The sequence below is a fragment of the Rana temporaria genome, chromosome 1 (genome assembly GCF_905171775.1).
Source record: "Rana temporaria chromosome 1, aRanTem1.1, whole genome shotgun sequence".
Classification (NCBI taxonomy): Eukaryota; Metazoa; Chordata; class Amphibia; order Anura; family Ranidae; genus Rana; species Rana temporaria.
This window is the reverse complement of record NC_053489.1, coordinates 664,181,257-664,757,972: the sequence shown is the minus strand read 5'-3', so window position 1 is coordinate 664,757,972 and position 576,716 is coordinate 664,181,257. Positions and strand designations below refer to the sequence as shown.

Below are 576,716 nucleotides of genomic sequence, written 5' to 3'. Positions count from 1 at the left end.
GGCATATGTGAGAACTGGTCACGCTGGCGCAACCAATTCTTGGTCCAGAAACGCCTCCGCCCCCTGTTTCTGGCCAAAGTACTGGACAAATGAACATATCCAGCAGCCATCCCATAAACAGCACCAACTCGCGAAAATTGACGCTGCTGCTCCATCATGGCTTCAAACCGGCCGGCTGGTCAGTCAAGAACACACTGAAACAGAAAGCACTCGCAAATCCAGCACTACCTGCGACAAACGCGCGACAAACAGATACGAGCGCACAGGATGCAACTGCTAAAGCAGAAACAACCTGCTTGCCTATAGCCGAATGACAACTACGTTACCGCAAGCACACGCACTGAACCCGTGAATACACGCTGTCAAAGCCTGGAGACCGAGAAGCGCGAATCAGCTCTAACCAAACCTTCACTAACACGAGCAAACACGTAACTAGCAAAAGAGGAACAGAGGGCGGCGCCATTAACTTTGGTCTTCCCCTTTATAGTGACGTCGTACGTAGTTTACGTGCACGCGTTCCGGTACGACGGGAATTTGGTCCGCTGGTGTGTACACGCCAGCGGAACAAAACACAAATCAGCCTTGTACGCCGGAAACTGTCGGGCAGACAGTTTCCAGCGCACAGATCCGGTCGTGAGTACAAGGCCTGAGTGTAAAACGCACTCCTGATCCCTGAATACTGAGTGTAAAACACACTCCTGATCCCTGTTAACACTAGGGGGCACACTCATCTGTGTGCTGTAATCACAGTGCGGTCCGGTCTCAGGTGCATCCAGGCTCACGGGTAGGCAGAAGAGTGTAGAAATTCATCCTGTAGTAATCAGGAAGCCAGCCAGAACCAGCGTGGAACACAGACGATGACGTCACAGGAAGCGAAACCAGAGAGAGCACCAGGGGAAGGACAGTATGAGGCAAACCACTGAGAATCTAGGCTACGTGCTCGGAGCCTTCTGCTCCTTCTAAAGGCCTTTACAGCACACAGATGAGTCGGTTTTTTATACATGTTTGTAAGTGCATTTCCTTTTTAACCCAAAAAATTGTGACCAACATATTGCACTTAGGTGGCACTTCCTGTTTTGTTGCCCCAATTTATGGAAAGGGCGAGGGACTTTCTTTGGGTTTTTGGTTCCATAGACTTTAATGGATGAAAAAACGTGTATTAAAAAACGCGAAATGCACCTGAAATATGCAAACTGCAACCTGCCTAGGTGTGAACCAGGCCTCAATCTTCCGAAGGTCAAGTGGTTAATGAAATCTTGGTGGTCCATCGTCTGAAATGATGAAAGTAAGATCAGAGCGTGGTTCTACCTAAAAGACGTCTTTAGTCCCCCTCTCGGAAAGTCGGGATATAGCCATGTATTCTGTAATTTATAGACAATTGAATGTTTTCTAGCTACCAAAAAAGTCCAATGCCCCGTACACACGAGATCGGATTTTCCATCGGAAAAACCTTGGATGGTTTTACCGACGGAATTGCGCTCAAGCTTGGCTTGCATACACACGGTCACACAAAAGTTCTCTGAACTTTCGACCGTCAAGAACGCGTGAGGTACAACACTACAACGAGCCAATAAAATGAAGTTCAATGCTTCCGAACATGCGTGGAATTGTTTCCAAGCATGCGTCGGAATTTTGAGCGTCCGAATTGCCCTAGACGATCGGATTTTCCGATAGGAATTTTTTTCGTCGGAAAATTTGAGAACCAGCTCTTAGGGCCAGATTCTGAAAGGACTTACGACGGCGCAGCGCCATGTACGCCGTCGTAAGTCCTAATCCGACACGTCGTATCTATGCGCCTGATTCTTAGAATCAGTTACGCATAGATATCCATTCGATCCGACAGGCGTAAGTCTCTTACGCCGTCGGATCTTGACTGCATTTTTTTTTTGACCGCTAGGTGGAGCTTCCTTTGAATTCCGCGTCGAGTAGGCAAATTAGCTAGATACACGAATTCCCGAACGTACGCGCGGCCGACGCAGTAGAGTTACAACGTTTACGTTAGGCTTTTCCCGGCGTATAGTTGCCCCTGCTATATGAGGCATAAGTGCGGTGTACCAATGTTAAGTATGGCCATCGTTCCCGCGTCGAAATTTGAAAAAGTTACGTCGTTTGCGTAAGTCGTCCGTGAATGGGGCTGGACGTCGAAACCAATGACGTCCTTGCGGCGTACTTTGGAGCAATGCACACTGGGAAATTCCACGGACGGCGCATGCGCCGTTCCGCAAAAACGTCAATCACGTCGGGTCACAGTAGTTTTATATAAAACACGCCCCCCTGATCCAAATTTGAATTAGGCGGGCTTACGCCGGCCGATTTACACTACGCCGCCGCAACTTACGGAGCAAGTGCTTTGAGAATACAGCACTTGCCCGTGTAAGTTGCGGAGGCGTAACGTAAATCAGATACGTTACGCCCGCACAATTTTACGCGGAGATACGAGAATCTGGCCCTTAGTCTTTTGTTGGCGGAAATTTCGATAGCAAAAGTCTGATGGAGCCTACACACGGTCGGAATTTCCGATCAAAAGCTTACATCGGACTTTTCTTGTACTGTGTACGCAGCATTAGAGGAACCGATCTAAGTTGAATTTTGTACAGGCAGACGGAATAGGTGGGTAGCCTGCTATGCTAGAGCACAGGGCTGGGGTTCGTGTCTCATCACGCCCGCATACCATTCCCGACATCTAAAGACGCGGCTAATTGAGAGAGACGCACACCGTGAGCCATGCATGAGAAGATTGAATGGGAAGCTGTTTTCAAACAAAAAAAGGCTTTTTAGACATGCCGGAGTTCACAGATAAAACAAAATAATGTGTTACCGGCTAGTCTGCCAACATCCAGATTCAGTGGCGTCACTAGGGTTGGTGTCACCCGGTGCAGTAAAACATGGTGTCACCCCCCCTCTGTCTAGGCTGCCCAGCACCAAGCAGGCAGCGCACGGGCACGGGGCGCACCCCAAACCAGCCCCTGTAAATGATAGTATAGGGCAGTATAGTGGCAGGTTAGGGTAGTCTAGAGTGGTATAGTGGCAGGTTGGTGTAGTGGGGTGGTATAGGACAGGTTGAGGTGGTATAGGGCATGTTGGGGTGATATAGGGTAGTTTGGGGTGGTATGGGGCAAGTTAGGGTTGCATAGGGCAGGTTGGGGTGGTATAGGGCAAGTTAGGGTGGTACAGGGCAGGTTGGGGTGGTATAGTGCAAGTTAGGGTGGCATAGGGCAAGTTGGGATGGCATGGGAAAGGTTGGGGTGGTACAGGGCAAGTTAGGGTGGCATTGGGCAGGTTGGGGTGGTATAGGGCAAGTTATGGTGGCATAGGGCAGAATGGAGTGGTACAGGGCAAGTTAGGGTGGCACAGGGCAAGTTGGGGTGGCATGGGAAAGTTTGGGGTGGTACATGGCAGACTGGGGTGGTACAGGGCAGGCTGTGGTGGCACAGGGCAGGCTGGGTGGTACAGGGCAGGCTGTGGTGGTACAGGGCTGTTTGGGGGGGGGTACAGGGCAGGCTGGGGTGGTATAGGGCTTTTTGGGGTGGTACAGGGCAGACTGGGGTGGTAAAGGGCAGGCACCCCAAACCAGCCCCTGTAAATGATAGTATAGGGCAGTATAGTGGCAGGTTAGGGTAGTCTAGAGTGGTATAGTGGCAGGTTGGTGTAGTGGGGTGGTATAGGACAGGTTAAGGTGGTATAGGGCATGTTGGGGTGATATAGGGTAGTTTGGGGTGGTATAGGGCAAGTTAGGGTTGCATAGGGCAGGTTGGGGTGGTATAGGGCAAGTTAGGGTGGTACAGGGCAGGTTGGGGTGGTATAGTGCAAGTTAGGGTGGCATAGGGCAAGTTGGGATGGCATGGGAAAGGTTGGGGTGGTACAGGGCAAGTTAGGGTGGCATTGGGCAGATTGGGGTGGTATAGGGCAAGTTATGGTGGCATAGGGCAGAATGGAGTGGTACAGGGCAAGTTAGGGTGGCACAGTGCAAGTTGGGGTGGCATGGGAAAGTTTGGGGTGGTACATGGCAGGCTGGGGTGGTACAGGGCAGGCTGTGGTGGCACAGGGCAGGCTGGGTAGTACAGGGCAGGCTGGGGTGGTACAGGGCTGTTTGGGGGGGGGGTACAGGGCAGGCTGGGGTGGTATAGGGCTTTTTGGGGTGGTACAGGGCAGACTGGGGTGGTAAAGGGCAGGCTGGGGTGGTACAGGGCAGGCTGGGTGATACAGGGCAGGCTGGGGTGGTACAGGGCAGGCTGGGGTGGCACAGAGCAGGCTGGGGTGGTACAGGGCAGGCTGGGATTGCACAGGGCAGGCTGGGCATGTCAGCTAAAAAAAACAAAAAAAAAACGGGATGGTGTCACCCCTCTAACGGGTGTCACCCGGTGCGGACCGCACCCCCCTAGCAACGCCTCTGTCCAGATTCATGGTATAGTGTGGATGGAGCTGTCTAATGGAAGTGGGCCCATCATGAGTAGGGATGAGCTGAGTGTTTGGTCGGAACATAAGTGTAGCACCCTCCTAGAATAGGTTGCTAGAGAGGGTCAGGTAAATTTAGTTCTTTGGCTCCTCTGTAATCACTGGAGTGGTGTGTGTGATTATTTTTTGGCGGTTTGGGTCTCACTGCCTGCAGGTATTCCGTCAATATCTCCAACCCATCAGAAACTCCAACCACGTCACTTCCGGTTTATTTAAAACCTTATGCCGCGTACACACGACCATTTTTCAGCATGAAAAAAAAACATAGTTTTTCAGCATGTCCAAAAAACAAAGTTTTCCCAACTTCATCATTAAAAAGACGTTGTCTACACACCATCATTTTAAAAAAATGCTCTAGCAAAGCGCGGTGACGTACAACACGTACGACGGCACTTTAAAGGGGGAAGTTCTATTCGCCTTGGGGCTGCTTTAGCTGAAAGACGATTCACGCTTTTCTGTCTGTTACAGCGTGATGAATGTGCTTACTCCACTATGAACGGTAGTTTTACCAGAACGAGCGCTCCCGTCTCAGAACTTGCTTCTGAGCATGCGCAGGTTTTTTACGTCGTTTTAGCCCACACACGATCATTTTTTACAACTCGAAAAACGACATTGTTTAAAACAACGTTAAAAAATGCAGCATGTTCGAAAAAATTTTTTTTCGTTTTTCAGAACCTGAAAAACAATGTGCAGCCCACACACCATCATTTTAAATTACGTTTTTTTAAAAACAACGTTTTTTTCATGCTGAAAAATGATTGTGTGTATGCGCCATTAGGTTCCGTTCACATTGGACGCCGATGTGGCTCCTAGCAGGGGTCCTGTGCGCCCTGGTTCACCGTTTCACCGATTTCAGCCCGAATTTTGGGCTGAATTCAGACCTAAAATGGACCAAAAGACGCACGAGCCACAACGGATATATGTGAACCGCCTCCATAGAGAGCCATTCATATTCTCCTGCTATTGTCCAGCATGGACAAGAAAGAAACAGATAGGGTGGACAGATAAAAGATTCCTTCCAAAGCCTCTCCATGGAATTCCCATTTATTTTCCACCACACCCAATTCGCCATACCCGCTGACATACCCGCTGCCATACCCTCTGCCATACCCTCTGCCATACCCGCTGACATACCCGCTGCCATACCCTCTGCCATACCCTCTGCCATACCCGCTGCCACCTTACTTTGTCCACTGATGTTGGAAGTTTTGTAAAGGTTACCACCAGGCCTCTTGACCAAGGGAGAGTGGCCGTAGTGTATGAGGTATTGTGAGCGATGGAATGACAAATGGGGACCCTTTGGGTGTGATGAACAATTAAAGGGGAATTCCATGGAGGGGTTTTTGGGGGAGGATCTTGACGCTGAGTTGCTTATTGTCTCCGTTTCTGCAGATAATATGGGAATTTCCAAGATGTGGTTCAAGAGGAAGCTGGTGAACAATATCAAATTGATGAATTATAAGTGCTGCATGCAAAGTAATATACATTAACCACTTAAAGCGGTGGTTCACCCTTATTGACAACTTTCCATCATTAAATTAGGCATAGTAGCGCGAGCTACAGTATGCCTGTATTTATTTTTTTAGCCCGGTACTCACTGTGCAATCCTAGCGAGACGATTCCGACTCCCCGCGGGGAATGGGCGTTACTATCCAGAGGCAGCATGATTGACGGCCGGCTATGGCACGTCACGCTCCCCGAAGATAGCCGGAGTAGGTCTCGGCTCTTCGCGGCGCCTGCGCACAGACTATGCGCAGGCGCCGTGAAGCGCCAAGTCCTATTTCGGCTATTTCCGGAGAAGCGTGACGCGCCATAGCCGGCCGTCAATCATGCTGCCTCTGGATAGGAACGCCCATTCCCCGCGGGGAGTCGGAATCGTCTCGCTAGGATTGCACAGTGAGTACCGGGCTAAAAAAATAAATACAGGCATACTGTAGCTCGCGCTACTATGCCTAATTTAATGATAGAAAAAAAAATGTTTTATTAGGGTGAACCACCGCTTTAAGCCCCGGCCCATTTGGCTGGCCAAAGACCAAGGCACTTTTTGCGTATCGGCACTGTGTTGCTTTAACTGACTATTGCGCGGTCGTGCGACGTGGCTCCCAAACAAAATTGGCGTCCTTGTTTTCCCACAAATAGAGCTTTCTTTTGGTGGTATTTGATCACCTCTGCTGTTTTTTTTTTTTTTGCGCTATAAACAAAAAAAAGGGCGACCATTTTGATATTTTTTTTATATTTTTAACTTTTTGCTATAATAAATATCCCCCAAAAATATATAGAAAATATTATATTATATATTTTTTTTTCCTCAGTTTAGGCCGATACGTATTCTTCTACATATTTTTGTTAAAAAAAAAAAATCGCAATAAGTGTATATTGATTGGTTTGCGCAAAAGTTATAGCGTCTACAAAATAGGGGATAGTTTTATGACATTTTTATTAATCTTTTTTTTATTTTACTAGTAATGGCGGCGATCAGCAATTTTTATTGTGACTGCGACATTATGGTGGACACATCGGATACTTTTGATACCATTTTCGGACCATTGTCGTTTTTAAAGCGATCAGTGCTATAAAAATGCACTGATTATTGTAAAAATGACACTGGCAGTGAAGGGGTTAACCTGTAGGGGGCGCTGGAGGGGTTAAGTGTGACCTAGGGAGTGCTTCTAACTGTTAGATACACTGCACACAACTAAGGTTCAGTATTAATAGGAAACACCAGACTGGTTAGTGGTTAATTAACCCAATGTATTGTTATGAGTTGCAGTAAATAGCAGTATGTACATAAATGGATACGTAAAGAATTAGACCCATTTCACACTGGGGCGACACGACAGGTGGCTCAGCCGCCTGATGTGTCGCGTCCCATTGAATGCTATGGAACCGTTCTAATAGGAGCGACGCAAGTCGCTCCGACTTAGAAAAAGGTTCCTGTACGACTTCGGGGGCGGCTCGGGGCGACCTGCATTGACTTCTACACAGAAGTCGTTTTGCAAATCGCCTCTGAAGTCGTCCTCAGGACGACTTGCAGAGTCGCCCCCAAAGTCGTGCCGCCTAAGTGTGAACCGACTCTTAGGTGAATCGCATTTCATTAGACCGATGTTTCTCAACTCCAGTCCTCAAGGCGCCCCAACAGGTCATGTTTTCAGGCTTTCCATTTTTTTGCACAGGTGATTTGATCAGTTTCACTACCTTGGTAATTACCACAGCCGTTTCATCTAAGGGAAATCCTGAAAACATGACCTGTTGGTGCGCCTTGAGGACTGGAGTTGAGATTTGAGAAACATGATTAGACAATGGGGGTTATTCACTTGAAATTGCACTGAAAGTACACTTGGAAGTGCAGTCGCTGTAAATCTGAGGGGTAAATCTGAAATGAGGGGAAATGAGGGGAAGCTCTGCTGATTTTATTATCCAATCATGTGCAAGCTAAAACGCTGATTTTTATTTCCCTTGCATGTCCCCCTCAGATCTACAGCGACTGCACTTCCAAGTGCACTTTAAGTGCAATTTCAAGTGCACTTTGCACTTGTAGGCCCAGATTCACGTAGGAGATACGACGCCTCAGACTCAGAGATACGACGGCGTATCTGGAGATACGCCGTCGTATCTCCTACGTGAAAGAATCAGATACGCCAGAATTTGTATAAGATACGACCAGCGTAAGTCTCCTACGCTGTTGTATCTTAACTGCATATTTACGCTGGCCGCTAGGGGGCGTGTACGCTGATTTACGCCTAGAAATATGTAAATAAGCTAGATACGCCTATTCACGAACGTACGCCCGGCCGTCGCAGTACAGATACGCCGTTTATGTAAGGCTTTTTCCGGCGTAAAGTTACCCCTGCTCTATGAGGTGTAGATGAGGCGTACCATACCAATGTTAGGTATGGACGTCGGAACAGCGTCAAATTTTTCACATTTTACGTAGTTTGCATAAGTCGTTCGCGAAAAGGTGCTGGGCGTCATTTACGTTCACGTCAAAAGCATTGGCTTTTTGCGGGTTAATTTGGAGCATGCGCACTAGGATACTTTCACGGATGGCGCATGCGCCGTTCGTAAAAAGCGTCATTACGCGGGGGTCACAATAATTTTACATAACACACGCCCACATCTTCCACATTTGAATTAGGCGGGCTTACGCCGGCCTATTTACGCTACGCCGCCGCAACTTTGCTTTGTGAATACTGCACTTGCCTGTCAAAGTTGCAGAGGCGTAACTTAAATAGGATACGTTACGCCCGCACAAAGATGCGCTCTCCTACGTCAATCTGGGCCGTAGTTTGCACTTGTAGTGCAAAGTGGATTTGCCTTGCCTAGTAAATAACCCCCAATGTTTACTAGTATAGCAGCATAGAATGGAGTTCTATGCAGTTAAATTGAAGTAAACCTGGTACCCTACAAAATCAGCAATAAGTAATGGCATTAGACAACAGTAACAGCAATTATAAAGCAATTCTGCAATAACTCCTCTGTAAAAAGTGGGCTATATCCACTTTTGAGTGCACTCTGTATGAATGGCAGCTATGAAAAATGTAAAACTTCCTAAAGAGGTGCCTCTCCCTATGGAAACATAGGAAACAAATTCTTGTGAAGCAGTTATTTGCGTGAGCAGTTCTTAGCCTTATTTCTATAGCTGGCTAGCATTGGGGCCCAGTCTTTACATTGGTGCACATTTGTACAGTCCCAGTAAAATCCGCATGCAGTAAATAATTCTGCTAGTTAGATGGCCAGTCCTTATTTTCTTAGTCTCTGCTAGCAACAACAGGTTAATGGAAGCAGTGTCCTCTCACCTGCCCCAGCAATACAGCAACAGGGGTCTTGCTGTTCAGATGTCATCTCACTTCTAGATCTGCTTGAAGAGACTTGGGTCCTCAGCACATGGCTGTAGGCTTGTAGCAGGTTAATGTGCACACAGGAGCAGCAAAGAGAACATTCCTCTGTATTCAGCCTGAGAAAATACAACTCTCTCCCCTTATACATGTCTTGCATTGAGAATTGTAGTCCAGTGGTCCATAGACTGCCATATTAAAGTTTATTTCCCAAACTTCATCTCCGCTACTTTGCAGCCAGGGTCCAATCTTCTCTCCCAACCAGACAGGTCTTTAGATGGCCCTGGGCTTGTAAAAGAGTTTGTTTACTGGCTCCCTACGAGTCTTTTTCTTCTTTGTCCTACCTGTCAACTTGTCTTGGATCCCCTTGTTGCAGACCTGTTCCCGGGAACTTGGATTCTTCTCTTAGATTGCTGCCAACCTTGACCTTCGATTGTTTATTAGATTATTTTTGCCTGCTATGTGGCCTTGGGATTGTTCTCCAGATTGCACTACCAGCTACTGCCTTCCCAGACCACCACCTGCCTCTGGACTGTGGCATGGATGATGTTCTGTAGAGACTACAGTACTTTCCTGACTAGCCTAGGGTTCCCTTTCCTATAATATTTGCTGATTCCTGGTGTCCTCTGGCCAGAAACTACAGCATTGTGCACTAAGACCTAGGGGCAACAAAGTATCAGTATGCTGGCTTGCCCTAAGGTAGTGGTCCCCAAACTGCGGCCCTTTGCTTGCCTTTATCTGGCCCTTGGGGCACTATTCATCCCAATATTATACTATTCTGCCAACCAGGGCTTTTTTTCAGGGGGAACTTGGTGGAACCCCCAATGTTTACTAGTATAGCAGCATAGAATGGAGTTATATGCAGTTAAAACTCAGTTCCACCACCTCTGGCTCATACCCTTGGGTAGGGGGGGGGGGTCCTGCTCCCCACAATCACTTGTAAACACAGAAGTCTGGTTTCTGTGTTTACAAGTGACAGCTCTGCCCTCTGTGTGTAACCCCCCCCCCCTGAACTCTGCACTCTGTGTCTAATGCAATCTTGGTATATACCGTATTTATCGGCGTATATCGTGCACTATTTTCCCCTTAAAATAAGGGGAAAATCGTGGGTGCGCGATATACGCCGATAGCCGCTTCCCGCGCTCAGTTTGAAATCCTGCGCCAACATATACCGAGTGCAGTACACTCGGGTACATTCAGTTAGGCTCGGCTTTGCTTGTGCTCACGCATAAACGTCACAGAGCGTGAGCGCGAGCAAAGCCGAGCCTTGCCGAATGTACCCGAGTGTACTGCACTAGGTATATGTCGGCGGAGGCGTTTGGACTGAGTGCGGGAAGCGGGGCCTCGACTTGAGGCGTGCGGTGGAGAAGCCAGGAGGACACCATCGAGGCCGCAGACGGACGCCGGACCGGACGATGGACGCTGGGAAGACACCAAAACTGTAAGTAATAAAATCATATAACATTTTTTTTTACGGGGGCAACTTTAGGGGTGCGCGTAATACCGCGGGAGCGCGTAATACCGCGATAAATACGATAATGCCCCTTTAAGACCCTCCTATTGTTCGTGAAATTTGACTGACCACACCCACTCTTTGATGTGATTTGCAGGATGTGTGTGGGGGAGGGGTTTTGGGGGGTCGTGGTTGAGTTCCAGCACCTATTGTTTGAGAAAAAAAGCCCTCCTGCCAACTGACATCAACAATGAGGCACTATTTCTCCCATTGACACCAAAAAATGGGGCGCTATTCCTCCCAATGATACCAAAAGATGGGGCGCTATTCCTCCAACTAATACCAATTGTGGTGATGTTTATTCCCACTCCTGCCAGCCACAGTTTGGCCCCCCTAAAGTCTGGAGGACAATAAACTGGCCCTTTGTTTAGAAAGTTTGAGACCGTACCCTAATGCCGCGTACACGCGATCGGACATTCCGACAACAAAACCGTGGATAAATTTCCGACTGTTGTTGGCTCAAACTTGTCTTACATACACACGGCCACACAAATGTTGTCGGAAATTGCGAACGTCAAGAACACGGTCACGTACAGCACGTACGACGGCGCGATAAAACAGAAGTTCCATACCAAGTGCGCCACTCTTTGGGCTCCTTCTGCTAATCTCGTGTTAGTAGATGTTTAGTGAGCGACGATTCGCGATATTCAACTTCGTGCTTTTCAGTTCGTTACAGCGTGACAAATGTGCTATCTCCATTACGCAGGTGAGTGAGCGCCAGAGCAGGCAGGTCGGCAGATGAGTGTGTGGGCAGGCAGAGCAATTATCTGGTGAGTGGGCGGGCTGGTCGGCGTGAGAGCGGAGGTGCTGGCCAGTGACAATCCGTGATGTGGCAAGTGACAATCGGCAACGTGTGGCAGGTGATATGGCAAGTGACAATCCGTGACATGGTAAGTGACAATCGGCAACGTGGGGCAGGTGATATGGCAAGTGACAATCCGTGACGTGGTAAGTGACAATCGGCAACGTGTGGCAGGTGATGTGGCAAGTGACAATCCGTGACATGGTAAGTGACAATCGGCAACGTGGGGCAGGTGATGTGGCAAGTGACAATCAAATCAGCATCTGGTGGCAGGAAAGTGACAATCCGCAACCTGTGGCAGGAACGTGGCAAGTGACAATCCGCATCTGAAGGCAGGTTGACATGGCAAGTGACACACTCAGGGCTCCCAATGATTCAGCATTATGGTGAGTTGAACCATTTCATTTTATATTACAATGTAATAATAGAAATATTGCGCTTCAATCACCCTGACACCATAACAACCATGGCGCAGTGATGACAGGGCCGCCGTCAGGAATTATGGGGCCCCTTAGGCCTCGTACACACGACCGAACATGTCCGCTGAAACTGGTCCGTCGGACCAGTTTCAGCAGACATGTTCGGTCGTGTGTTGGGCCGACCGGACAATTTTCCGGCCGACCGGACAGGTTTCCAGGGGACAACTGTTTCTTAGCATGCTAAGAAACATGTCCGCTGGAAGCCTGTCCGCCGGACATGTCCGATGGTCAGTACGACTCATCGGACATGTCCGCTGGGCCGAGAACCCGCGCATCGCGGCAAAGTGATTCGACGCATGCGTGGAAGTATTGAACTTCCGGGTTCGTGCACGTCGCCGCCACGTCACTGCGTCGTAACCGCGTCGTCTGTCCGCGGGAAATTTGGTCTGATGGTGTGTACAGCCATCAGACCAAATGATCCCAGCGGACATGTCCGATGAAAACGGTCCGCGGACCGTTTTCATCGGACAGATCCGCTCGTCTGTACGAGGCCTTACACAGCTTCAGGCATGGGCCCCCTGGAGCAGAGAGCTGGGGGGGGGGGGGTGCTGCCGCCTCAAATTGAGAAGCGGGGGGGGGTGCCGTGAATTGAGAAGTGGGGCATGCCGCCACTAATTGAGACGTGGTGGGGCGTGAATTGAGAAGCAGGGGGTGCCACGAATTGGGGGGGGGGGGTTGCCCTGGGGACCTCTGGGTCCCTTACAGAAAAAATAAATAAAAAAATATATATATATAAAAAAAAGGATATAAAAAAGAGGGGGGTAGCCACCCAGGGGCCCTGGGGACCTCTGGGCCCTTTAATAAAAAAAAGAAATACAAAAAATATATATATATATAAAAAGAAAAAAAAGGGGGGGGTTGCCATTAGGGGCCATGGGGATCTCGGGGCCCCTGGGGACCTCTGGGCCCTTTAATAAAAAAAAGAAATAAAAAATATATATATATAAAAAGAGAGAAAAAAAAGGGGGGGTTGCCATTAGGGGCCCTGGGGATCTCGGGCCCCTGGGGACCTCTGGGCCCTTTAATAAAAACACAAAAAATTATAACAAAAAGGGGTTGCCATCTGGGGCCCCTTACAAAAAAGAAGGGGGGGTTGCCATCCAGGCCCCTTACAGGTGTACTGCCTGTACCCCCCTGATGGCCACCCTGGGTGATGATGAAAGAGCCAACATCAGCCACTGCCCCAATAAATTTGCCACAAAAAACACATCTTTCCTGGCAGTGCCCCTCCCGGGACTAGACTCTGGATCCGCCCCTGACCTAGGCTCTCTTCAAATGCCAGAAAAAGGGAACTGCAGGGGTGGAAAAAGGCTCAACTAGATCAGCAGAAAGGGAATTTGATTGGCCGAGGTTTAGGAAACAAACGGGGTCAGGTCTAGAAAAGAAGAAGCGTGCGCCTATCTTTAAATAACCATAAGATGAGAAAAGCGCGGAGTCAAGGATAATCTCTTTCCAGCTTGTTTGCTACACTCTCATCTAAACGAACACGTTGAGTAAGGAGCCATCTGCTTGCTGTGCATTATACTGATATTAATGAAGAAACTTTTACTTAATTAAAGTTGATTATTGGCTAAATAGTCTTCAAATGTTTTTTTCTTCCTTCCTTCGTTTGTAAAGCAAAACAAATAAGGAAAGAAATACGCGGGGGAGCCAGCAAGATGTTTCCACTTAACTTTCTCCAGGAACTTCTGTCTTACTCTCCTCGGTTCACCCAACAACGGAGGAGACAGATTTCTACAAGATGTCATCAAGCTCTTGGAGGGGGTACCGGAAGAATCTGTTGTATGTCACATATACCAGCACACATAAACATCATTCTCAACAGTCATCAAAGCCTCCATGTTACCAGCCGTAGACATGGGTTCAATGCCAGTGGCGGCTGGTGCTCCAAATTTTTGGGGGGGCGCAAACAAGCTGAAAAAAACCCCCATAAATTGCAGCCACTGCGCCATCAAACGCAGCCACTGGGCCCATCAAACGCAGCCACTGTGCCCATCAAACGCAGCCACTGTGCCATCAAACGCAGCCACTGTGCCCATCAAACGCAGCCACTGTGCCTATCAAACGCAGCCACTGTGCCCATCAAACGCAGCCACTGTGCCCATCAAACGCAGCCACTGTGCCCATCCTAACGCAGTCACTGTGCCCATCGAACGCAGCCACTGTGCCCATCAAACGCAGCCACTGTGCCCATCAAACGCAGCCACTGTGCCCATCAAACGCAGCCACTGTGCCCATCAATTGCCACCACTGTGCACATCAAACGCAGCAACAGTACTCATAAATTGCCGTCACTGTTCCATCAAATGCAGATACTGTACCCATCAATTGCTGACACTGTGCCCATCAATTTCTGACACTGTGCCCATCAATTGACGCTACTGTGCCCATCAATTGCTGCCAGTGTGCCCATCAACTGCCGCTACTGTGCCCATCAATTGCTGCCAGTGTGCCCATCAATTGCCGCTACTGTGCGCAACAACTGCTGCCAGTGTGCCCATCAATTGCCGCCACTGTGCCCATGAAATGCAGCCACTGTACCCATAAATTGCCGCCACTGTGCCATCAAACGCAGCCACTGTAACCATAAATTGCTGACACTGCACATCAATTGCTGCCAGTGTGCCCATCAATTGCCGCTACTGTGCGCAACAACTGCTGCCAGTGTGCCCATCAATTGCCGCCACTGTGCCCATGAAATGCAGCCACTGTACCCATAAATTGCCGCCACTGTGCCATCAAACGCAGCCACTGTAACCATAAATTGCTGACACTGCACATCAACTGCTGCCAGTGTGCCCATCAATTGCCGCTACTGTGTCCATCAATTGCTGCCTGTGTACTCACCAATTGCCGCTACTGTGCCCACCAATTGCTGCCAGTGTACCCATCAATTTCCGCTACTGTGCCCATCAAATGCTGCCAGTGTGCATCGCCCGGCACTTAGCTTGTCTCAGTGAGGCAGCGGGTCACAGCGATGTCGGGGTCGGGCACATGAATAGGGGGTGGCAGCGGTGACCATAGATAGATTCATGCAATGCATGAATCTATCTATGGTGAGAGAGAGGTGGCAGGAGAGAGGGGGCCCGTGTGCCCCTTAAGGACACACCACCACTGGTTCACGCCAGAGTGCTGAATCTAAGAAGTGCCCAATCTAGTGCCCAATAGTGCAATGCATGGAGAGTTAGAGTTGTAACGATAGCCCAATGGTACATCTTGGTAGAGATGGTACTCAGAGGGGCAACCAGGAACAATACCAACGTGTAATCAGTTTTGGGTCAGGAGTCTAGGCAGGCAGAAGAAAGATTTAATTGAAATCCAAGCAGGAGGCCAGAAAAGGCATTTCGATCCAAGCCGGGGAATACTGTATTTATAATGAAATCCAGGCAGGTTGCTGAAGATCCTGGGAACCAACAGGAAACGTTTTCTTTTGCAAAGCACTAAGCCAAATTTTAATCAGTTTCCCAGGGCATCAATGACTGACACCTCGACATGCCATGCCTAATTCACCATGCTGTAAAAGCCAGATGGGCAGCAGATCATATTTGGGAACCAAGTAGGGTCCACCAACTGGTTACTGTATTTATCGGCGTATACTGCGCAATTTTTTGGCCTTAAAATCAGGGCAAAATCGTGGGTGCGCGGTATACGCCGATACCCGCGCCGAGTTTGAATACTGCGCCGGCATATACCGAGCGCAGTACACTCGTGTATAGTCGGGCAGGCTCGGCTCCTCGCGTGCTCACGTCCTGGACGTACAGGACGTGAGCGCGAGAGTAGCCGAGCCTGCCCAACTATACACGAGTGTACTGCGCTCTGTATATGCCGGCGCAGTAGTTCAAACTCAGCGCGGGAAAGCGGGGATCGAGCGGGGAGGACGCTGCAGAAGGACGCCGGACCCGACGAAGAGGACACCCGAAGCCGCAGACGGACGCCAGACCCGACGAGGCTGCCGATGGAAGCCGCGCAAGACACCAAAACTGTAAGTACAAAAATCTTTTTTCCACAGGAATGCGGGTCCACTTTAGGGGTGCGCGCTATACGCCGGCGCGCGCAATACCCCGATAAATACGGTACATCAAATTATTGATTGTGTTGGGATGGTAATTGTTGTGTCCTGTAGCAGAGGCATAACTAGAACCTTCAGGACCCCAGTGCAGGAAACCATGAAGGGCCCCCCTGACCCTGTCCCAGGCCCCTTTCAATCAGTCCCGGGGCCCTTGCCACTGGTCCCCGGGCCTTTTTCATTGGTCTCGGGGGCCCTTTCCTATGGTCCTGGGGCCCTTCCCCCAGACTCTCTCTCTCTGGGCCTGTGGCCCTTCCCACTGATCCCAGGGCCCTTTTACATGTTCTGCATATTTTTTGTGATTAAATAACATGTCTATTCATGTAGCGCTACCCCCTCAGGAGCCGCTGGTTGTTTTGGGATCGGCGTATTAAGTTACCTCTTATTGTTGTCTAGGGTGATTGTAGTGAGTAGAGCAGTAAACGAATGTCCAATCAGCGAATGAGATTTTCCGAATGCTTTATTTCTCGGCCCAACACGACCAACATCAACATGAGGTAAAGAGAAAAGGTTGATGAAGCGAGAGAGAACTTTGGAGTATCAGGCCTGGATATGAAAAGAGCAATCCTGCTCTCAGTAGTAGTAGATACAGTTCATCGCCATTCTAGCCAGAGTGGGTGAAGTGCCTCCGGACAGACTCCTGCCACGAGCCTGGCAGCCGGAGCGCCACTTTATGGTTGCTGGGAGGAACAGGCCTCTGCCACAGACCTGGCTCTAGGGACCTCTGCCACAGGCCTAGTACTTGGATGAGCTAAATGGATTGAGCGAATCCTCCCAGGAGATTAGGTTAGGGTCACCGGGTGACAGTTGAAGTGTACCTGTCAATGTCCCAGTCACCAGATCCCCGATGGTTCGTTCAAGCCCCTCGGATAACCTGCCTCCGGGTTTTCCTTGAGCCGACCCCCCACCGCACAGCACATAGCTGGGGATCTCTTCAATAAAGCCGGGGACCCAGCAAGTCAATGGGGCCCCTTTCAGCAGCATGGAGCTCCACGTAGTATGCGACCCCGGCCTGGTAGGCCATATCGCCGGGGTCCGTTGGATGCGCACACCCTAAAGGTGGGTGCCGCACCTGGAACCTGGAACCCGCGAAGAAGCAAAGAAAATGGCGTCTGCCACAGATATACTCTCCCCCAGCATGCCCCGCAAGGGAAAACTCCTCTAATTGGCTGCTGGGGAAAAGTGGCTCGGCCAGAACCCCTCTAGCGCCAACTGTCGCCCAGGGGTGGAATCGACACCCCAGGAGTGCAGACTGACCTACAGGACAGTTCAGGAATGACAACAGCCCAAATTTAACAAATTAGGAATGGGAGCAAGATAACTCTCCCATTCCCCACTAACTTTAGCGTAGCGCCCATACTGAAAGTAAGGGGGCGCTACATTCATATGGAGTTAATCACAACATTTCAAATTATTTGCTATAGAAAAGTCACCCCCTACATAATATATTTTTTCAGCGTAACTGCCTTTGTGAATCGGCGTAACGCTACGCGGGCGCGGAATTCAAATTATAATTGGAGATACGCTGCCGCAAAAGGTATGTGAATCTACCCCACTGTGGCTTTCCCCTCAATGGGTAAAGTAATAATGTCTTTTTAAACTACCTGCCAGGTACTTCTATCTCTAATGCCGCGTACACACGATAATTTTTCAGCATGAAAAAAACGTTGTTTTAAAAAACGTCATTTAAAATGATGGTCTGTGGGCTTCACATCATTTTTCAGGTTCTGAAGAAGGAAAATCACCGCTCAAGGTGGGTCTGCTATAGGGTCATACACAGGTGTAGGATTCCAAGGGTGCTGGCAGTGCACTAGGCAAGCATTGGCGTAAAATGAAGGATGGATGGCCGCACTCCAAACCAAACAGGTTGTCTTTATTTAAACGAACAGCAAAAACATACCAGATCACAACAACAGAAACAGGAGGATAACCGACGTTTCGCACTGACTTAGTGCTTATTCAGGGCCATGAATTTCGAACATGCTGCATTTTTTAACGTCGTTTTAATTGATTTCTTTTTTTTTCTGGTTGTAAAAAATGATCGTGTGTGGGCTAAAACAACGAAAAAAACCTGCGCATGCTCAGAAGCAAGTTATGAGACGGGAGCGCTTGTTCTGGTAAACCTACCGTTCATAATAAAGTAAGCACATTCATCACGCTGTAACAGACAGAAAAGCGTGAATCGTCTTTTACTAACACGGAATCAGCTAAAGCAGTCCAAAGGCGAATGGAACTTCCCCTTTATAGTGCCGTCGTACGTGTTGTACGTCACCGCGCTTTGCTAGAGCATTTTTTAAAAATGATGATGTGTGGGCAACGTCGTTTTCATGATGAAGTTGGAAAAATGTTTTTTCTACATGCTGAAAAACGTTGTTTTTTTTTCATGCCGAAAAATGATTGTGTGTACGCGCCATTAGGGTCTCTATTAGTGAGATCCCTGTGCTCTGATGTGCCCATTATGAGGGGTTTCCACCATCCCTACACTGAGTTCCCGGGTCTGTACACCTGCTGTGCCCATTATGAGATGGTTTCTGCCACCCCTATGCAAATTTCCTGAGTCTGTACACTTTCTGTGCCCATTATAAGGGATTCCCACCATCCCTGTGCCGAGTTCCCCGGTCTGTACACCCGCTGTGCCCATTATGAGGAGTTTCCACCACCCCTGTGCCGAGTTGCCAGGTCTGTATACCTGCTGTGCCCATTACAGACCCAGGAACTCAATGCAGGGATAGTGGAGTCTCTACACCTGCTGTGCCCATTATGAGGGATTCCCACCATCCCTGTGCTGAGTTCCCGGGTCTGTACACCTGCTGTGCCCATTATGAGGGATTCCCACCATCCCTGTGCTGAGTTCCTGGGTCTGTACACCTGCTGTGCCCATTATAAGGGATTCCCACCATCCCTGTGCCGAGTTCCCAGGTCTGTACACCTGCTGTGCCCATGATGAGGAGTTCCCACCATCCCTGTGCTGAGTTCCTGGGTCTGTACACCTGCTGTGCCCATTATGAGGGGTTCCCACCATCCCTGTGCCGAGTTCCCAGGTCTGTACACCTGCTGTGCCCATTATGAGGGGTTCCCACCATCCCTGTGCCGAGTTCCCAGGTCTGTACACCTGCTGTGCCCATTATGAGGGGTTCTCACCATCCCTGTGCTGATTTCCCGGGTCTGTACACCTGCTGTGCCCATTATGAGGGATTCCCACCATCCCTGTGCTGAGTTCCCGGGTCTGTACACCTGCTGTGCCCATTATGAGGGGTTTCCACCATCCCTGTGCTGAGTTCCCAGGTCTGTACACCCGCTGTGCCCATTATGAGGGGTTCCCACCATCCCTGTGCTGAGTTCCCAGGTCTGTACACCCGCTGTGCCCATTATGAGGGGTTCCCACCATCCCTGTGCTGAGTTCCCGGGTCTGTACACCTGATGTGCCCATTATGAGGGGTTCCCACCATCCCTGTGCCGAGTTCCCAGGTCTGTACACCCGCTGTGCCCATTATGAGGGGTTCCCACCATCTCTCTTACTTTGATCTCACTTGATCTCAGAAGTATATGGTGACCGCAGATGATGCCTGAACAAACCTAGCACTATCCTTCTGGAGAGAAAAGTAGAAAGAAAACATTGTTGGGGGAGCGATATCTGATGCTAGGTCCATCTTAATCCGGAGAGCCCCTCTAATCAGCGGTGGGAATGATGCGGCGTGTTCCCTGATAGGTCGCACAAGGCTGCTCTCATATTCAGTTTCATCAGCGTCATGGCTGAAGGTCAGCGCGTCCGAGCGTCACACAGAATCACCAGCCGAGGAAGATTCTTCTCTGTGATGGGAACACAAAATGTGTTTTATAGAGCCGAGGGGTCATCTCATTGCACACACATCTCCCATCACACAATCCCACACTCAGCAATTGCTGCACAATGACTCACAGCTCCAAAAATAGTGTGTGTACAGTATATACTCACAGCTCCCAAAGTCCCTCTGTCCCTCTTTCCTCCTCATTTGTCCCTCATTTTGGTCTGATCTATAGAGTCGTATATGAAATGCACTATTTCATCTCTCAAAAAAGCCAGTATAAAGGAATAGTAGTGGTAAAAACTAGGGTTGTCCCGATACTGATACTAGTATCGGTATCGGGACCGATTCCGAGTATTTGCGGGAGTACTCGTACTCCCGCAAATACCCCCGATACCGAAATAGAATAATTGCTCCCCCCCGCCGCCGCATCCTGCCGCTACGCCGCATCCCCGCTTGGTTAATACGGGCGGGGAACATTACAGCTGCAGTGTTTCCCGCCGCGCCACGTATAGACACTCCCCCTTCCTCGGGTGAACTGTCCAATCCCGAGCAAGGAGGAGTGTCTATATGCAGCGCGGCGCGAAAGACTACAGCTATTCAAATGAAAGCTGTAATGTTCCCCGCGCGTATTAACCAAGCGGGGATGCGGCGCAGCAGCATGTACGGTAAGGGGGGACATGGCTGCATATATGGGGGGGGACATGGCTGGATATGGGGGGGACATGGCTGCATATGGGGGGGACATGGCTGGATATGGGGGGGACATGGCTGCATATGGGGGGGGGGACATGGCTGCATATGGGGGGGACATGGCTGGATATGGGGGGGACATGGCTGGATATGGGGGGGGACATGGCTGCACATGGAGGGGACATGGCTGCATATGGGGGGGACATGGCTGAATATGGGGGGGACATGGCTGAATATGGGGGGGACATGGCTGAATATGGGGGGGACATGGCTGGATATGGGGGGGACATGGCTGGATATGGGGGGGACATGGCTGGATATGGGGGGGGACATGGCTGGATATGGGGGGACATGGCTGGATATGGGGGGGACATGGCTGGATATGGGGGGGGACATGGCTGGATATGGGGGGACATGGCTGGATATGGGGGGACATGGCTGGATATGGGGGGGACTTGGCTGGATATATGGGGGGGACATGGCTGCATTTGTGGGGGGACATGGCTGCATATATGGGGGGAACATGGCTGCATTTGTGGGGGGACATGGCTGCATTTGGGGACACATTTAAAAAAAAGTATCGGTATCCGGTATCGACGAGTACTTGAAAAAAAGTATCGGTACTTGTACTCAGTCCTAAAAAAGTGGTATCGGGACAACCCTAGTAAAAACAAAAGCCGAGGATCTCCGATGCGCAGTCAGCGGCGCATTGCGAGGGGAATTTCTCCTAAACCTTACAAGCCTTATTATAGGCCTTATTATAGGCTTACCTGTAAGTTAAAATGGTAGTACAGAGTTTACTACCACTTTAACCACTTCAATACTGGGAACTTTTGCCCCTTCCTGTCCAGGACAATTTTCAGCTTTCACCGCTGTTGCACTTTGAATGACAATTGCGCGGTCATGCAACACTGTACCCAAACTACATTTCTATCATTTTCTTCCCACAAATAGAGTTTTCTTTTGGTGGTATTTGATCACCACTGCGGTTTTTATTTTTTGCTAAACAAACAAAAAAATTTTTTTTGAAAAAATATATGTTTTTCTTATTTTCGTTTATAATTGTTTCTACGTTTTCTCCTTCACTGATGGGTACAGATGAGGCAGCACTGATGAGGCGGCACTGATGAGGCAGCACTGATAAGGTGGCACTGAAGGACACTGATGAGTAGGCACTGATATGTAGAATTGATGGGCACTGATTTGCGGCACTGATATGCAGCACTGATGGGCACTGCTGGGGGGCACTGCTGGGCACTGATAGGTGGCACTGATACGCACTGACAGGTGGCTGTGATGGGCAGTACTGGTTGGCACTGATGGGCAGCACTGATGATGAGGTACTGATGAGGTTTTTGACAGGTGTTACTGTAGGGCACTGATTGGCAATGTGATGGGCACTGACTGGGACTGTGGTGGGCACTAATTGTCAATGACTGGCACTTTATTGGACACTTTAGTGGGCACTGACTGGCGATCCTGAGGGGGCACTGTCTGGGTACCTTTTTGGCACATCTGATTGGGCTGTGCTGATAATCAATGTGCTGATTATCAGCACAGGCCCCCCCCCCCCTCTGACAGGGAGAACTGCCGATCAGCTCAGATTGGCTCTCCCTGTCAGCGCGAACCAAGGAATGCCGTTTACTGATTGGTCACAGCTGATCACGTGGTAAGAAGCCTCTGACAGAGGCTTCTTATCACGATCGGAGATGTGGCGTGTCAGACTGACACGCCACACTCGTGATCGCCACTGGGGGGCAAGTAAGGGGTTAAATGTGTCCTAGGGATGTGTTCTAACTGTTAGGGGCGTGTCTTACTGTAACACGACACTGATCGCTGCTCCCGATGACAGGGAGCAGACTTGTTTACACTGGCTTCTCCCCGTTCTGCCGCTCCTTGACACATGATCGTGGGACACCGGTGGACATCGAGTCCGTGGGTCCCGGACACTACACACCACACTGACCACCAGGGCTGGGTCATGTGAGGAGGCGGGACTTCAAGAGCAACCATGATAGCAGACAGGCGAGCCCCACGCCGCACATGACCCCCATACGCCCAATCACAGGGTGCCGGACACTAAACATGGCGGCCGGAGATTGGGGGACACGGAAATAAAAATTAGGAGAAGGCAGCCAGTAGTGACACTACTGGCATGAAATTTTGCGCCCCCCTAAATGTCGCGCCCGGGGCCACGGTCCCCCCTGCCCCCCCACGCTACGCCACTGCCTCTATCCCTCTAACGGAATTTGTTTAAGAAAACCCTTAAAGAAAAGAAACTAAGTGTTGTGATAACTCTTCAAGGAGGACCCCTAAGAGAGCGTGGTGAACAGTAAGGTAACGGTAGGCCCAAATCTAATCCAGCAGCTCCTTTGGGGGTAGTGCTACCCGTATATTTACGTTGATTTGCCTGTCCGTGACATTCTGCCGACGTAAAAGTGTGTGACACGGTCCTTAAGTGGTTAAGGACTCCTTGCCCCCTTAGGCCCCGTACACACGGTCGGTTTGGTCCGATGAGAATGAACCGAAGTTCATTTTCATCGGACCAAACCAACCGTGTGTATAGGCTATCGGTCTGTTTTCCTTCGGTCCAAAATTTTAAAACATGCTTCAAAACCGAACTGATGGACCGATGCCCCATCGGACCAAACCGATGGTTAGTACAGAAAAGCATCGGTTCAAAACCCGCGCATGCTCAGAATCAAGTCGACGCATGCTTGGAAGCATTGAACTTCGTTCTTTTCAGCACGTCGTGTGTTTTACATCACAGCGTTCTGACCCGATCGGATTTTGAACTGATGGTGTGTAGGCACATCAGACCATCAGGCCACTTCAGCGGTGAACCGATGAAAACGGTCCGTCGGACCATTCTCATCGGTTTTGTCCGACCGTGTGTACGGGGCCTTACATGCCACATTTTCTACGTAAAGGTAAAGATACTGATGCGCAAACCAACGCTAAAGGGGATGCTAATAAGTAGCTTCCAACATCAAGTGGTGTTTTCACACATAAGCATAAAAATGTGGCGCTCACTCAATACTAATAAATAATCAATAATAGACCAATCTAAAGTGCATAATATAAGGAAGACAAATCTTCAACAGACATACAAATCAACAGTAATGTTCAAGAAAGTTGTTCAATATGTGCAAAAAACAGTTCAATATGTGCAAGAACAGTATTTTCCAAGGATAAAGTGCAATAAGTTAAAAAAAAAGGTGCAATAAGCGCAAAAAAAGTGTTAATTAGTGCAAAAAATAGAATAAAGTGCATGTGCATAAAGATATGGGGTCAGATTTAGGTACATTGGCGTATCTTTGAGCCGGCGTAGCGCATCTCTTATGCGCCACGCCGACGTAACATTGAGAGGCAAGCTGAGTATTCACAAAGCACTTGCCCCCATATTTACGCCAGCGTAACGTAAATGGGCCGGCGTAAGCCCGCCTAATTCAAAGTAGGCAGGTAGTGGGCGTGTTGTATTAAAATGAACCGTGACCCCATGTAAATGAATGGCCGTACGAACGGCGCATGCGCGCACATGCTCAGAATCACGTTGCATATACTCCCTAAGATACGCCGGCTCAATGCGTACGACGTGAACGTAACTTACGCCCAGCCCCATTCACGTACAACTTACGTAAACAACGTAAAATACGACGGCTGTTCCAACGTTTCCGACGTCCATGACTTACACCTGCTTTTTGAGGGGTAAACTTACGCCGGACGTACGCCTTATGTAAACGGCGTAGATTACTGCGTCGGGCGTAAGTACATTTGTGAATCGGCGTATCTTGCTCATTTACATATTCGATGCGTAAATCAATGGAAGCGCCACTTGCGGCCAGCGTAAATATGCGCCCAAGATACGACGGCGTAGGAGACTTACGTTGTATCAAGCCAAAATTCAGGCGTATCTTGTTTCCTGAATCACGCGCATAGATACGACAGCGCATCCTAGAACTTACGTGGCGTATCAGAAGATACGTCGGCGTAAGTCGTACCTGAATCTGGCCCATGGAATCCAGTTCATCCAGGAAATTCCACTACCCGCAGTGCGCTTATGGTTTGTGCCACCCTCTCACCTCATTCAAAGACCCCTACAGGTCAAGTCTAGTGTTGCTCACGAATATTCGTATTGCGAATATTCGGCTCGAATATGGCATATTCGAGTATTCGCGAATATCTCGAATTTCGCAACCAATATTCGCTATTCCGAATATAAAAAAAAAATTGCGAAATTTCGCCAATTGCGAATTTATTGCGAACATTTTGCGATTTTTTTTTTTTTTTTTTTCTGATTGGCTCTGATGCAAAAGAAGGGCGGAGAAAGTATTCGCGAATATTCGGAAATCGAATATTGGTGATATTTTATCGAAATTTCGCTAATGCGAATGCGAAATTGATTGCGAGATTTTGACAACTCTGATTGGCTCTGATGCAAAAAAAGGGTGGAGAAAGTATTCGCGAATATTCGATTTCCGAATATTCGCAAATACTTTCTCCACCCTTCTTTTGCATCAGAGCCAATCAGAAAAAAAAAAAAAATTCGCAAAATGTTCGCAATAAATTCGCAATTGGCGAAATTTCGCAATTTTTTTTTTTATATTCGGAATAGCGAATATTCGGAATATTTTATCAAAAAAAAAATGTTGTGAAATATTTTGACAACTGTGGTAGGAGAACTACCACAGTTGTCAAAATATTTCACAACATTTTTTTTTTTGATAAAATATTCCGAATATTCGATTTCCGAATATTCGAGAATACTTTCTCCGCCCTTCTTTTGCATCTGAGCCAATCAGAAAAAAAAAAAAAAAAAAAAAAAATTCGCAAAATGTTCGCAATAAATTCGCATTAGCGAAATTTCGCAATTTTTTTTTTTTAAATATCACGAATATTCGATTTTAGCGAATATTTCACGAATATTCGGCTATATATTCGTGATATATCGCGAAATCGAATATGGCGTATTCCGCTCAACACTAGTCAAGTCAAGCCTCCAGAGCACTCAATTGGTATCCAGGGGTATCCGAGACCAGGGAACGTAGACTCAGAGATCAGTTTCCAAACTCCTCAGAATGCAGATTACATGCAATGAAAGAAGGGTGTAGTAATCCAAAATAATTTATTTAGAAAGGACAAATAGTAACTCACAGTTAAAACTTCCGCAGTACAGCTTCAAACACAAGGGTACTTCCAGTCCCTGCCGCGACCGGAAGTGAGGACGCCTGGCTCCTCCCTGACGCGTTGCGTCACTATTTACGTGACTTTATGAAAGGATGAGGTGGAAGTTTTCCTTTCTCCCTCCCTCCCTACAATCTTCTGGGACACATCACAGGTCCCCAGAAGATTGCCTGGCCATTCAAGACGCGCAGCACGACTCGCGCATGCGTAATGCACACCCAGCTGTGAAGCCGCAAGCTGTCACAGCCGGGTGCCCCCACACTAGTGATGCCGGCGGCAGCGAGGGGCAGGGGAGAGAACCGATGGTTCGGGCAGCTGCATTGCTGGACCGTGGGACAGGTGAGTGTGTGTTTATTAAAAGTTAGCAGCTACACTTTTTGTAGCTGCTGACTTTTAATAAACACAGAAACAGCTTTAACTCCTCTTTAACACACACAAAAAGTGCATGTGAACACACATATAAAAGTGCACGTGGACACACACAAAAAAGTGCACATGAACATGCACAAAAAAGTGCACGTAGGTATACACAAATGTACACGTGAATACACACAAAAAAAGTATGTGGACATACACAAAAAAGAGTGCACCAGGGTGTCATTGGTCCCCTCCTGAAGAGAAAGGACCCTTTCCTAACCCTAGACTCCTCCCCCAAGGAACTCCTGAAAAGGGGAAGGCACACTCAGGTCCATCTAGCATAAAGGAATGGGAGGAAGGAACTTAAGGGCCACGCATCCTCTTTCTTTTTTTTAACCCATGGTGGTGCACAGAAACAAAACACCTGTAAGTGAACCAAAAAAAATGCATGTGCAAAAGACACACAAAAAATGCATTGAAAGATGTGTTTCTAGTCCACCTCCTGAAGAAGTAGGGTCTTACCCTGACCCCCCTGAGACCAAGGCTCCTGACATGGGCAAGGCTCACACTTGTTCCAGCTAGCCAAAGGGCCTGGCAGACCCCTCACTTCATAGCAAGCCGATGCCAACCACAGCGTACTAGGTGAGGGGCTCTCTGGAAGTGAGATCCCCGGTTCAAGGGAGGAAGGAACCTAATGGGTAGTGATGGGCGGAAAACCCCCGGTTCGGTTCGCACCAGAACTATCGAACAGGGAAAAAGTTTGTTCCCGAACCGCCAACCCTATTAAACTCTATGGGACCCGAACATGAAAAATCTGAAGCCCCCATTTTGAATGCTTATATGCAGGTTATTGGCCATAAAAAGGGCATGGGGGGCGGGTACTGCCCTGGGGAACGTGCATCAATGAAATCATTATTTTTTTTTTTTTTAATGTAGCGCCCCTTTACTTTCAGAAAGGACGCTATGTTAAATTTAGTGGGGAATGAGAGAGTTTTGTTGCTCTCATTTTTGATTTTGGTAAATTTGGCTGTCGCCAAACCCTGGATTGTCCTGTGGGTCCAGAGATACGGTCTCATCTCTGGACGGCGGGTGGCGCCCGAGGGATCCAGGCGGAACCGCTTCATCTCTGGACGGTGGGTGGTGCCGGAGGGATCCAGGCGGAACCGCTTCTTCCCGGCAGCCAATGAGAGGAGTTGGGCCTCGCTGTGCATGCTGGGGAGGGGTATTTCTGTGGCAGAGGCCGTCGTTCTGGGTTCTTCACGGGTTCCTGGTTCCAGGTGCGGCACCCACCTTTAGGGTGTGCGCACATCGCGGGCCCCACCACTATGGCCTACCTGGCCTGGGGTCACGCGCTACGCGGAGTTGCTGACTCTGGGCCCTTCTGGCCTGGAGCAACTGATGCTACTAAGGGGCTCCAGTGACTTACTGGGTCCCCACTTCTACTGAGGAAATCCCAGGCTGTATGCCGTTCGGTGGGGGATCGGCTTGAGGAGAACCCGGAGGCAGGTTATCCAAAAGGGCTTGAACGAACCATCGGGGATCTGGTGACCGGAACATGGTACATTTGCACTGTCAACTGGTGACCCAACGTAATTTACTGGGAGGATTCGCTCTGCTGTTCAAAGTAAATCTTGCACTCGGCCTGTGGCAGAGGCCCCAATACTCAATCAGAGCCAAGTCTGTGGCAGAGACCTGTTCCTCCCAGCAACCTTAAGTGGCACTCCGGCTGCCAGGCCTGTGGCAGAGGTCTGTCCGGAGTCACTTCACCCACTCTGGCGGGAGTGGCGACGTATTGATGCAACTACAGAATAGCAGGATTGCTTTTCTCTATCCAAAGTCTGATACCGCAGAGTTTCTTTGATTCATCAACCTTTTCTGTCTACCTCAAGTAGATGTTGGTCGTGTTGGACCAAGGAAATAAAGCATTCAGAAAACTTCATCTACCGATTGGACATTCAATTACTGCTCTACTCACTACCTTCACCCCTAGACATCACATAGAGGTAACTTAATACGCCGATCCCAAATCAATCAGCGGCTCCTGAGGGGGTAACGCTACATAAATATAGGCCCGGATTCACAAAGACTTACTACGGCGTTTCTCCAGATACGCCGTTGTAAGTCTGAATGGCTGCCGTCGTATCTATGCGCCTGATTTATAGAATCAGTTACGCATAGATTTGGCCAAGATACGAGCGGCGTAAGTCTCCTACGCCGTCGTATCTTGGGGTGCAATCATTACGCTGGCCGCTAGGTGGCGCTTCCTTGATTTCCGCGTTGAATATGTAAATGAGCAAGATACGCCGATTCACGAACGTACGTACGCCCGTCGCAATTAGTTACGCCGTTTACGTAAGACATACGCCGGCGTAAAGTTAAAGCTGGTCTCTAGGTGGCGCAGGCCATGCAAAGTCGTACGCGAATAGGGCTGTGCGGAAGTTACGTTCACGTCACAGGCATTGAGCCGGCGTATCTTTGGACGTAAATACGACGTGATACCGAGCATGCGCGCGCATGCGCCGTTTGTTCGGCCATGCATCTACATGGGGTCAAGCCTCATTTAAATACAACACGCCCCCTACCAGCCTACTTTGAATTACGCGCGCTTACGCCGGCCCATTTACGCTACGCCGCCGTAACTTAGTACGCAAGTGCTTAGTGAATACAGCACTTGCCTCTCTAAGTTGCGGCGGCGTGGTGTAAATACGATACGCCACGCCCGCGCAACGTAAAAAACAGCCCTATGTGAATCCGGGCCATCGTTTTTAAAGGAGCAGTGATTTTAATGATGCTTAAAGTGAAACAATAAAAATGAAAAATTACTTTAAATATAGTGCCTGGGGGTCCCCTTAGTCTGCCCGTAAAGTGTCACATCTGTACCGTGTATAGAACCTGCTTCAGCAAAACTGACATATATAAAATGAATAAAAATTACATTTAAATTGATTTTCCTGGCTGCAAGCTATTTCCGGCAATAAAAAAAAATGAAAAAAAGTCAAAATAAAAAACAGTGTGGAGTCCCCCTGAGATCCTTACTAGACCCTTTTCCCAGCATGCAGTCTAGCAGGCCAGGAAAGGGTGGAGATGAGCGAGCGCCCTCTCTCCTGGACCATACCAGGCCACATACCCTCAACATGGGGGGATGCTGTTGTATGGCCGGGCTCTGCATTAGTCGGACGGTTGTGTTGTATGGCCGGGCTCTGCATTAGTTGGACGGTTGTATTGTATGGCCGGGCTCTGCATTAGTCGGAGGGTTGTGTTGTATGGCTGGGGTCTGCATTAGTCAGACGGATGATTTGTATGGCCCGGCTCTGCATTAGTCGGAGGGTTGTGTTGTATGACCGGGCTTTGCATTAGTCAGGGGGTTGTGTTGTATGGCCGGGCTCTGCATTAGTCGGACAGTTCTGTTGTATGGCTGGGCTCTGCATTAGTCGGATGGTTGTGCCATGATTAGGCGGTAGTTGAGTCGTTGTGTCATATGGTTAGGCTCTGCATTAGTCGGGCGGTTGTGTTGTATGGCCGGGCTCTGCATTAGTCAGACAGTTGTGTTGTATGGCCGGGCTCTGCATTAGTCGGACAGTTGTGTTGTATGGCCGGCTCTGCATTAGTCGGAGGGTTCTGATGTATGGCCAGGCTCTGCAGTAATCGGAGGGTTGTGTTGTATGTCCGGGCTCTGCATTAGTCGGAGGGTTGTGTTGTATGGACGGGCTCTGCATTAGTCGGACGGTTCTGTTGTATGGCTGTGCTCTGCATTAGTCGGACAGTTGTGCCATGATTAGGCAGTAGTTGAGTTGTTGTGTCAAATGGTTAGGCTCTGCATTAGTCGGACGGTTGTGTTGTATGGCCGGGCTCTGCATTAGTCAGACAGTTGTGTTGTATGGCCAGGCTCTGCATTAGTCGGATGGTTGTGTTGTATGGCCGGGCTCTGCATTAGTCAGACAGTTGTGTTGTATGGCCAGGCTCTGCATTAGTCGGATGGTTGTGTTGTATGGCCGGGCTCTGCATTAGTCAGACGGTTGTGTTGTATGGCCGGGCTCTGCATTAGTTGGAGGGTTGTGTTGTATTGGCGGGCTCTGCATTAGTCGGGGGGTTGTGTTGTATGGCCGGGCTCTGCATTAGTCGGGGGGTTTTGTTGTATGGCCGGGCTCTGCATTAGCAGGACGGTTGTGTTGTATGGCCGGGCTCTGCATTAGCAGGACGGTTGTGTTGTATGGACAGGCTCTGTATTAGTCGGGGGGTTGTGTTGTATGGCCGGGCTCTGCATTAGTCGGACGGTTTTGTTGTATGGCCGGGCTCTGCATTAGTCGGATGGTTCTGTTGTATGGCTGGGCTCTTCATTAGTCGGACGGTTGTGCCATGATTAGGCGGTAGTTGAGTCGTTGTGTCATATGGTTAGGCTCTGCATTAGTCAGACGGTTGTGTTGTATGGCCGGGCTCTGCATTAGTCGGGGGGTTGTGTTGTATGGTCGGGATCTGCATTAGTCGGAGGGTTGTGTTGTATGGTTGGGTTCTGCACTAGTCGGGGGGTTGTGTTGTATAGCCGGGCTCTGCATTAGTCGGACGGTTGTGTTGTATGGCCGGGCTCTGCACTAGTCGGGGGGTTCTGTTATATGGCCGGGCTCTGCATTAGTCGGACGGTTGTGTTGTATGGCCGGGCTCTGCATTAGTCGGACGGTTGTGTTGTATGGCCGGGCTCTGCACTAGTCGGGGGGTTCTGTTATATGGCCGGGCTCTGCGTTAGTCGGACGGTTGTGTTGTATTGGCGGGCTCTGCATTAGTCGGACGGTTGTGTTGTATGGCGGGGCTCTGCATTAGTCGGACGGTTGTATTGTATGGCCGGGCTCTGCATTAGTCGGAGGGTTCTGTTGTATGGCCGGGCTCTGCATTAGTCGGAGGGTTCTGTTGTATGGCCGGGCTCTGCATTAGTCGGACGGTTCTGTTGTATGGCCGGGCTCTGCATTAGCAGGATGGTTCTGTTGTATGACCGGGCTCTGCATTAGTCGGAAGGTTGTGTTGTATGGCTGGGCTCTGCATTAGTCGGAGGGTTGTGTTGTATGGCTGGGCTCTGCATTAGTCGGGGGGTTGTGTTGTATGGCCGGGCTCTGCATTAGTCGGACGGTTGTGTTGTATTCCCGGGCTCTGCATTAGTCGGACGATTGTGTTGTATGGCTGGGCTCTGCATTAGCAGAACAGTTGTGTTGTATGGCCGGGCTCTGCATTAGCAGGACGGTTGTGTTGTATGGCTGGGCTCTGCATTAGTCGGAGGGTTCTGTTGTATGGCCGGGCTCTGCATTAGCAGGACGGTTGTGTTGTATGGACTGGCTCTGTATTAGTCGGAAGGTTGTGTTGTATGGCTGGGCTCTGCATTATTTGGGGGGTTCTGTTGTATGGCCGGGCTCTGCATTAGCAGGACGGTTGTGTTGTATGGACTGGCTCTGTATTAGTCGGAAGGTTGTGTTGTATGGCTGGGCTCTGCATTAGTTGGACGGTTCTGTTGTATAGCCGTGCTCTGCATTAGTTGGAGGGTTGTGTTGTATGGCCGGGCTCTGCATTAGCAGGACGGTTCTGTTGTATAGCCGTGCTCTGCATTAGTCGGACAGTTGTGTTGTATGGCCGGGCTCTGCATTAGTAAGACGGTTGTGTTGTATGGCCGGACTCTGCATTAGTCGGGGGGTTTTGTTGTATGGCCGGGCTCTGCATTAGCAGGACGGTTCTGTTGTATGGCCGGGCTCTGCATTAGTCGGACGGTTCTGTTGTATGGCCGGGCTCTGCATTAGCCGGACGGTTTTGTTGTATGGCCGGGCTCTGCATTAGCCGGACAGTTCTGTTGTATGGCCGGGCTCTGCATTAGTAAGACGGTTGTGCCATGATTAGGCGGTAGTTGAGTCGTTGTGTCATATGGCCAGGCTCTGCATTAGTCAGAGAGTTCTGTTGTATGGCCGGGCTCTGCATTAGTCAGAGAGTTCTGTTGTATGGCCGGGCTCTGCATTAGTCAGAGAGTTCTGTTGTATGGCCGGGCTCTGCATTAGTCAGAGTTCTGTTGTATGGCCGGGCTCTGCATTAGACGGAGGGTTGTGTTGTATGGCCGGGCTCTGCATTAGTCGGACGGTTGTGTTGTATGGCCAGGCTCTGCATTAGCAGGACGGTTCTGTTGTATGGCCGGGCTCTGCATTAGTCGGACGGTTGTGTTGTATGGCCAGGCTCTGCATTAGCAGGACGGTTCTGTTGTATGGCCAGGCTCTGCATTAGCAGGACGGTTGTGTTGTATGGCCGGGCTCTGCATTAGCCGGACGGTTGTGCCATGATTAGGCGGTAGTTGAGTGGTTGTGTCATATGGTTAGGCTCTGCAATAGTCGCATGGTTGTGTTATATAGCTGAGCTCCTCCTCTCTCCCCCCTCCTCCTCTCTGAACACAGAAGAAAGTTAGTTTGCAGCAGATCTGCAGGAGCCGCCTGGTCTCACCCTTGTGCTGGGAGTGCAGACAGACAGACAGAGAGGATCCCCTCCCAGGACAGACATCTCTGGGGTTTCCTCACCGACCAGCATTACAAAGCCCCCCCCCTGCACCATGAGTGTCAGCTGAGAGGTAAGCAGCCCTGTGTTGGTTTTTCCTGCATGCCTCTTCTCTATCAGACATCTGCCTGTGCTGCATTGGCCGGGCTGGGCTGCTCTGCAGTGGCTGCAGGATGGGGGGCTCTGCTCTGCAGTGGCTGCAGGATGGGGGGCTCTGCTCTGCAGTATCCTCCATAGCTGTGTGCTGTGCAGAGCTCCTTGTGATCACATCTGCAGGGATGGGGGATGGGGGGTGACTTTGCATTGTCTTGCTGGCTTTGCCTGCTGCTTTTTTAAAATGTTTATTATCCTATAGGAAGGAGCCCCTCCAATCTCGGTGTCTTCTCCTCGATCGGGGGGGCCACGGTTGGGTTGTCGGGGGCCCGACTCCATCCATAAGTGACAGTTCAGTGTTGGGTGGAGTTCGGCAGGCTGAGTCATTCACTGGCTCTTTCCATCGCCCGGGGACTCCAGGATCGCGCTCTCCCAGTTCCCGGCTGTGTTCCGCCCACTTTGGAATTTTTGACAATTTTTTTTTAATTTCTTTTTTGTTTTTTTTATAATTTTCAGGATACAAAATAAAACCCCAGCAGATCAAAGCTGGCCATACACGTTCCCACTGGATTGTACAATCTCTTCTATGGTGGCCATACACGTTCCCACTGGATTGTACAATCTCCTCTATGGTGGCCATACACTCTATGACCGGATTGTACAATCTCCTCTATGGTGGCCATACACTCTATGACCGGATTGTACAATCTCCTCTATGGTGGCCATACACTCTACGACCTGATTGTACAATCTCCTCTATGGTGGCCATACACTCTACGACCTGATTGTACAATCTCCTCTATGGTGGCCATACATGCTACGACCGGATTGTACAATCTCCTGTATGGTGGCCATTAGGGATGAGCTCCGGTGTGTTCGCACACTCCACGTGCAGAGCCCGCCAGGAAGTCGGCACCCGCGCTGCGCTAATCACAGCCAGGCAGACATTTCCCGATCTCTGCAGCCGAGCATCGGGAAATGTCTCCCTGCCTGCGATTAGCGCAGCGCGGGTGCCGACTTCCTGGCGGGCTCTGCACGTGTTCTATGCGAACACGCCGGAGCTCATCCTTAGTGGCCATACACTTTACGACCGGATTGTACAGTCTCCTCTATGGTGGCCATACACTCTACGACCGGATTGTACAATCTCCTCTATGGTGGCCATACACTCTACGACCGGATTGTACAATCTCCTCTATGGTGGCCATACACTCTACGACCGGATTGTACAATCTCCTCTATGGTGGCCATACACTCTGCGACCTGATGGCACAGTCTCCTCTATGGTGGCCATACACTCTGCGACCTGATGGCACAGTCTCCTCTATGGTGGCCATACACTCTGCGACCTGATGGCACAGTCTCCTCTATGGTGGCCATACACTCTACGACCTGATTGTACAATCTCCTCTATGGTGGCCATTAGGGATGGGCTCCGGCGTGTTCGCACACTCCACGTACAGAGGCTGCCAGGAAGTCGGCACGGCGCTGCACTAATCACAGGCATTGAGACATTTTCCTAAAGCACAGCTGCAGAAATCGTGAAATGTCTCACTGCCTGAGATTAGCGCAACGCCGTGCCGACTTCCTGGCGGGCTCTGCACGTGGAGTGGGTGAACACGCTGGAGCTCATCCCTAGTGGCCATACATGCTACAACTGAGGATGAGCTCCGGCGTGTTCGCATAGAACACGTGCAGAGCCCGCCAGGAAGTCAGCACCCGCGCTGCGCTAATCACAGCCAGGCAGACATTTCCCGATCTCTGCAGCCAAGCATCGGACAATGTCTCCCTGGCTGTGATTAGCGCAGCGCGGGTGCTGACTTCCTGGCGGGCTCTGCACGTGTTCTATGCGAACACGCCGGAGCTCATCCTTCGCTACAACCTGATTGTACAATCTCTTCTATGGTGGCCATACACTCTACGACCTGATTGTACAATGTCCTCTATGGTGGCCACCAGGGATGAGCTCCGGCGTGTTCTCAGAGCTCACCAGGAAGTCGGCACTGCGCTGCTCTATTTACAGGTAGGGAGACAGTGTCCCGATGTGCGGCTGCAGAAATCGGGAAATGTCTCACTGCCTGTTATTGGCACAGTTCGGACTTCCTGGTGGGCTCTGCACGTGGGCTTTGCGAACACGCCGGAGCTCATCCTTGGTGGCCATACACTCTACGACCTGGTTGTAGAATCTCCTCTATGGTGGCCATACACTCTATGACCTGATGGCACAGTCTCCTCTATGGTGGCCATACACTCTATGACCTGATTGTACAATCTTCTCTATGGTGGCCATACACTCTACGACCTGATTGTACAGTCTCCTCTATGGTGGCCATACACTCTACGACCTGATTGTACAGTCTCCTCTATGGTGGCCATACACTCTACGACCTGATTGTACAGTCTCCTCTATGGTGGCCATACACTCTACGACCTGATGGCACAGTCTCCTCTATGGTGGCCATACACTCTACGACCTGATGGCACAGTCTCCTCTATGGTGGCCATACACTCTACGACCTGATTGTACAGTCTCCTCTATGGTGGCCATACACTCTACGACCTGATTGTACAGTCTCCTCTATGGTGGCCATACACTCTACGACCTGATGGCACAGTCTCCTCTATGGTGGCCATACACTCTACGACCTGATGGCACAGTCTCCTCTATGGTGGCCATACACTCTACGACCTGATTGTACAGTCTCCTCTATGGTGGTCATACACTCTACGACCTGATTGTACAATCTCCTCTATGGTGGCCATACACTCTACGACCTGGTTGTGCAATCTCCTCTATGGTGGCCATACACTCTACGACCTGATGGCACAGTCTCCTCTATGGTGGCCATACACTCTACGACCTGATTGTACAGTCTCCTCTATGGTGGCCATACACTCAAAGATCTGAGGCCCCCCATTCACACCTAGCAGGTTTTCTTGTGAATGAAGCGGATAGGCTGCCCTTCGCGCAGCAAAGTAGCTCATGTCACTTTTTTCACCATTTTTATCATTATACAGGATTTATATAGCGCCAACAGTTTAACAACATGAGCGCAGACAGTACAGTTACAATACAATGTGGTACAAGAGGAATGGGAGGGCCCTGCTCGTTGGAGCTTGCAATCTAAAAGGAGGGGGTCAGTTGATACAAAAGGTAATGGCTGTGGGGGATGGGCTGATGGAGAAAGTAAAAACATTGGGGGGTTGGTTTACAAAAGACTGCAAAATCTGGTGCAGCACTTCTTAGAAACCAATCAGCTTCCAGGGTTTTCTTGTCAAAGTTTAATTGAACCAGCTGAAGTTAGAAGCTGATTGGATTTTGCACTCTCAAATTTTAGAAAATCAGCCCCATAGAAGCCGGATAGGCCTTTTTAACCATTTCCTGCCAGCCCACCTTCAAATGACGGCTGGGTGGACGTCAGATGATGGCCGCCCAGAACGACCGCTCTCGCGCCCTTCACGGCGGCGCCGTGTTGTTGGGACATGGCACGACCCTGATCTGTGTAAAGAGCCACGGCTCTTTAACCATGTGATCAGCTGTGACCAATCATAGCTGGTCACATGTAAACACGGGGATGCCGGTAATCGATCGATCAGCGGCATCTCCTCACAGGGGACAGCTAAGTATGTAATCGGGGCACTGATCATCAGTGCCCTGTTTACAATGAAGTGTCTACCAGTGCCACAACGATTGCCCACCTCTGCCAGCAATAAGTGCCACTAAAAGTGCCCACAATCAGTGCCCACAAGTGATGCCAGTCAGAGCTGGCAATTAGTGCTGCCCACCAATGCTGCCTATCTGTGCCACCCACCAGTGCTACATATCAGTGCCCATAAGTGTGGCATATTCGTGCCGCCTCATCAGTGCCCATAAGTGCGGCATATTCATGCTGCCTCATCAGTGTGGCATATTTGTGCCGCCTCATCAGTGCTTACCTCTGCCAGCGATAAGTGCAAGCAATCAGTGCCCACAAGTGATGCCAGTCAGAGCTGGCGATTGGTGCTGCCCACCAATGCTACCCATCAGTGCTGCTTATCCTTGCCACCCACCAGTGCTACATATCAGTGCCGCCTCATCAGTGCAGCATATTCGTGCCGCCTCAACAGTGCCCATAAGTGTGGCATATTCGTGCCGCCTCAACAGTGCCCATAAGTGTGTCATATCTGTGCCGCCTCAGTGCCCATAAGTGCCGCCTCATCAGTGCCCATTGTGTGAAGAAAATGATAAAAATGTAACATGGTTACAGTGTAGCATGACCGCTCAATTGTCATATAAAGTGTGACAGCGCTGAAAGCTGAAAAAATGCCCTGGGCAGGAAGGGGGTGCCCAGTAGATAAGTGGTTTAAAGAGAAGGGTTTTCTGGGATAGTCTAAAGATGGATAGACTAGGGGACAGTTGGACAGATTGGGGTAGGGAGTTCCAAAGGATGGGAGAAGCTCTGGAGAAGTCCTGGAGCCTAGACAAGGGAGCTAGAGAGCAGAAGATTGTGAGGACTGAAGAGAGCGTCTTGGTTGGTATTTGGAATGTTTTTTTGTATAGATTTTTGTGTTTTTTAAAAGTGCATTTTTGTCGTTTGGGGTGTCGTTGGCGACTGGGGATTTAAAATACAAACCGCTTTTCATACTGTGTGCAAAGAGACGCGATTATGCATGCCTTCTAACGAACGTTCAGGTGTGATTGTCTGCGCCGGATAGAACAATCCCATTTATTGCCGTTAACAATGAATGAGATCGTGAAATACAACTCGCATTTCGTAATGTGCGCGAAAAATGCGTCGTGCTCACGCTCTATTGAGTGCTCAGGTGTGATTGAGCCTGATAGATAAATCCATCACAGGATCAGATAATATGATACGATCTATGGATTATTGAGAAGACTTGTATGGCGTCATCGATTTATGCCTATGGAGTAAAACCGATCAGTTTTAATCAAAAATGTTCTGATCAGTCCTGATGGAGAACCCAATTGTAGGAAAGCAGATAATTCAATGTGATTGTTCGGTGTATGACACATCAAGCAAACTTCTGATGGTTTTTATTTCTGATCCAGCAGTAAATCGATAATATGATGATGTGTAAGGCCCGGTTCTTACTTGTGCGAGTTCATAACGAATGTGATGCGTCAAAAACACTTTGAATTCGCATGTCATCCCTAGTCATTGTTTTCAATGATGGTTGTTCACGTAACTGCGTTGCAATTCCTCTACGAATGCGATTTAAAAAAAACGGTCTTGTCCCACTTTACTACCTTGCGAATTTAGTCTCCATAGACATCAGTGTAAATCGTTCTGGAATCGCAATGATAGTTCAAACATGTGAGAATTCCACCACGCGATTCTCCACAAGTACACAGGAAGTTAACACTTTTTTTTATTTATTTTTTAACACTATGATTTCATTGGCTAGATTAGAACATTAATCGCAGTTATATCCCACTCCTGAAATTTGTGTTAAAATCGCGGTAATATTCGCACCTCAGAATGGACAAAAAACTGACCAAATTCACAGCGCATCAGTGTGAATCGGGCCTATAATTTCTGTTTGTCCATCGTAAAGTTACCAAAATTATGCAATAGGACAGTGATGGTGAACCTTGGCACCTCAGATGTTTTGGAACTACATTTCCCATGATGCTCAAGCACTCTGCAGTGTAGTGGAGCATCATGGAAAATGTAGTTCCAAAACATCTGAGGTGCCAAGGTTCACCATCACTGTAATAGGAGGACAAACCAAAACAACCAATGCTTTGGGGAGTGTTTACTAAAACTGGAGCGCATAGAATCTGGCGCAGCTGTGCATAGTAACCAATCGGCTTCTAACTTTAGCTTGTTCAATTAAACTTTGACAATAAGCCTGGGTTCACATTGGTGCGTTTTGACATGCAACTTGACATGTCTAATCGCATGTCAAATTGACAGCAATGGCACCGTCCTAATCGGTGCGACGCTGCATTTGCGGTGCCGCATCGATTTCAAAAAGACGTTTCTGTACTACTTTTTGCAATTTCGGGGTGCGTTTTTTTTATTTATTTTTTTTTTTTTTCTGTGCAAGAACCCGCACAGATGTCTGTGAAATCGCGGCCGAAATTAGGATTGACATGCGTGAGTGAAATTGTGCGTGTTCAGCTGAACTCGCACGGCTTCATTCCCACAGCTCAGTGTGAGCCTATTGTGATTTGATGCGATTTGACATGTCTGAATTGGTGCAACGCTGACTTTGCGGCGCCGCGCCGATTCTCAAATCGTTTCCTCCTTCACAGAGGTCTATGGTAAGCTGGGGAAATGACTGGGAATGCCCCTCTCCCGCTGCCTTAGTGATCCCGTGCCTCTTCCTTTAAGGGGGTGTGGCAGGAGGTATGTCCTATGACTACATGCATTTGTTAGTAGGCGTCCCTCATTCCCATCTTGGGAGGTGTGTGTGAGGGGAAGAGAGAGGTTTGGATCAGAGAGCTCACTCCTGTGTTGAGAGGACTAGGCCTCACTTGGCCACACCCTGGTAGTACTCCAGTCAGGCTTCACACGGTATGTAAATGGCCTCCACCTATAGCAAGGGAAATGTTTTTCTTCAGTCAGAGCTGCGCAGTTTGTTTTATAATGGGAGTAAACTGCAATGGTTGATCCATAATAAGGCTTGCCTATAGATACAGTAAATATTTCCTAAACGTGCGCCATTTAGGAGATATTTACTTGTGATGTCACCGGCACATGCGATCTGAAGGAACGGGATGCCCGCGCCATTCCTTCAGAGTCCTGTGCCGTGAACAGCGGCTCCCACGCTCGTGCACGGGAGTGGCGCCATCGCGGCTGGTCCAATTAAAGGACCGGAGCCTGCCAACCTGAAAGGAAAACCAGGTGAAGATAGAAGCTCTGTCAGCGGTGACCGCAAGACGCTGGAGGGCTTTGTTTTTAAGGTAAGTTTCACATAATGTGCTAGTATGCAATGCATACTAGCACATTCGTTTGTTACCTAGCAGGTTTAAAAAAAAAAAAAAAAAAAACATGGCGGTTTATTACCGCTTGAGGCCGGGTTCACACATGATGCGGCTCCCAGCAGGGGGTCTGGTAAGTCCCTGTTCAACCGATTTCAGGTGCGAGTCGGGTCCGAATTTTTACCTGAATTCGCACCAGAATCGGAACCAAAGACGCACAGAACTCTTTCCAAATGCGGAGCGCAGCCGCCCCGGAGGTGTGTGACCGGCTCCGTTGCGAGCCAGGCACACTCTCCTGTCATGCGAAATGGATGTGGAGAAAAGCTGCATCAAATTTGCATAATTGTGAATTTTGCAGTTTATGAAGAATCCGACAGAACGATGGATGGCGTTTTGGTCTTGTGTTTTTCCTTAAATCCGGTGTTTCACTTGTTTTTTTAATTTTTTTTTTTTTTTAATTAAAAGTCAGAAGCTACAAAAAGTGTAGCTGCTCGCTTTTAATAAACACTCTTGTCCCACAGTCCAGCAATCCCTGTGCTCAATTCCCGGGTCTGTACCCCTGATGTGCCCATTATGAGGGGGTCCAGGAACTGGTGAGAATCCCTCATAATGGGCACATCAGGTGTAGAGACCCCACTATCCCTGCATTGAGTTCCTGGGTCTGTACCCCTGCTGTGCCCATTACAAGGGGTTCCAGGAACTGGTGAGAACCCCTCATAATGGGCACAGCAGGTGTAGAGACCCCACTATCCCTGCATTGAGTTCCTGGGTCTGTACCCCTGCTGTGCCCATTACGAGGGGTTCCAGGAACTGGTGAGAACCCCTCATAATGGGCACAGCAGGTGTAGAGACCCCACTATCCCTGCATTGAGTTCCTGGGTCTGTACACCTGTTGTGCCCATTATGAGGGGGTTCCAGAGAATCAGTGCAGGGATGGTGGAAACCCCTCATATTGGGCTCAGCAGGTGTACAGACCTGGAACTCGGCACAAGGCTGGTGGGAACCTCTCATAGTTTGCACAAGAGGTGTACAGACCTGGGAACTATGTGCAGGGATGGTGGGGTCACTACACCTGTTGTGCCATTTGAGGGTTCCCACCATCCATATGCTGAGTTCCGGGTCTGTACACCTTCTGTGCCCATTATGAGGGGTTCCCGCCATCCCTACACTGAATTCCGGGGGTCTGTACACCTGCTTTACCCATTATGTTGGGGTCCCACCATTCCTGCATGAAGTTCCTGGGTATGTACACCTGCTGTGTCCATAATGAGGGTTTGTCACCATCCCTGTGCTGAATTCCCAGAACCCCTCATAACGGGCACAGCAGGTGTTCAGACCTGGGAACTCGGCACAGGGATGGTGGGAACCCCTCATAATGGGCACAGCAGGTGTAGAGACCCCACAATCCCTGCATTGAGTTCCTGGGTCTGTACCCCTGCTGTGCTCATTATGAGGGGTTCCCACCATCCCTGTGCTGAGTTCCCAGGTCTGTGCACCTGCTGTGCAAAACTATGAGGGTTCCCACCATCCCTGTGCAGAGTTCCTGGGTAGGTACACCTGCTGTGACCATTATGAGGGGTTCCAGGAACTCGGTGCAGGGATGGTTGTATCCCTTCATAATGGGCACAGCAGGTGCACAGACCCGGGAACTCGGCACAGGGGTGGTGGGAACCCCTCATAATGGGCACAGCAGGTGTACCGACCCGGGAACTTGGCACAGAGGTGGTGGTAACCCCTCATAATGGGCACAGCAGGTGTACAGACCCGGGAACTTGGCACAGAGGTGGTGGTAACCCCTCAGAATGGGCACAGCAGGTGTACAGACCTGGGAATTCGGCACAGGGATGGTTGGAACCCCTCATAATGGGCACAGCAGGTGTACAGACCTGGGATGGTGGGGGTCTCTACACCTGTTGTGCCATTTGAGGGTTCCCACCATCCCTGTGCCAAGTTCTGGGGTCTGTACACCTGCTGTATCTATTATGAGGGGTTCCCACCATCCCTGCGGAATGTTTTGGAGAAATGCAGTGATGGGAATGAAAACACTCAAAACCCCATCATGACTGATGAGAAAAAAGGCAGAACCTATTGGAGATCCTGGGGGATATGAGAGCTCCCCGGACTCCACCTAGAAGTGAAATGTAACGTTCAGCACAACTAATCCTTTCCTGGCTGCTGGCGGTGTCATACCATCGCTCTCTGCTGCTGGGAACCCCGGCCAGTTTTGTGTTCTATATCTGCCCTGCAGCCAAGGAGGCCCCACCTTGGCTGATATCTTCGCATTCTTTCCCTTCTTACTGGGAGTGTGGAGCTGTGCGGTCATGTGACGCCTGCATGAAACCCTGGCCGATAACGGTGATTGTTTTTATCACCGGAATCCTCTTATTGTGGGAAACTGGTATGACTTTAACATATGACACTTTGGGGGAGCTCCCCAATATCAGAAGCTGACGACCCTCCAATAAGGAAAGCCTTGGTGTTGCTGTTTTGGGGTTAAGAAGAATGGACAATTGGCCAAAAGTTGCTTGTCCTCCTCTTTTTTTTATTTTTTTTTATATTATTATTTATATATAAAAAATGGCCTTATTTACATTGGACCAGAATCAAAAGCCACATCATGGTGTTGCTCCGGTCCTCCTAGAGATACGCATATTTCCTCTGCTCCTCTCTGTAGCCAGATTCTTCCAGGCCTGGATTAGTTCTCGGGCTTCTCAAATTGGGCCAGGTAAGCCCAAGAACCACCGGAAATCGTTGGGGAGGGGGGCGACCCCTCCCACTGTTTTCTAAAAGCGATCAAGCCGCTAATCGGCCACTCGGATCACTTTTATCGGAAAAAAAACACGCCTGGAGGAAATTTAAATACCAGGGTTGTGGCGTCTAGCTGCAACCATAGCTCCCAACTCGAAGGACTGTCCCTGGTTTGTAGGAATGTCCCTCTGTCCCTCATTCCTCCTCATTGTGGTCTGATCTATATAGTTGTATATAAAATTCACTTTTTATCTTTCAAAAAGTGTGTTCCAGTGCTAAGCTTTTCATCTGATTTCTAAATTGCTGCGTTTGTAAATTCCAAAAGCCAATATAAGGGAATGGTGGTAGTAAAAAAAAAAAAAAAAATCACTTGTGGTTTAACCAATCTTGTTTTTTTCTTGTACAATTCTCTGTTAAGGGGGCGTGGCAAGGGGTGTGTCCTATGCCTGCATACTTTTGCTGATAGGTGTCCCTCATTCCCATCTCAAAAAGTTGGGAGGTATTTAACCCTGACATTAAATGTCAAGGTAATGGTGGGCGGCAAGTGGCTAAGCATTGACCACTTTGCCTAGTGGGGTCTACATATAACTGTTGATGTCTTCCAGAACACCGAATGTTCACTGGATATTATAGCAGTCCAGTATGTATCTTTTCTGCATTTTGGTAGTGTTGATAACTAGCCCATTGCCTCCTGCACTTTACAATAAGTCCAACTATAAATTTCATGGCCAATAGGAAAGTAAAAGGAGGTGGTGTGGGGGAGGGGCAGGTGTTGACACCTCGAACATTTTGTATATTGGGGTGGGTGTTCCAGAAGACATCTAAAGCGGTGAGCAAGCCCCATTGGGTATCTGGACTGTAGTCCTGTGGCCTGCTTGGTACCAATATGGTAGTGGCAAGCTTATGGTAAGGGACCAGTTAAAATGGAGACTGGATACCGCTATCTGCTGGACTTTACAATAATACTAATAAAACACAGACCTCAGCGTCTCATTGGGTACTATAGAGCAGTGATGGTGAACCTTGGCACCCCAGATGTTTTGGAACTACATTTTCCATGATGCTCATGTACTTTGCTGTGTAGTTGAGCATCATGGGAAATGTCGTTCCAAAACATTTGGGGTGCCAAGGTTTGCCATCACTGCTATAGAGAGAACTCCTTGGAGAGGCCAGTCGCATTATTCTTGAAACGACTTTTTGGTTTTGATGTTTTTTGATTTTGGTTGCCCATCTTCTACTCTGGAGGTTCCACCAAAAAAAATGGTCTATTTTGGTATTGCATGTCTTGAGTGCTCACCATAATGAAATGTTGGGTTGTATTTATATTTTAATACGCCTCTCTTCCTTTCTTCTATAGGCACCCCTGATTTCCACCGCAGCCTCACATCTCACCCATCCTCATGTTCCTGCGACCGGAGCCTGATCTGGGTTGGTTCCCCACCCATGTCCAGGTCACCATCCTAGAAGCCAAAGGCCTTCGAGCCAAGGGGAAACACGGCACCAGCGATGCCTACACGCTAATCCAGGTAGGCCGGGAGAAGTACAGCACCTCTGTGGTGGAGAAGACCCCAGGCTCCCCAGAATGGAAAGAGGAATGTACTTTCGAGCTGTCCCCCGGAGCCCTGGAGAGGGGGGAGAACTGCGATCTCCAGCTGACGGTCATGCATCGGGCTCTTATTGGCATGGATCAGTTTCTGGGGCAGGTCATCGTACCTCTACAGAGGATCTTTCAAGAGGGACGATCCCAGAGGAACCAGTGAGTACTAGAGCCAACATTGACCAGTGGTCTTGCTATTTTTCCCTCTCTGTAAAGGCCATATAATTTGATATAGAGTAGTATGGGCATCCTGATTGGGTAGTCGGTGCTTTGCCAACTGTAAAACGGCATTCCAAGATTGGTGGACCGTGTGAGCACATATGGACACTGCTATTGATGATCTCACCTTTTTAGGAATGTTGTCTTCAAACAATTTAATATCCTGTAAGCTTGTCACTATCAAACTGCACTGATTTATTATCCCTATGTTTGGTTGTTGCACCATTATTTAACCTTTTAATTTGCTGAGATACACCATTCACTTTTGCTAGGGGTGGCTTGAACCAATCCGATGCAGCTGCTGTTCTAGTATTGTCTGTTAGATTTCCAGAGCTACAGCAGTAGAATTGTCCACCTATGCTGTGTAGTATGGATGGGGGAATCTGTTGGAGAAACAAAAATTTAGAACTGGAAGCCACTAACAGGCAAATTTTGCCCAAGACACCACTGTCTTGTTTTATTTGCAGCTAAATCGGTTCTGCCAAAAATAATCCAATTAATCAATTCATTAGTCCCATCCATGCAATCATCCCATTTATCCATCCAATCTACCATCCTTTTAGCTTATCCATTTTCCAACCACCCTCTCCATCCATGGTGCAGTCAAGCCACCAGTTCCTTCCACGGTCCAGTCAACCCACCCGTTCCTTCCTTGCATCCATTCAACCCACCAGTTCCTTCCTTGCGTCCATTCAACCCACCAGTTCCTTCCTTGCATCCAGTCAACCCACCAGTTCCTTCCTTGCGTCCAGTCAACCCACCAGTTCCTTCCTTGCGTCCAGTCAACCCACCTGTTCCTTCCTTGCGTCCAGTCAACCCACCCGTTCCTTCCTTGCGTCCAGTCAACCCACCCGTTCCTTCCTTGCGTCCAGTCAACCCACCCGTTCCTTCCTTGCGTCCAGTCAACCCACCCGTTCCTTCCTTGCGTCCAGTCAACCCACCCGTTCCTTCCTTGCGTCCAGTCAACCCACCCGTTCCTTCCTTGCGTCCAGTCAACCCACCCGTTCCTTCCTTGCGTCCAGTCAACCCACCCGTTCCTTCCTTGCGTCCAGTCAACCCACCCGTTCCTTCCTTGCGTCCAGTCAACCCACCCGTTCCTTCCTTGCGTCCATTCAACCCACCCGTTCCTTCCTTGCGTCCAGTCAAGCCACCCGTTCCTTCCTTGCGTCCATTCAAGCCACCCGTTCCTTCCTTGCGTCCAGTCAAGCCACCCGTTCCTTCCTTGCGTCCAGTCAAGCCACCCGTTCCTTCCTTGCGTCCAGTCAAGCCACCCGTTCCTTCCTTGCGTCCAGTCAAGCCACCCGTTCCTTCCTTGCGTCCAGTCAAGCCACCCGTTCCTTCCTTGCGTCCAGTCAAGCCACCCGTTCCTTCCTTGCGTCCAGTCAACCCACTAGTTCCATCTGCTTTCAGAAAGAAGTAGACAGGGACAATCCCAGCGCCCCCATGACATGGCTCGCTAGACATCACCTTTAACAAAATGTAATCCTAATACATTTGTCCTAAGTCATACGTAAATTTTATGGTGGAGATTACAACCTAATCAAAAACCGGTAATGATAGAGTCCTAGGATCTAGAGTGGAGGGACTGTTATGAGATGTTTACCCACACTAAGTAGACCAGTAATGACCTACCATACCACCAGAAATTAGGATCCTAAAGAGTAATAAATGCAAGTGTTTTTTTTTTTTTTTTTTTTTTTATTCGTTTTCAATATGGCTTCTAGATTTTGTAATTATTAAACTGAATTCAACAAAGTCGCAAACACTTATGTAATGATATAAAAAAAAAAAGAAAAAAACCTGCAAAATTTATAAATATATTTGTCCTATTTATGTAAGTGGGAACAGTGAAGGGGAGTACCATCATGGGGAAAGGGATGGGATGGTGTGGAGATTGTAGGGCCGTCTTTAATGTGGGGCAGACGGAGCAGGTGCCCCGTCCCCAGCCATTGTTGTGGTGCCCAAAGCAGATGAGCTGCCCACAAATGGTTGTGGCTTGGGCTATGACTCAGGAAATTAGGGCAAAATTTAATGTTGGTGATGCTGGTGATTGGTTGGGTCTTATGTTTGCAGCCCATGCAGTGATTGGCCAGCTTGGTTAAAGTAAACCTTGTCTGGGGAGAGTGACTGTGAGTCCTGGGCACAGCCACACTGCCCCCCCCCCCCCCTCTCCCTCACATGTCTGAAAATCCGCAGACCATCGGCCACTGAAGAACATCTTCGTCAAAGAATTTGTGGGGAAGGGACTGCTGTTTTCTTGACATCCTCTGGATTTTGCCCCGAATGGGCGTTGCCCGTGAACTTGGTATGCATACACATGGCAGGACTTTTTCAGCCATCTTTCACCAAATCACATGGTTTTTCATCTCTATACCACCACCCTGTGGGCAACTTCTGCTATTGTCTGATCTTTAGTATTTGTTCTGAGCATGCGTGTTTGTACTTTTGGACTTTAGTCCGATGGACTTGTGTACACGCGATCGGATTAGCCGACGTAGGACATTTGTTTGACGAAAAGGCGAAAAAGTTTGTCCGCTGGAGCGTACACACGGTCGGATTGTCTGCTAAAACAGGTCCATCGGACATTTGTTGTCAAAGTCCGATTGTGTGTATGGGCCTTAAGGGGGAAGGGGGGTTCTGTGTGATAATGGGAATAATATGGGGGAGGGGGGTCCTGTGTGATGAGGGGAGTAGTATGGTGGAGGTGGTCCTGTGTGATAGGAGTAGTATGGGGGAGGGGGGTCCTGTGTAATGAGGGGAGTAGTATGGGGGAGGGGGGTCCTGTGTGATAATGGGAATAATATGGGGGAGGGGGGTCCTGTGTGATGAGGGGAGTAGTATGGGGGAGGGGGGTCCTGTGTAATGAGGGGAGTAGTATGGGGGAGGGGGGTCCTGTGTGATGATGGGAGTAGTATGGTGGAGGGGGGTCCTGTGTGATTATGGGAGTAGTATGGTGGAGGGGGGTCCTGTGTGATGAGGGGAGTAGTATGGTGGAGGGGGGTCCTGTGTGATGAGGGGAGTAGTATGGTGGAGGTGGTCTTGTGTGATAATGGGAGTAGTATGGTGGAGGGGGGTCCTGTGTGATGATGGGAGTAGTATGGTGGAGGGGGTCCTGTGTGATGAGGGGAATAGTATGGTGGAGGGGGGTCCTGTGTGATGAGGGGAGTAGTATGGGGGAGGGGGGTCCTGTGTGATGAGGGGAGTAGTATGGGGGAGGGGGGTCCTGTGTGATGAGGGGAGTAGTATGCGGGAGGGGGTCCTGTGTGATGAGGGGAGTAGTATGGTGGAGGGGGGTCCTGTGTGATAATGGGAATAATATGGGGGAGGGGGTCCTGTGTGATGAGGGGAGTAGTATGGTGGAGGGGGGTCCTGTGTGATGAGGGGAGTAGTATGGTGGAGGGGGGTCCTGTGTGATGAGGGGAGTAGTATGGTGGAGGTGGTCTTGTGTGATAATGGGAGTAGTATGGTGGAGGGGGGTCCTGTGTGATGAGGGGAGTAGTATGGTGGAGGGGGGTCCTGTGTGATGAGGGGAATAGTATGGTGGAGGGGGGTCCTCTGTGATGAGGGGAGTAGTATGGTGGAGGGGGGTCCTGTGTGATGAGGGGAGTAGTATGGGGGAGGGGGTCCTGTGTGATGAGGGGAGTAGTATGGTGGAGGGGGGTCCTGTGTGATGAGGGGAGTAGTATGGTGGAGGGGGGTCCTGTGTGATAGGAGTAGTATGGGGGAGGGGGGTCCTGTGTAATGAGGGGAGTAGTATGGGGGAGGGGGGTCCTGTGTGATAATGGGAATAATATGGGGGAGGGGGGTCCTGTGTGATGAGGGGAGTAGTATGGTGGAGGGGGGTCCTGTGTAGTGAGGGGAGTAGTATGGGGGAGGGGGGTCCTGTGTGATGAGGGGAGTAGTATGGTGGAGGGGGGTCCTGTGTGATGAGGGGAATAGTATGGTGGAGGGGGGTCCTGTGTGATGAGGGGAGTAGTATGGTGGAGGGGGGTCCTGTGTGATGAGGGGAGTAGTATGGTGGAGGGGGGTCCTGTGTGATGATGGGAGTAGTATGGTGGAGGGGGTCCTGTGTGATGAGGGGAGTAGTATGGTGGAGGGGGGGTCCTGTGTGATAATGGGAATAATATGGGGGAGGGGGGTCCTGTGTGATGAGGGGAGTAGTATGCGGGAGGGGGTCCTGTGTGATGAGGGGAGTAGTATGGTGGAGGGAGTCCTGTGTGATAATGGGAATAATATGGGGGAGGGGGTCCTGTGTGATGAGGGGAGTAGTATGGGGGAGGGGGGTCCTGTGTGATAATGGGAATAATATGGGGGAGGGGGGTCCTGTGTGATGAGGGGAGTAGTATGGTGGAGGGGGGTCCTGTGTAATGAGGGGAGTAGTATGGTGGAGGGGGGTCCTGTGTAATGAGGGGAGTAGTATGGGGGAGGGGGGTCCTGTGTGATGAGGGGAGTAGTATGGTGGAGGGGGGTCCTGTGTGATGAGGGGAATAGTATGGTGGAGGGGGGGTCCTGTGTGATGAGGGGAGTAGTATGGTGGAGGGGGGTCCTGTGTGATGAGGGGAGTAGTATGGTGGAGGGGGGTCCTGTGTGATGATGGGAGTAGTATGGTGGAGGGGGTCCTGTGTGATGAGGGGAGTAGTATGGTGGAGGGGGGTCCTGTGTGATGAGGGGAGTAGTATGGTGGAGGGGGGTCCTGTGTGATAATGGGAATAATATGGGGGAGGGGGGTCCTGTGTGATGAGGGGAGTAGTATGGGGGAGGGGGGTCCTGTATGATGAGGGGAGTAGTATGGTGGAGGGGGGTCCTGTGTGATGAGGGGAGTAGTATGGTGGAGGGGGGTCCTGTGTGATGAGGGGAGTAGTATGGGGGAGGGGGGTCCTGTGTGATGAGGGGAGTAGTATGGGGGAGGGGGGTCCTGTGTGATGAGGGGAGTAGTATGCGGGAGGGGGTCCTGTGTGATGAGGGGAGTAGTATGGTGGAGGGAGTCCTGTGTGATAATGGGAATAATATGGGGGAGGGGGTCCTGTGTGATGAGGGGAGTAGTATGGTGGAGGGGGGTCCTGTGTGATGAGGGGAGTAGTATGGTGGAGGGGGGTCCTGTGTGATGAGGGGAGTAGTATGGTGGAGGGGGGTCCTGTGTGATGAGGGGAATAGTATGGTGGAGGGGGGTCCTGTGTGATGAGGGGAGTAGTATGGTGGAGGGGGTCCTGTGTGATGAGGGGAGTAGTATGGTGGAGGGGGGTCCTGTGTGATGAGGGGAGTAGTATGGTGGAGGGGGTCCTGTGTGATGAGGGGAGTAGTATGGTGGAGGGGGGTCCTGTGTGATGATGGGAGTAGTATGGTGGAGGGGGGTCCTGTGTGATGAGGGGAGTAGTATGGTGGAGGTGGTCTTGTGTGATAATGGGAGTAGTATGGTGGAGGGGGTTTTGTGTGATGAGGGGAGTAGTATGGTGGAGGGGGGTCCTGTGTGATGAGGGGAGTAGTATGGTGGAGGGGGGTCCTGTGTGATGAGGGGAGTAGTATGGTGGAGGTGGTCTTGTGTGATAATGGGAGTAGTATGGTGGAGGGGGGTCCTGTGTGATGAGGGGAGTAGTATGGTGGAGGGGGGTCCTGTGTGATGAGGGGAGTAGTATGGTGGAGGGGGGTCCTGTGTGATGAGGGGAATAGTATGGTGGAGGGGGGTCCTGTGTGATGAGGGGAGTAGTATGGTGGAGGGGGGTCCTGTGTGATGAGGGGAATAGTATGGTGGAGGGGGGTCCTGTGTGATGAGGGGAGTAGTATGGTGGAGGGGGGTCCTGTGTGATGAGGGGAGTAGTATGGTGGAGGGGGGTCCTGTGTGATGATGGGAGTAGTATGGTGGAGGGGGGTCCTGTGTGATGAGGGGAATAGTATGGTGGAGGGGGGTCCTGTGTGATGATGGGAGTAGTATGGTGGAGGGGGGTCCTGTGTGATGAGGGGAGTAGTATGGTGGAGGGGGGTCCTGTGTGATGAGGGGAGTAGTATGGTGGAGGTGGTCTTGTGTGATAATGGGAGTAGTATGGTGGAGGGGGGGTCCTGTGTGATGAGGGGAGTAGTATGGTGGAGGGGGGTCCTGTGTGATGAGGGGAATAGTATGGTGGAGGGAGTCCTGTGTGATAATGGGAATAATATGGGGGAGGGGGTCCTGTGTGATGAGGGGAGTAGTATGGTGGAGGGGGGTCCTGTGTGATGAGGGGAGTAGTATGGTGGAGGGGGGTCCTGTGTGATGAGGGGAGTAGTATGGTGGAGGGAGTCCTGTGTGATAATGGGAATAATATGGGGGAGGGGGTCCTGTGTGATGAGGGGAGTAGTATGGTGGAGGGGGGTCCTGTGTGATGAGGGGAGTAGTATGGTGGAGGGGGTCCTGTGTGATGATGGGAGTAGTATGGTGGAGGGGGTCCTGTGTGATGATGGGAGTAGTATGGTGGAGGGGGGTCCTGTGTGATGATGGGAGTAGTATGGTGGAGGGGGGTCCTGTGTGATGAGGGGAGTAGTATGGTGGAGGGGGTCCCCCTGTGTGATGATTAGGGGAGTAGTATGGTGGAGGGGGGTCCTGTGTGATGAGGGGAGTAGTATGGTGGAGGTGGTCTTGTGTGATAATGGGAGTAGTATGGTGGAGGGGGGTCCTGTGTGATGAGGGGAATAGTATGGTGGAGGGGGTCCTGTGTGATGAGGGGAGTAGTATGGGGGAGGGGGGTCCTGTGTGATGAGGGGAGTAGTATGCAGGAGGGGGTCCTGTGTGATGAGGGGAGTAGTATGGTGGAGGGGGTCCCCCTGTGTGATGATGAGGGGAGTAGTATGCGGGAGGGGGTCCTGTGTGATGAGGGGAGTAGTATGGTGGAGGGGGGTCCTGTGTGATGAGGGGAATAGTATGGTGGAGGGGGGTCCTGTGTGATGAGGGGAGTAGTATGGTGGAGGGGGGGTCCTGTGTGATGAGGGGAATAGTATGGTGGAGGGGGGTCCTGTGTGATGAGGGGAGTAGTATGGTGGAGGTGGTCTTGTGTGATAATGGGAGTAGTATGGTGGAGGGGGGTCCTGTGTGATGAGGGGAGTAGTATGGTGGAGGGGGGTCCTGTGTGATGAGGGGAATAGTATGGTGGAGGGGGTCCTGTGTGATGAGGGGAGTAGTATGGGGGAGGGGGTCCTGTGTGATGAGGGGAGTAGTATGGTGGAGGGGGGTCCTGTGTGATGAGGGGAGTAGTATGGGGGAGGGGGGTCCTGTGTGATGAGGGGAGTAGTATGGTGGAGGGGGGTCCTGTGTGATGAGGGGAGTAGTATGGTGGAGGGGGGTCCTGTGTGATGAGGGGAGTAGTATGGGGGAGGGGGTCCTGTGTGATAATGGGAATAATATGGGGGAGGGGGGTCCTGTGTGATAATGGGAATAATATGGGGGAGGGGGGTCCTGTGTGATGAGGGGAGTAGTATGGTGGAGGTGGTCTTGTGTGATAATGGGAGTAGTATGGTGGAGGGGGGTCCTGTGTGATGAGGGGAGTAGTATGGTGGAGGGGGGTCCTGTGTGATGAGGGGAGTAGTATGGTGGAGGGGGTCCTGTGTGATGAGGGGAGTAGTATGGGGGAGGGGGTCCTGTGTGATGAGGGGAGTAGTATGGTGGAGGGGGGTCCTGTGTGATGAGGGGAGTAGTATGGGGGAGGGGGGTCCTGTGTGATGAGGGGAGTAGTATGGTGGAGGGGGGTCCTGTGTGATGAGGGGAGTAGTATGGTGGAGGGGGGGTCCTGTGTGATGAGGGGAGTAGTATGGGGGAGGGGGTCCTGTGTGATAATGGGAATAATATGGGGGAGGGGGGTCCTGTGTGATAATGGGAATAATATGGGGGAGGGGGGTCCTGTGTGATGAGGGGAGTAGTATGGTGGAGGTGGTCTTGTGTGATAATGGGAGTAGTATGGTGGAGGGGGGTCCTGTGTGATGAGGGGAGTAGTATGGTGGAGGGGGGTCCTGTGTGATGAGGGGAATAGTATGGTGGAGGGGGTCCTGTGTGATGAGGGGAGTAGTATGGGGGAGGGGGTCCTGTGTGATGAGGGGAGTAGTATGGTGGAGGGGGGTCCTGTGTGATGAGGGGAGTAGTATGGTGGAGGGGGGTCCTGTGTGATGAGGGGAGTAGTATGGTGGAGGGGGGTCCTGTGTGATGAGGGGAGTAGTATGGGGGAGGGGGTCCTGTGTGATAATGGGAATAATATGGGGGAGGGGGGTCCTGTGTGATAATGGGAATAATATGGGGGAGGGGGGTCCTGTGTGATGAGGGGAATAATATGCGGGAGGGGGTCCTGTGTGATAATGGGAATAATATGGGGGAGGGGGGTCCTGTGTGATGAGGGGAGTAGTATGGTGGAGGGGGGTCCTGTGTGATGAGGGGAATAGTATGGTGGAGGGGGGTCCTGTGTGATGAGGGGAGTAGTATGGGGGAGGGGGGTCCTGTGTGATAATGGGAGTAGTATGGGGGAGGGGGGTCCTGTGTAATGATGGGGGTAGTATGGGGGAGGGAGGTCCTATCAGATGAGGGGGGTAGTATGGGGGGGGGGGGGAAAGGGGGTCCTGTGTAAAGATAGGGGTAATATGGCGAGGGGGGGGGGGGTTGTAAAGATAGGGGTAGTATTGTGAGGGGGGATGGTCTTGTGTAGTGATGGAGGTAGTATGGTAGTTGGGGGGGGGGGGGGCTGTATAATGATGGGGGGTAGTATGGCGAAGGGGGGTCTTATGTCACGAGAGAGAGAGGGAGGCTTGTGTCATGATGAGGGTCGTATGGCAGAGGTGGGTCCTGTGAATTTTGGGATGCTGGGGTGGAGAGCGAAGCTGCATGGGATGTGGGCAAGAAAATGTTTTGCCCGGGGTCCATTTGATAATAAAGACGGCCCCGGGAGATTGGATATAGACTCGGAGCTTTGGAGCGTAGAAATGATGAGGTCTGGACTCATGGAGCCGGCTATGACCGGGGAGGATTGTGTTGGTGGGATGTTTACTCTTTCTTTTTGGGCTCCCTTTTTTTTTTTTTTTTATTGTTTTAAGTACATTTTCTATCCCTATTGCATTTGAAAAGTGAATTGTAGAGCTGGATTTTTGATCCTCCTTCCAAGCGTCCATACCAGAATTTTGTTATATCGGGTGATTGTTTTGGTTGACAATCTCTGCGTGGCGTCCATCAAACCGCTGTAACTGAATCCTAGTACAGTTGCTCAGCACTGCAATGTGATCCCGTGTGCGTTTTTTTTTTTTTAGCAGCCTATAAAAGCCACGGAGCTTGGATTTTGAGAAGGAGGATTTAGGAGGGAAGAGGCCCTGTTTGGACACGTTGGGGTGAATACATCTGGTTCGTTTGAAGCTCCTGGGAGCTTTCATTGGCAAACTGGAGCTTCATATAACAATACATTACACCTAGATCTCGAAGCACAACTCAACTTCCAGTTTAAATGGACTGGAGCCAATGCTCCTTTACAAATGACAGTTGGCATTGTTCCTTTTTTGAGCCATGGGGCTGTTGGCCCCTAAATAATAATTAAAACCCTGCTGGCACCTCAATTTTATATCGATATAAAATTCAGACAAAACCTATTCCTTTTTTTTTATTTTTTATTTTAAAGTGTATTTTGTAGGTGTACTCGAGAGAGGAGCCGGACTGCAGGAGTTGGGAGTAGGCAGGCCTCCCCCAGAGGCAATCTGCCACCTTTCTCCATGCCCCGGGTGGCAATGGCGGGTGTGTGAGGGGGTCCTCCCACACAGCCCGCCCTACCTGCTCCGCTTTGAAGCCCTACGGGGCAGAGGGACTCCCTATAAGGGAGTGAGAGGGTGTAGCCCGCTCAACCAGCCCCGTTAGTCCTTCGCCTCTCTTTTTAGAGACCGTGTGGTCAAAGTGCGTGCATGTTAACTCAATTGCGAGTGCGTGTAAGTGTGGTGGTTTTTGTGGGAGGGGGTTGGGCGTACTAAGCGCAGGCTTACCTCGCATAGCACACCCACCGGGGGCCGGGCTGAGACCACCAAACTCAATTCACATGAAGCCGAGACCGGGATCCGAACCCCTAGCTGCAGAGGTGAATGGATTGTCAGCGCAGTGCCAATCGCGTTGAGCCACCACAGCTAGACAAAACCTATTCCAATGTCATAATAACAAAAGGTTTGCAAAGTCTTAGTTTGTTAGAAAGTGTCCATTCTAAGTGCCGGTTCACACAGGGGCAACCCAACTTTCAGCGCAACTTTGCAAGGCGACTTCAGCGCGACTTTGGTCAGATCTCCATCTTCATAACGGTTCACACAGGGGCAAACCCAACTTCAGAGCGACTTGGAGCAACTTACAACGCGACTTAAAGTTGCCTCCAGGACAGGCGACTTTGGCTGTGGCCAATCACAGAATAATCCGCTCTGTGGGAGGGAGGGGTTTGCCAGAGTAAACTATTTTCTTTTCCTGTAAAGTTGCTTCAGTAAGTGCCGGTGTTCTGCCGATGAGTGTCGTTCCCCCCCCCCCCCCCCCCCCCGGCGGATTATGCCACCCCCTGTACTGCGCAGGCGCGATGCTTGCCTCCAAACATGCGGCGCCTGCGTGGACCTCGCTGTAAGTGGCCAGTCGGCCTCACGTCCTCGCTTTGCTCACTCGGCCTCCTGGCTTTTTTTTTTTTTTAATTCTCTATTTCCACGGGGATGGTAAAGAATAAGCCTGGATGTCAGAAGTGTGCGCAGGCGCCGTCTAGAGCTACATGTTCGGCAATTTTCGGGGCATAATCTGCCAGGGGACCTTTTTCGGCAAGACATCGGTTCACACTACCGCGACTTGGGATTCGACTTGTGTCACCCCAAGTTTTGCGACATGAGAAATTCATTTCAATGTGAATGAGAGCCGTCTTAATGCACACTACTAAAGTCGCTCCGACTTCAGAAAAGGTTCCTGTACTACTTCAAGGCGACTTCTAGGCAACTTGTACCCATAGATTTCAATGGAAGTTGCCTCCAAAGTCGGATCTCCATCTTAACCACTTAAGGACCACTTCACGCTGATATATGTCGGCAGAATGGCACGGCTGGGCACAATCACGTAAACCCGTACGTGATTCCTTAAACCCAGCCGTGGGGTCGCGAGCGCGCCGGTGGCGCGCTTGTGACCCGGTCCGAAGCTCCGTGACTGCGTCCCGCGATCGGTCACCGCAGCTGAAGAACAGGGAGAGGTGTGTGTGTGTGTAAACACACCTTCCCTGTTCTTCGTTGTGGCAGTGTCATTGATTGTCTGTTCCCTGATATAGGGAACGACGATCAATGACATCACACATCCAGCCCCGCCCCCCTACAGTTAGAAACACATATGAGGTCACACTTAACACCTACAGCGCCCCCTAGTGGTTAACTCCTAAACTGCTATTGTCATTTTCACAGTAATCCGTGCATTTTTATAACGTTTTGCTGTGAAAATGACAATGCTCCCAAAAATGTGTCAAAATTGTCCGATGTGTCCGCCATAATGTCGCAGTCACGAAAAAAATTGCTGATCGCCGCCATTAGTAGTAAAAAAAAAAAAAAAAAAATTATTAAAAAAATGCAATAAAACTATCCCCTATTTTGTAAACGCTATACATTTTGCGCAAACCAATCGATAAACGCTTATTGCGTTTTTTTTTTACCAAAAATATGTAGAATACGTATCGGCCTAAACTGAGGAGAACATTATTATTATTATATATATATATATATATATATATATATATATATATATATATATATATATATATATATATATATATATATATATATATATATATATATATATATATATATTTGGGGGATATTTATTATAGCAAAAAGTAAAAAATATATATATTTTTTTTTTTTTCAAAATGATCGCTCTATTTTTGTTTATAGCGCAAAAAATTAAAACCGCAGAGGTGATCAAATACCAAAAGAAAGCTTTATTTGTGGGAAAACAAGGATGCCAATTTTGTTTGGGAGCCACATCGCACAACCACGCAATTGTCAGTTAAAGCAACACAGTGCCGAATCACAAAAAGGGGCCTGGTCCTTTACCTGCATAATGGTCTGGGTCTTAAGTGGTTAACTGAAGCAACTTTACAGGAAGAGAAAATCGTATACGCAGGCAAACCCCTCCCTCCCACAGAGCTGATTATTCTGTGATTGGCCACAGCCAAAGTCGCCTGTCCTGGAGGCAACTTTAAGTTGCTCCAAGTCGCTCTGAAGTTGGGTTGCCCCCGTGTGAACCGTTATTAAGATGGAGATCCGACTTTGGAGGCAACCTTCATTGAAATCTATGGGTAAAAGTTGCCTAGAAGTCGCCTTGAAGTAGTACAGGAACCTTTTCTGAAGTCGGAGCGACTTTAGTAGTGTGCATTAAGACGGCTCTCATTCACTTCAATTGAATTGATGCACAAGGCCCGGGCAGAAATACTGTATTTTATGAAAACAAACATTTTGGGCCAGATCCACAAAGAACTTACGGCGGCGTATCTATTGATACGCCGCGTAAGTTATACGTTGCGCCGTCGTATCTTTGTTTTGTATCCACAAAACCAGATACAACTAAATGTGGGCTAGATCCGACTGACGTACGTCTTAGTACGCCGTTGGATCTTGGGTGCATATTTACGCTGGCCGCTAGGTGGCGCTTCCGATGATTTCCGCGTCGAGTATGCAAATTAGCTAGATACGCCGATCCTCAAACGTACGTCCGCCCGGCGCATTTTTTTTACGGCGTTTACGTAAGGCTTTTTCCGGCGTAAAGATACCCCTGGCTCTATGAGGCGTACGCAATAAGTATGGACGTCGGGTCAGCATCAAATTTTCCGTCGTTTGCGTAAAACGTTCGCGAATAGGGCTTTGCATAAATTACGTTCACGTCGAAAGCATTGACTATTTGCGACGTGATTTCGAGCATGCACACTGGGATACCCCACGGACGGTGCATGCGCCGTTCGTCCAAAAGTCAATCACGTCGGGTCACGATTCATTAGCATAAAACACGCCGACCTCTTCACAATTTGAATTAGACGCGCTTACGCCAGGCCAATTTACGCTACGCTGCCGTAACTTAGGACGCAAGTGCTTTGTGAATACAGCACTCGCCTCTCTAAGTTGCGGCGGCGTTGCGTAATTGAGATGCGCTACGCCGGCCTATATATGCGCGGATGTACGTGGATCTGGCCCTTTGTGTTTTTTTTTCTTTGCACGTTCAGTGTGCCGCCACCCGACCAAGTTTTCTTTTCTCCTGACTGTCAGCTGTGTGCTGCTCGGGGAGGAAACAGATCAATGGCGGGACAGTCTATTTCGGTCTTGGTTATTTATGATGACGGGGATCAGCCAGTGCTGCATGGAATGCCTGGCTTGCAAAAGTCTTCAGGCAGTCTGTGTTCCTTTTCAGAGTCTGCTGAACCATTTTGTGTCCGGAGTCCATAGTGATCGACCTGCAGTCTGTCGGTGCGGTAGGATCCGGTGATGCCACCAAGGCCTGAGGACAGTGTTCTTTGTCCAAGTCTCCTGAGATCTATGTGATGAGGATATTTGAGGAGGCCGTGGGAGCAGGGACGTGTCATTCTTGCCAGATAATAACTTAATTTTAAAGTGGAGTTCCACCCATAAATATAACATTACATCAGTAGTTTTAAAAAAATGTCATTCGTCCTTTAAGAATTTTTTTTTTTTTTTTTTTTTTTTTAGATGCCTTAAAAGTGTTGTTGCTAGGCAGAATAGTTAATCTTCCCTCTTCCTGCACCTAGGTGCTTAACCTACACCGCACAGACTCCTGGGAATGTAGTGGGTGTAACTTTCCAGGAGTCTGTGCACTCCCCAGTCTCGAAGAATCATGTGACTTGGACAGTACAGGTGCTGAAACCTGATCTGAAACCCATTACACTGCTTGTGCAGCACTGAGCATGTGCGAGATCTGCAAGGCTGAAATCCAGGAAGTCATGCAGTCTGGCTTCATGATGCCCACACTTAAAGCGGGGGTTCACCCTTAGAGGGCACATTTTCCCCTTAGAATCCTGCTCGTTTTTACTAGGGGAATCGGCTATTTGTTTTAAAATATGTGCAGTACTTACCCGTTTACGAGATGCATCCTCTCCGTCGCTTCCGGGTATGGGCTGCGGGACTGGGCGTTCCTTCTTGATTGACAGTCTTCCGAGAGGCTTCCGACGGTCGCATCCATCGCGTCACGATTTTCCGAAAGAAGCCGAACGTCGGTGCGCAGGCGCAGTATAGAGCCGCACCGACGTTCGGCTTCTTTCGGCTACTAGTGACGCGATGGATGCGACCGTCGGAAGCCTCTCGGAAGACTGTCAATCAAGAAGGAACGCCCAGTCCCGAAGACCCATACCCGGAAGCGACGGAGAAGATGCAGCTCGAAAACGGGTAAGTACTGCACATATTTTAATACAAATAGCCGATTCCCCTAGACCGAACGAGCAGGAATCTAAAGGGAGAAAAAAAAAATTTAATAAATGGGTGAACTCCCGCTTTAAGATGGCCCCAGTCCATTTCTATTTTATTAAGTGTCTAAATGCTGTAATAACCTAACAAAACGGACCTTAGTTTACAGACTAACTTTACTAGAATACATTAAGCTTGTGTATTATAGGGGTATTTATATTTAAAAAGTGAAATTGTGGCCGGAACTCCGCTTTAAGTAAACTTTTTTATTTTTTTTTATTTTTTTTATCAATTATATATTTTTTTTACACAAGGCATGTTGCCGACTGCTTACGTACATTTACTTTGGCAGAATGGCATGGGCAGCAGGCAAAGCAACGTACAGGTATATCGCTTTGAATCTGCCGCCTAGCGGGCACCCGGGCTCTGACCGTACCTGCCGACCTGATGTCCGCCGGTGTCCCGCGATCGTGTCACGGAGCTGCAGAACAGGGGGATGCCTGTGTAATCAAAGCATTTCCCTGTTCTGACTTGTGACCGGACAGTGATCTGTCATCGGGAGCAGTGATCACTGTCATGTCACAGGTAGCCTAGCCCCCACACAGTTAGAATCACTCCCTAGGACACACTTGACACCTTCCCCTTCCCTGCCAGTGCCATTTACACAGTAATTTAGTGCATTTTTTTAGAGCACTGATCACTATATAAATGACAATGGTCCCAAAATCGTGTCTGCTGTGTCCACCATGCACAGTTCCTCTTTAAAGGGGTTGTAAAGCTTTGTGTTTTTTCACCTTGCAGTTATACTCTCGGCCGCTATGCACGCGGAGTGTATAACGCGGGAGCACGCCCGCAAGGTAACCCCCTTGGGAGAGAGCTTCCCAGAGGGGGTTAGCTCTTGCGGGGAGGAGCAGAGACGGATACCGGGGGACCCCAGAAGAGAATGTTCGGGGCCACTCTCTGCAAAACGAACTGCACATTGGAGGTAATTATGACATGTTTGTTATTTAAAAAGAAAAAAAAGTATTTTTCTCTACTGCGTTCTCCTGGCTTAGGATATCAATTTGCCCAAAAAAAAAGTCGTGGTGGTGTTGCTCTTTAAATCTGTGCACAGTTGGAACTGTGGGAACTCTGACCACTCGCTTTTTTTTTTTTTTGTTTGGCTTGCTTCTGTATACAAGGGTTATTATGGGTCACTTTAGATTGAGTTCTTAGTACATCAGTAATATTTGGGGTTGGGCTCAGACCGCATTCCAGCAGCTCTATAAATATGTTGGTGCTTTGCAGAGGTGGTGCCTTCCTTGAGCACAGTGAGCTTTTTCCATGCAGTATGTTGTGGGAGTAGAGCGGCCGGGCACGGGACATGTGAAATTCCCCCATAAGACGGCCAGGAACAATCAGCCGCTTGTTTGTTGCTAAGACCTACTTAATGTAATGGGATTTGGGAAAGGCGACCGCTGGCTGTGAAAGGGAGACCATCATCCCGGCTTGTGCAGTACACTGCTATTGCATATTATTCAGGTCTATCCTCTGCAACTGTCCCCAAGGCTCGGTATACAACCTACTAAAAACATCTTTTATGGGCGGTGGTCAGTTGCCTGGCTTGTGTTACATGTTTCCACATGGCTGACTTATTCTACTTTATACGCAAAACTTTTTATTTCAAGTTTTCTAATAACGTGTGGAGGGGTTAGAACCTCTGTGTTTTTTTTGTTTTTTTGGGCGGGGCGGAACCACCAGTGTTGAACCAAACAACCTCAATGGAGATTACGACTCTCCTCCTTCTTACAAATGTAGCGCTACCCCCGCAGGAGCCGCTGGTTTGTTCTTGGGATCGGCATATTGAGTTACCTTGATATGGCCCAGGGGTGCAGTTGTAGAAACAAAACAGTGAGCGAAGGTCCAGACAGTGAATAAAGGTTTTTTTCCAATGCTTTATTTTCCAGGCCAACATGGCCAACATCAACATCAATTGGGAAGGACAAGGTTGATGAATAGAGAGAGAAAACCTATATCAGTATCAGGCCTGGATATTAAAGGAGCAGTCAGTCCTGCTCTATGAAGTACCAATTTGCAACTCGTTGCCACTCCTCTAGAGTGGGTAAAGTGCCCCCGGACAGACCCCTCTAGCAGGCCTGGCAGCCGAGATGTCACTTAGGATTTCTGGGAGGAACAGGCCTCTCTCCCAGACCCGGCTCGGGCCTCTGCCACAGGCCAATTACAATAACTGAGCTAGATGGATAACGGGAGCGAAGGGATAGTACTATTAAAGTGTTAAACTTAATAAATCAAGTAAAAGAAAAGAAGATATCGAGTGTTTTCTTGAACTCAGATGCAGAGAAGGCATTCGATCGAGTGAATTGGGAGTTTATGTTGGGAACAGTAAAACAAATGGGATTAGGAGAGCGGATGGCTCAGTGGATAGCGGGGGTGTATGCGGGACCCAGAGCTTTGGTAAAAGTGAATGGGGTATACTCTGAGCCTCTAGCAATTACAAATGGTACTAGGCAGGGCTGCCCCCTGTCGCCTTTATTATTTGCACTGACATTAGAACCATTATTAAACAAGATTCGACAGAACAGAGATATAGTGGGTATTCAAATGGGAGGGAGGGAATATAAAGTATCGGCCTACGCAGATGACATGCTCTTCTCCCTAACAAAACCACAGATATCCCTTCCAAATTTAATGAAAGAAGTAGAACTCTACGGGAGGATGTCAAACTTTAAAATAAATTATAATAAATCTGAAGCAATGGGGGTCGCTCTGCCAGGGTCGATTAAGAATGGCTTGGAATTTAGTTTTAAGTTTAAGTGGACGACGAGGGCATTGAATTATTTGGGTACTCAAATGCCACCAGATTTAAAGGATACTTTTGAACTAAATTTTAAGCCATTATTGGGTACAATCAGAACAATGTTAGATGGATGGAGTAGAGGGATGCACTCTTGGTTTGGGAGATCTAATATTTTGAAAATGAGTGTAGTGCCAAAGTTTTTATATCTTTTTCAAGCTCTACCAATTCAGATCCCCATGTCGTACTTCAATCAAATTCGGGCCTTATTTACAAAATTTATATGGGGGAGTAAAAGGCCCAGGATTGGTAGGAAATTATTGATCCTACCCAAGAAGGTGGGAGGGATATCAGCACCGGATATGTTAAAGTACTATCACGCAGTCCAGTTGGGCAGGATAGCAGATTGGAGTAGACATGGGGATTATAAATTGTGGATCACTATAGAGCAACAAACGTGCCCTGTACCGTTAGATAGGGCAATATGGTGCTATTCTGCGTTACCCCTTACAGTTAAAACTCACCCAACGATAGGACCAACTTTATGGACTGGAAATAAAATATGTCATAATCCGAACTTCTCAACTAATAATTCCCCCCTCTACCCAATAATAGGAAATCCAGAATTCCAGCCTGGTATGGAATCCCATATACTCAAGAAATTAAAAGAAAAGGGTAGATTTCAAGCCTCCCACTTTCTGGGGGAAAGGGGGTGGATGACAATAGGAGAAATAGCACAAAGGGGAGGGAGCGGCGAGATACCGATATGGCAAGCGCGACAGGTACGACACTTTCTGGAGACTCTGGATGGTGCAGAAAAGTATAAACGGGCACTTACAAAGTTTGAGGAGTACTGTGGAGGAAAGGAACCACTAGCCCATATGATCTCTAAAATGTACACATTATTGACTGCACCACCAGAAGACTTTAGAATGTCGAGCCTAGTAAAATGGGAGAGAGATTTAGGCCAAGTTTTTTCCCCAATACAAAGCCAAAATATTATAAATTTAGCATTAAACTCTTCAAGATGCACGAAAATACAAGAATTAAATTATAAAATATTAACAAGATGGTACTATACGCCAGCGCGTTTAAATACATTTTTTCCTGAAATGTCAGATAGATGTTGGAGAGGCTGTGGGGAGAAAGGGACAATGCTACATACATTTTGGGGATGTCCAATAATACAACAATTCTGGGAAACAGTACGGAGAATTACACAAGTATTTACGGAATATCATATTCCAGTTGACCCATCGTTTCTTCTACTACATCATGCTGAAGTATATCCGGTGAGATATAAGGGATCAATGATGTGTCATTTGATAAATGCGGCGAAAAGCTGCATTGCAACAAAATGGAAAGATCCCGAGGCACCTCCAATATCTATGTGGCTGAAAAAAGTAAGGAAAATAGGGATAATGGAGAAACTCCTCCCAAAAACAATAGATAAGAAAGAGCAAATTAAAATGATATGGGCACCTTGGGAATTATTTTTACAGTCGGAGGAAGGTAAAAAGTTAATAGGAGAATAAGATAAAGGGCAGTAGATGGATGAAAGAAGGAAAATAGGAGAGAGAACATTTTGCGCACGGATGGAGGATAGCGGAGGAGAGGAGGGGTGTTTTGTATTGTCTGGTTAAGAAAAATTTTTCTTCCCCTTTTTTTTTTTTTTTTTTTTTTTCCTCTTCTCCTAATTCTTCTCTCCGGCCTGAGGATAGACGGCTGGAGGAGGGGAATGGGGGAAGAAGGGGGTCTAGAGGTAGGGATGAGGGGGGAGGGAAAGGGGGGATAAAATGAGGAAGGAAGTGCTGCGGGACTAAGGAGGGAATTAGTACTTTAGATAAAGAATAAATGGATACTTAGTGGGAGATGGAATACTCGGGTAGTCTGAAAATTAGTTTAGAAGTAGAAAGTATTTGGTCTATCATAGAGGAATGGATTGAAACTAGTAGTGATACAGATACTATGAATAGTAAATAGAGTTGAAGAGAGAGAATAAATATAATTCTCATATATATGTTGATGTATAGGACTATGCTCAGTCCTCTTCTTATGTTTCCTGTATCACTTTCTTGCTTTTTGTTTTCTTGGAAAAGAAACGAAATAAAAAAAAAAGGAAAATTTAAAAAAAAAAAGGATAACGGGAGCGAATCCTCCCAGTAGATTTCTGCGTTGGTCACCAGATGACAGCAACATACCTGTCAGTATTCTGGTCACCGGATCCCCAATTGGTTTGTTCAGGCTCTGTTGGACGACCTGCCTCCGGGTCCTCCTCAAACCGACTCCCCAATCGTACGGCACCCAGCCTGGGATCCTTTCAGTAGTATCGGGAACCCAGCAAGTCACTGGGGTCCCATTGTATACCTCCGGGTGAGGTTCCAAGTAGTCTGCAATTTTGGCCAGGTGGGCCACGCCGGCGGGGTCCATGGATGCGCGCACCCTAAAGGTGGATGCCGCACCTGGAACGGGGACCCCGCAAAGATTTTCGAACACATGAGACCCGTCACAGATATACCCTTCCCCAGCATGCCTTGCAAGGGAAAAACTCCTCTAATTGGCTGCTGGGGAAAACTTGCTCCGTCAGAAACCCACTAGCGCCAACTGTTGGCCAGGGATGGTATTGCATCCCTGAAGTACAGACTGACCCAGTGGACATTTCTGAAATGACAGAAGTCCTAATTTAACTGGATTTTGAATGGGAGCAAACTAACTCTCCCATTCCCCACTAGCTTTAGCGTAGTGCCCATACTGAAAGTAAGGGGGCGCTACACAAATGTATTTTTGATTTCTAACCACTTTGTCCCAATGACCGTGGTCACCAACATACCCAGCATACCAACTTAGGAGGCAAATCATCCAACCCCACCCCTGGAGTAGTGCCAGCGCCATCTTAATAGCATTCATGGGCCTCTGGGCAAAGTAATGCTCTGGGGCCCCTACAATGGAGGCAGTGCAGGTAAACAGATATCAAAAAGGTAGGAGGGAGGTGAGCGGAGCTTCCCCTTTTGGGTGGAGCTCGGCATTAGCTACATGAACAATCCTTCTGTACAGCAAAGAAACAGTTGGGAAAATACTACATACATAAAGTAACAAAGCTGTTCTGTGCTTATAAGATATCTGCTAGATCAGGGGTCATCAACCCCCGGCCCACTACCGGGCCGTGGCCCTTCTGCAGACGGGCTGCGGGTGCGGGCGGCCGTCAAGAGACATACTGGGCTGCCTGTGTTGTGCCGAGAATGGTTCCCCCGTCTGAATCTTTTCCCAAAGCAGAGGGCTGGAGAGGCGGCGTGGTATTAGTATTAGCATTCGTGGGTACAGTAGGAGGAGCGGCAATGCAGAGGGCTGTAGAGGCGGAGTTCCGATCGGAGCCAAGAGCCATGGGGGGTGAGAGCGCTGGGTGGATGGAAGAAACGAGCGGGTGGGCAAGCAGAGATATCATCTCTCTTAGCCCCCTGCATCACCGCTCTTCTGCCCTCAAAGCCAGTGCTCTGTCTCAGTGTCGGAGGGAGCAGAGAGATGACATCATCTCACACTGCCCGCCCCGCATCGCCGCTCTCCTTCGGCTCTTCCTTGTTCAGGCAGCTAATCAGGAATGGCAGAAAGGTGGAGTCAGAGGTTGACAGCCAAAGGAGTCCTGGACCCTCCCTCTGCCAGGTGAGACCGGCTGCAGCATGAGGAGGGAGATACCCTGCTACATCCAGAGGGGCGATCCCACAGAGATGTGACAGGTGAGCTGTGTGTGGGTGTACAGGTGAGGTGTGCTGGGACTTGTAGTTCACCCCCTTAGCTGTCTGCCTGATATGCCACAAGGGGCACTCCACTCACTCAGCATCTGGTGACAGGCAACATGGCAGGTGGCTTGGCAAGTGACATTCCACATCTGGTGACAGGCAACATGGCAGGTGGCTTGGCAAGTGACATTCCACATTTGGTGACAGGCAACATGGCAGGTGGCAATCCACATCTGGTGACAGGCGACAGTGGCAAGTGACTATCCACATCTGGTGACAGGCGACAGTGGCAAGTGACTATCCACATCTGGTGACAGGCGACAGTGGCAAGTGACTATCCACATCTGGCGACAGTGGCAAGTGACTATCCACATCTGGTGACAGGCGACAGTGGCAAGTGACTATCCACATCTGGTGACAGGCGACAGTGGCAAGTGACTATCCACATCTAGTGGCAGGCGACAGTGGCAAGTGACGATCCACATCTGGTGACAGGTGACAGTGGCAAGTGACACGCTCAGGGCTCCCACTGATTCTATATTATGGTGAACTATTTCATTTATTACTACAATGTAATAATAGAAATAATGCGCTTCAATCACCCTGACACCATATTAAGCACGGTGCCGTGCCGATTGAAGCGCTAACACCAGCCATTGCCCGCAAAAAAAGTAATGCCAGCCCCACCCCCCCCCCGGTCCTTGCCACAATTTACTTCCACACAGCCGGTCCCCGGTGCCAAAAAGGTTGGGGACCACTGTAAGCTAGATTGATGCCTCCCCATCACTATTGCCCCTCTGCACCGCTAGCAGCTTGCCTCCCCTGTGTATCCATCACTCTGTGCCACCATGGGGCCCCCAATTTTAGGGCAGCGTGAGCTCAAGGACCAGCTGCCCAGGTGTGCCCTCTCATTAAGACAGCCCTGAGTAGTGCCACAAATGGCAAACAAAAAAAAAAAACACTGAGTAGAAAAGTCTGTCCCCTGCTAGCATGCTACAGAAAAGGACCTATGATCTTTGTGTGGAAGCAGTGGTCTCTCTGCAGTGACCTGCTAAGTCAAAGCTAGAGCTTTTCAATAGACATGTTCACTGCCGAAAAATACAGAAATTTCGGAATCAACTAATTTGGCAAAATTCGTTAAGTCGGAACTAAACGAATTGCACATGTCTACTTTTCAGTCTGAGGGCATGAACTTTTTGCTGATTTAGAGAGTTCTAACTCTGATCCAACTTGGTGTGTTTTCAGTCCTCTGTAGAGAGACCCCTGCTTCACCACAGCAAGCAAGGGTCCTTTTTTAGATTTTCTTTAGAAAGAAGCCACAGACTTCAGAAAATCAGACTTTTTATTATTTTTGTTTTGATGGACCTGGATAGTATTTTTTGGATTTAAGTTGGGTTTTAGCAGTTTGCGTCTACTTGCTGCTTTGTTTTCAGAGATGGCCTGGGGGAGAAGCAGTGATGTCCATGGCTGCCAGGCAAATATTTGCCTCTTTTATTTTTTTTCTAACCTAAGAAACGTGATGGAATTTGGTTTACTGCCGTAATTAAACTCATTTATCAGAAGTCCGGGGGCTGCCACTGATCATCTGACAATGGTGGTAGGCTGGCTGTCATGTCATGTTGATCATCTAACTCTAACACTTTGAGATCCTGACCCTGAAATCTCTGCAGATCAGGAGTTCTCCATACTTATTCCAGGCCAAGATTCCTGAGGTTACCTCCTAATAGTACCTTAGTTTTGGATATGAAGGCAGCTGACGGCCTTTTGCTGTCAGTTTTTTTGGTGTAGCAGGACAAGTTATTGGGGTCCACAATACCCACTATACCAGTTGTGCCAAGGGAGGGTTCAGCCAATTTTAGGGGTTGATAACCAGAGCTTAGACCCAAAACAAACCAGCCGCTACTTCGGGGGTAGTGCTACATTGGGTTGAACGAAAAAAAAAAACCTTGGCGTGTACCAGGCATTAGGGAGACCCAAGTCCTTCACTCGCCAGTCCACACTCCTGTTTGATCCATGCTATGTGGCCCACAGGGAGCAGCTTCTTGTGTGCAAAAACATTACATCATCCTTATGGATGCTGCAAATTAAATGTAAACCTGGAAAAGTCTAACTTGGATAGGTCCCTTTCCGGGCTCCCAAGCCCCCTTGGGACCAATCGGTAGGCTGTGGAGGTCTAAGACAGGGATCGACAAATCCCGGTCGCCATGGCGACTAGAAATGGGGTCCTGGCGACTTGGCTTGGCTTGAAAGCGACTTGGCTTGTGAGCTGGCACCATCTGGTGGTGAGCCGTTGGTATTACAAGTTAAGAATTACAAGTTAAACAGCAATTCTAATGTAATTTTTCACTATTTTCACTGCCATCTTCTTCCCTCTAATTAGAACCCCCAAACATTATATATATTTTTTTTATCCTAACACCCTAGAGCAGTGATGGCGAACCTTGGCACCCCAGATGTTTTGGAACTACATTTGCCATGATTCTCATGCACTCTGCAGTGTAATTGAGCATCATGGGAAATGTAGTTCCAAAACATCTGGGGTGCCAAGGTTCGCCATCACTGCCCTAGAGAATAAAATGGCGATGGTTGCAATACTTTCTGTCATGCCGTATTTGCGCAGCGGTCTTACAAGCACACTTTTTTGGGAAAAAAATTACACTTTTTTAAATTAAATAAGACAACAGTAAAGTTATCCCCATTTTTTTTTATATTGTGAAAGATAATGTTACGCCGAGTAAATTGATACCTAACATGTCGTCACGCTTCAAAATTACGTCCGCTCGTGGAATGGCGACAAACGTTTACCCTTTAAAATCTCCATAGGCGACGTTTAAAAAATTCTACAGGTTGCATGTTTTGAGTTACAGAGGAGGTCTAGGGCTAGAATTATTGCTCTCGCTCTACCAATCGCGGCGATACCTCACATGTGTGGTTTGAACACCGTTTACATATGCGGGCGCTGCTCACATATGCGTTCGCTTCTGCGCGCAAGCTCGTCGGGACGGGGTGCGTTTTCTGGCTCCTAACTTTTTTAGCTGGCTCCTAGATTCCAAGCAAATTTGTCAACCCCTGGTCTAAGAGCTGGGTCAAAGCTTGAGGTCAAAATTCTGGATATTTACCTTTTGGACACCCCCCCCCCCCCCCCCCCCAACATCTGCTCAGTTTGAATGGTCTGTATTTCTGACTGGAGACTCACTAGAGGGTGTGGGAAATGTGCTTCTCTAGAACTGTAAGACCTCGTTGTATGTTCCCCTCCCCTATCAATTCAGATAAAATTATTTCACCACACTTGGTGAGAATTTTAGATTTGGAAACCGGTGCTCTTGAACAAAATGTTTCCCAATCAAGACAGGAAGGTTTGATATGAAAGAGATCATTAACGGTGGAAATTCCAAGGGTGTGACACTTTTTTTTACAGACCCATCTGAGTGACTGCGAGAGAACTTTAGATCTGACGTTGTTTTTTTTTTAAATGAAGTTATCCATTAAAACGCGGGTTTCAGGGCCTGTCTGAGGAGTCTTTTAATCTCGTCTTGTTTTGCGCTGTATTCCCCAAATGCTGCCTCGGTTTGAGGAGGATTTTCCTGTCTCTTTTATCCTCGTAACCTGCAGGCAGGCAGATGCCTGTCTTCAAAACTTCACACGGTAAAAGGAAATCTGCGCTTTTTGCGAAAAAAAAGAAAAAACTAAAATGCTGCACAAGCCAGTTTCTTGTAATTTAGTATTCTATAAAACCATCCATCCATTTCCGTTTGCAGTGAGCATGACCATGGTGTGGGAGTTGTGTTCTTTTTGTACAAAGAACCTACAGAAATCTCGTTCCCCCCTGCTCCTGTGATTGTCTGCTTTTCCTAAAAGTTGGCACCGAAGCATCCCCAGGACTGTCTTTGGGGTTTACTGCAGTGAGGGCTTTCCTTGGTTATATATGGACCACACATCTACTAGGGTTGTCCCGATACCACTTTTTTAGGACCGAGTACGAGTACCGATACTTTTTTTCCAAGTACTCACGATACCGAATACCGATACTTCTTTTTAAATGCGTCCCCACAGATGCAGCCATGTCCCCCCCCCCCCACAGATGCAGCCATGCCCCCCCCCACAGATGCAGCCATGTCCCCCCCCCACAGATGCAGCCATGTCCCCCCCATATATGCAGCCATGTCCCTCTTACCTACATGCTGCCGCATCCCCGCTGCCGCTGCCACTTGGTTAATATGGGCTGCGAACATTACAGCTTTCATTTGAATAGCTGTAGTCTTTCGCGCCGCGCTGCGTATAGACACTCCCCCTTGCTCGGGATTGGACAGTTCACCCGAGCAAGGGGGAGTGTCTATGCGCGGTGGGAAACACTACAGCTATTCAAATGAAAGATGTGATATTCCCCGCCCGTATTAACCAAGTGGTGGCGGCAGCGGGGATGCGGCGTAGCGTTGGGGGGGGGGGGCAGTATTCTATTTAGGTATCGGGGGCATTTGCGGGAGTACAGGTACTCCCGCAAATACTCGGAATCGATACTAGTATCGGTATCGGGACAACCCTAACATCTACCATAGTCTGGGGATTGTGGAAGCTGTCTCTCATTTCCCGTGTCAAGTGATTTAGGTCAATTGATTGACAACTGGGTGCAAAATGCTGTGACTGTTGGGTGGAATGATCTCCTTCACTATAGGTACATTAAAGTGGTTGTAAACCTCAGACATGAAATATGAACAAAGCACATCCCTATATAGTGGGTACTTGTCCCAATCCAGAGCACTAAGGGCCAGATCCACAACCAGCGGGCGCAACGTAACTTTTGTGATTTAAGTTACACCGCCGCAAATTTCCCAAGTTAGTGCCCGATCCACAAAGCACTTACCTGGAAATTTGTGGCGGTGTATCCTAAATCAGTCCGGCGCAAGGCGGGCCAATTCAAATGGGGCGAGTCCCATTTAAATTAGGCGCGCTCCCGCGCCGGACGTACTGCGCATGCTCCCGACGCTATTTTCCCGACGTGCTTTGCGTTACATTACGTTGCGCCGAGTTTTGAGAATCGCGACGGGTAAAAAAGAGATGCGGCAGGAAAAAAAAAAATGTAAAAAAAAATTTGACAGCGACGAGGGAAAGACGGGTATACTTTTACATGGTGTACTAACTTTACACTTTGTAAAAGCAGCCCTATCTTTGCGACGGCAAACTAACACGGCGACTTCACGAAGGGAAAAACCTTTGTGGATCTCCGTAAGTACTAATTTGCATACCCGACGCTGGTTTACGACGAGAAATGCCCCCAGCGGCGGCCGCGGTACTGCATCCTAAGATCCGACAGTGTAAAACTATTACACCTGTCGGATCTTAGGGCTATATATGCGTAACTGATTCTATGAATCGGCCGCATAGATAGAAACAGGGATACGACGGCGTATCAGCGGATACAACGGCGTATCAGCAGATACGCCGTCGTAACCCTTTTGTGGATCTGGCCCTAAGTGTCATTTCTGTCTGCTGCCCCCTTCCTCTGCTTTCAGAATAAGTCACTTCTGACCGGTGGCACCTCCAGCTGATGGCCAACAGTTCAGGAATGCGCATTCAGATATCCAAGCATTTACTCTTACTCCCACTGACGCTGATTATTTTAGGTGTGTAGCGCCCCCTTGCTTTCAGCATGGGCACTAAGCTAAAGTTAATGGTGAATAGGAGAGTTACCTTGCTCCCATTCGTGAATTGTTTACATTTTGGGACTTCTGTCATTCCAGAAACGTCCACTGGGTCAGTCTGTGGTCCAGGGATGCAATATCATCCCTGGCCAGCAGTTGGCGCCAGAGGGGTTCTGGCAGAGCAAGTCTTCCCCAGCAGCCAATTAGAGAAGTTTCTCCTCGCAAGGCATGCTGGGGAAGGGTATATCTGTGACAGGTGTTATGTGTTCTAAAATCTTCGCGGGGTCCCCGTTCCAGGTGCGGCATCCACCTTCAGGGTGCGCGCATCCATGGACCCCGCCGGCGTGGCCCACCTGGCCAAAGTTGCAGTCTACGAAAATCCTCATCCGGAGGTACAAGGGGACCCCAGTGACTCGCTGGGTTCCCGGTTCTACTGAAAGGATCCCAGGCTGGGTGCCGTGCGATTGGGGAGTCGGTGTGAGGAGGACCCGGAGGCAGGTCGTCCAACAGAGCCTGAACAAACCAATTGAGGATCCGGTGACCAGAATACTGACAGGTATGTTGCTGTCATCTGGTGACCGATGCAGAAATCTACTGGGAGGATTTGCTTAACTTATCTACCTAGCTCAGTTATTGTACTTGGCCCGTGAGACAGGCCTGCATCCTCCCAGGAATCCTAAGTGACACCTTGGCTGCCAGACCTATACAGAGGGGTCTGTCCGGGGGGCACTTTACCCACTCCAAGCAGAGTGGCGACGAGTTACAAATTGGTACTACGCAGAGCGGTACTGACTGCTCTATCTAATATCCAGGCCTGATATTGCAAGGTTCTCTTTTTCTCTCCCTCATCAACCTTGACCTTCCCAATTGATGTTGATGTTGGCCGTGTTTGGCCTGGAAAATAAAGCATTGAGAAAACCTTCATTCACTGTCTGGACCTTCGCTCACTACCTCTGTTCTCACAGCTACACCCCGAGACAACGCCAGGGTAACTTAGTAGGCCGATCTTAAAATCAACCAGCTGGCCCTTCGGGGGTGAGCGCTACAGGTGTATTTTGTTCCCACTAGCATCAAGGATTGGCACCAATTTTAATATCCCACTGACTCCAATTGGGGGTTTAATTTTCATTCTCACACCAATGAGACAGGGCTTATTTTATCCACTAACAATTTAGTTTATTTTGTTTTTTGTTTTTATTTGTCTTTTGGCCCACGGGCACCGATGATGGGGAGTTTGTCTGGTTTCAGCCAATGGATACTCTGATGGGGCTTGTCGGTGCCCATGGGCTAAAAAGACAATAGGGGTTGTCCTTTAGCCGAAGAACACCGATGATAGGGGGGTTTGTCTTTTGGCCCACGGGTACCGATGATGGGGGGGCTTGTCTGGTTTAAGCCCACGGATACTGATGACGGGGCTTGTCAGTGCCCATAGGCTAAAAGACAATAAGGGTTTGTTTTTCAGTCCATGACTGCTGACCATAGGGGGTTGTCTTTTAGCCGAAGTACACAGATGATGATGGGGCTTGTTTTAGGCCATGAATTATGTTTTTTGTTTGCTTTTTACCCCAAGGATGATGGAGTTTGTTTTTAGCCCAAAGACACCGATGATGGGAAGTTTGTCTGTTTTAGCCCATGGACCCAAACGATGGGGGGGGGGGGGGGGGGGGTTTGTTTTAGCCCTTGGGCACCCAACAATGGGGTTTGGGTTACACTGTGTGTTTGTGTGTGTGTCCGTTTACATAATCCCGTTCATATACTTGTATAAAAGTCTTTTGTACAGACAGTGGAGCTTGCTTCTGTATCTGGAAGCTGGCAATTGTCCTCTCACTTTTTGTGTAAATATATTCTGTAGTCGGATCTAGCTCTGCAGTATATTTAGCTCAGATTCCACATACTCCGGAAAGTAGTGTTCAAGCAATGCTAAATATGTCATCACATGGGATGGTCCATTTTATAGCTTCATAAATGTTTTTTTGTCATCCTTTCGAACCTTGTTTTTTGGCGGTGTTTGTAGGATCGTTGTTTGGCTGTTGGATCGAGCCCTCCAGACCTACAGTGATGAAAATAAGTATTTGAACACCCTGCTATTTTGCAAGTTCTCCCACTTGGAAATCATGGAGGGGTCTGAAATTGTTATCGTAGGTGCATGTCCACTGTGAGAGACATAATCAAAAAAAAATAATCCAGAAATCACAATGTATGATTTTTTTAACTATTTATTTGAATGATACAGCTGCAAATAAGTATTTGAACACCTGAGAAAATCATTGTTAATATTTGGTACAGTAGCCTTTGTTTGCAATTACAGAGGTCAAACGTTTCTTGTAGTTTTTCACCAGGTTTGCACACACTGGAGGAGGGATTTTGGCCCACTCCTCCACACAGATCTTCTCTACATCAGTCAGGTTTCTGGGCTGTCGCTGAGAAACACGGAGTTTGAGCTCCCTCCAAAGATTCTCTATTGGGTTTAGGTCTGGAGACTGGCTAGGCCACGCCAGAACCTTGATATGCTTCTTACAGAGCCACTCCTTGGTTATCCTGGCTGTGTGCTTCGGGTCATTGTCATGTTGGAAGACCCAGCCTCGACCCATCTTCAAAGCTCTAACTGAGGGAAGGAGGTTGTTGCCCAAAATCTCGCAATACATGGCCCCGGTCATCCTCTCCTTAATACAGTGCAGTCGCCCTGTCCCATGTGCAGAAAAACACCCCCAAAGCATGATGCTACCACCCCCATGCTTCACAGTAGGGATGGTGTTCTTGGGATGGTACTCATCATTCTTCTTCCTCCAAACATGGTTAGTGGAATTATGACCAAAAAGTTCTATTTTGGTCTCATCTGACCACACGACTTTCTCCCATGACTCCTCTGGATCATCCAAATGGTCATTGGCAAACTTAAGACGGGCCTTGACATGTGCTGGTTTAAGCAGGGGAACCTTCCGTGCCATGCATGATTTCAAACCATGATGTCTTAGTGTATTACCAACAGTAACCTTGGAAACGGTGGTCCCAGCTCTTTTCAGGTCATTGACCAGCTCCTCCCGTGTAGTCCTGGGCTGATTTCTCACCTTTCTTAGGATCATTGAGACCCCACGAGGTGAGATTTTGCATGGAGCCCCAGTCCGAGGGAGATTGACAGTCATGTTTAGCTTCTTCCATTTTCTAATGATTGCTCCAACAGTGGACCTTTTTTCACCAAGCTGCTTGGCAATTTCCCCGTAGCCCTTTCCAGCCTTGTGGAGGTGTACAATTTTGTCTCTAGTGTCTTTGGACAGCTCTTTGGTCTTGGCCATGTTAGTAGTTGGATTCTTACTGATTGTATAAGGTGGACAGGTGTCTTTATGCAGCTAATGACCTCAAACAGGTGCATCTAATTTAGGATAATAAATGGAGTGGAGGTGGACATTTTAAAGGCAGACTAACAGGTCTTTGAGGGACAGAATTCTAGCTGATAGACAGGTGTTCAAATACTTATTTGCAGCTGTATCATACAAATAAATAGTTAAAAAAATCATAAATTGTGATTTCTGGAATTTTTTTTTTTTGATTATGTCTCTCACAGTGGACATGCACCTACGATGACAATTTCAGACCCCTCCATGATTTCCAAGTGGGAGAACTTGCAAAATAGCAGGGTGTTCAAATACTTATTTACCTCACTGTATTTGGGTAGTTTGGTTCAGGATGCCAGCCCTGGAGCCTGGCACCTTTTTAAACATGTGTAGGTAATGGCAGCCTTTATGATTCTGTCTCAGAAGGTTCACTTTAAGTTCAACTCCTCTGAGTTTTCGTTTATATTTTCAGTCTCCCGAGAAATTCCACAGACTGCTGTGAGCTGTGCAGTCTCCTTCATGTTGCCCCCAAACCCCCTCCCGGGTGCCTGCTGTTTAGACTGTCGGCTGCTTGTTGAGACAGGTAAAAGGAAGATTTCCTTTCAGAGGGGTGTGATAGAACATTGCTAAGTATCATCTATAACAATCCCGACCTCTTACAGAAGTCTACATTCTTCTGCTCAGGACCAAATTGGCTCCGAATGCCAGCTACATTCCAACTGCTCTGCTGGAAGACTCTTTCTACTCTGCTCCTTGTTCCTACCCAACTCCCCTCTCCTGAAATACTCTGCTCCTTGTCCCTACCCAACTCCCCTCTCCTGAAATACTCTGCTCCTTCCTCTACCCAACTCCCCTCTCCTGAAATACTCTGCTTCTTCCTCTACCCAACTCCCCTCTCCTGAAATACTCTGCTTCTTCCTCTACCCAACTCCCCTCTCCTGAAATACTCTGCTTCTTCCTCTACCCAACTCCCCTCTCCTAAAATACTCTGCTCCTTGTCCCTACCCAACTCCCCTCTCCTGAAATACTCTGCTTCTTCCTCTACCCAACTCCCCTCTCCTGAAATACTCTGCTCCTTGTCCCTACCCAACTCCCCCTCTCCTGAAATACTCTGCTCCTTGTCCCTACCCAACTCCCCCTCTCCTGAAATACTCTGCTCCTTGTCCCTACCCAACTCCCCTCTCCTAAAATACTCTGCTCCTTGTCCCTACCCAACTCCCCTCTCCTGAAATACTCTGATCCTTGTCCCTACCCAACTCCCCTCTTCTGAAAAACTCTGCTCCTTGTCCCTACCCAACTCCCCTCTCCTGAAATACTCTGCTTCTTCCTCTACCCAACTCCCCTCTCCTAAAATACTCTGCTCCTTGTCCCTACCCAACTCCCCCTCTCCTGAAATACTCTGCTCCTTCCTCTACCCAACTCCCCTCTACTGAAATACTCTGATCCTTCTTCTACCTAACTCCCCTCTCCTGAAATACTCTGCTCCTTCCTCTACCCAACTCCCCTCTCCTGAAATACTCTGCTCCTTCCTCTACCCAACTCCCCTATCCTGAAATACTCTGATCCTTCTTCTACCCAACTCCCCTCTCCTGAAATACTCTGATCCTTCTTCTACCTAACTCCCCTCTCCTGAAATACTCTGCTCCTTCCTCTACCCAACTCCCCTCTCCTGAAATACTCTGCTCCTTCCTCTACCCAACTCCCCTCTCCTGAAATACTCTGATCCTTCTTCTACCCAACTCCCCTCTCCTGAAATACTCTGATCCTTCTTCTACCCAACTCCCCTCTCCTGAAATACTCTGCTCCTTCCTCTACCCAACTCCCCTCTCCTGAAATACTCTGCTCCTTCCTCTACCCAACTCCCCTCTCCTGAAATACTCTGATCCTTCTTCTACCCAACTCCCCTCTCCTGAAATACTCTGATCCTTCTTCCTCTACCCAACTCCCCTCTCCTGAAATACTCTGATTCTTCTTCCTCTACCCAACTCCCCTCTCCTGAAATACTCTGATCCTTCTTCCTCTACCCAACTCCCCTCTCCTGAAATACTCTGATCCTTCTTCTACCCAACTCCCCTCTCCTGAAATACTCTGATCCTTCTTCCTCTACCCAACTCCCCTCTCCTGAAATACTCTGATTCTTCTTCCTCTACCCAACTCCCCTCTCCTGAAATACTCTGATCCTTCTTCCTCTACCCAACTCCCCTCTCCTGAAATACTCTGCTCCTTCCTCTACCCAACTCCCCTCTTCTGAAATACTCTGCTCCTTCCTCTATCTAACCTCCTTTCCTCAAATACTCTGCTCACTTTACCTGTTCTCTGGCTGGAGCGCCTAATGTAAATGGGGCCTAAATGTTTGTTTTAACCTTTTGCTAAACATTATTGTATCGGTATAGCTTTGACTGGAGATGATGGGGGGGGGGGGGGGGTTAGACCAACCCACCCACCAACAGCTTATCTTGTAAGATCTGCTTGCAGCACAGAATGGCCCATCTACACAGCACACCCCTCAGCACATGTGCCCTCTGAACATTGTAGAGGAATTGGGGGCGTGTCTCATAAGTTCTGTGGTTGGGTCCTGATTACTGCGAGCACTAGGTTTAACTCTGGTGTCTATAGGACTACACAATCCTATTTAGATGCCCTGAACAACAAAGGTGATGAAAGTGAGGTTGCTGACTTTATATCTATTTCTGTGACTTCCGTTTGGCATTTAAGGAAAGGGGGGGGGGGCATTAAAAGGAACACCTGCCGTTTATACTGAGCTTACTATAGGGATGGACCTCAGGGTTGTACTTTACAAGTTGTGGTAGTATTCATTGGTAATGAGACAGAGATTGTCGCTCCAGGCAGGTCTTGTTGGGTGCAAATCTTCTCAGGAACTGAGGGTGCTAGCAATGCACATGGCACTTAACAAAAGCTGATCAGGACAGCCGCATTCCGATCCAACGTGTCTACAAGTCACAGCAACGGATTGGAGTGCGGCTGATCATCTTTTACTCATCGGTAATGCACAGAGCTTAAAGGGTCACTAAAGGAAAACATTTTTTTTTGCTGAAATGACTGTTTACAGGGTATAGAGACATAATAGTTAACTGATTCCTTTTAAAAATGATTAAAAATAGATAAAAAACAATCATATAATGTACCTACAGTTTCGTTTCGTTTTTGCTGTTTCCTGGTTCTCTGATGTACAGAGCCAAAAAAACAATAGAGAGCAGTGATGCTTTGTCTAAAACTCCTCAGCACCAATCCAGTTTTGTTTTACAAACAGTAATCACACCTCCTTAATTAGTCACCACAGTGAGAAATCTCCCAGTACTGTAGTTATCAGGAAACAGACAACCAGGAAGTGTCCAGAACAGAGAGGAATTACAGCAACATCAAAGCAAAAACGAACAATGAGGACATGAAACCAGTACTGCAGTAAGGTAAAGGAAGCTATTTAGCTAAAAAAAAAAAATCCTTTAGTGACCCTTTAAGAGGAGGGACAGTGACACCGTTTTACAGAAGGGCAGGGTGTAAAGCCATGGAATCCAATGTAGGGGGGAGGGCTGGCAGTACAGTGTGCAGTCTACTGTGCCTTGGACCTCCATTCCAGTCTGCAACACAGCGGGCTCCATGCTGAGTGCCAGTGGCTCTGACTGGTTTTGGTACTGGAAATGCCTGCTGTCAAGGTCAGCTGTGGTCCAACATGAAGCCCTATAGATGATTTGATCACCTTCTGAGTTTATGCTCCCTAGCATTGTAGAATGTGCCAGTAACGGCAGGCGTTCGACCGCAGTGACCAGACAGAGTGGACTTGGCGTGACCCTGCCTATCGCGTATCTGGAAGAGGGTAGATGAAGGGGCTCCTCTTGCCCAAGAGAAGAGATGAAGGGGCTCCTCTTGCCCGAGAGAAGAGATGAAGGGTCTCCTCTTGCCCGAGAGAAGAGATGAAGGGTCTCCTCTTGCCCGAGAGAAGAGATGAAGGGTCTCCTCTTGCCCGAGAGAAGAGATGAAGGGTCTCCTCTTGCCCGAGAGAAGAGATGAAGGGTCTCCTCTTGCCCGAGAGAAGAGATGAAGGGTCTCCTCTTGCCCGAGAGAAGAGATGAAGGGTCTCCTCTTGCCCGAGAGAAGAGATGAAGGGTCTCCTCTTGCCCGAGAGAAGAGATGAAGGGTCTCCTCTTGCCCGAGAGAAGAGATGAAGGGTCTCCTCTTGCCCGAGAGAAGAGATGAAGGGTCTCCTCTTGCCCGAGAGAAGAGATGAAAGGGGCTCCTCTTGCCCGAGAGAAGAGATGAAGGGTCTCCTCTTGCCCGAGAGAAGAGATGAAAGGGTCTCCTCTTGCCCGAGAGAAGAGATGAAAGGGTCTCCTCTTGCCCGAGAGAAGAGATGAAAGGGTCTCCTCTTGCCCGAGAGAAGAGATGAAGGGTCTCCTCTTGCCCGAGAGAAGAGATGAAGGGTCTCCTCTTGCCCGAGAGAAGAGATGAAGGGGCTCCTCTTGCCCGAGAGAAGAGATGAAGGGACTCCTCTTGCCCTACGCTCCTGAAGGTGGTGACGGAGAATGTAAGGACAAGTGAGTGGCACGAGTGCCAGAATTTCTGGCAGTACCAGATCTGCGTCTCTGCCGGAGATCTGAGGATTACAGATCAGGAACCAAGCACAGGTTGAGGCCCTTGCCATGGGTGGACATGGCCAGGCAGTGGGGTTCCTTTGGTCAAAATGCCCAAGCAGCGTAGTACCAGATTGGGAAGCGAAATTAGGGCCCAAAAAAGTCAAGTCCATAACAGCCAGGCAAACCAATTACAAGCCTCAAGGCAATAAGCAGAGCCCAAACGTCAAGAGATGGGTTGGGAGGCAAGCCAGGTCATACACAGGCAGGATCAGCAGGGAATTGGAAACCCAATGAAGGCCATTTGGTAACGGCAGTGCTCCAGTTTATATAGGCTACTGAGCGCCAATGCTTTTGCACGCGCCTGCTTGCTAATGCCGGCCCAACAGGGTTGTGGACATAAGTCTGGTTTCCTTCTACTGGTGTAAATCCTACCATCTTACACTGTCACTTCCTGCAGCAATGAGTCAATAAAATGGTGATCTATTGCTTGCTGATAGAAATATTTTTTCGGGGAATGACTGGATTTTGCTTTATCGGGATGTTTCAACATCTCTTTCCAGGCAACAGGCTGGCTTTTATTTGGGATTGCTTAATAGATAAAAACTTTCCCTACTCTTTGGAAAAAATGTCATGTTTTTTTCCAAAGCCATTCCTCTGCTGTGTGTGAGGAAATCCCTGCCAGGCCCGGTATCAGACATCCCCCTGGGTGTGCTCACTGATAGGCCAGGTGGGAATTTTCCATGTTGGATCTGCTCGGATTTGTTAACTATTTACAATTGCAGATGCTGGATAACCTCTTCCATGTGCTTAAAGGAACTGTGCTACGAGGCTGTCGCTGCTGTCTTCTCCTTCTAAAGATGCTTGTTGTTTGGCCGTCATGCTGATGTGATGTCTCCAGTTCACTGGTGACTATCCTGCGGCTCTTTGGTACTCGTGCAGTACTTTGCAGATCCCAGTAATAAGAGTGGAAGCGTGGAGTTGCAAAGGAGTTGTATTGGGTAGTGATCCCTGTCGGCCACCTGCAGCCTGTCCCCGGCCTCCTGCATAGGGTTGTCACTTGTCCAGGATTCACCCAGACAGGGTTTTGAATCGTGTCCGGGTTTTAGTCCATCTTCAATCTGAACGCATTATTCTGACTGGGCCGTGGCTCCCCAAGTATCCAAACTAGTCGCAAAACAATTGTTGCCATCCAGGAGCTGTGGGTGGCTGTCTGGGGGCGGGGTCTGCATCACTAAAGGGCGGGGCGATTATGTTAGCAAGAGCAATTTGGCTACACCCACTGTTCACTGAGCAGCGCTATGGCAGCCGGCATTACTACTCTCCTTGGGGCTCCCAAAGGTGTCCTAGGTCTTATAGTCCTTAATAGCCGGATTCAGAAAGCACTTACGCCGACGTATCTTCTGATACAGCGCGTAAGTGCACGGATGCACCGTCGTATCTATGCGCCTAATTCTTAATGGAAAATACGCCTGAATTTTGGCCTCATCCGACCGACGTAAGTCTTCTACGCCGTTGTATCTTGGGCGCATATTTACGCTGGCCGCAAGGGGCGCTTCCATTGATTTACGCGGCGAATATGCAAATGACCGAGATACGCCGATTCACGAACGTACTTGCGCCCATCGCTGTAATCTACGCCGTTTACGTAAGGCGTACGTCCAAGGTATAGTTATTCCACCTAAAGCAGGTGTAAGTCATGTTAGGGTATGGACGACGGAACAGCCGTCGTATTTTATGTTGTTTACGTAAGTGGTACGTGAATGGGGCTGGGCGTAGGTTACGTTCACATCGTTGCCATTGAGCCGGCATATCTTAGGGCGTAAATTTGACGTGATTCTGAGCACGCGTCGTTCGTTCGGCCCTTCATTTACATGGGGTCACGCTTCATTTTAATAGATCACGCCCACTACCTTCCTACTTTGAATTAGGCGTTCTTACGCCGGCCAATTTACGTTACACCGGCGCAAGTTTGGGACCGAGTGCTTTGTGAATACTGTTCTTGTCTCACTGATTTACGTTGGCGTAGCGCATATGAGATGCGCTACACCGGTCTAAAGATGCGCCGCTCTATGTGAATCTGGGCCATAGTGTTTATTATGAAAAAACTTTTGCCCTGTGCTTCTAATGCAGGCCCAACAAAGTTATGGACAGAAGTCTGGTTTCCTTCTGCTGCCGTAAATCCTACCATCTTACACTGCCACTTCTTGCAGCAATGAGTCAATAAAATGGTCATCTGTTCAGGTTTGGCTTGAAGAAAAGGTGGCAATCCTAATCTGCCTCCTGCGGCCGGGGCCCCCCCTGTCTGCCTCCTGCGGCCGGGGCTCCCCCTGTCTGCCTCCTGCGGCCGGGGCCCCCCCTGTCTGCCTCCTGCGGCCGGGGCCCCCCCTGTCTGCCTCCTGCGGCCGGGGCCCCCCCTGTCTGCCTCCTGCGGCCGGGGGCCCCCCAGTCTGCCTCCTGCGGCCGGGGGCCCCCCAGTCTGCCTCCTGCGGCCGGGGGCCCCCCAGTCTGCCTCCTGCGGCCGGGGGCCCCCCAGTCTGCCTCCTGCGGCGGGGGACCCCGCTGTCTGCCTCCTGTGGCTGGGGCCCCCATGTCTGCCTCCCCCCCCCCCCCCCCCAGAAATGCTTTTCCTATGTAATTGGTATAAGTGGGGATCTGTATAGTGGACAAGCCTTACTTCTGGGTTAATCCAGGATAGGAAGCTGCACACCCGACATACTGTGGGTCCTTGCTAACACATGGCTTTTAAGATTTTATTGGCATAACTGGTAAAATTATGTAACGCCTGGTTACTTCCAAGTACCGGTGCTATTTAAATTTAGAGGGGGATCAGAGAGTTAAAGGGGAGGTTCCCCCCCCCCCCAAAAAAAAACTAACAATACATTGAGAAGACCGATTACACTGCGGGTATGCTGTTGTTGTTTTTTTTTTTTTTTTTTCGTACATACCTCGTTATCGCCGTTTCATCCCTCGGCTTCCGGGTATGATTCGTGCGGGTCTGGGTGTTCCTAGTTGATTGACGTTCCTCCGACCGACGCATACTTGACGTCACGACTTTCCGAAAGAAGCCGAACGTCGCTGCGCAGGCGCCGTATAGAGCCGACTCTATACGGCGCTTACACAATGACGTTCAGCTTCTGTTGGAAAGGCGTGACACGCAGTATGCGCCGGTCGGAGGAACGTCCATCAACTAGGTCCAGCAAGAATCATACCCGGAAGCCGAGGGATGAAACGGCGATAGCGAGGTATGTACGAAAAAAGAAAAAAAAAACAGCATACCCGCAGTGTAATCAGTCTTCTCAATGTATTGTTAGAATTTTTTTTAGGTGGAACCTCCCCTTTAATAGGCTCTGATCCAGTTAATCTGTTCAAATTGGGTCTCTGTCTCAGCTTGGCTGTGCTGTGGGCTCATTCTATTGCTTCTGGGGTGCTGTTCCCACCCCGGGACGATGGGTGGCAGCGGTGGAGTTGAGGTTTGGTTGTTTTTCCTCGCTGTGCATGCTGTGGGAGGGTATTTATGAGACAGACGCCATTTTGGTCTGGGTTCTTCTTCGAGTGTGCCACCCACCTTTAGGGTGACTGCTTCATGGCGCCCCGGCGTTATGGCCTAACAGGCCGGGGCGTGCATGCCACGCAGTGTTCCTGGTTCCGGGACCATGTTGGTCCGGAGCATTTGAGCTGTGGCGGGGAGCCCAGTAGTTGACTGGGTTCCCAAATCTTGAAGATCCCAAGCGAGATAGCTGTTCGGTGGTCAGGAGTTGGCAGGAGTCCATCTGAGGAGAGCCAATGAGAGGCTGGCGATCCAATAGGGTCTCGACAAACCACCGGGGATCAAGGTAGCCGGACACTGAGAGGCTGGTCACCTGTCAGTTGGTACCTGAGAACTATCTGAAGGAGATCCAGGTGTAATTCTATCAAGGAGGATCATCTCCGTAATTATATTAGAGAGGGTATGCGGGAGAGGCTTTTTCCTGAGTTCATTCCAGGAGGGTCTGTGGCAGAGGCTTTTTCCTAAAGGTTCGAGTGATACTCCGGCTGCCAGGTCAGTGAGAGAGGCCTGTCTGGGTACACCAAGTCCACTCAGGCAGGAGTGGCGCAAGAAATGTTGCACGTGGAAGCAGGACTGTTTCCATATTCTACGCCTGAATCTGCGGTTCTCCTTCTTCCTTCAACTCCATCCTTTCACCACACGTTTATGGTTTTTACCCGGCTGGGTAATAAAGAGCACAGAAAAGTCACCTGTCGTTGACATTCCATTACTGCTATATGCACCATTCACCCCTAAGACGGCGGAGGAGCCATGAGGTAACATGCCACCCAAAACAAACCAGCAGCTCCTTCAGGGGTAGTGCTACAATTATAAAAAATGTACATGTTTCGGCAAACAGTCGTGGTCCTAGCACTTCTGGGCTATGGAGGGATCCAGAGCCAGCGGGTGACGGCTTTATAAAATTATCATTAATTCATTTTTACTTGTAGGCCATTTAGGTCCTCTTAGAAGCCTGGCTAAAAAAAAAAAAAGTTGGTGTAGCGGTACCCCTGTAGGGGCTGCTGAGTGTTGTGGTCCATCCATCTGTCACCCTGCCCCGTCAGGCACACAGTTCTCATTCATCCTCACGCAGAAAACCAGTCAGAACTTTTTGTTTTTGTATTTTTATTATTGAAGAGATTTGGATTTTAAACTATATATACATAGCTAGATTCACAAAGAGTTAGGCCGGCGTATCAGTAGATACGCCGTCCTAACTCGGAATCTGCGCCGTCCTAAGTTTAAGTGTATTCTCAAACTGAGATGCACTTAAACCTATCTAAGATACGACGGCTATCGCCGTTGTATCTTAGGGTGCAATATTTAGGCTGGCCGCTAGGTGGCGCTTCCATTGAGTTCGGCGTAGAATATGTAAATCACTAGATACGCCTATTTACGAACGTACGTGCGCCCGTCGCAGTAAACATACGCCGTTTCCGTAAGAGATACGCTGCCTAAAGATAAAGCTGCCCCTAGGAGGTGTAGTCAATGTTGAGTGTGGCCGTCGTTCCCGTGTCGAAATTTGAAAATTTTACGTCATTTGCGTAAGTCGTCCGTGAATAGGTCTCGACGTAATTTACGTCCACGTCGAAACCAATACGTCCTTGCGGCGTACTTTGCCGCAATGCACACTGGGATATGTACACGGTCGGCGTATCCGCCGTTCGTAAAAAAAACGTCAATCACGTCAGGTCACTCCCCATTAACATAAAACACGCCCCCTCAGCCTAATTTGAATTGGACGCGCTTACGCCGGCCCCATTTACGCTACGCCTCCGTAACCTGGCAGGCAAGTACTTTGTGAATACAGCACTTGCCTAGCTAACTTACAGCGGCGTAGTGTAAATACGATGCGCTACCGCAAAGATGCGGCATGGTACGTGAATCTAGCTAACAGTCTCTGTATATACACCTCTTCACTTCCAGCACATCACTTGGTTATACGTCCTTACTTCCAACTCCAGCACAATTCTTTATCTGTATTCCCAGGACCAGCTAGCACTGTAATTTAGGCCTGACACTGGCACAGCCAGGCCCAAGCCAAATGCCCTTTGCAGGCAGGGACTGCGGGCCCCTCTTGTGTAGCAAAATGGTGGCAGTCCTAGTGCTAGCTGTCCAAGTGGCTACTGATCCCAGCACCACATATTCAGGCTCTGCCAGCCCTCTTGGCTGCAGCTACCTCTCTCCACTGCCCATGCCACCACAGTCCACTCCACTGGCACTGCAATCTCCCAGTCCTCTCGGACGTGCCTCCCCAGTCCTCCTGACCATGTGTCGCTCATCGGCCCTCCTGGCTGCAACCTGTTCCTCCCTGGAGACTTGCCTAGCAGTGCTCTCCTGCTGTCCTCTCCTAGCTCCCATACCTTCTGTCCAGGACACCTCTGTGTGATGTAGAAGGTCCTGTCCGCACCCAGGCCCAAGGTCACCCCCCAGACTGGGAAGACCGGAGAAAAGACTGGACAGCCGCACTTCCACAAAATTCTTAAAAAGTTGCTTTTAATTGTAAAAAATGGAAACGGCACTACAAGTCACAGCAGACAGTGGGGTGGATAGCTGACACATTTCTGGGGAGTTCCCTCCAAGGCCACGATACCCTAGCACTCTGGGTATTTAAGGAGACCTGCCCCCTGCTAATCCAGGTTGGGGATTGGTCAGGCCTCCTCGGAATACTTCAGACCGCTCCACATCTCCTCTCCTCCCTTTCCAGAAGATTCCAGCATGTTCTGGAAATAAATGGGAGGTCTCAGTGATGCTGCCTGTGAGTCACCCAGCTCTGTCTGAGTCACTCCCAACCCAGATCAAAACAAACCGACTTGGCTGCCAGCCAAGCCTGGAAATTTACATATTCTGTACAAAAATCCTGACACTAGCACGCTAGCAACGGTCAGGGGTGCTACATTAGCAAGCCCCACATCCTGCCTTGTTGCTTTCAAGCAGTGTTTCAGCTAGGCTTCTAAGGGGACCCAAATGGTCGATGGATGCAATAAAATGAACGCATGCACAGTCCTTTTTGATCACCATACAACTACTACACTGTAATGGAGATCACATTCCTCAATACTTTGAGTGATGATAGAAATATATTGCATGTGATTATTGGCGAATACACCGCGTATGTGTGGTGCCATCCCCGGGGAACATGTTCTGGTCATACCTCATTCTTATTATACAAGACACAATGACCTTGCTCCGTGTCTCTGGGGTTCTATTACTGTGTTCTGCCCTGTCAGCAGATTAGCGGAGGAGCGGTTTGTAAATCTTCTCCACGGGGAGGGGGGCCTAAATCCAGCGTACAGTCACTACAACACACATTGTTCTAGTAGATGAGGACATTTTATTTCATCTCATTACTCACATTTCTGTTTAACCACTTCCTTACTGGGCACTTAAACCCCCTTCCTGCCCAGAGGACTTTTTGCGATTCGGGACTGCGTCACTTTAACAGACAATTGCGCGCTCGTGCGACGTGGCTCCCAAACAAAATTGACGTCCTTTTTTTCCCACAAATAGAGCTTTCTTTTGGTGGTATTTGATCACCTCTGCGGTTTTAATTTTTTGCGCTATAAACAAAAATAGAGCGACAATTTTGAAAAAAAAAATATATATTTTTTACTTGTTGATATAATAAATGGCTAAAAAAAAAAAAAAAAAATGTATCCTCAGTCTAGGCCGATACGTATTCTACATATTTTTTTGTAAAAAAAAAAAAAAAAATCGCAATAAGCGACTGGTTTGCGCAAAAGTTATAGCGCCTCCAAAATAAGGGACAGAATTATTATTTTTTTTTTATTTTTTTTACTAGTAATGGCGGCAATCTGCGATTTTATTTTATTTATTTATTTTTATTGCGACTGCCACATTATGGCGGACACATCGGACACTTTTGACACATTTTTGGCACCATTCACATTTATACTGCAATCAGTGCTATAAATATGCACCAATTACTGTATAAATGTGACTGGCAGGGAAGGGGTTAACACTAGGGGGTGAGGAAGGGGTTAAATGTGTACCCTATATAGTGTTCTAACTGTGTGGGGGAAGGGGGGTGACTGGGGTAGGTGACCGATCTATGTCACTATGTACAAGAGACACAGATCGGTCTCCTCTCTCACTGACCGCACCGCTGTCTGTGAGAGCCGGCAATGAGAAATGATCCTATATGTTTACATATGAGATAATCTCTCATTGGCCGCACAGATCGCCTAGCAAACGGCCACTCCGATTGGCCGTTCACGGCGATCTGTGATTGGCTGTGTCCAAGGGACACGGCCAGCACAGAAGTTCCCCGCTGCGCGCTCGGGGAAAGCCCAAAGGGGCGGACGTCAATTGACGTCTAGTTGGATTTTGAGATCCGCGCTGTAGCCGTCATTTGACTATAGCGCGGGTCTCAGGAGGTTAATCGATGTGGCGCTTGTTTGTTGTCGCAGATATTTTCAGTTTTTTAAAATTCAGACTGCGGTTAAATCTTTCTCGCACATTGAGGTTCTCCCCACACTGCATTGGTTAACGCTGAACTCCAGGGAATTTTAGGACTTGTTTACACTTGCAATAGCCCATGCCCATACCTCTGAAAAGTGATTTCCAGTGAATTTCTTTTCAGCGGGCAGTTGACAGGCGGCTGGGAGGTGATGGGTTGCATGGTACCTTACGCCATCAGGTGACGACACAGACTCTCTGTTGCAATCAAACTTGTTTACTTACATAAAACTGCAAAAAAGAATGGTTCAGATTATGGCGCTCATATGTAGGCATGTGCCATCTTTTTTCTCCACTGTATGTGGCTCTCGACCGCAGTGGCATTTCAGTTGGAGGGGAAGTCAAGAGGAACTTTGTTCCTCCTATGCTTTCATGGGTCACTGGGGAAGCTATTCAATTGGATTCCGACAGCCATTTTGGGTCAGGCGGGCCTATTTAGAACTTTCTGGAGCCCCTTTCTAGCCCCGGGGCTCTTTCTGGAGCCCCTTTCTAGCCCCGGGGCTCTTTCTGGAGCCCCTTTCTAGCCCCGGGGCTCTTTCTGGAGCCCCTTTCTAGCCCCGGGGCTCTTTCTGGAGCCCCTTTCTAGCCCCGGGGCTCTTTCTGGAGCCCCTTTCTAGCCCCGGGGCTCTTTCTGGAGCCCTTTTCTAGTCCCGGGGCTCTTTCTGGAGCCCTTTTCTAGTCCCAGGGCTCTTTCTGGAGCCCCTTTCTAGTCCCAGGGCTCTTTCTGGAGCCCTTTTTCTAGTCCCAGGGCTCTTTCTGGAGCCCTTTTTCTAGTCCCAGGGCTCTTTCTGGAGCCCTTTTTCTAGTCCCAGGGCTCTTTCTAGAGCCCTTTTTCTAGTCCCAGGGCTCTTTCTGGAGCCCTTTTTCTAGTCCCAGGGCTCTTTCTGGAGCCCTTTTTCTAGTCCCAGGGCTCTTTCTGGAGCCCTTTTTCTAGTCCCAGGGCTCCTTCTAGATTGGGATGAATTAGAGCGGAGATTGCGAGCCAGGCCTTCTCGTCCAATATCAGTACCTGACCTCACAAATGTGCTTCTGGAAGAATGGTCAAACATTCCCATAGACACTCCTAAACCTTGTGGACGGCCTTCCCAGAAGATTGTAAGCTGGTATAGCTGCAAAGCGTGGGCCAACTCAATATTGAACTCTACGGACTAAGACTGGGATGCCATTAAGCTTCATGTGCGTGTAAAGGCAGGTGTCCCAATACTTTTAGTGATATAGTGTGTGTAATAATACATTTTATTTATTTATTAATACATACATACATACATACATACATACATACATACATACATACATACATACATACATACATACATACATACATACATACACACATATATATATATTCTCGTGTGTGTGCATATTAATGGTGGCTCTGATCTGTGTATACAGACCTCCTGTACATCTCACTTGTCTGACACATCACCCCCTGCTGGTACCCCCATATGTTGGCACTGGCCCTATAGGGTGTGATGGGCACATTATGCTGATGACAGATGTAGATGGTTGGCGTGTGCCAATGACGGAGTCCTTACAATACAGATAATGTATATCCAGCCCTCAGTCTGTGCTGCTTGCACAGGGGGCTTCCAGAAAACAGGAACATTTGTGCCAGTGTTGTGTGCCAGTCCTGCCAATCTGTCTCGGTAGGGGCGGAGATGGGCCACATCACCCAACAAGTCTGCTTCCAGCCTATCCGCCGGTTCTCGGCCTCGCTGGGAATGGCCTTTGTAATTAGTAGGAAATGGCACTTTACATACCAGTGGTGCTGATATAGATCATCTGTGGGCGTGAAAGTGGTCACATTATATAAGAGAAGAATGGGGAGTAAGGACTTGTATTCAGCTCAGTGTATGTGACTGACTGCTCCTTCTTTCTTATTTTTTTACTTTTTTTTTTTTTTTTTTCTTTTTTTCTTATGAAGGTTTAAAAAATGTATTCTCAATCTCATACTTTACTGTGCATTTGCTGTGCTTAAAGGGAACCTGTCTTACCCGCAACATGGTCTTCAAATTGTCAAAAGAGTCTCTTTACAGCAGAATTAAACCCCAAACCAAAAAATTATTAAATCATTAGCTGTGGTGACTGCATTCATTTTTTTTTAGGTGGTTTGGCTTTTACTTTAGTTTTTTTTTTTTGGCACTTTTTTTTTCTGTTGGGGACCTGTAAAACATTGCACTCGCGATCAGCGGACTCTGGGTGTAATGCCACGGTCCTGCAGACTGAGGCCCAGATTCACAAAGACTCACGACGGCGTATCTCCAGATACGACGGCGGGCATTTGGACTTACGACGGCGTATCTATGCGCCTGATTCATAGAATTTGGCCAAGATACGAGCGGCGTAAGTCTCCTACGCCGTCGTATCTTGGGGTGCTTATTTATGCTGGCCGCTAGGTGTCGCTTCTGTCTAATATGTAAATGAGCAAGATACGTCGATTCACGAACGTACGTACGACCGTCGCAATTAGTTACGCCGTTTACGTAAGGCATACGCCGGCGTAAAGATAAAGCTGGTCTCTAGGTGGCGCAGCCCATGCAAGGTATGGACGTCGGAACAGGCGTATGTTTTTACGTAAATTGTCGTACGCGAATAGGGCTGTGCGTAAGTTACGTTCACGTCGTAGGCAGTGTTCGACGTATCTTAGGCATTCTATCCGACGCTTGCGCACTGGGATACGTCCACGGACGGCGCATGCGCCGTTAGTTCAAAACGTCAATCACGTCGGCTCACGGTTCATTAGCATAAAACACGCCCACCTCTTCCCAATTTGAATTGGGCGCACTCCGGCACATTTACGCTACGCCACCGTAACTTAGGACGCAAGTGCTTTGTGAATACAGCACTTGCCTCTCTAAGTTGCGGCGGCATGGCGTAAATACGATACGCTACGCCCGCCCACACTTGCGCCGCTCTACGTGAATCTAGGCCTGATTGTGTATCTGTCTGCCTGCACCTCTGATACAGGCAGGCAATTACTCACACAGGAAGCTCAATGAACTACCTAGACCTAGGTCAGTGATGGTGAACCTTGGCACCTCAGATGTTTTTGAACTGTATTTCCCATGATGCTCATGCACTCTGCAGTGTAGTTGAGCATCATGGGAAATGTAGTTCCAAAACATCTGGGGTGCCAAGGTTCGCCATCACTGGCCTAGAGCGATCGGCGGCGCCCTGGTAGTTCATTGAGCACTGCAAGCCAACAGCCACAAAGGCTGATGCCGTGTACACACGACCATTTTTCATGACGAGAACCCCCGGACCAAAATGCAGCTAAAAGACCAGGCCAGGTTTTGCGATTCGGCACTGCGTCGCTTTAACAGACAATTGCACGGTCGTGCGACGTGGCTCCCAAACAAAATTGACGTCCTTTTTTTCCCACAAATAGAGCTTTCTTTTGGTGGTATTTGATCACCTCTGCGGTTTTTATTTTTTTAAACACAAAGAGCGACAGTTTTGAGAAAAATGCAATATTTTTTACTTTTTTCTATAATAAATATCCCCCAAAAATATATAAAAAAAAACATTTTTTTTCCTCAGTTTAGGCCGATACGTATTCTTCTACATATTTTTGGTAAAAAAAATCTCAATAAGCGTTTTATCGATTGGTTTGCGCTAAATTTATAGTGTTTACAAAATAGGGGATAGTTTTTTTTGCATTTTTATAAAAAAAAAATTATTTTTTTTTACTACTAATGGCGGCGATCAGCGTTTTTATTTTTTTTTTTTTTTTTTCGTGACTGCAACATTATGGCGGACCCTTCGGACAATTTTGACACATTTTTGGGACCATTGTCATTTTCACAGCAAAAAATGCATTTAAATTGCATTGTTTATTGTGAAAATGTCAGTTGCAGTTTGGGAGTTAACCACAGGTGGCGCTGTAGGAGTTAGGGTTCACCTAGTGTGTGTTTACAACTGTAGGGGGGTGTGGCTGTAGGTGTGACGTCATTGATCGAGTCTCCCCTATAAAAGGGATCACACGATCGATGCAGCCGCCACAGTGAAGCACGGGGAAGCCATGTTTACATACGGCTCTCCCCGTTCTTCGGCTCCGGGGAGCGATCGCGATGGAGCGGCTATGAACGAATAGCCGTCCCGAATCGCTCCCCGCAGGAACCCGACCGCCGCATGTACCAGGGGGGGGTCCCGATCGGACGCCCATATGCCTGTGCGTGCCATTCTGTGAACGTACATATACATGCGGCGGTCGGCAAGTGGTTAAAGCGGGGGTTCACCCTAAAAACAATTTTCTAACATTACATTGGGCTCACTCTCGACATTGACAGTATGCTGATTTTTTAATTTTTTTTGCTGTACATACCTCGTATAGCTATTTTCTTACCCAGCTTCCGGGTAGTGAATCCCGCAGGAGTGGGCGTTCCTATGCAGCAGTTAGTGATAGACGTGATGACAAAAACGACCCCCCCCCCCCCCGTCGCATAAGGAGCGTCACGAGTTGCCAAAAGAAGCCGAACGTCAGTGCGCAGGTGCCATATAGCGCCAACTCGACGTTCCGCTTCTTCACTACCCGGAAGCCGTGTAAGAAAATAGCTATATGAGGTATGTACAGCAAAAAAAAAAAATCGGCATACTGTCAATGTCGAGAGTGAGCTCAATGTAATGTGAGAAAATAGTTTTTAGGGTGAACCCCCGCTTTAAAGTGTTGCAATACAGGTACACTTATTTATTTATTTTTTTCAAAGAAAACCCTGAAGTCTGTCCATCTTCTCCACCTACCTTGAGCACGTTCCTGTTGTGCGCGATTCCTCGCACTTCTGAAAGGCATGTGCTACAGTATATGGACATGGGTTTAAGGTTGGCAAAGGCTCAACCAGCTATGAGGACCAATTTAACGTCTTCATTCTAGGTGCGCTTATATAACTTTTTTTTTTTCCCATCGGTGTTCTCTCCCATTAATCTAGAAACTGGGCACCATTGTTTAAGCCAAGGGGTGATGAAGCTCTGCTTCTATTTTGGAAATTCAAGAAATATGCCAAGGTTGCTGCCTTGCCATGAAAGACCTCCATCTGGATGGGGGAAGGGAAGTGCCCAGAGAACAGAAGACCGTTTAATCTTGGTAGGTGTGAAGCTGGCATCGCCCCCTTTCTGTAGACGAGGCCTTGAAGTATGGGGAGACGCCCAGTGATAATTGGCTGTACAGATGCTGTGGCCATTGTTCCAGACTTCAAAGGGAGGAACACTAGAGCTGGGACACCCATCTGACTGCGATATGCATAGAAGTCATTACCTAATACATATGTCCCCTTTGTCTTCCTGGAGGTTACAAGTCAACGGCTTATTCCAAGATATCCCAGCAGTCTGTAGCGGAGGGCCGCCTTTTTATTTGAGGTGTATTGTACTGTATGTGCAATTTTATTTATTGTTATTTATTTTTATTAATAATATTATTTTTTTTTAGTGTTTGTGTGTGTTGTGTTTTTTTCATTAATAATAATAATAATAATAATAATAATAATTATTATTTTTAGTGTTTGTGTGTGTGTGTGGTGTTTTTTTCATTAAATTTTTTTTTTTAAAAAAAATGTTATTATAGTATTTTATAATAAAAATAAATACTATAAATAAAATTTGTAATGGTTAAATCTATCCTGCCCATGGATTTCCTAGAAAGTCCTGATATGGCCATGAAGGGGCTGTTGATTGATTTTTTTTATTTTGATTTTTTTCAAATGCTCCTAACCACATCAGCCCCGGAGGATTTGGCTGCCCAATGACCGTGCCACTTCTTGCGATTCGGCACTGCGTCGCTTTAACTGACAATTGTGCGGTGGCGCGACGTGGCTCCCCCCCCCAAAAAAATTGACCCCCTCACAATAAAGCTTTCTTTTGGTGGTATTTGATCACCTCTGCGGTTTTTATTTTTCGCGATATAAATAAAAATAGAGCGATTTAATTTTGATTATAATAATTTTGTTATATCCCCCCCCCACCCAATTTTTATATATATATATATATATATATATATATATTATAAATAAACACTTAAGCCCCGGACCATATTGCTGGTCAAAGACCAGAGCACTTTTTGCGATTCGGCACTGCGTCACTTTAACTGACAATTGCGCGGTCGTGCGACGTGGCACCCAAACAATATTGGTGTCCTTTTTTTCCCCCCCCCACAAATAGAGCTTTCTTTTGGTGGTATGTCATCACCTCTGCGGTTTTTATTTTTGCACTATAAACAAAAATAGAGCGACAATTTTGAAAAAAATGAATATTTTTTACTTTTTACCATAATAAATATCCCCCAAAAATATATAAAAAAAAATATTTTTCCTCAGTTTAGGCCGATACGTATTCTTCTACATATTTTTGGTAAAAGTGAAAAAGTTACATAGGTAGATTCAGTAAGAGTTAGGCCGGCTTATCAGTAGATAAGCCGTCCTAACTCAGAATCTACGCCGACGTATGTTTAAGCGTATGCTCAAACAGAGATACGCTTAAACATATCTAAGATAGGACGGCTTGCGCCATCCCATCTTAGATTGCAATTTTTCAGATGGCCGCTAGGTGGCGCTTCCATTGCGGCCGGCGTAGATTATGTAAATGAGTTTGTACGCCCATTCACGAACGTACGCCCGGCCGCCGCAGTCGAATTACGTTGTTTCCGTAAGGCCTTAGGCGGCCTAAAGTTATTCCACCTATGAGGTGGAATAACAATGTTAAAGTATGGCCGCCGTTCCTGCCGCGAGGTTCGAATTTTTTACGTTGTTTGCGTAAGTCGTCCGCAAATCAGGATTTACGTTGTTTACGTCCACGTCAAAATCAATAGGCCCGTACGGCGTACTTAGCCGCACTGGGAAATGTAGGCGCCCGGCGCATGCGCAGTAACGAAAAACGTCAAAAACGTGAGGTCAAGCCTCATTACCATACAACACGCCCCCCTCCAACCGATTTAAATTAGGCGCCCTTACGCCCGCCGCGTTTACACTACGCCGCCCTAAGTAAGGAGGTAAGTGCCTTGAGAATCATGTACTTGCCTCTCTTACTTAAGGCGGCGTAGTGTAAACACGCTAGGCTACGCCGTCTTAAAATTGCGCGGCCGTACCTGAATCTACCTAATAGTGTCTACAAAATAGGGGATAATTTTATGGCATTTTTCTTAATATTTTTCTTACTGGTGCGTACTTAATTTTTTTAATCGTGACTGCGACATTATGGCGGACACTTTTGACACTATTTTGTGACCATTGTCATTTATACAGCGATCAGTGCTATAAAAATGCACTGATTACTGTATAAATGTGACTGGGAGGGAAGGGGTTAACCACTAGGAGGCTAGGAAGGGGTTAAGTGTGTCCTAGGGAGTGATTCTAACTGTGTGGGGGCTGGGCTTACTGTGACACGACACTGATCACTGCTCTCGATGTACAGGGAGAAGTAGATCAGTGTCCTGTCACTAGGCAGAACAGGGAGATGCCTTGTTTACACAGACATCCCTATGTTCTGAAGCTCCGTGACATGATTGCGGGACACCGGCGGACCTTGAGTCCGCGGGTCCCGCGGGCAGGGGCACGCTCCCACACGGCGGCAAATTTTAAAGGGATGTACCTGTATGCCCATTTTGCCTGTCCGTGCCATTCTGCCGACGGAAAAGTGCGTGCGGTGGTCGGCAACAGGTTAAAGGTAGGGCCGAAACAACTAATCGATTATGAAAATAATCAATTACGATTTTCCTAATCGATTAATCGGCCAGTAACATAATGGGGTTAAAAAAGCTAAAATCAGCCCTTTATAGTACAAAAAAGCAAATCGCTACTGTAAATATTTCACTGTCCCACAGTAAAAAAATGAACCCCTTACAGTAGCGATTATTTGCACTTTTGTACTTTTTTTTTTTTTCTTTTTTAACCCCATTATGTTACTAAACATCTCAGGCCGGGGTCACACCTCTGGTTTTTTTTTGGTGCTTTTTGAAGAAACACACTCCAGTTCAGTTACATGTTTTCCTATGGGACCATAGGCGTGCGCACAGGGTGTGCCCAGGCACACCCTAATCACCCTGTGCAGAACAGATCCCCCTACTGACCTGGCTCTCCCACCCTCCCCCCACAGCACTGCCAGCTTCCCTCCTCTCCCACCGGTTGTTACTGTGGATGTTTTAGGCTGCGTGGGGGAAGGGGCCAGTAAATATGCCATTTACTGGCCCCTTCCCTTTCTAAATGAACATCGTGAGTGATCGGTAGAGTGTGTTTGAGCTTTGGGATGCACACCCTAATGTCAAAGGCTGCGCACACCTATGTATGGGACACGTTCACAGCCATGATTTTTTTTCAGCTGCTGTGTATTTGGAAAGGGCAGGGACTTTTTAAACCAAAACGGGGCTATTTTTTTATTTATTTATTTTCAATATACTTCAATGGAGAAGATGCAGAAAAGCATGTAATGTGTTTTTGCAGCAATTTGTGTTTTGTAATCTGCCCAACAACAAATTGGCCCAAAATTTTTTTTTTTTTTAAGGCTATTATCCGATTAATCGAAACAATAATCGGCCAACTAATCGATTATCAAAATAATCGTTGGTTGCAGCCCTAGTTAAAGGGGTTGTAAAGGTTTTTTTTTTTTTTTCTAAATAGGTTCCTTTAAGCTAGTGCATTGTTGGTTCACTTACCGTATTTATCGGCGTATACCGCGCACTTTTTTGCCCTGAAAATCAGGGCAAAATCGTGGGTTTCCCTCGCCGAGTTTGAATACTGCGCCGGCATATACCGAGCGCAGTACACTTGTGTATAGTTGGGCAGGATCGGCTCCTCTCGCGCTCACGTCCTGGACGTACAGGACGTGAGCGCGAGAGTAGCCGAGCCTGCCCAACTATACACGAGTGTACTGCGCTCGGTATATGCCGGCGCAGTATTCAAACTCGGCAAGGGAAAGCGGGGATCGAGCGAGAAGGATGCGGGACCCGACAAAGAGGACACCCGAAGCCGCAGACGGACGCCGGACCCGACGAGGCCGCCGATGGACGCCGCGCAAGACACCAAAACTAAGTACAAAAATCTTTTTTCCACAGGAATGCCGGTCCACTTTAGGGGTGCGCGCTATACGCCGGAGCGCGCAATACCCCGATAAATACGGTACATTTTCCTTCGATTTCCCTTTCATTGTCTGAATTTCTCACTTCCTGTTTCTCCTCAGTAAGCTGTTCTGGCTGACTAACCCCCAGCCAGATGATGGGGGCAAGTTTACTGAGGAGAAACAGGAAGGGAGAAATTCAGACAAAGAAAAAACACATTTAGAGGGGAAATTGAAGGAACTAGCTTAAAGGAACCTATTTAGAAAAAAAAAAACCAGAACCTTTACAATCCCTTTAAATTGATCTTGCAGAATTTTAAACTTGTAAATTCTGCCTAAAAGCAGATACCATTCCTGTTTCTGTGCCCTTCTCTGATTTTTAGTTTCACCGTGACCTCACAGCAAGTTCTGTTCCCTCTCATGTAATACTGCAGTGTTTTTTTATTTTTTTTATTTTTTTTCATTCCATGTAATTTTTTTTTTTTGTCCTTGTAATAAGGAACATTGTGTTCTGCATGCTTCATAATATATTTTAAAGCGGAGGTTCCGCAGATTTTATTTAATTTTTTTAAAGCCAGCAGCTACAAATACGGCAGTACTGCCCACCGACTGCAATAGGGGGTAACCTTTATGCCGTAGCATGTAGACAACCTTTTTGCAGCTTAGGGGGAATGGGGAGGGGATTGCAAAGTAAAGCTGAACGATTTTATTTTTACTGCAACTATATCAATGTCGGGTTGTGGCTGTACGCTGTTAATCGCATATCCCAAGGGTTTACACGTGTACATGGACAGATGAATGGCTCTGGACTCAAACGGTCTTCAGCCCTAATGTGAAATTCCCTAAAGATGACCAATGAGGATTATGACCTTCCTCCATGGACGTTGTCCCAGACTGCATGGTTCCTTTGGTTCCCAGCCAACACCACGGCCACACAAGCGCAATGATGCGTTCCAGGGGACAACCAAACTACAGAGTGGGGTGCATTTATGGGATGAGCAAACTAAGAATTGTGTTTTTATGGGATGATCCAACGGAGCAGAAGGTGTATTCCGTGGGACCACCAAACTGAGCAGCAAAGGGTTGCGTTCCAAAGGTACCACCAAACTGAGCAGCAGGGGTTGCGTTCCAAAGGTACCACCAAACTGAGCAGCAGGGGTTGCGTTCCAAAGGTACCACCAAACTGAGCAGTGCTTGCATTAAAAGTTTGCAAGGCAAGGTGTGTGTGTGTGTGTGTGTGTGTGTGTGTGTGTGTGTGTGTGTGTGTGTGTGTGTGTGTGTTCTAAGCAGGGCTGTGGAGTCGGTAGATAAATGTTCCAACTCCGACTCCTCAGTTTTATGTACTTCCGACTCTGACTCCGACTCCTCAGTTTTATGTACTTCCGACTCCCCGACTCCTCTGTATTAATATGCAAATGTATTTTATACATTCCTTGAGGGAAAGAAACGCAACCTACCACAGGACTACTGGCTGGGAAGCCAACAGTCTACTGCAGGGGTCTCAAACTCAAATTACCTGAGGGCCACAAGACAAGTTTCCATATCCCATGGGGGGCCGCATGCAAACTTTCAAACTTCAAAAACAGTACTGGTGTCAGCGAACGTATTATTAACCCTGACCACTACACTGCACACTGACCACTACACTACACACTGACCACTCACCATCAGGGTACAGCACATCAGGGCACAGGGCACAGCACACATGAGTGCACAGCGCACATCAGGGTACAAAGCCCAGCACATCAGGGTACAAAGCCCAGCACATCAGGGTACAAAGCCCAGCACATCAGGGTACAGGGCACATCAGAGCACAGCACATAGGGGTACAGCACAACAGGCCACATCAGGGGGCAGGGCCTATCAGGACAGGGCACATGGCACAGTGCAGGACATGGCACATCAGGGCACAGCACATCAGGACAGGGCACATGGCACATCAGGGTACAGGGCACATGAAACAGCACATCAGGGTACAAAGCCCAGCACATCAGGGTACATGGGGCACATCAGGGTACATGGGGCACATGGCACATCAGGGTACATGGGCCACATCAGGGTACATGGGGCACAATCAGAGCACATCAGGGCACATGGGGCACATACGAGCACACCAGGGCACATGGGGCACATGAGAGCACACCAGGGCACATGGGGCACATGAGAGCACATCAGGGCACAGCACATCAGGACAGGGCACATGGCACATCAGGGTACAGGACATGGCACATCAGGGCACAGCACATCAGGACAGGGCACATGGCACATCAGGGTACAGGGCACATGAAACAGCACATCAGGGTACCCCATGTACCCTGATGTGCTGTTTCATGTACCCTGATGTGCCATGTACCCTGATGTGCTGTTTCATGTACCCTGATGTGCCATGTACCCTGATGTGCTGGGCTTTGTACCCTGATGTGCTGTTTCATGTGCCCTGTACCCTGATGTGCCATGTGCCCTGATGTGCTACTCCCCGGCAGCCCCCCTCTCTTCTCGTCCATCTCAGATGATGTCACAAGCAAATGGGGATGGACGAGAAGAGAGAAGGGGCCGCCGGGTAATGGCAGTGTGACACGAGAGACAAGTGAACTTATGACAGACGCTTCCTGCGCTACTCTTCATGCACCTCGATCTACACTTCCGCGGGACACGCCCTGCCTGCGGGCCATTTAAAACCGGGCCGCAAATGGCCCGCGGGCCGGTACTTTGAGACCCCTGGTCTACTGTATTGCACAGTTTAAGCAAAAGACAAACACAATGAAAACAATGTTTTTTATTCTAAAACATGATTTTCCTAGGAGAATCCCATAGTCATGTTTAAAGTTTAAGCTAACAGTCAGAGTTTACAAGTTTTTATAGCCTTAGCTAAATGACAGCAGTTTTTCCAATGGTTTACAGCTTCAGTCTTGAACTATTGGCCCTCCATTCCCTTCACTTATACAAGTGTCTCACTCTCTAGTCCTGCAAAAAACATATTTATTTAATCCCTTATCAGTGAGAGGCTAGGTTACCCATGGACGCTGCGTTCCCTGTAACACAACACTATGGAAATTATAAGTATTGCAGCTCCTAATTGTGCGTTGCGTGCCATATAGTGAAGCACATGAAAAGCGTGCTTCTTCACGGTCACTTAACGTGTTCGTTTTGCGGTTACGTGAGGCACTGCATGCATTGGTCTTTATTCTTACAGTAGAGAAGTCATTAATTATAACTTTTTGTGAATTGGGACATTTAAACTTGCTTTTTTTTTTTAATTCCAATCTAAATTTAGTAGGAGTCGGAGTCGGTGCATTGTTTGCCGACTCCGACTCCAGGTACCCAAAATTTCCCCCGACTCCTCGACTCCGACTCCGACTCCACAGCCCTGGTTCTAAGCGGGTATGTATATTGTCGTAAACTGTTACAAGACTTTAGCGGTTTGCTTTGGCTTTGTGTACATTGTTCCCACCCTAGATGCAATCTTGTAGCTTTAGGTTCTAAGCTTTCCTGTTGTGGTTGGCCAGGGGAAGTGACCGCATTGTAATGGTGACAGTATTGACACATAACCCCCTCCTGTCACCACTGACCATACTTATGAGGGTGGATTTCTCCTTTACATACCTCTTGGGGGACTTTGGTTTGTGTGTCTGTGTGTGTGTGTGTGTGTGTTTTATGTTAGCTTGGCTTGTAAGGCACATGATGTGTTTTTTTAGCTTAACAACTTAAGCCCCGTACCATTATGCAGCTTAAAGACCAGGCCACTTTTTGCGATTCGGCACTGCGTCGCTTTAACTGACAATTGCGCGATCGTGTGATGTGGCTCCCAAACAAAATTGGCGTCCTTTTTTTCCCACAAATAGAGCTTTCTTTTGGTGGTATTTGATCACCTCTGCGGTTTTTATTTTTTGCGCTATAAACAAAAATAGAGCGACAATTTTGAAAAAAATGCAATACTTTTTGCTATGATAAATATCCCCAAAAATATATATATATATATAAAAAAAAAAAAAAATTCCCTCAGTTTGATTGGTTTGCGCAATATTTTATAGCATCTACCAAATAGGGCAGTGGTCTCCAAACTGCGGCCCAAGGGCCGGATGCGGCCCTTTGCTTGCCTTTATCTGGCCCTTGGAGCACTATCCCTCCCAATGATACGAGACACTATTCTGCCATCTGACACCGACAATGGAGCACCATTTCTCCCACTGACACCACTAATGGGGTACTATTCTTCCCTATGATACCAGCAATTGGGCAATTTTCCTCCCCCTAATATCGGATGTTTACTCAATTTCCACCCCCGCTGGCCAAAGTCCGGCCCTCCAAGAGTCTGAAGGACAATAAACCGACCCTTTGTTTAGAATGTTTGGAGACCCCTGAAATAGGGGATAGTTTTATTGCATTTTTTTTTTTTTTTTTTTATCGTGACTGCGACATTATGGCAGACACTTTTGACACTTTTTTGGGACCATTGTAATTTTTACTGCTATAAAAATGCACTGGTTACTGTAAAAATGACACTGGCAGTGAAGGGGTTAACCAGGAGGGGGCGCTGTAGGGGTTAAGTGTGCCCTAATGTGTGATTCTTACGGGGGAGCGTGGCTTGGTGTGTGACATCACTAATCGTCGTTTCCTATGACAGGGAACAGACGATCAGTGACGTCTGACTAGGAAGCGTGGGGAGAGGTTTGTCTACACTTACCTCTCCCCCGTTCTTCCTCTCTGTGACCCGATCGCGGGACACCGGCGGCGATCGGGCCCGCTGTTTCTACTGGGACGGTCACGGAGAAGAGGACCGGCGGCGTGCTCGCGTCCCACAGCTGGGATCTTAACCACTTCCATACCGGGCACTTACGCACCTTCCTGCCCAAGCCAATTTTCAGCTTTCAGCACTGTCGCACTTTGAATGACAATTGCGCGGTCATGCTACACTGTACCCAAACAATTTTTTTTATCATTTTGTTCCCACAAATAGAGCTTTCTTTTGGTGGTATTTGATCATCTCTGCGGTTTTTATTTTTTGCGCTATAAACAAAAGAAGAGCGACAATTTAAAAAAAAAAACACTTTTTTACTTTTTTATTTAATAAATATCACAATTTAAAAAAAAAAAAACATTTTTTTACTTTTTTATTTAATAAATATCACAATTTAAAAAAAAAAAACATTTTTTTTCCTCAGTTTAGACCGATACGTATTCTTCTACATATTTTTGGTAAAAAAAAATCGCAATAATCGTATATTGATTGGTTTGTGCAAAAGTTATAGCGTCTACAAAATAGGCGATAGATTTATGGCATTTTTATTTTATTAATTTTTTTTACTAGTATTGGCGGCGATTTGCGATTTTTTTTTTTTTTTTTTTTTTTTTTTTTCTGTCACCGTGACATTGCGGCGAACACATCGGACACTTTTGACACGTTTTTGGGACCATTCACATTTATACAGCGATTAATGCTATAAATATGCATTGATTACTGTAAATGTGAATGGCAGGGAAGGGGTTAACCACTAGGGGGCGTTGAAGGGGTTAATATGTTCCCTAAGATGTGTTATAACTGTAGGGGGGAGGGGACTCTCAAGGGGAGGAGACCGATCTGTGTTCCTCTATACTGGGAACACACATTGGTCTCTCCACACCGCTGACAGGAGTGTGGATCTGTGTTTACACCCCATCATTACACACACAGATCCACACTCCTGCGGTGATTACCGACAATCGCGGGCACCCGGCGGCAATCGCGGCCGCCGGGCACCCGCGCCGGGTCACGAGCGTCGCCGCGGGCGTGCGTGCCCTACATCGCCGGGAACGCAGGATGTCATATGATGTCCACCCGGATCGAGGAGGGGTTCCTGCCGCCGTCATTTTACAATGACGCGGTAGGGATGTGGTTAAAGGTGACGTACATTTGTGCCCAGCCGTGCCTTTTTGTCGACGTATATCGTCGTGCGGCGGTCCTCAAGCTGTTAAAGCCGCGATGTCCGCCAGGTACCCGCGATCGGCCGTTACAGAGCCAGGGACGGATCTCTGTGTGTAAACACAGAGATCCACGTCCTGTCAGGGAGAGGTGATCAAATACCACCAAAAGAAAGCTCTATTTGTGGGAAAAAAAGGACATCAATTTTGTTTGGGAGCCACGTCGCACGACCGCGCTATTGTCATTTAAATCGTGACCGTGCTGAAAGCTGAAATTTCACCTGGGCAGGAAGGGGGTATATGTGCCCAGTAAGCATGTGGTTAAATACAAGCAATAAAAGTGGTAGTATTTTGACTTGATATTTGCCTCTGTACAGCACAGACTGGAAGAGAAGTGACAGTTGTGCTGCAGTATGTGCTGACAAGGAACATGCTGATGGGAGGAGAGAGCAGTGACCAAAAAAAAATTAACTCTTAACTTTCCAATCCTAGTTTGGAGAGGGGACAAGACCTGTAAGTGTGACTTGACTGCAGCAGAGAAAAACCTGTATGCCCCGTACACACCATCACTTTATGTGATGAAAAAAAATTACGTTTTTAAAAACGTCACTTTAATTGACCGTGTGTGGGGGAAAACGTCGTTTTATGTCTTCTAAAAAACGACCAAAAAAAATTGAAGCATGCTTCAATTTTATGTGTCGTTTTTCAAAACGTCAACTTTTACTTCACAGAAATTGACCGTGTGTAGCAAAAAACGTAGTTTAAAACGACGTTTTTTCACCCGCGCATGCCCAGAAGCTAGTTATGAAGCGAGCTTCAATGGAAAAGCGTGGTGGAACGTAACCTCACTTTGCTAGAACATTGTGAGAAAAACGATGGTGTGTAGGCAACTTCGTCTTTGAAAATTGAAGTTTCAAAAACGTCATTTTTTACTTCACAGAAAATGTCGTTTTTTTTCATCACATAAAGTGATGGTGTGTACGGGGCAGTAGTGTTGCAGAGCTGTGTACTTCTCAGACCTCGATGGATGGGAATACAAATCTTTTGGCAGGAAAATTGCTATTGTGTGTGTGTGTTCTCTTCTGTGTACTTAGCAGTTTGGAGCTCAACTGTAAATTTTATTTTGCTCGCTTCGTCAGTGAAAGTTGACGGCGTAGTTCTGAATTCTATCAGCAGTCTCTGTCGCCCCTTTTGTAGGGGTTTCCTGTGCTTTGTCACTTAGAGGCATGGTCTGACCACAGGGAGCCTGCTGGGCCCGTGTGATAACCCCGAGCAATAGACGTCTCATGAAGCCACCATTACTGGCGGTCAGACGTCAGCACTATTCTAAGCACTGATAACGTTTTGTGTTTGCATTTCTTAAATTCCTTTATTGTTGTGCCCATCAGCATGTTGCGATACATTAGTGTGCCGGAACGCTACTTTTTTTTTTTTTCTTTGCATATCGGTGTGGTGCGTTGGTGTGAACTGAAGCAACAGGACAAAGTTAATTGCTTAATTTTATAAATTTTATACATTTCTGCTCAACGCAGCCAAACAGGACTGGTGTGACTTGACACCAAGGGCCTACTGGTCTTCTGCAACATACCAAACCACATGTCCTCAACTGGTAGGGTACTTTGTAAAGAGGTGGCAAAGCCCGAATACACTATGGAGCAGGGATGGACTGGCCATTGGGACTACAGGGAGTTTCCCGGTGGGCCGATGGCTCAGTGGACCGCCACCCCCCCTCCGCTCCTCTGTCTCTCCCTTCCCGCAGCGCTCACCTGGGGGGGAACAAAGAAGCAGGGGGAGGACCAGAGGAGCAGGGGGGACGACAGAGGAGCATATGGGAGGGGTCAGACAGCTGACTCAACACCTATGGCCTGGGAGTTTCTCCCTTCTGCCTAATCTTGTCCCATAAGGGGGGGCACCAAACTGATTCTTTGCCCTGGGTGAAATAATGTCTAGCTTCCCCACTGGTACTGCCTATAAGAGTACCAGTACCAACCGTTCTACTCTAATAAACTAGAACGGCTAGTGGCTAGTGAAGGGGGAGAGGGGGTGCGGGTGGCCGGGGGGGTGCAGGAGTTGTCCGGCCGCCATGGGAGAGACCTGTCAAAGAGTGCCAGTCTGGATGAAGTCCAGGGCCAAATTTCTGTCCCAGTCCAGCCCTGCTATGGAGTGGTGAAAGCCCCAGTCCAGGCTTTTATCTGTGTCTCCATTGGGGAGATTCCCTTTCACTTTCGTCTTGTAGACCCAACAGAAAGTGTAAGGTGATCTCTTCGTAATGAGGGAGAGCACTCTTGGACAATTGTCCCAGAAGACATGTCCCCACTGAAAAATGTCCTGTTCTAGTTACAACTCAAGATTTTGGATTTTCATTCCCTTTTCTGTTCCATTGATTGTCACCAGGGCCAATGGAGAAAGGAATCGTGGGACCTGAGGCATTAACCCCTCGCCACCCTATTCAAAACAACGTTTTTACTTTAGATGCACTTTAATAGTTGGGCATCTGGTCTCTTCAGAAGGACACGATATACCTCTGATAGCATTACTTAAATCTGTCTCTTGTTATAATTTTTAGTTACTGCAGAGTTCTGCCTTACAAAGATTGTAACAGTTTTTCCATGTGAGACTACCTTCATTCCAGGCTCCTGCCTCCTTCCCCTCTTTTCACTCCGGTTCCTGCCTTCTATTCTTTTCCCTCTCCCTCCTTTTTTACCCCAGACTCCTACTGCCTGTTCATCTCCCTCTTCTTTCACTCCAGGGTCCTACCTTCGCTCCTGCCCCCCCTCTCCTTTTAACCCTGGTCTCCTGCCCCCCTCTCCCTTTTTTTTTCTTTTGCTTGGGGATCCTGCCCCCTCTTACCCCTCATTCTTTTTGCCTGGGGATCCTTTCCCATCATCCTTTTTGCATGGGGGGGTCCCGCCCACTCTCCCCTTTTTTTTTTTTTTTTTTTTTTTTTTTTTTTCTTTTGCCTCGGGATCCTGCCTCCTCTCCCCCTTCTTTTTTTTTTTTTTTTCTCCCGGGATCCTGCCTCCTCTTCCTCCTTTTTTTACCCCGGGCTCCTACCGCCAGTTCGTCTCCCTCTTCCTTTACTCCAGGGTCCTACCTTCGCTCCTGCCTCCTCTCATCTATCATTCCAGGCTTCTTCCCCCTCCCCCTCTCCTTTTTAACCCTGGTCTCCTAGCCCCTCTCCCTTTTCTCTCGCCTGGGGATCCTGCCCCCTCTTCCCCCTGGTCCTTTTTTGCCCGGGGATCCTGCCCCCTCTTCCCCAGTCCTTCTTTTTTTTTGCCCGGGGATCCTGACCCCTTTTTCCCTCGTCCTTTTTCACCCGGGATCCTGCCCCCTCTCCTCCTCGCTCCTCCCCCTTTTTCTCCCGGGGATCCTGCCTCTTCTCCCTCCTTCTTTCTCCGGGGATCCTGCCTCTTCTCCCTCCTTCTTTCTCCGGGGATCCTGCCTCTTCTCCCTCCTTCTTTCTCTGGGGATCCTGCCTCTTCTCCCTCCTTCTTTCTCCGGGGATCCTGCCTCTTCTCCCTCCTTCTTTCTCCGGGGATCCTGCCTCCTCTCCCTCTTCTCACCCCCAGATCTGTTCAGCGGCGGTTCACACGCCGGTCATTGCTGATAGACCGATGCGGTCTACAGATAATAACTGGCAGATGTTGTTGTGCTGTTTATAACTTGTACAGTCAGCAGTTGTGTTGTGATGTTACGGCTTATGACAGTGACAACTTGTGACCACAAAACGTCATGTAACAAACCGTGTGACACTCCAAGGAAGTTTCACAGAACTGTATGCATTTGTGGATGTGGGATAACCATGTAGAAGAAACGTGTGAGGAATGAGGATTTTAAAGCTGATGACATAATCTGCTTCTATGTTGCTTCCATTGGTTCTTCCTCCTCTCCAAAATGTTTGTGTGTGTTTGTTTCTTTTTTTCTTTTCTTTTCTTTTCTTTTCTTTTCTTTTTCTTTTTTTTTTTTTTTTCTTTTTCCTTTTTCCTTTCTTTTTTTTTTTTTCTGTCTTTTTTTCTTTCTTCCTTTCTTTTTTTCTTTCTCTGTCTTTTTTCTTTCTTCTTTTTTTTTTTTCTTTTTTCTTTCTTTTCTATGGAATGCATGCAGCTGGTAGGAGTGGCCAGCAGGGTGCTGTGCATGGCTATGTGGGCACATATATACTGTATGTATGATTATACACACGTACAGGTCTTTATGAGCCTTTTTAATACACGCAAGCTGGGTAGCGGAGAAGTTGGGTTCCATGGATCTTATGATCTGTGTTTACATGGGAATGTATTTGCTTGTCTTGGCTCTGACTGTGGACTAAGCACGTGTCTGTACCGGATCGCTGGGTCTCTGTAAACATGGGCGTTCCCTGTTCGGGCCTAAAAAGAAATATTAAAATATATTAATGAGCTCCTCATTATGTATAGCCAAAACCTTCTTCCTTCTTGTTTTATTTTTTTTAAAGGAAGAAAAAATAAAATAAAATGCTTTCATATTCAGCTTTTATCATGCTGGGGGATTACACTGAGGAAGCAAACTTGTAAAGCACAGTCACTGGGGCAGATTCTCGTAGATCGGCGTAAAAATGGGCGGACGTAACGTATCTGATTTACGTTACGCCGCCGCTAGTTTTTTACACTTGCGTGTAAAGTTGTGGCGGCGTAACGTAAATCACCTGGCGAAATTAAAATTCAGCGGGTAGGGGGCGTGTATCATTTAAATGAAGCGCGTCCCCGCGCCGAACGAACTGCGCATGCGCCATCCCTAAAAAATCCCAGCGTGCATTGCTCTAAATGACGTCGCAAAGATGTCATTGGTTTTGACGTGGACGTAAATTACGTCCAGCACCATTCACAGACGACTTACGCAAACGACGTAAATTTATAAATTTTCGACGCGGGAATGACGACCATACTTAACATTAACTGACTGCACCTCATAGACCCAGGGGCAACTTTACACCGGGAAAAGCCTAACGTAAACGTCGTAACCTTACTGCGTCGGCCGTGCGTACGTTCGGGAATTCGCGTATCTAGCTAATTTGCATACTCGACAGGGAAATCGACGGAAGCGCCACCTAGCGGGCAAAAAAAAAAATTGCAGTTAAGATCCGACGGCGTAAGAGACTTACGCCTGTCGGATCTAATGGATATCTATGCGTAACTGATTCTAAGAATCAGTCGCATAGATACGACGGCCCAGATTAGGACTTACGACGGGGTACATGGCGCTGCGCCGTCGTAAGCCCTTTGAGAATCTGGGCCACTGTGTTCAACTACTTACTACACAAGGAGCTTAAAGAAATGGCTTCTCCCGTGTGCTCCTGCCTGTGTATGCCATGGAGTGTATTTATAAAACAAAAAAAAAAATTCATAGCAGTTCCCTCATTGAAAATGTATGCACATGCATTCTGTGCGACTAGAGCAAAAAATCAAAGGCAAAACTAATGTTATTCGGCCATTTCCTGTGCTTAGTGAATGTTTGTTTTTGTTCCATTGGTTTTAAATAGGAAATCTTGCATTTGGCCACTGGATGGTGGTAAGTAGAACAGGAAATCCTATTATACTTGGCACCATCTAGTGGACAGCTTTCAGTACCTTTTTGGAAGTTCTTGTGATTCTTGGCACCATCTAGTGGTCAAATGAAGTATCTTCAATTTTTAATCAATTAAAAACATTCATCCAGCACAGGAAATGGCCCGATATCCTTCTTTGTCAAGTTCTTGTCTTGCATTTGCATTGTAGTGTGTTACGCTGTGTGTTTAAATGCAGAATGTATTATTTTCATGTGCTTAGTTAACTCCATGTAGGATTTTTTATTTTTTGCATTGGGCCTGATGCAGTAACGCTGTCCAATACACACGGTGTGAATAAACCCCATCCGTCTGGGTTCCGGATTGTAGAGAGAAATGTCATAGCATAGCAGATCTCTAGCAGCCTTGTATAACACATCTGCAGCTCCTGACTAAGTCTTGTACCATGCCGGCATCCCCTGAGCGTCTCTTCTTGTGCCGGCATCCCCTGAGCGTCTCTTCTTGTGCCGGCATCCCCTGAGCGTCTCTTCTTGTGCCGGCATCCCCTGAGCGTCTCTTCTTGTGCCGGCATCCCCTGAGCGTCTCTTCTTGTGCCGGCATCCCCTGAGCGTCTCTTCTTGTGCCGGCATCCCCTGAGCGTCTCTTCTTGTGCCGGCATCCCCTGAGCGTCTCTTCTTGTGCCGGCATCCCCTGAGCGTCTCTTCTTGTGCCGGCATCCCCTGAGCGTCTCTTCTTGTGCCGGCATCCCCTGAGCGTCTCTTCTTGTGCCGGCATCCCCTGAGCGTCTCTTCTTGTGCCGGCATCCCCTGAGCGTCTCTTCTTGTGCCGGCATCCCCTGAGCGTCTCTTCTTGTGCCGGCATCCCCTGAGCGTCTCTTCTTGTGCCGGCATCCCCTGAGCGTCTCTTCTTGTGCCGGCATCCCCTGACAATCTTTTTGTGCCGGAATTCCCCTGACAATCTTTTTGTGCCGGAATTCCCCTGACAATCTTTTTGTGCCGGAATTCCCCTGACCATCCTTTTGTTGCCGGAATCCCCTGACCATCTCCTGTTGCATGCATGTGCTCTCTGATCGTTTTCTGTATTCACGAAATATAATGGCCCTTTGGTGATGTCAAGGACCGCCCTTGAAGCCCCCTATATTTACCACCACTGCCTTTTTAAACCTAATAATTTTATCCTTGTGAGGGACAAAGGGTGACCTCTTATTTTTTGACCACCTTTTTATATTATTTTTTTTATGATTACACTTTTGTGTGCGTTTGTGTGTTTTTTACATCCTGAGATGGTTTCCTACTATAATAAATATTCAGTTCCTCAGCTATAACTGGTTTCCTCATGTTTGTCAGAAGTCTCGTTATATCCTACAAAGTGTATCCCTGCAATGTTGTAATATATACAGATAAAAAGCTGAACGGGGTGGGGGGGATTTCCCTTGAAGTGGCTTGCCCTTTCTACTGCAAGGGTTAAATGCTCTTTTTGTCAAGGGGACGATGAATTGGATCATCTGCATGCCTTTTTCTTACTCCGACAGCCAACTTCCCCTCTGCTATCCGGGACTTGGCGCAGGGCCGCTGATAAGGCAGTACAGCCATCCCTCCCTCCTGTACTGGGCCCGGGCCCCATCAGTTCAAAAGCGGGTCTCGGGCACCTGTTCAGCAGGAGGTCTGGCTGTACTGTCTTACTGATCCTCTTCTGCCTCCTCCTTACATTGGTGATCAGTGGGAAGAATGCTCCTTACATTGGTGATCAGTGAGAAGAATGTCCCTTACATTGGTGATCAGTGAGAAGAATGTCCCTTACATTGGTGATCAGTGAGAAGAATGTCCATTACATTGGTGATCAGTGGGAAGAATGTCCCTTACATTGGTGATCAGTGGGAAGAATGTCCCTTACATTGGTGATCAGTGAGAAGAATGCCCCTTACATTGGTGATCAGTGGGAAGAATGTCCCTTACATTGGTGATCAGTGGGAAGAATGTCCCTTACATTGGTGATCAGTGGGAAGAATGTCCCTTACATTGGTGATCAGTGGGAAGAATGTCCCTTACATTGGTGATCAGTGGGAAGAATGTCCCTTACATTGGTGATCAGTGGGAAGAATGTCCCTTACATTGGTGATCAGTGGGAAGAATGTCCCTTACATTGGTGATCAGTGGGAAGAATGTCCCTTACATTGGTGATCAGTGGGAAGAATGTCCCTTACATTGGTGATCAGTGGGAAGAATGTCCCTTACATTGGTGATCAGTGGGAAGAATGTCCCTTACATTGGTGATCAGTGGGAAGAATGTCCCTTACATTGGTGATCAGTGGGAAGAATGTCCCTTACATTGGTGATCAGTGGGAAGAATGTCCCTTACATTGGTGATCAGTGGGAAGAATGTCCCTTACATTGGTGATCAGTGGGAAGAATGTCCCTTACATTGGTGATCAGTGGGAAGAATGTCCCTTACATTGGTGATCAGTGGGAAGAATGTCCCTTACATTGGTGATCAATGGGAAGAATGTTCCTTACATTGGTGATCAGTGGGAAGAATGTTCCTTACATTGGTGATCAGTGGGAAGAATGTTCCTTACATTGGTGATCAGTGGGAAGAATGTCCCTTACATTGGTGATCAGTGGGAAGAAGGAGGAGGACACACCCAAGGAGCTCTCTGAGGCCCCGTACACACGACAGAGGAACTCGACGTGCTTGGCACGTCGAGTTCCTCGTCGAGTTTTGGGATGAAGCTGCCGAGGAGCTCGGCGGGCCGGCTTCTCCCATAGAAGAACGAGGACAACGAGAAAATAGAGAACATGTTCTCTATTTTCTCGTCGAGTTCCTCGGCGGCTCCATCGAGCCAAAACTGTACAGACGACAGAGATTCTCGGCAGAATCCGGGTTTTGACCGAGTTTCTCGGCGAATTCTGCCGAGAATCTCTGTCGTGTGTACGAGGCCTGAGAGATCCAACCTTTTTCAAGCCTGGGCCTTGCCTGCTAGCTTGGCCCAGGAATAATGCCTGATCCTGGGGGAGGCCCCGGGACGGATCCCCCTGATGATACAGGGCCTAGTGAGGAGGAGGTGGAGGATCTGTCTGTAGGTCCAGGCCCTGCTGTGGATGCGAATGTCTTCAGTCAGAAGAGCATTGATCGTTTTAGGGCGATTGGAAGAGCTGAAGAAAAACTTAGAATTTTGAAGGCTGAACACAAATCCTTCAAAATCAAGTATTTCCAGGCCTGGAGTAAAAATCGTTTGGCCATGAAGCCTGAGTTGCAGGAATTGGAGGAAAAGGTAAAGGAACAATCTTTATTATTGGAAAAGCTGAAAGATAAAAGTGGAGAAAAGTTTGCTAATGAGAGGAGATTTGCCAGCCAGACAGCAAGTTCCAGGGACCAGCAGGAGCCTCAGATAATGGATGACGCGGGTCCATCTGCTTCTGCACCTCTCCCTCCATGTCAGGGCTTGGAATCGCCGACGGCAACCAGCCAGGGTTTTGAGAGTGAGCATGGCACCCTGAAATGTATCCAGGAGATGGAGTCGCCCCTGAGAGCACACAAGGCTGCTTTTACTGAAGTCCCTGAAGCCAAGCCAGTACAGGTGGAGAAATGTCAGCACCCCTCACTGCCTTCCAACATGTCTGCCCAACCTGCTGTGGTGGACGGTGTCCTGACTAAGGAGCAGAAAGGGAAGGCCTTGTGCAAAGCGCTGCCTGGAGTTTCTGCTGGGACCTGTAGTTCCTCTGTACAAGGTATGCCTGTTACCAGCAATGAGATTGCCTCACCTGAGCCTCCCTGTGGTGGGGGAGGGGATCAGCATATTGCACCATGTGCAGTGGAAGAAGCAATGGAGGTTTCACCTGTTGCAGTGTCAGACCAGTCTGCACTATCCCCTGATGACCACCCTGTCCTGACAGAAGAGAACCGACCAGCTGAAGCTTCTACAAGCACAGCAGTGGGAACTGACACTGCTGGGAAGACTGCAGGAACTGTGAATATACCAGCAAGTACTAAGAATGACAGTAATGATAAAACAATGGATGTGGTGGGTGGTGAAGGGGTTAATACTGCTGGGAAAAATAAAAATGACATTCCTCCCCCTGCTCAGCAGAGGAAAGACTCAGCGATTGTGCAGACCAAATCTGTGCAATCGATATCTGCTGCAAATGTGTCAAAACAAACAAATGTTTTATCTGCTGGGAGTTACGCGTCGGTTTTGGGGAGTCGCACCAAGGAGGGTGGGGGGAATGGTGCAAATGTTGGTGGTCACAATTTGGGGGGTTTTAGTGGGGGGATGGTTGGTGGGTATAAGCGGAGAAACGTGGTCCAGTTGAAGTGGGAAGGGGAGGGGACCCCACCAGTAAGGGGGAGGGTGGCCGAGTTGATCCTGGAAATGGGGTTCAAAGTCGCAGACATTTTTGCATTGATTTGTCCCGTTGGGAGTTGGGAATTTGATTTATCCTTTGTAAAACCTGAGGGTCTGGATTTATTTTGGGAACGTTTTAGGGGGCGCAGGGACCTTCCGCAGTGGAATGGTTGGATGCCAAAGGTGGTTTCCAGGCGGCAGCCTCTAATAAAATCAGTGACGATCCTCGTGCGTAACGAATCCATCCCAGAGGCTGATTTGGTAGTATGGTTACGCCGATATGGTGAAGTTCTCGCTCCACTGCGGAAGGTCCTTGATCAGCATGGGATATGGACAGGGGCCTGGACAGTGTCACTAAAATTGGGGGTGCAGGGAAATGTTGTTCAACATCTGCCCTGTTCAGCCTTTCTGGGGAGGGACAGGCTGACTATTTTTTACCAGGGTCAGCCTAAGGTGTGCAATAAATGTGGTGACAAGGGCCATTTTGCCTCCACCTGCACCCGCAAGAAATGTTCTTTGTGCCAGGAGCTTGGCCATTTGGCTAAAGACTGTACTGACATTCGGTGCAATTTGTGCCAAAAACTTGGTCACCCCTACAGTCAATGCCCGGAGGCATTACATAACCTGCCAGGGTTGGAGGCTGAGCTGCAGAGGCTGGATAAGGAGGATGAGGCCACTGAAACTCTTGTTGTCCCTCCTGTGTCTGTGACATCTGTTTCTGTTCCCCCTAGTGATGTGGTCCCTGAGTCTGTCCCTCCTGTGTCTGTGACATCTGTTTCTGTTCCCCCTAGTGATGTGGTCCCTGAGTCTGTCCCTCCTGTGTCTGTGGCATCTGTTTCTGTTCCCCCTAGAGATGTGGTCCCTAAATCTGTCCCTCCTGTCCCTAATCCATCTATTCGTAGATCCTCCAGACTGGCGGAGGCTGCTGGGGGGGCAGGTTTAGCGGATCTTCCCACTCAGCCTCCAGTCCCTGCCCCTCGGCAGCGCAAGCGTGGTCAGGGGAATGTGGGGGTGCTGGATGGGGCTGATGGAAGGGTGTCCGTACCCCATGTTTCACATTCCATTGATGGGGATTCGGATGAGGAGGGGTGGGAGAAGATTAGGAGGAGGAAAAAGATGAAGAGAAAGACAAGAAAACCGGTCGTCTCTTCCTCAGAGTCGGATCCAGGAGGGGTTCCCCTTGGTAACACCTTTTCTGTGTTGTCAGGTGAAAAGATGTCTTTGTCTTCTTCTTTTTCATCTATGGATGAGTCACGTTGTTTGAAGAGAGCGGTTTCTGGTGATGAGAGTGTGGTGAAGGTCAAGAAACGACTACCCCAATCATCCTGATGGCAGTTCCCCCTCCGATAAAGGTGGCGACCATTAATGTCGCCAGCATTAAATCTGCAAGAGCTCGTGATATGGCCTTATTTTTTCTCAGCGGTTTTGATGCTGAGATGTTATTTTTGCAAGAGACCTGGCTCCATACTTTGGCCGATGTCCACCTGGCAAAAAGGGAGTGGAGATGCGGTCCCTCCTTTTGGTCTCTTGCGGCTGAGCCCTGCAGCGGAGTTGCGGTACTTTTTGAAACCGATATGGTAACGCGCCGGCGGATAATTGAGGTAGAAATAGGTGGATGCATGGTGTTGGACGTTTCTTAGAAGAGCTGCATGCATATTGGGTGCGGGTTTGTTTCTTGACCTTGCAGGTTTGTCTGGTGTAGTGGTGTGAGTTTGTATTAAGATTTACTTTCCTGGTGATTACATGATTTTTGCTTTGCTGTAAAGTCTTTTGTTTGAGAGCAGATTTGCTATATTTATTTTCATTTATGTAAATATGTGTATATTTATGTATATCTTATAGTGATTTTATGCTTTTTGTTTGCAAGACTTTTAATAAACAAAATTGGGAAGAATGTTCCTTACATTGGTGATCAGTGGGAAGAATGTTCCTTACATTGGTGATCAGTGAGAAGAATGCTCCTTACATTGGTGATCAGTGGGAAGAATGTCCCTTACATTGGTGATCAGTGGGAAGAATGTTCCTTACATTGGCGATCAGTGAGAAGAATGCTCCTTACATTGGTGATCAGTGGGAAGAATGTCCCTTACATTGGTGATCAGTGGGAAGAATGCTCCTTACATTGGCGATCAGTGAGAAGAATGTCCCTTACATTGGCGATCAGTGAGAAGAATGTCCCTTACATTGGTGATCAGTGGGAAGAATGTCCCTTACATTGGTGATCAGTGGGAAGAATGTCCCTTACATTGGTGATCAGTGGGAAGAATGTCCCTTACATTGGTGATCAGTGGGAAGAATGTCCCTTACATTGGTGATCAGTGGGAAGAATGTCCCTTACATTGGTGATCAGTGGCAGAGTGCTGTGAGGGTGAATACAGTGGCGGCTGGTGCTGAAATTTTTTGGGGGTGCAAACAAACTGAGAAAACATCAGTTGCAGCCTCCCTGTGCCCCATCATTTGCAGCCTCCCTGTGCCCCCTCAGTTGCAGCCTCCCTGTGCCCCATCAAATGCTGGCAGTGTGCCCCACTGCCCGCCACTTGCCTGTCTCAGGTCAGCTCTGTCCTCAATGCTCCCTCCGAGTCCTCGATGATGTCTTCTCCCGTCTTCTTCTGCTATGATTGGATGCTTGATAGGCATCTAATCACAGCCCCTGTCGCTCCAGCCAATCAGGTGACGGGTAACCAGACCCGGTGCACCTGATTGGCTGAGTGGTGGGTCAGTGTTAGCGAAGCGATTTATTCGATTCTCTAACACAGCACTGTGTAATTATCTATTGGTTAGTGACGGATGCAGGAGGGGGGGGGGGGCGGCGCTCCTGCACCCTCTATGGACGCACCACCACTGAGTGAATATAAGAAGGGGTAGGTTTCAGACACCCTGTTGCTGTGCCCTGCATAAGCAAGGTAAAAGGGTCTTCGTAGTATGGACAGATATTTCTCTTCTAACAGAAGGTCTGTCTGGTTTGACTGTATCCCTCAGTTTAGGAAGATTTTGATGGTTTAAGGCTATCCTCCATATTTTCTAATGAGCGCACCCTGTTCTCTTTACCCTACAGATGGTACAAACTCCACTCGAAGACTGGGAAGAAGGAGAAGGAGCGAGGGGAGATCCAAATCTCCATCCAGTTCACCCGCAATAACCTGACCGCAAGCATGTTCGACCTCTCCATAAAAGACAAGCCAAAGACCCCTTTCGGAAAGCTGAAAGACAAGATGAAAATCAAGAAACGTTTTGACATGGAGTCGTCTTCTGCCATCGTACCAAGCAGCGTCGGCCGCCTAGACAGCGACGAGGAGGAAGAGAAGAAGCCAAAGTCTAAGGCGGCCGCTTTCTTCAAAGGGCATCTACGCAAGAGCTCCCTGACCAAGTCCAATACGTCTCTGGGCTCGGACAGCACCATCTCCTCTTCCAGCGGCGCTGTACCCACCAATACTGGCATCTCTATAGTGTTGACCGATACTGCCAAGAAGCCTGCTGCCAGGAACAACAGTCTCTCCACTGAACCCTCAGGTAAGTGTCTGTGAAGGTTCTCCTTTATCCAGGTCATGGTGTATCTGGTGGTAGTTGGGCACATTTAATGGGACTTGTTCAGTGTTGAAGAGGTTTTGGAGCTTCTTCTTCAAGCCACTTCAGGTAATGAGTGTCAAGAAAATACTCCTGTATTTATATCCACCCAGGCAGCACAGATGACTTAACCCAGCCTATCTCAACCTTCTAAAATGTAGGAAGCCTTGATACAATTTCATATATCTGCTACTCTCAGTCAGGGGAGGGCTGGCAGCCTTAGGTCTGGGGGGCAGGTTTAGTCAATTTGCCCATTGAACTGCCGAATCAGCATGGCCATCCATGGCCCATCTGGTTTTTCAATGCAGCCTTACCAGTGCAGTCAACTCCAGGACCCATCAATGCAGCCTGATAATTGGGCAGGTTACATGGGGGGGATGGGGGTGTCAGCTGTGGGTGTCAGGGTCTCTCACTACAGTGATCTCAGCAGGTCCTTGCATGCCACGGCCTCCTGGGGGGGTAATGCTCTTGGTCCTGGGGTCAAGTTGCAGCCAGCACCCAGCCCTGCGTCCCAACTCCCTGGCACACCCTGTTTCCAAGAATCCAGTCTCCGGGAGTTGTAGTTTCCTCTGCGCTGCTCTGTTTTCCACCCACCGGGAGCTTGAGCGTGGACTACAACTCCCGGAATGCAACAGCTAGTGGTCGGCCGCCGTTGCCAAGGCCCCAGCCCAACTTCCTAGACCAGAATAAAAAAGAAAATGGTAGCGGGCAGCGGGCAGCGGCTGCCGGCCATAAGTCAGGGCGGCCTGGGAGGCAATTGCCACCCTGCCGCCCGGCCCAGCCCTCCCCTGCTCTCAGTACATTGGCGTAAGAGTCAATAGGAAGAGTGCTCCTTACACTTGCGGTCAGTATGAAGAATGCCCCCCACCCCCTTCTACAGATAGTTAACTAAGTAACCAATTACAACAATATTATTTTATTATCTGTGAGGTAGAAATTGCTCATGGCTCAAGGAACCCTTTACAACCTCCGGAGGAATCCCAGGGAACCTAGGGAGAACCCGTCTCGAAACAGGTTGCCTTAGCCAATTGTGGCACGTGTAGAGATACATTTTCCAAGAATGTTCTTGTCCACAACTTTCATATCCCCCATCCTGGTTTAACCACTTAAGACCCGGACCTTTAGGCAGGTAAAGGACCCGGACAGTTTTTGCGATTCCGCACTGCGTAGCTTTAACTGACAATTGCGCGGTCGTGCGACGTGGCTCCCAAACAAAATTGGCGTCCTTTTTTTCCCACAAATAGAGCTTTCTTTTGGTGGTATTTGATCACCTTTGCGGTTTTTATTTTTTGTACTATAAACAAAAAATAGAGCGACAATTTTGAAAAAAATTCTATATTTTTTCCTTTTAGCTATAATAAATATCCCCCAAAAATATATAAAAAAACTTTTTTTTTTCCCTCAGTTTAGGCCGATACTTATTCTTCTACCTATTTTTGGTTAAAAAAAATCGCAACAAGCGTTTATCGGTTGGTTTGCGCAAAATGTATAGTGTTTACAAAATAGGGGATAGTTTTATTGCACTTTTATTAATAATTTTTTTTTTTTTTTACTACTAATGGCGGCGATCAGCGTTTTTTTTTTTTTTTTTTTTTCGTGACCGCAACAATATAGCGGACACATCGGACAATTTTCACACATTTTTGGGACCATTGTAATTTTCACAGCAAAAAATGCTATAAAAATGCATTGTTTATTGTGAAAATGACAATTGCAGTTTGGGAGTTAACCACTAGGGGCGCTGAAGGGGTTAGGTGTGACCTCATATGTGTTTCTAACTGTAGGGCCTGGACGTGCGATGTCATTGATCGTGTTTCCCTATATAAGGGAACACACGATCGATGACGGTGCCACAGTGAAGAACGGGGAAGCTGTGTTTACACACAGCTCTCCCCGTTCTTCAGCTCCGGGGAGTGATCGCGGGACTCCGAACGGCGATCGGGTCACGGAGCTTCGGACCGGGTCGCGGGCGCCAGGGCTGTGGAGTCGGAGGAAATTTTGGGTACCTGGAGTCGGAGTCAGCAAACAATGCACCGACTCCAACTCCGACTCCTACTAAATTTAGATTGTCGGAACATTTAGTCGAAACATTTATCTACCGACTCCACAGTCCTGGCGGGCGCGCGCCCGCGACCCACGGCTGGGCACTTAAAGAGGACGTACATGTACATACATGTGCCATTCTGCCGACATATATGTGCAGGAGGCGGTCCTTAAGTGGTTAAACATCTACACATTCCATGGTGATTGGATATCAATGCCAGGGTACCTTCCCGACATTAATAAAAAAATTATATATATATATATGGAGCAGCCAACCACTGTGTGTGTGTGTGTGTGTGTGTGTATTTGTATTATATATCTCTATCTCTATCTCTATCTCTCTCACTCACTCACTCACACATAAAATTATAATATATATATATATATATATATATATATATATATATATATATATATATATATATATATATATTTGTTTTTATTTTAGTGTGTGTGTGTTGCGGCTTGCAAGTGGTTTACCAAAGTAATGCCTGAAGCCATTGGCCATAACCCCATTGCGTTTTTTTTTTTCCTCATGAAAGAGTTCAGAGCAGCTAATTAGCTACTGGATCAGCAGGAGGGTTGTTCTCCCCAACCACCAATTCCACCCGCAGTCTGGTGGACCCCTCTCTCCATGATAGGCTGAAGCTGACCACTAGCTTAGGGACTCTCCTAAAGAGAGACCCCTCAAGGCAGGGAAGGAGGGAACCCAAGGGCCCCACACAATCTCCCCCTAGACTTTAGGGTAAGCCTGGGAACCCACACCCTATCACTGTGAGTGAAAAAATAAAAAAAATAAAGTGCAGTGAAATACAAAAAAGGGCCAGTGTGCAATACAGTGGGGAAGATTTACTAAAACTGGAGCACTCAGAATCTGGTGCAGCTGTGCATGGGAGCCAATCGGCTTCTAACTTCAGCTTGTTCAATAAAGCTTTGACAATAAAACCTGGAAGCTGTTTGGCTTCTGTGTAGAGCTGCACCAGATTTTGCACCATGCAGTTTTAGTAAATAACCCCCACTGGCTATGCCCCGAGGCCAGGAATATGAGGTTTGTAGCAACACACCCTTACATTATGTTCACAGACCCATTCATACCCAGCAGAGCACAAAAATGTGGCTTTGGCTATGAAAGAGTGACTTCTCTACATTCGATGAGTGAGGGATGGGGGGTGACTTTTTTTTTTTTTTTATTAAATTTTTGGTTGAGTTGCTTGGTTTTTTTATTTAAATTTTTGGTGTGTGTGTGTGTTTTTTTTTTTTTTTTTTTTTCACTATATATATACACACACACACAACACAAAGTGAAGTTATGGGCATGTTGGCTGTAAATGACACTTGGCTTCCCAGATCTTGGTTCTCCCTATGGAGCAGTATGACATTTGTTGTCGTTTTGTCTCTCTTCTGCCCTCTGTCTGCCAGCAGCTTGTACAGCAGTCTTGGATTTCAATCGTGCTCACCTGACACCGTGCTTTACTAGAGCTTGTAAAGAGCATTGGGATCAGTAGATATGTACATATTCTAAAAATTGATGGGGCAGCACTGTGAATAGCAAATTAAATCAGTCCCGTTCTGTCATATTGGTGAGAAATATTTGCGCCCAATTTTCCATTTTTTTTTTTTCTCTTTATTCTTGCTATCCTCCAATAAAGTTTTACTCTAGGTAGCGGCAGTTCTGTTACATCTGCAGAACCTATTCCTTGTGGAACATGTGATCAGAGCATGAAGGAGATATAGACCTCCTCCATACCTGTAGTGATTTGACCTTTTCCATATCACATGAGATAGTTGGGTTACGTGTGTCACGTGACCCAAATATTTCATGTAATATCTCTTTGCAATTGAACTCAATGTCCTGTGTGTGGGTTTTTTTTTTTTTGTGGTTTTTTTTTTTTGCCGTTTCTTTATTTTCTTTATTTTTTTAAGGGACAAATGAAAAGCAAGTGTAAATATTTAATCACTTAAGACCCGGACCAAAATGCAGCTAAAGGACCAGTCCCCTTTTTGCGATTCGGCACTGCGTCGCTTTAACTGACAATTGCGAGGTCGTGCAACGTGGCTCCCAAACAAAACTGGTGTCCTTTTTTTCCCCACAAATCGAGCTTTCTTTTGGTGGTATTTGATCACCTCTGCGGTTTTTATTTTTTGCACTATAAACAAAAATAGTGCGACAATTTTGAAAAAAAAAAATTTTTTTTACTTGTTGCTATAATAAATATCCCCAACAATATATAAAAAAAGAAAATTTTGCCCTCAGTTTAGGCCGATACGTAGTCTTCTACCTATTTTTGGTAAAAAAAATCGCAATAAGTGTTTATCGATTGGTTTGCGCAAAATTTATAGCGTTTACAAAATAGGGGATAGTTTTTATTGCATTTTTTTTTTACTACTAATGGCGGCGATCAGCGATTTTTATTTTTTTATTTTTTCATGACTGCGACATTATGGCGGACACTTCAGACAATTTTGACACATTTTTGGGACCATTGTCCTTTTCACAGCAAAAAATGCATTTAAAATGCATTGTTTACTGTGAAAATGACAATTGCAGTTTGGGAGTTAACCACAAGGGGCGCTGAAGGGGTTAAGTGTGACCTCATGTGTGTTTACAACTGTAGGGGGTGTGGCTGTAGGTGTGACGTCATCGATTGTGATTCCCTATATCAGGGAACATGCGATCGATGACAGCGCCACAGGTTTACACACACCTCTCCCAGTTCTTCAGCTCCGGGGACCGATCGCGGGACTCCAGCGGCGTTCGGTCCCACGGAGCTTCGGACCGGGTCGCGGGTGCGCAACCCGCGGCTGGGCATTATACAATCACGTACAGGTACGTGATTGTGCCCAGCCGTGCCATTCTGCCGACTTATATCGGCGTTAGGCGGTCCTTAAGTGGTTAAGTGACTACACTCCCATTTTTATTATATATTTTTTTTTCATCAGTCACTCTAAAATATCAAGTATAGAATTGCATTGTCATCTTTAAACCCAAATGGGGGGGGGGGGGGGTTGTAGACTTGTGCAGAACGAAAATGTGTTTTGTTGCGATTCGTTATTTAGTTTTAGTTAAATTTGTTTTATTCATTTTTGTTTCATTTATTTTCAAATTCGATAAAAAAAATTCAAAATGGGTCAAATTTAATTCAAATCCAGTTCAGAAACTTAAAATCGAATTTGAAATTTTATTTTATTCTAAATTTTGAATTTTGGAAGACGACTCTATTCTATTTTCTGTTCAAATTTATTCTATTCAGAATTTGAATTTTGAAAGATGGTTATATTCATTCTATTCTGTTCAATTTTTTTTTTTCCTTTTTTATTTTATATTCCATTTTATTTTTGTTCTTTCTTTTCTATTTTTCTATTCTTGAATTCAAATTTTATTCAAACTTTGGGGCAAAATTTTTAGCTTCGTTTTTTTTTTTGGATTCTTTTAAATTCCTCACTATTGTAATTCAGGTACATCCAAATCTCTGAAAAACAAAAAATTTGTCCGAAATCCGATTCTAAACTAACCGCACATGTCTAGGAGGGGGAAGTGGTGGACCAGTATACTTTTGGTGAACTGGTTAACATACCCCTTTTTCCCAATTCACTTGCCTCCCCCACCCCCACCCCATTTTACTATCCCTGCCTGTTAAGATGGTTTCATGCAAAGTTTAATTTTTAGTGAGGTTGCCTTTTAAAGGTAAATATCGTCCTGCTGTACTGGGAAAACTCAAAGTAATCTGCGTACTGTCTGTAATTAAAAAAAAAAAAAAAAAAATATATATATATATATATATATATATATATATATATATATATATATATATATATATATATATATATATATATATATATATATATATATATATATATATATATATATATATGTATATATATATGTGCTCATAAGTTTACATACCCTGGCAGAATTAGATTTCTTGGCCATTTTTCAGAGAATATGAATGAGAACTCAAACTTTTCTTTCACTCATGGTTAGTTTGGCTGAAGCCATTTATTATCAATCAACTGCGGTTACTCTTTTTAAATCATAATGACGACAGAAACTACCCAAATGACCGTGATCAAAAGTTTACATACCCTGGTGATTTTGGCCTGATAACATGCACACAAGTTGACACAAAGGGGTTTGAATGGCTATTAAAGGTAACCATCCTCACCTGTGATCTGTTTGCTTGTAATTAGTGTGTGTGTGTGTGTGTGTGTGTGTGTGTGTGTTTCTGGACTCCTGACAGACCCTTGCATCTTTCATCCAGTGCTGCACTGACGTTTCTGGATTCTGAGTCATGGGGAAGGCAAAAGAATTGTCAAAGGATCTGCGGGAAAAGGTAGTTGAACTGTATAAATCAGGAAAGGGATATACAAAGATATCCAAGGAATTGAGAATGCCAATCAGCAGCGTTCAAAGTCCAATCAAGAAGTGGAAAATGAGGTGTTCTGTTGAAACCAAACCACCGTCAGGTAGACCAACTAAAATTTCAGCCACAATGAAAATTGTTTGGGATGCAAAGAAAAGCCTACAGATAACTTCAGGTGAAATACAGGACTCTCTGAAAACATGTGGTGTGGATGTTTCAAGATGCACAATAACGAGGCACTTGAAGAAAGATGGGCTGCATGGTCGAGTCCCCAGATCAAAGCCATTACTACGCAAATGCCACAAAGTATCCCCCGCTGACAATACACCAAACGGCACAGAGACAAGCCTCAAACCTTCTGCCACAAAGTCATTTGGAGTGATGAGACCAAAATGTAACTTTTTGGCCACAACCATAAACGCTACATTTGGAGAGGAGTCAACAAGGCCTATGATGAAAGGTACACCATTCCTACTGTGAAACACGGAGGTGGATCGCTGATGTTTTGGGGGTTGTGTGAGCAACAAAGGCGCAGGAAATTTTGGTCAAAATTGTTGGGAAGATAAATGCAATATGTTATCAAAAATACTAGAGGAACATTTGCATTCATCAGCCAGGAAGCCGCGCATGGGACGTACTTGGACCTTCCAACATGATAATGATCCAAAACACAAGGCCAAGTCCACCTGTCATTGGCTACAGCAGAATAAAGTGAAGGTTCTGGAGTGGCCATCTCAGTCTCCTGACCTCAATATCATGGAGCCCCTCTGGGGAGATCTCAAGCGTGCCGTTCATGTGAGACAGCCCAAGAATTTACAGGAACTAGAGGATTTTTTCCAAGAGGAATGGACAGCTTTACCATCTGAGAAGATAAAGAGCCTCATCCACAAATACCACAAAAGACTACAAGCTGTCATTGATGGTAAAGGCGGCAATACACGGTGATAGGAACTGGGGTATGTAAACTTTTGATCAGGGTCATTTGGGTAGTTTCTGTTGCCATTGTGATTTAAAGAGTGTAAACACAGTTGATTGATAATTGGCTTCAGTCAAACACCAACCATGAGTGAAAAGTTTTTTTGTGGTGTTATTCATATACTCTTGGCGTCCACGCTATAGCCCAATGACGGCTACAGCACAGACCTGAAATTGCCAGGAGGCCGTCAATAGACGTCCTCCCGTGAGTCTGAGACTCGCTGGATTTACAGATCAGAGTAAGGGGTTGGTCCCACCCCCTTACCACATGATCAGCTGTCACCCAATGACATCTGATCATGTGAAGTAAATGGAGCCAGTGATTGGCTATTTATTCTCCTCACGCTGATAGTGTGAGGAGAAAAAAAAAAGCAGATCACCGGCGGAAATCAGAAGGACTTCGGTCCCAAGCAGGGAGAGCTGCGGACAGCTCGTCTGTGCCCATGGGCCACCTATCAAGTGCCTCATAAACAATGCTGCTCATTAGTGCCACCTTATCTGTGCCCTTCAGTTCCACCTAATCTGTCCCCATCAGTGCCCACCAGTGCAGCCTGTCCATGCCCATCAGTGCCGCCTCATCGGCGCATACCAGTGAAGGAGAAAAATTACCTGTTAGCAAAATTTTATAACAACATTTTCCATCTTTTTTTTTTTTTTTTTTATTTTTTTTTTTGTTTAGCAAAAAATAAAACACCAGCGGTAATTAAATGCCACCAAAAGAAAGCTCTATTTTTGTGAAAAAAAATGATAAAAATGTAATTTGGGTACAGTTGTATGACCGCGTACCGTATTTATCGCGGTATAACGCGCTCCCGCGTATACCCCGCACCCCTAAAGTGACCCCCAATCCTGTGGAAAAAAAGTTATTTTGTACTTACAATTTTGGTGTCTTGCGCGGCGGCCTCGTCGGGTCCGGCGTCCTTCTGCGGCTTCAGGTGTCCTTCTGCGGCTTCGGGTGTCCTTCTGCGGCTTCGGGTGTCCTTCTGTGGCGGGTCCGGTGTCCTCTTCGGCGGGTCCGGCGTCCTTCTGTGGCGTCCTCGCGTCCTCCCCGCTCGTTTCCCGCGCCAAATTTTGAATACTGCGCCAGCATATACCGAGCGCAGTACACTCGGGCAGGCTCGGCAAATGTCGCGCTCACGTCCTGTACGTCCAGGACGTGACCGCGGAAGAAGCCGAGACTGGCCGACTATACCCGAGTGTACTGCGCTCGGTATATGTCAGCGCAGTATTCAAAACTCGGCGCGGGTATCGGCGTATATCGCGCACCCACGATTTTGCCCTGATTTTCAGGGCAAAAAAGTGCGCGATATACGCCGATAAATACAGTAATCGTCATTCAAAGTGCATCAGAGCTGAAAGCTGAAAATTGGTCTGGGGGGGGGGGGGGGGGGGTTTAAATGCCTAGTGAGCAAGTGGATATTCTCTGAAAATTGGCCTAAAAATCATAAATTCTGCCAGGGTATGTAAACTTAGTAGCACAACTGTGTGTGTATATATATTTTTTTGTGCACAAACATGCTAACTTTTTTCAATACACTCTTTTGGGGGGTGTAACCCCCGTCAAGGTCAAGCACTGCTTGGACGATAAAGGGGACAACCCCCCCCCCCCCCCCCCCGGAAGCTTGTCCTGAAAATGTGAATGTTGGTGTAAGTGAAAATAATAAGTGACCCACAGTACTCCATTGCTCTTATTGCACGTGCACTAATACGGCTACAATCACCTCATGCATATTGGTCTGTGAATCCAGTGTCATTGGTGAACCCTGTATTAATTGTAACCTTTTGCACCTCTATCAGTCAGTGTTGCATATTGACTATTGTTGGCCCTTAACGCTGCTGTGGATGTTGATGTGCGGAGGGCTGTGAGTAACTGTACAACCCCCCTCATATTTTTGTATAGGGCCTAGAGAACCGCTTTTCTTCCAAAGGCAGGTTACACTATTCAGGATAATTCCTGACACAGGAAGACCAAACTCCTTTTTTAATTTTTTGTCTGGTGTATTGTGTTCCCATCTTGTAGTTATGGACCATAAAGCTTCTCCTAGACTGACCCACAAGAGGGCTTTCAGCGACGAAGTCAGTCAGGTGAATACGTTCCCTGAACCAAAGGCTGTGCAGAACCTCAAACCAAAGAGCAGCCCCATTTCCAAATCTTCAATGTGCATCAATGGAAGCCACGTCTACACAGAAGTGCCTCCTCCAAGGTCTCCTTCTCTGGAAAAATCATCACAAGCTTCCAAATCTTTTCAGAATATTCTAAAGAAAGCAGAGGAGTCCGTGGTTCCTGAAGTCCTGATGAGGCAGTCCCACGCTGGGGAGAAACCAGAGCGCAAGTCTGCCACCCCTTCAGTGTTTTCTACAGAAGAGGAGAAGATCTCCTTAAAAATTACTCCAAAGCCAAAACTTGACCAGGCCAGAGTGGAGACCAAGCCTGTGCAAGTCACATCACCCATGGTGTTTTCCGAGGACCTCTCCAAGAATAAAGTCTCAGAGGTGAAGCCCAAAGAAGAGAAGGCCAAGGATGGCCTCCAGCTTGAATCTGGAAAGAAAGTGGTCAATAAGGCCATTGAAGACCCCAAACCACATGTGCCTTCGAGTTCCGAGGACAGAAGCAAAGTCGGCAGTTGGTTCGGTTCCAAAGATGCAAAGGATACACCACAAAAACCAAGGTTGGTAGAGTTGTTTTTGAACGTGTTTCACTTCAGCAATTTTTTTTTTCCCTCAGGTCACTGAATGTATTGAAACTTTTTTTTTGGGGGGGGGGGGGGGTTTGCATAAAGAGGAAGGGTTATACCCCAATCAGGTTTTTAATGATGTCTGTTTCCTCTGTGTCTGTCATCCTCTGTATTTGTCCTGGTGATTTGTCATTGGACAGAAAGTGACTCAAAAGTCACTAAAACAGACGAGTGAAAATCATCCAGAGTTTGGAAGGCCATTTGTGTTGCACATTTCCTCTCGCTTCCTGTTGTGTCTCTGGAACAAGAAGTGGAGAAACAAAACCTCGACAGGAGTTTTAAAGGGGTTGCAAAGGTTCATGTTTTTTCACCTTAATGCATTCTATGCATTAAGGTGAAAAAACATCTGATGCTTAGTAATCCAAAGCACTCGCATATCATCAAAGCGAGTTTCCCCATAGAAGTCAATAGAAACGAAAATAATTTGTTCGTTCTGCATTGACTTCTATGGCATGCAATACCGAATGTGGCCAGGGGTCAGGGGGGTGCCAGAGAGCCTCGGAAAGGCTCGGGGACAGCTTGGCTGAACTTGGGAAAGGCTCGGGAACGGAGTATTTCCGATCGGCTCTGGCGCCCCCACAACTCTGGCTAAATGCGGTACTGCACACAGCTGTGGCTTGACTCCTGCTCGTTTTGCGAGACGACAATCGCAAATCGAGTCAGGATTTAAAAAAAAATATATACTTGTAGTGCGAAACGCTCGTTAACCGCGTTACTCGCAATCCCGAGGTTTCCCTTTTATAAGATCATAAGTGCATATCCAATATTGCTTACCAATCTATTAGCAGCCTCTGCATCTATCTATTCGAAGGTGCCTGTTTTTCCTGCTGTGGGCCCTTATGGCATAACCTTAGACTAAAAAAATTACAATTAAACCGCTTCACTACTTTTTTTTAAAAGAACCTGTCGGGTCAGCCCTTCACAACCTTTTCAACACACAGGAACCCTTAAAATAACTTTCTGGTCTCTGGAAACCCCTGCTAAAAATTACTAAATCTACAACTCCTGATACGTTGGTGTGATGGTCAGTGAGAAGAATGCTCCTTACACTTGTCATTGGGAAGAATTTCCCCCTTACAGATGGCTAAAAAGATCAATGGTAACTTATCTGAGAGCCAAAAATTGCCCATTGCTCAAGGAACCCCTAGAAACCTCCTGGAGGAACCATAGAGTGCCATACATGGAACCGAGGTTGAGATACCATGGGTAAGACAGCCACTGGTGACTTATTTTTGAAAGTGTAAGATGCTGGTCTGTCATCTTTATCCTTCACTTCTTGGTAAGGTCCTGCCCTGGAACCAGCGTGTGCTGAGCTTTTCTCAGAAAATCGGAAATGATGGGGGTTGTTTTATTAAAACTGGAGAGTGCAAAATCTGGTGCAGCTGTGCATGGAAACCAATCTACTTACAGAATTTTTTGTCAAAGCTTAACCCCTTGATGCCGAAGGGTCAGTTAATGTAAATGCCTAAGCACAATTTTGCAACTTTGACATGTTCAACTTTACATATCATCACAACTACTTTGTGCATCCAGGTGGATTATACTGTGTTTTTAAGGACAAAATTGGGCTTTCATTTGGTGTTAAATGGTAACGGATATCTATATCTCTCTGTCTGTCTATATCTCTCTCTCTGTCTGTCTATATCTCTCTATCTGTCTATATATCTACAGTGGAACCTTGGATTACGAGCATTATCCGTTCCAGTAGAATGCTTGTAATCCAAAGTACTCACATATCAAAGTGAGTTTCCCCATTGAAGTCAATGGAAATTAAAATAATTTGTTCCGCATTGACTTCAATGGGATGCAATACCGCAATACCGCATGCGGCCAGAGGTGGGAGGGGTGCCGGAGAGCCTCAGAAACTTCTGAAAAGGCCTGAGGACACTTCGGCTGACCTCGGAAAGACTAGGTCGGACGAGATTTACCGAGGTCAGCCGTGCTTTCCTCTGGCCTTTTCGTGCATTTCCGAACGGTGCCGATTGCCTGCGATCAGCTCTGTTCTGGCGCCCCACCTCTGGCCAAAAGCAGTACTGCACACCTCTTTGTCCTGAATCATGCTCGTTTTGCCAGACAACCTCGCAAACCTAGTCACGTTTTTTTTAAAATACAGTGCTCGTATTGCGAAATGCTCGTTAACTTCATTACTCGCAATCCGAGGTCTTCTTTCTTTCTTTCTTTCTTTCTTTCTTTCTTTCTTTCTTTCTTTCTCTCTCTCTCTCTCTCTCTCTCTCTCTCTCTCTCTCTCTCTCTCTCTCGGCTGCATATGTGTGCGGTGGGCAGGAATTGGTTAAGTGAACAAGTTGAAGTTGGAAGGTGATTGGCTACCATGCACAGCTGGATCAGCTTTTCCATGCTCCAGTTTTAGTGGATCAACCCCGATAGGTCTATGCTGTATTAAAGCTCAGTGACTTATACTGTACGGCCGTTGTGGAGTATGCGCCCATTCCTCCATATTATTGGCTTCGGGTGTTTCCAGGGAAGGATACTGTTATACTACAGCATACAAAGAAATTGTAGACAATTGTGCACCTTCAACTTTACAACCGTTTTTGAGAAGGACATTTTCTGCATAGAGTAGCTTGTATAGCGCCCTGACCTCAACCCTACTGGGATGAAGCATTCAAGTAGCCTGTATAGAGCCTTGACCTCAACCCTACTGGGATGAAGCATTCCAGTAGCCTGTATAGAGCCCTGACCTCAACCCTACTGGGATGAAGCATTCCAGTAGCCTGTATAGAGCCCTGACCTCAACCCTACTGGGATGAAGCATTCAAGTAGCCTGTATAGAGCCCTAGCCTCAGCCCTACTCGGATAAAGCATTTGAGTAGCCTGTATAGAGCCCTAGCCTTAGCCCTACTGGAATGAAGAATTTGAGTAGCCTGTATAGAGCTCTGACCATAACCCTACTGGGATGAAGCATTTGAGTAGCCTGTATAGAACCATGACCTCAACCCTACTGGGATGTAGCATTCAAGTAGCCTGTATAGAGCCCTAGCCTCAGCCCTACTGGGATGAACAATTGGAGGAAGCCTGTATAGAACCCTGACCTCAACCCTACTGGGATGTAGCATTCAAGTAGCCTGTATAGAGCCATAGCCTCAGCAGTACTCAGATAAAGCATTTGAGTAAGCCTGTATAGAGCCCTAGCCTCAGCCCTACTGGAATGAAGAATTTTAGTAGCCTGTATAGAGCTCTGACCATAACCCTACTGGGATGAAGCATTCGAGTAGCCTGTATAGAGCCCTGACCTCAACCCTACTGGGATGAAGCATTCGAGTAGCCTGTATAGAGCCCTGACCATAACCCTACTGGGATGAAGCATTCGAGTAGCCCGTATAGAGCCCTGACCATAACCCTACTGGGATGAAGCATTCGAGTAGCCCGTATAGAGCCCTGACCTCAACCCTACTGGGATGAAGCATTCGAGTAGCCCGTATAGAGCCCTGACCTCAACCCTACTGGGATGAAGCATTCGAGTAGCCTGTATAGAGCCCTGACCATAACCCTACTGGGATGAAGAATTTGAGTAGCCAGTATAGAGCCCTGATCTCTACCCCCTAACTTGGATGACATGGAACTATTGTAAGCCAGGTCTTCTCATCTAACATTGGTACCTGACCTCACAAATGCTCTTCTGGCTGAATAGACACCAAGTCCCACATCCACTCAAAAATCTGGTGGAACGCATTCTTAGAAGAATGGAGGCTGTTAATAGATGCAAATGAGGGACCAATTCCATAATAATGACAATGTTTTTGAAATGGGTAGCCACAAATGAGGTTCCAACTCATGGTTTTCGAATGCGATGTCCAAAAACTCCTGTAGGTGTGATGGTCAGGTGTCCACAAACCTTTAGCCCTATGACATGGTAAAGCAAGAATAAGGCAGACAGTCCCAATGTGGAACCTTTGAAAATAGGTCTGCAGTGGCAGCTTCCATACCTCTTAGTTCCCTATGGTTAGCATTGAGTCTGTTATAAAAGGCCAAACAGAAGATTGTTTCCATTCAGTTTCATAATGCAGAAGTCACCTGTTGTTCACATTCAGTTGCTTCTCTGTGGTCATCTGTGGAGTTCGGGACATACACAGGAAATGTGAACATTTCTGTTGTGTATTTAGCCTGCTGACCTCGCACTTCCTCATTCTAACTACCAGCCTATATAAATGTACTAGTGTATATCCTTTACCAAGCCATCTCCCTGTACATGGAAGAAAAGTATATGGCACATTGGGGTTGACTTACTAAAATTGGAGCGTGCAAAATGTTGTGCAGAAACCAATTGGCTTTGCCAAAGCTTAATAGAGCAAGCTGAAGTTAGAAGCTGACTACCGGGCACAGCTGCACCAGACTTTGCACACTCAAGCAAATTACCCCAGTATCTCCCAGGGCTGGACTGGGACAAAAATTTGACCCTGGACTTCATCCAGACTGGCCCACTTCACCCCTCTCCCCGGCCACCCAAGCCCCCTCTCCCCAGCCACCCAAGCCCCCTCTCCCCCTTCACTAGCCATTCTACTCTATTAGAGTAGAACAGCTGGTACTGGTACTCTTATAGGCAGTACCAGTGGGGAAGCTAGACATTATTTCACCCGGGGCAAAGAATCAGTTCGGTGCCCCCCCTTATGGGACAGGATTAGGCAGAAGTGAGAAACTCCCAGGCCATAGCTGTTGAGTCAGCTGTCTGTCCCCTCTCCCCATGCTCCTCTGTCGTCCCCCTTGCTCCTCTGGTCCTCCCCCTGCTTCTCTGTTCCCCCCCCAGGTGAGCGCTGCGGGAAGGGAGAGACAGAGGAGCGGAGGGGGGTGGCGGTCCGCTGTCACTGAAGCCGGCCCACTGAGCCATCGGCCCACCGGGAAACTCCATGTAGTCCCAATGGCCAGTCCATCCCTGGTATCTCCTATGCACCACAACATGTAACTGCCCAGATCACTGAAAAACCTTGCTTGCAGAGTAGATTAATATTGAATGCCACTAGTAGAAAGTGCTGATGTGGGAGCTACCCAGCAGTGCATGAGAGGCTTCAGGTGTAGGATTTTACTGCTATGCTATAAATTACAGTGGCGTCCGGTGCTCAAAAAAAAAAAAAAAATCAATTGCCGCCACAGTGCCCATTAATTGCCGCCACAGTGCCCATTAATTGCCGCCACTGTGCCCATTAATTGCGGCCACTGTGCCCATTAATTGCGGCCACTGTGCCCATTAATTGCGGCCACTGTGCCCATTAATTGCGGCCACTGTGCCCATTAATTGCGGCCACTGTGCCCATTAATTGCGGCCACTGTGCCCATTAATTGCCGCCACTGTGCCCATTAATTGCCGCCACTGTGCCCATTAATTGCCGCCACTGTGCCCATTAATTGCCACCACTGTGCCCATCAATTGCCGCTACTGCCGCAAATGCTGCCAGTGTGCATTCTCTGCCCACCCGACACTTGCCTGTCTCTGTGGGGCAGCGGGTCACGACCGCGATGTCCTCCACGCTCCTCAATGTCTTCTCCCATCCTCTCTTCCCGTCCTCTGCTATGATTGGACGCCTGATAGGCGTCCAAATCAGTTGACAGGTAACAGACCCGAGCAACTGTTTGGCTGAGGGGCAGTTCAGTGTTAGGAAAGCAAATATTCATTCGCTTTCCTAACATAACACTGAGTGAACTGCGAGCGCCCAGCATGGCGCCTGCTGTTCCCCTTTTTGGACGCCTATTAGAGTCTATGGGCCAGATCCACATACATTTGGATCGGCGCAGCGTATCAGAGATACACTACGCCGCCGTACCTTACCTGGCGTATATTCGAATCCTCAGCGAGTTTGCGCCGTAAGTTACGGCGGCGTAGTGTATTTCTGGTGGCGGAATTCAAATCGGCGGGTAAGGGGCTGGTTTAATTTAAATGAAGCGCGTCCCCGCGCCGAATGAACTGCGCATGCGGCGTCCAGAAATTTCACGCCGTGCTTTGCGCGAAATGACGTCGCATTGACGTAATTTTTTGAACTTAGACGTGAGTTACGTCCATCCCTATTCACGGACGACTTGCGCAAAAAAAAAAAAAAAAAAATTCAAATTTCGGCGCAGGAACGACGGCCATACTTCACATGGCAAGTCTATCTATACGCCGCAAAATACCAGCTTTAACTATACGCCGGAAAAAGCCGACTACAGACGACGTTAGAAAATGCGATGGCCGCGCGTACGTTCGTGGATCGTCGTAAATCGCTAATTTGCATAGCCAACGCGGAAAACGACGCAAACTCCACCCAGCGGGCGCCCAAGTATTGCACCTACGATCCGAAGGCGTACGAAGCCGTACGCCTGTCGGATCAAACCCAGAAGCCGTCGTATCTTGGTTTGAGGATTCAAACTAAAGATACGACGCGGGAATTTTGAAAGTACGCCGACGTATCAGTAGATACGCCGGCGTACTTGCTCTGTGGATCTGGCCCTATGGCTTTCTAATCGGGTGCTTCCAAAAAATACCCCGCCGCTGTAATTCAGGTGCCTGACATACGAAAAGGGGCCGGAGACCTGAATAGGGTGTGTCAGCGGCGACCATAGATTCATGCAATGCATGAATCTATCTATGGTGATAGACAAGGGGCGGCGCCCGTGCACCCTTTACGGACGCACCGCCACTGACTGTCCTGCTATCTGATTTGGTCAACAATGCAGGCACAGCTGAACTTATCCAAAGAGGAATATACCACACCTCCCTGCCCCATCCCCCTTTCCAGCTTGCTGACTGCTAAAAGATTTGGCTCCATGTTGATTTTTGTAGATCATAGTGGAAAAGAAGTACAGTGCTGGGTAGGGTTGTCCCGATACCACTTTTTTAGGACCGAGTACAAGTACCGATACTTTTTTTCAAGTAGTCGCCGATACCGAATACCGATACTTTTTTAAAATGTGTCCCCAAATGCAGCCATGTCCCCCCCATATGCAGCCATGTCCCCCACATATGCAGCCATGTCCCTCTAGCCATGTCCCTCACATATGCAGCCATGTCCCTCTAGCCATGTCCCTCACATATGCAGCCATGTCCCTCACATATGCAGCCATGTCCCTCTAGCCATGTCCCTCACGTATGCAGCAATGTCCCTCTAGCCATGTCCCTCACATATGCAGCCATGTCCCTCTAGCCATGTCCCTCACATATGCAGCAATGTCCCTCTAGCCATGTCCCTCACATATGCAGCAATGTCCCTCTAGCCATGTCCCTCACATATGCAGCCATGTCCCTCTAGCCATGTCCCTCACATATGCAGCAATGTCCCTCACATATGCAGCAATGTCCCTCTAGCCATGTCCCTCACATATGCAGCAATGTCCCTCACATATGCAGCAATGTCCCTCTAGCCATGTCCCTCACATATGCAGCCATGTCCCTCTAGCCATGTCCCTCACATATGCAGCCATGTCCCTCACATATGCAGCAATGTCCCTCTAGCCATGTCCCTCACATATGCAGCAATGTCCCTCTAGCCATGTCCCTCGATGCGGCGGCGCGATGCGGCGGCAGCGGCGGGGGGGGGGAAAGGGGGGGGGGGAAGTATTCTATTTAGGTATCGGGGGTATTTGCACGAGTACGAGTACTCCCGCAAATACTCGGTATCGGTCCCGATACCGATACTGGTATCGGTATCTGGACAACCCTAGTGCTGGGCTTTCTTGCTAGAAAGCCCTGCTTGAACTGCAAAGAAACTGCCGCCTCTTATGGGAGAAACACGGAGGCTACTATTGCTTCTGAAAATACTAGTTGCCTGTTTGCATTCCGTTGGGAGTCCCTGACCCAGAACAAGAAATCTGCATGCTTCATGACGGGTCATTTCATTTTCACACTTATATGATAGATATAGAATCCTTTTTAAAAAGGATTATATTCCTCTAAAATCAGCTTGATGGTTTATTCAAGTCTAAGTACGAAATCCTATTTTCTGGATGATTGGCTCTCCTATGTCTCTGAGCAAATGTCACCACGCTGATTTTACACAATCGTTGCATAAATCTTCCATGGGATGTGTGGTACGGTAATTGCTGCATTCCGCTTCCTCTGGTTTTTAGCTGGTGTTCTCTTAGGCTGCTAAACTGTAATGATATATCCAGCTGAAGCGTAATGTTAACCCAGAATCTATTCACTGTTTGCAACAGATTTTATAAAAAAAAAAAATGATCTGGATAAACACATTGGCCCGGATTCAAAGAGATTTGCCCCTTTTTTACGGAGGCACAGGGCAGCGTTTTTGCCCTGCGCCCCCGCAAATTATCTGCGCTGCGCGCGATTCACGGAGCAGTAGCTCCGTAAATTGCGTGTGCGCTCTTTAAAATTGCCCTGCGTAAGGGCGCCTAATGTAAATGATCCCGTAGGGGGGCGGGAATCATTTAAATTAGGCGCGCTCCCGCGCCGAGCGTAGAGCGCATGCTCCGTCGGGAAACTTTCCCGACGTGCATTGCGGCAAATGACGTCGCAAGGACGTCATTTGCTTCCAAGTGAACGTGAATGGCGTCCAGCGCCATTCACGAATCACTTACGCAAACGACGTGAAATTCAAATTTGGCGACGCGGGAACGACGGGTATTCTTTAGCATTGGCTGCCCCTACTATTCGAAGGTTCAGCCTTACGCTAAACACGCCGTACGGAAACGACGTAACTTGCGTACGCAGGGCTCGCGCAACATTGTGAATCGGTGTTAGTATGCAATTTGCATACTATACACTGAGCACAATGGGAGCGCCCCCTAGCAGCCATCGCAAGAATGCAGCCTAAAATATGCTGGCATAAGAGCCTTATGCCACGCAGATTTTAGGCTGCAGTCGGCGTTACGATGTTCCTGAATCAGGAGCATTCGTAACGCCGGAGCAAGTCAGCAATTGCGCTGCGTAACTATGGTTACGCAGGCGCAATTGCTCTCTGAATCCGGGCCATTGTATACAGTGGGGCATGATGCCAAAGGCATTCTGAATGTGTTGCATAAGGCACCAAAAAATGTACTTTTTTTTATGAAATGCAGCTCAACATAACCCATGGGAGTGGTGTTGTGACGTTCCAAAATAAAAAAAAAGGCAAGGCGTGTTGGGGTGAAATAAAAAATAAAAAAATAGTTGAAAGTGGATAGATGGTGCTGGACCTGTAGGGTCACCTTACTGGTATTATCTTATGGTACCGATGTTGGTGTAAATCTGTTTCCTTGGCACCTGGCTTCTACACCCCAGTGGATAGTCAGTCTCTTGGGCTTGTAGAGTAATATAACGGGAATTGAACTTGAAGCACCAAACCACTGCTAAGAGGTCCACATACAGCTTTATTCCATTAAAAGTCAGTGGTACAATCCAAAATAGTATCCAATGTGTTTCGGGGGGTCTACGTGCCCCTTCATCAGGACTATAAAGAACATGTCTCGATATCGGATTGATATGGAAATCTTATGTTCTTACTAGCCCTGATGAAGGGGGCACTTGGACCCCTGAACATGTTGGCTACTTGGATTGACTTTTAGGCCGGATTCACACTAGTGTGGTGCGAATTTCAGCTCTCTTATCTCTGCAGAGAGATAAGAGAACTGTTCAGCAGATCAGCTCTGTTTTTAGATGCAAATTTGGAGACCTGGAAGAGGGGAGGGGGGAAGTGTATTGAGGTGAATGAGACAAATCCTGAAGAGAAATGAACATATCTGCGAATCAGATGCGTACCCATAGAAGATAATGGGCCTGAATTTGCACCTGAGCCGCACCGCAATGGCTAGAAAACACACACGTTTTTTCAGGAATGCGCAGTGCGAATGCATCGCACATATCTTGACCTCATGGGCAGTGGTGTGGCTCTTCAATTTAAATTTTTTGTTACGTTAAAAAAAGGGCAGCGCATACGTTTGTGGCAATGCACAAAAGTGTGAACCAATACGAAAAGTGACAGGCCTAAAGTTTAACTTTTCTTAAAAAAAAAAAAAAAGTTCCCTTCCGCCCTCCTACCTATTCTGTTGAACCTGTATAAACATCTATATACAAATCTATTTTAGTCTGGTCCGGTCATGTGATACCGCAACTCCAGCTTATAGGAGCTTTTTAGTCTGGGCTTCTCCTCTGGGTCACAGGAGTGCAATTCGTTTTGCACTCCTGTGACCCGTTTTCAGCGGAGAGCGGTCTGAAGTCCGCTCTCCGCTGACGTCGCTGCCATCAGTCGGGGGAAGCGCTTCATCACGACTTCCAAGTCGGGATCCGCCAGCTGCCTTGATTTATGGCAGTCTAGGCGAGCCGCTGACACAGCCTCTCACCGCTCCTCCACTGCTCAGCGCTCCAGTGAGTGTGGGGAAGCAGAGAGGAAAGACGCTGACTAACAGTCGGCAGCTTTCTTCTCGGGGATCTGTGAGAAGCGAGCCATCGGCGGCGTTCGGTGGCTCGGTTCTCAGTGCAGAGACGGAGGACAGACGGAGCATCGGTCTGATGCTCTATCCACCGAGGTAAGTATAAATAGCCCAAAAAAGAAAAACCCATACTTCTCTTTTCAAGTGGTTGCAATTTCAATTAGCAAACTCCGAGACTTCGATAGGACTACCGTACAAGAAAAAGCCCCAGCAAGGCGCCACTTCTGCACATGCAGGATTGCTGTCTCCTTGCTTCACTACAACTTCTACTTGTAGTTCTTCAGCCCCTTGAGCTCCTAGTCTCTCACTGGACTCTTTCATTTACTGACTCTGAATCCTGTGAGCTCCTCAAGGCTTTTGCGGTGGTATCTCCCTCAGGCGTTGCCTACGCTTCCCTGCTGGGTCCCTAGCTTGGCACTCCAGATTCCTCTCAAGCTTCACCCCTGCTGACCGGCTCGGTCCCTGGCTTGACTCGCAAGGCTGCTCTGCACGCGTAAACCTCCGCTGGTTGGGTCCCTGACTTGATCATCGCCTGAAGTTTCCAGATTCTTCACGGTGCCTGTTCGGTGGGAATACTTCTCCAGTACTTCAGTTGCTCACTGTGGTCCCTGGTAAAGGTGGATGGTCCCTTAGTGGTGACAGCTTTCCTTCTACCTCTGACCACTGATGAGTTCTGCGGCCGGCAGAACAGTCCCTTTCGGTTGGACTGCAAGCCGCAGTCCCAACCCTGTTCTGCCCTGTCACTTCTGGATAGGCCTTCACACAGCCTGGCAGCCAGATGCCCCCGGATAGGCCCAAACTCCAGCCTGGGGGGTACGACGCGCATCCACCCAGACAGCGGTCTGGGGTGGCACAGAACAGAGATCACCTGACTTTCCCTGAATATATAGGTTCTCCCAGCAGGCCAAGAGATTCAAAACCCCTGCCCATTGGCTGAGATATCCCATACACCCATGACCTGACCTTGGTTTGCTTCTCTCATATTTAGTACCACCAAGTTCCCGGCCACCTAGTGGTAGAGTAAAGTGCAACAAGGCCAAACTTAGGGAGAAATCAATAGCTCTCTATCAACTGCAGTAGCTACTCCTGACAAGGAATTTGGTGCTGAGCTCCCTGGCTAAACCCCAGGGCGCTACACCTGTTTCAGTAAACAGCTGTTACAGGTAAGAGGAGGGAGCTCCAGCAGTGGCTGGGTTATTGGAGCCTACGGGTGATTTTATGGTTCCCAGAATTCCCAGGCATTGAGGGCTCCCTGAACCAGAGCTGTACGATCACGTGACCTGACCAGAGAGGACAAAAAATAAGTACGCAGATCTTTTAGATTTTTTTTTGCCCTGAGCTTAAGCTTAAGGCTTCATGTCCATGGACGTTTTTAAAAACGAGCTGTAAAGCTAGTACAGGCCCCGTGTTTTCATTGAATTCAATGCACGTTTTGCCTCGCTAGTTTACAGCCGCATTTTTCTCTCTCTATTCAAAATCAATGGTTCCCTATGGGAGCCCATTGATTTGAATAGAGGTCGCATCAGAAGTCGGATCAAGATTATTCCGACTTGCGGAACGGCTCGTGTGCGGAGAATCTTGAAGGGGAACCCCGCGAAAATGTAAAAAAAAATTGCGTGAGGTTCCCCACAGGATGATACCAAGCCCTTCGGTCTGGTATGGATCTTAAGGGGAATCCCCCACACCAAAAAAAAACGGCGTGGGGGTTCCCCCAGGATCCATACCAGACCCTTATCCGAGCACACAGCCCGGCAGGTCAGGAAGGGGGGCGAGTGAGCGCCCCCCCCTCCTACACCATACCAGGCCACATGCCCTCAACATGGGGGGTTGGTTCTTTGGGGCAGGGGGGGCACTGCGGGCGGCGGGCTTATCGGAATCTGAGAGCCCCCTTTAATAAGGGAGCCCCCAGATCCCAGACCCCCACCCTATGTGAAGGAGTATGGGGTACTTCGTACCCCTACCCATTCACCTGGTGGTAGAAAAATGTCTAAATAAAACACTACACAGGTTTTTAAAGTAGTTTATTAGGCAGCCCCGGGGGTCTTCTGCCGGGCACCACCGCTGTCTTCTTTCAGCTCTTTTACCAGCGGCAGCCCGGTCTTCTCCCTTCTTCGGGGGGTCTTCTTCCGACTTCGGGGGGTCTTCCGACTTCTCCGCTCTCTTCTCCCGCTCTTCGTTTTTTTTCTCTTCTGCCGGGCACCACCACTGTCTTCTTTCAGCTCTTTCACCAGCGGGGTCCCGGTCTTCTGCGTCACCTTCTTCTTCTCTTCTCCTCTTCGATGTTGACTTGACGCTCCCTGCCGCTGTAATGCCGGGTGTGCGGTGCGCGATGATTTATATAGGCCTCTTATGACGTCACAGTCCCAGCATGCTCTGGGTGGTGTCACCACCTGGAGCATGCTGGGACTGTGACGTCATAAGAGGCCTATATAAATCATTGCGCACCGCACACCCGGCATTACAGCGGCAGGGAGCGTCGAGTCCACATCGAAGGAGAGAAGGAGACGCAGAAGACCGGGCCCCCGCTGGTAAAAGAGCTGAAAGAAGACAGCAGTGGTGCCCGGCAGAAGGGAGAAGAGAGTGGAGAAGTCAGAAGACCCCCCGAAGAAGGGAGAAGACCGGGCTGCTGCTGGTAAAAGAGCTCAAAGAAGATAGCGGTGGTGCCCGGCAGAAGACCCCCGAAGTTGGAAGAAGACCCCCGGAGCTGCCTAATAAACTACTTTAAAAACCTGTTTAGTGTTTTTTTTTTATTGACATTTTTCTACCACCAGGTGAATGGGTAGGGGTACGATGTACCCCATACTCATTTACACAGGGTGGGGGGCTGGGATCTGGGGGCCCCCTTCCTGACCTGCTGGGCTGCATGCTCGGATAAGGGTCTGGTATGGATCCTGGGGGAACCCCCATGCCATTTTGTTTTTTTCCGGTGTGGGGGATTCCCCTTAAGATCCATACCAGATCGAAGGGTTTGGTATCCTCCTGGGGGGAACCTCACGCACATAGTTTTTTTAATTTTCGCGGGGGTTCCCCTTTAAGATTCTCCGCACACGAGCCGCCCCGCAAGTCGGATCATCTTCTGGTGCGACCTCTATTCAAATCAATGGGCTCCCATAGAGAACCATTGATTTTGAATAGAGAAAGAAACGCCGGACGAGGCTTAACACAGTGTTAAGCCTCGTTAAATCACGTTTTCCGGCATCTGACCTCTTTACAGCTCTAACGCTGGAGCTTCAGAACGCACTGGTCCTGTTTTTTTTTTTTTTTTTTTTTTTGCAGCTTAAAAACGGCTCAGCCATTTACATCTCAAAAACGTCATGGTGGGCATGAGGCCATAGACTAACATGGAGAACCGTTTTTAAGCTGCAAAAAAAAGAATCGGAAGCAATAAAACCATAGGCAGTGTGTAAAACGAAGATCATTTTATTCAAAACTAGCTACAGGGTGGATTCTATTACCTCCATTGGTTGCACTTTTCTTACACATCTATTCTAATGTCTACTAATAAGCCTTGTGAAGTGAATCCCCATCCACTTTTGTTTGTGCTTTCAGCACATGCAGCTTCAGCCAGCTCAGAGGGTTGGCTTAAACCACCATCTGACTCGCGATGGAGGGTTCCCCTTGCACTGTGCGCATCATCCTTCAACCTAGAAGACTGAGGACATACTGTAAGTTCAGGGCATTGTAGGAGTTCCACCATTGTGCCCTTCAGGACCATCTATACCACAGAGGAGGTGTAGAGGACCCTGCATATGACCAGCCTGAAGACATCTGAAGGGAGGACATGGAGTTGGGCTTTTAAGTGGTAAACGTGCAGGGTTAAATTGAACACATCCATAAGAGGTTCAGACTCTTAAGCCCCATACACACTATTGGATTTTCTGCAGATATTGTCTTCAGATTTACCAAAACCATATAATATGAGGTCAAACCTTAATAGTTTCGATTTGTATGCAATCAGGCAGGCTCTTGCACTACAATCTGCAGACTATCTAATAGTGTGTATAGGGCCTTAGGGTAGCTGCAGAGTGGAAAGGTGTCGTGGTGCAATTTCACGTTTATAACCAGGTAAAGATGCACATGTTGGAGGTACTCCTAGGGGTTGGTTATGAGTTTTTTTTATTTTTTCAGAAAATGTTTGTTTCCTAATGGCTACCAATGGTATATTTAAAGTCCCAATCTTTTACTCTGCTGAATTCCTATACATATCTAAGGTGATTCCCTGGTTAGCTGAGTATTTCAGCTGACCCAGACACCTCACCCCTGCAAATGTCTCTTAATGTTTAGTTAACTTTCTATGCCATTTATGTACCGCATTTGGTTTCCCGATTTGTGTTAAATATGTTTTAGTTTTGAGAAATGAATTTAAGTTTTGTAATAATAATTTTATGCACATGTCACAATGTCCCATCACCCAAGTAGGTCAATGTCACACGGCCCCCACACCCCTTGGAAGACTTAGAGCGCTAGCAGCGTGTGTGCGTTTTATTATGTAGCCTGTGCTGATGTTTGTCACTAACATGGAGGATCGTTTTGTCTTCCTCCACAGACTGGATGTGTCTCCTCTGGTAGAAACCAGCTCCTTTGCTTCTTCCCCCTTCAGCCCTTGCCTTCCTACCCCAGCTTCCCCTGTAGTAGATGCTTTTGTTTTGCCTAGAACTAACATCGATAGAGCTTCTCTTAGTGGTGTCCAAGGAAGCCTTTCTGCCAGCAACCCATTTCTCAGTTCACTACAAAACAACCCTTTCTTTGTGGATTCCCTCTCTGACCAGTTACTAAATACTTCTTCACCTACTCACTTTTTCTCTAGTTTTCCCTCTGGGTCTATTGCTACCTCAGAAGCTGCTGAAAGGGGCTCTACTCTTGTGGAGGAACACAGTCCACCAGTCTTCTTTCCACCTGCAGAAGATCAGACGTCATCCGTGTACCAAAAGGGAATTGACTCGGAAACTTTTGATATCGATGACTCTTCGGCATCTCCAGAAACCGTATCGGAATGGGAGGAACAATTTGATGTGTTTGCTTCAAGCCGACTGCAAAAATCACCAGAAACCAAAGAACCCTTCATTGGCGACTCTGAAAAGAATCCATCACTTTTTTTTTTTGGTGTCCATGGACCCGAGATTGGGCAAGATTATGGTGAGGAGAGTAGCTTGAATAGGCCAAGTTTGCAAGCACCTTTTTGGTCAGGTCATACAGAAAATGACAGAAAAAAGACAGATGAAAGCCCCTTTCCCTCTCCTATCTTTCCTACATCCTACATTCCCCCCTATGAGTCTGCTTCAAATGGGACATTCACTAGGGACTTAACTGCAGATCAGCTGCAATATCCTAGTGTAAAAGTGCCAACTTCTAAACCCAGTCCAATAAAAATCAAATATGTAGAAACCAGCCAAACCGAAAACAAAGTAGCTTCTGTCTCTCCAATTCTGATTAAAGAACAAAGCCAGGTTAATTCAGAAGACATGTCTCAAAATTTGGTGCATCCAAACAATTCCCCTACTCGTAGAATTTTCTCTTCTACCATAGCTGAAAGTGCGCATGAGCTGAGGGACAGCACTGGCCTAATTATTGAGGAGGTAAAGGCTGCTATCCAACCCAGGCAACAGGCATTGATAGAACATAATTTTGTTAGGGTAGGTGAAGACCTTTCTCCAGAACCCGTTACGAATGCAAAGGCACCAGTAGAAAACAGAGTTAATGAGTTAATTAAAGAACAGGCCATAAGTGCGGATATAGGGTCCTTGGCACCACCCAAGCCCCGACAGCTTACGTTGCCACCTGCCTTTGAACCCATTGAGTCTAATGTAGATAATTGCAAACAAACAAGCTTTCAGGACACCAGTGGAAAACAAACCGAGAGCCCAGAGGAACATGAGCTTGAGCAAAACATGGGGGATAGCAAACACACACACTCTCCAGTGGCCTGTTGTCCTGTAATTGAGATCAGAAGCCCAGTGTTAGGTTCTACAACTGAGCACACCCAATCCACCGCTGAGGGCCTTCTGACTAATTTAAGAGAAGGAAATAATGAACGTCCAAAGCTGGGTGCTGCTAATGGGGAACACCTGTTAGACGTAAATGACACCTCTGCGGCAGAGCAGTTCAGGACTTGCCTTTCGAGCGTCTCACTAGACTCCTCAAGTCTTCAAGAAAACTCAAACAAATTGGAGATAATTAAGCATGGTCCATCTGACTTGCTCTCAACGTTGGGTGACAACAAACAGGATAATGAGGACTTTATCTTCCAAAAGCCAACGTCTTTGCCAAAGAAACAAAAGGGGAACTGGACAGAGGATACAAGTGCATCTAAAAAACACAGCCAATCTGACGTTTTGTTTTGGTCTGCCTTGGAGGAACAATTACTGTCCAGCATGGCAGAGCCAACAACGGACATGCAGAATGTCAATGTTTCCTTGGAATCCAGTATGCTCCCTAACCAGACTGTGGAATACAGAACTGAGCCAAACAATGGTAAAAATAAAAATTTAATAAGCCACCTAATAGAATCTCATAGCCCACCACCAAATGAGAGTTCAAGTACACTTGAGTCTATTGAAAGAATATTGGTAGAAGACAGCCATCCTAGTGTTTTACTAAGCCAGCAGTCCTCTTGGTCAGCAGATATCATTGTAGACTTTAAGAATGAAGACTTTTGGAAAACATACTCTTACCAGTTGGACCAAAATGACCTAAAAAGTTTACCAAATCCTGGAAATCCCTTTACGCCTACTGATAAAGCCCCTTTAAGTCACAAGAACCCATTTAGTGACCACTCTACAGAAAGTCAAAGTTCTGAATCTTCTTCTTCTCTACAAGAAGACATGAGCTTCAAAGATCTTCATGCAAGGGCAATCGAGGGGCTCTCATCTGACGTCATCACTGCTGATGTGAAAGCTCCTAATGTGCATGGCAACCAACCCCTGGCTTTCTCTACTCCTTCCTTATTAGCTGCCCCAAACCCTAAATCCTCAAACTTCCCCTCTCCGATACAGTTTTTGACAGCTTCCGGGGTCACCACCACCACCGCAAACGCCCACATAGCAACTTTGTCGTATCTCCACTCTCCTGCTTCCAGTGGTGTGACGTCGCCAGCACCTGTGGTTCTGCCTCAGGAGACACAGCCAGCTGAAAATCCTTTTATGCCTCTAACGAACAGGTGAGAAATCCAAGAGCTTTAAAAATGAATGCTTTGGTGACGGGTTAATTGGGGAGACTTGATGTGAGTGAGTGGTTTAATGTGGCAGTTTTAGTGTGTTTAACATGTTTACCGTCTGAAAATTAAAGGGTCAGTTCCCCCATTTTTAAAGGTAAAGTGCTGCTTAAAGTGTAAGTTCCATTTAAATCTCGGCCTACACCTCTGCTTAATCACAGCCTACATCACTATATATATAGAAAGTACAGGCCGGCAACTCGACAGCTTCTCCATAGAAAATATTGATTGAAGCATTACAGCTGTAACATCATCCAAAAATCCTGACTCGTTTAGGCCTTCATCAAAGGCTTTGACGGCCTAAGGCCAAAACGCGTCAGCAATTTTTGGATGATGTTACTGCTCTAATGCTTCAATGAATATTTCCTATGGAGAAGCTGTCGAGTTCCCAGCCTGTACTTTCTATGGATGACTTGTGAGCTTAATTGGCCAGAGCGCCGACTACTCTACACACCAACTATGTTCTATAGCGGTAGAGCTTGGTTGAGCTTTCCTCTTATCACTAAATATAACATTTTAAACACCACTGAAAATTGAAGTAAGAGCCTCTGGGTAAGATATGTAAATACAAGCATTGGAGGTACCATCATCCTGAGATCATATGAAATATTTTGGGTCTAAGGTCCCCAGACCAGAGAACCAAGGGGGAAGGAATGGGCCAATTGGGACTATCGCGGTACAGGTACATAAATGAGGATAAGTATTTAAAACAAAAAATACATTTTTATTCAAAACATAAACAGACAAGGTCACACAATTAAAATAATGATAACCTATGACAACACCAAACTGAAGATCCCCCGATGAGAAAAACACGATGGGTTGAGGGTTATGGCAGTCTCAACTAGTTTCGCGGAAAAATCCGCTTCCTCAGGAGAAAATCTAGACAGGTCCCGCCAAGATGGAAGGAGCGGGCGTAACCCTGCAGGGTCCCATGCGGTAGCCGGGGGAGACACAAGGAAGGAATGTCCTGCTAGTCTTAATAACAATATAGGTGATGATATGTAGGGGGGGTCCCGGGAGTAGGAGCCCGATAGTGGCACCTATTGGAGTGCCTGTGAATTCAGCACAACATGTAGAAGTGGTAAGAGTATGTGGTATAGGGGGGGAGGCCATACAAGGACCCATGGCAGCATCAGGGTAGTGATGCCATCATCTGATGCTGTGGACTGGGTGAAGTCGCAGCAGTCCCGGGACCCAGCATTGGTTCTCTGGTCTGGGGACCTTAGACCCAAAATATTTCATACCACTGAAAATTGGTTTCTACAAAAAATATACACTGCTCTCTTTCCCTGCTACTGTCTCCAGCCCATTGTAGGGGGTAATTTTCTTGGGATTTGCAACTCCTAGCTTCCCCAAGAGACTGGGACTTCACCTGTGCCTCCTGGAAGGGTTAACAGTGGGGTTGAGGTAGTCTTCCTTTTTGAAAATAAAAATATATATATATATATATATATATATATATATATATATATATATATATATATATATATATATATATATATATATATATATATATATATATATATATATAATTATATATTTTTTTTTAGCACTTCCCGCCCAGCCTATTTTCAAATGACGATGGTTGGACGGGACTTTCGTCCCGGGAGGCTGTCATATGACATCATGCCTGATCATGCCTCGCGTGAGCCCCACAGGCCATGCTAAGGCGCAATCTGTCACCTGTTGTGTCTACTCGACGCAGCCTATGAGCGATCACTGTACAGGGCTGCTGCTGGTACCATGTGATTGCTCTGACCAATCGCAGCAGATCACATGATGATTGTAAACAATCATGCCATTCTTTGTGTACAATTGATCACATGGTGCAAACCGGGCCTGGGCAGGAAGGGCGTGAAAGTGCCCAGTATTGAAGTGGTTAAAACTGAATTCCAGGTATGGATTTTATTGCATAGTTTTGGTCCAGCTTAGACCAATTTAAAAGAATATATAAACCCAGCATTTCATATTCCTGGTATGTGCCTGCCGAACCATGTACTTGTATGATAAAGTAGCCTGATCTTTGTATTGCTTCCTTTTGTGTGAAATCCCCGGTGTTCCTGTCGGTCCCTCTGCTTTCCTATTAAAAACTGACCACACTTTGTTTGGAACAAACACTAAGCAGGAGAACACATGTGGTCAGTTCTCTAGCTATGCTGGGAACTTGGTGTGGTCCACGCCAATGATTAGACTTGTCCTGACACATTCTAACCCCCTCCCCCCTTCTCCCACACAGCTATTTACTGGGAAGATCAGTGCACTGTTGTTTCTCCTCCCCTAGCTCTTATGCCGCATACACACGGTCGTTTTTTGTGATGAAATAAAACAACGTTTTTCATCATGGAAAAAAAAAAAACGAAGTTTTTCTAACTTCTTCATAAAAAACGGCGTTGCCCACACTATCGTTTTCTGAAAATGCTCTAGCAAAGCGCGGTTACGTACAACACGTACGACGGCACTCTGTTCCATTCAAGCTCCCGTCTCATAACTTGCTTCTGAGCATGCGCGGCTTTAAAACGTTGTTTTAAAACGTCGTTTTAGCCCACACACGATCATTTTTTTATGGCACAAAAAACGACATTTGGAAAAACGACATAAACAAGCGAAGCCGGTTCGAATTTTTTTTCGTCTTTTTAATGTGAAGCCCACACACGATCATTTTAAATGACGTTTTTAAAAACGTTTTAGTTCATCACAAAAAACGACCGTGTGTACGCGACATTAGGCAGCTGAAAATAGGATATATGATCACATAAAAAGAAGGGGGGGGAGAAAAGGTATTTGTTTTTTTTACATCTATGCATAAATGTTTGCCTTTCATTTATATTCTAAACGGGATTGTTTTACATCACTTTTTAAAGGGGTTGTAAACCTTCCAGTTTTTTCACCTTTAAAGTGGACGTAAACCTGAAAAAAAATGTATTTATTTTTTGATGTCACAATGTAGGGTATACGATTTCCTATCACCTGTGCCCAGTCTTGCCACACAGAGTTAATTCAGCTCTGAGCAATCCTCTTTTTTTTTTCCAGTGAAATAAAACGGACTTACAGAGAAAAACCTAAGTCCGTTCTGCCCCCTTGCTGTGAGTGACAGGTTATTTACATATCTCATGCACTAGCCTGGAGACAGACATTGGGCCAGATTCAAGAAGCACTTGCGCCCGCGCAACCATAGGTTGCGCGGCGCAAGTGCTTACTTGCTCCGGTGTAACGAGTGCTCCTGATTCAGGAACCTCGTTACACCGACTGCAGCCTAGGATGTGACAGACATAAGCCTCCTTATGCCTTCACATCCCAGGCTGCATTCTTGCGTTGGCCGCTAGGGGGCGCGGCCATTGTGATCGGCGTATAGTATGCAAATTGCATACTACCACCAATTCACAAAAGTTGCGCGGGCCCTGCGCACGCAAGGTACGGAGTTTCCGTACGGCGACTTTAGCATAAGGCTGCTCCTGCTAATAGCAGGCGCAACCAATGCTAAAGTATAGCTGCGCTTCCCGCTCGCGACGTTCAAATTTTACGTCGTTTACGTAAGTGAACCGTGAATGGCGTTGGACGCCATTCACGTTCACTTAGAAGCAAATGACGTCCTTGCGACGTCATTTGCCGCAATGCACGTCGGGAAAGTTTCCCGACGGAGCATGCGCTGTTCGCTCGGCGCGGGAGCGCGCCTAATTTAAATGATTCCCGGCGGGATCATTTACATTAGGCAGCCTTACGCCCGGCTGTTTAGCATATCGCCCGCGCAATTTACGGAGCAATTGCTCCGTGAATCGCGGGCAAAGCGCAATATTTGTGTGGGCGCAGAGAAAAAATTTTGCTCTTTGCCCACGCAAATATTGCGCGAATCTACCTGAATCTGGGCCATTATTTGGTTACTTTTCTGGATTTTGACTGGATGTTAGGGATCATACCAGAATTTAGTGTAAGGAATACACAAGAGAAAATGCATGTTGACCAGTGGATTGTAGAGGTGGGCGGGGAGTCTACTGGCATCACGACTCCACCCACAGAGCTCCAGACAACAGACCCACCCACACAATCTGCAGTTTTTCAGGTCTCATAACAGACAGAGGGGAGACATTTGACAGGTGAGGATACATGCAGGAGGCATCTATATCCTTATAGATCAGCACTATGGCAATAGTTTAGAAAGGATGAGAGTGGCTTTACATCCATTTTAATGCATTAAGGTGAAAAAACATCCGATAATTGCCGGCCCCCCGGTTTACTTACCTGAGCCCTTGAAAGTCCTGCGTCGAACGTGCTTGATCTCGGCCCGGTCTTGCCATCATTCTTTATTGGATAGATTGATGACAGCACATCCACTGGCTCCCGCTGCTGTCAATCATATCCAATGATGCGGGGGGCGGGGCCAAGTCCGGCATTCGTGTCTATGGACGCAAATGCTGGACTCGGGAGAGCGCCCTCAAGGTAACCCCCTTGGGAAATCGCTTCCCAGAGGAGGGTTATCTGATGCAGGGAGGAGCCGAGACAGCCGCTGAGGGACCTCAGAAGACGAGGTTTGGGGCCACTCTGTGCAAAATGAGCTGCACAGCGAAGTATGACATGTTTGTTGTTTTTTTTTATTTGAACCTTTACAGTCACTTTTAAGTATGCATTTTCCATATCTGTGGGGTCCCTGCAGCGGCTGTAAATCACTCTAGTCTTTGCTGCCTTCTGGGTCCTGTGCCGAGTTGGTTGCATTTGTGCCAGAAAGGTTTTTCTTGTACTCTGTAAATGGCGCCTGGGCTGCACAAGTGACTACCTGTGCTTACTATACAGCAGGGCAACACTGATTTCAGATTTCCAGCTTCCACAGGGATTCTACAGGTATGGCATACTTGATCAAAGCTAGACCTAGGTAGTTATGCAAAAAAAAAAATCTATACCTGGTGTCGAGTTTTAAGCCATTTGTATTTGGGGGGGGGATGAGCGCTGTGAGTAAAGTGGACCTACCATTTTCATGCTGGCCGTTTTTTACCTTTCCTACTCTGAAAACCTTCCTTTATGCCTTTCTGGTTTATTTATACTTTGTTTCACTTTTGTTAGTCATCTGATGTCTTCAGACTTCATGGCTAACCCTGCCAACTGCCATTTTGGTGCCCAAAAAGAGTGCTTCATTGGCCACTAAAGATGCTCTATGGCCGATGAAGACAAACTGGACAGAGTGATTTGGTTTGTGGTTGGTTGGGCTTGGCCATCAAGTCAAAGGCAAGCCCCAAAGTGAAACGAAATCCGTGATAGTCACGGAAGAGTCATTTCAGACTAAAGGTAACAGCGGGCATCTTTTTCTGCTCTTACACAGGATTTTTTATTTGATTTTTTTTTTTTTTAGGGTTTAACCACTTAAGCCCCGGACCATTTTGTTGCTAAATACCCAGGCCAGGTTTTGCGATTCGGCACTGCGTCGCTTTAACAGACAATTGCGCGGTCGTGCGATGTGGCTCCCAAACAAAATTGGCGTCCTTTTTTCCCCACAAATAGAGCTTTCTTTTGTTGGTATTTGATCACCTCTGCGTTTTTTTTTTTTTTTTTTTGCGCTATAAACAAAAATAGAGCGACAATTTTGAAAAAAATTCAATATTTTTTGCTATAATAAATATCCCCCAAAAACATATATAAAAAAATGTTTTTTCCTCAGTTTAGGCCGATACGTATTCTTATACCTATTTTTGGTAAAAAAAATCGCAATAAGTGTTTATCGATTGGTTTGCGCAAAATTTATAGCGTTTACAAAATAGGGGATAGTTTTTTTGCATTTTTATAAAAATAAATTTTTTACTACTAGCGGCGGTCAGCGATTTTTTTTTTTTTCGTGACTGCGACATTATGGCGGACCCTTCGGACAATTTTGACACATTTTTGGGACCATTGTAATTTTCACGGCAAAAAATGCATTTAAATTGCATTGTTTATTGTGAAAATGATAGTTGCCGTTTGGGAGTTAACCACAGGGGGCGCTGTAGGAGTTAGTGTTCACCTAGTGTGTGCTTACAACTGTAGGGGGGTGTGGCTGTAGGACTGACGTCATCGATCGAGTCTCCCTATAAAAGGGATCACTCGATCGATGCAGCCGCACAGTGAAGCACGGGGAAGCCGTGTTTACATACGGCTCTCCCCGTTCTTCAGCTCCGGGGAGCGATCGCGTCGGGGCGGCTATAAACGAATAGCCATGCCTTCGTCCCGGATCGCTCCCCGCGGGAATCCGCACACAGCGGGGGGGGGGGGTCCCGATCGGACCCCCGACCCGCGGCAAGGACGTGTGTGTATATATACGCCCTTCTGCCTGTCCGTGCCATTTTGCGGACGTAAATAGTCGTGCGGCGGGCGTTAAGTGGTTAAAATTTGAGGAAAATTATGTTTAAACAACTTAAAGGTTTCTTGTATATCTCTTGGGGTCTTTACTGATGAGATCTGCTTTACTGGCTCTGATCATCTACTGTGCCTATTATGTCCATACCTTCCCAGCTTTAATTTTATTACATTTTATGGATAATGTTCTAGGGCAGTAGTTCTCAACCTGGGGGTCGGGACCCCCTCAGGGGTCAAATGAGGATTTGCCAGGGGTCACCGAATCCTGGGCTGTTCCTGAAGCCCACACCACCCTCCCTGCGTTTTGCGGCCCCCCAGCAGGGCTGTCCTTGGAGCCTGTGGCCGCCCAGCTGGGCTGTTCCTGTGGCCCACCACCAAGGAGTAAGTAAAGGAATAAAAATAGAGAATACATGGAAGGGAGAGGAAAAGGGGGAGGAAGGGAGAGGAAAAGGGGGAGGAAGGGAGAGGAAAAGGGGGAGGAAGGGAGAGGAAAAGGGGGAGGAAGGGAGAGGAAAAGGAGGAGGAAGGGAGAGGAAAAGGAGGAGGAAGGGAGAGGAAAAGGGGGAGGAAGGGAGAGGAAAAGGGGGAGGAAGGGAGAGGAAAAGGGGGAGGAAGGGAGAGGAAAAGGAGGAGGAAGGGAGAGGAAAAGGAGGAGGAAGGGAGAGGAAAAGGAGGAGGAAGGGAGAGGAAAAGGAGGAGGAAGGGAGAGGAAAAGGAGGAGGAAGGGAGAGGAAAAGGAGGAGGAAGGGAGAGGAAAAGGTAGAGATGGAATAAGAGAAACAACAAGAGAGGGATTGGGAAAAAAACGGATAGAGAAAGATACAAGGGAAAGAAAGGAGAACAAAGAGAGTGTGGTACATCCTAAAATGTACCATAAGGGGTTTTAATACTGTACGAGTGGAAGGGACTCAGGGAGCGCTAAATGTCTGTGGGGGGAGCAAATTACTTGTCTTGCCACGCAAAATAATTTTACTGTTAGGGGTCCCCACAACCTGGGAAATTGTATCAAGGGGTCACGGCGCCAGAAGGTTGAGAACCACTGTTCTAGGGGAAGCTAGAACACCCCAAGGTGAGCAAGAACACCCACGTTTCTCCAGGTAGGCTGAAGCAGAGTTTGGAATTTATGGCAGAGTTTTTTTAACTATTGTGAAATATATAGGCTGCCCAGGGGCATCTTTAATGTTGATTTGGACCCTGGGCAAAAAAAATTGTGGGGCCCCCCCCATGCAATTTTGCTCTCCACCTGCTCTGAGACCTACAGTGGGGATCGTAAGTTTGGGCACCCCAGGTAAAAATTTGTATTAATGTGCATAAGGAAGCCAAGGAAAGATGGAAAAATCTCCAAAAGGCATCAAATTACAGATTAGACATTCTTGTATGTCAAAAAAAGTTAGATTTTATTTCCATTATTTACACTTTCAAAATTACAGAAAACTAAAAAATGGTGTCTGCAATAGTTTGAGCACCCTGTATAGTTAATATCTTGTACTGCCCCCTTTGGCAAGTATCACAGCTTGTAAACGCTTTTTGTAGCCAGCCAAGAGGTTTTCAATTCTTGTTTGAGGTATCTTTCCCATTCTTCCTTACAAAAGTCTTCCAGTTCTTTGAGATTTCTGGGCTGTCTGTCACGCACTGCTCTTTTAAGGTCTATCTATAAATTTTCAATAATGTTGAGGTCAGGAGATTGTGAAGGCCATGGCAAAACCTTCAGTTTACGCCTCTTGATGTAATCCCCCGTGGATTTTGAGGTGTGTTTAGGATCATTATCCATTTGTAGAAGTCATCCTTTCTTTAACTTCAGCTTTTTCACAGATGGCATCAAGTTACCATCCAAAATTTGCTGAGATTTTATTGAATCCATTTTTCCTTCTAATCGTGAAATGTTCCCTGTGCCACTGGCTGCAATACAACCCCAAAGCATGATTGATCCACCCCCATGCTTCACAGTTGGACAGAGGTTCTTTTCATTAAATTCTGTGCCCTTTCTTCTCCAAACGTACCTTTGCTCATTCCAGCCAAAAAGTTATATTTTAACCTCATCGGTCCACAGAACTTGTTTCTAAAATGCATCAGGCTTGTCTATATGTTCATTTGCAAAGTTCAAACGCTGATTTTTGTGGTGAGGACGTAGAAGAGGTTTTCTTCTGATGACTCTTCCATGAAGACCATATTTGTACAAGTATCTCTTTATAGTGGAATAGTGTACCACAACTCCAGTGTCTGCCAGATCTTTCTGGAGGGATCGTGCAGTCAAACGTGGGTTTTGAATTGCTTTTCTCACAATCCTGCGAGCTGTGCTGTCTGATATTTTTCTTGGTCTTCCAGATCTTGCTTTAACTTCCACTGTTCCTGATGACTGCCATTTCTTACATTCCGAACAGAGGATATTGACATGTGAAAACGCTTTGCTATCTTCTTATAGCCTTCTCCAGCTTTGTGAGCGTCAACTATTTTCACTTTCAGTTTTCTAGACAACTGCTTAGAAGAGCCCATGGTGCTGATTGTTGGGGCAAGGTCAGATGAGTCTGGGCATTTAAAACCTTTGAGATTGACATCACCTGGTCTTCCCAGACGGTAATTGAGAACAATCCATGACACTGGCAGGTCTCAGCTTTGCAAAGGGGGCAGTGCATGCTATAAATTCTGCAGGGTGCCCAAACTTTTACTTTCTGTCATTTTGAAAGATAAAAATTATAGAAATATAATAACTTTTTTTGACATATTATAAGAATGTCTAATCTGTAATTTGATGCATTTTGGAGATTTTTCCATCTTTCCTTGGCTTCGTTATGCACATTAATACAAATTTTTACCTGGGGTGCCCAAACTTTCGATCCCCACTGTACAATAAATATTAACTAGACTTAAGATCAGTTTACTGTATCCGATCAGTGCTTGGTTGCCAGAGGTTACAGCATATCATTACCACTTACTGACTGGGTGCTAGAGGTTACAGCACACATTACGGCTCGCTGATTAGTTGCTAGAGGATACAGCACATGATTTCTTCTTGTTTGGCTGCTAGAGATTACTGTACAGTAATACTGCTCACTGATTTGTTGCTAGAGGTTACAGCACATCATCTCTTCACTGCAGAGGGCCATGATATACATATGAATGCCACCTGTATTTACATATGAATGCTGCCAGCCTCAGCGATTTATATATGAATGCTGCTGCTATTTACATATGAATGTTATTTACATGTAAAAACAGGGTCTGCAGGTGAGTCAATAGAACAGAGCTGGGCAGCATTAGTAGCAGCACTTCACACTGAGATATCAGGACACATCAAATGACTAAAACTTCAAGGAACAAGGGAGTTTAAACTGGGATAGTTGGCAAGTATGAGGCAGCTGTTTTGGGCCCCACAACAATGACAAGGCCCAGGGCAGCTTCCCCTTTTGCCCTGCCTTAAAGACGGCCCTGAGGATGCCAATGGCTGAGCTTCCATTAGGCTCCAAGTATATAACCAATATTTCACAAGCCAGTGAATTATCCCTTCTACATTACATTTTTAACGAAGTCCAGAAGTCTGATTATGATTTTCTTCCCTTGATAGCTGCATGGATGGACGTTTGTTGGGAGTCTGGAAGTTTGAGTGACGGTCCATTCACTGGGGGTCCAAATAGTCACATGAATGGACATTTGTTGGGGGGGTTAGGGAGGCTGTTCATTCTTTTGTGGGTTTGGGAGGGTGTCCATTCTTCCGGGGTCTGGAGGTTCTCGGTGGCTGTCCATTCTTTGGAGGTTTGGGCGGCTGTCCATTCTTTTGGGGGGTCTATAGGTTCTCGGTGGCTGTCTATTCTTTGGGGGTCTGGAGGTTCTCGGTGGCTGTCCATTCTTTGGGGGTCTGGAGGTTCTCGGTGGCTGTCCATTCTTTGGGGGTCTGGAGGTTCTCGGTGGCTATCCATTTTTTGGGGGTCTGGAGGCTCTCGGTGGCTGTCTATTCTTTGGGGGTCTGGAGGTTCTCGGTGGCTGTTCATTCTTTGGGGGTCTGGAGGTTCTCGGTGGCTGTCCATTCTTTGGGGGTCTGGAGGTTCTCGGTGGCTGTCCATTCTTTGGGGGTCTGGAGGTTCTCAGTGGCTGTCCATTTTTTGGGGGTCTGGAGGTTCTCGGTGGCTGTCCATTTTTTGGGGGTCTGGACGTTCTCGGTGGCTGTCCATTCTTTGGGGGTCTGGACGTTCTCGGTGGCTGTCCATTCTTTGGGGGTCTGGACGTTCTCGGTGGCTGTCCATTCTTTGGGGGACTGGATCTGACACCCATGGCATCTGGTGTTTGCTTGGCAAGGGTTCAAGCAAACCTGTGCATTCCCCATGGACTCCTATAGGGCTGTCTCCTGGCTTCTCCAGCCCCGGGACACAACCCCATAAGTCAATGGTGCTGTAATGCATAGGTGCCAAAACAATAGAGCATGTTCTAAATTTTTAATGCCCATTTTTCACGTCATGAAAAATGCTCTGGAGCCCACACACAATAGTTTTTAATGACATTCAAAAAAGTAATCGTCGTGTGTACGCGGCATTAGTCACTGGATCTGGACATTGAAACCTGGAGTGGCGCCCAAAGTTTTTCTAAAAAGACTCTCATGAGGTCAGTTGCACCAGTCAATACATTTTGAATGATCTCAGAAGCGCCTCAAACTAATATCTTAAAAACAAAGCCAAAGCCTGTCTACAGAGGCCCCCAAACTGTTAAAACTGTAGTTGCCCCTGTCACTACACAGTAGCTCAGCGGCGCGATCGCTGTACTATCATCGGATGGCTCGTGCAGCAAGGTCCCCTCCAACTCCTCATGGTTTTTTTTTTTCCTTTTAGCCCATTAGGTAGTGGCAATAAGCCTGGACTTCCACTTTAACCGCTTGCCGACCATCCGCCATAATTAGACTGCGGCAGGTTGGCACGGCTGTGCGAATCACCGTAGGTGTGCGTCTGCTGCTTTAAGAGCAAGAACAATAGCAGGCGCGTGCCGAATGCGCATGTCCGCCGGCCACCCGCGATCGCTCCACAGAGAGCCAGAAACAGACAGATCCCCGTTCTGACAGGGAAGTAGAGAGGGATTGTCTGTTCCTAGTGATCAAGAACAGCGATCTCTCTGTACTCCCAGTCATTCCCCTCCCCCCCCCCCCCACAATTGGAAACGTCTCCCTAGGGAACACTTAACCCCTTGATCACCTTGGAGGTGTTATGTTGGAATACTTCCCTGCGGCCCAGTCTCTGAAGGGAGGGGATCATGCTCTGCTTCAGTATGTCACAGTACATGTCGGCATTCATGGTTCCCTCAATGAACTGTAGCTCCCCAGTGTTGACAGCACTCATGCAGCCCCAGACCATGACACTCCCACCACCATGCTTGACTGTAGGCAAGACACACTTGTCCTCCTCACCTGGTTGCCACCACACACGCTTGTCACCATCTGAACCAAATACGTTTATCTTGATCTCATCAGACCACAGGACATGGTTCCAGTAATCCATGTCCTTAGTCTGCTTGTCTTCAGAAAACTGTTTGCGCTCTTTCTTGTGCATCATCTTTTAGAGGAGGCTTCCTTCTGGGACAGCCACGCAGACCAATTTGATGCAGTGTGCGGCGTATGGTCTGAGCACTGACAGGCTGAAGCCCCCCCCTTTCAACCTCTGCAGCAATTCTGGCAGCACTCATACGTCTTATTTCCCAAAGACAACCTCTGGATATGACGCTGAGCACGTGCACTCAACTGCTTTTGGTCAACCATGGTGAGGCCTGTTCTGCGTGAAACTTGTCCTGTTAAATCGCTGTATGGTCTTGGCCACCGTGCTGCAGCTCAGTTTCAGGGTCTTGGCAATCTTCTTATAGCCTAGGCCACTGATGGTGAACCTTGGCACCCCAGATGTTTTGGAACTACATTTCCCATGATGCTCAACCACACTGCAGAGTGCATGAGCATCATGGGAAATGTAGTTCCAAAACATCTGGGGTGCCAAGGTTCACCATCACTGGCCTAGGCCATCTTTACTGTATGAAGAGCAGCATTTTTTTTCAGATCCTCAGAGTTCTTTGCCATGAGGTGTCATGTTGAACTTCCAGTGACCAGTATGAGAGAGTGAGAGTGATAACAATAAATTTAACACACCTGCTCCCCATTCACACCTGAGACTTTGTAATAATAACGAGTCACATGACACTAGGGAGGGAAAATGGTTAATTGGGCCCAATTTGGACATTTTCACTTAGGGGGTGTACTCACTTTTGTTGCCAGCAGTTTAGACATTGTGGACCAGATTCTGGTAGATCCTGCGGCGGCGGCGCGTAAGCTATTTACACTACGCCGCCCCAACTTACAGGAGCAAGTGCCGTATTCCCCAAACACTTGCTCCGTAATTTGCGGCGGCGTAGTGTAATTGGCCCGGCGTATCCCTGCGTAATTCCAAGGGGGCGGCTTGTATTTAAATTAAGCACGCCCCCGTGCCGATCGAACTGCGCATGCGCCGGGCTTAAAATAGCCCAGTGCGCATGCTCCAGTTCTCGACGGAAAACGTCAATGACGCCGACGTGTGCGTCATTGACGTAAAGTCGTATTCAAGAACGACTTAGGAAAACGACGTACCCGACGGGAAAAGACGACGCGGACCCGAGGCCATACTTAACATGGCATACGGCGGACTGGCGTAAGGTTACCCCTCATATAGCAGGGGTAACCTTACGCTTACGCAAACAACGGCTACGCGACGCGAATTTGTTCGGGAATCGGCGTATCAGGCTCATTTGCATAAACAAATGAGACCTGAACGTAAACGCCACCTATCGGTCGGCGTTGTATTGCATTTAGGATCCGACGTCGTATCTTGTTTTGTGAATGCAAAACAATGATACGCCGGCGGGAAATTCGAATTACGCCGGTGTATCAGTAGATACACCGGCGTAACTCTTCTGAGAATCTGGCCCAGAGTCAGGGATGGACTGGGACAGCAATTTGGCCCTGGACTTCATCCAGACTGGCCCACTTTGACAGGTCTCTCCCATGGTGGCTGGACAACTCCTTCACCCCCCCCCCCCCCCCCGGCCACCCAAGCCCCTTCTCCCCCTTCACTAGCCACTAGCCATTCTACTTTATTAGAGTAGAACGGCTGGTACTGGTACTCTTTTTTTTTTATAGGCAATACCAGTGGAGAAGCTAGACATTATTTCACCTGAATCAGTTCGGTGCCCCCCCTTATGGGACAAGATTAGGCAGAAGTGAGAAACTCCCAGGCCATAGCTGTTGAGTCAGCTGTCTGTCCCCTCCCCCCATGCTCCTCTGTCGTCCCCCTGCTCCTCTGGTCCTCCCCCTGCTTCTTTGTTACCCCCAGGTGAGCACTGCGGGGAGGGAGAGACAGAGGAGCGGAGGGGGGCAGCAGTCCGCTGTCACTGAAGCCGGCCCACTGAGCCATCGGCCCACCGGGAAACTCCCTGTGGTCCCAATGGCCAGTCCATCCCTGCCCAGAGTGTTGAGTTATTTTGAGGGAACAGCAAATTTACACTGTTATACAAGCTGTACACTCACTACACAACATTGTAGCAAAGTGTAATTTCTTCAGTGTTGTCACCTGAAAAGATTTCAGGTTTACTGCAACTAAACTAACATGACTCCATCTATAGATACAGAAGAGGAGGGAGCATGACCAACCTAAGTAAAGGAAGTGTGGTGTTCAGTGTTGCTGGTTGATTATAAAGGGGGGGGGGGCTGGAAAATTAAAGAAAACAAATGCAGCAGCCACCTAAAGCAGCCATTCTTAACCAGGGTTCCGTGGAACCCTGAGGTGGCCAGCTTAAGATTTTGGAATGCCAGTTGGTACGTTTTTTTTGTAGTATGATGGTATCTGGTACATTTAATGCAGGTTTTTGGTGGTTCCTTTTGCTCCCAATAAATGTGTTTTATTGAAGCTGCTCTATTACAACCTCCTTTTTTTTATTTTATTTTTTATACTCATTTTTATTTAGTTTTAGTATCGGCACTGGGAGAGGTTTTCATGGTAGCAACGAGGACTGGAGCACCTTGAACTACCTCTACTATAAGCTCCATTATAGGCTTCTGTGTTTCGGATTGGTGCCTAAAAGAGCTTTTTCGAAAAGCTCTAAAACAATGGCACAATTTTTTTTTTTTTTTTTTATGGCTAGTAAAATAAATAAAAGTACATTTTATAATTTAAGTGTGTGATATAGAAATCTGTGTATTTATAATTTAATTAAATTTTTTTTCTTCCCTCCCTATTCAAATAAAAAAAAAAAACTAAAAAGGAATGAAACCGGTAGCGCTATAACCAAATATTACTCATAGTAATCAAAAAGTAATAAACAAAGTACAGTAGCCAAAGCTTCAATTTCACTGCAACCATCGGCATTCGCTCTTTTAGATTCATTTCTTGCTCTCCCTGCTTATATAATGTGGACTATGATCACGGCCATTTGAAAGAATTTGGGGGCCCCAAACAAAATGGACGTGGAGGCCCCCCTCCCCGCACGCACGCAAAGCCCCCCCATGTTTTTTTTACTCCCCCCGAGCCCCCCTTCCCACCATATGTTCTTTTTACACACCCCCCCTACCGGGTCTGTATCGTGCGGCAGGAGATTTAGTTTCCTGTTCCCGGCCGGACTGAAAGGAAGTGAGCACTTAGTGTGCACTTCCTGTCAGTCCGGCAGGAAACGGGAAACTGAATCTCCTGTACCACGCGGTACCCGGCCAGACTCCGGACTGACAGGAGGAAGGAAGAGGAGCTCAGCCATGCTACAGAGAAGGGGAAGTGACGACTCAAGGCAGCAGTGCTGCAGGCTCTCTATAGAGTGCGCAGGCGGCTGCAGCATATAGGAAGCGTGGCAAGGGCCCTGCTTGGGGGCCCCAGGCCAGCTCGAGGCCCAAAGCAATCGCTTGGTTTGCCTGTCTTGTAGCGACGGGCCTGACTATGATACCAGAAGCATAACTAGAATCCAGGCATGGACATGGACCCCCTGCATCCAGCACGCTCTGTGACTGCTGTGTCCTTCTGGCACAGCTGATCACAGATAATGGTAAAGGGCCAATCACAACTAATCGCATTTAAACAGACTTGCTGGTTATTGGCAGTCCTTTCCTTCCACACTGTCTGTGTGAGTACATTTTTTACAATGATAATCAGTGCCCTGATTATCAGTGTCTCTTCCTCGTCCTCAGCAGGACTCTGAGCTGAGAGCGTCTCTCTTACAGCCCAGAGCCTGCACAGATAGAGGAGAGAGCCGCTCTGCTCCTCCTCCCAGCTGCTGGGTGCTCGGATTCAGCTGCTTAGCTTCGCACTTCTCGTGGTGCACACAGGAGGAGAGGAGCTAGAGGAGAAGGAGCAGATCGGCTCTCTCCGCTCCCATCTGTGTGAGGGAGGGGGGAACTGTCAGTGCAGGCTCTAAACTAAGAGAGATGCTCTCAGCAAAGAGCCCTGCGGCCAAATACCCCCGCTGGGGCCCCTGACTATGGTAAAACACAAGGGCCTGGTCGCATGTGCAACCTCTGCGACCCTGGCAGTTCCACCACTGACTTATAGTGGGCCATGGATGAAATCGGTCATTTGCTGTTTTGAGATCTGTGCTTAACCACTTAACGACCGCCTCCTGCATATATACGTCAGCAGAATGGCACGGCTGGGCAGATGTACGTCCTGTACATCTACCCAGCCGTGGGTCACGGGCGGGCGCCCGGGAACCCGATCGCCGCTGGGGTCCCGCAATCGGTCCCCGGAGCTGAAGAACGGGGAGAGCCGCGTGTAAACACGGCTTCCCCGTGCTTCACTGTGGCGGCTGCATCGATCGTGTCATCATGCCCTTTATAGGGAGACACAATTGATGTCACTCCTACAGCCACACCCCCCTACAGTTGTAAACACACACTAGGTGAAACATAACCTGGCTGCTCTTCCTCCTGTACCCTCAGCCAGCGCTAATGGCACTTCCCCCTAGTAGTTCTCTAAAGCAAGCAGGGACTGGTACTTCCGTACCTGCTTGCTGTAGTGGGTGGTGTGGGGTCTTGCAGACCTCGGTCTGTGCCGCCAATGGAGGTGGTTTCCTCTCCTCCTTCCCAGCATTGCCCCCAATACGCCCACTGCTGCCACCCCACCATCTCTTAGTGCAGAGCGGGGATCGTTGACAGACATCAGCCGGATGACAGAGCGGAGATCTCCGGGTGTGACAGATCTTGTATGTGAAACATCCGCCGTAACATAACGTATTGTACGAATATCATTCTAATTGTTCCTGCTCACACTTGTAGGCTCCGTTTCCCAATATTAAAAAAAATGAGCTCTGAACTCCTCTCCTCCCTTAGGACCCCTCTCCTTCCCTCATCCTCTAGGATGCCCCTCAGGCTTTCCCTCAGGTTCCCCTCTTCCTTCCCCATTTGGGTTTCCCTCCCCCCTTCCCCCCTCCCTTTTCCTCCCCCCTCTTCCCTTTTTTTGGCTTCCCCCTTTTTTTTTTGGAGTTCCACCTTTACCTCCCCACTCTTCCCCTTTTCCCTCCCATGCTTCCCCTTTTTTGGGTTCCCCCTTTATCCTCCCCTGTCTTCCCCCTTATTTGGGTTCCCCCTTTTTCCTCCCCTCTCTTCACCCACCCCTCTCCCCCCCCCCCCTATTTCCCTTTTTGGGTTACCCTCTTCCCCCATGCCCAGCCGAAGAAACCTATGCTTGATGTTCGATTGTAAAATGCCTGAAAAACACTTAGGGCCAGTGCACACCAGACGCAAGTTCCGTTTAGTTCCGTGTGCTTTTTTTCTGCACAAAATGCATGCACAGCGTCTTCCATGTATTCCAATGGCTCTAGTTCACACCATGCAGTCAGTTTCTGGTCAGTTTCTGCACCGGAAACTGACTGCATGCTGTGAACTAGAGCCATTGGAATACATGGAAGAAGCTGTGCATGCATTTTTGGCGTAGAAAAAAATGCACACAAAACTGTACGGAACTGGCTCTAAAATTCACATTCTTCCAGGTTGCTCAGGTGTGAATGCAATCTAAGGCCGCGTACACACGGTCAGTCCATCCGATGAGAATGGTCCGACGGACCGTTTTCATCAGTTCACCGCTGAAGTGGCCTGATGGTCTGATGTGTGTACACACCATTGTTTCAAAAACCGATCGGGTCAGAACGCGGTGACGTAAAACACACGACGTGCTGAAAAAAACGAAGTTCAATGCTTCCAAGCATGCGTCGACTTGATTCTGAGCATGCGCGGGTTTTGAACCGATGCTTTTGTGTACTAACCATCGGTTTTGACCGATCGGTCAGCCGTCCATCGGTTCGGTTTTAAAGCAAGTTCTCTTTTTTTTTGGACCGAAGGACAAAAGACCGATGGGGCGTACACACGGTCGGTTTGGACCGAGGAAACTGAACTTCAGTCCGTTTTCATCGGTTTGGACCGATGGTGTGTACGCAGCCTCACAGATCTTGTCCCTCCTCCAGCCTGTGTGATTCAACAATCATAAGAGAAGCAAAGGACTGACAAGCTCATCTCTGTTGCTCTTCTCTCTCCTCCTATCGGCATGTTCTTTGTTGGCACATGAGCATTGCAGCACAACTGATTGGCTCCTTGTGCTGCTTATCTCTCTCTTCTCTCTCTCTCTCTCTCTCTCTCTCTCTCTCTCTCTCTCTCTCTCTCTCTCTCTCTCTCTCTCTCTCCCTCTCTCCCTCTCTCCCTCTCTCTCTCTCTCTCTCTCTCTCTCTCTCTCTCTCTCTCTCTCCCTCTCTCTCTCTCTCCCTCTCTCTCTCCCCCTCTCTCCCCCTCTCTCTCCCCCTCTCTCTCCCCCTCTCTCTCCCCCTCTCTCTCCCCCTCTCTCTCCCCCTCTCTCTCCCCCTCTCTCCTTCCATACGACCAATTGCACTTTGAATGACAATTGCGTGGTCATGCAACACTGTACCCAAACTCAATCTTTGTCCCCCCCCCCCCCCCCCCACAAATAGAGCTTTCTTTTGGTGGTATTTGATCATCTCTGCGGTTTTTATTTTTTGCGCTATAAACAAAAGAGCGACAATTTAAAAAAAAAACACTATTTTTTACTTTTTTTATTTAACCCCTTAACGCCCGCCGCACGACTATATACGCAAAATGGCACGGACAGGCAGATGGGCATATATATATACGTCCCTGCCTTCTAGCGGGTGGGGGGTCCGATCGGACTGTGAAAATGACAATGGTCCCAAAAATGTGTCAAAATTGTCCGAAGTGTCCGCCATAATGTCGCAGTCACGAAAAAAATCGATGATCGCCGCCAATAGTAGTAAAAAAAAAATAATTAATAAAAATGCAATAAAACTATCCCCTATTTTGTAAACGCTATAAATTTTGCGCAAACCAATCGATAAACGCTTCTTGCGATTTTTTTTTTTTTTTTACCAAAAATAGGTAGAAGAATACGTATCGGCCTAAACTGAGGGAAAAAAAATTTTTATATATGTTTTTGGGGGATATTTATTATAGCAAAAAGTAAAAAATATTGCATTTTTTTCAAAATTGTCGCTCTATTTTTGTTTATAGCGCAAAAAATAAAAACCGCAGAGGTGATCAAATACCAACAAAAGAAAGCTCTATTTGTGGGGAAAAAAAGGACGCCAATTTTGTTTGGGAGCCACGTCGCACGACCGCGCAATTGTCTGTTAAAGCAACGCAGTGCCGAATCGCAAAACCTGGCCTTGGCATTTAGCTGCAAAATGGTTCGGGGCTTAAGTGGTTAATAAATATCACAATTTAAAAAAAAAAAAAAAATGTCCTCAGTTTAGGCCGATACGTATTCTTCTACATCTTTTTGGTAAAAAAAATCGCAATAATCGTATATTGATTGGTTTGCGCAAAAGTTATAGGGCCAGATTCTCAAAGGGCTTACGACGACGCAACGCCATTTGCGCCGTCGTAAGTGCTAATCTGGCCCGGCGTATCTATGCGACTGATTCTTAGAATCAGTTGCGCATAGATATCCATTAGATCTGACAGGCGTAAGGCTCTTACATGCATTTTTTTTTCCGCCGCTAGGTGTCGCCGACGTCGTTTTCCCCGTTGTCTATGCAAATTAGGCATTTACGCGAGATTCCCGAACGTACGCGCGGTCGACGCATAGTATTTACGACGTTTCCGTAGCTTTTGCGACGTGTAAAGTTGCCCCTGCTATATGAGGGGCAACCAACGTTAAGTATGGCCGTCGTTCCCGTGTCGAAATTTAAAAAAGTACGTCGTTTGCGTAAGTTGTCCGTGAATGGCACTGGACGCCATTTACGTTAACGTCTAAACCAATGACGTCCATGCGACGTCATTTAGCGCAATGCACGCCGAGAAATTTTAGGGACGGCCCATGCGCAGTACGATCAGCGCGGGAACGTGCCTAATTTAAATGATCCACGCCCCCTACCTGGATCATTTGAATTAGGCAGGCTTGCGCTGGAGAATTTACGCTACGCCGCCGCAACTTTACAGGCAAGTGCTTTGTGAATTAAGCACTTGCCCGTAAAACTTGCGGCCACGTAACGTAAATGAAATGCGTTACGCCGCCGCTGTTTTACGCCAGTCTACGAGAATCTGGCCCATAGCGTCTACAAAATGGGTGATAGATTTATGGCATTTTTATTTTATTAATTTTTTTACTAGTATTGGCGGTGATTAGCGTTTTTTTTTTTTTTTTTTTTTTTTTTTTTTTACTGTGACCGTGACATTGCGGCGAACACATCGGACACTTTTGACACGTTTTTGGGACCATTCACATTTATACAGCGATTAATGCTATAAATATGCATTGATTAGTGTGTAAATGTGACTGGCAGGGAAGGGGTAAACCACTAGGGGGCGTTGAAGGGGTTAATATGTTCCCTAAGGCGTGTTCTAACTGTAGGGGGGAGGGGACTCTCAAGGGGAGGAGACCGATGTGTGTTCCTCTGTACTGGGAACACACATTGGTCTCCTCACCGCTGACAGGAGGTGGATCTGTGTGTTTACACCCCATCATTACACACACAGATCCACACTCCCGCCGTGATTACCAGCAATTGCGGGCAATCGCGGGCACCCGGGTCACGAGCGACGCCGCGCACGCCCTAGATCGCCGGGAACACAGGACGTCATATGACGTCCACCCGGATCGGCGAGGGGTTCCTGCTGCCGTCATTTTACAATGACGCGGTATGGAAGTGGTTAAAAAATAAAAAGTACATAATTATTAGTATTAGTAATCTTTTTTATTTGTTTTTTTTTTTATATCTGCCTGGAGTTCAGCTTTGAAGTAAAAAAAGTAAATATAACATTTGAGTGTATTTTATACAGGATATACAGCCAATGACTGGAGAAAGTGAATAATGATAGCGAATGGGTCAGACTCAATTTTTACTCCTTTTTCAAAAATTTTGCCCTGAAGCATCTGTGTGACTGGTGATAGAAATCAGAGCTTCCCTGGGAGCATGAGTGTGCGTTGTCCAAACGATGGGTGTAACTGTGTCATAGATGGCTTCCTTTCCTTCTTTCCCTCCCTCATTTCCTTTTCCCTCCCTCATTTCCTTTTCCCTCCCTCATTTCCTTTTCCTTCCCTCCCTCATTTCCTTTTCCTTCCCTCCCTCATTTCCTTTTCCTTCCCTCCCTCATTTCCTTTTCCTTCCCTCTCTCATTTCCTTTTCCTTCCCTCTCTCATTTCCTTTTCCTTCCCTCCCTCATTTCCTTTTCCCTCCTTTTCCCTCATTTCCTTTTCCCTCCTTTTCCCTCATTTCCTTTTCCCTCCTTTTCCCTCATTTCCTTTTCCCTCATTTCCTTTTCCCTCATTTCCTTTTCCCTCATTTCCTTTTCCCTCATTTCCTTTTCCCTCATTTCCTTTTCCCTCATTTCCTTTTCCCTCATTTCCTTTTCCCTCATTTCCTTTTCCCTCATTTCCTTTTCCCTCATTTCCTTTTCCTTCCCTCATTTCCTTTTCCTTCCCTCATTTCCTTTTCCTTCCCTCATTTCCTTTTCCCTCCTTTTCCCTCATTTCCTTTTCCCTCCTTTTCCCTCATTTCCTTTTCCCTCATTTCCTTTTCCTTCCCTCATTTCCTTTTCCCTCCTTTTCCCCTCCTTTTCCCCTCCTTTTCCCCTCCTTTTCCCCTCCTTTTCCCCTCCTTTTCCCCTCCTTTTCCCTCATTTCCTTTTCCCTCATTTCCTTTTCCCTCCCTCATTTCCTTCCCTCGTTTCCTTTTCCTTCCCTCATTTCCTTTTCCCTCCTTTTCCCTCATTTCCTTTTCCCTCCTTTTCCCTCATTTCCTTTTCCCTCATTTCCTTTTCCTTCCCTCATTTCCTTTTCCCTCCTTTTCCCCTCCTTTTCCCCTCCTTTTCCCCTCCTTTTCCCCTCCTTTTCCCTCATTTCCTTTTCCCTCATTTCCTTTTCCTTCCCTCATTTCCTTTTCCCTCCTTTTCCCCTCCTTTTCCCTCCTTTTCCCCTCCTTTTCCCCTCCTTTTCCCCTCCTTTTCCCTCATTTCCTTTTCCCTCATTTCCTTTTCCCTCATTTCCTTTTCCCTCATTTCCTTTTCCCTCATTTCCTTTTCCCTCATTTCCTTTTCCCTCCTTTTCCCTCATTTCCTTTTCCCTCATTTCCTTTTCCCTCATTTCCTTTTCCCTCCTTTTCCCTCATTTCCTTTTCCCTCATTTCCTTTTCCCTCCTTTTCCCTCATTTCCTTTTCCCTCCTTTTCCCTCATTTCCTTTTCCTTCCCTTTCCTTCTTTCCTTCCTTCTCTTTTTATTTTTTTATTAATATAATCTTAAAATCTTGATGGATAAGTGTTTGATGTTTTCATTTCTTTCCTCAGTCCACACCCTGTGAAGCCCATCAGTGCTGCACCATTAGAACCGGCCCCTGATAAGAAGGCGCACAAGCCGGTTTTGTCCACAGCACTGACCAGTGGTCTGGAGTTGCTGAAACATGTGACCACAGGACAACATTCATCTAGCAAGAAGCAGGAGTTGGACCGAATCAAGGTGGGTTGTGATAGATGGTTAGGGCATGGTTTTCTCATTCTTAACCAGTGTGTGGTGGGGCCATTGAATGCCATTGGAGTTCCCCTGGGACGCTGAGAGTACCGAGACCCAGTTTGCTCTGAATCAGAGATGGATGAGAGGACCCTGATCCAGAGGGTGGAGGGGGAAATCTATGGTGATAGGGGACTCTGATGTGATGGGAGGACCTCTGATGTATAGAGAAGACTCTGAGGTGATTGGGGCGGGGGGGTGGGGGCTTTTATGTAATGGGAGGCTTCTGATGTGAATTTGATTACATCAAGGTGGTGATCACGAGTCTGAGTCTGAGTGATCAGAGTAAGGGGTCGATCCAAGCCCCTTACCAGGTGATCAGCTGACAGCCAATGACGGCTGATCCCGTGATGTAAACAGAAGCTCGGTAACAGGTATTTTTTTTTTCCTCACTCTGTCTCGACAAAAATCCAGAAATCACAATTTATGATTTTTTAACTATTTATTTGTATGATACAGCTGCAAATAAGTATTTGAACACCTGTCCACCCCATACAATCAGTAAGAATCCAACTACTAACATGGCCAAGACCAAAGAGCTGTCCAAAGACACTAGAGACAAAATTGTACACCTCCACAAGGCTGGAAAGGGCTACGGGGAAATTGCCAAGCAGCTTGGTGAAAAAAGGTCCACTGTTGGAGCAATCATTAGAAAATGGAAGAAGCTAAACATGACTGTCAATCTCCCTCGGACTGGGGCTCCATGCAAAATCTCACCTCGTGGGGTCTCAATGATCCTAAGAAAGGTGAGAAATCAGCCCAGGACTACACGGGAGGAGCTGGTCAATGACCTGAAAAGAGCTGGGACCACCGTTTCCAAGGTTACTGTTGGTAATACACTAAGACGTCATGGTTTGAAATCATGCATGGCACAGAAGGTTCCCCTGCTTAAACCAGCACATGTCAAGGCCCATCTTAAGTTTGCCAATGACCATTTGGATGATCCAGAGGAGTCATGGGAGAAAGTCATGTGGTCAGATGAGACCAAAATAGAACTTTTTGGTCATAATTCCACTAACCGTGTTTGGAGGAAGAAGAATGATGAGTACCATCTCAAGAACACCATCCCTACTGTGAAGCATGGGGGTGGTGGCATCATGCTTTGGGGGTGTTTTTCTGCACATGGGACAGGGCGACTGCACTGTATTAACCTCTTGACCACTGGGCACTTAAACCCCCTTCCTGACCAGACCAATTTTCAGCTTTCGGTGCTCTCACAATTTGAATGACAATTACTCCGTCATACAACATTGTACCCATTTGAAATTTGTGTCCTTTTTTTCACACAAATAGAGCTTTATTTTGGTGGTATTAGATCACCTCTGGGTTTTTTATTTTTTGCGCTATAAAAGAAAAACGACTGAAAATTCTGTAAAAAACAAAAAAAACAAACTTGTTTCTGTCATATTCGCAGGTTATTTCTCACACACAGCATATGCATACCACGAATGACACCCCAAAACACATTCTGCTATTCCTCCCGAGTATGGCGATACCCCATGTGTGCAACTTTTACACGGCGTGGCCACATACAGAGGCCCAACATGCAGGGAGCGCCATCAGGCGTTCTGGAGCACCCAGGCCAATTCTGACATTTCTCTCCTACATGGAAAAATCACAATTTATTTGCTAGAAAATTACATAGAACCCCAAAACATTATATATGCGGAGTATTGGGGTATTGCGGAGTATTGGGGGGTATTGCGGAGTATTGGGGGGTATTGCGGAGTATTGGGGGGTATTGCGGAGTATTGGGGGGTATTGCAGAGTATTGGGGGGTATTGCAGATTATTGGGGGGTATTGCAGAGTATTGGGGGGTATTGCAGAGTATCGCGCAGGGTATCGGGGTATGGCAGAGTATCGGGGTATGGCAGAGTATCGGGGTATGGCAGAGTATCGGGGTATGGCAGAGTATCGGGGAATGGCAGAGTATCGGGGTATGGCAGAGTATTGTATGTATTGGGCAGGGATAGCTGAGCTGGGAGGGATGGCTGGATCTGTGACTGCAGTTGTCACAGATCAAGCCACAGCACTGCTGACACCCCGCGCCCCCCCCCCCCTCTCTCCTCTCCTCTCGCACTGTACCGAGGAGAGGGAGGAACCGGCGTCATCAAATGACGCCGGTTTGTTTACAAGTGATCGCTCCGTCATTTGACGGAGCGATCACGTGGTAAACAGCCGCGATTCGCGGCAATTTACCGTGATCCGTGATGCGCCGGGTCTTCTAGACCCGGCGAGCACGGACACTTCCGCGAGCGCGCCCCAGGGGACGCGCAAACGCGGAAGTGCACGAGGACGTCCCAGGGACGTCCTGTCACAGTAACTCGACCGCGCTGTAGCAGTATTTTTGCTATAGCGCGGTCGGCAAGTGGTTAAGGAGAGGATGACCGGGGCCATGTATTGCGAGATTTTGGGCAACAACCTCCTTCCCTCAGTTAGAGCTTTGAAGATGGGTCGAGGCTGGGTCTTCCAACATGACAATGACCCGAAGCACACAGCCAGGATAACCAAGGAGTGGCTCTGTAAGAAGCATATCAAGGTTCTGGCGTGGCTTAGCCAGTCTCCAGACCTAAACCCAATAGAGAATCTTTGGAGGGAGCTCAAACTCCGTGTTTCTCAGCGACAGCCCAGAAACCTGACTGATCTAGAGAAGATCTGTGTGGAGGAGTGGGCCAAAATCCCTCCTCCAGTGTGTGCAAAGCTGGTGAAAAACTACAAGAAACGTTTGACCTCTGTAATTGCAAACAAAGGCTACTGTACCAAATATTAACAATGATTTTCTCAGGTGTTCAAATACTTATTTGCAGCTGTATCATACAAATAAATAGTTAAAAAAAATCATACATTGTGATTTCTGGATTTTTTTTTTTTTTTGATTATGTCTCTCACAGTGGACATGCACCTACGATAACAATTTCAGACCCCTCCATGATTTCCAAGTGGGAGAACTTGCAAAATAGCAGGGTGTTCAAATACTTATTTTCATCACTGTGTGTGTATGTATATATATATTATACAGGGTTCGACAAATCCAGGTCGCCATGGCGACTAGAAATGGCGTCCTGGCGACTTGGCTTGGAAGGTGGGCAAAAAAAAACCACAAAACATTATTTATTTATTTTTTTGTGAAGTCCCCAGCTCTTCCTTGTGTGAGCTGGTGCCATCTGATGGTGGCCGTTGGTATTACAAGTTAAACATTACAAGTTAAACAGCAATTCTAATGTAATTTTTCACTGTTTTCACTGCCATCTTCTTCCCTCTAATTAGACCCCCCTAACATTATATATATTTTTTATCCTAACACCCTAGAGAATAAAATGGCGACCGTTGCAATACTTTCTGTCACGTTGTATTTGTGCAGCGGTCTTACAAGCGCACTTTTTTGGGGAAAAAATTTCACTTTTTTTAATTAAAAAATAAGACAACAGTAAAGTTATCCCCATTTTTTTTTAATATTATGAAAGATAATGTTACGGAGGAAGCCTGTAGGATGGAGGTCCCCGGTGTCACATAATTGTCCCCAGTGTCACATGGGCTGCATGATAAGATGTGACAAGGTGTGACAAGTTTAATGAACTCTGCTTACACTGCAATATGTGGAAAATTCTCCATGGATCTCCCGCCACCCCCTGAGAGCTGGAGGTTATTTTAGTTGCTAGTCCCAAAGGTACTGTGTGTGTTTTGTGTTTATTTACATAGCGAGTCCTATATACATATTGTAGTAATGGGAATTGCACTGGCGCTATATCTCTTTAAGAGCAGTAGGCCTACATTGTTGTATACATTTTATGGCCAAATGTATATGGACAACTCCAATCAAATTATGGCATTCTCTGGTTTTCAGGGAAGGGCCAAGTTACACATAAGTTTTAGAGAATTGTGCACTTTCAACCTCCTAGTAACAGTTTTCTGTGCTCCATGATGGGGCCCTTGTGCACAAAGTCTGCTCCATATAGACATGTCCTAAAGAAAAGAACACCCAACGGCCGCACACCAGCTCACCAGCTTCCATAACTGAGCCCTATGGGTGGGGTGAACTTCATTGGGGAGCATGACCTGAATGCACCCGGGCTGAAGCCCTTCACTACAACAGACATGGGTAAAGAGTAAGGCAGAGAGATCAGATGGAACCAATTTTTTCTAGAACAAGAAGGCAGGGGGGAGGTAACAAACCCCGGGACTTTAACTGCGTTCAAGATAGAAAAAGTGTGAAAACACAATTGAAAAATCAATAAAATTTACTATTTTATTACAAAGATAAAAAACATGAGGGGATTAAACCATCCATATCAAGAATTGTATGTTCCATTAAGAGGCATATATACAGACACCACCACTCAACATGTTTCGCTTTTTTGAGCTTCTTCAGGAGGTTCTGGTAAGATGTGTAATATGCTATGGGTAACAAAAAAGACAGGAATGAGACCTCATGTTGATTGTTTTCATCGAACAATAGAAAAACAAATCAATACTATACTATTGGCATGTTTCCCTTGTATCCAAAAAAAAGAATGGAGACACCGATAAGTCCCCACATGGGCCTGTATCACAATTTTGACTGCTCCAAATGCATTTTTTTGCCCTGGAGAATATTGCCCCGGGAGAAAATGGTGTAGTAGCATTTTGTCATAGTCACCACCTAACTCCTCAATCTATGCCTTTGGTGTAGTGCGGTGGTCTCCAAATTGCGGCCTGGGGGCCGGATGTGCCCTTTGTTTGCTTTCATCCGGCCCCTGGGGCACTATTTTTTTCACTGACACAAACAAAGAGGCAGAGTTCCCTCCAATGACACCAACAAGGGGGCCCAATGAGAACAATGATGGGGGACCATTCCTCCTAATGACACCGAGATGACCACAGTTCCTCCCAATGACACCAACAATGGGGCACAATTACTCCCAATGACGCCAAAGATAGGGCACAATCCCTCCTAATGACACACACAATGGGACGCTATTCCTCCCAATGACATTAATAATGGGGCCCAATGACATTAATAATGGGGCCCAATGACACCAATGATGGGGCACAATTCCTCTCACTGACACCAAAGACGGGAGATTGTTTACTCCATCTGATGCTGGCACTTTTTCTACTCCCGATGGCCACAATCCGGCCCCCCTTTCTAAAGGACAGTAAACTGGCCCTTTTATATAGAAAGTTTGGAGACCCCTGGTGTAGAGGAACTCAAGTGGCTTGCACAGAGTCCTAACCTCAACCCTACTGAACACCTTTGGGATGATTTAGAATGCTAATTGCAAACCATATCTACTTGTCCCACCTTGGTACCTGAGCTCACAAATGTTGAATGTTCAAATTTCTATAGACACTCCAAAATCTTATGAAAAGCCTTCTTAGAACAGTGAACAGGGTGTTATAGATGCAAAGTTGGGGCAACTCCATAATGATTTTCATGGTTTTGGAAAGGGAAGTTCAGGGAACAAGGGAAGTTCATAAAGCAGTGGTGGCCTGGTGTTCACATACTACATTCTGCTGTCTTCCCATTTGGTTTTGGCATTGGATGGTCCAACAAGCTCATATAGAAGTTATGTCCAGGTGTTCACATACTACGTTCTTCTGTCTTCCCATTTGGTTTTGGCATTGGATGGTTCAACAAGCTCATATAGAAGTGATGGCCAGGTATTCATACTACGTTCTTCTGTCTTCCCATTTGGTTTTGGCATTGGGTGGTCCAACAAGCTCATATAGAAGTGATGGCCAGGTATTCATACTACATTCTGCTGTCTTCCCATTTGGTTTTGGCATTGGATGGGCCAACAAGCTCATATAGAAGTGATGGCCAGGTATTCATACTACGTTCTTCTGTCTTCCCATTTGGTTTTGGCATTGGGTGGTCCAACAAGCTCATATAGAAGTGATGGCCAGGTATTCATACTACGTTCTTCTGTCTTCCCATTTGGTTTTGGCATTGGATGGTCCAACAAGCTCATAGAAGTGATGGCCAGGTATTCATACTACATTCTGCTGTCTTCCCATTTGGTTTCGGCATTGGATGGTCCAACAAGCTCATATAGAAGTGATGGCCAGGTATTCATACTACGTTCTTCTGTCTTCCCATTTGGTTTTGGCATTGGATGGTCCAACAAGCTCATATAGAAGTGATGGCCAGGTATTCATACTACGTTCTTCTGTCTTCCCATTTGGTTTTGGCATTGGATGGGCCAACAAGCTCATATAGAAGTGATGGCCGGGTATTCATACTACGTTCTTCTGTCTTCCCATTTGGTTTTGGCATTGGATGGTCCAACAAGCTCATATAGAAGTAATGGCCAGGTATTCATACTACGTTCTTCTGTCTTCCCATTTGGTTTTGGCATTGGGTGGTCCAACAAGCTCATATAGAAGTGATGGCCAGGTATTCATACTACGTTCTTCTGTCTTCCCATTTGGTTTTGGCATTGGATGGTCCAACAAGCTCATAGAAGTGATGGCCAGGTATTCATACTACATTCTGCTGTCTTCCCATTTGGTTTTGGCATTGGGTGGTCCAACAAGCTCATATAGAAGTGATGGCCAGGTATTCATACTACATTCTGCTGTCTTCCCATTTGGTTTTGGCATTGGATGGTCCAACAAGATCATATAGAAGTGATGGCCAGGTGTTCCCATACAGTACGTTCTGCTGCCTCCTTATTGAATTCAACAAGAAGACAACAGAAGGCTGAGGACATAAAATACAAAGCTGGTTACATTTCTCTTTTTAACATACGGTACACTAGTGAGAAGTATGATTTTGAATCCAATGGCCTTCCTATGTGCTCAGACAAGAGCTTTTTTAATCTTATGCCCCATACACATGGTCGGAATTTGCAACGGGAAAACATCCATCGGAAATTCAGATGGAAAAATTGAGAACCTGCTCCTAATCTATTTCTGTCAGAATTCCCGACAGAAAAAGTCAGATGGGGCATACACACGGTCAGAATTTCCGACCAAAAGCTCCCATCTGACTTTTTCTGTCGGAATTCCGGCTTTATAAATGTGTAGAAGTTGCAGTTACATATGTTTTTTTTTTTTTTATCTTAGGATGTGTCCTCTCCAGACCAGGCAGCCAAATATTACCACCTGACCCATGACGAGCTGATCAGGATGTTACTGCAGCGAGAGGCAGAGCTGGAGTATAAGGATATCCACATGCAGGAGTTGGAAGACTACATAGACAAACTTCTGGTGCGCATTATGGAACAGGCACCTGCACTTCTCCAGGTTCCTCTGGAGACCAAGAAATAAAAGCTAAGGGGGAGACCTGGTGGAAAATGGTGAAAAGGTCTCCAGTTAAATTCTTATACTGTGGATAAGTGACTGTTACGCTCACATTGGTTGAGGACTCCTAGAGAAGACTTGTACAGGTGGCCTTCAACTCTTCTGCCATAACAACAATATGGTGCTGAGCATCCTTGACACATTCAAATGCTATCATAGCTCAGTTTCACTCCTGGATTTATTATATATTGTACTTTAAAGTCTTCAGCCTGGCCTAACTCTGTGCTTGGTGTACAACACACAAGATTGATTCAAGTATTTAAGGACCACTATACCATTACATATACATTACGATAGAGCTGCTAATAACACCCACAGCTATGTATATTAAATTCCTCACGCTATGTATAAAGAGTGATATTTGATGATGATGCCCAAATAACTGCTCTCCCAAACTATGCCACTTCTAAGGAACATCTACCTATGGATGAATGTTATTACGCATATACACGCCAATTTATAAAAATGAATTTTGTTATGTCTAAATGCTGCATACATTTTATCTAGACTTGATGGCATTCAAGTGTCCCCTCAGCTGTACACTTTTGTGTTATCACTGATCTTGTCACTAGGCTACATCTTAAACTTTGGTTCAGCTGCCTTTATAGTATAATGCGTGTATCCATAGTATCCTACATGTTATGTCAGACATTTTATGCCACTGGACCCCTGCCCAAGCATCTTCGGGTAGTTTACTCATTAGTTGATTTGGATCAAAAGCCAGTAACTCGTTCTTCCAAATTAATGACTTTATTAATAACGGGCAAAGCGTAAAAATGCAACAGCTTACTCATGTTGGCAATAAGCCTTAATCATTAAGGCTTTTTGCTGAAACGCATAAGCTGTTGCATTTTTACACTCTGCCCATTTACTAAGTCGTATAGAAGAACGAGTTGCCAGCTCCCCATCAAGTTATGCTTTGGTGCTAGAAAGACACTATGAGTTAGAGCTTTGGTTCTCAAGTACCCCCAACAGGCCATGTTTTGGGAATTTCTCTTAGATAAAATAGCTGTCCAAAATACCAAGCTATTGACTCTGATTTAAAGCACCTGTGCAAGATTAAGGAAATCCTGCAAATATGGCCTGTTGGGGGTACTTGAGAACAGGGTTGAGAACCACTGCGTTAGAGCACTGTCTTGTCTACCTCCTAGGGCAGTGATGGCGAACGTTGGCACCTCAGGTGTTTTGGAACTACATTTCCCATAATCTCATGCACTCTGCAATGTAGTTGAGCATCATGGGAAATGTAGTTCCAAAACATCTGGGGTGCCAAGGTCCATCACTGTCCTAGGAGAATCCATCTGGGTATTTTTCCTTTTTTCACTATAGTTTACTCATTAGGCCTCAATCTGGAATAGGGTGATCAGTTCCTAACATTTGACTGCTTTGGTCAGAGTTCATGTCTCTTAAGTTCTAGTTTCACTCAACTGAACCCTCCATAAATTCAGTTAAACCTTCTTGGTAGAGGCTTTTGGGGAGTTGTTGGATATGCACCATTGAAAAGTGCTGGTCAAAATAATCAGTAGATCCAGAGATTTAAGTCTTAAAGCGGGAGTTTACCCATTTATTAAATTTTTTTTTTTCTTCCCCTAGATTCCTGCTCGTTCGGTCTAGGGGAATCGGCTATTTGTATTAAAATATGAGCAGTACTTACCCGTTTTCGAGCTGCATCTTCTTCCGTCGCTTCCGGGTATGGGTCTTCGGGAGCGGGCGTTCCTTCTTGATTGACAGGCTTCCGAGAGGCTTCCGACGGTCGCATCCATCGCGTCACTCGTAGCCGAAAGAAGCCGAACGTCGGTGCGGCTCTATACTGCGCCTGCCCACCGACGTTCGGCTTCTTTCGGAAAATCGTGACGCGATGGATGCGACCGTCGGAAGCCTCTCGGAAACCTGTCAATCAAGAAGGAACGCCCATTCCCGCAGCCCATACCCGGAAGCGACGGAGAGGATGCATCTCGTAAACGGGTAAGTACGGATCATATTTTAAAACAAATAGCCGATTCCCCTAGAGAAAACGAGCATGAATCTAAGGGGAAAAAGTGCCCTCTAAGGGTGAACCCCCGCTTTAAGTTTTGTACTCCAATCTGAAAAGCCAAGAACTTGACCCTAATCCCTCCCGACTGTAAACCCAATCTGGTAAATTTTTAACATGACAGGTGTTCAAGTGAAGGGAAAAACCTGAAGTCAAGCTTGACTCTTACAGAAGCAATCAAGTTGCGCATACAACTTTCACTGGAAAGTGCTGGGACAAGATTCTTTAGCACCCAAGGCGACAATGCCAAAATATGCCTCCCCAAAAGCTACGGTCTACTCTTGGCATAGGTTACAGGTCCTGCCCTTTTTGCGGCCCCCTTCTTGATAAAGTGCACAGGCCGGACTCTTCTTCCTACTACTCCTTGGCCCGGCCCTGGATCTAATTTGCATTTGTTTTTCACTGCTGTTCGTACATCTTTTTGTTGTACATTCAGGTTGAATTGCGCAGGTTTGCGACAGGCTTACTTTAAATAGAATGTAAAATGTTACATATTTATTATGTTTGATGCAAAAGGATCCATTATCATGCCTACTGCATGCTAACTTCTTGCTCTTTTATGGGACCCTGTGCTATGTATTTCAGTAGCCAGCTCCTTGGTCATGTCATACAAGTTTTAGAAATTCTTATATAGAGGACCATAGAGGCAGCCATTGCAGACCTTTTTAACAATGCTGGTTGTTTATCGACTGGTAAACGGGTCGGCGTGATATGTGAGGGGTCATCGTGATAGTTGGGCAGCAAGCAGCTTCCATGATTCTCCCAGGAAAATTCCTTTCTTGCTGCACTGTACATTCTCAATAGACTCTGTAGACCCATTTACTAAAACTGGAGCCTGCTGTGCATGGTAGCCAATTGGCTTCTAACTTAAGCTTGTTCAATTAAGCTTTGACAATCAAACCTGGAAGTTTCTGGTGCACAGCTGCACCAGATTTTGCACTCTCCAGTTTTAGTAAATACCTCATTGCCTTTTTCTCTGTTGAGGTCACATTTATAGGGGGTTCCTGTAGTACAGTGGGGTGATACATGGCACTCAAATACCTTTTATTGCAGCTGCAGGGTTAGTTTCCATGTTAAAACTGCTGACCACTTTCAGCCCGGTGTGGTAATTCCAAACGCTCATACTCAAGTGTTTGCTGCTGTACCCATTACATTATTTGCCTTGTGGTTGCATTGCCGCGCTCTTGGTACACAACATTGCTTTAGTCGGCCAGGTCTGAGTGATGAGTTTACACAAATTTCAGCTTGCTAAGATTTATTGCAGTTTTCTTTTATGGAGTTCTTTTACTTTCTCCAAAGTTTTAGGTCATCTGCCATAGAATTTTAAGGCTTCAGAATGGCTGGAAGTTTTGCCATCATGGTAGATGACCATCATATTGCTATCTTGGCATAGGTGTGAAATCTAGATTACATTTTACATGTTGACCACTGTGGACAGATTAGGCCTGGGCAATCCCTTTACCATAGTCGAGACTACCTGAAAGGCTAGTTCACTGATATTTATTTCAGTTTTAGTGGGTGGATAAACAAACTCCAGTATATCAATTTCACCACCGGGAGAAGATGACCTCCTTAAATGAGGTTGTTGGCTATTCTAAGTCTGGGATAAGCCTTCTCAATTGCCATTCTTCTGTCCACTGAGAGTGCCTTGGTGGCCATTAGGGGAATTCCCTTTGGAAAGAGTGTGGGCTAAGCCAAAAAGTCATGTTCTAGTGAAACTAAATCCGATAGGCAAGCATATAGAAGACCTATTTGGCCAATGAAGGTTGAGCTGGCATCCTTTAGCAGCACGTTTCCACTTTTTTTTTACCCCAGAAGAACCATTTGAAATACTTTCCAGGCCTCAGACAACCTCTGCTAAAATTAATCTTGGGTCAATTGGAAGAATGCCCCCCCCCCCACTTCTACATCGGTGATCAGTGAGAATAATGCCCCCTACATTGGTGATCAGTGAGAAGAATTCCACCCTTACAGACCGCTAAAAAGATAATTTGTGTCTTGTTGGCTCTTCTAGGTGACGTATCTAGAACTGTGTAGGACCCTTAAAATTTGGAGGTCAACAGCCACAGTCCAAGGAACCCCCTAGCAGTCTCTGGAGGAATCCCTAGGGTTATACTAAACCCTGGTTGAGACTGGCTGCCTTTTATAGTAACTACTCCTAGGAAAGACTTTTTTTTTAGTTTTCATCAGCCAATTAAACCTTTACAGTTTAAAGCGGAGGTTCACCCTCAAACTGAACTTTCTGTCTAACATATCTGCAGCCTTAACATATCCCTGTAGCGTTGTCATTTTTTTTAAAGATCGGTACCCTTACCTGTATTCCGCATGACTTCCGGGTCTTCTTCCCTGTGGGGAGTGGGCGTGTCGCGTCGCTCCTTTTCCCCGACGAGGCGTAATGGGAGCTGTGCACAAGGTCTCCTGGGAGTGACGTTTCAACACTCACAGGAGACTCACAGGTATTCTCGCACTAGCTCGAGTGTCACGTGACGTGGGAAGCGGGTCACATGACTCGCACAGTGCGTCATGTGACGAGGAATCCAGGAAGTGTTTGCTTGTGGGCTTCACACTGCCCACAAGCAAGATGGAATAGCCCTGGACTCATTTTTATAACTTATTCTTCTTCACGAAAACGGAACCGACGGAGCGAAGAGCGGCTAGCAAGTGAGTAGTACCGTGCTAATTAGATTGCAAAGCATTGCATATTTTATAAAAAAAAATGCATAACCCGCGGAACCTCTGCTTTAAGTAATGTCATGGAAACATCCAGCATTCCCCCCAGTTTATTTTATACTACTAAAAACTGCTAAATGCACTGTAATTACAACAGTGACCGGTTGTAATTTTTAGTCTATAGTCTTGGCTTTCGGGAGATTTTAAAGTGTGGGTGGGTGAGTTAGCCTTGATACTATTCTACACTTACCCCGATAAAGGTATTGACAACAACTTGGCTTATTGTCTGAAATGGTGTATACAGGGGGGGTAACGATGTAATCCCATGTGGGCACATGACGGCCAATCAGAATGCAGCTTAGAATAAAGATAACAAAAGCTGTTTTTTTTTTTTGTTCTCTTGAGTTACTACCTATATTTGTATCTGGTTTGTTCAAGTGGGAACTGGTCAAGTTCCAATTGAGTGCCTCCACACTGTTTCCCCACCATGCTTCTGTATCGTATATTGTTTCTCCTCATGGAAAAGTTAGTTGGCCAGTCCACATTTAGCCAGTATTTGCTGGGGAATTCTACTACCTGCTTCATATATTTTTCCAGCTGAAGCCATCATAAAGGGTTCCCTCTCTTCCCGCTGGATTGTTTTACATTTTTGGGGAATGGAGCAAGAGGAGTGGTGGGTACATCTCAAGGTAGGTGGCCACAGAGAAAATAACTTTAAAGGGCTCACACTTTGGAAAGTCCTTAAATATTTAGGCCAACAAGGATTTATCCACTCCTTCAAAAACTGAAGTATCACTTTTTAACAGGACAGTCTACCCATCTGCAGCTTAAACTTCTCATAAGTGTTTCTCCAGCCCTACCAGCTGCCCCTTTCCTGCTGGAGATTCTCTCTCTTCTTGCTTCCTTTTTGTGTAAAGTAATCTAAATGAAAAAGATTGCTGTATATAATTGCTGTATCAGCATTGCACTTCTTGCATTAGCACAATTTTTCTTTCCGAGGTGTATATATTTAGGTTGGACATTATGTACGGCTTAGGCAAAATATGGCTCAGCAATAAACAAGGACTTTGTGGCGCATTCAGGGCTTTTCATTACTGCAGTGTTTTTGGTAAAGCGGTTCAGTTATATGGAATGGCGTTGAACAAACATCGTTGGGTTCATTTGCTAAAACTGGAGCATGCAAAATCTGGTGCAGCTGTGAATGGTAGCCAATCGGCTTCCGACTTCAGCTTGTTCAATCAAGCTTTGATAGAAACCAATCAGCTTCCAGGTTTTTTTTTATGTGGAGCTGAACCAGATTTTGCACTCAAGTTTAGTAAATCAACCCTACTGTGTGTCTGGCTAAGCCAGTGTTTCTCAACTCCAGTCCTCAAGGCGCCCCAACAGGTCATGTTTTCAGGATTTCCCTCAGATGAAACCGCTGTGGTAATTACTAAGGCAGTGAAACTGATCAAATCAACTGTGCAAAATAATGGTAAGCCTGAAAACATGACCTGTTGGGGCGCCTTGAGGACTGGAGTTGAAAAACACTGGGCTAAGCAATGTATTGACCACCACCACCAAAGAAGCTAAATTTGGTTTTACCCTTTCCGAGTGAGTACAGTAGAGAATTCTGAAGCCTGTGTGCTGTTGATCACAGAAGATCCCTGAACAAAGGGTAACTTGATAAGAGGTGACTAAACCTTTTTGTGGTTAGTGCTGCAGTTGTGTACAGTTTGTTCATACATGCTGCTGTGTATTTTGATTTCCCCCCGGAGTATGCTGTCCTGACGGTTAGCAATTCATTACAGGTTTTTAGTGTTTACCACATTTTAGTACTGCAATTGTGCAAATCTTTAGCACTGCAATTGTGCAACTTGAACTAAAACTGTGCCAACTGCATTATTTGCATTGACTTATCACTTTCTCAGACAGTCTGGTTAAAAAAGGGCTCTATATTCTACTAGCAAATCTATGGAAACTTTCATTTGAAAGCATTGCGCTTTAAGCTCAATATCCACAAAAGAAAAAAAATGTTAAATGCAAAAGCCATGGCGTACCTTTTTTATACTGATGTGGTTAAGGCTGCTTGTTATCTTTAAAAATTCAGCCTGTAATGTACCACCTATAGTGCACCAGGTCCTCTGTTTCCAGTAGACCAGTCACCTCTATCTACCCCCTCTGTTTGAGCAGGGGGACTGGTTGTGCAACTGCCCCTTGTAATTTTCACAAGGCAGCGCTAGTGTCTCAGGCCCAGTACACAATGTCTCAGGCCCATTGAACAATGAGGAAATAGAGAACATGTTCTCTATTTGGCCCGACGAGTTCCTCGTCGGCTTCCTCGGCCAAAAGTGTACACACGACCGAGTTTCTCTGCAGAATTCAGCCAGAAACTCGATCGGAGCTGGATTCTGCCGAGAAACTCGGTCGTGTGTACACTTTTGGCCGAGGAAGCCGACGAGGAACTCGTCGGGCCGAAATGAGAACATGTTCTCTATTTCCTCATTGTTCAATGAGGAAAGTCGGCCCGCCGAGATCCTCGGCGGCTTCCACACTGAACTCGACGAGGAACTCGATGTGTTTGGCACGTCGAGTTCCTCGGACGTGTGTACGGGGCCTCATAGTCAGTGCTGCCTAAAGTGGGTGGCCTGTCCCCTGCCCATGAGTTGTGGTGATGCCAAGACCTCTTCCTCGACAGAGATCCCACAAAAGTGTCTGAAAATATTTCAGTGTCCATGAGAGGAGGGGAGGGGGTCTATGAAAGAGAAAAAGGATCCCCAAAGTTTCAGGAAATGTATCACGAGAAAGCTGTAGATTGCCATTGCTGCCTTCCACCCACTTCTGAAAAGTCAAGTTGCCTGGACGTTCTAAAACACTTGTACTTTCGGTGATTTGGGACGAGCAAGTGGGTCAAAAATGAAGTCTGGGCACTGGATCCTTTTTTCATGGGGTGATGATGCCTGAGTATTGGCCATCCTGGAGCATAACCAACCAGGGTACTAGAATTTTAGCAAATAAAGCTCAGCACTACCAGCCTAACTTCTCAGAATTGGTTTTCTTTAGTCTACACGATGACTTGCATGTTGGTAAAAAGTTCCAGGAGGGTGTGTAAATGTCTGAAGGTGGACATCCCCCTCGAAGTGCAGAAGGAATCGTCGACTCGCCATCTAGCTCATTCTATGTACATATGTCAGCAAATATAATCCATACAGCTGTATATTATCTGCTAAAAATTCCACGTAGACCGTGCAGGGAGTGTACTCTTACGAGGGTGCACATTCTATTGCTGGAATGTAATAATAGGCTGTGCAACCACACTATTTTCACAGGTCTGACCGCCGGCTTAATGGTCAGTCTATCCACACAGGTTTCCGTTTTGGGTGGAGCCTTGGAGGGTTCAATCTTTTCTACTTCTAGGAATTCCCTTCTTCTGCCCACTTGCATTCATTTTACACTACAAAGAATGTAGCAGAAGTTTTGAAGGGACCCCCCGAGCAGATATTGCCAATAGAGACCCCAAAGAGGTCAATGGGTGATTCAGCTCCCCAGGGCCCATCCAGGACTGGAAGTTCTGTTTTGGGTGGACAGACTAATTTTAAAGCAATTTTGTATGTTTTTTTTTTGTTTTGTGCGCACGTCGTTGGGTACAATGGTCGCTCATGTGACGGAGGGGGAAATGTTCTCTTATGTACAAGTTATATATATTGCTCTGTTTAAATATATATTTTATAAATGTTGCTTATGTTTTATTAAGAATGTTCATGAAATATATGGTTTTTAAGCACTTTAAAAAAAGAATAAAGTCAGTTACAAGTCAGAACGGGCGTCCATTTTTTTTTATTACTGTGCAAGCAAAATAGAATAACCGATGGCTACAGCCACAAACTAGACCTAGATCTAGACTCATCTAGAAATGAATATCTGAGCAGCAGAAGATGGGTCCTAAACCATGTACATGCCAATAATATGTCATTGATGGTTGACCAGCTGGCCTTCCTGTATACACTGCCGTAGAGCAAACACTGTACGCTACGCCAACGCAGCGCAGAGAGGCAAGCATTGCATTCAGCAAGCCAGTGCTCCCAACGCTGCGCCAGCGTGGCGTAGGTTTCGAAGGCGTACGTAGGTGGAAGTGGACGTGAACCCATGCAAATGATGGGCTGAGCGCCAGACAAGTACGTATCACGAACTGCGCCGTGACGTGGACGCATACACAGCACCCCCTTGCGCCTGCTCACAACCACGCCGGCACAACTGCCTAAGCTACGTCGGATCACCACGTACGCCGTGAACATAATGTACGCCCAGCCAGACACACGTCCAACGCACTATACGCCGGGTTGTGTTCCCTGGTGCAGACCTGTGCATGTATGTTGCCGGGTTGTACCTCATGTATGGGGAATAACTTTATGCCGGACGTACAACTTGCGCGTACCATGCGCCGGGCACACGCACGTTCGTGAATTGGCGCATTTCCCTCATTTGCATGTTTGAATGTATTAGGTGGACTCCTGCGCTGTATGGGATAAAGGTGAAGGGGAGTGGGCCAGAAAAAGGACAGTGGGGTGAGTGGACGTGAATACTGCAGCAAACACTAAGGATGTTGTCCTCTTAAGACAAAAAAGTAAATACTGTGTACAATGTGAGAGTGTCTGCGCTGTAGAAAGACTAGGATGAGGGGGGGGCAAAAATAAAAAAGGGGGTGAGGTGACAGAAAATCCGTGGACGAATGGGCCGTGAGATGGTAAGTGTATTGACACAGTGGGGGTGACCCACAGTGAAAGAGAAATAGGTGTGGTCTAACCTAAAACGTGTATCAAGAACACATAGAAAATCTTCAAAATGTCAATGATATGTGAACGGTTCGAACAAAAAAACTTCCCAAGCGATTAATAGAAACAAATAAATATCTGATTGGTGAAACTTGAAAAAAAGTGAAGTCTTATGGACAATATTGCAGTGCAGTCCAACAAACAGACAGGTAAACAGTGACTGATAGATAAATGAGTGATTGGGTGTAAAAAATGGCAGACTTCAGGTGAATGAAGGTGTGTGCTCGGGTAAGTCCACACAACGTGCACCCTTCACCAAAAGTGAAACAGAAGGCTTACCTCTCTGCTCACATACAAACCCTGAATCAGTCCCTGTGCCAGCAGGCTGTTAAATGGATATCTGCTTGTCTTGCTCGTGGTACATGTATATAAAGACAACGATGTCAGAGTTGTAACTTTGTCTTCTTACAGGCAATAAGGAGACACAGTGCCCAAAATAAGGAGTGGCTGATTGTCCACTTACACAACTTACAGGAGTGTATGAGGAGCGTGTGCCTGTCTCCACGAGCGCCGAGCTCGTATCCCAATCTTCTTCCAGCTGTCAGTTTCTCTTTAGCATCAAAAGAGCCGTCCGCTCGTGGCGAGATATATGAGCAGGGATGGAAGGAGAGAGGGGGGGCACATCGCATAAACCATGCAGCAAATAAATTTATTAAAACAAAAAAATAGGTAAAAGACTCACATGGGGTAGCCACGAACGCCGCGCTCGTCCACCGTCCGTCAGATGCTGCTCCTACTGTGTACTCTGTATTCCCGACGCGTATTCGTCACATCACGTGACTTCATCAGGGGATGGTAAACTAGAGTACTGGATCCTGTTTAAATAACGTCTCACTAATTGGGCATAGCAGCAGCCATTTTGTTGAAGTCCACGCCGTGTATTGGCGAATGCCACGCCGGCACCATTTTGCCTGGGTCTCCTTACTTGTGTTAAACTCCGCTGGGTAAAACGAACGAGACGGAGGGGGAGCAATCAGGGGGGCTGGGCCGGACTAGGCGGCGGCTGGCCTGTGCTTTGAGCAAGTGTCCACAGGGGAAAGAATTTTAAAAAACCATTCGGTTGAAATACAGTAAAAAGAAAAAAACTTATTTTAAAAGAGAAATTGTTATTCTTCGCTTGGAAAAATAATTATATACATAATCCGGACATACTGAGCATAAAAGTCCAATAAGACACCCATAGGGGCGGTCGAGTTTAAGGTACTCATATGGGCGAATAATGAACTATCACACACTATAATGCAGAGTTCTGCCCTATCTCAAAGCCGATGTGCACCGCATTGACTAGCAGCGCGGTAGCAGGCAGGCTATGCAGAGAATATTAGAAATTAAAAAAATTTAAAAAACATAAAACAAATGTAATTTAAAATAAAGGAGTGATATATATTGAGAACCATATATAAGGGATTAGGCAATAAGAGCCTAATGAGGAAATGTTGAAGTGGTAGAAAAAATCAGGGTATCTAGGCCCAGAATGTCTGGCACCAGGTGTGAAAGGGGCTAGTATGTTATGGTGATCAAAATAGAGCAGCACCTGACGCACAGCAGGTGTAGATGGAATAGGTGAAGGCATGGGAGTCTCAAACATATATTGTTCTACACGACATATACAAGATAGTGTAAGGATAATACAAAGGGTCTAAAAATCACTTAGAAAGCAGTTTAGATCGAACTCAATGTTAAGACCTCTAGGAGTGAAAGTGTCCATATTGTAGATGTATTTCGATTCTAGTTGGCTGAGTGCCCTAACCTTATGGCCCCCCCGCCATGGTCTAGAATATGGGACTATCCCCCAGAATTTCAAATGTGTGGGGTCTTTATGATGGACTTTGGCAAAGTGGCGAGATACACTGTGGTTAGCGAACCCCTTTTCTATATTTTTCACATGTTCTTTGATACGTATCCGTAAGAGTCTCTTTGTGCGGCCTACATATTGTAGTCCGCAGCTGCATTCAAGTGCATACACTGCACCTTCTGTGTTGCAGCCAATGAAGTCTCTTATTTCATACTCGGTGCTGTTGCTATTAGACTTGAAGGTAGACACCTTTTTATTCGGACGTTTAGTATGTGTGCAAGCATAGCATCTCTTGCAAGGGAAAAAACCTTTTCCGGTGAAAAATGTGAACTGTTTCTTTGGTGGGTTGATGACGCTCTTCACTAGTTGGTCCCTCAATGTAGGGGCTCTCTTGTATGTGAATCTTGGTTTATCAGGTAATAAGTCTCGCAAATCTTTATCACCTTTAAGAATGTGCCAATGTCTTTGGATAACTTTTTCAATTTTCTTATGTTGTATATTATAGTCCAATACAATAGGTACTAAATCTTGTCTGCTTATTGCGATTTTACTTTCCAAAAGTTTTTCCCTGGGTATTTTAGATACCTCTTCTATCTTTTGCTGGATGTATATATTGTCGTACCCCTTCTGCACAAATCTATCACCCAACTGTTTTGCTTGTTCCTGGAAAACATCCTGCTTTGTACAGTTGCGTCGTAGGCGCATTAGTTGACCTTTCGGTATATTAAAAAGCCAATTCTTGTGATGGCAGCTGGTAAGGGGAAGGTAGCTGTTTCTATCAACATTCTTGAAAAAGGTTTTGGTATCGAAGGTTGCATTGTTCCTGGAGATTTCCAAATCTAGAAAAGCTATATTTTGTTCTTCAATTTGCCAAGTAAGTTTGATGTTTCTGGTATTATTGTTTAAATTCTCCAGGAAATTCCCCAATGATTGATGATCGCCTCTCCACAAGATAAAAATGTCATCAATATATCTTTTATATAGCAAAAGATCTGTAAATTGATGAGTGAATACCACTTCTTCCTCCCATTGAGACATGAACAATCCTGCCACGCTCGGGGCAAATTTTGCCCCCATCGCCACTCCAGTCCGTTGTTGGTAGTACTGGTCATTGTACCATAGGTGACTGTGTTTTAGACAAAAGTCTAAACACTTGATGATGTACTTCCTTTGTACACAGGGAAGATCGGTGTAATTCCGAAGTCCCCATTTCGTGGCGTCACAAGCTAAGTGGTGAGGAATAATAGAATACAATGAGGAGACATGGACCTCTACTAATGGCCACGGCCGATGTCTCCTCATTGTATTCTATTATTCCTCACCACTTAGCTTGTGACGCCACGAAATGGGGACTTCGGAATTACACCGATCTTCCCTGTGTACAAAGGAAGTACATCATCAAGTGTTTAGACTTTTGTCTAAAACACAGTCACCTATGGTACAATGACCAGTACTACCAACAACGGACTGGAGTGGCGATGGGGGCAAAATTTGCCCCGAGCGTGGCAGGATTGTTCATGTCTCAATGGGAGGAAGAAGTGGTATTCACTCATCAATTTACAGATCTTTTGCTATATAAAAGATATATTGATGACATTTTTATCTTGTGGAGAGGCGATCATCAATCATTGGGGAATTTCCTGGAGAATTTAAACAATAATACCAGAAACATCAAACTTACTTGGCAAATTGAAGAACAAAATATAGCTTTTCTAGATTTGGAAATCTCCAGGAACAATGCAACCTTCGATACCAAAACCTTTTTCAAGAATGTTGATAGAAACAGCTACCTTCCCCTTACCAGCTGCCATCACAAGAATTGGCTTTTTAATATACCGAAAGGTCAACTAATGCGCCTACGACGCAACTGTACAAAGCAGGATGTTTTCCAGGAACAAGCAAAACAGTTGGGTGATAGATTTGTGCAGAAGGGGTACGACAATATATACATCCAGCAAAAGATAGAAGAGGTATCTAAAATACCCAGGGAAAAACTTTTGGAAAGTAAAATCGCAATAAGCAGACAAGATTTAGTACCTATTGTATTGGACTATAATATACAACATAAGAAAATTGAAAAAGTTATCCAAAGACATTGGCACATTCTTAAAGGTGATAAAGATTTGCGAGACTTATTACCTGATAAACCAAGATTCACATACAAGAGAGCCCCTACATTGAGGGACCAACTAGTGAAGAGCGTCATCAACCCACCAAAGAAACAGTTCACATTTTTCACCGGAAAAGGTTTTTTCCCTTGCAAGAGATGCTATGCTTGCACACATACTAAACGTCCGAATAAAAAGGTGTCTACCTTCAAGTCTAATAGCAACAGCACCGAGTATGAAATAAGAGACTTCATTGGCTGCAACACAGAAGGTGCAGTGTATGCACTTGAATGCAGCTGCGGACTACAATATGTAGGCCGCACAAAGAGACTCTTACGGATACGTATCAAAGAACATGTGAAAAATATAGAAAAGGGGTTCGCTAACCACAGTGTATCTCGCCACTTTGCCAAAGTCCATCATAAAGACCCCACACATTTGAAATTCTGGGGGATAGTCCCATATTCTAGACCATGGCGGGGGGGCCATAAGGTTAGGGCACTCAGCCAACTAGAATCGAAATACATCTACAATATGGACACCTTTACTCCTAGAGGTCTTAACATTGAGTTCGATCTAAACTGCTTTCTAAGTGATTTTTAGACCCTTTGTATTATCCTTACACTATCTTGTATATGTCGTGTAGAACAATATATGTTTGAGACTCCCATGCCTTCACCTATTCCATCTACACCTGCTGTGCGTCAGGTGCTGCTCTATTTTGATCACCATAACATACTAGCCCCTTTCACACCTGGTGCCAGACATTCTGGGCCTAGATACCCTGATTTTTTCTACCACTTCAACATTTCCTCATTAGGCTCTTATTGCCTAATCCCTTATATATGGTTCTCAATATATATCACTCCTTTATTTTAAATTACATTTGTTTTATGTTTTTTAAATTTTTTTAATTTCTAATATTCTCTGCATAGCCTGCCTGCTACCGCGCTGCTAGTCAATGCGGTGCACATCGGCTTTGAGATAGGGCAGAACTCTGCATTATAGTGTGTGATAGTTCATTATTCGCCCATATGAGTACCTTAAACTCGACCGCCCCTATGGGTGTCTTATTGGACTTTTATGCTCAGTATGTCCGGATTATGTATATAATTATTTTTCCAAGCGAAGAATAACAATTTCTCTTTTAAAATAAGTTTTTTTCTTTTTACTGTATTTCAACCGAATGGTTTTTTAAAATTCTTTCCCCTGTGGACACTTGCTCAAAGCACAGGCCAGCCGCCGCCTAGTCCGGCCCAGCCCCCCTGATTGCTCCCCCTCCGTCTCGTTCGTTTTACCCAGCGGAGTTTAACACAAGTAAGGAGACCCAGGCAAAATGGTGCCGGCGTGGCATTCGCCAATACACGGCGTGGACTTCAACAAAATGGCTGCTGCTATGCCCAATTAGTGAGACGTTATTTAAACAGGATCCAGTACTCTAGTTTACCATCCCCTGATGAAGTCACGTGATGTGACGAATACGCGTCGGGAATACAGAGTACACAGTAGGAGCAGCATCTGACGGACGGTGGACGAGCGCGGCGTTCGTGGCTACGGGACCGCCCTTAGACTGCCCCATGTGAGTCTTTTACCTATTTTTTTAATTTTTTTGTTTTAATAAATTTATTTGCTGCATGGTTTATGCGATGTGCCCCCCCTCTCTCCTTCCATCCCTGCTCATATATCTCGCCACGAGCGGACGGCTCTTTTGATGCTAAAGAGAAACTGACAGCTGGAAGAAGATTGGGATACGAGCTCGGCGCTCGTGGAGACAGGCACACGCTCCTCATACACTCCTGTAAGTTGTGTAAGTGGACAATCAGCCACTCCTTATTTTGGGCACTGTGTCTCCTTATTGCCTGTAAGAAGACAAAGTTACAACTCTGACATCGTTGTCTTTATATACATGTACCACGAGCAAGACAAGCAGATATCCATTTAACAGCCTGCTGGCACAGGGACTGATTCAGGGTTTGTATGTGAGCAGAGAGGTAAGCCTTCTGTTTCACTTTTGGTGAAGGGTGCACGTTGTGTGGACTTACCCGAGCACACACCTTCATTCACCTGAAGTCTGCCATTTTTTACACCCAATCACTCATTTATCTATCAGTCACTGTTTACCTGTCTGTTTGTTGGACTGCACTGCAATATTGTCCATAAGACTTCACTTTTTTTCAAGTTTCACCAATCAGATATTTATTTGTTTCTATTAATCGCTTGGGAAGTTTTTTTGTTCGAACCGTTCACATATCATTGACATTTTGAAGATTTTCTATGTGTTCTTGATACACGTTTTAGGTTAGACCACACCTATTTCTCTTTCACTGTGGGTCACCCCCACTGTGTCAATACACTTACCATCTCACGGCCCATTCGTCCACGGATTTTCTGTCACCTCACCCCCTTTTTTATTTTTGCCCCCCCCTCATCCTAGTCTTTCTACAGCGCAGACACTCTCACATTGTATGCATGTTTGAATGGCTATTCGATGGGAGCGGCACCATGCGCCCAGCCCATATGTGTGCCCACCCTACGCCGGCGTGTGCCAGATACGCCGGCGCACATTTGCACTCACGCCAACGTATAGCACGTTGCGGTGACATAAGTGCTTTGTGAATCTGGGCCTATATTATCAAAAGTATTGGGACACCTGCCTTTACACGCACATGAACTTTAATGGCGTCTTAGTCTGTAGGGTTCAATATTGAGTTGGCCCCCCCTTTGCAGCTATAACAGCTTCAACTCTTCTGGGAAGGCCGTCCACAAGGTTTAGGAGTGTCTATGGGAATGTTTGACCATTCTTCCAGAAGCGCATTTGTGAGGTCAAATGCTTGATGAGAAGGACTGGCTCAGTCTCTGCTCTAAATGTGAAGGCCAGTCAAGTTCCTCCACCCCAAACTCGCTCATCCATGTCTTTACGGACCTTGCTTTGTGCACTGGTCCAAATTATTTGGTGAAGGGGGGATTATGGTGTGGGGTTGTTTTTCAGGGGTTGGGCTTGGCCCCAATGAAGGGGACATTTAAGGCGTCGGCATACCAAGACATTTTGGACAATTTCATGCTCCCAACTTTGTGGGAACAGTTTGGCGATGGTCCCTTCCTGTCCCAACATCACTGTGCACAAAGCAAGGTCTATAAAGACATGGATGAGCGAGTTTGTGGCAATATAGTGCATGTTAAGATGAATGGCTCCAAACACACAACAGGCCTAAAAAAGCATTGCCTTGTTGCTAAAAATCATGTAGCACCCTCCCAGTGTGAAGTAGGCTGCTAGGTACATTTTAAGTTTGGCTCCTCTGTAATCAGTGAAGCAGAGTAAAGTTGGTTAGGATTGTCTTCTAGAGGATTTTGGAACTATAGTGGGAGGAAGAATAGAGTAGGCGGTCAGAATATTTATGGGACTCCATTCAATCCGCGAGGAGTCTGAAGCTTGATGGAGCAGTGTGGTGTTGCAGGGTTCAGTCCTTCAAGGAGACTCTGGGCTGGATTCACCTAGTTCCGCACATTTTTACGGCGGTGCAGCGTATCGTATTTACGTTACGCCGCCGTAAGTCAGAGAGGCAAGTGCTGTATTCATAAAGCACTTGCCTCCTAAGTTACAGCGGCGTAGCATAAATGGGGCCGGCGTAAGCGCGCCTAATTCAAATGAGAATGGGGGGGCGTGTTTTATGTTAATTATTGGTGACCCGACGTGATTGACGGAATTTCCCAGTGTGCATTGCTCCAAAGTACGCCCCAAGGACTTCATTGGTTTCGACGTGAACATAAATTACGTCCAGCCCCATTCACGGACGAGTTACGCAAACGACGTAAAATTTTCAAATTTTGATGCGGGAACGACGGCCATACTTAACGTTGGCTACGCCACCTAGGGGGCAGCTTTATCTTTACGCGGCGTATCTCTTACGGAAACGGCGTATCTTTACTGCGACGGGCAAGCGTACGTTCGTGAATCGGCGTATCTAGTCATTTACATATTCTACGCCAAAATCAACGGAAGCGCCACCTAGCGGCCAGTGGAAAAATTGCACCCTAAGATACGACGGCGCTGGCCGTCGTATCTTAGCTAGGTTTAAGTGTATCTCAGTTTGAGCATACACTTAAACTTACGACGGGCTTAGTTCCGAGTTACGTTGGTGTATCTACTGATACGCCGGCGTAACTCTTTGTGAATCCGGCCCTCCCTGTCTAGGTGCGAGATCCTAGAGGAAGTCTTCAGTAAGACACTGGTCCCAGCTAGGCTTAGCTGGGGGCCCTATTTGCAAATCCAATATCGGGGGTTCAAGTTGAGTCTGTTGAAGCCCAGTGAAGAGAGACTGTTGAGCCCAGTGAAATCGTAAATACTTAATGTGAGTTGATTAACGGATGCTACAGATGGAAAATATGACAAAATAGCTGTATTATGTTTTTCTTCTTTTTTTTTTGTGTTTTATGTGAAAAAAGATAAGAAAAGATAAATAAAGAATTATAAAAAAAAAAGAATCACGTCGAAACAACTGCCTAAGGCCCCATACACACGAGAGGATCCATCCGCTGAAAAATCTCAGCGGATCGGTTTCAGCGGATAGATCCCCTGGTGTGTACGTTCCAGCGGATATTTATCCGCTGATATTTCCGATTTCCAGCAGATAAAAATTTGTAGACAAATCTATCTGCTGGAATCGGCTCCAGCGGATCGATCCGGTGGTCTGTACAGACTCACCGGATCGTTCCGTCCGAACCCATCCCTCGCATGCGTCGTAATGATTCGACGCATGCGTGGATATCCTTATATGACAGCGTCGCGCACGTCGCCACGTCATCATCGCGGCGACGGCGCGACACGTCACCGCAATGGGAATTCGGCGCGGATTTTGATCCGATGGTGTGTACACTCCATCGGATCAAAATCCTCAGAGGATTTATCCGCGGATACGGTCCGGCGGACCGTATCCGCGGATCAATCCTATCGTGTGTACCAGGCCTCAGATACGTTGAATTACTGCCTACGACGTGAACGTAACCTACGCCTAGCCATATTCACGAACTACGTAAAATACGACGGCTGTGTTCCCTGGTCCATACCTTTTGCATGAGTTGCGCCTCCTATATGGGGAATAAATTTACGCCGGACGTAAGTCTTTCGCAAACCGCGTATATTATGCGCCGGGCGCAACTACGTTCGTGAATCTCCGTATTTCACTCATTTGCATATTTGAATCGAAAAATCAATGGGAGCGCCAGTGTAAATATGCGCCCATGATACGCCGGCGTAGGAAAGTTACATCGGTCGGATCAGACGTATCTTGGTTTCTGGTTTGGCGCATAGATACGACGGCGCACATTTGTACTTACGACGGCGTATCTCGAGATACGTCAGCGTAAGTGCTTTGTGAATCCCGGCCTATATCTTTTGCACGAATGGATTTAGTTAAACGCTATATTAAAATTCTCTATAAACCATATAGCAGGAAGTGACAGACTTGTGGTGTGTTCATCTCTTTACTTCAAACCCACAACCCGAAGAATGTAAAAAGTTTGACCTCAATTTCCAGTAAGCGCGCAGAGCCCCCTAATAGCTTATGTAAACTGATGGTTTTATTAAACACTCGGGATAATGTGCGTTATCTCCTCCAGCTGCTGTCCATATCGGATGATGGTTGTAGATATCATAACAGACAATCTACAGCTGCTCCTGTATTTCAGCATCAAATTTCTGCCTGAATTTTATTAACCTGACACTACTTTGCAGTCAAAAATCCAAAGGGATTCCTTTTCTATTTCTTTTTTTTTAACCCATCGAAACTGGAAGAAGCCAGATGGTTCCATCAGCCAAGACTCCTATTGAGTGGCCAGAGATCAGATCGGGACTTGTTTCTGTGGCTTGCTTTATCAGATTGAGTGAGGAATGCAATTTTTATGTTGTATTAACAGCCCAGAGTGGAGTGTATATAAGCCCCGCTGCATACTTTGAGCCACAATTGAAGATGCATCTCGCTGAAAGCTTTTGATTACAACAAATCATTCATTTTCTACGTACTCTGCAGAAAACGCGCTTGGATCTTGCAACACATACAGTGTTTGAAAACGGATGTATACGACACTTTACAACGTGGATGCATCTCCATGTACTGCAAACACTTGGGGCCAGATTCTCAGAGGAGATACGACGGCGTATCTATGCGCCTGATTCTTAGAATCAGTGGCCCGGATTCAGATAGGAGATGCGCCGTCGTATCTCCTGATGCGCCGTCGTATCTCTGAGTGCCGTCCGTCGTATCTATGCGCCTGATTCAGAGAATCAGTTACGCATAGATTTCCCTAAGATCCGACTGGCGTAAGTGTCTTTCACCGTCGGATCTTAGGCTGCATATTTACGCTGGCCGCTAGGTGGCGCTTCCGTATAGTTACGCAATGAATATGCTAATTAGGTAGATACACCGATTCAGAAACGAACGTCCGCCTGGCGCATTTTTTTACGTTGTTTGCGTTAGGCTTTTTCCGGCGTAAAGTTACCCCTGCTATATGAGGGGTATCCTATGTTTAGTATGGACGTCATTCCCGTGTCGAGTTTTGAAAATTTTACGTTGTTTACGTAAGTCGTTCGCGAATAGGGCTGTACGTAAGTTACGTTCATGTCGAAACCAATGAGGCTTTGCGGCGTAATTTCGAGCATGCGCACTGGGATTTTTTCACGAACGGCGCATGCCGTTCTCCCGGGGTCACGATTCATTTTAATAAAACATGCCCACATCATCCCCATTTGAATTAGGTGGGCTAAGGGCGCAAGTCCTTTCTGAATACGGAACTTGCGCCCAAAATTAGGACGGCGTAACGTATCGGAGATACGTTACGCCCGCACAAAGATACACAATTGTATCTGAATCCGGGCCAGTTGCGCATAGATTTCCCTTAAATCCGACAGGCGTAAGTCTCTTACGCCGTCGGATCGTAACTGCATATTTACGCTGGCTGAAAAGGGCGTGTACGCTGATTTCCGCGTCGAAATATGTAAATCAGCTAGATACGCAAATTCACGAACATACGCCCGGCCGACGCAGTACAGTTACGCCGTTTACGTTAGGCTTTGCCCGGCGTATAGTTACCCCTGCTATATGGTGGCGTAAGTGCGGCGTACCAATGTTAAGTATGGCCGTCGTTCCCGCGACGAAATTTGAAAATTTTACGTCGTTTGCGTAACTCGTCCGTAAATGGGGCTGGACGTAATTTACGTTCACGTCAAAACCAATACGTCCTTGCGGCGTATTAGGAGCAATGCACACTGGGAGATTTCCACGTATTCGCCATTCGTGAAAAACGTCAATCACGTCGGGTCACACGTTATTTACATAAAACACGCCCCCCTGTTCCAAATTTGAATTGGGTGGGCTTACGCCGGCCGATTTACGCTACGCCGCCGCAACTTACGGAGCAAGTGCTTTGAGAATACAGCACTAGCCCTTCTAAGTTGCGGAGGTGTTACGTAAATCGGATACGTTACGCCGCCACAAAGATACTCTACTGTACGAGAATCTGGCCCTTGGTTTCTTCCTCCACTAAACTGTCCTATCAATTAGCATGGAAAAGAGACCTAGGCATGGAACTTGATGGCGCGGACTGGCGCACCTGGACTACTCGTACCCACAAGAAAATCACGAATGTTGCTCTGGTTGAGGCGAGCTATAAAGTCAGGTGGGAACAGCCCTTCATATTTGGTGGACATGCTCCAAGGTCAGACGTTTCTGGATTGGTGTCCATTTTTTGATACTGTATATTCCGTTACTATAGTTAATATCCCCAAGGACGCACAGATCGCTTTACAGAATAAGCCACTGGATGATACTCCATAACATATGTAAGCGTTAATTTATTTAATTTTTTTGGCAGCCAAGATGGCTATCGGCACGGCTTGGAAGAGTCCAGTGGTTGACCTAGCCCCTTAGGGCTAGTCTACACTTGCTTCAAAACATGGCTTTGGACAGGCTTTGTTAACCACTTGAGACCCGCGCTATTGACAAAAGACGTCAACAGCGCGGCTCTCAGGTGCCAAGTGGACGTCTTTGGACATCGTTTAAAGTGCATTACCCGCGCGCGCCTCTGGGGGGCGCGCACCGGGTAAACACTGTCCCGGCACATCGCTGAAGGGCCGATGCGTGTACCTGGTGGTCGCGATGTCCGCCGGGTACACGCAATCGGCGGCGACACAGCAGGTGACATCAGGGACGTGGAGCTCTGTGTGTAAACACAGAGCTCCACGTGCTGTCAGAGGAGAGGAGACCGATCTGTGTCCCTTGTACATAGGGACACAGCATCGGTCACCTCCCCCAGTCACCCCCCCTCCCCCCACACAGTTAGAACACACCCAGGGAATACATTTAACCCCTTCCTCACCCCCTAGTGTTAACCCCTTCACTGCCAGTCACATTTATACAGTAATTAGTGCATTTTTATAGCGCTGATCGCTGTATAAATGTGAATGGTCCCAAATTTGTGTCAAAAGTGTCCGATACGTCCGCCGCAATATCGCAGTCCCAATAAAAATCGCAGATCGCCGCCATTACTAGAAAAAAAAAAACATAATTCTGTTCCCCATTTTGTAGGCGCTATAACGTTTGCGCAAACCAGTCGCTTATTTCGATTTTTTTTTTTTACAAAAATACGTCGAAAAATATGTATCGGCCTTAACTGAGAACATTTTTTTTTTTTTTTTTTAAATTGGGATATTTATTATAGCAACAAGTAAAAAATATATATATATTTTTAAATTGTCGCTCTTTTTTTGTTTATAGCGCACAAAATAAAAACCGCAGAGGTGATCAAATACCACCAAAAGAAAGCTCTATTTGTGGGGAAAAAAGGACGTCAATTTTGTTTGGGAGCCACGTCGCACGACCGCGCAATTGTCAGTTAAAGCGACGCAGTGCCGTAAGCTGAAATTTCGCCTGGGCACGAAGGGGGTTTATGTGCCCAGTAAGGAAGTGGTTAAAGCTCTCTGAACGCCAGTCAAAGCTCCTGTCCCTAAATAAAATGGTTAGCTTACAGTCCTTTTTACGCCTTGCTTTTGCTTGGTGCTTCGATGGAGCTATCTAGATATGGGCATCTATCAAGTGTGCCAGATCGCCTCCAGGCAGCAAACAAATATCACCCTGTCGCCAAATTCAGTCTATATTCAATGCATAAAAAATATCACCGTCTTATAACAAATTCACCATGCAGGCTGTGATCTCAGCACTGATAAAGAAAGACCTGAGAATGACCTGTCGCCATACACACACGAATCGCATGGTCACTGCAGCAGAGGACAAGCTGGAGATGCCGGCCTCTTGTATCCCACGCCTGACGTCACCGATCATGCAGGGCCCGAAAAATCGTCACTGCGCATGCGCCAGTGACATGAACCCCAACCAGCCTACAGGACCCAGGAGGCATAGCGAGGGGAAAGGAGAGGGGAGGTGCCCGATATTGTAACGCGGTGGCGGCTGGTCAGTATTCACCCCATAAGACGCACAGGCATTTCCCCTTCTTTTTTTAGGGGGAAAAAAGGTGTTTCTTATGGAGCTAAAAATATGGCAATTTTTTAATCGAAGCAAAAGCAAGGTGCAAACAGGACTGTAAGCTAACCATTTTATTTAGTGACTGGCGTCCAGAGAGCTTCAGCAAAGCCTGTCCGGAGCCTCGTTGAAGCCGAAGCAAGTGTAAATGAGCCCTTAGGCTGCATTCACACCTGAACGCTGCGTATTTTACCGCGACAAATTGCGTCATTTTGTCCCACGATTTGCCGCGACAAAACGCAGCTTTTTTTACCGCGGTTTTCGCTGGAGGGGTGATTTATACATTGTCGGCTATGCCGAACGCCGAAGCAGCCTAAAAAAAAGGGTCAGGGACTTGTTTTGAGCTTCAGGCGTACGGCGTTTCGGCGTTCGGCGTGGAGATGTGAACCATCTCCATAGCCGACAATGTTAAATCACCCCTCCAGCGTATTTCAGGCTGCAATAGCGTCGCGCTACAGGCGACAAAACGCCTAGGTGTGAATGCAGCCTTATAGTCCCTTTTAACCGCTTAACCACCTAAGACCCGGACCATTATGCAGGTCAAAGGGGTTGTAAAGGTAAAAAAAAAAAAAAATCCCTAAAAAGCTTCCTTAGTGCAGTCCTCCTTTACTTACCTCCTCCTTCGATTTTGCTTTTAAATGTCCTTATTTCTTCTGAGAAATCCTCACTTCCTGTTCTTCAGTCTGTAACTCAACACCGTAATGCAAGACTTTCTCCCTGGTGTGGAGAAAGCCTCTTGAGGGGGTGAGCAGGAGTGTCAGGGTGCCCACTAACACACAGCTCCTTTCTCTATCTGCAAAGTATAGAGTGTCCTGATATGCCTGCTCGCCCCCTCAAGAGGCTTTCTCCACACCAGGGACATTATGGCGGACACATCGGACACTTTTGACACATTTTTGGGACCATTGTAATTTTCACAGCGAAAAGTGCTATAAAAATGCGATTCTTGTACTAGTACTAGTAGTTACTGTAGGGGGCATGGCTGTAGGTGTGACATCAGTGATCGTCGTTCCCTATAACAGGGAACAGATGATCAGTGACGCTGCCACAGTGAAGAATGGGGAAGGTTTGTTTACACTCACCTCTCCCCGTTTTTCAGCTCCTGTGACCTGATCGCAGGACACCGGCAGCAAATGGGTCCCGCGGGCACGGTCACGGAGCGCGCTCGCGACCCATGGGTGGGCTCTTACAGGCAACGTACAGGTACGTGCTTGTGCCATTCTGCCGACGTATATCGGCGTTAGGCGGTCCTTAACCACTTAAGCCCCGGACCAATATGCAGCCTAAAGACCCAAGGTGTTTTTACAGTTCGGGACTGCGTCGCTTTAACAGACAATTGCGCGGTCGTGCGACGTGGCTCCCAAACAAAATTGGCGTCCTTTTTTCCCCACAAATAGAGCTTTCTTTTGGTGGTATTTGATCACATCTGCGGTTTTTAGTTTTTGCGCTATAAACAAAAATAGAGCGACAATTTTGAAAAAAAAAGCAATATTTTTTACTTTTTGCTGTAATAAATATCCCCCAAAAACATATATAAAAACATTTTTTTTCCTCAGTTTAGGCCGATACGTATTCTTCTACCTATTTTTAGTAAAAAAAATCGCAATAAGCGTTTATCGATTGGTTTGCGCAAAATTTATAGTGTTTACAAAATAGGGGATAGTTTTATTGCATTTTTATTTTTTATTTTTTTTTTACTACTAATGGCGGCGATCAGCAATTTTTTTCGTGACTGCGACATTATGGCGGACACTTCGGACAATTTTGACACATTTTTGGGACCATTGTCATTTTCACAGCAAAAAATGCATTTAAATTGCATTCTTTATTGTGAAAATGACAGTTGCAGTTTGGGAGTTAACCACAGGTGGCGCTGTAGGAGTTAGGGTGCACCTAGTGTGTGTTTACAACTGTTTGGGGGTGTGGCTGTAGGAATGACGTCATCGATCGTGTCTTCCCTATAAAGGGAATGACGCGATCGATGCGCCGCCATAGTGAAGGACGGGGAAGCCGTGTTTACACACGGCTCTCCTCGTTCTTCAGCTCCGGGGAGCGATCGCGACGGAGCGGCTATAAACAAATAGCCGCGCCGTGGTCCCGGATCGCTCCCCGAGCGGACCCGACCGCCGCATGTAGCGGGGGGGGTCCCGATCGGACCCCCCACCCGCTAATAGGCGAGGACGTACCTATACGCCCATGTGCCTGTACGTGCCATATTGTGGACGTATATGTACATGCGGTGGTCGGGAAGTGGTTAAGTGGTTAAGGACCGCCGCACGACGATATACGTCAACAGAGTGGCAAGGCTGGGCACAAGCACGTACAGGTATATTGACTTTAAGAGCCCAGCCGTGGGTCGGCGCGCTCACAACCCGGTCCTGAGCTCCTTGACCGCGGGACCCGCGGACCCGATCGCCGCCGGTGTCCTGCGATCGGGTCACAGGAGCTGAAGAACGGGGAGAGGTGAGTGTAAACAAACCCTTCAACGTTCTTCCTAGTGGCGGTGTCACTGATCGTCTGTTCCCTGTCATAGGGAAGGACGATCAGTGACGTGTCACGCCAGGCCACGCCCCCCTACAGTAAGAATCACACAATAGGGCACACTTAACCTTTACAGCGCCACCTAGTGGTTAACCCCTTCACTGCCAGTGTCATTTTCACAGTAATCGGTGCATTTGTATAGCACTGATCGCTGTAAAAATTACAATGGTCCCAAAAATGTGTCAAAAGTGTCCAATGTGTCCGCCATTATGTCGCAGTCACGAAAGAAAAAAATCTCTGATCGCCGTAGTAAAAAAAAAAAATATTAATAAAAATGCCATAAAACTATTCCCCTATTTTGTAAACGCTATAACTTTTGGGCAAACCAATCAATAAACGCTTGTTGCCATTTTTTTTTAACAAAAATAAGTAGGCCTAAACTGAGGAGATCAAATACCACCAAAAGAAAGCTCTATTTGTGGGGAAAAAAGGACGCCAATTTTGTTTGGGAGCCACGTCGCACGACCGCGCAATTGTCAGTTAAATCGACGCAGTGCCCGGATTCCAAAAAGTGGCTTGGTTCTTTAGCTACAAGATGGCCTGAGGCTTAAGTGGTTAAGACCCGGACCTTTAGGCAGCTAAAGGACCCGGCCAGGTTTTGCGATTCGGCACTACATCGCTTTAACAGACAATTGTGCGGTCGTGCGACGTGGCTCCCAAACAAAATTGACGTCCTTTTTTTCCCCCACAAATAGAGCTTTCTTTTGGTGGTATTTGATCACCTCTGCGGTTTTTATTTTTTGTGCTATAAACAAAAATAGAGCAACATATTTTGAAAAAAAATCAATATTTTTTACTTTTTGCTATAATAAATACCCCCCAAAAATATATAAAAAAAAAAGTTTTTCCTCAGTTTAGGCCGATACGTATTCTTCTACATATTTTTGGTTAAAAAAATCGCAATAAGCGTTTATCGGTTGGTTTGCGCAAAATTTATAGCGTTTACAAAATAGGGGATATTTTTATTGCATTTTTATAAAAAGCTATTTTTTACTACTAATGACGGCGATCAGCGATTTTTTTGGTGACTGCGACATTATGGCGGACACTTCGGACAATTTTGACACATTTTTGGGACCATTGTCATTTTCACAGCAAAAAAATGCTATAAAAATGCACTGTTTATTGTGAAAATGACAATTGCAGTTTGGGAGTTAACCACAAGGGGGTGCTGATGGGGTTATGTGTGACCTCATATGTGTTTACAACTGTAGGGGGGTGTGGCTGTAGGTGTGACATCATCGATTGTGTCCCCCTATAAAAGGGATCACACGATCGATGACGCCGCCACAGTGAAGCACGGCGAAGCTGTGTTTACACACAGCTCTCCTCGTTCTTCAGCTCCGGGGAGCGATCGCGAGACTCCAGCGGCGATCGGGTCCGCGACCGGGCACTTAAAGAGGACATACCTGTACGTGCTTGTGCCCAGCCGTGCCATTCTGCCGACGTAAATGTGCAGGAGGCGGTCCTTAAGTGGTTAAGGGGGTTCTTGAGGACTGAGGTTGAGAACCACTGAATTAAGGCACGTGCACCTTTTTTTTTTTCCTGATGCACCGCCCCGCAATGCACGGTAGTGTGTTTTACCAGGAGTTGTGATGTGCCGCAATTCATGTGCATTTGATCTGTGTTGTCCAAGAGCAGGGGTCTCCAAACCTTCTAAACAAAGGACCAGTTTACTGTCCTTCAGGTTATTTCCAGTAGGGATAGAAAATGTCCCAGTGTTTCGTCAGATTTTGTAACGGAAGTGACCTTGCGTTGTCGCCGCCGCCGCCATCTTGCTACACCCCGCACTCGTCCACAGAAAGGATACCGTGAGAAGCAGTGGCGGCTGGTGCTCAACATTTTTGGAGGGGCGCAACATAAAAAAAACAAAAAAAAATTGCAGCCTCACTGTGCCCATCAAATGCAGCCACTGTGGCATCAATTGTCACCACTGTGCCATGCCATCAAACGCAGCCACTGTGCCATCAATTGTCACCACTGTGCCATGCCATCAAACGCAGCCACTGTGCCATCAATTGTCACCACTGTGCCATGCCATCAAATGCAGTCACTCTATCATAAATTCGCACCACTGTGCCATGCCATCAAACGCAGCCGCTGTGCCATGCCATCAAACGCAGCCGCTGTGCCATGCCATCAAACGCTGTCACTGTGCCATGCCATCAAACGCAGTCACTGTTCCATGCCATCAAACGCAGTCACTGTGACATGCCATCCAACACAGCCACTGTGCCATCAATTGTCACCACTGTGCCATGCCATCAAACGCAGCCACTGTGCCCCTCAATTGTCGCCACTGTGCCAATTGTCACCACTATGCCCCTCAATTGTCGCCACTGTGCCCTTTAATTGTCGCCACTGTGCCCATTGTCACTACTGTGCCCATTGATGTCACTGTGCCCATTGTCACTACTGTGCCCATTGATGTCACTGTGCCCATTGTCACTACTGTGCCCATTGATGTCACTGTGCCCATTGTCACTAATGTGCCCATTGATGCCACTGTGCCCTTTGTCGCCTCTGTGCCCATTGTCACCGCTGTGCCCTGTAAAATGCACTTACCTTAATCCTTCGACGTCCCTCGATGTCTTCTCCTGCCTTGGTTACGATATGCCGCCGCAACTTACGGAGCAAGTGCTTTGAGAATACGGCACTTGCCCGTCTAAGTTGCGGAGGCGTAACGTAAATCAGATACGTTACGCCTCCGCAAAGATACGCCGCTGGACGAGAATCTACCCCTCAAAGTTTACATATACTCCCTTGTGCTATATGTTCTCATGTCATGAGTATATCTGCATAAGTATAAGCTTTTTTGTAGTATTCTTTATAATATGTACTGAGGTAATATGCTGATTATGTACTGTTTTCATAAAGTTATGTATATCTTTTTTCATATATCTTTTTTATGAATAAATATTTATAGATTTTTTATATTAATTGCTTGTACCACCAAAAGTCCATTCTATTAGCCCAGATTAATTTCCATTTCCTTTATTAGTGCTCATCGGTGAAGCCTATCAGTGCTCATTAGTGCACCCTATCAATGCCCATCAGTGCAGCCTCATCAGTGCAGCCCAATTAGTGCCCATCAGTGCAGTCTATCAAGGCCCATCAGAGCAGCCCATCAGAACAGCCTATCAATGCGCATCAGTGCAGCCTCATCAGTGCCCATCAGTGCAGCCTACCAATGCCCATTAGGGCAGCCCATCAGTGCCCATCAGTGCAGCCTTCATTAGTGAAAGAGAAAACGACTTGTTTGAAAAAATTTCTACCAAACTATGAATTTATTTAGCAAAAAATAAAAAACCCCAGTGGTGATTAAATGACACCAAAAGAAATCGTTATTTGTGATAAAAATGTCATATGAGTACCGTGTAGCATGACCGCGCAATTGTCATTCAAAGTGTGACAGCGTGGCCTGGGCAGGAAGGGGGTAAAAGTGCCCAGTAGGTAAGCTGTTTAATTAAAAGCGCACAAAATACTATTTATAAATCCTATTATCTCCCGTCTTAGAGGAATGACATTTGTGATAACTGTGCGGAAAGATAAAGTAGAGAAGCGTGATGAGTTGGTATTACAAGATGGCGGCATTCTACAGAACACTCAGCGTTCCCTCTCCGCAGGGTTGCCGATAGAGGAGCTGTCCAGGTAATAAATGATCCCATTATACCCGTCTCCCGGTGAAGCATGGCTCTGATTAAAGGGCCAATGTCGGGTCATTATCCCGGCTTCCAGGATGGCGGCAGATTCAGAGAACGATGAGCGCCGCCGAGTACAAATCCAATTTCTATCCTCATTGTGGAGCCGATCACCGAATAATATTCCCTTCTACCGATCGAGAAAAGGGGGTTCGTTCTAAAGCAGATCCGCAATTTCATTTTTACTTCAATTTTTATAAAGTTTTTAAAGACAGACAACGGTAAAGTGCAATGTATGGAAGTCAGCGCCGCCAAGCTACCAAACTGAAATTTACTGACACAACACCAACAATTTACTGATACATCCAAGTTTTTTCCTGGCATCTTCAAAACAGTTTTAAGTGCAAGTTTTAGTATCTAGACTACAAACAAGTATGATTTGCACCGAGCGTTGTGAATAAGGGTTGTCCCGATACCACTTTTTTAGGACCGAGTACAAGTACCGATACTTTTTTTCATGTACTCACCGATACCGAATACCGATACTTTTTTTAATGCCATGTGACTGTTTGACTGATGGGCACTGATAGGTGGCACTGACTGATAGGCACTGATAGGTGGCACCTATGGGCACTGACAGGTTGCTACCGTGTTTCCCCGAAAATAAGCCCGGGTCTTATATTTATTATGCCAACAAAAGACACAGTAGGTCTTATTTTCGGGGTAGGTCTTACCATGTAATGTGCTGTCTTCTCCCCCTCCCCCTCTCCCTCCCTGCCTGACAGGAATCCCTAGTGTGAACGGAGTTAAAATGCTTGTAAAATCCTATAATCCGCTCTATTACAGTAGTATATAATGTACAATGTGTGCGTTTCTGTAATATAATTGTGCCAAATACCTTTGTCATAGCGCCATTCTGCGCTTCTGTGACCCGGCGGAGCTCTCTTCCCCACAATTATATTACAGAAACACAAACATTGTACATTATATACTACTGTAATAGAGTGGATTATAGGATTTTACAAGCATTTTTAAACTAGGGCTTATTTTCGGGGTAGGTCTTATATTGCAGCCCTCCTGGAAAATAATGCTAGGTCTTATTTTCAGGGTAGGTCTTATTTTTGGGGAAACAGGGTAGCACTGATGGGAGGCACTGACAGGTTGCTAGCACTGATGGGAGGCACTGACAGGTGGCACTGATAGACAGCACTGATAGCGCTGACAGGTGGCTGGCATTGATAACCGGCAGTTATAGGCACCGATGGCACTGAGAGGTGGCTGGCGCTGATAGGCGGCAGTTATGGGCACTGATGGCACTGACAGGTGGCTGGCACTGTTAGATGGCACTGATAGGTGGCTGGCACTGATAGGCGGAACTTATGGGCACTGATGACACTGACAGGTGGCTGGCACTGATAGGCGGCAGTTATGGGCACTGACAGGTGGCTGGCACTGATAGGTGGCTGGCACTGATAGGCGGAACTTATGGGCACTGATGACACTGACAGGTGGCTGGCACTGATAGGCGGCAGTTATGAGCACTGATGGCACTGACAGGTGGCTGGCACTGATGGCTGGCACTGATAGGCGGAACTTATGGGCACGGATGGCACTGACAGGTGGCTGGCACTGATAGGCGGCAGTTATAGGCACTGATGGCACTGTTAGATGGAACTGATAGGCGGCACGTATGGGCACTGGCAGGTGGCTGGCACTGATAGGTGGCAGTTATGGGAACTGATGTTACTAACAAGTGGCTGGCACTGATGGCTGGCACTGTTAGATGGCACTGACAGGTGGCTAGCACTGATAGGCGGCACTTATGGGCACTGAAAGGTGGTTGCCACTTATGGGCAGGCACTGAAATGCAGCAATAAATGACATTACAAAATGGTACACCCTGCGCTCGGCATCAGTAAGTATCAGCAGACATCTTGTTACACCCAGCCTGAACTATATGGGCTGGGTGTAACAAGATGTCAGCTGCTGGCATACTGTGGCCAAGTGCAGGGTGTGCCAAGATGGGCGTCGGGATGTCCCAGCTGACAGCGACCAAATGTGACGGTCGCCGTCAGTTGGGACATCCCATCCTGAAGAAAATGCATATATAAGTGCAAGCAGGGACGGACTGACCATTGAGTCACTCGGGCACTGCCCGAGGGCCCCATGCCACTAGGGGGCCCCATCAGGGTTGCCAGGCTCAGTAAAACCAGGGACAGTATGTAAAAATCTGTGGTTTTTTACATCTGTCCCTGATATGTCCGAAACCGACATGCTTTTGATGTGAAAATCCTGAGATTTTAGCTGCCCCGCCTCTGCACTGCCTCCTGGCTTGGTGGCCATCTGTAAGACCGGGGGGCCCCATACTCTTCTATTGCCTGGGGGCCCCATAATCTTCTATTGCCCGGGGGCCCCATAATCTTCTATTGCCCGGGGGCTCCATAATCTTCTATTGCCCGGGGGCCCCATAATCTTCTATTGCCCAGGGGCCCCATAATATTCTATTGCCCAGGGGCCCCATAATATTCTATTGCCCGGGGGCCCCATAATCTTCTATTGCCCAGGGGCCCCATAATCTTCTATTGCCCAGGGGCCCCATAATCTTCTATTGCCCAGGGGCCCCATAATCTTCTATTGCCCGGGGGGCCCCATAATCTTCTATTGCCCGAGGGCCCCATAATCTTCTATTGCCCGGGGGGCCCATAATCTTCTATTGCCCGGGGGCCCCATAATCTTCTATTGCCCGGGGGCTCCATAATCTTCTATTGCCCGGGGGCTCCATAATCTTCTATTGCCCGGGGGCCCCATAATCTTCTATTGCCCGGGGGCCCCATAATCTTCTATTGCCCGGGGGCCCCATAATCTTCTATTGCCCGGGGGCCCCATAATCTTCTATTGCCCGGGGGCCCCATAATCTTCTATTGCCCGGGGGCCCCATAATCTTCTATTGCCCGGGGGCCCCATAATCTTCTATTGCCCGGGGGCCCCATAATCTTCTATTGCCCGGGGGCCCCATAATCTTCTATTGCCCGGGGGCCCCATAATCTTCTATTGTCCGGGGGCCCCATAATCTTCTATTGCCCGGGGGCCCCATAATCTTCTATTGCCCGGGGGCCCCTGAGTGCAGGTGATGGACTTGGAGAGAAAATAAATAAAAACGCCACTGGACAGGAACACTGCAATCACTGAGGTTCTGAGTAATTTTCTAGCAAAAAACATTGTCAGACTAGGCCCGGTATGGAAGGGGTTAAAGTGTATTTTTTTCTGGATAAATGGCTGCGCGGATGTCACGTGACATACAAAAAGGCGGCAGCCACCATTTTATTCTCCAGGGCCTCTGCTTCCATATAATATATGACGTTTGCGGGTTCTAAATAATTTTCTAGCACAAGAATGATGATTAATTATAACATACTATGTGAGAAACCAGAAGACAAGGGGTTAAATCGCTCTGGTTTTATTTTCCATAGTGACAGGGTCGCTTTAAAGACTGGTTGCCCTTGACAACAGCTGCCGCTCAGGTCCCCGGATGTCAGGGGGGAGGGACACCAGGAACAGCGAGCACGTCTGTCCTTCCCTCCCACAATTCTCCGCGTATCCAGTAACGTAAGGGGGCGTCCACCTGCCGGCAGCGAGCCAATCACCCAAAAGAAGAGGCGGGGCGGGGCGTGGCTGGGGTGGCCATTCATTTGTATTGTGGGGGGGCGTGTGCGGGTACACCGCGGCGGCGCAGTCTGAGGCAGTGGGCGTGGTCGGTCACCTAGCAGCGGGCCGTAGTGGAAAGGAGGGAGGAACCTGTCAGACAGCAGCAGAGGAGGGGGCGGGGCCTGTCCGGCTCGGCACAGTAGTAGCGGCTATCAGGATGAGTGCAGGAGGAGCCTCCCCGCCAGGACTACAGCTCCCGGCACCCCCCGCTGCGAGGACGGCCGGGGACATGGCGGACCTGCCCCCGTTCATCCTGGGGAGGCCTCGCTTCGGGCAGGTGAGTGACCTGGGGGGGCGCCGCTCTCACTTCAGGGAGGATTCGGGGGCGCGCCGGTAGTGTGGGGCGCGTGCCTGTGTTGTGCCGGCCGGCTCCGCCCCCGCGCCGTAGTCTTGGCTCCCTCATTGGCTGGGCGAGGTGTCAATCGTGGGCTGGGCGGAACACAGGTGGGCAAAGGACGAGTGGGGATTGGAGGTCTCAGGCTGGTGTGGGCGGGGTTTGCTGAAGGGGGCGTGGAAATTTCATTGACTGCTATAGAGAGGAGATCTGTGTCCTATAGAGGTGTATATACACCATAGAGAGGAGATCTGTATATACACCATAGAGAGGAGGTCTGTTTCCTATAGAGATGTATATACACCCTACAGAGGAGGTCTGTGTCATATAGAGGTGTATATACACCATAGAGAGGAGATCTGTATATACACCATAGAGAGGAGGTCTGTTTCCTATAGAGATGTATATACACCCTACAGAGGAGGTCTGTGTCCTATAGAGGTGTATATACACCATAGAGAGGAGATCTGTGTCCTATAGAGGTGTATATACACCATAGAGAGGAGATCTGTGTCCTATAGAGGTGTATATACACCCTACAGAGGAGGTCTGTGTCCTATAGAGGTGTATATACACCATAGAGAGGAGATCTGTGTCCCATAGAGGTGTATATACACCATAGAGAGGAGATCTGTGTCCTATAGAGGTGTATATACACCCTACAGAGGAGATATGTGCCCAATAGAGGTGTATATACACCCTACAGAGGAGATATGTGTCCTATAGAGGTGTATATACACCATAGAGAGGAGATCTGTGTCCTATAGAGGTGTATATACACCCTACAGAGGAGACCTGTGTCCTATAGAGGTGTATATACACCATAGAGAGGAGATCTGTATATACACCATAGAGAGGAGGTCTGTTTCCTATAGAGATGTATATACACCCTACAGAGGAGGTCTGTGTCCTATAGAGGTGTATATACACCATAGAGAGGAGATCTGTATATACACCATAGAGAGGAGGTCTGTTTCCTATAGAGATGTATATACACCCTACAGAGGAGGTCTGTGTCCTATAGAGGTGTATATACACCATAGAGAGGAGGTCTGTGTCCTATAGAGGTGTATATACACCATAGAGAGGAGATCTGTGTCCCATAGAGGTGTATATACACCATAGAGAGGAGATCTGTGTCCTATAGAGGTGTATATACACCCTACAGAGGAGGTCTGTGTCCTATAGAGGTGTATATACACCACAGAGGAGGTCTGTGTCCTATAGAGGTGTATATACACCATAGAGAGGAGATCTGTGTCCCATAGAGGTGTATATACACCATAGAGAGGAGATCTGTGTCCTATAGAGGTGTATATACACCCTACAGAGGAGGTCTGTGTCCTATAGAGGTGTATATACACCCTACAGAGGAGATATGTGCCCAATAGAGGTGTATATACACCCTACAGAGGAGATATGTGTCCTATAGAGGTGTATATACACCATAGAGAGGAGATCTGTGTCCCATAGAGGTGTATATACACCATAGAGAGGAGATCTGTGTCCTATAGAGGTGTATATACACCCTACAGAGGAGACCTGTGTCCTATAGAGGTATATATACACCATAGAGAGGAGGTCTGTGTCCTATAGAGGTGTATATACACCATAGAGAGGAGACCTGTGTCCCATACAGGTGTATATACACCATAGAGAGGAGGTCTGTGCCCTATAGAGGTGTATACACACCATAGAGAGGAGATCTGTATATAAACCATAGAGAGGAGATCTGTATATACACCATAGAGAGGAGATCTGTGTCCTATAAAGACGTATATACACCATAGAGAGGAGGTCTGTATATACACCATAGAGAGGAGATCTGTGTCCTATAGAGGTGTATATACACCATAGAGAGGAGGTCTGTGTCCTATAGAGGTGTATATACACCATAGAGAGGAGGTCTGTATATACACCATAGAGAGGAGATCTGTATATACACCATAGAGAGGAGATCTGTGTCCTATAGAGGTGTATATACACCATAGAGAGGAGGTCTGTGTCCTATAGAGGTGTATATACACCATAGAGAGGAGGTCTGTGTCCTTTAGAGGTGTATATACACCACAGAGGAGGTCTGTGTCCTATAGAGGTGTATATACACCATAGAGAGGAGATCTGTGTCCTATAGAGGTGTATATACACCATAGAGAGGAGATCTGTGTCCTATAGAGGTGTATATACACCATAGAGAGGAGATCTGTGTCCTATAGAGGTGTATATACACCATAGAGAGGAGGTCTGTGTCCTATAGAGGTGTATATACACCATAGAGAGGAGGTCTGTGTCCTATAGAGGTGTATATACATCATAGAGAGGAGGTCTGTGTCCTATAGAGGTGTATATACACCATAGAGAGGAGGTCTGTGTCCTATAGAGGTGTATATACATCCTACAGAGGAGGTCTGTGTCCCATAGAGGTGTATATACATCCTACAGAGGAGGTCTGTGTCCCATAGAGGTGTATATACACCCTACAGAGGAGGTCTGTGTCCTATAGAGGTGTATATACACCATAGAGAGGAGATCTGTGTCCTATAGAGGTGTATATACACCATAGAGAGGAGATCTGTGTCCTATAGAGGTGTATATACACCATAGAGAGGAGATCTGTGTCCTATAGAGGTGTATATACACCCTACAGAGGAGGTCTGTGTCCTATAGAGGTGTATATACACCATAGAGAGGAGATCTGTGTCCCATAGAGGTGTATATACACCATAGAGAGGAGATCTGTGTCCTATAGAGGTGTATATACACCCTACAGAGGAGATATGTGCCCAATAGAGGTGTATATACACCCTACAGAGGAGATATGTGTCCTATAGAGGTGTATATACACCATAGAGAGGAGATCTGTGTCCTATAGAGGTGTATATACACCCTACAGAGGAGACCTGTGTCCTATAGAGGTGTATATACACCATAGAGAGGAGATCTGTATATACACCATAGAGAGGAGGTCTGTTTCCTATAGAGATGTATATACACCCTACAGAGGAGGTCTGTGTCCTATAGAGGTGTATATACACCATAGAGAGGAGATCTGTATATACACCATAGAGAGGAGGTCTGTTTCCTATAGAGATGTATATACACCCTACAGAGGAGGTCTGTGTCCTATAGAGGTGTATATACACCATAGAGAGGAGGTCTGTGTCCTATAGAGGTGTATATACACCATAGAGAGGAGATCTGTGTCCCATAGAGGTGTATATACACCATAGAGAGGAGATCTGTGTCCTATAGAGGTGTATATACACCCTACAGAGGAGGTCTGTGTCCTATAGAGGTGTATATACACCACAGAGGAGGTCTGTGTCCTATAGAGGTGTATATACACCATAGAGAGGAGATCTGTGTCCTATAGAGGTGTATATACACCATAGAGAGGAGATCTGTGTCCCATAGAGGTGTATATACACCATAGAGAGGAGATCTGTGTCCTATAGAGGTGTATATACACCCTACAGAGGAGGTCTGTGTCCTATAGAGGTGTATATACACCCTACAGAGGAGATATGTGCCCAATAGAGGTGTATATACACCCTACAGAGGAGATATGTGTCCTATAGAGGTGTATATACACCATAGAGAGGAGATCTGTGTCCCATAGAGGTGTATATACACCATAGAGAGGAGATCTGTGTCCTATAGAGGTGTATATACACCCTACAGAGGAGACCTGTGTCCTATAGAGGTATATATACACCATAGAGAGGAGGTCTGTGTCCTATAGAGGTGTATATACACCATAGAGAGGAGACCTGTGTCCCATAGAGGTGTATATACACCATAGAGAGGAGGTCTGTGCCCTATAGAGGTGTATACACACCATAGAGAGGAGATCTGTATATAAACCATAGAGAGGAGATCTGTGTCCTATAAAGACGTATATACACCATAGAGAGGAGGTCTGTATATACACCATAGAGAGGAGATCTGTGTCCTATAGAGGTGTATATACACCATAGAGAGGAGGTCTGTGTCCTATAGAGGTGTATATACACCATAGAGAGGAGGTCTGTATATACACCATAGAGAGGAGATCTGTATATACACCATAGAGAGGAGATCTGTGTCCTATAGAGGTGTATATACACCATAGAGAGGAGGTCTGTGTCCTATAGAGGTGTATATACACCATAGAGAGGAGGTCTGTGTCCTTTAGAGGTGTATATACACCACAGAGGAGGTCTGTGTCCTATAGAGGTGTATATACACCATAGAGAGGAGATCTGTGTCCTATAGAGGTGTATATACACCATAGAGAGGAGATCTGTGTCCTATAGAGGTGTATATACACCATAGAGAGGAGATCTGTGTCCTATAGAGGTGTATATACACCATAGAGAGGAGGTCTGTGTCCTATAGAGGTGTATATACACCATAGAGAGGAGGTCTGTGTCCTATAGAGGTGTATATACATCATAGAGAGGAGGTCTGTGTCCTATAGAGGTGTATATACACCATAGAGAGGAGGTCTGTGTCCTATAGAGGTGTATATACATCCTACAGAGGAGGTCTGTGTCCCATAGAGGTGTATATACATCCTACAGAGGAGGTCTGTGTCCCATAGAGGTGTATATACACCCTACAGAGGAGGTCTGTGTCCTATAGAGGTGTATATACACCCCACAGAGGAGGTCTGTGTCCTATAGAGGTGTATATACACCATAGAGAGGAGATCTGTGTCCTATAGAGGTGTATATACACCATAGAGAGGAGGTCTGTGTCCTATAGAGGTGTATATACACCATAGAGAGGAGGTCTGTGTCCTATAGAGGTGTGTATATACATCCTACAGAGGAGATCTGTGTCCTATAGAGGTGTATATACACCATAGAGAGGAGGTCTGTGTCCTATAGAGGTGTATATACACCATAGAGAGGAGGTCTGTGTCCCATAGAGGTGTATATACACCCTACAGAGGAGGTCTGTGTCATATAGAGGTGTATATACACCCTACAGAGGAGGTCTGTGTCATATAGAGGTGTATATAATCCTACAGAGGAGATCTGTGTCCTATAGAGGTGTGTATATACACCCCACAGAGGAGATCTGTGTCCTATAGAGGTGTATATACATCCTACAGAGGAGGTCTGTGTCCCATAGAGGTGTATATACACCCCACAGAGGAGGTCTGTGTCCCATAGAGGTGTATATAATCCTACAGAGGAGATCTGTGTCCTATAGAGGTGTGTGTATATACACCCCACAGAGGAGATCTGTGTCCTATAGAGGTGTATTCATAGTATATAGCTGGTATGTGTCCTGTGGAGTGGACAGACAGTCAGGAGTAACGGCGGCATGGAGTAGATTCCACCAAGAGATAGTAGAAGGCAGTAAAGAGACCCAGTCCACCACTGGTAGGGTTGATCCTTTGAGTCTCGCTCTTCAAAGTACATGGAATTGTTGGGCCCATGACTGAAGGTGTGGGAGATCTTTCTGGCAATTTCCACCAAGAGATCGTAGAATCCAGTAGGAGGCCCAATCCACCATTCTGGAAATCTCTCTTCTGGGGGGGTTGATCCTCTGAGTCTCGCTCTTCGTAGTACACGGGACTGTTGGCCTCATGACTGAAGGTGTGGGAGATCTTTTCTTTCCACCAAGAGATGGTAGAAGCCAGTAGGAGACCCAATCCACCACTGGTAGGGTTGATCCTTTGAGTCTCACTCTTCGTAGTACACGGGATTGTTGGGCTCATGACTGAAGGTGTGGGAGATCTTTCTGGCAGTTTCCACCAAGAGATGGTAGAAGCCAGTAGGAGACCCAATCCACCATTCTGGAAATCTCACTTCTGGGGGGGAGGGGGTTGATCCTTTGAGTCTCACTCTTCGTAGTACATGGGATTGTTGGGCTCATGACTGAAGGTGTGGGAGATCTTTCTGGCAGTTTCCACCAAGAGATAGTAGGAGACCCAATCCACCATTCTGGAAATCTCTCTTCTGGGGGGGGTTGATCCTTTGAGTCTCACTCTTCGTAGTACACAGGATTGTTGGCCTCATGACTGAAGGTGTGAGAGATCTTTTCTTTCCACCAAGAGATCGTAGAAGCCAGTAGGAGACCCAATCCACCATTCTGGAAATCTCTCTTCTGGGGGGGTTGATCCTTTGAGTCTCGCTCCGCGTAGTACACAGGATTGTTGGCCTCATGACTGAAGGTGTGGGAGATCTCGGCGTTTCCTCTGGCTACCATTCTGTGTCTTCAGACACTTTTGGCCTCCAAGGCCTTCGGATCGTCTTCTGACGGTTTCTCCGCCCCGGTTGTCCTCTGTACAGCGTAGACTTTATAGAAGGCTATAAAATGGCGGTTTGTGGAGCCATAAAGCAGTAAATTGTGTTACTAATTAGCTGTGCTTCAATGCAGCGTCTCTGTGGATAGTGAACAGGTTTAGAGTGAACATGTCCTGACCTATAACACAAACTGGCACCACTATCTTCTTCAGCAGGGGGGGTCAAACTTTATTTAATCGCAGGCCATGTCAGCATTCTGGTTGCCCTCAAAAAGACAGTTCTATCTCTAAGACTAGATGCCCAGAGCACCTCCACCTAGGGTGCCCACGTGTCCTGGATTGCCGGGACTGTCCCCTGCAATTGACATATCTGTCCCGGGCACCTTTATTCCGGGACAATAGAGTGTCCCGGAATGAAATAGAGGACACAGCCATCCCCTACTAACTAGTAACTACATTTCCGGAACTGGTTGCTAGGGCCGGCGTTGGCTGGCGACAATTTACTCTCAGACAGTGAGGCCGGGAGCGAGGCCTGCGCCTACTGCAGCACGGCTGTCCCCACCCACCACGGCACCTCCTCCTTCTCTGGCACCCAGCGGCAAGCAGCAGGGACTGGTGTGATCTTCACTCTCCAGATAGTGACGCCACTCCTTTCCTTCAATGCATGTGGCTCATGCAGAGGTAGTGACTGTGGCACTGCATCTGGTGGCAGGCTATGGGTGGCAAGTGCCACATTAACCTGACAAATAACCCGCCGCCAAATTCCCCATCAACCCAGAGACTACATTTCCCCCCCGCCCCCCCCCCTCATTTTTGGGGGGGGGGGGTGAGAGAGTGGGTGTGTCCCTGAATGGCAGTTTGGAAAAAGTTTCCACCATTATAAGTCAAGTCTGGCACATCACAGGGCACCCCACTTACCTTGGGCTGTGACTGGAAAGAAGCTGGGGGAGCTGGGAAGCAGAAAGTGCATGGTCTGGAGGAGGACCAGAGAAGTGCTGGGGTGAGCTCAATGGTGGCACCAGGGGAGGCAGAGATGAGGGGATGCTGAGGCTGCATAGAGTTGTAGGATCTGGTGGAGGAGTTCTCTCCTCCTCGCAAGTGAGATGCTTGGGTGGAGGGGGGGGGGGATGCATAGACGAGCATCTCTATGGCCGCTTAGAAAAGTGGCTGGGGGTGAAGCTGGGAAGAAGAAAGTACAGAGACTGGAGGAGGACCATAGGAGGGCTGGAGTCAGCTGAAGGGTGGGACCAGGGGAAGCAGAGATGAGGGGATGCCGAGGCTGCATAGAGAGTCGCAGGATCTGGTGGAGGAGTTCTCTTGTCCTCCTCTGTGGTGCCTACTGCTGAGATGGGGGGTGCATAGAAAAGTGGTTGGGGGTGGAGCTGGGAAGCAGTAAGTACAGAGACTGGAGGAGGAACAGAGGAGGGCTGGAGTTAGCTGCCGTAGTCTGCTGAATGCTGAGACCAGGGGAATCAGATATGAGGGGGTGCTGCTTGCTCTGGGGGCACCCAAGCCGTGCCACAGCTCTGTGTATCCATTCAGCTCCGCTTTGGCACCACCCCTCTCTCTCCTGATTGGCTAACTGAGTTTGATAGCAGAACCATTAAACTATTTGCGAAGTTACAGCTGCATTCACGAGTGGGGACGTGTACCGCGCATGCGCCGGATCCCCGTTCATTCCGGCAAGCAGAGCCTCTGCCGGAAAAATTCTGTGTCTATGTCGGGGGGTGCGTCATTTCCTGTTGTAGACGTCAGCCCCGACATCCCGCGATACTTGCTTTGAATTTTCCCCCCAGAGGATCCTGGACTCCCTACGTCACAGGGTGGAGGGTTTTCTCCTGTATTGGAGCAAGCTGTGATTTGCTATGCTTCGTTTCCAACTTTCCGTAGTAACCGAAAAACGAAGAAGAGGCTTGGACATATTGCTATTAGTGCGCATGCGCGGTATTACCGAGAGGAGTATGTACTGCGGGCGGAAATGCATATACATACAGACACGGAAGACCACAGTGGAGATGGGGCCGGCTAATATGCAGAGAAACTTTTACAAGATAAAGAATATTTGCAGTAAGAACGAAATGTTCTATATATTCAAAGTAACCATTTGAATCGTAATTACTATTTATTTAATAATATTGTGAAAATCGTTTTTATGTGGGAGGGTTTACTACCTCTTTAAGTCTGACCACAGATTTTCTATTGGATTGAGGTCTGGGCTTTGACTAGGCTATTCCAACACATTTACATGTTTCCCCTTAAACCACCCAAGTGTTGCTTTAGCAGTGTGTTTGGGGTCATTGTCCTGCTGGAAGATGAACCTCCGTCCGAGCCTCAAATCACACACAGAGTGCTACAGGTTTTGTTCAAGAATATCCCTGTATTTAGCACCATCCATCTTTCCCTCAACTCTGACCAGTTTCCCAGTCCCGACTGCTGAAAAACATCACCACAGCATGATGCTGCCACCGCCATGTTTCACAGTGGGGATGGTTTTCTTTGGGTGATGTGATGTGTTGGGTTTGCGCCAGACAGCGTTTTCTTTGATGGCCAAAAAGTCATATTTTAGTCTCATCAGACCAGAGCACCTTCCTCCATACATTTTGGGAGTCTCCCACATGCCTTTTCACAAACTCAAAACGTGGCATTTTGTTTTTTGGTGAAAGTAATGGCTTTCTTCTGGCCTCTCTGCCATAAAGCCCAACTCTATGGAGCGTACGGCTTATTGTCGTCCTATGTACAGATACTCCAGTCTCTGCTGTGGAACTCTGCAGCTCCTCCAGGGTTACCTTAGGTCTCTGTGCTTCTCTCTAATTAATGCCCTCCTTGCCCGCTCCGTGAGTTTTGGTGTGTGGCCGTCTCTTGGCAGGTTGGCTGTTGTGCCGTGTTCTTTCCATTTGGTGATGATAGATTTGATGGCGCTCCTAGGGATCATCAAAGATTGGATATTTTTTTTATAACCTAACCCCGACTTGTCCTTCTCAACAACATTGTCCCTTCCTTGTTTGGAGAGTTCCTTGGTCTTCATGACAGTGTTTGGTTAGTGGTGCCTCTTGCTTTGGTGTTGCAACCTCTGCGGCCTTTCAGAAAGGTGTGTTTTTTTTTTCTCTCTGAAAAATAGTTTTATGTACTGTATTTATCGGGGTATTGCGCGCTCCGGCATATAGCGCGCACCCCTAAAGTGGACCCGCATTCCTGTAAAAAAAACATTTTAGTACTTACAGTTTTGGTGTCTTGCGCGGCGTCCATCGTCGGGTCCGGCGTCCGTCTGCGGCTTCGGTGATGTCCTCCTTGTCGGGTCCGGCGTCCTTCTGCGGTGTCCTCCCCGCTCGCTTCCCGCGCCAAGTTTGAATCTCTGCGCCGGCATATACCGAGCGCAGTACACTCGTGTATAGTCGGGCAGGCTCGGCTACCTCTCGCGGTCATGTCCTGTGCGTCCAGGACGTGACCGCGAGAGGAGCCTGCCTGACTATACACGAGTGTACTGCACTCGGTATATGCCGGCGCAGTAGTTCAAACTCGGCGCGGGTATCGGTGTATATCGCACACCCACCATTTTGCCCTGAGTTTCAGGGCAAAAAAGTGCGCGGTATACGCCGATAAATACGGTATATATTTTACTTCACCAACTTAGTCTATTGTGTTCTGATCCATCACATATAATTCAGATTAAAAAAACACTGAACTAAAGGCCGTAATGTAACAAAATGGGTAAAAAGCCAAGGGGGGTGAATACTTTTACAAGGCACTGTATTTGGAGAAAAAAATGGTGATGTAGCTCAGGGCAGAGTTGTGAATGGCTTTATATGTTAGCATTTTGAATGTAATACTCTGGGCAATGGTAAGCCAATGGAGGGCTGGGCGGAGGGGATTAGCAGACACTGAGCGGTTGGTAAGGTAGATGAGTCTGGCGGCAACATTCATGGTGGACTGAAGAGGGGAGAGCCTATGGAGAGATAACAAGGGAGTGACTGAGCATCTTGGTGGCCTTTATTAGTTAAATCAGGGGTTGACAAATTTGCTTGGAATCTAGGAGCCAGCTAAAAAAGTTAGGAGCCAGAAAACGCACCCCGTCCCGACGAGCTTGCGCGCAGAAGCGAACACATACGTGAGCAGTGACCTCATATGTAAACGGTGTTCAAACCACACATGTGAGGTATCGCCGCGATTGGTAGAGCGAGAGCAATAATTCTAGCCCTAGTCCTCCTCTGTAACTCAAAACATGCAACCTGTAGATTTTTTAAACGTCGCCTATGAAGATTTTAAAGGGTAAAAGTTTGTCGGCATTCCACGAGCGGATGCAATTTTGAATTATGACATGTTGGGTATGAATTTACTCGGCGTAACATTATCTTTCATAATATAAAAAAAATGGGGATAACTTTACTGTTGTCTTATTTTTTTAATAAAAAAAGTGTAATTTTTTCCCAAAAAAGTGCGCTTGTAAGACCGCTGCGCAAATACGGCTTGACAAAGTATTGCAACGATCGCCGTTTTATTCTCTAGGGTGTTAGGATAAAAAATATATATAATGTTTGGGGGTTCTAATTAGAGGGAAGAAGATGGCAGTGAAAATAGTGAAAAATAGTGAAAAATGACATTAGAATTGCTGTTTAACTTGTAATGCTTAACTTGTAATACCAACAGCCGCCACCAGATGGCGCCAGCTCACACAAGGAAGAGCTGGGGACTTCACAAAGCCGCGGCCTCAATTACTGGACATCACGGGCCCCCCGCGATCGAGCGGCGGGGGAGGTGGGGGCCTAGTCCGCCGCGATCCTGGGGAAAAGACGCTTCGCGGACTAGGCCGAAGCCGCGGCCTCACCTAAAACATCCTGCCCGCAGCGATCCTGGGAAAAGGCCGCGGGCAGGATGTTTTATGCGAGGCCGCGGCTTCGGCATAGTCAGTGCCAGTCCTATGGAACAACATTTTTTATTTCTTTTTTTTGCCCACCTTCCAAGCCAAGTCGCCAGGATGCTATTTCTAGTCGCCATGGCGACCGGGATTTGTCGAGCCCTGAGTTAAAAAGGGTAAAATATTAGAGATGTTACGGAGGTGAAGACTTTTGACAATGATTGGATTTGGGGCTGAAAGGACCAGGATTACACCTAGCACTCTGGTGTGAGGGGAGACCTCATTGTTGTCTTATTGATCTTGATGGAAATATCAGGGGGAAGCCCGAGCACGGGGGGAATATTTCAAACTCTGTTTTGGAAAGATTTATTTTTGAAGAAGTGGTGCGACCTCCATACTGATATGTCGGCATTCCCCAATATATTGGGTTTGGCCCCCACAGAGCCCTGATCTCAACATTATGGAGTCTGTCTGGGATTACATGTAGAGACAGAAGGATCTGAGGCAGACTTCATCCACAGAAGATCGGTACCTAGTTCTCCAAGATGTTTGGAGCAACCTACCTGCCGAGGTCCTTCACAAGCTAGTCTACCTAGAACAGGGGTCTCCAAACATTCTAAACAAAGGGCCGGTTTATTGTCCTTCAGACTCTTGGAGGGCCGGACTTTGGCCTGCAGGGGTGGAAATTTTCTTGGCATCAGTGGGAGTAAACATCTGGTATTAGGGGGAGGAATAGTGCCCCATCGTTGGTTTCATTGGTTTCATAGGGAGGAATAGTGCCCCTTTAGTGGTGTCAGTGGGAGAAATGGTGCTCCACTGTCGGTGTCAGATGGCAGAATAGTGTCTCGTATCAGTGGTAGGGATAGTGCCTCAAGGGCCGGATAAAGGCAAGCTAAAGGCCGCATCCGGCCCTCGGGCCGCAGTTTGGAGACCACTGACCTAGAAGAAGGCAAAGGGTGGTCACACCAAATATTGATTTGTTTTGGGTTTCTCTGCTATTTCATTTATGTTCCATTTTGTTAATTGATAAAAAGAAATTAACACTTCTATTTCTCAAAGCATTCTTCATTTACAGCAAGTTTTCACACCTGCCTAAAACCTTTGCACAGTACTGTATATTATGACACTCAACATAAAAGAAATGCATCCGCATACTGAAGACTATCCTCACCGTTGATGAATGCTAGGGTGCCCACGTGTCCTGGATTGCCTGGGACTGTCCCGCAATTGACATGTCTGTCCCGGGTCCCGGGCACCTTCATTCCGGGACAATACAATGTCCCGCAATGAAATGGAGGACACAGCCACCCTCTACTAACTACATTTCCGGAACAGGTTGCTAGGGCCGGCGCTGCCTGGCATCTTGCAACCAGTGACACTTTACTCTGACAGTGAGGCCGGGAGCGAGGCCTGCGCCTAGTGCAGCACGGCTGTCCCCGCCCACCTCAGCACCTCCTTCTCTGGCACCCAGCGGCAAGCGGCAGGGACTGGTGTGATCTTCACTCTCCAGATAGTGACGCCACTCCTTTCCTTCTACGCACGTGGCTCATGCAGAGGGAGTGACAGCGGCACTGCATCTGGTGGCAAGTGGCACATTCACCTGACAAATAACCCGCCGCCAAATTCCCCATCAACCCTGAGACTACATTTCCCCTCGTCTTTTTTTGGGGGGGGGAAGGTGAGAGAGGGGGTGTGTCCCTGAATAGCAGTTGTGGTCACACTAATGAACGCCTATTCTTGTGATCACTGTTACATGTGATCGGGATGTGTATCCTGCTCCCCAGAACACCATAGATCGGTATGTGTGGCACATGGGTGGTAAGGTCCACCTGCCCTGCTGTTGTACAGATGCGTTAGGCGGTTGGCAAGAGGTTAACCTGAGAGATTGCTACCATAAAATTCTGTAGTACCGTAATTTATACAGCTTGAGAATTTATTGTCCCATGGCAGCAAATTGTCCAAAACACCTGAGGCTTCAGAGCTGGTCCAGTCCATGAGGTTTCCTCCACCATCTTTTCAAGGTTGGGATGAAGTTTTGGTGGCAGTCCACTAAACACTTTGGGGTAAATCCACGAAATTCCCGCGTCGTATCTTTGTTTTGAATCCTCAAAACAAGATACGACGGCATCTCGGCTAGATCCGACAGGCGTACGTCTTCGTACGCCGTCGGATCTAAGATGCAATTTTTCAGCGGCCGCTAGGTTGCGTTCCCGTCGTAATCCGCGTTGAGTATGCAAATGAGCTATTTACGGCGATCCACGAACGTATGTCGGCCCGTCGCTTTTTTTTCCGTCGTTTGCATTCGACTTTTTCCGGCGTATAGTTAAAGCTGCTATACTGAGGCGTACTCAATGTTAAGTATGGCCGTCCTTCCCGCGTACAATTTTGAATTTTTTACGTCGTTTGCGTAAGTCGTTCGCGAATAGGAATTTGCGTAGGATGACGTCACCGTCGTAAGCATTGGCGGGTTCCGGTTTAATTTTGAGCATGCGCAATGGGATACCCCCAGTGACGGTGCATGCGCAGTTCCAAAAAAACGTCGTTTACGTCGGGTCACGACGTATTGACATAAAACACGCCCCCATTAGATCCTTTTGAATTCCACGCCCTTACGCCGCGAGAGATACACTACGCCGCCGTAACTTGCTGCGCAAATTCGTTGAGGATTCAAACAAAAGCAAAGTAAGTTACAGCGGCGTAGCGTATCTTACATACGCTGCGCCCGGCGCAGATGTATGTGGATCTGCCCCTTTCTTTTCTTAGTGCTGTGTGTTTCCCCCAATAATATTGACTTGTAAGCCTCATACACACGATTGAACTTCCCTCGGACTTTTCCGTGGATTTTGGTCCGAAGGGCGTTGGCCGTCAACTTGTTCTGCATACACACGTTCGGATTGTCGGATAAAACGCATCCGTCGGATCGTTGGTGTTGGAAAGTCTGATCGTGTGTATGGGCCTTTAGGGCCAGATTCATAAAAGAGATACGACGGCGTATCTCCTGATACGCCGTCGTATCTCTGAGATACGCTTGTCGTATCTATGCGCCTGATTCATAGAATCAGGTTACGCATAGATAGCCCTAAGATCCGACAGGTGTAAGTGACTTACACCGTCGGATCTTAGGCTGCAATTCTAGGCCGGCCGCTAGGTGGCGATTCCATTGCGGTTGGCGTAGAATATGCAAATGACTAGTTACGCCGATTCACGAACGTACGCTTTGCCCGTCGCTGTAAATTTACGTTGTTTCCGTAGAGATACGTGGCGTAAAACTAAACCTGCCCTCTAGGTGGTCTAGCCAATGTTAAGTATGGCCGTCGTTCCTGCGTCGAAATTTGAAATTTCATGTCGTTTGCGTAAGTCGTCCGTGAATGGCGCTGGACGCCATTTACGTTAACGTCGAAACCAATTACATCTTTGCGACGTCATTTAGCGCAATGCACGTCGGGAAATTTTAGGGACGGAGCATGCGCAGTACGTTTTGGCGCGGGAACGCACCTAATTTAAATGGCCCATTTGAATTAGGTGGGCTTGCGCCGGACGGATTTACGCTACGCCTCCGCAAATTTACAGGCAAATGCTTTGTGAATCAGGCACTTGCGCTGAAAACTTGCGGCGGTGTAACGTAAATGTAATACGTTACGCCGCCGCAGTGTAGGGCGATTCTACCTGAATCTGGCCCTTAGACCCCATTCACACCTAGGCGTTTTTACGCCTGTAGCGCTACGCCTCTGCCGCCAGAGGGCTGGAAATACATGTCCCTCTATGGAGATGGTTCACATCTCCACGCCGAACGCCGGACGCCTGTCGCCTGCGGCGTGAAAAAAGGTCCCGGACCTTTTTTTCAGGCGTCTTCGAGCGTTCGGCTAGGAGATGGCAATCATCTCCATAGAGGGGGTCATCTTGGGACACATCTAGGCGGACAATACCCGCGTTTTGTCGCCGCAAATCGCGGTACAAAACGCCGCTATTTTTACCGCGATTTGCGGCGACAAAACGCCGCGATTTCGTCCGTCTAGATGTGAATGCAGCCTCAGTGTCTACAGGAACGGACTGACAACTTATGGGGCCCCCGGGCAATAGATTATGGAGCCACACAGTACACACACACACACACACACATACACACACACACACACACACACACACACACACAATACACACACTGAAAGGGTACTGGAGAGGCGGGGCAACTATAATCTTGGATTTTTTTTTTTTAAAACACAGATTTTTATACACTGTCCCTGGTTTTACTGAGGCTGGCAACCCTGATGGGGCCCTTCTAATGACATGGGGCCCTTCTAATGACATGGGGCCCTCTAATGGCATTGGGCCCTCTAATGACATGGGGCCCTCGGGCAGTACCCAAATGGTCAGTCTGCCCCTGAGTGTCTACCAGATGAGTCCCAGAAACTCTATTGCACATCCAGATTGTCCTGTCCAAACTTTAAACATGTCTTTCTATTGGGTCCTCATTGGCCAATAGAAAAGCACATGTAGCTTTTTAGGATACGAAGTGTAAAGTCTATCTGGGTTGGGGACTAAACATACTCTGCAATAAAGATGGCGCCTTGTTCCAGCCCCAATCTACGCACGTTGGGTTCACCATTCGATGATCGGTCTCCTTTAATGTAGACCATATCCGGCGTCGCACCAGCAGTGAAGGGGTGTATGAGCAGTTGTCGTGTTTGGATCCCATTAGGTATTCTCCGATCCTAAACATGCTGATCATGTAGCAGTGTTGTATCAGGAGGTAGACCAAATCCCTCCAACAATCGCTCGATTGTATTAAATAAACGCGAACTTTCCTTATGACGGCGAGAAATCTTTCCAAAGTCTGCCGCTCATCCAGGAAAGACTCCTTCTCGTTCTGACCAAGAGCCCAGCGCGGCGCGCTCGCTGCCAACATGCTAATTTGTTAATTGCTGAACTCAGCTGCTACCCAGCCAGCCAGGCAGAATCCCCAGGATGTATTTATAGGCCTGGCGTGTGGGGGCTGGGAAGACAGTCTGCCGTATCGGTGACCATCAAACAACGCTTCAACAGGCATCCCGCCTCGTTCTAAATCCTGATGATCTGTCTGTCTATTGCGTTATCTGTCCATCAAATTCTATATCGTTACTGTGCTGTGTGTGCGACTCGCAATTCCACGTTCTGCTAGAAACACATTGGGCTGGATTCAGGTAGAATTGCGCTATTTTTACGGAGGCGCAGGGCAACGATTTTGCCCTGCGCCCCCGCAAAATTACTGCGCTGCCCTTGATTCACGGAGCAGTAGCTCCGTAAATTGCGTGGGCGCGCCGGAAAAATGCCCGGCGTAAGCGCGCGCAATTTAAATGATCCCGTAGGGGGCGGGAATCATTTAAATTAGGCGCGTTCCCGCGCCGAGCGTAGAGCGCATGCTCCGTCGGGAAACTTTCCCGACATGCATTGCGGCAAATGACGTCGCAAGGACGTCATTTGCTTCAAAGTGAACATCTTTGCGGCGGCGTAGCGTATCGTATTTACACTACGCCGCCGTAAGTTAGCTAGGCAAGTACTGTATTCACAAAGTACTTGCCTGCTAAGTTACGGCGGCGTAGCGTGAATAGGCCGGCGTAAGCGCACCGAATTCAAATGAGGATGTGGGGGGCGTGTTTTATGTAGATTAACTGTGACCCGACGTGATTGGGCTTTTTATTACGAACGGCACATGCGCCGTCCGTGTACATTTCCCAGTGTGCATTGCGGCAAAGTACGCCGCAAGGACGTATTGGTTTCGACGTGGACGTAAATTACGTCCAGCCCTATTCATGGACGACTTACGCAAACGACGTTAAATTTTCAAATTTCGACGCGGGAACGACGGCCATACTTAATATTGGCTACGCCACCTAGGGGGCATGTTTATCTTTAGGCGGCATATCTCTTACGGAAACGGCGTATCTTTACTGCGACGGACGGACGTACGTTCGTGAATCGGCGTATCTATGCATTTACATATTCTACGCCGAACGCAATGGAAGCGCCACCTAGCGGCCAGCCTAAATATTGCACCCTAAGATAGGACGGCGCAAGCCGTCGTATCTTAGATAGGTTTAAGTGTATCTCAGTTTGAGAATACACTTAAACTTAGGACGGCGCAGATTCCGAGTTCGGTCGGCGTATCTACTGAAACGCCGGCGTAACTCTCTGTGAATCCACCTATAAGACTGGGATTCCATTCAAGTTTTATGTTTGTGTAAAGGCAGGCGTCCCAATACTTTTGGTAAGATAGTGTATGTAGAAAGGATGACTACATCTGCTTATATATATATGGGCGTTTTGCTGAGGAAATATGTGTACAAGCTGGCGTATAGCATGATGTCAGATCTGGAAGATGGAGGAGCGGCACACGGGGAGAGAGCGAGGGGGAGACATATTGTGCGCTCTTTTTGACAGACACTGCAGCTGATGCTCAGAGCGTTTGGCAGGACACGGGGGCCACGCTACCAGGAGGTAACACTCGCCTAAAGATCGTCCCTGATAGGCAAGCTGATCCTGCAGATTTTTACCGGCTCGCGGAAAAGTCCAAACCAAGTGCGTTTTCAGCAAGCGCGCATTATAAGGGTTTATATCAAAGCAAATTATTAATGTGACTTTCAGCATTTTATTTTATTTTTATTTTCAACCTTTGCTGGACCATATTTACTTTCTTGTTGTATTCAGATTTGTATTTTCTCAGTTGGTATCTTTTTATTTAAAATTTAAGAGGCCTATTGGACACGTGGGCTTCATTGTTCTGCCCCCCGCCTTTAACGTGGATCTCTTGGCAGATAATAAAGGGATGCCGTCACTTTATCTATTCAGGGCAAAGTAACACTGTCTGCCCATAGTCCCATCTCCGGGAATGTGTACTTACCTAGCCAGACTTCTTCTCCATGGTCCACTACCCCATCCCCAGACGTGTACTTACCTAGCCAGACGTCTTCCCCATGGTCCACTGCCCCATCCACAGACGTGTACTTACCTAGCCAGACTTCTTCACCACTTCCCCATGGTCCACTGCCCCATCCCCAGACACGTGTACTTACCTAGCCAGACTTCTCCATGGTCCACTGCCCCATCCCCAGATGTGTACTTACCTAGCCAGACTTCTTCCCCATGGTCCACTGCCCCATCCCCAGACATGTGTACTTACCTAGCCAGACTTCTTCACCACTTCCCCATGGTTCACTGCCCCATCCCCAGACATGTGTACTTACCTAGCCAGACTTGCTTACTCCTTCCCCATGATCCACTGCCTCATCCCCAGACATGTGTAATTACCCATCAGACTTGCTTACTCCTTCCCCATGATCCACTGCCCTATCACCAGGAATGTGTGATTACCCAGCAAGACTTCCTTACTCCTTCCCTATGGTCCACTGCCTTATCCCCAGCAAGACTTCCTTACCCCTTCCCCATGGTCCACTGCCTCATCCCCAGGAATGTGTGATTACCCAGCAAGGCTTCCTTACTCCTTCCCTATGGTCCACTGCCTCATCCCCAGACATGTGTACTTACCCAACAAGACTTCCTTACTCCTTTTGCGTGGTCCACTGCCTCATCCTCTGGAATGTGTGCTTACCCAGCAAGACTTCCTTACTCCTTCCCCATGGTCCACTGCCTTACCCCCAGGAATGTGTACTTACCCAGCAAGACTTCCTTACTCCTTCCCCGTGGTCCACTGCCTTACCCCCAGGAATATATACTTACCCAGCAAGACTTCTTTACCAATTCCCCATGGTCCACTGCCCCATCCCCAGGAATGTGTACTTACCCAGCAAGACTTCCTTTAACACTTCCCCATGGTCCACTTCCTCATCCCCAGGAATGTGTACTTGCCCAGCAAGACTTCCTTACTCCTTCCCTATGGTCCACTGCCCCATCCCCAGCAAGACTTCCTACTCCTTCCCCATGGTCCACTGCCCCATCCCCAGGAATGTGTGCTTACCCAGCAAGACTTCCTTACTCCTTCCCTATGGTCCACTGCCTTATCCCAACAAGACTTCCTTACTCCTTCCCCATAGTCCACTGCCTCATCCCCAGACATGTGTACTTGCCCAACAAGACTTCCTTACTCCTTCCGCGTGGTCCACTGCCTCATCCTCGGGAATGTGTGCTTACCCAGCAAGACTTCCTTACTCCTTCCCTATGGTCCACTGCCTTATCCCCAGCAAGACTTCCTTACTCCTTCCCCATGGTCCACTGCCTCATCCCCAGACATGTGTCTTTGCCCAACAAGACTTCCTTACTCCTTCCCCATAGTCCACTGCCTCATCCCCAGACATGTGTACTTACCCAACAAGACTTCCTTACTCCTTTTGCGTGGTCCACTGCCTCATCCTCTGGAATGTGTGCTTACCCAGCAAGACTTCCTTACTCCTTCCCCATGGTCCACTGCCTTACCCCCAGGAATGTGTACTTACCCAGCAAGACTTCCTTACTCCTTCCCCGTGGTCCACTGCCTTACCCCCAGGAATATATACTTACCCAGCAAGACTTCTTTACCAATTCCCCATGGTCCACTGCCCCATCCCCAGGAATGTGTACTTACCCAGCAAGACTTCCTTTACCACTTCCCCATGGTCCTCTTCCTCATCCCCAGGAATGTGTACTTGCCCAGCAAGACTTCCTTACTCCTTCCCTATGGTCCACTGCCTTATCACCAGCAAGACTTCCTACTCCTTCCCCATGGTCCACTGCCCCATCCCCAGAAATGTGTGCTTACCCAGCAAGACTTCCTTACTCCTTCCCTATGGTCCACTGCCTTATCCCCAGCAAGACTTCCTACTCCTTCCCCATGGTCCACTGCCCCATCCCCAGGAATGTGTGCTTACCCAGCAAGACTTCCTTACTCCTTCCCTATGGTCCACTGCCTTATCCCCAGCAAGACTTCCTTACTCCTTCCCCATAGTCCACTGCCTCATCCCCAGACATGTGTACTTGCCCAGCAAGACTTCCTTACTCCTTCCCTATGGTCCACTGCCTTATCCCCAGCAAGACTTCCTTACTCCTTCCCCATGGTCCACTGCCTCATCCCCAGGAATGTGTGCTTACCCAGCAAGACTTCCTTACTTCTTCCCTATGGTCCACTGCCTTATCCCCAGCAAGACTTCCTTACTCCTTCCCCCATAGTCCACTGCCTCATCCCCAGACATGTGTCTTTGCCCAACAAGACTTCCTTACTCCTTCCCCATAGTCCACTGCCTCATCCCCAGACATGTGTACTTACCCAACAAGACTTCCTTACTCCTTTTGCGTGGTCCACTGCCTCATCCTCTGGAATGTGTGCTTACCCAGCAAGACTTCCTTACTCCTTCCCCATGGTCCACTGCCTTACCCCCAGGAATGTGTACTTACCCAGCAAGACTTCCTTACTCCTTCCCCGTGGTCCACTGCCTTACCCCCAGGAATATATACTTACCCAGCAAGACTTCTTTACCAATTCCCCATGGTCCACTGCCCCATCCCCAGGAATGTGTACTTACCCAGCAAGACTTCCTTTACCACTTCCCCATGGTCCTCTTCCTCATCCCCAGGAATGTGTACTTGCCCAGCAAGACTTCCTTACTCCTTCCCTATGGTCCACTGCCTTATCACCAGCAAGACTTCCTACTCCTTCCCCATGGTCCACTGCCCCATCCCCAGGAATGTGTGCTTACCCAGCAAGACTTCCTTACTCCTTCCCTATGGTCCACTGCCTTATCCCCAGCAAGACTTCCTACTCCTTCCCCATGGTCCACTGCCCCATCCCCAGGAATGTGTGCTTACCCAGCAAGACTTCCTTACTCCTTCCCTATGGTCCACTGCCTTATCCCCAGCAAGACTTCCTTACTCATTCCCCATAGTCCACTGCCTCATCCCCAGACATGTGTACTTACCCAACAAGACTTCCTTACTCCTTCTGCGTGGTCCACTGCCTCATCCTCTGGAATGTGTGCTTACCCAGCAAGACTTCCTTACTCCTTCCCCATGGTCCACTGCCTTACCCCCAGGAATATGTACTTACCCAGCAAGACTTCTTTACCAATTCCCCGTGGTCCACTGCCCCATCCCCAGGAATGTGTACTTACCCAGCAAGACTTCCTTTACCACTTCCCCATGGTCCACTTCCCCATCCCCAGGAATGTGTACTTGCCCAGCAAGTCCTCATCAGTACACCAGTCCTCATCAGTAGTCTTGCGTCCTGGGTGATCAGGGTCAGCGTCCATCTGGTTTTGGCCAGGTGGACCACTAATGCCCTCAGTCCCAGTCAGGAGTCTTGTGCCCCAGAGGAGGAACAAGTATACATCCGGTGTACTTTTTTGTGGTTTTACTTTTTGTATACTTTCTTTTATTGCAGTCCTAGCTACCTGCTTTGTAAAAAAAACTAGAAAATTCTATGGAAAAAGGCTTTCCAGGGTATCGGACATGGCGCCCAGAGAGCTGGTCCTTAGAATTGATGAACGTAGGAGAAGGCTGAACTGAACGGATCTATACATACGTACGTAAACACTTCTTCATCTATTAGGCAATACCCCAATACTGTGACTCTGAATGTAGCTTAGGGGCCCCCGCTCAGGCTACTGTAGTCTCATAAGGTGGATTCCGCTATGGGGGTGCGGCCTGGGAGTAAGTCCGTCCTGACTCAAAGCATGCTGTAGATCAGGGGGTCTCAAACTGATGGCCCTCCAGCGGTTCCAGAACTATAAGTTCCATCATGACTCTGCCTGTGGAAGTCATGCTTGTAACTGTCAGCCTTGCAATGCCTCATGGGACTTGTAGTTCTGCAACAGCTGGAGGGCCGCCAGTTTGAAACCCCTGCTGTAGAGGTAAAGGAATGTTTCAGCTGCCCTACACCTATCTCGGCTGTGTAATTAGCAGGTAAAAGCAGCCTCGGCTCACTCCATCCAAGCCATGCCACCAACGAGTTTCGCCTTGCTCACAGGGTGTAATCATAGAAGACCATGATTAAGTCCCAGGGCAGGGTGAAACGTGTTGGAGACGTTGCTTGGATGGAATAAGCTGAGGCTGCTTTTTCCTGCTAATTACAGGGCCGGGATAGATGGAACATTCCTTTACCAATACCCAATACTTATTGGCATTGTGCCCGGCCACCTTACTCGCCCACTTGCGAAGGTGCATGTCTCCGATTCCGAGTGATTCATTAATCCCAAAGGGGATTAAGTGGACGTGCCATAATGCTGTGGTTTCCCAGCTTTATGTAATGGCGTTCTGTGCCTTGGGACGTCCGCTTGCAGTCCACAGGGAGCTTGCACCCTACGGTGTCTATGCTGCTTTCGGGAACTATTTAGAGCAGGGGTGGCAAACACAAGGCCCGCGGGCCAAGTTTGGCCGCCAAGCCTTGTCATGTGGCCCGCCAGCCTCGACCGCTTGTGCCAGTGCCGCCCGCTCAGGCCGCACCGCGGGAGGTAAGCGGCGCCCACGGCCTGGACACAGGTCGCGGCTGCCGCTCACCTACCGCTATGCGGCCGCGCCTGTGTCATCTCCGGGTTTTGGCGCGGCTGATTGGCTGAGCTGTGTGTCTCTCTCACACACAGCTCAGCCTCAGAATCCACGCTGACAGTTCAGCTCGGACACTGCTCCTCCTCCTTCCCGCCTCTCTACACTGTGTGGCACGCCCACACCCCCTGTGTCTTCCCCGCTCACACATCCCCGGGAAAATGTGAAGGAAGATGCAGGCAGCCCGCCCCTGACCCTCCATCCTGTGGTGAGTAAGCTTACCCTCTCCCACCTCCCATTGTATATATTAAATTAATTTAAGGGGTGCTCTGTGGACTCTGGTGCAAGAGGGGGGCTTTGGTGGGCAGAGCCCCCCTTGCATCAGAGTTCCCCCTTTACATCCGAGTTCACAGCATTACAAGGGGGTCTGTGCGGACTGTGATGTAATGGGGGTCTGTGCGGACTGTGATGTAATGGGGGTCTGTGCAGACTCTGATGTAATGGGGGTCTGTGCGGACTCTGATGTAATGGGGGTCTGTGCGGGGTCTGTGCAGACTCTGATGTAATGGTGCTCTGTGCGGACTCTGATGTAATGGTGCTCTGTGTGGACTCTGATGTAATGGGGGTCTGTGCGGGGTCTGATGTAATGGGGGTCTGTGCAGGGTCTGATGTAATGGGGGTCTGTGCGGACTCTGATGTAATGGGGGTCTGTGCGTACCCCTTAATTCCTGCACTGTGTACGTAGCGTAATCCTGAACTCTGCATTCTGTATGTAGTGCGACTCGTATACAACTGGCCCTTTGAGGGCAACCACACTGCTGATGCGGCCCTCGATGAATTCGAATTTACCACCCCTGATTTGGAGTGCGTTGTCACCCTAAGACCGATGATAAAGAAACTAGCATTTTGATGTGAAGAAGAAGGAAAATGGAAGCCCACCACTGGAAAAAGTGAGGAGTTAAGCTACTATTCTATGAATTTTTTATTTAGTTACACTTTAAATAAATCTCCTCTCCAGTCTTGCAGAGTTGTACAGACTCCTCTCCTGCACTTGGGAGAATAGGAAGTAAAACTCGGCGGTGGGTTTTTTGGACGCGGATCAAAGTGTTCATTTCAAGCTGCTCGATTAGGAGTGCGAAATATGTTGCATTATCTTTAATCATTTACATTTCATCTGTGTTGATGAAATAATCGTTCAGGAGCGTAAAAATATAAGAATGTAATAGCGCAGCCGTCCCACCTACGCACACACACCAGTGCTGGGTGCAATATGTTGATGACGTGTTAACCCTTTTATATCCAAAGTGATTTGTGGCTGTCTCAGGGACCATTCTATCCAAAGGGCTGTGTATGTAGGATGGGGGGTGGGGAATGTTCCTTGGTTGCCCATTGCCATCAATCTGATAACAGCTGCTGTTTTCTGCTTGTCTTTGACAACGTGAGCCAACCTTCCTTGCTGCCTTTTTCTTATTTATTGTGAATGCCAGTTGTTCCTGTTTTCAAGCACTGCCTTAAGCATCGACATACCTCCTTTTAGACCTCACTCTGTATGGCCAGTATGGTCGCCTGCTGAATACGCATCCTCCACAGACAGCTTAGCTCTTCAGTAAGACAAGTAGGGTGACCACGTGTCCCGGATTGCCTGGGACCGTCTTGCATTGCCCGGGACAGTCTCGCATTTTGCAGGTCTGTCCCGGGCACCTTCATTCCAGGACAATACAGTGTCCCGAAATGAAACTGACACAGCCACCCCCTGGGCCAATTATATGCCCCCAAAAAAGCCGCCACATCACCACTTTACTCACTGACAGTACTTGTCCTGGCCGGGAATGTCTGGAGGAGCACAATCCCGCCCCCTGCTTGTGATTGGAGAAACCATCAATCCCGCCTCTTGTGTCCAATCACTGTGCTGTGATTCGTTACAGCACAAGCTGATTTTTGGGAAGGGAGGGTGTCCCTGAATGGTAGTTTGGAAATGTGGTCACCCTAAAGACAAGGCTTCAACATGCACCATATTGTCCAAAGTTTTGGGACGACTGCCGTGAACTGAACTTTAATGACATCCCAGTTTTCTTTCTTTCTTTCTTTCTTTCTTTCTTTCTTTCTTTCTTTCTTTCTTTCTTTCTTTCTTTCTTTCTTTCTTTCTCTCTATTCTCTCTCTCTATTCTCTCTCTCTCTCTCTCTCTCTCTCTCTCTCTCTCTCTCTCTATTCTTTCTCTCTCTCTCTCTCTCTCTATTCTTTCTCTCTATCTCTCTCTCTCTTCTCTCTCTCTATCTCTCTCTCTCTATTCTCTCTCTCTCTCTCTCTATTCTTTCTCTCTATCTCTCTCTCTCTATTCTCTCTCTCTATCTCTCTCTATTCTTTCTCTCTATCTCTCTCTCTCTATTCTCTCTCTCTCTCTCTCTATCTCTCTCTCTCTATTCTCTCTCTCTCTCTCTCTCTATTCTCTCTCTCTCTCTCTCTCTCTCTATTCTCTCTCTCTCTCTCTCTCTCTCTCTCTCTCTCTCTCTCTCTTCTCTCTTTCTCTCTCTCTCTCTATTCTTTCTCTCTCTCTCTCTATTCTTTCTCTCTCTCTCTCTCTCTCTATTCTTTCTCTCTCTCTCTCTCTCTCTATTCTTTCTCTCTCTCTCTCTCTCTCTATTCTTTCTCTCTCTCTCTCTCTATTCTTTCTCTCTCTCTCTCTCTATTCTTTCTCTCTCTCTCTCTATTCTTTCTCTCTCTCTCTCTATTCTTTCTCTCTCTCTCTCTCTATTCTTTCTCTCTCTCTCTCTATTCTTTCTCTCTCTCTCTCTATTCTTTCTCTCTCTCTCTCTCTATTCTCTCTCTCTATATTCTCTCTCTCTCTCTATTCTCTCTCTCTCTCTATTCTCTCTCTATTCTTTCTCTCTCTATTCTCTCTGTTGTTGACAATCGGTTAAAAGATTGGTTGTGAAAATGTCACTTGAACCATGACTGTATCCTATCAGGTGCCATCACTTTTCGGGTATTCAGGCAGCCAGAGGTGTCATGGTTGTCTCTATACAATGGCCATCCACGCTGTTTAGTGTGGATGGGGTAATCTAAGCATGCATAGCTAGCCTAAGGCCGCGTACACACGGTCGAACATGTCCGCTGAAACTGGTCCGTGGACCAGTTTCCGCGGACATGTCCGACCGTGTGTACGGCCTAGCGGACAGGTTTCCAGCGGACAAAAGTTTCTTGGCAAGCTAAGAAACTTGTCCGATGGTTAGTACACCTAATTGGACATGGTCGCTGGTTATGATGTGTAACCAGCGTCCCGAAATCCCGCGCATGCGTCAAATTGATTAGACGCATGCGTGGAAGCTTTGCACTTCCGTGTTTGAGAACGTCGGTGTCTTCTACGTCACCGCGTTCTCCATCCGCGGGAATTTTGGTCTGATGGTGTGTACACACATCAGACCAAAAGCTCCCAGGAGACATGTCCGATGAAAACGGTCCGCGGACATGTCTCCTCGTGTGTACGGGGCCTATGAGGGGATTTCCTTCACTTTTAAGAAATGTTGTAGCTTCAGAAGTGAAGTATTAGATATGGTGTCATAGCAGCAGCAAGCGGTGCCTTTGTTCGCATACACTACAGAAGCAGCGGTGGAATGCAGGTTGATGTTCTATGCGCAGAGCCGAGTGTTACTATTTCCGGAAATCAGGTCAGATTGATGGCTACGCCTGATGTAACCTGTAAACGTCCCCCAGCTGTACTCCTGGCTTGTAGACCGGCGCGTATGCTGAACACAACAGCATCGTTCCGATTCAGCGTCTCCAGGGCCTAATGTGATTTTCCACCTTATGGAAGCCTGACCGCGATACGGCTATAAGACTCGCCGCATTACCGCTTCCCTGATGTGTTCTGACTGCACCATATACAAAGCTGTATTTCACATTCTACAAGATCAGTGCTTTCCAAGTCATTCCTCCGGGACCAGAACAAAAGCGTCATACGTGTATAAATTCATACCAATCTAAAACCCACTGTACTACTCTGGGGAAGTGATCAGGATTACATTTTTCTTGCACATTGTGATTATCAATACAAAAATATCAGTTAACCACTTAACCCCCGAACCATATTGCTGGTCAAAGACCAGAGTACTTTTTGCGATTCGGCACTGCGTCGCTTTAACTGACAATTGCGCGGTCGTGCGACGTGGCTCCCAAACAAAATTGGCGTCCTTTTTTTCCCCACAAATAGAGCTTTCTTTTGGTGGAATTTAATCGCATCTGCGGTTTTTAGTTTTTGCGCTATAAACAAAAATAGAGCTACAATTTTCAAAAAAAATAATATTTTTTACTTTTTGCTATAATAAATATCCCCCAAAAATATATAAAAAAACATATTTTTTCCTCAGTTTAGGCCGATACGTATTCTTCTACATATTTTTCGTCAAAAAAAATCACAATAAGCGTTTATTGATTGGTTTGCGCAAAAGTTATAGCGTTTACAAAATAGGGGGTATTTTTATGGCATTTTTATTTATATATATATATATATATATTTTTACTAGTAATGGCGCGCGCCCCTTGTTACCTGCGAGAGAGCCAACGTAGAGCTACGGGCTCTTGCGCAGGAGAGCCAACCTTCCGCCGTAGAATGACGGTGGCAGGTCGGCAAGTAGTTAAACCCAAAAGGTGTGTGTGTGTTTGTTTGTTTGTTTTTTACAACTACTATTCCTTTTTATATCGGCTTTTGAAATTTACAAATACAACCATTTGGAAATTGAATGAAAAGTTTAGCGCCTGGAAACACTTTTTGAAAGATAAATAGTGCATTTTATATAGAACTCTGTAGATCAGACCAACATGAGGGACAAATGAGGAGCAAAGAGGGACAGAGGGACTTTTTTCCAAAATCAGGGACAGTCCCTCAAAATCAGTGACAGTTGGGAGGTATGCTTATATACCGTATATACTCGAGTATAACCCGAGGCCCTAATTTTACCACAAAAACTGGGAAAACTTATTGACTCAAGTATAAGCCTAGGGTGAGAATGCAGCAGCTACTGTAAGCAGAAAAGAGGGTCAACAATGCCCATTTGCACGCCTTACTGTGCCCATTATTACCTCACTGTGCCCATTATTGCCTCACTGTGCCCATTATTGCCTCACTGTGTCCATTACTTCACTGTGCCCATTATTACCTCACTGTGCCCATTGCAACCTCAGGTGTCCATTACTTCACTGTGCCCATTATTACTTCACTGTGCCCATTGCAACCTCACTGTGTCCATTACTTCACTGTGCCCATTATTACCTCACTGTGCCCATTGCAACCTCACTGTGCACATTGCAGCGCACCTGAAATTCCTGGTCCTGTCCCGTTCCGTGATGGGCGTTTGACACTGTGTTCAGTGTTCCGCCAATCACGGACGTTCTTTCATCCTCGGACTCCGTTTTCCAGCAGACACTGTGTTCAGCCAATCATGGACGTTCTTTCATCCTCGGAAAAGAGAAGGTCCGTGATAGGCTGAACACAGTGGGCCAGATTCAGAAAGAAGTTACGATGGCGTATCTATTAATACGCCGCGTAACTTCTAGGATGCTCCGGCGTATCTTTTTTCTGTTTTCAGAAAACAAGATACGCCGGAATTTAGCTAAGATCTGACTGGCGTAAGTCTCTTACGCCGTCGTATCTTTGTTGCATATTTACGCTGGCTGCTAGGTGACGCTTCCGTCGATTTACGCGAGGAATATGCAAATTAGGTAGATACGCCGATTCAGAAACGTACGTCCGCCCGGCGCATCTTTTTACGTCGTTTACGTAAGGCTTTTTCCGGCGTAAAGTTACCCCTGGTATATGAGGCGTATCCTATGTTAAGTATGGACGTCGGGCCAGCGTCGAATTGTCCATCGATTACGTCGTTTGCGTAAGTCGTTCGCGAATAGGGCTGTACGTAAGTTACGTTCACGTCGAAAGCATTGACAGTTTGCGGCGTAATTTGGAGCATGCGCACTTGGAAACGTTCACGGACGGCGCATGCGGCGTTCGTAAGAAATGTCAATTACGTGGGGTCACAAGTAATTTACATAAAATACGCCCACATCATCCACATTTGAATTAGGCGGGCTTACGCCGACACATGTACACTACGCCGCCGTAACTTAGGGCGCAAGTTCTTTCTGAATACGGAACTTGCGCCCTAAGTTACGGCGGCGTAGTGTATCTGAGATACGCTGCGCCCACCGATAGATACGAAAATGTATCTGAATCCGGGCCAGTGTCTGCTGGGAAACTGAGTCCAAGGATGAAAGAACGTCCGCGATAGACGGAACACTGAACACAAAAAATGGACACCCAAGGTACACTGACTCGAGTATAAGCCGAGAGGGGTATTTTGAGCCCTAAAAAAAGGGCTGAAAAACTCGGCTTATACTCGAGTACTGTATTTATTGGCGTATAACACTCACTTTTTTACCCTGAAAATAGAGGGCAAACTGTGCCTGTGTGTTATACGCAGGGGGCTGTGGAAAGTTTTTTTCCTAAAACTTCCATCTTAAAGTTAGGGTGCGTGTTATACGCCTGTGCGTGTTATACGCCAATAAATACGCTATATACGGTAACTGGATTTTACTGGTACTGTGTAAACAACCATTTTTCCTGAACGAAACTGATTCCGGGTCTTTTTTGTTGTGATTGGTCAAAGCACATTATATAGAAGATTTCCACATTTTCAGGTACAGAGGGGCTGTGATTAGCCTAGTCTGTACCATGTGATTACTGTGACCAATCACAGCTAGCAACACAGTTGTGTACAATAGCTGACACGAAAGGTAAGCCATCAATTGCTTACAACTGTCATGTGATCTACTGTGATTGATCAATTGGTCAGAGCGTTCACGTGGTACCGTGTGACGCGTCCCAGAAGGTTTTGGGCAACGAAAGCGGGGAGATCGCCCAGTCAGTAGGCAGACTGTAAGTGGGAGCCGGTACTTGCTAAAGCTAAAACTAGATACCCACTCTCAAAAAAAAAAAAGTGGGAAGGGAGGGGGGAATAAGTAGATGTTAAATTGCTACCGTATTTTCCGGCGTATAAGACGACTTTTTAACCCCTTAAAATCTTCTTAAAAGTCGAGGGTTGTCTTATACGCCGGTAACCTAACATCCCTTACCTTATCCTAAGACATGCAGAATCGCGGGCGTCCATTTTTCAAAGCCGCGCCTCCTACTTCTTCTGTTTCGTGATAGGCAGAACACTAAGCTTCCCAGGAGACACTGTGTTTAGTGTCCGCCTATCACGGAGGCCCTCTCGTCCTGCGTTTAGTGTCCGCCTATCACGGAGGCCCTCTCGTCCTGCGTTTAGTGTCCGCCTATCACGGAGGCCCTCTCGTCCTGCGTTTAGTGTCCGCCTATCACGGAGGCCCTCTCGTCCTGCGTTTAGTGTCCGCCTATCACGGAGGCCCTCTCGTCCTCGGACGAGAGGGCCTCCGTGATAGGCGAACACTGAACACAGTGCCTCCTGGGAAGCTGAGTGTTCCGCCTATCATGGAACAGAAGACGTAGGAGGCGCGGCTTTTGAAAAAAACGTACGGCCGCGATTCTGCATGATAAGGTAAGGGCACAGCGAGTCTGGCATGTAATGGGGCACAGTCTGGCATGTAATGGGGCACAGTCTGGCATGTTTTTGGGCACAGTCTGGCATGTAATGGTGGCACCGTGAGGCGAGGCATGACTAGTAGGAAGGGGGTAGTCTTATACGGCAAGTTTATCCCAAAACCAACATTTTGGCTGGAAAATTAGGGGGTCGTCTTATATGCCCAGTCGTCCTTATACGCCGGCAAATACGGTACTTCCTTTTTAGGGCGACGTTCCGTTTTAACTTTCCATGCCTTGTTCTACAATCTCTGTATAGAATTGGCCATCTTGGTAGAGGAAGGCCTTTTGCTTTCTCATGTCAGAACTGGCCCTCTTCATGTCTGGTTATCTGATGTCTGGGGAGAAAATATAAAAGAGGCAGCAGAAGAGGAGTAGGAAACCCGGATCCACAGAATGAACGGAAGCAGGGAGATGCTTCAACTGCAGGTCCTCAGCTACAGCTTCCTCTCCAACAAGGAGAACACAGGAGTGATCTCACAGAATTGTGCTCCAAATCTCATCAGGATAATGCTTGGACACAATTTTATATTTCTAAATGTTCCTTATTAAAGTTTTTCCCTAGTTTGTACTCGAAGAGTACAGAGTTCCGTAGTTTGCAAGGACAGGTGATCTGAATCGGTGAAGTGCGCCAACCTAATGTTATGTTTTTTTATTTTTTTTCTCTCTCAGAGCACATTTTATGGAAGATTTCGACACTTCCTGGACATCATCGATCCACGCACACTTTTTGTAACGGAGGTAAGTGCTTTGACTTCTCTTTGAAGAGCAGTATAATTAGTAGATTAATATTTATTTATATTTTGATCTTGTAAACTGTTATATATATATATATATAATATATGTGTGTGTTTGTGTGTGTGTGTGTGTGTGTGTGTATAATATATATATATATATATATATATATATATATATATATATATATATATATATATATATATATATATATATATATATATATATATATTATAATTTTTTTTTTTTTCCTTGGTTAAAGAAACAAAACATTTAAAGTGAAAGGCATGTCAAAACTTAGCTAAGCTTAAAGGGGTTGTAAAGGATTTTTTTTTTAAAATAACAAACATACCATACTTACCTCCACTGTGCAGCGCGTTTTGCACAGAGTGTCCCCGATCCTCATCTTCTGAGGTTACTTGGCAGCTGTCTCCGCTCTGCCGCGCAAGAGCTAACCCCCTTCTAGGAAGCGCTCTCCCAAGGGGGTGAGCTTGCGGGCGCGCTCCCGTGTGATACAGTCGGCGGCCATAACGGCCGACTGTATCACTCGGCCTGCCCCAGGCGCGCTGTGTCATTGATTTGATTGACAGCAGCGGGAGCCAATGGCTGCGCTGCTATCAATCTCCAATGAAGAGCTGCCTTAAGCATCGTGGGATTGCGCCCACAGAGTTTCATGGCTCGGGTAAGTAAAACTGGGGGGCCCGAGACTGCAAGGAGTTTTTTCACCTGAATGCAAGACTTATACGATGTGATTTTATTTTCCTGCAACCACAGGTTACAGGAAATTTATATATTTATTTTTTTACACAGTCGACAGAACATTCCCTCCCGCATCGCTATTTTGTTCTGCTGACGGGGGGAGCCTTCCTTGCCGGCAGAACACAATAATTTCTGTTGGTGGCTATAGCCGCTGGCAGTAATCATATGCAAAATATCCGATAGGCTGGTCGCGCTGAAGTTTATTGATGGATCAAGTTCAGTACAACCAGCCTGCCCATAGATGGATCGCATCTGGTATGGTCCCTGCTCAACTGGTGGAGATTCCATTCATCTATGGCCTGCTTAATTTCTTGAAGTTTATTTCCAGCCAAAACATTGTGTGTGTGTGTGTGTGTGTGTGTGTGTTTGTGTGTTGTGTTGTGTATTTTTTATTTTATTATTATTATTATTATTATTATTATTATTATTATTATTATTATTAATAATAATTAATATTATTTTGGATAGAGTGGGGAAGGATTGTAACCCCTGTCTTGTATTTACTGATTCCTGGAGATTTCTTTACAACTAAAGCTGGCCATATGGATATTTGGGACCGGCAGAACTTCCATCAGTGTGTGGCAGTCCCATAGAAATCGATCATTTAAAATGGCTTCTGTCGAACGGACAAGCTGGGAAAACTTTTTGCCAATTGCCTACCTTCAGAAACCTGTGCCGCCAACATCGGCAGAATTATGGCTTTAATTGCATCTTAATTATACTCTGAGGAAGAGAAGAGGGGGCAGCAGATATATTTTTATTACAGTAATTAAATGAAAGTGACATTTGGCCGAGACAGACTGCTAACACTCAGCTGGGGGTCTCGTCATTCGATGTATGGGGGGGCTTCTCCCCAACCTGAAGACAAGGTGGGATCAGACACAACGGGGGGTGAATATTGTACTGTCATCGTTCTTAGGGGTGCAGGGCTCACCTACTGTATATCATTATAGGGAAATTTTTATGTATTTGTATGTTTTTGAATTTGTTAATAATTATATATATATATAAAATATAGTTATAGTTGTGCTTATAAGTTTACATACCCTGGCAACATTTATAATTTTTCAGAGAATATGAATGATGACACAAAAACGTTTTCTTTCACTCATGGTTGGTGTTTGGCTGAAGCCATTTATTATCAATCAACTGTGTTTACTCTTTTTTTTTTTTTTTTTTTTTTTTATCATAATGGCAACATAAACTCCCCAAATTACCCTGATCAAAAGTTTACATACCCCAGTTCTTAAAGGGGTGGTTCCCCCTAAAACACATTTCTAACAATAGATTTGTAAGACCCGTTACACTGCGGGTAGGCTGGCTTTTTTTTTAGTACATACCGACATCTCGGCGTCTCGTCCCTTGTCAGTGGGCGTTCCTAGTTGATTGACGTTCCTCGGACGGGCGCATACGTGACGTCACGACTTTCCGAAAGAAGCCGAACGTCGCTGCGCAGGTGCCGTATAGAGCCGACTATACGGCGCCTGCGCAATGACGTTCGGCTTCTGTCGGAAAGTCGTGACGTCACGTATGCGCCCGTCCGAGGAACGTCAATCAACTAGGAACGCCCACCGCCAAGGGACGAGACGCCGAGATCTCGGTATGTACGAAAAAAAAAAAAGCCAGCCTACCCGCAGTGTAACGGGTCTTACGAATCTATTGTTAGAAATGTGTTTTAGGGGGAACCACCGCTTTAACCCCCCTGACGGTATGATTATTTCAGATTTTAGGTGCTGAAAGCGGTACCATTATTTTGCATGGAAATTTGGCGTTTTATATTGTAGGCCTGTAATTCTTAGGAATAACTCACTTAAATCTGTAGACATCTCGGGTATAATAAAATTTGAAACTCAAAATCATAAATTATAATATAATCAATAAATATAACAAATAATATAATAATAAAAATTATTACTTTTAATTTTCTGATGATGAATTTCCCCACAAATCCTTTATTCCCCTTTGTGTCAACTTGTGTGCATGTTATCAGGACAAAATCACCAGGGTATGTAAACTTTTGATCGGTCATTTGGGTAGTTTCTGCTGTCATGATATAAAAAGAGTAAACTCCGTTGATTGATAATAAATGGCTTCAGCCAAACACTAACCATGAGTGAACGAAAAGTTTTTGTGTCATTCTTCATATTCTCTGAAAAATGGTCAAGAAATTATATATATATATATATATATATATATATATATATATATATATATATATATATATATATATATATATATATATATATATATATATATATATATATATATATATATATATATATATATATATATATATATATATATATATATATATATGTGTGTGTGTGTGTGTGTGTGTGTGTGTGTGTGTAAAGGCTGGCGTCCCAATACTTTTGGTAATATTATGTACGTACAGTGGGGATCGAAAGTTTGGGCACCCCAGGTAAAAATTTGTATTATTGTGCATAACAAAGCCAAGGAAAGATGGAAAAATCTCCAAAAGGCATCAAATTACAGATTAGACATTCTTATAATATGTCAAAAAACGTTAGATTTTATTTCCATCATTTACACTTTCAGAATTACAGAAAACAAAAAAAATGGCATCTGCAAAAGTTTGGGCACCCTGTATAGTTAATATCTTGTACTGCCCCCTTTGGCAAGTATCACAGCTTGTAAACGCTTTTTGTAGCCAGCCAAGAGTCTTTCAATTCTTGTTTGAGGTATGTTTGCCCATTCTTCCTTACAAAAGTCTTCCAGTTCTTTGAGATTTCTGGGCTGTCTGTCACGCACTGCTCTTTTAAGGTCTATCCATAGATTTTCAATTATGTTGAGGAGATTGTGAAGGCCATGGCAAAACCTTCAGTTTACGTCTCTTGATGTAATCCCTCCGTGGATATTGAGGTGTGTTTAGGATCATTATCCATTTGTAGAAGCCATCCTCTCTTTAACTTCAGCTTTTTCACATATGGCATCAAGTTACCATCCAGAATTTGCTGAAATTTTATTCAATCCATTTCTGTGTGACACACCTTCTCATTCAAAGAGTTTTCTTTATTTTCATGACTATGAAAATTGTAGATTCACACTGAAGGCATGAAAACTATGAAGTAACACATGTGGAATTATACATAACAAAAAAGTGTGAAACAACTGAAAATATATTTCATATTCTAGGTTCTTCAAAGTAGCCACCTTTTGCTTTGATTACTGCTTGGCACACTCTTGGCATTCTCTTGATGAGCTTCAAGAGGTAGTCACCTGGCGCAGCACCCCATCACTCTCCTTCTTGGTCAAATAGCCCTTCCCCCGCCTGGAGGTGTGTTTGGGGTCATTGTCCTGATGGATGGAATAGCATGCCGCTGCAAGATGCTGTGGTAGCCATGCTGGTTCAGTATGCCTTCAATTTTGATTAAATCCCCAACAGTGTCCCCAGCAAAGCACCCCCACACCATCACACCTCCTCCACCATGTTTTACGGTGGGGACCAGGCATGTAGAGTCCATCCGTTCCCCTTTTCTGCGTCGCACAAAGACACGGGGGTTGGAACCAAAGATCTCAAGTTTGGACTCATCAGACCAAAGCAGGGATGGACTGGCCATTGGGACTACAGGGAGTTTCCCGGTGGGCCGATGGCTCAGTGGGCCGGCTTCAGTGACAGCAGACCACCGCCCCCTCCGCTCCTTTGTCTCTCCTTTCCCGCAGCGCTCACCTCCTCTCCCTCCCCGCAGTGCTCAACTGGGGGGAGCAGAGGAGCATGGGGGAGGGGACAGACAGCTGACTCAACAGCTATGGCCTTGGAGTTTCTCACTTCTGCCTAATCTTGTTAAGGGGGGGCGCAAAAATGTATTCTTTGCCCTGGGTAAAATGTCTAGATTCCCCACTTGTACTGCCTATAAGAGTACCAGTACCAGCTGTTCTACTCTAATAACCACTTAAGCCCCGGACCTTTAGGCAGCTAAATGCCCAGGCCAGGTTTTGCGATTCGGCACTGCGTCTCTTTAACAGACAATTGCGCGGTCGTGCGATGTGGCTCCCAAACAAAATTGGCGTCCTTTTTTCCCCACAAATAGAGCTTTCTTTTGGTGGTATTTGATCACCTCTGCGTTTTTTATTTTTTGCGCTATAAACAAAAATAGAGCGACAATTTTGAAAAAAATGCAATATTTTTTACTTTTTGCTATAATAAATATCCCCCAAAAACATATATAAACATTTTTTTCCTCAGTTTAGGCCGATACGTATTCTTCTACCTATTTTTGGTAAAAATAAGCGTTTATCGATTGGTTTGCGCAAAATGTATAGCGTTTACAAAATAGGGGATAGTTTTATTGCATTTTTATTATTTTTTTTTTTTTTACTACTAATGGCGGCGATCAGCGAATTTTTTCGTGACTGCGACATTATGGCGGACACTTCGGACAATTTTGACACATTTTTGGGACCATTGTCATTTTCACAGCAAAAAATGCATTGTTTATTGTGAAAATGACAGTTGCAGTTTGGGAGTTAACCACAGGGGGCGCTGTAGGAGTTATGGTTCACCTAGTGTGTGTTTACAACTGTAGGGGGGTGTGGCTGTAGGACTGACGTCATCGATCGAGTATCCCTATAAAAGAGATCACTCGATCGATGCAGCCGCCACAGTGAAGCACGGGGAAGCCGTGTTTACATACGGCTCTCCCCGTTCTTCAGCTCCAGGGAGCGATCGCGACGGAGCGGCTAGAAACGAATAGCCGCGCCGTCGTCCCGGATCGCTCTCCGAGGGAATCCGACCGCCGCATGTAGCGGGGGGGGTCCTGATCGGACCCCCGACCCGCGTAAAGGCAGGGACGTACATGTACGCCAATGTGCCTGTAAGTGCCATTCTGCCGACGTATATATACATGCGGCGGTCGGGAAGCGGTTAATGGCAACTTACTCCGTAGGGTTCAATATTGAGTTGGCCCCGCCCTTTGCACCTATAACAGCTTCAACTCTTCTGGGAAGGCCGTCCACAAGGTTTAGGAGTGTGTCTATGAAGAGCATTTGTGAGGTCAGGCACTGATGTTGGAGGAGAAGGCCTGGCTCAGTCTCGGCTCTAATTCATCCCAAAGATGTTCTACCAGGTTGAGGTCAGGACTCTGTGCTGGCCAGACAAGTTCCTCCACCCCAAACTCCCTCATCTGTGTATTTTATGGACCTTTGTCATTTGATGCCATCTTTACCTCGTAAGTTGACAATCACTGCTCCATATGCTGCTTGGCAAGGGTGATATCCATCCCCCTCCCCCCCCCCTGTGCCACTATGCAGGCTATGACTCTGGCTCTGTTATCGGAGAAAGCCTATTTCCCTCAGGCAGACATGGCTGATGGCGGCGCTCAGGGCCGGTATATTGTCACAGCGGTATGCAGCTCTGCTCTACATTGGCGGCTGGTTTGCATGCAGGCCAGCTCCCGAGTGTTCCTGTGTTGTTATAGTAACTTTTCATATCCCGTACAGAAGAGATTAGAGTCTGAATAGAGGAGAACGCACTCCGGGATTTTCCCACCTCGCTGCTTTTCATACCTGGAGAGAGTTGGATCTCCTGTAAAGAACATTGACCCGCAGAGGTGAGGACGTGTCCTCAATTAACCACTTCAGCCCCGGACCATTTGGCTGGCCAAAGACCAGAGAATTTTTTGCGATTCAGCACTGCGTCGCTTTAACTGACAATTGCGCGGTCATGCGACGTTGTTTCCAAATAAAATTGATGTCCTTTTTTTTCCCCCACAAATAGCTTTCTTTTGGTGGTTTTTGATCACCTCTGCGGATTTTATTTTTTGCGCTATAAACAAAAAAAAGAGCGACAATTTTTTTTTTTTTTACTTTTTGCTATAATGCCACATACACACAACCGTTTTCCCCCCCCCTCTCCTTGCGCCGTTTCCCCCCCCCTCTCCTTGCGCCGTTTCCCCCCCCCCTCTCCTTGCACCGTTTCCCCCCCCCCCCTCTCCCCGCACCGTTTCCCCCCCCCCCCCCTCTCCCCGCACCGTTTCCCCCCCCTCTCCCCGCACCGTTTCCCCCCCCTCTCCCCGCACCGTTTCCCCCCCCCTCTCCTCGCACCGTTTCCCCCCCCTCTCCTCGCACCGTTTCCCCCCCCCCCCCTCTCCTCGCACCGTTTCCCCCCCCCCCTCTCCCCGCACCGTTTCCCCCCCCCCCTCTCCTCGCACCGTTTCCCCCCCCCCTCTCCTCGCACCGTTTCCCCCCCCCCCTCTCCTCGCACCGTTTCCCCCCCCCCCTCTCCTCGCACCGTTTCCCCCCCTCTCCCCGCACCGTTTCCCCCCTCTCCCCGCGCCTCTCCTCGTTTCCCCCATCAGTGCCAATCAGTGCTTTCTATTAGTGTCTATCACTGCAGGGATGGGGCGATGAACTCAGCAGCTAGGCACATTGTCCATGGGGGGCCGACCTGGTGGGGCACAACCGAAATCTATTGATATTTATTAAGTCCACATGCCAATCTTTTTAGTATAATTGGTAATCACCACACTAATATTTTCAATAAACTACTGGGAGGTAAAATAAATGAGTGTCAGTAAAAGGCCTGCCTCTGAGCACTGTTATGTGGGGGGGGGGCAGCATTTTATTCTTGGGCCCAGGCAGCACAATGTCTTGGGTCGCGTCCTGGTTGTATTAATCCCAAAACGAGAGAAAAACAACGTTTTGGCCGGAGCTGGACTTTGTCCGCTTTTTAGTGGATTTTATAGGCACATATTAAAGGAATAATCGCTCTTCCAAATAGGTTTGTTCTTTATCTTCGGAGACGAATGCTAATTGCAAATGTGTTAAAGCGGAGAGCGTGAGGCGTTTTTTTATCTTTGAGATCCTGTTCCTCCTACCTACAGTATGTGTATTCTAGTCTGTCATCCTCCCCGTTCTGCATGGACTCCTGAACGCTTGCCAAGCCATAAACACGAGCGCGAGGGGCGCCGCTGCTTTTCCGGCTGCAGAAAGTGCTGCGCTTACTGTTTCGATTCTCCGAGAAGTTTGTTTTTACTTCTACAGACTGCTGTTTCATCACACAAACTGATTGAACATTATGTTCCCACCATGTGTTTTATTCTATCGCTCCTATTATATATTTATTTTGCATTAATAGCCCGGTGTTTTCACTTAAATAGACGTTCGGAGGAAAGTCGCGTTGCGTGTAGCGAATCGGTAATGTGTTAAAATTATTGCTAAGGTAATCTTACTTTTTTTTTTTTTTAAGTGGACTGCTTCAATATGTATTATTTTTTTTTTTCTTTCATATTTTTTATTTTTTTAGTTCGAAATTCTATTTTTTTTTTTTTTTTTTGCTCAAACAAATAGAAAGGCCCAGATTCACGTAGGAGAGCGCATCTTTGTGTGGGCGTAACGTATCCTATTTACGTTACACCTCCGCAACTTTGACAGGCAAGAGCAGTATTCACAAACCAAAGTTGCGGCGGTGTAGTGTAAATAGGCTGGCGTAAGCCCGCCTAATTCAAATGTGGAAGATGTGGGCTTGTGTTATGTAAATTTATTGTGACCCCACGTAAATGACGCTTTTTACGAATGGCGCATGCGCCATCCGTGAAAGTATGCCAGTGAGCATGCTCCAAATTAACCCGCAAGAAGCTAATGCTTTCGACGTGAACGTAAATGACGCTCCCAGCCCTATTCGCGAAAGACTTACGCAAACGACGTGAAAAATTTGACGCTGTTCCGAAGTCCATACCTAACATTGGTACGCCTCATAGAGCAGGGGTAACTTTACGCCGGAAAAAGCCTTACATAAACGGCGTATCTGTACTCCGACGGCCGGGCGTACGTTCGTGAATAGGCGTATCTAGCTGATTTACATATTTCTAGGCGTAAATCAGCGTACACGCCCCTAGCGGCCAGCGTAAATATGCAGTTAAGATACGACGGCGTAAGAGACAGTCACAGGCATGACTCCTAGAGGCAGAGGCATGATGGGATTTGTAGTTTTACTGCAGTTGTACCCTGGCCTAGGAACTATTCAGGTACAATCAGATGGGGGGGTCACCCATCCACAGCTCAAGAAACACTGCCCCCTCTGGCGGAACCCTTGGGCTGGTTGACAGTCGCTGTTTTCATGATACTGTGGAATCCAGATAATATAAAGTACCGTATTTATCGGGGTATTGCGCGCTCCGGCGTATAGCGCGCACCCCTAATGTAGACCCGAAATTCCTGTAAAAAAAAAACATTTTATTACTTGCAGTTTTGGTGTCTTGCCCGGCGTCCATCGGCGGCCTTGTCTGGTCCGGCGTCTGTCTGCGGCCTCTGTCTGCGGCCTCGGTGGTGTCCTCCCGGCTTCTCCCGCGCTGTCTCCGAGTCGAATCCCCGCTTCCCGCGCTCAGTTTGAACGCCTCCGCGACATATACCGAGCGCAGTACACTCGGGCACGCTCGGCTTCTCACGCATAAACGTCGCAGAGCGTGACCACGAGCGAAGCCGAGCCTGGCCGAATGTACCCGAGTGTACTGCGCTCGGTATATGTCGGCGGAGCCGTTCAAACTGGGCGCGGGAAGCAGGTATCGGCATATATCGCGCACCCACGATTTTCCTCTTATTTTAAGGGGAAAAAAGTGCGCGGTATATGCCGATAAATACGGTATATGAAATGTATCCATTCCAAACGTTGCAAGCTTTGTTCTCTTCTTCTGTTCTGAGGTTCTGGTGTAGGGTGGATTGGCAGTACTTTTCTTTTATGGACTGTTGGGGGAAAACTCCTAATCCTAAAAACGGCAAATTTTATCCCGCTGATGAAATATTCTGTGTAATCAACGAGTAATTAAGTTACGTCTTGATTTCTTTAGTCCACTTTGTAATGTTTGGATCTTGTTTCACATCTGACAGATGAGCGAGTTCTGTTGCGGCGTTTGAGGCGCGCTCCTGGACAGGTGTGCGGTGATTAATCACAACATGAACTGAGATTATCTCCTCCGGTTTCTAAAACAAATCATCGTCTCACTTTCTCCAAACATTCCGATCCCTTATCCCTGACAAATAATTGCCGTATTATCAGAACTGGAAATCGGCGTTTACAGCCTCAGGAATAAGTGGATCTCGGTGAGGTTGGTCAGCCGTGGTGCCGTGCCTTGTCTAAGGACCAATGAGCTTCAAGAAATGCGAAAATTCATCTCTAGTCGGTATTCATGGGCCTTAAATGTGCCAAGAAACCCCACCGCCGTTACACCCTACCCCAACCACCGCCGTTACACCTTACCCCAACCACCGCCGTTACACCTTACCCCAACCACCGCCGTTACACCTTACCCCAACCACCGCCGTTACACCTTACCCCAACCACCGCCGTTACACCTTACCCCAACCACCGCCGTTACACCTTACCCCAACCACCGCCGTTACACCTTACCCCAACCACCGCCGTTACACCTTACCCCAACCACCGCCGTTACACCTTACCCCAACCACCGCCGTTACACCCTACCCCAACCACCGCCGTTACACCTTACCCCAACCACCGCCGTTACACCTTACCCTAACCACCGCCGTTACACCTTACCCCAACCACCGCCGTTACACCTTACCCCAACCACCGCCGTTACACCTTACCCCAACCACCGCCGTTACACTTTACCCCAACCACCGCCGTTACACCTTACCCCAACCACCGCCGTTACACTTTACCCCAACCACCGCCGTTACACCCTACCCCAACCACCGCCGTTACACCCTACCCCAACCACCGCCATTACACCCTACCCCAACCACCGCCGTTGCACCCTACCCCAACCACCGCCGTTGCACCCTACCCCAACCACCGCCGTTGCACCCTACCCCAACCACCGCCGTTACACCCCACCCCCACTTTTAAACCTTTCCATCACCACTATAACCACCTTTACACCCTACCCCAACCACCTCCACTGCCACCATTGCACCACCATTACACCAGCACCACCACCATTACACCTTACCACCACCATTACACCTTACCACCACCATTACACCTTACCACCACCATTACACCTTACCACCACCATTACACCTTACCACCACCATTACACCTAACCACCACCAGCACCACCACCATTACACCTTACTACCACCACCACCACCATTACACCTTACCACCACCATTACACCTTACCACCACCATTACACCTTACCACCACCATTACACCTTACTACCACCACCACCATTACATCTTGCCACCACCAGCACCACCACCATTACACCTTACCACCACCACCATTACACCTTACCACCACCACCATTACACCTTGCCACCACCAATAATACCCCCCACTGCCACCATTACACCTTACCACCACCAATAATACCCCCCCACTGCCACCATTACACCTTACCACCACCAATAATACCCCCCACTGCCACCATTACACCTTACCACTACCAATAATACTCCCCACTGCCACCATTACACCTCCCCACCCATCCACCACCATTATTCCACCACCATTAAACCTCCCTCCCAACCACTTCTACCATTAAACCCTCACGCACACGTGCACACAACCACCATCCATACACCTCCTTCACAAGCACCTCCACATTCATTACACCTTCTCACCACCATCACCAATCCCTATTATACCATCACCACCATTACATGCCCCCACCCCCTGACTGCCACCATTATACCTCCCCACCCATCCACCACCATTATTCCACCTCCCTCCCAACCACTTCCACCATTAAACCCTCACACACACACACACAACCACCATCCTTGCACCTCCACCTTCATTACACCTTCCCACCACCATCACAGCTCCCTATTACCATCACCACTATTACATGACACCACCACTACTATGACCCCCCCCCCCCCCTCTACCACCACCATTCCAACATGCAGTGGGACCATGGAGATTAATTGTGGCCACCCTCTAACGGCAGCAAAAAATTAAAACTGAATTTCGAGAAAAATAATTAACTTTTTTGAGTTAAGTATATTTTTGTTGGATAGATTTTTTTTTTTTTTTTTTTTTTTAAACAGTTTAGTATCCCCTTTTAACCACTTCAATATTGGGCACTTAAAGAGGAAGTAAACACCACCTGCAAGACAAAGGCATAATGAGCTAGTATGCATGGCATACTAGCTCATTATGTAATACTCACCTCTGATCGAAGCCCCCGCAGCCGTCCCCTTTCAACGCCTGGGCAGCCGACATCTTGCCCAGGGGTTACTTCCGCGTATCACAGCTCTGGCACTCTGATTGGCCGGAGCCAGCAGTGATGGCGCGGCCTCAATGAGGAGCGGCAGACTATAGTGCGCCGTAGACAGCGGCGCCCGTAATTATAGTAAATATCTCCTAAACCATGGAGGTTTAAGAGATATTTTAAGCACATACAGGTAAGCCTTAATCTAGGATTACCTGTAGGTTAAAGTGCTTGTAAAGGGTTTACAACCCCTTTCGTTCCCAGGCCAATTTTCAGCTTTCAGCGCTCTTGCATCTTTCAATGAGAATTGCGCGGTCATGCAACACTGTACCCAGATTACGGTAAATTTTTATCATTTTGTTCACACAAATAGAGCTTTATTTTGTTGGTATTTATTCACAACTATTTTTTTATTTTTTGCAATATACCATATTTATCGGGGTAAAGCGCGCACCGCCGTATAGCGCGCACCCCCAACCTAGGAGGGAAATTTCAGGAAAAAAATAAAATACTTAGTTTGAATGCCCCTCGTCGGTGTCTTGCCCGGTGTCCATCGGCGGCCTTGTCGTCCATCTGCGGCCTTCGTGGTCTCCTCCCCGCTTCTCCCGCTCTGTTTCTGAACCGATTCCCGCGCTGTGTTTGAACGCCGCCGCCGACATATACCGAGCGCAGTACACTCGGGCACGCTCGGCTCCTCTCGCATAAAGGCTAGGAGGCGGTACAGGGCGTGACCTCGAGCGGAGTCGAGCCTGGCCGAGTGTACCCGAGTGTACTGCGCTGGGTATATGTCGGCGGCGGCATTCAAACACAACGCAGGAAGCGGGTATGGGCATATATCACACTCACGATTTCCCCCTGATTTTTAAGGGGGAAAAAGTGCGCGGTATACGCCGATTTAAATACGGTAAGTGAAAAAAAGAGCAAAAACTTTGAAAAAAAATATTTTCTACTTTCTATTTTAAAAGGAAATCCAATAAAATCTAATTTTGTCTTTAAATTTAAGCCAAAATGTATTCTGCTACATGTCTTTGGTGAAATAAAATCCCGTTATATGTATAATAATTGGTTTGTGTTATCACGGACAGATGTGCGCAGATGATCACAGACATATGTGTGCAGATGATCAATGGGAGATGATTTTACTGGGACATATGTGGGGGACGGGTGTTTTTGCTGAGTGGGGGTGACACTGTTTTGGGGACACTGGGCCGGGGATCGGTGTGTAAAAAGCTGTAAAAAAAACAGCTCATACTCGTGCTCGCCCCCTCCCTTGGACTACAGGAGAGTCAGGACGCTCTCTACGTTGCAGATAGAGAAAGGAGCTGTGTGTTAGTGGGCGTCCTGACTCTCCTGTGGCCCAAGGGAGGGGGCGAGCACGACACTCCACACCAGGGAGAAAGCCTCGCATTACTGTGTGGAGTTACAGACAGAAGAACAGGAAGTGAGGATTTCTCAGAAGAAATAAGGACATTTAAAAGCAAAATGGAAGGATGAGGTAAGTGAAGGAGGACTGCACTAAGGTAAAGGAAGATATTTAGGGAAAAACAATTGTACCCTTACAAGCCCTTTAACCACTGGAGGCACAGGCAGAATTATTATGTATTCTAAAACGAGAGCCTCCTCCGTGTGCAAATACTGGCCCAGATTCAGAGAGCAATTGCATCTGCGTAACCATAGTTACGCAGCGCAATTGCTTACTTGCGCCGGCGTATCGAATGCTCCTGATTCAGGAACCTCGATACGCCGACTGCAGCCTAAGATATGCCTGGCATAAGGCTCTTATGCCGTCATATCTTAGGCTGCATTCTTACGCAGGCCGCTAGGTGGCGTTCCCGTAGTGGTCAGCGTAGAGTATGCAAATTGCATACTAACGCCGATTCACAACCGTACGCGCGCCCTGTTTACGCAGTTTACGTCGTTTGCGTACGTTGGTTTTTGCGTAAGGCTGCTCCTGCTAATAGCAGGGGCAGCCAATGCTAAGTATACCCGTCGTTCCCGCGTCGCGAAGTTTAAATTTTACGTCGTTTGCGTAAGTGAATCGTGAATGGCGCTGGACGCCATTCACGTTCATTTTGAAGCAAATGACGTCCTTGCAACGTCATTTACCGCAATGCACGTCAGGAAAGTTTCCCGACGGAGCATGCGCACTATGCTCGGCGCGGGAACGCGCCTAATTTAAATGATTCACGCCCCCTACGGGATCATTTAAATTACGCACCCTTACGCCGGGCAGTTTTCCGGAGCGCACACGCAATTTACGGAGCTACTGCTCCGTGAATCAAGCGTAGCGCAAGTAATTTATGGAGGCGTAGCGTAAAAATGGTACGCTGCGCCTCCGTAGTAGTGCACGCCCCTACCTGAATCTACCCCACTGACTTTTTCAGAAAGTCGATATTTGCATATGATGTTTGGGGAGCTGCAGGTTGGCGGTGGAAATGGTAAAGTCATGACAGCAAGGAGCTGTTTACATAGGAATGTGGTGATGGGGTGCTTTAAAATTTGCATCATCGTCGTTGTAGCGGACAGGCTGGTTGGTCTTCTTCCTCCGTAGACATCCGGCACAGCCTGTCACGGTTCTGTGACCCGTATGTGTCAGTGCGGTGAAGAAGACGTGACGCTGATTTTTTTTGTGCATTGGTGCCTCTTGCCTGCTCGCTATGATCAGCTCTCATTATCTCAATGCTGTTTATCTCCAGCGGCCAATCGCTCGCAGATAATTCCCATCCTGCATATGTCAGATCACATAGGACATCCCGGCATCTGCTGTGTGAATCTGCTTCTCTCATCTGCCGGATTCCTTCACGGTATTCTAGACGCTTCTGCACTTCCAGCACCGCTGACTATTGTATTGTGGACCCGGCTGGGCTGGCAAGCCACTTAAAGCGGAGCTCCACCCTAAAGTGGAACTCCCGCCTCATCGTCAGGGCCGATCCTAGGCAGGGTGCTTTGCACCCAGGCGCCTGCAGAGGTGGGGGCGCCGAAATGCCAGAGTTCTCCCCTCCCTCCCTCCTCCTCTCCTTGTTTGTGTCCGTCCAGAACTGATGTGTGAGCATAGGGCAGCCCGTCCAGCCTGGCAGTGCTCGGGGGAGGGGCCGCTCCTCTTCCTGACGCGAGGGTTCTAGTTTTCAGTGGCGGAAGAGTGCTCATGTGCAGGAATGAATTCCTCACACTGGGAGTCTTGGATCCACCAACTCCAGTTGGAATGCCTCCCCTCCCATCTCTATCTCAGGCTGCACAGAGAGAACCGAGGTGAGTCACAGTGTACTGTGTGCTGGGGGATGGTATCCCCGGCATCCCTTTACATGTGCTCTGGGCTGCCCCTACTCAAGATGTTTTATGGCATGATAGATTCAGGGCCCTGTGCGAGCTAATCCTCTGGCGCCGCCACCCATCTTCACCCCTCGCCCCCTGGTCACCTAAACATACACAAAGAGGAAAAAAATATTAAAACAAATTATTTGTTACAAATAACAGTTAATTGCATGTGCAAACAATTACAATAATAAATAACTTAACCCCTTCCCTGCCAATGGCATTATTACTGTAACAGTGCATATTTTAGGCACCGGTTAGGGGTCCGATCTGTCCGCCGCAATGTCGCAGTCCCGCAAAAAAAACGCAGATCGCCGCCATTATTAGTAAAGAAAAAACAATAAAAATTACATAAATCTTTCCCGTAGTTTGTAGACACAATAACTTTTGTGCAAACCAATCGCTTATTGCGATTATTTTATTTTTTTTTTAACCAAAAATAGGTATCAAAACATTGATCACTGCAAACAGGAGGGGTACAGGAGGGATGAAGATGACGGGGGTGGGGTGGTAGGGGGATGACGTTGGAGGGGTAGTAGAAAGCTGGCAGTGGGGTACAGGGGGGGTGGTAGGAAGCTGGCGCCGGCCCTGCTGCGACTCACCATCTGCGAGCTGTGATGACAGCCCGGTGCCCATGGCGCCCTCTTCGGCCGCACAGCTTGCACACCCCAAAGGCCGGCCCTGGATAGATTGCATAGGATACACAGCCTCTGCCCATCTCCTGTACTATGTCTGCAATCTCTGACCATTTCCTGCACTATGTCTGCAATCTCTGACCATCTCCTGTATCATGTCTGTAGTATGTCTGGGGGTCTTTCTAATAGACTCTCTAACAGAAGCCCTCTTTATGTCTATCAGAGAGGCCCCCCCTCCAGGTCCAAATAAAATATTCTGCTTCTCTTCCTGTATTTTGTTTATTGTTAAGAGATCATGTAAGGATCCCAGGGTAATGAAGACTTTGTGGGGGAGCATCTCTGTGGTTGAGTCATTGCCATAGAAACATTTGTAAAGGGGAGGAGTTAGTAAAATGACCACGCCCATGTGGGGGGCGCCAGAAATATTTCTGCACCCAGGCGCCTGTGACCCTAGGATCGGCCCTGCTCATCGGAAACCCTCCCCCCTTCCGGTGTCACATTTCAGACCAGCTTTATTAATTCTGGTCTTTGAACAGGAAGAGAAGACTGCAGGAATTATGGGGCCCCTTCAGGCATGGGTCCCCTGGAGCACAGGACTGGGGGGGTAGGGGGGTGCTGCCGCCGCCTCAAATTGAGAAGCAGGGGGGGGGGGCTGCCGCGAATTGAGAAGTGGGGGTGTGTGAATTGAGAAGCGGGGGGGGAGGGGGCCACAAATTGGGGGGAGGGGGTTGCCCTAGAGACCTCTGGGCACCTTACACAAAAAATAAATTAAAAATGTTTTTATATAAAAAAAATTATGAAAAAAAGGGGGTAGCCATCCGGGGCCTTGGGGATCTCTGGGCCTCTGGGAACCTCATTCCCTTTTAACCACTTAAGGACCTTGCCTGTTTTTCAGATTTGGTGTTTACAAGATTAAAACTGTTTTTTTTTGCTTGAAAATCACTTAAAACCCCCAAACATTATATATATTTTTTTTCTAACACCCTAGAGAATAAAATGACGGTCATTGCAATACTTTTTGTCACACCGTATTTGTGCAGCGGTCTTACAAGCGCACTTTTTTTTGGAAAAAAAAAAAATATTTTTTTAATTAAAAAATAAGACCACAGTAAAGTTAGCCCAATTTTTTTTATTATATTGTGAAAGATAACGTTACGCCGAGTAAATTGATACCCAACATGTCACGCTTCAAAATTGCGCCGGCTCGTGGAATGGCTACAAACTTTTACCCTTAAAATCTCCATAGGCGACGTTTAAAAAATTCTACAGGTTGCACGTTTTGAGTTACAGAGTAGGTCTAGGGCTAGAATTATCGCTCTCGCTCTAACGATCGCGGTGATACCTCACTTGTGTGGTTTGAACACCGTTTTCGTATGCGGGCGCTGCTCACGTATGCGTTCGCTTCTGCATGCGAGCTCGTCGGGACGGGGCGCTTTAAAAAAAAAAAAATGTTTTATTCATTTTTACACACAAAAAAAAAATGGGTCACTTTTATTCCTATTACAAGAAATGTAACCATCTCTTGTAATAGAAAAAAGCATGACAGGTCCTCTTAAATATGAGATCTGGGGTCAAAAAGACCTCACATCTCATATTTACACTAAAATGCAAAAAAACAAAAAAAAAATGTGTCATTTGAAAAAATGACAACAAGAAAATGTCCGTTTAAGACGTATGGGCGGAGGTGACGTTTTGACGTCGCTTCAGCCCTGCTATGCTATGGAGACGGGTGGGGCCCATCTTGCCGTCACTCGTATCCCAGCCGAGCAGGGGACAGGACCTGATCGCCTCCGCCGCTGCTGATGGCTCCGGTAAGCTGCGGAGAGCGGCGGGAGGCCCTCTCCTGCCATCGATAACGGTGATCGTGTGGCGAATCCGCTGCGGAGACCACCGTTATCGTTTAGAGAACCGCTCACTGAAAAGATGGATATCTCGGTTGTGGCAGCAGCTGCTGCCGTTACCGAGATATCCATCTTTAAAATAATGACGTATATATAAGTGGTTAATAAAAATAAAAAATATATATAAAAAAATGATTTTTTTTTTATAAAAAAAAAGGAGGGGTTGCCATCTGGGGACCTCCGGGCCCTTTATTAAAAACAAAAAAATATATATATTAAAAAATGATATTTATAAAAACAATAAAAAAAAAAAAATGGAGTTGCCATCCGGGCCCCTTTCAGGTGTACTGCCTGTACCCCCCTGATGGCGGTCCTGGGCAGGTGTCCCAATACTTTTGACAATATAGTGTATGTCATGTTGGAGTTCGCCCATGGTTACTCTCTTAGTTGGTGGTGTTTCAGGTCACCTTGTTTCCATGTGTCCCCGGAGAATAAAACCAAGGGGCGATGTAATGCGCTGTAAGCTGCTCTACAGATGATTATCATCAGGCAGAGATGGGAAAGGTGCGACTTTACCTTACAATATAGCGGCATTGTAGCGTGATGGAGAATTCAATCACAGCTTGTGAATGGCTTCCGAGAATGGAATTCTGTTGGTGTTTCTGACTCACCGGCCCGGTTTCAGATACAATTGTGTATCTATCCGCGGGCGTAACGTATCTCAGATACGTTACGCCGCCGTAACTTAGGGCGCAAGTTCCGTATTCATAAAGAACTTGCACCCTAAGTTACGGCGGCGTAACGTATGTGGTCCGGCGTAAGCCCGCCTAATTCAAATGTGGATGATGTGGGCGTGTTTTATTTAAATTTATTGTGACCCCGCGTATTTGATGTTTTTTACGAACGGCGCACGTTTCCAAGTGCGCATGCTCCAAATTACGCCGCAAACTGTCAATGCTTTCGACGTGAACGTAACTTACGTACAGCCGTATTCGCGAACGACTTACATAAACGACGTAAAATACGACGCTGTTCGGTCGTTTCTGACGTCCATACTTAACATGACTTACCTCTGCTTTATGAGGGGTAACTTTACGGCGGAAAAAGCGCTACGCAAACGACGTAAAAAAATGCGCTGGGCGGACGTACGTTTCTGAATCGGCGTATCTACCTAATTTGCATATTCAACGCGGAAGTCTAGGGAAGCGCCCCTAGCGGTCAGCGTAAATATTGCACCCTAAGATACGACGGCGTAGGAGACTTATGCCGCTCGTATCTAGGCTACATTGAGGCGTATCTGATTCTATGAATCGGACGCCGAAATGTGACGGCCTGCACTCAGAGTTACGGCGGCGTATCTGGAGATACGCCGTCGTAACTGCTTTCTGAATCCGGGCCACCATCTCTGTCTTGAGGGGACGTCGGGGTGTATTTTCTAGAAATATTTACACTGTCAGGTTACCTATGGCCAGGTGACAAGTGCACCCCGTTGGGGTCAGGGATGCACCACAGGGTAGTGAACCCTATGGCCGACTGCTGCTATCAGAGAGGAAGCGTGAACCCAAGATCCCCCAGGGCGTGGAGTCTAAGACCCAGCTTTGTGTTCACCAGAGCCTCTAGTGGTGAGGATGGCCTTCGCCGCAGCTGGATCCAGGTCGCGACCCCTGGGATCCCCTAGTAAACGCTCCACAGGGAGAGAGAGTCGAAGCAGCAAGCAGGACAAAAGGTAGTGATGGGTAAGCCGAGGTCAGGGCAACAGGCAGGCAAGGGTAACCGAGGGACAGGCAAAGGTTGGGATCACAGGCAAACAGGAGAAGTCAGGGACGAGCCAAAAACGGTACACAGGAAGGTAATCGTAGCACACTGCAGACAGGAACTAAAGCTAACAACACGGTTGAACAGCAAAGCAGACTAGCAGTGCAGTGGTTAATATAGGCATCCTGGGGTGGAGCCATACAGGGAGGAAGGTGATAAAGGAGGGTCAGAAGGAGGGTCAGGCCTCTAATGAACACATGGAGATCAGGTAAGCAGCCAGACTTTATTGCATATCCATGACACACTGCCTGCTTGGTTTGCTCTTTGCCTGGATTCACACCGTATAGAGATCTTAGACTGGCGTATTTCTTGCACCCCTTGCTGTGCCATTCACTCAAGTGGCGGAGAAGCAGATACATGGATCTGAAGGCTAATAGTAATTGCACAACTAACACTAATCGGGGAAATGCGTAGGTGTGCGCAGCCTTTGGCATTAGGGTGTGCACCCCAAAGCTCAAACGCACTCTACCGATCACTCACAGTGTTCATTCAGAAAGGGAAGGGGCCGGTAAATGGCATATTTACTGCCCCCTTCCCCCCCACTCATCCTAAAAACATCCACAGCAACAACGGGTGGGAGAGGAGGGAAGCCGATGTCTTGTCGATCTAGTTCCCCTATCGATATGGTTCCCTGCTTGACTGCGCAGACGAAGTCTACGGAAATCTCCTAACCTGATCAGCTGTTCTTCAGGTGTACACGGCGCATGCGCGGCTCGGGGCGGCATCCAGGCTCATTCCTTACCATCCCAGTGGACTTGGAGCATGTTAAAAAAAGAGCCAGGAGGCCGAGCGAGGACGTGAGGCCGACTGACCACTTACAGCGAATTCCACGTCACCCTGGAGGGGCGGCTACACCTGAAAACAGCTGATCAGGTTCGGTGATTTCTGTCACCTCGGATTGCGCCTGCGGTCAAGGGGGGAACCATATCGATTGGAGGAACCATATCGGCAGATCACCGGCAGTGCTGTGGGGGGAAGCCAGGTCAGTAGGGAGAATATGTTCTGCAAGGGTGGTTAGGGTGTGCCTGGGCACGCCTGGCACACCCTGTGCGCACGCCTATGGGGAAATGTTACCTTTTTTGCTGCATTATTGCGGTGGTCATGTGACCCTTTTTCTCTGTTCTCCGGAGATCCAAGCTACAGCTGTTTGTGGAGTATATCGTCACCTGAAGGCCCCTTTTTTGCTTCTTGTGGGTTCATTCCATGGGAGAAATTGTGCCCCATTGCTGGTGTCAGTTGGAGAAATCATGCCTCATTGTTGGTGTTAGTAGGAGGAATAGTGCCCCATCATTGTTGCCCCAGCTGTGTCTGCTCCAGTCCATGCTCTGGCTGCCCCATTATCTATCCCCCCTCTGATTTGCCCCATTGAGCTCTGGAGTATTGAGCCAAGAGGTCCTGAAACTTTCACAAAAAAAAGGGCCACCAACCTTTACATTTTAGGGGGGCCCTAAATGCTCTGGTGTCAGTGGGAGTAAACAACCCTCCTGGCTTGGCAGTGAGTTGGAGTAAAAAGATTCCACAGGTGATCAACGGGAGTAAAAATGACCTAGTGACTGTGATTAGTAAGGGAGGAATATCCATCACTGATGTCAGTGCAAGAAACAGTGCCCCATTGTTGGCATCAGTGGAAGGAATGGTGCCTCATTGTTGGCATCAGTGGAAGGAATAGTGCCCCATGGTTGGTGTCAGTAGGAGGAATAGTGCCCCATCATTGATGGCAATGGAAGGAATTGTTCCCTGACTTTGGAGTTAGGGGGAGGAATAGTGCCCCATCATTGATGTCAGTAGGATGACTAATGCCCCATCATTGGTGTCAGTTGGGAATAGTGCCCATTGTTGGTATCAGTGGGAGTAATGGTTCCCAATCAATTCTAAAATCATTTTATTGACATTAACTTAAATCTGAAGCGTTACTTTAACCGCAGTTTTTCCTTTTCCCATAAAAGTGTTAATGTATTGAGATCTTGTATAATTGTGTAATCTAATTCTCACATGAAATTAATATTTAACCATTGAAAGCCTCCGTTTCTTATAAATCAATATTTTATCTCAGGAATTGGTATTTTGTCATGACCTCGAATGACGTCCCTTGTGGACAGGAGACATCTTTGCATTCAGCAAATGAAATTTAGCATTCAAAATACTACAAAAAAGTGATATATATAGTCATATAAATGGGTAACTAAGACCCCGGTAAATGTTCTCCATATGTTTTGTGTTTTTTTTTTTTTTGTGTAACTTCAGCTTCACACCCACTTTTTTTCCTCAGAACCCTCCTCTGCAAAGTGTAACTTCAGCTTCCCACCCCCTTTTTTTGCTCAGAACCCTCCTTTGCAGAGTGTAACTTCAGCTTCCCACCCCCTTTTTCCTCGGAACCCTCCTCTGCAGAGTGTAACTTCAGCTTCCCACCCCCTTTTTCCTCGGAACCCTCCTCTGCAAAGTGTAACTTCAGCTCCCCACCCCCTTTTTTTGCTCAGAACCCTCCTCTGCAGAGTGTAACTTCAGCTGCCCACCCCCTTTTTCCTCTGAACCCTCCTCTGCAGATTGTAACTTCAGCTTCCCACCCCTTTTTTTGCTCAGAACCCTCCTTTGCAGAGTATAGCTTCACCTTCCCACCCTCTTTTTGCTCAGAACCCTCCTTTGCAGAGTATAGCTTCACCTTCCCACCCTCTTTTTCCTCGGAACCCTCCTCTGCAGAGTATAACTTCAGCTTCTCACCCCCTTTTTCCTCGGAACCCTCCTCTGCAGAGTGTAACTTCAGCTTCCCACCCCCTTTTTTGTTTAGAACCCTCCTCTGCAGAGTGTAACTTCAGCTTCCCACCCCCTTTATTTGTTTAGAACCCTCCTCTGCAGAGTGTAACTTCAGCTTCCCACCCCCTTTTTTTCTCAGAACCCTCCTTTGCAGAGTGTAACTTCAGCTTCCCACCCCCTTTTTTGCTCAGAACCCTCCTCTGCAAAGTGCAACTTCAGCTTCCCACCCCCTTTTTCCTCGGAACCCTCCTCTACAGAGTGTAACTTCAGCTTCCCACCCCCTTTTTTTGCTTAGAACCCTCCTCTGCAAAGTGCAACTTCAGCTTCCCACCCCCTTTTTCCTCGGAACCCTCCTCTACAGAGTGTAACTTCAGCTTCCCACCCCCTTTTTTTGCTTAGAACCCTCCTCTGCAGAGTGTAACTTCAGCTTGCCACCCCTTTTTTTTTGCTTAGAACCCTCCTTTGCAGAGTGTAACTTCAGCTTCCCACCCCCTTTTTCCTCGGAACCCTCCTCTGCAGAGTGTAACTTCAGCTTCCCACCCCCTTTTTCCTCGGAACCCTCCTCTGCAAAGTGTAACTTCAGCTCCCCACCCCCTTTTTTTGCTCAGAACCCTCCTCTGCAGAGTGTAACTTCAGCTGCCCACCCCCTTTTTCCTCTGAACCCTCCTCTGCAGATTGTAACTTCAGCTTCCCACCCCTTTTTTTGCTCAGAACCCTCCTTTGCAGAGTATAGCTTCACCTTCCCACCCTCTTTTTGCTCAGAACCCTCCTTTGCAGAGTATAGCTTCACCTTCCCACCCTCTTTTTCCTCGGAACCCTCCTCTGCAGAGTATAACTTCAGCTTCTCACCCCCTTTTTCCTCGGAACCCTCCTCTGCAGAGTGTAACTTCAGCTTCCCACCCCCTTTTTTGTTTAGAACCCTCCTCTGCAGAGTGTAACTTCAGCTTCCCACCCCCTTTATTTGTTTAGAACCCTCCTCTGCAGAGTGTAACTTCAGCTTCCCACCCCCTTTTTTTCTCAGAACCCTCCTTTGCAGAGTGTAACTTCAGCTTCCCACCCCCTTTTTTGCTCAGAACCCTCCTCTGCAAAGTGCAACTTCAGCTTCCCACCCCCTTTTTCCTCGGAACCCTCCTCTACAGAGTGTAACTTCAGCTTCCCACCCCCTTTTTTTGCTTAGAACCCTCCTCTGCAGAGTGTAACTTCAGCTTGCCACCCCTTTTTTTTTGCTTAGAACCCTCCTTTGCAGAGTGTAACTTCAGACTCCCACCCCCTTTTTTCTGACAGCTCAAAAAATGCTCGACTTGGAACAGATGTAGAGAAGAGAAGACTGCAGATAAACAGATACAACTTCTGTAGGAGGATTTGTTTAATCTCTGTGTATCACATGAGGCCAGTCACTTCACTGGGTATATGTAAGGGTTTACAACCACTTTAACGGCAGGTTTAGTCTAAGGGAGAGTAGAAGTACTTTAACTTGCCCGATCCTCTACTCAGCACTCCCCCGTGCTCTGGAAGTGGTCTGTTCCTTGGCATCATCACAATGGACTATTCAATGGTTGTGATGATGGGAAAAGAAGAAAAAGGTTGCACACCACCAGAAACGATCCAATGTAGTTTATTGTTCCACCAAGAAGTCAATCACAGCCACCAAGATTAAGACACAGGACCAGGAGAGGTGACGCGTTTCACACTGTCAATGGTGCTTTTTCAAGCCACTATTGGTGGTGCTTCTTCATGCCACTAGTGGATTTTCAAACCAGGTTTGAAGAAGCAGTATTGACAGTGTGTAATGCGCCACCACTCCTGGTCCTGTGTCTTAGTCTTGGTGTCTGATATTGACTTCTTGGTGGAACAAGAAACTACAGTGGAACCTCGGATTGCGAGTAACGCGGTTAACAAGCGTTTTGCAATACGAGCCCTGTATTTAAAAAAAAATCCTAACTCGGTTTGCGAGTGTTGTCTCGCAACACGAGCAGTATTTAAAGCCAAAGCGGTGTGCAGTACCGTGTTTGGCCTGAGGTGGGGGGGGGGGGTCGCCGGAGCCAAGCGGCGCCGTATGGAAATGTTCCCTTCCTGAGCCTTTCCGAAGTTTGCAGAGATCAGCCGAGCTGTCCTTTTGGCTTTTCCATGTGTTTCCAAGGCTCTGCGGCGCCCCCCCCCCACTGCTGGCCACATGCGATATTGCATGCCATTGAAGTCGATGCGGAACAAATTATTTTAGTTTCCATTGACTTCAATGGGGAAACTCGCTTTGATATGTGAGTACTTTGGATAACAAGCATTCTCCTGGAACGTATTATACTCGTAATCCGAGGTTCCACTGTACGTTGGATCATTTCTAGTGGTGTGCAACCTTTTTTCTTCTTTTCCTGTTGACATCGGTTAGCGAGCCACGTTTTGCGCCCAGCATATCCGGATCGCACTGATTCACTCACCTGGAGCGGCGTTTTTTCCTTCTTGATTCCTACGGCTGTGATGATGTCAGGACCTTAGACTGCTGGAGGGAGAAGAACCTGGGGGACCAGATTAGAAGTATGGAAGAGGTAAGTAGTTTTTCTTACCTATGACCCTTAGGCCCCATACTCACGAGCAAACATGTCTGCTGAAACTGGCCCGCAGGCCAGTTTCAGCAGACATGTTTGGTCGTGTGTGGGCGCGAGCGGGCCGAATTCCAGCAAACATTTGCCCGCCGGGCCTTTTCCCAGCAGACAAATATTCCTGGACTTGTTTTAAAACAGCCCGCTGGAATTCTGCCCGCTCGGACATGTACGGTCGTCAGTACAGACCTACCGTACATGTCCAGACGCCCGCCGTCCCTCGCATGCGTCGAATGACTTCGACGCATGCGTGGAAGCATTTTAAAGGCGGGCCGCCCACGTCGCCGCGTCATTGTCGCGGCGACACCGCGTCATCGACGCGGCGACACCGCGGACACGCCCCGCGTATTGTTTACGCGCGGACTTCTGTACGATGGTGTGTACAACCATCGTACAGAAGCCCTCTGGCAGACATGTATGGTGAAAACGGTCCGACGGACCGCTTTCACCATACATGTTTGGTCGTGAGTACCCGGCCTTAGGCCTATATGAGCTATTGGACATGGCAGTGCGGGTGAATTCTTGCTCTTCCCGTTGGCTGATCAGACGTGGTATAAATGAAACTTTCTTGTGTTTTTCAGAGTCGCCTTAAGGAGGCCGTACAGCTTCTGGAGGATTATAAACATGGAACACTGCCCCCCGGAGTCTCCAATGCAGAGGTAGGTCTGTGAGCTGGAGGTGTGTGTGTGTGTGTGTGTGTGTGTGTGTGTGTGTGTGTATATGTGTTTGTTTAGCCATAGCCAAGAAGCTTTACCCAACTTGTTCATTCCCCGACTTGGAGTAGGTGGTACACTTTGATGGGGGTGGGTCAGCCACACCCTGTGACCTTTGACCTCTGGGAACCCACCTTCTGACCTTTGACCTCTGGGGGAGGTCCCTGTTCCAATTCCTGAGTCCTAGTTTTATTCTTCGAAGGGGAAAACCTAACCCTATCCCTACCCCTCTAACCCTCAACCATAACCCTAACCCTAAGTCTCAACCCTAGTCTCTATTGGCCAGATCTCTGGGCACCATGGTCTGATACACTTGAGAGCCATTTACATCCATTTCTTGGTGTTTTTTTTCCCCAAGGTGGGTCACCAGGTCCTTCCTCGGCCATTTCAATATTTAAGTTGCGCTAAACTTTCCTAAGCGGCTTGCATAGTGAGCCTATAGGGCGGATCGGCCCTGGCCAAAATCATCACAATTATGACAAATCACGGCTTGAGCTATCTTGCTTGGCATGTAATGAGTCTCTCTCATATATTGGTGTTACCTTTTAAGTTGCATTAGTGAAATGAACTTTTGCACGATATTCAAATTTTTGGAGTTTCACCTGTAAAATATGTGCGATGTCTGGTGTTGAGCTACAGTAGTGTGATTGGAGGCTTAAAAGGATACATTAGGGGCCAGATCCACAGAATTGATACTCCGCGTAATTTCAAAGTTCCGACGGCATCTGGGCTCGATCCGACTAGCGTACGTCTTAGTACGGCGTCGGATCGTAGGTGCATTTTTCCGCCGGCCGCTAGGTGGCGTTTCCGTCGAATTCCGCGTTGAGTATGCAAATTAGCTAGTTACAGCGATCCACGAACGTACGTCCGGCCGGCGCATTTTTTTTCGTCGTTGGCGGTGTTTAGTTACCCCTGCTATATGAGGCGTACTCAATGTTAAGTATGGGCGTCGTTCCCGCGTCGGATTTTGAATTTTTTACGTCGTTTGCGTAAGTCGTTCGCGAATAGGGCTTTGCGTAGAATGACGTCACCGTCGTAAACATTGGCTTGTTCCGGTTTAATTTCGAGCATGCGCACTGGGATACCCCCACGGACGGCGCATGCGCAGTTGAAAAAAAAAACGTAATTTACGTCGGGTCAAGACGTATTTACATAAAACACGCCCCCATCACATCCATTTGAATTGCGCGCCCTTACGCCGCCAAATTTACACTACGCCGCGGTAACTTACGGCGCGATTTCTTTGAGGATTAAAAAAAAAAAGTAAGTTACAGATACGCTACGCCCGACGCAAATATGCGCCGATGTACGTGGATCTGCCCCTAGGTATATAGCATACAATCTGCTTCCCCAAGGACCAACTGTCTGTTCATTCCCTCTTTGATCCGTTCGGTTTTTCGTAGACACGATCAGAGTATTGAAGAGAACAGAAATTTGAATGATTAGACTGATGATTGTAGGACACATTGGGGTAGATTCAGAGAGCAATTACGCCGGCGTATCCATAGATACGCCGCGTAATTGCTAAGTTGCGCCGGCGTATCTTCTTTCTGTATTCAGAAAGCTAGATACCCTGACTTTAGCCTAAGATACGACTGGCATAAGTCTCTTACGCCGTCGTATCTTAGGGTGCATTCTGACGCTGGCCGCTAGGTGGCGCTTCCGTAATTGTCAGCGTACAGTATGCAAATTACATACTTGCGCTTTTCGTTTTCGGCGTAAGGCTGCTCCTGCTATTAGGAGGCGCAGCCAATGTTAAGTATGGACGTCGTTCCCGCGTCGCGATTTGAAAATTTTACGTCGTTTGCGTAAGTCGTCCGTGAATGGCGCTGGACGCCATTTACGTTCACGTTGAAACCAATGACGTCCTTGCGACGTCATTTACCGCAATGCACGTCGGGAAATTTTAGGGAACGGCGCATGCGCAGTACGTTCGGCGCGGGAATGATCCACGCCCCCTACGGGATCATTTGAATTACGCGCACTTACGCCGGCCCCTTTTACGCTACGCCGCCGCAACTTTACAGGCAAGTGCTTTGTGAATCAAGCACTTGCCCGTAAAACTTGCGGCGGCGTAACGTAAATGTCATACGTTACGCCGCCGCAGTTTTGCGCGCCCCTACCTGAATCCACCCCATTATCGGTTAGAACTCCAAAACCATCACATTCCGTCTTTTTTTCTTTTCTTGTCTGAAATTCCATAAAGTGACATTCGTCTGCGTCCTGACAGATATCGATCTCATAGCCAGCATGGTCGTGTCATCCACCAGCATGGAAGTGTATTGTGTGCGCGGTCCATCTCCTCCCCGCTTGGCCAGACGGTGTCATGTAAACATGTGTGACACACGGCAATACGAGCTCTTTGTTGCCGTCAGGCTCTTTTTGTAAAGAAGTGTTATATTGATGTTGTTTGAAAGCTTCTAAAGTGGTCCTTTCAGTAACATTAGACGCTTGCGCGAATAAATTCCTGACATGTCACAATACCGAGGAACAATCATTTAGAGCTGCACTTAATTCTGATTTTATTTTGCCTACCGTATCCTACAGTTAGTACAGTGTAAAAAAAGTAGAGGTTTGGTATATCAAGGTAGCATTTGTTTAAATTATTGCCCTCAAAAAAATAGGAAAAAGTAAAGAATGCTGGCATAGGTCTACCGTATTTGGCGTATAAGACGACCCCCTATTCTTCCAGGAAAAATGTTGGTTTTGGGTTATACCGTATTTATCGGGGTATTGCGCGCTCCGGCGTATAGCGTGGACCCGCATTCCTGTAAAAAAAAACATTTTAGTACTTACAGTTTTGGTGTCTTGCGCGGCAGCCTCGTCGGGTCCGGCGTCCGTCTGCGGCTTCGGTGGTGTCGTCCTCGTCGGGTCCGGCGTCCTTCTGCGGTGTCCTCCCCGCTTCCCGCGCTGAGTTTGAACCACTGCCCCGGCATATACCGAGCGCAGTACACTCGGGTATAGTCGGGCAGGCTCGGCTCCTTTCGCGGTCACGTCCTGTGCGTCCTGTACGTCCAGGACGTAACCGCGAAAGGAGCCGAGCCTGCCCGACTATACCCGAGTGTACTGCGCTCGGTATATGCCGGCGCAGTGGTTCAAACTCGGGTATCGGCGTATATCGCGCACCCACGATTTTTGCCCTGATTTTCAGGGCAGAAAAGTGCGCGGTATACGCCGATAAATACGGTACTCACCGTATAAGACGACCCCCTTCCTACTAGTCTGTCTGGAAGCTGAGGGGTAACCGGAACAACCGCTGAACAAATCTCACTGTGCCCATTACAATACATGTCTCACTGTGCCATTACACGTGCCTCGCTGTGCCATTACGCGCGCCCCGCTGTGCCATTACGCGCGCCCCGCTGTGCCATTACGCGCGCCCCGCTGTGCCATTACGCGCGCCCCGCTGTGCCATTACGCGCGCCCCGCTGTGCCATTACGCGCGCCCCGCTGTGCCATTACACGTGCCCCGCTGTGCCATTACACGTGCCTCGCTGTGCCATTGCCAACCTCACTGTCACGATCTCCCTACCTTCTCCTGTTTGTACCATTTGCCAGGCTGCGGGCGTCCATTATTCAAAAGCCGCGCCTCCTCCTCCATGCTGTTCCGTGATAGGCGGAACCCTAATTTTCCCAGCAGAGCCTTTGTTCAGTGTTCCGCCTATCACGGATGTCCTCTCGTCCGAGACCGAGGATGAGAAGGCATCCGTGATAGGCGGAACACTGAAACAGAGGCTCTGCTGGGAAAATTAGTGTTCCGCCTATCACGGAACAGCATGGAGGAGCGCGGCTTTTGAATAATGGATGCCCGCAGCCTGAACACAGAGGTACCCGGCGTATAAGACGACCCCCGAGTTTTAAGGCATTTTTTTACATGCCAAAAGTCGTCTTATATGCCGGAAAATACGGTAGTTACAGAGTAGGTATAAGAAGACAACAAAGGCGCACCAGCCTAGTGTATTACCGTTTAGGATAAATTTACGTCGGCAAAATGGCACGGGCAGGCAGATGGACGTCTGTATACGTCCCCTTTAAGAAGCGGCTTTGTGGACACGTGCGCGGCCACTCGCCGTGAGCTCCGTGGGTCCCGCGGACTCTATGTCCTCTCTATGTCCGCGGGGATACCCACGATCGTCTCACTGTAAGAAAGAACGGGGAAATGCTTGTAAGCTCTAACGAGCAGGGCCCTCTGATCCCTCCTGCATTGATTCGTATTGTGACTGTACCATCTTCCCTGATGTAAAGCGCTGCGCAAACTGTTGGCGCTATATAAATACTGTATAATAATTTCCGCAGTCTTCCCAGTGACAGGACACTGATCACGGCTTCCTGTAATCGGGAGGGGTGATCAGTGTTGTGTCACACACAGCCCATCCCCCCCTACAGTTAGAAGCACTCCCGAGAACACACTTACCCCCTTCAGTGCCCCCTAGTGGTTAACCCCTTCCTTGCCAGTGTCATTTTCACAGCGATCGGTGCATTTTTATAGCACTGATCGCTGTAAAAATGACAATGGTTCCAAAATAGTGTCAAAAGTGTTCCGATGTGTCCGCCATAAAGTTGCAGTAACGATAAAAATCGCAGATCGCCGCCATTACTAATAAAAAAAAATAATAATAATAAAAATGCTATAAATCTATCCCCTATTTTGTAGACGCTATGGGCCAGATTCTCAGTGGAGATACGACGGTGTATCTCCAGATACACCGTCGTATCTCTGCGTTGCGCCGTCGTATCTATGCGCCTGATTCTTAGAATCAGTTACGCATAGATATCTGTTAGATCTGACAGGCGTAAGTCTCTTATGCCGTCGGATCGTAACTGCATTTTTACGCTGGCCACCTTGTGGCGCTTCCGTCGAATTCCGCGTTGAGTATGCAAATTAGCTAGATACGCGAATTCCTGAACGTACGCCCGGCCGACGCAGTAAAGTTACGCCGTTTAGGTTAGGCTTTTTCCGGCGTATAGTTGCCCCTGCTATATGAGGCATAAGTGCGGCGTAACAATGTTCAGTATGGCCGTCGTTCCCGCGTCGAAATTTGAAAAAGTTACATCGTTTGCGTAAGTGGTCCGTGAATGGGGCTGGACGTCATTTACGTTCACGTCGAAACCAATGACGTCCTTGCCGCGTACTTTGGAGCAATGCACACTGGGAAATTCCACGGACGGCGCATGCGCCGTTCGGGAAAAACGTCAATCACGTCGGGTCACAGTACATTTACATAAAACACGCCCCCCTGATCCAAATTTGAATTAGGCGGGCTTATGCCGGCCGATTTACGCTACACCGCCGCAACTTACGGAGCAAGTGCTTTGAGAATACAGCACTTGCCCGTCTAAGTTGCGGAGGCGTAACGTAAATCGGATACGTTACGCCCCCACAAAGATACGCGGTTCTATGTGAATCTAGCCCTATAACTTTTGAGCAAACCAATAAATATATGCTTTATTGTGATTTTTTTTTTTTTTTTCTTTTTTTTTTACCAACAATATGTAGAATACGTATCGGCCTAGACTGTGGAAAAATCTATGGGCCAGATTCACATAGAATTACGTTACGCTGCGGCGGCGTAACGTATCCCATTTACGTTACACCGCCGCAGGTTTACAGCGTAAGTGCCTGATTCACAAAGCACTTACCTGTAAACTTGCGGCGGCGTAGCGTAAATCCGCTCGGCGCAAGCCCGCCTAATTCAAATGGGGCGGGCACCATTTAAATTAGGCGCGTTCCCGCGCCGAGCGTACTGCGCATGCTCCGTCCGTAAAATTACCCGACGTGCATTGCGCTAAATGACGTCGCAAGGACGTCATTGGTTTTGACGTTAACGTAAATGGCGTCCAGCGCCATTCACGGACGACTTGCGCAAACGACGTGAAATTTAAAAATTTGACGCGGAAACGACGGCCATACTTAACATCGGTTAGGCCACCTAGAGGGCTGTTTTACGCGACGCATCTCTACGGAAACAACGTAAATTTAGATCGACAGGCAAAGCGGACGTTCGTGAATCGCCGTAACTAGTCATTTGCATATTCTACACCGATCGCAATGGAATCGCCACCTAGCGGCCGGCCTAGAATTGCAGTTACAACTGTCAGATCTTAGGGCTATCTATGCGTAACCTGATTCTATGAATCAGGCGCATAGATACGACAATCGTATCTCAGAGATACGCCGTCGTATCTCTTTTGTGAATCTGGCCCTATTTTTATAGATTTTTTGGGGGGATGTTTATTATAGCATTTTTTAAAATTGTTGCTCTAATTTTGTTTATAGCGCAAAAAATAAAAACCACATAGGTGATCAAATACCACCAAAAGAAAGCTCTATTTGTGGGGAAAAAAAGGACGTCAATTTTGTTTGGGAGCTACGTCGCACGACCGCGCAATTGTCAGTTAAAGCGGCGCAGTGCCGAATCGCAAAAAGTGCTCTGCTCTTTGGCCAGCGAAATGGTTCGGGGCTTAAGTGGTTAAATCATTTAGGGTCAGATCCACAAAGAGAGCATCAGTAGATACGCCGGCGTACTTTCAAATTTCCCGCGTCGTATCTTTGTTTTGAGTCCTCAAAACAAGATACAACGGCATCTGGGTTAGATCTGACAGGCGTACGTCTTCGTACGCCTTCGAATCTAAGATGCAATTCTTCGGCGTCCGCTGGGTGGCATTCCCGTCGTAATCCGCATCGAGTATGCAAATTAGCTATTTCCGACGATCCACGAACGTACGAGCGGCCGTCGCATTCTTTTTACGTCGTCTCTAGTTGGCTTTTTCCGGCTGCTATTTGGTGGCGTACGCAATGTTGAGTATGGCCGTCGTTCCCGCGTATAATTTAAAAAAAAAAAATTTTGTTTGCGTAAGTCGTCCGTGAATCCGATGGACATAATTTACGTCCACGTCAAAACAATGACGTCCTTGCGACGTCATTTAGCGCAATGCACGGCGGGAAATTTAGGGACTGCGCATGCGCAGTTCGTTCGGCACGGGGACACGCTTCATTTAAATGAAACACGCCCCCTACTCGCCGATTTGAATTAGGCGCCGTTACGCCGCGAGAGATGCACTACGCCGCCGTAACTTACGGCGCAAATTCTTTCAGGATTCAAACCAAAAAAAGTAAGTTACGGCGGCGTAGCTTATCTCAGATACGCTGCGCCGGGGCAGATCTTTGTGGATCTGCCCCCAAGTATATAGCCAGGGAGGTAGGGCAGTTTTGGCTATGGAAGAGGTAGGTACGCTATTTCCTAGGCCTTACCTATAGCTTGTTTAGCCGCTGTAAGGACATGGAGCGGCAGCTTAGGTTTCACTCGGAGAAGACAAAGTGGCCCGCGGGGCAGCGCCATGTGTGACCACGACCTTTTTGAAGCATTGTGGAGAATAACCAAGCACATAGTGGGCACCATGTACCAGCAGATCAGGACCTTACAATTGGTCCTCCACTGCTAGGACTTGCTCAAATATGATGCAACAGGAGGAGTTGGACCACCTTTGTTGTATAGGGGTCTCCAAAATGTCTAAACAAATACTTGGGGGGGGGGGGGGGGGGCTGGACTGTGACCATAGGGAGTAGAACATTTCCTGGCTTCCAATGTAAACAATGCCTCATCTTTGGTGTCAGTTGGAGGAGTAGTGCCCCATGGTTGGGTTGGTGTCAGTTGGATGAATAGTGCCCCATTATTGGTGTCCGTTGGATGCATGGTACCCCATTGTTGGTGTCAATGGAGGAAAATCTGCCTGTGGTGTCAGAGGAAGGAATAGTGGCCCATCGTTGGTATCAATGGGAGAAATTACCCATCATTGATGTCAATGAAAGGGATTATGCCCTAGTGTTGGTGTCAATGGAAGGATTTTTTCCCCATTACTGATGTAATTGGGAGGAATAGTGCCCCATTGTTTGTGTCAGTGGATGGAATAGTGCCCCATTGTTTGTGTCAGTGGATGGAATAGTGCCCCATTGTTTGTGTCAGTGGATGGAATAGTGCCCCATTGTTTGTGTCAGTGGATGGAATAGTGCCCCATTGTTTGTGTCAGTGGATGGAATAGTGCCTCATTGTTTGTGTCAGTGGATGGAATAGTGCCCCATTGTTTGTGTCAGTGGATGGAATAGTGCCCCATTGTTTGTGTCAGTGGATGGAATAGTGCCCCATTGTTTGTGTCAGTGGATGGAATAGTGCCCCATTGTTTGTGTCAGTGGATGGAATAGTGCCCCATTGTTTGTGTCAGTGGATGGAATAGTGCCCCATTGTTTGTGTCAGTGGATGGAATAGTGCCCCATTGTTTGTGTCAGTGGATGGAATAGTGCCCCATTGTTTGTGTCAGTGGATGGAATAGTGCCCCATTGTTTGTGTCAGTGGATGGAATAGTGCCCCATTGCTTGTGTCAGTGGATGGAATAGTGCCCCATTGCTTGTGTCAGTGGATGGAATAGTGCCCCATTGTTTGTGTCAGTGGATGGAATAGTGCCCCATTGTTTGTGTCAGTGGATGGAATAGTGCCCCATTGCTTGTGTCAGTGGATGGAATAGTGCCCCATTGCTTGTGTCAGTGGATGGAATAGTGCCCCATTGTTTGTGTCAGTGGATGGAATAGTGCCCCATTGTTTGTGTCAGTGGATGGAATAGTGCCCCATTGTTGGTGTCAGTGGATGGAATAGTGCCCCAAGGGCTGGATAAAGGCAAGCAAAGGGCTGCAGATTGGAGACCCCTGTTGTAGAAGAAGAGATGGAACTTCAAGGTGGGCAGAAGCAATATTGGGATCTATGGAATGGAAATGTCCGGAATAACATGGAAATCCCTTGGTGGGTGATGGGATTCTTCTTAAGCCAACATGACCCCGATGTTATGTTTCAGCATATCCATCTACTTTTTATTATTATTTAATTTTTTCTTGTCTTTAATCTAGAACTGGCACATTTTTATTACATTACAGAAGAATCTTCCTATGTACGCGCCCAGCGTTCTACACACGTGAGATTTGCGTCACGCTCGTTCTGGCTCCCTCGTTTTTCATTAGGTTTTTGAAATGTTTGAGGAACATATTGTGCGTAAATATTTATGTAAATGTGTAAATGCTATGAACATCGCGCGGAAAGCTAGATGTGAAAAGTTTATTAAATTGGTGCAACTGACAACACACTAATTGATTTGAGGCAGAATCAATGCATTTCGTCTTTTTTTAAGAGCATGAACGCCTTGTACTACTCTAATTAAAAATCATCGGAGGCGCGTTTTTAACGAGGGCAGAAGGTGACGCGTTCTTGGAAGATGGTGGAATCCGCTTCGTATATCCATTGGCGGAGTGTCTGTCAACAACTAAGCCAGAAGTGCGCCATCTTCCACCGCTCCTGTTCTTCTTTCTTCTTCTTTCTTCTTTTTTTCTTTTTTTTTCTTCCCTCTTTCTTCTCCTTCTTTCTTCTTTCTTCCTCCTTTCATCTTCTTCTTTCTCCTTCCTCCCTTCTTTCTTCTCCTTCCTTCTTTCTCCTTCCTTCTTTCTCCTTCCTTCCTTCTTCTCCTTCCTTCTTCTCCTTCCTTCTTTCTCCTTCCTTCCTTCTTCTCCTTCCTTCTTTCTCCTTCCTTCCTTCTTCTTCTTCCTTCTTTCTCCTTCCTTCTTTCTCCTTCCTTCTTCTTCTTTCTTCTCCTTCCTTCTTCCTTCTTCCTTCTTCCTTCTTCCTTCTTCCTTCCTTCTCCTTCCTTCTTCTTTCTTCTCCTTCCTTCTTCTTTCTTCTCCTTCCTTCTTTTTCTTCTTCTTCTTTCTTCTCCTTCCTTCTTCTTCCTTCTTCTTCTTTCTTCTCCTTCCTTCTCCTTCCTTCTTCCTTCCTTCCTTCCTTCCTTCCTTCTTTCTCCTTCCTTCTTCTTTCTTCTCCTTTCTTCTCCTTCCTTCTTCTTTCTTCTCCTTCCTTCTTTTTCTTCTTCTTCTTTCTCCTTCCTTCTTCTTTCTTCTCCTTTCTTCTCCTTCCTTCTTCTTCTTTCTTCTCCTTCCTTCTTCTTCTTTCTTCTCCTTCTTTCTTCTTCTTCTTTCTTCTCCTTCCTTCTTCTTCTTTCTTCTTTCTTCTTTCTTCTTTCTTCTTTCTTCTTTCTTCTTTCTTCTTTCTTCTTTCTTCTTTCTTCTTTCTTCTTTCTTCTTCCTTCTTCCTCCTTTCTTCCATTGTTAGAGACGGAGAAAGGGCAACATATTGGTGGGATTCTGGGATGGGATTAATATACAGTAGCTGCGGCACTTTACATGGGGCATAAAGCCAATCCGATTGTTTTTAGGAGAGTCCCCCTGGTATGAGGACCAGTGGCAAAGCTATTACTTTATTATATTTATTGCTATTATTTTACATTTATATAGCTGTTACATGTTCTATAGAACATTACAGAGAACACGGAGTCATTCACATCAGTCTCTGCACCAGAAGAGCTTACACTTTATTGTTACCATGAAAATACGTTTTTTTAACATTAGTTGAAGTGGTAGAAGTATATAGCTCTGACATATTCTGTAAACCAGTGGTTCTCAACCTTCTAGTGCCGTGACCCCATGATCAAATTTCCCAAGTTGTGGGGACCCCTAACATTAAAATTATTTTTGTAGCGTGGGTTGTCAGCACCCAAGGCAAGACAAGTAATTTGCGCCCCTAACCCATGGACATTTAATGCTCCTTGAGTCCCTTCCACTGGTACAGTATTAAAACCCCTTAACCACTTCAGACCCGGACCTTTAGGCAGCTAAAGGACCCGGACAATTCGGCACTGCGTCGCTTTAACTGACAATTGCGCAGTCGTGCGACGTGGCTCCCAAACAAAATTGGCATCCTTTTTTCCCCACAAATGGAGCTTTCTTTTGGTGGTATTTGATCACCTCTGCGTTTTTTTTTTTTTTTTTTTGCGCTATAAACAAAAATAGAGCGACAATTTTGAAAAAAAATCAATATTTTTTACTTTTTTCTATAATAAATATCCCCCAAAAATGTATAAGACATTATATTTTTTTCCTCAGTTTAGGCCGATACGTATTCTTCTACCTATTTTTTGTAAAAAAAAAAACGCAATAAGCGTTTATCGATTGGTTTCCGCAAAATGTATAGCGTTTACAAAAAAGGGGATAGTTTTATTGCATTTTTATAAAAAAAAAATGTTTTTTACTAGTAATGGCGGCGATCAGCGTTTTTTTTTTTTTTTTTTTTTTTTTCCATGACTGCGATATTATGGCGGACACTTCGGACAATTTTGACACATTTTTGGGACCATTGTCATTTTTACAGCAAAAAATGCATTAAAAATGCATTGTTTACTGTGAAAATGACAATTGCAGTTTGGGAGTTAACCACAAGGGGGCGCTGAAGGGGTTATGTGTGACCTCATTTGTGTTTCTAACTGTAGAGGGGTGTGGCTGTAGGTGTGACGTCATCGATTGTGTTTCCCTATAAAAGGGATGACGGCGCTACAGTGAAGAACGGGGAAGCTGTGTTTACACACAGCTCTCCCCGTTCTTCAGCTCCGGGGACCGATCGCGGGACTCCAGCGGCGATTGGGTCCGAGAGTCCCGCGGCCACGGAGCTTTGGACCGGGTCGCATGCACGCGCCCGCGACCCCACGGCTGGGCTTAAAGAGCCACGTACATGTATGTGGATGTGCCCAGCCGTGCCATTCTGCCGACGTATATCGGCGTGAAGGGGTCCTTCAAGTGGTTAAGGTACATTTTTTTTTTTTTTTTCCCCATCCCTCTCTCTAGCTGTCTTTCTTGTTCTTTTTCTTATTCTTTCTCTCCCTTTTTCTTTATTCCTCTCCCTCTTTTCCTCTCCCTTCCATGTATGGGATGAGTGGTAGTGCTGGTAGGGGGTGGGATCAGTGGCAGTGCTGGGGGGAGTTCTGATCAGCACTTAGGTGCTCTTGATCAAGGTCATCTGATGATCTGAGAACTGTAGTGGGGACTTTTAATGGCAACTATAATCACAGGTAGTGTTACTCACTGTGTCTCCGGCTTCACGGTGTCTCCAACTTTGTGGTGTCTCGCAGCAGTGACACCTATGCCGAATTTAGGAGATAGGGTCTCCTTCAGCCCCACCCGCTTTACATTCCTCACCAGTCAGCTGACCTCTAGTCTCTGCCCCCTAGCCATGCTGTGAACTGAATGGGCGGCTGCGAAGAGGCTGAGTGGGCAGCCGTGGGCTCCAGGAACAGCCTAGCTGGGCATCCACGAAAAGGTTTGGAGAGCAGTGCGAGCTTCAAGAACAGCCCAGGATTCGGTGACCCCTGGCAAATTGTTATTCGACCCCCAGGTTGAGAACCACTGCTGTAAACCCTCTATGGTAAACATTGCACCATTCCAGTGGCGGCTAGTGCTCAAATTTTTTTTTTTTTGGAGGGGGGGAGGTGAACGCAGACAAATTGTAAAAAAAAAAATCAAGCGCAGCCACTGTGCCCATCAAGCGTCCAAGTTCAACCATAAAAAATGAAATAAAAAATATCGTACAATCCCATATACCCAATTCTATACCCACAGTTGATCCAGAGGAAGGCAAAAAAAAACAGCAGAGCATGAACCAATTTGCTACAGCAGGGGAAAAAATTACTTCCTGATCCCCCGAGAGGCAATTGGATATTCCCCAGATCAACTTTACCCTGTAAATCTTAGTACTCAGTTATATTATGTACATTTAGGAACGAATCCAGACCTTAAAGCAATCTACTGAGCTGGCCAGAACCACCTCTGGAGGGAGTCTGTTCCACATTTTCACAGCTCTTACTGTGAAGAAACCTTTCCGTATTTGGAGGTGAAATCTCTTTTCCTCTAGACGTAAAGAGTGCCCCCTTGTCCTCAGTGTTGACCGTAAAGTGAATAACTCAACACCAAGTCCACTGTATGGACCCCTTATATATTTGTACATGTTGATCATATCCCCCCTTATTCTCCTCTTCTCAAGAGTGAATAAATTCAGTTCCTCTAATCTTTCCTCATAGCTGAGCTCCTCCATGCCTCTTATCAGTTTGGTTGCCCTTCTCTGCACTTTCTCCAGTTCTCCGATATCCTTCTTGAGAACTGGTGCCCAAAACTGAACTGCATATTCCAGATGAGGTCTTACTAATGATTTGTACAGGGGCAAAATTATATCTCTCTTTCTGGAGTCCATACCTCTCTTAATACAAGAAAGGACTTTGCTCGCTTTGGAAACCGCAGCTTGGCATTGCATGTTATTATTGAGCTTATGATCTACCAAGACCCCCAGATCCTTCTCCACTACGGATCCCCCCAGTTGTACTCCCCCTAGTATGTATGATGCGTGCATATTCTTAGTCCCTAAGTGCATAACTTTACATTTATCAACATTAAACCTCATCTACCGCATAGTCACCCAATTGACCCCATGCAATGCATGAATCTATCTATTGGTGATTGACGGGTGCAGGAGAGAGGGGGCGGAGCTCCTGCACCCTCTATGGACGCACCACCACTGTACAATTTTTTTTGTTTAACAAAAAGAATGTTCCTTTATTGAAACAAAGGCATGGTACAAATTCAGTAGTATGGACAATAGCAAGAAATGCATTACACACGGGCAGTACTAGAGAACTCAAAGTTCATATCAGGTAAACGGATAAACACAAGGCTAAAGGTATTACCTATAGAGAAAATTATGCCCAAACCCAAAGCTTGACCCAAGCAAGAGAAGGGTATCGCAGCCATACCAGAAACCTGACCAAAGGTTCGAGGAGAGAAGGCTTCCTAGGCTGCCCATGGCTGCCACACCTTGTCGAACTTCCTAGGGCAGTTCCTATCGATGTAGGTCAGTTTGTACATAGGAAGTACAGCATTGATCGATTTTTTTTTTCCCAGGAACCTACGGAGGGAAACGGGCATCCCACTTAAGAATGATTCCCCTCTTGGCATATTAGAAAAGATGGGCTAGCAATATGGAAATAAGAAAGAAAGCACTCACATTGCCACCTCCGTAAGTAATAAGGGGAACACAAAAGAAAAGGGGTTCCAAAAGGTAACCCAACATCGGACTATGAAGACAAAAAATACATACATGGTATGAAAAGAGCATTGAAAAACAAGTTATAAAACATATATACTCTAATACATGCAGGGCCGCCATCAGGGGGGTACAGGCAGTACACCTGTGTACTGTACTGGGGGAATATACCCTGTGTAAGAACTTAACCTGTATCAACTTATCTCGTGAGGAAATAAACAACTCGGTACTATCTTCAATGGTGATCAAATATCACCAAAATAAAGCTCTATTTGTGGGAAAAAAAGGACGTCAATTTTGTTTGGGTACCACATCGCACGACCGCGCAATTGTCGGTTAAATCGACGGAGTGCCAAATTGCAAAAAGTGCTCTGGTCTTTGAGCAGCCAAATGGTTTGGTGCTGAAGTGGTTAAAGTCACGATCCAACGTTGCAATGGTGCGTTAATGTGAATGGAGCCTTATGGGGCTCTCTGCCCGAGACAAACCAGGAATTTGGTGTCCCGCACCTCCTGTTCTTCCTGAAATACCACCGAAGATTTACTACTTTATTTTCTGGTTTTTTTTTTTTGGTATCCTAAAGATAAGGACAAGTGGCCCTTATCTAATGTCAAGGGGCTTTTAATCTGATCAGTTTATAAAAGGTTTCCTTCCAAGCACAACTTCAAAGAGCTCTTGATGTGGGTCACCTGAAGAAAGGTCACCGTGGCTAATCTGTCAGAATTCCTCGCAGTGATAACATCGCCCTACAGGGGGAAGGTCCAGTCATCTGTACGTCATATCAGGGTGTTTTCACTCCTCATCAATGGCTGTCATTCTCCTAATGAAATATAAATGACCTTCACCGACGGGTCTGACATGGCTGAGCACGGGAGGAGAGTAACCAAGAGGTCTCTGCCGCCATCTTCTACATGATGATCGGAAAATGACATATGGAATAAGCTGCACCCTCACACCTGAGATCACCCCAATTCCTGCACCCTCACACCTGAGATCACCCCAATTCCTGCACCCTCACACCTGAGATCACCCCAATTCCTGCACCCTCACACCTGAGATCACCCCAATTCCTGCACCCTCACACCTGAGATCACCCCAATTCCTGCACCATCATATCTCAGATCACCCCCAATTCCTGCACCTTCATACCTCAGATCCCCCCCAATTCCTGCACCTTCACACCTCCGATTACCCCAGTTCCTGCACCCTCACACCTCAGATCACCCCTAATTCCTGCACCTTCACACCTCAGATCCCCCCAATTCCTGCACCTTCACACCTCAGATCACCCCCAATTCCTGCACCTTCACACCTCCGATTACCCCAGTTCCTGCACCCTCACACCTCAGATCACCCCTAATTCCTGCACCTTCACACCTCAGATCCCCCCAATTCCTGCACCATCATATCTCAGACCCCCCCCTCCCCCCAATTCCTGCACCTTCACACCTCAGATCACACCCAATTCCTGCACCTTCACATCTCCGATCACCCCCAATTCCTGCACCTTCACATCTCCGATCACCCCAATTCCTGCACCTTCACACCTCAGATCCCCCCCAATTCCTGCACCTTCACACCTCAGATCACCCCCAATTCCTTCACCTTCACACCTCGGATCACCCCCAATTCCTGCACCTTCACACCTCGGATCACCCCCAATTCCTGCACCTTCACACCTCGGATCACCCCAATTCCTGCACCTTCACACCTCGGATCACCCCAATTCCTGCACCTTCACACCTCGGATCACCCCCAATTCCTGCACCTTCACACCTCCGATCATTCCTGCACCTTCACACCTCAGATCCCCCCCAATTCCTGCACCTTCACACCTCAGATCCCCCCCCCCCAATTCCTGCACCTTCACACCTCAGATCCCCCCCAATTCCTGCACCTTCACACCTCCGATCCCCCCCCAATTCCTGCACCTTCACACCTCAGATCCCCCCCCCAATTCCTGCACCTTCACACTTTAGATCCCCCCCCCCAATTTCTGCACCTTCACACCTGAGATCACCCCCAATTCCTGCACCTTCACACCTCAGATCCCCCCCCCCCATTCCTGCACCTTCACACCTCAGTTCCTGCACCCCCACTCCTCAGATCACTCCAATTCCTGCACCTTCACATCACCTCAGTTCCTGCACCCTCACACCTCAGATCACCTCAATTCCTGCACCATAAAACCTCAGATCACCCCAATTAATGTACTGCCAAACCTTAGATTGCCCCAATTTCTGCACCTTCATTCCCTAGATTATTCTCAGGAGGGTCTACCAGAACACTTTTCTTGTTCTCCCCCCCTCCTGCCCAGCCACACAGGCAGGGTGCCCCCCTCTGGATCTATCATACCAATGCACAGCAGTACAGTATATAGAATTTTCCACATACCTCGTCATACTCTGGAGATTATGTAATCTAGACTCAATCTTGCCTTGGCTCTGTGACATTTTTCATGAAGAGCTCACACACATGCAAAGTGCGTGTCAATATGTTTTCCATTCTCAACCAATATGGCTGGGAGTACGTGTGGGAAATGTATTTATAGGTTACAGTGAAGAATGCCAGAATGGTAATCCTCCCCGCAGACAGTTCTCTGTACAGTTTTATGTAGACTGATCAGCACAGCCTGAAGTATCAGCTTATCACATATGACCACGGATATGGTCGAGAAGACCCCTGGGCAAGGGCTCTGATGTAAGGGGTGCTCTGCGGACTCTGATGTAAGGGGTGCTCTGCGGACTCTGATGTAAGGGGTGCTCTGCGGACTCTGATGTAAGGGGTGCTCTACGGACTCTGATGTAAGGGGTAGCTGACAGATGGGGGGGTAGCTAACAGAGAGGGGGTAGCTGACGGCAGGGGGGTAGCTGACGGCAGGGGGGTAGCTGACGGCAGGGGGGTAGCTGACGGCAGGGGGGTAGCTGACGGCAGGGGGGTAGCTGACGGCAGGGGGGGTAGCTGACAGAGAGGGGGTAGCTCACGGGTGGGGGGGTAGCTCACATGGGGGGGGTAGCTGACAGAGGGGGAGTAGCTGACAAAGGAGGGGTAGCTGACAAGGGGGGGGGAGTGGCTGACCGACAGTGGCAGGCTGACAGAGGGGGGTAGCTGACAGAGAGGGGGTAGCTGACGGGAGGGGGGTAGCTGACAGAGGGGGTGTAGCTGACAGAAGGGGGGTAGCTGACAGAAGGGGGAGTGGCTGACAGACAGTGGCAGGCTGACAGAGGGGGGTGAGAGGGCAGATGAGAAAGAAACTCAGTGAGGACTCAAGGAAACACAGCAGAGCACATGCCAGGCAACGAGGCGGGACTCCGGGCGGCTGAGATTACCCACAGTCCAGCCCCGCCTCCACATGTGACCAGGTCCACTGGGCCAATCACAGACCCTTGTGTCCGCCGCCCGCACGTGACCTATTCAGCCAATCACAGGCTGAATAGATACGCCTGCTGCCCATCGCTGAGCTTGGCTCGGAGGCAGAGCGCACAGGCAGTAATGTATGTGTAACACTGATGGCGGGTATTGGGATGTGCCGCTCTAGGTTGAACTACTGCTATATGTGCCCGGGTTTCAGGCGGCTTGAAAACCGGACACATGTGTCCAAACCTGGACTGTCCCGGTCAAAACCGGACAGGTGGCAAACCTATTGGCATGTAGTCCCGACTGAGAGGCTAAGCTGCTGCATAACTCCCCCTTAGTAATGAATGGCTGTAGGTGGGAATACGTTGTGTGACAGTGACAGGGGGAAAAAGTATTTGATCCCCTGCTGATTTTGTACGTTTGCCCCACTGACAAAGAAATGATCAGTCTATCATTTTAATGGTCGGTTTATTTTAACAGTGAGAAACAGAATAACAAAAATATTCATAAAAACGCATTTCAAAAAAGTTGTACCGTATATACTCGAGTATAAGCCGAGTTATTCAGTACATTTTTGCTGCTGAAAATGCCCCCCTCGGCTTATACTCGCATGTGGGTGCCACTTACTGGTCTCCGGTGCGTGCGTGCGTGTGTTCCCCAGTCTCTCTGGGTCCGTCCTCTAGAGCAGCGGTCTCCGTATCCCGACCCGCTTCTGTCATTTGTACAGCAGCTGGCAGGTCCGAAGAAGCCGCTCCCGTCACTCCCACCCATGCTGTGATGCTGTGCGTTATGATTGGCTGCTGGGAATGCCGATGTCCTAGCAGCCAGTGATGTCATTGGCGCTGTACCAGTGCATTTCCCACCCTAGGTTTATACTTGAGTCAATACGTTTTCCAATTTTTTTTGTGGTAAAATTTAGATGCCTGGGCTTCTATTCGAGTCGGCTTATACTCGAGTATATACGGTAAATTGATTTTCATTTTATTGAGTGACATTATGCCGCATACACACCATCACTTTATGTGATTAAAAAAAAAAATGAAATTTTCTGTGAAGTAAAAAACTACGTTTTTGAAACTTCAATTTTCAAAAACGACGTTGCCTACACACGAGGTTACGTTCACCACTTTTTTCCATTGACGCTCGCTTCATAACTAGCTTCTGGGCATGCGCGGGTTTAGAAACGTCGTTTTAAACGTCGTTTTTTGCTACACACGGTCAATTTCTGTGAAGTAAAAAATGACATTTTTCACAAGACATAAAACAACGTTTTCCCCCACACACGGTCATTTAACCACTTAAGCCCCGGACCTTTAGGCAGCTAAATGCCCTGGCCAGGTTTTGCGATTCGGCACTGCGTCGCTTTAACAGAAAATTGCGCGGTCGTGCGACGTGGCTCCCAAACAAAATTGACGTCCTTTTTTCCCCACAAATAGAGCTTTCTTTTGGTGGTATTTGATCACCTCTGTGGTTTTTATTTTTTGCGCTATAAACAAAAATAGAGCGACAATTTAAAAAAAAATGCAATATTTTTTACTTGTTGCTGTAATAAATATCCCCCAAAAACATATATAAAAACATTTTTTTTCCTCCAGTTTAGGCCGATACGTATTCTTCTACCTATTTTTGGTAAAAAAAATCGCAATAGGCGTTTATTGATTGGTTTGCGCAAAATTTATAGCGTTTACAAAATAGGGGATAGTTTTATTGCATTTTTATTAATTTTTTTTTTTTTACTACTAATGGGGGCGAGATTTTTTTCGTGACTGCGACATTATGGCGGACACTTCGGACAATTTTGACACATTTTTGGGACCATTGTCATTTTCACAGCAAAAAATGCATTTAAATTGCATTGTTTATTGTGAAAATGACAGTTGCAGTTTGGGAGTTAACCACAGGGGGCGCTGTAGGAGTTAGGGTTCACCTAGTGTGTGTTTACAACTGTAGGGGGGTGTGGCTGTAGGACTGACGTCATCGATCGAGTCTCCCTATATAAGGGATCACTCGATCGATGCGCCGCCACAGTGACGCACGGGGAAGCCGTGTTTACATACGGCTCTCCCCGTTCTTCAGCTCCGGGGAGCGATCGCGAGGGGGCGGCTAGAAACGAATAGCCGCGCCCTCGTCCCGGATCGCTCCCTGCGGGAATCCGACCGCCGCATGTAGCGGGGGGGGGGGGGTCCCGATCGGACCCCTGACCCACGGAAAGGCGAGGACGTACCTGTACGCCCATATGCCTGTACGTGCCATTCTGTGGACGTACATATACATGCGGCGGCCGGGAAGTGGTTAAAGTGACGTTTTTAAAAATGTCGTTTTTTTTCATCACATAAAGTGATGGTGTGTACGCGGCATTAGTATTTGACCCCTTCGCAAAACATGACTTGGTACTTGGTGGCAAAACCCTTGTCGCCAATCACAGAGGTCAGACGTTTCTTGTAGTTGGCCACCAGGTTTGCACACTAGTGTTGAGCGGAATACGCCATATTCGATTTCGCGATATATCACGAATATATAGACGAATATTCGTGAAATATTCGCTAAAATCGAATATTCGTGATATTTTATCAAAAAAAAATTTGGGCGAAATTTCGCTAATGCGAAATTGATTGCGAAATTTTGACAACTGTGGTAGGAGAACTCTGATTGGCTCTGATGCAAAAGAAGGGCGGAGAAAGTATTCGCGAATATTCGTGATATTTTATCGAAATTTCGCTAATGCGAATGCGAAATTGATTGCGAAATTTTGACAACTGTGGTAGGAGAACTCTGATTGGCTCTGATGCAAAAGAAGGGCGGAGAAAGTATTCGCGAATATTCGGAAATCGAATATTCGCGATTGCGAATATTCGGCAACATAAAAGGATCGCCTCAGCTTAGCTACTCGGCCCAGGGTCTCTAATCATACCAGCAATGCTTTTAGACGTCGATAGGATGTGATCTGTTTTAAAAATAAATTTTAAAAAATACGAATATTCGGAATAGCGAATTTTGGCCGCGAAATTCGAGTTATTCGCGAATATTCGAATATGCCATATTTGTAACGAATATTCGCAATGCGAATATTCGTGAGCAACACTATTGCACACATCTCGGAAGGGGTTTGGTCCCACTTCTCTTTGCAGATCTTCTCCAAGTCATTAAGGTTTCGAGGCTGACGTTTGGTAACTCGAACCTTCAGCTCCCTCCACAATTTTTTTTTGTATGGGATTAAGGTCTGGAGACTTGCTAGGCAACTCCCTTTGTTGCCTTGGCCATGGGTTTTGGGTCATTGTCATACTGGAATATCCATCAACTACCTATTTTCAATGCCCTGGCTGAGTGAAGGAAGTTCTCGCTCTTCTATGCAAAATAATCTACATAGGTGTCCCAGTCCGCTACGGCCGCTGGAGGGGCTCACAGGGCTGGTGCAAGGATTTTTTTTTTTTTTTTTTTTACCGTTAAATTTTCATTTTAATATCTCCACAAGTTGTGAATACTAAGGTACAGACAAAGAATAGTCATAATGTAACAATGGAGGAACTCCATGCTAGCATTATAAATATGGAATTATAAATTTAAAACATTTCTGGCTTAAAAAATAAATCTTGAGTAAAGGAGGCTTTCAACTTCTAGTAGGGTCTCTCCCTGCGCTCCTGGCGATGGTCACCCTTATCCATCTTGCCAGGGCCACCACGTCTTCCACCACCACCTCTTCCTCCCATTGGCTCCAAGAGAGGTCCTGGGGGACCAGGTGGTCCACCTCTCCTTCCTCCACCAAGTCCTCGGTCCATTCCACGACCTCTAAAGCCTCCCCTGTCTCCTCCTCGTCCACCTCTAAACATACCAGGGCCACCACGGTCCATCAAACCTCTGCCTCCTCTCATGCCAGGACCGCCTCTACCTCTTTCGTTACCTGGGGGTGGGAATGGAGGAGGACAGAAGCCTTCAGGTTTTGGAGCCTTACACTGATTACACTCTGTTCGCCAGGCAAAGTTCTGATTACCACAACCAGGGTTTGGACACTGCCAATCTCCAGCTCTGTGCTGCACATTGGGCCCACTGACAGGGCTGCCACGCGGACCACCACGTGGCCCTCCTCGCATAAATCCACCACGGTCCCCTCCTCTGCCAACCATTCTTGGCATGGGACCTCCCCTAAGAAGTGGGGGTCCACCCCCACGACCATCACGTGGCAATAATCCACCCCTCATGCTAGTTGGAGCCTTCTTCTGAGCCAAAGACACTTTCAGTTTATTTCCTTGAAATTTTTTTCCATCACATAGTTCCACAGCACTTTTAGCTGAAGGCATGTCTTCAAATGAAAATGTTCCATCACCCTTTGGTTTTCCAGTTTCCTTGTCCGTAAAAATGTTTACTAGTGGCTGCCCAGTTCTTTTGTTGATCTTGGCCTCCCCACAGTTTTTAAAGAACTCCACCAACTCTTCAACAGTCACATTTTCATTTAGACCCTGCATGTAAATCGTAGTGTTCTCCGGTTCCTCTTCTGGTTCCATAGGGGGTACGAAGTCAGGTTCAGGACCATCATCCAGAAGTCCACCAGGCTTACTGAAGCCAGCTCGATCTCCACCGCCCATGCCTCCGCGGCCTCCCCTACCGCCACGGTTCATGCCACCTCTGTCATACATGCCCCGGCCCCTACCGCGGGAATCCGAGCCTCCAGAGTTGCGGCCTTCAGGACCAGAATAACCTTGGTGGGGTTCCTGACCATAAGAGCCTTTGTTATTTGAGTGGTCTTGACGATAACTACTTTGCTGGCTATAGCCACTGCTCTGCTGCCCATACTGGCTGGGTGGTTGGCTGCCATAAGAGGACGAAGGTGGTGGATAGCTTGTAGGAGGTGGCTGTTGAGGTGGCTGCTGCTGTTGCTGCTGGTAACTGCTCTGTTGGCCATAACCACCTTGTTGCCCATAACTGCTTGGTTGGCCATAGCTACTCGGCTGTGAGTAGGAACTCTGCTGCCCATAGCTGCTCTGTTGAGTGTAAGAGCTTGGCTGGGAATAGGAACTCTGATCATAACTGGAAGGCTGAGATGTGGAATAACTAGTTGGTGGGTAAGATGGTGGCGCAGTCACTTGTTGCATAGGGTAGCTGGCTGGGACCTGGGGATAGCTGTAGCTGCTTTGACTGTAGCCCACACTGGGCTGTGCATATGCGGCTGTACTTGGTGGAGGTTGGCTTGTATCTGCTGGCTTGCTTCCATCTTGAGGTCTTGCTGGAGCAGTGGTTGCAGGTTGCTGTCCATAAGAAGGGTATGCTGGCTGAGCACCATAAGCAGTGGGCGCAGCATATGCAGCCTGGGTAGTGGCAGTAGTTGCAGTACTGCTGTCATAACTTGTTCCGTATCCTTGTATAGGCTGGCTATAGGCCTGGGGTGCTGCTGGAGCAGTATAGCCAGCAGGAGGCTGTGCATAAGCAGTAGCATAGGCTGACTGACCATAAGTGGCAGTGGTTTGTGCCTGCGTGTAACTGGCATCAGTAGGTTGCCCATAAGTGCCATAACCCGGCTGTCCATAGGTTGCCTGAGCAGTCTGTGTGTATCCTTGAGCTGGCTGGGCAGTATAAGCACTGTAGCTCTGCTGGGCACCAGCCTGGCTGTAGGTGCTATAATCGGTGGAAGCCATTTTGTGTGCCCTCGCCGTTTCAACGTCCGTGTCGGTGCAAGGATTTTTGACACCCTAGGCGAAACCTCATTTTGCAGCCCCCTTGACTCCACTCCCTTTTCCCTGCCCACCTATAACCCCACCTTTTTAATAAAGTACCCATCAAATGCAGCCTCACCAGCGCCCATCAAATGCAGCCTCACCAGCGCCCATCAAATGCAGCCTCGCCAGCGCCCATCAAATGCAGCCTCGCCAGGGCTCATCAAATGCAGCCTCCCCAGGGCTCATCAAATGCAGCCTCCCCAGGGCTCATCAAATGCAGCCTCACCAGGGCTCATCAAATGCAGCCTCACCAGGGCTCATCAAATGCAGCCTCACCAGGGCCCATCAAATGCAGCCTCACCAGGGCCCATCAAATGCAGCCTCACCAGGGCCCATCAAATGCAGCCTCACCAGGGCCCATCAAATGCAGCCTCACCAGCGCCCATCAAATGTAGCCTCACCAGCGCCCATCAAATGCAGCCTCACCAGCGCCCATCAAATGCAGCCTCACCAGCGCCCATCAAATGCAGCCTCACCAGCGCCCATCAAATGCAGCCTCACCAGCGCCCATCAAATGCAGCCTCACCAGCGCCCATCAAATGCAGCCTCACCAGCGCCCATCAAATGCAGCCTCACCAGCGCCCATCAAATGCAGCCTCACCAGCGCCCATCAAATGCAGCCTCACCAGCGCCCATCAAATGCAGCCTCACCAGCGCCCATCAAATGCAGCCTCACCAGCGCCCATCAAATGCAGCCTCACCAGCGCCCATCAAATGCAGCCTCACCAGCGCCCATCAAATGCAGCCTCACCAGCGCCCATCAAATGCAGCCTCACCAGAGCCCATCAAATGCAGCCTCACCAGCGCCCATCAATGAATGTTTGCTTGCTTCTATTCATTCGGGACACAGACACAGTTCTCCACCGCCGCTGTGCCTCTGACACTAATGTGCGAACGGAATGGCGGCAGCCTGCTTATGCTGAGACTTAGTTACTTTCTGCAGAGAGTAGGAACATCAGTGGCTAGGCACCCTAGGGGGCTGCCTAGTTTGCCTAGTGGTAGCACTGGCCCTGTGGAGGAGATGTAGTGATGGTCTGCCCCCAAGCTGACATTGCTTCTGCCCTATACCCACGGGGTCCCGGAACTTATCCTCCAGCCCTTTGAGCACCTCCAGCGGCCAGGGGTGTATTTAGGTTTTGTGCCGCCCTAGGCCTGGTGAAACTCGCGCACCACCTACTTTATATATGACGCACCCCTTCCTTTTTAAGACCCGCCCTGTAATTTTCATGGGATGAGGACAGGGTGGGATGAGGACATGGGGACAGGGTGGGATGAGGACATGGGGACAGGGTGGGATGAGGACAGGGGGGCAGGGTGGGATGAGGACAGGGGGGCAGGGTGGGATGAGGACAGGGGGGCAGGGTGAGATGAGGACAAGGGGGCAGGGTGGGATGAGGACAAGGGGGCAGGGTGGGATGAGGACATGGGGGCAGGGTGGGATGAGGACATGGGGGCAGGGTGGGATGAGGACATGGGGGCAGGGTGGGATGAGGACATGGGGGCAGGGTGGGATGAGGACATGGGGGCAGGGTGGGATGAGGACATGGGGGCAGGGTGGGATGAGGACAGGGGGGCAGGGTGGGATGAGGACAGGGGGGCAGGGTGGGATGAGGACAGGGGGGCAGGGTGGGATGCGATTTTGCCGCCCCCCACAAAGTGCCGCCCTAGGCCTGGACCTTGTCGGCCTAGGCCATAATACATCACTGCCAGCGGCCCTGATTTGCTATCATCGGTGTACCGGGGACACTTGTGTAGATTATTTTGCATGTGGCCAGATGTGTGCACTGTGAGTTCTAAACCGCCCACCAGATGACGCTTTTCCCTTCTATACACACAGGAACAGTAGGGGAAATTGCACGCGATTCTTTGCAGTGCGATTTGCATGTTTTTTTTTTTTTGTATTGACGCAAATCGCACTGCAAAGTACCGGTATTGGCGAGTACGTCACCAAAAGTATGGGTATTCATACTCGCCGATAAAAACCCGGTATTGGTGCAACCCTACAGCTCTGTTTACATTCTGGTGTGCATATATGCGGCCGCTCACCGTTAAAGCCGCTTATATGCGTACTGCCGACGTGAAACACAGTTCTGACTGATGTTAACTCACTTTAAAAATGCTCACCGCCTCTGGTACTTGCATCAACCCACGCATGTATAAAGCTGTATGCCCCTGGATGCAGACAGCTTGGGTCCGTGGTTGTAGGCCCGTAGGCATGCTCAGGTTTGTGCAAGTACTGGAAGTATGTCTCTCGGTTCGGACAATACACCGCAATTTACATTGGGGTGGATTCAAGAAGCAATTGCGCCTGTGTAACCATAGGTTACACAGCGCAATTGCTTACTTGCCCCGGCGTAACGAGTGCTCCTGATTCAGGAACATCGTTACGCCGACTGCAGCCTAAGATCTGCGCGGCATAAGGCTCTTATGCCCGCATATCTTAGGCTGCATTCTTGCGATGGCCGCTAGGTGGCGTTCCCGTTGTGCTCAGCGTATAGTATGCAAATTGCATACTAACACCGATTCACAACGTTGCGCGAGCCCTGCGTACGCAATTTACGTCGTTTCCGTACGGCAGTTTTTGCGTAAGGCTGCCCCTGCTATTAGCAGGGGCAGCCAATGTTACGTATACCCGTCGTTCCCGCGTCGCGAAATTTGAATTTTACGTAGTTTGCATAAGTGAATCGTGAATGGCGCTGGACGCCATTCACGTTAACTTTGAAGCAAATGACGTCCTTGCGACGTCATTTGCCGCAATGCACGTCGGGAAAGTTTCCCGACGGAGCATGCGCTCTACGATCGGCGCGGGAACGCGCCTAATTTAAATGATTCCCGCCCCCTACGGGATCATTTAAATTTCGCGCGCTTGCGCCGGGCATTTTGCCGGCGCGCCCGCGCAATTTACGGAGCTTCTGCTCCGTGAATCGAGGGCAGCGCAAAAAAAATGCGGGGGCGCAGGGCAAAAACGTTGCCCTGCGCCTCCGTAAAAATAGCGCAATTCTAGCTGAATCCGGGCCATTGTTTGTAAAAGTACGCATGTGCCTGTGCCACTCCAATAAAAACTGATTTGCACATACTGTATATTTTGTAATATGTGTAGTAAATGGCGCCATGTCAAGGTGCATTCACAAATTGTGGTTTGTTCATTCTCTGAGAACATGGATAATAGACCCTATGAGATAATTAATGCTTTTATTGGTTCTATGCGCTGTGCTCAGCCTGGGGATGGCGTACTCTTGTGTGCAGAGTTGTGTATTGGATGTGTGAAAACACTCTGATGTCTTCTCGCTTCCTCTGTCTTCATGTAATCATGAAATCAGCGGGGTAACACTCCACCGTCCCCCTGCCACCGAGGTTAAAGAGCTTCCTACTAAATGGGTAATGGCCTTTTTATCACCCTTCTGAATGGTGTGCGGACACATCGCAGCGCCTGGCCAACCCTCGCCTGACAACCGCACAGAGGCTTGTTTTGTGTGACCAAGATCATTATTTTACTCCACACTTCATCGGAGGCCTCCTCTGCCCAGCTGCCTGTCTGTGATCTAATCACAATTGGATTTTTTATTGACGGGGCATCAAACATCCAACTTTTTATATGGTAAGCGGGGACTTTTAGAGAAAACCCAGGCTGGGAGAGAGGTATAGTCCACCATCACCAACCACCTTCTGAAAATGTTGGTTTCCCGGCTGTCTCTGTCTTCAGTACTTTGACAGCGAGGCCTAGATATTAAAAGATGGACAGCGAGGCCTAGATATGAGAGGATGGACGGCGAGGCCTAGCTATGAGAGGGTGGACGGCGAGGCCTAGATATGAGAGGGTGGGCGGCGAGGCCCAGCTATGAGAGGGTGGGCGGCGAGGCCCAGCTATGAGAGGGTGGGCGGCGAGGCCCAGCTATGAGAGGGTGGGCGGCGAGGCCCAGCTATGAGAGGGTGGGCGGCGAGGCCCAGCTATGAGAGGGTGGGCGGCGAGGCCCAGCTATGAGAGGGTGGGCGGCGAGGCCCAGCTATGAGAGGGTGGGCGGCGAGGCCCAGCTATGAGAGGGTGGGCGGCGAGGCCCAGCTATGAGAGGGTGGGCGGCGAGGCCCAGCTATGAGAGGGTGGACGGCGAGGCCCAGCTATGAGAGGGTGGACGGCGAGGCCCAGCTATGAGAGGGTGGACGGCGAGGCCCAGCTATGAGAGGGTGGACGGCGAGGCCCAGCTATGAGGGGACGGCGAGGCCCAGCTATGAGAGGGTGGACGGCGAGGCCCAGCTATGAGAGGGTGGACGGCGAGGCCCAGCTATGAGAGGGTGGACGGCGAGGCCCAGCTATGAGAGGGTGGACGGCGAGGCCCAGCTATGAGAGGGTGGGCGGCGAGGCCCAGCTATGAGAGGGTGGGCGGCGAGGCCCAGCTATGAGAGGGTGGACGGCGAGGCCCAGCTATGAGAGGGTGGACGGCGGGGCCCAGCTATGAGAGGGTGGACGGCGAGGCCCAGCTATGAGAGGGTGGACGGCGAGGCCTAGCTATGAGAGGGTGGACGGCGAGGCCTAGATATGTTTTGTGACCTGGTGCATTATCCTTCTAGAAGGATCCATCAGAAGATGGGGACACTGTACCCATAAAGGGATGGACATGGTCAACAATAATAAGGGGCCCAAAGTGTGCCAAGAAAATATCCCCCACACCATTACACCGCCACCAGCCTGAAACGTTGATACAAGGCAGGATGGATCCATGCTTTGATGTTGTTTATGCCAAATTCTGACCCCACCATCTGAAATCAGACCAGGCAACGTTTTTCCAATCTTCTATTGACCAATTTTGGTGATCCTGTGAGAATTGTAGCCTCAGTTTCCTGTTCTTAGCTGACAGGAGTGGCACCCGGTGTGGTCTTCTGCTGCTGTAGCCCATTGGCTTCAAGGTTCAATGTGTTGTGTGTTCAGAAATGGTATTCTGCATACCTTGGATGAAATTGGTGGTTATTTGGGTTACTGTTGCCTTTCTATCATCTCCAACCAGTCTGTCCATTCTCCTCTGATATAAACCTGGCATTTTACTCCACACAATTGCCGTTCACTGGATATTTTCTCTTTTTCGGACCATTCTCTGTAAACCCGAGCGATGGTTGTTTGTAAAAATCCCAGCCCGTCTGGTACCAACAACCATGCCATGTTCAAAGTCACTTAAATGCCCTTTTTTCCCCCATTTGGATCCTCAGTTCAGCAAATTGTCTTCACCGCGTCTAGATGTCTAAATGTATTGAATTGCTGCAATGTGATTGACTGATTACCAATTTGAGTTACCAAGCCTGTGAGTGTATATCACATTGGTTTGGCAACTCTACACCACACATAGTGACGCAGAGTTTTATTATTTTAAAGATGGAAGTTTAAACATCAATACCAGACACTTTCCCCTTGCCCCTTCCTGCCCAGGACAGTTTTCAGCTTTCAGCGCTGTCGCACTTTGAATGACAATTGCGCGGTCATACAACACTGTACCCAAACTTAATTTTTATAATTTTCTTCCCACAAATAGCGCTTTCTTTTGGTGGTATTTGATCACCTCTGTGGTTTTTATTTTTAGCTAAACAAACTAAAAAGACCGAAGTTTTTGAAGAAAAAAAATGTTTTTCTTAGTTTTATAAAATGTTTTCTCCTTCACTGACGGGCACAGATGAGGCGGCACTCATGAGCACTGATAAGATGGCACTGATGGGCACTGATGAGGAGGCACTGATATGTAGAATTGATGGGCTGCAGCACGCAGTGCAGGCCCAGGGGGTAGCTGTAGAGTGGGTTCAGTCCCCCACACCCGTTTTCCGAATGTTAAGTTCCGCGCAGGACACCAGGGGCATGATATCGCAATGCTACGGCATGCTTTTGGCGTCATTCCTTGAGGGGTACCCGATGAAGGTGGCGGAACAGTGGGAGACAGACTTGGGACCCCTGGAGGGTGAGGCATGGGAGGAGGCGCTGCAGGCCGTTAATACCTGTTCACTAAATGTATCACAGAGAGTCTCCCAGCTCTACATACTGTTAAGGGTGCACTTCACCCCGGTCAAACTTTTTAGAATGGGCAGATCTCCGGATCCGCTATGTGGTCGCTGTAGGGCGGCTCAGGGGGATCTGATTCACCTGCTCTGGCGGTGCCCCAAGTTACACAGATACTGGACTGAGGTTCTGGCTACGCTGAATTCGGTGTTCCAGACCAACGTCCCTATGGAGCCGCTCCATTGCCTACTAGGTGTCCTGGAGGGGGTGATTGAGGAGGAAGGCATCAGGGTGGCATTCGCTAGAGCTCTATTTCAGGCAAGAAAGCTCATTCTCATACATTGGAAATCAAGGGAGGCGCCTTTGCTAAAGACCTGGGTCCAGCATATGGGTAAGACACTGATAATGGAGAAATTTATCTACCAGCATAGAGGTAACGCAGGGAAGTTCCTTAAACTTTGGGATCCCTGGCTTGCGATACCTGGCCTAAGCCCTTTGGAATTGGTTCAAACTAGGCTACTTGGTGGGGTTTAGTGGCATAGGACATGTGAGCACTGTTGTGTAGTAAAGTCTATGATGTATGACCAGCAATTCTGTTGTAATAGACTAAAATGTATTGATGCAAGATGTCATTCTGTTTATCGTATTCCTGTAACAGTATGTTTTATGAGCAATAAAAACCTTTTGATTCAAAAAAAAAAAAAAGAATTGATGGGCACTGATAGGCAGCACTGACAGGTGTCACTGATGGGCACTGACAGGCGTCACTGATGGGCACTGACAGGCGTCACTGATGGGCACTGACAGGCTTCACTGATGGGCGGCACTGACAGGTGGTACTGATTGGCACTGACAGGTGGCACTGGCAGGTGACACTGATGGGCAGCACTGATGATGAGGTTTTGACAGATGTTACTGTAGGGCATTTATTGGCAATGTGATTAGCACTGACTGGCACTGTGGTGGGCACTAATTGGCACTGGCACTTGGGCACTGATAGGCGATCCTGAGGGGGCACTGACTTGGTACCTTTTTTCCACATCTGATGGGGATGTGCTGATTATCAGCACAGACCCCCCCCCCCCTCCTGACAGGGAGAACCGTCGATCGGCACCGATCGGCTCTCCCTGTCATCGCAAACCAAGGAATGAAGTTTACCGGCACTTACTGGTTCACACTATGATCAGCTGTGATTGGTCACAGCTGATCACATGGTAAGAAGCCTCTGACAGAAGCTTCCTACCACGATCGGAGATGCGGCGTGTCAGATTGACACGCCACACTCGCGAGCGCGCGCCAGCATGTTATCCTGCTGGACGTCATATGAGTGCAGGTCAAAACAAGTCAGAAGGAGGTGAACTGCAGATCAAAACAGGTCAGAAGGAGGTGAACTGCAGACCTACAGGTAACATTACAAAACAGGCTAGGAGGTCAACTACAGGTCAAAACGGGCCAAACGGAGGACAACTGCAACTGAAAACAGGTCAATGGGTTGATGCAGCTTAGAAGGTGGTCAAATGTGAATCAAAAGGAGGTCAAATGCAAGTCTGAAAGAGCTCAAGTGCAGGTCAAAACAAGTCAGAAGGAGGCGAACTGCAGCTCAAAACAGGTCAGGAGGGCAACTTCAGGTAAATTGCAGGTCAGGAGGTCAACTGCAGAGCTAAACAGGTCAGATGGGGGTCAACAGCAAGACAACAGGTCAACTACAAGTCAAAACAGGCTAGGAGGTCAACTACAGGTCAAAACAGGCTAGGAGGTCAACTACAGGTCAAAACAGGCCAAGCTGAATATGGATCAACATGTTGATGCAGCGTATAACGTGGTCAATTGTGGGTCAGAAGAAGGTCAGTTGCAGGTCAAAAGGAGGGCAGTTTCAGCTAAACACAGGTCAGAAGGAAGTCAACTGTACAGCTTGACTACAGGTCAAAATAGGTCAAGCCAAAAATGGATCAACATATTTGTGCAGCTTATAAGGTGGTCAAATGTGGGTCAGAAGAATGTCAGTTGCAGGTCAAAAGGAGGACAACCTCAGACCAATTTAGGTCAAAAGGAGGTCAACTGCAAGACAAAACTGGTCAACTACAGGTGAAAACAGGCCAAAAGGAAAACCACTGCAGCTGAAAACAGGTCAGTGGGTTGATGCAACAGAAGGTGGTCAAATGTGAGTCAGAAGGAGGTCATCTGCAGGTCAAAACAGTCCGAAAGGAGGTCTGTTTCAGCTAAACACAGGTCAGAAGGATATCAACTGTACAGTTTGACTACAGGTCAAAACAGGTCAAGCCAAAAATGGATCAACATATTGATGCAGCTTATACGGTGGTCAAATGTGGGTCAGAAGAAGGGCAAGAAACCAAGAATTTCATAGACAGGGTAGAGAGTGGAAGATATGTCTGGGGAAATAAACCTAGTAAAAACTTGGCCAGAATGGTAAGAAAAAAGAAAACCAGAAACTTTATCGAAAAAATCAGGAATGGGGATGGGGACTTAGTATACGCGACAAATAAAATTGCAGAATCTTTTAGAAGCTATTATGAAAAACTATACAATGTCCAACAGAAGATGAGGGACCCTGCCGAAAAAAAGGATAAGATCAGGGAAGTATTACGGCAAACTAATCTACCGAAGATAGAAGAGTATGAGATAGAAAGAATGGAGGAAAGTATTACTGAACAGGAGATAAGTAAGGTCTTAAAAAATACTCCCAATGGGAAAAGCCCGGGACCAGATGGCTTCACGTCGGCCTATATACAAAGGTTTAGTACTATCTTAGTCCCTAGACTATGTCAATATTTCAATGGGTTGGGGCGAGACTATGAGATGAGCAGAGAGGCATTAACAGCTACGATCACTGTCATTAAAAAAGAGGGAAAGGACAATACGAATTGTTCAGGGTTCCGACCTATCTCACTCCTGAATGCAGATACCAAACTGTATGCAAAAATTTTGGCCGAACGAATGAGGGGGGTGATGACTGCCATTGTCCACCCAGACCAGGTTGGTTTCATACCTGGGAGGGAGGGAAAGGACAATGGGGTTAGGGCACTTCTCCTCATGGAGCAGATCAAAGAAAGAGGGACCCCCGGTCTATTCCTGTCAGTAGACGCTGAGAAAGCGTTTGATAGGGTAGACTGGGGGTTCCTGATACAAACACTAGAATGTATAGGAATTGGCCCAAGGATGATCAAATGGATCAAAACGCTCTATTTCCACCCATGTGCTAGGATCAAGATCAATGGATCTTTATCCGCACCCTTCGAGATGAGAAATGGAACCAGGCAGGGTTGTCCCCTGTCCCCTCTTCTTTTTGTCTTATCATTGGAACCCCTGCTGGCAATGGTCCGACAAAATCCAGAAATATATGGAATAGAGGTTGGAGAAGATGAGCACAAATTATCCGCCTTCGCAGACGACATTCTATTCTATATAAGCAGCCCAAGAGTCACTCTCCCGAAGTTAATAGCCACCTTAAAACAATATGGTGAGGTGTCAAACTTTAAAATGAATACAGAAAAGACGGAGATCCTAAATATCAACATTCTTAAAGAAGAAGAACAATATCTGCGGAAGAAATATAATTTTAAATGGCAAAAAGAAATAAAATATCTGGGAATAAAACTGGCAAATTCCATAAAGAAAATATATAGAATAAACTTTATCCCCCTGCTCAACGAAATAAAAAGTGAAATTAAAAACATATTTAATAGACCAATTTCGTGGTTCGGGAGGATAAATGTAGTAAAAATGGTTCTCATCCCAAAAATTCTATACAAGTTTCAAATGGTCCCAATATACCTACCACCGTCATTCATCAAAATAATTAACTCCCTCATAATGTACTATATTTGGAATAATAAAAAACACAGGGTGTCTGCTCAAATCCTAAAACGGACCAAGAAAAAGGGAGGCTTAGCTGTACCCGACATCAGATTGTATTATAATGCTTCGGTTCTCTCACGGGTTATAGAATGGGCTAAAGAATCCCAGGACAAAAGATGGATAAATATTGAATGCACATTAGCGAGGGCACAGTTAGGGAGATTAATTTGGAATCCACCACAACACAGATTCTTACACTCCTCAACACACACAATTACTCATAATGCATGGAGGATCTGGGATAGACTTCACAAACAATTAAAAACAGAATTCAACTCACCCTTTATTGATTTAAAAGAAAATGAATATTTCATTCCAGGGACAAAAGAAGTAGGGGGAAATTGGATCACAAATAGAACACAGTTAAAAGATTTAACACTAGATGGCAAAATTAGGACACTTCACGATATTAAATATAGGATTGGAATTAGGGCGCTCGACGAGTGGAGATACTTGCAGTTAGTCTCATTCGTTAAACGCCTACCACACCCTTTGAGGTCACAAGAGGATTACACCTTATTGGAACAATTGTGTTGCATCGAAAGCTCAAAAGGAAATATATCTAAAATCTATAATTACTTGCAGAAAACGGAAGAGTTGGACACGCTAAAATACATCCAAAATTGGGAAACAGACTTAGGGGTCCCAAGGGGGAAAACGACCATAGGAAGAATCCTGAAAATGACTCACACCTCGGCAGTAGATGTAAGAACTGCCGAGATGAACTACAAATGTTTGACGAGGTGGTACGCCACCCCAGATAAAATGGCAAAATTCAGAGGGGGAGAGTCAGAGAAATGCTGGAGAGGTTGTGAGTCAAGAGGAACAATGGCACACCTTTGGTGGGACTGCCTGAAAATTAAAGCCTATTGGAAAAAAATCTTGTCCCTGATAAAGGTAATAACAAAAAAAGAAGTGGAAGATAACCCATGGGTAGTTCTCTTTCATGGGGGGGAGATTCCAGAGAAGGAGTACAAGGGTTCACTGATCCCTCATTTGCTGAACGCAGCGAAACGATTGATTCCCCTAAAATGGAGAGACGCGAAAAGTCCGCAAGTGTGGGAGTGGATCGACTCCGTAGAGGACACTTATAGGAGAGAGAAATTAAAATACGGGAGCTATAAACATAAGGAAGGGGAAAAGGATTTATGGGTACCCTGGCTGGAATTTAAAAAGTCCTGGAGGTTCGCAGAAAACCTGAGAGAGGAATAGGAACGTATTTTTCAATTAAGAGAATGAATTCTTATAGTGGAGTCGTGGGATGGTCCAGGGAGGGGGGGGGGGGGAGAGGGGATTTAGTTAGGGAGGGGGGAGATGGGGTGCTGGGTATTTTTTTTTTGTCACGCAGATAAAATCTTTTAAAAATTCCGTACTTACTATAAAAGAGTGAGTTCTAAACGGTGAGAAAAAAAAAATGGAAAATATAAAAATAAACAAATAAATAAAATAAAAACAATAACAAGTATAAAAACTTGCAAAAGAAATATACCACAAATGATGCTAAACCAGATGTAGAGACGGAATTATGAATAAAATCATGAGCAAGTCTCTCGCTGTGGTGAAGTCTGAAGTGGCAAAAAAAAAAAAAAAAAGAAGGTCAGTTGCAGGTCAAAAGGAGGACAACCTCAGACCAATTCGGGTCAGAAGGAGGTCAACTGCAAGACAAAACTGGTCAACTACAGGTCAAAACAGGCCAAAAAGAAAACCACTGCAGCTGAAAACAGGTCAGTGGCTTAATGCAACTTAAAAGGTGGTCAAATGTGAGTCAGAAGGAGGCACCTGCAGGTCAAAACAGTCCAATAGGAGGTCAGTTTCAGCTAAACACGGGTCAGAACAGGCCAAGCTGAAAACGGATCAACATGTTGATGCAGCTTATAAGGTGGTCAGAAGAAGGTCAGTTGCAGGTCAAAAGGACAACTTCAGACCAAATCGGGTCAACTGCAAGACAAAACAGGTCAACTACAGGTCAAAACAGGCTAGGAGGTCAAAACAGGCCAAAAGGGAAAACCACTGCAGCTGAAAACAGGTCAGTGGGTTGATGCAACTTAGAAGGTGGTCAAATGTGGGTCAGAAGAAGGTCAGTTGCAGGTCAAAAGGAGGACAACCTCAGACCAAATCGGGTCAGAAGTGAGTGAAAAACTTGTAAAGCGCAACACATGCAAACTGAATCGCCTCTGGGCGCTGTATCCATTTCATGGGTAAGGAACCCCTTGACCTCAGAAGAGATGGGTTTTAATCTTTCTCCTGAAGGCCAAGTGGTCCGACTCCAGTCGGATGTAGTTGGTAGTGCATTCCACAGTCAGCTGCGGATCAGATTATCTGCAGGCCAAAACAGGTCAGCAGGGGCAACTTCAGGTGGAATGTAGGTCAGAAGGAGGTAAACTGTAGATCAAAACAGGTCAGTGGGTTGATGCAACTTAGAAGGTGGTCACATGTAAGTCAGAAGGAGGTCATCTGCAGGTCAAAACAAGTCCAATAGGAGGTCGGTTTCACCTTAACACACGTCAAAAGGAAGTCAACTGTACAGCTTAACTACAGGTCAAAATTGACCAAACTGAGGACAACTGCAGCTGAAAACAGATCAATGGCTTGATGCAGCTTAAAAGGTGGTCAAATGTGAGTCAAAAGGAGGTCAACTGCAGATCAAAACAGGTCAGCATGGCAGATTCAGGTAAAATGCAGGTCAGGAGGAGGTCAGCTGCGGATCAGATTATCTGCAGGCCAAAACAGGTCAGCAGGGCAACTTCAGGTGGAATGCAGGTCAGAAGGAGGTCAACTTCAGCTGAAAACAGGTCAATGAGTAGGTGCATCTTAAAAGGTGGTCAAATGTGAGTCAAAAGGAGGTCAAATGCAGGTCAGAAAGAGGTCAACTGCAGATCAAAACAGGTCAGGAGGGCAGCTCCAGGTGAAATGCAGGTCGGGAGGAGGTCAGCTGCGGATCAGATCATCTGCAGGCCAAAACAGGTCAGGAGGGCAGCTCCACTTGAAATGCAGGTCGGGAGGAGGTCAGCTGCGGATCAGATCATCTGCAGGCCAAAACGGGTCAGGGGGCAGCTCCAGGTGAAATGCAGGTCGGGAGGAGGTCTCCAACTGATGTCTGTCACAATCACATTGAGGGTGTTGGAGGTTTTGCACATCTAGCCGCACTGAGAGTTTTTTCTATTGCATATCAATGGACAAAATTACACCGGAGTTTCACCCATAAATATAACATTACATCAGTAGTAAAAAAATGTCATTTTAAGAATTTTTTTTTTTTTTAGATGCCTTCAAAGTGTTGTTGCTAGGCAGAATAGTTAATCTTCCCACTTCCTGCACCTAGGTGCTTAATGCTTCCTAACCTACACCGCACAGACTCCTGGGAATGTAGTGGGTGTAACTTTCCAGGAGTCTGAAGTGTCAACTTCCTCTGACACTCCCGTCGCTATTGAAACCTGATCTGAAACCTATTACACTGCTTGTGCAGCACTGAGCATGTGCGAGATCTGCAAGGCTGAAATCCAGGAAGTCATACAGTCTGGCTTCATGATGCCCACACTTAAGATGGCCCCAGTCAATTTCTATTTTATAAAGTGTCTAAATGCTGTAACAACCTAACAAAACTGACCTTAGTTTACAGACTAACTTTACTAGAATACATTAAGCTTGTGTATTACAGGGGTATTTATATTTAAAAAGTGAAATTGTGGCCGGAACTCCACTTTTAATACACAAAACCAAACGTATTTTACTCTATACAGCCGTGTACAAGAGTCCTTCTACCTATAGACCATGGTGTCCATTAATAAGTACAGAGCTCCTGGCTTCATGAAGAAGACGAATACCCAACAACCAGACACCTAAAACGCTCAGAGATGATTGGTTGCCTTGTAGTGCTGCGATCACAATGCTCTGTAATTATGAAGTAAGGTCCATTCCAGCAATAAAGACTAACAATACACAATCACCTCTGCGGTTTTATGCTGATTTACTAGACAATGGGGATTGTATGAGTGAAATAATTAAAAATCTGGAGCATCAGTCAGAGGAATCCCCAGGATGCTCCAAAATCTCTGCAAATACCTGTAATTGGTTGGGCAACCCAGGAGCCGGCGGCTGGAGAAAATATTGATTAGAGGTGATGTTGTGTCGCTCCCTGGCTCTGCTCATTAAATGTTTTCCCAGCCAGACGTGTGAACACCGAGAAATGTGCAAGATTGCCTTGTAAAAGACGGAGGAGCCTTTCTATTGATTGCAGGGGGGACAGGAAAAGCAATGCAGCAAAAATAATAATGCCAATAAAAAGAAAAAGATGATAAAAGTTCTGGGTATAAGCAGTGTTTCCAGTTATATACCCCGGGACTAAATAATATTATTATTATTATGCTCCAAGGCATAGAATTGGAATCTCTTATTATACCCAGAATTATTATTATTATTATTATTATTATTGTTATTATTATTATTATTATGCTCCAAGTAATATAATTAGAAACACCGATTATACCCAGAAATATTATTGTTAATATTATTTAGTCCCAAGGCATATACATGGAAACACTGCTTATACCCAGAAATATTATTATTATTATTATTATTATTATTATTATTATTATTATTATTTTTGGGTATAAGCAGTGTTTTCATGTATATGCCTTGGAACTAAATATTATTATTATTATTATTATTATTATTATTATTATTTCTGGGTATAAGAAGAGATTTTAATTGTATGCCTTGGAGCATAATAATAATAATAATAATAATAATTCTGGGTATAAGCAGTGTTTCCAATTACGGTATATGCCTTTAGAACATAATAATAATTATTATTATTATTATTATTATTATTATTAATTATTATGTTCTAAGACATATAATTGGAAACACTGCTTATACCCATAAATATTATTATTATTATGCTCAGGCATATAATTAAAATCTCTTCTTATACCCAGAATTATTATTATTATTTTTATTATTATTATTATTTTTATTATTATTATTATTATGCTCCAAGGAATATAATGGAAATCTCTGCTTATACCCAGAAATATTATTTATCATACCCAGAAATATTATTTATTATTATTATTATTATTATTATTATTATTATTATTATTATTATTTTTATTATTATTATTATTATGTTTGAAGGCATATACAGTAATTGGAAACACCACTTATACCCAGAAATAATAATATTTCTGGGTATAAGCGGTGTTTCCAATTATATGCCTTCAAACATAATAATAATAATGATAAATAATATTTCTGGGTATGATAAATAATATTTCTGGGTATAAACAGAGATTTCCATTATATTCCTTGGAGAATAATAATAATAATAATAATATTTCTGGGTATAAGCAGTGTTTCCATTTATATGCCTTGGGACTAAATATTATTATTAATAATAATAATAATAATATTTAGTCCCAAGGCATATACCGGTAAATGGAAACACTGCTTATGCCCAGAAATATTATTATTATTATTATTATTATTATTATTATTATTATTATGCTCCAAGGCATATAATTAAAAACTCTTCTTATACCCAGAAATAATAATAATAATAATAATAATAATAATAATAATAATAATAATAATAATATTATTTCTGGGTATAAGAAGAGATGTTAATTGTATGCCTTGGAGCATAATAATAATAATAATAATATTTCTGGGTATAAGCAGTGTTTCCAATTATATGCCTTAGAAAATAATAATAATAATAATAATAATTTATTATGTTCTAAGGCATATAATTGGAAACACTGCTTATACCCAGAAATATTAGTATTATTTTGCTCAAAGACATATAATTAAAATCTCTTCTTATACCCAGAATTATTATTATTATTTAGTCCCAAGGCATATAAATGGAAACACTACTTATACCCAGAAATAATATTAATACTATTTCTTGGTATATGCAGTGTTTCCATTTATATGTCTTGGGACTAAATAATAATAATAATAATAATATTTAGTCCCAAGGCATATAAATGGAAACACTGCTGTGGTTGAACTGGATGGACTTGTGTATTTTTTCAACCTGACTAACTATGTAACTGCTTATACCCAGAAATATTATTATTATTATTATTATTAATATTATTATTATTATTATTATTATTATTATTATTATGCTCCAAGGAATATAATGGAAATCTCTGCTTATACCCAGAAATATTATTTAATTATTATTATTAGTGTTATGTTTGAAGGCATATAATTGGAAACACCGCTTATACCCAGAAATAATAATAATAATATTTCTGAGTATAAGCAGTGTTTCCAATTATATGCTTTTAAACATAATACTACTACTAATAATAATAATAATAATATTATTATGCTCCATGGCATATAATTAAGATCTTTTCTTATACCCAGAAATATTATTATTATTGTTATTATTATTATTTAGTCCCAAGGCATATACCGGTAAATGGAAACCCTGCTTATACCCAGAAATAATAATAATAATAATAATAATAATAATAATAATATTTCTTGGTATAAGCAGGGTTTCTACTTATATGCCTTGGGACTAAATAATAATAATAATAATAATAATAATATTTCTGGGTATAAGAAGAGATTTTAATTATATGCCTTGGAGCATAATATTATTATTATTATTATTATTATTATTATTATTATTTTTAAAAGCATATAATTGGAAACACTGCTTATACCCAGAAATAATAATAATAATAATAATAATAATAATAATATGTGACGCAGGAGGCAGACCACTGTTGGGGGGACGTGTGAATAAAGCAGGAAAATTAGTACTCCCCCCGCAATAGAAACTCTAATAAAAGCCGTGTCCCTGGGTGTTTTACAAAGGAATAGACCCGGATCTTGTGACTATCTGTAGAATGTGACGATGTTTGTGGGACGTGGACATCACTTTTTTCTCTCTGTTTTTCAGCTCTGGGCAGCTCAGAAGATAAAACAGGTGAGACCATCAAAGCTGATCTTTGTTTTATTTATTTTTTTAAAACTGTACCAGCTCAATGGATTTATTTCTACAGAACATTTGCATATTTGTCTCTTTTTAAAAAAACCTCCTTATCGTGACGCATACAGTACTGCGCAAAAGTTTTAGACAGGTGTAAAAAAAAAAATGCTGTAAATGAAGAATGCTTTCAGAAATAGAAGTGTTAAGTAAGAGTTTATTTTTTATCAATTAACAAGATGGAAAGTAAATGAACAGAAGAGAAATCAAAATCCAATCAATATTTGGTGTGAGCTGCTTTGCCTTCTCACCAGCATCAGTCCTTCTAGGTAGACTTACACACAGTTCTTGAAGGAACTTTTCTACAAACATTTTGGAGAACTAATCACAGATCTTCTGTGGATGTCGGCTACCTCAAATCCTTCTGACTCACGTAATCCTAGATAGACGCCATGAAAGGTGAGATCAGGGCTCTGTGGGGGACAAACCATCACTTCCAGGACTCGTTGTTCTTTTTTTACACTAAAGATAGGGCCAGATTCACGTAGAACTGTGGCGGCGTAACGTATCGTAGATACGTTACACCGCCACAATTTTTTATCGCAAGTGCCTGATTCACCAAGCACTTGCGATGAAAACCTACGCCGGCGGCCTCCGGCGCAAGGCGGGCCTATTCAAATGGGCGTGTGCCATTTAAATTAGGCGCGCTCCCGCGCCGGACCTACTGCGCATGCTCCGTTCCGTAATTCCTGTCGTGCTTTGTGCGCCGTGACGTCATTTTTTTCGAACGGCGACGCGCGTAGCGTAATTCCGTATTCCCGGACGGCTTACGCAAACGACGTTATTTTTTAAATTTGGACGCGGGAACGACGGCCATACTTTATACAGCAATATGATTGCTGCATAAAGTTAAGGCACTAAAAAAACTTTGCGACGGGAAACTAGACTAGCGGCGACATTGCGAACGCGAAAATCCGCCGGGAATCGCCGTAACTCCTAATTTGCATACCCGACGCTGGTTTACGACGCAAACTCCCCCCAGCGGCGGCCGCGGTATTGCATCCTAAGATCCGACAGTGTAAAACAATTACACCTGTCGGATCTTAGGGCTATCTATGCGTAACTGATTCTATGAATCAGCCGCATAGATAGAAACAGAGATACGACGGCGTATCAGGAGAAACGCCGTCGTATCTCTTTTGTAAATCTGGCCCTTAGTTCTTTATGACATTGGCTGTATGTTTGGGGTGGTTGTTCAACTGCAGAATAAATTTGGGGCCAGTCACAGGCCTCCCTGATGGTTTGGCAGGATGGATAAGTATCTGCCTGCAGTTCTCAGCATTGAGGACACAATTGATCCTAACCAAATCTCCAACTTCATTTGCAGAAATACAGCCCCAAACTTACAAGGAACCTCCACCATGTTTCACAGTTGTCTGCAAACACTCATTATTGTACTGCTCTGCAGCCCTTCAGAGAATGAACTGACTCTTGATACAGCCAAATATTTTACCTTTTGACTCATCAGTCCAGAGTACCTGCTGCCTTTTTCTACACTCCAGTTCCTATGTTTTCCTTAGCTATGACTAAGCACTAATTCCAGTGCGAAACGCGTCAGTAGCCAGGTTTTATTTATAGTTTGATGTGACTTGTAGTGCTGTCCTTCTTTTAGTAAAGACCACAATTTGTTCAGAGTGTGGCTGTCCAGAGACATTGTTTTGTTCCTGCCTCTCCTATGTTTTCCTGATGTTGGGGATATATGGCTATACGCTACGTGTAATCCATATCTCCTGTACTGATAAGCACCCATTTCATCTAATGGTATAATGCATCTTACCTATCGCTCTATTTCCCACAAGTAAACAGACATGACCACAGCCTACGTCCTGAGCACCATCGCACAACTCTTCTGGCTCTACCCAGCACAACACTTAGGGCCAGATTCGCGTACTTGCGCTTTGGCGTAACGTATCCCCTTTACGTTACTCCGCCGCAAGTTTTCATCGTAAGTGCTTGATTCACAAAGCACTTGCGCGTAAATTTGCGGCGGCGTAGCGTAAAGCCGTCCGGCACAAGCCCGCCTAATTCAAATGGGGCGGGGACCATTTAAATTAGGCGCGTTCCCGCGCCGAATGTACTGCGCATGCTCCGTTTTGAAATTTCCCGCCGTGCTTTGCGCGAAATGACGTCGCCCCGACGTAATGTTTTGAACGGCGACGTGCGTTACGTACTTTCGTATTCCCGGACGACTTGCGCAAAAAAAAAAATATTTGAAATTCGACGCGGGAACGACGGCCATACTTTAACATGGGCTGTCTAATATTACACCACCTAAATAGCAATCGCAACTTTACAACGGGAAAAGCCGACTAGCGACGACATAAGAGAATGAGACGAATGCGCGTACCTTCGTGGATCGCCGTAAACAGCTAATTTAGCATACCCGACGCGGAAAACTACGCGAACTCCACCCAGTGGGCGCCGAAGTATTGCATCCTAAGATCCGAAGGCGTACGCCTGTCAGATCTTAGCCAAATGCCGTCGTATCTTTGTTTGTGAATACAAAATAAAGATACGACGCGGCAAATTTGAAAGTACGCCGGAGTATCAGCAGATACTCCGGCATACTTTTTCTGTGAATCTGGCCCTTGGTTTTTATCCAAACACAACAAAAGCAATGACAGACAGGAAGTGATGGCCCCAACAGCCAATCGCTTCCTCCATGGAAAATGACATCACAGGAAATGACCTCACAAGATATGAATGTCAACACAGGAAATCCTTACAACAGAATGAGTTTATACAACAACCAATGAATAATGGCTAGGGGAGTCTTATGGGCATGTCTGGGCAGGGACAGTGTGTATGTTTTAAACATGGACGCTATCCCTGACCCTAACAATTCAAAAGCTCCCGTTTTACCATTGGTATGAATCCTTGTTCTGCGTTGTTTAGAGGACAATACATCTGCAGCCTTACGATCTCCCGGCACTGTGATATGTAGTCTAGTCAGCGGCCATGCAGTGTAACAGTAATGTGCAAAGGCTTCTGCGCTACTACAAGTGAATAAAAAATCTTCCAAAGTACAATTTTTTAAATTGCAGCAACAACTCGCAGTGTATACACAACCGCAATAAGTAAGTGAGTGGAGTAGGTTATTGCGCAAAATATGTAAAACACAAATAGTAATAAAGTGATCAAAAAAAGAATATAAAAATATATATAAATATAAATAATATGGAGTGCTAAATGTGACCAAATAAACAAATAATAGAGTCCATAAAGTGAAGTGGCAGAAAACACTGCTAAAGGAGAATCGATGTCCACCAATCCCAGAGAGGAATGAGAAACTGCACCAAAAAGACTTCAATCTGGTCTCCCAGAACTCTCACCTCACCAAAGGATCAAATCAGTGGTACAATATGAGATGTATCCACATGCATACACTATTCCATACATAGACTTCCTGGGTGTCTCACGGTCCGGATAGCCCAAGCCTTAACCCGTCTCCAATAGTGTAGTATTAAAATTAAGAAACATTTATTGCGGTAAAAATGTGCTTACATGGGATAAATAAAACGAGTGCATAAACATGAACAGTGGCGTTCTCAGCGCCGTCCCACGTCACTCCTGGTGTACGTCTGCCCACGGCCAATCCCTACGCATTACGACACAGTCACGTGTCTTCATCTGGGGTCCCAGATGAAGCCCCAGATGAAGACACGTGACTCGTAACGCGTAGGGATTGGCCGTGGGCAGACGTACACCAAGGGTGATGTGAGACTGCTCTGAGAACGCCACTGTTCATGTTTATGCACTCGTTTTATTTATCCCATGTAAGCGCATTTTTACCGCAATAAATGTTCCTTAATTTTAATACTACACTATTGGAGGCGCTCTCTTTTGTCCCTCTTGTTCCCGGGTACGGAGTCTATATAGGTACTTAAAAGAGACAGGTTAAGGCTTGGGCTATGCGGACTGTGAGACACCCAGGAAGTCTATGTATGGAATAGTGTATGCATGTGGATACATCTCATATTGTACCGCTGATTTGATCCTTTGGTGAGGTGAGAGTTCTGGGAGACCATATTGAAGTCTTTTTGGTGCAGTTTCTCATTCCTCTCTGGGATTGGTGGACTTCTATTCTTTTCCTTTAGCAGTGTTTTCTGCCACTTCACTTTATGCACTCTATTTGTTTATTTGATTTGTTTGGTCACCTTTTAGCACTCCATATTATTTATATTTATATATATTTTTATATACTTTTTTGATCACTTTATTACTATTTGTGTTTTACATATTTTGCGCAATAACCTACTCCACTCACATGCAGTGTCACAAAGCTCCTCCTCCTAGTTCTCGTCCGTGACGGAACACTGACTCGGTTTCCCAGCAGGGAGTCAGTGTTCAGCCTATCACGGACAAGGAGAAGGCGGGGCTTTGGTACACTGCACGGCCGCCAGCTAGACTACATATAACAGCGCCGGGAGATCGTAAGACTGCAGATAGACACGATGAGGAAGGAGACTCGCGTATATGCCGAGGGGGGCATTTTCAGCACTAATTTATCTAATTTACCCGGGCAACCTCTGCTTTGAAAGATATATTTCTCTAATCGTAACATGTCTCCCATCTGAGCAATTCACTCCTTTTAACAAAGGTGGATTGACATCTTTCCAAAGCCGGAGAATTTATTTACGGACCTGGAAGATTACTCTACCTATGGCTTGTTTAGGAATATCTTCAATTGAGAGATCATCCAATATACCCAATATCAATGGTTTAGGATTTGCCTGGATGCTGACCTGAAACACCTTGGCCCGGATTCAGAGAGCAATTGCGCCTGCGTAACCATAGTTACGCAGCGCAATTGCTTACTTGCGCCGGCGTAACGAATGCTCCTGATTCAGGAACCTTGTTACGCCGACTGCAGCCTAAGATATGCGTGGCATAAGGCTCTTATGCCCGCATATCTTAGGCTGCATTCTTGCGATGGCCGCTAGGTGGCGTTCCCGTTGTGCTCAGCGTATAGTATGCAAATTGCATACTAACGCTGATTCACAACGTTACGCGAGCCCTGCGTACGCAGTTTACGTCGTTTGCGTACGGCGGTTTTCGCGTAAGGCTGCCCCTGCTATTAGCAGGGGCAGCCAATGTTACGTATTCCCGTCGTTCCCGCGTCGCGAAATTTGAACTTTACGTAGTTTGCGTAAGCTGGACGCCATTCACGTTTACTTTGAAGCAAATGACGTCCTTGCGACGTCATTTGCCGCAATGCACGTCGGGAAAGTTTCCCGACGGAGCATGCGCTCTACGATCGGCGCGGGAACGCGCCTAATTTAAATGATTCCCGCCCCCTACGGGATCATTTAAATTGCGCGCGCTTACGCCGGGCAATTTTAAAGAGCGCACACGCAATTTACGGAGCTACTGCTCCGTGAATCGCGGGTAGCGCAGTAAATTTGCGGGGGCGCAGGGCAAAAACGGTGCCCTGCGCCTACGTAAAAAATGCGTAAATGTTACTGAATCTACCCCAGTATTAATGGTTTTCAAGAAGGCCCGTCCAGAAAAGGTGCAACTTTGGACTGCACCATAAAAAAGGAATGAAGTCTCCATGGTCTCTGGCACGTCTAGAGCAGACCGGATTCTCTCTTACCCCCAGTTTAAATAACCTTTCTGGGGTGAGGTGGACCCTTTAATAGAATATAGAGCTGATACAAACGCTGTGTGACATTTAACGAGCAAGCTGACACCACCTGCAATGTCTCCTCCCACTGTTTCTCCTCTAATGGGCCCACATCCCTCTCCCACTTTCCAGGCAGATTCTTATCCATCATGCCATACCATCACGGAGGCGTATGATTGGCCCCAAATAAATTTAGCAGCAGGACAACGACCCCAAACATACAGCCAATGTCAATAAGAATGATCTTCAGTGTAAAGAAAAACAAGGGAGTCCTGGTGTAAATAAGTGATGGTTTGGCCCCCACAAAGCCCTAATCCCAACATCATGGAGTCTGTCTGGAATTACGTGAAGAGACCAAAGGATCTGAGACAGCCTACATAGACCGTAGATCTGTGATTAGTTCTCCAAGATGTTTGGAATGACCTACCTTCAAAAACTGTGTGTAAGGCCCCATACACACCATAGAATCCATCCGCAGATAAATCCCAGCAAATGGGTTTCAGCGGATAGATCCTATGGTGTGTACACTCCAGCGGATCTTTTTCCGCGGATATATCTCCCCTGGGATGGATTCCAGCAGATCGGATATTTGCTGACATGCAGAACATATCCATCTGCTGGAGTCCATCCCAACAGATGGATCCGCTGGTCTGTACAGACTCACCGAATCCATCCGTCCGAAGGGATCCCCCGCATGCGTCGTAATGATTAGACGCATGCGTGGAATTCCTTATATGACAGCGTCGCGCACGTCGCCGCGTCATAATCGCGGTGACGGCGCGACACGTCATCGCCAGAGGATTTCGGCGCGGATTTCAATGCGATGGTGAGTACACTCCATCGCATTAAAATCTGCTGAAATCCTTGAGAGGATTTATCCGCCGAAACGGTCCGCTGGACCTTATCCGCGGATAAATTCTCTCGTGTGTATGGGGCCTAAGTCTACCTAGAAGAATTCATGATGCTTTGAAGGCAAAGGGCGGTCACACCAAATATCTATTTGGTTTATATTTTTCTTCTGTTCACTTACGTTGAATTTTGTAAATTTGATAAAAATAAAAATGTTTTTTTTTTTAAACATACAGTGTAACGCTATATGAGCAATGGTAAAATGGTGCAAACAAATTAAATAAACGATTCAAAAAAATATTTCCACATATGGATAAGTCCCCTTACAACAGGGCCACATTCGTGGTAAAGTGCCCCTTGTTTAAGGGAATGAATGGGAGGTGTTTTTTTTAGACACTTTGCAGAGTGTCATGGCAGACGGAAAGAGTATCAATATACTGTAAAAACCGTATGATGATTTATTAAGGATTGCTAAAAAAAAATGTAAATATAAAGATCCCCGGGCTGGGAACCACTGGTACAGAGATCAAACTTGCGTTGTGTTGACAGACATAGACTCCGCCCTACATGTTTTGTCATGTAGGGTGTCAACACCATGCAAATTTGATCTCTGCACCAGTGGATCCCAGCCTGGGAATCTTTATATTTACATGTTGAATTTTTACTGGATCTGTGCAAGTTTTTAGCAGTGATTATTCTTGGTGTAAAACTGTATGATGATTTATTAAGAATAAGCACTGCTAAAAAGCTTACACAGATCCAGTAAAGATTTAGCATGTAAATATAAAGATTCCCAGGCTGGGATCCACTGATGCAGAGATCAGACTTGCGTCGTGTTGACAGACCTAGACCCCGCCCTATGTGTTTTGTCAAATATGACGTCATGTAGGGTGGAGTCTATGTCAACACCACTCAAGTTTAATCTCTGCACCAGTGGATCCCAGCCTGGGAATCTTTATATTTACATACTGAATCTTTACTGGATCTGTATGGACTGTTTAATTTGTTTGCACCATTTTACTATTGCTCATATAGTTGAAAATGGGAGAGTATAGCCTCTTTTAAAATAATGGTATAAATGGTAAGATGTTCCAACATCCCATTTGATATGTAAACAGTGAGATCAAGTTACAAGGATACTGATGGTGGCTTGAGGCCAACAGTATCCAAACTCAACATTCAAGGGGAATAAGGGGGAGGCAAGGGGGATTTTGGTTGGGACTTTCACGGCACTGATAAGACACAAAATGATAAAAAATAACAATATTTATTTAACATAAAGCCAATACAATAAAAACATTTAGGGACAGGCCCCACATTACACATCAGAAGACAGAACCAACTGTGTCTTAGTGAGAGGAGCCAGTGACCTCGACCGGTTTCGCGGCAACGCCGCTTCTTCAGGAGGGTCTAAAGGGTGTTTATAGAATATATAATGAACAAGCAAGAAATACAGGATATATAAACATTGCATTAAAAACACATCAACATGTTGCATAAAGGAGCGAAGACTTACCTAGATTGGTCACAATGATCAAGCACAGGGCCTGGTGATTGCCTTCTTTGGCGCATGGAGGGGGATATTAACAGAACGGATTCTAATGAGGTGAAAAGTATAATCAGTATAATGCAGTAAGGAATAACTATTGAGGTCGGACACCCGGTGATTTATTTTTTTTTCCATAGGACCGGCGCTCTGCGGACTAGGCCGAAGCCGCGGCCTCGCCTAAAAAAAATCCTGCTCGCCGCGATCTTGGGAAAAGGCCTAGTCCGCTGGCTTTTCCCAGGATCGCGGCGAGCTGCGGACAGGATTTTTTAGGCGATGCCGCAGCTTCGGCCTAGTCCGCTGCCTTTTTTCCAGGATCGCGGTGGACTAGGCCGAAGCCGCGGCATCGCCAAAAAAATCCTGCCCGAAGCTCGCCGCGATCCTGGAAAAAGGCAGCGGATTTGCGAGGGCAAATCGATTCAGATTTTGATCAAATCCAATTTTTTTTGTTTTCCATAGGACCAGTGCTCTGCGGACTCGGCAAAAAAAATCCAGCTCGCCGCAATCCTGGGAAAAGGGCCTGAGACCGGACGCAGTTTGCGCCCTTTTTCCAGGATCGCGGCGAGCTGCCGGCAGGATTTTTTAGGCGATGCCGTGGCTTCGGCCTAGCCCGCCGCTGCCTTTTCCCAGGATCGAGGCGAGCTGCGGGCAGGATTTTTTAGGCGATGCCGCAGCTTTGGCCTAGTCTGTGGTCTTTTCCCAGGATCGCGGCGTACTAGGCCGAAGCCGCAGCCTCGCCTAAAAAAAAAAATTATGACCGGCACGGTGTCCATCAGGGAAAAAAAACTTGATTCGAATTGTGAATCAAGTTTTTTTTTTTTGGGGGGAGGCCAAAATCGCCCAGCTCTAACTTTAGGGCAATTTCAATTGCACTTTGCACTTGTAGTTTGCACTTGTAGTGCAAAGTGGATTTGCCTTTCGTAAATAACCCCCAATGTGTCTTTCCTATGCTTTTGACCTTTTTATTGGCTTTCAAGCTCACTTTTTTCGAACACAGACTCTCTTCTGATTTGAATAAATCCCTTCCAGGCCTATTAATACCTACCTTAACCTAACCTCCGAAAATCATACCTGTAATTAATGATAGGATAATTAAATATGTGTTAATTGACGAAATGTTAAAATCCCACAAAAACACATTTTAAGGAGTAAAAAATTGACGGATCCATGTAACTCTTTATAACATGCAATGAATGTGACAAGCACACCCCAATCCCCCCCCGTCAGGCTTCTCCAAGGCGGTGGGGGTTATAGGCGCTGCAAAAAGTTAAGGTGGAAAGGTGGAAAATCTTTGTATTTTCAGCTCCTCGATTGCACCTTCGGCTTCATGCTTCTCATCTCCCATCTCCGTGTTAATTTAAAATCCTCGGAGAAGGTTGTAATAAAAAAAAAAAAGAAATGCAGGTGTGCTATAGAGAACACACAGGTGATGTGCGCTCCGAACCACAAACACCTTTTTGAAACCGCAAAAATAAATAAATAAAAGAACGATGCCTTAGGACAAGCGAGCCATAAGGGCTGACAATTTATGTGCATCTAATGCAGGCTTTCTTGTGTTGTGCCGCTTGCCGCTAATGCTAACATCTGCCGCCTTTTACCTTTTTTTTTGTATGGAGGTGAGACACTCGGGGCGTGCGGCAGTATGCCATGTGAAAGCTTGACATGCCCGGCGGGTCATTCGCCAGGTTGGATTTTGGTTGCACATGATAGGGATGGTAATGAGCACTGAGTGCAGAGGCGTGTGGGAGACGGGGCTGCCAGCATGATCATTGCGTCCAACCATAGGTACTATTTTCAGTTGGGTTCCTACAAATAGGGTTAGGTTAAAGATGAGGGGCCAGATCCTCGTAGAGAAGCGCATTCTTACGTCCGGCGTAGCGTATCTCTGATACACTACGCCGCCGTAACTTACAGAGCATTTTCCTTATCCTCGAAGAATTTGCGCCGTAAGTTACGGCGGCGTAGTGTAACTTTGGAGGCGTAAGGGCGCGCAATTCAAATGTATGTGATGGGGGCGTGTTTTATGTTAATACGTCGTGACCCGACGTAAATTACGTTTTTTTTTTAACGGCGCCGTCCGTGGGGGTATCCCAGTGCGCATGCTCGAAAATAAACCGGAACAAGCCAATGTTTACGACGATGACGTCATTCTACGCAAATCCCTATTCGCGAACGACTTACGCAAAACGACGTAAAAAATTCAAAATTTGACGCGGGAACGATGGCCATACTTAACATAGGATACGCCTCATGTAGCAGGGGTAACTATACGCCGAAAAAAGCCTTACGGAAACTATGTAAAAAAATGCGCCGGCCAGACGTACGTTTGTGGATCGCCGTATCTAGCTAATTTGCATATTCGACGGAAACGCCACCTAGCGGCCAGCGTAAATATGCACCTAAGATCCGACGGCGTACTAAGACGTACGCCTGTCAGATCGATCCCTCATTCAGTCGTATCTTGTTTTGTGGATACAAAACACAGATACGACGGGGCATTTTAAAAATTATGTGGCGTATCCATAGATACGCCGGCGTAATTCGTTCGTGGATCTGGCCCCTTGACTTTACAAAGCTGAAGACGGCCATACTTAACATTGAGTACGCCTCATATAGCAGGTTTAACTATACGCCGAAAAAAGCCTTACGGAAACGACGTAAAAAAATGCGCCGGACGTACGTTCGTGAATCGCCGTAACAAGCTAATTTGCATACTCGACGCGGAATTCGACGTTAACGCCACCTAGCGGCCGGTGGAAAAATGCACCTACGTTCCGACGGCGTACTAAGACGAACGCCAGTCGGATCGAGCCCAGATCCATTGTAGATACAAAACAAAGATACGACGCGGGAACTTTGAAATTACGCGGCGTATCAATAGATACGTCGGCGTAATTCTTCTGTGGATCTGGCCCGAGGTCACACTTTTGCCCAGGGTTGTCGGGAAGAGGCCCTTGTCCCCATCAACATGGGGGTAAGGTGCTTTGGGGTGGGGGGCACAGACCCCCTGCCCCAAAGCACCAACCCCTATGTTGAAGGCATGTGGCTTGGTATGACATAGGAAGGGGGCACTCACTCGCCCCCCCCTTTCCTTACCTGCCGGGCTGCGTCCTCGGATAAGGGTCTAGTATGGATCTTGGGGGAACCCCACAAAAATGTTTTGGGGTCTGGTATCGTCTTAGGGGGAACCTCCCGCAAAATAGATTTTTTTTAATTTACCCAAGGTTCCCCTTCAAGAATCTCAGCACACAAGTCGGCACCGCAAGTCGGATCATCTTGATCCGACTTCTGGTGGGACCTCTATAAAAATCAATAAGCTCCCATAGGGAACCATTGATTTTGCATAGAGTGAAATATAACAGAGAAAAAGATAACCCCCTCTGGGAAGCACTCTCCCAAGGGGGTTACCTTGAGGGCACGCTTCCGTGTCCAGCATTGGGTGTCCATAGTCGCCGAATGCAGGACTAAGCGCCGGCGTCATTGGATTTGATTGACAGCCGCGGGAGCCAACAGTAGAGAAGACCGTATGCGTGATGCAGATGATAAAGGGATAAAGATGAGATCTTATTTTTAGTGCAGATGATATAGGGATGAAGATGAGGTCAAATGTTTGGTGCAGATGAAATGTTTGGTGAAGATTAGGTCATACGCTATATTGTCAAAAGTATTGGGACACTTGCATTTACATGCATTTTAACATAGCAGCCTCTTCTCTTCTGGGAAGGCCGTCCACAAGGTTTAGGAGTGTGTCTATGGGAATGTTTGACCATTCTTCCAGAAGCGTATTAATTCATCACAAAGGTGTTCTATCAGGTTGAGGTCAGGGCCCGAATTCAGATACATTTGCGTATCTTTCGGCGGGCGTAGCGTATCTCAGATACGTTACGCCGCCGTAACTTAGGGCGCAAGTTCCGTATTCAGAAAGAACTTGCGCCCTAAGTTACGGCGGCGTAGTGTATATGGGTGGGCGTAACTTACATACAGCCCTATTCGCGAAAGACTTGCGCAAACGATGTAAAATACGACGCTGTTCGTACGTTTCCGACATCCATACCTAACATGACTTGCCCCTGCTTTATGAGGGGTAACTTTACGCCGGAAAAATCCTTATGTAAACGACGTAAAAAAATGCGCCGGGCCAACGTACGTAGGTTTCTGAATCGGCGTATCTACCTAATTTACATATTCTATGTGTAAATATACGGAAGCGTCACCTAGCATCCAGCGTAAATATGCAACTAAGATACGGCGGCGTTAGAGACTTACGCCGGTCGGATCTTAGGGAAATCTATGCGTAACTGATTCTAAGAATCAGGCGCATAGATACGACCCCGCACACTCAGAGTTACGACGGCGTATCTGGAGATACGCCGTCGTAACTCGTATCTGAATCCAGGCCCAGGATTCTGTGCAGACCAGTCAAGTTTTTCCACCCCAAACTCGCTCATCCATGTCTTTAAGGACCTCACTTTGTGCACTGTTGTGCTGTCACGTTGGAACCGGAAGGGATCATCCCCAAACTGTTCCCACAAAGTTGGGGGGCATGAAATTGTCCAAAATGTCTTGGTATGCTGACATCTTAAGAGTTCCCTTCACTGGAACTAAGGGGCCAAACCCAACCCCTGAAAAACAACCCCACACCATAATCACCCCTCCACCAAATGATTTGGACCAGTGCACAAACTCAATATTGAACCCTACAGAGTAAGACTGGGATGCCATTAACGTTTGTGTGCGTGTAAAGGCAGATGTCCCAATACTTTTGACGATATTGGGCTAGATTCAAGACTCAGTAAGAATTTACGTTGGCGTATCTATTGATACGCCACGTAAATTCTAAGCTGCGCCGGCATATCTTCTTTCTGTATTCAGAAAGCAAGATACGCCGAAATTAGGCTAAGATCTGACTGGCGTAAGTCTCTTACGCCGTCGTATCCTCGTTGCATATTTACTCTGGCCGCTAGGTGGCGCTTACGTTGATTTCGACGTAGAATATGCAAATGAGCTAGATACGCAGATTCAGAAACGTACGTGCGCCCGGCGGATTTTTTTACGTAGTTTACGTAAGGCTTTTTCCAGCGTAAGGTTACTCCTGCTATATGAGGAGTATCCAATGTTAAGTATGGATGTCGAGACGGCGTCGAATTTTGCGTCGTTTACGTTGTTTGCGTAAGTCGTTCGCGAATAGGGCTTTGCGTAAATTACGTTCACGTCGAAAGCATTGACTATTTGCGACGTGATTAGGAGCATGCGCACTGGGATACGTTCACGGACGGCGCATGCGCCGTCCGTTAGAGACGTCATTTATGTGGGGTCATGTTTTATTTACATAACACGCCCACCTTTTCTCAATTTGAATTTGGCGCGCTTACGCCGGTAGATTTACGCTACGCCGCCGTAACTTAGGGCGCGCGTTCTTTGTGAATCCAGCCCCAGCCCCACTAAGTTACGGCTGAGATACGCTACGCCCGCACAAACTTACGGCGGGCTATCTGAATCTAGCCCATAGTGTTTGTGAACTGTTTTATTTGCCAAAGATTTTTTTTTTATTCTTGTGAAGCAGTCTTGGGATCCAGACAACTCTGCCAGACACTGCAGCCAGGTCCTGGATCTCTCTGCAGACTACACTGTAGCTATGATTGGACAGCGAGGAGGCAGGGGCACAATGACAATGTAATTCCTTCAGTAAGCACTTTCATACGCTGGAGTTGGGCTTTAATGAAATTCTCAGGGTGTTTCACAGAACAGAAGTCTGGTGATTTGACATCTCCGCATTTATCAGTGTATCCAAGTGACGTGTGTTTCTTTGTGCCGCAGGCCATCATACACCCGGATACGAATGAGAAGATATTCATGCCTTTCCGAATGTCAGGTACGGGTGCAAGATATTATCCTTGCTTTTCCATTCTGTGGGGCACTTGACTCGCATGACATCTACAGGCCACATTTCCTTGCTTTATTTTTATATATATATTATACACAATTGTTAGATTTATATTTTATATTTATATTATATATATATATATATATATATTTTTTTTTAAATATTGTTATATATCATATTACTGTTATACAGTGCATTGAAAAAGTATTCATACCCCTTATTGTTATATGGGGGCTCAAAATTTCAAATCCTGAGCTACTTACTAGCCCAGGCCTTAAAGGGGAGTTCCACCCACAATTTCACTTTTTAAATATAAATACCCCTGTAATACACAAGCTTAATGTATTCTAGTAAAGTTAGTCTGTAAACTAAGGTCCGTTTTGTTAGGTTGTTACAGCATTTAGATAGTTTATAATCTAGAAATAGACCGTGGCCATCTTAAGTGTGGGCATTATGAAGCCAGACTGTATGACTTCCTGGATTTCAGCCTTGCAAATCTCGCACATGCTCAGTGCACAAGCAATGTAATAGGTTTCAGTCAGGTTTGCAAGGACTACTGGGAAACATGATGCCTATCCCAGAAACCCTTGCAAATAGCCTAGGCTAATAAGGAGGAGGAAGTAATGAAGGACTACAAAATAAAGGTATTTACAAGCAACAAATTAAATAAAAATTGTCCATTCTGAACACTATGAGATTAGAGCATGCAGCACAGACAAACATAAAAAAATGGGTGGAACTCCACTTTAAGAATTAAGCTGGATACACACTATACGATTTTTTCTTTTTAGATTTTTTTTTACCTTTTTAGATTTACCATAACCGTATGAGGTCAAACCTAAACACTTTGGGCCAGATTCTGAAAGCCGTGCGCAAAGTTGCGGCGGCGTAACTTTTCTTATTTACGTTAAGCCGCCGCAACTTAACACGCAAGTGCTGTATTCACAAAGCACTTGCGTGTTAAGTTGCGGCGGCGTAGCGTAAATTGGGCGGCCTAATTCAAAATAGGCGGGTAGGGGGCGTCGCCTATTTAAATTAGGCGCGTCCACGCGCCGAACGTACTGCGCATGCGCCGGCCTTAGAAAAATCCCAGTGCGCATGCTCCGAATTATGTTTTCCAACGTGAACGTAATCGACGTAAATCCCCATTCACGGACGAGTTACGCAAACGACGTAAACATTTTCAAATTTCCCGCAGTCACGACGTCCATACTTAACATAGGATGCGCCTGCTTTGGGCAGCTTTATCTTTATGCCGGGAAAACCCTTACGTAAACGGTGTAAAGTGACTGCGTCGGGCCCGCGTACGTTCGTGAATTGGCGTATCTCGCTGATTTACATATTCTCGGCGTAAATCAGCGAGAATGCCCCCAGCGGCCATTTTAAAATTGCAGTTAAGATCCGACGGTGTAATACAATTACACCTGTCAGATCTTTGCTGCAAACCGGCTTATCTTGTTTTCTGCATACAGAAAAACAGATAAGTCGGCGCAAAGTGTGAGTTATGCTGGCGTATCACTGATACGCCGGCATAACTCTTTCTGAATCTGGCCCTTGCATTACATGGTTGAAGGTAACACTTTAATTTACATTTTTTGATGAATACCAAGTGTCCTCTGACTGGGTGAGGTGGAGAGGCAAGGCGATCATATCACAATCTCCACCTCATCCAATCAGAAAATACTTTGTATTTGCTGAAAAGAAAAATACAAGGCAGTCTGTGAATGGCAGCAATGGTGAGCAAGCGAACCCCCCCCCCCCCCCCCACTGTGGTTACTATGCAGAAGGGAAGCCGCTCAGCACAGAACCCAGGAGGTTGTGGTGATCACTGTAGTATGGCGACTACCCCAGTGATTCTCCGCTTTCACAGCTGTCCCTCATATATGAAGGATGCATACTTACAGCATATTGGATCAACGTAACTCTGAAACTATGCTAGGCTCTAGCTTTAAGTCTTAGCTTGTACTAATATGAAGTCATATCCACCCCTCCAGTGACCTCACACCAATGTGACTGCACATATACAAAGTCATATCCACTCCTCCAGTGACCTCATAGCAATGTGACTGCACATATACAAAGTCATATCCACTCCTCCAGTGACCTCACACCAATGTGACTGCACATATACAAAGTCATATCCACTCCTCCAGTGACCTCACACCAATGTGACTGCACATATACAAAGTCATATCCACTCCTCCAGTGACCTCACACCAATGTGACTACACATATATGAAGTCTTAGCCACTCCAGTGACCTCATAGCAATGTGGTTGCACATATGAAGTCATAGCCACTCCTCCAGTGACCTCATAGCAATGTAATTGCACGTATAAAGTCATAGCCACTCCTCCAGTGACCTCATAGCAAAGTGATTGCATGTATAAAGTCATAGCCACACCTCCAGTGACCTCATAGCAAAGTGATTGCATGTATAAAGTCATAGCCACTCCTCCAGTGACCTCATAGCAATGTAATTGCACGTATAAAGTCATAGCCACTCCTCCAGTGACCTCATAGCAAAGTGATTGCATGTATAAAGTCATAGCGACAACTCCAGTGACCTCATAGCAATGTGATTGCACATATGAAGTCATAGCCACCCTTCTAATGACTTCATAGCAATGCAAAGCATTGTGACTGCACATGTGAAGTCATAGCCACTCCAGTGCCCTAATACTAATGTGATTGTGCACATGAAGGCATACACACCCCTACAGTGACCTCATAGAAATGTGATTGCACATATGAAGTCATAGCCACACCTCTAGTGACCTCATAGTAATGTGATTGCACATATGAAGTCATAGCCACCTTGTAGCAATCTGACCATACAAATGAAGTCATAGCCACTCCTCCATGTGGCCCTATAGTGATGTGACTACACATATGAAGTCATAGCCACACCTCCAGTGACATCATAGCAATGTGACTGCACATATGAAGTCATATAGCCACACCTCATAGCAATGTGACTGCACATATGAAGTCAAAGCCACACCTCATAGCAATGTGACTGCACATATGAAGTCATAGCCACACCTCCAGTGACCTCATAGCAATGTGACCGCACATATGAAGTCATAGCCACACCTCCAGTGACCTCGTAGCAATCTGACCATACAAATGAAGTCATAGCCATATCTTCAGACATATCAAAGGAGAGCAACATTTTATATCAACTCTTAGTCACACCTCCAGTGATCTCATAGAAATCAGACCGTTGATATGAGCTCATAACCACACCTCTGGTGACATCACATAAATGGGACAATATGAACTCCTGTGACTCTATTGATCAATAATTCCCTAATTAATACTCCTGCCATGGCAGCACTCTTCGGAAATTGTGAACAGACCCAAATACCCATACCTTCACTTAGTCAGAATACAGTATTTAGAAAAAAGTTTATATTTGTGCTGCTAATGTGACTGATTTTGTCTTTTGTATTGTTTATTACTTTTAGGTTATATTCCCTTTGGGACCCCCATAGTAAGTATTTTACCCCCTTACATTGATTATGACTTTTATTACCAGGTTATGTTATCATTTCAATGTCAATCGTTTCTTTTTCATCATTCTATGAATCAGGCTGAAGATATCTGAAGATACGCCGTCGTATGTCCTTTATGAATCTAGCCCTATAACTTTTGCGCAGACCAATAAATATATGCTTTTTGCGATTTATTCTACCAAAAATATGTAGAAGAATACTAAACTGAGGGGAATTTTTTTTTTTTTTTTTTTGGATATTTATTATAGCAAAAAATAAAAAAATTGTTGCTCTTTTTTTGTTTATAGCGCAAAAAAATAAAAACCGCAGAGGTGATTAAATACCACCAAAAGAAAGCTCTATTTGTGGGGAAAAAAAAGGACATAATTAATTTTTTTTGTGTGTACAGCATCGCACGACCACGTAATTGCCAGTTAAAGCGATGCCATATCACAAAAAAATGGCCTGGTCATTAAGGGGGCAAATCCTTCCAGCCCTTAAAGTGGTTAATTGGCATTGGTGACTTTTTAACTGGGGTCCACTTAACCACTTCTCTACTTTGGGTGTTTTTCAGATTTGGTGTTTACAAGACTAAAACAGTTTTTTTGCTAGAAAATAACTTAAAACCCACAAACATTATATATTTTTTTTTTCTAACACCCTAGAGAATAAAATGGCGATCATTGCAATACTTTTTGTCACACCATATTTGCGCAGCGGTCCTACAAGCGCACTTTTTTTGGAAAAAAATCACTTTTTTGAATTAAAAAATAAGACAGCAATAAATTTGGCCCAATTTTGTTATATATTGTGAAAGATAATGTTACGCCGAGTAAAATGGTACCTAACATGTCACGCTTACAAATTGCGCCCGCTCGTGGCATGGCGTCAAACTTTTACCCTTAAAAATCTCGATAGGCGACGTTTAAAAAATTCTATAGGTTGCATTTTTTGAGTTAGAGTAGGTCTAGGGCTATAATTATTGCTCTCGCTCTAACGATCGCGGCGATACCTCACTTGTGTCGTTTGAACACCGTTTTCATATGCGGGCGCTACTCGCATATGCGTTCGCTTCTGCACACGAGCTCGTCGGGACGGGGCGCTGTAAATCTAATTTTTTTTCTTATTTATTTTTATTTATTTTATTATTTTTTACACTGGAAAAAGAAAAAAAAAATTATCACTTTTATTCCTATTACAAGGAATGTAAACATCCCTTGTAATAGAAAAAAGCATGACAGGTCCTCTTAAATATGGGATCTGGGGTCAAAAAGACCTCGCATCTCATAATTAGACTAAAATGCAAAAAAATAAAAATAAATTTGAAACTGTCATTTTTTCAAATGACAAAAAAAAATGTTTCTTTAAGAGGCTGGGCGGGACTGACGTTTTGACGTCACTTCCGCCCAGCAGAGCTATGAGGACGGGTGAAGGAGATTTTTACTTCAGTCTCGTCCCCAGTCAGCAGCCGAACGCACCCGATCTCCTCCGCCGCTACCGACGGCTACGGTAAGCGGCGGAGGGCGCGGGAGAGCGGCAGGAGGGGGGGGGCCCTCTCCCGACGCCGATAACGGCGATCTCGCCGCGGAGACCGCCGTTATCGTGTACAGAACCGCTGACACTAAAGATGGATACCTCAGTTGTGGCAGCAGCTGCTGCCGTTACCGAGATATCCATCTTTAAAGTTAGGCCGTATAAAGACGTACGGCGGTTTGGAAGTGGTTAAGCAAACATGCTCTGCAAACAACATTTTTTTTTTCTTTTTTTTTTTTTTAACATTTTTGAAAAGGAGCCAAAAACTCCACCTACTGGCTCATGAGTACACAATAATTATAAAATACTGCATAAAATATTGCGTTCTCATGATTTCTTTATTTATTTTTATATATATATATATATATATATATATATATATATAACATTTTCAATAAGTTCTTACTTTTATATACAGTGCAGACCAAAAGTTTGGACACCCCTTCTCATTCAAAGAGTTTTCTTTATTTTCATGATTATGAAAATTGTAGATTCACACTGAAGGCATCAAAACTAAATATAAAAATAAATAAAATATTTTTTCATATTCTAGGTTCTTCAAAGTAGCCACCTTTTGCTTTGATTACTGCTTGGCACACTCTTGGCTTTCTCTTGATGAGCTTCAAGAGGTAGTCACCTGGCGCAGCACCCCATCACTCTCCTTCTTGGTCAAATAGCCCTTACATAGCCTGGAGGTGTGTTTGGGGTCATTGTCCTGTTGAAAAATAAATGACGGTCCAACTAAACGCAAACCGGATGGAATAGCATGCCGCTGCAAGATGCTGTGGTAGCCATGCTTGTTCAGTATGCCTTCAATTTTGATTAAATCCCCAAACCAGCAGCAAAGCACCCCCACACCATCACACCTCCTCCTCCATGCTTCACAGTGGGAACCAGGCATGTAGAGTCCATCCGTTCACCTTTTCTGCGTCGCACAAAGACACAGGGTTGGAACCAAAGATCTCAAGTTTGGACTCATCAGACCAAAGCACAGATTTCCACTGGTCTAATGTCCATCCCTTGTGTTCTTTAGCCCAAACAAGTCTCTTCTGCTTGTTGCCTTTCTTTATCAGTGGTTTCCTAGCAGATATTCTACCATGAAGGCCTGATTCACACCGTCTCCTCTTACCAGTTCTAGAGATGTGTCTGCTGCAAAAGGTGGAAGAACCTAGAATATGAAATATATTTTCAGTTGTTTCACACTTTTTTGTTATGTATAATTCCACATGTGTTACTTCATAGTTTTGATGCCTTCAGTGTGAATCTACAATTTTCATAGTCATGAAAATAAAGAAAACTCTTTGAATGAGAAGGGGTGTCCAAACTTTTGGTCTGTACTGTGTGTATGTGTATATGTGTGTGTATATATATATATATATATATATATATATATATTTTAGTGCTGTCAAACGATTAAAATTTTTAATCGCGATTAATCGCATTAATGTCATAGTTAACTCACGATTAATCTATCTAATTTATGACGAATTTCCCCACAAATATCGCACAATTCTGCAAGTGATTATAATTTATGATCGCTGTTTTCTAGCTGATCTAAAACCATTTTGACATAAAGGGACACTTTTGGACAATCTACAGTTTTCCAGGCAGAAAGAATAGTTTTTATTTTATAAAAGTACATGTAGGACACTGGGCAGACCACTAGGGACAAGGGGGGTGTGTATTTTTTACATACAGTACTGTAATCTATAAGATTACAGTATACTGTATGTAATGTGTTTGTTTACTTTTTTGAATTTGGCCCCGTTCTCCGCTCCCGTGCGTCGTAACGTCGCAGGGAACGGAGCTCGGCGGCACACAGGCACTGTGAATCGAGCGAGGACCCGCCGAGCGAGGAGGACCCGCCGAGCGAGCAGGACCCGCCAAGCGAGGAGGACCCGCTCGATCACACAGCGGGGTGGCATCGCTGGATCCAGGGACAAGGTGAGTAACTTGCCTGTGAATCCAGCGAGAAGGTAAGCCGCGCCGCTGCACACTCTGCACGTCCACCCCGAGGGCTCCTGCGTTAATCGCGCGATAAAAATATTGACGGCGTTAACATGGGTTTGCGTTAACGCCGTTAATATCGCGTTTAACGCACAGCCTATATATATATATATATATATATATATATATATATATATATATATATATATATATATATATATATATATATAAATATTAATAGATTTTGTTTTATTTAATTTCTTTTTAGTTCAGGGCATAAGTAAGGAAAACGTATTGAAAACGTCTTCACATCCCCTTTGAGGTAGAGTATTTATGGTTATTTGACAGATCTGGATGACACTCGGCAGTGTGTAAGTTAGTGCTCATTTCCTGGAGGGATCGTCTCTTCAGACAGTTTTATGGCCGCTGAAGACAAGCGGCCTCATTAGTCTCAGGCTTCCCTTTGAAATGCTCGGCGTTAAGGAAATGGCATTCCAGCAGCGCAAGAAGTTGAACACGGGCTGAGGCTGTAAACACATCAGGGCCTGGCAGGCCTATAAGACGGGTCAGCTTTGCCCCAGGGTATAGGATGCCGAGAGAGATGGCAGTACAGCTGTGTGCCTCCTGGGCACAACCTGACCCTCTTTAACCAAGTCCCATCATCACTCTTCCACCAGATAATGTCCTCCCCGCAGCTCACTTCTGTTGCCTCTATTTTCAAAGGGTGTCGAAGCCTGAAGGTCACTTAGTAAGATGACTCAGAGCTGAAAGAAAACCTTCACTTTGCCTTCTAACCTCCCGTCTAATGAAGACCGCTTTCCTCCTAAGTATGATGTATTAATGGACAGGTAGAAACACTTCTCGCTCTCCTTTAATGCTCTTTAAACTGCTCTGTCAACAAGGCCCGTCATTCATACAGTTCACCTCTAATTAGTCTATACATCGCTCCTAGATATGTACGTCCCAACCTGCCAAGATGGGGGCGCCTTCTAAACCGCCTTGTCTTTTCAGGGGGAGAGAGCATTTTGAATCGTAATTTTTTTTTAACTACGCGCTTAGGCCTCATGTAAATGAGCATCTGTGAGGGTATGGGTCCCATCCCAGAGGAACACGTACTCCCTGCGTTTGGGGACCCACACCCACATGGTTGGCAGATTCGGAGAAGCAGCCATGTTGCGTCCCAATTGACATGAATGGGACTGCCTACACGGGGATGCATTGAACACCTGTGCATTCCCATGCGGGCAAACATGGCCTTCGGAAGAGCATACACTTTAGGAAGTCCATGTGAAGAAAGCCTCGGGTCTTGATTACACTTATGTGGAACAACAAAAAACCGCGCTACTAAACAAATAGAACTAAAGGCAGCAGCTGGCGTGCGATACACAAAAGGCAATAAAAGACAAAAAAGCCGCGCCACAAAATTAAATCATTTTTGATAACACACTCTAAAAGTATGATGAGGGTAGGAATGCATGATCAAGGCAGTCCATATAACAATGCAATGCAATAATCGGTGCTGAAATAGCAATGTCCTTTAACCAACAGAGTGAACTTCAGGACGTTGTCACCCCCATTGACAATGTCCTGGTAGTGACGAAACGCGTCTGGTAGGCTACGTCAGTGACGTCACCACGCTAAGGAGGAGGGCTCCTTCATGCCGGCCGGCATTTGCTGTTTATCTTACACGCTGTTTTAAATTTGCTGTTTTGTAAGTAGATCTCGTTTTTTAAATACATTTTTGTTATTGTACGGAATTACGCTATATGCGCCTTTCTTTCCAACTGACTTGATTACACTTAGCCAGAAGGGCACAAATAGGTGGTTAAGGCATGGTTTTACGGCCCCCAAATGTCTACCTTAATCACTTCAGCCCCAGAGGATTTGGCTGCCCAACGACGGGCCATTTTTTGCGATTCGGCACTGCGTCGCTTTAACTGACAATTGCACGGTCGTGCGATGTTGCACCCAAACAAAATTGATGTCCTTTTTCCCCCACACATAGAGCTTTTTTTGGTGGTTTTTGATCACCTCTGCGGTTTTTATTTTTTGCGCTATAAACAAAGAGCGACAATTTAAAAAAAAAAATAGCAATATTTTTTTACTTTTTAAAAAAAAAAAAAATTGGGATATTTATTATAGTAATTTCTCAGTTTAGGCCAATATGTATTCTTCTACATATTTTTGGTAAAAAACAATTCTCAATAAGCACATTGGGCTAGATTCAGGTAGAATTAGGCGGGCGTAGCGTATCTCAGATACACTACGCCGCCGTAAGTTTGAGCAGCAAGTCCTGTATTCACAAAGAACTTGCGCTGAAACTTACGGCGGCGCAGCGTAACTGGGCCGGCGTAAGCCCGCCTAATTCAAAATAGGCTGGTTGGGGGCGTGTTCTATGTAAAATACTAGTGACCCCACTTATTTGACGTTTTTAATGAACGGCACATGCGCCGTCCGTGGACCTATCCCAGTGCGCATGCTCTAAATGACGTCAGCAAATCGTCATGCTTTCGACGTGAACGTAAATTACGGCCAGCCCCATTCACGGATGAGTTACGCAAACGACGTAAAATTTTCAAATTTAGACGCGGGAATGACGGCCTTACTTAACATTGGCTGCGCCATGTTTTTGGTGGTTTATCTTTACGCCTAAAAACCCCTTACGTAAACGGCGTATCTTTACTGCGACAGCCGGGCGTATGTTCTTGAATCTGCGTATCTAGCTGATTTACATATTATTAAATCGGCGTAGACGCCCCTAGCGGCCAGCGTAAATATGCAGTTAAGATACGACGGCTAAGGCGACTTATGCCGGTTGTATCTTAGCAACATTTAAGCGTATCTCAGTTTGAGCATACGCTTAAAGTTGCGCTAGCGGGGATTCAGACTTACGACGGCGTATCTACTGATAAGCCCGTCGTAAGTCTATGTGAATCTACCCCATAGTGATTGGTTTGCACAAAAGTTATAGCGCCTACAAAATAGGGGATAGATTTATGAAATTTTTTTATTTTATTTTTTACTAGTAGTTATCTGCAATTTTTGTCAGGACTACGATATTGTGGCGGACCGGTCGGACACTTTTGACACCATTTTGGGACCATTCACATTTATACAGCGAACAGTGCTATGAATACTGATTACTGTATAAATGTGACTGGCAGTAAAGGGGTTAACACTAGGGGCCAATGAAGGGGTTAAATGTCTTCCCTAGGGAGTGATTCTAACTGTGGGGGGAGGGGGACTGACTGGGGGAGGTGACGGCTCGGTGTCCCTATGTACAAGGGACACACCATCGGTCTCCTCTCCCTGACAGGATGTGGATCTCTGTGTTTACAAAGAGAAAAGAAAGGAGGGCGCACCGACCTTGTGCATTACCACTTAAAATTGTATTAATAACAGAATAAAAGCAATAGTCCTACTCACAAGGAAAATTGAGTAAGCGCTTTTCAGACAGCTGGACTGGACCTTGCGGCACCTGCCAGTGGAACCTCATACATCTGGACGGCTGACGCGTTTCTGGGGCGTACCCCCTTCCTCAAAGCCTAGGTGGTCCGTGGTTTACACACAGAGATCCACGTCCCTGGGCTCTGTAACTGTTGATCGCGGGTACCTAGCGGACATTGCGGCTGCCAGCCACGTGCATAGGCGCCCGCAGGACGTGCCCCCTAGTGGCCGGGAGGCCCAAGGACATCATAAGACGTCCACCCAGGATGGCAGGGCCATCTTGTGGACGTCATTTGACAGTATGCGGGATGTGAAGTGGTTAATTACGCGCGTAGGCCTTCTTCACATGAGCATCTGTGAGGGTATGTGCCACATCCCAGAGGAACACGTACTCTCTGCGTTTGGTGACCCACACCAACATGGTTGGCAGATTCAGAGCAAGTCCATGTTGTGTTACAATTGACATGAATGGGACTGCCTGCACGGGGATGCATTGAACACCTGTGCATTCCCATAACTCCCAACTGTCCCTGATTTTGAGGGATTGTCCCTGATTTGATGTCCCTCTGTCCCTCTTTCCTCCTAATTTGTCCTTCATTTTGGTATGCATTTTTATATACAACTACCGTATTTATTCGAGTATAACGCGCACACGTGTATAACGCGCACCCCTAATTTTCGATTAAAAATCGGTATAAAATCATTGTAATTGCCAAAAATCATTTATTGTATTTATTGTATGTCCAGCCACGTCCCCTGTATGTCCAGCCATGTCCCCCGTATGTCCAGCCATGTCCCCTGTATGTCCAGCCATGTCCCCTGTATGTCCAGCCATGTCCCCTGTATGTCCAGCCATGTCCCCTGTATGTCCAGCCATGTCCCCTGTATGTCCAGCCATGTCCCCTGTATGTCCAGCCATGTCCCCTGTATGTCCAGCCATGTCCCCTGTATGTCCAGCCATGTCCCCTGTATGTCCAGCCATGTCCCCTGTATGTCCAGCCATGTCCCCTGTATGTCCAGCCATGTCCCCTGTATGTCCAGCCATGTCCCCTGTATGTCCAGCCATGTCCCCCGTATGTCCAGCCATGTCCCCCGTATGTCCAGCCAGGTCCCCCGTATGTCCAGCCATGTCCCCCATATGTGCAGCCATGTCCCCCATATAACCAGCCATGTCCCCTGTATATGCAGCCACCTACTGTTAATCACCGCGGTGCGGGAACATTACAGACAGCGTTCGTTTGAACAGCTGTTTTCCCTGCCGCGCATAGACACACCCCCTTGCTCGTGATTGGACAGATCCGTCCAAGGGGGAGTGTCTATGCGTGGCGGGGAAAACAGCTATTCAAACGAAAGCTGTCTGTAATGCTCCCCGCGCCGCGGGGAATAACGTTGTAGCGACGTTGGTGGCGGTGGTGGTAGCAGCGGCGGGGGGAGAGGGGAAGTATTCTAGTATCGGCGGTATTAGCGGGAGTACGAGTACTCCCGCTAATACTCGGTTTCGGTCCCGCCACTCTCATCCCACCCCAGTCCTCATGTATAACGCGCACCCAAAACTTTGATTTTTTTTGGGGTATAAAATTTTGCGCGTTATACTCGAATAAATACGGTATATATATCAAAAAGTGTTTTCCAGCACTAAACCTTTCATCTGATTTCTAAATTACTGGATTTGTAAAATTCCAAAAGCCAATATAAAGGAATAGTAGTGGTAAAAAAAGCACTTGTGGGTTTAACCAATCTTGTTTTTTTTTGTACAATTCTCCTTTAAGGGGGTGTGGCAAGGAGGTGTGTCCTATGCCTGCATACTTTTGCTGATAGGTGTCCCTCATTCCCATCTCAGAAAGTTGGGAGGTATGCATTCCCATGCGGGCAAACATGGCCATTCGGAAGAGCATACACTTTAGGAAGCCCATGTGAAGGAGTCCTTAAGTCTTGATTACACTTAACTGGAAGGGCACAAAATAAATGGTGGCTAACCACCTGCACATATACGTCAGCAGAATGGCACGGCTGGGCACAAGCACGTACAGGTACGTCCTCTTTAAGTGCCCAGCCGTGGGTCGCGGGCGCGCACCCGTGACCCGGTCCGAAGCTCCGTGACCGCGGGACCCGCAGACCCGATCACCGCTGGAGTCCCGCGATCAGTCCCCGGAGCTGAAGAACGGGGAGAGCTGTGTGTAAACACACCTTCCCCGTTCTTCACTGTGGCGGCGTCATCGATCGTGTCATCCCTTTTATAGGGAAACACAATCAATGACGTCACACCTACAGCCACACCCCCTACAGTTAGAAACACAAATGAGGTCACACTTAACCCCTTCAGAGCCCCCATTGTGGTTAATTCCCAAACTGCAATTGTCATTTTAACAGTAAACAATGCATTTTTAATGCATTTTTTTGCTGTGAAAATGACAATGGTCCCAAAAATGTGTCAAAATTGTCTGATGTGTCCGCCATAATGTCGCAGTCACGAAAAAATAGCTGATTGCCGCCATTAGTAGTAAAAAAAAAAATTCATAAAAATGCAATAAAACTATCCCCTATTTTGTAAACGCTATAAATTTTGCGCAAACCAATCGATAAACGCTTATTGCAATTTTTTTTTTTACCAAAAATAGGTAGGAGAATACGTATCGGCCTAAACTGAGGAAACTTTTTTTTTTTATATATTTTTGGGGGATATTTATAAATAATATTGAATTTTTTTCAAAATTGACGCTCTATTTTTGTTTATGGCGCAAAAAATAAAAACCGCAGAGGTGATCAAATACCACCAAAAGAAAGCTCTATTTGTGGGAAAAAAAGGACGCCAATTTTGTCTGGGAGCCACGTTGCACGACCGCGCAATTGTCAGTTAAAGCGACGCAGTGCCGAATCGCAAAAACTGGCCAGGTCCTTTAGCTGCCTAAAGGTCCGGGTCTTAAGTGGTTAAAGGGATACTATGGGTTCGTTTTTTTTTTTTAAAACAAACATGTCATACTTACCTCCACTGTGCAGTTTGTTTTGCACAGAGTGGCCCTGAACGTCCTCTTCTGGGGTCCCACGGTGGCTCTTGCGGGTCTTCCCCGCAAGAGCTAACCCCCCTCTGGGAAGCTCTCTCCCGAGGGAGTTACCTTGCGGGCGTGCTCCTGTGTGATGCACTCGGCGGCCATAGCTGCCACATATATGACTCGACCCCCACCCCCCTGGCACACCGCGTCATTGATTTGATAGCAGCAGGAGCCAATGGCTGCGCTGCTATCAATCACCCAATGACGAGCCGACTAGAGCTCGGGGAAAGCAACGCGGGATCGCATGCTTTAAAATTTTCCGACAACAAAGGTGTGTTGTTGGATTGTGGATGGGAGGTCATTTGCATGACGCCTTTGCGTCACCACATACAGGAACAAATGGGTAGATTCAGGTAGACTTATCAGTAGATACGCCGACCTAAGTTTAAGCGTATGCTCAAACAGAGATACGCTTAAACATATCTAAGATACGACGGCTTGCGCCGTCCTATCTTAGACTGCAATTTTTCGGATGGCCGCTGGATGGCGCTTCCATTGCGGTCGGCGTAGAATATGTAAATGAGTTTGTACGCCGATTCACGAACGTACGCCCGATTTACGCCGTTTCCGTAAGGCCTTAGGCGGCCTAAAGTTATTCCACCTATTAGGTGGAATAACAATGTTAAAGTATGGCCGCCGTTCCCGCCGCGAGGTTCAAATTTTTTACGTCGTTTGCGTAAGTCGTCCGCAAATCGGGAGTTACGTCGTTTACGTCCACGTCGAAATCAATAGGCCCGTGCGGCATACTTAGCCGCAATGCGCACTGGGAAATGTAGGCGCCCGGCGCAAGGGCAATAGCCAAAAAACGTCAAAAACGTGAGGTCAAGCCTCATTTCCATTAAACACGCCCCCCTCCAACCCATTTGAATTAGGCGCCCTTACACCCGCCGCGTTTACACTACGCCGCCCTAAGTAAGGAGGTAAGTGCTTTGAGAATCATGTACTTGCCTCTCTTACTTAAGGCGGCGTAGTGTAAACACGCCATCTTAAAATTGCGCGCCCGTACCTGAATCTACCCATTACTGCCCAGTGCCCGGTGACCCCGCTCAAGCAGAAAGTAGAATGGCCCTTGGTCTTACAAACTGGATATTAGGGCAGTAAGCCCCGGCAATTGGACTTTTTACAGCTAAGACTGACTTCACAAACAACTGAATTATTATTGATGAAAGATAATCAATGGCTGGTACAAAGGTTGGATGCCAACCAGTCCTTCCACCTTCTGAGGAACAGAAACTAGAAAGGAAAAGTATCCAGGCAGATATGTGATCCGTCATTGTATTGTGTGTGTGCCTCGCTTGACATCTTCAACCTCGGAGCCTTTCATGCCTCGGGGCTGTTTTTCTACGCCAATTGTGCAGAGTTGGTGAAGATGTTCTCCAGGTTAATTGCCATCCAACAAGTTAACTGTTCCCTGCGGCCCTGTGCTACTGATATGCAGATTGCCCTTTCAAGCTACTGGAGGGCTCTATTTGAAGTGTCTAACCTCTCATTATCAGCGTGTAATAATAGTATAATAACTGAGAACACAAGAACGACAAAGACCGGAAAATGATCGGGGTGATTTGTCCTCTCATAGACCTAATTTGCAACTAATTCCCTGTGGGAAAAAAAAAAAATATTAAAGCGGGCTCCCCCCCCCCCCCCCCAATCTGGTATGACACCCAATACTGTATTGTGCTGTATGGCCACACCAAGAGCGTGCGCACAGGGGGCCAGATTACCGTACATCCTTCGGCGGCGTCGCGTAAGCTATTTACACTACGCCGCCGCAACTTACAGGAGCAAGTGCCGTATTCTCCAAGCACTTGCTCCGTAATTTGCGGAGGCGTAGTGTAAATGGCCCCGGCGTATCCCCGCGTAATTCAAAGGGGGCGGCTTCTATTTAAATTAAGCGGGCCCCCGCGCCGTACGAACTGCGCATGCGCCAGCCGTAAAAGTCGCCCAGTGCGCATGCTCCATAGTATGGCGCAAATACATTGTTTTCGACGGCAACGTAATTAACGTAAAGGCCTATTCGCGACGAGTTACGTAAACGACGTAAAAACCCGACGTCCATACTTAACATGGTGTGCGTAAAGTTAAACCACCTTATAGCAGGGGTAACCTTACGCTTACAGAAACAACGTAAACTACGGCGACGCGGCGTAAATACGTTCGGGAATCGGCGTATCATGCTCATTTTCATATACGCCACCTAGCGGCCAGCGTAGTATTGCATTTAAGATCCGACGGTGTAAGTGACTTACGCCAGTCGGATCTACGCCGTATCTATGCGTAACTGATTCTAAGAATCACGTCGCATAGATACCCAGGGACAGAAACAGAGATACGACGGCGTATCTGGAGATACACCGTCGTATCTCTTAGAGAATCTGGCCCAGGGTGTGCCAGATGTGCCCGGACACACCCTAATCCCCCTGTGTGGCACAGATTACCCCTGTTTAGAACCCGTGCTTTTTCACCGAAGCCCCCTAACGTGGCTCCTAATTTTGTTTTAGAAAGATCATAAAAATAAAAACCACTGACACCGCCCACTGCCCTACTGACACCAATCGCTGCTCTACTCACACCATCCAGTGCTCTGCACTGTTAGGCCCCATACACACTATTATACCTATTATATTAAACTTTCTGCAGTTAGATCCAGCATACTGTTTCCCTTTTAAGGCTTCATGTGCATTGGCAGCTCCTAAACTTGAGCTTTTGGTGTTTTTTTATTTTTTTTGCCAAAGCTCCTAAACCCAACTCCATAAAAGCCTATGGCCCAGATTCTCATACATTCGCGCTGCTCCTGGGCAGCGTAATGTATGAGCTCTACGTTTCACCGCCGCAGGTCTACAGGTTTAAATCCTGATTCTCAGAACACTTCCCTGTAAACTTGCGGCGGTGTATCGTTAGATTGCTCGGCGCAAGCCCGCCCAATTCAAATGGGGCGGGCACCATTTAAATTAGGCGCGCTCCCGCGCCGAGCGTACTGCGCATGCTCCGTCGGGTAAATCACCCGACGTGCATTGCGCTAAATGACGTCGCCCCAACGTCATTTGCCTAGATGTATACGTAAATGGCGTCCAGCGCCATTCACGGACGTCTTACGCAAACGACGTAATTTTGTTTCTATTCGACGCGGGAACGACGGCCATGGTTAACATTGGTTGCCCCTGCTAATAGGGGCAACCTTGCGCGTCGGGTACGCTACGCAAACGACGTTAATTCGCTACGTCGACCTTGCGTATGTTCGGGAATCGCCGTACTTACCTCATTTGCATAGACGACGGGGAAAAGCGACGATGCGACACCTAGCGGCGGGAAAAAAAATTGCATTTAAGATCTGACAGCGTAACAGCCTTACGCTTGTCAGATCTAATGGGTACCTATGCGCAACTGATTCTAAGAATCAGTCGCATAGATACCCGGGGCCAGATGAGGAGTTACGACGGCGCTAATGGTGTTGCGCCGTCGTAACGCCTTCGAGAATCTGGGCCTATGTGTCCATGTACACATAGGCCCAGATTCTCAAAGGGCTTACGACGGCGCAGCGCCATGTACGCCATCATAAGTCCTAATCTGGCCCCGGGTATCTATGCGACTGATTCTTAGAATCGGTTACGCATAGATATCCATTAGATCCGACAGGCGTAAGTCTCTTACGGCGTCGGATCTTAACTGCAATTATTTTTTGGCCCGCTAGGTGGCGCTTCCGTCGATTTTCCCGTCGAGTATGCAAATTGGCTAGATACGCGAATTCCTGAACGTACGCGCGGCCGATGCAGTAAAGTTACGACGTTTACGTTGGGCTTTTCCCGGCGTAAAGTTGTCCCTGGGTCTATGAGGCGCAACCAATGTTAAGTATGGCCGTCGTTCCCGTGTCGAAATTTGAAAAGTTACGTCGTTTGCGTAAGTCGTCCGTGAATAGGGCTGGACGCCATTTACGTTCACGTCGAAACCAATGATGTCCTTGCGACGTCATTTGGAGCAATGCACCCTGGGATATTTGACGGACGGCGCATGCGCAGTTCGTTCATCGCGGGAACGCGCTTCATTTAAATGCTACACGCCCCCTACCCGCCGAATTAGAATTCCGCCGGGTGATTAACGTTACGCCGCCGCAACTTTACACGCAAGTGCTTTGTGAATAAAGCACTTGCCTGAAAAACTTGCAGTGGCGTAACGTAGATCAGATACGTTACGCCCGCCCATTTTTACGCCGATCTTACGAGAATCTGGGCCATAAGCTTTTAGGATCGTTTAAGCACTGCTGCGGTTAGGGGGAGATTTAACCTCCCTTTCCTGAACATGGAAGAATCGCATTCAGGATAGGAACGTTTTGACCACCGGCCGCAAAGTCGTTCTTCCATGGCTGGTGGCCATAATAGGCTATGCGTACATAAAGCCTAAGTTGGCCGTACATGGTTCTAAATTCAATTGGTTCAGGAAGAACCAGCTGAATTTTGATCCATGTACAGCAATTCCCATTCGAGAGAAGTTGCAGGGATATGCAATTAGCGGATCTCCAACTGTTACAAAACTACAAGTCCCATCATGCCTCTGGGTGTCATGCTTGTGGCTGTCTTGCTATTCCTCGTGGGACTTGTAGTTCTGCAACAACTGGAAGTCCGCTAATTGCGTATCTCTGATCTAGTGATTGACTCTTCCTGAATGGAGCTGTCAGTAATTTTGTGCCCGACCAGCTCTAGCAGCCACGGACTATTGCATGAAATATCACCATTTTGGCGGGTGAGTCAAACCACCGGTGTCCATCCAAAACCGACATATGATTATCAACCAAAACTACTTTTAACCAGGATGCTCAAAGGAGTTGTAAAGGCAGAAGGTTTTTAATCTTAATGCATTCTATAAGAATTAAAAATCTTCTGTGTGTAGCAGCCTCCCCAGCACCCCCCTAATTACTTACCTGAGCCCCTTTTCTCTCTACAAAGTTGAAGGCTAAGCTGGCCTGGACACTCCTCCTGATTGGCTGAGACACAGCAAGGGAGAGAGTGGGCGGGTCGAGGTGCCGTGTCTGAATGGACAGATGGAGCTCTGATTCTGCTCCAGTGCCCCCATAGGAAGCTGCAGGTTGAGGGCACTCAATAGGAGGGAGGGGCCAAGAGCAGCAAAGAGGGACCCCAGAAGAGGAGGATCGGGGCTGCTCTGTGCAAAACCAACTGCACACAGCAGGTAAGTAGAACATGTTTTGTATTTAACCACTTACCGACCGTCTAACGATGATATACATCTGCAGAATGGCACAGCTGGGCAAAGCAACATACCTATACGTTGGTATATGTGCACCTGGCACCAGATACTGCACCAATAATGTGGATAAGTCCCAAACAACTACTGGAATGTGTGCTTACCACAAAAACAAACCTTCAGATCAAACTGGTACTGTATGGGTTAATACTCAAGCAAGGTCATATGTGGAGACAAAAAAAATAATAACATAATCATGGTACAGTATTGTCTACACAACAGCCCATTAGCCAAGATGGATGACGAGTCCCTAGTGTATGCCCGTACAGTAATTATGAATGATAAAACCAAGAAAACGAGTTCACCGCCTCTCACTGGTGTCCTCCCGTCCACAGGGGCCGCGCTGGTGCTGCGGATGCGATGGTATGCTGTGTCCTGGATACGATTGGATGACAGTGGAGCGCAGTGGAACGCACATAGACTTCCTGTGTAGTGCTGTGTAGCCACGCCCTGACGCGTTTCGTCACTTCCGACTTCAACTGAGGGCGTGCTCAGTTGAAGTCGGAAGTGACGAAACGCGTCAGGGCGTGGCTACACAGCGCTACACAGGAAGTCTATGTGCGCTCCACTGTCATCCAATCGTATCCAGGACACAGCATACCATCGCATCCGCAGCACCAGCGCGGCCCCTGTGGACGGGAGGACACCAGTGAGAGGCGGTAAACTCGTTTTCTTGGTTTTATCATTCATAATTACTGTACGGGCATACACTAGGGACTCGTCATCCATCTTGGCTAATGGGCTGTTGTGTAGACAATACTGTACCATGATTATGTTATTATTTTTTTTGTCTCCACATATGACCTTGCTTGAGTATTAACCCATACAGTACCAGTTTGATCTGAAGGTTTGTTTTTGTGGTAAGCACACATTCCAGTAGTTGTTTGGGACTTATCCACATTATTGGTGCAGTATCTGGTGCCAGGTGCACATATACCAGCTATAGATCACCCTCCACACCATCAGTATCATTCAGGTTTCACCACTTTATTTATTTGGATGACTATCCACATATTAGCGCTGTTTTTATCAGTTTGAACACCTGTTCACGTTTATTGATTCTACTAGTTATATACTTGGAAAGGTTTTTACCTTTTTTTAAATAGCTGCTCACAAAGTTTGTGCCATCTGACACCACTGGCATAACTTTTTCACAGCATACTTTGCTTTTACTATCCACATTTGTTTGTCTCCACCTCCAACACACTCGGGTTGAGTCACTCAGTTTCCTTGGCGCCGGAAGTGCAATCTTAGGTCGGTCTCTTTTGCACCCTTTTATATACCTATACGTTGCTTTGAATTTCCCGCCGTGCAGGCGCTCGCGCGTCCACCGCATGCTCTGTGACCGTGCCTGCGGGACCCGCGGACTCCATGTCCGCCGGTGTCTTGCGATCGTGTCACGGAGCTGCAGAACGGGGGGGGGGGGGGGATGCCTATGTAAACAAGCCATTTCTCTGTTCTGCCTAGTGACAGGGACAGTCTTCGGGAGCAGTGATCTCTGTCATGTTGTAGTGAGCCCAGCCCCCCCACAGTTAGAAACACTCCCTAGGACACACTTAACCCCTTTCCTCTTCCCCTAGTGTTTAACCCCTTCCCTGCCAGTGTCATTTATACAGTAATCAGTGCATTTTTATAGCACTGATCTCTGTATAAATGACAATGGTCCCAAAAGAGTGTCCGATGTGTCTGCCATAATGTCGCAGTCATGATAAAAATCGCAGATTGCCGCCATTACTAGTAAAAAAACAATTATTAATAAAAATCCCATAAAACTATCCCCTATTTTGTAGACACTATGGCCCGGATTCAGAAAGGACTTACGACGGCGTATCTCCAGATACGCCGTCGTAAGTCCAAATGAGCGCCGTCGTATCTATGCGCCTGATTCATAAAGGCAGTTACGCCTGAATTTGGCCAAGATACGACCAACGTAAGTTTTTTACGCCGTCGTATCTTGGGGTGCATATTTACGCTGGCCGCTAGGGGCGCTTCCGTAGATTTACGCGTCGAATATGCAAATGACGTAGATACGCCGATTCAGAAACGTACTTGCGCCCGTCGGATTTAGCTACGCCGTTTATGTAAGGCGTACGTCCGGCGTAAGTTTACCCCTCATAAAGCAGGGGTAAGTCATGTTAAGGTATGGACGTCGGAACAGCGTCGTATTTTACGTTTTTTGCGTAAGTCGTACGTGAATGGGACTGGGCGTAGGTTATGTTCACGTCGACAAAGTATTGAGCCGACGTATCTTAGGGAGTATTTGCGACGTGATTATGAGCATGCACGCGCATGCGCCGTTCGATCGGACATGCATTTACATGGGGTCACGCTTCATTACAATACAACACTCCCACTGCCTTGCTACTTTGAATTACGCGGGCTTACGCCGGCCCATTTACGATACGCCGACATAACTTTGGGAGCAAGTGCTTTCTGAATACAGTACTTGCCTCTCAATGTTACGTCGGCGTAGCGCATAGGAGATGCGTTACGCCCGCACAAAGATACGACATTGTATCTGAATCGCGGCCTATAACTTTTGTGCAAACCAATCAATATACGCTTATTTTTTTTATGATTTTTTTTGTAGAAGAATACGTATGGGCCTAAACTGAGAAAGAAATTTTTTTTTTTTTATTTTTTTTTTTCGAGATATTTATTATAGCAAAAAGTAAAAAATATTGCTTTTTTTTTTTTAAATTGACGCTCTTTTTTTGTTTATAGCGCAAAAAATAAAAACCGCAGAGGGGATCAAATACCACCAAAAGATATCTCTATTTGTGGGGGAAAAAGGGCGTCAATTTCATTTGGGTGCGACGTCGCACGACCATGCAGTTGTCCGTTAATGTGATCTCCATTATACCAACCACCCACTTCTCACTCTTGTCTTTTTCTCTCTGCAGGTTGTGGGTCTTCTGCTGCCTAACCAGACCCTTTCTTCCACTGTCTTCTGGCAGGTATGTCTCCTGGGATAAAGATGGTGTCACAAACTATGGTGAACGAGAGGGAAAGATTTCAATGCACCTCTCTATGCTATGTGAAATTTCAGTACTGGACCCCAGGCATCACTCCAATCGGAGAAAAGGAGTTTGGGGGTTCACTACATCATCTCTCTCACATATAGGAATGCGTTGAGCTACTAAGGGTGGAGGTATTACAACATGCCTCTAACCCCTAGCGTTGAAAGATTACAATAAACGTGAATGAGCACAACTACATTAAGGATTTCAATACACTACTGTTTGTGATTATCAGTACCGGACCCCAGGCGTCACTCTAATCAGAGAAATAAGAGTTTGGGGGGTTCTCTACATCATATCACTCACATAGAGGAATGCATTGAGCTACTAAGGGAGAGGGTATAACATACCTTCAAGCCTTAGCCTAAAAAGGTTAAGCCAACATGTTCAATATTTTAGGCCACAGGCCCATATACTTTTAGCAACAAATGTCAAGCACGTAGCATATGAGAATACTGTATGCGGTTAGCGTATACTTGAGAGAGGCAACTATAGCTCAGATGGTTTTCAGAGTATATGTCCCTTTAAGATATTACACAGCTGTCAGCTGGAAGCACACTAAGTATCCCAAGCAGTACTGTAGTATAAGCAGGGCAGGACTTAGGGTGGTGGGGGCCCCTGGGCTTGATTGTTGATTGGATTGAGGGGCCCCCTGGAGCCGAGAAGCAGGGGGTCGAAGTTGTTGAGCAGGGGGGGGGGGTGCCACCAAGATCGTAGTTGTTGAGCAGGGGGGGGGGGGACTTCTGGACTTCTTACCTCTTCATCAGCAGCGGCATGGCTCTTCCTGCTTCCTCCCAATGGTAAGTCCGGCCCTGAGTATAAGGTGGAAGCAAATTCAAATACAGAGGATGGGAGTACTTCAATGAGTAAGGTAGTGTGGCAGCAATGGTTTACAGTCCTGAAGGAACTTCTGCTGCAAGATCTCTTAGGGTTTCTCCAGCAACAGGGAATATGCTTGGCAGCGTGAAAGCAGATAATGGGTGACTCGGAGGTGGCATGGATCCGGGTGACGCTGCTGTTCAGTTGAGGGGATCTTGCCAGTAGAATGTCTGTAGCGTGGTCCGGGTACGGCCGACAATAATAGAACGCTGTTTGAATGTGTACTGGATGCATTTATAGGCAGCAGACAGGTGCATGTGGAAACAACGGTGATCATACGGTGCACTTCTGCGTTTCACGCTGGAACGCGGATGGCGCGGGCCGATGACGTCAATGCGCGGTCGCCGCATGTGTTCCAGCGTGGAATGCAATACGGCGACAGGCGCCCTTTACGGATGGTTAAAGTAGACTGAAGACTGGCATACTGACTATGCTGTAAAATGATGGCCAATGACCAGAGACAGTCATGCAGATCAGGAAAGGCAGATACAACCCTTGTTCATGATTGTGCACATTCTTTTAAAAGTTTTCTCCTTCAGGTTGGTGTCTCTCAATCCCCACTGTTGATCTGGAGCCGTTCAGAGTTGTTTTCCAGCCATGTGATCACAGTGTAAGCCAGTGGTGTATTTAGGTTTTGTGCTGCCCTAGGTTTGATTAAACTCGTGCAACCCCTAATTTAAATATGACACACCTCTTTCTGTCAAGGTCACACCCCTTCCTGTTTAAGACCCAACCTGTCATCTGTAAACCACACCCGTTCCTCTTTAGACTCCACCTTTTCCTCTTAAAGCTCCACATCCAGTCGATTGGAATGCAAAATCTGCATGACGCATAGGTAAATGTAGGTCAGGAGGAGGTCAAGTGCACCTGTCAATGGATTCTGGATGATCACTGAAACATCTCAAACTGATGTCAGAACAAATGCCAGTGCTAAGTGATAACAAAGGCATTTCCAGAGGTGGAAGTGCTCATATTTACTTGCAAAAATATCCCTAAATGACATCACATTGGGCCAGAAGATAGGATTCGGCTAAATCCATATTTGTGGATTATTGGACACACAATGCTGATCTGACCACACAAGTACCGCTCTTGCCTGTCGGTGCCACTTATCCCAGGAGGAACACTGGGGATGGGGACCTGCCCAACTAATGTTCCATTTGATTGTGGTCATGTAAAATTCAGAAACCAGTTTCATAGTCAAAGAATTGGGACTCAATCATGCAAAAAATAACCTCCAAATATATTTTTGCTGCCCCCTACAATATGCCGCCCTAGGCCTGGGCCTTGTCGGCCTAGGCCAAGATACAGCATTGGTGTTAGCTAGTGGAGAGTGGAGGCTTCATTGAGAGCCTCATGCCTCGTACACATGACCGGGATTCCTGACGGGGAAAATATCCGTCGGAAATCCCGGGGGGGGGGGGGGGGGGCGGGGACCGAGAACCTGCTCGGTGACCTTTATACCTGTACACACGAGAGCTTTGGTCGAGAATCACGACCACGAGAATGCTCCATCCCAGTTTTTCCCATAGGAAAACTCCCAAAAAGTCTGCCGAGAATCCCGGTGGAAAAAAAAGACCGCAGGTTCTCTTTATTTATTTTTTTATTTTTTTGTCCGGCGGTTTTTGGACAGTTTTCCCATCCGAAAAACTGCGAGGAGCATACACACGGATGGGATTCCCATCCAAAAGCTCTCCTCGCAGTTTTCCCATCGGCAAACCCGGCCGTGTGTACGAGGCATAAAAGAGCATAAATGCCTTCAGCCTGAAAATCAGCCATGCCACCTTCCACCAATTCAATGTGTCTAATATTTGTAATTGTGAGATACCATTAGAATATTACCAGAAATAAAGACAAGTCTTTAGCTTCCTTAAAAAAGTGTATTTAGACATGCTAATTGTCAAGTCAAGTTAGATGACCTATGCTGATGGTGCTATATTTGGCCTGGAAATCGGTGACCCCGGTCATGATAGTTTTTTTTTACGTTAAAGGGAAATTTGGGATGAAAGGATAAAACTTGTATAATATCAGGTTATGTGCTCATGGGGTATATTCATACTGATCTTGAGCACAGAACCCAACGGCAGAGTCCGATTACTGCAGATCCTTTGTGGTTTGTTTATGGAGGGTCTGCAAGTCAAATGCTTCAGGCACCATGGCAGGACAGTGGAGAATTTGTGTGAAGTCCTGCAATTCTTTCCTCTGTAGGGAGATAATTAGAAATGGAATCTCTATCTTAAGACACCTTTCACACTGAGGTGCTTTTGCGCTACAAATAGCTCATGATGCTTCCCATTCATTTCAATGGATGCTTTCACACTGGGGCGGTGAAAAAAAGTCCTGCAAGCAGCATCTTTGGGCCATGTTTTGGAGCGTTTAAAAAAAGCACCTAAAAAACACCCCTCTCCATTGAAAAGAATGGGAAGAGCTTCAAAAGCGTCGCAAAAAGGTTCTTTCTTTTTTTTTTAAGGTCGCGTTGTCACGTGACCTTAAAAAAAGCACACCGCTAGTGCCTTAAAGGCACTTGAAAAGTGCCGCAAAAGTGCCCCATGTTTTATGGGCAGTTTTTGAAGCGCCTCAGTGTGAAAGGGGTCTTAAGGTAAAAACGACTAAACTGAGGTGTAACAGACCCAGTATCTTATCTGCAGACTCTCCTACCTAATGTGTCAAGGTGAGGAGTTGACATTTATAGCATTGGGGAGTAGGGATGAGCTCTGGCGTGTTCACACTCCACGTGCAGAGCCCGCCAAGAAGTCAGCACAGCGCTGCGCTAATCACAGGCAGGGAGACATTGTCCCGAAGCTCGGCTGCAGAGATCGGGGAATGTCTTCCTGACGGTGATTAGCGCAGCGTAGTGCCAACTTCCTGGCGGGCTCTGCACGTGGAGTGTGTGAACACGCCGGAGCTCATCCCTATTGGGGAGTCTACAAGATAGAGCAGCCATATATCATGAGACTGAGAGCTTCCCTAAAAAGGGCAAATGCTATTTAAATTTTTTTTGTCCAAAAAGCCTGAAGTCTGTATATTGTTACAGATGGAATTATTTCCTTCCCTTGTATGGTTTTCTTCCTCTTTCCTTTCTCCATCCCGTCTTTCCCTTATTTCTTTGCTTTCCTGCTTCCATTCCTTTTGATCCCTTACCCTTCCTTCCTTCTTTCCCATTCTTTTTTCCTTTCCTTTTTTCTTTACTTTTCTTTTCCTTTCTTCCCTTCCTTCTCTCTTTATTTTCCCTTTCTTCTGTTACCTTTCATTCCGTTCCCCTTTTCCCTTTACATTCCTCTATCTTTACATTTCTCTTCCTTACAGTTTCTTCCTTTACATTCCTCTTCATTTCCCTTTCTTCTTTTACCTTCCTCTTCCATTCTCTTTCTTCCTTTACCCTCCACTTTCTTTCCATTTCTTCCTTTACCCTCCTCTTTCTTTCCATTTCTTTCTTTAGCTTTCTCTTCCTTTACCTTTCTTATCATTTGACCTTTCTTTCTTTCTTTCTTTCTTTCTTTCTTTCTTTCTTTCTTTCTTTCTTTCTTTCTTTCTTTCTTTCTTTCTTTCTTTCTTTCTTTCTTTCTTTCTTTCTTTCTTCCTTTTCCTTCCTTTTCCTTCCTTTTCCTTCCTTTCTCTTCCTTTCTCTTCCTTTCTCTTCCTTTCTCTTCCTTTCTCTTCCTTTTCCTTCCTCTTTCTTTCCATTTCTTTCTTTAGCTTTCTCTTCCTTTACCTTTCTTATCATTTGATCTTTCTTTCTTTTCTTTCTTCCTTCCTTCCTTCCTTTTTTTCTTCCTTTTCCTTCCTCTTTCTTTCCATTTCTTTCTTTAGCTTTCTCTTCCTTTACCTGTCTTATCATTTGACCTTTCTTTCTTTCTTTCTTTCTTTCTTTCTTTCTTTCTTTCTTCCTTTCTTCCTTTCTTCCTTCCTTCCTTCCTTCCTTCCTTCCCTCCTTCCTTTTCCTTCCTCTTTCTTTTTTTCCCCTTTCTTTTGTTACTTTTACTTTTCATTCCTTTCCCCTTTTCCCTTTACATTCCTCTTCCTTACCCTTTTTTCCTTTACATTCCTCTTCCTCACCCTTTTCTTCATTTTACATTCCTCTTCCTTTCCCTTTCTTATTTTACCTTTAACTATTCTCTTTCTTCTTTTACCTTCCTCTTCCATTCTCTTCCTTACTTTCCCTTTCTCAACTATTCTTTTTATTTCATTTACCCTCCTCTTACTTTTCCTTTCTTTAGCTTTCTCTTCCTTTACCTTTCTTTCTTCCTTCCCCTTCCTTCCTTTATTCCTCTTTCTTCCTTTACCTTCCTCTTTCTTTTCCCTTTCTTCTGTTTGCCTTTTTCATTCCTTTCACCTTTCCCTTTACATTCCTCTTTAATTCCCTTTCTTCCTATATATTTCTCAACTATTCAATTTTTCTTCCTTTACCCTCCTCTTTCTTTCCCTTTCTTTATTTCTCCTCCTTTACCTTTCTTATCCATTACCTTTCTCTTCCTTTACCCTTTCTTCCTCCCTTCTCCCTCTTTCTTTCCTTCCTTTTTCCCCCTTTTTTTTCTTTCTTCCCCTTTTCTCTTCCCCTTTCTCTTTCTTCCTTTTTCCTTTCTCTTTCTTCCTTTTTCCTTTCTCTTTCTTCCTTTTTTCCTTTCTCTTTCTTCCTTTTTCCTTTCTCTTTCTTCCTTTTTCCTTTCTCTTTCTTCCTTTTTCCTTTCTCTTTCTTCCTTTTACACTCCTTTTTTTTTCTCTTTCTATTTTTTTCCTTCCTCTTCCTTAGTTTGTGTTCTCTTCCCTTCCTTAGTTTCTTTACCTTTCTCTGCCTTTCACCTCTTTTCTCTGCCTTACATTTCTTTCTTCCGTTCCCTATCTTTCCCTTCCTTCCTTCCTGCTACAACCTGAACTTCGGATTTTCCTTTCCAGCATTGCATTGTGTCTATCAGTCAAGTCTTGTGTTGACCGCATTGCATTGTAAAATTACAACAAGGCCTTGGCGTGTCTCGGCACCTCGGATGTAGTCCCAAGTTTCTTATACAATCAGCCTGTGATTCCTGAACACTGTGATGCCTGTAGTTGGTGCTCTGTGCAGTCTTTGTGCCGATGTAGTTGGATCTCTGTTGGCTGCTCGTTAATTTGCAGTTATTGGTGGCTTTTAGCTGCAGCTTGCTGGCTCCTGTAAGGGGAATAGATTCACACCTTTCCCTGACAGCCCCCCACAGTGCTTCCCTCGTTTAATCTAATCTGTCCCTTAGCAAAGAACGTTCAATAATTTTCCAATTATGGCAAATTCACCAAGACCTTCATCTAGTTCAGCAGCCAAGACAATAAAGATCTGCCAAAGAGGAATTCTGCTCTTTGTACCTTCTCCTCCCACATATCCTGATACATCGTTATAGAGGTCGCAATTAGCATTTTATATTTAATTGGAAATGTAATTTCAGGCTGTATTTCCTATTTATAGGTTTGATCATTTCCCTAATGGGTTGGCCAAGGTTGACCATACAGATCAATATTTGAGAAGATATGAAACGATTGAGTTCTCATGCATCTATTCTTTATTAGCCACTTACCGACCGCCGCACGGCTATATACGTCCTGACTTTGAAGAGGGATATCTCGGTAATGGCAGCAGCTGGTACCACAACCGAGGTATCCATCTCTTCAGGTGGTGGTTCGGTTAACGATAATGGTGGTCTCTGCGGCAGATTCACCGTTGGCGGCGGCGGGAGAGGGGCCCCTCTCCCTCTGCTCTCCCGCGCCCTCCGCCGCTTACCGGAGCCAACGTTAGCGGAAGAGGCGATCGGGTCCTATCTGTGGCTGGGTATGGAGACAAGTCAGGGGAAGATGGCCCCCACCCGTCTCCATACCATAGCAGGAGCGGAAGCGACGTCAAAACGTCTCTTCCACCCATAGCTCTTAAAGGGCCGTTTTTATTTTTGTAATTTTTTCAAATTACAATTTTTTTTTCTTTTTTATTGCGTTTTAGTCTAAATATGAGATGTGAGGTCTTTTTGACCCCAGATCTCATATATAAGAGGCCCTGTCATGCTTTTTTCTATTACAAGTGATGTTTACATTCCTTGTAATAGGAATAAAAGTGACCCCAATTATTATTATTTTTTTTAAAACTGTGTAAAAATAAATAAAATCAAGTAAAATAAATAAGAAAAAATAAATACATTTTTTTTAAAGCGTCCCGTCCCGATGAGCTCGCGCGCAGAAGCGAACGCATACGTGAGTAGCTCCCGCATATGAAAATGGTGTTCAAACCACACATGTAAGGTATCGCCGCGATCGTTGGCGTGACAGCAATAATTCTAGCCCTAGACCTTCTCTGTAACTCAAAACATGCAACCTGTAGAATTTTTTTAAACAACGCCTATGGAGATTTTTAAGGGTAAAAGTTTGACACCATTCTACGAGCGGGCGTAATTTTGTAGCGTGACATGTTGGGTATCGATTTACTCGGCGTAACCTTATCTTTCACAATATAAAAAAACTGGGATAACTTTACTGTTGTCTTATTTTTTTAATTAAAAAAAGTGTTTTTTTTTCCTAAAAAAGTGCGCTTGTAAGACTGCTGCGCAAATACGGTGTGACAAAAAGTATTGCAATGACCGCCATTTTATTCTCTAGGGTGTTCGAATTGTTTTTTTACAATGTTTGGGGGTTCTAAGTAATTTTCTAGCAAAAAAAATTTTTTTTTTAACGTGTAAACACCAAGTCTGAAAAACATGCTCGGTCCTTAAAGCGGGGGTTCAACCTAAAACATCTACATACCATTACATCCAGCATACTGCTGACATCAACAGTATGCTGGATTTTTTTTTTTTTCGCTGTACTTACGTTTTTTCGTTGTTTTCACCCGGCTTCCGGGTTCTCGCTCCCCCGGGGAGTAGGCGTTCCTAAGACGACGCATAGATGATTGACGTGCAGGTAAAGCGCGTCATCGCCTTCCAAAAATATCCGAGGGGGACTCGGCACTTTACGGCGCCTGCGCAGTCAGCTCTACACGGCAGGCGCCGTAAAGAGCCGAGTCCCCGTCGGATATTTTCGGAAGGCGATGACGCGCTTTACCCGCACATCAATAGTCTCCTGGGAGGATCAACACTCACTCCAAGGAGACATTGCGCAGAGCTCCCCGTCGGGGAAAAGGAGCGACACGCCCACTCCCCGCAAGGAAGAAGACCCGGAAGTGAGGCTGAAGACAGGTAAGTGTCCACATAAAAAAAAAAAAATGACAACGCTACAAGCCTTTATTAAGGCTGGAGATAGGTTAACTAAAAAGTTTATTTTGAGGGTGAACCTCCGCTTTAAGTGGTTAAAATGCAAGTGAACGACCCACAATTTATACAATTGGGGATCTTTTTTCAATCATAGCAGATGTATAATACACGGTAATGGCCCTGCATGTCCTGTCATTCGTGTCTATACCATTTGCCATAGGCTTTCTGTAGAACCTGATTTTCCAATAAATAAAGCAGAGGAGTGGCCACACACAGGTGCCAACATTCTGACTCCTTTCACCTTTTCCCCCCAATACACAGTAATTGACAGGAGAAAGGGGTTTTGGTTTTATTCCCACAATGCACTACAATGACGGTACTGGGTGCAGGCAGGGCTCAGCAGAGTTCCCCCATAGAATGGGAGCCTGTCCTGTTGTTCGTGAGCCGAAGAGGTTAAATCGGAGACTGTTGTGATCCCACACGCAGCACGGTGACATGTGTTTGTCACTGTCATTGTGGTGACATTTAAAAAGCTGTCGTGGGCTCCGATGCCTCCTGTGTGGATCAGAAGGGCCGTCTGTTCCCTGGAATAAATACCCGGGATCCAGCAGGGACTTCCGCCTCTCCTCTGACAGCTATGACTGTACGCTTAAAGGGGGTTCTGGTTCACCTTTTACGCTCAGCCATTAGATAGGTAAGGCTGTACCCCAGCCAGGTATAAAAGACACAGCTACGTGTTCATTTATGTATTATTAAATGTATATTTTAATATGTGAAATGTAAGTACCTGAATTTCATCTGGTGCCACCCTCTTGGAATCGCCTGTCTGGGTTGAGGGAGAAAATGCACAAGAAGTCAGAGGTACAGAGAGATGAGCTCATGCTACTTCTTCGTTCACTGTCCAGTCACAGGCTGGTGCAGGGACAAGACCTGTAAGCGCTACTTAGTGCTGAACCCTTTTTCCCATTTCTTTTTTTCCCATACAGGGTGGCTGTGCCCGCACTGCTTGGGTTAACTGCTCGTTTTTATCTAGGCGTTCGGAAAGCCGAGATATACTCGCCTAATCCTTCGAACCTCCCAGTGTAAGACCGGTCCTTTTGGCTCCAGCTACCCCCCCCCCCCCAGTGGACTGTCCCTGATGTCATTACGCCCATAGACCGGCTGTGGACATGAAGACGTCAACCGCTGGATGTGGGGGAGTGCTGTTTTCCAGAGAATTGGGTGACTATAGGCTCTGTGTTTACCCCAAGATAAAACAAACAGTTAACCCATGCAGTGTGGGCAAAGCCCCTCTGCACCAGGAAAAAATATTTTCCCTGGACATGGGCTTTAAAGTTGTTGGAAACCTCTGCAATGAGAAATGAACAAAGAATATTCTTCTATAGTGTGTACTTGCCTTGATCCAAATCACCTACACCCCCTCCTGCTAGATACTTCCTAACCCTAGCTATAAGGTCCAATCTACAACCCATCTCCTCCTGCTAGGTGCTATGAGCTTCCTAACCCTAGCTATGAGGTCCTATCTGCACCCCCCTTCTGCTAGGTGCTTCCTAACCCCAGGTATGAGGTACAATCTACACCCCTTTCCTGCTAGGTGCTTCCTAACCCTAGCTAGGAGTTTCGATCTACACCCCCCTCCCCTCCTGCTAGGGTCTATGAGCTTCCTAACTCTAGCTATGAGGTCCGATTTATACCCTCCCCTCCTGCTAGGTGCTTCCTAACCCTAGCTATGAGGTCTGAATACAGCCCCCTCCCCTCCTGCTAGGTGTTATGAGCTTCCTAACTCTACCTATGAGGTCCGATCTACAGCCCCTTCCCTCCTGCTAGGTGCTTCCTAACCTTAGCTTTGAGGTTTGAACTACATCCCATCCCCTCCTCCTAGGTGCTTCCTAATGCTAGCTATAAGGTCCGAAACTACAACCCCTCCCTTCTTCTTAGGTGCTTCTTAACGCTAGCTATAAAGTCTGAACTGAACCCCTGCTCTCTTGCTCCTCTTACTAACCCTAGCTACGAGGTCCTAACTATACCCCCTCCTCACCTGCAGGTGCTATGTGCCTCCTAACCCTAGCTATGAGGTCCAAACTATACCCTCTCCTATCTTGCTAAGTGACAGGTGGTTCCTGACCCGAACTATGAGGTCCAAACTACACCTCCTTTTCCTTTTGTTAGGTGTTAATTCCTTCCTAACCCCAGCTATGAGGTCCAAACTATACCCCCTCCCCTCCTGTTAGGTGCTAACTCCTTCCTAACCCCAACTATGAGGTCCGAATTACACCCCTTCCCATCCTGCTGCAATGGATCAGACAACAGCTGTGAAGGAGACAGATGCTTCATAACAGCAGCTTGTCTCGGCTTTGAGCACGTTACAGAGACAAGCAGCGGCAAGAGGAATGCAAAGTCCGATACCTTCCTTCTGCATTCCTCTTGCTGTTTCTTGTCTTGGCAAAGTGCTCAGAATTGAGACAAGCTGCTATTATGAAGCGTCTGTCTTGTTTCTAGCTGTTGTCTGATCTGTCATAGGAGGGGTGCAGTTCGGACCTCATAGCTGGGGTTAGGAATCCGCTAGAAACATGGGATGAAGTGCTACTTGGACTTCGTTCCATATGGGATGGAACAATAAAAAAATTATAGATCTTCTTCGGTTTTGAAGAAAACTGTTGAAGCCACTAGGTTTAAGGACTGTGAAGCTCTTGTTGGATTATCTCCATCTCTGTCAGAAAGTATAGAAATTGCAGTGTTGTAAATAGGCAGAATGGATGTTTAGATTGTGGTGGTTGGCAAACATGTCCTCCAGTTCCTGTCCTTCTTCCCTATGGTTGGTGGAAGATGTAGCCTTGTATTTGTGACTTGTGTCTTCTGTTGCCTTCTCTCCAGGTTGTGTGGTGCCCTTTCCCATTAACACGTTCTTCTCCTCTCTCTCTCTTCTACAGTGGCTGAATCAAAGTCACAATGCAGGTGTCAACTATGCAAATCGCAATGCTACCAAGGTGAGAATCCATAGGAGGGTTGCTCTGATTGTCTGTGACCGCGACGTTTAGGCCTCATGCTGCTAAACTAATTATATCCTGCGAGAAGGTCTAAATGATGGCAGAAAGCTCCTCGCCCCGAGTACAAGGCAAACCCACACCCAGCTGCTGCATGCATTTCCAATGAGAAGCTCTCATTCCAAGAGTCCTCTCCACCAAACTGTTTGACATGTACGAGGGACACTTCCTACCCTAAATGTTGTGCAGACCATACAACCACATCATGGTCATTCTCCTTCCCAAATCCTCCGCACCAAACCATGTTTGACCATGTACAGCAGCATTGTACAATATTTCATTTTTTCTTTTTATACACACACCATATGCTGACCAGCCATAGCTTTATGACCACCGACCAATATAGTGAATACTCCCGATACTTTTTTTCAAGTACTCGCCGATACCAATTACCGATACTTTTTTTTAATCTCATGTGACAGTGGCCCGGATTCAGAAAGATTTGCGCTCTATTTGTGGAGGCGCAGGGCAACGATTTTGCCCTGCGCCCTCGCAAATATTTTGCGCTGCCCTCGATTCACGGAGCAGTAGCTCCGGAAATTGCGAGGGCGCGCCGGCAAAATTGCCCGGCGTAAGCGCGCGCAATGTAAATGATCCCGCCGGGGGCGGGAATCATTTAAATTAGGCGCGCTCCCGCGCCGAGCATACAGCGCATGCTCCGTCGGGAAACTTTCCCGACGTGCATTGCGGCAAATGACGTCGCAAGGACGTCATTTGCTTCAAACTGAACGTGAATGTCGGCCAGCGCCATTCACGGATCACTTACGCAAACGACGTCAAATTCGAACGGCGTGACGCGGGAACGACGGGTATCCTTTAGCATTGGCTGCCCCTACTTTTAGCATGGGCAGCCTTACGCTAAAGACGCCGTACGCAACCGACGTAACTTGCGTACGCAGGGGGCGCGCAACATTGTGAATCGGCGTAAGTATGCAATTTGCATACTATACGCTGACCACAATGGGAGCGCCCCCTAGCGGTCATCGCAAGAATGCAGCCTAAAATCTGCGTGGCATAAGAGCCTTATGCCACGCAGATTTTAGGCTGCAGTCGGCGTAACGAGTTCTCTGAATCAGGAGAACTCGTTACGCCGGCGCAAGTCAGCAATTGCGCTGCGTAACTATGGTTACGCAGGCGCAATTGCTTTCTGAATCCGGGCCAGTGTTTTTTATTTATTTTTTTACAATTTATTTTATTTTTTGTTTGTTTTTTTTAGAATGCTTTCTTTTTTTTAGAGGGGTGGGGGCAGTGTGGTTTTTTTTTTATTACATTTTTTATTATTTTTTTAAAACCTTTTTTTATTATTTTTATTATTATTTTTATCAGCCTTGTTGGCAGGCTTTGGTTGAGTTATCAGGGGTCTTAAAGCGGTTGTATACCCGCTGTAATTTATTTTTATTTTTTTGTTAAACCTGAAAAGCAAAAGCCATAATCAGCTAGTATTCACCGCATACTAGCTGATTATGAAATACTTGCCTTGGAACGAGGTGAGAGGAACTTACCTGGTCCACGCCGAGGGAGATGTCATCTTTCCTCGCCGTGTCTTCCGGGGTATCGCTGATCCACCGCTGTGATTGGCTGGAGCGGCGATGTCGTCATTCCTGTAAGGTTTAGGAGATATTCTTTTATACCTACAGGTAAGCCTTATTATAGGCTTACCTGTAGGTTAAAGTGGTAGTACAGAGTTTACTACCACTTTAACAGACCCCTGACATCTCCCCTTTGAGACAGGGAAAGGGACTAAGGACACAGATTCCCCAGTCCCTTTCTCTGCAGCCTCAGCTGCGCTGAAAATGAATGGAGAAAAGACAGAGGCTCCTCTTCATTCATAAACTGAAACATCGTAAACACAGTTTACAATGTTTCAGTTATGTGAATGGACAATGTCGGTGATCACATTCCGAACAGTAAGGAGCCGGATTTACCAGCTCCTACCTACGCTCTCCACCATGACAGATTGAGGGGGGTGGAGGAGCAGCACGGTGGGGGACGGCAGCACGGAGGGGGACGGCAGCACGGAGGGGGACGGCAGCACGGAGGGGGACACGGAGGGAGACCGCAGCATGGAGGGGGACAGCAGCAGAATGGAGGGGGGCTGGAGGAGGATACGGGAAAAGTCAGCGGTGATCGTGTGTGGGGTAGTTACAAGCACAGATTACCGCTGATTTCACTAAAGCAGCTGAAAGCCGCGGGGGTGGGGTAGGTTAGAGAGAGAGAAGCAGAGAAACGGCTGTCAGACTTTTAAATCTATACAGCGGTGATCGGTGCTTGTAACTCCCCCACCGTACTGATCACCCCTGACAGTACAAGTATCGGGTGAAGCATCGGGAACATTTGCCCGAGTACAAGTACTCGGGCAAATGCTCGGTAGCGATACTGATACTTGTATCGGTATCGGGACAACCCTAGTGAATACCATTGATTAGCATGTAAAAGTGGGTTGGATATATTAGACAGGGCAGCTGTTAGAAATTACGGGGCCCCATACAGCCAATCTGACAGGGCCCCCCTTCCAAATAATCAGAGGTTACCATGCTTCAGTTATGAATGAACACAGTGAGTGATCAGTAACAATCACTCATTGTATTCAATCGGGAAAGAAGGGGCTGGTAATAATGACATATTTACAGGACCCTTCCCACCGCTCTGCATCCTGAAGGCTCTTGTGTGCTTGAGGGAAGGGAAAGATGGAAGCCGGTGTTGTGACGAGAAATGACCCCTGTCGAATAATGCTCGCCCTGTACTGTAAAGGCGCAGCGCTTGTGCAGTACGGAGCACGACGGAGCCACCGAAAGTCTCCGAGCATGAACGGCTGTAGACTGCGCCTGTGCAAAGACGATGATACTGTGCCGCACGTTCCTGATGCTCGTGCAACTCTGCAAGGGGCAGGTGTATCATTGATTGAAGTGTGTGGGGGGCGGATGTGTTATGTAGTTGAATAGGCCCTGCAAACCCGCCCATCAACATTGAAAAACCAGCCCTTATCAGCTCTGCCCATCATTCTAAAATACGGCCTCTTCTGTAGGCATCCGCCCCTCACGCGCTTCAATCAATAATACACCCGCCCCTTGCAGAGTTGCACGAGCATTTGGAACATGTGACACAATATCGTCGCCTTTGCACAGGCGCCGTGTACAGCTGTTCATGTTCGGAGACTTTCGGCGGCTCCGTAGTGCTCCATACTGCACAAGCGCTGCGCAGTGCAGGGCGGGCATTATTCGACGGGGGTCATTTCTCGTCAGAACACTGGCAGCACTGCAGCGGTAGAGGGAGCAGGGGGGCCTGGGCAGCAGGGAGAAATGTTTGGTACACAGGGTGGGTGATCGGTGCGGCTGTTACTGGAACTGTTCCTTTGTATGGCTCTCTCTGCAGCAGCTGAAAGCTGGCAGGAGGGAGAGGAGAAGAAGCTGCAGAGAGCCATAGAGGGGATCAGTTCCAGTAATTATCCCATCATGGTGCCCACATCTAATTCACCCTGTGCCCCCCCCTACTGGCCCAGGCCCCGTACAGGAGGACCAGTGGTATCGCCTTATCCATGGCCCTGATATTAGACAGCAAGTAAACATGTTGTCCCTGAAGTTGATGTCTTGAAAGCACAAAATGAGCATTATAGCTATATAGCCCTGCAACAAACTGGCCACCAAGCGTGACAGGGGCTTCACCTCTGCAGCTAAAGGGGGAGCAGTTAGGGGGAAGCTTAACCACGGTTATCCCGATCATAGTTCAGAAAACCTTGCAGCTAACTATGACGCCACCTCCTGAGAAATAAATAAAGGTATAAAAATAAAAAATTGGGCATGCTTTGTGAATGGGAGCACATAACCAATGCAGAGTTTGCCCAGATATAATGCTTGTTTCCCTATCTACTGATCACCAAATGGATTGAGTTATTAGTTGTGTCCTTTTCCAGAAGAGCCCAGAATACATATGGTGGGGCCCTGTAATGTTACTAGCAGTCGCGGCCTGTCCAAGCACCCAACCTCTAATCTGCATGCAGGGCGCCGGACGCATGGATTTCAATGTTTTTTTTTTTTTTTTTTTAAAGCACGTGATCAGAGCCTAAAGGCTCTAATTGGCTCCAAAAAAGGGTGGGCTCAGGGCGCAGAGCACTGTGCCCTGAGCCCACCCAGTTGCCACCTTCCTGTCTGTCTCCTTCAAGGGTGGGGGGGGGTCTTGTTGGTTTGCCACCCCCCCCAAAATATTGAGCACCGACCACCACTGGTTACTAGGAACACGCATGTAGACTGTGAAATCCTCTTGTGATGCAATTTCCTGACTCTTTCATTACTGTCTTCTCAGCCTTCTCCAACATCCAAGTTCATACTGGGATATACTGGAGCTGTGATCAGCGCGGTCTCTATAGCGGTAAGTGTCGGAGCATGATTATTGTTTTTTTTGGGTTTTATGGAATTTTGGTCAGGTCTGGAGAGTCCATCGATCGACTTGGGGACAATCAGCCTGCCCATACATGAATCGATACTCTGCTGAACCAGCCAAGATTCAAACCCATCTTTGGCTGGCTTAGGATAGTGAAGTGACAAGAGAGCAAGCTGCATGGAAAAGTGGTGAAGGAACCAGTTATAGAATATGGTGATGAGATTGGCATAGTGGAAAAAAAAATAATAATAATAAACTGTATTAAATTGTCATACAAATATATATTTGAAATGAAATCTTTATTATTTTTTTGGCAATATCATGGCGTGGGAAGATTTCTGCCAGTCACAGGCTGTGTCATGCCCCTCCAGCCTGTGTCTAATGCCGTGTACAGACGATTGAAAATTCCAACAACAAAACAGTTTTTTTCCGATGGATGTTGTCGGAAATTCCCGAACGCCAAGAACGCAGTGACGTACAAGACGTACAACGGCACTATTAAAGGGAAGTTCAATACCAGTCGTGTTAGTAGAAGTTTGGTGAGAGACGGTTCACACTTTTCAACCTTGTGCTTTTCAGTGCGTTACAGCGTGACGAATGTGCTATCTCCATTACGAACGCTAGTTTTACCAGACCGATCGCTTCCGTCTCGTACTTAATTCAGAGCTTGCGTGGAATTTTGTGCGTCGGTATTGGCCACACACGATTGGAATTTACGAGAACGGATTTTGTTGATTTTTGTTGTCGGAAATTCCGACAGCAAATGTCCGATGGAGCCTACACACGGTCGGAATTTCTGACAAAAAGCTCCAATCGAACATTTGTTGTCGGAAATTCCGAACGTGTGTACGCAGCATTAGAATAATGGAGGTGAAGCCTCCATCGATCTACATGTAACATCCCGCCCCCATTGTGTTTAGCTGGTTAGTGGGCATGGAGGAGAAGGGAGGGAGTGGGCTGTCATTTACCACTGTGTATACGCCCACATTTGTGACTCTATAGTCACATGGGCTGCTCAGATGTGATAGGGAGGAAATGCTCAGCACAGAAACTCACTGAAAACTGAGCATGTGCAGAGTTGCCGCCACTGCTCTGCAAAATCTCTAGCTGAATTGGGGACATGGACAGAATGGGGAGAAAGAGAGCATCAGGATCAACAAGGTTTTTTGCAGAATACAGAAAACAAATCTCATAGTGACTGAGTGAGTGTGAACAGTATGTAATACACCATTTATTAATACAGTGGAACCTCGGATTACGAGCATAATCCGTTCCAGGAGAATGCTCGTAATCCAAAGTACTCGCATATCAAAACGAGTTTCCCCACTGAAGTCAATGAAAACGAAAATAATTAATTCTGCATTGACTTCAATGGCATGCAATACCGCATGCGGGCAGAGGCAGGGGGGCACCGGAGAGCCTTGGAAACGGCCGAAAAGGCCAGAGGACAGCTCGGCTGACCTTGGCAAATCTCGGAAAGACGTTGTTCCCGAGATCTGCCGAGGTCAGCCAAGCTGTCCTCGACCTTTCCGTGCATTTCCGAACGGCACCGATCGGCGACGTTCGGCTCTGCTCGGCTCCAGCGCCCCTCCACCCAAACGCGGTACTGCACACTGCTTTGGCCTGAATCATGTTCATTTTGCGAGACAACACTCGCAAACCGAGTTACGATTTCTAAAAATACAGTGCTCATGTTGCGAAACGCTCGTTAACCGCGTTACTCACAATCCGAGGTTCCACTGTAGTGTTTTATGATGTGGGTTAAGTGGCACCATAAAGTAAAAAACTTTCTGACTTTAGAACCACTTTAACCTCCCTGGCGGTATGATTCTTTCTGAAAAAAACATGCTGAAAGCGGTACAATTATTTTGCAAGGAAATTTGGTGTTTTATACTGTAGGCCTGTAATTCTTAGGAATAACTCACTTAAATCTGACCAAACAAGAATCTAGTAGGCATCCCGGGTATGACATTTTTTTAAAAACAAAATTTTAAATTATAATATAATAAATAATTATAAATAATTATAGCCAGTAATAATATAATTAAAATAAAAATTATTCAATAATGTAATCAACTCAAAATCACTGAAATTTTCTCAGTTGCAGAATTGTTGCTGTCATTATTTTTTTTTTTTTTATGACGAATTTCCCCGCAAATCGCTATCGCACAATTCTGCAAGTGATTATAATTTATTATCGCTGTTTTCTAGCTGATCTAAAACCATTTTTGACATAAAAATACACTTTTGGTTGCTATGGACAATCTACAGTTTGCAGGGAGAAAGAACAGTTTTTATTATATAAAATAACATACAGGACAGACCACTAGGGACAAGGGGTGTGTGTTTTTTTTTACATACAGTACTGTAATCTATAAGATTACAGTATACTGTATGTATAGTGTTTGTTTACTTTTTTGAATTTGGCGCCGATCTCCGCTCCCGTGCGTCGTAACGTCGCAGGGAACGGAGATCGGCGGCACAGGAGGACGCTGTGTGAATCGAGCGAGGAGGTCCCGCTCGCTCACACAGCGCGGTGACATCGCTGGATCCAGGACAAGGTAAGCCAGCGCACGCTGCAGGCTCTGCATATCTACCCCAAGCGTGACTCGGGGTTACCGATCGCAGCAGAAAAAATCAACCCCGAGTCACGCTCGGGGATACCGCCAGGAGGGTTAAGGCTGCACTCAACACAACAAAGGCCCTCATTTACCTATTGAGAGTGAGAGGTGCCGTGTTCTTTTCATTGTGGGTTCACCGACATTCACTTAAAGTGGACCTCCGGTCTTCCCTTGTTGTACCGGCTCCTCTCCGAAAACAGACTTGACTTCGGGGCAGATGGGTCTTTACCCCTCGGGTGTTCGTCCTTTTGGAGAAGCCAGTCTCTGTATGTTTCCCAAGAACATTTCTGGACAATGCCATATTTGTACTGGCTATCTATGGTCCTCATGCAGACAGCTGTTGATTGTGAAAAGATGAATCCCACCATACAACGCTTTCAGTGCCCGCCACCCCTCTCTGCCAATCCCTCCATTGGCTTCCACTCGCCCAATGAATAAAATTTGAATTTCTAACAACATGCAAATCCAGCCACAACTTTGCCCGGAGCTACTTCATCAACCTCTCCTCAATACATCAACCAAACCCTCCTCTCCACCCTTCCCATGCTCGCCTCCAGGTCTTCTCCAGAGCCTCTCCTCTCCTCCATCCTCTGGAATTCCCTACCTCAATCTCTCCAGCTCATCTCCTACTTTGTGCAACTTCAGGAGATCCCTGATAAAGTTGGGCATACACTAGAAGAATTTCATCCAAAAACTTTTGTTTTAGGAGCACTCGTTCGCTTTTGGAATTGTAAGTAGGGGCACGCTGTGATCAGAGAATTGGAAGGAGCAGAATTGAAAAATTAATTTTTCTTTGGTCAGGAGATTACATTCATTCCAAAATCGAACGGTAGGGCCCCTTTTACACCAGGGGACCGATCTTGTCCACCTGTCTATTCTTTAGGTGGACCCGATTGGACCACCTATTGTTCTCTATGGGGCGGACGCATGTCAGCGGACATTTTCACTGTCACCCCCCGGAATCTGACTGGTCCGCTAAAAACAGACAGATGGAGATACGTTTGCCATCTGTCCGGTGGATCGGATTGGATGATGATTGAATAGAAACGGACATGCATTCTGTTTCCATCCAACCACCTCATAACAGAGCAGCGGGCTGTGTCCATGTCTGCTTTGCATGGCAGATCTGTCATCCGCCTGCTCAGTGGCTTACTTCCTGGTTTTCGTGCACCCCCCTGTTGATTGGCCACAGCACTAGTCTGTCAGCAGGATACAGCCAATGATCTTGGCTGTATACCTGCTGATCAGCTGTGGCCAATTATGGCACATACCTCTTGTGTGTTTGTAAACAGGACTCACAGGATCGACCAAAGAAGTTGAGTGCACGTGATCGCTGATGAGACCAAGATAAACTTATTTGGTTCAGATGGTGTCAGGCGTGTGTGGCGGCAACCAGGTGAGGAGGACAAAGACAAGTGTGACTCGCCTACAGTCAGGCATGTTGGTGGAAGTGTCAAGATCTGGGGCTGTATGAGTGCTGCCGGCACTGGGGAGCTACAGATCATTGAGGAACCATGAATGCCAACATGTACTGTGACATACTGAAGCAGAGCATGATCCCCTCCCTTCAGAGACTGGGCCGCAGGGCAGTATTCCAACATGATAACGACCCCAAACACACCTCCAAGAGGACCACTGCCTTGCTAAAGAAGCTGAGGGTAAAGGTGATGGACGGGCCAAGCATGTCTCCAGACCTAAACCCTATTGATCATGTGTGGGACTCCTCAAATGGAAGGGGGAGGAGCGCAAGGTCTCTAACATCCACCAGCTCTGTGATGTCGTCATGGAGGAGGGGAAGAGGACTCCAGTGACAACCTGTGAAGCTCTGGTGACCTCCATGCCCAAGAGGGTTAAGGCAGTGCTGGAAAATAATGGTGGCCACACTAAATATTGACACTTTGGGCCCAATTTGGACATTTTCACTTAGGGGTGTACTCAATTTTGTTGCCAGCGGTTTAGACATTAATGGCTGTGTGTTGAGTAATTTTGAGGGGACAGCAAATTTACACTGTTATACAAACTGTACACTCACTACACAACATTGTAGCAAAGTGTCATTTCTTCAGTGTTGTCACATGAAAAGATAGAAGAAAATATTTACAAAAATGTGAGGGGTGTACTTGCTTTTGTGAGATACTGTATGTATATATATATATATATATGTGTGTGTGTGTGTGTGTGTGTCGAGAGAGAGAGAGAGAGAGAGAGAGAGAGAGAGAGAGAGAGAGAGAGAGAGAGAGAGAGAGAGAGGGAGAACGAGAGAACGAGAGGGAGAACGAGAGAACGAGAGGGAGAACGAGAGAACGAGAGGGAGAACGAGAGAACGAGAGGGAGAACGAGAGAACGAGAGGGAGAACGAGAGGGAGAACGAGAGGGAGAACGAGAGAACGAGAGGGAGAACGAGAGAACGAGAGGGAGAACGAGAGAACGAGAGGGAGAACGAGAGAACGAGAGGGAGAACGAGAGAACGAGAGGGAGAACGAGAGAGAACGAGAGGGAGAGAGAGAGAACGAGAGGGAGAGAGAGAGAACGAGAGGGAGAGAGAGAGAACGAGAGGGAGAGAGAGAGAACGAGAGGGAGAGAGAGAGAACGAGAGGGAGAGAGAGAGAACGAGAGGGAGAGAGAGAGAACGAGAGGGAGAGAGAGAGAACGAGAGAGAGAACGAGAGGGAGAACGAGAGGGAGAACGAGAGGGAGAACGAGAGGGAGAACGAGAGAGAGAACGAGAGAACGAGAGAGAGAGAGAGAGAACGAGAGAGAGAGAGAGAACGAAAGAGAGAGAGAGAGAACGAGAGAGAGAGAGAGAACGAGAGAGAGAGAGAGAACGAGAGAGAGAGAACGAGAACGAGAGAGAACGAGAACGAGAGAGAACGAGAACGAGAGAGAACGAGAACGAGAGAGAACGAGAACGAGAGAGAACGAGAACGAGAACGAGAACCAGTGGTGATGAAATCAGACCAAAAGAAAGTTCTATTTGTGAGGAAAAAAAATTATATAAATGTTATTTTGCATTACCGCGCAATTGCCAGTTAAAGTACTGCATGGCCTGGTCATGAAGGGGGTAAAACCTTCAGGAGGTCAAGTGGTTAAATTGTATCTATAGATCCTGTAAAATAATAAAAATACAACGTTTTTAGGCTAAATAGAATGGTGATAAGTAGATGTCGGAATATAGCGGAGAAGGGAACACAAACATTGGCTCATTAGGCGAGGAATCAATATGGTCTTTGGCCTTCCTCCAGCATCGGAACAAATTAAGAAATAATTATTACTAATTGGAAAGTTCTTGAAGGTTAATTGGACTCGGGTCAGAGCCGTCTGTGCGCTCATCGCTCGGGGAGCTGAACGGTGGCGAGGGTTTAGGGCGGAGAGGTTTCGGAGCGGGCCCATGCTGAGGTCAGACAGGCCTATCATGTGACCGCGTCCGGGTCATGTGCACAGCGACCTTTCCATTTCAGTCTCTAGTCTGTAGTTTGATTGGAAGACGGAGTTCACATGAGAGACGGAGGCAGGGCTGTCCTCATAGCTACAGGTGCCATTGGGGTTGATTTATGAAACACACGGGCACCTCCTCCTCTCTCCAGCCCCCCCCCCTCTATCACCAATAGATTCATGCATAGCACAGTGGTGGCGTTTGATGGGCACAGTGGCGGCGTTTGGTCACAGTGGTGGCGTAGGATGGGCACAGTGGCTGCGTTTGATGGCACAATGGCTGCGCTCAATGGCACAGTGGCTGTGTTTTTCCTTTTTTTAACTACTTGCCGACCACCTGCACGGCTGTGCGAATCAGCGTCAATGTACATCATCTCTTTAAAAGGCTTTAGCAGGCACGCACGCACAGTGTCCCGGGGGCCTATGCACATTGCCAGCGTCCGCGTTTGATGGGCACAGTGGCTGCGCTTGATGGGCACAATGGCTGCGCTTGATGGCACAGTGGCTGTGTTTTTTCCTTTTTTTAACTACTTGCCGACCACCTGCACGGCTGTGCGAATCGGCGTCATTGTACATCAGCTCTTTGAAAGGCTTTAGCAGGCACGCGCGCACAGTGTCCCCGGGGCCTATGCGCATGGCCAGCGTCCGCAATGTCCACCGACCACCTGCGATCACTCCACAGAGAGCCAGAATGGGGGTCTGTCGATGTAAACAAACGGATCCCCATTCCGTCAGGGATGTAGAGGCTGTTCCTAGTGATCAGGAACAGCGATCTCTCTCTACTCCCAGGTAAGGATCAGCTCCAGCGTGTTCGCATAGAACACGTGCAGAGCCCGCCAGGAAGTGTGCACGGCGCTGTGCTAATCACAGCCAGGGAGACATTTCCCAATCTCTGCAGCCGAGCATCGTGAAATATCTCCCTGGCTGTGATTAGCACAGCGCCGTGCAGACTTCCTGGCGGGCTCTCCACTGTGCAGCCCAGCCCCCACAGTTAGGAAAACTTAACTCCTCGATCGCCCCCCTAGTGTTCACCCCTTCCCTGCCAAAGTCCTTTATACAGTAATCAGTGGCTATTTTTAGCTCTGATCGCTGTATAAATGTCACTGGTCCCAAAAAAGTATCAAGTGTCCAATCTGTCCGCCGCAATGTTGCAGTCCCGCTAAAAATCACCATTACTAGTAAAAAAAAATGTCATATATCCCCTATTTTGTAGACACAAAATTTTGGCGCTAACCAATCAATATACGCTTATTGTGATTTATTTATTTTTCTTACTAAAAATATGTAGAAGAATACCTATTGGCCTAAACCAGGGGTGCCTAACAAGTGGCCCGGGGAGCCATCTGTGACCAGCGAAGCCCTCTGATGTGGCCGGCGACCTCCTGCCTTGGGATAGCGGGTTCGCAAGCCCAAATCGCAGGTTTCTGACCCGTGTGAATCCAGCCTTAGGCACATTTCACATGATCGATTCAACCCACACAGACCCTCCATTCATCTCTATGGAGCAGCAGACTTGTGTCCATTTGCACCCACCTACCTCCAATCCACTAAAAAAAGGGAAGGGGGATCTGTCCCCTTCCATCTGGTTGGATCGGATTGAAGGATCCACAGAGTACAGTGGGCTGTGTCCGTGTCCGCTCTGCATATACAGAGCGGACACGGGTTCTGTCTTCCGCCTGCTCCACTTATTGTGGCCCGCGACCAGTTACCAAGTCGCTTATGTGGCCCCCGCTCTTCAAAAGGTTGGGCACCCCTGGCCGAAACTGATGAAGAAATTTTTTATTTTTTGGGGGGGATATTTATTACAGGAAAAAGTAAAAATGATTGCTTTTTTTTTTTTTTTTTAATTGTCGCTCTTATTTGGTTTATAGCGCAAAAAATAAAAACTGCAGAGGTGATCAAATGCCAGCAAAAGAAAGCTCTATTTGTGGGAAAAAAAGGACGTCAACTTTGTTTGGGTACAGGGTCGCACGACCGCGCAATTGTTAGTTAAAGAGACGCCTTGCCGAATCGCAAAAAATGGCCTGATCATTAACCACTTTCCGCCCGGTCAATAGCAGATTGACGTCCGGGATGTGGTTCTGAAGTCCTGCAGGATTTCATGCTGGCGCGCACAGCACAGCGATCGGTGATGCGGGGTGTCAGTCTGACACCATGCATCTCCGATCTCGGTGAAGAGCCTCTGGCGGAGCCTCTTTACCACGTGATCAGCCGTGTCCAATCATGGCTGATCACGATGTAAACAGGAAGAGCCAGACGCGAGTAGAGGAGAGCCGATCTGCGGCTCTCCTGACAGGGGGGGTTCGCACTGATTGTTTATCAGCGCAGCCCCCCCCCCCCCCCCCCCGATTCCCACACTGGACCACCAGGGAAGGGCAAAAAAATAAGGGGCAAAAAAAAAAAAAAAAGAGCAGTAATAAAAATAAAAAAAGGCCAGTAAAAAAAAAAGATGCCAATCCGTGCCCACAAATAGGCACTGACTGGCAACATGGATCCATCAGTGCCACCCCTCAGTGTCCATCAGTGCCACCCCACAGTGTGCATCAGTGCCACACCTCGGTGCCCATCCATGCCCAGTGCCCACCTATCAGTGCCCATCTGTGCCACCCATAAGTACCCATCAGTGCCACCCATAAGTGCTGCCCATGAGTGCCCATATGTGCCGCCCATGAGTGCCCTCAAATGCGACAGCGCTGAAAGCTGAAAACTGGCTTGGGCAGGAAGGTGCGTAAGTGCCTGGTATGGAAGTGGTTAACCACTTGAGGACTCGTGCACGACTATATACGTCCTCTTTTTGAAGAGGGATATCTCGGTAACGGCAGCAGCTGCTGCCACAACCGAGAGATCCACCTCTTCACACGCCGGTCTTTTGAACGATAATGGTGGTCTGTGCGGCGGATTCACCGCAAGATCACTGTTATCGGCGGCAGGAGAGGAGGTGATCGGGTCCTGTCTCCTGCTTGGCTGGGATACGAGTGAGGGCAAGATGGCCCCCACCCGTCTCCATAGCATAGCAGGGCGGAAGCGGCGTCAAAACGTCAATTTTTTTCAAATGACAATTTTATTTTTTATTTTTATTGCATTTTAGTCTAAATATGTGATCTGAGGTCTTTTTGACCCCAGATCTCATATATAAGAGGACCTGTCATGCTTGTTTTCTATTACAAGGGATGTTTACATTCCTTGTAATAGGAACAAAAGTGACCCATTTTTTTTGGTGTAAAAATTAATAAAATAAATTAAAATAAATAAGAAAACAAATTAGTTTTTTTTAAGGCGCCCCATCCCAACGAGCTTGCGCGCAGAAGCGAACGCATACGTGAGTAGCGCCCACATATGTAAATGGTGTTCAAACCGCACAAGTGAGGTATCGCCGCGATCGTTGGAGCGAGAGCAATAATTCTAGCCCTAGACCTACTCTGTAACTCAAAAGATGCAACCTATAGAATTTTTTTAAACCACGCCTATGGAGATTTTTAAGGGTAAAAGTTTGACGCCATTCCACAAGCGGGCGCAATTTTGAAGCGTGACATGTTGGGTATCATTTTACTCAGCGTAACATTATCTTTCACAAAATTGGGCTAACTTTACTGTTGTCTTATTTTTTTATAAAGAAAAGTGATTTTTTTCAAAAAAAAGTGCGCTTTTAAGACCGCTGCGCAAATACGGTGTGACAAAAAGTATTGCAAAGACCGCCATTTTATTCTCTAGGGTGTTAGAACCCCCCAAACATTATATATTGTTTTTTTTCTAAGTAATTTTCTAGCAACAAAATCTGTTTTAATCTTGTAAACACCGGGCCAGATTCACAGAAGTACGACGGAGTATCTGCTGATACTCCGGCGTACTTTCAAATTTGCCGCGTCGTATCTTTAGTTTGAATCCTCAAACCAAGATACAACGGCTTTTGGCTTCGATCCGACAGGCGTACTTCGGATCGTAGGTGTAATACTTTGGCGCCCGCTGGGTGGAGTTTGCGTCGTTTTCCGCGTCGGGTATGCTAATTAGCTGTTTATGGCGATCCACGAAGGTACGCGCAGTCGGCGCATTCTCTTACGTCGTCGCTAGTCGGCTTTTCCCGGCGTAAAGTTACAGCTGCTATTTCTTGGCTTATATTTAGACTTGCCATGTTAAAGTATGGCCGTCGTTCCCGCGTCGAATTTAAATTTTTTATTTTTTTTGCATAAGTCGTCCGTGAATAGCAAAGGACGTAACGCACGTCGCCGTTCAAAAAATTACGTCGGTGCGACGTCATTTCGCGCAAAGCACGGAGGGAAATTTTTAAACGGAGCATGTGCAGTACGTTCGACGCAGAAACGCGCCTAATTTAAATAATACACGCCCCATTTGAATTAGGCGGGCTTGCGCCGGACGGATTTACGCTACGCCGCCGCAAGTTTACAGGCAAGTGCTTTGTGAATCAAGCACTTGCCCGTAAAACTTGCGGCGGTGTAACGTAAAAGCAATACGTTACGCCGCCGGAATTCTACGTGAATCTGGCCCACCGAGTCTGAAAAACAGGCAAGGTCCTTAAGTGGTTAAGGAGGGAAATCATTCCGGAGCTTAAGTGATTAAATAAATGGAAAGGCATAAGTGCAAAGGCCAAAATGCATGTAAAACGCAGTGCGGTGCATCTGACCGCCAAGGCCCCGCAGTCAGGAATCGCACATGCCGCAATCTTAGTCTTAGCTTCTGGAAGTTCTCGTCCGCTTGTTGGATCCCTCATTATACAGGATTGTAGGAGTTTTTCGTTCAACGCAGCTAAAAATACGTTGTCAAACAGCCCACCAGCTCCATCGGAATAACTCTCACCTCCCACAAGATGAGAATCTTTACTACCTTGCCTGTCGGAGCAAAGCAACCCATACCAATGTAGCACTACCCCCGTAGGAGTCGCTAGTGTCCCGGGTCCCCCACTGCCAGACACATAGCATGTCTTTTATTAGGGGGTGATAACTTGGAATTATAGGAGGCCCTACTTGAACAATGCCCAAACTATGAAAGGGGCGCTTCCTCCCTATTTACAAAAATCCCACTTTTTCTTCTGCCTGCACAAACTTGGTTTCCAGCACAGCTCCTGCTGCTCACTTTTGGGGAACTCTCAGTCCCTTGACAAAGTAGTGTAGTGAGCAAGCAGCATAACATTCCTCCTTCTGCTTCCCGGTGTCCACTGATCCCAGCTCCACTTGCTTGCAGAAAAATGCTAGCCCACCAGCCATGCCTGGCTGATCGTTCTCCCAGTCCTGCCCAACTGGCACACACACATGGAGACCTCCACAGGGCAAGGTTAGATTAAGACTTGGCGCTATGTGGTCTTCAAGAGAGGCAGTATGCTTATCTACTCGCTGTCTCTCCTTGCTCCTTCCAGCTGCCTCTCCGGCATGGATCCTTTCACCTCCTCCCGTGCCAGGATCTTTCCAGGCCAGCCTTCCTGATCACCCGGCCCGAGGTACCAACTCTCCCCTGGCAGGGGTTTTCTCAAGGGCCACCGACAGCCTCTCCAAGTGGAAGTAAACCCTCCAATTGTGTTCGGCCAAGGAAGCTGCCATCTTGGCCTCTGTTTAATCTTCAACTGCCATGGTGCTGCACATGTGATCAGTTATGACACCAGCCATTGGATGGTTTAACAGTTTGGTTGAGAGCACAACCAATGGAAGTGTTAAATTTCCGTCACGTGCCAGAAATGTAACTTTTTTTGAACGGTTACTGGATGGGTTTACTTCAGCACTCCGTTTTCATCTTCCACCCGATACCCCTGCTGGCACGGCCCATGTCTATTGGGTAGTCCTAGTCACCTGCCGTTCAGGGATCCAGATTAGTTTGAAGAAGGAACGACTGGGCATGCTCCGAAACGCGTTCCATCCACTCTGATGTCACTTCCGGTTGCCTGCATTCTACGCTGGCTCTGAAAGAGCGGCTTACCTTCCTATATCGGGGACACAGTGCTTCCCATCGCTGGTTAGCTGGAATTTCCACCTACAGCTTTCTATACTGCCAGGAGGCTTCCCGCTGGATGCTATGGACCTATTGACATGCTGGCCTTTCACACCCATCTTGTAAGTGTTTACCCTTCCTTGCCATTAAAACGTTTTATTACTGCACTTAGAAGTGCCTTTTTCCCTGCTTTGCCAGTCCCCTGCCAGCCCACTGCTGTAGATTTGCTGCTACTCCATAAATATTAATGGCAGCTCTGTCTAACCCCCGCCCTCTAGTTCTAGAAGGTTCTCCAACATTCCAGTTACTAGGGGGGAGGAACCAGAGAACTGCCAGGATGAGTTATGCAGCCCTGAAATCCAGTAACTCTGACCCCAAAATTATCAGCTGTTATGCATATTTAACTGAAAATTAGGTTGCACCGATACCACTTTTTTAAGACCGAGTATGATTACCGGTACTTTTTTTTAATGTCATGCAATAGTGGCACTAATACGCAGCACTGATGACGCGTAGACTGTGTCAGTAGTTTTTGTTTTTTACAACTTTATTTTTTACAATTTATTATTTTTGTTATTTTTTAAAAATGGTATTATTTTTTTTAAATGCTTTCTTTTTTTGGGAGAGGATGGGGGAGTTGACGGTGTCAGTGTGTTTGTTTTTTTATTGTTTTTTTATTCATTTTTTTATTATTTTTACAAGTTAACCTTTTCTTATTACAATTCTTTATTTTTTTTTGTCCTTTTGGGGGGGGGGGGGGGGGGGGGCTTTGATGCGATATCGGAGGTCTTAACAGACCCCGACATCTTCCTTTTGAGACTGGGAATGGGAATGAGGACACAGATTCCCCAGTCCCTTTCTCTGTAGCCTCAGCTGCACTGAAGATGAATAGAGAGGAGACAGAGCCTCCTCTCCATTCATAAACTGAAGCATGGTTTACGATGCTCAGTGACCGTTATGAATGGACAGTCAGTGATCACTAACTCTCAGCATTCAGAAAAGGAAGGAGCTGGTAAATTACATATTTACCGGCTCCTTCCTCCGCTCTCTATCCTGACAGATCGAGGACAGAGGGGGGCGGAGGAGCACAGAGGGGGACCGGAGCACAGAGGGGGACTGGAGGAGGATAAGGGGGATAGTGATAGTCAGGGACAATCTGTGTGGCACTGGTGGGAGTTAAAATCGCAGATCTCCCTGTATAGATTTCAATAAAGCTGCTGAAAGGAGAGAAGGAGAAGCAGCTGTCATCTGCTTTATTGAAATCTATACGGGGAGATCTGTGATTGGCACCCCCCCCCCCCCAATGTTGCACCGTCGTCTTTGACTGTCCAGTATTGGTGCAATCCTACTGAAAATTATACCCCAGATTTAAAGCAATATTAAACCCAAAAGCCCCCTCCCCGAGTACACATTCTCTCTCCCCCTACTCAAAATCCCTCTCCTAGCACAAATATCCCCACCCCCCCTCCAAGCATATATAATGTTTGGGGGCTCCAAGTCATTTTCTAGGAAAATAATTATGATTTTTACATGAAGGCGCGGTATGGAAGTGGTTAAAAATGCAAATACTGTGCAACAACCACCATTTTATTCTCCTCGATCTCTGCTTTCAAAAATAAATAATGTTTGGGGATTCTAAGGCCTTGTTCACACTTGGCGGACTCTGTCGCTACGGAGTCCGCCTGCTCCCGTCGGCTCAGCGGGAGATCAGTCTGCAGATCTCCGCTGAGCCGACGGATGACAAGCTCCTCTCTGCTCACTGAGCGGGGAGGGGCTTGTCGGGCACCTCTGTCCTCCTATGGAGCGATCTGAAGAAAACGGACAGCATGTCAGTTTTCATCAGATCTTACCCGATCCGATCTGCAAGGACGGATGGGGACGTGGCCCCCATACGTCTGTTTTCAGCGGATCGGATCAGTCGGATGTCAGCAGACATGTCTCCGCTGACATCCGACGCTCCATAGGAATGCATAGCGCGGTCGTTCAGGTCCGTGACAGACGGACCCGAACGGCCGTAGTGTGAATGAGGCCTAAGGGTCCTTTCACACGTGCGGTCCGCATACGTCCGTTTACGGACTGCAATGCTTCGCAATGGGATAGCGTACGTTAGCGGGTGAGCATCCGCTAACGTCCGTTAAAATCCGTCTCCGTTAAGCTCCGTTTTTTTGAACGGAAGAAAACCCTATTTTTCTTCCGTCAAAAAAACGGAACGGACGAAAAACGGATGTTAGCGGACGATCCGTTTAACATCCGATCCGCTAACATCCGTTTTTCATCAAAATATGTAATAAAAATAAAGGGCCAGATCCTCAAAAGAGATACGGCGGAGTAACTGCTGTTACTCCGTCGTATCCCTGGTCCTATCTATGGAACTGATCCACAGAATCCGTTTCCCATAGTTAGGCAGAAGATCCGACATGTGTAATTGAATTACACTGTCGGATCTTAAGGATGCAATTCTAGGCCGGCCGCTAGGTGGCGAGGCCATTGCGGCCGGTGTAGAATATGCAAATGACCAGTTACGGGCCCGTCGCTCTAAATCTACGTCGTTTACGTCGAGTTCCGCCGCGTAAAACTAGGGCTAAGCCCTAGTTGTCTTAAGCCATGTTAAGTATGGCCGTCGTTCCCGCGTCGAATTTTAAATTCTACGTCGTTTGCGTAAGACGTCCGTGAATGGCGCTGGACGCCGTTAACGTCTAAGCAAATGACGTCGGAGCGACGTCAGTTAGCGCAATGCACGTCGGGTAATTTACCCGACGGAGCATGCGCAGTACGTCCGGCGCGGGAGCACGCCTAATTTAAATGGGACTCGCCCATTTGAATAGGAACGCCTTGCGCCGGACGGATTTAAGTTACAGCGCCGCAAAATTCCAGGTAAGTGCTTTGTGGATCGGCACCTAACTTGGGAATTTTGCGGCGGAGTAACTTAAATCCGAAAAGTTACGTTGCGCCGCGGCTTTGTGGATAACCCCCAAAGTTCTAACAAAAAAAAAACGGATGAAAAAAACGGATGAAAAAACGGATGAAAAACGGATGTAAAATGGATCAACTGATGATAAAAAACTGATCTAAAAAACGGTCCGCACGTGTGAAAGGACCCTAAATAATTTTCTAGCAAAAAAAAAAAAAAAATGCAGATTTACGTATGTGCGATGGGGGGGGGGGGGTTTGTTTGTTTAATTTCTGCTCCATTGGTAGCCATGCGTTCCATCTGTTTAATGATCAGTTGCGACCATTAATGATTTTGGAGGCATGGCGAGAGAATACAATTTTTCCGTGTAGTTCTAGTCTTCTAGGACATTGTATGTAAAAAATCTTAATTTTTGGCAATAAAAAAATAATAATAATAAAAAATAAATAAAAAAATAAGAACATTCTTCGTAGAAGATTCTCCTTCATTCCAATGAATCCTTTCTCCTGCCTGGATGAGTGGGGGGGTGTGCAGCCATGACAAAGCCCCCCCCCCCCATCAATGATCAGGAGCAAAGACATTAAACACTCCAGTAATCAAAGACTTCTTCTAAGCGCAGAGGTCAGCGCCGTTGGACGCGGATTCCGTGGGAATACAAATAATTAGTGGCAAAAGGTTAACTAGCTTTTCAGTTAATCACTACAAATATTATCTCTTTAGCAGGACAAGTTTAAATTCCGGGGAGCTTGACCCTCCCGGCTGAATCGTCCTGACCCCTTTCCCTTTTCCATTGCCGGGGGCCCCGTCCTTCTCCTGCGTGTTTTTGCTGGCGCACAGCGGGGCAGCCGCGGCGGAGGGGTCCCATTTAATTAATAGCAGTTCTGGGCAGACCACTGGGGGTGATCGCACTTGTTTTCAGATCATCTCGCCCTAATAGGCTCTCACTGGGAGGGGGATTTACAGCTAATTGACAGCAGTGATCAGTTTAATGAAGTCTTTGGCCTTACAAGGCCAGGGGGAGATCAGACAAAGGAGAGCTTATTTAGTTTAGAGAATGACCCGCCGCGCCACCGCCGGGAAGTGACACAGTCAGGAGCACAAAGCCATCGGCTTATGGCCGCCCCATGCCGGGACTTTCAGCCGTAGACCTGCTATAGACGGGCCAACAAAAGGAAGAATTTTCGGGGGGATATTTGACATTTAAATTTTTTATTTTTTTTTGTATGGAGAATATCGTTTTCCGACATTTTTACCCATTTATGGAGCTCCTTTGGGCAATATACCCTTCACATGTTTCAATAAAGGTGATAAAACCCATAAAACGTACACTCACCGGCCACTTCATTAGGTACACCTTGCTAGTACCAGGTTGGACCCCCTTTATTAGGGCCACCTTGCTAGTCCTGGGTTGGACCCCCTTTATTAGGTACACCTTGCTAGTACCGGGTTGGACCCCCTTTATTAGGGCCACCTTGCTAGTCCTGGGTTGGACCCCCTTTATTAGGTACACCTTGCTAGTACCGGGTTGGACCCCCTTTATTAGGTACACCTTGCTAGTAGTGGGTTGGACCCCCTTAATTAGGTACACCTTGCTAGTCCTGGGTTGGACCCCCTTTATTAGGTACACCTTGCTAGTACCAGGTTGGACCCCCTTTATTAGGTATACCTTGCTAGTCCTGGGTTGGACCCCCTTTATTAGGTACACCTTGCTAGTCCTGGGTTGGACCCCCTTTATTAGGTATACCTTGCTAGTACCGGGTTGGATCCTCTTTATTAGGTACACCTTGCTAGTACCGGGTTGGACCCCCTTTATTAGGTACACCTTGCTTATACCAGGTTGGACCCCCTTTATTAGGTACACCTTGCTAGTCCTGGGTTGGACCCCCTTTATTAGGTACACCTTGCTAGTACCGGGTTGGACCCCCTTTATTAGGGCCACCTTGCTAGTCCTGGGTTGGACCCCCTTTATTAGGTACACCTTGCTAGTACTGGGTTGGACCCCCTTTATTAGGTACACCTTGCTAGTAGTGGGTTGGACCCCCTTAATTAGGTACACCTTGCTAGTACCAGGTTGGACCCCCTTTATTAGGTACACCTTGCTAGTAGTGGGTTGGACCCCCTTTATTAGGTACACCTTGCTAGTACTGGGTTGGACCCCCTTTATTAGGTACACCTTGCTAGTACCAGGTTGGACCCCCTTTATTAGGTACACCTTGCTAGTACCAGGTTGGACCCCCTTTATTAGGTACACCTTGCTTATACCAGGTTGGACCCCCTTTATTAGGTACACCTTGCTAGTCCTGGGTTGGACCCCCTTTATTAGGTACACCTTGCTAGTACCGGGTTGGACCCCCTTTATTAGGGCCACCTTGCTAGTCCTGGGTTGGACCCCCTTTATTAGGTACACCTTGCTAGTACTGGGTTGGACCCCCTTTATTAGGTACACCTTGCTAGTAGTGGGTTGGACCCCCTTAATTAGGTACACCTTGCTAGTACCAGGTTGGACCCCCTTTATTAGGTACACCTTGCTAGTAGTGGGTTGGACCCCCTTTATTAGGTACACCTTGCTAGTACTGGGTTGGACCCCCTTTATTAGGTACACCTTGCTAGTACCAGGTTGGACCCCCTTTATTAGGTACACCTTGCTAGTACCAGGTTGGACCCCCTTTATTAGGTACACCTTGCTAGTAGTGGGTTGGACCCCCTTTATTAGGTATACCTTGCTAGTCCTGGGTTGGACCCCCTTTATTAGGTACACCTTGCTAGTACCAGGTTGGACCCCCTTTATTAGGTATACCTTGCTAGTCCTGGGTTGGACCCCCTTTATTAGGTACACCTTGCTAGTCCTGGGTTGGACCCCCTTTATTAGGTATACCTTGCTAGTACCGGGTTGGATCCTCTTTATTAGGTACACCTTGCTAGTACCGGGTTGGACCCCCTTTATTAGGTACACCTTGCTTATACCAGGTTGGACCCCCTTTATTAGGTACACCTTGCTAGTACCGGGTTGGACCCCCTTTATTAGGTACACCTTGCTAGTACCAGGTTAGACCCCCTTTATTAGGTACACCTTGCTAGTACTGGGTTGGACCCCCTTTATTAGGTATACCTGGCTAGTCCTGGGTTGGACCCCCTTTATTAGGTATACCTTGCTAGTACTGGGTTGGACCCCCTTTATTAGGTACACCTTGCTAGTACTGGGTTGGACCCCCTTTATTAGGTACACCTTGCTAGTACCAGGTTGGACCCCCTTTATTAGGTACACCTTGCCACTAACGTGTTGGACCCCTTCTATTAGGTACACCTTGCTAGTACCAGGTTGGACCCCCTTTATTAGGTACACCTTGCTAGTACCAGGTTGGACCCCCTTTATTAGGTACACCTTGCTAGTAACGGGTTGGACCCCGTTTGCCTTCAGAACTGCCTTCAGTCCTTATGGAATAGATTCTACAAGGTGTTGGAAACGTTCCTCAGAGATTTTGGTCCATAGTGACATGAGAGAAAGAAAATTTCCCAAACGTGGAGCTGATAAAACCCATAAAACATACACTCACCGGACACTTTATTGGGACCACCCTCCTAGTACCGGGTTGGACCCCCTTTTATTAGGTACACCTTGCCAGTACGGGGTTGGACCCCCTTTTTTTTAGGTACACCTTGCTAGTACCGGGTTGGACCCCCTTTATTAGGTACACCTTGCTAGTACCAGGTTAGACCCCCTTTATTAGGTACACCTTGCTAGTACTGGGTTGGACCCCCTTTATTGGGTTCCCCTTGCTAGTACCGGGTTGGACCACCTTTATTAGGTACACCTTGCTAGTTCCGGGTTGGACCCCCTTTATTAGGTACACCTTGCTAGTACCAGGTTAGACCCCCTTTATTAGGTACACCTTGCTAGTAGTGGGTTGGGCCCCCTTTATTAGGTACACCTTGCTAGTACTGGGTTGGTCCCCCTTTATTAGGTACACCTTGCTAGTACTGGGTTGGACCCCCTTTATTGGGTTCCCCTTGCTAGTACCAGGGTGGACCACCTTTATTAGGTACACCTTGCTAGTTCCGGGTTGGACCCCCTTTATTAGGTACACCTTGCTAGTACCGTGTTGCACCCCCTGTTGCCTTCAGAACTGCCTTCATTCTTCATGGAATAGATTCAACAAGGTGTTGGAAACATTCCTCAGAGATTTTGGTCCATAGTAACAATATTCCCTTCCCATGTTTCAATAAAGGTGATAAAACCCATAAAACGGACACTTTATTAGATACACCTTGCGAGTCCGCACCGATTCCCAAAAGTAGTTCCTGTACTACTTCTGGCGACTTCAGGGGGCGATGTGTAAAGACATCTGTGCAGGAACCCGCATAGATGTCTCTGAAATCACTCCAGAAGTCGGACTGACATGCATGTGAAATCGTTGAACTCACACAATCTCTAACCCACAGTCAGTGTGAACCTACACGTAATCTCCTTTCTTCCCCATTCTGATGCTCGGTTAGAACTTCAGCAAGTCGTCTTCACCACGTCTAGATGCCTAGATGCATTGGTCCAGATTCACAGAGAGCAAGGCGCACATTACGCCGCCGTAGAGCAAACACTGTACGCCACGGCAAAGTAGCGCGGAGAGGCAAGCATTGCATTCAGCAAGCCAGTGCTCCCAACGCTGCGCCAACGTGGCGTGGGTTTTCGAAGGCGCACGCCGGCGTAGGTGGAAGTAGGCGTGACCCCATGCAATGATGGGCCGAGCGCCAGACAGCTACGTATCACGAACGGCACATGCGCCGTGACGTGGACGCATGCACAGCACCCCCCTGCGCCTGCTCACAACCACGCCGGCAAAAGTGTCCGATGTTTCTGCCATAATGTCGCAGTCACATTAAATAATGGCATGGTTGCCACCATTACTAGTAAAAAAAAAAATGCCATAAAACTATCCCCTATTTTCTAGACGCCATAACTTTTGCGCAAACCAATCAATATACGCTTATTGCAATTTTTCTTTTTTTTACCAAAAATTATATATTTTTTGGGGATTTTTATTATAGCAAAAAGTAAAAAATATAGATTTTTTTTCAAAATTGTAAATTATAAAAACCGCAGAGGTGATCAAATTCCACCAAAAGAAAGCTCTATTTGTGGGGAAAAAAAAGGATGTCAATTTTGTTTGGGAGCCACGTCGCACGACCGCGCAATTGTCAGTTAAAGCAACACACTGCCTAATCGCAAAAAGTGGCCTGGTCTTTGGCCAGCCAAATGGTCCGGGAAGTGGTTAATGTAGAGGGTGTGAGCGCACCACTGCCGCGTTCTCATGGTAGGGTTGCGTCTCTCTTGCACACCTCGGGCACCTGTACTTGTCCATCACGGAGGTGCCGCTTCCTCTCCCATTTTATCATTATCGGCCTCTCAAGTGTTTATTTTTCATTTCTTCCCAGAGTCCCCTTTAATCCTCTAATAAGACGCTCGGATAACAGCAGCACACTGCCGCCATTAATATACGGATATACCTTGTTTAAGTAACAATTAGAGCCGTAATTCGATATAATCAGGGCAGCTCTCCGCCTGTCTGCGGACGTCGCCTCTCCGCTGCCAATCATGTCCCTAATGTGATAAGGAGTTCTTATTACACGCACAGTACAATCAGCCTAATCCCGCTCAGTGAGTCCCCGACACATCGCCGCCCTCCGCCTTTGTCTGGGAACTTTGGAAGTGGAACTCCAGACAGCCCTGTAACCATCAATACATCGATATCAATTCAATATTTTATTACAAGCGGCGCAAGTACCCAAATCTTACCTGGTATTAGTGTTGCTCACGAATTCGTTACGAATATGGCATATTCGAATATTCGCAAATAACTTGAATTTCGCGGCCAAAATTCGCTATTCCAAATATTCGTATTTTTTCAAATTTATTTTTAAAACAGATTACATCCTATCGACGTCTAAAAGCATTGCTGGTATGATTAGAGACCCTGGGCCGAGTAGCTAAGCTGAGGCGATCCCTTTATGTTGCCGAATATTCGCAATTGCGAATATTCGATTTCCGAATATTCGCGAATACTTTCTCCGCCCTTCTTTTGCATCAGAGCCAATCAGAGTTGTCAAAATCTCGCAATCAATTTCGCATTAGCGAAATTTCGATAAAATATCACCAATATTCGATTTCCGAATATTCGCGAATACTTTCTCCGCCCTTCTTTTGCATCAGAGCCAATCAGAGTTCTCCTACTACAGTTGTCAAAATTTCGCAATCAATTTCGCATTCGCATTAGCGAAATTTCGCCAATTTTTTTTATTTTTTATAAAATATCACGAATATTCGATTTTAGCGAATATTTCACGAATATTTGTCTATATATTCGTGATATATCGCGAAATCGAATATGGCGTATTCCGCTCAACACTACCTGGTATCTATCTCTTACAGTCCCCCCAAAAAAACACACAGCGGAGGACGCCATCTAAGTGCAGCATTAACCACTTCAGCCCCGGACCATTTTGCTGGTCAATGACCAGACCACTTTTTGCGATTCGGCACTGCGTCGCTTTAACTGACAAAATGCGCGGTCGTGCGACGTGGCTCCCAAACAAAATTGACATCCTTTTTTTCCCACAAATAGGTGGTATTTGATCACCTCTGCGTTTTTTATTTTTTGCGCTATAAAAATAAACGAGCAAAAATTTTGAAAAAAATATGAATATTTTTTACTTTTTGCTGTAATAAATATCCCCAAAAAATATATAAAAAACAATTTTTTTCCTCAGTTTAGGCCGATACGTATTCTTCTACATATTTTTCGTAAAAAAAAATAAGCGTTTATTAATTGGTTTGCGCAAAAATTATAGCGTCTACAAAATAGGGGATAGTTTTATTGCATTTTTAGAAAAAAACATTTTTTTTTACTACTAATGGCGGCGATCAGCGATTTTTTTCGTGACTGCGACATTATGGCGGACACTTCGGACAATTTTGACACATTTTTGGGACAATTGTCATTTTCACAGCAAAAAATGCATTTAAATTGCATTGTTTATTGTGAAAATGACAGTTGCAGTTTGGGAGTTAAACACAGGGGGCGCTGTAGGAGTTAGTGTTCACCTAGTGTGCGTTTACAACTGTAGGGGGGTGTGGCTGTAGGACTGACGTCATCGATCGAGTCTCCCTATAAAAGGGATCACTCGATCGATACGCCGCCACAGTGAAGCACGGGGAAGCCGTGTTTACATACGGCTCTCCCCGTTCTTCAGCTCCGGGGAGCGATCGCGACGGAGCGGCTATAAACGAATAGCCGCGCCGTCGTCCCGGATCGCTCCTCGCGGGTTACGACCGGCGCATGTAGCGGGGGGGTCCCGATCTGACCCCCTACCCGCGGAAAGGCGGGGACGTACATGTACGCCCATATGCCTGTACGTGCCATTCTGTGGACGTACATGTACATGCGGCGGTCGGCAACCGGTTAACCACTTAAGCCCCGGACCAATATGCAGCCTAAAGACCCAAGGTGTTTTTACAGTTCAGGACTGCGTCGCTTTAACAGACAATTGCGCTCGCCCCCTCCCTTGGACTGCAGGAGAGTTAGGACGCCCACTAACACACAACTCCTTTCTCTATCTGGAACGTAGAGAGCGTCCTGACTCTCCTGTAGTCCAAGGGAGGGGGCGCGCACGACACTCCACACCAGGGAGAAAGCCTTGCATTACTGTGTGTAGTTACAGACAGAAGAACAGGAAGTGAGGATTTCTCAGAAGAAATAATGACATTTAAAAGCAAAATGGAAGGATGAGGTACCGTATTTATCTGGCTATAACGCGCTCCGACGTATAGCGCGCACCCCCGAACTTGAAGGAAAATTGGTTTGTATTGAATGGTTGCAAGTTGGGGTTCAAGCAGAAACGTAGTCAAGGAACAAGCCAAAGGTCCCTAATGAATGGTTGCAGGTTGGGATCAAGCAGAAGCGTAGGCAAGGCACAAACCAAAGGGCGGTAACGAATAGTAGTGGAGATGAGGATAGCTGCAGTTACTCAAAGAATCAAGATATTTGCCGGCTGGAGAGAGAGCAATAATCTGGCAAACAGGAAGTGCAAAGACATGGCTTAAATCAGGAAGTTCATGGGAGGAGCAAAGAGTTCAAGGTTCACCAGAAACGAGAGACAAGGCAAGATTGTCCAAAGAGATCAGATAGAAGAGCTGCCCAGCATCTCAGGCAGCACAGCGAGAAGAGCTACAGCCAGACACCGCAGAGGTCGCAGGTTCATATCTGGACCCTGACCTAAGGTTCACTCTGCTGCCCCTTTAACTGTGCCACCCGGGTCTCACCGTACACAGACTGATTGGCCCGGATTCACAAAGACTTACGCCGACGTATCTAATGATACGCCGCGTAAGTCCACGGATGCGCCGTCGTATCTATGCGATTGATTCTGCAAAGGAGATACGCCTGAATTTCGGCTCCATCCGACCGACGTAAATCTTCTACGCCGTCGTATCTTGGGCGCATATTTACGCTGGCCGCTAGGGGCTCTTCCATTGATTTACGCGTCGAATATGTAAATGACCTAGATACGCCGATTCACGAACGTACTTGCGCCTGTCGCAGTAAGCTACGCCGTTTACGTAAGGCGTAAAGTTAAACCATCAAAAAGTTGGTCTAAGTCATGTAGGGTATGGACGTCGGAACTGTCGTCGGATTTTACGTTGTTTACGTAAGTCGTACGTGAATGGGGCTGGGCGTAGGTAACCTACGCCCAGCCCCATTCACGTACGACTTACGTAAACGACGTAAAATCCGACGGCAGTTCCGACGTCCATACCCTACATGACTTAGACCAACTTTTTCACGTCGTAGGCATTGAGGCACGTTCGTTCGGTGCTTCATTTACATGGGGTCACGATTAATTTTAATACAACACGCCCACTACCTGCCTACTTTGAATTAGGCGGGCTTACGCCGGCCCATTTACGCTACGCCGCCGTAACTTAGGGAGCAAGTGCTTTGTGAATACTGGTCTTGCCTCTCTATGTTACGTCGGCGTAGCGCATATGAGCTGCGCTACGCCCGCTCAAAGATACGCCGCTGTACGTGAATCTAGCCCATTGACTTTTAGCTTGCACCTTTTGGTTTTCTGTGCCTTCCATGTGGCGAGGTTGTATCATTCTGCTGACCTGGTATAACATGGCCCCCAGGATGAATTAGTTTAACTACCTTGCGTTACTAAAAATAGCCGGGCACCGCGTCCTCTCTCTCTCCATCGGCCTGTCTTCACTTCTTAATAACATGACAAAGCCTCGGGAGACGAGAATGGTGGCGCAGAAATCAGCATGTAAATCATTAATTAGGACACTCAGAAACGGGAATATGACAGTTATGTTTGACAGCTTAAGTCAACGTTTAGAAGACGAGGATTTCCGAAAAGCCTCGTTAGATGAATCCTATATATCGCCACTTCAACACCGTAGAGTCATCGGCGTTAATAATCCTGGAGGGGGGCGAAAGGCGGTTATTTAACATGTGACGGTATATGTAAGAGCTGGAAATGATCTCGCCCTCTCACCCACAACCCTCTTGTACGTACAATTCCATGCCAAAGGGCCAGATCCACAGAGCAAGTACGCCGGCGTATCTACTGATACGCCGGCGTAATATCAAATTTCCCGCCTCGTATTGTTGTTTTGAATCCTCAAAACAAGATACGACGGCTTCTGGGTTAGATCCGACACTCGTACGCCTTCGGATCTAAGATGCAATACTTCGGTGTCCGCTGGGTGGCGTTTTCCGCGTCGGGTATGCAAATTAGCAATTTACGAAGATCCACGAACGTACGCGCAGCCGTCGCATTTTCTAACGTCGTCTTTAGTCGGCTTTTTCTGGCGTATAGTTAAAGCTGGTATTTTGCGGCGTATACATAGACTTGCCATGTGAAGTATGGCCGTCGTTCCCGCGTCGAAATTTGAATTTTTTTTAATTTTTACGTAAGTCGGCCGTGAATAGGAATGGACGTAACTCACGTCTAAGTTAAAAAAATGACGTCCTAGCGCTAGTCCTAAATTACGTCATTTAGCGCAATGCACGGCGGGAAATTTCGGGGCGACGCATGCGCAGTTCATTTGGCGCGGGGACGCGCTTCATTTAAATGAAACCCACCCCCAACCCGCCCAATTTCAAATCCGCTGCCGTAACTTACGGCGCGAACTCGCTGAGGATTCGAATATACGCCAGGTAAGGTACTGCGGCGTAGTGTATCTCTGATACGCTGCGCCAATCTAAATGTATGTGGATCTGGCCCAAACTCTCTAATTATCTAATCATCTCTATGTGTCAATCTAGGCCTTAATTAGATTTGTGGAAAACACAGATTATTAACTTTCAGGTGTGGTTATTGAGTTTTTGTTTTATTTTCCACCGGTGATCCTGCCAGAAACATACTTCCTGTCCTAGGGTGGCAACGCTTACCAAACCATATCTATGGAGGAGCAGTGTTGTAACCCCAGGACAGGGCAGCTGGCAGAGTGCTAGGATTCTGTTCTATAAAAAAATCAGTGCTGATGGGAACATGTCATGGCGGACCTTCAAGGACTGGGTTCCCCTATTATACTGGGGTCCACACCCTTGGACCCGTACAGCACCCTGCCAAGACAACCTTTGGTTTATGTATGAGGTCCAGCCCTCAATAGAGGAGTTTGACAGGGAAGTGACCTCAGTTTTCCACGAGGCTCAGGTACCATCCATTTTGGCCATTGCTCTTTGGGATGTAGGATAGACCTGACTGCATAGCCCCTTGATTCTGCTTAACCACTTAAGCCCCGGACCTTTAGGCAGCTAAATGCCCAGGCCAGGTTTTGCGATTCGGCACTGCGTCGCTTTAACAGACAATTGCGCGGTCGTGCGACGTGGCTCCCAAACAAAATTGGCGTCCTTTTTTCCCCACAAATCAAGCTTTCTTTTGGTGGTATTTGATCACCTCTGCGGTTTTTATTTTTTGCGCTATAAACAAAAATAGAGTGACAATTTTGAAAAAAATTCAATATTTTTTACTTTTTGCTATAATAAATATCCCCCAAAAACATATATAAAATTTTTTTTTTTCCTCAGTTTAGGCCGATACGTATTCTTCTACCTATTTTTGGTAAAAAAAATCGCAATAGGCGTTTATCGATTTTTTTTTTTACTACTAATGGCGGCGATCAGCGATTTTTTTTTCGTGACTGCGACATTATGGCGGACACTTCGGACAATTTTGACACATTTTTGGGACCATCGTCATTTTCACAGCAAAAAATGCATTTAAATTGCATTGTTTATTGTGAAAATTACAGTTGCAGTTTGGGAGTTAACCACAGGGGGCGCTGTAGGAGTTAGGGTTCACCTAGTGTGTGTTTACAACTGTAGGGGGGTGTGGCTGTAGGAATGACATCATCGATCGAGTCTCCCCTACATAAGGGATCACTCGATCGATGCAGTGCCATAGTGAAGCACGGGGAAGCCGTGTTTACATACGGCTCTCCCCGTTCTTCAGCTCCGGGGAGCGATCGCGACGGAGTGGCTATAAACAAATAGCCGCGCCGTCGTCCCGGATCGCTCCCCGCGGGTATCCGACCGCCGCATGTAGCGGGGGGGGGGTCCCGATCGGACCCCCCCACCCGCTAGAAGGCAAGGACGTACATGTACGCCCATTTGCCTGTACGTGCCATTCTGTGGACGTACATTTACATGCGGCGGTCGGGAAGTGGTTAAAGCGGAGGTCCACACAAAAAGTGAATCTCCGCTTTTCGGAACCCTCCCCCCCTCCGGTGTCACATCTGGCACCTTTCGCGTGGAGGGGGTGCAGATACCGGTATAATATAGGTATTTGCACCACTTTCGGGAATAGACTCCCGCGGGAGTCACGCCCCTTTGTGTCACCCCCCCCCCCTTGTCTTCTGGGAAACACACTGGTCCCAGGAGATAGTGGGGACCAGTGAGGGCGTGCTGCGCAGGTCGCGCATTTGCAGTAGGGAATCGGGCAGTGAAGCCACAACGCTTCACTTCCTGATTCCCTCACAGAGGATGGCGGCGAGGGCAGCTGAGAGACGAGCGATTGATCGGCCTCGGCTGCAGACATCGCGGGCACGCTGGACAGGTAAGTGTCCATTTTTTAAAAGTCAGCAGATGCAGTATTTGTAGCTGCTGGCTTTTAAAGCGAAGGTCCACAGAATTTTTTCTACAACGGGGCTTCTTCTTTAGCATAGCACTTCTTCAACCATGACCAACACCTTCAGACACTGGCGAAAAAAATGAGATACTTCCCATATAGAAGGCGTTATATAGAGGGGGACTATCTGTCTTGAGTTGCCAGTGTTCATTCACCTATAGGTGGTGTATAACCCACATAGTAATTACTATGGCTGCTCTGTGTCCTGTGATGTACGATAAAGAAATTAATTTCTCCACAGTGCTTATTGTGACAGAGGTGAACGGGGGCTCAAAGGCCTAGACCTATAGAACACCCCCTTCTCCTCCTCTCCATAACATAGAGGAAGATGTTTCGTTATATCTGTTTTAATAGGGGAAAAAAACAAACAAAACTGTTGATCTTGCCAAAAATCCAATGGAGTGATAGCTTCCTGTCCTCCTGTGTCAAGGTGTCAACACTCCTCCTACATACACTATATTACCAAAAGTATTGGGACGCCTGCCTTTACACGCACATGAACTTTAACCACTTCAATACAGGGCTTTTCTATCCACCTCAATACCGGGCCTATTCTCGCTTACTTTTTTTTACATTTTTTTTTATTTTTTTTTTATCACTTTTTATTCCTATTACAAGGAATGTAAACAGGTCCTCTTTATGGAGAGATGCGGGGTCAATAAGACCCCATATCTCTCCTCCAGGCTGGAAATCATGAGATTGTGAAAAAATTCACCGATCTCATGCTTACTAGCTTCAATTTCCGCTTTGTTTACTTCCGGGTACCTGGGCGTGACGTCATCACATCGCGCCCAGGCCTCCGACGTTCATAGAGAATCGCCAGATAGCGGGAGAATCGCCAGATAGCGGCGGGAGGGAGGATTGTTTCCGCCGCTATGATGGTTCTTATGGTGCGCAGAATCACCGCCGGCATATAATGATATCTGAATGACGCCTCTAGCTGCAGGCATCAATTAGATATCCCCTCACAAAGCCCAGGACGTCATATGACGTCCACCCAGGATGGGAGATCCCCTCTGTGGACGTCATATGACTATAGGCCGGTACTGAAGTGGTTAATGGCCTCCCAGTCTTAGTCCGTAGGGTTCAATATTGAGTTGGCCCCGCCCTTTGCAGCTATAACAGCTTCACCTCTTCTGGGAAGGCCGTCCACAAGGTTTAGGAGTGTGTCTATGGGAATGTTCTTCTAGAAGTGCATTTGTGAGGTCAGGCACTGATGTTGGACAAGAAGGCCTGGCTCAAAGTCTCCGCTCTAATTCATCCCAAAGGTGTTCTATGGGGTTGAGGTCAGGACTCTGTGCAGGCCAGTCAAGTTCCTCCACTCCAAACGCACTCATCCATGTCTTTATGGGCCTTGCTTTGTGCACTGGTCCATAAATCATTTGTTGGGGGGGGGGATTATGGTGTGGAGTTGTTTTTCCAGTGTAAGCTCCTCTTGTGCAGAGAGTGATAGGAATCACATAAGTGTTCTTTGTACAGCACTGTGGTATATGTCAGAGCTATATAAATGTATAATAATAGTCTGAGACATTGGAGTGTCAGCTCCTCTGGTGCAGAGACAGATGGCCAAGTGTTCTCTGTATATCGCTAAGGTATATGTCAGAGCTATCTAAGGCCTAGATTCACGTACGGCCGATCTACGTTGCGCCGGCGTAGCGTACCGTATTTACGCTACGCCGCCGCAACTTAGAGAGGCAAGTGCTGTATTCACAAAGCACTTGCCTCCTACGTTAAGGCGGCGTAGCGTAAATGGGCCGGCGTAAGCCTGCGTAATTCAAAGTAGGCTGTAGGGGGCGTGTTGTATTTAAATGAGGCTTGACCCCATGTAGATGCGTGGCCGAAGGAACGGCGCATGCGCGCGCATGCTCAGTATCACGTCGTATTTACGCCCAAAGATACGTCGGCTCAATGCCTGTGACGTGAATGTAATTTCCGCACAGCCCCATTCGCGTACGACTTACGCAAACAACGTAAAAAGATACGCTTGTTCCGACGTCCATACTTTGCATGGGATGCGCCACCTAGAGACCAGCTTTATCTTTACGCCGGCGTATCTCGAACGTAAACGGCGTAACTAATTGCGACGGGCGCACGTACGTTCGTGAATCGGCGTATCTAGTCATTTGCATATTCTACGCCTAAAACAACGGAAGCACCACCTAGTGGCCAACGTAAATATGCACCCTAAGGTACGACGGCGTAGGAGACTTACACCGCTCGTATCTTAGCCTAATTTAACCACTTGCCGACCGCGCACCGCCGTTCTACGTTGGCAAGTTGGCTCTGCTGGGCGAGAGCACGTAGTATAACGTCCTCTCTCTCAGCCGCCACGGCGCGCGCGCCCCCCGCTCGCCCCCGACTCCCGTGCGTGTGCCCGGCGGGCGCTATCGCCGCCGGGCACACTTGATCGCTCGTTTCAGAGCGGGGACCGGGAGCTGTGGGTGTAAACACACAGCTCCCGGTCCTGTCAGCGGGGGAAATGCTGATCTTCGGTTCATACAATGTATGAACAGAGGATCAGTGTTTCCCCTAGTGGGGCCACTCCCCCCCCCCCCCCACAGTAAGATAACACCCAGGCATACTTAACCCCTTCCCCGCCCCCTAGTGTTAACCCCTTCACTGCCAGTGGCATTTTTATAGTAATCCAATGCATTTTTATAGCACTGATCGCTATAAAAATGCCAATGGTCCCAAAAATGTGTCAAAAGTGTCCGAAGTGTCCGCCATAATGTCGCAATACCAAAAAAAATCGCTGATCGCCGCCATTACTAGTAAAAAAAATATATTAATAAAAATGACATAAAACTATCCCCTATTTTGTAAACGCTATAACTTTTGCGCAAACCAATCAATAAACGCTTATTGCGATTTTTTTTTTACGAATCGGCCTAAACTGAGGAAAAAAAATGTTTTTTTATATATTTTTGGGGGATATTTATTATAGCAAAAAGTAAAAAATATTCATTTTTTTCAAAATTGTCGCTCTATTTTTGTTTATAGCGCAAAAAATAAAAAACGCAGAGGTGATCAAATACCACCAAAAGAAAGCTCTATTTGTGGGAAAAAAAGGACGCCAATTTTGTTTGGGAGCCACGTCGCACGACCGCGCAATTGTCTGTTAAAGCGACGCAGTCCCGAATCGCAAAAAGTACTCTGGTCTTTGGGCAGCAATATGGTCCGGGGGGTAAGTGGTTAAGCGTGTCTGGTTTCCAGAATACGCTTGAATTTACGACGGCGCAGATTCGGACTTACGACGGCGTATCTACTGATACGCTGACGTAAGTCTCTGAGAATCTGGCCCTAAATGTATAGTAATGGTCTCAGACATTAGAGTGTCAGCTCCTCTGGTGCAGAGACTCTGTAAATCGCTAAAGTATATGTCAGAGCTATATAAATATATAATAATATTCATAGTATAATATTACTTTGTAGTATTGCATTATATTGTGCGGTACGATTCCATTGGTTCATGTCCTATAATGAGATTCTGGTGACACCGGCGCGGCACAGAAACGGTTACAGGCGGCTGCTGTATTTATGTGTCTGATAGAATCCTCGGCCTTCTTGCACAACATACGCTCAGGTTATTTTTCGCCGTCTCCTACGTGATGAAGCCCCTGTGGGTTTTCTAATCCCAGCTCCTTCTCCCCGATAATTGTCAGCAGAGCTCGGAGGTCGGCGTGTTTGACAGCCTGTGAATGTGCTGTGACTGGTCATAATCACCGCCATCCTCTGCCTCTCTCCGGACCGGGGCTGCCAAGCTCCTCCGCTGTGCGCTGACATCACCGCCGCTTATTACCGGCCGGACGGGCCTTCACTGCGCCGCTGGAGGCCTGTCACCGTGTCATTTCCTTCCCTGAGACTCTTTTACCATTGTGTGGTCGCTGCAGGACTGTCTTTTTTTAAAAATTCTGAGACTTTTTGTTATTTTTTTTTTTTACGTATATTCTATGGCCTGTATTCACATACATTGGCGCATATTTATGCCGGCGTAGCGTATCGAATATACGCAGCGCACAGAGGCAAGCACACTATTCAGGAAGCCATAGGTAGATTCACAAAGAGTTAGGCCGGCTTATCAGTAGATAAGCCGACCTAACTCCGAATCTACGCCGCCGTATGTTTAAGCGTATGCTCAAACAGAGATGCGCTTAAACATATCTAAGATAGGACGGCTTGCGCCGTTCTATCTTGGCTTGCAATTTTTCGGATGGCCGCTAGGTGGCGCTTCCATTGCGGCCGGCGTAGATTATGTAAATGAGCTTGTACGCCGATTCCTGAACGTACGCCAGCCCGCCGCAGTCGAATTACGTTGTTTCCGTAAGGCCTTAGGCGGCCTAAAGTTATTCCACCTATGTGGTGGAATAACAATGTTAAAGTATGGCCGCCGTTCCCGCCGCGAGGTTCGAATTTTTTACGTCGTTTGCGTAAGTCGTCTGCGAATCGGGAGTTACGTCGTTTACGTCCACGTCTAAATCAATAGGCCCGTACAGCGTACTTAGCCGCAATGCACACTGGGTAATGTAGGCGCCCGGCGCATGCGAAGTAGCAAAAAAACTCAAAAAACGTGAGGTCAAGCCTCATTTCCATAGAACACGCCCCCTCCAACCAATTTAAATTAGGCGCCCTTACGCCCGCTCGTTTTAGGCTACGCCGCCGTAGATTAGCAGGTAAGTTGATTTAGAATCATTACTAGCCTAGCTAATTTACGGCGGCGTAGCCTAAAAAGGCTAAGCTACGCCGCCGCAAGTTTAATCCTATCTACCTGAATCTACCTACCAGTGCTCCCACTCGCTCTCAAATCTACACTGGGTTTCCTCGGCGTAAGCCGTCGTAAGTGGAAGTGGGCGTGAGCCATGCAAATGAGGCGTGTCCCCATGCAAATGATGGGCCAAGCGCCATAGAAGTACTTAAAACGAACGGCGCATGCGCCGTCCCGTGGACGCATCCCTGTGCGCATGCTCAGAATCACGTCGGAACTACTCCCTAAGATACGACGGATCACTGCCTACGACGTGAATGTAACCTACGCCCAGCCCTATTCACGTACTACGTAAACAACGTAAAATACGACGGCTTGTGTTCCCTGGTCCATACCTTAGCATGAGTTGTGCCTCCTATATGGGGAATATATATTAGCATGTCCCCAGTCTCTGACCATCTTCTGTTGTGTGTCCCCAATCTCTGACCATGTCCTGTAGTGCGTCCCCAATCTCTGACCATGTCCTGTAGTGTATCCCCAGTCTCTGACCATTTCCATTAGCATGTCCCCAGTCTCTGACCATTTCCATTAGCATGTCCCCAGTCTCTGACCATGTCCTGTAGTGTGTCCCCAGTCTCTGACCATGTCCTGTAGTGTGTTCTCAGTCTCTGACCATGTCCTGTAGTATGTCCCCAGTCTCTGAGCTATTCTATTAGCGTGTCCCCAGTCTCTGACCATTTCCTTAGCGTGTCCCCAGTCTCTGATCATCTCCTGTCGTATGCTCCCCAGTCTCTGACCATCTCTTGTGCTATGTTCCCAGTTATTGACCATCGCCTGTAGTGTGTCCCAAGTCTCTGACCATCTCCTGCAATGTGTCCCCAGTCTCTGGCCATCTCTTGTGGTATGTCACCAGTATGACCATCTCCTGTAGTATCTCACCAGTCTCTGACCATCTCCTGTAGCGTGTCCCCAGTCTCTTACCAACTCCTGTAGCATGTCCCCAGTCTCTGACCAACTCCTGTAGCATGTCCCCAGTCTCTGTCCATCTCCTGCAGTATGCTCCCCAGTCTCTGACCATCTTTCTTGGTATGTCCCGAGTCTCTGATTATCTCCTGTAGTGTATCCCCAGTCTCTGACCATCTCCATTAGCATGTCCCCAGTCTCTGATTATCTCCTGTAGTGTGCCCCTCGTCTCTGGCCATGTCCTGTAGCATTTCCCCAGTCGGTGACCATCTCCTGTGGTATGTCCCCAGTCTCTGACCATCTCCTATAACTTTTGATATACAAAGTACTATGTGTGGCACCCTGAGGATGTCAGAGACCACAGTTGAAGTACCCTACAGTATATCTAGAACACTGCACTAAAGGGAGTCAAAGTTCAGTAACCCCCAAACAACCAATCACCATTTGTGTTTAATTTTCCAGGCCTGTCTGAAGAATGGTGAATGTTCGTATCAGATGACTATTGATCTACCATTGTCTTTCCCCTCCTCTACATCAGAAGTTCATTTCCATCTCTTTTCTTTCAGGTCGGCCTTAACGCTCTGGTCCAGAAAGCAAACAAATTCACCCCGGCTACCAGGCTCTTCATCCAGCGCTTTGTGCCCTTCCCGGCTGTAGGTAAGTCCCGGTGCTCTGGGTGCTCTTTACACGTTGGTCCTTGTCTGATTTTATTATTAGAGGGTTTATACAAATATGAAATGCTCCTATGTGTTTATTTGCTGATTTCTAGTGCATGTGACTAGTTTCTCCATACCGGAGGCGTCTTGAAGCCAACAAAGGATTTTCTACAAAGTATTAAAGAGGAAGTAAACCCTGATGGGTGTTACTTCCTCTTTGTTTCCCTGTAAAGGTAAAGCATAATGGGCTATTATGCATCGCATAGTAGCCCATTATGTGACACTTGCAGGAGAAGCCCGCCATATCCCCCTCTTCCTCGCTAGTAGCAAGCGTCCATTCTTCACCCCCTCTTCCTTTCGGGACTGCGAACTCCGGCTCTGTGACTGGCCGGAGTCGCGTGACGTCACTCCCACGCATGCGCGCTGGAGCCGCCTTTAACAGCATGACCCGAGATAGAAACTGCACAGTGTGCCCGTTTTTAATCCGCCGCATGCGCAGAAGAAATCGCCCTATGGCGATTTGCAAATATTTCCTAGACCATGCAAGTCTGGGAGATGTTTCAAGCACCTACAGGTAAGCCTTATCAAGGCTTACCTGTAGGTTAAAGTGGTTGTAAAGGGTTTACAACCACTTTAAATACATTTCAGTTAGCGTGTTCAATACTTTTTCCCTGTGTCATTCCATGTTATTGTTATTACCGTATATACTCGAGTATAAGCCAACCTGAATATAAGCCGAGGCACCTAATTTTACCACAAAAAATGGGAAAATTTATTGACTCGAGTATAAGCCTAGGGCAGTGATGGCGAACCTTGGCACTCCAGATGTTTTGGAACTACATTTCCCATGATGCTCATGCACTCTGCAGTGTAGTTAAGCATCATGGGAAATGTAGTTCCAAAACATCTGGGGTGCCAAGGTTCGCCATCACTGGCCTAGGGTGTCCATCTGCATGCCTCACTGTGTCCATGCCTCACTGTGTCTGTGCCTCACTGTGCCTCACTTTGCCTCACTTTGCCTCACTGTGTCTCACCGTGTCTCACTTTGCCTCACTGTGTCTATGTGCATGCCTCACTGTGCCCATGCCTCACTGTGTCCATGACTAGACTAACGTTTAACATTGGAGTCTATGGAAGGTGTGCCCGGGTTTGAAAAATCGGTACTCCCCAGCCGCAGGTCCCCCAGACAACAAACTTTGCACCCTTGTAAAGGAGAAATGGGACTACATGTGTACGACCGGCCAGTACTGGGTCCCCAAATCACCGGAGAAATTACCGTTTAACATGAGAGTCTATGGAAGGGGTACCCGGCTTTGGAAAATCGGTGCTCCCTGGCCGTAGGTTCCCCAGACAACAAACTTTGCACACTCTTAGAGGTGAAATGGGGCTATATGTGTGCCAAGTTCTCGGGTCCAGGGGACCTACGATCGGCCGGTACCGGGTCCCCAAATCACTGGATAAATTACCATTTAACATGGGAGTCTATGGAAGGGGTGCCCGGCTTTGAAAAATCGGTGCTCCCCAGCTGTAGGTCCCCCAGACAACAAACTTTGCACAGTTGTAGAGGAACAGGGGGCTACATGTGTGCCAAGTTTGGGGTCCAGAGGACCTACGGCTGGCCGGTACCGGGTCCCCAAAGTCCGGGAGATCAGGCGCAAAAAGGTGACTCGAGTATAAGGCCCCGTACTCACGACCAAACATGTCTGCTGAAACTGGTCCGCAGACCAGTTTCAGCAGACATGTTTGGCCGTGTGTTGGCCCGAGCGGACCATTTTCGGGCGGATCGGACAGGTTTCCAGCGGACAACTGTTTCCTGGACTTGCTTTAAAACAGTCCGCTGGAAACCTGTCCGCCCGTCAGTACTGACCTACCGTACATGTCCGGCCGCCCGCCATCCCTCGCATGCATCAAATGACTTTGACGCATGCGTGGAAGCATTTTAAAGGCAGGCCGCCCACGTCGCCGCGTCATTGTCGCGGCGACACCGCGGACACGCCCCGCGTATTGTTTACGCGCGGACCTCTGTTCGATGGTGTGTACAGCCATCGAACAGAAGTCCCCGGGCAGACATGTCCGATGAAAATGGTCCGCGGACCGGTTTCATCGGACATGTCTGCTCGTGAGTACTCGGCCTAAGCCGAGGGGGGCATTTTCAGCACAAAAAAATGTGCTGAAAAACTCGGCTTATTCTCGAGTATATACGGTAAGTTAATTTCTGAACGTATTTGTTTTGGTGTCTTTGTATGTATGGATTGCATGTGTTGTCACCAACATGTGGTGAAAATGTCATGTCAATGGCGCCTTTAGAAATATATTTACCTAGAAAAATGGTGACGTGTTCAACACTTATTTTACCTGCTGTATATTTATATATGTGTACTGTATATATAAAGTGAATTTTGTATTTATATAGTTGTGGCCTATTTCTCTATGCATTACGGAATGCATAGAGACATTCACACCAGTCTGTGCCCCAGAGGAGCTTACACTCTAATGTCCGCACCATGGCCACACATGTCTGCGCAGACATACTGCAAAAGTAAAATTCGTAGATTCTCTCAACCACCCTAAACGGCACAGATGGCGAAATCTCTCACCGCCAATAGCCGGCCATCACCATTGTCAGAATCCTGAACATAACTGCTGCTGATCAGCTGTTGTGCCGGGTGGCATTGGCAGGGCCACCCCAGGAAATACGAGCCCTCTGTGGCCAGCATTGGTCTTCCACTGCAGCTGTTTGGATTTTGAGGTGGAATTGGAACAACTGGAGGAAACCCCACAAAAAAAGTGACTCTACAAACTCTGTGCAGGTTGTTTCCTTTCCGAGATCTGAACTCAGAACCTCAGCTCTGCTGGGCGTACACACGATCGGACATTCCGACAACAAAACCGTGGATTTTTTTCCGATGGAATGTTGGCTTAAACTTGTGTTGCATACACACAGGGTCACACAAATATTGTCGGAAATTACGAACGTTAAGAACGCGGTGACGTACAACACGTACGACGAGCCGAGAAAAATGAAGTTCAATAGGCAGTGCGGCTCTTCTGCTTGATTCCGAGCATGCGTGGAATTTTGTGCATCGGAATTGTGTACGCACGCTCGGAATTTCCGACAACAAGTTTTGTTGTCGGAAAATCTGAGAACCAGCTCTCAAATTTTTGTTGTCGGATATCCCGACAGCAAATGTCCGATGGGGCCTACACACGGTCGGAGTTTCCAACAACAAGCTCCTATCGAACATTTGTTGTCGGAAATTCCGAGTGTGTGTACGCGGCATTTGTCTACTGGCTGTGCGGTACAACCACGGCAGGTGCAATTGTGCCTGCACATAGACATGGTAAGCTTGGCCTTTTCTCACCATTAGCTGGGTTCACGTAGACCTGCCTAACGTTAGGCAGGCGTAGCGTATCTCATATACGCTACGCCGCCGTAAGTTAGAGAGGCAAGTGCTGTATTCACAAAGCACTTGCGTCCTAAGTTACGGCGGCGTAGCGTAATTGTGCCGGCCTAATTCAAATTGTGAAGAGGTGGGCGTGTTTTATGCTAATGAATCGTGACCCGACGCGATTGACGTTTTTAACGAACGGCACATGCGCCGTCCGTGGACATATCCCAGTGCGCATGCTCCAAATTATGCCGCAAAGACTTATTGGTTTCGACGTGTACGTAAATTACGCCCAGCCACATTCACGGACGACTTACGCAAACAACGTAAAAATTTTAAAATTCGACGCGGTTCCAACGTCCATACTTAACATTGGCTGCGCCATTTTTTTGGTGGAATATCTTTAGGCCTGAAAACGCCTTACGTAAATGGCGTATCTTTACTGCGACGGGCAAGCGTATGTTCGTGAATAGGCGTATTTCGCTGATTTACGCATTCTAGGCGTAAATCAGCGTACACGCCCCTAGCGGCCGGCCTAAATAGACAGCTAAGATACGACGGCGCCCGCGGTCGTATCTTAGCTAGATTTAAGTGTATCTCAATTTGAGAATACACTTAAATTTACGACGGCGCAGATTCAGAGTTACGACGGCGTATCTACTGATACGGCGGCGTAACTCTCTCTGAATCTGGCTACATGTCTTTGTCTGTTGACCCAACATAGGCACCCAGCAACAGTCAGCTCGGCAGAAAAGCTGCTCTTCCCCCATTAGTGACTGTTTGTGTTGTAACTTGCCTACTTGTTAGAGGGATGATGACGAAGACTCACCTCTAATTACCATTTTCTCTCTTCTATCGCTTAGGGGATTGTGGTAAACAGATTATTAGATTCACAGAGAAATCCTCTGGGATTAGTTAATACACCAACATTGTTTTCTTAAATGTGAAGCCCTCGCATAATTAATAAATCAACCTTTCACTATGGTATAGGAAAACACGCATGCAAGACAAAAGGATCCCTTACTATCCTAATGTGTATGGAAGTTTGCTTTTGTTCTGTTTTATTTGTATTTTTAGTTAGTAGAGGGGTATTCTGTGTCTCTTATGCCTTGTACACACGGTCAGACCATGCAAAAGTCCGCCGTGAGTCCGTTGGAAGTCCGACGGAAAGATGGAGAACAGGTTCTCTATCTAAGGTCCGTCGGGCTTCCGACAAAAAAAGTCCGATGGAGGTTACACACGGCCGGACTTTCCGAGAAGAAAAGCCAGTCGGACTTTTTATCTCGGAATGTCCGGCCGTGTGTATGAGGCATTAGGCTATGCATTGTAGGCAGCTCAGTCCAATATATTTTGGCACAATGGTTTCTTTCTCTTCACCCCCTTTCCTTTCTTCACTCCATTGCCTTTTTCTCCACTCATCGTCACTCCTTTCTATTTCTCTTTACTTCCTTCCCTTTCTATTTCTCTTTACTTCCTTCCCTTTCTATTTCTCTTTACTTCATTCCCTTTCTATTTCTCTTTACTTCATTCCCTTTCTATTTCTCTTTACTTCATTCCCTTTCTATTTCTCTTTACTTCATTCCCTTTCTATTTCTCTTTACTTCCTTCCCTTTCTATTTCTCTTTACTTCCTTCCCTTTCTATTTCTCTTTACTTCCTTCCCTTTCTATTTCTATTTACTGCCTTCCCTTTCTATTTATCTTTACTTCCTTCCCTTTCTATTTCTCTTTACTTCCTTCCCTTTCTATTTCTATTTACTGCCTTCCCTTTCTATTTATCTTTACTTCCTTCCCTTTCTATTTCTCTTTACTTCATTCCCTTTCTATTTCTCTTTACTTCCTTCCCTTTCTATTTCTATTTACTGCCTTCCCTTTCTATTTATCTTTACTTCCTTCCCTTTCTATTTCTCTTTACTTCATTCCCTTTCTATTTCTCTTTACTTCATTCCCTTTTCTATTTCTCTTTACTTCCTTCCCTTTCTATTTCTCTTTACTTCCTTCCCTTTCTATTTCTCTTTACTTCCTTCCCTTTCTATTTCTATTTACTGCCTTCTCTTTCTATTTATCTTTACTTCCTTCCCTTTCTATTTATCTTTACTTCCTTCCCTTTCTATTTCTCTTTACTTCCTTCCCTTTCTATTTCTCTTTACTTCCTTCCCTTTCCATTTCTCTTTACTTCCTTCCCTTTCCATTTCTCTTTACTTCCTTCCCTTTCCATTTCTCTTTACTTCCTTCCCTTTCTATTTCTCTTTACTTCCTTCCCTTTCTATTTCTCTTTACTTCCTTCCCTTTCTATTTCTCTTTACTTCCTTCCCTTTCTATTTCTCTTTACTTCCTTCCCTTTCTATGTCTCTTTACTTCATTCCCTTTCTATTTCTCTTTACTTCCTTCCCTTTCCATTTCTCTTTACTTCCTTCCCTTTCTATTTCTCTTTACTTCCTTCCCTTTCTATTTCTCTTTACTTCCTTCCCTTTCTATTTCTCTTTACTTCCTTCCCTTTCTATTTCTCTTTACTTCCTTCCCTTTCTATGTCTCTTTACTTCATTCCCTTTCTATTTCTATTTACTGCCTTCCCTTTCTATTTATCTTTACTTCCTTCCCTTTCTATTTCTCTTTACTTCCTTCCCTTTCTATTTCTATTTACTGCCTTCCCTTTCTATTTATCTTTACTTCCTTCCCTTTCTATTTCTCTTTACTTCATTCCCTTTCTATTTCTCTTTACTTCCTTCCCTTTCTATTTCTATTTACTGCCTTCCCTTTCTATTTATCTTTACTTCCTTCCCTTTCTATTTCTCTTTACTTCATTCCCTTTCTATTTCTCTTTACTTCATTCCCTTTTCTATTTCTCTTTACTTCCTTCCCTTTCTATTTCTCTTTACTTCCTTCCCTTTCTATTTCTCTTTACTTCCTTCCCTTTCTATTTCTATTTACTGCCTTCCCTTTCTATTTATCTTTACTTCCTTCCCTTTCTATTTATCTTTACTTCCTTCCCTTTCTATTTCTCTTTACTTCCTTCCCTTTCTATTTCTCTTTACTTCCTTCCCTTTCCATTTCTCTTTACTTCCTTCCCTTTCCATTTCTCTTTACTTCCTTCCCTTTCCATTTCTCTTTACTTCCTTCCCTTTCTATTTCTCTTTACTTCCTTCCCTTTCTATTTCTCTTTACTTCCTTCCCTTTCTATTTCTCTTTACTTCCTTCCCTTTCTATTTCTCTTTACTTCCTTCCCTTTCTATGTCTCTTTACTTCATTCCCTTTCTATTTCTCTTTACTTCCTTCCCTTTCCATTTCTCTTTACTTCCTTCCCTTTCTATTTCTCTTTACTTCCTTCCCTTTCTATTTCTCTTTACTTCCTTCCCTTTCTATTTCTCTTTACTTCCTTCCCTTTCTATTTCTCTTTACTTCCTTCCCTTTCTATGTCTCTTTACTTCATTCCCTTTCTATTTCTCTTTACTTCCTTCCCTTTCTATTTCTCTTTACTTCCTTCCCTTTCTATTTCTCTTTACTGCCTTCCATTTCTATTTCTCTTTACTTCCTTCCCTTTCTATTTCTCTTTACTTCCTTCCCTTTCTATTTCTCTTTACTTCCTTCCCTTTCTCTTCACCTCGTTCCTTCCTTCCCTTTCTCTTCACCTCGTTCCTTCCTTCCCTTTCTCTTCACCTCGTTCCTTTTCTCTTCACCTCCTTTCCTCTTCACCACCTTTCCTCTTTCTTTTCTTCACCTCCTGCCCTTACCTTTACCTCCCCACTCCTTCTCTTCACCCCAGAGTTCTGATTAAGCATCTGTGACGTGAAACGTGTTAAACAACCATGATCCTCTGTACTGTGCTTTTGAGTAGATCCTGTCTGTGAAATGAAGAAGTCAGAGCTTTAAAGCGGGAGTTCACCCATTTATTTAATTGTTGCCCTTTTCCCCTTAGATGGATGCTCGTTTTGTCTAGGGGAATCGGCTAGTTGTTTTAAAATATGAGCCGTACTTACCGTTTTCGAGATGCATCTTCTCCGTCGCTTCTGGGTATGGATCTTCGGGAGCGGGCATTCCTTCTTGATTGACAGTCTTCCGAGAGGCTTCCGACGGTCGCTTCCATCGCGTCACTAGTAGCCGAAAGAAGCCGAACGTCGGTGCGGCTCTATGCTGCGCCTGCGCACCGACGTTCGGCTTCTTTCGGAAAATCGTGACGCGATGGATGCGACCGTCGGAAGCCTCTCGGAAGACTGTCAATCAAAATAGGAACGCCCAGTCCCGCAGCCCATACCCGGAAGCGGCGGAGAAGATGCATCTCGTAAACGGTAAGTACAGCTCATATTTTAAAACAACTAGCCGATTCCCCTAGACAAAACGAGCCTCAATCTAAGGGGAAAAAGGGTCATGTGCGGGTGAACCTCCGCTTTAATTATTGGGTTACGGTCTCCTGCTCTTTTTCCTCTCTGTGATTACGGCAAGAAACTGGACCTACACCCAACTTTATAACAGTGGTGGCCTGACCTGGAGCAGTGAATTTTTCTCCCAAGCTTTCTTTTTAGCTCCTTCCCTTTTCTTTTTAATCCCCCTCTCTTCATCAGCGTTTACTTTTTTCTGTTCTCCTTTTTCTTTTTCTTCACCACCTTCCCTTTCCCTTCTCCCTTTCTCTGTACTTTTCTCTTGACTCCCTTCTCTTCACCCCCTTCCCTTTTTCTTTACTCCTTTCCTCCTAACTTCCTTCTTTTTCTCTCCATACCCTTCCCTTTCTCTTCATCCTGTTATTTTTTTCTTCTCTCCATTCCCTTTCTTCATCCACTTCTCTTTTTTTTTTCTTCACTCCATTCCCCTTTTTTTTTCTTCACCCCCTGCCTGAATTCCAGTAGAATCCCCTCCTTCCCTTTTGACTTTCCTCCCTTCTCTTCATCCTCTTCCTTTTCTCCTCAGTCACTTCCCTTTCTCTTTCCTTTCTTAACTTTTTTTTCCCTTTTCCTTCCTCTTTTTCTATTTCTTTTCCACCCTTCCCTTTTTTCCACCCAATCCCAAACTTTTCTCTTCACCCCCTTTCCATTTATTTCACTCCCTCCCTTTCTTTTTTTCTTTCATTTCTCATTACTCTTTTCCCAATCTCTTCCACCTATCCCGTTTTCCTCACTCCCTTCCCCCTTTTCTTTACTGCCTTCCTTTTTGCTTTATCCCTTTCTGTTTCTTTTCGCTCCCTTTCTCTTTGCCCCCCTTCTATGTCTTGTTTCCCCTTTCCTTTGTTTTTGCCCCCTTCCCTTTCTCTTCATCCTTTTTTTTTTACTATTAATTTCCTTCCCTTTCTTCTCACCCCTTCTCATTCTATTCATTCCCTTTCCTTTCTATTCATTCCATTTCCTTTCCATTCATTCCGTTTCCTTTTTATTCATTGCCTTCCCTTTCTATCCATTCCCTTCCCTTTCTATTCATTTTCTTCCCTTTCTCTTCACCTCTTCCCTTTCTATTCATTCCCCTCCCTTTCTATTCATCTCCTTCCATTTCTATGCATTCCCTTTCTCTTTATCTCTTCCCTTTCCAGTCATTCCCTTCCCTTCCTCTTCACCTCTTCCCTTCCTCTTCACCTCTTCCCTTCCTCTTCACCTCTTGCCTTTCTCTTCACCTCTTCCCTTCCTCTTCACCTCTTCCCTTCCTCTTCACCTCTTGCCTTTCTCTTCACCTCTTGCCTTTCTCTTCACCTCTTGCCTTTCTCTTCACCTCTTCCCTTCCTTTTCACCTCTTCAATTTATATTCATTTCTTTCCTTTTTTATTTATTCCCTTCTTTTCTAGTCATTCCCTCCCCTTTCTCTTCACCTCTTCCCTTTCTATTCATCTCCTTCCCTTTCTATGCATTCCCTTTCTAGTCATTCCCTTCCCTTTCTAGTCATTCCCTTCCCTTTCTAGTCCTTTCTTTCTATTCATTCCCTTCCCTTTCTCCTCACCTCTTCCCTTTCTCCTCACCTCTTCCCTTTCTCCTCACCTCTTCCCTTACTCGTCACCTCTTCCCTTTCTCGTCACCTCTTCAATTTCTAGTCATTCCCTTCCTTTTCTAGTCATTACCTTCTCTTTCTCTTCGTCTCTTCCCTTTCTTTTCACCTCTTTCACCAATTTCTATTCATTCCTTTCCCTTTCATTCCCTTCCCTTTCTCTTCACTTCTTCCCTTTCTATTCATTGCCTTCCCTTTCTATTCATTGCCTTCCCTTTCTAGTCATTGCCTTCCCCTTCTAGTCATTGCCTTCCCTTTCTATTCATTGCCTTCCCTTTCTATTCATTGCCTTCCCTTTCTAGTCATTGCCTTCCCTTTCTATTCATTGCCTTCCCTTTCTATTCATTGCCTTCCCTTTCTAGTCATTGCCTTCCCCTTCTAGTCATTGCCTTCCCCTTCTAGTCATTGCTTTCCCTTTCTCTTCACCTCTTCTTCAATTTCTAGTCATTCCCTCCTTTTCTAGTCATTCCCTTCTCTTTCTATTCATTGCCTTCCCTTTCCCCTCGCCTCTTCCCTTTCTCCTCGTCTCCTCCCTTTCTCTTCACCTCTTCAATTTATATTCATTCCCTTCCCTTTCTCTTCATCCCTTCCCTTTCTCTTCGCCCCTTCCATTTCTATTCAATCCATCCCCTTTCTAGTCACCCCCCTCCCTGTCTAGTCACCTCCCTCCCTTTCTAGTCATTCCCTTCTCTTTCTAGTCATTCCCTTCCCTTCCCTAGTCATTCTCTTTCCTTTCTCTTCACCTCTTCCCTTTCTAATCACTCCCTTCCCTTTCTATTCATTCCCTTCTTTTTCTCTCTCTACCTTCCCTTTCTCTTCACCACCTTCCCTATGCGTCACCCCCTTTCCTTTCCCTTCACTCATTCCCCCCCGCCCCTCCCCCTCCAATTCCCTTTCTTAGTGCCTCCATTTTTCCCCTTCTATCCCGTCCCTTTCTCTTCTCTCCTAGCTTTGTCTTCTCTTTTAATCTGCATAAGCCACATTTTAGTTTTTTATTGATTTCTCTAAATCTTGTCCCAGTTCTCCATCTGGTTTCTTCCGTAATCTCAATAGGATGCCGATTTGATGATTGCCCCGATACATATCAGCCGATCCAATATCACTGTATTGAAGTGAGTTTCACAATAGCTGGTGTTATATGGAAGGCTGTATGTCCTGATCAGGAATCCTTCCCATTGCAGCACATACAGGGCCAGATTCAGATAGATCAGCGGATCTTTAGATCCGCGTAATCTATCTGATTTAAGATCCGCCGCCGCAAGTTTTAGAGGCAAGTGGGTAATTCACAAAACACTTACCTCCAAACTTGCGGCGGCGGATCGTAAATCCCCCGGCGGAATTCAAATTCCGCGGCTAGGGGGAGTGTAGTATTTATATCAGGCGCGTTCCCGCGCCGATTTAAATGCGCATGCGCCATCCGCATTCATTGCTCCCAATGACGTCGCTAGGACATCATTGGTTTCGGTGTGAGCGTAACTTGCGACGAGCGCTTTTGTATCTCTTTGAGAATCTGGCCCACAGTCTGTAGTACTCCTGATGGTGTAGACGGACGCACCCCTCATATACGTGATGCTTTGGACGATCGATATCGGACATTTTCTATTCATTGGACTGGTCTCCTGCAGTCCCTGCATAGTGAACAGCTGTATTTAGGATAAATACATGTTTATGAATTGGAGAAAAACATTCCGCAGAGACGGCGCCATCTGCCCACTCCCTCCATATTCCCTTCCCCCTACAACGTGGAATCTGGTCCACGCACCGAGAGGCCACCGACGGGCATATGTTACCCATCGCCCAACATTCAAACCTGTTAACCATTGCACACTCGTGTATAGGAGCCTGGTATGGGTTCAATGGGGAAGCACCTTTATAAAGGGGATTCTAATGATGTACAAATGTGCGCGTTATACATGATTTAATATTTTTATTATTCATTATATTTTTTTACTGCCTTAAGTTTCAGTTCTGACATATTCTGCAGCGGTGTACATAGGACGCTGACCTGGTCACATCAATCTCTGCGCCAGAGGAGCTTACACTCTATGTCCTACCACAGACACACACTATTATTATATATTTGTATAGCTCTGACATATACCGCAGTGCTGTACAGAGAACACTGAGCCAGTCATATTGGTCTCTGCACCAGAGGAGCTTACACTTGTCCTCACACAGACACACATTAATAATAATAATAATAAACTTTTTATATAGCTCTGACATATATTGTAGTGCTGTACAGAGAACACTGACCCAGTCATATCAGTCTCTGCACCAGAGGTGCGACGTAAACGACAAGTACGCGACGCAAATTCGTTCGGGAATCGGCGTATCAGGCTCATTTGCATAGTCAAATGAGACCTGAACGTAAACGCCACCTAGCGGTCAGCGTTGTATTGCATTTAGGATCCGACGGTGTAAGTGACTTACGCCAGTCGGATCCTAGCCTAATTCCGGCGTATCTTGTTTTGCGAATACAGAACAATGATACGCCGGCGGGAATTTCGAATTACGCCGGTGTATCAGTAGATACACCGGCGTAACTCTTTTGAGAATCTGGCCCACCATGTCTTATCTTTCGGTGATGCCCACACCAACCATAACCAGTACCCAGCCCGTGTTAGAGGACGACTGCTTCAATTGAATACTTCTCACACAGGTGCTCATCCTTGCGACTGATCGAGTTTTGACTTTAAAGATTGGTGGGAGGGGGGAGGGGATAAGATGGAAAATCGTCAGATTCTGAGCCACGTTGTGTTCTAAGGCTGAAGGTAACGTGTGTCTGTCTCCAGACCCATTAATGTTTTCAGCAATATGGCTTTCCCTTCACAATGACGGTGATTACCGCACAGAACAATCTGTTTCCCATTTGATTGTCTGGGGTCAGCCAAACATATTGTTCTGTGCGGCTGAAAAGTGACTAAGCTGGAGTCGGAGTCTGCCTAATCCGTATAGAACGTGTGCAGCGCAAGCCGCTATTAAAGTGAACCCTCCTACATTTTAAAGAGGCCCTTTCACCTTCAAAGTGACAATGGCCCAGATTCTCAAAGGACTTACAACGGCGCAGCGCCACGTACGCCGTCGTAAGTCCTAATCTGGCCCGTCGTATCTATGCGACTAATTCTTAGAATCAGTTACGCATAGATATATATTAGATCCGACAGGCGTAAGTCTCGTACGCCGTCGGATCTAACCTGCAACATTTTTTTCCCCGCTAGGTGGCGCTTCCGTGGATTTCCGCGTTGAGTATGCAAATTAGCTAGATACGGGAATTCCCGAACGTACGCGCGGCCGACGCAGTAAATTTACGACGTTTACGTTAGGCTTTTCCCGGCATAAAGTTGCCCCTGCTATATGAGGCGCAGCCAATGTTAAGTATGGCCGTCGTTCCCGCGTCAAAATTTTTAAAATGTTACGTCGTTTGCGTAAGCCGTCCGTGAATGGGGCTGGACGTCATTTACGTTCACGTCGAAACCAATGACGTCCTTGCTACGTCATTTGGAGCAATGCACACTGGGATATTTTACGGACGGCGCATGCGCCGTTCGTTCGGCGAGGGGACGCGCTTCATTTGAATGTTACACGCCCCCTACCCGCCAAATTTGAATTCCGCCGGGTGATTTACGCTACGCCGTCGCAACTTTACAGGCAAGTGCTTTGTGAATAAAGCACTTGCCTGAAAACTTGCGGCGGCGTAGCGTAAATTGGATACGTTACGCCGACGCAGAGATACGCCCAAGGTACCTGAATCTGGTACCTGAATGTCTCTACAAAGGCAATGACCCCCTATACTCACGTTTCCCTGCATTTACTGGCTTTTTGCTCCTTCGCAGGTGTCGGCGATTTGGCAGAGTTGCGGCGTCAGTCTCCCGGTCATGTGACGGTGCTCAGGCCTAGCAATTGGCTGCTAGACCCAACCCAAGCATGGTCACCAGCATGGGCGTTGCTTGTTCTGCAAAAGATCTGGGACTAGAGCCCATAGCAGCGATCAACCAACCTTTTTGCAGGCGGGGGCACTAGGGTGACCACGTGTCCCGGATTGCCCAGGACAGTCCCGCATTTTGCAGGTCTGTCCCGGGCACCTTCATTCTAGGACAATACAGTGTCCCGGAATGAAACTGACACAGCCACCCCCCAGGCCAATCTGATGCCCCCAAAAAAGGCAGCCACATCACCGCTTTACTCACGGTCAGTACTTGTCCTGGCCGGGAATGCCTGGAGGAGCACAGTCCCCGCCCCCTGCTTATGATTAGAGAAATCATAAATCCCGCCTCTTGTGTCCAATCACTGTGCTGTGATTCGTTACAGCACAAGCTGATTTTTGGGAAGGGAGGGTGTCCCTGAATGGTAGTTTGGAAATGTGGTCACCCTAGGGGTACGTGAGTGGTAAGCCATTTTTCATCACGGCACCATAGTTGATATTGTTTCAGGATGATTGAAGCGCAATATTTCTATTATTAACCACTTCAGCCCCGGACCATTTTGCTGGCCAAAGACCTGGCCCCTTTTTGCGATTCAACACTGCGTCGCTTTAACTGACAATTGGCGTCCTTTTTTCCCACAAATAGAGCTTTCTTTTGGTGGTATTTGATCACCTCTGCAGTTTTTATTTTTTGTACTATTAACAAAAATAGAGCGTCAATTAAAAAAATGCAATATTTTTTACTTTTTGCTATAATAAATATCCCCCAAAAACATATATAAACATTTTTTTCCTCCGTTTAGGCCGATAAGTATTCTTCTACATATGTTTGGTAAAAAAAAATCGCAATATGGGTTTGATTAGTTTACGCAAAAGTTATAGCGTCTACAAAATAGTGGATAGTTTTATGGCATTTTTATTAATATATATTTTTTTTTTACTAGTAATGGCGGCGATCATCGATTTTTATCGAGACTGTGACATTATGGCAGACAGATCGGACACTTTTGACACCATTTTGGGACCATTTTAATTTTTACAGCGACCAGTGCTACAAAAATGCACCGATTACTGTAAAAATGACACTGGCAGTGAAGGGGTTAACCTGTGGGGGGGCGCTGCATGGGTTAAGTGTGTCCTAGGGAGTTCTTCTAACTGTTAGGGGGCGTGGCTACAAGTGTCACTGATCGCTGTTCCTGATGAGAGAGAACAGACGATCAGTAACAGAACGAGGAGATGTTGTGTTTACACTGACATCTCCCCGTTCTTCAGCTCTGTGACCCGATCGCGGGACATCGAGTCCGCGGTCCCACGGGCAGGGTCACGGAGCTCCACCACACGCCGGCAAATTAAAGGGGATGTATATATACGCCCATTTGCCCAGCCGTGTCATTCTGTCGACGTATAAGTTTGTGCGGCGGTCGGCAAGCGATTAAAATGTAATACATAATGAAGTGGTTCAACTGGCCATAATGCATAATCAGTGGGAGCCCATACGTGTGCTGTCTAAAGTTAGGGCACCTAAAACGACGACTAACTTTGCGACGGGAAACTAGACTAGCAGCGACGCAGCGAAGGCGAAAATCCGTCGTGGATCGCCGTAACTACTAATTTGCATACCCGACGCTGGTTTATGACGCAAACTCCCCCCAGCGGCGGCCGCGGTATTGCATCCTAAGATCCGACAGTGTAAAACAATTACACCTGTCGGATCTTATGGCTATCTATGCGTAACTGATTCTATGAATCAGGCGCATTGATAGAAACAGAGATACGACGGAGTATCTCGACTGTGAATCTGGCCCAAAGTTACTATTCTACAGAAGTTCTTCCTTCCATGGTGTGCGACCAATCTTTCTTTTTTCTTCAGGCCTAACCGTATTACTTTGTATAGCTCTATCTCCTGTCTGAACAATGCAGCTTCTGCATTTACGCAGAAACTCCCTGCTGTCATTCTGACAGCGGGGAATTGCTTACGAGAGGGAGGGGGTGGGGGGTGAAAGCAGGGCGTATTGCCTACTCCAGTGACATTTTTTAGGCACGTCCAGTGTCTGGTGTTTTAAAATCTTTTTTTCTCAAGCTCGGGAGGCTAAGAGGAGGTGCGGGAGCCGTGGAACAAACGGGGCAGCATTTTGTACACTTTGGCCGGGATTCAGAAAGGACTTACGACGACGTATCTCCAGATACGCCGTCGTAAGTCAAAATGTGCGCCGTTGTATCTATACGCTTATTCAGGAAAGCGGATACGCCTGAATTTTGGCAAGATACGACCGATGTAAGTCTCCTACGCCGTCGTATCTTGGGTGCATATTTACGCTGGCCGCTAGGGGCGCTTCCGTTGATTTACACGGTGAATATGTAAATGAGCTAGATACGCCGATTCACGAACGTACTTGCGCCTGTCGCAGTAAGCTACGCCGTTGACGTAAGGCGTACGCCAGGCGTAAGTTCACCCCTCATAAAGCAGGGGTAAGTCATGTTAAAGCGGAGGTTCACCCATAGAGAACACATTTTCCCCTTAGCTTCCTGCTCGTTTTGTCTAGGGGAATCGGCTAGTTGTTGTAAAATATGAGCTGTACTTACCCGTTTTCGAGATGCATCTTCTCCGCCGCTTCCGGGTATGGGCTGCGGGACTGGGCGTTCCTTCTTGATTGACAGTCTTCCGAGAGGCTTCCGACGGTCGCATCCATCGCGTCACGATTTTCCGAAAGAAGCCGAACGTCGGTGCGCAGGCGCAGTATAGAGCCGCACCGGCGTTCGGCTTCTTTCGGCTACGAGTGACGCGATGGATGCGACCGTCGGAAGCCTCTCGGAAGACTGTCAATCAAGAAGGAACGCCCATTCCCGAAGAACCATACCCGGAAGCGACGGAGAGGATGCATCTCGAAAACGGTAAGTACGGATCATATTTTAAAACAACTAGCCGATTCCCCTAGACAAAACGAGCAGGAAGCTAAGGGGAAAAGGTCTAAAAACAAATAAATGGGTGAACTCCCGCTTTAAGGTATGGGCACGGGAACAGCGTCGTATTTTACGTTGTTTACGTAAGTCGTACGTGAATGGGGCTGGGCGTAGGTTACGTTCACGTCGCATGAATGGACCCGGCGTATCTTAGGGAGTAAATTCGGCGTGATTCTGAGCATGCGCGGGCATGCGCCGTTCGTTCGGCCATGCATTATCATGGGGGTCACGCTTCATTATAATACAACACGCCCACTGCCTTGCTACTTTGAATTACGCGGGCTTACACCGGCCCATTTACGTTACGCCGGCGTACATATGGGAGCAAGTGCTTTGTGAATACTGTACTTGCCTCTCAATGTTACGACGGCGTAGCGCATATGAGATGTGCTACGCTTATCTAAAGATGCGCCGATCTCTCTGAATCGCGGCCTTTGAGTTGGGGCAATTGGGTAACAGCAATAAATGTTACAGTGTAGAAGTGTATTTGTGGCAAATGATAAAACGGCCGCACAGAGTGCAAGCAATCGGCTTTCAGACGTTCTATCCTAAGTCAGTGATGTGTCCTCGCTTCTCCCTCCATTGTGCCAGGCTCTGGATGTGGGTCATATGTCTCATCCTTGCTGTGACAGTGACTAATGTGTGTCTGTTTTTGTCTTTTGCAGCCAGTGCCAATGTTTGTAACGTGGTGTTAATGAGACACAGCGAGCTGGAAGAGGGCATCGACGTGCTGGACAGCAGCGGACAGATCGTCGGCTCATCGCGGATAGCTGCCAAACACGTGCGTGGGTTTTGTTTTTGTATCTCCCCCCCCCCCCCCAAAATGCTGTATCATGTGACATACGAGTGTCCGATATAAAAGAGGATGCACCCGTTGTTGTTAGAATCGCCTTAAAGGGTTTGTAAAGGAAATTTTTTCATTCATCTTAATAGCTTCCTTTACTTTAATGCAATGCTGTTTTCATGTCCTCATTGTTCGTTTTTGCTCTCAAGTTGCTGTAATTCTTCCCTGATCTCCACCCTTCCTGGTTGTCTGTTTCCTGATAACCACAGTACTGGGAGCTTTCTCTCTGTGGTCACTAATCAAGGAGGTGTGATTAATGTGGGCCAATGCTGTATCCTGGCCTAGGGCAGCCCTTTGCAGGGGGGCAGCACAGACAGTGTCCCCGCCGGCTTGCGCTACACTGTTAGGTAAATTAGTTTAGCACCCCCATAAATCGGCCGCACTGCTTCCAGTATGTGGGCGGTTGGCATTCTGTGGTGGGGGGGGGGGGGGGGCGTCGCTTCAAATTGCAGAGATTTCCCTTCACTTCCTGTCCCATAGCCAAACAGGAAGTGAGAGGAAATCTATGCAAATTAAGGGAATCCATTGCCCCCCCCCCCATGTCATCAGAACTAGTGTCCCCACTTGAAAATTTCAGGGTGGGTCTTAAACCGCAAGGGGTGTGGCCTTGACAGGAAGGGGTGGGTCATATTTAAATTAGGGGGTGCATGAGTATAGTCAGGCCTAGGGCAGCACAAAACCTAAATACATCCCTGCTGTGGGCCAGATTCTCATAGATCGGCGTATCTTTGTGCGGGCGTAACGTATCCTATTTATGTTACGCCTCCGTAACTTAGACGGGCAAGTGCAGTATTCTCAAAGCACTTCTCAAAGTGCAGTATTCTCAAAGCTCCGTAAGTTGCGGCGGCGTAGCGTAAATAGGCCGGCGTAAGCCCACCTAATTCAAATTTGGAAGATGTGGGCGTGTGTTATGTAAATGTTGTGTGACCCCACGTAAATGACGCTTTTTACGAACGGCGCATGCGCCGTCCGTGGAATATCCCAGTGTGCATTGCTCCAAAGTACGCCGCAAGGACTTATTGGTTTAGACGTGAACGTAAATGACGTCCAGCCCCATTCACGGACGACTTACGCAAACCAGGGCTGTGGAGTCAGAGGAAATTTTGGGTACCTGGAGCCGGAGTCGGAGTCAGCAAACAATGCACTGACTCCGACTCCGACTCCTACTAAATTTAGATTGTCTAAACATTTAGGAGTCGAAACATTTATCTACCGACTCCACAGCCCTGACGCAAACGACGTAAAATTTTTAAAATTCGACGCGGGAACGACGTCCATACTTAACATTGGTACGCCGTATGTACGCCACCATATAGCAGGGGTAACTTTACGCCGGGAAAAGCCTAATGTAAACGGCGTATCTGTACTGCGTCGGCCGGGCGTACGTTCGTGAATTAGCTGATTTACATATTTCTAGGCGTGAATCAGCGTACACGCCCCTAGCGGCCAGCGTAAATATGCAGTTAAGATCCGACGGCGTAAGAGACTTACGCCGGTCGGATCTAATACAAATCTATGCGTAACTGATTCCAAGAATCAGGCGCATAGATACGACCGCCCAGACTCAGAGATACGACGGCGTATCTGGAGATACGCCGTCGTATCTCCTTTGAGAATCTGGGCCTGTGTTTCTAAAACCCCTCAACACCAATCAGTTTCGTTTTCCAAACCATCACTGCCCTGTATTGGCTCTGTACAGCAGAGAAGCAGGAAACAACAGCAAAAACGAAACTAGAAACTAGAGGCACATTATATGATTGATTTTTATCTATTTTTAATCGTTTTTAAAAGGAATCAGTTAACTATTATGGCCCGGATTCACAACGGAGTTACAACGTCATAGCTCCGGATACACCGTCGTAACTCTGAGTTGCGTGGTCGTATCAATGCGCCTGATTCATAGAATCAGTTACGCATAGATTTCTATTAGATCCGACCGGCGTAAGTCTTACGCCGTCAGATCGTAACTGCATATTTACGCTGGCCGCTAGGGGCGTGTACGCTGATTTACGCCTAGAAATATGTAAATCAGCTAGATACGCGAATTCACGAACGTACGCCCGGCCGACGCAGTACAGATAGGCTGTTTACGTTGGGCTTTTACCGGCGTAAAGTTACCCCTGCTTGGATATTTTACGTCGTTTGCGTAAGTCGTCCGTGAATGGGGCTGGACGTCATTTACGTTCACGTCAAAACCAATACGTCCTTGCGGCGTACTTTGGAGCAGTGCACACTGGGATATTCCACAAACGGCGCATGCGCCGTTCGTGAAAAATGTCAATCAGGTCGGGTCACAAGTTATTTACATAAAACACGCCCCCCTGTTCCAAATTTGAATTAGGCTGGCTTACGCTGGCCTATTTACGCTACGCCGCCGCAACTTACAGAGCAAGTGCTTTGAGAATACAGCACTTGCCCGTCTAAGTTGCGGAGGCGTAACGTAAATAGGTTACGTTACGCCCGCACAAAAATACGCCGATCTACGAGAATCTGGCCCTATGCCTCTATACCCTGTAAACGGTCATTTCAGCAAAAAAAAATGTTTTATTTACAACTCCTTTAAAGGAAATCCGGGTTTGGAAAAATAAGGGGGCAGCCAGAGCCGTCCACTGCTTTATAAAATACTAGTTGGGATGGCGGTCTGCTTGGCTTAATTATGAAATGTGGGGAAGCTAGAGACCTATATCAATGTGAAACTGAATCGGAGAGGAGCAAAGAGGAGACTTCTCATAAAGGAAATGGTAGGCAGGGCCGGTGCTACCATTAGGAAAACTAGGCAGCCACCTAGGGCCCCCTGCTGCCTAGGGCGCCCGGCCACTGGTGTTCCTACTCTCTTCTCTTTACAGCAAGAAACTAAGTCTCAGCATCAGCAGGCAGCCGCTGCGTCATTCGCACATAGTGTCAGAGACGCAGTGGTGGCAGAGAACTGTGCCTGTGTCCCGACTCACAAATTAATGGAAACAAGCAAACATTTATTGATGGGTGCTTGTGAGGCTGCATTGATGGGCGCTGGTGAGGCTGCATTGATTGGCGCTGGTGAGGCTGCATTGATGGGCGCTGGTGAGGCTGCATTGATGGGCGCTGGTGAGGCTGCATTGATGGGCGCTGGTGGGCTGCATTTGATGGGCACTTCATTAAAAAGGTGGGTTATACATGAGCAGGGCAAAGAGGTTGGAGTCTGATGGAGCCGGGGGGGGGGGGGGGGGTTTCAAATAAGGTTTCGCCTAGGGTGTCAAAGGCAGCAGCCGCAGCTTAATTCGCACTTCGCACAGTGTCAGAGGCGCAGCAGTGGCGGAGAACTGTGTCTGTGTCCCGACTCACAAATAAATGGAAGCAAGCAAACATTCATTGATGGGCGCTTGTGAGGCTGCATTGATGGGCGCTTGTAAGGCTGCATTAATGGGCGCTGGTGGGCTGCATTAAAAAGGTGGTGTATACATGAGCAGGGCAAAGAGGTTGGAGGCAGGGGTGGAGCCAAGGGGGGGGGGGGGGCGTGAAAATTAGGTTTCGCCTGGGGTGTCAAAAATCTTTGCACCAGCCATGATGGTAGGTATCGTGTGTCAGCTCATAGGCAGGACTTTTTATACAGGTTCTCTTTTTAAGATTTTACAGCAATCCATTTTTTTATTTAATATACTGTAACGCTCACCTCTCTGGGGATCAAGTGCCTGGTCCTCTCTTTGGCACCTTTGGATTTAACATGGAGTGTCGGCACCATGACTACTCTCCTGATTGGCGCCACCATTAAATTGAGGAGCAAGCAGCGTGTCTATACCACATATATCAAACACATGGCCCGGGGGCTGAATTTGGTTTGTCATGGCACGTCATGTGGCCCTCAGTAGGGATGAGCTTCGTATTCGAGTCAAACTCATGTTCGAATCGAACATCGTATGTTCGATCGTTCATCGAATTACAAAAGTTTTGGGCCGTTCGCCCCAAATTCGAGTGGCGTTTCACGGCCCATATTTCATTGCGGCATCGCAGTGCATTGCTGGCTGATGATTGGCCAAGCATGCACTATGACCCGCATGCTTGGCCAATCACAGCTTGCAAAAAACAGAGAGCCATAATTGGCTAAAGCCAGGGTGGCTTTGGCCAATTATGGCTCAGGGGGTTTAGTACACGCCCCACACTATAAAATGCCGCCTGCAGGTCGGCCTTGTGTAGTGTGTTGCGGTGGTTGAGAGAGAGAGAGTGTAATTTTTAGTAGATAGGGCAGGCAGGCAGTTAGTTACAGTTTGTAGAGGATATATATGCATCCCAGGTGTTGTGTATATATATTTATACACTGTATAGTTTAGCTAGATCCGCACTTCCTAATTTACTGGCAGGCGGGTGATTGTGCTAGCTGCAGTATTCTCACGTGGTGTACTGCCTGTGTCCTCTGCAGTGTGCACCTAATGCTACGTGGTGTGTACTGCCCGTGTCCTCTGCAGTGTGCACCTAAAGCTACATGGTGTGTACTGCCTGTGGCCTTTGCAGTGTGCACCTAAAGCTATGTGGTGTGTGTACTGTCTGTGTCTGTGCTATTTTTCTCAATGATTTTCATCCATATTGCAGGGACCAGACATTACATTAAAGCTGCAAGCAGTTTTAAATGACTTTTTTCTTTATAGTAATCTCATTTTGTGCAGGGACAGTTCTAAACACGTGCCACTTCACAGGCATACTATAGACACCCAGCAGGTTTTTTTTTTCACTTTAAGTATCATTAAAAAAAAACAACAACCGGTTTTAAAACTTTTTGTTCCATTGATACATGTTCCCTGGGGCAAGACCCGGGTTCTCAAAGACGTTTTACGACAAAAACTTGCATATTGGGCTTTAAAATTAGCACTTTTGAATTCGAACATTTGAGTCCCATAGACGTCAATGGGGTTCTAATTGTTTGCGCGAATGGTCGGTCCGTTCGAAGGTTCTGGTGTGAACCGAACAAGGGGGGGGGGGGGATGTTCGGCTCATCCCTAGCCCTCACACCCAGTTTTTCAGCTAAAACTTGGCAGAACTCAGTCTTGCCACTTTCGGCTCTCACCCTATGCTCCCCGCTTTTCCTTGTCACTTGTACACATAGAAGCCTTCTCTGTTTAAAAGTACAGCTTTGTTCTGGGTGGCTCATGGCTCTCACAGATCCCTGCAGGTACTCACAGTGGGGCACGGCGGGGAGAGATCTCCAGAATCTGATCTAACTGACAGAATGACCTCCCTGCAAGGCAGGGTTGCCTGCAATGGTACTAGAGCCACCTACAGTGTTAGAGCTGGGCCAGGTAGGAGAGAGTAGAAATGCTAGTGTAGTGCCTGGCTATTTTCAGAGTCGGTGCTATGGTAAATTTAGAGGGAGTTCAGAGATGTAGTTGGCTCTGAACCTGTTGTTTGGTTAGATTTGGGGTCACTGCTCCAGCTTTGGCTGTGCTGTGTGCATACTGTCGTTGTCTGGGGAATGAGTTCCGCCCCAGGCCGACAGGTGGCAGTAGTAGGGTCAAGTGCAGTTGAATTTCTCCTCTCCTCTCCGCAGCCTATCAGGAGGGTTGGTCGCCTCGCTGTGCATGCTGGGGAGGGGTATATAAAGGGTAGATGCCATTAGTTCGGGTCGCTGTGTTCCCGCCTGTGTGTGGCCCTCCTGGCCGGGTGTGTGTTGCAGTGTTCCTGGCTCTGGGACCACGTCCGGTCTGGAGCGCATTCATCTGTCTGGTGGATCCAGTGAGTCGACTGGGTCCCTATATTGCCAGATGGTCCTGGGCTGTCCGTCCAATTGGAGGAAGCCGCCTGATGAGGAACCTGTCCGGGGATACCGAGCACGAGGCTGGTGTTTCAGGAGAGGCTTGTCCATTCATCAGAGGACACTTGGGTTCTGAGAGGCTGGACGCAGGTCGCCTATCAGTTGCTGATTTAACCAAAGCTATGTGAAGGAGAACCAGGTGATGAATCCAGTCATGAAGGATTTTGGACCGAAATTGTCTCCAATCTTCAGGAGGGTCTGTGGCAGAGACTTAAGCCTATTCATCCGAGTGACACTCTGGATGCCAGGCTGGTGAGAAAGGCCTGTCCAGATGCACTATACCCGCTCTGGCTAGAGTGGCGATGTAAAGAAGCAGGACTGCTTCCATATCCAGTTACACCTGAATTTGCTGTCTTCTATTTCGCTATCCCTTCATCTTTCTACTGTTTATCGTTTTTACCCGGCTGGGTAAATAAAGCACAGAAAATACATTTACTGCAGCTCTCATCAAGTACCCTAGACGGCGGAGATACAGAGGTAACGTGCCACCCAAAACAAACCAGCAGTTCCTTCGGGGGTAGTGCTACACTAGGAAGCTTTGTGTGGGGGGTGTGGAGGGTGCAGTTGGAGCCGAGGGCAGGGGGATCCCCTGTGAGGTGGTATCCAGCTCAGGGCCATTGCAGAGCCGCAGCCAGGGAGTCTCCCCAGACAGCTCAATCTAGACCCGCACCCAGCGGGAGGGAGGAGAGAGCCAAACGGGGGACACTTCCTGCCAGGGGCTCTGCTTCGCCCCTGTCATCTCTGCTCCTCCCCCGACCCATCCCTCCTACTACCCTACAGCCCCATATCTGCCCTAACCCACCCTTCACAGTCCTGCCCTTCGCCTCCTTTAACCCGCTGTTACAGTGTTGCCCCTCCCCACCCTCGGCATCAGAAAACACACATTGACACCTGCTGGTTGCGCTCCTCGTGCTAGCCACTGGGGCTGACAACAGCCCAGGTGCCAGGCCTCATTTTCTACTATTTGTCAAGCCCTGATCTAATAACCCCAAAGTGCCCAGTGATTCAAAGTGTTCCTCCAGTCCCCATGTAATCTAATTACCCTACTGCACCCAGTGACTCCAAATGCCCTGTGTCTCCAAGTGCTCCTCCAGTCCCCATGTCATCTAATGACCCTAGTGCACCCAAATGCTCTTCCAGTTCCCATATCATCTAATGCCCCTAGTGCACCCAAATGCTCCTCCAGTTCCCGTGTCATCTAATGACCCTAGTGCACCCAGTGATTCCAAATGCTCCTCCAGTCCTAATTTCGTCTAATGACTTTAGTGCATTAAGTGATTCTTGGTGCTCCTCCAGTCCCCATGTCATCCAATGACCCTAGTGCACCCAATTGCCCCTCCAGTCCCTATGTCATATAATGACCCTAGTGCACCCAAATGCTCCTCCAGTCCCCATGTCATCTAATGACCCTAGTGAACCCAGTGACTCCAAGTACCTCTCCAGTCCCTGTGTCATCTAATGACCCTAGTGAACCCAGTGATTCCAAATACTCATCCAGTCCACATATCATCTAATGACCCCAAGGTGCCCTGTGACTTCAAGTGCTCCTCCAGTCCCTATGTCATTTAATGACCCTAGCGCACCCAGTAACTCCAAGTGCTCCTTCAGTCCCCATAGCATCTAATGACCCTAGTGCACCCATTGATTCCAAATTCTCCTCCAGTCCCCATGTCATCTAATGACCCCAAGGCACCCTGTGACTCCAAGTGCTCCTCCAGTCCCTATGTCATTTAATGACCCTAGTGCAGCCCTCAAAATTTCCACTCGCCTGCTAGCATTTGGCGAGTGGATTTAAGCTGTGGGCGAGGTGATAACAGTTCTGCATGACCAATCTTCCTCCAATCTGTGCCTACACTTAGAGCCACGCTGCGATTGGCGGCTGAAGAGGAAAGGTGCGTGCCCAGGAAAAGTAGTCGGGTGAGCCGCACACATGCAGAGCAGTACACAGGTGCTCTCCTTACAATTCTCGTTAAGCCATGGGACCTGATAGTATGACCTCTCTGAGCCTGGCTTCCCAACCTGACCAATGTAGCTGGAGATCAGAGAGCAGGAAGGAACAAGTGAGCTGGAGGACTGCGATTATCACCACTCTGGGTGTCCCAGGTAGGCAGTGCAGCACAGCGCTCACCAAGAGTTGCCCTGACAAGAGAGCGGCAGTATGCTGTGCGGTGTCAGTGTGTGCTGTGTTGTGGTGTCATTGGCTATGCGGGTGTGTGAATCTCGGTGCTGGATTGTACTCCCTCCCGCTGTGCTGCAGCTCCTCTTCTCACTGCCCGACTGAATGAAAGGGGGAACAGGGGCTCCTGATTATGAGAGTGGGTAGAATAGGAGAGGGAGAGAGAGAGAGCAGGATGGATGGGGGTTGCAGAGGAGACAGCAAGAGAATGGAGGAAAAGACTTGGTTCTAGAGAGAGAAGGCAGAGGAGGAGGAGGGAGTCTTGTACATAAGAAGAGGGAGAGCAATATTTGCAGAAGTAAAAAAGTCCACGTCCCTCTGGTTTGCCCCAGTGCCACGTGCCTCTGGTTTGCCCCAGTGCCACGTGCCTCTGGTTTGCCCCAGTGCCACGTCCCTCTGGTTTGCCCCAGTTCCACGTCCCTCTGGTTTGCCCCAGTGCCACGTTCCTCTGGTTTGCCCCAGTGCCACGTTCCTCTGGTTTGCCCCAGTGCCACGTTCCTCTGGTTTGCCCCAGTGCCACGTTCCTCTGGTTTGCCCCAGTGCCACGTTCCTCTGGTTTGCCCCAGTGCCACGTTCCTCTGGTTTGCCCCAGTGCCACGTCCCTCTGGTTTGCCCAAGTGCCACGTCCCTCTGGTTTGCCCCAATGCCATGTCCCTCTGGTTTGCCCCAATGCCATGTCCCTCTGGTCTGCCTCAGTGCCCTGTCCCATTTTGTTAAAGTTGTTGTTGGTAATATTTGTGTAACTTGATTTGGCATAAATCATTTAACAGTGTCATTCCAAGAGATAATCTACAAGGGCGTGTTTAGGGGCAGAATTAGGGGCGGCCAGTGTATGGGTTAGGTGAGGCAACAGGTGGCGAGTAACACTTGAGGCCTGGCTAGAAGCTCAGGGCTTGAAATTTTGAGCCCTGCCCTAGTGCACCCAGTGACTCCCAAGTACATGCACCTCTAGTCCCTATGTCATCCAATGACTCTAAGTACGCCCCCATGTAACCACTATGTCCCAGTGTGCCCCATGTTATCTAGTGACTCCCTTCTCATCTAGAGACTCCAATGTGCTGCTGGGAACATCATGTTCCCAAATGTGCCTCCAGTGCTCTCTCGTGCTCCTCTGTGCCACCTATGTCTCCGCACATCTTCTGGTACACTCTTCCATCATCTGGCCAGTCCCCTTGTCAGTAGCTGTTTGCCATTTTATGCATCTAGTTTTGGAATGGAATATCCAACAAGCTCATAGAGGTGTAATGGCCGATGTCTACAAATTTTAGCCATAGTGGGGTAGATTCAAAGAGCAATTGCGTCTGCGTAACCATAGTTACGCAGCGCAATTGCTTACTTGCCCCGGCGTATCGAATGCTCCTGATTCAGGAACCTCGATACGCCGACTGCAGCCTAAGATATGACTGGCATAAGCCTCCTTATGCCATCATATCTTAGGCTGCATTCTTACGCAGGCCGCTAGGTGGCGTTCCCGTTGTGGTCAGCGTATAGTATGCAAATTGCATACTAACGCCGATTCACAACCCTACGCGAGCCCTGCGTACGCAGTTTATGTTGTTTGCGTATGTCGGTTTTTGCGTAAGGCTGCCCCTGCTATCAGCAGGGGCAGCCAAAGCTACGTATACCCGTTGTTCCCGCGTCGCGAATTTTGAAATTTACGTTGTTTGTGTAAGTGAATCGTGAATGGCGCTGGACGCCATTGACGTTCATTTTAGAAGCAAATGTTGTCCTTGCGACGTCATTTGCCGCAATGCACGTCGGGAAAGTTTCCCGACGGAGCATGCGCACTACGCTCGGCGCGGGAACGCGCCTAATTTAAATGATCCACGTCCCCTACGGGATCATTTAAATTGCGCGCGCTTACGCCGGGCATTTTGCCGGAGCGCCCACTCAATTTACGGAGCTACTGCTCCGTGAATCAAGGGTAGCGCAGGTAATTTGCGGAGGCGCAGCGGCAAAACAGTGCGCTGCGCCTCCGTAAAAAAACTGCGCAAATCTACCTGAATCTACCCCATGGTATATAATAATTCACCGCTGTGGTGGTCAGGGGCTGGAATGTTTTTGTGACATGGAATAAAGCAGAGCCGTGTACCATAGACTGCGCGTCTGCATGCGCCGCTCCTCCTCCCTCTGTCGCAGATCATTGCTGCGAAGTCTCCAGCTGTTTCCATTTTCCCTTTAAACACCTTAAGAACATTGATGAGAGGGCCATATGCTCCCTGCTTTTTATAAACCGCTTTTTTTTTCTTGTATCTTTCCTTGGCTCTGTCCCTTGGGGTTTATTAGAATACTAATACAGCCAAAGTTTAGAAATGGATTCCTGCAAAAAGAAAAAAGTTTTCTTCGTTTTGGCAGTCAAAACTTTTTTTTTTTTCCTTTTGCTTTGTGCGGGAAAAAACATGAATTTGTTAGGAATTGTATCCAGTGTAAGATTTGATAAAAGAATTGTGACCTGGCTCGTTTTTTTCACCCATTGCTGCACAATTGTGCTGTATTCCTGCTGCCTGGGCTCTAAAAACCTGCCTAGATCTGCCACTGTGGCCATTAACGTGGACATCTTCTTTTTTTTTTATTTTTTATTTTATTTTTTTGTAGGACACCAGTGTCAAAATTGTAGCCCCTTTTGTTTCCTCTGTTTAACAACTTACTGGACACTTAAACCCCCCTCCTGCCCAGACCAATTTTCAGCTTTCAGTGCTCTCACACTTTGAATTGCGCGGTCATGCTACAGTGTACCCAAATTACATTTTTATCATTTTTTTCCCACAAATAGAGATTTATTTTGCTGGTATTTAATCACAGCTGTGTTTTTTATTTTATGCCAAAAAAACATGGAATATTTTGAAGAAAAAAAATCATGTTTCATAGTTTGTTATAAAATTTTGAAAGCAGGACATTTTTCTCCTTCATTGATATGCGCTGATGAGGCTGCACTGGTGGGCACTGATAGGCTGCACTGGTGGGCACTGATGGGGACAGACAAGGCGTCGCTGATGGGGACAGACAAGGCGTCGCTGATGGGGACAGACAAGGCGTCGCTGATGGGGACAGACAAGGCGTCGCTGATGGGGACAGACAAGGCGTCGCTGATGGGGACAGACAAGGCGTCGCTGATGGGGACAGACAAGGCGTCGCTGATGGGGACAGACAAGGCGTCGCTGATGGGGACAGACAAGGGGGCGCTGATGGGGACAGACAAGGCGTCGCTGATGGGGACAGACAAGGCGTCGCTGATGGGGACAGACAAGGCGTCGCTGATGGGGACAGACAAGGCGTCGCTGATGGTTGTTACTGGTAGGTGACACTTATGGGCACTGGTAGGTGACACTTATGGGCACTGGTAGGTGACACTTATGGGCACTGGTAGGTGACACTTATGGGCACTGGTAGGTGACACTTATGGGCACTGGTAGGTGACACTTATGGGCACTGGTAGGTGACACTTATGGGCACTGGTAGGTGACACTTATGGGCACTGGTAGGTGACACTTATGGGCACTGGTAGGTGACACTTATTGATGGCACTGTGGGCACTGATGTGTGGCACTGGCAGGTGGCACTTATGAGCAGGCGGTTGTTCTCGCTGATTGGGACCGATGTTCCTCTAACAGCCGCTGGTGATGGGCTTTTTTTTTTCTCCTCATGCTATCAGCGCAAGGAGAAAAAATTGTTGATTACCGGCTCTGTTTACATTACATGATCAGCTGTCATTGGCTTACAGCTGATCACGTGGTAAGGAGTCGGGATCGACCCCTTACTCCGATCTGTGATCCAGCGAGTCTCATAGACTCGCTGATCAAAGAGCGTGCCGCACGCTCTCCCAGCAATTTAGGTCCGTGCTGTAGCCGCGGATCTGAAGTAGTTAATGGGTTAATTTACCATTACCAAAATACAACTGTGCAGGTATAAAAAAATAAAAAAATGGGTAGCTTAGATCAAAGTTGGATATTGGCCTTTTCTATACCTACCTCTCGAAGCCTGGCTAAAAAATGCCCAGAGGTGGCATCATCCTGTCCTGCCTTGATGCTAGAATGTTGCTAACGCACTCCCAGCTGTTACTGCTCATCATCGCAGGAGCGAGCACCCAAACCCCCGCACATGTGTGGTCCACTATCTCCGCCGTTTCAGCCTTTCTGAGCTCAGAGCTACTGCAACGGGGGGGGGGGAAGTTCTAGGAGGAAATTTCCGATATGCAATTCCAACGGACCAAAAACCATGCATGCTCGGAATTAAGTCGACGCATGCTTGAAAGCATTGAACTTCATTTTTTTCTCGGCTCGTCGTGGTGTTGCACGTCACCGCGTTCTTGGCCGTCAGAATTTTGTGTGTATGGAACACAAGTTTGAGCCAAAATTCTGTCGGAAAAAAATCCACTTTTTTTTTTTGGTCGGAATTTCGGATCGTGTGTACGCGGCATTAGTCCTCGTGTTGTTGCAAAGGGGCTTTCATAAAGGTAAAAATCTGTTAATTATATTAGCTGTGTTTAAAAATACTTTTAATTATTATTTAATGAATGCATAATTACATTACTGGTTACTTTTTTTTTTTTTTTTTTTAACATCTGCCTGGAGTTAAGCTTTGACCTCCAAGTGATAATAGGTACTTGTGTTGGAAGCGCTCGTTACATAATTAACTAGATATAAAAGACACGTGTCCATCTAATTCAACGCGTGACGTCATTATTACCTTGTTGTTCTATAATGAATTTATTATGTGAATCACCCAAATACCCAATTTTAGGAAAGGGCTTCTTCACCGAAATGAATTGCAATCGTTTCCCCCTCCCTGCGGCGTCCTTCCTTAGATAAGTAGTAATTGAGATATTTATACTTTACCGCATATAGAAAAACATATGGACGCCTTGTGTTTTCCAGCATAATAAATGGAGTCATCACAGGCAATAAACGCCCCCTCACAGAAATATGTTACATATGAGAAGTCATACCGTTCATTCCTATAGTTCTGCCTGATATAATACTCCGGCATCGGCGCAGCACTAGGGTGCCAAGTCTTGTGACGCGTTGCGTGCTGGAGAACCCACTGATTCATGGAGGTTCTCCCGAAGCTGAACATTTTTTAACTGCTTCTTCTAAAAATATTAAGTTGAAAATTTGGAGAATTTAGGAGGCCATAGAAAGTATCCATGAGATAACTATCCAGTGGCGGTTCGTCCATAGAGGGCGCTGGAGCGCCGCCCCCTCTGGCTCTCACCGCCACTGAAACAACATAGATTCATGCATTGCACGAATCTATGTTATTATCACCGCTGTTATTCAGATGGTCGGCGCTCATGTCCGGCCATCTGAATAACGCCAGCTGGTTGGCTGTACGGAAATGTCTATCAAAGCCAACAGCTCTGATAGGCTTTCCCAATACAGCCCTCGGGTCCCGGAAGCTTATTCTCAGAGCGCACAGACTGTACGCCCCTTGGATAAGATGACAGGCGTCTCTGGCTACTGGTAACCTGATTGGCTGAGACGCCTGTCAGTCATCGAGGGCGGGAGAAGACATCGTGGGACGTGGATGCCTGACTCCAGTAAAGGTAAGTGCCGGGCGCGGGGGGGGGGAGAAGAAAGCAATTTACAGGGCACAGTGGGGACAATTGGCACAGCGGCGACCATTGGCACAGCGGCGACCATTAAAGGGCACAGTGGTGACAATTGATGGCACATTGGCTGCGTTTAATGGCATGGCACAGTGGTGACAATGGATATCACAGTGGCTGCGTTTAATGGCATGGCACAGTGGTGACAATGGATGGCACAGTGGCGACAATGGACGGCACAGTGGCTGCGTTTAATGGCATGGCACAGTGGTGACAATGGATGGCACAGTGACTGCGTTTAATGGCATGGCACAGTGGTGCGAATTGATGGCACAGTGACTGCATTTGATGGCATGGCACAGTGACTGCGTTTAATGGCATGGCACAGTGGTGCGAATTGATGGCACAGTGACTGCATTTGATGGCATGGCACAGTGACTGCATTTAATGGCATGGCACAGTGGTGCAAATTGATGGCACAGTGGCTACGTTTGATGGCATGGCACAGTGGTGCAAATTGATGGCACAGTGGCTACGTTTGATGGCATGGAACAGTGTCTGCGTTTGGGCACAGTGAGACTGCAATTTTTTTTTCCTTTGCGCCCCCCCAAAAATTTTGAGCACCAGCGGCGACCATTAAAGGGCACAGTGGTGACAATTGATGCCACATTGGCTGCGTTTAATGGCATGGCACAGTGGTGACAATGGATATCACAGTGGCTGCGTTTAATGGCATGGCACAGTGGTGACAATGGATGGCACAGTGGCGACAATGGACGGCACAGTGGCTGCGTTTAATGGCATGGCACAGTGGTGACAATGGATGGCACAGTGACTGCGTTTAATGGCATGGCACAGTGGTGCGAATTGATGGCACAGTGACTGCATTTGATGGCATGGCACAGTGACTGCGTTTAATGGCATGGCACAGTGGTGCGAATTGATGGCACAGTGACTGCATTTGATGGCATGGCACAGTGACTGCATTTAATGGCATGGCACAGTGGTGCAAATTGATGGCACAGTGGCTACGTTTGATGGCATGGCACAGTGGTGCAAATTGATGGCACAGTGGCTACGTTTGATGGCATGGAACAGTGTCTGCGTTTGGGCACAGTGAGACTGCAATTTTTTTTTCCTTTGCGCCCCCCCCAAAAATTTTGAGCACCAGCCGCCACTGTAACTACCCCATCTCAACTGCCGGATCCACAACAATCATTGCCCATTGGTGGCAGCAGCTCAGTTGTAGGCCTTTATTCTCTCCTCTGCTCTATAGCAGACAAGGTGGTCAAACATTTATGCCGCGTACAGACGATCGGACGTTCCGACAACAAAACCGTGGATATCTTTCCGACGGGAGTTGGCTCAAACTTGTCTTGCATACACACACGGTCACACAAATGCACTTGGGGGCTAAGAATATGCATCATACATACTAGGGGGTGTGAGGGGTTAGCTCGGTAGCGGGGTGTGTGACCCCTTGGATGGGTTCACCACACACTGAATTTATACAGACAGGCAGTCGAAGACAGTTGAAAACAAAGTTTTTGGTTTATTTTTCCATCTTGCTGGAAAACAAGTGCAAGCATCCAAACAGCATAAACAAAATCAAACATAAAATAAATCCTGGCCACTCTGGGCGTCTACCTTCCACACAGGAACCTATCTATGAAGTCTAACACAGCCTACTCCTGGGTAGACAGTGCTGGTCATACAGCACAAAACAATAGTCTTTTGATTAAACACAGGAAAAAGTCAATGGTCTCCTCACCTCATCAGGAGACTTTCTGGCACTGCTCTCCTACTCACACAGCCTTAGGAGTGATGCAGCAACCAAGTGGTAACCCTCTGGCTACTTATAAAGGCCTTGATTGCTTCATTCTGAACAGCTGAAGTTCTTTAACGGCCTTTAGCCTTCCTCTGGCTACGTTTGTAGCCGACGCCCGATAACAATCTGTGTATCGTCTAAACAAGGCAGAAATGTATGACCCGTCAGTGACAACACCCACAGATTTACCTGACTTCCTGTCACAGGGGAGTACAACTGGGGGGATCTGTAGTGGCGAAGGATCTGGGGGTTTTGGTTGATCATAAGCTCAATAATGGCATGCAATGCCAAGCTGCGGTTTCCAAAGCGAGCAAAGTCCTTTCTTGTATAAGAGAGGTATGGACTCCAGAGAGAGATATCATTTTGCCCCCCGCTGTACAAATCATTAGTAAGACCTCATCTGGAATATGCAGTTCAGTTTTGGGCCCCAGTTCTCGAAAAGGATATCGGGGAACTGGAGAAAGTGCAGAGAAGGGCAACCAAACTGATAAGAGGCATGGAGGAGCTCAGCTATGAGGAAAGATTAGAAGAACTGAATTTATTCTCTCTTGAGAAGAGAAGAATAAGGGGGGATATGATCAACATGTACAAATATATAAGAGGTCCATATAGGGAACTTGGTGTTGAGTTATTCACTTTACGGTCAACACTGAGGACAAGGGGGCACTCTTTACGTCTAGAGGAAAAGAGATTTCACCTCCAAATACAGAAAGGTTTCTTCACAGTAAGAGCTGTGAAAATGTGGAATAGACTCCCTCCAGAGGTGGTTCTGGCCAGCTCAGTAAAGTGCTTTAAAGTGGTAATATACTCTGTACTACCACTTTCACTTACAGGTAAGCCTATAATAAGGCCTATAATAAGGCTTACCTGTAAGTATAAAGAATCAGGAAGGAATGTTTTCCCTGCTGTAGCAAATTGGATCATGCTCTGCTGGGGTTAATGTTGTCGGAAACTGCGAATGTCAAGAACACGGTGACGTACAACACGTATGACAGCACTATAAAAGGGAAATATATTACCAAGTGCACCACCCTTTAGGCTCCTTCTGCTAATCTCGTGGTAGTAGAAGTTTGGTGAGAGACGATTCGCGCTTTTCAGCCTCGTGCTTTTCAGTCCCTGACGTGTTTAACTATTAAACTAGTCTGGTTAACTATTTGGAAGCCGATTACAGCCCTCAGGCTGTAATCGGAAAGCCTATCAGAGCCTCTGGCTTCCACAGCCAACCAGCTGCTGTTATTCAGATGGCCGGCGCTCGCCAAGGGGCCGGCCATCTGTATAGTGGGCGACAGCGGCAACAATACATAGATTCATGCAATGCATGAATCTATGTATTGTTTTTTTAGTGGCGGTGCAGGAGCGAGAGGGGGTGGCGCTCCTGCGCCCTCTATGGACACACCGCGACTGTTCTTACAAATGCTCACTTCCTGTTCTGGTGTCTTTCGCTTCTCACTGTGAACGAGCCATTCCCTTTGGTGGCAAGTGCCGTGCACGCCCCCTCCCTCTGACCACAGGACAGCGTCAGGACGCTCTCCACGTTTCAGAGAGAGACAGGGGCTCTGTGTAAGTGGGCGTTTCTACTGGGCCGCAGCGCCGCCTTTCTTGGCTTAGTTTCATTCACAGCTCCGCCTGGACTCCGCCCCCTTGCTGCCTGGAGACTTGAAATCCTACACTGATTGATTATTCATCTATGCCCGTATTGTACAATATAAAGTAATCTATAAAATTTGTCGTGTGTGTATATATATATATATATATATATATATATAAAATCTCAAATAAAAAAATAACAAATTAGGAATTCTAATGAGCTGCTTCGTAGGCTGTGGAGGCTGGAATGGGTGTAACTAGTGGGTGGCGTGGGGCGGCGTGTGCAAGAGAACTTTGCTCTTTCTCGTGCCGGCGAGAAAAAAAAAATGCTCTGCACATGCGCGATGCCGCTGAGCATAATGGGAACTGTAGTTCCGTTATTGCGGTGACGTCGCTGTAATGCACTCGCACCGCAAACCCGGATATACAGCACAGCAAGGATACAGGAAAGCCGGAGGGTGATCTAAACGCCGGATATACACAGGTATACAAATTATTTGAATCACAATCATTACTTTTTTCGATTTATGCACCTAACAAACATTACATTTATCTGGAATTTTTTTTGTCTTTACAACCCCTTTAACCCCATAGTTGCTTCCCCTTCTCACACTGTCATGCCGGCCCTGCACTATCTTTCATTTTATTTCCTCTCGCTCCGGGCCTTACTAAAAGCCAAATCTGACACATTTGACGCAAAACTCCAAAAATAGACAAGACAAAATGATTGGCATCTTTTTCAAAATTAATAATTACCGTATATACTCGAGTATAACCCCGAGTTTTTCAGCACATTTTTTTGTACTGAAAATGCCCCCCTCGGCTTATACTCGAGTCACCTTTTTTGTGCCTGATCTCCCGGACTTTGGGGACCCGTGTAGCCCCACTCTTCCTCTATAAGTGTGCAAAGTTTGTTGTCCGGGGAACCTACGACCGGGGAGCACCGATTTTTCAAAGCCGGGGGCATCCCTTCCATAGACTCCCATGTTAAGCGTCAGTCTAGTCATGGGCACCGTGAGGCATGGGCACAGTGAGGCATGCACATGGACACAGTGGCCCGGATTTAGATACATTGGTGTATCTATCGGCGAGCGTAACGTATCTCAGATACGTTACGCCGCCGTAAATTAGGGCGCAAGTTCCATATTCAGAAAGAACTTGCGCCCTAAGTTACTGCGGCGTAATGTATGTGTGTCGGCGTAAGCCCGCCTAATTCAAATGTGGATGATGTGGGCGTGTTTTATTTAAATTGCATGCGCCATTCGTGAAAGAATCCCAGTGCGCATGCTCGAAATTACGCCGCAAATCGTCAATGCTTTAGACGTGAACGTAACTTACGTACAGCGGTGACGTCGCTGTAATGCACTCGCACCGCAAACCCGGATATACAGCACAGCAAGGATACAGGAAAGCCGGAGGGTGATCTAAACGCCGGATATACACAGGTATACAAATTATTTGAATCACAATCATTACTTTTTTCGATTTATGCACCTAACAAACATTACATTTATCTGGAATTTTTTTTGTCTTTACAACCCCTTTAACCCCATAGTTGCTTCCCCTTCTCACACTGTCATGCCGGCCCTGCACTATCTTTCATTTTATTTCCTCTCGCTCCGGGCCTTACTAAAAGCCAAATCTGACACATTTGACGCAAAACTCCAAAAATAGACAAGACAAAATGATTGGCATCTTTTTCAAAATTAATAATTACCGTATATACTCGAGTATAACCCCGAGTTTTTCAGCACATTTTTTTGTACTGAAAATGCCCCCCTCGGCTTATACTCGAGTCACCTTTTTTGTGCCTGATCTCCCGGACTTTGGGGACCCGTGTAGCCCCACTCTTCCTCTATAAGTGTGCAAAGTTTGTTGTCCGGGGAACCTACGACCGGGGAGCACCGATTTTTCAAAGCCGGGGGCATCCCTTCCATAGACTCCCATGTTAAGCGTCAGTCTAGTCATGGGCACCGTGAGGCATGGGCACAGTGAGGCATGCACATGGACACAGTGGCCCGGATTTAGATACATTGGTGTATCTATCGGCGAGCGTAACGTATCTCAGATACGTTACGCCGCCGTAAATTAGGGCGCAAGTTCCATATTCAGAAAGAACTTGCGCCCTAAGTTACTGCGGCGTAATGTATGTGTGTCGGCGTAAGCCCGCCTAATTCAAATGTGGATGATGTGGGCGTGTTTTATTTAAATTGCATGCGCCATTCGTGAAAGAATCCCAGTGCGCATGCTCGAAATTACGCCGCAAATCGTCAATGCTTTAGACGTGAACGTAACTTACGTACAGCCATATTCGCGAACGACTTACGCAAACGACGTACAATTTTCAAAATTCGACGCGGGAACGACGTCCATACTTAACATAGGATACCCCTCATATAGCAGGGGTAACTTTACGCCGGAAAAAGCCTAACGTAAACGACGTAAAAAAATGCGCCGGGCAGACGTACGTTTCTGAATCGGCGTATCTACCTAATTCGCATATACCTTGTGTAAATATACAGAAGCGCCACCTAGCAGCCAGCGTAAATATGCAACTAAGATACGACGGCGTAAGAGACTTACGCCAGTCGGATCTTAGCAAAATTCCGGCGTATCTTGTTTTCTGAATACAGAAAGAAGATACGCCGGAGCATCCTAGAAGTTACGCGGCGTATCAATAGATACGCCAGCGTAACTTCTTTCTGAATCTGGCCCAGTGAGGCAAAGTGAGGCACAGTGAGGCATGCAGATGGACACCCTAGGCTTATACTCGAGTCAATAAGTTTTCCCTTTTTTGGTGGTAAAATTAGGTGCCTTGGCTTATAGTATATACGGTACATTACAAGTTTGTGATGCTCTTGTAATTTGTAATTAAACTCACCTGTATCAATGAACTTGTACTGACAATAGGAATCACACTGACAACCAATTAAAATGGTGAAAAATGTACTCAACCTTTCTGTTGTGTGTCTCTGTGTGCCACACGGAGCATGGAAAAGAGAAAAAAACAACAAAGAATTTTCAGAGGATTTGAGAACAAAAATTGTGGAAGAGCATGGACAATCTCAAGGTTACAAGTCTATCTTCAGAGATCTTAAGCCTACACACGATTGGATTTTCCGACAACAAATGTGTGATGGCAGGGTTTTGTCGTAAAATCCAACCGTTTGTATGCTCCGTCGTACAATTGTTGTCGGATTTTCCGACAACAAATGTTGAATAGCATGCTTTAAATTTTTCCAACAACTAATGTGTGATGTCGGATTATCCGATAGTGTTGTTATAGATTTATCCCTGGTCCAATTCCAGGATACATATTCTATTCTGCCTCTGATCCAAATCTAAGGTGATGTGAATGCATGCATGCAAAAGAATCACACTGGGACACATTGGTTTAGTGTGAGAGCTCTTCATCATCACCAGGAACCCTGGAGTTTATTCAAGGTCACAGCCCCTTATATAAACAAAGTGACATAAGCAAACGTCATCACATATGTGTGTATATGATTGGTTCATCTGTATACGGTCCTTCTCCTGTGACATCTGTTTTGCCACGAGGCAAGGCATTCCAAAGCTTCAGCAGCCATCTTTCTTTGCACGGTGGGAGGGGTAGAAAGGAGTGAGAAGTAAGGAAGACATCCGTTTCTCATTTTGAATAATAGATGAATACCTCTGTCATAATTTTCAGTCAAGGAAAATAATACTAATGTTTCTCACGTGATTACTAAGCCATATATATCGCAACAAGAAAGGAAAGAAAAAAAGAGAATAACAATATTTGAGTGTTTAAAAGAGAGAGATAACATAGATATAACATAATCATTTTATCAACTCCATCACAGTGTGTACACAAGTCTGTCGGAAAAGAATCCAAAGAACAAACACGCATGCTCAGAAGCAATGCTAACCATAGCACAACATTGGCAGAAGTTGCCTGAAGGGTGGCGCTAAGGAGCAATTGCCATGCCAAATCGGTGGCTATTGCCGTTAATGGAATCGGTGCGGCTCCACACCGTTTCTCAAAAGTAGTTCCTGTACTACTTTTAGTGACTTCGGGGGGAGATTTGTTTGGACATCTGGGCAGGAACCCGCACAGATGTTTGTCAAATCGCCCCTGAAGTTGGACTGCATTGCTGGTTTGACGTGAACTTGCACGATTTGCAACCCGTGTGAACCTGGGCTAAAGTTCATGTGCGTGTAAAGGTAGGTGTCCCAATACTGTGTGCTGTTCCCCCTAATAAATAGGAATAGATACATTTATTTTTTTAATCTACTATTTATTTGACTGATTAAAGGGGTTGTAAAGGTACAATTTTTATTTCCCCTAAATAGCTTCCTCTACCTTAGTGCAGTCCTCCTTCACTTACCTCATCCTTCCATTTTGCTTTTAAATGTCCTTATTTCTTCTGAGAAATCCTCACTTCCTGTTCTTCTCCCTGGTGTGGAGTGTCGTGCTCAAGGGAGGGGGCGAGCAGGAGAGTCAGGACGCCCACTAACACACAGCTCCTTTCTCTATCTGCAACGTAGAGAGGGTCCTGACTCTCCCGTAGTCCAAGGGAGGGGGCGAGCGCGACACTCCACACCAGGGAGAAAGCCTTGCATTACTGTGTGGAGTTACAGACAGAAGAACAGGAAGTGAGGATTTCTCAGAAGAAATAAGGACATTTAAAAGCAAAATGCGTTACGTAAATGGCGTATCTGTACTGCGTCGGCTGTGCGTACGTTCGCGAATAGGCGTATCTAGTGATTTACATATTCTACGCCGACCGCAATGGAAGCGCCACCTAGCGGCCAGCCTAAATATTGCACCCTAAGATAGGACGGCGCAAGCCGTTGTATCTTAGATAGGTTTAAATGTATCTCAGTTTGAGAATGCACTTAAACTTAGGTCGGCGCAGATTCCGAGTTAGGTTGGCGTATCTACTGATACGCCGGCCTAACTCTTACTGAATCTAGCGAATTGTGCTTTATATACTCCTGTAATAGAGCGGATTATAGGATTTTACAAGCATTTTAACTCGGTTCACACTGGGGATTCCTGACAGGCAGGGAGGGAGAGGGGGAGAGAAGACATCACATTACATGGTAAGACCTACCCCAAAAATAAGCCCTACTGAGTCTTTTGTTGCTGAAATTAATGTAAGACCCGGGCTTATTTTTGGGGAAACATGATAATAATACATTAAAAAGCAGTATGTATATAGTTCTTTTTTTTTTGTTTCATAAACAGTATGTATATAGTTGTAAGTTGAACCAATGGGCTGTAATGCGCCAGTAGCGGGTGCTTCCAGTTTGTACCAGTGGCAGACAGCCAAAGGGCCCTGGACATTGCCGGGAAAGACGGTGTCATTCTCATCCTTCTTCTTTCTGATCTTTCTGCAGGCGCTGATAGAGACGGCTCTGACGAGAGTGGTGCTGCCCATGCCGATTCTGGTTCTACCTCCCATAATAATGTCTGGACTTGAAAAGTAAGTATGAGCTCCAATCATCACCGTCCTTTTATTCTCTGATTACTATGTGTTAAGGTGCAAGTAGACCCAAATCATTTCCTTTTAGTTATAGCGTAGGGAATGGAGATGGCTGAGGTTCTAACTTTTAACACTCTATTTAAAAAAAAAAAAAAAAATTTAGCTTTTTTTTATTCTTCGTAAAAGAAGGATTTTTTCTTTATCTTATCCTTTTATTAGCTTTTATTAACTTGTAGTAGCAGGCATCACAGGCTGATGTTTCAGGACCTCCCATTTTGACGTCTTAAGCCGCGTACACATGACCGTTATGCATGTCATGGAAAAAATGAAGTTTTTCTCGACACAATTCCTCTCAAGCCTGCCTTGCCTACACACGATCGTGAAAAAAAATGCTTGAGCAAAGCGCGGTGACGTAAAACACATACGATGGCACTATAAAGGGGAAGTTCCATTCGGATGGCGCCACCCTTTGGGCTGATTATGCTAATTTCCCTTCTCATAACTTGCTTCTGAGCAATGCGCGTTTTTTTCCCCGTCGTTAAAGCCTACACGCGACCATTTTTCACGACGAGAAAAACAACGACGTGAAACAACGAGAAAAAATAGAGCAATGAGAAAAATGCTCTGGAGCCTACACACGATTGTTTTTTAAAAAAAGGCATTTTTCTCGTCATGAAAAACGGTCGTGTGTACGCGGCATTAGTGCGCGGCATCTACTCACTAGTGGGTCAAATCAACATTTGTTTTCCACCACAGCGGTGGGAAAATTTTGAAAGTGCAGGATGGAAATTTCTTAACAGTGAATGTGATTTTCATTCGGTAAAGCCCATTCTTTGCAAAATCAAATGTTAAAAGCAAATGCAATCTTTTTGACGGCAGACAAATGTTCTGAGAATTTTTGTAAGAATTTTGCTTAGACTTTTCCTAAGATTTTTCGTTCAAAATTATATCCATGAATGGCGAGCTTAACCACTTAAGGACCGGACCAATATGCTGCTACATGACCCAAGGGGTTTTTACAATTCGGCACTGCGTTGCTTTAACAGACAATTGCGCGGTCGTGCGACGTGGGTCCCAAACAAAATTGGCGTCCTTTTTTCCCCACAAATAGAGCTTTCTTTTGGTGGTATTTGATCACCTCTGCGGTTTTTATTTTTTGCGCTATAAACAAAAATAGAGCGACAATTTTGAAAAAAATGCAATATTTTTTACTTTTTGCTTTCATAAATATCCCCCAAAAACATATATAAAAATTTTTTCTTTCCTTAGTTTAGGCCGATACGTATTCTTCTACCTATTTTTGGTAAAAAAAATCGCAATAAGCGTTTTATCGATTGGTTTGCGCAAAATTTATAGCGTTTACAAAATAGGGGATAGTTTTATTGCATTTTTATAAATTTTTTTTTTTTTTTACTACTAATGGCGGCGATCAGCGATTTTTTTTTTCGTGACTGCGACATTATGGCGGACACTTCGTACAATTTTGACACATTTTTGGGACCATTGTCATTTTCACAGCAAAAAATGCATTTAAATTGCATTGTTTATTGTGAAAATGACAGTTGCAGTTTGGGAGTTAACCACAGGGGGCGCTGTAGGATTTAGTGTTCACCTAGTGTGTGTTTACAACTGTAGGGGGGTGTGGCTGTAGGAATGACGTCATCGATCGAGTCTCCCTATATAAGGGATCACTCGATCGATGCAGCGCCATAGTGAAGCACGTGGAAGCCGTGTTTACATACGGCTCTCCCCGTTCTTCAGCTCCGGCGAGCAATCGCGACGGAGCGGCTATAAACGAATAACCGCGCCGTCGTCCCGGATCGCTCCCCGCGGGTTTCCGACCGCCGCATGTAGCGGGGGGGGGGTCCCGATCGGACCCCCGACCCGTGGAAAGGCAGGGACGTACAGGTACGCCAATGTGCCTGTACGTGCCATTCTGCCAACGTATATCTACATGCGGCGGTCGGGAAGCGGTTAATAGATCGTGTTCAAGGCTTCCACACCACACCGGAGTTCACACTATGCCAAAAGCTTTGGAAGAAAGCATCGGACGGGCAAAGGGTTTTTGCAGACTGTGCAGCTGGACTTCGGGCACTCTTGGGGCTACCTATACTGGATGGGCCAGATCCACGTAGCGGATCGTAATTTTCGGCAGGCGTAGCGGATCGTATTAACGCTACGCCGCCGCAACTTTGAGAGGCAAGTGCTGTATTCATAAAGCACTTGCCTCTAAAATTACGGCGGCGTAGCGTAAATCTGCCGGTGTATGGGCGCGGAATTCAAATGTTAAAGATGTGGGCGTGTTTTATGTTAATTTTACGTGACCCGACGTAAATGAATTTTTTTCTGAACGGCGCATGCGCCGTCCGTGAGGGTATCCCAGTGCGCATGCTCGAAATTAACCCGCAACAAGCCAATGCTTACGACGTGAACGTCATTCTACGCAAAGCCCTATTCGCGAACGACTTACGCAAACGACGTAAAATTTTCAAAATTCGACACGGGAACGTCGTCCATACTTAAAATTGAGTAGGCCTCATATAGCAGGGGTAACTTTACGCCGAAAAAAGCCTTACGGAAACGACGTAAAAAAATGCGCCGGCCGGACGTACGTTTGTGGATTCGCGTATCTAGCTAATTTGCATACTCGACGCAGAATTCGACGGAAGCGCCACATAGCGGCCAGCGTAAATATGCATCTTGGATCCGACGGCATACTAAGACGTACGCCAATCGGATCTAGCCCAGCTTCAGGCGTATCTTGTTTTGTGGATACAAAACAAAGATACGCCGGAGCAAAATAGAAGTTATGCGACGTATCAATAGATACGCCGTCGTAACTTCTTCGTGGATATGCCGCGATGTGTTTTGGGTGGTTGTTGGGACAACGAGGAATGACTTTCACGTCTCAATTGCCCCGTAAATGAGCAGTGTCCATGTCTACGCAGCGCCTCAACCGTGTCTCAACAGTTATCTTGGTTTGTAATCGCTAAGGGATGTAGTTCCTGCCTGTCCAACATTGATAACTCAATTTAAGTCTGGAGGTAGAAGGGTTTCTTGAATAGAACTAAGTTTTTTAGGGTTTTAGCCCAGGGCTCGACAAATCCCAGGCACCAGGTCGCCTGGGCCTGTAGTGGCGCCTGGGCATTTGTCAGCTGCCCACATTCTCCTCCCACTTGTTGACAGCGATATAGCCAGAAGATGGCTACAGTGCTGCTGTTAAAGCGGGGGTTCACCCTGAAAAAAAATTCTAACATTACATCCAGCATACTAACGACATTTACAGTATGCAGGTCTTTTTTTTTTCGGCGTACATACCGTTATATTGTGATTTTCTCCCCGGGTTCTGATTCCCGCGGGACTGGGCGTTCCTATCCCTGGGTTAGATGATTGACGTGTTGTGAAAAAGTTCCCATGTCGCACAAGGCGCGTCACCAGTTTTCCGTAAATAGCCGAGCTGCGAGTCGGCGCTATACGGCGCCTGCGCAGTCAGCTCTACACGGTGCTGCAGTCAGCCCTGAAACTTCCCTCCTTAAAGGAGTTGTAAAGGAAAAAAATGTTTTGCCTAAAATTAATGTCTGCAAGGTAGACAGACAGAATAGTGTAATGATTCTGTTAAAAAACGAGTAAATACCTGATAAATTCCTTCATCTATATCACCTCCGGCGTTCGAGGCCGCCGATGGACGCCGCGCAAGACACCAAAACTGTAAGTACAAAAATCTTTTTTCCACAGGAATGTGGGTCCACTTTAGGGGTGCGCGCTATACGCCGGAGCGCGCAATACCCCGATAAATACGGTATTCATAAAATAACACTCCCAAGCTCATTCTTAGTCTTGAGTGGCGCTCGGGGATTCGTTGGGGCCACAAAAGATATAAATCTATATAGACTCCGGGACCGCGCCCGCGGGACCCGCGGACCCGATCGCCGCTGATGTCCCACGATAGATCACAGGAGCTGAAGAACGGGGGGAGGTGAGTGTAAACACACCTTCCCTGTTCTTCACTGTGGCAGTGTCATTGATCGTCTGTTCCCTGATATAGGGAACGAAGATCAATGATGTCACACGTCCAGCCCCGCCCCCTATAGTTAGAAACACATATGAGGTCACACCTAACCCCTTCAGTGCCCCCTAGTGGTAAACTCCTAAACTGCAATTGTAATTTTTCTAAACGCTATCAATTTTGCGCAAACCAATTGATAAACGCTTATTGCGATTTTTTTTTACCAAAAATATGTAGAATACGTATCGGCCTAAACTGAGGAAAAAATATATATTTTTATATATTTTTGGGGGATATTTATTATAGCAAAAAGTAAAAAATATTGCATTTTTTTTCAAAATTGTCGCTCTATTTTTGTTTAGAGCGCAAAAAATAAAAACCGCAGAGGTGATCAAATACCACCAAAAGAAAGCTCTATTTGTGGCAAAAAAAGGACACCAATTTTGTTTGGGAGCCACGTCGCACGACCGCGCAATTGTCAGTTAAAGCAACGCAGTGCCGAATCGCAAAAAGGGGCAAGGTCCTTAACCTGCATAATGGTCCGGGTCTTGCGTGGTTAATACACCCGAGATTTCATTCATGTAGCAGGTCTGGAACAAATTCTAGGGAGTTTTAACCTGAATTCTTTGACTCTTTGGGCCAGATCCACAGTGAGAGTACACCAGTGTATCTACTGATACGCCGGCGTACTTTCAAATTTCCCGCGTCGTATCTTTAGTTTGAATCCTCAAACCAAGATACGACGGCTTCTGGCTTCGATCCGACAGGCGTATGGCTTTGTACGCCTTCGGATCGTAGGTGTAATACTTCGGCGCCCGCTGGGTGGAGTTTGCGTTGTTTTCCGCGTCGGGTATGCTAATTAGCTTTTTCCGTCGATCCACGAAGGTACGCGCGGCCGTCGCCTTCTCTTACGTCGTCGCTAGTCGGCTTTTCCCGGCGTATAGTTAAAGCTGCTATTTCGTGGCGTATAGATAGACTCGCCATGTTAAAGTATGGCCGTTGTTTCGGCGTCGAATTTTGAATTTTTTTTTTTTGTGCAAGTCGTCCATGAATAGGAAAGGACATAACTCACGTCTAAGTTAAAAAAATGACATTGGTGCGACGTCATTTCGCGCAAAGCACGGTGGGAAATTTCGAAACGGAGCATGCGCATTTCAATCGGCGCGGGGACGCGCTTCATTTAAATGAATCACGCCCCCTACCTGCCCAATTTGAAATACGCGCCGAGAAATACACTACGCCGCCGTAACTTACGGCGCAAAATCTTCCTGGATTCGACTTAGAGCCAGGTAAGATACGGCGGCGGAGCGTATCTCTGATACACTGCGCCAGGGCAATTCTATGTGAATGAGTGCCAGATCGAATGCCATGATGACATTTTTTTCTGAATTTCCATATGAACATTCAAATAACATTTTCTTGGTGTATGGCCAGTTTGCGTGCCAGTCCCATGTTAAGTGACCCGTCCTGGCAGATGCCCGCATGCTGCTCTGTGCTTTGATGTGGCTCAGGTCAGCCTGCAGGGCTGGAGGTCACATAGCAGAAGTAGATCCCTCTCCTCCCTACAAAAGCTTCAAAGTGAGGCCTTTGCTTATCAGCGATCTGGATTTATTGAAGGGGAGTTTCCTTGCAGCAGGATCTCTGAAAAGCTTGCTTATCAACACATCGTTGGACTTCTTTTGCTTGTTTTACGACTGTGGCTACTTGTGGGTCATCTTGCTATCAGCAACAGTAGATGTTGTGTTGTGTCACGTATCTGATGGGAGATAGTGAGATTAAAGTGAGCCGTGACACCTCAGGTGAGGGTAAGCCCATGGTGTCATCTCCGGATTTCCAGGACAAGCCTGATCCTTCCCTGCCACAGCTTGTCTAAGGCTTGATTCACATCTATGCATGTTGCTTTTGAGCGTTTCTGCAGTGCTTTTTGCGGTGCTTGCCGCGTTTTTGGACACGATTTTGCTACGATTAGCGTTTTGCGTTTTTTTTTTTACACTGTATATAGCTGATTGCTAAGGAGGGGGCCGGGAAGCTGGCAGCCGCCTCCTTAACAACCGATGAGTCATCAGCTGTCAGCGGGTTTCCCGCTGAATGTAAGAAAAAAGAATTGCCGGTGACTTGTCCTTAAGGTTCCCCTAAAGTGAAAGTTCCTTCAAGGACTGCGCAGGCGCAAACTTGCCGACGGAAATCTCCGAACCTTGCCCGGCATCCAGGCTCATTCTTTAACATCCCCGTGGATTGGAGGATGTTAAAAAACGAGCCAGGAGGCCGAGCGAGCGGAGCGAGCCGTCTGAGCGAAGCAAGGACGTGAGGCCGACTGGCCACTTTCCTCGAAATCCACATCGCCCTGGATGCCGGCCGAGGTTCAGAGATTTCCGTCGGCAAGTTTACGCCTGCGCAGTCCTTAAAGGAACTTTCTCGTTAGCCGGAACCATATCGGCAGATCAGATTGCGCCTGCGCAGGAACTTTCACGATAGCCGGAACCAGCTCGGCAGATCACCGGCTAAAAAAAAAATCATGAAGGAAAAAAAACTGCGTAGGGTTCCCCCCCCCCCCCCCCCCCAAGGTCCATACCAGGCCCTTGGGTCTAGTATGGATTCGGAGGGGACCCCCCATGCCAAAATAAAATAAAATGGTGTGGGGGTCCCCCTCAAAATCCATACCAGACCTTTATCCGAACATGCAGCCCAGCAGGTCAGGAAAGGTAGGGCGAGCGAGCGCCCCTTTCCCCCTCCTGAACCATACCAGGCCGCATGCCCACAACATGGGGGGATGGGTGCTTTAACACTACTTGTTTGGGTGAATGCGTAGGGGTACAATGTACCCCATACTCATGGGGGGGTGGGATCTGGGGGCCCCCTTGTTAAACTAGGCTTCCAGATTCCGCCCGCAGACCCCGACAACCACCGGGCAATGGTTGTCAAGAAGAGACCCTTCGGGGTGGATCCCCCCTGCACCAAAGCACCCATCCCCCCATGTTGAGGGCATGCAGCCTGGTATGGTTCAAAGGGGGGGCGCTTGCTCGTCCCCTCCCTTTCCTGACCTGCCGGGCTGCATGCTCGGATAAGGGTCTGGTATGGATTTTGGGGGGGAACCCCCACGCATTTTTTTTTTTTTTTTTTTTTACATTTTGGCATATGGAGATTTTTAAATACAGTGGAACCTTGGTTTACGAGTAATGTGGTAAACAAGCTTTTTGAATAACGAGCAACTTTTTTTAATCTGACTCGGTTTGCGAGTGTTGTCTCGCAAAATGAGCAGAATTCAAGCTAATGGGGTGTGTAGTACCACATTTGGCCAGGGTGCGGGGGGCTCCAGTGACACTCAGAATGGTTCAGTGCCGCTCCGAGCCATTGGGTAACATTTGGAATCATGAGCTGTCCCTGAGTATTTCTGAGGCTCTCCGGCGCCCCCGCACCTCTGGCCACATGCGGTATTGCATGCCATAGAAGTGAATGCGGAACAAATTATCTTCATTTCCATTGCCTTCTATAGGAAAACTCGCTTTGATAAGTGAGTGCTTTGGATTACAAGCATTCTCCTGGAACTATGCTTGTAATCCAAGGTTCCACTGTACTGAAGTTTGGTGCCATTCCACGCAAATTTAAAGTGTGACATGTTAGTTAGCTATTTACTTGGCGTAACATCTTTCACATTATACATTTCATGTTTTTTTTTATTTTATTTTTTATTTATGACAGTTTTTTCCCCAAAAACAACGCGTTTCAAAAATTGCTGAGCAAATACTGTGTAACATAAAAAGTTGCAACGGCCACCATTTTATTCCCTAGAGTACCTGCTAAAACGATATATATATAATGTTTGGGAGCTCTGAGTAATTTTCTAGCAAAAAAATGATGATTGTTACATGTAGGAGAGAAGTATCAGAATTGGCCTGGGTGGCATGAGGTTAATTGCCATAAGTAATATACAAATAATTACCATTGGTCCAAGACTCCAAGCTGTCCATTGAGCTCAGTGCCTCTGGCAAGAAGTGAGGAGAGGCACTGTGAGCTCATCCTCTGTCTGCTGCAAGCCGAGTGTGCCAGCTTGTACAGTGGAACCTCGGATTACGAGCATAATCCCTTCCAGGAGAATTCTCGTAATCCAAAGCACTCGCATATCAAAGCGAGTTTCCCCATAGAAGTCAATTGAAAAAAAAAAAATTTGTTCCGCAATGGCATGCAATACCGCATGTGGCCAGGAGAGCCTCTGGAACACTCATTGGCTTGAATTCTGTTCAGTGTTGTCTTGCAAACGGAGTCAGAATTTTTTTAAAAAAGTTGCTCGTCTTTCAAAATGCTCGTTAACCGTGTTACTTGTAAACCGAGGTTCCACTGTATTTAAACTGGCCACTCTTTATGTAGCTTCTGACAGGCTGCGCATGGAGCCCCGTATTTCCAGAAACCATAGGTCATAGGAGCCCCAACGTAGGCTACCTACCCCCCATACTATACTATTATTATTATTATTATTATTATTATACAGAATTTATATATCGCCAACAGTTTGCGCAGCGCTTTACCACATGAAGGCAGACTAAGGCTGCATTCACACCTTAGCAGTTTGTCGCCTAAAGCACGAAGCTCCAAAACGCTAGAGGGGAAAAAATACATTATTCTCTATGGAGATGGTTCACACCTCCACTCCAAAACGCCTGACGCCGAACGCCTGAAGCTCAAACAAGTTTCGGACCCTTTTTTGTCGCGCGGATTTGGGCGTTTTAGAACGTTTGTATTCCCATAGAAACTAATGGAAACACTCGATTTAAGCGTCTAGCGCGACAACGAGCATTTCTACGGGCGTTTTGACGTTTTAATCAATAGAACATTTCACCCAGGCAGAAGATAAAAAAAATATACAAACATAGCAACAAGTGATGAAAACATGATAATTTTTCCTATTGGCTTAAATTAAAAACGACAAAGTTCAAAAACGTCGAAAATACGCGCGACAAAACGCCAGAAAAAAATACCAAAAACGCTACGCTCAGGTGTGAATGCAGCCTTATAGTTGCAATCCAATTTGGTACAAGAGGAATCGGAGGTCCTGCTCTTTAGAGCTTACAATCTAGGAGGGAGGGTCAAGTGATAAAGTAATAACTGTGGGGGGTGAGCTGATGGATATTGTAAAAACACACTGTATTCGTTAAAAGCAGGATAGGCTTCTTTAAAGAGAAGGGTTTTCATTGATCTTCTAAAGATGGATAGATTAGGAGATAGTCGGACAGATTGGGGTAGAAGCTCGGGAAAAGTCCTGGAGGCGACCATGGGAGGAGCTGACGAGGGAGATAGAGAGCAGAAGGTCTTGGAAGGAACGAAGAGAGTGGTTTGGTTGATCTTTTAGGACTAGGTTAGTGATGTAATAAACAAATGTAGATGTGCTAATAATGAAGGGTCAAATGAATCAACGAATAAAAACTAAATAACAATATAAATGGTGAAATAAAGTGCAATAAGTGTGAAAAGAGACCTTTTCCTTAGAGCAGTGGTTCTTAGTGCCGTGACCCCTTGAAACAATTTACCAAGTTGTGGGGACCCCAAACAGTCAAATTTTCATAGCGTGCGTTGTCGACACCCAAGGCAAGAAAAGTAATTTGCACCCCTAACCCACGGAAATGTTGCGCTCCCTGGCACAGATTCTCAAAGGGCTTACAACGGCGCAACGCCATGTACGCCATGTACGCCCTCGTAAGTCCTAATCTGGGCGGTCGTATTTTTGCGACTGATTTTTAGAATCAGTTACGCATAGATAACCATTAGATCCAACAGGCGTAAGGCTCTTACGCCGTCGGATCTTAAATGCAATTTTTTTTTTTGTCCGCTAGGTGTCGCCTCCGTCGTTTTCCCCGTCGAGTATGCAAAGTAGCTAGATACGCCAATTCCCGAACGTACGTGCGGCCTACGCAGTAAAGTTACGACGTTTACGTTAGGCTTGTCCCGGCGTAAAGTTGCCCCTGCTATATGAGGCGCAACCAATGTTAAGTATGGCCGTCGTTCCCGCGTCGAAATTTGAAAAGTTACCTCGTTTGCGTAAGTCGTTCGTGAATGGGGCTGGACGCCATTTATGTTCACGTCGAAAACAATGACGTCCTTGCGACTTCATTTGGAGCAATGCACCCTGGGATTTTTTATGGACGGCGCATGCGCAGTTCGTTCGGCGCGGGGACGCGGTTCATTTAAATGAAACACGCCCCCCTACCCGCCGAATTTGAATTATGCGGCCTTACGCCGCGTGATTTACGCTACGCCGCCGCAACTTTACACACAAGTGCTTTGGGAATAAAGCACTTGCATGAAAAACTTGCGGCGGCGTAACGTAAATGACATACGTTACGCCGCCGCAGAGAATCTGGGCCCCTGAGTCTCCTCCACTCGTACAGTATTAAAACCTCATATGGTACATTTTAGGATGTACTACTCTTTCTCTTTGTTCTGCTTTCTTTACCTTTTTATCTCTCTATCCTAATTTCTTGTTTTTCCCCCATCCCTCTCTCTAGCTGTCTTTCTTGTTTTTTCTTTTATTCTTTCTCTCCCTTTTTTCTTTCTTCCTCTCCCTCTTTTCCTCTCTCTTCCATGTATTCTCTATTTTCATTACTTCTCTTACTCCTTGGTGGGGAGGGGGGATGGGATGAGGGGTTGTGGGTTGTGCTGGGGGGGGGGGGGGGTTCTGATCAGCCAACTTGGGTGCTCTTGATTAAGGTCATCTGATGATCTGAGAACTGTAGTGAGCACTTTTAATGGGAACTATAATCACAGGTAGTGTTACTCACTGTGTCTCCAACTTTGTGGTGTCTCGTAGCAGTGACACCTATGCTGAAATCAGGAGATAGGGTCTCCTCCAGCCCCTCCCACCTGACAATCCTCATCAGTCAGCGGACCTCTAGTCTCTGCCCCCCAGCCATGCCGTGAACTGAATGGGTGGCTGTGAAGAGGCTGAGTGGGCGGCTGTGGGCTCCAGGAACAGCCCAGCTGGGTGGCCACAGGCTCCAGAGACAGCCCTGCTGGGCAGCTGCAGAAAGGCTGGGAGAGTGGTGCTGGCTTCAGGAACAGCTCAGGATTTGGTAACCCCTGGTAAATCACCATTTGACCCCCAGGTTGAGAACCACTGCCTTAGGGGTTCTAAAAGGTTAAGTGCTATAACACCCTATAACCATTCCAAGTTAAACCAATTAAATGTGTTGGCAAATAAATATAACCAAATACATAAATGGGTATGTATACACAGCAAATAAACTGAAATAAAATAAAGTCTCTTCATATGTGTCCAAGAAACGTAATCGCAGCAACACCCTGTGAGAAATCTTTCACAGACAAGGGACACTGTGAATCCGCCGCCACACAGAATAAAGGCTTACCAGCTCCTTATTATTATTATTATTATACAGGATTTATATAGCGCTAACAGTTTACGCAGCGCTTTACAACATCAGGGAAGACATTTTAGTTACAATACAATTTAATACAGGAATGATCAGAGGGCCCTGCTCGTTAGAGCTTACAATCTAGAAGGGAGGGTGAAGTGGAACAAAGGGTAGTAGATGTGGGGGGTGATCAGGTGGGCAAAGTTAAAATACAGTTGTTAGATGTGGGTAGGATAGGCTTCTCTGAAGAGGAGGGTTTTCAGGGATCCTCGAAAAGCTAAAAGAGAAGGAGATGAGACGGATAGTTTGGGGTAAGGAGTTCCATAGGCTTGGAGAGGCTCTGGAAAAGTCCTGTAGATGAGCATGGGAGGAGGTGATGAGAGAGCTAGAGAGCAGGAGGTCTTGAGAAGAACGAAGAGAGCGATTTGGTTGGTATTTGGAGACTAGGTCAGTGATGTAGCAGGGGGCAGAATTGTGGATGGCTTTGTAGGTCGTAGTTAGTATTTTGAATTTAATTCGTTGGGCGAGCGGAAGCCAGTGGAGGGATTGACAGAGAGGAGTAGCAGAGACAGAGCGGTTGGTAAGGTGGATAAGTCTGGCCGCAGCATTCATGATGGATTGAAGGGGGGTTAGAGTATGCAGCGGTAAGCCAATGAGAAGGGAATTGCAGTAATCAAGGCGAGAGATGACCAGGGAGTGAATTAAGAGCTTTGTGGCGTCATTGGTTAGAAAGGGGCGTATTTTGGAGATGTTGCGGAGGTTGAGGCGGCAAGATTTGGACAGTGATTGAACATGGGGCTTAAATGACAGTTCAGAGTCCAGGACTACTCCTAGGACCTTGACATGTGGGGATGGGCTGATAGTTGTGCCATCAATTTTGACAGAAAGATCAGGGGAAGAGGCACGTGGGGGAGGCAAAATGATAAGTTCGGTTTTGGATAGGTTGAGTTTGAGGAAGTGACGTGACATCCAAAGTGATATATCTGATAGTAAATTAGTGATACGTGAGGAAAATGAAGGAGTGAGTTGAGGGGCAGAGAAATAGATTTGAGTGTCATCAGCGTAGAGGTGGTATTGGAAGCCGTGGGAGGCTATCAGCTGACCCAGGGAGGAGGTGTAATAGCTTGTCACCCAGCCTCCCACCACAGTGAATGGCTAGCAAGCCTGGCATTCCTGGGACTCCAACCCCAATCCTCCGGTACTCTCAAAGTGCCAATAGCGGCTACCACGCCCGATGTTGGAGATTTAATGCTAGATCCAGCAAGGGAAAGTGGCGGGGGAGATGGTCTCAATGGATGAATATGATCAAGAAAAAAAGGAAAAAGTAGGCCACCATCGGTAAAACTAGATGATTTATTGTAAAAAAGTCTGTGTAACACAAGCCAGCCGGCAAATGGTAGAAAGCACGCCCGTGCAAGGCAGAACATGGAAAAGCACAGTGACGTCAGCGCGTCGCTCATCCTACCCATTTTCTTACACAAAGGACGTTGTTTCATCTCAGGTTAGTGATGTAGCTGGGGGCAGTGTAGTGGATGGCTTTGTAGGTGATTGTTAGTACTTTGAATTTTATTTGTTAGGTGAGCGGAAGATGGTGGAGGGATTGACAGAGAGGGGTGGAGGACGCTGTGCGGTTGATGAGGTGGACGAGTCTGGCAGCAGCATTCATGATAGACTGAAGGGGAGGGAAGTCTATGTAAAGGTAATCCAATGAGGAGGGAGTTGCAGTAGTCGGGGCGAGAGATGACCAGGGAGTGAATTAGAAGTTTTGTGGTGTCATTGGTTAAAATGGGGCGTATTGTGAAGATGTTGCGAAGGTTTAGGTGGCATGATTTGGACAGGGATTGGATGTGGGCATTTAAAGGACAGTTCAGAGTTCAGGGTTACCCTGGACTATCTATCTTGGAAGGAGCAGTGTAGGGAGCCATATGGCTAAGGAAGGAGCGGAGTAGGGAGCTATGTAGTTAAAGCAGGAGCAGAGTAGGGAGCTATGTGGCTGAGGAAGGAGCGGAACAGAGTGCCATGTGGCTGAGGAAGGAGCGGAGTAGAGAGCTAATGGCTGAGAAAGGAGCGGAGTGGAGAGTTATGAAGCTGAGGAAGGGGTGGAGTAGGGAGCCATGTGACTGAGGAAGGGGCGGAGTAGAGAGCTATGTTGTTGAGGAAGGAACGGAGTAAAGAGCTATGTGGTTGAGGAAGGAGAGGAGTGGAGAGCTATGTGGTTGAGGAAGGAGTGGAGTAGAGAGCTATGTGGCTGAGAAACGAGTGGAGTAGAGAGCTATGTGGCTGAGAAACGAGTGGAGTAGAGAGCTATGTGGCTGAGAAAGGAGTGGAGTAGAGAGCTATGTGGCTGAGAAAGGAGTGGAGTAGAGAGCTATGTGGGTGAGGAAGGAGCGGAGTAGGAAGCCATGTGGCTGAGGAAGGAGCGGAGTAGAGAGCTATGTTATTGAGGAAGAAGCAGAATAGAGAGCCATGTGGCTGAGGAAGGAGCGGAGTAGGGATCTATGTGGTTGAGGAAGAAGCGGAGTAGGGAGCTATGTTGTTAAGGAAGGAGCGGAGTAGGGAGCCATGTGGCTGAGGAAGGAGCGGAGTAGAGAGCCATGTGGCTGAGGAAGGAGCGGAGTAGAGAGCCATGCGGCTGAGGAAGGAGCAGAGTATAGAGCCATGTGGTTGAGGAAGGAGCGGAGTAGAGAGCCATGTGGCTGAGGAAGGAGCGGAGTAGAGAGCCATGTGGCTGAGGAAGGAGCGGAGTGGAGAGCCATGCGGCTGAGGAAGGAGCGGAGTGGAGAGCCATGCGGCTGAGGAAGGAGCGGAGTAGAGAGCCATGCGGCTGAGGAAGGAGCGGAGTGGAGAGCCATGCGGCTGAGGAAGGAGCGGAGTGGAGAGCCATGCGGCTGAGGAAGGAGCGGAGTGGAGAGCCATGCGGCTGAGGAAGGAGCAGAGTAGAGAGCCCTGCGGCTGAGGAAGGAGCGGAGTGGAGAGCCATGTGGCTGAGGAAGGAGCGGAGTAGAGAGCCGTGTGGCTGAGGAAGGTGCGGAGTAGAGAGCCGTGTGGCATAGGACAGTGACAGTCCATTTTGTGCCTTTCTAGAAGGACCATATACCAGACTGGCTCTTCTCATTCTTCTCCTACAGTTAGTGTTCCCCTGGCTGAAACCCACATTGTCTCCATGGAATAATACTGACCAGCTCTTCTAATTATAAATCATGTTCTGCTGAACATTCTAATCTCGGAATCACATGTCCAATTAAGAAATTGCACCTTCTTTGATTAATTGAGGGGGGAGGCTCACCCCTTCTCTTCTTTTAAATGAAGTCATATCTTCTCTTAATTAGGATGCTCCATCCATTGTAATGTGGACCGGACTTCTTCGTTACCACTCCCCGGGATGTCTCACGCTATCCACTGTTAATTTTAAATTGGTTCTCTGTTTCACGCCTGTGTGTTTTTTTCTCGATTACTTTTGTTGGGCTTCGGTGATTGTGGGAAGACCAACAGGGCTTTAATTACAGCGGAGGCAGCTGAGCGAGGATGGGGAGATTAAGCTGTACTTTCAGGACAGTTTAATGGACAATGACAATAACGGGCCAGTGACTCCGGCAAAGGGACATCTTTATCACCTTCTACTTTATTTTATATTGGTTTCCTGATTCTGAAACTTGGCATGCCGAGTTGGAGTGGTCATATACAGGTTCCGATTTTTTTTTTTTTTTTTAAATGCGTCTCATGTGTATGACTGTTAAAGTGGTTGTAAATCCCTTTTGACTATTTCTAGAATAAGGCATACCTATAGGTAGCGGAAATATCTTGCACTTGTAGTCCACCGAAAATGTTAACGGCGCATGCACTGGGAGTAAACGAAACTCTGTGCCGTTTCTTCCTCAGCCTGTGCCGTTAATGGTGGCTCTCGTGCGCATACTAGCCCATTATGCTTTTATTTGCAGGCTTTTCAGGTAGCAAAAGAGGAAGTAAACCCCATTAGGGTTTACTTCCTCTTTAAAGCCATGCTGAGCCGTTCAGCTTTAAAGGATTGCTATGTAGCTATAATGTGCATAGGTGTGCGCAGCCTACATACATGCACGGAGCAGTGGACGGTGTCGGTAGGGCAGTGGACGGTGTCGGTAGGGCAGTGGACGGTGTCGGTAGGGCAGTGGACGGTGTCGGTAGGGCAGTGGACGGTGTCGGTAGGGCAGTGGACGGAGTCGGTAGGGCAGTGTTCGGCGTCGGTAGGGCAGTGTTCGGCGTCGGTAGGGCAGTGGTCGGCGTCGGTAGGGCAGTGGTCGGCGTCGGTAGGGCAGTGGTCGGCGTCGGTAGGGCAGTGGTCGGCGTCGGTAGGGCAGTGGTCGGCGTCGGTAGGGCAGTGGTCGGCGTCGGTAGGGCAGTGGTCGGCGTCGGTAGGGCAGTGGTCGGCGTCGGTAGGGCAGTGGTCGGCGTCGGTAGGGCAGTGGTCGGCGTCGGTAGGGCAGTGGTCGGCGTCGGTAGGGCAGTGGTCGGCATCGGTAGGGCAGTGGTCGGCGTCGGTAGGGCAGTGGATGGTGTCGGTAGGGCAGTGGACGGTGTCGGTAGGGCAGTGTTCGGCGTCGGTAGGGCAGTGTTCGGCGTCGGTAGGGCAGTGGTCGGCGTCGGTAGGGCAGTGGTCGGCGTCGGTAGGGCAGTGGTCGGCGTCGGTAGGGCAGTGGTCGGCGTCGGTAGGGCAGTGGTCGGCGTCGGTAGGGCAGTGGTCGGCGTCGGTAGGGCAGTGGTCGGCGTCGGTAGGGCAGTGGATGGCGTCGGTAGGGCAGTGTTCGGCGTCGGTAGGGCAGTGTTCGGCGTCGGTAGGGCAGTGGTCGGCGTCGGTAGGGCAGTGGTCGGCGTCGGTAGGGCAGTGGTCGGCGTCGGTAGGGCAGTGGTCGGCGTCGGTAGGGCAGTGGTCGGCGTCGGTAGGGCAGTGGTCGGCGTCGGTAGGGCAGTGGTCGGCGTCGGTAGGGCAGTGGTCGGCGTCGGTAGGGCAGTGGTCGGTGTCGGTAGGGCAGTGGTCGGTGTCGGTAGGGCAGTGGATGGTGTCGGTAGGGCAGTGGACGGTGTCGGTAGGGCAGTGGACGGTGTCGGTAGGGCAGTGGTCGGTGTCGGTAGGGCAGTGGAGGGTGTCGGTAGGGCAGTGGAGGGTGTCGGTAGGGCAGTGGAGGGTGTCGGTAGGGCAGTGGAGGGTGTCGGTAGAGCAGTGGAGGGTGTCGGTAGAGCAGTGGACGGTGTCGATAGGGATGAGATAGGTGTCAGTAGTGTTTTTTATTATTATTATTATTATTATTATTATTTTATTTTGTTATTTATTAAAACATATTTTTTTTTTTTTTACAATATTATTATTATTTTTATTATTATTTATAATTGGTTAGGAGCCCCATTGAGGGGCTTTGGTGAAATGGCAGAGAAAGGGACTGAGGACAGAGATTCTCCAGTCCTTTTCTCTGTAGCCTCAGCTGCCACGGGGGGTAGGGGCTGGGCTTTTTTTCAGCAGGAACGCTGGGAAACGCAGTTCCGGCACCTCCAGCATGGAGTACTGGGGTGTGCTGGAGGGTCTATTGATGCTTGCTGCTCTGATATCTATTGTCACTGTTGGGGATCTATTTTTGCGTGGAGGTCTCTTGTTGCTGGGTAGATATATTGTTGCTAGTGGGGGGTCTTATGTTTCTAGGGGGGAGCAATTTTTGCTGGGAGGGATCTACTGTTGAGGGAGAGGTCTATTGTTGCTGCCTTCTGGAGGGTCTATTGATGCAGTCTGCTGGGACATGTTGTTGCTGGGGTGGTATTTTGTTGTGTGGGGGCTCTATTTTTGCTGGGGTGAGTCTACTGTTGCTGGGTTAGGGTCTATTGTTGCTCACTGAAGGGGATCTATTTTACTGTATTTCTTTGTTTTCATTAACAAATTTCGGGCAAATCACTTGGTAGCAAAAATTATATTTGGTTCTGTATTCTCTAAAATGGGCAGTACAGGGAGGCTGGTAGGAGGTGGAACCAAGGAGCGGTGCTCAGGAGCGGTTAGGGAGCAGAAATGAAGGGTGGAGGTCGGAGTTCCTGCACCTATTCTCTGAGAAAAAAAGCCCTGGGTAGGGGTGTTCGGCAGGGGAAATCTGAATAGCACAGGGTGATTAGGGTGTGCCCAGGCACACCCGGCACACCCTGTGCGCACACCTATGATAATGTGGTTCAAGTATGGGCAGATAAAGTTCACTAAAATCTCAAATAACTTTTATAATGTGAATGTGATTTCAGAAACTGGCTTCAGTCTTCTTTAACCCCATTCCTGATGGCTATAGCCTGTACCCGTGTAACCAATAAAGTACTTTTGTTCAAGAGCATCCGAGTTGCCAGCCCTTTCTTATTCAAGTACAGTGGAACCTTGGTTTACGAGCAGAATCCGTTCCAGGAGAATTAATTGTTTACAATTGTCATGTGATCTGCTGTGATTGGTCATAGCGATCACATGGTACTGGCAGCAAGGCAGTACTCTGATCAGCCATGGGCTGTACCCGAAGGACACAGCCAGTGACAGATTGCACTGGAGCACAGCCCAAAGGGGCGTTCTGGAGAGGGGCGTTCTGGAGAGGGGCGTCATATGATGTCCTCCCAGAACAATAGGGTTCTCGCCCGGCCTTTATTTTACAATGGCTCATGTTATGTAACAGTGGCACGAATATGCAGCATTGATGAGGCATGGTGTCGGTTTTTTTTTTTTCACTATCTATCTATCTATCTATCTATATATATATATATATATATATATATATATATATATATATATATATATATATATATATATATATATATATATATATATGTATATTTTATACAATGCCTTCTTTTTTTTTAGTGGGGGGGTTTGGTGAGTGCACAGTCAGTGTCAATGTTTTATTTTATTTTTACAATTTTACGTTAAAATATTTATTACAATGTTTATTTTATTTTTTATTTTATTTTTATTCAACCCTGTTGGAGGGTAGGGGGGCTTTGGTGAGACGCCAGGGGTCTAAACAGACCCCTGACATCTCCCCTTTGAAACATGGAACTTTAAAACATGGAAAGGAACTCAGGATAGAGATTCCCCAGTCCCTTTCTCAGCAGCCTCAGCTGCACTGAAGATGAATGGACAGGAGACAGAGGCTCCTCTCTCCATTTATAAACTGAAGCATCATAAACACAGGCTACTATGCTACTATGCTCAGTTTTGAAGGGACAGTCAGTGATCACTGACTCTGTGCATTCAGAAAAGGAAGGAGCCAGTAAATTACAGATTTATCGGCTCCTTCCTCCGCTCTCCATCTTAAAAGACCTGACCTGGAACCGGAGGAGGACGGAGGGGGGTGGGGGTGGCAACCGGAGGAGCACATGGAGGGGGACCAGAGGAGGGGGGACCGGAGGAGCACATGGAGGGGGGATGGGGGAGGGGTACCGGAGGAGCACAAGGAGGGGGAATGGAGGAGGACAGGGGAGGGGTACCGGAGGAGCACAAGGAGGGGGAATGGAGGAGGACAGGGGAGGGGTACCGGAGGAGCACAAGGAGGGGGAATGGAGGAGGACAGGGGAGGGGTACCGGAGGAGCACAAGGAGGGGGAATGGAGGAGGACAGGGAAGTGGTACCGGAGGAGCACAAGGAAGGGGAATGGAGGAGGACAGGGGAGGGGTACCGGAGGAGCACAAGGAGGGGGAATGGAGGAGGACAGGGGAGGGGTACCGGAGGAGCACAAGGAGGGGGAATGGAGGAGGGCAGGGAAGTGGTACCGGAGGAGCACAAGGAAGGGGAATGGAGGAGGACAGGGGAGGGGTACCGGAGGAGCACAAGGAGGGGGAATGGAGGAGGACAGGAGAGGGGTACCGGAGGAGCACAAGGAGAGGGAATGGAGGAGGACGGGAGGGGTACCGGAGGAGCACAAGGAGGGGGAATTGAGGAGGATGGGGAAGGGGTACCAGAGGAGCACAAGGAGGGGGAAAGGAGGAGGACGGGGAGGGGTACCGGAGGAGCACAAGGAGGGGGAATGGAGGAGGACAGGGAAGGGGTACCGGAGGAGCACAAGGAAGGGGAATGAAGGAGGACGGGGGGGGGGGGGGACCATAGAAGCTCACAGAGGGGAGCTGGAGTAAGATACAGGTGACACTCAGGGATGATCAGTGCAGTGGCGGGGAAGTTAAAATCACTGATCTCCCTGTGTGGATTTCATTAAAGCAGCTGAAAGCCAAGAAGGGGAGAGGAGGAGAAGCGGCTGTCAGCTGCTTTAATGAAAGCCACACATGGAGATCAGTGATTATAACTTCCCTCACTGCCGCACCGATCGTCCCTGAGTGTCCAGGTATCGGACTAGGGATTGCATTTGCACAAGTACAAGTGCTCCTGCAAATACTCGGTATCGGGACCGATATTGATACTAGTATCAGGACATCCCTAGTCCTCTGTAATAACCATTAGGAAACCTGTCCTGAGAAATGCCATGGAGCCATCGCTGGTGGATATGTAAAAGGGAGGTGGTCTGAGAAGAGGTGGGTCAGGGCTGCTCTGTGCAATACGATTGCACAGAGCAGGGTAAGTATGACATGCTTATTATTTTAAAGAGAAAACAATCCTTATGCAGCAACAAAGAGTGTTGCCCTAGGGAAATTAACCCAGAAAATACTGCTTCGATGATACTTGACACCCTTTAGAACAGGGGTCTCCAAACTTTTCAAAGGGCCAGTTTATTGTTCTTCAGCCTTTAGGAGGGCCGGATTGTGGCCAGCGGTGGCAGAAAAAGCCCCGGGCCCAGCATTGGTGAGAATTAATTTGGCCTCATAGTTTGCGATCAGTAGGATAAGGAGTAGTGCCCCTAATAGTAGGAGTAATTGTATGTCATTGGTTTCAGTGGAAGAAAAAGTGCCCCCTTGTTGGAGTCAGTGGGAAGAATAGTGCCTTATATCAGTGGGAGGAATAAAGCCCTGAGGGCCGGATAAAGGCTAGCAAAGGGCCGCATCTGGCCCTCGGGCCACAGTTCGGAGACCCCTGCTTTAGAATGTCCAAATTTGACACACACACTTCCCCATTATGCTGGAGAAATTGTGGAGCTCGGTGCACGTTGTTTCACATATTTTGGTCATGCTCAGCTTTACATGCCCTTTGGACCTGCAATCTTCAGATTAATCTCACAAATACTGGGGATACATGTCCCCCCTATCTGAAAGTTTGGCGATCCTATCCCTGGGAGTGGAGTCCATCCCAGTGGCATTAGGAGTTATACTGCGTACAGACGATCGGACATTCCGACAACAAAACCGTGGATTTTTTTCCAAAGGATGTTGGCTCAAACTTGTCTTGCATACACACGGTCGCACAAATGTCGGAAATTCAGATCGCCAAGAACGCGGTCACGTACAACACACTATAAAAGGAAGTTCAATACCAAGTGCACCACCCTTTGCGCTCCTTCTGCTAATCTCGTGTTAGAAGTTTGGTGAGAGACGATTCACGGTTTTCAGCCTCATGCTTTTCAGTCCATTACTGCTCTTCAGTTTTTCAGAACTCTGTGTGAATATCAGCAGTAAAACAACTTCATTATTCTAGCATTAAAAAGAAGTAGAGAATGCGCTGCATTAAAAGATTAAAAAATTTGCAGCGTGACGAATGTGCTATCTCCATTACGAACGCTAGTTTTACCAGACCGAGCGCATCTGTCTCGTACTTGATTCAGAGCATGCGTGGAATTTTGTGCGTCGGAATTTAAGAGAAATTTGTTGTCGGAAAATTTGAGAACCAGCTCTCAAATTTTTGTTGTCGGAAACTCCAACAGAAAATGTCCGATGGAGCCTACACACGGTCGGAATTTCCGACAACAAGCTCCCATCGAACATTTGTTGTTGGAAATTCTGAGGGTGTGTACGTGGCATTACAGTGTCCCACGTACTACTAAGCACCAGACTATCAATAGTGAGACATTGGAGGGATCATGAAGTACCCTCTCTAATTGAAGTTATTAAGATGACCAATACACACACCACATACGAGATAATATTTGCCTCATCACAGGGTAACTACCAAACAATGTTGTATTCCCATTGGAACCCATGGATTGAATGGTACAAAATAAGATATACTGATTGACAAACCATAAACTAAACATTGGAGATTTACTGCTGGACTGTGTAGTTCTATGATTTCTTATGATTTCCTATTTTGTTCTTTTGTTTAACCACTTCAGCCCCGGACCATATTGCTGGTCAAAGACCAGGCCGCTTTTTGCGATTCGGCACTGCGTCGCTTTAACTGACAATTGCGCGGTCGTGCGACGTGGCTACTAAACAAAATTGGCGTCCTTTTTTTCCCACAAATAGAGCTTTCTTTTGGTGGTATTTGATCACCTCTGCGGTTTTTTGTTTTTGCGCTATAAACAAAAATAGAGCGACAATTTTTGAAAAAAAATAATATTTTTTGCTGTAATAAATATCCCCCAAAAATATATAAAAAAATGTTTTCCTCAGTTTAGGCCGATACGTATTCTTCTACATATTTTTCATAAAAAAATCGCAATAAGCGTTTATTGATTGGTTTGCGCAAAAGTTATAGCGTTTATAAAATAGGGGATAGTTTTATGGCATTTTTATTAATATTTTTTTTTTACTAGTAATGGCGCCGATCAGCGATTTTTATCGGTACCGCGACATTATGGCGGACACTTTTGACAAATTTTTGGGACCATTGGCATTTTTATAGCGATCAGTGCTATAAAAATGCATTGATTACTATGAAAATGCCACTGGCAGGGAAGGGGTTAACACTAGGGGGCGAGGAGGGGGTTAATTATGTTCCCTGGGTGTGTTCTAACTGTAGGGGGGGGTGGACTGACTTGGGAAAATGACTGATCGCTGTTCATACATTGTATGAACAGACAATCAGGCATTTTTCCCCCTGACAGGACCGGGAGCTGTGTGTTTACACACACAGCTCCCGTTTCTCGCACTGTAACGAGCGATCGTGGGTGCCCGGCGGTGATCGCGCCCGCGGGGAACGCGCATCGGGGGCGAGCGGGGGGCGCCAGTGCGCGCCTCCGGCGGCGCGCGCACGTGCCCCTATTGGCTGCTCGGCGAGATGACGTAATATTACGTGATCTCGCCCAGCAGAGCCGACCTGCCACCGTAAAACTGCGGCGGCTGGTCGGCATTCGGTTAAATTGCTATCTTGTTCTCTCGATTTCCTTATGTTCTTACTCATAAAATGTTCTATGTACTTCTCAGGGCATATCTAGAGAAGTCTCAGTATGAACATGACTTGGTCTACATGTACAGTGGAACCTCGGATTACGAGCATAATCCATTCCAGGAGAATGCTCGTAATCCAAAGTACTCGCATTTTGTTCCGCATTGACTTCAATGGCATGCAATACCACATGCGGTCGGCGTAGAATATGCAAATGACTAGTTACGGCGATTCACGAACGTCCGCTTTGCCCGTCGATCTAAACTTGCGTCGTTTCCGTAGAGATGCGTCGCGTAAAACTAAGCATGCCCTCTAGGTGGTCTAACCAATGTTAAGTATGGCAGTCGTTACCGCGTCAAATTTTTTAATTTCACGTCGTTTGCGTAAGTCGTCAGTGAATGGCGCTGGACACCATTTACCATAACGTCGAAACCAATGACGTCCTTGCGACGTCATTTAGCGCAATGCACATCGGGTAATTTTAGGGACGGAGCATGCGCAGTACGTTCGGCACGGGAACGCGCCTAATTTAAATGGTCCCCGCCCCATTTGAATTAGGGGGGCTTGCGCCGGGCTGATTTACACTACGCCGCCGCAACTTTACAGGTAAGTGCTTTGTGAATCACGCACTTACGCTGAAAACTTGCGGTTGTGTAACGTAAACGGGATACGTTACGCCGCGGCGCAGGTACCTGAATCTGGCACATAGAGCCAGATCCACAGCCAGCGCCGCAAATTAAGTTACTCAAAACCTATGTCATTTAAGTTACGGCGCCCTAAGTTGGTGTCGTAATTGCCGTATCCACAGCGCATTTGCGCACAAAATTGCGCTTGCGTAACTTAAATTCCGAGGCGTAAGGCGGGGTTATTGCAAGTGGGAAGGAAGTGGGCGTGCTTCGTTGTAATGAGCCGTGACCCCATGCAAATGAAGGGCCGGCCGTACTGCACATGCGCGCACGAATCTGCTTCTCACTGGGCATGTGCAGAACTTTGCTCGGCGCAATCAGTGAGATAGGTAAAAGGCCAAGCGTACTTAGTTTGAGGATCGCCCTGATAGTTTCTAAAGTTAGTTTTGAACTTTCCTCCTGCTAATTTGTGGACAGGTTCTTGATCTTAAGTCTTAAGTTCAGCAGGGATCGGCAGAGATTCAATCCACCTATGGGCAGGCTGGTTATACTGAAGTCTTCCAGATCCTGGGAAGTATATAAAGAAGGAAAAGATTTGAAGGTGCCACTACTGCCCTTCCTTTTAACCCAACAACTTCTAGTAGTTTTTAATCTAAGAAAAAAGAAAAAAAAAAGAGTAAAAATGTGCTATTTATATTTTAATAAAGAACAATGATTTTTTTATTTATTTTTTTACAAAAAGTAAATGGAACCTTAAGACCAGTTTTAAAGCCAAACTGTCCTCCTCCAGGGGCCCTGGGCATCACTCTTTCAGGTTGAATGTCACCCAGCATCGTTCAGCCCACCTCCTGTGAGAGCTGGGTGTCATGGACACTCCCACAGGGGGCATGTAACCAGGCCAGTCAGATCACATAGGAGACTAATCCCGCGTACACATGATCGGATTTTCCGTTTTTTTTCAGACGGAATTCTGAAAGATGAAGGCTTCTTAGCCGAAACGTGCCAGCGTATAGCCTGTACCCGTGTACCTATGTAACCAATAAAGGACTTTTATTCAAGGCTGGATATATGTGGGGGACATGGCTGGATATATGTGGGGGACATGGCTGGATATATGTGGGGACATGGCTGGATATATGTGGGGACATGGGTGGATATATGGGGGGACATGGCTGCAATATTTGGGGGGACATGGCTGCAATATGTGGGGGGACATGGCTGCAATATGTGGGGGGACATGGCTGCAATATGTGGAAGGACATGGCTGCAATATGTGGGGGGACATGGCTGCAATATGTGGGGGGACATGGCTGCAATATGTGGGGGACATGGCTGCAATATGTGGGAGACATGGCTGCAATATGTGGGAGACATGGCTGCAATATGTGGGAGACATGGCTGCAATATGTGGGAGACATGGCTGCAATATGTGGGGGACATGGCTGAAATATGTGGGGGGACATGGCTGCAATATGTGGGAGACATGGCTGCAATATGTGGGGGGACATGGCTAAAATATGTGGGGGGACATGGCTGCAATATGTGGGGGGACATGGCTGTATATGTGGGGGACGTGGCTGGATATGTTTGGGGACGTGGCTGGATATGTTTGGGGACGTGGCTGCAATATGTTTGGGGACATGGCTGCGTATATGGGGGACATGGCTGCATATGTTTGGGGACATGGCTGCATATGTGGGGGGACATGGCTGCATTTGGGGACACATTTAAAAAAAAGTATCAGTATTCGGTATCGGCGAGTACTTGAAAAAAAGTATCGGTACTTGTACTCGGTCCTAAAAAAATGGTATCGGGACAACCCTAGTTGTCACCAATGATGGGACACTATTTCTCCCACTATTAAAAATGATTGTGTACTTTTTTTTTCCAGTATCCACAATGATGGGACACTATTCCTCCCACGGACACAAGCAAAGAAGCATTATTTCTTCCACTGACACCAATGATGAGGCATGATTCCTTCCATTGTCACCACTATTCCTCCCACTTATCTAAACGATTGTGCACTTCTTCTTTTTTTTTTTCCCACTGACAACGATGGGACGCTATTCCATCTACTGACACTGACAGGAGGGGGTATTCCTCCCACTGACATCGGCAATGGAGCATTATTCCTTCCACTGACACCAACAATGGGACACTTTTCTTCCCACCAAGATAAACAATTGGGCACATAATATTCCTCCCACTAATACCAATGATGGGCCACTATTTCTTCTCCTAAAGACCGTAGGCACTATGTAAATGTTTTCCTCCGACTGACGCTGGGGCATTTTCTTCTCATACTGGTGACAGTCCGGCCCCCCCAAAACTCTGAGGCCCCATACACACGTCCGAGAAACTCGACGGGCAAAACACATCGTTTTGCTCGTCGAGTTCCTTGTGAAGCCGCCGAGGATCTCGCCGAGCCAACTTTTCCCATTGACTAACGAGGAAATAGAGAACATGTTCTCTTTTTGGCCCGACGAGATCCTCGTCGGTTTCCTCGGCGAAAAGTGTACACACGACCGGTTTTCTCGGCAGAATACGTCTCCCATCGAGTTTCTGGCTGAATTCTGCCGAGAAAACCGGCCGTGTGTACGGGGCCTGAAGGACATTAAACTGGCCCTTTGTTTAGAAAGTTTGGAGACCCCTGCCTTAGGGAATAGCATTCACATTTCCTGCACTGAGCAGATCAGGTGGTAGGAAAGCTGCATGACGATGGCCTCCTTAGCATCACTTTATCTGTGTGTTTTCTTAGCTAGTCCCTGCCAGCCAATCATCAGCTAGGCTCAAAAGCAGGTTGATACAAAGCAGTGGTCTCCAAACCATGGCACGGGGGCCAGATGCGGCCCTTTGCTTGTTTTTATCTGGCCCTTGGGGCATCTCATCCACTGATACCAACAATGGGGTACAATTCTTCTCAATGACACCAACCATGGGGCACAGGGCCTCCCAATAACACTGATGGGAGTCACTTTGGATGGGGGGTTTGTGCAACCCAGCTTAGCAATGGGGCACAATTTAGGCCAATGGCACTGAAGATGGGCACACTTATGCCCACTGAAACAAATGATGGGGCGTTATTTTTGAAGAAGACCCCCCACTGTGTAACAGCTTTCAAGGAGGGACACTTTTGCATTCCAAGGTCCATGACACCCACCAACGTCGGGACCTTTTCTATTCCCAATAGACACAGTCCGGCACCCCTAAAGTCTGAAGGACAGTAAAATGGCCCTTTGTTTAGAAGGTTTGGAGACCCCTGATATAAAAGGGACCCTGAGATGTCTTATTTAACATAATTCTGTGCAAACAGAGCCACGTGCCTTCTGCAACCAACTTGATTAGGAATTAGAACGAGAGGAAGCCATGATGTTCCAAGTTGAGCTCTCAAAAGGGCAGGAAGAGAAAGGCAAAATGTTCTATTTGCAAACTTGCTTGATTTGCTTAGTTGTATTGAAAGAGCAAAGGTGTTTTTAAAAAGCCTACTTACTCTTCAATTATTCCTCCTAATCAGAATCTAGCGGCAGAGCCGTGCACGTGCCCAGATAGCAATCAGCCTATTTCAGTCCCATTTGTTACATCTCATGTCACCACATATGCAGAGAGCCGCACAATGGCATATCCAGGCGGCTGGCACACAACCCAGCGTCAGCTGCTCCCAAACACTTTTTTGTTTTCTACCTGCGAGGAAAGAAAAATGAACCTGAGATCCTTCATTAAACACGGCAATCTGGCCCGAGCTTTGAGAGCTGTGCCTTCTCTTGTACCTGTCACCTCGGCGACGCTGACACACTTTCACGCTCATCTTGATCGATCGTGCTACATCCTGCGTAGGTGTTCCGACACTTCCTCAGCTCTGGGTCCTGGTGATGTTCTGCCAGACAAAGCCAAGACTGGCTCAGCCCTCCTGTTCTATCGGGGTAATCGCAGCCCTAAGGGCCTCATTTGAATGTTCGCTCTCTCGAGTCATTAAGTGACTCAATCTCACATCCATTTTTTCTTTTTTTTTTTTGCCATTGTGCTGATGCATATAAGAGCGCAGACACCCTGCAACCAAAACTTGTTCCCTGAAACTAATGAGCGGTAACTGTTAATTAGGGGGGGGGGGGGGAAACCAATGGCCTATTGAAGGCCATGCAAGATAGACAAACATTATCTGTTGGGTTCAGTCTTCTTCACAAGGCGCCCCCCCCAGGCGTTGAAACGTCTGATAAAACTTTGTGGGCATCTGCCAAGATTTGGTGTTAAGAAAGGAACGGCTACCGCCCCATTAAAAATATGACTTCATTTTCAGATTGTGCCAGCTGCGAGAGGTGGCTGTTGGGAAGGGTAAGGATTAGAGTTCGCCTTTTCTACAGCTTGGGGTTAAGAGTGACTTCAGTTTTGCTTTTAAAAAAAAAAAGTAATAGTTTTGGCTTAAAAAATCTCTAGTTCCATGTATAGAAGTTTTTGTGAGAAGACTTGATAATCTTTCCAAGGTAATGACTTTTTCTGTTAGGATAGAACAATAGGGATTACGTAATTGTTTTCTAATGTGTTTTTTCTGGAAATTTAGGTGGAAACCATATTTCTTCTTGAAGATGTCTTTTTAGACGTTAAATAATGTACAGGTTTGGAGAGTGGCAGAATACACTGTATTTGCATATTTTTATTGGCCAGTCCAAAATTGAACACCCTTATGAGTCGCATTAGAACATGGGTGCCCAACCTTTTGAATAGCGAGGGCCACTTAAGCAACTTGGTAACCAGTCGTGGGCCACAATGAGCGAAGCGGGCAGATGACAGCTCACGGCTACTCTATGGGCCCTCCGATCTGCCCAGATGGAAGGGGATGAATTTCCTTCTGTTTTTTGGATTGGAGGTATGCGAGTGTAAATGGACATCTGTCGCTCTATAGAGGTGAATTGAGGGTCCCATTTGGTCGGGCTGATCATGTGAAAAAGGCCTAAGACTGCTTTTAACCGATGTGCTGCAGTTTACCCACACCACGGGTGCAGCGTAGTGCACCTGTGTCTATCCTGCGGGTTAGCTGAACTTTGCCATAGACTCCTTCTTTGGCAAAGCCAGCGCTGTAGAGGAAACCTCAGCTTATGGGGCTCTGGTCTGCAGCCGCTTTCTTCCTCTACCGCCAGCTTCATTCACAACACTGATGATGTGGTATGGCAGATCGGCAACCTGTGATCTGGGCTTGCCAACCCGCTATTCCAGAACAGGAGGTCGTGGGCCACATCAGAGGGCTCCGCGGGCCACTGGTTGGCCACCCCTGCATTAGAAGGTATCCATTGTCACTTAGTACACTTTTTCTTAAACTGTGTCATGGACTGAAGATCTTACTGGGAAGTTCCTAGTGCACCTTCCTAGCCTAGGTGTTTCCAGACTGGATTTGATTACTCTATATCCATCTCAAAGCTCCTTAGTTGAAGTTGCCCTTACGTTTACCCATATCATAGACTTCGGGTTTTACTGGGAAGTCTCTAAGATCTGATTTTTCTGTTTCTGCCCCGGAGCTTCGTTTTAGTTGGGTTTGCCTTTATATTTACCTATATCATAGACCAGGGGTCTCCAAACCTTCTAAACAAAGGGGTCAGTTTACTGTTCTTGAGACTTTAGGGGGGGGGGAAGATGGTGTGCCATAATTGGTATTAGTGGGAGGAATGATGCCCTGTTATTGGTGTCAGTGGCAGGAATTTATGCTTTCAATAAAATGTTTTGTCGAGAAGAAAAAATTCATTGGCCTAGAAACTTTATGAGCATGGTAAAACGGGACATTTAGTAGACTGCTCTTATTACATTTGGTCAGAAAGGTCTTGTTCACACTGATTGCAATTCTATTCATTTAGCTTAAAAGCATGGACTAGAGAAATTTTGGGTTCAGACGCAAACGTTTTTGCGTTTCAAAGCTTTGGGAGGGTCTACAATGTCTTTGTTATGAACGCTGATAGCCGCAAACGCGGTAAAACGCGTCAAAACGCAGCAAAATGTGCAGCAAAAAACGTTTTTTGCCTTTGAAAACTTGAGTTTACATGTGTTTGCATTTGCTTCTCGTGTGCATGGGGCCTTAAAGCTTCCCTTTACAAAAAATACCCAATCACATGCAAGGAAAATAATAAAACCACATTTTTCTTTGGACTTGATTGGACGATGAAATGCAGCAAAGCTTCCCCTCATTGACTAAGCTCTGGGGCAACTACACTTGCAAAGTGTACAGTCTATTTGCCTTTAGTAACGTAACCCAACTGTTTTCAGTAAATGCTCTTCGCAATAATGTGTTGCATTGCAGCGTGTTAAGAAAACTTCCTGCTTGTTGCATTATGGAAACACTGACCTGCATTTTTCTATTCAAGGGAACTAAACCAAATTTTCGAAAGCAGAACCCATTAATTAGTCAACGTGTTGCATGTTTTTCCAGTGTGAACCCAGCTAGCTCATCCAGCAAAGCAGTTAACTGACCAAATAGCCCATTACTTTCCACTATTCTGTTCTCCAGTATTGCAGAGTCTGTATCAGTCAGCTATAAATAAAGTGTATCTCTTGTGCACTATGTTCCATATTTCCTCTCAATAACAAATTCAGTCACTTGAGATGAATAACCAATTCTCTTGACCTAAGCATTACTTGGAGTGGAGACTTGTGGTCTTTTTTTGTCATACCAAACATGTAAGATCGAGATCCTTTGTCTTCTGACAATTTTGAGATGTAGACCATTTTCCTCATGTCATCTAAAGAGATTGAGAAATGGACACTTTTCCTGAACAGCTCTGGGTAGTATAGGATGTAGACCCTTCCTCATGTCCTCTAAAGAGATTGAGAAATGGGCATCCTTCCTCAACTCCTCTGGGTAGTATAGGGTTTAGACCTTTTTCCTCAGGTCATCTAAGGAGACTGAGGAATGGATCTTCTTCCTCAACTCCTCTGGGTAGTATAGGATGTAGATCTTTCCTCGTGTCATCTAAGGAGATTAAGAAATTGACTTCCTTACTCAACACCTCTGTGTAGTATATGATGTAGACCTTTTTCCTCAGGTCATCTAAAGAGACTGAGGAATGGATCTTCTTCCTCAACTCCTCTGGGTAGTATAGGATGTAGACTTTTTTCCTCAGGTCATCTAAAGAGACTGAGGAATGGATCTTCTTCCTCATCTCCTCTGGGTAGTATAGGATGTAGACCTTTTTCCTCGGGTCATCTAAAGAGAGTGAGGAATGGATCTTCTTCCTCAAATCCCCTGGGTAGTGTAAGATGTAGACCTTTCCTCGTGTCATCTAAGGAGATTAAGAAATTGACTTCCTTACTCAACACCTCTGGGTAGTATAGAATATAGACCCTTTTCCTCAGGTCATCTAAAGAGATTGATAAATGGACATCTGTTCTCAACTCCTCTTGGTAATATAGAATGTAGAACTGGTTTCTCATGTCATCTAAAGAGATTGAGAAATGGACATCCTTCATTAACAACTCTGGGTAGTATAGGATGTAGACCTTTTTCCTCAGGTCATCTAAAGAGACTGAGGAATGGATCTTCTTCCTCAACTCCTCTGAGTAGTATAAGATGTAGACCTGGTTTCTCATGTCATCTAAAGAGATTGAGAAATGAACATCCTTCATTAACAACTCTGGGTAGTATAGGGTGTAGACCTTTGTCCTCAGGTCATCTAAAGAGATTGAGAAATGGACCTCCTTCCTCAACTCCTCTGGGTAGTATAGGATGTAGAATTTGTTCCTCAGGTCATCCAAAGAGCTTGAGAAATGGGCATCCTTCCTCAACTCCTCTCCGTAGTATGGGATGTAGATCTTGTTTCCCACCTTGACATAAGCATTACTTGGATTGGGGACTTGTGGTCTTTTTTTTGTCATTCCAAAAATGTAAGATCCTTCGTCTTCTGATAAGTTTGAGACCTTTTTCCTCATGTCATCTAAAGAGATTGAGAAATGGGAACCCTTCCTGAACACCTCTGACTATTATAGGATGTAGACCTTTCCCCAGGTCATCTAAAGAGATTGAGAAATTGATCATCTTCCTCAACTTCTCTGGGTAGTATAGGATGTAGACCTTGTTTCTCATGTCATCTAAAGAGATTGAGAAATTGACTTCCTTACTCAACACCTCTGTAGCATAGAATATAGACCTTGTCCTCATGTCATCTAAAGAGATTGATAAATGGACATGTGTTCTCAACTCCTCTGGGTAGTATAGGATGTAGAACTGGTTTCTCATGTCATCTAAAGAGATTGAGAAATGGACATCCTTCATTAACAAATCTGGGTAGTATTGGATGTAGACCTTTTTCCTCAGGTCATCTAAAGAGTCTGAGGAATGGATCTTCTTCCTCAACTCCTCTGGGTAGTATAAGATGTAGACCTGGTTTCTCATGTCATCTAAAGAGATTGAGAAATGGACATCCTTCATTAACAACTCTGGGTAGTATAGGGTGTAGACCTTTGTCCTCAGGTCATCTAAAGAGATTGAGAAATGGACCTCCTTCCTCAACTCCTCTGGGTAGTATAGGATGTAGAATTTGTTCCTCAGGTCATCCAAAGAGCTTGAGAAATGGGAATCCTTCCTCAACTCCTCTTGGTAGTATGGGATGTAGATCTCGTTTCCCACATTGACATAAGCATTACTTGGATTGGAGACTTGTGGTCTTTTTTTGTCATTCCAAAAATGTAAGATCCAGATCCTTCGTCTTCTGATAAGTTTGAGACCTTTTTCCTCATGTCATCTGAAGAGATTGAGAAATGGGCACCCTTCCTGAACACCTCTTACTATTTTAGGATGTAGACCTTTCCCCATGCCATCTAAAGAGATTGAGAAATGGATCTTCTACCTCAACTTCTCTGGGTAGTATAGGATGTAGACCTTGTTTCTCATGTCATCTAAAGAGATTGAGAAATGGACTTCCTTACTCAACACCTCTGGGTAGTATAGATGACCTGAGGAAAAAGGTCTATATTCTATACTACCCAGAGGTGTTGAGTAAGGAAGTCCATTTCTCAATCTCTTTAGATGACATGAGAAACAAGGTCTACATCCTGTACTACCCAGAGAAGTTGAGGTAGAAGATCCATTTCTCAATCTCTTTAGATGGCATGGGGAAAGGTCTACATCCTATAATAGTAAGAGGTGTTCAGGAAGGGTGCCCATTTCTCAATCTCTTTAGATGACCTGAGGAAAAAGGTCTATATTCTAAAGAGATTGATAAATGGACATCTGTTCTCAACTCCTCTGGGTAGTATAGGATGTAGACCTGGTTTCTCATGTCATCTAAAGAGCTTGAGAAATGGACATCCTTCATCAACACCTCTGTGTAGTATAGGGTGTAGACCTTTGTTTTCAGGTCATCTAAGGAGATTGAGAAATGGACCTCCTTCATCCACTCCTCTGGGTAGTATAGAATGTAGACCTTGTTCCTCAGGTCATTTAAAGTGGAGGTTCACCCAAAAACGTAATTTTTAACATTAGATTGAGGCTCATTTTGTCAAGGGGAATCGGGTGTTTTTTTTAAAATCGAAGCAGTACTTACCGTTTTAGAGATAGATCTTCTCCGCCGCTTCCGGGTATGGGCTGCGGGACTGGGCATTCCTATTTGATTGACAGGCTTCCGACAGGCTTCCGACGGTCGCATACATCACGTCACGATTTTCCAAAAGTAGCCGAACATCGGTGCGCAGGCGCCGTGTAGAGCCGCACCGACGTTCGGCTTCTTTCGGCTACTCGTGACGCGATGTATGCGACCGTCGGAAGCCTGTCAATCAAATAGGAACGCCCAGTCCCGAAGACCATACCCGGAAGCGGCGGAGAAGATCTATCTCTAAAACGGTAAGTACTGCTCCGATTTGAAAAAAAACACCCGATTCCCCTTCACAAAATGAGCCTCAATCTAATGTTAAAAATAGTTTTTCGGGTGAACTCCCGCTTTAAAGAGATTGAGAAATGGACATCTGTTCTCAACTCCTCTGGGTGGTATAGGATGTAGAATTTGTTCCTCAGGTCATCCAAAGAGCTTGAGAAATGGAAATCCTTTCTCAACTCCTCTCGGTAATATGGGATGTAGACCTTGTTTCCCGCCTCTTTTATATAGTGTTTCTAATCTCTTGTGAATCGTATATATTCTCTTTTTGATAGCATGCAATGTCAACCTCATTCCCTATTATTACTACTTCGAATTCATTGTAAACCTTGTTCCTAATTTCTTCTACATTGTATAAGATATAGACCTTGTTTCTTATCTGTTCGCAATAGCATTATATGTAGACCTTGCTTCCAGTCTCTTTATAATATGAGATATTGTTTTTGTTCCCTATTTATCCGGGCTTGGCAGTTATTGCAGATCTTGTTTGCTCTCTCTACAGGATAGTATGGGATGTAGACACTGATCCTTGTCATTTTTGAATAGTATGAAATGTATGTTTTGTTCTTCATTCTTTATGGATCATATGAGAATCTTATGATACCATAATACCATTATGTGCCATATTTAAATCTTGTTTTTTTTTTTTATCCCTTCTGTATAGTATGAGACGTAGACTCTTCTAAGTCTCCACTGAGTCACATACAAGGCCCCTTTCTTCTCTACAATTTGAGATGGTTCATCAAGTTTTAAGATGGAGATCCATTTTCTAGGTTATGTGGCGAGACCCCTAGTTTGGCCCGGATTCAGAAAGGAGATACGACGGCGTATCTCCGGATACGCCGTCGTAACTCTGAGTGTGCGGGGTCGTAACTATGCGACTGATTCATAGAATCAGTTACGCATAGATTTCCCTAAGATCCGACCGGCGTAAGTCTCTTACACCGTCGTATCTGAGACTGCAAATTTATGCTGGTTGCTAGGTGGCGCTTCCGTATATTTACGCGAGGAATATGCTAATTAGGTAGATACGCCGATTTAGAAACGTACGTCCGCCCGGCGCATTTTTTTACGTCGTTTGCGTTTGTCTTTTTCCGGCGTAAAGTTACCCCTGCTATATGAGGGGTATCCTATGTTAGGTATGGACGTCGTTCCCGCATCGAATTTTGAAAATGTTACGTTGTTTGCGTAAGTCGTTCGCGAATAGGGCTGTACGTAAGTTACATTCACGTCTAAAGCATTGACGATTTGCGGCGTAATTTCGAGCATGCGCACTGGGATTTTTTCACGAACGGCGCATGCAATTTAAATAAATTTGTAATTTAAATAAAACACGCCCACATAATCCACATTTGAATTAGGCGGGCTTACGCCGACACACATACGTTACGCCGCCGTAAAATAGGGCGCTAGTTCTTTCTGAATACGGAACTTGCGCCCTAATTTACGGCGGTAAATTACTCCATTGTATCTGAATCCGGGCCTTTGTTCTTCTCTGAACTACAGGAAATTAAAACACTCCTCATCTCTTCTGGATCTCATGAGCTAGAGTATGATATTGAAGACTTTTCCTTGTTTTTTATGGATCACGTGTGACAGACAAAAAAACATTCCTTAATGCTTCTAGATAATGTGATCAAGAACATGTTCTTAATTTCTAGGGTTGTCCCGATACCATTTTTTTAGGACTGAGTACAAGTACCGATACTTTTTTTCATGTACTCCCCGATACCGAATACCGATACTTTTTTTTAAATGTGTCCCCAAATGCAGCCATGTCCCCCCACATATGCAGCCATGGCCCCCCACATATACAGCCATGTCCCCCCACATATTTCAGCCATGTCCCCCATATATTGCAGCCATGTCCCCCCATATATTGCAGCCATGTCCCCCCATATATTGCAGCCATGTCCCCCCACATATTGCAGCCATGTCCCCCCACATATTGCAGCCATGTCCCCCCACATATTGCAGCCATGTCCCCCCCCATATATCCAGCCATGTCCCCCCACATATATCCAGCCATGTCCCCCCATATATCCAGCCATGTCCCCCCATATATCCAGCCATGTCCCCCACATATATCCAGCCATGTCCCCCCACATATATCCAGCCATGTCCCCCCACATATATCCAGCCATGTCCCCCCACATATTTCAGCCATGTCCCCCCACATATTTCAGCCATGTCCCCCCACATATTTCAGCCATGTCCCCCCACATATTTCAGCCATGTCCCCCCACATATTTCAGCCATGTCCCCCCACATATTTCAGCCATGTCCCCCCACATATTTCAGCCATGTCCCCCCACATATTGCAGCCATGTCCCCCCACATATTGCAGCCATGTCCCCCCACATATTGCAGCCATGTCCCCCCACATATTGCAGCCATGTCCCCCCACATATTTCAGCCATGTCCCCCCACATATTTCAGCCATGTCCCCCCACATATTGCAGCCATGTCCCCCCACATATCCAGCCATGTCCCCCCATATATCCAGCCATGTCCCCCACATATATCCAGCCATGTCCCCCACATATATCCAGCCATGTCCCCCACATATATCCAGCCATGTCCCCCACATATATCCAGCCATGTCCCCCCACATATATCCAGCCATGTCCCCCACATATATCAGCCATGTCCCCCCACATATATCAGCCATGTCCCCCCACATATGCAGCCATGTCCCCCCACATATATGCAGCCATGTCCCCCCACATATATCCAGCCATGTCCCCCCACATATATCTAGCCATGTCCCCCCACATATATCCAGCCATGTCCCCCACATATATCCAGCCATGTCCCCCACATATATCCAGCCATGTCCCCCACATATATCCAGCCATGTCCCCCACATATATCCAGCCATGTCCCCCCCATATATCCAGCCATGTCCCCCCCATATATCCAGCCATGTCCCCCATATATGCAGCCATGTCCCCCATACCTATATGATGCCGCCACCGCTGCCGCAATAATGAGCGTGCAGGGAACATTACAGCTTTCGTTTGAATAGCTGTGTTCCCCGCCGCGCCGTGTATAGACACTCCCCCTTGCTCGGGATTGGACAGATCACCCGTCCAATACCGAGCAAGGGGGAGTGTCTATATGCGGCGCGGCGGGGAACACAGCTATTCAAACGAAAGCTGTAATGTTCCCTGCACGCAGATTAACGCGGCGGTGGGTTTGCAGCGGCGGCGCGTTGCGGCGGGGGGGGGGCAAGTATTCGGCCAGGCATCGGGGGCATTTGCGGGAGTACAAGTACTGGTATCGGTATCGGGACAACCCTATTAATTTCCTACAGATCCCATGTATCTTTTCATTGCTAGCCTTTGCCAACTCTTAAACTCACTAAAAGACAATCGCGATTAATAATTCTGGTCATAATCAGCATGGGTTAGCATGGGAGTGCATTTCGAGTCAGCAAAAGACATGTGATGCCTTTAACCACATAAATACTGAGCACTTTCGCCCCTTTCCTTCCCAGACCAATTTTCAGCTTTCAGCGCTCTAACACTTTCAATGACAATTGTGCGGTCATGCTACGCTGTACCCAAATGAAATTTTATAATTTTGCTGACACAGATAGAGCTTTTTTTTTTGTTGTATTTATTCAGGACTCCGTTTTTTTTTTTTTGCGAGATTAGCGAAAAAAGAGTGGACATTTGGAAAAAGAAAAACAATATTTTCCAATAAAATCGAATTTTGTCAAATTTAAGCCAAAATGTATTCTGCTACATGTCTTTGGTAAAAAAAAAAAAAAAACAGTTAAGTGTATAATAATTGGTTTATGTGGTCACGGACATAGGTACGCAGATAATAAGACATATGTGTGCAGATGATCATTGGGACATATGATTTTACTGTTAGGCCCTGTACAGACGAGAGGATATCCGATGGAAACGGTCCGCACCTGCCCAGACCAATTTTCAGCTTTCAGCGCTGATTCTCTTTGAATGACAATTGCCCGGTCATACAACGCTGTACCCAAGTTAAATTTTTATCATTTTTTTCACACAAATAGAGCTTTCTTTTGGTGGATTTTAATCACCGCTGGGGTTTTTATCTTTTGCTAAAGAAACCCCAAAAATTGAACATTTTGAAAAAAAAAAATCATGTTTCATATTTTGCTATAAAATGTTGCAAACAGGTTAGGGGTATCAGAGTAAAGGGGGCTGAATACAAATGCACGCCACACTTTTCAGATATTTATTTGTAAAAAAAATTAAAACCATTTATCATTTTCCTTTGCCTTCAGAACCATGTTCCACTTTGTGTTGGTCTATAACAGTGGTCTCCAAACTGTGGCCCGAGGGCCGGTTGCGGCCCTTTGCGTGCCTTTATCTGGCCCTTGGTACACTATCTCTCCCACTGATACGAGACACTATTCTGCCATCTGACACCGACAGTGAAGCACCATTTCTCCCACTAACACCACTAATAGGGCACTATTCCTCCCTATGTTACCAACGATGGGGCACTATTCCTCCCCCTAATACCAGATGTTTAGTCCCACTGATGCTAGGAAAATTTCCACCCCTGGCCAAAGTCCGGCCCTCCAAGAGTCTGAAGGACAATAAACCGGCCCTTTGTTTAGAATGTTTGGAGACACCTGGTCTATAACATAAAATCCTAATAACTTACATTTACATTATTGGTTGTAACATGACACAATGTCGAAATTTGCAAGGAGTGTGAATACTTTTTTCTTTTTTGTAAATGAATGGGCACTATTCCTCCTATTGACACCAATGATGGGTCAGTAGTATTCCTCTCAATGACCCCAATGGTGGGTCACTATTCCTCTCAATGACACCAATGGTGGGTGGGGCACTATTCCTCCCATTGACACCAATGATGGGTCAGTATTCCTCTCAATGACCCCAATGGTGGGTCACTATTCCTCTCAATGACACCAATGGTGGGTCACTATTCCTCTCAATGACACCAATGGTGGGTCACTATTCCTCTCAATGACACCAATGATGGGGTACTATTCCTCTCAATGACACCAATGGTGGGTCACTATTCCTCTCAATGACCCCAATGGTGGGTCACTATTCCTCTCAATGACACCAATTGTGGGTCACTATTCCTCTCAATGACACCAATGGTGGGTCACTATTCCTCTCAATGACACCAATGGTGGGTCACTATTCCTCTCAATGACACCAATGGTGGGGTACTATTCCTCTCAATGACACCAATGATTGGTCACTATTCCTCTCAATGACACCAATGATGCGAGTGAAATTCCCCCAGTAACACCAATGAAGAGCTAATTTCTTCCCAATGACGCCAACAATGGGGGACGGTTTGTACTCTGGATGGCCACAATCCAAACCCCCGAATGCCGCGTACACACGGTTCAGAATTTACGAAAACAAATGTTCGATGTGAGCTTGTTGTCGGAAAATCCGAGCGTGTGTAGGCTCCATCGGACATTTTCTGTCGGAATTTCCGACCACAAAAATTTGAGAGCTGGTTCTCAAATTTTTCGACAACAAAAGTTGTTGTCGGAAATTCCGACCGCGTGTACACAATTCAACACACAAAAATTCTTTGCATCGGAATCAATTAGACGCATGCTCGGAATCATTGAACTTAATTTTTCTCGGCTCGTTGTAGTGTTGGACGTCACTGCGTTCTTGGGGTTCGCAATTTCCTGCCAACATTTGTGTGACCGTGTGTATGAAAGACAAGTTTGAGCCAACAATCCATCGGGGGAAAAAAATCAACGGTTTTGTTGTCGGAATGTCCGATCGTCGGTACGCGGCATTAGTGTGGAGGACGGTAAACTGGCCTTTTGTTTAGAAAGTGTCGTAAAAAGTCTTTGAGAACCTGGGTCTTGTCCCAGGGAAAATGTATCAATGGAAAAAAAGTCTTAAAAACTGTCGTTTTTTTTCAGGAGTCCTGAAAAAACGACCGTTTTTAAAAAAAAATTTCCATTGATACATGTTCCCTCGGGCAAGAACCGGGTTCTCAAAGACGTTTTCACAGGCATACTATCGACACCCAGCAGGTACAATATTTAAAGGAATTTTTCATTTTTTTATTTAAGCATCATTAAAATCACTGCTCCTAAATCTTTAGGTGCAAACTACAGAGCACACGGCCAGTACACACCAAGTAGCTTTATGGTGCACACTGCAGAGGACACAGGCAATAAACCACGTAAGAATACTGCAGCTAGCACAATCACCTGCATGCCAGTAAATTAGGAAGAACTGATCTAGCTAAACTATACAGTGTATAAATATATGTACAACACCTGGGATGTATATATATCCTCTACACACTGTAACTTTAACTGACTAGCCTGCCTGCTCTATCTACCTGCAAAAAATGACTCTCTCTCGCTTTCTGTCTCTCTCTCTTAACCACCGCAACACACTACACAAGGCCGACCTGCAGGCGGCCTTATATAGTGTGGGGCGTGTACTAAACCCCCTGAGCCATAATTGACCAAAGCCACCCTGGCTTTGGTCAATTATGGCTCTCCGTTTTTCTCAAGCTGTGATTGGCCAAGCATGCGGGTCATAGTGCATGCTTGGTCAATCATCAGCCAGCGATGCCGTAGTGAATTATGGTCTGTGAATCGTAACTCGAATTTGGCGCGAAGGACACGTTTTGTTCGTATTTCGACGAATGATCCAACATACGATGTTCGAGACGGACATGAAGCTCATCCCTACTCTAGAGGTTGCTAGGGGTTCCTTGAGCGGTGGCTGGTTGACCTCCCATTGATTGGACTGCATATTACCGATACCACTTGCTCACGTGCCCATTGTAGACGCTTTTGGCTGTGGACATGGGTCAGCTTGGGCACCCTGACCGCTCTGTAGCTACACAGCCTCATGCACAACAAACTGCGATGGCCATTTTTTCTGCCTTCGACACATCAACGTTGGGGACAACATGCTGATCATTACTGTATATCCCACCCACTTCCAGATGCCATTGTAACAAGATAATCAATGTTGTTCTCTTAACCTGTCAGTGGTCGCAAAGTTCCGTCTGATCGTTGTACATTCTCTGTAATTACATCATTTGTAATTACCTCTATGGCCAATTCTCCTCATCCCTCCCGCCCCAGCTGGAGTAACAAATCAAGCTGACAAAGAGAAACTCCTGAAATGTGAGAAGGCAGAAAACAGGATCAAGTCACATCAAAGCCTCTTGCCGTTTTTCCTCTTTGTGGCTCAGACGGTGACATATTACCCCCACTAAGAGTGACAGTTTATGAACTCCTGTATAATATAGGGATCTACTTAAGAAACCGCTCCATCCAGAAAATTTGATGTCACTTGTCTATTACATTGTTCATTCTTAAATATGTTCTTGTTCAAAGGCGAGGGAGATTCTGAGCACTTAACATTTCCTCTTTACCTGCCTGTGATTTGGGGAAGTCTTTAGGCTATCTTGGAGTTCATCCATAGGTTAACGTTTATGCAAGGGCAAGAAATTGTATATTCAGTACAACTGCAATACATGCCCATTTCCCAATGCTTTTCTCTGCCAGAAATCCAGTGTGCTCAAAATTTCCTGTTTGAGAACACAGTGTCTGACACAGGGCTGACAACGTTGGTTGGGGATTGTCACCCCAACCAACGTTGTCAGCCCTGTACCCTGCACTATGAAACTCCACTGTATTCCCTAGCAAAGCAACCTGCCTTGGCTCCCAGGAGCCCTGTGTGCATTGGAAAATAGCTTTTGGGAGATGTAGATCTGAGGGCATGCCTGGGTCAATAGACATTGACTTCCTGCAGATGCCCGTGCAATGCCTCCCGGTGATATCACAGTGAGTATCGTATATATTCGAGTATAAGCCGAGTTTTTCAGCAAATTTTTTTGTGCTGAAAATGCCCCCCTCGGCTTATACTTGAGTCACCTTTTTGCACCTGATCTCCTAGAATTTGGGGATCCGGTACCCCCTGGACCCCAAACTTGGCACACATGTAGCCCCATTCTACAAGTGTGCAAAGTTTGTTGTCCGGGGGACCTACAGCCAGGGAGCACCGATTTTTCAAAGCTGGGCACCCCTTCCATTGACTCCCATGTTAAACCGTAATATCTCCGGTGAATTTGGGGACCCGCTACTAGCTGGTTGTAGGTCTCCTGGACCCGGGACTTGGCACACATGTAGCCCCATTTCTCCTCTATAAGTGTGCAAAGTTTGTTGTCTGGGGGACCTATGGCTTGGGAGCACCAATTTTTCAAAGCCGGCCACTCCTTTCATAGACTCCAATGTTAAACGTCAGTGTAGTCATGGACACAGTGAGGCATCGGCACAGTGAAGCATGAACATGGGACACAGTGAAGCATGAACATGGGCACAGTGAGGCATGCAGATGGACACCCTAGGCTTATACTCGAGTCAATAAGTTTTCCCATTTTTTTGTGGTAAAATTGGGTGCCTCGGCTTATATTCGGGTCGGCTTATACTCGAATATATACGGTAGATAAGAAAATAAAAAAAGCTGGGGTATGCTCTACAGCAGCCTTTTTCAACTTTCTCACCCCAGACTAACCCCCAAAACAACCCCAGGTTTTAGGAAACCCCTACTATTAAAAAAAAAAAAGATTATTCATGGGAAGTAAGTAGGAAGAATAAAACCTTTTACAGTAATGATCAAAATGCCACCTTTACAGACAACTAAAAATATCATTGGTGTCATGCTGCTGGCTTTACCAAGTGGTATTGGTAATATGCAGTCCATTCAATGGGAGGTCAACCAGCCACCGCTCAAGGAACCCCTAGTAACCTCTAGAGCAGAGATTCTAAAAAAAAAATGCCAGTGTACTATCCTCCAGACATAGGGGGGTTGGATTGTGGCCATTGGGAGTACAAAATGTCCCAGTATCAGTGACAGTAAACCATCCCCCATCGTTGGTGTCATTGGGAGGAAATGAGCTCTTCATTGGTGTCACAAACCTACCATGGTATGGTTGTCCACCTAAACTGACCAGCCGGGCAAGGAGAGCATTCTTCAGAGAAGCAGCCAAGAGTGCCATGGTAACTCTGGAGGAGCTGCAGAGATCCACAGCTCAGGTGGGAGAATCTGTCCACAGGACAACTATTAGTCGTGCTCTCCACAAATCTGACCTTTATGGAAGAGTGGCAAGAAGAAAGCCATTGTTGAAAAAAGTCCAATTTGCGGTTTGTGAGAAGCCATGTGGGCGACACAGCAAACGTGGAAGAAGGTGCTCTGGTCAGATGAGACCAAGATTTTACTTTTTGGCCTGAAAGCAAAGTGCCATGTGTGGCAGACAACTAAAACTACACATCACCCTGAACACACCATCCCCACCGTGAAACATGGTGGTGGCAGCATCATGTGGTGGGGATGCTTTTCAGCAGGGACAGGGAAGCTGGTCAGAGTTGATGGGAAGATGGATGGAGCCAAATAGAGGACAATCTTGGAAGAAAACCTGTTAGGCCCCGTACACACGTCCGAGGAACTCGACGTGCCAAACACATCGAGTTCCATGTCGAGTTCAGTGTGGAAGCCGCCGAGATCTCGGCGGGCCGACTTTCCTCATTGAACAACGAGGAAATAGAAAACATGTTCTCTATTCGGCCCGACGAGTTCCTCGTCGGCTTCCCCGCTGAAAAGTGTACACACGACCGAGTTTCTCGGCAGAATCCAGCTCCGATCGAGTTTCTGGCTGAATTCTGCCGAGAAACTCGGTCGTGTGTACGGGGCCTCAGAGTCTGCAAAAGACTTGAGACTGGGGAGGAGGTTCACCTTCCAGCAGGACAACGACCCTAAACAGCCAGAGCTACAATGGAATGGTTTAGATCAAAGAATACTCATGTGTTAGAATGGCCCAGTCAAAGTCCAGACCTAAATCCAATTGAGAATCTGTGGCAAGACTTGGAAATTGCTGATCACAGACGTTCTCCATCCAATCTGACAGAGCTTGAGATATTTAGCAAAGAATAATGGGCAAAAATGTCCCTCTCTAGATGTGGAAAGCTGGTAGAGACATCCCCAAAAAGACTTGTAGCTGTAATTACAGAGAAAGGGGGTTCTACAAAGTATTGACTCCGGGGGGCGCCATACAAATGTACCCCCCACACTTTTTTAGATATTTATTTGTAAAAAAAAATTAAAACCATTTATAATTTTCCTTTCACTTCACAATTATGAGCCACTTTGTGTTGGTCTATCACATAAAATCCAAATAAAGAGCCAAACTCAATTGCCAAAGCGCGGAAGAAACCTGAACCCTTCCTCTCGAAAGCCAAAAAATAAATATCCTGGATAATGACCCAAGAACAAATCTGGGAACCATGGGCTAGATTTGTAGGAATTTCACTTTTACATGGTGTTCCATAGGCTCCCCTTCCTTACATAACCTTAGGATAGGCACGTACCCCTCTACCATTCCTCTTTCCCTCTCTCATTTCATCTCCCCCCCTTTTTTCTTCTCTCCTCTGCTACAGGGGTATTTGGAGAGGGCTCTAGGGAATTCAAAATCCCTTCCAACCCTTTCTTATAAATTAGAAGTAATAGACAAGTTGGCCCTGAGTTGTGTTTTATTTGGCCAACCCCTTCTATCTGGGTGACTTTGGGGGCCCTAAGGTGGGTCTCTGGGAGGTCTCTCCCTCGGTACAGCATGAACCCAATAGGGGTACCGGGGGATCGAGAGAGCTTTCTCATCTCAGTTGGCATAGTTAGAGGAATGCCTCTGGGGTTGCCTAGTTTAAACATGTTTTATGGTTTAGTTGATATATTAAGGCCATAATTAAAGAGGTTTTATTGTATACTGGTAATTTTTTGACTATATATATATATTTTATGGGCCAGATTCAGGTACATTGGCGTATCTTTGTGCCGGCGTAGCGCAACTCATATGCGCTACGCCGACGTAACATAGAGAGGCAAGCTGAGTATTCACAAAGCACTCGCTCCCATATTTACACCAGCGTAACGTAAATGGTCCGGCGTAAGCCCGCGTAATTCAAAGTAGGCAGGTAGTGGGCGTGATGTATTGAAATTAACCGTGACCCCATGTAAATGAATGGCCGATCGAACGGCGCATGCGCGCGCATTCCCAGAATCACGTCGCAAATACTCCCTAAGATACGCCGGCTCAATGCCTACAACGTGAACGTAACCTACACCCAGCCCCATTCACGTAGGACTTACGTAAACGGCGTAAAATACGACGGCTGTTCCGACGTTTCCGACGTCCATACCTTAACAGGACTTACCCCTGCTTTATGAGGGGTAAACTTGCGCCGGACGTACGCCTTACATAAACGGCGTAGATTACTGCGACGGGCGTAAGTACATTCGTGAATCGACGTATCTTGCTCATTTACATATTCGACGCGTAAATCAATGGAAGCGCCCCTTGCGGCCAGCGTAAATATGCGCCCAAGATACGACGGCGTAGGAGACTTACGTCGGTCATAGGAAGCCAAAATTCAGGCGTATCTTGTACTGTGAATACGGCGCATAGATACGACGGCGCATCCTAGAACTTACGCGGCGTATCAACAGAGTAAGTTCTCTCTGAATCCGGGCCTATGTCTTTACCTCGAAATGTTATCTTCCAGAATTTTCTTTTTTTTTCTTTTTATTTAATAACAATCTGTAACACAATGCAATATATTGTATTTTTTTTTTTTTTTAAATAAAATATTTTGAAAGTAAAAATCCCAATAAAATATATTTATGTTTTTGGTTGTAACATGACACAATGTGGAAAATGTCAAGGGGGTATGAATACTTTTTCAAGGCACTATATATCAATGGGAGGAGTGCCCAATGGTATGTGCCAGTGGGAAGCTTAGTGCCCCACTTTTGTTTAGTGTCAGCGGAAGTAATGCTGCCTTATTTGTGTCAGTGGAAGGAATGGCGCCTTATATCAGTGGGGACAATAGTGCCCCACTTTTGTTTAGTGTCAGCGGAAGTAATGCTGCCTTATTTGTGTCAGTGGAAGGAATGGTGCCTTATATCAGTGGGGACAATAGTGCCCCAAGGATAGAAGCAAGCAAAGGGCTACACTTGGCCCACGGGCTGCAGTTTGGAGACCACTTTTTAGTCTGATATGGCAGAAACTTGGGCCTTCTATGGGAGCCTAGATGGTAGATACAGCGCCGCCCACTCTACATCCCATCACGTACTGTAATGCACAGACCTAAGCAGACAGAGTTGCTTGCATTGCATTGTGGGATTTTGAAAGACCATGCTAGCTTTGGATCCTCCAAAATGACCAGACATTCTCAATCAGGGTTCCTCCAGAGGTAGCTAAGGGTTCCTTGAGCTGTTGCTGATTGCCTTGACATCTGATGGTGCCTGCATACTGTGTTTCCCCGAAAGTAAGACCTACCCCGATTTTCAAGGAGGGCTGCAATATAAGCCCTACCCCAAAAATAAGCCCTAGTGTGTGTGTGTGTTTATGTAATCTAATCTGTAGTCAAATACCTTTGGTATACAGCGCCACTCGACGCTAAGCTGATCTCCTCCTCTTCCCCTTCCTGTCAGCGGGGGATCTCGGCTCCAGAAGCGGCTCTTTAATTAGGCAAATTAGGCGGTCGCCTAAGGCCTCACACTCACAGGGGCCTCGTGGCCGCCTAACTTACCCAATGTATTACCCCAGTTTTGAAGGACAGGGGACCTTAATGCTGTTGTGCTCAGGCAGCGTTAAGAGCCCTGACTCAGGAGCGGGGCCGCCAGTGTCCCTAACAACCAGTAAATATCGGTGACACCACCCCTTGTGACGTCAATCACGAAACATGCCCTCAGTCAATGACATCACAAGGGGGCGGGTTCACCAGGTGACAACTCCGGGTGACCCCTGCCCCTTACTTATTAACCACTTTCTTACTGGGCACTTAAACCCCCCCTCCTGCCCAGACCAATTTTTAGCTTTCAGCGCTGCCGCATTTTGAAAGACAATTGCGCGGTCATACAACACTGTACCCAAATGAAATTTTTATAATTTTTCCCCACGAATAGAGCTTTCTTTTGGTGGTATCTGATCACCTCAGCGGTTTTTATTTTTTGCGCTATAATCAAAAAAAAATCGTCTTTTTTGAAAAAAACACAGTGGGCTAGATTCAGGTAGGGGCGCACATGGTTACGGCGGCGCAGCGTATTGTATTTACGCTACGCTGACGCAACTTACAGGAGCTAGTGCAGTATTCACAAAGCACCTGCTCCGTAAGTTGCGGCGGCGTAGCGTAAATGGGGCCGGCGTAAGCGCTCGTAATTCAAATGTGGAAGGGGGGCGTGTTTTATGTAAATCTATGATGACCTGACGTGATTGACGTTTTAGGTATCTAGGTAATTTGCATATTCTACGCCGAAAACAACGGAAGCGCCCCTAGCGGCCAACGTAATATTGCACACAATTATACGCTGCCGTATTCAAGTTACGTCGGCGGAGGAAGCCTATTTTTGGAGCATATCTGCCTTTGAGAATCGGCGTAACGATACGCCGGCGCAGATTTGAAATTACGGCGGCGTATCTGGGGATACGCCGCCGTAAATGCTACATGAATTTAGCCCAATATTTTTTACTTTGTGCTATAATAAATATCTCAATTTTTTTTTTTTTCTTAGTTTAGGCCAATACGTATTCTTCTACATATTTTTGGTAAAGAAAAATGCAAAAAGCATATATCGATTGGTTTGCGCAAAAGTTATAGCACCTACAGAATATGGGATACATTTATGACATTTTTAAATATATATATATATATATATTTTTATTTTTTTTTACTAGTAATGACGGTTATTTTGTCAGGACTGCGATATTGCGGCGGACACTTTTGACACTATTTTGGGACCATTCACATTTATACAGCGATCAGTGCTATAAATATGCACTGATACTGTATAAATGTGACTGGCAGGGAAGGGGTTAACACTAGGGGGGCGATGTGACTGCCGATCGCGAGTACCTGGCGGACATCGCGGCCTTCAGGCACTCGCATCGGCACCCGTGTGACACAGCTTTTCCGCGATGCGCGCCATCGGCGGCGCGCAACACGGAAGAAAACAGCAGGATGTCCACCCGGCAGTTCAGGTCCGCGCTGCGGCCATGTTTCGGCCATAGTACGGATCTGAAGTGGTTAAAGAGCAGGATCTGAGGGCCGCTATGTTAAAGAGGGCTTCCAGATTCCGATAAGCCCCCTGCCCGCAGACCGTAACAACCACCTGCCAGGGTTGTGGGGAAGAGGCTCTTGTCCTTGAATTTTTTTTCCCATCATGGGTGTGAGTGGGGCCCCATGTCAAGTTTTGCCTAAGGCCTCACTAAGCCTAGAGCCGCCTCTGCTCGGCTCCCCTCCCTCTGCAATGCTCTGATCGTGGGAGAGAGCTCCGGTGGACTATGGAAGCGCCGAGCGCCGCTGTAAGAAGGTAAGTGACACAATTGAACAGAAACGCACACCTTTTTCATTATATTCTACTGTATTAGAGAGGATTCTTGGAGTTTACAACCGCTTATGATTCACTTCACACTGGGGATTCCTGCCAGGCATGGAGGGAGAGGGGGCAAGAAGACAGCACATTATATGGCAAGCCCTACCCCGAAAATAAGCCCTACTGTGTTTTTGATTGCCAAAATTAATATAAGCCCCGATCTTTTTAGTTGTCTGTAAGGGTTGCATTCTTTCTACATACCACCAATGTAAGGGACATTTTTCTCATTAACCCCTAATAATTAGTTTTAGTAAGGGCTTACTAAGTGTTGAAAATTATTTTATGAATTAATTATTATAAAAAGGTTGAGAAATGCTGCTGTAGAGCCTCTTGTTGTGCTCCATCACTATCCATCCTCATGGTCTCCTCTCTCTTCTCTAGGACATTCCTGCTGCGAACATACCCAAGACTGGTCCTCCCAGTGCATAGCCTTGTGTGCCTTGCTGCCTTCGGCCTGGCTCTCCCTCTAGCCATCAGTCTCTTCCCACAGATGTCTGAGGTAAGTCACATGACCGCGCCTCTCAAAGTTTTGGGAAGACAATGCAAGTATGAAATTTTGTTTTTTTCTTTTTTTTCTCGTCATCTGTGTCCCCGTTCTTAGTTGCCTGGCAACAAAAGCTGCCCCAACTGTTCCAGAATCGGATGTATTCACACCTAATGCTGTGTGCGCAGGTAGAGCGTCAGGGTGTGCAAGTCTGCTTTGTTTAGAAGGGGGGTTTTGTAAACCGCCAACTTCCCCTTGGAGACATTCCGACTTTGTACTGCTAACAATCATCCCTAGGCAATGAAGATAAAACAAAAAAAAATAATTAGTAAAACTGAAAACTTCATTCCTTTGTCCAAATATTAATTCCTGTGTATGCAGAATATAAGCCCAAATAGACTATTAGCCGGATTCATAGAGAGTTACGCCGGCGTATCAGTAGATACGCCGTCGTAACTCTGAATCTACGCCGGCGTTAATTTAAGCGTATTCTGGAAACCAGTTAGGCTGCATTCACACCTGAGCGTTTTGTCGCCTGAAGCGCGACGCTCAAATACGCTAGAGGGGAGAAAATACATTATACCCTATGGAGATGGTTCACATCTGAACGCCGATACGCCTGACGCCGAACGACTGAAGCTCAAACGAGTTCAGGACCCTTTTTTGTCGCGCGTATCGGGCGGTTTGGGCGTATTTGAGCGTTTCCATTTCCCATAGAAAGTAATGGAAACGCTCGATTCAAGCGACTTGCGCGACAACGAGCGTTTGCTACGGGCGTTTCGTCGCTTTATCAATAGAACTTTTCACCCAGGCAGAAGATTAAAAAAATCTACCAACATAGCAACAAGTGATGAAAAGATGATAATTTTTCCTATTGGCTAAAATAGAAAACGTCAAAGTACAAAAACGTCGGACGACGCTGTAGGCAAACGCGCAAATAAGCATGAATACGCGCGACAAAACGCCGGAAAAAACGACCGAACGACTGACGCTCAGGTGTGAATGCAGCCTTGCTCTTAAATTAGGCTAAGATACGAGCGGCGTAAGTCTCCTACGCCGTCGTATCTTAAAGTGTAATTTTTAGGCTGGCCGCTAGGTGGCGCTTCCGTTGAGTTCGGCGTAGAATATGTAAATGACTAGATACGCCGATTCACGAACGTACATGCGCCCGTCGCAGTAAAGATACGCCGTTTCCGTAAGAGATATGCCGCGTAAAGATAAAGCTGCCCCATAGGAGGCGTAGTCAATGTTGAGTATGGCCGTCGTTTCCGCGTCGAAATTTGAAAATTTTACGTTGTTTGCGTAAGTCGTCCGTGAATGGGGCTGGACGGAATTTACGTTCACGTCGAAACCAATACGTCCTTGCGGCGTACTTTGGAGCAATGCACACTGGGATATGTACACGGACGGCGCATGCGCCATTCCTAAAAAACGTCAATCACGTCGGGTCACCCTCCATTAACATAAAACACGCCCCCCCATCCAAATTAGGCACGCTTACGCCGGCCACATTTACGATACGCCGCCGTAAGTTAGGAGGCAAGTACTTTGTGAATACAGTACTTGCCTCTCTGACTTAAGGCGGCGTATCGTAGATACGATACGCTGCGCCGCCGTAAAAATGTGCGGATCTACCTGAATCCGGCTATAGGGGTTTAACCGCTTAGCCACCACAAGGTTTTACCCCCTTCATGATCAAGGCATTTGTTTGCTTTAACTGGCAATTGCTCGGCCATGCAACACTGTACCCAAATTAAATTTATTTATATATATATATATATATATATATGTTCACACAAATAGAGCTTTCTTTTGTGGTATTTGATCACCACTGGGTTTTTTAATCTTTTGTTATATAAACAAAAATACCAAACATTAAAAAAAAATTCAAATAGAAAAATAAAAAATAAAATTTTATTTTTTGTTATTACATTTTAGCAAAGTAATAATCTTTCTTCATAAATTTAGGCCAAATGTTATTCTTCTACGTTTCTTTGGTAAAAATAATTAAAATTAGTGTATATTATTTAGTCTGTAGGAAGGTTATAGAGTCCACAAACTGGTATATACAGTATGTATGAAAATCGATCAATCCTGATGTACTGATGACCGATCTTATTTCTTGAGACCCTAAAATGCAATTACAGTACAAATAATACCCCCCAAATTACCGCTTTTTGGAAAGTAGACAGTCCAAGGTATTCAGTAGGAGGCGATGTTTAGTAACATGGTGAGTTTTTGGAAGTTGTAATTTTTTATCACAATTTTTTGAAAAATTAAGAAATTAAATACATATTTATTCACATTTTTCTTTTCTTTTTCTTTTTTTTTTTACATACTGTCACAAATGCAGTACAAAATCATCATATAACTGATGGACTGGTCACAGTATAATAAAATAAAATAATTAAAAAATATATATTTTTATTTTATTTTTTACTAATTTATTTACATCCTGTCAACAGAATAGTTCAGTGTGACCATAGTGACACTGTACTACTATGGTGGGGGGGGGGAGTGGGGGTGGTGATCAGGGAATACTATTATTGTTTAAAACAGTGATGATCCATTCCTGACAGGTTGCTTTCTGTTGACATGCTGTTATTGGGTACAGCTAATCCCATGGTACAGGGTGCTGTGATTAGCCCAGGTACCATGTGATAGTGGTTGGCAAATCACAGCACTAGAATAGTAAGAAAAACAGTTATGAATGGAAGCCATTCATGGCTGTTTTGTTTACAGTGTAATCATCTGATTGCTATGATCAATCATAGCGATCACATGATACAGTGGCTGCCTTCCAGACACATCGGCCACGAGATGGCACTGCTGCCTACTCCAGTGCACATGTGCACCTCAACGTGGCTGTTTTGCTTACTTTGTAATCATGTGATTGCAATGACCAATCAAATGATTATGTGATACCTCAGCCAACTAATCTTAACGATCACATGATGCCTCGGCTGACCAATCATAGCTAAGTGTTACACGCTCCCCCCCCCCCCCCCCCCAAAAGCTGCCAAATGTGGCAGCGAAGGAGAGAAGAGGCATTTTTGGGTGGAGCTCCGCTGAAAGGGCTTGTTTTCATCCTCCGAAAGTGTTCCACCATGGGTCAGTTTGCTGAAGGAGTGGTCTTTTAAACTATGGCCCGGAAGGCCGGATGCAGCTTTTTGTTTGCCTTTATCTGGCCCTTGGGGCACTATTCCTCCCACTGACACCAATGATGGGGCATTATTCCTCCCACTAACACCAATGATGGGGAACTATGCCTCCCACTGACACCAATGATGGGGCACTAGTCCACCCTCTGACACCAATAATGGGGCACCATTCCCTCTACTGGGACCATAAAAAGGGCACTATTCCTCCTATTAAAACCAATGATAGGGCACTGATGCCAGAGCATTTTCTACTCTCATTGGCAACAGTCCAGCTCATAGAGTCCACCACCACACATAGAGTCCACCACCTGCCGTAGGCCCCTAGAGTCCACCACCTGCCGTAGGCCCCTAGAGTCCACCACCTGCCGTAGGCCCCTAGAGTCCACCACCTGCCGTAGGCCCCTAGAGTCCACCACCTGCGGTAGGCCCCTAGAGGGGGCGCTGAAGGGGTTAAGTGTGTCCTAAGGATGTGCTCTAAGGATGCGGGGCTACATGTGACACGACACTGATCACCGCTCCCAATTACAGGGAGCAGTGATAAATGTCCTGTCACTAGGAAGAATGGGGAAATACACGTTTACATTAGCATTTCCCTGTTCTTCCTCTCCGTGAGACGATCGCGGGTATCCCCCCATTCATCGAGTCCGTGGGACCCACGATCACAGTCATGGAGCTCGCAGCGGGCGCCGCGATATGTATGTTGATATGCTCAGCCGTGCCATTCTGCCGACGTATATCGGCGTGAGCCGGTCGGCAAGCGGTTAATGTTCATGTGCGTGTAAAGGCAGACGCCCCATTACTTTTGGCAATATAGTGTGTCGGGGGAAAATGAGTGGTGCACATGTGCAAAATTCATTTTATCTCCCACCACTGGCCATTCAGGAGGCTTAAGACCCGGCGTCCAAAAGAAGCTCGGAAAGAAGATGACACCGCCTAGCGAGGGATCCAGCGGTTGCATTTCTGGAATGGAAGTGAGCATTCTGCGGAGCATAACAAGAGATTCGGCCTGACAACCAGGCAACTAGCTTTTCCAGAAAGAGAGGTCAGCAGGTTTATGTAAATGTATTGTTGTAAGGGAAAGGCCTGCTTTAAAGTGTTGGTTCACCTTTACAGAAAATATGTAAAGGTGAACAAACACCGGACATCCTCCCCACCCCCAGGGCCGATCCTAGGGTCACAGGCGCCTGGGTGCAGAAATATTTCTGGCGCCCCCACATGGGCGTTGTCATTTTACTAACTCCTCCCCTTTACATGTCATTATACATCACATCTGTAGATGGACTAGGCACAGGAATGGGCAGGGGCTGTGTATCCTATGCAATCTATCATGCCATAAAACATCTAGATCAGGGTAAGCCCAGAGCATGTGTAAAGGGATGCTGGGGATGCCATCCCCCATCCCCCAGCACACTGAACACTGTGACTGACCTTGGTTCTCTCTCTGTGCAGCCTGAGATAGAGATGGGAGTGGGAGGCATTCCAACTGGAGTTGGTGGAGTTGGTGCGGGATCCAAGACTCCCAGTGTTAGGAATTCATTCCTGCACATCAGCACTCAGCAGCCACCGAAAACTTGAACTCTCATGTCAGGAAGAGGAGCGGCCACTCCCCCGAGCATTGCCGACGTCTCATCGAGCATGCGCGGGCTTACCGGGGACAGGTAAGCATATACACACGCTCTGGTTTTCTCAGCAGGAAAACACTGCCGAGAATCCCGACGAGAGAATGGAGAGCAGGTTCTCTATTTTTCTCATCGAGATTCCCGGCAGTTTTCCCGACAAGAAACAATACACACGCACGGTTTTCTCTGCAAAAAGCTCTCCCAGCAGCTTCAGAAAGGAAAATTGGGGCCGGAAATTTGAAGTCCAGCAGCCTCCCCCTTTTCTCTTCTGCCTCTGAGTACACTAAGGTAAATCAGGGTTCTAAGGGCCAGATTCACAGTGGAGATACGACGGCGTATCTCCTGATACGCCATCGTATCCCTGTTTCTATCTATGCGACTGATTCATAGAATCAGTTACGCATAGATATCCCTAAGATCCGACAGGTGTAATTGTTTTACACTGTCGGATCTTAGGATGCAGTACCGCGGCCGCCGCTGGGGGGAGTTCGTGTCTTAAACCAGTGTCGGGTATGCAAATTAGGTGTTACGGCGATTCACAACGGATTTTCGTGTTCGCTACGTCGCCGCTAGTCTAGTTTCCCGTCGCAAAGTTAGTCGTCGTTTTTGGTGCCCTAACTTTAGTCAGCAATCGTATTGCTGTCTAAAGTATGGCCGTCGTTCCCGCGTCGAAATTTAAAAATCAACGTTGTTTGCGTAAGCTGTCCGGGAATACGGAATTACGCTACACGCGTCGCCGTTCGAAAAAATTATGTCACGGCGCGCAATGCACGATGGGAGTTCGGAAACGGAGCATGCGCGGTAGGTCCGGCGCGGGAGCGCACCTAATTTAAATGGCACGCGCCCATTTAAATTGGCCCGCCTTGCGCCGGAGGCCGCCGGCGTAGGTTTTCATCGCAAGTGCTTGATGAATCAGGCACTTGCGATGAAAAATTGCGGCGGTGAAACGTATCTACGATACGTTACGCCGCCGCTCTTCTATGTCAATCTGGCCCTTAGAGCACCCCTTACATCAGAGTTCCCCTTTACACCAGAGGCCACAGTGTTCTCCCTTACGTCAGAGTCCTCTCCGTACATCAGAGTTCTCAGTGTTCCCCCTTAAATCAGGGTTCCCAGAGCATCCCTTATGTTAGAGTCCCCAGAGTTCTTCCTTACATCAGAGTCTGCAGTGTCCCCCCTTACAGTTGAAGGGAACTATGTGAGTTCAGATGTAAAAGGGGAACTCTGTGGATTCTGATGTAAATGTAAAGGTGACTTTTGTTTTTAACTTCATATGATTAGAAATGTTATTTAATAGCAAAATATATGTATACTTTATACCAGGGGTATTGAATTAAAATTCATGGAGGTCCGATAAGTAAAATTTTCTTCCAGCCGAGGTCCGCATCGCAGTTTCGTGCAATTACCCCAATTCTTTACATTGCAGCCCAAGGGTGCAGGCACGACACACCATTCGTTTGAATGGGCTGCTGCGCCTGTGTTTCTGCTGGGAAAAGGTCCTGGCATCTTTTTAAAAAGGCAGCCACAAGGAAACTGCATGATGCGTTTGTACCATGCAATTTCCATGTGCAGAAAATTGCACTTTGCATTTTAGTGCATTTAGGAGTCAATGGTACCCCTTTACGTTTTCTGTGCAGCACCTCATTTTGTGCGCAGCTGGTTGTCCGCTTCACATCTTCCCCACCACAGCCCTGTCCCCCTTCACATATCCCCCCACACAGTATTACCCCCTTTACATATCACCCCACACAGTATTACCCCCCTTCACATATCCCCCCACACAGTATTGCCCCATCACATATCCCCCCCACACAGTATATTACCCCATCACATATCCCCCACACAGTATTGCCCCATTACATATCACCCCACACAGTATTACCCCATCACATATCTCCCAACACAGTATTGCCCCATCACATATCCCCCACACAGTATTGCTCCATTACATATCCCCCCACACAGTTTTGCCCCCTTTACATGACCCCATCACATATCCCCCACACAGTATTACCACATTACACATCCCCCCACACAGTATTACCACATTACATATCCCCCCACACAGTTTTGCCCCCTTTACATGACCCCATCACATATCCCCCACACAGTATTACCACATTACACATCCCCCCACACAGTATTACCACATTACATATCCCCCCACACAGTTTTGCCCCCTTTACATGACCCCCATCACATATCCCCCACACATTATTGCCCCATAACATATCCCCCACACATTATTGCCCCCTTTACATGACCCCATCACAGATCCCCCCACACAGTATTGCCCCATCTAATATCCCCAAACACAGTATTGCCCCATCACATATCCCCCCACACAGTATTGCCCCATCACAGATCCCCCCACACAGTATTGCCCCATCACAGATCCCCCCACACAGTATTGCCCCATTACATATCCCCCCACACAGTATTGCCCCATTACATATCCCCCACACAGTATTGCCCCATCACATATCCCCCCACACAGTATTGCCCCATTACATATCCCCCCACACAGTATTGCCCCATTACATATCCCCCACACAGTATTGCCCCCTTTACATGACCTCATCACATATCCCACCACACAGTATTGCCCCATCACATATCCCCCACACAGTATTGCCCCCTTTACATGACCCCATCACATATCTCACCACACAGTATTGCCCCATCACATATCCCCCCCCACAGTATTTCCCCTTTACATGACCCCCATCACAGATCCCCCCCCATACAGTATTGCCCCTTTACATGACCCCCATCACAGATCCCCCCCCATACAGTATTGCCCCTTTACATGACCCCCATCACAGATCCCCCCCCCATACAGTATTGCCCCATCACATATTCCCCCCCTCCACACACAATATTGCCCCATCACATAATTCCCCCCACACAGTACTGCCCCCTTTACATGATGCCCCCTTTACATGACCCCCCCTTCACACACACAGCACTGCCCCCGCTCCCCATCCTTATCATTTTCATACATTTTCCTCCCTTCCTCCCTTCCCTCTCCACTCCTACCTTTCACAGAGCGCGGGGCGGGAGGCGGGACAGTCGTGGACTGAAGGCGCGGGAGCTGTCGGGTTGACTTTTCGGCGAACTGGTGATTGGCTGCTAGGACCGCCTCCTAGCAGCCAATCACCTCCCATCTAACACGACAGGCAGCTACCTCTCTGGTCCCGCCTCCCGCTGTTCGCTCCTCTGCTAATAATAGCGGAGGAGGCTGGGGAGTGGGGACCAAAGCGGCGACTAAATGGCGCGATCGCCGCGGTCCGGAAAGAGCAGCAGCTCGGGCCGGACGCGGACCGCGGGCCGCCATTTAGTGATGCCTGCTTTATACTATAAAAAAAAAATTGCTGCGCGCCGCTAAAGTGTTCGGGTTTGTGAAAAGGTGGCAACCCTAAGGCCCCTTTCACATAGAGTGGTTCAGTAAGGATCCGCCTCCGTATGCTCCGTTTGCTCCGCCTCCTCTCCGCTCCGTTGATCCCCCGCTGAGCTGGCGGATGACAGGGCGGTCCCCGCACAATGTGCAGGGACCGCCCTGTCTTTTCTCTGCTCTCCCCTATGGGGGGATTGGATGAACACGGACCGTCTGTCCATGTTCATCCGATCTGATCCGCAGACGGATGGAAAAATAGGATTTTCTTCCGTCTGCAAAATCGGATCTTTGCGGAGGCGGACGAGATCGGGTGTCAGCGGATGTTCATCCGCTGACAACCGCGATCTCATAGGGACCAATGTATATCCCTTTTTCATCCGCAAACGGATGGATGAAAAAGCGGACATACGGTCCACACGTGTGAAAGGGGCCTAAAGCCTCGTACACCCGCTCGGTTTTCTTGGCAAGAAAACTGCTGGCAGAGTAAACTGAGCGCGTGTACGAGGCTTTCAGGTTTCTCGTCTGGAAATCTGTCCAGAATCTCGACTAGAAAAATAGAGATCCTGCTCTCTATTTTCTCGTCGATTGTCAGCCTGCTTCCCAACGAGAAACCAGAGAGTGTGTCTACTTACCTGTCGCTGTGGAAACCCACGCATGCTCGAAATGACTTTGACGCATGTGCGGTAGCTTCCACGGCATAGGTAGGGTGAAGCAAGATGGCGGCGATGGCATCGAATGTGACGAGCGCACGCTCGTCGTACGCGATGACGTCACCGCGTTCTTGCCTTTCAAGAGAACCGTGGTTGTTTTGAAAGGTCTGTCTGTACACTCGGGCGGCAAGAGATTCTTGCTAAGAATCTCGTCGGGGAAAAACAACGTTTTTTTTTCCTGACGAGATTCTTTCCCGTGTGTACAAGGCCTAACAGGCTGTCCAGTGTTCGTTCACCTTCACATTTTTTCTGTAAAGGTGAATTAACCCTTTAAGGCCTAAATGAACACCATGCACACAAGTATGGTCAGACAGGGCTATACTTGTATTTAATTTGTGTATTTAGCTTTAACCACTTCCCAACCGCCTCATGTAGATATACGTCGGCAGAATGGCACGGACATCAACGTACCTGTACCCGATCAGGACCCCCGCTACATGCGGCAGTCGGATCCCCTCGGGGAGCGATCCGGGACGAGGGCGCGGCTATTCGTTTATAGCCGCTCCGTCGCGATCGCTCCCTGGAGCTGAATAACGGGGAGAGCCGTATGTAAACACGGCTTCCCCGTGCTTCACTGTGGCGGCGTATCGATCGAGTGATCCCTTTTATAGGGAGACTCGATCGATGACATCAGTCCTACAGCCACACCCCCCTACAGTTGTAAACACACACTAGGTGAACATTAAATCCTACAGCACCCCCTGTGGTTAACTCCCAAACTGCAACTGTCATTTTCACAATAAACAATGCAATTTAAATAGAAAATATGATACTGCGCTAAACGAAACAAACAAAACTTAAAACTAAACAAGCTGCAACAAAAATTGTGATATACACACAATGACCAATCAAAACAAAACGAATAAGTTGCGCTAAACATATGTGAATGTGAAAAATAAATGAAAAAATAATTTTAAGTGTCCATAAGTGTCCAATGAACAATAAAAATATGTTGAAAATTCAGGTTATTGTTGAGTGAAGTTTTAACCGTGATTAGCAAACAGAACTCCTCCACCAGTGAAAGGATAAAAAAGCTATGCGCTTACCAGAAGGGCAAGCATTTAGGGCTTGCAGCTGGAAAACCCCCAGCGAGGGTCTTAATGGAAACTGCTACTGATGATCCAAATAATATTCCTCAAATGATGTAGATGGATATGGAATCCGAAAAACATGAAAGAGATATATATACAGCATATAGTGATGTACCGCAGATAACACAGGATAATGAGCACACCAGGAAAAGCCACCACCAAATAGGATCACCAAATAAGGGGGACCCTTACCAGATATGCTAAATAGAGTGCTTGTGGCCAAACCCAGCCAGGGCCTTTAGGTAATCTCCAAACACGCCAGCCAAAGCACACGGCTTTCTCAGACACCCATAATGGAATATGTCACCAGAAAGAAAGATGAAATCCACATAGTGAAGTATCGCAGAGATAGGTTTAATAAAAAGTAGATGCACTTACATAGAAAAGAGTAATGTCAGCGTTAAAAATTTGCGAGCCGGCCGGCTTCTACGAGCGCCCGTCCTTCAGGACCTAGACGCAGCACGTCAGAGCGTCTCCTCCTCCCGACGTACGTTTCGTCAGTATGTGACGTCGTCTGGGGAGCGTTCCCCAGACGACGTCACATACTGACGAAACGTACGTCGGGAGGAGGAGACGCTCTGACGTGCTGCGTCTAGGTCCTGAAGGACGGGCGCTCGTAGAAGCCGGCCGGCTCGCAAATTTTTAACGCTGACATTACTCTTTTCTATGTAAGTGCATCTACTTTTTATTAAACCTATCTCTGCGATACTTCACTATGTGGATTTCATCTTTCTTTCTGGTGACATATTCCATTATGGGTGTCTGAGAAAGCCGTGTGCTTTGGCTGGCGTGTTTGGAGATTACCTAAAGGCCCTGGCTGGGTTTGGCCACAAGCACTCTATTTAGCATATCTGGTAAGAGTCCCCCTTATTTGGTGATCCTATTTGGTGGTGGCTTTTCCTGGTGTGCTCATTATCCTGTGTTATCTGCGGTACATCACTATATGCTGTATATATATCTCTTTCATGTTTTTCGGATTCCATATCCATCTACATCATTTGAGGAATATTATTTGGATCATCAGTAGCAGTTTCCATTAAGACCCTTGCTGGGGGTTTTCCAGCTGCAAGCCCTAAATGCTTGCCCTTCTGGTAAGCGCATAGCTTTTTTATCCTTTCACTGGTGGAGGAGTTCTGTTTGCTAATCACGGTTAAAACTTCACTCAACAATAACCTGAATTTTCAACATATTTTTATTGTTCATTGGACACTTATGGACACTTAAAATTATTTTTTCATTTATTTTTCACATTCACATATGTTTAGCGCAACTTATTCGTTTTGTAATGCAATTTAAATGCATTTTTTGCTGTGAAAATGACAATGGTCCCAAAAATGTGTCAAAATTGTCCGAAGTGTCCGCCATAATGTCGCAGTCACGAAAAAAATCGCTGATCGCCGCCATTAGTAGTAAAAAAAAAAAAATTAATAAAAATGCAATAAAACTATCCCCTATTTTGTAAACGCTATAAATTTTGCGAAAACCAATCAATAAACGCTTATTGCGATTTTTTTTTACCAAAAATAGGTAAACGAATACGTATCGGCCTAAACTGAGGAAAAAAAATTTTTTAGATATGTTTTTTGGGGATATTTATTATAGCAAAAAGTAAAAAATATTGCATTTTTTTCAAAATTGTCCCTCTATTTTTGTTTATAGCGCAAAAAATAAAAACCGCAGAGGTGATCAAATACCACCAAAAGAAAGCTCTATTTGTGGGGAAAAAAGGACGCCAATTTTGTTTGGGAGCCACGTCGCACGACCGCGCAATTGTCTGTTAAAGCGACGCAGTGCCGAATTGTAAAAACCCCTTGGGTCATTTAGCTGCATATTGGTCCGGGTCTTAAGTGACATCACTTAAAGGAGTTGTAAAGGAAAAAAAATGTCACCTTAATGCAATATATGCATTAAGGTGAAAAAACATCTGATGATGCCGCCCCATCCCCCCCCCCCGAGCCCCCGTTTTACTTGCCTGACCCCTCGAAAATCCCGTGCTCGGTTCCGAGATCCTCTTCGGCGCTCAGTCTGGCCGCTGATTGGCTAGAGCGGATAGATTGAGAGCAGCGCAGCCATTGGCTGGCGCTGATGTCAATCACATCCAGTGACGCAGCGCGCCGAGGGGCGGGGCCGAGTGATACAGTGAGCAGCTATGGCCGCTCGCTGTATCACGGGAGCGCGCCCGCAAGGACTCACCACCATGCGAGCTCTCTCGCATGAATGTGGTGAGTTCTTGCGGGGAGGACCAGAGACAGCTGCCGAGGGACCCCAGAAGACATGGATCGGGGCCACTCTGTGCAAAACGAACTGCACAGTGGAGGTAAGTATAACATGTTTGTTATTTTACAGGAATTTTTTTTTTTCCTTTATTAGCCCTTTAAGTAAGATTCCCTTTAGTGTTCGAGATCAAGACTCCACGACCATTTGTCAGTAGAATGATCTTGTGCCCCAACTCCCCCTCCACCGGTTCCTCCGAGACCCGATCCCACCGCTCACACTTCACTCTCTTAGAAGCTGTCATTTCCCTTTAACGTTGGTGTCAGCTCCCCAGAAACATCATGTGAATTCACTTTGTGTCGCAGCGCCCGCCAAGAATTCGGTGGCCATGCGCCCTGAGCTCCCTCAAACGTGCCAGGAATGCCAAGTGCCCAGATGCAATCAGTAGTTTATTTTTTCTTTCCTCTCCATGTCGTACAAATGTACTCTTCCCTCATTACAGGCAGTCTGTGTTGGCTCTATTACCGCAGTCTGAGGTCATATGGCCATCACTGATTTTATGATTAGCGGAATGATTAATAACAACATTTGAGAATTAATGAGACTGCTGCGCTGACGAGGACCGGCTTCCCGTCCAAGAACAAAACAAGTGTTCTTCCCTCTGTTTTTGCAGATCTCCTGCATCTATTACCCCGCATCTTTCTATAGAACCTGCTGCAATGACATGCACACTGAGTTCCGTCTGTCGTTGGCCATCCATAAGACTACATATAGACATGAGGGACGGCCAAGTCTAAGCAATGTCATGGATAGATCATGGACTTTGTGATAGATCATGGACTTTGTGATAGATCATGGACTTTGTGATAGATCATGGACTTTGTGATAGATGATGGACTTTGTGATAGATGATGGACTTTGTGATAGATGATGGACTTTGTGATAGATGATGGACTTTGTGATAGATGATGGACTTTGTGATAGATCACGGACTTTGTGATAGATCACAGACTTTGTGATAGATCACGGACTTTGTGATAGATGATGGACTTTGTGATAGATGATGGACTTTGTGATGGATGATGGACTTTGTGATAGATGATGGACTTTGTGATAGATGATGGACTTTGTGATAGATGATGGACTTTGTGATAGATCACGGACTTTGTGATAGATCACAGACTTTGTGATAGATCACGGACTTTGTGATAGATGATGGACTTTGTGATAGATGATGGACTTTGTGATAGATCATGGTCTTTGTGATAGATGATGGACTTTGTGATAGATCATGGCCTTTGTGATAGATCATGGCCTTTGTGATAGATCATGGCCTTTGTGATAGATCATGGTCTTTGTGATAGATCATGGCCTTTGTGATAGACCATGGCCTTTGTGATAGACCATGGCCTTTGTGATAGATCATGGCCTTTGTGATAGATCATGGCCTTTGTGATAGATCATGGCCTTTGTGATAGATCATGGCCTTTGTGATAGATCATGGCCTTTGTGATAGATCATGGACTTTGTGATAGATGATGGACTTTGTGATAGATGATGGACTTTGTGATAGATCATGGACTTTGTGATAGATGATGGACTTTGTGATAGATGATGGACTTTGTGATAGATGATGGACTTTGTGATAGATGATGGACTTTGTGATAGATCAAGGACTTTGTGATGGATCAAGGACTTTGTGATGGATCATGGCCTTTGTGATGGATCATGGCCTTTGTGATAGATCATGGCCTTTGTGATAGATCATGGCCTTTGTGATAGATCATGGCCTTTGTGATAGATCATGGCCTTTGTGATAGATGATGGCCTTTGTGATAGATGATGGCCTTTGTGATAGATGATGGCCTTTGTGATAGATGATGGCCTTTGTGATAGATGATGGCCTTTGTGATAGATGATGGACTTTGTGATAGATCATGGACTTTGTGATAGATCATGGACTTTGTGATAGATCACGGACTTTGTTCAGTTGATGTGAAGTTTGTCTGTTTTCCGTTGTATGATCTAGAACAGTGGTCTCCAAACTGCAGCTGGATGTGGCCCCTTGCTTGCCTTTTACCTGGCCCTTGGTGCACTGTTCCTACCACTGACATCAACAACTCTCTATGGATAAAATCTGTTGTGTTTATGGAGTGAATTTCTATATGAAACTATATATATGCTCAACAATTGACCACAAATGACCACTGGGGCCATCATAAGGGGACCTTCTTCCACTGGTGGCTACCACCGATCACCACATGTAATGCCGCGTACACACGGTCGGAATTTCCGACAACAAATGTTCGATGTGAGCTTATTGTTCGAAAATCCGACCGTGTGTAGGCTCCATCAGACATTTGCTGTCCGACAACAAATGTTTAAGAGCTGGTTCTCAATTTTTCCGACAACAAAAGTTCTTGTCAGAAATTCCGATAATCTGTAGCCAATTCCGACGCACAGAAATCCTACGCATGCTCAGGATCAATTCAACGCATTCTCAGAATCGTTGAACTTAATTTTTCTCGGCTCGTCGTGGTGTTGTACGTCACCCCGCTCTTGATATTCAGAATTTCCGACAACATTTGTGTGACCGTGTGTATGCAAGACAAGTTTGAGCGAACAATCCGTCGGAAAAAAATCCACGTTTTTGATGTTGGAATGTCCAATCGTCTGTACGCGGCATTAGGAGCCAATCTCCTGACCACCAACTTAAGCGGGCATCTCTCCGACTTTTTACACCAATATATACTGTACTAGAAGTTATTTTTAGGTTTCCTGAGGCCTATAAATTATTTAAGGGTTGCTCAAAAGTAGAATGATGGAGAAAGACTACGTAAGGGGATCAGGAAGGTTGCTGTTGGAGCAAATTAGACCAGGATTTATAGTTTTCCCCCTTCTTCTGGGTTAACTGTTGGTATAGGCTTCTGTTTATGGAGGTTTTCTAATATTGGTTTAACTTGATGGACTTTTTCCAACCTATGTTGGAAAAACTATTTTACAAGTCTGTCTTGCCATCTTTAGCATAATCGGACTCAATATGAACTCTGTATTGATAAAAAAAAATGGCCCGGATTCTCGTAGCACTTACGCCGGCGTATCTTGAGATACGCCGCGTAAGTGTCAATGTGCGCCGTCCTATCTGTGCGCCGTGACCACAGAACTAGATACGCCTGAAAATAGGCTTCATCCGACCGACGTAAGTTTCCTACACCGTCGTATCCTGGGCGCATTTTTACGCTGCCCGCAAGGGGCGCTCCCATTGATTTACGATTCGAATATGCAAATGAGTGAGATACGCCGATTCACGAACGTACTTGCGCCCGGCGCATTAATATACGCGGTTTACGTAAGTCGTACGTCCGGCGTAAAGTTAAGCCTCATAAAGCAGGTGTAAGTCATGTTAAGGTATGGACCAGGGAACAGCCGTCGTATGTTACGTCGTTTACGTAGTACGTGAATAGGGCTGGGCGTAGGTTACGTTCATGTCGTAGGCAGTGATTCAATGTATCTTGGGCAGTATTTCCGACGTGATTCTGAGCATGCGCACTGGGATGTGTCCACGGGACGGCGCATGCGCCGTTCGTTCGACCCATCATTTGCATGGGGTCACGGTTCATTTAAATGGATCACGCCCACTTCCTTTGAATTAGGCCGGCTTACGCCGAAGAATTTATGTTACGCTGGCGCAACGTTGGGAGCAAGTGCTTTGTGAATACTGTGCTCGCCGCTCTGCACGACGTCGGCGTAGCGTATATTCGATACACTACGCCGGCATAACTATGCGCCGAGGTACGAGAATCCGGGCCATTGTGTTCATGGAGTGAATTTCTGTATGAAACTCTATGGCCCAGATTCACAGAGAGCAAGGCGCACATTACGCCGCCGTAGAGTAACCAATCTACGCTACGACAACGCAGCACAGAGAGGCAAGCAATGCATTTAGCAAGCCAGTGCTCCCAACGCTGTGCCAGCGTGGTGTGGGATTCAAAGGCGTACGCCGGCGTAGGTGGAAGTGGGCGTGACCCATGCAAATGAGGCGTGACCCCATGCAAAAGATGGGCCGAGCGCCAGACAGATACATATCACGAACTGCGCATGCGCCGTGACGTGGACGCATCCCCCTGCGCCTGCTCACAACCACGTCGGAACAACTGCCTAAACTACGCCGGATCACTGCGTACAGCGTGAACGTAACCTACGCCCAGCCAGACACACGTCCAACGTAAAATACCCCGGCTTGTGTTCCCTGGTGCAGACCTTTGCATGTCTGCTGCTGGGTTGCACCTCCTTTATGGGGAATAACTTTACGCCGGACGTACAACTTACGCGCACCTCGCATAGCCTGCGTCGGGCGCACGCAGGTTCATGAATCACCGTATTTCCCTCATTTGCATGTTTGAATGGCTAATCAATGGGAGCGGCACCATGCACCCAGCCTAAATGTGCGCCCACCCTACGCCGGCGTAAGCAAGCTACGTCGGCGGGGTGTAGCCTGGTTTTAGGCGCATATCTGTTTGTGGGTCTGGCGCACAGATACGACGGCGCACATTTGCACTTACGTCGGCGTAACTTGTTCTACGTCGGCGTAAGTGCTTTGTGAATCTGGGCCTATATGCTCAACAATTGACCACAAATGACCACTGGGGCTATCATTCTTTCACTGGTGCCTAATGTAAATGAGGCCTTCTTCCACTGACCACAAATGCAGGGGGTCCCTCTACCACTGATCACCAATGTAAGAAGCCAATCTCCACTGACCACCAACATAAGAGGGCAACTCTCCGACTTTTTACACCAATATATACTGTACTAAGAGTTATTTTTAGCAGAGGTTTTCTGAGACCTATAAATTATTTCAAGGGTTGCTCAAAAGCATTCGCTTTCCTAACACAACGCTGAGTAAACAGCGAGCGCCCAGCATGGAGCCGGCTGTTTTTTGGACACCTATTAGAGCCTACGGTTCTAATCGGGTGCTTCCAAAAAATACCCCGCCGCTGTAATTCAGGTGCCCGGCGCCCTAAAAGGGGTCGGGCACATGAATAGGGGGTGGCAGCGGCGACCATAGATAGATTCATGCAATGCAATGCCTTTATGGACGCACCGCCACTGCAGGAGCCAGTTAACCAACCAACATAACTTTGGACTGTGGGACAAAACCTGAGAAAGCACAGGGAGAGCATGCAAACTCTATGCACGTGGTGCAAACCGAGGACCCCAGTGCTGCAATGCTAACCACTAAGACATACCTCCCAACTTTCCAACTTCAGAGTGAGGGACAAATGAGCATACCCCCCAAACGAAGTTGTTGAGCGGGGGTGGGGGTTGCACGGATCAAAGTTGTTGAACGGGGGGGGGGTTCGCGGATCAAAGTTGTTGAACGGAGGGGGGTTTGCCGCGAATCACGGGACCGCGGGATTTGAGGTTAAACGAGGGGGGGGGGGGGGCCGCGGGACAATGGCATTGCTGGAGGGATTTAGCGTGAATCGCGGGACATTCCCGCAAAATCCAGGACGGTTGGGAGGTATGACTAAGACACTGTGCTACCGAATTTTCTAAATTCCTTTTGAAAAGTCATTGCCATGTTAAAAAGTACATGAGTTTTTTAATGCATGCGTTTATATTATCTTTCATTCCAATGAGCAGGCATCGGTACTGTTGTGGATATGCAGTTGCGCCTTTTGCCTTACACTACATAGGCCCAACACTTGACCACCATTGACTTTTATCCAGGTGGTAGTCGCTTTGAACTTGCCCATCCCGGCAATCTATTAGCCACCCTTGTAAGGGGAGCACTTTGATTGGGTCCTCGGACCATGGCACTCAGCCCAAGTTGTTGTTTTCATCCTGTGAGAGCCCTCGCCTTGCTGGCAGGACAAGTCAAACCGCAGCGAAAGGTTAATGAGCCAATGTGCAGGAGGATGACAGGGAAGCAGTAATTACTAATTAGATGCATTTTAACAGGAGGGAGGAAAGTGACATCTCCTCTTCACCAACTGTCAATAATTAGCAGATCTGCCGAGGCTGAAATGTGTCCACAGTTAAAAGGCTGACGCTCTAATGAAATGCCACTTGACGAAGAAGCTGTACAGAGGTTGCAGGGCGGGACCCTGGTGACACAGATAGTGTGGAGATATAGGGCTGGATTCACGTAGATCCGCGCATCTTTACGGCAGCGTAGCGTATCGTATTTACGATACGCCGCCGTAAGTCAGAGAGGCAAGTGCTGTATTCACAAATCACTTGCATCCTAAGTTACAGCGGCGTAGCGTAAATGGGGCCGGCGTAAGCGCGCGTAATTCAAATGAGGATGAGGGGGCGTGTTTTATGTAAATTATTGGTGACCCGACGTGATTGACGTTTTTTACGAACGGCGCATGCGCCGTCCGTGGACATATCCCAGTGTGCATTGATCCAAAGTACGCCGCAAGGACGTATTGGTTTCGACTTGCGCAAACGACGTAAAATTTTCAAATTTCGACGCGGGAACGACGGCCATAATTAACATTGGCTACGCCACCTAGGGGGCAGCTTTATCTTTACGCAGCGTATCTCTTAGGCCCTGTACACACGACCGAACATGTCTGCTGAAAATGGTCCGCGGACCAGTTTCAGCAGACATGTTCGGTCGTGTGTACGGCCGATCGGACAGGATTCCAGCGTACATTTGCCCGCCAGACCGTTTTCAAGCGGGCAAATGTTTCTAAACTTGCTTAGAAACATGCCCACTGGAATCCTGTCCATCGGACATGTTCGGTCGTCTGTACAGACTTACCGTACATGTCCGAGCGGCCGCCATCCCTCGCATGCGTCGAATGACTTTGACGCATGCGTGGAAGCATTGACCTTTCAGTGTCACGCACGTCGCCTCGTCATCGTCGCGGCGACGGCGCGAACACGTCACCGCGCTGTCTGTCCGCGCGGATTGTTTCTCATTTCTGTATGACGGAAATCTCCGGGCGGGCATGTCCGCTGAAAACAGACCGTTTTCATCGTACATGTTTGCCCGTGTGTACGAGGCAATACAGAAACAGCGTATCTTTACTGCGACGGGCAAGCGTACGTTCGTGAAATGGCGTATCTAGTAATTTACATATTCTACGTCGAAATCAACGGAAGCGCCACCTAGCGCCCAGCGGAAAAATTGCACCCTAAGATACGACGGCGCAGGCCGTCGTATCTTAGCTAGGTTTAAGTGCATAGACTTAAACTTCCGACGGGCTTAGATTCCGAGTCTACTGATACGCCGGCGTAACTCTTTGTGAATCCGGCCCATATTGTTTATCCAAAGCTGATCTGTCACCGTCTTTACCAAAGCTTGGCAATACGCAGATCTCTTACGGCTAAAGGTTGTACCTTTGGGCTTCTGCAAAGGAGAAGAGCAGGAAGGATGAGCTTGGGCTGTGTCCGTCTCCTCCAAGGGGCCTACTGATTAATCAAAAGATGCCGGATATGATCGCTTGTTACTAGGCTGGAATTGGAACAGTTGGTATGTTGGGCTTCAGAAAGTGCAGACAAACCCTCTGGTAGTCACTGTTTCCTTAGTATACTACTGCATGCCTATAGATAGAGTATGGGGGTCAATTGTATGAACCCCTTAAAGTGGTTGTAAACCCTTACAGACCACTTTTCCCTACAGGTAAGCCTATAATAAGGCTTACCTGTACTGTAGGTACTGAAAAACCTGCACGGTGTAGGAGATATTTACCATATATGCTTGCGCCAACGTAATCGGCGCATGTAGCACCCTCTACCATAGGTAGGTGCTAGAGGTGAGGCTTTTTGTGTGGTAGCTGCCAGGCAGGTACATTTAGGCAGGCCTATGCTTCGTGCTAGGCCTGCTTGTTTTGATCTGGGGGCAGGGAGTGGTGAGTGTAGCAGTGGGTGTGACCACCTGTGCTTCAGTTCTTGGGCGCCTCCCCTGCTTCCAGGGAGAATGTTCTGGAAAAGGGGCAGGGCTAGGAGCTGGAGTGACAGGGAGCTCATGCGAGGAGCCCTGACCAATCGCCAACTGGAATTGGCAGGGGGCAGGCCTCCTTTATAAGCTCAGGTCCAGCCCACTGGAGGGGAGTTGTCGGCTGGGAGATGGAAAGAATGGAGTGCTAGATCACAGCAGGAGGCCCTTCCCCATCTTGGGGGGGGGGTGCATGCCTTAGCGGAGGAGCCCGGGATTGAGCCTCATCCTTACACGGTCATGGAGGAGGTGTCCTGGAACAGAGGGGCTGGAGAAGTGATTGTAACGCTTGTCCGGTTAAGTTCTTTCCCATGGACTCAGGGCAGGAGAAGGTCGGTGAGTGTGACACAGTGGATATCTGGAGGAGGCATGCCAGGGGAGTTGGGTGCGAGGCCAGAAGAGAGACTGTGGGTTCAGGGGAAGTGACTGTGAATGTTAGGGTCTGTCAGTTCTTTAAGGCTCAATTAATTTAATCTATTCCGTAACCATGATGGCAAAGTAATTGTATCTATGGGACTTCCCCAACCAAGTTATATCCCCTGATAAACAAATAAAACAATGCAAATGACTGTTCATTGTACAGTTTAGGAGGGGGGGGGCGCTCGCTCGACCCCCTTTTCCTGCGGCCTGCCAGGTTACGTGCTCAATTAAGGGTCTGGTATGGATTTTTGGGGGGAATCCCACGCCATTTTTTTTTTTTTTACATTTTGGTTTGGGGTTTCCCTTAATATTCATACCAGACCCAAAGGGCCTGGTAATGGACTAAGGGGGGAACCCATGCTGTTTTTTAGTAGTTTTAAATTACTTTTTTTCCTTTAGAAATGACATTTTGTGCAGGGACAGTTCTAAGCACGGGAAACATGCACTACTTTACAGGCATACTATAGACACCCCTCCTATGTACGAAATTTAAAGGAATATTTTACTTTTATTGTTTCACGTTAAGCATTATTAAAATCACTGCTCCCGAAAAAACGGCCGTTTTTAAAACTTTTTTTGCTTTGATGCATGTCCCCTGGGGCAGGACCCGGGTCCGCAGACACTTTTTAGGACAATAACTTGCATTTTAACCTTTTAATATTAGCACTTTTGATTTTTCATGTTCGTGTCCCATAGACTTTAATAGTGTTAGCGTGTTTGAACAAATGTTATGCCTGTTCGCATTTTCTGCTGCAAACCGAACTGGGGGGGGGGGGGGTGTGTTCAGCTCATCCCTACCCATCAGGGTTTACTTCCTCTTAATGGCCCAGATTCTCAAAGGACTTACGACGGCGCAGCGCCATGTATGCCGTCGTAAGTCCTAATCTGACCCGTCGTATCTATGCGACTGATTCTTAGAATCAGTTACGCATAGATATCCATTACATCCGACAGGCGTAAGTCTCTTACGCCGTCGGATCTAAACTGCAATTTTTTTTTGCCCGCTAGGTGGCGATTCCGTCGAATTCCGTGTCGAGTATGCAAATTAGCTAGATACGCGAATTCCCGAACGTACGCGTGGCGACGCAGTAAAGTTACGACGTTTACGTTGGGCTTTTCCCAGCGTAATGTTGCCCCTGCTATATGGTGGCATAAGTGCGGCGCAACAATGTTAAGTATGGCCGTCGTTCCCGCGTCAAAATTGTAAAAAGTTACGCCGTTTGCGTAAGTCGTCCGTGAATGGGGCTGGACGTCATTTACGTTCACGTCGAAACCAATGACGTCCTTGCGACGTCATTTGGAGCAATGCACCCTGGGATATTTTATGGACGGCGCACTCCTGTCAGCTAAGAACAGGAAACTGAGGCTACAATTCACACAAACTCGCCAAGATTGGACAATAGAAGATTGGAAACACGTTGCCTGGTCTGATGAGTCTCGATTTCAGCTGCGACATTCAGATGGTGGGATCCAGCAGGATAATGCACCATATCACAAAGCTCCAATCATCTCACCACTGGACAATGAGGTCTCTGTACTCCAATGGCCTCCACAGTCACCACATCTCATCCAATAGAGCACCTTTGGGAGGTGGTGGAACATGAGATTTGCATTATGGATGTGCAGCCAACAAATCTGCAGCAACTTTGTGATGCTATCATGTCACTATGGAGCAAAATCTCTGAGGAATGTTTCCAACACCTTATTGAATCTATTTCACCAAGAATGAAGGCAAAAGGGGGTCCAACCTGGTACTGGCAATGGTGGGGGTGCGTCCATAAAGGGCGCATGGGCATCGTCCCCTCTTTCCTGCCCCCTGTCTATCACCATAGATAGATTCATGCATTGCATGAATCTATCTATGGTCGCCGCTGCCACCCCCTATTTAGGTGCCCGGCCCCTTTTCGGGCGCCGGGCACCTGAATTACAGCGGCAAGGTATTTTTTGAAGCACCTAATTAAAGCCGTAGGCTCTAATAGGCATCCAAAAAGGTGAACAGCAGGCGCCATGCTGGGCACTCGCAGTTCACTCAGCGTTATGTTAGAAAAGCACATTAATATTCGCTTTCCTAACACTGAACCGCCTCTCAGCCAATCAGTTGCTCGGGTCTGTTACCTGTCACCTGATTGGTTGAAACAACAGGCGCTGTGGACGTCTATCGGGCGTCCAATCATAGCAGAGGATTGGAAAAGACATTGAGGAGCGTGGAGGACATCGCCGCCGTGACCTGCTGCCTCACCAAGGCAGGTAAGTGCCGGGCGGGGGATGCACACTGGCAGCATTTGATGGGCACAGTGGGGGCAATTGATGGGCACAGTGGGGGCAATTGATGGGCACAGTGGGGGCAATTGATGGGCACAGTGGGGGTAATTTATGGGCACAGTGGGGGCAATTTATGGGCACAGTGGGGGCAATTTATGGGCACAGTGGGGGCAATTTATGTGCACAGTGGGGGCAATTTATGTGCACAGTGGGGGCAATTTATGTGCACAGTGGGGGCAATTTATGTGCACAGTGGGGGCAATTTATGTGCACAGTGGGGGCAATTTATGTGCACAGTGGGGGCAATTGATGAGCACAGTGGTTGCGTTTGATGGCACAGTGGCGGCAATTGATGGGCCCAGTGGCTGTGTTTGATGGCACAGTGGCGGCAATTGATGGGCCCAGTGGCTGCAATTGATGAGCACAGTGGCGGCAATTGATGAGCACAGTGGGGGCAATTTATGGGCACAGTGGGGGCAATTTATGGGCACAGTGGGGGCAATTTATGGGCACAGTGGGGGCAATTTATGTGCACAGTGGGGGCAATTTATGTGCACAGTGGGGGCAATTTATGTGCACAGTGGGGGCAATTTATGTGCACAGTGGGGGCAATTTATGTGCACAGTGGGGGCAATTGATGTGCACAGTGGGGGCAATTTATGTGCACAGTGGGGGCAATTTATGTGCACAGTGGGGGCAATTGATGAGCACAGTGGTTGCGTTTGATGGCACAGTGGCGGCAATTGATGGGCCCAGTGGCTGTGTTTGATGGCACAGTGGCGGCAATTGATGGGCCCAGTGGCTGCAATTGATGAGCACAGTGGCGGCAATTGATGAGCACAGTGGGGGCAATTTATGTGCACAGTGGTTGCGTTTGATGGCACAGTGGCGGCAATTGATGGGCCCAGTGGCTGTGTTTGATGGCACAGTGGCGGCAATTGATGAGCACAGTGGCGGCAATTGATGAGCACAGTGGCGGCAATTGATGAGCACAGTGGCGGCAATTGATGAGCACAGTGGCGGCAATTGATGAGCACAGTGGCGGCAATTGATGGGCACAGTGGTTGCGTTTGATGGCACAGTGGCGGCAATTGATGGGCCCAGTAGCTGCGTTTGATGGGCACAGTGAGGCTGCAATTGATGGTTTTCATTTTTATTTTCAGTTTGTTTACACCCCCCCCCCCCCCCCCAAAAAAAATTGAGCACCAGCCGCCACTGACTGGCAAGGTGTACCTAATAAAGTGTCCGGTGTGTGTATATATCCCAGGTGTGTGTTTGACTTTTAATGTTTTTTTTTTCTTTGGCGCCCCCCCTCCCCCCCTTAATTTATTCTAAATGATCTCCTGTGTTTACAATTCTGAGTTGGGTGTCCTCTCTCTCCCTCTCGGTGACGTCAAGCGATGGTCACGGCACAGGCCGGGGCGCCTCGTCCTCCTGACATAAATCACAATTATCAAGTGGCGGAAAAATGCCTCTCTTTTATCAAGTGCCTTTTAAGTGCTCCTTTCAGAGCCCCCGAAGGGTTATCGGCGGGCTGTTTGGCCAGGGCCGTCGGATGTCAGCTATCCTCCCTTTGATTCCTTAATGGCTCCCAGCTATCGGGGGAAAAGATCAGCACTGGAGGTGTGAAGAATCAAGTGTCACCATCACACCTGCACAAGATGCTGTGCGGATGGTTGACATACCTGAGCGTGTAAACACGAAACCAAATCCCCCGTCTGCACCTGAAGGACGGGGACTAAGGAGCCACTTCCGGGCCCCGCGGCTGCCAGCCACAAAATATACACCCGTGTTTACTGTTTACAGCCAGCGACCAAACAATCCTTTGTAGCAATACGATCTGTAGGATACGGCCGTCAAAGTGAAACTTAAAGGGGTTTTCCACCTCTTTTTTAAGTTTATTAAAAGTCAGCAGCTACAAAAAGTGTAGCTGCTGGCTTTTAATAAACTGACACTTACCTGCTCCACGACTCCAGCGACGCGCCGGCCGGGGCTCCGCTCCTCGCCCCCCCTCTTCATTCTTAGTCTTCATTCACACCTAGACGTATGTTACCGCAGCGTATTTTGCCGCGACAAATTTTGGCGTTTTGTCCCGCGATTTGCCGCGGTAAAATACGCCGCGGTAACATACACAGGAGGGGTGACAACATTGTCAGCTGTGGCCGAACGCCGAAAGCCGCCTGAAAAAAAGGTCAAGGACTTGTTTTCAGGCGGCAGGTGTACGGCGTTCGGCGTGGAGATGTGAACCATCTCCATAGCCGACAATGTAAACTCACCCCTCCAGCGTATCAGGGGCTGCTGCGGCGTCGCGCTACAGGCGTATATACGCCTAGGTGTGAATGGGCACTTAGTGTGGGCACCCGGCAGTGACAGCTTTCGGCTTCACGGCCGGGCACCCACTGCGCATGCGCGAGTGGCACCGTCCGATTGGACAGGCGCTCGCCTACAGGGAGGGGCTGTGAAAAGGCGATTAAGCTAATCGCCTTTCCAGCCCCAAGGAGGAAGTGGGACAGGAAGTGCGTGCCCTTCTCCTGAAGCCCCCACTCCCCCCCCCAAAAAAAATTACATGCCAAATGTGGCATGTAAGGGGGCGAGGCGTGGGTTAAGAGGAAGTTCCATTTTTAGGTGGAACTCCTCTTTAAGGCAAAACATAAGAAAAAAAAAAAGGTGCTCTTCGAAGTACGGCGTCATCTACCGTGTTAGCCTTGGACCAATGCAGAAAGTTTAAAAAAAATAAGGCTGGTGTCTTTTTATAGTGGGGGAAATATTTTATAAACATTGGTCAGGAGGAATTTTATGACGGAGACCCCCGTTGGTCTCCGCTGTCAGAAGCTGTTCCCCCTGCGTCTCCTAGCGGTACATGCACGGCACTGTACCATGATAACGTGATGTCATTGCACCCCACCCAACCAAGTGGCGAAAGAGTCGGTTTTGGTGAGATACTCCCAAAGGGAAATCACGTCTAAGGCTGGGTTCACAGACAACTTCCGATCCGACTTTGCCCTACGACTTCAATGAACGGGATCCCACTTCGATCTGACCATACCAGACCCTTTGAGCCTGGTATGAATCTTGAGGGGGATCCGCATGCCAAGGAAAAAAAATGGCATGGCCAATCCCCCCCAGGGCCATACCAGACCCTTATCCGAGCATTCAACCGACAGGGCAGGAAAGGGGAACCCCCATGCCACCACCCCTTTTCTGACCTGTCGGCATGCATTGTATAAGGGTATGGTGGGGATTTTGGGGGGGACCCCGCGCATTTTTATTTATTTTTTGACAGGGGGTTCCTCTTAAAATCCATACCAGATCGAAGAGTCTGGTACCGTCTTGAGTTGGGGGGGGGAGGGGGGTCAGGCCCACACAGTTAGCTTTTTTGTGGTATTTTTGACGTGGGGTTCCCCCTCAAGATCCATACCGGACTCAAAGGGCCTGGTATGGAATTGGGGGGTGCCCTTCGATGATCCTCAGAGCACAAGTCGCATGCCACAACATGGATCAGTTAAGATGATGGTCTGACTTTGATCAGACTTCAATGCTATTGAATGGGCTGAAAAGTAGTGCAGGAACCTTTTTCAAAGTCGGACCGACTTCTGTCGGACCAGTTAAGACGACTCTCATAGGAAACCATTGATTTTTTACCAGGGTGGGTTTGATTTACTGATGAGGGGGGTCCACACTGACGGAGGGTGGTCTGTACTGAGGGAGGGGGGTCTGTACTTAGTGGGGAGGTCTATACTGACAGAGGGTGGTCTGTACTGAGGACAAGGGGTCTGTTCTTAGTGAGGGGGATCTATAATGCGGGAGGGGGTCTGTAGTTAGTGGAGGGGGTCTGTACTGAGGGGGGACTATAGTTGGTGGAGGGGGGGTGACACCAACCCTAGTGACGCCACTGCACTTGGGTTAAACAAACTACATTTTAATGCATATAATGATAACATAAAGTCTGGGAGTGGGACAAACTAGAGCATTGCCAGGGGTGCTCTAGTAGCATTTTTTTTTATAGAAATAAAAAGTTTTTTTTTTTAAGCCCTGTGAAATGGTAATAAATGGCATATGCTGAATACTATCATGTCTTGGCCACACAGTTCCAAAAATAATTGTATTGCCAGTTTGGGGACCAATTTAAAGACTTTTATCTAGTTATCTAGGGCCAGATTCTTGTACATGATCTGATCTGATTTACGTTACGCCTCCGCAACTTACACAGGCAAGTGCTGTATTCTCAAAGCACTTGCTCCATAAGTTGCGGCGGCGTAGCGTAAATCAGCCGGCGTAAGCCCGCCTAATTCAAATTTGGATCAGGGGGGCGTGTTTTATCTAAAACTACTGTGACCCGACCTGATTGACGTTTTTTTTGGAACAGCGCATGCGCCGTCCGTGGAATTTCCCAGTGTACGCCGCAAGGACGTCATTGGTTTCGACGTGAACGTAAATGACGTCCAGCCCCATTCACGGACGACTTGCGCAAACGACCTAACTTTTTCAAATTTTGACACGGGAACGACGGCCATACTTAACATTGGTACGCCGCACTTATGCCTCATATAGCAGGGGCAACTATACGCTGGGAAAAGCCTAACGTAAACGTCTTAACTTTACTGCGTCGGCCGCGCGTACGTTCGGGAATTTGCGTATCTATCTAATTTGCATACTCGACGCAGAATTTGACGGAAGCGCCACCTAGCGGTCAACAAAAAAATGCAGTTAAAGTGGAGGTTCACCCGGAAATAACATTTTTTAACCTTAGATTGATGCTCATTTTGTCTAGGGGAATCGGCTAGTTTTTTTTTAAATCGAAGCAGTACTTACCGTTTTAGAGATCGATCTTCTCCGCCGCTTCCGGGTATGGTCTTCGGGACTGGGCGTTCCTATTTTGATTGACAGTCTTCCGACAGGCTTCCGACGGTCGCATCCATCGCGTCACGATTTTCCGAAAGTAGCCGAACGTCGGTGCGCAGGCGCAGTATAGAGCCGCACCGACGTTCGGCTTCTTTCTGCTACTCGTGAAGACCATACAAGGAAGCGGCAGAGAAAATCGCTCTAAAACGGTAAGTACAGCTTTGATTTTAAAACAACTAGCCGATTCCCCTAGACAAAATGAGCATCAATCTAAGGCCTTGTACAGACGACCAAACATGTACGATGAAACCGGTCCGCCGGACCGTTTTCACCGTACATGTCTGCCCGGGGATTTCTGGTATGGTGGCTGTACTCACCTTAATACAGAAATCCGCGTGTAAACAATACGCGGGGCGTGTCCGCGACGACGTGGGCGGCCCTGCCAGTTCAATGCTTCCACGCATGCGTCAAAGTCATTCGACACATGCGAGGGATGGCGGGCGCTCGGACATGTACGGTAGGTCTGTACAGACGACCGAACATGTCCGAGCGGACAGGATTTCAGCGGGCTGTTTTAAAACAAGTCCAGAAATATTTGCCCGCTGGAAAAAGGCCCGGCGGTCGTGTGTACAGGGCCTCAGGGTAAAAAAATTTTTATGGGTGAACTCCCGCTTTAAGATCCGACGGCGTAAGAGACTTGCGCCTGTCAGATCTAATGGATATCCATGCGTAACTGATTCTAAGAATCAGGCACATAGATACGACGAGTCGGATTAGGACTTACGCCGGCGTACATGGCACTGCGCCGTCGTAAGTCCTTTCAGAATCTGGCCCCTAGTTGGCAGACCCATACCCTTCCTTCATGTTCATTGCCCATTCAACAAGCACTTGAAAGTTTAATCTCAGGCAACTTTGCATCACAGCATACTGTTCTCCGGTATGCCAACAATGTGGCCCTTCTTCGCAGATGTGGATATGGGGCTCTTCTTTGTCTTCTTTGAATTCCAGATGAGCGCTCAATGTTCCTTTACTTAGGTCAGTGTAAAAAAATGCAGATTCAGCAATGTTGATCCCGATGAAGGCAATCGTATCATCTGTGACCAATTTTGTCAATTTGACTGGGCAAATTATCTAATATCCTTGGTACACGATATGGCTTAACATTGACACCTGAACATCACATCTTCATATATGGCTTTAAACATGTGGCCAACCTTCCGAATTACTAAGGTGTTTCAAATGAAGGGTACTGTTAGTTCTACAGCATACAACAGTTTGGGTAGGGACCTTTTCTGTTCCAGCTTGACTGTGCGCCACGTGCACAAAAATATCTTGAAAAATACTTTGTTGAGTTTGGTGTGAATGAACTTGAGTGGTCTTCACCGAGTGTGGCGCCATCCGAATGGAACTTTCCCATTATAGCGCCGTCATACGTGTTGTACGTCACCGTGCTTTGCTCCAGCATTTCTTTTTCACTAATGTGTGTAGGCAAGGCAGGCTTAACAATAATCGGGTTGAAAAAAACTTCGTTTTTTCTAGACCATTAAAAAAGGTCGCGTGTACGCGGCATTACTCTCCAGGCCCTGACTACTACTGGGTGCGGAGCGGAGGAAGATCACTCCACCAGGGAAGGCAAGGAGATGAGCAGGCAGGCAGCTGGCTGGGACTTGAGCTGAATGGGCATGCCCCCGAAACTGAAGAAATATTCTCTCCAGCACATGATTATCCGAAAGGGGCACAGATCATGGAAAAAAATACGCCCCCCCTAAGCTAGTAGGAGCGGCGGAGTGGGGGGGGGGTGTAATTCAGAATATTTATTTTTAATTCTGCATTCTGCACTGACTGGCCTAGATTCACGTACGGCCGCTCTACATTGCGCGGGCGTAGCGTACCGTATTTACGCTACCTCGCCGCAACTTAGAGAGGCAAGTGCTGTATTCACAAAGCACTTGCGTCCCAAGTCACGGCGGCGTAGCGTAAATGGGCCGGCGTTAGCGCGCGTAATTCAAAGTAGGCTGGTAGGAGGCGTGTTGTATTTAAATGAGGCTTGACCCCATGTAGATGCATGGCCGAACGAACGGCGCATGCGCGCGCATGCTCAGTATCACGTCGTATTTACGCCCAAATAATCGTCGGCTCAATGCCTGTGGCGTGAACGTAACTTATGCACAGCCCTATTTGCGTACGACTTAAAAAGATACGCTTGTTCCGATGTCCATACTTTGCATGGGCTGCGCCACCTAGAGACATGCTTTATCTTTATGCCGGCGTATGTCTTACGTAAACGGCGTAACTAATTGCGACGGGCGTACGTACGTTCGTGAATCTGCGTATCTTGCTCATTTACATATTCGATGCGGAAATCAAGGAAGCGCCACCTAATTATTGCAACCCAAGATACGACGGCGTAGGAGACTTACGCCGCTCGTATCTTGGCCAAATCTATGCGTACCTGATTCTATGAATCAGGCGCATAGATACGACGGCGGCCATTCGGACTTACGACGGCGTATCCTGAGATACGCCGTCGTAAGTCTTTGTGAATCTGGGCCACTGTCTCTGAAATTGCCCCAGCCCCTGTTCAGATCCGATTCAGGGACAAAACCGGGGACAGACTTGGTCCGGGGACAGTGGGCCAGATTCACAGTGGAGCTACGACGGCGTATCTGCTGATACGCCGTCGTATCTCTGTTTCTATCTATGCGACTGATTCATAGAATCAGTTACGCATAGATAGCCAGAAGATCCGACAGGTGTAATTGTTTTACACTGTCGGATCTTAGGATGCAATACCGCGGCCGCCGCTGGGGGGAGTTTGCGTCGTAAACCAGCGTCGGGTATGCAAATTAGGAGTTACGGCGATTCACGACGGCTTTTCGCGTTTGCTACGTCGCCGCTAGTCTAGTTTCCCGTCGCAAAGTTAGTCGTTGTTTTAGGTGCCCTAACTTTAGTCAGCAAGCGTATTGCTGTCTAAAGTATGGCCGTCGTTCCCGCATCGAAATTTAAAAATCAACGTCGTTTGCGTAAGCCGTCCGGGAATACGGAATGACGCAACGCGCGTCCCCGTTCGAAAAAATGACGTCACGGCGCGCAATGCACGACAGGAGTTCGGAAACGGAGCATACGCGGTTGGTCCGGCACGGGAGCGCGCCTAATTTAAATGGCACACGCCCATTTACATTGGCCCGCCGTGCGCCGGAGGCCGCCGGCGTAGGTTTTCATCGCAAGTGCTTGGTGAATCAGGCACTTGCGATGAAAAATTGCGGCGGTGTAACGTATCTACGATACGTTACGCCGCCGCTCTCCTATGTGAATCTGGCCCTTTGTCCTCAATCTGGGGACAGTCCCCGGAAACCGGGGATGTCTGGTCACCCTATCTTAGCGATTCTGTAGCTGGCAAGTTGCTGCCATCAATAGGATTGTGATGGTGACACGGGCAATAGTGATATGATAGACATCCTGTAAGGTCTTGCTTGTCAACATTCCCATGACAGCTGCTTGTAGAGAGAAGGAGAAAATATATCTTATGTTAATTTCATGCTTCAGCTGTCTACTTTTTGTACATCAGTCAAGTAAACAGCCAGGGTCTTGTTTTTCATCGCTTTATGACAGGCCTGACGTAATTCTGAGTTCCAGGAGCTCTCGAGGCTAAAAGTACGTGTAAAGCAGGTGCGTCATACTTTAACGCTTTTAGATATCGAAGAAAAATCTACCAGTCAGGTTTGCATTAAAATGGAAGTGCAATGGTGGGACATTGGGCCTTGGCGTCATTTATCGAATATTTCAATTTAGATATGTTCTTGGAATAATGATGTCTCTTTAAGCTCCCGCCGTACAGGCCAGGAAGAGCATGTGTGGACGAGCTGTGATTAGTAAGAGCAGACCAGCTGCTGCCGCCATCCTCTCCTACAATCTTTCCTACGACAAGAGAGGCCTTGGCGCTGCTCCGCCATTAATGAGCGCTGCCCACCCTTCATTAACAGTGCCCAGACTTATTAAGCTGGTAAACAAAGATGCAGCCATGTAAATGGAAGCATTTGGGTGTGCGCGCAAATGTCAGCTTCTACTTGATAGTCATTATTAATAGTATTGTACGCAATGCCACATGCTCGCTATTATCATATAACATGGAACAGATGTATGTACAGATCTCTGGTCTGTTCCTGTTATAGCCTCTGCTGACATCCTCCACCTGACACATCCATCCACCCAGAACTGAACCAGAATTTTACATTTTTTTTTTGTACGTGGTGTCCTCGTTTTCTTTTCCTTACCCATTGCTCTACCCAGAAATTACCACAGTACTCCTTTACCATAATTACAGCTTGAACAACACTGTCCTTTATTGTACTTACCATACCCGCTGCTCTACCAAGAAATTGCCACACTACAGTGCATCTGGAAAGTATTCACTGGGCTTCACTTTTTCCACATTTTATGTAACGGCCTTATTGCAAATTTATAAAAAATAAAAAAAAATCGTGGGTGCGCGATATACGCCGATACCCGCTTTCCCGCGCCGAGTTTGAATACTGCGCCGACATATACCGAGCACAGTACACTCGTGTTTTGTCGGGCAGTCTCAGCTCCTCTCGTGCTGACGTCCTGGACGTACAGGACGTCAGCGCGAGAGTAGCCGAGCCTGCCCGACTATGCTCTGTATATGTCGGCGCAGTATTCAAACTCGGAGCGGGGAGGACGCAAGGACGCCGGACCCGACGAAGAGGACACCCGAAGCCGCAGACGGACGCCGGACCCGACGAGGCCGCTGATGGACGCCGCGCAAGACACCAAAACTGTAAGTACAAAAAATCTTTTTTCCACAGGAATTCGGGGCAACTTTAGGGGTGCGCGCTATACGCGGGAGTGCGCTATACCCCGATAAATACGGTAAGTATCACAGCCTTTGCCATGACGCTCAAAATTGAGCTCAGGTGCATCCTGTTTCCATTGATCATCCTTGAGAGGCCACCTGTGGTAAATTCTGTTGATTGGACATGATTTGGAAAGGCACACACCTGTCTATACAAGGTCCCACAGTTAAGTTAACATGACAGTCGTACTACTTTGGATACGACTTTGCCCTGCGACTTGAAGTCCCACATGTGTCCGACTTCAATGACCAGGGATCCTACTTCGATCCCCGAAAACACCAGGCACTGTATCTGGTATGAACCTTTAGGAAGAACTTCCCGCCAAATTTAAAAAAAAAAAATGAATTGGTTCCCCCTCTAAGAGCATACCAGGCCCTTCGGATTTTAAGGGGGACCCCCTACGCTGAAAAAAAACCTCATCTGAGCAAGCAGCCCAGCCGGTCAGCAAAGGGGGTGGGGACGAGCGAGTGCCACCCCTCCTGAACTGTACCAGGCCACATGCCCTCAACATGGGGGGGGGGGGACCCCCCCACCCCAAAGCACCCTGTCCCCATGTTGATGAGGTCAAGGGCCTCTTCCCAACAACCCTGGCCTTGGCTGTTGAGGTCTGCAGGCAGGGGGTTTATCGGAATCTCGGAACAGGGGGCGGGGGCTCGCTCGTCCCCAACCCCTTTCCTGACTGGCCGGGCTGCGTGCTCGGATAAGGGTCTAGTGTGGACTTTGGGGGGGACCCCCACTCCGTTTTTTCGGCATAGGGGGTTCCCCTTAAAATCCATACCAGACTGAAGGGCCTGGTATGCTCTCAGAGGGGGAACCCATGCCAGTTTTTTATTTAAAATTTGGCGTGATAGTTCCTCCTCAAGATCATCAGAGCACAAGTCGCATGCCAAAGTCGGATCATGCAAGACGGCGATCCGACTTTGCTCCGACTTCAATGATATTCAATGGGTTGAAGTAGGATCAATGTCGGACCAAAGTAGTACAGGGAGCATTTTCTAAGTCGGACCGACTTGAGTCGGACCAGCTAAGATGGCTCCCATAGGGAAACATTGATTTTTCACACGTTATGCGACATGAGCTCCCAATGTCGGAGTGTTTATCCTACAAGTGTGAACCCGGCCTAAGTGTCAGAGAACAAACCAAGCGATGAAGTCCAAGGAATTGTCTGTAGATGTCCGAGACAGGATTGTATGGAGGCACAGATCTGGGGAAGGGTACAGAAACATTTCTGAATCATTGAAGGTCCCAATAAGCACAGTGACCTCCATCATCTATAAATGGAAGAAGTTTGGAACCACCAGGACTCTTCATAGAGCGGGCCGCCGGCCAAACTGAGTGATCGGAGGAGAAGGGCCTTAGTCAGGGAGGTGATCAAGAACCTGATGGTCACTCTGACAAAGCTTCAGCGTTTCTCTGTGGAGAGAGGAGAACGACCATCTTTGCAGCATTCCGCCAATCAGGCCTGTGTGGCAAGACAGAAGCCACTCTTTAGTAAAAGGCACATAATGACCCACCTGGAGTTTGGACCTGGCACACTGCACTGCTGGGATTTGTAGTCCTCTGTAACTGCTGGTATTCTGCATTGCGTTTTATATAATGTATTGCTGGGATTTGTTGTTCCTCTATAGCTGCTGGTTTTCTCAGTTGCGCTGTATAATGTATTATTGCTGGGACTTGTAGTTCCTCTATAACTGGTGTGCACGTGTGTGTGCGTGCGTGCCGGGGGGGGGGGGGGGAGCCAAAATGCACCTTCACCCGAGTTGGCAAAAATCCTTGCACCGGCCCTGAGTAGCGCACACCTCAGCATGTCCTGTCATATGTTGGGAATTCAGCGTCTGGTTTTACTTGACCCCTCCCCAGACTCGTCGTGCAGCCTTTAGCCATAATCCTCCAGATTTTCTTTCTTTTTGTTTCTGGAGAGGCGAGAAGCTGACAATCAGGACAGGTAACAATGACGACAGATGTAAAGCCCGTCTTTCAGTCGTGCGGGACTTATCTCCCTGTGATGACGGCGTGTCAAGGTGTGTTTCTACACGGGTGAGTTGAAAGCCCGCTGCGTATTTCTGGACTGACCCCCATCGGGTCAGTTTTGTTTATTTCCAGAAGAGACCGAGGTCAGCAGACCAGCCCTGTGAAAAATGTAAAGTGCCCTGATCAGGCAAGTGCTAATTATTCCTTTGAATTTCAATTAGAAACAAATGAGCTTGGTAGGACTGGAGGGGTTATAATTATTGGTATTATTACTGCTAACTTAATGCCGTTATATATTCATTTAAAAATGTGTTCTTTTAAATGCAGCTAGAGATCCAAATGTGTTTCAGTGCTCAGACTGGGAGAGGGAGGGCCAGTGCTAGAAAGGGATTTGTTTCTGTATCAACAAGCCTGTGTTCATAAGCAGTGGCGTCACTAGGGTTGGTGTCACCCGGTGCGGTAAAACATGGTGTCACCCCCCCCCCCCTCTGTCTAGGCTGCCCAGCACCAAGCAGGCAGGGCACGGGGCGCACCGCAAACCAGCCCCTGTAAATGATAGTATAGGGCAGTATAGTGGCAGGTTAGGGTAGTATAGAGTGGTATAGTGGCAGGTTGGTGTAGTGGGGTGGTATAGGACAGTTTAAGGTGGTATAGGGCATGTTGGGGTGATATCGGGTAGTTTGGGGTGGTATAGGGCAAGTTAGGGTTGCATAGGGCAGGTTGGGGTGGTATAGGGCAGGTTGGGGTGGTATAGTGCAAGTTAGGGTGGCATAGGGCAAGTTGGGATGGCATGGGAAAGGTTGGGGTGGTACAGGGCAAGTTAGGGTGGCATAGGGCAGATTGGGGTGGTACAGGGCAAATTAGGGTGGCACAGGGCAAGTTGGGGTGGCATGGGAAAGCTTGGGGTGGGACAGGGCAGACTGGGATGGTACAGGGCAGGCTGCGGTGGCACAGGGCAGGCTGGGTGGTACAGGGCAGGCTGGGGTGGTACAGGGCTGTTTGGGGGGTACAGGGCAGGCTGGGGTGGTATAGGGCTGTTTGGGGTGGTACAGGGCAGGCTGGGGTGGTACAGAGCAGGCTGGGGTGGCACAGAGCAGGCTGGGGTGGTACAGGGCAGGCTGGGATTGCACAGGGTAGGCTGGGCATGTCAGCTAAAAAAAAAAAACGGGATGGTGTCACCCCTCTAGCGGGTGTCACCCGGTGTGGACCGCACCCCCTAGCAACGCCTCTGTTCATAAACTGGTCATAGATGAATCGAATCAGCAGGGAACAGCCAAGATTTCATCAATCTATGGGCAGGCTCCTTACCCAAGTCGATATCGATTGATTTGGGTGCAAACAGCTTGTTGGATTTTTAACATGTGATAAGTGCGGGCGACTTTAGCCACGAGCAGTAATCATTGTGTTCTGCTGACGGGGAAGACTCTCTGCCAGCAGAACACAATAGCACTGTGGGAGGGGTTCCCCCATCAACACTGACTGTGCTGATGGGGGAGTCGAGTGATTTATTTTCCTTCCACCCATTTGCGACATAAAGACAATTAGCCAGATTCAAAAAGACTTACGACGGCGTATCAGTAGATACGCCGTCGTAAGTCCGAATATGCGCCGTCATATATTTTAAGTGTATTCTGGAAACCAGATACGCTTAAATTTGGCTAAGATACGACCAGTGTAAGTCTCCTACGCCGTCGTATCTTATGTGCATATTTACGCTGGCCGCTAGGGGCGTGTACGTGAATTTACTCGCCGAATATGCAAATGACCTAGATACGCCGATTCACGAACGTACTTGCGGCGTAAAGATAAACCACCAAAAAGATGGCGCAGCCCATGCAAGGTATGGATGACGGAACAGCCGTCGTATTTTACGTTGTTTGCGTAAGCGTACGTGAATTGGGCTGGGCGTATGTTACATTCACGTCGAAAAGAAATGAGTATTTGCGACGTGATTCTGAGCATGCGCACGCATGCGCCGTACCAACAGCCCTCATTTACATGGGGTCACGGTTCATTTAAATGAAGCCCGCCCACTACATGCCTACTTTGAATTAGGCGGGGTTACGCCGGGCCATTTGCGCTACGCTAACGTAACTTACGGAGCAAGTGCAGTACTTGCCTCACTATGTTACGTTGGCGTAGTGCAAATGGGATGTGCTACGCCGGCATAAAGAAATATAAGTATCAATGAAATGATTCTCCGTTCATAAGACCAGTAAGCATCAAAAATAATAGTAATGATATAGCTTTAAGAGTCACATAGACATACAAAACACATTTGGCAAATCACAAAGAGGACTAGCCAATCGTGAGGTTAGGAATACTTGCTATCCCGTCCGTGGTCCCCCTAGTGACGAAATGCGTAGGATTTAGCTATGGCATGTGATGTTATCATGCACCGGCAATGAATTAATTCTCTGTTCATAAGACCAGCAAGCATAAAAAATAATAGTAGTGATAAAGCTTTAAGAGTCACATAGACATATGAAGCACATTTGGCAAATCACAAAGAGAACTCGCCAATCATGAGGTCCAGAATACTTGCTGTCCCGTCCATGGTCCCCCTAGTGACGAAATGCGTAGGGTGAAGCTGTGGTGTGTGATGTCGTCATGCAACGGCAATGAATTCTCTGTTCTTTAGACCAGTAAGCATAAATAATAGTAGTGATATAGCTTTAAGAGTCACATAAACATACGAAACACATTTGGCAAATCACTAAGACAATTCACCAATCATGAGGTCCAAAATACATGCTATCCCGTCCGTGGTCCCCCTAGTGACGAAATGCCTAGGGTGGAGCTACGGTGCGATGTCACCATGCATTGGCACCGACCGTGGCCATCTTGTTGGTTGGCTTCTCTAGTGATATATACATGCTTTATACTCGGCTTAAAGGAAAAAAAATGTTTGCCTAAAATTAATGGGCCAAATCCTCAAAAAACCTGCCTAACTTAACTTTCAGCAGTTAAGTTACACAGGCGTAAAATTTCTACCTACGTGCCCGATCCACAAAGCACTTACCTAGAAATGACACGCCGTGTAACTTAAGTGCCTCCGTCGCAAGGCGGTCGTCTGATCGAGGGGGCGATTCCTATTTAAATGAGGCGCACTCCCGCGCCGGACGTTCGGCGCATGCGTGTGACGTCATTTTTCCCGACGTGCATCACGCGAACGTAATTTACGCCGGGCTTTGTGGATCGCGACGGGACAATAAAGTTGCGTCGGGTAAAAAAAAAGGTACACGCCGGGAAAAAAAAAATCGAAATTTAAAAAAAAACGCGACGATCGAAAAAAAGGTTTGTTTTTACAAGGTCTAAACAGTTTAGGCCTTGTAAAAGCATCCCTAATTTTACGCATGCAAAACGTAACTTACGCAGAAAACACAAAGCTAAAAAGCTTTGTGGATCTGCCTAAGTCCTCATTTGCATACGCAAAGCGGCATTTCGACTCGAAATGCCCCCAGCGGCGGATGCGGTACTGCATCCTAAGATCTGACAGTGTAAGTCTATTACAGATGTCGGATCTTCTGACTATCTATGGAAAAATCCTTCTGAGGATCATTTCCAAAGATAGCCACAGGGATATGCAGGCTGAACAGCAGTTCCGCCTGCGTATCTCCTTTGAAGATTTGGCCCTTTGTCTGCAAGGTAGACAGACAGAATAGTGTAATGATTCTGTTAAAAAAACAAGTAAATACCTATTAAATTCCTTCATCTATATCACCTCCGGCATTCTAGTTTCTGTTCTCTCATTCACTTCCTGGTGTGCGGCGCTCGTTCATGTAAGAACTACATTTCCCAGTATGCATTGTGGCACGCCCAGTAATTCACACCTCCTTGAAGTCTCTAACACGTAGAGAGCGTCCTGCCGCACAGATGTAGTTGCCAGGAGGGGGCGAGCACGTCACTGACCACCGCAGTAAAGCCTCCCATCACGGTGGTCAGTAACAATCAGACAAGCAGGAGTGAACAGAACAGAGAAGAAATAGAGCAACTTCTGAGCAAAAACGAACAATGAGGAAGTGAAAAGAGGAATGTCTGCAGGTAAAGGATGCTTATTATGAAAAAAAAATGTTTTCCTTTACAACCCCTTTAAAGCGGATGTGCCATGGGAACAAAATATTAAAAGTCAGCAGCTACAAATACTGCAGCTGCTGACTTTTAATATTAGGACACTTACCTGTCCTGGAGTCCAGCGCCGATCGCAGCAGAGCACGAGCGATCGCTCGTCACTCTGCTGCTCCCCCCGCCATCCACGCTGAGGGAACCAGGAAGTGAAGCGCTGCGGCTTCACTGCCCGGTTCCCTACGGCGCATGCGCGAGTCGCGCTGCGCCCGCCGATTGGCTCACACGCTGTGTGCTGGGAGCCGAGTGTTCCCAGCACACAACGGGCGACAGACGGGATGTGACGGAATGCCCGTCTTTCGCCCGTAGCGTGTAGCCGGAAGTGGGTGCAAATACCTGTCTTTAGACAGGTGTCTGCACCCCCCTCCCCCCTGAAAGGTGTCAAATGTGACACCGGAGGGGGGGAGGGTTCCGATCAGCGGGACTCCACTTTAGGGTGGAGAACCGCTTTAATAAATAACCTGGAGAGGTATGCAAGTGTTGCTGCAGTACTGGATTGTGGACGATGTCCTTGGGTACTTTTATGCCTAGACTTTACCTGGAGTTGTTATGCTGCACTACTTGGCTGTTGCCAACCAGTACCACCTGCCAGTGCCCACCAGTGCAAAACTGTGCAACCTATCAATGCCTATGAGTGCCACCTATTAATGCCCACCAGTGGTGCCAATTGGTGCCTCATCAGTGCCACCTAGCGGTGCTGCCTATCAGTGTCACCAGTGCCGATCAGTACCCATCACTGCCACCTATCAGTTCCACTTAGTGCCCCCTATCAATGCCCTTCAGTGTCGCCTCTCAGTGCCCACCAGTGCCGCCTATCAGTGCCGCCTTATCGGTGCCCATCAGTGCAGCCTATTGGTGCCCATCAGAGCAGCCTCATCAGCGTACATCAATGAAGGAGAAAAATAACCTGTTTGCAAAATTTTATAACAAAATACAAAACATTTTTGTATTTTTTTTTTTTATTAGTCTTTTTGAATTTTTTTAACAAAAAATTAAAACCGCAGAGGTGATCAAATACCACCAAAAGAAAGCTCTAAAATGATATATATTAATTTGGGTACAGCGTTGTATGACCGCGCAATTGTCGTTCAAAGAGTGAGAGCACTGAAAGCTGAAAATTGGTCTGGGCAGGTGGTACTGGTGCCCAGTAAGCAAGTGGTTCAAAATAGTAATGCACTTTCTTGTTATGTGAGTGTGCATTTGCACCTCTTATACTGGACCTACAGCATCAGCCTCTGACTGCTAGTTCCAAAAGATTTGGAGTGAGATCTGAGGGTGTCACTGTTGTGCTGCTCACTGTTGTCCTTACTGGAGGCTATGACACGAGGAAGCAAACTTCTGCCTCTACCAAGATGGCCACCTCCATAAATAGAGCAGAACAAGGTCCTGGGCATCATGTACCAATGCAAGAGTTTTAAATTACCAGCATTCCCTCTGGGAATATAATTCTGAAATGGCATCTCCCTACTGCCTTCTTAATTTAAAGGAGTTGTAAATATTACTGTGACGCGCTGTATGCGACGATCGGAAGCCTGTCAATCAAATAGGAACGCCCAGTCCCGCAGATCATACCCGGAAGCCGCGGAGAACATCCATCTCTAAAACGGTATGTACTGCATTGATTTAAAAAAAAACACCCGATTGTGCTTCCCACAATTGGCCTCAATCTAATGTAGAAAAAAAAAAAAATTCGGGTGAACCCCCGCTTTAAATCCACAAGGGACTTTTTTTTTACAACTACTATTCCTTTATATTGGCTCTTAAAATTTAGAAATGCAGAAATGTATAATTTGGATGAAAGGTATAGCACTGGGAAACACTTTTTGAAAGATAAAAAGTGCATTTTATATACAACTATATACCGTAGATCAGACCAAAATGAGGGGGAAAGAGGGACATTTCTCCAAATCAGGGACAGTTCCTCGAAAAATCAGGGACAGTTGGGAGCTATAAAATATGGCCAGTGATGTCATCTCCGTCTTGCCTCTTTGGTTAGGTGGCCAGGTGTTCTCTGTGGTGCCAGCGTTTTCACAACAAGTTCACTTTCCAGTCCAGTATGCAGTATCCGTTAAATCTTAAGCCCTGATGAAGGGGTTATCCGAGTTACCGAGTTACCAGCCATCAGAACAACGGAAATCCTTTTGAATGGAGAAGCAGCCTGCCCATAATCCAGATACCCTGGCCAATCTCATTAAAATGTTTTTACCAACTGGTTAGTTTTAAAGCGGGGGTTCACCCTATAAACAAGAAAAAAAAAAATTTTTCTTCTAGTATAAAATCAGGCATTGTAGCGCGAGCTACAGTATGCCTGTCTCAAATTTTTTATCCCCGTACTCACTGTGTAATCGTACATAGACGATTCCGACTGCCCACGGGGAATGGGCGTTCCAATCCAGACTGAAGGTGATTGACGGCCGGCTCTGGCGCGTCACGCTTCTCCGGAAATAGCCGAAATAGGCCTGGCTCTTCACGGCGCCTGCGCATAGCCTGTGCGCAGGCGCCGTGAAGAGCCGAGACCTACTCCGGCTGTCTTCGGGGAGCGTGACGTGCCAGAGCCGGCCGTCAATCATCCTCCCTCTCCATAGGCACGCCCATTCCCCGCGGGAGTCGGAATCTATAATGTACCAGTACACTGTGAGTACGGGGATAAAAAATTCGAGACAGGCATACTGTAGCTCGCGCTACAATGCCTGATTTTATGGTACAATGTTGACACTGAGGGTGAACTACCGCTTTAAGGATGCAGCCCCTTCCACTTAATTTTTTTCCCAAATATCAGCATCTCATGGAAATAAGAGGGCGAGTCCACAACATTACTGTTTTCACTAGTAGGATGCCATCCCAAAATCTATCAGGGTGCCATATTGGCTCCATGCTAGCACAGAGTTGGCTGTGCAGTTACGGAGTGTGTGAGTGTTCAGGAGGGCCAGGTGACTCCGAGCAAGAGATCTGCTCCAGGAATGTGCAATGTAGGAAGAGATTATCATCCTGTGACAGCTCTGCACCTCTGGCTACAATATATATATCACAAATCTTCCTGTTTAATGTTCCCGTCTCACCCTGGACCCCAGTCCTTTTCTCCAGCTGATGTGTCCACTGATCAGCTTAATTAGCCTCAGCTTTAACTCTTAGGAATCTATTTATATAAGATTCGCTTTCCTAATTATCTGATTTGTGCAGCTTTCGTGCTTTCATTTGAGCTATGTTTTTTGCAAATTGTATAAAGCTGTTGCTTTTGTGCAAAATGGGTAAAATTGAAAGGTCTTTGGTTAGATTGTTGTGAGCATTGCTGTTGGGCAATTGGCAAGAACTCAAATGTTTATTGTAATGTGAATATTGGCTTGTCCACGAATGGAGAATGAATGTTGTTGGTAAAATGTTCTTGGGGCAGTTTATCTCCTGATTGGGGGGGGGGGATCACCTGCTCAGCCATACCTGGAGGATTGGGCACATTAAGCTGCGGCAGCCACAGAAGAAATAACCAATGAAGGTAAGTAGGGTTGTCCCAATACCGAGCATTTGCACAAGTACATGTACTCGCACAAATGCTCCCGATGCCTTAGCCGATACCTGGGATGAAGAGAGGCGGTGTGCAACAGGAAAGGAGTGGAGAGTGGAGAGCGGAGAGCGAGTCCTCAAGAAGGTAAGCTGGCTGGAATGCAGGGCGCAGCCGCATCATCCATCGAGATCGGCGACCAGAGCCGTCACATTCCGTAAAAGAGGGAAGTAATGCTCCGTGTAGCTGTCAGTGCTTGAAAATCCTGACGCCCATCTTGGTACACCCTGCACTCGGGCCACAGTATGCCAGCAGCGGACATCTTGTTACACCCAGCCCATATAATTCAGGCTGGGTGTAACAAGATGGCCGAGTGCAAGGAGTACCAAGATGGACGTCGCAGGCAGCCTTCCCCAATGGCATTTCAATGCCTGCCCATCAGTGCCCATAAATGTCACCTATCAGTGCCCAATGCCCATAAGTGCCATATCAGTGCCAGCCACCTGTCACTGCCATCTATCAATGCCAGCTATCAGTGCCCCGCCATCTATCAGTGTTGCATGTCATTGCCACCTAATCTGTATTGTGCGTTGAGAAACTGTCATATGACAAAAAGTATCAGTAATTGGTATCCACGAGTACTTAAAAAAAGTATCGGTACTTGTACTCGGTCTTAAAAAAAGTGGTATCGGGACAACCCTTAAAGGTAAGTATAAATTAATGAGGTGTGGGCTTTAGGGCCCATTCACACCTGAGCGTTTCAGCTCGGAAAACTCTCATCTCAAAAGTTCCAAAATGCCCAACAAGCAAAATCCCATTCTTTAAATGGCCCCTGTTCACATCTGAGCATTCTATCGCCTAAAGCAAAATGGCCGAAGTTCAAAAAAGTACATGAACTTCTTTTTGGGCAGATTATAGGTGTTTTTTTGTTTTTTGTTTTTTTTTAATTCGTGACCTTTTGACCTGTGCAAAATCGCAGCAAAATGGTGAAACTTTCCACCTAAAAATTATATGCTCAGATGTAAATATAACCATTAAAGAGGACTTTCTATCTCAAAGGCAAGTTCTGCTTAGCCCAGATGCTCTCCTCCCTTCTTAGTTTTCCTCGACACCCCCCTGCAGCACCTAAATGAAGGTGATGTCATCTTCCTTCTGGACGGACCTTGGAGAATGTTGAGTGGCGATGGTCCTACGCTATACTGTAGCATCTTCCAATTAGATTTTGGTCATCAGCATTCTTGGCAGTAGGGTGACATAACCCTCTGCACTACAAAAGTTGGGGAAAGGTGAGAGTATATTATTCAAAAATAAACCCCCCACAAGTACATTTATGCAACTTTTTAGGGAGTGGAACGGCTACCTCGAATAAGCAGACCAAGCCACTAAGGTGAAAGACTTTCTTTACCTGAGAATTTTATTGCCCGATTCCCAAAGCAACAAAGCACAAGATGAAGAATCCCATTATTCCTAATAGGCCATTCACACCTGAGCGTTGTATCACGGTTTGCCTGTTACGGGAAGCTCGAAAAAGTATATCCACTTCTATGAGGCAAAATTGTGCAATTTTGGCCCCAAAGTCGTTAAAGTGATACTAAAGGTATTTTTTTAAATAAAAAATATATTATACTTGCCTGCTATGTACAGTTGTTTTGCACGGACCCCCCAATCTTTCTCTTCTCGGGTCCCCTGCCAGTGCTCCTGGCGCCTCCTTCTGCTGAGTGGCTTCATAGCAAGACGCTTGCCATGCCTACTCCCAAGCCCCAGTCTGTGTCCATTGGACACACAGACCGAGGCTCCGCCCCGCCCCCTCTCTCTCCTCACTGGCTGTGATTGACAGCAGCCAATGGCTCACTCCTGCTGTGTCTGAGCCAGGAGAGAGAGAGAAACGCTGCTCTCATGCACATTGCTGGATCAAGATTGGGCTCAGGTAGGTATAAGGAGGGTGCTAGGAGGTGGGGGGGGCCTGCATACTGAAAGTTTTTCACCTTCATGCATGAAGGTGAAAAACCTTCAGCCTTTAGAATCACTTTAAAGCAGAGTTCTAGCTGGATTTTTCTTTATTTTTTAAAACTCCCCCGTGATGTTTGCGTATAATTTTAATACCAAACTGTATGGATAGTTAATGTTGGTTTCCTATATGTTGTTTATTTTTTTATCTAACATTGCTGTCCCCTTTCTTGCCACGCTTCCATTTTCAGTGTGGGCTTGTGAAGCCCACTGGTATATATTTCCGGGCATACTGCGCTGCTGGCTACCCAGCATGCACCTCCCGATCTCGCAACAAATCACGACGCACTTATTGTTGCCTTGCATTGCATAATTTCCTGTTTGAAAATAACGTAAAGCCACCAGCGGAGGAGACCCATTGACTCCTGGAATTGATGAAACTCATATCCCAGGAGCCAATGCGGTGTCTGGAAATTACGTACCTCGCCGCGGCGAGGTACACCAGAAGAGGAGCAATTACCCTTTACAAACAAGGTAATTGGACTACAGAAAAAAAAAGTCCAATGCGGAATTGCATAACAATAACGAACGGGCAGGCGCAAGTTTCAAAATGAGGGTGGAACTCCGCTTTAATGGGAGCATGTGAAAAATTCATGTTTATGTGCTTTATTCAGGCGTTTGCATTTAAAAGTTTATAGGGCCAAAAACACACGATTCTGCTCCTGTATTACAAGTCGGTTGTAAAACCCCCATGTACAGTCGCACAAAATAAAGCCTTTAAATCACCTGGTTACACTCTTGCTCAAGTGTGAATGGGGTCTTCAATGGACCCTAAATGTACAACGTGACAGGGTCTCTTTAAAGGTCTTCCAGCTTCAGAGACAAATTTGTTAATAGCTTTCATTTAGACATCTAATCTGTTGGAAAGTAAAGACAAGTATTTCTGCAGCCCTTCATTCAGAAAAGGGAATATGCCCCCTGGCAATATAGGGAAGGGGCACGTGTAATATTTATTGTGTCCGTACATCTTCAGACAGAGGATTCCGGTGTATTTACAGCACCTGAAACACGCAGCAAGTTAGGACAGGATTAATTGCCACCTGAAGAATTTGGAAGAAGAAGGTAATAAATAGAACAGACATTAAGGACTATTAGGAAACCGTGTTGACCAAAAACTTCCAGGAATGGTTTCCTGCCGTTCATTTCTCCCCTCGGAGATTGCTGTGATCAGCTTGGATGTTATGACAGGACAGAGAGGAGTACTGTACATGAGAGGGATTCCTCTGTAATTCACATCTGGGAATGTACAGTTCTCTTTCTACGTCAAGTCGTTTATTGGTGAAGAACAATATTCATAAATATATATATATTTTTGGATTTACAGAAAAGAAAAAGAAGAAATACAGAGTAAGAAAGAACAATGTTGCTTGCAGAGTCCGAGTGTGGTCAGCTATCTACTGGTCACTAAGTGGATTCCGAAAAAATGTAAACACAACCAGAAAGTGCATCTTATCAATGTGACTTATGCCTCGTACACACGACTGTTTTCCTCTGCAAAAACCATCAAGAAAAATGCTGGCAGAGCTTTTTTGCCGAGAAAAACGGCCGCGTGTATGTTTTTCGTCGAGAAACCTGTCGTGGATCTCGACGAGAAAAAAAGAGAACATGCTCTCTTTTTTCTCGTCGGGAGTCTCAATTTTCTGGTCATAATTCTCATCGCGCCAGTTTACGACGAGAAACACGTTCGTGTGTATGCTTAGAAACCCGCGCATGCTCAGAATAAAGTATGAAACGGGAGCGCACCTTCGGTAAAAGTAGCGTTCGTAATGGATATAGCACATTTGTCACGCTGTAACAGACTGAAAAGCGCGAATCGCCTCTCACCAAACGTTTACTTAACACGTGGTAACATGAGATTGGCAAAAGCAGCCCCAAAGGTGGCGCCAGCGGAATGGAACTTACCCTTTATAGTGCCGTTGTACGTCACCGCGTTTCAGAACTACGAGATTTTGTCTCAACAGTGTGTATGCAAGGAAAGCTTGACAAGAACCTTGTCGAGGAAAACAACGTTTCTTTTACGATGAGATTCTCGGTCGTGTGTACGAGGCCTTAAAGTTACATGAGAAGAGCGATACAGTCCGGAGAAAAAGAAAAATGTAAGCAATAAAGGATAGAAAGCAGAAATCGAAAGTGCACTGATGGTGTAGTAACTTTAAAAAAAGTGGAATAAATTGGAAAATTTGCAGCAAAGAGATATGATGATGACGGATCTGTGGTCCCAGTCCACAAGACCCCTCGCACCATGGCCATCGATCAGGGTTAAACTGTATTGGGTGGAGGATCCCAGGAATGGTTGCAGCAAGCCCGCTCATAAGTTGTACACAGAATGGGGCAGCCATAAGGAATATGACTGATTCTTCCTCTTCTAGGTCAATTGAATGGCAGCCATATAGGCCACTGGTTCTCAACCTTGATGGTACTTGGTAATGGCATGGTAATTGTTCCAAAATGTTTCCATAAAAAAAAAAAAAACGTTATGCTCACATAAAAAAAAGCATGGGAATACAAAGTATGTATTGAAGTGTTGGAAGGCTTTGGGTGGGGCTGGGTGTCCCTGTGTGTGTGTGTGGGGGGGAGGGGGGTGGTTGAGGAGGGGGTTAAAGGACTCTGCAGCAGACATGGTGGCCAAGTATATTTGCTGACAGCCCTCCCAAGAGCAAGTCAGGATCCCCCACTCTCTTGTGCATAAGTTTAGATGAAGCAGCACCTGGGTTCTTTACTGGACTGGGCTGCTATAAAACCAAAAGCTCAGCCAGACAAGTGTAAAGTCCAACTCCAGGCACAGGGCATTTTTTACACTTTTCTTAAACCTTCAATACTTGCTATTGTACTGCTCCCCCTGGAGGGAACCACTTGGTAGATGGGTCCTCCTATCTTACCCGCCTTTCAATACTTTTTAATGTAGGGCACCCCTGGAGGAACCACTTGGTAGATAGGTCCTCCTCTCTTACCCCCATACATTTTTTTCTATTGTAGTATTCCTCCTGGAGGAACCCTTGGTAGAGGGGTCCTCCTATCTTACCCCCCCCCTCAATACTTGCTATTGTAGTGCTCCTCCTGAGGGACCACTTGGTAGATGGGTTCTCCTATCTTACCCCCCCAAGACTTGATATTGTAGTGCTCCTCCTGGAGGAACCACTTGGTAGATGGGTCCATCCTATCTTACTGCCTTTCAATACTTTCTACTGTAGTTATTGTAGTGCTCCCCCTGGAGGCACCACTTGGTAGATGGGTCCTCCTCTCTTACCCCCCTTCAATACATTCTATTGTAGTTTTTCCCCTGGTAGAACCACTTTATAAATGGGCCCTCCTATCTTACCTCCTCGCCCCCCTTCAATACTTTCTATTGTAATGCTCCCTCTGGGGGAACCACTTTATGGAGATGTGTCCTCTTATCTGACCTCCCTTCAATACTTGTTATAGCAGTGTGCCCCCTCGAGAAACCACTTGATAGATGGGTCCTCCTATCTTACCTCCCTTCAATACTTGCTACAGTAGTCCTCTCACTCAGGGAACCAACCACTTTATGGATGGGCCCTCCTATCTTACCACCCTTCAGTACTTGTAGTGCTCCCCCTCAAGGAACCACTTGGTAGATGGTTCCTCCTACTGTAGGCAACAGGATTTGTTTAATAAGCCCTATCACCTGGCTCTGTGATGTTACCCCCCCCCCCCCCAAGTGTATTGAGGAGCTCCTGCCTGTTGCTGAAGTACACTTATTGGAGGCAGTCTTGGAGCAGATGGCTCTTCTGTCATTATCACTCCTAGGAAAGAGCAAATGAAAAGATGGATTGGACCATTGGTATGGTCCTTTGGTGGCAGGGCAAAAGGCGTAGTTTCTCTGCCTGGTTTTTATTCTTGTATCTGCTGCACATGATACACTTTCTTCTCATTTCTTGCTCTATTGTCACCCGGTATATTTGTATGAGCTGAACTTCTGTGCTGCTTTTCCAGTGTGCATTCTGTACATATGTATTTATGTACTAAATCGAGATAAGGCTACATGAAGGCCGTTTATAGATAATTGTATATACTAAATCTGCACTTCCCTTTTCAATATCACTACCTGCTGCTGTGTCTATATATAAAAAAAAGTATATATATATATATATATATACGTTATCACTCTCGTGCAGCGTTAAGTATACAGTAGTGCTAATAAATTTAATGAAATGCATAATTAATTTAAATATTCACTGCTAAAAACGTTTTCCCTTTTTAACAATTAATAAAGTGCTCTGGTAAAGAAGTGCTTTAGCAAAAAAAAAAAGTGACAGTGCGGTCCACATATAAAGCGTCATGTGACAAAATCTCAGCTCCCCAAGACCCTACACAAACTGGGGGAGATTTACTAAAACTGGTGCACTCAGAATCTGGTGCAGCTGTGCATGGTAGCCAATCAGCTTCTATCTTTAGCTTGTTCAATTAAGCTTTGACAATAAAACCTGGAAGCTGATTGGTTTCTGTGCCAGGAGGAGGAGGGCACTATGCTCCATGTCTTGTGGTCAGGGCAGGACTTAGGGTGGTGGGGGCCCCTGGGCTTGAGTGTTGAAAGGGCCCCCTGGAGCCGAGAATTGGGGGGGATCGAAGTTGTTGAGCGGGGGGGGGGGGGGGGCGAATTGAAGTTGTTGAGCGGGGGGGGATTTTGCAGTTGTTGAGGGGGGGAGTGCCTCTCACATGTGCCAACAGCCGGGGCCACAGACTGTCATTAGCCCGGCTGTCGGCTTTCTTCCCTTCAGCAGCCACAGTCCTCCACACACCACTCCGGTTCCTCCTGCTTCCGTGCTGCCTCCTTGCAGTGCGGGAAAATTAACCCTTTTGCGGGACTGCGGGAAGAAGCTGTCTGTGCGGGAAAGTCCCACAGAATCCGTGCGTGTTGGGAGGTATGCGCAGGGCCGCCATCAGGAATTTTGGGGCCCCTTGCACAGCTTAAGGCATGGGCCCCCTGAAGCAGAGAACCTAGGGGGGGTGGGGGTGCTGCCGCCTGAAATTGAGAAGCGTGGGGGCTGCCGCAAATTGAGAAGCGGGGGGGCCTTTACAAAAAAAAGAAGAAATAAAGAAGAAAACAAATATATATATAAATATATGTAGCCATCCGGGGCCCTGGGGACCTCTGGGCCTTTTAATAAAAAGAAAAAATAAACCTCTGGGCCCTTTAATAATAAAAAAAAAAACATTTATAAAAATGACATAAAAAAAGGGAGGTTGCCAAACCCGGGGGCCCTGGGAACCTCTGGGCCTTTTAATAAAAAATAAAAAAATAAACAAAAATAAAAAAATAAACATTTATAAAAAAGGGGGGGTTGCCACATGGGGCCCTGGGGACCTCTGAGCCCTTTAATAAAAAAAAATATATATATATATAAAAAAAAATGTAATTTTTTTTATAAAAAAATAAAAAAGGTGGGTTGCCATCCGGGGGCCCTGGAGACCCCTGGGCCCTTTAATAATAATAATAAAATATATATATATATATATATATATATATATATATATATATATATATATATATATATATATATATATATATATATATTATATATATAAAAATAAAAAATATATAAAAAAAACATTTTTTTACAAAAAATAAATAAAAACAAGGGGGGTTGCCGTCCGGGGCCCTGGAGACCCCTGGACCCTTTAATAATAAATATATATATATATATATATATATATATATATATATATATATATATATATATATATATATATATATATATATATTATATATATAAAAATAAAAAATATATAAAAAATAACATTTTTTTACAAAAAATAAATAAAAAAAAGGGGGGTTGCCGTCCGGGGCCCTGGATTTTTAAATTCATTGATATCCAGATGCAGTGGCGGCTGGTGCTCAAAATGTTTTGGGGGAGGCGCAAACAAACGAAAAAAAAAAAAAACAATTGCAGCATCACTGTGCCCATCAAACGCAGCCACTGTGCCCAACAAACGCAGCCACTGTGCCCATCAAATGCAGCCACTGTGCCCATCAAACGCAGCCACTGTGCCCATCAAATGCAGCCACTGTGCCCATCAAACGCAGCCACTGTGCCCATCAAACGCAACCACTGTGCCCAAACGCAGCCACTGTGCCCATCAAACGCAGCCACTGTGCCATGCCATCAATTGTCGCCACTGTGCCCATCAATTGTCGCCACTGTGCCCATCAATTGTCGCCACTGTGCCATGCCATCAATTGTCGCCACTGTGCCATGCCATCAATTGTCGCCACTGTGCCATGCCATCAAATGCAGCCACTGTGCCATAATTTATCGCCACTGTGCCCATCAATTGTTACTGTGCCCATCAATTGTCGTTACTGTGCCATGCCATCAATTGTCACTGTGCCATCAATTGTCATCACTGTGCCATTAATAGTCGCCACTGTACCCATCAATTGTCGCCACGGTGCCATGCCAAACGCAGCCACTGTGCCATCAAACGCAGCCACTGTGCCATGCCATCAATTGTCGCCACTGTGCCCATCAATTGTCGCCACTGTGCCCATCAATTGTCACCACTGTGCCCATCAATTGTTGCCACTGTGCCCTGTAAAATACTGCCAGATTGACCCCCGTCCGGCACTTACCTTTCTGGGGTCAGCCATTCTCCTTCCACGGTCCCTCAATGTCTTCTCCTGCCCCCGATGATGCTTCAGCCAATCAGGTTACCGGTGAACCTGATTGGCTGAGACGCCTGTCAGTGTTAGCCAGGGAACGCACCCCTTGTGCGTCCCCTGGTTAACTATTTGGAAGCGATTAAAGTCTGAGGGCTGTAATCAGAAAGCCTATCAGAGCCGGCGGCTCTGATAGGCACTTCCAAAGCCAATCAGCTGTCGTTATTCAGATGGCCGGCGCTCGCCAGGGGGCCGGCCATCTGAATAGTGGGCAGCAGCAACAATACATGGATTCATGCAATGCATGAATCTATGTATTATTGATCAGTGGCGGTGCAGGAGAGAGAGGGGCGGCGCTCCTGCGCCCTCTATGGATGCACCGCCACTGTCCAGATGTCTGATGATCCAGCTGCATTCCTCTTCTATTTGACCCCTATGTCAGTGGTCATCAACCTTGTCCTGCAGGGCCCACTAACAGGCCAGGTTTGCAAGATAACTGAAATAAATCACAGGTGATATCATTTGCTCCTCAGTGATTGCAATATTCTAGACTGCATCTCCCCAAGGTAATACATAAAATCTGGCCTGTTAGTGGGCCCTGCAGGACAGGGTTGATGACCACTGCCCTATGTCACTGAAACATTATAAATGTTCTCTCCTACCACATCTACTTAATGCCACTAAGGCTTGCATACTTGCCTGCTGGAAGCAAACGACAGCCCCCTCTTGAAAACACTGGTTTGCAAAGATTGAGAAATTGGACTTACACGGGTAAAAAATGTAAAATACGCAGGGTCAACCTAATTTAAATAAAACACGCCCCCCTTAACATCATTTGAATGACGCGCGCTTACGCCGGCCCCATTTACGATACGCCGCAGTAAGTTAGGAGGCAAGTGCTTTGTGAATACAGCACTTGCCTCTCAAACTTACGGCGGCGCAGCGTAAATACGATACGCTACGCTGCGCCGCCGTAATACTGGGCGCATCTACCTGATTCTAGCCCAGTGTATTTTTTCCAAAAAAAGTGCACTTGTAAGACCACTGCACAAATACGGTGTGACAAAAAGTATATGACCGCCATTTTATTCTCTAGGATGTTAGAAAAAAAATGTATAATGTTTGGGGGTTCCAAGTAATTTTCTAGCAAAAAAACAATAGTTTTTAACTTGTAAACAACACATCTGAAAAAGAGGTTTGAGGCTTAAAGGGGTTGTGTAAAGGTAAAACAGGTTAACCATAAATAGCTTCCTTTACCTTAGTGCAGTCCTCCTTCACTTACCTCATCCTTCCATTTTGCTTTTAAATGTCCTTATTTCTTCTGAGAAACCCTCACTTCCTGTTCTTCTGTCTGTAACTACACACCGTAATGCAAGGCTTTCTCCCTGGTGTGGAGTGTGGAGGGGCAAGCAAAATGGAAGGATGAGGTAAGTGAAGGAGGACTGCACTAAGGTAAAGGAAGCTATTTAGGGAAAAAAAACACGTCGGGGCGCCGTAATTTCGCGCAAAGCACGGCGGGAAATTTCCTAACAGAGCATGCGCAGAACGTTCGGCGCGGGAACGCGCCTAATTTAAATGGAACACGCCCCATTTGAATTAGGGGGGCTTGCGCCGGACGGCTTTACGCTACGCCGCCGCAAGTTTACACGCAAGTGCTTTGTGAATCAAGCACTTCTGACGAAAACTTGCGGAGGAGTAACGTAAAGGGGATACGTTACGCCGCCGTAATTGTTCGTGAATCTGGCCCATTGTACCTTTACAACCCCTTTAAGTGGTAAAAAACCAAAGTAACAAAATCTTATGTGGATTCTTTCTGCTGTGTCTTTCCAACACCTCTCCTCTGTGCAGTGAACTTCCCAGATTCCACTCTTCTCAGTACAAAAAGGTAAAAAAGTTCTTATTTGCAGACCATATTTTTGATGTTTAGCACAAATTGACTTTTTATGTAAAGATTGACGCTCTGCCACTTTTTTTTTTTTTTACGAGAACACTTTATTAATTGTTAAGGGAATGAGGTTTTCGCACTGAATATTTATAATAATTATGTATTTAATTTAATTCATTAGCACTATTGTAGACTTAGCGCTATATGAGTGAAAAAAAAAAAAAAACACGTGAGGGCCTCAAATTTTTAAAAAAAGCATTGAGCGTTCTTCACCAAGCTGCAGTAGCACATATGCCGCGTACACACGACCGTTTTTCATGTTCTAAAAAAAATGACGTTTTTTTTTTATGTCCTTAAAAACGATTGTGTGTGGGCTCCAGAGCATTTTTCACGATGTAAAAAATGGCCATTAAAAATTTCGAACATGGTCTAATGTTTCACGTCGTTTTTAACGTTGACGTTTTTTACGTCGTAAAAAATGGTCGTGTGGGGTTTAACCACTTAAGCCCCGGACCAAAATGCAGCTAAAGGGCCTGGCCCCTTTTTGCAAATCGGCACTGCGTCGCTTTAACTGACAATTGCACGGTCCTGTGACGTGGCTCCCAAACAAAATTAGCGTCCTTTTTTTCCCACAAATAGAGCTTTCTTTTGGTGGTATTTGATCACCTCTGCGGTTTTTATTTTTTGCGCTATAAACAGAAATAGAGCGACAATTTTGAAAAAAATGCAATGTTTTTTACTTTTTGCTATAATAAATATCCCCCAAAAATATATAAAAAAAATGTTTTCCTCAGTTTAGGCCGATACGTATTCTTCTACCTATTTTTGGTAAAAAAAAATCGCAATAAGCATTTATCGGTTGGTTTGCGCAAAATTTATAGCGTTTACAAAATAGGGGATAGTTTTATTGCATTTTTATTATTTTTTTTTTTACTACTAATGGCGGCGATCAGCGATTTTTTTCATGACTGCGACATTATGGCGGACACTTCGGACAATTTTGACACATTTTTGGGACCATTGTCATTTTCACAGCAAAAAATGCATTTAAAATGCGTTGTTTACTGTGAAAATGACAGTTGCAGTTTGGGAGTTAACCACAGGGGGCGCTGAAGGGGTTATGTGTGACCTAATATGTATTTACAACTGTAGGGGGGTGTGGCTGTAGGTGTGACGTCATCGATTGTGTCCCCCTATAAAAGGGAACACACGATCGATGACGGCGCCACAGTGAAGAATGGGGAAGCTGTGTTTACATACGGCTCTCCCCGTTCTTCAGCTCCGGGGACCGATCACGGAGCTTTGGACCGTGCCGCGGGCGCGCGCCCGCGACCCCATTGCTGGGCTTAAAAAGCAACGTACATATACGTTGATGTGCCCAGCCATGCCATTCTGCCGACGTATATCGTCGTGCAGCGGTCCTTAAGTGGTTAACGACGTAAGAAAAACGTGCATTCTCAGAAGCAAGTTATGAGACGGGAGCGTTCGTTCTGGTAAAACTACCGTTCGTAATGGAGATGGCACATTAATCACGCTGTAACAGACTGAAAAGCGCGAATCGTCTTTTACTAACACTAAATCAGCAAAAGCAGCCCAAAGGGTGGCGCCATCCGAATGGAATTTCCCCTTTATAGTGACGTCGTACGTGTTGTACGTCACTGCGCTTTGCTAGAGCATTTTTTTTCTAGACCCTTAAAAATGTAATTTTTTAGAACCCGAAAAACGGTCGCGTGTACGCGGCAATACACTTTGCTAATTAAGCCTTTTAAGTGGTGTTTTTAGTTGAGAGTCCTGTGCACAACTGAAGATATCAAGACCACTGTTTTTTTGTTTTTTTTTTATTGATTGTCATTTCATTGTGAATGTGCGAGAAGAACTCCACCCTGTATTGTTGTAATAGCTAGAAAGAAAACTTGTTTTTCTAAACGCGATTGCAGCATGGAGATATTTTCCGTAAAAGCTTTATTGCAAGAATATGTAATTTCTTGTTTTCCGACAAAGCATCTCTGACGTATAAAGATTCTTCTTTTTTGACTGCTGTATAAAAGGCTGTTTTCTTTTTCAAAGCTTCAGTTAACCACTTTAGCCCCGGAGGATTTGGCTGCCCAATGACCAGGCCATTTTTTGCGATTTGGCACTGTGTCGAATTAACTGACAATTGCGCGGTCGTGCGACGTGGCTCCAAAATAAAATTAACGTCCTTTTTCTCTTCCGTTCATGGATGGACACAGCCTTAATCTTGACAACGTGGGAAATAGCCTATTTTTAGGAGTGACTAGGCAGAAAGAGTTAACAAGTTCAAAGCCGAACCGCCCCACCCACGGTGTGGTCCCACTGACTATATCCCCTCAGCCTGCACCAAGCAATCCAGTTTTTTTTCTGCCTAGTGCTAGGAGAAGACATGGCTTCCTTCAGGCCCAAGGCTTGGAGGCTTTTAATTCAAATACATTTTTGGGGATTTTTTATTTATTTATTTATGTTTTTCCTGCGATCTTCGATCAACTGCCGACTGGGCGACAGGCTGGATCCCAGATCCTTGTATTCTTCCCAGTTTCGGCCATCGAGCATGTACCGACCATAGCTGCGCGCTGGGTCGTCCAAGACATGCCCGTCGCTCTACGGGTGGCCGGTGAGCAATACGCTCCAGGGCTTGCATAAGAACCGGTCTGCAGGGCCGAGTCGCAGTAGCCTGACCGACAGTCACCTCTGTTACCATGTGGTAGATGCACTGTCCAGGATGCTTCCAGCATAAACCCACAGTAAGGGTAAGTATCTACTACCTTGCTTTAGCAAGAAGACAGAGCTGGGCATCCTTGGAGAGGTGAGTAAAGGGCCTTACCCCCCCCCCCTCCTCCTAGGCTCTCTGAACTAGCTGCTGGGCAGGGTTTTCTCTGGGGAGCTTGACATCCTTTTTCTCTTCCGTTCATGGATGGACACAGCCTTAATCTTGACAACGTGGGAAATAGCCTACCTTTAGGAGTGACTAGGCAGAAAGAGTTAACAAGTTTAAAGCCGAACCGCCCCGCCCAGGGTGCGGTCCCACTGACTATATCCCCTCAGCCCGCACAGGTTCGTCATACAAATTTAATGCAGAGAAACCCGCATCCAATTTCGCACAAATTTCGCCTTACTTAAACTGGAGAGTGCAACATGTGGTGCAGCTCTGCATAGACACCAATCCGCTTCCAGGTTTTATTGTCAAAGCTTAAGTTAGAAGCGGATTGGCTCCCATGCAGAGCTGCACCAGATTTTGCACTCTCCAGTTGTAGTAAATCAACCCCATAGTCACATACTCTCTGACCATGTGTGCAGTAAAGACTTTACACTTTAATTTCAGCAACTTGTTTTCTACAGAAAAGAAGATAAGGGGACATACTAAAACGTTTAATGTGAAAATGGCTTAATGTAGCTTAACAAGTAATAAAGTGCCTAAACCTCAATCAATTGCCCTGAAACTTTGCACAGCCCAAGATCTCAACTACCCAAACCTATCCTATAAGTTTTGTGCTATTTGGTGTTCCACAAGGCAAACTAGGGACATTAAGCTTGTTTTTTTTAGGAGCTTAATGTAGCTTAACGTACAAAAAAGACCTTAAATGTTAACTAATCTCCCCCAAACTTCACACAATAGAAGATCATATCCATGTCAACATATTCTGAAAAATTCAGCTCATTTGGGTTATCACACCAAAATTTATGCACAATAAGCTATATTTTACAATGCTAAAACAGAGCTTAACGTACCATAATGTACCTTAACCTCAATCAATTGTCTTGAAACTTTGCACATCCTAGGACCTTAACTACCCAAACCTATCCAAGACGTTTTGTGTGATTCGGTGTCTTACAAGGCAAACTAGGGACATTGAGCTTGTTTTTTGGGGAGTTTAATGTGGCTTAACGTACGAAAAAGACCTTAAATGTTAACCAATTTCCACCAAACTTCACACAGTAGAAGACTCTATCTGTGCCAACAAATTCTAAAAATTTCAGCTTATTTGGTTAATCACACCAAAAGTTATTCACATTAAGCTATAATTTACAATACTAAAACATTTAATGTGAAATTGGCTTAATGTAGCTTAACGAGCAATAAAGTGCCTAAACCTCAACCAATTGCCCTGAAACTTTGCACAACAAAAGATCTCAACATACCAAACATATCCTATGTGTTTCGTGCAATTTGGTGTTCCACAAGGCAAACTAGGGACATTAAGCTTGTTTTTTTGGGAGCTTAACGTACAGAAAAGACCTTAAATGTTAACCAATGTCCCCCAAACTTCACACAATAGAAGACTCTATCCATGCCAACATATTCTGAAAATTTCAGCTAATTTGGTTAATCACACCAAAAGTTATTCACATTAAGCTATATTTTACAATGCTAAAACATTTAATGTGAAATTGGCTTAATGTAGCTTAACGAGCAATAAAGTGCCTAAACCTCAATCAATTGCCCTGAAACTTTGCACAACTTAAGATCTCAACATCCCAAACCTATCCTATGCGTTTCGTGCGATTTGGTGTTTCACAAGGCAAACTAGGGACATTAAGCTTGTTTTTTTGGGAGCTTAACGTACAGAAAAGACCTTAAATGTTAACCAATTTTCCCCAAACTTCACACAATAGAAGGCTCTATCCATGCCAACATATTCAGAAAAATTCAGCTCATTTGGTTAATCACACCAAAAGTTATTCACATTAAGCTATATTTTACAATGCTAAAACATTTAGGCCCGGATTCAGAAAGATCTGCCTATCTTTAGGCGGGCATAGCGTATCTCAGATACACTACGCCGCCGTAACTTAGAGCGGCACGTCCCGTATTTTGAAACAACTTGCGCTCTAAGTTACGGCGGCGTAGTGTATCTGACACGGCGTAAGCCCGCCTAATTCAAACTAGACTGGTAGGGGGCGTGTTGTATTTAAATGTTTCGTGACCCCACGTAAATGACGCTCTTATCGAACGGCGCATGCACGCGCATGCTCAGTGTCACGTCAAATTTTCAAAGTAAATTACGCCCGCTCAATGCTTAGTCGACGTGAACGTAACCTATGCCCAGCCCCATTCACGGACAACTTACGCAAATGACGTAAACAATGCAAAATTCAACGCTGGCCCGACGTCCATACTTAACATTGGCTACGCCTCATATAGCAGGGGTAACTTTACGCCGGAAAAAGCCTAACGTAAACGACGTAAATCAATGCGCCGGGCGGACGTACGTTTCTGAATCGGCGTATCTATTTAATTTGCATATTCTATGCGGAAATCTATGGAAGCGCCTCTAGCGGTCAGCGTAAATATGCACCCTAAGATACGACGGCGTAGGAGACTTACGCCGCTCGTATCTAGGCAACATTGAGGCTTATCTGATTCTATGAATCAGGCGCCGAGATGCGACGGCCCGCATTCGGAGTTACGACGACATATCTGGAGATACGCCGACGTAACTCCTTTATGAATCCGGGCCTTAATGTAGCTTAACGAGCAAATAAGTGCCTTAGCCTCAATCAATTGCTCTGAAACTGTGCACATCCCAAGATCTCGACCTTCCAACCCTATACAAGAAGTTTCCAGTGATTTGATGTCCCGCAAGGCAAACTAGGGATATTAAGCTTGTTTTTTTGGGAGCTTAATGTGGCTTAACGTACGAAAAAGAACTTAAATGTTAACCATTTTCCCCCAAACTTCACACAGTAGAAGACTCTATCCATACCAACATATTCAGAAAATTTCAGCTCATTTGGTTAATCACACCAAACGTTATTTACATTAAGCTATATTTTACAATGCTAAAACATTTAATGTGAAATTGCCTTAATGTAGCTTAATGTGGCTTAACGAGCAAAAGAGTGCCTTAACCTCAATCAATTGCCCTGAAAAAGTTTCAAGCGATTTGGTGTTCCACAAGGCAACTAGCAACAACTAGCGTTTTTTGGGGAGCTTAACGTACTTAAATGGTAACCAATTTCCCCCAAACTTCACACAATAGAAGGCTCTATCCATGCCAACATATTCTGAAATTTCAGCTCATTTGGTTAATCACACCAAAAGTCAGTCACATTTTACAACCCTAAAACATGTGGCTTAGTGTAAAAAGAGCATAATGCAGTGGCGTACTAAGTCGGGGGCGGGGAGGGGCGTGCCACACCAGGGGGTGTCAGGTCGGCGCCCCCCTCCGTGACTGAAGACTTGGCAGAGACAGCGGGCAGCATGGCGTGGTGACAGGGAGGCAGCCTAGGTAACACACAACAGGCTGAAGCCGCCTATCTTTGCAGGGGGGGTGCGAGCCGCACCCGAGTGATACCCATCCCGTCCGCAGACCCGGGACCCGGCCGCAAAGATCCCCTTCTCTCGTGGCCGTGCTGCGGCTCTGATAAGTCTCGGCTGTGACTGTCTCGTAGTCACCCAGCCGAGCAGAGTGAAGCCGCGCCTCCTCCCCCTCCTCCGTGTAGTCTACAATTGCTGTGTGTGCAGCATGTGGCGCACTGATCATCTGAGCCGAGCGAGGTGCATTACGGGTCTGAGTGGGGGGTGTCTGCACTGTTGTAGGGGGGTCTGCACTGTAGGGGGGGGCTGTATTGTAGGGGGGCTCTGTATTGTATGGGGGCTGTATTGTAGGGGGGAGGGTCTGCACTGTAGGGGGGGTTGTTTTGTAGGGGGGAGGTCTGTTTTGTAGGTGGGACTGTTTTGTAGGGGGGGTCTGTATCGTAGGGGGGGTCTAAAAAAATTGGGCTAACTTTTACTGTTTTGTTATTTTTTAATTATTGCGCAAATACCGTGCGAGGCAAAACGTTGCAATGACTGCCACTTTATTCCCTAGGGTGTCTGCTAAAAATATATATATAATATTTGGGGGTTCTGTGTAATTTTCTAGCAAAAAAAAATATGATTTTTATAGGGTTGTCCCGATACCGATACTAGTATCGGTATCGGGACCGATTCCGAGTTTTTTCGGCGGTAGTCAGACGCCGATACCCCGCCCCGATACACAAATAGAATACTTAACCCCCCCCGCGCCGCGCCTCCGCCGCCGACCGCCGCCGCCACCGGAGAAGCAATTCGCCGCTGCGATCCGCCGCCGTTACGCCGCTGACTGTGTAATACGGGCGGGAACATTACAGCTTTGAATAGCTGTAATGATTTGCACCACGCATAGACACTCCCCCTTGCTCGGGTGAACTGTCCAATCCCGAGCGAGGGGGAGTGTCTATACACGCAGCGTGGCGCCAATCATTACAAAGCTATTCAAAGCTGTAATGTTCCTGGCCGGCCGTAGTACTTTACACAGTCGGCGGTAGCAGGTAAGCGCCGCGGGCCATGGCTGCATATGGGGGGGACACATGGCTGGATGGGGGGAGACACACATGGCTGCATATGGGGGGGACACATGGCTGGATGGGGGGAGACACACGGCTGGATGGGGGGAGACACATATGGCTGCATATGGGGGGGGACACATGGCTGGATGGGGGGAGACACACATGGCTGGATGGGGGGAGACACACATGGCTGGATGGGGGGAGACACACATGGCTGGATGGGGGGAGACACACATGGCTGGATGGGGGGAGACACACATGGCTGGATGGGGGGAGACACACATGGCTGGATGGGGGGAGACACACACGGCTGGATGGGGGAGACACACACGGCTGGATGGGGGGAGACACACACGGCTGGATGGGGGGAGACACACACGGCTGGATGGGGGGAGACACACACGGCTGGATGGGGGGAGACACACACGGCTGGATGGGGGGAGACACACATGGCTGGATGGGGGGTGACAATGGCTGGATGGGGGGATACATTGCTGCATGGGGGGTGACAATGGCTGCATGGGGGTGACAATGCCTGCATGGGGGGTGACAATGGCTGCATGGGGGGTGACAATGGCTGCATGGGGGGTGACAATGGCTGGATGGGGGGAGACAATGGCTGCATGGGGGGTGACAATGGCTGCATGGGGGGTGACAATGGCTGCATGGGGGGTGACAATGGCTGGATGGGGGGAGACAATGGCTGGATGGGGGGTGACAATGGCTGGATGGGGGGATACATGGCTGGATGGGGGGTGACAATGGCTGGATGGGGGGAGACAATGGCTGGATGGGGGGAGACAATGGCTGGATGGGGGGAGACAATGGCTGGATGGGGGGATACATGGCTGCATGGGGGGAGACAATGGCTGGATGGGGGGATACATTGCTGCATGGGGGGAGACAATGGCTGGATGGGGGGGAGACAATGGCTGGATGGGGGGGAGACAATGGCTGGATGGGGGGATACATGGCTGCATCTGTGGGGGGACATCGCTGCATTTGGGGACACATTTTAAAAAAAGTATCGGTATTCGGTATCGGCGACTACTTGAAAAAAAGTATCGGTACTCGTACTCAGTCCTAAAAAAGTGGTATCGGGACAACCCTAGATTTTTACATAAAGGAGAGAAGTGCCAGAATAGGCCCGGTATGGAAGTGGTTAAGCTAAATGTCAATCATTTCCCTTGTGGGAAACCAAAATCCATAAAACTTTCAGGGTAGGGTTGGGAAGATTAAAACTTTGGTTGTGCAAAGTTTCAAAGCTATTGATTAACCACTTCTGCCCCGGAAGGATTTGCCTCCCTATTGGCCAGGCCATTTTTTGCGATACTAGACTGCGTCGATATAACTGACAACTGCATGGTCGTGTGATGTTGTACCCAAACAAAATTGACGTCCTTTTATCCCACAAATAGATCTTTATTTTGGTGGTATTTGCTCATCACTGCGGTTTTATTTTTTTGCGCTATAAACAAAAAAAGAGCGATAATTTTGAAAAAAATTTACTTTTTTTACTTTTTGCTAAAATAAATATCCCCAAAAAATGTTTTATAAACAATTTCTTCATGAGTTTAGGCCAATATGTATTCTTATACATATTTTTGGTAAAAAAAAATATAGCAATAAGCTTATATTGTTTGGTTTGGGCAAAAGTTACAGCGTTTACAAAATAGGGAATAGATTTATGGCATTTTTATGGAATTTTTATTATTTATTTATTTTTTACTAGTAATGTCAGTGAGCTGCGATTTTTTTTAACGGGACTGCAACATTATGGCAGACAGATTGGACACTTTTGACACTTTTCTGGGACCATTGACATTTATAAAGTGATCAGTGCTATAAAAATGCTCTAATTACTGTGCAAATGTCACTGGCAGGGAAGGGGTTAACACTGGGGGGCTATCAAGGGGTTAAATGTGTCATTAGTGTGTTTCTAACTGTGAGGGGATGGGAATGACAAGAAGGGGAGTCAGATCTTTGTTTCTCCTTAGTAGGAATAGACAATCTGTCTCTCCTCCCCTGTCAGAACAGAGATGTGTGTGTTTACACACACAAATCCCCATCCTGTCTCTCATGCCTGCAATTGCTGGTTGCGGTGGCGAACGCGCCTGCTGGCCTTGCTCATTGGGTCCCTCACCGTGCAGTGGGCACACGCCTGCTATGGCTCTTAACCTCCCTGGCGGTATGATTCTTTCTGAAAAAACATGCTGAAAGCGGTACAATTATTTGCAAGGAAATTTGGCGTTTTATACTGTAGGCCTGTGATTTTTAGGAATAACTCACTTAAATCTGACCAAACAAGAGTCTAATAGGCATCCCGGGTATGACATTTTTTTAAAAACAAAATTTTAAATTATAATATAATAAATAATTATAAATAATTATAGCAAGTAATAATATAATTAAAATAAAAATTATTCAATAATGTAATCAACTCAAAATCACTGAAATTTGCTCAGTTGCAGAATTGTCGCTGTCATTATTTTTTTTTTTTATGACGCATTTCCCCGCAAATCGCTATCGCACAATTCTGCAAGTGATTATAATTTATTATCGCTGTTTTTTAGCTGATCTAAAACCATTTTTGACATAAAGGGACACTTTTGGTTGCTATGGAGAATCTACAGTTTTCAGGCAGAAAAAAAGGTTTTTATTATATAAAAGTACATGCAGCACACTGGGCAGACCACTAGGGACAAGGGGGGTGTGTATTTTTACATACAGTACTGTAATCTATAAGATTACAGTATACTGTGTGTATAGTGTTTGTTTACTTTTTTGAATTTGGTGCCGATCTCCGCTCCCGTTCGTCGTAACGTCGCAGGGAACGGAGATCGACGGCACAGGAGGACGCTGTGTGAATCGAGCGAGGTCCCGCTCGCTCACACAGCGCGGTGACATTGCTGGATCCAGGACAAGGTAAGCCAGCGCACGCTGCAGGCTCTGCATATCTACCCCGAGCGTGACTCGGGGTTACCGATTTTGGTAGAAAAAATCAACCCCGAGTCACGCTCGGGGATACCGCCAGGAGGGTTAAAGGACATTTCTTCAGTGTTGTCACATGAAAAGATAAACTATTTACAAAAATGTGAGGGATGTACTTACTTTTGTGAGATACTGTACCTCCTCTGTACAGTGTTTTTTTCACAGTTCTGATCCTCCTCTTCTCAGTTCCCTCCCTGGCACTCCTGGGCGCTCCCTCCTGCCAACTGCCCCCACAGCAAGCAGCATGCTATGGGACACTCGAGCCGAGCCGCAGCTTTGTGTGTCCATTTTAACACAGAGCCATGGTTTGGCCCTGCCCCCTCTCTCTCCTCCATCTGTCACTTGGCTCTCGGGTGGAGGCGCCTCCATCTTCGGTAAGGGAATCAGGAAGTAAAGCCTTGCAGCTTCACAGCCTGGCTCTTTACTGCGCAAGCTCGAGTCGCTCAGCGCGATCCCACTGGTCCCTGCTGTCTTCTGGGACTCGTGTGCCTCCCAGAAGACAGTGGGGGACGGAGGAGGCGCCGTACATGGCGTAGATATCCGCGGCTACTGCAGCTATCTATGTCCAGGAGTGGGAGCAAAATACCTGTATTAGACAGGTATCAGCTTCCCCCTCCCCCTGAAAGGTGTCAAATGTGACACAGAGTGGGGGAGGATTCCGAAAAATAGAAATTCAATTTTTATGTGTAACTCCGCTTTAAGATAACACCGTAATACATACAATTTTTATTTAAGGTCAAACAAGGCTTTCTTTCTGTGAATATTGTCCTACAACAATTTTTTTTTTTTTTGTAATCCTTAGACAATTTAAAGTAATAAAACTAAACAAAAGGCATTTTTTCAGCAGTAAATATATGTAAAAAGTTGTAAAAAAAATATTAATAAGCAAAGCAAACAAAAAACAAAAAAAAAAGATTATTAGATAAATAAAATAGAAAATAAAAAAATCACCAGGAAAATTACAATTGAAGAGAGAAGGAGAATATAGAGTTAATCAGTGCTGATTAGAGAAAACTAAAGAGTTAATAAGGGGTTCAACAGAGGAACGTTTAATTGGTTGTGGTTGCTTTAACTCTCTTCACCTGCAAATCAAAGTTCATCCCTATATATATTCAGAACACAGAGCATTACAATTGATACAATGTTTCAATGTAACTTTCTGTGTAGTGTTTGTTGATAAACTTTGCCAGCCTGCTTCTTTTTTTATTTATTTTGACAGCTGCTGAATTGTTTGGCACTGAGACATGAAGGGCAAAATATAGCTTAATGTGAATAACTTTTGGTGTGATTAACCAAATGAGCTGAAATTTTCAGAATGTGTTGGCATGGATAGATCCTTCTATGGTGTGAAGTTTTGGTGAAATTGGTTAACATTTAAGGTCTTTTTTGTACGTTAAGCCACATTAAGCTCCCCAAAAAACAAGCTTAAAGCGGGGGTTCACCCTTAGAGGGCACTTTTCCCCCTTAGAGTCCTGCTCGTTTTTACTAGGGGAATCGGCTATTTATTTTAAAATATGTGCAGTACTTACCCGTTTACGAGCTGCATCCTCTCTGTCGCTTCCGGGTATGGGCTTCGGGAATGGGCGTTCCTTCTTGATTGACAGTCTTCCGAGAGGCTTCCGACGGTCGCATCCATCGCGTCACGATTTTCCGAAAGAAGCCGAACGTCGGTGCGCAGGCGCAGTATAGAGCCGCACCGACGTTCGGCTTCTTTCGGCTACGAGTGACGCGATGGATGCGACCGTCGGAAGCCTCTTGGAAGGCTGTCAATCAAGAAGGAACGCCCGCTCCCGAAGACCCATACCCGGAAGCGACGGAAGAAGATGCAGCTCGAAAACGGGTAAGTACTGCTCATATTTTAAAATAAATAGCCGATTCCCCTAGTAAAAACGAGCAGGAAGCTAAGGGGAGAAATTTTTTTTTTTTACAAATGGGTGAACTCCCGCTTTAATGTCCCTAGTTTGCCTTGTGGAACACCAAATTGCACAAAACTTATAGGATAGGTTTGGAATGTCGAGATGTTATGCTGGGCAATTGATTGAGGTTTAGGCACTTTTTTGCTCGTTAAGCTACATTAAGCTACTTTTAGCCAATTTCACATTAAATGTAAAATTGGCTTAATGTGAATAACTTTTGGTGTGATTAACCAAATGAGCTGAAATTTTCAGAATGTGTTGGCATGGATAGATCCTTCTATGGTGTGAAGTTTTGGGGAAATTGGTTAACATTTAAGGTCTTTTTTGTACGTTAAGCCACATTAAGCTCCCCAAAAAACAAGCTTAATGTCCCTAGTTTGCCTTGTGGAACACCAAATCGCACAAAACTTATAGGATAGGTTTGGAATGTCGAGATGTTATGCTGTACAAAGTTTCAGGGCAATTTATGGAGGTTTAGGCACTTTTTTGCTCGTTAAGCTACAATAAGCCAATTTCACATTAAATGTAAAATTGGCTTAATGTGAATAACTTTTGGTGTGATTAACCAAATGAGCTGAAATTTTCAGAATATGTTGGCATAGATAGCACCTTCTATAGGGTGAAGTTTTGGGGAAATTGGTTAACATTTAAGTTTTTTTTTGTACGTTAAGCTCTCAAAAAAACAAGTTTATTGTCCCTAGTTTGGCTTGAGGAACACCAAATCGCACAAAACGCTTAGGATAGGTTTGGAATGTTGAGATCTTAAGCTGTGCAAAGTTTCAGGGCAATTGATTAAGGTTAAGGCACGTTATTGCTCGTTAAGCTACATTAAGCCAATTTCACATTAAATGTTTTGGTATTGTAAAATATAGCTTAATGTGAATAACTTTTGGTGTGATAAACCAATTGAGCTGAAATTTTCAGAATATGTTGGCATGGATATAGTCTTCTATTGTGTGAAGTTTGGGGGAAATTGGTTAACATTTAAGGTCTTTTTTGTACGTTAAGCCACATTAAGCTCCCGAAAAAACAAGCTTAATGTCCCTAGTTTGCCTTGTGGAACACCAAATCACACAAAACTTATAGGATAGGGTTGAAATGTCGAGGTCTTGGGCTGTGCAAAGTTACGGGGCAATTGATTGAGGTTTAGGCACTTTTTTGCTTGTTAAGCTACATTAAGCCATTTTCACATTAAATGTTTTAGTATGTCCCGAAGATAAGCCAATGATCCAACTCGTTTGAAGGACATCTAGAGTTTGTTTTTTATTTGTTTAGGTATATATGTAAAAGACAAAAACTCTGTCTTTCTACCTCTCATCAGTCTATCCATGGACTGTCTCTGGCATCCTCTCTTCAGACTGGACATGGACTGTCTCTGTCTACCTCTCTTCAGACTGGGCATGGACTGTCTGTCTACCTCTCTTCAGACTGGGCATGGACTGTCTTTCTACCTCTCTTTAGACTCGGCATGGACGGTCTCTGTCTACCTCTCTTCAGACTGGGCATGGACTGTCTGTCTACCTCTCTTCAGACTGGGCATGGACTGTCTTTCTACCTCTCTTTAGACTGGGCATGGACGGTCTCTGTCTACCTCTCTTCAGACTGGACATGGACTGTGTCTGTCTACCTCTCTTCAGACTGGACATGGACTGTGTCTGTCTACCTCTCTTCAGACTGGACATGGACTGTCTCTGTCTACCTCTCTTCAGACTGGACATGGACTGTCTCTGTCTACCTCTCTTCAGACTGGGCATGGACTGTCTCTGTCTACCTCTCTTCAGACTGGGCATGGACTGTCTCTGTCTACCTCTCTTCAGACTGGGCATGGACTGTCTCTGTCTACCTCTCTTCAGACTGGACATGGACTGTCTTTGTCTACCTCTCTTCAGACTGGGCATGAACTGGCTCTCGGTACCTTTCTTCAGACTGGACATTGACTGGCTCTCGGTACCTTTCTTCAGACTGGACATTGACTGGCTCTCAGTACCTTTCTTCAGACTGGCTATGGACTGTCTCTCTCTCTCTCTTCAGACTGGACATGGACGGTCTCTGTCTACTTCTCTTCAGACTGGACATGGACTGTCTCTGTCTACCTCTCTTCAGACTGGACATGGACTGTCTCTGTCTACCTCTCTTCAGACTGGACATGGACTGTCTCTGTCTACCTCTCTTCAGACTGGACATGGACTGTCTCTGTCTACCTCTCTTCAGACTGGACATGGACTGTCTCTGTCTACCTCTCTTCAGACTGGACATGGACTGTCTCTGTCTACCTCTCTTCAGACTGGACATGGACTGTCTCTGTCTACCTCTCTTCAGACTGGACATGGACTGTCTCTGTCTACCTCTCTTCAGACTGGACATGGACTGTCTCTGTCTACCTCTCTTCAGACTGGACATGGACTGGCTCTGTCTACCTCTCTTCAGACTGGACATGGACTGGCTCTGTCTACCTCTCTTCAGACTGGCTATGGACTAGCTCTCTTTACTTCTCATCAGATACTCCATGGACGAGCTCCCTCTACCTCTTATCAGACTGTCTATGGGCTAGCTCTCTACTTCTCATCTGTCTAAGGACTTGCTCTTTCTGTCTGTCATCTGACTCTTCATGGACTGGGTCTCTCCGACTCTCCTCAGCCTGTCCATAGACTGAATCTCTCTACCTCTCATTAGATTGTTCATGGTCTGGCTCTCTCTACCTCTCACTTGACTTTCCATGGATTGGCCCTCTTTACTTCTCATTAGTCTGTCCAAGAACTTTCTCTTTCTGTCTGTCATCTGACTCTTCATGGATTGGGTCTCCCTACCTCTCCTCCGTCTGTCCATAGACTGGATCTCTCTACCTCTCATCAGATAGTCCATGAATTGGGCCCTCTTTCTACTGTCCATTAGATAGTTCATGGATTGGCTCTCTACCTCTCCTCGGACAGTGAAAGGACTGGCTCTCTATGCCACTCCTCAGGCTGGCAATGGCCTAGCTCTCAGTGGACTGGCTCTCTATGCCTCTCCTCAGGCTGGCAATGGCCTAGCTCTCAATGGACTGGCTCTCTATGCCTCTCCTCAGGCTGGCAATGGCCTAGCTCTCAATGGACTGGCTGTCTTTACATCAGCCTATCCATAAACTGTCTCTCCTTGTCTGTTATCAAGGCATCCACATGTAAACAAGAAGCATCAGAAATCAAATTGGTAAATAAACAGACAAGCCAGCAAGGGGCCATTAGCAATGTGCCGATGTTTCACAGGTTTATATCTAATTTTCACCTTGTCAAAATAATATTTTTTTCCTGCAGTTCCTGATGAGTCACATCTCTATGCTCCTCCGATGCTAATAGCACACTTATGTATGCATTTTACATAAATTATACAAAATACATTAGAATTAAACCCATCTGTAAAAAATAAATGCACTGCTCCATTTCACACGTCTGCTCCTTCATACGTAATACACTGGTAATTGTTTCATATTGCTTATTGCGTCTAATGCTCTATTGTTCTTTACAGGTAATTATGTCTGTTTGCTTCAGTGTAAAACTCTGCTGTTGGGTTAAAAAAAGGTTCCTTGTAGTCTGCATGTCATGGGGCCATTTGAAGTGTTGAGAAAAAATGCCCTTCATGATGCTATAAAGAAGGGGATCTGATAAATAGAACTAATATAGGTGTGCCACATGCCAAGGAAAGTATCAAAGAGGAAACCCCTAAAGTGGGACTTTGAGAGCACTACCACACAAATAGTATGAAAACTACATAAAGTATTTATTGAAAAAACACATAAATATTACACATAAACGTGGATACAGTATATATAAGGAATCGCAATGGAGAATATGATTTCCTGTAGCCCGACATGTTTCGGAAAAAGTGTTCTCCTTCATCAGGGTTATAACAAAATTTCATATCTATAAGAGATGCAAGAGATAGGATAAGATAAGAGATAGGATACAATAAGAGATGCAAGGTAATCAGTGGACAATTTGTGCATTAGTATCAGTATCAAGGTGAGATCATTTTGCCCCCCCCCCCTGTACAAATCATAAGTAAGACCTCATCTGGAATATGCAGTTCCGTTTTGGGCTCCAGTTCTCAAGAAGGATATTGGGGAACTGAAGAAAATGCAGAGAAGAGCAACCAAACCGATAAGAGGCATAGAAGAGCTCGGCTATGAGGAAAGATTAGAGGAACTGAATTTATTCTCTCTTGAGAAGAGGAGATTAAGGGGGATACGATCAACATGTACAAATATATAAGGGGTCCATATAGTGAACTTGGTGTTGAGTTATTCACTTTACGGTCAACACCAAGGACAGGGGGGCACTCTTTACGTCTAGAGGAAAAGACATTTCACCTCCAAATACGGAAAGGTTTCTTCACAGTAAGAGCTGTGAAAATGTGGAACAGACTCCCTCCAGAGGTGGTTCTGGCCAGATCAGTAAAGTGCTTTAAGAAGGTCTGGATTCTTTCCTAAACGTACATAACATAACTGGGTACTAACATTTATAGGTAAAGTTCATCCGGGGAATATCCGATTGCCTCTCGGGGGATCAGGAAGGAATTTTTTCCCCTGCTGTAGCAAATTGGATCATGCTTTGCTGTTTTTTGCCTTCCTCTGGATCAACTGTGGGTATAGAATTGGGTATATGGGATTGTACGATATTATTATTATTTGTTTTATTTCTTGTGGTTGAACTTAATGGACTTGTGTCTTTTTTCAACCTGACTATGTATAGTGGGGATAGAAAGTTTGGGTACCCCAGGTAAAAATTTGTATTAATGTGCATAAAGAAGCCAAGGAAAGATGGAAAAATCTCCAAAAGGCATCAAATTACAGATTAGACATTCTTATATGTCAGAAAAAGTTAGATTTTATTTCCATCATTTACACTTTCAAAGTTACAGAAAACAAAAAAATGGCGTCTGCAAAAGTTTGGGCACCCTGCAGAATTTATAGCATGCACTGCCCCCTTTGCAAATCTGAGACCTGCCAGTGTCATGGATTGTTCTCAATCATCGTCTGGGAAGACCAGGTGATGTCAATCTCAAAGGTTTTAAATGCCCAGACTCATCTGACCTTGCCCCAACAATCGGCACCATGGGTTCTTCTAAGCAGTTGTCTAGAAAACTGAAAGTGAAAATAGTTGACGCTCACAAAGCTGGAGAAGGCTATAAGAAGATAGCAAAGCGTTTTCAGATGTCAATATCCTCTGTTCGGAATGTAATTAAGAAATGGCAGTCATCAGGAACAGTGGAAGTTAAAGCAAGATCTGGAAGACCAAGAAAAATATCAGACAGAACAGCTCGCAGGATTGTGAGAAAAGCAATTCAAAACCCACGTTTGACGGCACAATCCCTTCAGAAAGATCTGGCAGACACTGGAGTTGTGGTACACTATTCCACTATAAAGAGATACTTGTACAAATATGGTCTTCATGGAAGAGTCATCAGAAGAAAACCTCTTCTACGTCCTCACCACAAAAATCAGCGTTTGAACTTTGCAAATGAACATATAGACAAGCCTGATGCATTTTGGAAACAAGTTCTGTGGACCGATGAGGTTAAAATAGAACTTTTTGGCCGGAATGAGCAAAGGTACGTTTGGAGAAGAAAGGGCACAGAATTTAATGAAAAGAACCTCTGTCCAACTGTTAAGCATGGGGGTGGATCAATCATGCTTTGGGGTTGCATTTCACGAGTAGAAGGAAAAATGGATTCAATAAAATTTCAGCAAATTTTGGATGGTAACTTGATGCTATCTGTGAAAAAGCTGAAGTTAAAGAGAGGATGACTTCTACAAATGGATAATGATCCTAAACACACCTCAAAATCCACGGGGGATTACATCAAGAGGCGTAAACTGAAGGTTTTGCCATGGCCTTCACAATCTCCTGACCTCAACATAATTGAAAATCTATGGATAGACCTTAAAAGAGCAGTGCGTGACAGACAGCCCAGAAATCTCAAAGAATTGGAAGACTTTTGTAAGGAAGAATGGGCAAAGATACCTCAAACAAGGATTGAAAGACTCTTGGCTGGCTACAAAAAGCGTTTACAAGCTGTGATACTTGCCAAAGGGGGCAGTACAAGATATTAACTCTGCAGGGTGCCCAAACTTTTGCAGGCGCCATTTTTTGTTTTTTTGTAATTTTGAAAGTGTAAATGATGGAAATAAAATCTAACTTTTTCTGACATATTATAAGAATGTCTAATCTGTAATTTGATGCCTTTTGGAGATTTTTCCATCTTTCCTTGGCTTCGTTATGCACATTAATACAAATTTTTACCTGGGGTGCCCAAACTTTCGATCCCTACTGTAACTATGCTTTGACTTGTGTTGACACCAGTTCTCAGTTGATAGCACCAATTTTCTTCAAACCATTTCATGGAAATTTCCTGTTTGAGCTACAAGTTATGGGTCCCCATAGCAAAATTTTGATAGGACCTCCCGGCTACATCCATACTGTCATTTATGTTAATACAGTTGTGATGGTAGTCACTTTGGGCGGGGGGGCTTGTGGAACCCAGGTTACCTTGGAGAGCTCTGGAAGCTCCTTGTCCAGCTCCCCCAGCCCCTCCTATGTGTAAGTCACCCCTGTGTCTATTAGGGGCACAGGTTGACTGAGAACCCCAGTCTAACCTCAAGAATATATGAAGATAAAGTCTACCATTCTTCAGAGACCATTGCTAGATGCTTTGAGGGTGGGGTGGGGGTTGCTATGTGTTTGTTAGAGACCACATATGTGAACAGATGTTATAAGGGTTGTATAGGGTTAATTTCAGTGTTGAGTGGGATGACCAGAAACTATGAAGGTAATATACCTACACAGGGCTGGTGCAAGGATTTTTGACACCCTAGGTGAAACCTCATTTTGCAGCCCCCCCAGCTCCACCCCTGACTCCACCCCTGACTCCACCCCTTTGCCCTACTCATGTATACCCCACCTTTTTAATGACGCGCCCATTAAATGCAGCCTCACCAGCGCCCATTAAATGCAGCCTCACCAGCGCCCATCAAATGCAGCTTGACCAGCGCCCATCAAATGCAGCCTCTCCTCGGCCCATCAAATGCAGCCTCACCAGCGCTCATCAATGCAGCCTCACCAGCGCTCATCAATGCAGCCTCACCAGCGCTCATCAATGCAGCCTCACCAGCGCTCATCAATGCAGCCTCACCAGGGCTCATCAATGAATGTTTGCTTGCTTCCATTCATTCGGGAGTCGGGATACAGACACAGTCCTCCACTGCCGCTGCGCCTCTGACACTATGTGCGAACGAAGCGGCAGCTGCCTGCTGATGCTGAGACTTAGTTGCTTGCTGCAGAGAGAAGAGAGTAGGAACACCAGTGGCCAGGCCCCCTAGGCAGCAATGGGCCCTAGGTGGCCGCCTAGTTTGCCTACTGGTAGCGCCGGCCCTGTATCTAAACTACTAAGGCCGTGTACACACGGGCAAACATGTACGATGAAACCGGTCCGCCGGACCGTTTTCACCGTACATGTCTGCCCGGAGCTTTCTGTACGATGGCTGTACTAACCATCGTACAGAAATCCGCGCGTAAACAATACGCGGGGCGTGTCCGCGGTGTTGCCGCGATGATGATGCGGTGTCGCCGCGACAATGATGCGGCGACGTGGGCGGGCCTGCCAGTCAAATGCTTCCACGCATGCGTCGAAGTCATTCGACGCATGCGAGGGATGGCGGGCGCTCGGACATGTACGGTAGGTCTGTACAGACGACCGAACATGTCCGAGCGGGCAGGATTCCAGCGAACTGTTTTAAAACAAGTCCAGGAATATTTGTCCGCTTGGAAAAGGCCCGCCGGGCAAATGTTTGCTGGAATCCTGCACGCTCGGGCCTACAGACGACCGAACATGTCTGCTGAAACTGGTCCGCAGACCAGTTTCAGCAGACATGTTTGGTCGTCTGTACGGGGCCTAAGAGGTAATAAAATTCTGCACAGACTGCAAAGGGGATGAGTAACTAGTGATGATGATTCTGAATTCTCCAGTATGTCTTACAGCTGCTCTTTTAAATTGGAGATGTCACAAGAGGTACAGGATCAGAGGGCCAGATCCACAAAAGAGATACGACGGAGTAACTGCTGTTACTCCATCGTATCCCTTGTCCTAACTTTGGAACTGATCCACAGAAGCAGTTTTCCAAAGTTAGGCAGAAGATCCGGCATGTGTAATTGAATTACACTGCCGAATCTTAGGATGCAGTACCGCATCCGCCGCTGGGGGCATTTCGAGTCGAAATGCCGCTTCTAGTATGCAAATTAGCACTTAGGGCGATCCACAAAGCTTTTCAGCTTCGTTTTTTCGCCGTAAGTTTTAGTTTGCAAGTGTAAAACTAGGGCTGGTGTTACAAAGTGTAAAGTTAGTAACACCATGTAAAAGCCCATTCAAGCGACGGCATTTGGTATGCATTCCTGAGGGAGAACTCCACGGCAATTTGTAAAATCAAAACCGGCATGGGTTCCCCCCCCCAGGAGCATACCAGGCCCTTAGGTCTGGTATGGGTTGTAAGGAGACCCCCCCTACGCCGAAAAATCGACGTAGGGGGTCCCCCTACAATCCATACCAGACCCGTATCCAAAGCACGCTACCCGGCCGGTCAGGAATGGGAGTGGGGACGAGCGAGCGCCCCCCCTCCTGAGCCGTGCCAGGCCGCATGCCCTCAACATGGGGGGGTTGGGTGCTCTGGGGCAGGGGGGCGCACTGCGGGCCCCCCCACCCCAGAGCACCCTGTCCCCATGTTGATGAGGACAGGACCTCTTCCCGACAACCCTTGCCGTTGGTTGTCGGGGTCTGCGGGCGGGGGCTTATCGGAATCTGGGAGTCCCCTTTAATAAGGGGGCCCCCAGATACCGGCCCCCACCCTAAGTGAATGGATATGGGGTACATAGTACCCCTACCCATTCACCTGGAGGCAAAAAGTTAAAGTTATTAAACACACAACACAAGGGTTTTTAAAATAATTTATTAGTCTGCTCCGGAGGCCCCCCCTGTCTTCTTTAGCTCTAATACCAGGGGGGGCTTCTTCTTCCACTCTCCGGGGGTTTTCTCCGCTCTCCGGGGGGGGTTTCTTCTTCCGCTCTCCGGGGGGGGGTCTTCTCCGCTCTCCGGGGGTCTTCTTCTATCTTCGCCGCTCTCCGCTGTTGACTCGGCGCACCCCGGTTCTTCTGCAGCTGTCCGGTGCCTTCTCCTTCAGCGCTGGCTGCCTGTTATCTTCGTGTGTTAGCTCAATTACTAGCAGGCAGCCAGCGCGGTCTTCTGTGACGTCATGTTCTTCTTCTCCCTTCTTCCGATGTTGACACGTCGCCTCTTCTCACTGCAATGATGGAAGCGCGCCTTGCATCCCATTTATATAGGCATCACCGTCCCATCATGCTCCGGCAGGTACCCACGTGGTGGGTGCCTACCCACGTGCACCCACCACGTGGGTACCTACCGGAGCATGATGGGACGGTGAGGCCTATATAAATGGGATGCAAGGCGCGCTTCCATCATTACAGTGAGAAGTCGCGTCGGGTCAACATCGGAAGAAGGGAGAAGAAGAGAAGAGAAGAACATGACGTCACAGAAGACCGCGCTGGCTGCCTGTTAGTAATTGAGCTAACACACGAAGATAGCAGGCAGCCAGCGCTGAAGGAGAAGGCACCGGACAACTGGAGAAGAACCGGGGTGCGCCGAGTCAACAGTGGAGAGCGGCGAAGATAGAAGAAGCCCCCCCCCCGGAGAGCCGAGAAGACCCCCCCCGGAGAGCGGAAGAAGAAGCCCCCCCCCCCGGAGAGTGGAGAAGACCCCCGGAGAGCGGAAGAAGAAGCCCCCCCTGGTATTAGAGCTAAAGAAGACAGGGGGGGCCTCCGGAGCAGACTAATAAATTATTTTAAAAACCCTTGTGTTGTGTGTTTAATAACTTTAACTTTTTGCCTCCAGGTGAATGGGTAGGGGTACGATGTACCCCATATCCATTCACTTAGGGTGGGGGGCCCCCTTATTTGAGGGGACTCCCAGATTCCGATAAGCCCCCGCCCGCAGACCCCGACAACCAATGGCAAGGGTTGTCGGGAAGAGGTCCTGTCCTCATCAACATGGGGACAGGGTGCTCTGGGGTGGGGGGGCCCGCAGTGCGCCCCCCTGCCCCAGAGCACCCAACCCCCCCATGTTGAGGGCATGTGGCCTGGCACGGCTCAGGAGGGGTGGGGCGCTCGCTCGTCCCCACTCCCTTTCCTGACCGGCCGGGTAGCGTGCTTTGGATACGGGTCTGGTATGGATTGTAGGGGGACCCCCTACGTCGATTTTTCGGCGTAGGGGGGGTCTCCTTACAACCCATACCAGACCTAAGGACCTGGTATGCTCCTGGGGGGGGAACCCATGCCGGTTTTTTCTTTGAAAATTGGCATGGAGTTCTCCCTCAGGAATGCATGCCGAGCGACGCTGTCAAATTTTTTTTTTTTTTTCCCGACACAACTTTTTTAAGCCGGCGCGATCCACAAAACTCGGCGTAACGTAACTTCGCGCATGCGCAGTACGGCCGGCGCGGGAGCGCGCCTCATTTAAATGGGACTCGCCCCATTTGAATAGGAACGCCTTGCGCCGGCCGGATTTAAGTTACACAGCCTGAAATTTCTAGGTAAGTGCTTTGTGGATCGGGCACTTAGGTAGAAATTTTAAGGCAGTGTAACCTAAATGGGATTTTTTAAGTTGCGCCAGGTTTTTGTGGATCTGGCCCAGAGTCCCTAAAGTAGAATTATAGGCATAGTATGGTCCAGCTTGGACCAACGCAAATATTTATATACCACATCTGTCTGATTTCCCTTTGCAACTGGAAATCACTGAAGTAAGGACCGCTAATCCAGTGATCCCCAATAGCTTCTTGGGTCCTGCGCTGAGGGGCCGACCTGATGCATTCTGAACACAGGAGGCTTGGATGCTCGGCATGGGCGCCATTCATAAAAAACTCTGAATGAATACAAAGCATTCTCAGATTGGGCAATGTGGAAGGGCGGAGACGGTGATGTCATCATCATGACATATATACAGATTTTCTATGTTTAAAGTGCCTCAATAGTCCCTCAAATGGGGGTCCCCTCCACCCCCAAGTCCCATAGCAGCTGCATGGGCTGCTATAGCTATTGTTACACCACTGGATGGAACTGAAGAATAGATGCATGGGCTTTGGAGGGAAGTGTTGATCCATGGTGTGCTGGCGAATATGTTCACTTAAACATAGGAGGGGCTGGGGGAGCTGGACACGGAGCTTCCAGTGCTCTCCAAGTTAACCTGGGTTCCACAAGCTCCCCGCCCAAAGTGATTCCCGTCACAACTTTGCCCTGGCAGCTGGAAATCACTGATGTAAGGACCGCTAATCCAGTGATTCCCAATAGCTTCTTGGGTCCTGCGCTGAGGTGCCGACCTGATGCATTCTGAACACAGGAGGCTGGCTGATCTGCATGGGCACAAGAAAATTCGCGCTAACCCAAGAATATAGATTAAATTAATAAAGCATAAAAAATATATAGGTATGTTAAACCGGAAGGCAGCAATAAACAGTGCATATACACATAAATACTAGTAGAAAATAAAAAACTGCGCCAACTCAATACAACTAGCTGTGATGCCGGAACAGAATCAATACACTGATCAAAGTGAAACAATCCTAAAAATGTCCCAATAATAATGGAGCGATAGGTGTAACAATAGGGGTATTCAGCTGGAATCTGACAACACCGCAGTGCAGGACAAAAACATCAGTGAAACCACCACCACATAGACAGCCTCTTACCAGATTGATAAGAGGAAATAGCCTTAAGCAGATAAACCACACAGTGATGACACCGGGTCCAGGGAAATCCAGATCCAATCCTCCAAGGGAAGAACCAGCTGCCCGGGGAATCCTTAATTCATCCACAGAAGAAGTAGCTACCCCTTCAGTCAGAAGTTCCGTGGGTCACAATTAAGCAGAATCATAAAAGCATTTAAAATAGATGCCGGCCACAAAGAACCCTTCCTCATTCAAAATAAGCGCGGTAGCGTCACTGAGCGCACGTCCCAGACGCGTTTCGTCATGGATTGATCTGCATGGGCACCATTCAGAAATGCTCTGAATGAATACAAAGCATTCTCAGATTGGGCAAGGTGGAAGGGTAGGGGGCGGTGATTTCGTCATCATGACCTATACACAGATTTTCTATGTTTAAATTGCCTCAATAGTCCCTCAAATGGGGGTCCCCTCCACCCACAGGTCCCATAGCAGCTGCATGAGCTGCTATAGCTATTGTTACACCACTGGATGGAACTGAAGAATAGATGTATGAGCTGTGATCTGCAAGTATTTATAGCAGGCTGAAAGAGGGGGCTAGTCTAATGAGTAGAAGACCTCAGCAGTGGGTATACTCAAAGCAAAATCTGATAACCTAATGCAGCCAGAAACATTTTGAAAAGCGGGCAGGGGCATAAATACATGTAAAAAAAGTGGGGGGGGGGGTAATTAAACGTTAATAATAAACGATGAAGCAAATATGCTACACGGAGAGAATGTGGCAAGGGTGAATTCGGGACTCATTAACCCTTTGCAGCGCAGGACACGGCCAGCTGGCTCCCCCCCTCCCCGTCAGCGATCGTTACCTGGGATTAATATTCCGTTGGTGGGTGAGCACGTCTAATAATGGCACAGCAAGAAGTAGGCTGCATCTGTTATGGATTTATGTACAAATTTAGCTCCTCACACCTCTGACACCCAAGATGTCTCCACTTAAAAATACTCGCTGGCACAGCGTACTTTGCGCCACCACTTCCTGATACAATATTGCCACCACTCTCCTGTTCCCCGCATCATTTCCTTTATGTTTATATATTTCTACTTCATTAGTGCTGTCTGAAGGGTGATTAGATCCTTCAAACATTTTACAGAGGTTAAACGTTGATTAAGATTTAATTATTACTGTAAATAGCATAGTATGACATATGGTGCAAAACCTGACATATGTGCATTTGAATAAATGAAGTGCGATTTCCCATGATGCTCCAGTAGCTGTTTAACAGCTTTGCTGAAGGGTTATGTCGCACCTCATGTCTATCTCGCTTTCATGTTATATTTTGTTGGTTTTTGCAGCTCAAAACTAAGATTTTTTTTTTTTCCTGTTGTGTGTTTTTTTTTTTTTTTAGCGTGTGTTGTGTTTGTGTGTTTTTTTTTTCTTTCCAACATTGAATATTTTAAATACCTAAATTGTTTGCTACTATGTTATCCTAATTTGTTAAACTAGGTTAAACATATTTAAGGTTCTAGATTTAGATTCTCTTTTTTTGGCTTTTTGAGAAAGGGGGCGATTTTGATTTTCTACGCACAAGATTTAGCTCATTTATTTTCTTTGCATGTGTTTTGTCAGCATCGGAATGGAAATGTTATGGCTAATGAACTTGGCTGAACCTTTTGTTAATGAAATTGGAAGACCCGACAAACACCTTTTTACTTCAAGGAGCTTAGTGAATAGCTTTGCAGCACAGATTGTATATTCTTTCTGTGTTTGCGTGGGTTTTGTATGATTTGTATGATTAATTAAAGGTTCACTTTTTTTTTCTTTAAAATAACAAACATTTCATACTTGACTCCACTGTGCAGTTAGTTTTGCACAGAGTGGCCCCCGATCGTCCACTTCTGATGGTCCCACGGTGACTCTCGTGGCTCCTACCTGCAAGAGCTAACCCCCTCTGGGAAGCTCTATCCCAAGGGGGTTAGTTTGCGGGGGTGCTCCCGTGTCATACATTCGGCATCCATAGATGCCAATTGTATGACTCAGCCCCGCCCCCAGCGGCCGCGTCATTGGATTCGATTGACAGCAGCGGGAGCCAATGGATGCGCTGCTATCAATCTATCCAATGAAGAGCCGATCAGGAATGGGGAGAACAATGCAGGAATTCGCCCTCCGAGATTCGGGGCTCAGGTAAGTAAAGCGGGAGCTCGGGGGGGTGGTGACTGCAAGGTGTTTTTTCACCTTAATGCATAGGATGCATTAAAGCAGAGGTTCACCCAAAAAACAAGTATATAACATTACATTCTGTATACCTCAAACATGTACAGTATGCTTTTTTTTTTGGGGGGGAGGGGTGTACATACCCAATACCTATGCGACAAAATAAAAGCCTACAACCCCAATCGCGCTCTGCGATCCTCCAACCAAAATGTACTCCAAATCCCCAAAACCAGATACAAGTCCAAAGGAGAAAGAAGGAGAACCACTTGGCCTTTAGGAGAAAGATCAAAACCCACCTCTTCTGAGCTCAAGGAAGAAGTGGTCAAACAAGCGCCCAGAGGCGATTCAGTTCGCATGTGTAGCGCTATATAAGTTTTTCACTCACTCACATACGGTATTATCGCTATTTTCCACCTGGCTTCCGGGTACTAGCTCCCGTGGGAGTAGGCGTTCCTATGCAGTGGAGCAGTGTCATGTGGGACTTCGCCCAGATGATTGACGTGCCTGACAAAAACTTCCCCCAGGCAGATAAGGGGCGTCACGAGTTTCTGAAACTAGCCGAACTGCGAGTCGGCTCTATACGGCGCCTGCGCACCAACTAGGAGCCGTGTAGAGCTGACTGCGCAGGCGCCGTATAGAGTCGACTCGCAGTTCAGCTAGTTTCAGAAACTAGTGACGCCCCTTATCCACCGGGGGGGAAGTTTTTGTCAGGCACGTCAATCGTCTGGGCGAAGTCCCACATGACACTGCGCCACTGCATAGGAACGCCTACTCCCGCGGGAGCTAGTACCCGGAAGCCAGGTGAAAAATAGCGATAATACCGTATGTACACCCCCCCAAAAAAAAAAGCATACTGTACATGTTTGAGGTATACAGAATGTAATGTTATATACTTGTTTTTTGGGTGAACCTCCACTTTAAGGTGAAAAAACACGAAGGTTTACAACCCCTTTAATCTTTATTAATCCTAATTTACCCAAAACTGTAAAATATGTGAGTGGTCGTGGTGAGGATGGTTGAGTTTAAGCTCCAGTAAGCAAGAGAATGTTGGGAAGACTTCGGAGTTCTGGGTACAGCAGTGCGGAATATGTCAGTATGTAAATATATAATAATAGTTTGTAACTATAGTAAAGGTAATAGAATGTAAGCTCTGTTGACCAGAAACTGAAGTGAGCGAGTTGGTGTTGTCTTTAAAGCCCCCTGCCTCAGAGTACCTGTGCATATCCCAACAACTGTCTACCGTGCAACCATGGCTTTCTTGGATAATGTCATGCCAATGTTACCTCTGGATTTTGTACCGTATACCCCGTTCATGCTAGCTTTGCCCAACTATCATTACACATCATGATGTAGCTCCATACCTTTTCTGTACGTCCGAGCCCTTTCTAGAGCCCAATGCTTACAGCTACCCAAATCTTTGTGGTTCTTATGTTCCGAATTGTTTCAAATTAGTGGTGGTGTTGAGTTCTACAGCTGAAAATGTCTTAACGGAGAAGTAGGGCCAAAGCTCTTCTCCTGTGGGTCACAGTAGTGTACTTGGTTCTGCACTTCTGTGACCTATGATCAGCTGACAGCGGGCTAAAGTCCACTGTTGGTTCACCTCACTCAGCTGGTTCATACTCTGGAGGTATCCCAACTTTAAAGGGTATGTTCATCTTTACAGAAAATATGTAAGGTGAACTTACGCTGGACCCCCTCCTCATCCGCTGTGAAACACCAGGGCGCCACTTCACCAGTCCAGGAAATTAAAAATCCCCGAGATGTAATCTCCTATCCATACCTCTAGGCGTGTACAGATAGGAGGCATAGGTATTCTAATTGGTTGGCACTGTCACATGGATGGAGCTGACCAATAAGAACCCACCTAGCCCATCCTGTCGGTGCTGGACAAGAGGAGAGGAAGCCAGGAGGATTTTAAATCCCTGGACTGGTAATGCGACGCTCGGGTGTCTCACAATGGGTGATCGTGGGACTCCTGTATAGTAGGAAAAGGTCCAGGGGATCGGGAAGGAGTCCAGTGTAATTTCACCTTACAGATTTTCTGTAAAGGTGAACTTACACTTTAATGTCAGGATCCAACCAAATGCCTGCCTGGCTGGTGGCTCAGTCTCTCAGCCTGCCACTGAGAGGCTGAGCCAGTCACTTCCGCCCCCTCAACAGCCTGGAGCTCCAGTGAGCACTGGAGAGGCAGAGCATTGAGCCGGTCACTGGTTCTTTGCTCACTGAAAACCCGAGAACCAAGCGAGCAGCGGTCTTTGATCGCTTAGTTCTCAGTCTTGGAGGCAACCAGAGACAGATGCAGCATTGGAGCAATGGTGCATCCACCTAGCTGAGTATGGTTTATTTGGTTTCTCCAACACTTCTCTTTTAAAGAAGGTGTTTAATTATCCTTTTTATTTTACAGTTCTGTCCCCTATGAAATGAAGTACATGTAGTACATTTTGCCATGTGTCTTTCTAACTCTAGTAATGAGGTCTGACCTGTCCCTTTCGGTCCTGCAGCAGCTGATTGAACAACAACTATCAAGAAGACGGCTGATTCATAGCTACAGCTGGTCTTGGCTGTGAGCACTTTTCTTAGACAAGCAATGGCGAGAGGAATGCACAGGGAGGGGGGCCTCAGCATTATTGTCTTGAAGACATCTCCTTCATAGCTGTTGTTGGATTGGCTGTGGCAGAAAGGAAGGGGGCAGGTCGGGCACCTCAATAGTAAAACAGTCCATAGATTATGCCATTTTCTTTCCTTTCACCATGGGTGGAAGGAATGAAAATTGCTCAATTCCCCTCTCAACACAGTCAGTAATGAAGGAAGAATCCCTCCCATAGCACTATTGTTCTGCTGGTGGGGCACTTTCTCTACTGAAAGAACACAATGGGCTAGATTCAGGTAGGGGCGCGCATAGTTACGGCGGCGCAGCGTATTGTATTTACGCTACGCCAATGCAACTTACAAGAGCAAGTGCAGTATTCACAAAGCACTTGCTCCGTAAGTTGCTGCGGCGTAGCGTAAATGGGGCCGGCGTAAGCGCGCGGAATTCAAATGTGGAAGGGGGGCGTGTGTTTTATGTAAATCTATGATGACCTGACATGCGCCGTCCGTGTACATATCCCAGTGTGCATTGCTCCCAAGTACGGCGCAACGACGTATTGGTTTCGACGTGAACGTAAATTACGTCCAGCCCTATTCGCGAACGACTTACGCAAACGACGTAAAAAATGTAAATTTCGAAGCGGGAACGACGTCCATACTTAACATTGGGTGCGCCTCCTAATAGCAGGAGCAACCTTTCGCAGAAAAAGCCTAACGTAAACGATGTAAATAAATTGCGCCGGCCGTACGTACGTTTGTGAATCGGCGTATCTAGGTAATTTGCATATTCTACGCCGAAAACAATGGAAGCGCCCCTAGCGTCCAACGTAATATTGCACACAATTATACGCCGCTGCATTCAAGTTACGTCGGCGGAGGAAGCCTATTTTTTCGACGTATCTGCCTTGGAGAATCGGCGTGAAGCTACGCCGACGCAGATTTGAAATTATGAATAATTTAAATAAATGATACCTGAATCTAGCCCAATGATCACTGCTGGTGGCTATAGCAGTAATCGCATGAAACAAAATCTGACAGGTTGGTTGTACTGAAGTCGATCCTTTCTATGGTGTTGTACACTATGCGTAGCGCACTCTGTACACAGCGCAACCCTGAACTCTGCACTCTGTACACAGTGCACCCCTGAACTCTGCACTCTGTACACAGTGCACCCCTGAACGCTGTACATAGTGCACCCCTGAACACTGTACATAGTGCACCCCTGAACTCTGTACATAGCGCACTTCTGAACTTTGCACTCTGTACATAACGCACTCCTGAAATGTACACTCTGTACATAACGCGCTCCTATACTCTGCACTTTGTACACAATGCACTCCTGAACTCTGCACTCTGTACATAATGCACTCCTGCACTCTGTATGTAATGCACTTTTGTACTCCGTACAAAGTGCACCCCTAAAAAGAATAGATACAATTGGCCCTTTCAGGACAACTATTCTGTTGATGCGGTTTGCAACCCCTGATGATCATGTGAAAGATCCTTGTACATGGGGCTTTATTTACCAACCTTGTTGAAAGCCTTCCATTTACAAGTAAAGGGGGACAGCATCTAATAGAGAGAAAATATTAATCGTATCTTGGAAGGTAGTAAAAAAAAATCACTTTCATGATACTTGAACCGTAGACTCTCGGCAGCCCGCCGCTTTAGCGCTCTTTTCCCATGTTCAATTACCAGCCCAGCGTCTCCACCTGACATCTATAATTGAGACGATGATGTCTATAACATATGTTTACATTTATGGATCACTAAACAGATTTGGTAACTTCCTACACTCTTTCCTGCATTATGGCGAGAGATAATAATCAGAAGTAAATGCAACACATTATGGCACCCACTATCAAAACATTTCAAAATATTAATTTATGAAGCATCGGTAAATTATGTAACTCATCAGGGTTTGCGGTCTTTATATTATAACGTCTGTCTTCCATCGAACACACGTATAGAAATTCAGTTCATTGCATGCAGAGTGAGAATTCTCTAAGGACCGTCCGGTGACCACGCTACATAAGCTGGGCATGCCATGGTTGGAGGAGAGGTTCAGTGGTCACAGTTGGTACTTTTAATGGTCTGTCCATTGTTTATTTCTGATTGGCTTCTATGCAGAGCTGCACCAGATTTTCCATTCTCCAGTTTTAGAAAATCAACCCTATTTGTCCTGGTGAGTTGAGGTGAAATGTTCAAATGAGGGCATCTGTTCTGGTGACAAGAGGGCATTTAGCCTTGTTCACACTGGTGCGATTTATCATGTGATTTGACAGTTCCAAACTGCATGACAAGTCGCACCAAACTGACGAACCATCTATGACCGGCTTAAAGCGGAAGTAAACCCATCAATTTAACAGTTTCAAAAAGCAGTTACATTCCTGGCATGCCGGGAATACTAACTGTCACATTGGTTGTGCTCTCAACCAAACTGTCAAACCATCCAATGGCTGGTGTCATAACTGATCACATGTGCAGCATCATGGCAGTTGAAGATTAAACAGAGGCCAGATGGCAGCTTCCTTGCCTGAAAATTATAGGAGGGTTTACTTCCACTTTAAGAAACACCCTAGATTTGCATTTAACGCTATCTATATTATTATTATACACAATTTATATAGCGCCAACAGTTTATGCAGCGCTTTACAATGTAGAGGGGGGGGGGGGGCAGCACAATTACAGTACAGGTCAATACAGAAGGTACAGGAGGGCTCTGCTTGTAGAACTTACATTCTAAAGGGAGGGGGTGGTACAAAAGGTAATAGCTGCAGAGAATGATTTGATGGGGGTGGCTCTGGGACAGTTGTTAGGTGGGTGTGGGATAGACTTCTCTGAATAAATGAATTTTCAGGGATCTCCTAAAGGTGGACAGGGTAGGGGCTGATCGGACATATCGGGGCAGGGAGTTCCAGAGGATGGGAGAGGCTCTGAAGAAGTCCTGATATCCCTGGCGTTTTGTTGTCTGAAAATTTGAGAACCAGCTCTCAAATTTTTGTTGTCGGAAATTCCGATAGCAAATGTCCGATGGAGCCTACACACGGTTGGAATATCCGACCAAAAGCTCCCATTGAAAAGCTCCCTCCACATCTCTCCCATCTCCTGCAGGAGTGGGAGGCTATATGGCGTCGGTTTTTTTCACTTTTGCCCTGTCTCAGGAGTGCTGGGATTCCTTTTGCTATGGTTGGTTGCTGACCGAATAGTGGATTTGATTATCTATCACCCACCCCCCATGGTTCTGGAACCCTCTTGGATTAAGGAGCCCCCTTGGGCATTGGATGTGTCACCCAGTCTGGCCACTATTTTGGTGTTGGTGCGCCCACGCCTCCCTGGGGATAATCCAGGTATTCTTTGTTTGGGAGAAGAAAACATTTTACTGTTCAATTTCCCTGAAGAAGGATGTAAATTTGAAACGCGTCAAACGACCATCCATGCCCTTAGCTTTGTCCTGGGGCACACGATGATCTACAGTAGTAATTTTTTCTAGTTTGATATTTTTATCTGTATTTTGATATGTTATTGTGATATTTAGTATTTATATTTTGTATAAAACTTATATATTTTTATGACCTTAGTTGTCATTTCTATTTATGGTTGCCCGAAAAATCCCACCTTGTTTAGAGGTATCCAATTTTTCATTTGATTTAGGGATGTTGGCAACATCATGCCCTTACACATGAGCCAAGTTTTTCTATTTTCTTGAACATTTGTTGTTGTAAATTCCGAGTGTGTGTACACGACATATGATCTGTTCTTGTATACTTACAAATTTTGTGTTGCAGTGTTCTTTCTCACCGTTGCCTAACGGTAACTTTTATCTTTGAATCCTTCACAGATTGAGACCTCTCAACTAGAGCCAGAGATCGCAAAGAACACCACCTGCCTCACGGTGGTCTACAACAAAGGATTGTAAGCCAAAATCCATCACCTCATCACGGAGCAGCGAGGAAGAGCCCCCTAGTCACTCAGCGTGGAGCGGAGAAGAGACAAGTGCACCTGTACTCTTCTTCTCTGACAGCTGGGAAATTTTCACACCTTCACTCCACTGTACCTCACCAGACTAGTAGACACGCCACATTCAAGGTTTAGCATCGCTGCAGGGAGGACAAGAAGCTGCACAAATCTGCACCAAAAGCTCAATCAACATCTTTAGTCTTCAGATGAAGAATACATAACCCACCATTACTGCATGAAGAGTGAATCTACCCACGTGCCAAGCCTGCAGACCCAGTTTAATGTCCAAAACACGTTGACTGATGCCACATGGCCCGGTTTTGATCTTGTTGGGCATAGTCTAAAGCCATATGGCAACAAATGATGTCACCTGTCTCGCTCCTGTGCCCATTAGACGCAGGTGGACGTCGCACAACTAGGTCCTGTTTTGATTTTAGGCAAAGCTTGCGCCCACATGTCCCAGTCCTGTTTTTACTGGACCCGGTGGGGTTTTAATGAAGGTGACCCTTTTTCATTAACATCAGCTGATGTCACATGACCCAGCTTTGTGTCTATTATCAGATTTTACAACACTAACAAATGACACAGATTTGTAGGCCTGGCCTTGTGTCATTCTTCTAGATCTCAGGTTCACAGATTTTAGTTGTTTCGTGAGAATAGTCCATTTTGGTGGAGTGTAGACTCAGGAGTTTCACAGTCATGTTGGGATCACTTATGCCACGTGCACACGGCCGGAATTTCCAATGGAAAAAGTCAGATTGGAGCTTTTCATCGGATATTCCGACCGTGTGTATGCCCTATCGGACTTTTTCTGGCGGAATTTCCGACGAACTTAGATAGAGAGCAGGTTCTCTATTTTTCCGTCAGAAATTCCGACAGAGCTTTGCCCGATGGAAAGTCCGGCTGTGTGTACGCGGCGTTACTGTAGCTGTAAACGTGTAAATTAAAGGGGAATTAACTTCTAGGTTCTTTAAAATCACTCAGTCCACATTTATCACTGAGTGGTACAGTATATTTTGTGGAGTATTTCAAGATGTCCTTTACTTCCAGTGGGTCTTTCTGGAAATCATGTGCACATCTGGGTCTGTTGTGTACAAAACCTACTCACAGAGGGACGCCTCAGGTCATGTTGTCTTTATTGCGGGGTCATATTCATTCTTGGGGACCCATCCAGACCTGGAAAAGCTCTGGACATCAAGTGCTCAATTAGAATAGTTTTCATACAATATCTCTATATCTACAATGCAAAGTATTTTATTTGATGGTTTTCTCTCATTTTGTTATGGGGCTTTCTCTCACTTCTTCACTAAACCCTGTATTCTATCTCATTGCATCCTGTTTTAAAATACATTATGGGGCTAGTCCCATCACGCACTTTATGGGCAAAAGTTTGTGAACACCTGACCGGCCATTATTATGGAGTTTCCTCGCTTTGTGGCTGTAACGGCCTCCACTCTTCTGGGAAGGCCACCAGAAATGTAGTGTATCTGTGGGAATTTGTGCTTATTTTGGCTAACAAAGCATTTGTAAAGTTAGGTAGTGATGTTAAAAGAGAAGGCTGGCTCATAATAAGCATTCAAGTCTAGGAGACTCTTTAAACCACGTCTCTTTGGACCTGATTTTGTGCTGCTAAACTTGATAACTAAGGCCTCGTACACACGGATGGACTGTCCGATGAAAATGGTCCGCCGGACCGTTTTCATCGGACATGTCCGCTGCCGGATTTTGGTCTGATGGTTGTACACACCATCAAACCAAAATCCCCGCGGACAGGATACGCGGTGACGTGGCCGCGCCGTCGCCACGGCGATGACGCGGCGACGTGCGCGACCCTGGAAGGTCAATGCTTCCAGGCATGCGTCGAATCACTTCGACGCATGCAAGGGCTTTCGGCCGAGCGGACATGTCCGGTTAGTCATACAGACGACCGAACATGTCCGACAGACAGGCTTCCAGCGGACATGTTTCTTAGCATGCTAAGAAACATTTGTCCGCTGGAAACCTGTCCGATCCGCCGGAAAATTGTCCGGTCGGACGTACAGACGACCGAACATGTCCGCTGAAACTGTGACCAGTTTCAGCGGACATGTTCGGTCGTGTGTACGAGGCCTTAAACGAGTGCCCACATACTTTTGACCATATAACATATCTTTTTTGTTTCGTCCCTTTGGGTCGTATCTTGGCTAATCCAACAAGGCCATGTCATTCCATATTCTACTTTGCTTTCTCATAGTGTTCTTTTTCACGTTATTACTTTTCAATGTTCTGTTATATTTCATGGATTTGTACTGTAACTCATCTTGTGTAACTGAGCCATTTCTTGTAATTTTCTACTGGGTACTATCGTATTGTATTTTACTTGGCTGTATCCCATCCTATCTGTCTGTGCCATATCTTCTCGCCCCCCATTGGGTTATTTCCCATTCCATCTCATCTGACTGTACCATGCATTCTCATCCTCCATTGGGTTATTTCCCATCCCTTCTGACTTCTCCTATTCTCCAGTGGGTTGTTTCCCATCTGAATGTATCAGATATAGCCATACTCAACTGGTTTATCTCCAATCCTGTCTGCCTTTACCATACCCTATCCTATCTGTGCAATATCCCTCCATCCTCCACTGGGTTATTTCCCATCCCATCTGATTGTACCATATCTCCTATTCTCCTCTGAGTTATTTCCCATCCCTTCTGACTTGGCCATATCGCCTATTCTCCGGTGGGTTGTTTCACATCTCTTCTGGCTGCATCATATATGCCCATACTCAACTAGTTTACATTCCATCCTGTCTTACTGTACCATACCCAATCCTATCTGTCTGTGCCATATCTCCCTATCCTCCACTGGGTTCTTTCACATTCCGTCTGCCTATCATATATAGCCATACTCCACTGGTTTATATCCCATCCTGTCTATCTGTACCATACCCCATCCTGTCTATCTGTACCATACCCCATCCTATCTGTCTGTGCCCTATCTCACCATCCCCCACTGGGTTATTCCCCATCCCAACTTACTGTACTATACATCCTAATCATCCACTGGGTTATTTCCCATCCCATCTGACTGTACCATATATATCCAACCTACAATGGTTTATTTCCCATCCAATCTGATTATATCATACATCCTCCACTTGGTTATGTGCCATCCCAGTTGACTATACCAAATCTCCTCTTCCTTCACTGGGTTATGTGCCACCCTGTCTGCCTGTTCAATATCTCCTCATCTTCCACTTGATTATATTTCATCCTATATGTCTGTGCCATATCTCTATATGCTCCACTTTGTTATATTCCATCCTATCTGTCTGTGCCATATCTCCTCATACTCCACAGGGTTATATACCGTCCTACTCCACAGGGTTATATACCGTCCTACTCCACAGGGTTATATACCGTCCTACTCCACAGGGTTATATACCGTCCTACTCCACAGGGTTATATCCCGTCCTACTCTACAGGGTTATATCCCGTCCTACTCTACATGGTTATATCCCATCCTACTCCACAGGGTTATATCTTGTCCTACTCCACAGGGTTATATCCCGTCCTATCTCTCTCTGCCAGATCTCCAATTCCAAAAATGTTGGGTCACTGTGTAAAATCTAAATAAAACAAGAATGTAATGATTTGCAAATTTTATAAACCTATATTTTATTCACAATGGAAAATAGAAAATATATCAAATGTTTATACTGATAAAATGTACCAGTTTAGGAAATAAAAATAAGGTCATTTTCAAATTGATGGCAGCAACACGTCTCAAAAAAGTTATGGCATGGCAACAAAAAACAAGCAAAGTAAATGGTACTAACAATGAAGAGCTGGAAGAACTTTTTGCAACTAATTAGGTTATATGACAACAGGTCAGTAACATGATTGGGTATAAGAAATCTTAAAAAAGCATCTTAGAGAGTCAGAGTGTCTCGGAAGTAAAGGTGGGCATAGGTTCACCAATCTGTGAAAAGCTGCATCTTAAAATTGCTGAACAATTTCAGAATAATGTTCCTCTATGTAAACTTGCAAAGACTATAAATATATCATGATATATAATCCAAAGATGCTAAGAAACTAGAGAAATCTCTGTGCACAAGGGACAAGGCCGAAATATAATATTGGAGGTCCGTGATCTTTGGCCCTCAGATGGCACTGCTTAGGAATACTTTAAAACAAATTATTGTCTATGAACACTAGGGTTGTCCCGATACCACAAGTACCGATACTTTTTTTCAAGTACTCGCCGATACCGAATACCGATACTTTTTTTTAATCTCATGTGACAGCGGCACATGTGTCGGTAGTTTTTTTTTTTTATCTTTAACAATTTGTTTTTAATTTTGTACAATTATTTTTTTATTTATAATGCTTTGTTTTTTTGAAGGGGGGGGAGGGGGGTGGACCGTGTCAGTGTGTTTTTTCTTTTATTTTTTTATTATTTTCTACAATAATATTTTGTATTCTTTTTTTTTTTTTTCTTTTTCAGCCCTGTTGGGGGGCTTTGGTGAGATATCAGGGGTCTTAACAGACCTCTGACATCTCCCCTTTGAGACAGAGAAAGGGACTAGGGACACATGTTCCCCGGTCCCTTTCTCAGCAGCCTCAGCTGCGCTGAAAATGAAAGGAGAGAAGACAGCGTCTTCTCTTCATTCATAAACTGAAACATTGTAATCACAGTTTACAATGTTTCAGTTATGTGAATAGACAGAGTCAGTGATCACTGACTCTGTCCATTCGGAGCAGAGTCAGCTCTCCATCCTTACAGTTCCAGGGGGTGGAAAAGGAGCACGGAAGGAGAGAGCTACACGGCGGGATACACGGCAGGATACATGGAGGGAGGGAGGGTACAAGTACTCAGGCAAATGCTTGGTATCGGTCCCGATACTAGTATCGGTATCGGGACAACCCTAACATAGTTCACCATGTCATCCAAAAATGCAAGGTAAAGCTCTATCGTGCAAAGAAGAAGCCATATCTGAACATGATCCAGAAACACCACTGTCTTTGGACCAAAACTCATTAAAAATGGTATGTTGCTAAGTGGAAAACCAATTATGTGGTTAGACTAATCGAAATTTTACATTCTTTTTGGCCAACAAGAGCGCCGATGAGGAGAGGGAACTTCCAACTTGTTATCGGTGCTCATTTCAAAAGCTGGAATCTCTGATGGTATGCGGGTTTATTTGTGCATATGGAACGGGCAGCTTGCATATCTGGAAAGGCACCATCAATGCTGAAAGATATATCCAGGTTTTAGAGCAGCATATGATCCAGGCGGCAAACAAACCACCCGACAACCATCCCCACGGTCGCTCGCTTGTCCGTCCGCCCACCAGCTCCGCACTTGCCAAATCTAGTTTGAGGTCAGCGTCGGATCGTCCCTCCGTCTCCACCTTCACGGCTGCTTCCTTCCCCTGCGACTTCACCTCCTCGGTGGCCAATACGGTCACTTCTCCTCTCGGCCAATCGGGTCTCAGGACCCGCTTCCTGATTGGCCCGGAGGAGAATCAGAAAGACAATAGCGAATATTAATTTGCTAATGTCACACACGTGCACTGCGCCAGATCCCACCCTTTTTGAGGCCAATTAGAGCCTCCAGGTCTAATCACGTGCTTCGAAGAAAAAAAAAACCCTATTGGAATCCATACGTCCGGCACCCTGCATGTAGGTTAGGCGGCTGGACGTATGGATGGGCCATCACTGATATGATCCCATCCAGACAACCTCTTTTTCAGGGAAGGCCTTGCATATTTCAGCAGGACAATGCTAAACCGCATACTGCGTCTATGACAGCAGCATGGCTTTGTAGTAAAAAAAAGTCCAGTAGCTCAAAGGGATTGTAAATCTTTGTGTTTTTTCACCTTAATGCATCTTATGCATTAAGGTGAAAAAACACCTTGCAGTGTCCGGCCCCCCAGTCCTCCTGTTTTACTTACCTGAGCCCCCTGGGCACAATCCTGCGTCGCTCTCTCCATGGCTTCTCGGCTCTTCATTGGATAGATTGATAGCAGCACAGCCATTGGCTCCCGCTCCTGTCAATCAAATTCAGTGACACAGGGGGCGGGGCTGAGTCATACACTCTTCGCCTATGGATGCCGAGTGTATGACACAGGAACGCGCCCGCAAGGTAACCCCTTTGAGAGAGAGCTTCCCAGAGGGGGTTATCTATTGCAGGTAGGAGCCGCGAAAGCCGCTGTTGGACCCCAGAACAGGAGGATCGGGGCCACTCTGTGCAAAACGAACTGCACAGTGGAGGTAAGTAGGACATGTTTGTTATTTAAAAAAAAAACTCAACCTTTAGTGTCACTTTAACTTACCTGCCTGTAGTCAAGACCTTTCCTGGTTGGAAATATTTGGCGCATCTTGAAACAAAAAAATATGACAAATAAAACCTGACTATCGATCATTTAGAATCCTACATCAGGCAAAAATGGGACATCATTGCGCTCCTTAAACCCAGATTACTGGTCTCCATAGTTCCCACATGTTTACAGAGTGTAGTTAAAAGAAGAGGGGATGCTACACTGTGGTAAACATGGCCCTGTCCCAACTTTTTTGAGATCTGTTGCTGCCACAATTTTTAAAGTTGCCTTATTCTTTCTTAAAATTTTACATTTTCTCAGTTCAAACATTTGATATGTTTTCTATTTTCCATTGTGAATAAAATATCGGTTTTGACATTTGCAAATGGCTGCATTCTGTTTTTATGTAGAATCTACACAACGTTCCAGCTTATTTGTAATTGGAGTTTTATGTCTTCTTATACTCCACAGGATCTGTCTGTGCCTCATCTCACTGGGGTAGATTCACATAGATTAGCGGATCTTTAGATCCGCGTAATCTATCTGTTTTACGATCCGCCGGCGCAAATTTGAGAGGCTAGTGCAGTATTCACAAAGCACTTACCTCGAAATTTGCGCCAGTGTATTGTCAGTTTGCTGCCTATCCTAGAATGCTCCGGAAGTCACGTGGCGGCCAACTGCGCATGCGCGATGCGTTCCAAACGCAAATGCGATGCGTTCCAATGGATTCACGGCAGTGCACACCAGTGAAACCTCGGTCGGCATCCAGGCTCTTTCCTTAACATCCCCGTGGATTGGAGGATGTTAAAAAAAGAGCCAGGAGGCAGAGCGAGCCGTCCGAGCGAAGCGAGGACGTGAGGCCGACTGGCCACTTTCCTCTAAATCCACGTCGCCCTGAATGACGGCTTCGCTGGTGTGCACTGTCGAAAATCCATTGGAACGCATCGCACTTGCGTTTGGAACACATGCGCAGTTGCCCGCCACGTGACTTCCGCAGCATTCTAGGATAGGCAGCAAACTGTGACACTACACCGGCGGATCGTAACTCCCCCGGCGGAATTCAAATTCCGCGGCTAGGGGGAGTGTATTATTTAAATCAGGTGCGTCCCCGCGCCGATCCTACTGCGCCTGCGCCGGCCGCGATTATTCACAGTGCGCATGCTCCAAATGACGTCGCTAGAACGTCATTGTTTTCGGCGTGAACGTAAATGACGTCCATCCGTATTCGCAACCGACTTACGCAAACAACGTAAAAATTCAAAACTCGGCACGGGAACGACGGCCATACTTAACATTAGCTACCCCTCATATAGCAGGGGTAACTATCCCCCGGAAAAAGCCGAACGCAAACGACGTAAAAAAAAAGCGACAGGGGGGCGTTCGTTTCTGAATCGGCGGATCACCTCATTTGCATATTCGTCGCGTATACAAATGGAATCGCCACCTAGCGGCCGGCGGGAGATTGCAGCCTAAGATCCGATGGTGTAAGTCACTTACACCTGGCGGATCTTAGGGATATCTATGCGTAACTGATTCTTATGAATCAGTCGCATAGATCCGACCGTCGGAACTCAGAGATACGACGACGTATCAGGAGATACGCCGTCGTATCTCTATATGAATCTCCCCCACTGTGTTTTTGTAGGCCATTTTAGAATATGTGATTCAGTCATATCTTATTATAATTCTCTGGGACATATCTCATTTTAGCTGTGCCATATTTTTCTCTCCCTTACATTTTTGTTTTGTCATTGCTTTCCATATCTGACTGGGGTGAACCCTGTTCCTAATGGAGGTGTGTCTTATTTTCCAAAAGCTCATGCCTCATTTTTGCCCTTTGAGCTACACATTTTTTAATGTGTTATTGTGCTTTATCTCACTGGTGCTCCATAACACGTCTTGTTATTGGTGCATCTCTTATATGCTCCTCATTGAGCTCCAGTGGAACCTCGGATTGCGAGTAATGCGGTTAACGAGCGTTTTCGCAATACATGCACTGTATTTGGAAAAATCCTGACTCGGTTTGCGAGTGTTGTCTCGCAATACCAGCAGGATTCAAGCCACAGCGGTGTGCAGTACCGCTTTTGGCCTGAGGTGGGGGGCGCTGGAGCCGATCGGAGCTGTTCGAAAAAGGCTCGGAGGTTTGCAGAGGTCAGCCGAGCAGTCCTCGGGCCTTTCCGTGTGTTCCAGAGGCTCTCCGGTGCCCCGCACCTCTGGCCGCATGCGGTATTGCATGCCATTGAAGTCAATGCGGAAATAATTATTTTAGTTTCCATTGACTTCAATGGGGAAACTCGCTTTGGATTACGAGCATTCTCCTGGAACGAATTATGCTCGTAATCTGAGGTTCCACTGTATATTCCTTTTGGGAGACTTCGGGTCTCTTCCTACTGGCCGTGTCTGATTTATACATTACTCTGTTGGGTTTTTGTAGCGTTTGGAAATGCCGGTATAGGGCTTCTTTTGTGACCAAACCCTTCACCATAGGAGGCTAATCGCTGCATTCCAACAATTGAATATTAATATTAGTTAATTAATTTTTAACAACAACATACCTGCAAGCGCTCATCTTTTAGCAATAATTTCAGCGTTAATACTAGAGGTTCTTATGAAGTATGTTGGAAGGCTGAGTTTCCATGGTACGCCAGCAAGCATGATTGTATTGTGTTGTGTTTTAATCGGAAATGATCAGAAATGTATGAGAAAGATTATTTTAACAATATCTCATCAATAATAATGATATTATAATGATTAAATGATAAACTTACTGTGAATTTAACAAGAAATGTTCCGCAACAATGACTATCTTCATTTTCCCCGCTCCAAAGGGAGGACGTGTCAAGGTTTTAGGATCCAGACCCTAAAACCAGGTTCTTTCCACAGCATCACCATAAGGGACCTTTTACCTGTTAATGGAGAAAATAAATAACCGACAGGCTAAGGAGCACTGGGTTTCAAGCATAGGCGTGCGCACAGTGTGTGCCGGGGGTGCCTAGGCACACCCTATTCTCCATGTGCGATGCAGATTCCCCCTGCTGAACCCCTGTGGCAGCTGAGGCTACAGAGAAAGGGACTCTGGAATCTCTGTACTCGGTACCTTTCTGTGCTATTTCACCAAAGCCCGTCAATGGGCCTCCTAACAAAAAATTATAATTATAAAAAATAGTATTGCAAAAAAAAGTTATAAAATATGACCTACCTGGCTTTCTCTCTCAGCCCCTTATTGCACATCTCATTTACTGCAAGCTTGAAAACCTCTGCAATCCACAAAACCAAACATACAGGACCACTGATTATTGTTAGCTCTAGAGCACATATGTCAAACACAAGGCCTGCGGGCCGAATGCGGCCTGCCAGGCTTTGCCATGTGGCCCTCGCACCCAGTTGAGAAAACATGGCAGGGGAGATGGGGTTGCACACAATGCATAGCGCACCCTTAAATCCTGCATTCTGTACATAGAGTACCCCAACCTCTGCACTCTGTGCCTAACAGGCTCCTGAACCCTGCACTCTGTATGCAACACACCCCTAAAAGCTGCACTCTATGCATAGGGCACACCGGGAACTGCACTTTGTACATAGTGCAACCCTGCACTCTATACATAACGCACCTCTAAACCCTGCACTCTGTACCTAGTGCAACTCTGAACGCTTCACCCTGTATGTAGCGTGCCCCGGCTACAACTAGCCTTTTGAGGGCAACCATACTGCTGATGTGGCCCGCGATTAAATAAAATTTTATACCCCTGCTCTAGAGCTGCACATGAACCTGAGATGACAATGACCCATTATGGTCATTCTTGGCCAGATGGGGCAATGAGGACCCCATACCACCAGTTGGCCACTATCTGAGGGTGGAAGTGACATATCAGAGATATCAGATATCAGAGATATGCAATGTTGGGTTTATATACTCTTTAAGAGCAATTCTAGACAAGTCATGAAACCCATGAGTGTGCTATCCAGTAAACCTTGGATATGTGCTAAATAAAAGAAAACCCATTTAGTTTCCCTGACTTCTGCAAGGTACATACAAAGTCTCACCTTATTTTGTTCTACTATGGTATATGTTCCCCCTCATGTATGTTCCCGGGAATTCGCGTATCTAGCTAATTTGCATACTCGACACGGAATTCGACGGAAGTGCCACCTAGCGGTCAAAAAAAAATGCAGTTAAGATCCGACGGCGTAAGAGACTTAAGCCTGTCGGATCTAAAGGATAACTATGCGTAACTGATTCTAAGAATCAGGCGCATAGATACGACGGGTCAGAATCTGGCCCTTGGGGTCTACACATGATACTCAAATGCTCATCTATGAAAATGTAATCCATTCCCTTGCCCCATGACAAAGGGAAGGGTAGGGACTGTTTTCAGGGAGCATTTTCCAGCACATTTGTTGTCACTCGGAATTTAGGGGCAGCCTTCTAATCAAAAGCAATGTTGAAATGAAGACCATTAATTGTAATTATCTACATCCGCCGTGATGAAAGTCCACATTGCCAGCCTTTCTCGTTATATACAAGGCCAAGGTGTCCCAGTAGGGCATATTAGGACCAGAATATTATTACACATTGAGAACGGCTAGTGACATTGTTAAAAATCACTTACTGCAGGGCCAATAACATTACCTGGATCAGTAGAGGGATAAAATGAATGGGAGGCAAATGACAGGCCTGTGCACATTCCATTAATTGCTAATTAATTATTCTGCCCTGAGTAATGAGGCTGGAGAGACCGAAAACAACAGGCCCTCTTACCTCCGTTTGTAGGATGGGGAATTGAGAGCAGCTGATAATGATATTATTCCGGCACTATAATTAGCTATAGACCCATGAACCGAATGTAATTGATTTCTTTGTGCATTAATTAATGGAAAAAAAACAAGAGAGATTGAGTGATATGTAATAATGATAATATAGGGACATGTTACATCATACAACATGGATAGATTGAAACAAACCTGTCCCCAACATAGAAAATCAAAGCCACAAATGGGGTTGTATTTAGAATCTTTAAAGGGGTTGTAAAGGTAAAAGTTTTTTCACCTTAATGCATTCTATCAAAAAACATCGGAGGAATAGCACCCCTAAAGCCCCCCCCCCCCCCCCCCGAGCCCCCGTTTACTTACCTGACTCTTCGAAAGTCCCGGGCCGTGAACGCGCAAGCTTCTCTGGTCATTCATTGGTTGATTGAAAGCAGCGCAACCATTGGCTCGCACTGCTGTCAATCATATCCAATGACGCTGCGTGCCGCGGGGCGGGGCCGAGTGATACAGTGAGCACGCCCGCAACAACGAGACAGCCGCCGAGGGACCCCAGAAGACGTGGATCGCGGCCACTCTGTGCAAAACGAGCTGCACAGTGGAGGCAAGTATGACATGTTTGTTATAAAAAAAACACGAACCTTAAGAGCCGGTTCACACTGGGGCGACCTGGGATCCGACTTCAAGTCGCCCCAAGTCACGCGGTCGAGAAAATGAATGGAAGTGAATAAGTGCCATCTTAGAGCCAGATTCTCAGAGGAGATACGACGGCGTATCTCCAGATACGCCGTTGTATCTCTGAGTTGCGCCGTCGTATCTATGCGCCTGCTTCTTAGAATCAGTTACGCATAGATTTCCCGTAGATCCGACTGGCGTAACTGTGTTGCACCGTCGTATCGTAACTGCATATTTACGCTGGCCGCTAGGTGGCACTTCCGTCAAATTCCGCATCGAGTATGCAAATTAGCTAGATACGCAATTTCACGAACGTACGCCTGGCCGACGCAGTACAGTTCCGCCGTTTACGTTAGGCTTTTCCCGGCGTATAGTTACCCCTGCTATATGGTGGCGTAAGTGCGGCGTACCTATGTTAAGTATGGCCGTCGTTCCCGCGCCGAAATTTGAAAATTTTACGTCGTTTGCGTAACTCGTCCGTGAATGGGGCTGGACGTAATTTACGTTCACGTCAAAACCAATACGTCCTTGCGGCGTATTAAGAGCAATGCACACTGGGAGATTTCCACGGACGGCGCATGCGCCGTTCGTGAAAAACGTCAATCACGTCGGGTCACAGAGCATTTACATAAAACACGCCCCCCTGTCACACATTTGAATTAGGCGGGCTTACGCCGGCCGATTTACGCTACGCCGCCGCAACTTACGGAGCAAGTGCTTTGAGAATACAGCACTTGCCCGTCTAAGTTGTGGAGGCGTAACGCGATTCTACGAGAATCTGGCCCTCAATGTACACTACTGAAGTCGCTCCGACTTCAGAAAAGGTTCCTGTACTACCTCAATCCGACTGACAACCCTAGTTGTCAGCCCTACTCAGGGCCGATCTGCCCTATAGGCTCACTATGCAAGCCGCTTAGGGCCCCGCAAAGCTGCGGAGGGCCCCCCCAAATTACTAGAGTTGAGAAGTCATTTTCGGCCCCTCGCCCCGCTTCTCAACTCGTTGGCTGCATGGGAGAAGAGGTAAGAAGTCAGCACCCCCCACTTCTCACTTTAATGTAAAATGTCATATCCAACAGCAGAACACCCCCTCCCCCCCACTTCTCAACTTTAATCTTTAATGTGACGTCATTTTCGGCAGCCCCCCCTTCTCAACTTTAATGTGACATGTCATTTTCGGCAGCCCCCCCTTTTTTAAACTTTAATGTGACATGTCATTTTGCTTAGGGCCCCAGGAAGGTCAGGATCGGAACTGGCCCTACTAATTTTATTTCTGATGGTTTACACTCAACACAGACTTCTCATCTCGTCTTCATCTCTCTATAAGCCTAAGGGTCCTTTCACACGTGCGGACCGTCGTCCGTTTTTCATCCGTCCGTTTTCGGATGAAAAACGGACTACAATGCTTTCCTATGGGATAGCGGACGTTAGTGGATGACCATCCGCTAACGTCCGTTTACATCCGTCTCCGTCAAGCTCCGTTTTTCTGAACGGAAGAAACCCTATTTTTCTTCCGTCAAAAAAACGGAACGGATGTTAGCGGACGATCCTTTTAACTTCCGATCTGCTAACATCCGTTTTTCATCAAAATATGTAATAAAAATAAAGTTCTAACAAAAAAAAAACGGATGGAAAAACAGATGAAAAACTGATGAAAAACGGATGACAACTGATGAAAAACGGATGAAAAAACGGATCAACTGATGATAAAAAACTGATCTAAAAAACGGTCCACACGTGTGAAAGGACCCTTATGCATTTCTGGTAAAATCCACTTATCGAACTGATATAAGCTAAAACTTTCAGTGGTATTTAACAGACAAAATAAATAAGGTTCACTGTTAGGGTTTACATACAATATATGTCAATGTGAATCCCATAATTTCAAAAGTACGTGTCCCTTTTCTGAGAAAGAAGTGTGTTTGATCTTCGTAGACTTTGACTATTACAATTAGCCAAAAATATAAGAATGTAACTTAGTACATATCAGAAGACCTATCTTTTTTAGTCCACTAGATGTGCTGTGTGGAGCCACCTTTTTTCTATCCAGTTGGCTGAAAAAAGACCAAATTTCCAACCTGATGGATGACTTTCAAGAGGAACGTTGGTCGTTCAGGTCAACCACCCTACGTACATTGTTGCATGGTTTAGCCAAAATCGGCCTACTTCTATGTATGGTCAGCTATAGCTCAGAAGTTCTGCTGACAAGTGTGGAGCCAATTTAAGCTATTGTTGAGCCAGAACTAAAATTTCAGCTGTGGGTGGTCGCTTGTGGACTTTATTGGGGATTCCAATTGAAAAAATCTCCCCAAACCATGGAGCAACAATTCTTCTACTGTGTTCTCCTTAAATGAAATGTCCATTTTTCTTGCAATCTTCTCTGATACCGTGTTTCCCCGAAAATAAGACCTAGCGTTATTTTCCAAGAGGGCTGCAATAAAAGCCCTACCCCGAAAATAAGCCCCAGTTTAAAATGCTTGCAAAATCCTATAATCCACTCTATTACAGTACAATGTAATGTACAATGTTTGTGTTTCTGTAATATAATTGCGGGGAAGAGAGCTCCGGCGGGTCACAGAATCGAAGAGCGGCGCTATGACGAAGGCATTTGGCACAATTAGGGCCAGATTCTCATAGTTTGGCGTATTTTTGTGAGGGTGTAACGTATCCTATTTACGTTACGCCTCCGCAACTTAGACAGGCAAGTGCTGTATTCTCAAAGCACTTGCTCCGTAAGTTGCGGCGGCGTAGCGTAAATAGGCCGGCGTAAGCCCGCCTAATTCAAATTTGGAACGGGGGGGCGTGTTTTATGTAAATAACTTGTGACCCGACGTGATTGACGTTTTCACGAACGGCGCATGCGCCGTCCGTGGAATATCCCAGTGTGCATTGCTCCAAAGTACGCCGCAAGGACGTATTGGTTTCGACGTGAACGTAAATGACGTCCAGCCCCATTCACGGACGACTTACACAAACGATGTAAAAAATTCAAAATTCGACGCGGGAACGACGTCCATACTTAACATTGGTACGCTGCATGTACGCCTCATATAGCAGGGGTAACTTTACGCCGGGAAAAGCCTAATGTAAACGGCGTATCTGTACTGCGTCGGCCGGGCGTACGTTCGTTCGCGTATCTAGCTGATTTACATATTTCTAGGCGTAAATCAGCGTACACGCCCCGAGCGGCCAGCGTAAATATGCAGTAAAGATCCAACAGACTTACGTCGGTCAGATCTAATAGAAATCTATGCGTAACTGATTCTAAGAATCAGGCGCATAGATACGACCGCCCAGACTCAGAGATACGACGGCGTATCTGGAGATACGCCGTCGTATCTCCTTTGAGAATCTGGGCCTCATATTACAGAAACGCACATTGTACATTATATAATACTGTAATAGAGTGGATTATAGGATTTTACAAGCATTTTAACTCAGTTCACACCGGGGATTCCTGGCAGGGAGGGGGAGAGAAGACATCACATTACATGGTAAGACCTACCACGAAAATAAGCCCTACTGTATCTTTTTGTTGCCAAAATTAATATAAGACCCAGGCTTTTTTTCAGGGGAAACACGGTAGTTGAATATCCCAAGAAATACAAGAATCCATTGATTCAGGTTGCTAGCACCCAGTCAAAAAATGAAACTCAGCCTGGTTGGACTGACTTCTTATGGTCAGAGGTATATTTTTGTCTTTCCTTTGTTTACATGGTATATATATAACCCTAAGACTCACAACAAGCATATTTTTTTTACTAGACATAGCATACTTGTATATTAGTATCTTTAAGACAATAGCACAATGATATAACATATATTCTAGCTATTACAGTAAATCTAGATCATCAGGATTTCATCCATTGTAGAGCATTGTCCATGGAGAACTCACAAGATCACAATAATAGCCATCACAGCCACTAAAACCTGTCCTGTGTAAGGAGTGTCAGAGTGTGGCCCTGTTAAAGCAGGGCCCGGGGAGGGGGGCGGGGTCTGTGTGCACCTTACAACCTTTACTAGTGGGGCGGGGCAGAATGTTATGTCTTCCGACAAGCACATATACCTCTCTGAGATGTAAAGCCACTTTTTATCTTTCACTATGTAACATTGGCATCTAGAAAATAAAAGAACAATATTAACTTAAGTCGGGCTCTCTTGTTTTGTGTTCACTCGATGCCGATCCTAGTGCTCTTTTGTGGAATTTTCTAGAAAAGCCAAGTGAAGGAAAAGTTACAGTGGGGATCGAAAGTTTGGGCACCCCAGGTAAAAATGTGTATTAATGTGCATAACGAAGCCAAGGAAAGATGGAAAAATCTCCAAAAGGCATCAAATTACAGATTAGACATTCTTATAATATGTCAAAAAAAGTTAGATTTTATTTCCTTCATTTACACTTCCGAAATTACAGAAAACAAAAAAATGGCGTCTGCAAAAGTTTGGGCACCCTGCAGAATTTATAGCATGCACTGCCCCCTTTGCAAAGCTGAGATCTGCCAGTGTCATGGATTGTTCTCATCATCGTCTGGGAAGACCAGGTGATGTCAATCTCAAAGGTTTTAAATACCCAGACTCATCTGACCTTGCCCCAACAATCAGCACCATGGGTTCTTCTAAGCAGTTGTCTAGAAAACTGAAACTGAAAATAGTTGACGCTCACAAAGCTGGAGAAGGCTATAAGAAGATAGCAAAGCGTTTTCAGATGTCGATATCCTCTGTTCGGAATGTAATTAAGAAATGGCAGTCATCAGGAACAGTGGAAGTTAAAGCAAGATCTGGAAGACCAAGAAAAATATCAGACAGAACAGCTCGCAGGATTGTGAGAAAAGCAATTCAAACCCACGTTTGACTGCACGATCCCTCCAGAAAGATCTGGCAGACACTGGAGTTGTGGTACACTATTCCACTATAAAGAGATACTTGTACAAATATGGTCTTCATGGAAGAGTCATCAGAAGAAAACCTCTTCTACGTCCTCACCACAAAAATCAGCGTTTGAACTTTGCAAATGAACATATAGACAAGCCTGATGCATTTTGGAAACAAGTTCTGTGGACCGATGAGGTTAAAATAGAACTTTTTGGCCGGAATGAGCAAAGGTACGTTTGGAGAAGAAAGGGCACAGAATTTAATGAAAAGAACCTCTGTCCAACTGTGAAGCATGGGGGTGGATCAATCATGCTTTGGGGTTGTATTGCAGCCAGTGGCACAGGGAACATTTCACGAGTAGAAGGAAAAATGGATTCAATAACATTTCAGCACATTTTGGATGGTAACTTGATGCCACCTGTGAAAAAGCTGAAGTTAAAGAGAGGATGGCTTCTACAAATGGATAATGATCCTAAACACACCTCAAAATCCACGGGGGATTACATCAAGAGGCGTAAACTGAAGGTTTTGCCATGGCCTTCACAATCTCCTGACCTCAACATAATTGAAAATCTATGGATAGACCTTAAAAGAGCAGTGCGTGACAGACAGCCCAGAAATCTCAAAGAACTGGAAGACTTTTGTAAGGAAGAATGGGCAAAGATACCTCAAACAAGAATTGAAAGACTCTTGGCTGGCTACAAAAAGCGTTTACAAGCTGTGATACTTGCCAAAGGGGGCAGTACAAGATATTAACTATACAGGGTGCCCAAACTTTTGCAGACGCCGTTTTCTGTCATTTTGAAAGTGTAAATGATGGAAATAAAACTTTTTTGGACATATTATAAGAATGTCTAATCTGTAATTTGATGCC

At 46.8% G+C, this 576,716-nt stretch overlaps 3 protein-coding genes across 5 annotated transcripts; 2 read left to right on the top strand and 1 right to left on the bottom strand.

Moving 5' to 3' along the window:
* The first annotated feature begins 32,556 nt into the window (after positions 1–32,556).
* On the top strand, positions 32,557–172,870 carry RAB11FIP5 (RAB11 family interacting protein 5). 2 transcript variants are annotated; one of them, XM_040335558.1, is made up of 7 exons: positions 32,557–32,755; positions 43,809–44,207; positions 114,601–115,055; positions 124,509–125,157; positions 140,381–142,729; positions 164,880–165,048; positions 172,148–172,870. In XM_040335558.1, the coding sequence occupies exons 2-7, from the start codon at positions 43,852–43,854 to the stop codon at positions 172,349–172,351; spliced, it is 4,182 nt and encodes a 1,393-aa protein (XP_040191492.1). In that variant the 5' UTR covers positions 32,557–32,755; positions 43,809–43,851; the 3' UTR covers positions 172,352–172,870. The 2 variants fall into 2 exon arrangements, with proteins under 2 accessions (XP_040191492.1, XP_040191493.1); XM_040335559.1 differs by lacking the exon at positions 32,557–32,755 and adding an exon at positions 39,093–39,296.
* Positions 172,871–205,269: 32,399 nt separating this feature from the next.
* SFXN5 (sideroflexin 5) lies at positions 205,270–560,043 on the top strand. 2 transcript variants are annotated; one of them, XM_040335556.1, is made up of 14 exons: positions 205,272–205,494; positions 236,360–236,428; positions 261,854–261,931; positions 301,779–301,805; positions 315,704–315,758; positions 319,240–319,265; positions 337,400–337,453; positions 348,522–348,578; positions 352,935–353,000; positions 386,324–386,414; positions 403,313–403,428; positions 425,789–425,874; positions 473,738–473,855; positions 559,118–560,043. In XM_040335556.1, the coding sequence occupies exons 1-14, from the start codon at positions 205,375–205,377 to the stop codon at positions 559,193–559,195; spliced, it is 1,041 nt and encodes a 346-aa protein (XP_040191490.1). In that variant the 5' UTR covers positions 205,272–205,374; the 3' UTR covers positions 559,196–560,043. The 2 variants fall into 2 exon arrangements, with proteins under 2 accessions (XP_040191491.1, XP_040191490.1); XM_040335557.1 differs by lacking the exons at positions 473,738–473,855; positions 559,118–560,043 and adding an exon at positions 449,846–449,954 and having other exon boundaries at positions 205,270–205,494.
* Positions 282,739–284,951, bottom strand: LOC120924573 (RNA-binding protein EWS-like). The gene has a single exon (XM_040335555.1). It carries the CDS (start codon positions 284,920–284,922, stop codon positions 282,910–282,912), a length of 2,013 nt encoding a protein of 670 aa, XP_040191489.1. The 5' UTR covers positions 284,923–284,951; the 3' UTR covers positions 282,739–282,909.
* Positions 560,044–576,716: the final 16,673 nt, after the last annotated feature.

Coding starts and splice junctions, on each gene's coding strand:
- RAB11FIP5 (XM_040335558.1), top strand. CDS start 43,852: ATGTTCCTGCGACCGGAGCCTGATCTGGGTTGGTTCCCCACCCATGTC. Junction 44,208..114,600: donor GGACGATCCCAGAGGAACCA/GTGAGTACTAGA, acceptor TTTACCCTACAG/ATGGTACAAACTCCACTCGA. Junction 125,158..140,380: donor GATACACCACAAAAACCAAG/GTTGGTAGAGTT, acceptor CTTTTTCTCTAG/TTTTCCCTCTGGGTCTATTG.
- SFXN5 (XM_040335556.1), top strand. CDS start 205,375: ATGAGTGCAGGAGGAGCCTCCCCGCCAGGACTACAGCTCCCGGCACCC. Junction 205,495..236,359: donor GGAGGCCTCGCTTCGGGCAG/GTGAGTGACCTG, acceptor TTTCTCTCTCAG/AGCACATTTTATGGAAGATT. Junction 353,001..386,323: donor TCAGCGCGGTCTCTATAGCG/GTAAGTGTCGGA, acceptor CTTTTCTTTCAG/GTCGGCCTTAACGCTCTGGT.
- LOC120924573 (XM_040335555.1), bottom strand. CDS start 284,922: ATGGCTTCCACCGATTATAGCACCTACAGCCAGGCTGGTGCCCAGCAG.